Source organism: Canis lupus, chromosome 24 (assembly GCF_011100685.1).
Source record: "Canis lupus familiaris isolate Mischka breed German Shepherd chromosome 24, alternate assembly UU_Cfam_GSD_1.0, whole genome shotgun sequence".
Taxonomy (NCBI): Eukaryota; Metazoa; Chordata; class Mammalia; order Carnivora; family Canidae; genus Canis; species Canis lupus.
Window position 1 is genome coordinate 47,623,752 of NC_049245.1, and position 539,152 is coordinate 48,162,903.

General features: G+C 64.2%; 24 protein-coding genes, 7 long non-coding RNA genes and 1 pseudogene across 90 annotated transcripts in view; 15 read left to right on the top strand and 17 right to left on the bottom strand.

Annotated features, from left to right (window-relative positions):
* Positions 1-17,285: 17,285 nt before the first annotated feature.
* LOC119877506 (class E basic helix-loop-helix protein 23-like) lies at positions 17,286-20,184 on the bottom strand. The gene is made up of 3 exons (XM_038573007.1): positions 20,122-20,184; positions 19,454-19,592; positions 17,286-17,959 (listed from the first exon to the last, which is right to left on the bottom strand). The coding sequence occupies exons 1-3, from the start codon at positions 20,182-20,184 to the stop codon at positions 17,286-17,288; spliced, it is 876 nt and encodes a 291-aa protein (XP_038428935.1).
* A 19,553-nt stretch (positions 20,185-39,737) lies between these two features.
* On the bottom strand, positions 39,738-42,365 carry LOC111092226. The gene is made up of 3 exons (XR_005377435.1): positions 42,191-42,365; positions 41,177-41,328; positions 39,738-40,062 (listed from the first exon to the last, which is right to left on the bottom strand). It is a non-coding gene; the product is annotated as an uncharacterized LOC111092226 (long non-coding RNA).
* A 60,712-nt stretch (positions 42,366-103,077) lies between these two features.
* Positions 103,078-105,676, top strand: LOC111092091. The gene is made up of 3 exons (XR_005378119.1): positions 103,078-104,170; positions 104,285-104,632; positions 104,751-105,676. It is a non-coding gene; the product is annotated as an uncharacterized LOC111092091 (long non-coding RNA).
* On the bottom strand, positions 103,312-104,526 carry LOC119877493. The gene is made up of 3 exons (XR_005378117.1): positions 104,305-104,526; positions 103,715-104,076; positions 103,312-103,326 (listed from the first exon to the last, which is right to left on the bottom strand). It is a non-coding gene; the product is annotated as an uncharacterized LOC119877493 (long non-coding RNA).
* Positions 105,677-135,839: 30,163 nt separating the features above from the next.
* LOC119877494 lies at positions 135,840-140,098 on the top strand. The gene is made up of 5 exons (XR_005378118.1): positions 135,840-136,240; positions 136,601-136,775; positions 137,135-137,257; positions 138,114-138,248; positions 139,738-140,098. It is a non-coding gene; the product is annotated as an uncharacterized LOC119877494 (long non-coding RNA).
* Positions 140,099-153,114: 13,016 nt separating this feature from the next.
* YTHDF1 (YTH N6-methyladenosine RNA binding protein 1) lies at positions 153,115-166,132 on the bottom strand. Of its 3 annotated transcripts, XM_038572828.1 has the most exons (5): positions 166,027-166,132; positions 165,797-165,821; positions 164,551-164,630; positions 156,551-158,071; positions 153,115-154,380 (listed from the first exon to the last, which is right to left on the bottom strand). In XM_038572828.1, exons 1-5 carry the CDS (start codon positions 166,051-166,053, stop codon positions 154,354-154,356), a joined length of 1,680 nt encoding a protein of 559 aa, XP_038428756.1. In that variant the 5' UTR covers positions 166,054-166,132; the 3' UTR covers positions 153,115-154,353. The 3 variants fall into 3 exon arrangements, with proteins under 3 accessions (XP_038428756.1, XP_038428757.1, XP_038428758.1); XM_038572829.1 differs by lacking the exons at positions 165,797-165,821; positions 166,027-166,132 and adding an exon at positions 162,298-162,404 and having other exon boundaries at positions 164,551-164,606; XM_038572830.1 differs by lacking the exons at positions 164,551-164,630; positions 165,797-165,821; positions 166,027-166,132 and adding an exon at positions 158,814-158,946.
* Positions 166,133-166,570: 438 nt separating this feature from the next.
* LOC102157331 lies at positions 166,571-173,116 on the top strand. Its single transcript, XR_005378120.1, has 3 exons — positions 166,571-166,867; positions 169,459-169,718; positions 172,510-173,116. It is a non-coding gene; the product is annotated as an uncharacterized LOC102157331 (long non-coding RNA).
* Positions 173,117-178,317: 5,201 nt separating this feature from the next.
* Positions 178,318-182,232, top strand: BIRC7 (baculoviral IAP repeat containing 7). The gene is made up of 8 exons (XM_038573008.1): positions 178,318-178,642; positions 179,301-179,400; positions 179,678-179,759; positions 179,859-179,904; positions 180,457-180,660; positions 180,878-180,949; positions 181,148-181,345; positions 182,026-182,232. Exons 1-7 carry the CDS (start codon positions 178,318-178,320, stop codon positions 181,339-181,341), a joined length of 1,023 nt encoding a protein of 340 aa, XP_038428936.1. The 3' UTR covers positions 181,342-181,345; positions 182,026-182,232.
* Positions 182,173-196,920, bottom strand: NKAIN4 (sodium/potassium transporting ATPase interacting 4). 2 transcript variants are annotated; one of them, XM_038572832.1, is made up of 7 exons: positions 196,836-196,920; positions 191,475-191,612; positions 191,117-191,197; positions 190,034-190,228; positions 185,285-185,345; positions 183,946-184,030; positions 182,173-182,853 (listed from the first exon to the last, which is right to left on the bottom strand). In XM_038572832.1, the coding sequence occupies exons 1-7, from the start codon at positions 196,887-196,889 to the stop codon at positions 182,844-182,846; spliced, it is 624 nt and encodes a 207-aa protein (XP_038428760.1). In that variant the 5' UTR covers positions 196,890-196,920; the 3' UTR covers positions 182,173-182,843. The 2 variants fall into 2 exon arrangements, with proteins under 2 accessions (XP_038428760.1, XP_038428759.1); XM_038572831.1 differs by lacking the exons at positions 182,173-182,853; positions 183,946-184,030 and having other exon boundaries at positions 184,077-185,345.
* A 12,722-nt stretch (positions 196,921-209,642) lies between these two features.
* ARFGAP1 (ADP ribosylation factor GTPase activating protein 1) lies at positions 209,643-221,247 on the top strand. 7 transcript variants are annotated; one of them, XM_038572833.1, is made up of 14 exons: positions 209,643-209,758; positions 212,523-212,586; positions 212,787-212,896; positions 213,136-213,307; positions 213,711-213,811; positions 214,625-214,711; positions 215,141-215,237; positions 215,720-215,776; positions 216,991-217,023; positions 217,869-217,898; positions 218,717-218,773; positions 219,248-219,307; positions 219,895-219,971; positions 220,589-221,247. In XM_038572833.1, exons 2-14 carry the CDS (start codon positions 212,527-212,529, stop codon positions 220,929-220,931), a joined length of 1,284 nt encoding a protein of 427 aa, XP_038428761.1. In that variant the 5' UTR covers positions 209,643-209,758; positions 212,523-212,526; the 3' UTR covers positions 220,932-221,247. The 7 variants fall into 7 exon arrangements, with proteins under 7 accessions (XP_038428761.1, XP_038428763.1, XP_038428764.1 ...); XM_038572835.1 differs by lacking the exon at positions 219,248-219,307; XM_038572836.1 differs by lacking the exon at positions 219,248-219,307 and having other exon boundaries at positions 219,901-219,971.
* Positions 221,248-226,038: 4,791 nt separating this feature from the next.
* On the top strand, positions 226,039-243,610 carry COL20A1 (collagen type XX alpha 1 chain). The gene is made up of 36 exons (XM_038573009.1): positions 226,039-226,195; positions 226,388-226,498; positions 227,031-227,174; positions 227,267-227,431; positions 228,477-228,635; positions 228,869-228,988; positions 229,331-229,495; positions 230,142-230,300; positions 230,513-230,682; positions 230,919-231,048; positions 231,690-231,835; positions 231,923-232,046; positions 232,135-232,274; positions 232,686-232,815; positions 233,146-233,282; positions 233,365-233,497; positions 233,788-233,930; positions 234,124-234,253; positions 235,271-235,309; positions 235,668-235,806; positions 236,828-236,970; positions 237,068-237,177; positions 237,586-237,744; positions 237,823-237,900; positions 238,403-238,489; positions 238,862-238,915; positions 239,941-240,036; positions 240,106-240,159; positions 240,295-240,348; positions 240,574-240,627; positions 241,232-241,303; positions 241,723-241,758; positions 241,841-241,907; positions 242,117-242,236; positions 242,921-242,998; positions 243,467-243,610. The coding sequence occupies exons 1-36, from the start codon at positions 226,039-226,041 to the stop codon at positions 243,490-243,492; spliced, it is 4,029 nt and encodes a 1,342-aa protein (XP_038428937.1). The 3' UTR covers positions 243,493-243,610.
* A 6,885-nt stretch (positions 243,611-250,495) lies between these two features.
* On the bottom strand, positions 250,496-265,245 carry CHRNA4 (cholinergic receptor nicotinic alpha 4 subunit). Of its 7 annotated transcripts, XM_038572843.1 has the most exons (9): positions 265,146-265,238; positions 264,239-264,401; positions 263,861-264,153; positions 263,305-263,376; positions 260,404-260,555; positions 258,093-258,137; positions 257,888-257,997; positions 252,925-254,269; positions 250,496-250,865 (listed from the first exon to the last, which is right to left on the bottom strand). In XM_038572843.1, exons 6-9 carry the CDS (start codon positions 258,120-258,122, stop codon positions 250,740-250,742), a joined length of 1,611 nt encoding a protein of 536 aa, XP_038428771.1. In that variant the 5' UTR covers positions 258,123-258,137; positions 260,404-260,555; positions 263,305-263,376; positions 263,861-264,153; positions 264,239-264,401; positions 265,146-265,238; the 3' UTR covers positions 250,496-250,739. The 7 variants fall into 7 exon arrangements, with proteins under 7 accessions (XP_038428771.1, XP_038428772.1, XP_038428769.1 ...); XM_038572844.1 differs by lacking the exon at positions 264,239-264,401 and having other exon boundaries at positions 265,146-265,245; XM_038572841.1 differs by having other exon boundaries at positions 263,269-263,376; positions 263,861-264,401.
* A 16,640-nt stretch (positions 265,246-281,885) lies between these two features.
* KCNQ2 (potassium voltage-gated channel subfamily Q member 2) lies at positions 281,886-310,026 on the bottom strand. 21 transcript variants are annotated; one of them, XM_038572869.1, is made up of 15 exons: positions 309,884-310,026; positions 309,585-309,695; positions 309,074-309,169; positions 306,087-306,181; positions 305,008-305,037; positions 301,840-301,908; positions 299,702-299,731; positions 296,456-296,545; positions 296,301-296,354; positions 293,108-293,331; positions 292,453-292,558; positions 291,946-292,077; positions 290,079-290,186; positions 287,672-287,795; positions 281,886-287,144 (listed from the first exon to the last, which is right to left on the bottom strand). In XM_038572869.1, the coding sequence occupies exons 4-15, from the start codon at positions 306,092-306,094 to the stop codon at positions 286,443-286,445; spliced, it is 1,677 nt and encodes a 558-aa protein (XP_038428797.1). In that variant the 5' UTR covers positions 306,095-306,181; positions 309,074-309,169; positions 309,585-309,695; positions 309,884-310,026; the 3' UTR covers positions 281,886-286,442. The 21 variants fall into 21 exon arrangements, with proteins under 21 accessions (XP_038428797.1, XP_038428778.1, XP_038428777.1 ...); XM_038572850.1 differs by having other exon boundaries at positions 309,842-309,960; XM_038572849.1 differs by having other exon boundaries at positions 293,108-293,334; positions 309,842-309,960.
* Positions 310,027-320,596: 10,570 nt separating this feature from the next.
* Positions 320,597-329,973, bottom strand: EEF1A2 (eukaryotic translation elongation factor 1 alpha 2). 2 transcript variants are annotated; one of them, XM_038572871.1, is made up of 8 exons: positions 329,751-329,973; positions 328,304-328,511; positions 326,499-326,678; positions 325,857-326,153; positions 324,336-324,486; positions 322,233-322,489; positions 321,460-321,694; positions 320,597-321,003 (listed from the first exon to the last, which is right to left on the bottom strand). In XM_038572871.1, the coding sequence occupies exons 2-8, from the start codon at positions 328,445-328,447 to the stop codon at positions 320,876-320,878; spliced, it is 1,392 nt and encodes a 463-aa protein (XP_038428799.1). In that variant the 5' UTR covers positions 328,448-328,511; positions 329,751-329,973; the 3' UTR covers positions 320,597-320,875. The 2 variants fall into 2 exon arrangements, with proteins under 2 accessions (XP_038428799.1, XP_038428800.1); XM_038572872.1 differs by lacking the exon at positions 329,751-329,973 and adding an exon at positions 329,551-329,575.
* Positions 329,974-347,703: 17,730 nt separating this feature from the next.
* Positions 347,704-348,607, top strand: LOC119865725 (pancreatic progenitor cell differentiation and proliferation factor-like). The gene is made up of 3 exons (XM_038572875.1): positions 347,704-347,758; positions 347,837-348,020; positions 348,422-348,607. Exons 1-3 carry the CDS (start codon positions 347,704-347,706, stop codon positions 348,570-348,572), a joined length of 390 nt encoding a protein of 129 aa, XP_038428803.1. The 3' UTR covers positions 348,573-348,607.
* A 300-nt stretch (positions 348,608-348,907) lies between these two features.
* Positions 348,908-355,435, bottom strand: LOC102156300 (collagen alpha-4(IV) chain; the record flags this gene model as incomplete). The annotated part of the gene is given in 18 exon segments (XM_038573010.1): positions 348,908-349,716; positions 349,866-349,921; positions 349,923-350,035; positions 350,289-350,393; positions 350,396-350,420; positions 351,058-351,125; positions 351,128-351,163; positions 351,166-351,210; positions 351,213-351,233; positions 351,962-352,027; positions 352,030-352,122; positions 352,524-352,652; positions 352,655-352,676; positions 353,109-353,995; positions 354,122-354,198; positions 354,846-354,906; positions 354,909-355,005; positions 355,007-355,435. Coding segments are annotated over 18 exon segments (2,460 nt in total), but the record flags the coding sequence as incomplete, so codon positions are not given.
* On the bottom strand, positions 355,341-363,047 carry SRMS (src-related kinase lacking C-terminal regulatory tyrosine and N-terminal myristylation sites). The gene is made up of 8 exons (XM_038572870.1): positions 362,689-363,047; positions 360,024-360,145; positions 359,583-359,746; positions 358,852-359,035; positions 358,608-358,766; positions 358,009-358,190; positions 357,762-357,918; positions 355,341-357,598 (listed from the first exon to the last, which is right to left on the bottom strand). Exons 1-8 carry the CDS (start codon positions 362,991-362,993, stop codon positions 357,405-357,407), a joined length of 1,467 nt encoding a protein of 488 aa, XP_038428798.1. The 5' UTR covers positions 362,994-363,047; the 3' UTR covers positions 355,341-357,404.
* A 1,953-nt stretch (positions 363,048-365,000) lies between these two features.
* Positions 365,001-366,301, bottom strand: LOC119865726. The gene is made up of 2 exons (XR_005378121.1): positions 366,146-366,301; positions 365,001-365,506 (listed from the first exon to the last, which is right to left on the bottom strand). It is a non-coding gene; the product is annotated as an uncharacterized LOC119865726 (long non-coding RNA).
* A 13-nt stretch (positions 366,302-366,314) lies between these two features.
* FNDC11 (fibronectin type III domain containing 11) lies at positions 366,315-368,817 on the top strand. Of its 2 annotated transcripts, none has more exons than XM_038572873.1 (2): positions 366,315-366,414; positions 367,768-368,817. In XM_038572873.1, the coding sequence occupies exon 2, from the start codon at positions 367,771-367,773 to the stop codon at positions 368,770-368,772; it is 1,002 nt and encodes a 333-aa protein (XP_038428801.1). In that variant the 5' UTR covers positions 366,315-366,414; positions 367,768-367,770; the 3' UTR covers positions 368,773-368,817. The 2 variants fall into 2 exon arrangements, with proteins under 2 accessions (XP_038428801.1, XP_038428802.1); XM_038572874.1 differs by lacking the exon at positions 366,315-366,414 and adding an exon at positions 366,685-367,288.
* Positions 368,818-370,854: 2,037 nt separating this feature from the next.
* On the bottom strand, positions 370,855-385,988 carry HELZ2 (helicase with zinc finger 2). The gene is made up of 21 exons (XM_038572876.1): positions 385,883-385,988; positions 383,404-384,502; positions 382,943-383,126; positions 382,757-382,864; positions 381,864-382,381; positions 381,130-381,771; positions 379,482-380,265; positions 379,253-379,328; positions 378,658-379,174; positions 375,336-378,575; positions 375,088-375,206; positions 374,854-374,985; positions 374,609-374,767; positions 374,384-374,531; positions 374,175-374,291; positions 373,903-374,095; positions 373,636-373,770; positions 373,246-373,464; positions 372,937-373,093; positions 372,675-372,842; positions 370,855-372,136 (listed from the first exon to the last, which is right to left on the bottom strand). Exons 2-21 carry the CDS (start codon positions 384,447-384,449, stop codon positions 371,955-371,957), a joined length of 8,844 nt encoding a protein of 2,947 aa, XP_038428804.1. The 5' UTR covers positions 384,450-384,502; positions 385,883-385,988; the 3' UTR covers positions 370,855-371,954.
* A 2,834-nt stretch (positions 385,989-388,822) lies between these two features.
* Positions 388,823-389,885, top strand: LOC100687503 (annotated as a pseudogene).
* Positions 389,886-397,372: 7,487 nt separating this feature from the next.
* Positions 397,373-425,353, bottom strand: GMEB2 (glucocorticoid modulatory element binding protein 2). Of its 3 annotated transcripts, none has more exons than XM_038572878.1 (10): positions 425,309-425,353; positions 419,922-420,108; positions 411,973-412,070; positions 411,240-411,370; positions 407,132-407,235; positions 404,487-404,644; positions 401,784-401,855; positions 401,397-401,534; positions 401,058-401,180; positions 397,373-400,070 (listed from the first exon to the last, which is right to left on the bottom strand). In XM_038572878.1, exons 2-10 carry the CDS (start codon positions 420,050-420,052, stop codon positions 399,412-399,414), a joined length of 1,614 nt encoding a protein of 537 aa, XP_038428806.1. In that variant the 5' UTR covers positions 420,053-420,108; positions 425,309-425,353; the 3' UTR covers positions 397,373-399,411. The 3 variants fall into 3 exon arrangements, with proteins under 3 accessions (XP_038428806.1, XP_038428805.1, XP_038428807.1); XM_038572877.1 differs by lacking the exon at positions 425,309-425,353 and adding an exon at positions 420,929-423,097; XM_038572879.1 differs by lacking the exon at positions 425,309-425,353 and adding an exon at positions 420,929-423,096 and having other exon boundaries at positions 411,240-411,367.
* A 7,620-nt stretch (positions 425,354-432,973) lies between these two features.
* Positions 432,974-443,323, bottom strand: STMN3 (stathmin 3). 3 transcript variants are annotated; one of them, XM_038572897.1, is made up of 6 exons: positions 443,196-443,323; positions 441,560-441,757; positions 435,403-435,498; positions 434,982-435,157; positions 433,880-434,071; positions 432,974-433,359 (listed from the first exon to the last, which is right to left on the bottom strand). In XM_038572897.1, exons 2-6 carry the CDS (start codon positions 441,660-441,662, stop codon positions 433,300-433,302), a joined length of 627 nt encoding a protein of 208 aa, XP_038428825.1. In that variant the 5' UTR covers positions 441,663-441,757; positions 443,196-443,323; the 3' UTR covers positions 432,974-433,299. The 3 variants fall into 3 exon arrangements, with proteins under 3 accessions (XP_038428825.1, XP_038428826.1, XP_038428827.1); XM_038572898.1 differs by lacking the exon at positions 443,196-443,323 and adding an exon at positions 442,537-442,661; XM_038572899.1 differs by lacking the exons at positions 441,560-441,757; positions 443,196-443,323 and adding an exon at positions 440,787-440,914.
* On the top strand, positions 443,091-471,868 carry RTEL1 (regulator of telomere elongation helicase 1). 10 transcript variants are annotated; one of them, XM_038572880.1, is made up of 37 exons: positions 443,091-443,248; positions 443,898-444,051; positions 444,975-445,167; positions 445,443-445,536; positions 446,016-446,217; positions 446,422-446,482; positions 449,699-449,774; positions 450,399-450,483; positions 452,115-452,180; positions 452,975-453,128; positions 460,129-460,167; positions 460,234-460,312; positions 461,020-461,117; positions 461,680-461,735; positions 463,190-463,264; positions 463,404-463,485; positions 463,934-464,017; positions 465,048-465,180; positions 465,278-465,391; positions 465,512-465,552; positions 465,663-465,748; positions 465,846-465,923; positions 466,142-466,219; positions 466,534-466,680; positions 466,845-466,960; positions 467,104-467,227; positions 467,320-467,467; positions 467,590-467,750; positions 468,178-468,276; positions 469,294-469,492; positions 469,614-469,748; positions 470,249-470,365; positions 470,543-470,776; positions 470,863-471,027; positions 471,101-471,235; positions 471,315-471,418; positions 471,499-471,868. In XM_038572880.1, exons 2-37 carry the CDS (start codon positions 443,938-443,940, stop codon positions 471,577-471,579), a joined length of 4,053 nt encoding a protein of 1,350 aa, XP_038428808.1. In that variant the 5' UTR covers positions 443,091-443,248; positions 443,898-443,937; the 3' UTR covers positions 471,580-471,868. The 10 variants fall into 10 exon arrangements, with proteins under 10 accessions (XP_038428808.1, XP_038428809.1, XP_038428814.1 ...); XM_038572881.1 differs by having other exon boundaries at positions 471,318-471,418; XM_038572886.1 differs by having other exon boundaries at positions 446,136-446,217.
* On the bottom strand, positions 456,703-463,489 carry LOC119865740. Its single transcript, XR_005378122.1, has 3 exons — positions 463,166-463,489; positions 459,957-462,907; positions 456,703-459,701 (listed from the first exon to the last, which is right to left on the bottom strand). It is a non-coding gene; the product is annotated as an uncharacterized LOC119865740 (long non-coding RNA).
* A 140-nt stretch (positions 471,869-472,008) lies between the features above and the next one.
* Positions 472,009-473,561, top strand: TNFRSF6B (TNF receptor superfamily member 6b). Its single transcript, XM_038572890.1, has 3 exons — positions 472,009-472,729; positions 472,820-473,023; positions 473,170-473,561. Exons 1-3 carry the CDS (start codon positions 472,300-472,302, stop codon positions 473,451-473,453), a joined length of 918 nt encoding a protein of 305 aa, XP_038428818.1. The 5' UTR covers positions 472,009-472,299; the 3' UTR covers positions 473,454-473,561.
* On the bottom strand, positions 473,520-480,036 carry ARFRP1 (ADP ribosylation factor related protein 1). Of its 5 annotated transcripts, none has more exons than XM_038572894.1 (8): positions 479,947-480,036; positions 479,539-479,636; positions 479,323-479,410; positions 479,087-479,169; positions 475,976-476,057; positions 475,715-475,785; positions 475,267-475,367; positions 473,520-475,199 (listed from the first exon to the last, which is right to left on the bottom strand). In XM_038572894.1, exons 2-8 carry the CDS (start codon positions 479,629-479,631, stop codon positions 475,112-475,114), a joined length of 606 nt encoding a protein of 201 aa, XP_038428822.1. In that variant the 5' UTR covers positions 479,632-479,636; positions 479,947-480,036; the 3' UTR covers positions 473,520-475,111. The 5 variants fall into 5 exon arrangements, with proteins under 5 accessions (XP_038428822.1, XP_038428819.1, XP_038428823.1 ...); XM_038572891.1 differs by having other exon boundaries at positions 475,267-475,380; XM_038572895.1 differs by having other exon boundaries at positions 479,539-479,632; positions 479,947-480,020.
* A 94-nt stretch (positions 480,037-480,130) lies between these two features.
* ZGPAT (zinc finger CCCH-type and G-patch domain containing) lies at positions 480,131-492,756 on the top strand. The gene is made up of 7 exons (XM_038572900.1): positions 480,131-480,188; positions 480,383-480,999; positions 489,895-490,028; positions 490,203-490,358; positions 491,496-491,615; positions 491,704-492,103; positions 492,356-492,756. The coding sequence occupies exons 2-7, from the start codon at positions 480,407-480,409 to the stop codon at positions 492,492-492,494; spliced, it is 1,542 nt and encodes a 513-aa protein (XP_038428828.1). The 5' UTR covers positions 480,131-480,188; positions 480,383-480,406; the 3' UTR covers positions 492,495-492,756.
* Positions 492,757-492,896: 140 nt separating this feature from the next.
* On the top strand, positions 492,897-495,367 carry LIME1 (Lck interacting transmembrane adaptor 1). Of its 2 annotated transcripts, none has more exons than XM_038572901.1 (6): positions 492,897-493,107; positions 493,940-494,057; positions 494,184-494,235; positions 494,306-494,393; positions 494,490-494,851; positions 494,940-495,367. In XM_038572901.1, exons 1-6 carry the CDS (start codon positions 492,936-492,938, stop codon positions 495,249-495,251), a joined length of 1,104 nt encoding a protein of 367 aa, XP_038428829.1. In that variant the 5' UTR covers positions 492,897-492,935; the 3' UTR covers positions 495,252-495,367. The 2 variants fall into 2 exon arrangements, with proteins under 2 accessions (XP_038428829.1, XP_038428830.1); XM_038572902.1 differs by having other exon boundaries at positions 492,966-493,390.
* A 686-nt stretch (positions 495,368-496,053) lies between these two features.
* On the top strand, positions 496,054-499,722 carry SLC2A4RG (SLC2A4 regulator). Its single transcript, XM_038573011.1, has 8 exons — positions 496,054-496,161; positions 496,294-496,448; positions 497,208-497,317; positions 497,768-497,949; positions 498,022-498,122; positions 498,204-498,441; positions 498,549-498,640; positions 498,730-499,722. The coding sequence occupies exons 1-8, from the start codon at positions 496,054-496,056 to the stop codon at positions 498,839-498,841; spliced, it is 1,098 nt and encodes a 365-aa protein (XP_038428939.1). The 3' UTR covers positions 498,842-499,722.
* A 1,142-nt stretch (positions 499,723-500,864) lies between these two features.
* Positions 500,865-539,152, bottom strand: part of ZBTB46 (zinc finger and BTB domain containing 46) — a 51,184-nt gene continuing 12,896 nt past the window's right edge. For 3 of the 5 annotated variants that reach the window (XM_038572903.1, XM_038572904.1, XM_038572905.1), the window contains exons 2-5: positions 529,902-530,870; positions 519,799-520,083; positions 504,688-504,863; positions 500,865-502,162 (exon numbers count right to left, since the gene is read on the bottom strand). In XM_038572903.1, the coding sequence (XP_038428831.1) occupies positions 501,794-502,162; positions 504,688-504,863; positions 519,799-520,083; positions 529,902-530,838 (1,767 nt within the window). In that variant the 5' untranslated portion in view covers positions 530,839-530,870 and the 3' untranslated portion in view covers positions 500,865-501,793. Of the gene's footprint in view, positions 502,163-504,687; positions 504,864-512,654; positions 514,818-515,754; positions 515,908-519,798; positions 520,084-529,901; positions 530,871-539,152 lie in introns of those variants that run through there. The other 2 variants (XR_005378124.1, XM_038572907.1) reach the window with 2 other exon arrangements.
* On the top strand, positions 535,286-538,690 carry LOC119877507 (collagen alpha-1(III) chain-like). The gene is made up of 4 exons (XM_038573012.1): positions 535,286-535,326; positions 535,807-536,191; positions 536,460-536,611; positions 536,731-538,690. The coding sequence occupies exons 1-4, from the start codon at positions 535,286-535,288 to the stop codon at positions 538,688-538,690; spliced, it is 2,538 nt and encodes an 845-aa protein (XP_038428940.1).

The following is a 539,152-nucleotide window of genomic DNA, read 5'->3' on the forward strand; positions in this document are numbered from 1 at the left end:
AAAATGTACAACAAGCTTTAGCTACTCGGTCTGGTGGCACATGGTCAAAGCTGGCCAGCCATGAGGCCTGGTCTCTCTTGGGGTCCCTATATCCACCTTGTCCCACCGGCCTGAGCCAAGCCCAACGGCGCCATGCCGGCCCCGGGCAAAGCTGGGCCAAGAACCTGCACGGGAGCAACTTTGTTGGGGCCCAAACAGCTGGGCCACAGGCCTCGGTGCCAGCTGGCCACTCGCGTCAGCGGCTGTGCCTGCGCTAAGTGTGATACCCGGGCCTGGTTCTGTCCCTCCGTGACCCCGGCCGCCCCCGTCTCCCCCGTCTCCACCTGGAACGGGGCTTCCCACCCCTCTCCCCAAAGCAAACCTCTCGCTCGCCTTCAGTATTTGACCCACGCTGGGTAGCAAACGTGGGCAGCAAGGGCCCCGGGCCAGTCCCCGTCCCAGGGACCATCTGTTGTTCACGAGCAGTGGGACTTGGGAGGCGGGCAGGTGTCTCGACCTCCCTGTGTGGAGACCCTCTCGGAGCTGGCCTGGCCCGGCCCCATGAGCGCCGCGACCCGGTCCTGGGCGTGGGCCCACGAGCTCCCGTCAGGAGCCGTCCCAGAACCGGCCCTCCGTCGTGGCTCCGGGGAGCTCGCGGAGGCGATAGCGAGGACCCTGCGCCCGCCTAGTGTGCGGAGAGCCCGCCTCATCCACAGCCAGCACGGAGCCAGGACCCTGCCTGGGGACTGTCACGGCGGCGGCTGTCGGGCGGGGTGCCCCGGGGTGCCCCGCAGAGGGAGCGCAGGGCCCGCCACGGTGCAGTCCCGTCCGCCCGCCGGGCCCGGGGACCTCATCGGGGACCCGACGGGCAGGTTGCCTCCCTCTGTCACTGAGGCTGGGGGAGTCCCCTTCCTATTTACGAACTTGTGTCTCCGTCCTGGGCAGAAACAGCCTGGGCTTGGGCTCACCAGCGAGATTCAAGGGGGTTTGAAGAATAAATGTTTTCCTAAGTTTTAGCTGACATTCAATTTTAATGACTTTTTAAACAAAGTAACTATTAAACGTGTGCTGTTTTATGGTCTCCTGATGTCTGACAGGTGTTTTTGCCCATGTGGGAAGCAGATGCTAATAGCATTCTCCCTAATAGCTCATAAATAACAAGCCCTTGGCATTTCCCTTTGTATGTGGCACTGCCAATGGCCAATTTGTTCTTCAGAAGTGGCCACGTTGGCCTGTCAATCAGCTCTTGCCGGAGGCGATTTTTGGTGATTAGAAGCCCCTTAGAGAGCGAGAACTCCAAATTAGTTTTAAATAAAAAATAAGAATATTCATGCTGCTGAACATCTAAAGGTAAGAAGAGGAGCAGAACCCAAACCAGCCGGCTGGGGTCCTGGCGCGGCTGGCGGAGGGGGCTGTGGGGCCCGGGCCCGAGAGATGCGGCCGGAGCTGGGGGGTGGGCAGCGGGGCAGGGGGGGGCGCGGCGCAGGTGACCCAGCGTCAGCCCAAGACACTCAGCCACATGAGGGTGGGCTCGGCGGGCACATTTCATGCCTACTGGAGTCTTTGTGGGGACATGAAAGCTCATCCCAAGGAGGGGGGCATCTCCTTGAGAGAACAAACGTCCCCTTTGAAGAAATTGGCAGAGGACGCAGAGTCTCGAGTGGGCTGCAGCGTGGGCGTGCGGGCTGCGGCGCCCCCTCCCCTCGGCACTCGGGCAGGTGCAGCCCCGCCGCCCTCCTCCGCAGGGAAGCCCGTCCGGCTGCCTGCCCTCCTCTGCTGGGGAGGAAAAGAGGACCCCTCGGCCCTCGCGGGGTGCTTGCCGGCGCCCCCAGGCCCGGCCCTGCCCGAGGTGCTGATGCCAGGCGACCACCCTGGGTCCTGCCCAGCTTTGCCCGCGGGACGGGGCTGCGGGAGGCCTGGGCTGGGAAGTCCGAGCGGGTTCCCTCAGTGGTGACACTGACTCGGGGCTCTGAGATCAGGGCGCAGAGGCCGGGAGGGTGCAGGGGCTGCGGGCCAACACTCTCTGGCCGGTTTCAGGAACTGGTCCCCGACGGGTGGTTGGCATGTGGGCGGCGTGGAAGCCTCTGGAATCCTCAGTCCTCCAGCTCCCAGAAAGTCCTGGCTCTGGGCTGGGGGATGGATCCAGGGATGCAGAGGTGCCTTGGCCAACCTGCTGTGGGGTCAGGTGAGTCCATCTCTGTCCTCCCACCTAGAGCCTGTAGACAGTGGGGCCGGGCAGGAGGTGGGGGAGTGGGGGGCGGGCACAGCGGGAGGGATGGGCCCAGAGCGGGGCAGTGGGACTGAAGAGAGCAGGTGGGCCCGTCTGAGGCCAGCTGGGGGGCGTGGGTGCAGGAACCCTGCTCACTGACTGCCAGCCTCTCTGGGGATGGATGGCACTGTGACCCATGGTGGCCCAGACGGTCTCCTCCAGCCTCTCTCTGCCTCTTCCCAGGAGCGCCCTCCCTGAGGCTGGAAGACAGCCATGCTGGAGAGGACTGGCCTGTCCCTCTACGCCATGTCCTTAGTGGCGTCTCTGTCCGCCTGGCCCTGGGGTGGACCTCCGGGGCTGTGGGCAGACACAGATGGCACCACCCTCTGCTCTGAGCCATCCCCCAACTCGGGGATTCGGGCCCGGGGTCCTCGGACTGCGTGCGGCCTGGGGGGGCGGTGCTGGAGAGCACGAGGCGGTCGGAGGCAGCAGCACGCACAGGTGCACAGGTCGTTTGGTGGCTCCTGCAAGGCAGTGGGGCTCTGGTGTACCTGCCGGTGGCTTCATAAGGTGGTCCGGGGGAGGGTGTGAGATGGAGATGCGTCCTCCCAAGACCGAGAACTTGGGGTGACCCTGGGGCCAGGCTGCAGCACCACAGGCTTCAGGCCAGCTTCTTGGGATCTCTCAGGAGCCTTTATCCCAGTGAGGGCGGCACTTGGTGGGGGGGTCACTGCAGCTGGACAGGAGCTCCAGACCCAGACCCCGGCTGGAGGCCCTGCCTGGAGGGCACCTGGGGCTCACAGCGACCATCCCTCTGGGCCGCCACATCGTCACTGGTGGAGGGTGGGGGCCATGAGGGGAGAGCCTCACCCGAGCCAGCGTGTGCAAGGAGCTCAGGGAAGGGCCCGTGGGGCACGCACACTGCCCTCAGATCCACCTTCTTTCCACACAGGGAACCTCCGGTTCCTGGGGCAGGAACAGGGTACCTGGGGCCGCCCTCCCGACCTGGACCCCCGGGTCATCCTTCTGTCATCCCCGAAGCCATGCTGCTGCCTCGGGGCCTCTGCACCTGCTGTTCCCCTGCCTGGACCCCCTCATCCTTCCCCTGAGCTCAGCCCAGCATCACCTCCTCCAGGAAGCCTTTCTCCATCTCAGGCTGACTCACCTGGTTGCCGCCAGGGCCGTGCTCATCTGCAGGATCTGCCAGGGCCAAGGCCAAGGCCAGCTGTTCCAGCTTGTGCACGTGGCCTCGGCAGACAAATGCGCTGGGCACTCGGGGGACCCTTGGTCACGAGTGGCCTCTGATGATCAGGGTGGAGGCTGTTACAACCCATGCCAGCATCTTGGCATCTTTGCGACTGTCTTTTACACATTTACCGTGTTCAGCATTTTTATTTTTTTATTATTTTTTTAAAAGATTTTATTTGTTTATTTGAGAGAGAGAGAGAATGAGTGCAGGCAGGGAGAGCGACTGAGAGGGAGAAGGAGACTCCCCGCTAAGCAGGGAGTCGAGTGGAGACTTGATCCCAGGACCCTGGGATCATGACTTGAGCTGAAGGCAGATGCTTGGCCAATGGAGACACCCAGGCACCCCCCTTCCCATGTTAAGCTTTTTAATGTTGCACAATCGTCACTATCTAGTTCCAGAACTTTCCCAGAAAAACAGCCCACACCCGCCCCTGTCCCGTCATCCCCAGCTCCTGGCAACCACGCGTCTGCCTTCCTGGTTTGCCTACCGTGCACGCGTGGTGTGAAGGGAGTCACACACTACGTGGTCTTTTGTGACTCTTCACTCAGCGCCAGGTTCTCCGGACCCGTCCACGCTGGAGAATGTCAGAACAGAACGCCATCCCTGTTACAGCCGAGTAAGGGACCACTGTCCAACAGGCCACCTTCTGCTCGTCTGTTCATCGGAGGATGGGCGCAGGGGCTGATCCCACCCTCGGCTACGTTCTGGTACCGAACAGCACCAAACAGGTGGTGACAGTCCTGCTGTGGACGTGCATGTCCAGGATTGGTTTGAGCTGGTTTTCAGTCGTGACTGTCGTCTGACTTCACAGACCCCACTGTTGGGAGGGAGGCCAGACCTGGACGCAGGGAAGTCTCACTCCTCCAGCTGGGAAGAGCCACGCGCACCGGGACGGGGCCTGTGGTTCTTTCCTGGAGCTGCTGGGTGCCCGCATGTGCCACCGTGACCCAAGTCCCCAGTGAAACCCCTGCCACACTATTAAATATTTTAGCAAATAAAAAAATTTTAAACCTGCGGCCAGATGTCCAAGTTGACAAAGTGCTTAAGGCATCTGGCTGATAAAAAGCCCAAGCCCTTGGTAGATGGGATTGAAAACAAGCCCCGAGGCAAGTGTGTGATATTAAAAACATCCTGGGCTCCTTTGTGCGGGGCTTGGGCGCACAGAGGTTTGGAGGCAAGTGTCCATCTGTCGCCACCGCGCGTCCTGACACTCAACAAAGCCAGATAGATCTGGGCGCAGCGGCCGCTCTGCAGCAGGCCTGAGTGGGACGCTTGTCACAAAGGCAGAGCCATCAATATTCATGGCTGGGCCTGCTGGTGGCCCTGGGAGCCCCTGAGCTGGGGCTGGGCCTGCGTGGGGCAAGCGCTGCTCTGTGGCCTTGGCTCTTGACTTCAGGGGACAAAGAGCAACTGCTTCCTGGTGAACTCTGCCTCCCCAGTCTGTGGAAGCATCCAAGGGACAGACGGGGACCCACAGAGGATCACAGTCCTCTCCTGGGTGGAGGGAAGGACTGGGCCAGGCCTCACGTGAGGGTAGACTTCTCCCCATAAGGAGGAAGAGAGGACAGGCCCTGGGGGGAAAGGAGGCTGGGAGTGGGGGATGGGAGGCTGGGGTGGGGGATGGGGGGATGGGAGGAGGGGATAGAAGAAGAATGAGAAGCTGAAATGGGGGCTGAGAGGGGGATGGGAAGGGGCTGGGAGGCTGGGAAGGCGATGAGAAGGTACAATGGGAAGCTAGGGTGGGGCTGGGTGGGGATGGAATGAGGGCTGAGAGTCTGGGTGGGGGATGGGAGCCTGGGTGAGGAGGGGAGGATGGGATGGGGGTCTGGGGTAGAGGCTGGGTGGGGATGGAAGGATGGGATGGGAGGCTGGAGTGGGGAACAGGTGGGAGATGAGAAGGGGATAGAAGAGGGAAGAGAGCCTGAGGTGGGGACCGAGAGGGGGATGGGAATGGGCTGGGAAGCTGGGAAGGTGATGAGAAGGTGGGATGGGAGCCTGGGTGGGGGATGGGAGCCTGGGTGGGGGATGGGAACATGCTGGGAGGCCAAGAAGGTGATGGGAGGATGGGTGGGGGATGGGAGGGAGTTGGGAGGCTGGGGTGAGGATGGATGGAGGATGAGAAAGGGATGGAAGAGGGATGAGAGGCTAGGGTGGGAGCTGAGAGGAGGATGGGAAGGGACTGGGAGGCTGGGAAGGTAATAAGGGTGGGAAGCTGGGGTGGGGAATGGGTGGGGAGTGGGTGGGGTGCTGGGTGGGGGCTGGGAGACCCAGGGAGAGCTGCACTGCTGACCACCACTAGCCAGAACCAGTCAGAAACACCAGTGGTTCCGATGCTACCCCCAGTGGTGTGTGTGTGTCTGGAAGCCCTGGTGGTGACCGTCCTGGGACAGCTGGCTCTGCTGACACAGGTACCTGTCTGTGCCTCTAACTCGCTAGGGTGCGTTTGCAGGATGGTGGGAGCTGTATCCCCCATCTGGCCCCCCCACCCCTGCAGTGTTGCCCCGTAGACCTCCAGGTCAGGAGCACCTCCCCCTACAGAGGCCCCAGGCTGCATGCGGGATGGGCTCTGGTTTAGGGCCTGGCCTGGAGGGGGGGGAGTCCTCGTTCTGGCTTCCTCGCTCTTAACCTTGGCTGCTCCTGTCCCTGCAGCTGAGAAACGTGGCTGCCCACGCTTCGTCCTGCTGGCTGAGGGGGTCACGGGCACGGTTAGCTGGGCGCTGGTCCGGAATGAATCCGGGAGCTCATCCACACGGGAGAGAAAATGTGTCAACTGCACACGTTGGTTTCTGGGGGCCCCGTCCCCCAGGTGCTGCCCAGGGACCCCAAGCAGGTCATTTGTAAAAGGGCACCAGGCCCGGGTGCCCGAGGGAGACACATGCACCTGCCCCCCGGCCTGGACAGTCTTCAGTCTTCACTGGGTCTCTGGCCCATCGGGGGTACCAGCGTCCCCACTTCCAGCCCGGCCACCGCCGACCGACCCCAGGGCCACCCCCCCCCCCCCGCCCCCGTCCCCACACCCTATTTCCCAAGTGCAGCATGGGTGTGAGGCTCCAGCAGCTCCTTGAGAATGTTCTAGCACGACCTGTGCTTCATTTCAGAACAATGGAAACTTAATGAAAATGCCTCAGAGGAAATTTTATCATTGAGGGTTTTATGTAAGACCCAGAAGGGCCACTCCTGTGGGACAGTCATTACTGCCGTTAGGCCCATTCCGTTAATTAGCCCCGGCATTTATTACTGCCAATAAAAGATAACATGGGGGATTGATAGAGGCAGTGTGTCTCCAGGTCTCTCCCCAGCCCGCGGTCACTGGGGCAGGGCCTTGGGGGACAGAGGGACTCGGTGGAGATGGCTGGGGGACACAGTGGGGTCAGGGGAGCCCAGCTGGATCTGCTTACCTGCGCCTTACATCCAGGCGTGACCCAGGCCCTGAAGATGGGGCCACGGGGCCACGGGTCACTGTCTGCAAGGACGGTCAGCAAAGACCCCAGGACAGAGGACAGAGATGTTCCTTCCTTCCTTTCTTTTTTTTTTTAAGAATTTATTTATTTATTCATGAGAGACCCAGAGAGAGAGGCAGAGACACAGGCAGAGGGAGAAACAGGCTCCCCGCAGGGAGTCCGATGCAGGACTCGATCCCAGGACCCCGGGGTCTCGCCCTGAGCCAGAGGCAGATGCTCAGCCACTGAGCCCCCAGGTGCCCTGAAAATTTCCTTCCTTTGAAACGAGAACCACGGCCTGCGGCAAACCGCGCTTCTGGTCACGCGTTTACTTGGTAGACTTGGAAAGCGTCCGTGTCCGTGAGTGTGACTGCCCTTGCTTCCCGGCGGTGGCCACACGGGGCTCGGTTCCTCGGGGTCTGGGTTGTATTTAATACGTGTAATGTGCAGAGAAGCAGGTCAGGGCTTCAGATTAGTGCCCGTCGCAGAACGAGGCCAGCAGCGTCCATCTGGAACGGGCTCGCGTGTCCAGCCCGCGCTCGGCCCACAGCCCCGGCCCGCCCGCGTCTGCTGGTCTCCATTTAATGAGTGACTTTGGATTAAAATGGGAGCCGACCACAGGGCCCGGATCTACATTAAATCTCCACAAAATGAAAATTGCAAAGATTGACTTAGGGCCCTACGTGAGGACGTGTAATCACAGGCTCATCCGTGACGCTCCCTCGGGACAGATGACCGAGCTGCCATGCAGGATTACGGATGCCCCCTGTGCTCCCCACTGACGTCAGGCCCCGCCCCGACCACAGGCCTCAGCTCACATCCTCCAGTTAAACATCCTCCGTGTTTTACTGCATCAAAAAGGTGCAGCAGGAGCAGGCGGTTAGCGGCGGCCCGAGGAGGACGCAGGTTCGTGGGGCCCGAGTGGCCGTGGCTGCCGCCGCCGAGGTCGTGGCTGTAGCGGCTCCCTTGCTGCAAGCGTGTCCTGCGTCCCGACCAGGTTCTCGTTCTATGCCGTCTGCCCCGGGAGGGTCTGGGGGTCCCCGGGCTAACGCCAGCTGACAAGTGGCTTGGCGGGAGCCCAGGGTGCGGGGCTTCCAGAAAGTGGTATCATGTGGCCGTCCCCGCCTGGCGCTGCCTGGGGCCCTCCGTGGCCACGGCTGTCACTTCCCGTGTAATCAGTGCCTACAGGGTGCTCACCGCACCCCGTCCCAGGCCCTCACCGGGAACCACCCCGGGGAGCTCTGACCCCGCCGATCAGACCCGCCCGTAAAGACGAGGGTGGGGGAGCTCATCTCACCCCGAAAAAGTCCCGTTCACATCGCAGAGTGGCGCTGAGATTTAGGGAAACACCTGGCACGGCCTCTCAAAACCTCATGTGTCGAGGTTGGCACCCCATTTACAGATGGTAAGACGGAGGGACCCCGGTGAGGCTCACGTGCCCGCTGGGAAGGGCCGCACACGGGCACTCCTCCCCCGCCCCCAGGTGCTTTGGGAAAGGCAAGACTCCAGGCCCAGAACGCCCATGGGGGGGGGGGGGAGGCTTCTGGGGAGGGCAGATTCTCCATCTCGACCGCGGTGGCGGCTGCGGGTCCCCACATTCGCAGCGACGTGCGGCACAGCCGGCACATGGCACTGCGTGTAAATACACCCTGATGAGCGTGACTTGAAACAAATCCCGTTACAGGTGACGACGGAGTCTGGAAGCAGGCGGCGCAGGCTGGGGACGTACCTCACGCCGCCCAACTGTGTTCCTCAACCCAGTTAAACGTCGGGCAGATGCAAAGTCTGTCGTCGCACAACACGAAGAGGAAAGCGCCCAGTGTAGGGCTGAGCCTGTACAAGGGCCCCGCACCCCTCCCCCGGAGGCTCTGCAGGCTCCTGGGGGCACCGGGGGCCTCGGGCGAGGTGTCCCCGCGTGTGCTGTCCGAGGCCCGGCCGGTGCAGCCCGCCGACCGCGTGCGGCCAGAGCAGCTGACGAGGAAGCCCGACCAGGGCCTGGGGGAGCACACGGCCCCACCCGGTCCCCAGTGCCTGTGGCTTCGTCACTGTCCCTCCACAGAGGAGGGGCCGCCGCCCTCTGTGGGGCGCACCCCCTGCCCCCGGAACACCTGCTGGAGCCTCGGGCGGCCTCTGACCTTGTTTGTTCGTTTGTAATTATTTTGGAAACATTCTTCCTTCGCCGCCGCCGCAGACGTGGTGGGCGGAGAGCAGGGGGGCAGTTGAAAGCCGAGGCTTCCCTTTAAAATGACATATTTAGCGGCTCTGCAGCTGTAATGAGGCCGCCTAATGAAGTCAGTATCCTTGAAAGTCCACCCATGTCCCTCATCTGTCAGCAACGCCACCTTCCAACGCGATATTAATTAACCACCGCGTCCCCTGCGGTGCCAGAGAGACGCTCGTCCCCGTAACGGGCAGGTTAGGGGAGGCACGGCTCCTCAAAATTAGGTTATAAACCAGCCTTATTAAGCAAATATTAGAGCAAATTGCCCCGACAACATGCTCATTAGGAGACGCTGATTTCCTGCCCGCACCCCTGTCCCGGCTTCACCCCTCCTAAAATCCGATGGGCGCTGGGCCGGGCGGGGGGCGGCACCCAGGAGAGGCGCGTTCTGGGAGCCCAGCTCGGGCCTCCCCTCAGCCGCACAGCGACGCATTCGGCGGCCCCCGCTCCCCGTAGCTCTTGCGGCGAGGATGTCCCCGACCCAACAGAAGGCACTTCTCTCTTGGGTCCTGCCTGTGGTCTGCGTAGAGCAGCCTCGCCCCACTTCTGGGGCAGCCGCGTGGGCGGCAGGGGGACCCCACCTGAGCCAACCCTGGTTTGCTCCGGGCCACGGTCACCGGCGTGGTGTGGCCTTGTGGCCTTGAAGGGCGTCCCTGGGGAGCCCGAGGAGGTGGGGGGTGGAGAGCAGGGACCTGCCCGCCGGTTTTGTTTATGCTGCTTTACCCTCTGTTACGTTTTCAGAAAGGGTTTGAGGCCCTAACCTCAGCCATCTGCCCAGGACTTTTTAGGTTTTTTTTTTTTTAAATATTTTATTTATTTATTCATGAGACACACACACAGAGAGAGGCAGAGACACAGGCAGAGGGAGAAGAAGGCTCCATGCAGGGAGCCCGATGCGGGACTCGATCCCAGGACCCCGGGGTCACGCCCTGGGCCGAAGGCAGACGCTCAACCGCTGAGCCCCCCAGGTGCCCCTCCAGGGTTTAAAATGGAAAGCCTGTGTCTTGGGACACCCCCAGTCCCAACAAGCAGGCAAGAGGGCACCCTGCTAATCTCACATTCAAGGCCAGGCGGTCTATGGAAAGGCAGGGAGTTGAGGGTGACGGGGGGCGTCGGGAGAAATGGGCCGTGGGTGGGGGCCCAAGGCCGTGTGGGCGTCTGTGTTCCGGCTGCAACCGGGGACCCGGGGACCTGCATGGGAGATGGGAGTGTCCATAGCGTGACACACGCCTGTGAGCTCAGGAGACAGTCCCCGCAGGGGATAACGGAGGCCCCCGCCTGTCCTCACCCCGGGTGACGGGTGACGGCCGGCCACCTCTAACCCCGCATCCGCCTGCACCCTCCAGCCCCGCGGCCTTTGCCTGAGCCAGATGCGGCCAGCACCGCCCGAGGCTGTGACCCGGGTCCTGAGACAGCGGAATACATTTGGAATATTTTAAGGAACGTGTGTGCTCTAGGGGAACAGGGCCGCCCAGAGGGAGGGAAAGAGTTGTAGGCTCTTTGATTTTCCAAAAGCAGCTGCAGGAGAGAATGAGTGAGAGACACACAGACGGACGGACAGACAGAATGGGCTAGGATGTGTATGCTGCGCAGGGGGCTGGGGGCCTGTTCTGTTCCCCAGACCCAGGCCTTTCTGGAAGCAGCCCGTGGACATCCTGGGGCAAAGCTCTCACCCCGTCTGGTACCCCGATATCATAAGGCCGAGGAGCAGGCCGGAAGCTCTGCAGGAGCTCTTCTTGAATGTCCTTGCCGACCCCACAGCCCGCCGGGAGACCCCAGTGTGGACGGACAGCAGTTATTTGTAGCGAAAAGGCTTCTGGTTTATTCTGGAAACCCAGATTCCCGAATATAAAATAAACATCTTCGCAGTGGTCTGTGGTGTCAGAGATGCAGGTGCCGCCTGCAGAGATCTCTGGGTCACCTGAGGGTGCGAAGGCCGCCGGCATCGGGGTGGCCCAGCCTGGTGGGGTTGGCTAGTGATGTGCTCGGAGGGACAAAGCCCTTTCTACCTAAGTCATCTGGCTCAGATGTTTCTCCCGCCAGCAGCCTGGGTGCCGTGGTCCCGCTGGCATCGACTGACTCCCACGTGTGGGGTCTCTGACTCTCCGTCACGCGGCCCCCGAGGGACGAGCTGCGCCCTCAGCAGCTTGCCTGGGCCGCGGCCGGGCTGCCACACGGAGCTGGCTCCGGGAGCCCCGGGCCCATGCGGCGGGACGGATCCTGGACTCGGCCTCAGCTGTGAAAGGAGCTCTGTCGCCGTGCATGAGACTTAGAGACTCTTCCAGGGATTTTGTGACTTCAGGGCCTCGGTGGTTAAAAAGCAGAGAGGCGCGGGGAGGGCCGTGGACACACAGCTCGAGGCCGGGGGGGGCCAGGCCGCGGAGTGAAATGCGTCCTGTCACATGCCTCGTGGCCATCAGAGAGCGCGCAGGTCCCATCGGGGTCTGGGTTTGTGGCCAATTCCCAGACTGGCTGTGGCCTCATTAGCGCAGCACGCGCGGTCCGCAAGGCGCTCGGAGGTGGGGCTCCTGTCAGGCCGAATCAGGGCCCCCGCGAGAGCGGCTGACGGCGGCCTCATGGCTTCAGACAAAGTGGGCTTGGAGGCAAGACCAGGCCGGCCGGGAAGGCTCTCCGCGACTAACGCGCCGGCGAGCCGCTCCTGAGAAACACCCTAGGATCCTGCTCCTGTCCCAGGTGGCATCGCCGACCCCCATCAGGCTGGCGGTCAGTGGGGCGGGCACCCAGGGGGGTCTGAGCGTCACGGGGGACAAAGGCCACGGGCCCGGCCCATGCACAGCTCTGCTTTGTGTTCCGACGGCTGAGTCTCCTGGGGGTGCAGACGGCAGCCGCCGCTGGGGCCCAGAGATCCTCTGCAGCCTGACTGGCAACAGCCCAGAGACCCCAAGGGGCGCTCGTGGAGCAGAAGCCTCAGTTTACTCAGAGACCCCCTTCCACGCGGGCATCTTCCAAGGGCTACCCCTCCGTGCTACCTCTCCAAATAATCTGGCGTCGTCCTCCTCAGAGGGCCTCACTTAAAAACAGCTTTTATACATTTGTATCAATACATATGCCTCGGGTACTTCAGACTGGGGAAAACCAGCATAAATCATTTTGTAAAACAGGGAAAACAAGGGCACCAAGGAAATTTTGCTAACTCTTTGAGCCCTTTTGCATTTCTGGTAATGTGGGTTTTGCTCCTTCGCAATCAGATTTGCAAATGTGTATTAATTTTCTAATTTTATGGAACTGACTTTTGTTGGGGTATGGAGCATAACGTCCAGGGTTATGATCCAAAAAGGTAATTAATTGTTGGAGAAATGATTTAATACATTGTAAATCCCTCTATTTCCATCCCCTAAAATGGGATGCCAAGAGCGATTATAGACTAAAGACATATCACAGGCGAATTCACATGATAAAATTGCTGTAATCACTCTCTGCTGGATTAACCGGGGCTCCGAAGCCTCCGCCGCTTGGTCGTTCTAATCAGACTTCCCGCAGACGGCCAAGGGCGAGGCAAGGCAAGGACCGTCGGTGCGATTCACACATCCTTTAGGAAAACCGTATTTGTCCCTTATGAGGAGGTGCCTCTTCCTTTCATGTCCCAACCTGCAAGGGAAATAGACACGCATATTTGGCAAAGCAGGTGTCTGCACCGGGGCGCTCAGTAGCTTCGTCCCGAGGATTCTCCTCACGTCCGCACGAAGGAAGAGAAAATCCCAACCCTGGGACGCAACCAACAAAACCAAACAGTCAGGAGCCGGTGCGCCTCGTCCATGAGGGTCTGTGGACGAACTCCTGCGGGCTGGACACCCTGGCACGTCCATGCTCCGGTCCCTGGGGGCAGAGCTAGGTCAGGATGGAGTTCGGGTGCCGCTGCCTATTACTGAAAACCAGGGATGCCGTTTTAGGCGAGTGAATTTCCTAACTGGAGGAAAACAAAGGTCTTCGGGCGTCAGATACCCGGGCACCGTGGTGTCTTACCAAGTCGGTAGACACGTTCCCCTGGAAATACCCAAAGGAGAGAGAGACACATGTCTGTCGTTGGTCACGTTAAAGAAAGGAGGGAAGAGGAGGCTGTGTCTGTCCTGGGATGCTCAATCATTAGCTTAACCTTTTTTTTTTATTTATGATAGTCACAGAGAGAGAGAGAGAGGCAGGGACACAGGCAGAGGGAGAAGCAGGCTCCATGCACCAGGAGCCCGACGTGGGACTCGATCCCGGGTCTCCAGGATCGCGCCCCAGGCCAAAGGCAGGCACCAAACCGCTGTGCCACCCAGGGATCCCTCATTAGCTTAACCTTAAGGAACGCCCACTTTGGTTTTCCAATCTGTGTGCCTCCTCTTTCGACTTGGCAAGCTGGGGGTGCCATGGGGAGCGCGGGCGTGCCGGGACCTGCACCGGCCACCAATGCACCAATCCATGAACACAGACAGGGTGCAGGACCTCAGCCAGGCAACCTGCCTCTCCAGCCCGCAGCAAGGGACCCCTGGGGAGCCCCTGGGTTCAGGGAAACCTGCTCTAAGCCCCCACGAGCTGGGCTCCCCAGGCTCATAACCTGAGTTTGAGTGAGCCTTGGTCTCAACGAGCAGCAGGCCAGCGTGGCTGAGCCCCCAGCTGTGTGGTTAACCGGGGAAGAAGGCAGGGTTGGCTTCAAGCCAAGCCCCCGTGGCAGTGTCACCACGCTGCTGGTTCCCCCGGTGTGGGCGTGGGTGGCCAGTGCGGGGCTGGGCGGCATTGGACCTGGTGACTCTGTAGATGTACTACCGCCATTTCATGGTAGAAAATGGACATTGGCTTTTCTGGCCACCTGCCCTGGCCTCAGCTAGACTTGGTGAACCGGGCTCCAAAGAGTAACCAGGATGGGGCATTTCCTGTGTGTCTGGCTCTAGAATTTATTCCTTGAACCAGTGGGCGTTTCCTGTTTATCATGAAGGTGAAGGAAACAAAGGCACCTCACATGCTTTGCGACAGGACAGCCTAGAGCTGCAGTGTCCACCGTGGCGGTCACGGGCCATGTGTGGCCACTGACACTTGAAACAGGGCTGGTCTGAATTGAGAAAGGCTCTGAGTACAAGACACACTGGATTTTGAAGAGTTAGTTCAAAAAAAAGGAATGTGAACTATCCCCCCAGTAATTTAAAAATAATGATTACGTGTTGAAAAGATAATATTTTGCATACATTGGGATAAATAAGAGTCATTAAAATTGATTTCATCTATTTACTCTTTTTACGTAGCCACTAGAAAAGCTACAATTTCATGGGTGGCCCGGTCTGTGTGGGCCAACCAGGGTTTAAAGGGACATTCCCCCAGCCACATCCAGATGTCCCAGCAAGTCATCTTTCCTTACCCTAAGGTGGATCTAAAAAAAACGAGCATCTAGGAAAAAGGCTGTTTCAAAGGCCACTTATAAGCAAGGCTCTTTCCCACCTCCCTCCTCCCCAGGGCTGGAGAAGTGCCGGCTCCGGGGGTGAGATGCACGAGGAGTGCCGCCGGTTAGATGCCCAGAACCCTGTTGTCCGACGTTTCCAGAGAGGGGTGGGCTTGCTAACGGGCAGACTGCGTCTCTGTACTTGTGCTGGGGGTTCTTAGAATGGGGAGGCCAAGTGACTCGTATTTGATAGAACAGATTGCGACCTTAGGCTTGTTGAAAAGTCAGCCTAATTTCAGGTTGAAAAAAGACTCCACTCCACCCCCGTGAAAGGCAGGCTGATGTTTTGGAGAACAGTAGATCATGCAGATACATGGCTGCGCAACTACAGAAAAAAAAAAAAAAAAAAACCATTTAATGTAATTTTTTGGGAGAACTTATGATTAGTTACGTGGTCCTTTTTTAAAAAAATTGTGGTTTTTCGGGGTGCCTGGATGGCTCAGTCTTTTAAGTGTCTGTCTTTGGCTCAGGTCATGATCCCAGAGCCCCAGGATCGAGCCCATGACCGACTCTCTGCTTATCAGGGAGTTCACCGCTCCCTCTCCCTATGCCCCCCACCTCTCTGCTTATGCTTTCTCTCTCTCCCTCATTCTCTCTCTCAAATAAATGAATAAAATCTATAAAAAAAATTACAAAAATTTGTGGTTTTTCATCCAAGAGGGGGCAGAGAGATTTTTTTCCTTTACCTTTTTGTTAGTATCTCATATATTTGCTGAGTGGCTGCATACATATCGGCTGTCTGCACCTCAGAGACTCTAGACCCCATGATTTAGAACCATGTGGTTCAGGGGCGCCTGGGGGGCTCAGTGTTTGGGCGCCTGCCCTTGGCTCAGGTCGTGATGCCGGGGTCCTGGGATAGAGTCCCATATCGGGCTCCCCATGGGGAGCCTGCTTCTGTCTCTGCCTCTCTCTCTCTGTTTCTCATGAGTTAAAAAAAAAAAGCATGTGGTCCAAGTTAACACAATTATCTGAAAATTGAAACTGAATTCAGTCACAAATGAACATATTTAATTTAATATTAAAATTTAATCCTATTATTTTAAAAAATAACTTGAAATGGTAACTTCACGCTGAATAGAAACGATGTACTAAACACAGCTGGTTTCAACCAGAATAAGCAACTCTGTTTCAGATTATGACAAGTAATTTATAAAGTTGATTTAGGATCACTTTGAAATGACCCTGGCAGTAAATGAAGTTGGAATTGCCAGTTGTCCTGCCTTCCGTTACCTGAAAGGGATTCGAGGCATAGCTTCTGGCGCTCAGCTTTGTGAATGTGCAAAACTGATAAAGTAGTGCGTTTGGGAGAAAAGGACAGTGAAGAAATAAATATGGAAATTAGCAAAAACCAGTATTAAGCATATGTCTTTATGAATAAGACTTAATCACACACTTCATTTTGCAAATACAAAAGGGCCTTTTGAAATGTATTAATTAAAGTTAAATGCTTTAGACAGGCCGCTTTGTAGGGCGGAGGTCCTCTCCTCATTAGCATAGCGTTAACGACAGCCGAGGAAATTGGGTTAATAAAGCTGGATATTGCAGCAGTGCGGCTGGGGTGCAAATGGGCGCGGACAGCCTGGTCCCCAGGGTGGCCAGCCGGCGGCGCAGAGTGCGGGGACGCCTATGGTGGCAGAGATCTGCGCTGTGCACCCACATCAAAGAGACAGCCCGGGACACCAAGAGACAAACCCATCACCTTTCCGGGGGTCAGGAAGCAGCTCCTCCCACCGGCTACTCACCCGTGGCCTGGCCGTCTCCCCTGGAAACGCGCTGGGGTTGGTGTGGAGGTCACCGGGGTAGATGGGGCCCTTCCGGGACACTGCAGGCCAAGTGGGGCCCTGGGCAGCGAGGACCCTCCTCCAGACAGCAGCCTGGAAGCGGAGGGCGCGAGGAGGGTCTCCTTCCAACTCCACGAGGGCCACACCCCGCAGGGACTTCCCGGCGGGAGAGGTGGTGGCCGGGGAGTCCAGGGATTCTTTAGGGGACAGATTCTGCAGACCCGGAGGCAGCTAGGGCTGGTGTCCACTCACCTCTAGAGGTTCGTTCAGGCCGCTGGGCAGAGAACAAAACAACAGAACACACTGACTTCAAAGAGCCCCAAAGCTACTGCCCAGGGTCACCGGTGCCCGCCGCAGTCCAGCTCCTCTGTGCGGGACAGTTGCAGCCCGGGTCGGGGCGCATCGGGTGCTCAGCTGCAGGGGCGCTGAGGTCCTGGCGCCTCGGAGGCCGGGGTCCGGGTCTGGGGTGTGGGGTCCAGGCAGCGGGAAAACAGCCACCAGGAGCGGCCCGCAGTTTGGTGAGAGCGGAGAGCGGAGAGCGAGAGCCGAGAGCGGGCGGAGGACGCGCCCCCCGCGAGGGCTCGGAGCCGCCGAGCCGGGCAAGCCGCTCTGTCCCTGGCCCGGCGACAGCCCCGCAAGGCCACCGGCCGGATCGCAGCGGACCGGCTCCCGCCCTAGTCCTGGTTCTCTTTTTCAGCGTGAGGGACGGTGCTCGGACAAGCAGGGCTTGTCAGCCTGTCCCGACCCCGGCTTGACGCGGGACGTGGGGAGGTTGCCCGGGGATGCGCTGCGGGCTCGGCGGCTCCATCCGGTGCCCAGACGTGGTTTGCGCGGCGGGGCGCCCTGAGCCCCAGGTCCGGGGCCTCTCCCGGCGCGCGCGGCGGAGTCGGGGCGGGGCGGCGCGGTCCGGTCCGGTCCGGGGCGGGGGGCAGGTGAAATGCAGGACGCGAGCGGGAGGGGGCGGCCGGGCCCTCAGGGCTTCTCGTTACAGTGTTTGCAAAGCGCGGAGGGCGTCCCGGAGAAGGCGGTGCACTTGTCGGGGCAGGGCAGCGGGGCGCCCGCCGAGAAGGGGTACACGGCGGCCTGGCCGAAGGGCGGCAGGGGCGCAGCGGCCACCGGCGCCGCCAGGCCCTGGCCCTGGTTCAGGTAAGCCACGAGGCGCCGCATCTCGTCCAGGGCCTGCGCCTGCATGAGGATGTAGTTCTTGGCGAGCAGCAGCGTGGCGATCTTGGAGAGCTTGCGCACCGACGGGCTGTGCGCGTAGGGGATGACGGCCCGCAGCCCGTCCAGCGCGTCGTTCAGGTCGTGCATCCGCCGCCGCTCGCGCGCGTTGATGCTCAGCCGCAGCGAGCGCTGCTCCCGGGGCCGCCGCCGCGCCTCCCCCGCGCCCCCCGCGCCGCCCGCGCCCCCCGCGCCCCGCCGCCGCCGCCGCCGCCGCCGCTCGAAGGCGTCGTCGTCGTCGCCGCTCTGCTCGCCGCTGCTCTCGGCCGCGCCCTGGGGCGCCGCGCCCGCGGGGAGCTCGCCGCCCGGGCCGCCCTCGGGCCCCCGCGCCGCCCCGTAGGCCAGGCCGCCCGTCGCCACCGCGTAGCCGCGGCCCAGCGCCAGGTACGCGTCCCCCGACAGCGCCTTGAGCTCGGCCATGGCGCCTCCCGCCCGCGCCCGGCCTGGCCGCCCCTCCGAGCCTCTCCGCGAGGCCCTCCCCGGCGCCCCCTGCGCCCTCCGCCCCCCGCGCCCCCCGCGCCCGGGGCCCTCCGCGCCCTCCGCCCCCCCCCCCGCGCCTCCCCGCGCCTCCCCGCGCCCTCCGCGCCCCCCGCGCCCTCCGCCCCCCACCCTCGCTGCGCGTGCAGGGCCGGCCGGGCTCCGGCTCCCACTCGCTCCGCCGCAGTTTTAAGGAGCGGGGGGCGCCCGCGGGGACTCGGCGGCCATCCAATCAGAAGGGACCTGGTGACGGCCTCTTCTGGAGCCCGGGCCGCGCCGGGGGACAGACCGACGGCCAGGGTGGGGAGGCCGTGGGGTGGAGGGCGCTGGCCGTCTGGGTGGCGCCCGCTTCCCCTGCTCCCCCACGCCCCGGGTTGCCACCGCAGAGCGCCCGACCTCACCAGGGCACCTGCCCAGTCCGTCTCGTGTTTGTCCCTCCGTCCCTCCGTCCCTCCGCCAGGAGCCCGCCCCGCACCGGGCTGGAGCAGAGCGCGCAGCACAACCTGAGACACCCGCGTCGCTCCCCGGAGCACTCGCACCTGCCTGGGGCCCCTGCGGGGTGGGGGTCTCCGTGTGCAGCCCCAGGTGGGTGCCCTCTCCGCCGAAGCCCCACGAGGCTGCCAGCTGCTGGCTCTGGCCACCAGCCCTGTGGCTCCAGGCCTGGAGGCGCCAGCGAGGATCTCTCTGGGCTTCCAGTCCCCACTGCGCTCTCCCAGGAGACCTGCATCCTGAGGGTGTTTCCAGCTCCCGCAAGTCCTAGTGTGTAAGGCGGGGACCGGAGCGTGGTTCTCCGTTAGAACAAACCTCTGGTTCCAGTGTCCCGGTGTTTCATGTAAGGAGGGAATCTTCTGGTTTTGTCCTCACCAGGGCATGGCCTCCATGGTGGGGTGTGGGAGGATGGCCAGTGAGAGACCAGGGGCAGGGGGGGTCATTAGTCTGACCTGTGTCCCCCCTCCACACACACGCACCAGGGACATCACGGGGGCCTCCCCAGGTGGGTGTTAGACCAGCACCTGTGGGGATGGCGGCCGAGGTGCCTGGTGTGGGAATCTGCAGGTCTCCCAGCAGCCTGCAATGGGGCGGGGGCCGTGCCGATCCCTGGGCGCAGCTTCCCCAGTGCGAGGCGGCCGTCCAGTGGGAAGTGTTCCAGGGGCCGAGGGAAGGGGTTGGGGATTACTGCCAGCCGCGTGTGAGGGCTTGAGAGGGGTGGAGTGACCCTGGAGTTTCTGACATGGTTGAAGAACAGGGGAGGGCTTCGTGCTCCCCGCCCAAGTCCCCGTTTGGAGCGTTCACCGGGGGAACGGCCCCGGGAGCGTCACTGGCTAACTGTTCCCCGTGTTCTTGGACTGAACGCTACACAAGCCGTGAGTGCACAGTGGCTTCCAGAGTTTCTCCTGGAGACCCCAGAGGTGCTGCTGGGGTGAAGGCCGGGACCCCAGACCTTCCGCCAGGTGAGGGGCTGCCTGGAGGCCTGGGAGCCACTGAGGATGCTGGCTGGCCACTCGGTCCAGAGACGGGGCTCACCCTGGCCTCCAGCACGAGACCTTGGCGAAGTGGCTTCACATCTGTGCCGTCCGGTTCCTTCAGAGCGAGAGAACAGAGATGGTCCATGTTTTGTTGGGTGCTCAGGGAGGGTGAGCAGGTGCTGTGTGCTTTTGTGGAGCGAATGGCCTAGAGCCATTTGCTCTCTGGAAGGTTCTGGAAATCCAGCAATGCCTAGGATCCTGGCTCTCAGGGGCTCCTATGCTGTGTGCAGGTATTTGAGGCCACATAGAGGTAAGTAGTCACCGAGAACCTCAGAGCCCCCTTGCTCCGGGCCCTGCGAGGAGTGGAGAGGACCTGCATGCCGGCTAACGCCTCTGCCTGCGCCGGGGCCCCGTGTTTGCCCTGGCTGTGCATTCAGGAGGGCAGGGCTCACCCACCAGTGCATCCGGGCCCAGAACAAACGTGGGTGGCAAGGGTTGGCAAGGAGGAGAAGGGTCTGGGCTGAGGCCAGGCACAGGCAGGCACTGGGGACAGCCTGGTGTGGACAGGAGGCCATGGCATTCATGGTCTGAAGGGTTAGGGGCTGGGCCGGGAGGCATATAGGCCGTCAGAAGGGGCACAGCACGCTGGAGGACAGCCGCAGGGGCCAGCGTGGGGACAGGGACTCCAGGGTCGGGGCACCGGCCATGCCGGGGAGTTTGAACTCAGGTAAAAGGGTAGCACCGGTCACTGAACGTGCTCAGGGCAGCGTGCTCAACAGAACACTGTGGTCTCGGGGCTCGGGGGGCACTTCCCCCTGGGGGCCCCCCAGGCCTAGCAGAGCAGCCAGGGGGTGACAGGGGACGCGAAGAGAGCTGGGCCAACTCCACAGACACCCTGAGGCCATGGGAGCATCGGATGGTGTCCTGCCGGGGGACTCAGGGTGGAGGCTGTGGGATTGGGGGGATGGTGCCCAGCGTGGGGCATGTCGGTAGAACAGGAAACTAAGCACAGGGGGGCGAGGTGGGCTTCCAGAACCTGGCCTGGATGTATGCGTGTGATGGGGAGCCCCTCAGCCCCAAGAGGAGTGAAGTCTTACATCTGCCACCCCGGGGGTGACCTAGGGAGCGTTAGGCTAAGTGAAATAAGTCAGAGAAGGACAAAAGCCGTATGATCACCGCCCAGTGGACCTGTAGACACAAGCAAGGAAAGGGGGGAGGCAAACCAAGAAACAGCCGCCTAGCTCTGGGGTGCACTGCTGGCCCGGGGGGGAGGGGGGCAGCAGGCGATGGGGTGAGGCGCGCACCGGGGTGAGCACCGGGTGATTACGACACAAGCTTTAAAAAGTAAAAGATTGAACCCTGAGAACTGAACCCAGCGTCCCAGACACGGTCGCAGGTGGCATCGCCGCGGAGATTAAGGTCGCGCCTGCGTCTGTTGCAGCTGCGGCCGCGGTCGTGGGCCGGGCGGGCGCTGGGGAGGCGGAAAACTCAGGCCAAGGCCCCTCAGCGGCTCCCAGGAGGACTGGAGGCCGGGTGGGCCCAAGTGTGGGTGCGGGCGGGAGGCAGCCTTGGGGAGGCCCCTCTGCGGAGGGAACAGCCCCGGATCCCGCAAAGCGCAGACACAGGCCGGTTTTTGGTCAGCGGCCGCCACCTGCTGGCCGCCCGGGAGGCTGCGCTCCGCCTGCGGGTGGGCTGCTGGGGAGCTGGGGCCTGCTGCAAGGGGCGCCCTGGGCCGGCCGCGGGGCTCCCGGTGGGGTGCGGGGCTCCCGGTGGGGCGCCGCAGGCTGGTTCCCTGGCTGCATGGAGTGGAGAGGGCGGTCGTGGCGCTCACCGAATTCGCCGTCCTGGGGCCCGACGCTGCCCCCGGTGTTCAGGGCAGGCGGCCTGCTCTCCGCTGCGGGTCCTTCACCCCAGGGAGCAGGGGCAGGGCAAGCTGAGGCCGCCAGCGCCGACTGCGGGGTGCCAGGGAGCTGCGCAGCCCCTGGGCCTGTGCCCGCCTGGGTGGAGGGGATCGTGTTTGTGCCCCAAGGCCGTTCTGAGCCAGTGGTGCCCCCGCCCCCGCTGGCCGTGGGGTCCAGTGCCGGGCCCTGCAGGCGGCGCCCCCATGCAGCAAGCTGTCTGGCCTGGCCAGCCAGATGCCAGCCCTCCAGCGGGTGGGTCTCGGGGTGGGGGCCAGCGGGGTGCAGTCACCTGGGGCGCAGGCCTGGGGGGCCGGGTGGGGGGAGAGGAGGACAGTTCTGCGGTCCACAGAGGTCGCGCCGAGTGGCCTTGGGGGAGCCGCCCTTCCTCGCCGGCAAACCCGAGGGGCGTGGGGACAGGACGAGGAGGACGGACAGGCCACAGGTGCCGCAGGCACACCTGCTCTGGGCGATTCCCAGGCTGGGGTTGAGGACTCCACCCAACGTTCCCGTGTCCTCGCGCGGGGACTCGTTGTCACTCTGTCACCCACTGCGCTTTGTGTCTCGTCAAGCATCGCTGAGGAGCAGCCTGTCGTACGCAAGAAGCTGGAGGCCGCGGAGGCCACGCGGTTTGCACACAGACGCTCCCTGAAAGGTGCCTGACGGGGCTTATTTCAATCCTCTGCATCTTCTGCGTCCCTTCTTGCTTTCGGGCCGTGATTCTTCCCTGTGCTGTTTCCCCGGCGCGGGAGGTGACGGGCTTGCCACGCCTGCTGTTGGCTGGGCGGCTCCTCGGGGCGGGGTCCCCGGGGCACACGGGAGGAGGCCTGGTGGTGCAGGTGGCACTCTGCCCCCCACCCCCGCGTTTGCGGCCGCTGCTGATGCACCGAGTGCCGGTAGCTCATTTTAGGGCGACACTCGTCTCCATGTACCTCTTGCCGAGCGCCTCAGGGCCCCGGGGTCGGTGCTGCAGTGACCGCAGCGAGGCTGGGCGTCTGCCCCCCTCTGCTCAGGGTCCCTGCGCTGTCCTTGGGGAGGGTGGAGGGTCTGGTCCCGATCTGCTCACGGGAAGCTCTTCCTGGTCCGGGTGTTGTGAGAAAACTCACAAAACTACCACTTAGTGTATTTTTACGGCACCGGACAGTTCACAAAGCACCCCCGTCGCCCCCCTCTCGCCGTCCCCGCAGGCGGAGGGTCCGGGCGACCAGGACGCGTCTTGGGGGCAGGTGCGGCTTGCATCGGCTCGAGCCTGTCTCCGCCCAGCCGCCAACCTGGGGGTAAGCAGAGGAGTCGGTGAGGAAGCTGGGGAGGGTCTTGGCCTGAGCCCTTCCTTCTGTCCTCCCTCTTCTCCGTTCCTGGCTTGGCTCATCTCTCTCCACGTAAAATGCCCAGCTGCACCGCTCACTTGCTGCTCAGGGGCCCTGGGGGCCTTTTGCACCTGCCCACCCCCTGCCGCAAGCCTCGACCCAACATCACCCCCCAGCGCCCACGGGGGTTGCTGTACCACGGCTGGGGAGGTGTGACCTGGGATGGGTCTAGTTTCAGTGCTTTGGCTTTAGACATCGGCCCACTTCCAACACCCCTGCCCATCCCATAGGACTGAATGCACCTCCTCCTCCAGGAAGCCTTCCTGACATCCCACCCCCTACCCCCGCTTGGACAAGAAACCCCTCTGTTGTGCTTTATTGGGATCAATGAGCTTGGCCGGAGACTCCTGACATTCAGTCAGGGCTCGTTGTTGTCCCTCTGAGAACACAATCTGCGCCCTTCACGTTTAGATACAGAGCCTCCAAATTTCTTTGAAGCAGTGACTGATTCCTTCCTAGGGAAGCAGTCTTTTTTTTTTAATTTTTAAAAGATTTATTTAAAGATTTTATTTATTCATGAGAATACACAGAGAGGAGAGAGAGGGGCAGAGACACAGGCAGAGGGAGAAGCAGGCTCCATGCAGGGGGGCCGACGCAGGACTCGATCCCAGGTCTCCAGGATCACGCCCTGGGCTGAAGGCAGCGCTAAACCCCTAAGCCACCTGGGCTACCCGGGAAGCAGTTTTAAATTTTGTGATTTTTTTTTTTTTAACCTCGGGCGAAATATTCACTTACATGAATGCCTTTTTGGTTTCCCCTTTCTTTCTGATTTCTTATTTTGGCACATTGTGGTCAGCGAAGGCGGCTCACACACACGATGGGAATTTGATTGGACCCAGTTGGAATCGTATATACGTATAGATATATAACCTGTGTTTACCTCAATTCAGTCAAGGGTATGTATTGTGTCATTCAAATCCGTCGTGTTCTTATTTTTAGTGTTTAGTTGCTGCTGAGCTGTGACAGTCTCACTGTGTACCTGGACTAGGTCACACGGTGACAACCACCCGTAAAGCCATTCCGCTGGGGGCTTAGGATTGCTCTGAAAACTTTGCTCCCTAATGACATGAACATGATTACTTATTTTCTTCTCTTTTTTCTTTTTAAAGATTTATTTATTTATTCATGAGACAGAGAGAGAGAGGCAGAGACAGGCAGAGGGTTAGAAGCAGGCTCCCAGCAGGGAGCCTAATGCGGGACTCCATCCCAGGACCCCCGGGGATCATGACCTGAGCCGAAGGCTGGTGCTAAACCGCTGAGCCACCGAGGAGTCCCCAAATGTCTGATTTTTGCAAAATTTGTAAGGTTTTTTTTTTTTTTTTTTTTTGGTGAAAGCATGATCATTCCTTAGTTGTGGCGTGTGGTGTTTTATATAAGTTAATTTGGTCAGATTCACTGATTGTATCGTTCAAGAGGTCTACATGGCTGCAAGTCTGTCTGTTTCTTCTGTTAGCGGTCGGTAGTTATGAATGAAATTGCCGCAGACCTCGCTGAGCCGATGGCACAGAAATACAAAGGATCGTGAGAGGCTGCTTGAGCAGTTGTACACCAGGTTGCACAGCCTGAAGGAACGGGTAAGTTCCTAGGAACACACAACCTACCAAGACTGAGTCATGAAGACATAGAAAGTCTGACCAGACAAATCACTATAAGGAGGTTGATTCCATTAACTATGAACCTCCCAACAAAGAAAAGCCCAGGACTAGATGGCTTCGCGGGTAGATTCTATCAGATGTTTAAAAAATAACACCGACCCTTCTCAAAATCTTCCAAAAAACAGAAGAGGAAGGAATGCTTCAAAACTAATTTTATGAGTCCAGCACTACCTGCATACCAGGTGAGGACACCACAGGAGAAGAAAATACAGGCCAATATCCCTGATGAAAAATAAATAAAAGTCATTCAAACCAGAAAGGGGTAAGTAAGGGCATCTGGGGGGCTCAGCGGTTGAGCATCTGCCTTGGGCTCAGGACGTGACCCCGGGGTCCTGCAGGTGCCTGCATGGAGCCTGCTTCTCCCTCTGCCTGTGTCTCTGCCTCTCTCTCTCTCTGTGTCTCTCATGAATAAGTAAATAAATCTTTTTAAAAAAAAAGGAAAGGGATAAGTAAAACTGCCTCTAGAAGATGACACGATATTGCCTAGAGACCTTCCGTGACTTATGATGGTGTCACATCCTGATAAATCTGTCGTAAATTGAAAGTATCACGAGGAGAAAAATGCATTCAATACCCTTCACCTACCAAACATCCCATCTTAGCCTGGCTGACCTAAACGTGCTCGGCACACGACGTGAGCCTACGGTTCTGCAGAATCATCCAACTCAAAGCCTATTTTATAATAAAGTGCTGAGTATCTGATTTACTGCATACTGCGTGGAAAGTGAAAAACAGAATAGTTGGCTGAGTGCAGAATGATTGCTGACCTTCCTGGACACGAGGCTGCCTGGGAGCTGCCCACCATCGTAAGGTAGGATCGGACCGCGTAGCGTTAGCTGGGGGAAAGATCAAAAATCAAACTAGGGTTCCTACTGAGTGTGTATTACCCTCACACCATTGCAAAGTCAAATAATCGTACGCCAAACCATCATAAGTAGGGGACTCTCTGCATAGAAAATCCTAAAGACGCCACTGAAAAACTGAAGTAAAATAATTCAGCAAAGTTGCAGGATACGAAATTAATACACAAGAGTCATTTGTGTTTATTTTCTAAAAAGATTTATTTATTTTAGAGAAAGAGAGAGAGAATACACAATTGGGGAGGGGCAGAAGGAGAGAGAGAGAATCTCGAGCAGACTCCCTCCTGAGCACGGAGCTCACCTCAGGGTTTGATCTCACGACCCTGAGATCGTGACTCTAAGATCATGACCTCGGATGAAGCCAAGAATCAGACAGTTAACCAACTGAGCCACCCAGGCACCCTCAAAATCAGTTGTTTTATAGGCTAACAACAAACCATTGGAAAGAGGGATTAAGAAAATAATCCCATTTAGAGTTGCATCAAAAAATAAATAAATAAAATTGCATCAAAAAGAATGAAATATGTAGGAATAAATTTAACCAAGGAGCTGACACACCTGTACTCTGAAAACTGTAACATTGATGAAAAGACATGAAAAAGACACAAATAAATGGAAAGATACTCTGTGCTCATAGATTGGACTTTAATATTGTTAAAATGTCCATACTGTCCAAGGTCATCTAAAGATTCAATGCAATTTTCCAATTCAACGCGAGATTCCAATGGCATTTTTTTTACAGAAATAGAAAAAAAAATCCTAAAATCCATATGGAGCCACAAAATATCCTGAAAGGCCAAGGCAGTGTTGAGAAAGCAGAATAAAGCTGAAGGCATCATTCCTCCTCCTTCCAAACTGTGTTTCAAAGCTGTAGTTGTCAAAACAGTGTGGTCCTGGCAGAAAAATAAGGCCAGAGGAAAAGAATAGAGATCCCAGAAATAAACCCACACATATATGGCCGATTAATTTATGACAAAGGAGCCAAGACTATTCAGTGAGGAAAGGATGGTCTCTTTAACAGATAGTGTTGATAAATCTGGACAGCCTCGTGCAAAAATTGGGCCTCTTTCTTACACCATCCATAAAAATCACCGCAAAATGGATTAAAGACTTGAAAAAAGACGTGAAAACATGGAACTCCTTGAAAAAAAACACAGATAGTAAGCTCCCTGACATTGGTTTTGGTGATGAGTTTTTTGGATTTGACACCGAAAACAAAGGCAAAAAGAAACTACTGGGACTACATCAAACTAAAAAGCTTCTGCCCAGCGAAGGAAACCATCCACAAAATAAAAGGGCGACCTACAGAATGGGAGAAACTGCAAATTCTATGTATGATAAGGAGGTGATATCCAAACTATATAAAGAACTCATACAACTCAATGGCAAAAAACACAATTTGATTAAAAATGGACAGAACCCTGGCCTCGGGCTCCGGAGGAAGTAGGAGTTGGCCGGTGTTCCCCACTGCTGCTGTCAGACCATCTGCTCTGGGGCCCAAGGAAGGCCGTGGGTCCAGCTGTCCTGTCCCTGGCTTTGATCAGCCGCTCTCAGGCTGCCTGGGGTTGGCAGGGAGGGCGGCAGGGAGGGCCGTGAGCACCCGACGGCCGAGCCGCTGTGGGAGTCCTGGCGGCAGAGTCTGGAGTCTGGAAGTGAGATCAGAGGCCGCCCGGCCCCAGGCTTCTCCCCTTGGCGGAGGCGTCTCGGTTGCTGACGTGGGACGATGTGGAAATGCCACTCGGGCTCCCCGACTGCTCCCTGGCTTCACCGGGGGCACAAGGAAGTGGGGTCCTGAAGTTTCTCCCAATTTCTTATCTTTTCTTTGGGGCAGGGTGTGCGCCGGCCCACCCGTGAGGGCCGAGCGGCTCCTGGAGCTGGGGGTGTCCAGGCCAGCTCTGGGGTCCTGGGTCAGCCACGTGGGGGTGCAGACAGACCTTGGCTCTGTCTTCCTGCTGCTCGAGTGGCTGCTTGGAGTCACCCCTTCCTTTGCTCCAGCCACTGGCCTCTGCGCTCCTCCCCTGCGTGCGTTGGGGGTCCGCGTCACTTCTGTGGGGGGTGCTTCTGCCTCTGCTGCCTCCCCGCCTCTGGCCTCTGGGCACCTTGTCCTGCAGGGAGGGTCCCGTGGAGGGTGCCCGGCGCCTGCCCACGCCGAGGCCCCGGGTGTCGCTGGCCCTTCCTGGAACTCCCGACCCGACCCAGCCCAGGGCACGTGGGGCAGACAAGCCCCTGGACACGACCAGCCATAGCGGGGGTTGTTTTAAGCCGGGTGCGGGGTGGCCTGTCACCCAGCAGCAGGTAACCCAGACGGCCTCCCGCTGCTGTGTGGGGTCCCCACGTTTATTCTCCCCCAGATGATGAGGGGATCCTGGTGAAGCACATCAGGCGAGTCCCCGCCCTGGTCCCCTTCCTCAAAAGAAAACTGTGGCCCCCTGGCCCCCCGAGCTGGGCACAGCAGCAGCCGCAGCCGCCCGGCCCCCTCGCGCCCTTGCCCAGGTGGTCAGCCGTGGACACCTGCAGGCGGCGTTTCCGTGCCAGGCCCCGGCCATTGCCCCCACGCCCGCCCACATCCTACCTGCTCCTCTGTGCCCCCCGCCTGCTCCTACCGTCGGCCTGCCCGGCTGCGCTGGCCTCTCCCACCTGCCGCCTTCCCCACCTGCTCTGCAGGCCCTTGGACATCAGGCAGTGACTGCCCAGCCCTTGCTGAGGTCGCCTGAGGTCGCTGCCTCCTGAGCCGCTGCTGAGCACTTCACGGGGTTGGTGGCAGTGGGGGGCTCTGCATGGGTGGGGGGCTGTGCTGCGGCACCTTTGGTGCTGGTTGGAGGACAGCCTGGGTGTCCAGGGCCGTGGCAGAGAGTAGGACGGCCCCAGTCCCTGCCCCTGCCCCTCTCCCAGGTCCCCCCCACACCTGCTCGCAGGGCTGAGGGGTGACCCATCAGGGGCGGTTCCCCCGCCAGCCTCCGGGGGGCAGCAAGCCCCTGGGTTTGTGCGTCCAGTGGCCACCCGGGAGGATTGGGGGCCGCAGAAGCCTGGAGGCCCGGTGTGTCTTGGCCGCTCTTGAGCCAGACCTCAGGCCCTGGACCCTCCAGAGTAACCAGGACACAGCCGGGAGGGCCCCCCGCCCGCGGCCCCTGGTCCCCCCACCCTGCTCTGGGGCAGCAGCCCCTCCCCTGCCCCCTACAGCCCTGGGTCAGGGGGAGGTCCCGTGTGGGCAGGGAGGGGACACCATGTAGGGGGACAGGGCATTCGCGTGGCGCCTGAGGGGGCCCAGCCTGGTGCCCGAGGACAGCAGGGTCTGGCCGCAGGGGGATCCAGGAGGCTGAGGTGGCCCCAGGCCTAGAAGGAAGTGGTCGGAGCCCAGGTACCCGGGGCCAGGCCGCTGGCAGCACCCCCGGACCCTTCAGCTCTTCTCCTCACCTGGAAAGTGGGTAAACCAAGGCCCCACCATGACGCCTGCCTCCCAGGTGCTGCGCTCTCAGGCGAGGACAGGACTGTGTGCCCCGTGCGCCTCCTGCGCTTTGGTGGGTCACCTTCACCGGGACGACCACACGGTGGACCCAGGAGCCCTGCCCCGCCATCCAGGAAGGCCTCACCGGGCCCGTCAGCCCTGCCACACCTCTTTGGACCCCAGTCTGTGCCCTGCCGCTGTCTGGACGCAGAGACGCAGCGGGGGCAGTGCGCGGGGCCGTTTCCCCCCTTGGCTGCGCACAGCGGGGCGGGCGCTGTCCTGGCATCGGAGTGCCCAGCCCCGGGACAGCAGGCAGGAGCCCGTCCCCCACGGGCGCCCCACGGCCAGCAAGTCGCAGCCCTGGGCCCCAGGCCAGTCTGACCTCCCTCCCAGAGCCGTGCTGGACGACGGGCCTCGTCCCGGCCGAGGGGTCGCCACACCTGCCGCTGCGGGTGCCTGCGGGTGGCTCCTCCTGGCCCGGGCCGTGGCTGGTGGGTCTTCAGGGCACGCCCCTGCCGCACACGCCGCAGCTCCCCCTCTTCGGCTCACGTCCTCCAGTCCTTCCTGTCCTCTTCCCTGGAATCATTCTGCACCGAGTGTTTACGGTGACTCCCTTCTTGCCTTTACTGTTGGCCTGTGGACGAGGCCACTCGGCTGGGCCCGGGTCGGGCGGCCGCTGTCTCAGCGCCTGCTTTGCACGCCGGCCCCGGCCTTGGCAGCCCCGTCGCTGGGCTCGCGGAGAGGGCAGGTGGGTGCACCCACGGCGCATCGTTAATAAATCGGCTTAAGCCTCGATTATCCTCCAAAAATAAACAATAAAACGGTATCTTAACATCACGCATGTGTTTCCGGGCCCAGCCTGCCCTGTTCTCCGGGTGGACGGGTCTGGGGCCGTTCCCGGTGCCTGAAGAACTTTGGTGGGGTTTTTCCCTGAGAGCCTGCGGGTGATAAATTGACTCTTTTTTTGTTTGTTTAAAAAAGTTTTATCCGTGAAGATAATTTTGTGCGATGAAGGGTTTTAGGCGGACGGATCTTCCTCCCCTCTGGGCACTTTAAAGATGCCGCCTCGCTGGGTTCGGCCTGGATCGGCCCCCCTGAAGCCCGCCGCCGTCCCGACCCCGACCCGCTGAGTGCGCTGCGCCCGTTTCCCTGACTGCTGGGGCTTCCTCTTTATGGCCGAGTTTCCTCAGTTGTCTGAGGATCGCTGCGTCACGGCGTCTTGATGTTTATCCTGCTGCAGGCATTGGGGGCGGGGGCGTCGGGCTCCTTCAATCTCTGGATTTTCGACGCATTTGGAAGACTTGATCGTTATTTCGTAGGGCGCTTTCCGTCCCTCCGCCACTTTGGTTTCGGCCTGCGAGTCACGGAGACCCTCGTCTTCCGGCCGTTTCCCCCGTGGGCTTCATCTTGGACGCTTGTGCGATTTGCTGTGAATGTTGTCGGTTGCGGTTTTCACTTCAGAGGCTGCACGCTTCATGTCTGGAAGGAAGGGTCAGACCTTCCTCCGGCTCCCACCACCTTTCTGCCCCTTGAGCTCAGGGGTCACGGGTGGGTGGGTGGAGTCTCTGTCTGAGGCCCCACTGCCTATGCGTCCCCTGCCTGCGTCCCCTGCCTGCATCCCCTGCCTGCATCCCCCCGGCCTGTGTCCCCCTCCTGTGTCCCCCACCCACTCAGGTTTCTCCTGCTATGGGTCAGGTTTTCCCCTTCTCGTGTCCTTGGTGATTTTGACTGTTCGCTGATGTCTGGGGTCACGTGCCACTCGGGCGCTAGACTGTGTGTGAGGCTTCGGGGAGCCTGGCTCTCGTGCAGCTAACTGCGTGGGGTCAGGCGTGCCCCGCAGCACCCCGAGGCTCATCCATCCCCATGGAGCCCCTCGGGGGCCATGGCTAGCGATGATGACCATTGCCTGCTCCCCCCCGCCCACCGTGAGTCCTGCCACTGTCCCCATCCTGGGGAGTTTCCACTGTGCGTGCAGACCAGCATGTGCCCCAAGCTCGGGGTCCCTATGCCGATCTCTGGGGCTCCTCCAGGCAGCCCTGGGTCCTTGGCCCTGGGGCCGCCCACTGCCTCGCCTCCCGGACTCTGGCCTCTGTCTCCTCTGCTCAGAGAGGCCTCTTCTAGGCCATGACCCTTCCTGAGCTGCAGCGTGGGGACTGTCCCCAGCCGGTAGGGCTGGTAGCCGAGGGCCCCGAGATCAGCTTCTCTCCCTCAAGAGCACAGTCCGGGGTGCTCTGAGGTCCGGTGTCCCGGGCGGGAGCTGCTGCGTGGCCCCTGCTCCTCTGGCGGGTGTCCCTGCTGTCCCTCCCCCGCAGGCCAGAGTCTGGCTGCACTTGGGCCGTGTTTCCTTCCACGGGCCCGCGGCCTGGGCTGGGGGCTTCTGAGTCTGTGATATTTACTGAACAAGTGAGACTTAAGCTCTTTGCCAGGCCCCGGGGGCCTCGTTGCCGTCTTCTGCTGAGGGTCAGCTGCCAGCTCTCGTGCCCTCGGGGCACAGCCGGGCCTTGTGCTGCCATCTGTCCGGGTGCAGATGGGGTAAAGGGCAGCCTGAGACTTGGGGCCCAGGGCCGGGGGTCCAGGTCCTGGGCGGGGGGAACTTAACTGTCTTCCCCTGGGCACCTGAGGTCACCTGGCCCCGGCCACTCCCTGCCCCCACCCGTGGCCCGAGTCCCTCTCCCATGAGCCCCCAGCGGGGTGGGGGGTGGGCGGGCAGGCGGAGGGGAGCCCCCAGTGGACACGAGGTCTGCGGGGACCCGGATGGGGGACCTTCTGAAGGCCCGTGGAGGAGACGAGCCGGTCTCACCTCTGCTTCCCCTTGCGCACCTCACAGACGGCCCAGGAGGCTGCCCCGGGCCCTGCCCCGACCGTGTCCCTGCAGCCCTTCCGGGCGGCCGTGTCCTGGGCGGCCTGCGTGTCTGAGGAGCCGTGAATGCCTGGAGCAGGCGGGGACCCTGGAGACACGGAGAACGGATTGGACGCGTCTGTTACTGATTCTTATTCCCACGGCTCCCACGTTACTGCACAAATGATGTGGCGCTCGAGTGAGATTAAATATTAATACACAGAAAATTAAAAAAGATTCAGGCCCCTAAACAGCTGCTTGAGGCGCGGTCCAGAGCAAACGAATGATTCGTTAGAGCTTCAAGCGTGCTGGCCCGAGTGTCGGGCCCCGGGAGGCAGTGCCCCGGGCCGGGTGTGCGGGTCGCCGCTCGGCCCAGCCCTCGTGCTCCTCGAGTGGGTGTTTGCTGTTCATCGAGGTGAGATTGCTTGTCGGGGCCCACGAGCACGAGGCACGGCCGCAGAGAGGGAGCAGGCGGGGGCCTGGGGCCCAGAGATCCGTGTGTGGGGCAGTGACTCCGTGGCGGCCTCAGCTCCCTGCTGCCAAATGCACACGGTTGGCTTCTCCTTGGGCTTTGGGCTTCCCCGGAGCGGGGACCTGACCGCCTGCAATGGAAGGAACCTCGACGGATTCGAACTGGTTTCAGAAAGAAAAGGATCTCTGAGTTTGCAGTTACATGAGCCATGATGGCTTCAGGCACGGCTGGATCTAGGTGTAGGGATGACAGCACGAGGGCTCCCCCTGCCCCACCTCTGGGCTGTGCTCCGGGCTGACTGCGCCCTCAGGCAGGGGAGCCCCAGGGGGCCGATGCCGCAGCCTGAGCTCCTCCCAGCTTAGCCGCCCCGGCAGGAAGCCGGTGCTTCATGTCCCTCCAGCGTCTGCTTCTCTCCCTGAGAACTTCTGTCCCGAGTGTCCGCCCTACCCTTGGACCTCGCGGTTAGGTTGGCTGAGCCCCCACCTCCGACTTGAGCGCTGGGCACCCACCTGAGACCCAGCTCGGTCCAGGCCAGTGAGCGCCAGCAGCTGGGCCTGTGCGGGGCCGCCGTGAAGGCTGGCTGTCCCCTGCGGGCCCCTCCACTGCTTCATGCCCTGCAGGCCCCACCACCCAGGCTGGAAGGTGGCAGCCCTGGCCCAGGCGAGGGTGGGGGGAGGTTGGAGGGGCACTTGGCCTGGCGAGTCCCAGGAAGGCCTCCCGGAGGAGCTTGCACTGGGTGGCGTCCTGTTTGAGCCGAGGGTGGCTGACCTGCTGGGCACTGGTGCTGGAGCCACCCACCTGCCTCCCCGGTCCATCCTGGGGGAGGGGACGGGGTCAACCAGACACAGGGAAGGGCAGCCCGAGGGAGAAGGCGCGCTGTGCCCTGTGCCAGAACCTTCTCGCAGGGAACAGCAGTGGGCGGCACGGAGGGGGTGTGGCCCCTGACCCCGGGCCAGCATGGGCTGTCCCCGCGCCCACCCCGCATCCAGGCCCCACGGAGACCAGAGCTGCTCCTGCAGGGGCGCCACCTGGTGGGGGCAGACGGCGATGGCCGCCTCCCGAGGTCCAGGTGAAGCGGGCGCCTTACAAACACAAACACGGGGGGCGGGGGGGTGGGGAGTCTCCGGTAGGCGTGCAAATCAGGGGCGCGTTGGTGTGGAAATCAGAGGGGGCGGCTCGGAGCCATTGGGGAGCTGGAACCGCCGCCAGACTGAGAAGCAAGGACCCTAGTCCCAAGTGGGCTCAGCCCGAGGGCGGGGGCTCAGGACCTCAACAGGTGGCTTTGGGGGCACAATCTGCTCATGAAGGGGGGCCTGCCCTGCGATGGGGCGGAGACGGGGCCCCTCGCTGCTGGGCTTGCCCTGCGCCCTGCTGCCCAGCTCTCCACGCAGCTTCGCGGCCCAGCATCCCGCATGCACAGCCCCTCCATTCACCCATCCATCCCACATGAGCATTCATTCATTCATTCAGCCCGCACGCGCTGTCTCCATTCATTCATCTATTTATTCATCCCCCCTGCTAGTCCCCATTCATCATTCATCCCGCTTGCGCTGTCCCGCGCGTGCATTCATTCATTCTGCACACATCTCCCTGTTGCTCGTTCATTCATCCTGCACACCCCATTCCCCTTGCCCACTCGGTGCTGGCCCTTGCTGGGTGTTGGGGCTCACATATCTGAGAGCAGTGGGCGGCAGGGCCTGGCTGGCGGGGCTGGACCTGCCCAGTCCCCAGAGCTGCCCCTCCTGGCAGTTGTGCTTTGCTGGAGGCTGGCCTGGCCAGGCCTCAGCTCCAGGCCCACCAACGAGCCGGGGGAGAGGCCGGCCTTTATCTCCCCCCAAGGAGGCAGGGCCAGCTCAGAATTTGCTGGGCCTACTGCGAAATAAAAACGCAGGACCCTTTGTTCAAAAACGATGAAGAACTTCCCGACAGTGACCACAGAGCTGTAAGCCCATCAACCTTCTGAGCACAGGGTGACTGAGCAGAGATCGACTGCCCAGGCCACTGCCCGAGAGGCCAGGGTGGTGGAGCTTGCTGGGAGTCCATGGTGCAAGGAAGGACCCAGCGGCCTGGTCCAAAGGGAATGGAGGAGCCTGACTGGAGCTTGTCGTTGTCACATCTTCACTCCCCTCAGTGTGACCACACAAGGCCGTCACCCCGAGCAGAGCTCCGACGATGGAGGGACTGTGCCCATCAGGAGTTTGGGGCGCTCCTCACCCTCACACCTGCCTGCACGGCACGTCTTGCTGTTGTTCACAGTGTTACTGAAATATAACTCCCATACTGGGCACTGCAACCGTTTTATTTTTTTAAAGATAGATTTATTTTTTATTGTTAAAGATTTTATTTATTTATTCGACAGAAAGAAAGGGAGAGAGCACGAGCAGGGGGAGGCGCAGAGGGTGAAACAGGCTCTCTGTGAACAGGGAGCCCAACATGGGGCTCCATCCCAGGACCCCGGAATCACAGCTCGAGCTGGAGGCAGATGCACAACCGACTGAGCCACCCAGGCGCTCCCAAGTCAACCATTTTATTTATTTTTTATTTGTTTAAAGATTTTATTTATTTATTCATGAGAGACACATGGAGAGAGAGAGAGAGGCAGAGACACAGACAGAGGGAGAAGCAGGCTCCATGCAGGGAGCCCGATGCGGGACTCGATCCCGGGACCCCAGGATCATGCCCTGGGCCGAAGGCAGGCGCTCAACTGCTGAGCCACCCAGGCGTCCCCCAAGTCAACCATTTTAAAGAGCATAATTTGTTGGCATTTAGTACATTTACGATATTGTGCAGCTTCAGTCTTTGGTTCCAGACATTCCATCACCGCAAAGGAAGCCCCACGCCCTAGCAGCCCCTCCCCGCCCCCCTGCACCTGCTGATCCACTTCCCTCCCCGACCAGCCTGCTTCGGGCCCTTCAGGCAAGTGGAGTCACGCGACACGGGACCCTGCGTGTCACACGGCGTACCTTTTGAGCAGACTCAACATTTGCACCCAACACCAAACGACAGAACTTAGTGGGACCCAGGATGGTGAATTCCGGGGTCCGGCCCCGCCTCCCCGAGACAGCAGCTTATTAATATGGTAATTCGCCCGGCAGCTGCCTGCGAAGCCAACTGACACCATCTCTTATTCTGTGTTTTCCCTTTTAAGGCAGAGGGTCATTTCTGTGGGGGGAAAAGTCATGTTCCCTTGGTGTTCCCGACTCTGGGGTGTGCAGGTGGGCGTGGGGGGGCTCACCCCCTTCCTCTCAAGAGGGACGAACAAAGAGGGGGGCTTGTTTGGTTGCCGGTCTGGCCGCGAGATACATGGAGTTAATCCAACGCTGTTGAATCGGGTTCACAGTTAGTGAGGGCGCTGGCGGCCTGGGGGAAGCGGCTCGCGCACCCCCTCCACCCCCTCTCCGGGGCGCTGCCTGCCCGATTGCCCTAATGTGGCATGAAATTAAAGCGGGATGCTCCTCAGCAGCAGGATCTGTGTTCTCCCCCTTCCCCTCTCCTCGTGATGAAGTCCTGTGTGGGGAGTGGTGGGGGCCCAGTCTTCCCTCCTCCCTCTTCTCAGTCCCCCCAGGGCTCTGCAGAGCCCGCACAGCCGTCTGTCCGTCTGTCCGCTAGCCTGGTCTGGAGCTTGGGGTGTCGGGATTGGGCGCCCCCACACCTCCTGCCACTTCTCCCCAGGTGCTCTGCTCGGGGGCACCCCCTTCTCCAAGGGCCTTGGGTGCCTGCCAGGTGTGATGGGTGTGGGACAGCCCCAGACCCCCCCCCCCCCCCCCCCCCCCCCGAGAACAAGCGCTTCCCTAACCTGCTGTGTGCAGCTCCAGGGAAGGTGCTGTTTCAGGGACTGGGACGCTCCTTCTGCATTGTTTTAAAATTTTTCTATTTATTCCTTTTAGAGAGAGAGGGAGTGCGTGTGTGTGCGAGAGTGGGGGCGGGAGGGGCAGGGGATGGGAGACAATCTCAAGCTGAGCAGAGATGCGGGGCCCCATCTCACGACCCCGAGACCACGACTTGAGCTGAAACCATGAGTCGAAGGCCTAACCCACTGAGCCACCCAGGAGCCCCTCCCTCGGCATTTTTAAGAAGCTTGATTCTCAGAATAAGGGGGGAAGTGGGTTCAGCAGAAGCCGCCCCTGCTCACAAACACGGGGCGGCACAGAGCAGAGCCCCACGCAGACACGCGGTTGTCTCCTTACTTGTGATGATTTCATTCATTTTGGGTGAAGGCTCCAAACGCTCCCGACCACCCAGGCCTCTCCTCTGGCGTAGACCCAAGCCCCCGGCCGTGCCTGCACGCTCTGCTCCCCGGCCCCCCGTGCATCCCAGGGGCAACGCCGGGCTGGACCAGGGGCTGCCGGACGCAGTTGAATCCCCCCCCGCCCCCGCCCAGGGTCGGGGCCGAGGCGCTGCGCGGGGCTCACGAGCGTCCCGTGACAGTTTCCCCTCGCTCGGGGTTCTGCTGGAGCCGCCGGCTTGTGTCTCCGCTCCCTTGTTTGAGGTTATCGACTAACAATTCTCTCTTCGGTCCCACAGGGAGCTGGTCTGAGGCTGTTTGAACGCAGAGGCTCAACGAGGAAACATAAATATTTCATGGTCTGGACCAGTGAGGGAAGAAAATAAATAGCTACATCCTCAATTAAGTGTGGGCTTCCCACCAAAGAGTGTGTCCTGCCTTCGGATGTCTTGTTTTCTGCATCCTTTTAAGCGAAATCGCAAACTGCCAAGCACGCGCTGTGCGGGCGGCGGGCGGGGTGGCGGCGGGATGGCACGGAGCGCCAGGCTCGTGCCACAGGCCTCCTGGAGGCGGGTGGAGGGAGCCGGGCCAGGGTCCGGAGGCCGGGTTTTCACCCCTGGTTGCCCTCAGGTCCGGGCCAGCAAGGACCCGGGGCGGACGCGTGGTCTGCGGGCGGCGTTCACTGCAGGCCTGGCTCCCCGGAGCGGCGGGCCGCCTGGCAGCGTCTGGCCTCAGGTTCAGGGGCGGGACCCGCGGGAAGGGACGTACCTGTCGGCACAGGAGACCCCTGGCAGCTGAGTGCCCGCGCCCCGCATCGCTGGAGGCCCTCCTCAGCCTGGCCGAGCTCGCGTGGCATAGCTGCTTGCTGACTGAGGCTCGTGCTCCTGTGTGAGCCTTCTGGAAGCTTCCGGCACCACTATTCTGTCAGGTCATTAAGGCTGCCCGGCATCCAGCGCCCTGCTCACCGGTTCCTCCTCCTTTCAGCAGCAGCACGCTGCCAGTGTGCCCTGTGTCGGGACGAAGGCTGGCATCTGGGGTGGGGCAGGGAGGCCGGGGGCTCCCACAGCAGGTGACCCTCGACCTGGACGCGAGGAGTCAGTGAGAGCTACTATGGCTTGAGGCGCTGAGCCTGGGACCCTGCAGCTCTGTGCTCAGTGGGGCAGGTGACAGCCCGGGTGGGGGCGGGGCAAGCACCTTCGAGGCGTCCAGGTTTACTCCAGGGGCAGCTGGTCTGGGCAGAGCGGCCCGGGGCTCCCAGAACCACCCTCATGCGCTTGGTCCCAAAGAGGAGGTCCCTGGGCTGCGGCCTCCCGGGGAGGGTGGGGCGTGTGAGTGGGGGCTAGGCCTGTGACAGCTGGGGACGCCCTCGGCAGAGCCAGGACATGGCGGCCCCCTCAGCCCCTCTGGAGGCTCCTGGGGTCACCTGCAGGGAGCGGCAGGGGCCCGCCGGGTGGAGGAGGGTACTGGTGTGGTCGTGGTGGGGGCTTCGGGGCTCCCATGCCTGAGCGGCTCGTCCTTATCCAGGGCAAGGAGCCGGGAGCACCCAGCTCGGTGCTGCCCCAGGGGCAAGAACCCAAACCCCATTTCCACCGAAGCTGCCTGTCGGTGTGTGTCTGGCACGCTCACTCGGCAGCACAGGGCTTTCCTGATCAGCCTGTTTCCCTCCCCCCTCCCTGGAAGAGCTCAGACGGATCCTTTGGGATGTGGACTTGGGAGGAGATGGGCAGGGAGAGGACTCAGCAGGCCGGGCAGGAATTTGGGGAGCAGGTGCCCAGTGTCTTCTTAGGGACATTTGAAACTTACAGGATGATCCAGGTGAGGCAGCAGGTAACCCACAGGAAGGAACACTGATGATGGGACTCTGATGCTGCGTTTGTATGCGTGTGCGTGTGCGTGCGCACCTGTGTGCGCCTGTGGACCCGTGTGCTTGAGTGTGCACCTGTGTGCGTGCAGGCAAGCGTGTGCACCTGTGTGTACGTGTGCCTGTGGGTGTAGTGGCGCCTCAGTCCTGGGGGCCTCACCTTCCTGGACCGCGGCCTCCGGCGCTGGGTGGGCCCAGGCTCCAGGCCGCGGCTCCCATGACGTGGGGAGCGAGGCCAGCGTCACGGGCTGCAGGCTGCAGGCGTGGGGCCACCCCGAGGGCCTGTGCTTGCTTCAAGGCTCTGCCATAGCAATCTCGAAATTCTTAACGATTTTACCTGAACCCGAGCTTCATAAGTGACGTCTGAGGGGCCGCTGGAGCCAGCGCGTGAGCGGAGGAGAAGCCACGCGTGTCTCTCTTTTCTACGTCATTTCTTGCGTTTGCACGGAGCGCTCAGGAGGCCCCTGGACACACAATTCCGGGACACGTGCGGGGGTCCAGTGAGATCAGAGCGAGGGCGTCCCGTCGGGGAGGCTGGCAGGCGCCACGTGTCCCTTTGAACCAGCACTTGAAGGGGACGCAGGAGGCGGCGATGGGCCGGTGCGAGCGGGGTCCCCGGGGTGACGCCCTGGGCCGAAGGCTGACGCTCCACCGCGGAGCCACCCAGGGATCCTCTTAGGTTTGCTTTTATGCTGATATTGCACAACATGAGGATAAACAGTAAAACTCACAGGTAATTACTCAGGAATTTTAACTTTGCTTTACTTAGAGCCACATCAAATAGCACGAAAGAGCGCCTGGCAGCGGGAGGAGGGAGCGGCTTTGCTCTCGCCCCTCAGGGCGCGCTCCCGCCTGCACCCCAGCCTGCGGCCTGCCCTACCATGGCCTCCGGGTACCAGGGGCCTCATTTCCCAGCCCTCCCCCAGCCCCTTCCCACCTGCCCCTGCGACCGTCCTGGTGTCCAGTCAGTGTCGGGGTTTGCGGCGGGGCTCTCCCTGGGGACAGCAGCACCCCCATCCCACGCGACACAGCCTCACCACCTCCCTGCCAAGCCACGGGATAGGGTGGGGGCAGCAGTCAGACCTCGTGGACTCCGGAGTGTTCTTTGGTGTCCTGAGGGCTGGTGCATCCTGGTGAGACTGAGGAACTGTGCTCGGGTGTGCCCTGGTCCCCTCCTCTCCAAGGAACTGACCCCCCCAGAACCCGCTCTGGATGGGCTGGGGCTGGGGGCGGGGAGGCCGTGGCCTGGCTAGCAACCACAGAGGCGGGAGCCTGGGCTCAGGTCCTGGCTGGACGGTGACCTCGGGCTGGGAAACGGGGCGACAGGTTCAGACCTCGGGGGACAGATGGGCCGAACCAGGCTCTCAGACTCGGGCAGGTGGGGTCGAAGCCGCGTCCGGGGAGGCTGCAGGCTCATGGGAACAACAGGGCCGGGGACACCCCTCACCCCCACCCTGCCCTCCTGGGACTCGGGAGGCTGCTTCTGTGTAGACTTAATTGGGGGCCTTGACTCCTGGTCCCTGGGGGCTGGCAGGGGACCCCGTGAAATTGTCCTGTCCTCAGCAATCCCGGCTGTCCAGTCTCAGGCTGCCAAGATCGGCTTCTTCATCAGATACCCAGTCAGAAAATGTCACATTATTATTTATGACGGGTTTAATAATCTCGGCACAATCATCGCAGGCAGTGGGGTGGAAAGTGCCAATGTAGCTTTTAAATTGTACATTCGAATTTGGTCATTGGCAGGAAAAAAAGGCGGAAAGCTTTCATCGCCACCCCCCGGTTCCCCCAGCGGGAGCAGGGAGGCTGGCCCGGTGACGAGGGTCCTGCAGGGGGGCTCCGGGTGTAGACGGGACTCCATCAGACCCAGGAGGCAGCAGCGCCGTCAGGACAGACGGCCACGCCTGCGTGTGCACCGGGGAACTCAGGTAAACTCAGGGCCGGAAACAAACCTCGGGAGATAAATCTAAAAAGCAACGTGGGCGAGGTGCGGGGTGAAGTGCTGGATGTTCGGGGAGTCTGCCCGGCGTCATTCGACCCTCTTAGTTTGAGAGTAGAGTCCCGTGGTTAGAGCCAAGACACAAAGCACAGAGACACTGGAAAAGGCCGAGAGCCCCAGCCCCAGAGCAAGACCGTCGTGGGGGACAGACACGGTGCTCTCCAGCGGGACCCGTGTGTGAGGTCGGGGTCGCCACGGGCGGGACGCACACACGCTCCGGGCGGCTCGCTGGACCCGGACCCGCCGAGGTGTCCACCCATCCCGGGCAGGGGAGGAGCAGCTGGGATGCGAGGCTGCGGGGCCGGGGGTGCTTCCCTGCAACCGGTTGCGTTGCTGCAACCGACCGTGGACCGTGGACAAGCGAGGTTTGATCCAGGCCCCACGGCAGTGACCGCCCAGCTGGGTGGCCCCCCTCCTGGGCCTCTGCCCTCACCTCATGACTTCAAAGAGATTCCAACCATAGCGCTTCCCCCGGAGCCCCCCTCAGCTGTGTGGGCTCCCCTTGCTGCCCCCACCCTGTGGTCAGAGGAGAGTGGGAGGGCCAGACGCCAGCAGAGGACGAGGGCAGGCGGGGACAGGTCAGGATGGAAGCCTGGGGCGCCTGGTGGCTCAGGTCATGATGTCATGATCTCTGTCCCAGATGGAGCCCCACGTTGGGCTTTCTGCTCAGCAGGGAGTCTGCTTCTCCCTCTCTGTCCCTCTGCCCCTCCCCACTTCCCGTTCTTTCTCTCTCTCAAATAAATAAATAAAATCTAAAAAAAAAAAAAATTCCCCAAACCAAGATAGAAGCTATGGTCACCCCTTCCCCCAGCCCACGGCAGCTTCTCCTGAGCCAGCGGATGAGCCCAGACCCGCCCTGAGCAGGAGCTGGGCCCCGAGATCTCCTGGAAGGACGCATGTCCCAGCCCTCAGGGTGGGGTTGGCCTCCTGGGGCTGCTGCCCCCTCCGCGGCCTCTGTTGGGCTTTGCAGCCCTTCCGATTCTGAACTGGTGCCCAGGAAACCCCGAGGCGCGGGCTTTGCTCTCCTTACTGGATCCTGACTGACGCAGGTGTCTCCGCCCACTGGGGCCCCAGTGCTCACCTGCCCACAAGTGGCTTCCTTTTGGGTTGGATTAAGAGGCCTGGGAACCTCTTGGTCATCTGGGCGTTCCCCGGGGAGGCATCTCCTCCTCCTCCTGGGCTTCTCCGGTTCCCCTTCCTCTCTTCGTGGATTTTCCTGGTGGGTTTCCATTTCTAAAAGTTCATGAACAGGAGAGAGAAGGGACCACAGAGGTTTTCTATGCAGGAAGAGGGAGGGAGGGACGGAGAGAGGGAGGGAGGAGGGAGGAGGGAGAGGGAGGGGGAGGGGAGCTGTCGCAGGTGGAAGGATCACTGAGAAATGGAAGAGGTGATGGTAGTGGCTCCTGCCAGGCCCCGCGTGGCTAATCTGCGCCTGTGTGACCCTGACGTGTGACAGCTCCGGTGCGCTCTGGGCCACTGGCTCCCCTGGGGCGGGAGGAGACATGCCTTTGGAGAGTTGGCCTCTGGGGCTGGGCCAGCGGCGGTGCCCGCCAGGGCTCACTCAGCCTTGGGTCCTGATGCCGTCCTGCCGCCCTGTCCATTCTGACGGCCCCGGGGTCGGGGAGGGGACGCTTCCCCGCGTTCAGCGAATGATGGCGCAGCCTGCCCACTCCCAGGGCGGAGGACAGGCCACTGCCAGGACCTGGGGCAGGTCCCGGCTCACAAGGGCTGGCCAGCCTGCTGCGCCTGAGTGACTCGCTGGCCGGACGCTCAGCATGACTCCGTGGTGACGGGGCCTCCCCTTGCCCCCAGCCCAGGGACCCTCTGGCACCAGGAATAAGGGCGGCTCCTCTTGCTTCAGCTCTGGCCCCGGCCTGCGCCTGCGGGTGGGGGGGGGTGGAGGTTTGGGGAGCCCGCCCCGCCCCCGGGCTCGGCGCTGTCCGTGGTGCTGACGGCTCCTGGCGGGTGCACCTGCCACACACCCCCACCCCCACCCCCCACAGGCCAGCTGCCTAGGCCTCCCCCACATGGGGGCGGGACACATCGCAGGTAAGGATGCGCAGGCCCAAGCCAGGGGCCCCGACTGGAAGCAAACCTCAGCTGCAGAGCCCTCCCCCTGGGCCCGCTGGGTCAGCGCCCCCACGGAGCCGGCTCTGCAGAAGTATGTGTCGACACAGACGTCTAGAAATGAAAGGAAAAGTGTCATATGCTCAGCGCTGCTCTGCCTTTTCTTGCTGACATCCAACCTGGACAGGGAGTTCACCTGGAGAGAAATGAGGCCACAGATGGTGCACACGCTCTATAAATATTGCTTCCTTGAACACTCAGGTCCTAAATGTTTCTTTGTGCCACGTTACCCTAGAAACGGCGCAGCTCCTCAAACAGCCACAAACTCCAGAACCATCGTCACGCACATCTGTGACTTGGTGCTCAGAGCCAGTGCAGTTTTGAGGGACAAGAGGATGAAGGGGAGGGACGGGAATCAGAGCTGAGGGGACGGCGTCTCACACCTAAGCTGCTCTTTGACTCTGTGGAGCCCTGAGCCCCCGTGGGGACCCATGCACTCGCTTTGCTGCGTGGACAGATCTGTGGGGGCCTGTCTGCCTCCACACCAGCAGCCCCGCTGCTCCCGGCAGAGAGTCCAGGCCTGCTCTTCCCTGCTGAGTACGTGCAGCAGCCAGGCCCCATCCCAGACAAGAGCCCAGGCTGGTGGGCGATCCCAGGGACACTTGGCCCACAGGGAGGGGTGCAGGCCGGGGCCCGGAACGAGGGGCGCAACCCATCTCGTGGTGCAGGCGCTGCGGGGTGGCTCTCCCTCTGGCATTTCCCAAGCCGGCAATGCTGACTGGGCATGTCAGGGAGGGGGAAGCTGTTTGCTAGCTTGTCATCTTAAAGCTAATTATTTAATTACCCTAATTTAAACTTTTACCAAATTTAGCATCAAAACATAAAAAATCTGTGATTGCGGTGTCAGAAAGTAATAATATAATTAACTTATTTAGAGGTAACATATTAACTCAGTTGATTGCAAGGGGGTCCTGGAGGGAAACCGTGCTCGAGATGTGCAGGCATGTGAGGGGTCCCCGGGGCCTGGCGGTGGGGCAAACGCCCCTGGGAGGGCGGGGAGTGGGGGGTGCTGGGTGGGCTGCCCCCCACTCCCTGGGGCTGCGTGTGGGCAGCCCCCCACCTGGAGGCCCTGGCTGTGACCGTGCTTGGCCGTGAGCGTTCAGCCCGGCAGATGCTGCTCCGAGGCCGTGCATGCACCTTGCTCTCCAGGAGCAGAGCTTAGGACGACGTTTCTCTGAACTGTGAGTTCTCGTCAGAAGAATGGGGTTAGTTCTCAAACCCCATTTCGTCTCCACCCTCTGCTGAGCAAGCAGCTATCTTCCCTTCCTGCCCCCACACCCCACCCCACGCCTCCAGGAGCCCTCCCGCCGAGGAGCTGGGTGGTCAGCGCTGAGTTGCCCCAAGCAGCCCCGTGGGAACAGGCGCGGAGCCTGGGTGTCTAGGCTTCTGTTGGGGCTGGGGCACCGTTAGTATGGACTGTCCAGCACAGGCAACAAGACCCCACCATCACAACAATCTGCAGAGGTGACCCCCTGGGAGCCGGCTCAGGGCCAGCTTCGGCTCCGGGTGGACACCTGGACCATGCCATCCGCACTCACACACGGTCCTGGAGTTGGCGGGACTGGAGGCCTCATCAGCCCGCGTCCCGACCTCAGGGCTGCAGGACGCTCACCCTGGCCTCTGGGGAGGCGGCCCCTCCCTGCCGACCCAGGGGTGTTTGTCCCCGAGAAGTGCGCTGGGACTGGGCACAAGAGCTGGGCTCTGAGCAGGGCTTGCATGCGGGGCTCGTCTGGGAGGAGACCAGGGAGAGGGAGGCAAGAAACAAGAAAAAGTGGAAATGATGGTCAGGGAGGTCATGCTGGGCAAGTGGGGCCCGGTTTTGCCAGGAGCCCTTGAGAAACGCACGATCAGCTTCCAGAATTGTCTGCCCAGGGGTGCTCATCCGCGGGCTCCACTGCCCTTGGCCGAGAGGTCTCCCCCAGAGGCCAGCGCCCAGAAGCTGGAGGGAAGGGACACGCGTGGCGGCACGTGGGGAGGGGGAGACGAAGCCTGCAGGCCCAGCCTCCCACTGGCAGCTGCAGGCGGGGGACATAGGCGCGTGGGGGCAGGGATCAGAGCAGTGCCCGTCCCCCTCGGGAGTCCCGCCCGCACGGGGAGCCCAGGTTCTGGCTCATCTAGGGCAGCACTGAAGCCACAGCCCTTCCCGAGTGGTCTCCGGAGTCCTCCGGGCTCTGGGATGGGCTGACCCGTGGGGGCGGCTCCCACCCGCGCTGGCTGCGAGGTGGGCGGGCGGCCTGTGCTGCTCTCTGCACACCCTCCTGGCCCGGGCGTCCTTTCCCAGGCCCAGCGACCAGAGCGTGAGGCCTGCAAGGGCACCAGCGCTGGCAGCCTCACCCCCTCCTGCCCGCCCAACCTCCGGGTCTCTGTGGAGAGCCCGCACTGTGCCGGGCACAGGAATGCCAGCTGGCGTGGGTGAGTCCTCAAGGACACGCCAGGCCCCGGGGTTGGAGGGGAGGTGCCCGTCGTGAGCCCCTGCCCCTCCGGGGAGTCCATCCAGGGCCGGGGGAGCCGACGCTGACCCTCCGCCCCTGCAGGCGTGCAGGTGCCCGGGATGCGAAGCCTCCCTGCGGGCCCTGGGGGGCTCTCACAAGGTCATTGTGCCAAGCGCTGGAGTCCTGCTGCAGCCCCTGCTCCAGGCCCAGGCCTGTCTCTCCGGGGCTCATCAGGGCTGGCAGGGCGTCCGCCTGCACGGGCTCTCCTGGGCCTGGACCCCAGGGCCGGGGAGCAGGGAGGTCCGTTAGGGCATCTCCCCCCAGGACAGGTGGGGCCCCTCCCCCCGCCGGAGCTGCCCGCGCGGCTGCCCCGGGAGGGCCCTGACCGTCTGCTCTCGTGCCCCCACTTCTTTAACATGTCAGCGATATTTAAAGTGACTTTCTCGACCGGGGCCTAATTGATTTAGAGGTTCTGAGAACAGCCGGGGTTTCCGATGGGACTCCTCCTCCACACAGCTGCAGGTCGGCCCCGCAACGAGACGAGGCCAGGGCCAGGTGTGACCGGGAGCCGGAGCAGCGAAGAGACACTCGTGTCCCTTGAGCATTGGGGAAATTAGGACATTTGGTGCCAGACTGCCTGCCTGATTAGATTTCCATCAACTGGGGGACCTGCTGAGGCAGCAGCTAATCTGACGCAGCCTCGGCCGCGCTCTGAGCCTGGGCGTTTTGCAGAGACGGGGCTGCGTGGGGCCGTCCCCGGGTGGGCTCCGGGGCGCTGAGGCCCTGCCGGTCTGTCTGTCCCCCGGCGAGCCATTCCGCCGCCTGCCCCGGCTCTCTCCCGCATCCCCCCGAGGGGCAGAGGGGAGGCAGACGAGCCTCGAGGACGCAGGCTGGGCGATTCTGAGGGACAACTTGCTCTCACAACTCGAGATAATAATATGCTGCTTCAAAAGCTGCTCAGCTGAGGAAATTGGGTGTTATGTCTTCCAAATAAAGGCTTTAATTGCCCCAAATGGATGACTGTGAAGAGGAGTCTGGCAGGAGAAGGCAGTTCCTCTCCACCCTCTGGATCCCTGCAGGTGGCGATGGCCCCACTCCCGCTGGACGCCGCGCCCTGACGGGAGCCCGTGCGGGGCCGCAGCCCCCCGGCCGTCCTCGGCCCCAGATGCAGGCTCACAGGACAGCTCTCCTGTGCTCAGGGGCGTCGGTGTCCCCAGACGGGGCCCACGGTGGGAGGACAGACCCAGGACAGGAGCCCTGGCAAGGAGCGCTGGGGGCTGCACCAGCTTGGTCCTGCCTCGGGGTGGGGGGCCTTACACCCCCATTTCAGGCACCCGTTTTTTTGCCTGAAGCTGAAGGGAATCTCTCTGAGTGTCCAGGCAGTTGCCCCATCAGCCAGGGCCATGCTGGCTGCCGGCAGCTCCCCAACCTGGCGGTCCTTGTTCCCCCCACAAGGCCTTCCCCACCTCGGCAAGCACAGACTTACCACCCAGAAATGGGTGCTTTGTCTGGCCCCCCAAAATGTAAGTCCTTTTCTTCTCCAGCCACGGAGGGGAGCCACGCCTCCCACCCCCTGGCTCTAGGCCAGGCCAGAGGGATTTGGGGGTCCTCACCCCACTCCCACCTGCTCCATTTGCTCAGAGGGTCACTTCCAGGACCGGGCTCCCCTGGGCCTTGACTGCCTCGTCCTTGCCCACGTTGCCTAGTCCTGCTCCGCTCCCTACGTGGCAGCAGCCACCACCTCCCCTGGCTTGATGCGGCTTGTCAAGTCTTGCAAAGTTGTACGAAAAATGTTCTTTTGGGGTGCCTGGGTGGCTCAGCGGTTGAGTGTCTGCCTTTGGCTCAGGGCGTGACCCCGGGATTCGGGGATCAAGTCCTACGTCGGGCTCCCTGCAGGGAGCCTGCTCCTCCCTCTGCCCGTGTCTCTGCCTCTGTGTGTCTCTCATGAATAAATAAATAAAATCTTAAAAAAAAAAAAAAGAAAAAAGAAAAATGCTCTTTTAGGAACTAGTCATGCTTTGGATTCTTTTTGTTTGTTTGTTTCATGCTTTGGATTCTTTAGAGAGACCCATGGTTGAAAGGGTCCCTCTGATGCTGGAACCCCCTCCCATCTTTCTGAAAAGAGCAAAAGGAGCCAGTCTTCCTGAGGGGCCGTGGCCACCATAGGTGGCAGGCGGGGGATTTCAGGCGGCCAGAGCTCCGGTGGACAATTTCGACGTTACAAGGGTTTATTTTGAGTGTGTATTTGGAAATATTAAACCAGTATACCAAAGCCGTCATTTTACAGATATTTCTGCTCCAGCCAAAGGCTAAAAGAAGTATTTAAATCAATTTGCTGGGATCCCTGGGTGGCGCAGTGGTTTGGCGCCTGCCTTTGGCCCAGGGCGCGATCCTGGAGACCCGGGATCGAATCCCACATCGGGCTCCCGGTGCATGGAGCCTGCTTCTCCCTCTGCCTGTGTCTCTGCCTCTCTCTCTTTCTCTCTCTGTGACTATCATAAATAAATAAAAATTAAGAAATAAATAAATCAATTTGCTTACTTAGCGGAAAAAACTCCGTACCTGTCTTAGCCGGGGCTCCCCCGGAAGTCGACCCCAAAGCGGGGGTGGGAGAGGTGTCAGGGCCCCTTTAACAAAGTGCTTCAAACTGGGTGGTTTGGAACAACAGCGATCTGTGTCTCAGTCCCGGAAACCAGAAGCCAGAAACCCGGTGTGGCCGGCGGTGCCCTCCGGGGCTCTGAGGGCCGGGCTGGGAGCTGCGTCAGGCGCCTCTGCAGCTCCTGGCCCCGCACTTGCAGGCCCCGCCCCCGGGTCTGTCTCCGCTTTGCCCGGCCTGTTCCCCGCGGCCGCGGCTGCATTCCTTGCCTTGCAAGGACAGGCACCTTGGGGCCCGGAGCCTGCCCGAATGCAGGACGGGCTCCTGAGAGCCTTACCTTGAGGTGGACCTACTTTGGGGGCAGCGCTCGGCTCCCGCAGGAGCACGGAGGGGCAGGGAGATGGGGAGGCTGGGGAGCGGCGTGGGCAGACGCTGTGGGCCGTGCCTGGAGGGGTCTCCCCAAAGGGGGCGGGCGGTGGGGCGGCTGGGAGCCGGGGCGGGGTGTGCGGTGGCTGTGACTGTGGCTGGGCCAGCCAGGCTCTCTCACGCCCTCTCCGGGTGCCGGTGGGCTGGCCTGCTGTACGGTAGCCCCCCCCAAGATGCGGGGCTGAAGAAGGGTCTGCGGGGGCTCTCACCTGTGTTGCGGGTCCAGACAGATCTCCGAGGCGAGAGCCGGGGTCTGCAATGCCAGCCAGGATGAGGCTCCCGACCCCAGGACCCCCATGGCTCCCAGTGACCCTGGAGGCCTCTTTTCTTCATGAGAAACACATCTGTCCTTTCTTTCCAGGGGACAGAACCCTCTCCCTGGACTCTGCATGTCTCTGGACTCTTCCCCTGGACCTTCTGTGCCCCAGGGAGCCTCCTCTGCTCCACAGCTTTGCAGGGCCTGGAGCTTCCACCATGTGATTCTGGTGGCACGTCCTCCTGCGAGGGCCAGGGACATGCTCCAGGACACGCCCCCCCCAGCCTGGCTCTGCGGGTCCGTGGCCTTGGGCAGCTCACCAGGTGCGTCTGCTGCACCTGTCCAGGCGGGTGTGGACCGCCGCAGCCCCTCCCTCCAGGCGCCTCCCCCAGGCAGGCCTCCCCAAGAACCACATCCCTGCGAAGTGAAGGGGGATCTATTTTGTTTGTAAAAAGCTGATTATCATAGATAAATGTATCTAATTAGTCTCATTTGCTGACACACAAGCCTTTAATTGCGAGTCGAATAATTAGACATATCTGCATATGCAAATGAATACGGTTATACCCTATGTCAGTCTTTAACATGAATCCTCCAGAGACAAATAACTCTATTTCAGGACAGAATATGATATATTAATTTACACAGACAACTTTATTTAGAACCAGCGACTCTTGTTTGTTTACATAAAGTAATAACTGAAGAACCAGGAGCCATCTGGATGCCCACGAGCCTCTCCCCGGGTGGCCCCCCGAGGTCAGGGCTTCCTGGGTCCCCCGGATGCAGGCTCCCAGCTCGGCTGCCCACCCCTCGCTGGGTGCTGGGGTGGGTGTGACCCTGCGGCCTGGCCCGTGCATGCTGGCCCCCCCGGGGCTGCCGGGCTGGGGTCCTGGCTTCCAGCAGTGCTGCAGCCAGCTCCTGCCTAGGCTGGGTCAGCGGCTACCCTCCAGGCGGGTGTGTGCGGCAGCGTCAGGTAAAGGCCTATGTGCACGGGGGGCAGGGGGGGGCCTGAGGCCTTGGGGTCCCTGCTGGGGTCAGGCCTACCCAGCCTCTGCTTTTGGCTGAGCTCACTGATTCCCCCATAAGCCAGGCGAGGGAGCCGCAGTGACTGTCCCTGGGTGACCGCCCGGGCATCCTCCGGTCTATCTGGATGGAATGTGGCCCGTGAGGGCGTTAGGGACCCTGCAGCATGGGGGAGCGTCCCTCCTGCTGACGACACCCCAAGCAGAACCTGGCCGTGGGGTGAGGCCCCCCAGGACAGCAGGGCCTAGCTCCATCCCCGGGCCTGGGTGGTCACATGGGTTTGGGAGGGGGAGGCAGAGCGTGAAGAATTTGGCTCCATGGAAGGAGGACACACATTCCCTGCTTTCCAGAAGGACTCAGCCCCTCCACCCCCATCCTCCCGTTGCCACAGCAACCGGCTTGCTGACGCTGACTGGAGCTGACACGGGCCTCCTTCTCCTGTGGTCCCCTCCCTCTGCCCGCCAGGGCCAGGAGTGTGGTGGGCCGGCATGGTCGGCAGAGGGCAGTGGCAGGCTGGCCGCTGTGGGATGGGGGCAGGGGGTCCTCCCTGGAAGCAGGCCCTGCATTTCGGGGTCTCCATAACACCCCCCCCCCCACCCCCGGCGCCAGAGGCCAGCACCCCGCAGAGCGCGGCACGGGAGTGACGCTGTTGGCCCTCCTGGTACCTTTACCGCCCATGCCCTCCGCCCCCTGGGGCATTTCCCAGCGCTGGCAGGGGTGCTGCTCCCCCCAGCTGCTGCTGACACCCGGCCGGGCGTGCGCCCCTGGGAGGCCGGCTCACTGTCGAGCTTCTGGCCCGTGGGTCTAGGCCGCACTCAGCCCTGCAGCGGGTCGGGGCGGGTGGTCGGACATCTGACTGCGGCACCACAAACACTTCCCAAGACCTTCTTCCTGCAGGAAGGACGGAGGGAACACAGGTCACGCTCGAGGAAACTGGTCTCTGAGGTGTGAGCGTCTTTGGCGGCCGTGGGGTTTGGGAGGAAGCACTCACCAAGCTTTACTCAGATCCGTAAATCCAGCGGAGGCCAAGGAGGGGAGACAAGGATTCAGGAGACGCCCCCAAACCTGCTCCTGAAAGAGGGGGCTCTGCTGGAGGAGAGCGGTCTGCACCCCAGGGACCGCTACCTGCCCTGTGTGTGCTTGTGTGTGCTCACGTGTGTGGTCATACATGTGCACGGCTGTGTGTGCACACCTATGGGTGCCCGTGATTGTGCGCACGTGGGTGTGTTATCAGGCGCATGCTCCGCATCCGTGGCCGCATGCATGGGCGGCACACCCCCTGCCCCACGCTGACGGCCACGTCCTCGGCACGGGCCCGTCTCTCAGAGCCTGACAGCTGCACCGTGTCAGCGTGGCCGGCTGGCGGCAGCTCCCGGGCAAGCTGATGGCCGATGTCTCCGTGTCCCCCCCTCCCGGGCCACCCAGGTGCAGCTGCTGCGGCCCTGAGCTGCTCCCCTGGCGGAGCACGTGGGGACGGAGACACGGGGGCTGCTCTGGGTGCCTGGCCTGTTCCACTTCTCCCAGGACGGAGCTGGCCTTCCCACTGAGGAGGCCGGGGAGGGTCGCCCAGGGCAGGAGGGAGGCTGGCAGCAGCTGGCCCAGCGGGCGGGTGCCGGGAAGGGCCACACGGGAGGGAGGCGAGCTCGTCCCCTCAGAGGATGAGCCCGACGGCGGCCAGGCGTGGGGATCCCGGGCTCCTCCAGCACGCGGGCGGGCACACGCGTGGGCGACACACGCCCCTGGAGCCGCCCTGCTCCGGGCCTTTCTTCCCTCACCGGGGTCCTCGCTCTGAGCGAGTCCAGGGAGCGTCCACCCCGACCTGGTTCTCAGGGCGATCAGCGGCCGGGCTGCTGTGTGCAGGCTCCGAGGAGCCCCCGAGCGCCCCTGACTTGCTGGCGGCCACGGAGGGCACCCAGGGTGGCGGTGGCCGCGGGCTGAGCTCCTGCTCACCTCCAGCCCCGTCGGGGGAAGGCGCTTGGTCTCGTGCCTCGTCGGCCGGCTCTGGGCAGAGTTTCGGCTCAGCCTTGGTCAGTGTGTCGGACGCGGGAGCGCGCCGGGGCCGGGCCTGGGCGTCCCGGGAAGGCCGGGTGGGGGGCGCGAGCCGCTGTAGTTACCCTGTGGACTCGGCGTCCTGGCCGGCGCCGGACAGGCCCCCTCCGCGTCGGAGCAGACGTGGGCTCGGGTCGCCGAGGGAGGGGCCTCAGGCCTCGAGGAGCCGCTGTCCTGCGGGGGATGTGGGTGCCTCACGCCGAAGGGGCCGGTGAACCTGCTTCTGCGGCGCCAGCAGCCCCGCCGAGGCAGGAGGTCACAGCAGCCACATGATGGGTGGGGCCTGGGGCACCCCACCAAGATCGTGGGGAGACGGCGCCTGCCTTTTGGGGGATACTTGCCCCCAGCTGCCCTGTCCGCCTCCCCCAGGCGGCTTCCTACAAGTAGGGACAGAAATCCTGAGCGGCTTTGGCGGGCAGGGGCCGGGCGGGGGGCTCCAGGGCAGGGCCCCCAACACAACCTACGGGCTGTCCTCGTGGAAACCCCTCAGCTGCGCCCTCAGCCTCTGTTTTGGTCTCGTTAACAGCAATTAGGAGAAACGGTCTAAAATACTTCCTTTCACGTGGTTTCCTCCAATGTGGAATGTGGGCGTTTCATCAGAAATCAGTCCAGAAACAGTCTCTGGATCAGATTTGGTTTTTTTAAAAACTGAACCCACAGCCTCCCCACCTACTGCAAGTGTTTGTGGGTCCCCCTGACGCAGCAGGACCGCGGACTCGTCAGTCGCAGGGGAGACACAGAAAGTCATGGGGGCTAAAGTGGCCCCTTAGGAGGAACTTTGGGGGGGGACGGCGCAGCACGCTCAGGGGGGAAATAACCTGTGGGCTGGACCACGGGTCCGCTTGAGCTTGGGCGTCCAGCGTTGGTTCCGGCACCGGTGGCGGGACCCTGGGGCCGGCGGAAGGGGCAGGCAGCTCTGAAGCCTGACCCAGGTTCGGTCCATCTTCCTCGTCCAGGAGGCCTCTTCCCGCCACCCGGAGGCGCGGCTGCCGTGTCCTGCTCCAGGTCCCCTCTGGAGGACTGTGGGCCCTGCGGGGCTGGCCGGGCCACCAGGCTGCCACCCACACGTGCTGGCTCAGCCCCTGGCCCGTGGGCACCGCCGGTGTCTTCTCCAGGGAGCAGGCCTGATGCTCCCCGCGTCTGGGGCCTGCTGCGGCGACGCTGGCTTAAGATGGGGAAGCCTTCCAGCTTCTGCCAAGGCGTCTTCTTCGACTGTCAGAACGGAAAGAATTTTAGAAGCTATTGTTTATTCGTGGGTTCTGGTTTTCATGATTGGTAAAGTCCTAAACGGTCTTTGGAGGAGGAGGAGGAGGAGGAGGAGGAGGAGGAGGAGGAGAAAAGAGGAGGAGGAGGAGAGAGCACCGGCGGGGCTGGGGGACCAGATGGAGCAGGGGGCCAGGCTGAACCCCGTGCACGGCGCCGCCTCTCCCGGCCCAGCAGCCCCTGCAGCCTGGGCCACAGGCTCTGTGCACCGTGTCAGGCTTTGGGCCTGGGCAGGAGTGACACTTGCAAACCCGCTGGGCTCCCAGGGAGGCGGGCCGCTGGCCGCTGTCCCAGCCCGTGGGCCGTGCAGGGCTTTCCTCCCCGTGGGCACAGGGACCCAGGCCCCGGCTGCTGCTCGGGTGAGGAGGCCCATTCCCTTGGTCCTCTCGCTGCAGGACGTGTGTGGCTGCTTCCCCTCCCGGCTCCTGGTCCTCCCAGGGCTTCTCTTCCCGGCTGGGGTTTTGTCGGGTGGGGGGGCCTGCACTGTGTGTCCCTGGGTCGGGGGGCTGGGCTCCCCTGGACCTTGGGCCGCCCCGAGGACAGACACCTGCTCCACTGCCGGGCTTCGCTCTCGGCACCCTGTGATGGATCTCCTCTTTCCCTTCGCTCCCTCCTTGGTAACATATTTCGGGGGGATTGCTGTTCACCAGATTAAGGCGGCTTTACTCCCACGGGCTGCTCCCGGGCTGGGGAGAGGCAGAGTCCCAGGGGAACGGGCAGGGGTAGAGCGTCGTAGCCCCCCAGGGACGACTGCACTCCCCGCGCTGCCTCCTGCCATCCCCCGGGGTGGACGCAGCCTCTGGACGCAGCCTGCCTCCGACCTCATGGGCACTCACGCGTCCCTCTGCCCTGGGGACCGGTTTTCCACCATGGTGGGCGGCGTGGTCCTCCGGGGAAGGGTGCCAGACCAGACCCTGCCCGGCCCCAAGGGCCCCCACCCCGAAGCCGAGGCTCCCCGCCTCTCGGTCTTGGCCGTGTGGCCCTGAGCACGCGGGGTGGGGGCCGGGGCAGCCGCTTCACAGGCGGTGGCTCTGTTACCTCAACTGGACTGATGGCTACTCAAGCCTCAAGGACGTCCGTGATGAAATGCCTTTACTCAGGCGGGTGACGCTAAACACCATATGAAAAAGCCTCACACTTGACATGTTCTCTCTCCCTGGGTCACGTAACTGTTTCTTCTGCTCATTTGCCTGGTACCACCCAGGCTGAGGCCTTTCTATTTTGGTACAGACGGAAGCTTTTGGATCCTCAGGGCCCCAGATGTCCACTGGGTACAGGAGGCTTTGACCCACTGGAGCCATGACCTCGTGGACAAAGAAGGACCAAGAACTATAGGATTTAGGGTTTCCTAAGCTTGTTTCAGATGTAAATGAATAGCACGTTGGCTTTCGCTGCCCTGGAAGGACCTGCAGAGCTGGGGGGGGCAACACGTGGGGGGGCAGGGCCCTGTGTCCACGCGCCCTGAGCCCCCCCCCCCGCCCCCGTCAGACGGTCCTCGAGCAAGCGGCCCCTGCGGTGAAGGATGTGCGGTGCTGGCTCCTCTCTCGGGAGCGTGTGCCCCGTGGGACGCTGGCCAGCACCAGCCTGCTCGTTCGGGGTCCCCCCTGCCCAGTTCACGCACCAGGACTCCCGCGTGGCACCGTCGCACACACAAGGGACAGAGTTGCCCGCCCAGCAGAACCTGAAAGTCTCACCCTGCCCTGCGAGGGTGCGTCGGGCGGAGGACGGTGGGAGGCCCTGCGGCCTGGAGGGGCGGCCAGCTCCACACACTGACTCTCCAGGGCCGGATGCCACCCTCACATCCACCCATTCACTCATTGCTCGAACAAACTGGCCCGACCTTTCAGGCGGGTGGAAAGGAGGAGGGGGGCCCCGCCAGCCCTTGGGAAGCATCCACCAGCACCCTTGGCCAACTGGGAGCTAGTTCCTAGGGACCACGTGAGCCGGGGGCTGTGTTTGGAGTCAGGACAGTGGCGCAAACCGGGGCCGGGGCCGGCAGGTTCACCGTCTTTGGTCTACTCGCCACCTGCTTGCGTCTTCACCCTGCCTTGCACCCCAGCCCCACCCCATGCAGCAGCGAAGGTGGCTCCAGCATCCACAGCAGGAGTGGGGGCTGCACACACGCTAGACAAAGACGCAGAACAAGGAGGCGTGCTCCGAGACAGCCCCGCTCCCCTCTTCCCTCCAGCTCTCCTGCCGCGCCCCAGCCTGGTGCTGATGCCTGATGCCCAGGAGGCCCAAGGCAGCGAGTGGTCTGCAGCGGCCAGGACGGGAGGCAGGTGCCCAGCTCCCGGGATCGGGGACCCACCTCCTGTCGCTGAAACCATCTGCCTTCCCGAAGCCCAGACCCTCCCGGGCCCCCGGGGCAGGTAGCGTCAGGGGGAAAGGGTAAGCGGGACATTTCCACAGGAACAGCGGGCCGGGGCGCGGCATAAGTGCACTCATGGTGCAGCCAGGTTATTAGGGTCCTTAGCTCCTGCCTGCCTCCAAGGGGTCTGTACACTCCTCCCCTCCTGGGGAGTCATGAAAGGATTCTTAGAGGTCAGGAAGCAAGGAGCTCATCCTGCAGTGGGGAGAGATGGGGTCCAGAAGGACAGACACGCACATGTTGAAGGACGAGCGGACTGCCTCCCAGGGCTGGCCGCAGGCTGCGGAGGGGGAACAGCAGGCCCCAGGGCAGCTCGGGGTGGACACAGGTGCACACAGGTGTGCGCACGACACAATTCCTTTCTTTCTGGGGACACGTGCCATTGGAGCTGATTTATTTCTAAGGTAAACAGGGAGGGAAGGCCACTCTCAGTAGAGGCTCCAGACTCCTGGACCCCATTCCCGTGGGCTGCGCCCCTGCATTTGGCCTGGTGAAGAATAGAACACAGAGCACCCCCACCCCTACCTGGACTCATGCACTGGGGCATTGATGGGGTCCTGGGGGGGGGAAAGGAGACAGGATCCCCACAAAAGCCTCCAAGGGAGGAGCTGACGAGCTTTGTTCCCAGGTCTCTGGGCACGGGGCCTGGAGGTGGACGAGCCACGTGTGGATTCACAAAGTGTGAAGGCTGGGGCCTTGACTGTCCCGCGTGATAGGTACTAGGGTGTGGGAACCACATCAGAGCATAGAGGAGACCTCTGTGCTCAGGCACAGCCCCGTGGTGTCGCGTCTCCTGGTCCACAGCGCAGACAGCCAGCATCACCCACGGAGGCTGGTGTGGGATTGGGATGGAGGCCAGGACCCCTGCCAGGACCCCCTCACTGCGAGTGCAGCCCCAGGGTGCACAGGGGCCGTTTCCCTGCGTCCACACCAGCTTCTATGGGCAGCTGATCTGCTCCGGTTCAGGGGCTCTAAGAACTGCTGGTAGAGGCCGATTGCAATGCCTGGCCCCAGAGGCTCCTGCTCCCCACAGGGAGCTGGGCGGTCGTCACTCACTGGGGGCACGTGTCACAAGCCCCAGGGAGGACAGCCGGCCCCAGGAGACAAAGGCGTGTCCTTGCCCGGCTGCTGGCAAAGCTGATGGCAGCTGCCCCCCTCACCTCCTGCCTGGGAGGGCCGGGCCCTGTGCCTCCGCGTCCCCTGAGTGGCCCAGCTGGCCCAGGGCGCGGGCTCTGTGTGGACCTGGTCAGGACCAGGGCCTGGGGCGCCGTCGTGGTGCGGGATCCGGTCAGGATGGGGGCCCAGGGCGCTGTCGCAGTGCAGGGTCCGGTCAGGACGCGGGGCCGGGGCGCTGTCCGCGGTGCTGAAGACGACCTCCAGCCCGGGACAGCTTGGGGCCGACGCCAGCTCCACCGGGCCTCGGGGTAACACACCGGGAGCTACGGTCCTGCCTACGTGCTTGGGGAACCTAAGTGTTTCCATCAGCCTCAGTCAGACCTTGAGCCTTCCCGCTGCTTCCTTGACTGGTCCCTCCCTCCTTCACCCTCCTCTCCCTCTCTCCCTCTCTATGGCAACCGCCTGAAGGGACAGGGGACACCATTCCTCTGCTTGCTCCTCAAGAAGGTCACTAGGAATGTCTGAGTGTCTGCTCACCCTGAGAGTTGGGGTTCAGGAGGTGTGAGCAGATTCCCCCGGGCACCTCCAGTGTACTCCCACACCCTACGCACCCAAGGGCGAGGCCTGTGTTCTTGGCCTATTTATCAACAGGCCTGACATTGAGTTTATGCTGAAATATGGAGTCCCCCACCCAAATTTAGTGAAAGCAAATACCCAGCGGAATGACCATTTGCACGTACCTGGAACTCTTGCCAGATGCGTTGGTGAGAGTGGTTCTGTTACCTGGCATTCAGTGCCACATCTGACGGGCGTGTGTGGGACCTAGCCTGGCTGACCCTACATTCTCCCCCAGTCCTGTCGCCAATGGGGACCGCATGCAGTGTGGGGACGTGGGAGCGGGCTGCCTGAGTCTGAGGGTGGCTGAGGACGGAGGCAACCCGAGGGGGGCATGCGGCTGGCGCAGGGGGCTGCCGAGCCAGGTGGGGAGGCTGGTGAAGGGGAAAGCGCCTGGAACGGCCCACAAGGGGGGCCCTGGACCCCTCTTGTCTGCGGTGGATGCTGGCCCCACCGCTGACAGCGTGACCTCGGAGAACTGAGGAGACACACAGCTTGTTTTTGAACAATTATTCATTTCTGTTTCCCCATCTGCCAAATGGCTCCATACTGGGGACGCATTGCTGTAAATTCTGGACCCTGGGCCAGAGCTCACGCCCGCCTCAGTGGCAGTGTGTCAGGCTGTGCTGGGGGCCGGTGTGAGTCACGGAGCCTGGCGTACCTGGTCCTCCAGGGCAGCGGCCCGGTACCGTGCTTCCTTCTCTGCAGCTCAGTCCGTGAATTCCCACCAGGAACCCTTAGCCAACATCTCCGGAAGGTCCCCCCTCGGCCCCTCCCCTTGGCTCTACTGGGGGGGTAGCCACAGAGTCCTTCTTGGGGGCGGGGTCAACATTCTATCCGGAAACGGGGGCCACTTCTCTATCATCTTTTCAGGGATGAGGGGGAAGCTAGTGGCTGAGGAAGAGGCATGGGGATGAAGAGGCCCGGGTGGTACTTCCCAAGGGGAACGCGGCCTCTGGGAGCCTTTGGCTTGTCCCTGGGCCAGAATGCCACAAACGAGCCCCCCGAATTAGATCCGTGATAACAACAATGAGAAAAGATAAGACAAGCAACGTGTTCCCTCCACGGGAGTGCCAGCTCCACGTCCTGGAGGACCGGGCCCAGGGTCGGAGTCGGAGTGTAAGCAGGGCAGATTCTGGGGTTCTGGAATCTGGAAATGATGCCCACAGCCCTGCTGCAAACAGGGGGATGTGTGAGCGGAGCGTGCAAATGCCCGAAGCTCATATGTTCACGTAACGGTGCTTTGGGCAGCCTTGGATCTGGTCCTTTTACGTCAAGAGGCTGCACCACACAGGTGCATGTGGTCGGTGCCAAACCCCGGGCTGGGCCCGGTGGAGGATTCCTAGGAGGCTCCAGGAGATCACCCCAGTGTGGCCTGGGCAGCCTGCTCCCCGCACCCCCCGTCCCCCACCCCGCTCTGTCCCCCCCACTGTCCCCTCTGCACACCTACCCTTCCTCCGCTTCCCCCCCAGGTCTCTCTCATCTTGGCTGCAGAGGCGCAGGGACACTCCAGCATCCATTCCCACGTCCTTGCCCGGCTCCCAAGCTCCCTTCCCCTCCACACTCACCCTCCTCACATGCTGCTTCAGTCCTGCTGGGCCCTTCATGGCCGCAACCGACTGGACAACCCTCTGGGCTCGGAGGCCACCACCAGGAGAGAGCAGAGCCCACGGAAACAGCAATTCGTGCCTAAGTGTCCCCTGTGGAAAGATCCCGAGAAAGTGCTCGCCCCACTACGTGGGGCGGAGTCCACGGGCATGGGGTGGATGCTGAGCCCAGGAACACAGGCCATCCTCGGCCTCGGCCCTGCCCCACCCCAGACCCCGTCCCCCAGAGGCCCAGCCCCACGCCCCGACCTCTATTTCTCAGGCTCTGCTGCAGGACTTGCTCCTGTGCAGACACAGCCCAGGCGGTGGGCGGTGGGTCAGCACAGACCCCCGAGGCATCGGCACCTGCTGCCAGGTGTGTCTGCTGTCCTGCCCTGGGCCATCGTTCAGTCATTCCTGGGCTGCGTTCCTCCCTAGAGCATTTCATGGGAGCAGCACGGGGCTGAGGGCGCTTCTCCAGGGAGGCCCAGGCTGCAGGCTGGTCCTGCACCTGGGGGGCAGAGGCCACCACATCCACTGACCCTGCTGGGGCGGGCTTGTGCCCGCCGGACACCCTCCCCAACTCCGGCACCACGAAATGGTCACCAAATGCAGTCTAGGATGGCTTGGCACGGAAACCTCTGCCCGAGCAGGGTTGGGTCGGCCCTAGGTATCCCCTCTGTGCGCCGCAGCCCAGGGCCCCGCAGGGAGGGCAGGGGGAGGCGGTGGTCAGCACTGGAACAGAAGCCATGGTGGGAGGTGGAGCAGAGGACTGGACTGGAAGAGGAACATGGAGCTGGGCGAGAGCGGGACCTGCTGGGTACAGACACGGGCAGGCGGCAGGAAACAGATGGACACAGGTCACATAGTCCTTTCATTCCACCTGCCTGAGGCCTTGAGGCCAGAGGGGACCGGGGACGCCGCAGCGTGGACGGACTGGGAGGGGCTGCATGGAGCAGCGACCCGCCAGGGTGCCAGTAGGTATCTGTGCAGGGGCTGGGGGCTCACACAGTGGCTGGAGGGAGCTGCGGGGGCTGAGGGGCTGGGGGGCTGGGTCCATAGTCAAGATGAAGTAGGGGCTTCCCTGTCAGCCTCCTGCCCAGGCTTGGAGGGAGGAGAAAGCTGGGGTTTTGTGCTGGCCTCGTAAATGCACCTGCTTATTAGCAGAGAGGGGGTGACCACCACACCCCTCAGGGCAGAGGCGCAGGTCCAAGGAGACCTCGCACGGAGCTGGGCCTGAGGGTCCCGTAGCAGAAGGGCAGCCTGCAGGAAGTGCCTGACCCTACAATGCTTCCTACAAACTAACCCAGATATTCATTAATTCAGATGCCGCGATTTCTCTGATAAACGTCAAAATATGTAAATATCGAACTCTTTTCCTTCAGCCACTAAAACAAATGGAAAACACATTTATTAGCATAGAGATGAGTTTAATCAAATCAGCCCGAGTACAAATTAGCCACAGGAAATGTAATGAGCTGGGAATTAATTAGCAGCATAATGATAATAACGTTGCGGGCTGATTACCTCACGGCCACACGGCTCTCCCCGCCATGGGGCTCCCCTGGCAGCTGATCTTTCCTTTGCAAGAGGCTCCGAGTGGGGACACCGGATGGCCCTTGGCCCCCTGAAAGCAGAGGAGAGGCTGCTGCAGACTGGGGTGCAGGTGCTTCCTGGGGTCAGGCCCGTGATATCTAGGGGAGATGGACCTGGTCTCCTTGGCTGCTTAAGGGTCCTTGTCTAGGGCCACTTCCATTGGGGGCCCCTGGGATGGGGAATGAAATCCTAAAACAGCATGGGGCACTGGGGTTTGAGGCTGGGGGGCTGGGACCACCAGCACAGGGGGCTATCCTGCTCCAGGGGATCTGCCGGTGGAGAGGCCCTGGCAGCTCCAGACCCCACCTGACTGTGGTACCTGGTGGTGTGCGGTCCTCACCTGAGCAGCAGGGAGGAGCCTGAAGGCCCCAAATGACCCACCTACATTAAAAAACCTGAGGGGTTGGCTCAGGCGCCTGGTTTCCTGCAGGGCAGCCCTGGAGCTCATCACATCAATCCCACTTGCCAGTTCGTGGGGTCGTGGCTGGTGTCTGAGAACACCTTGCTCAAACCAAAATGGAAACAAGTGTCCTGTATTTGCACCACTTGCAAAAGCAAAGTCAGGCAGTTTTAAGTCAGAGGAACCGAGAGGCCTCATACGTTTTCACCATCTTTTACATTTTAGGCAAAGAAATTATGGACAAGGGGAAAAACAACAGCATGTAGCCTGTGATAACCCAGAATACAACACCTGTTCCCGTTCTTTTTAGGAAAGCATGAAACTTTGATGTCTCAACAAGCTCATCCACAAAGCCGAGGGGGAGATGTGTCCAGTGCTGCAGCCCAGGGGATTTGGGCCCGTGGGTCTCTGGAAGTTATTTTCTGCCAGACCAACTTCTTTGATGTTGATATTCTAGATGAAAATAATAAGAAGGATAAAAATAAGAATAGCAGCTAATCTTCCCTGAACGCCCACCATGTGCCGGGAACTGTCCTATATATGCCTCGGTTGTCCACCGCCGTGTAACAAACCATCCCAAGACATCATGACTTAAGGAAAGGTCATCCGGATCAGGGATCTGTAATCTGGGCAGGACTTGGAGGAGTCAACCTGTCTCTGCCCCCCGGTGTTAGCTGGGGCAGGTGGACTCCAGCTGGAGGACCCGCTTCCAAGATGGTGCACCCGCAGGGCTGGAGAGGCGGGCCTGGCGGTGGGTGCCTCTCCACGCAGGCCTCTCTTTGGGCAGCTCGAGCTTCCACACGGCGTGCTGGGACCAGTGTGGACTAACCACCGAGCAACCACCAACCCTAAGGGGCAAGGGTAGAGGCTCCCGTCGGTCCTGAGGTCCGGGTGGGTGCCTGGCTCCTTGCTGAGGGCTCCATATGGTCACCTGGAAATGTCCTCTGGGCTCTTGGCTCTGCCCTGTTCATTCTGTCCACTTGCCTTCCTTTTCAGTCCAAACCAGATATGTCCCCACTAGAAACATCTCACAAAACATTGTAGGCTTCCTGTCAATTCTACTGGGGCCGCCCATGGGTGTGTGGTCACACTCACAAATCCCGGAGACAGGACCCTCTGCCTCTGGCCCCTGTAAGGCTCAGAGGCACCGATGCCTTCAAGGGCCTGGAGGCCCCTGTTCAGCAGGACCTTGGTGGGGGGGCTCTGTGAGGCACCCCGAAGCCCGTTGGAGGCCGTGACAGTCCCCGTCTCACCCTGATTGAGCACAGTCTGAGGGTCAGGAAGAGCGGACGGACGGACAGAGAGCCAGCTGTACTCCTGCCCCAGCCCTTCGTTCACTGCTCCGCCGCCCCAGGAGCCGTGCAGTGCGCTCGCCTGTGCTCGGCCCTCCTGCATTCACCACAGTGGCTGGAAGAGGAGAGTGGGCCCTGGCAGCGCTGCCTGGAAGCCTCCGGACTGGCCCTCTGCGTCCAGCGGGCACTCACTTCCCACCCTGTGCTCGACTCCTGCCCCCTGCCTGCTAGGTCCTTCCCCGCCCATGCCACCGCCTCGGGGCACCGCTTTGGGACGCTGTCCACTTCCGGGTACCAACCCGTCTCTGGTTGCCATGGCTGCATGATGGCCACCCCAAAACTTAGGAAGCTAAAGTAACGGCCATTTGTTCAGCTCTCAGATCTGCAATCTTGTGGAGAGGAAGGCCTGCGCTTGCCCCACGGGGCTTCAGCTGGGCATCTTGGTGGGGCTTGAGGACCACATCCCGAGGGGCCCTCCCTTGGGTCAGCCTCCCTCCACCAGGGCTTGAGCCTGGGCCTGCGTCAGCTTCTCACCCCTGGAGGCTGGGTTCTAAGTGCCAGTGTCCCGAGAGGGAAGAAGTTGTGTCACCTTCCACATAAGGGGTCCCTTCTGCTGTGGTCACAGGCCCCCTGGAGTCAAGTAGGGGGACACAGACCCCAAGCCCCATCAAGAGGGGGTCAGAGACCCACAGTAAGAACAGCATATGAGGTGGGAGATGGCGTTGAGGGCATCCGGGGAACATACCACCCACACAAATACTTTCTCGGCTCTCACCCCAGCTGATGAAGCCAGCTCCACCGTCACTGTTCCTGCGCAGATGGGCATGCAGCCCAGTGAGCGTGGCGGAGAGCCTGGAGCCTCTGTCCTTGGCAAAGACACCTGTCACCTGAGTTGACTCCACAGACGAAAGTACGTGACATCCTGGCAGCACCCTGGCCAGCACCCCATCCAGCACCCCTGTCAGCAACCCCTGGTCAGCACCCTGGCTAGCACACCGGTCAGCACCCAGGCCAGCAACCACGGCCAATACCCTGGCCAGTATCCCGGTCAGCACCCTGGCCAGCACCCCTGTCAGCACCCCCTGGTCAACACCCTGGCCAGCACCCCATCCAGCACCCCGTCAGCATCCCCTGGTCAGCACCCTGGCTAGCACACTGCTCAATACCCAGGTCAGCACCACCCCCCACACCCCGCCCCTCAGCACCCCAGCCAGCCCCCACCCCAACCAGCACCCCAGTCAGCACCCCAGCCAGCACCACCACTCAATACCCAGGCCAGCACCACCACCACTCCCACCACCCCATCCCCTCCCCCCTATCAGTACCCCAGCCAACCCCCACCTCAGTCAGCACCCCGGCCAGCACCCTGGTCAATACCCGGGCCAGCACCCTGGTGCCTGCTCAGCACCTTCCCAGGAACAATGGAAGTAGCCCCTTCCGAAGAGCTCGTGCCTGGAGGCCGCTGGAGGGCCAGAGCAGAGGAAGAGCCTCCCACTGAGGGGGCCCTGGTGTTGGGGTGGAGGGGCCCCAGCAGGAGCCAGGCCCACGCCCCCCACCTGGCCTAGGTGCCTCCCTGGGCAGAGCCAGCCAGGTCTCAGGGACACCTGCTCCTCGGCCAATGCACAGCCAGCCTCTGATGGATCTGCAGGTGACCGAGCTCTCAGCTGCTGGAGGAGCTGCCCCGTGCGGCTGGGCATCCGGGGGCTGGACATTCCCTCGAGGTGAGCGGCCTTGGGCTGGCCGTGACTCCTCATCTTGTCCGTCCTTGGAAAGGGCAGCTTCTTTCACATCCTGTGTCCCGCAGGGGATGGTTTCCAGGGAGGCCACTGGACGAGGGAAGAGTGATGCCTGCCACCGTGACCCCGCGGATGCCCAGTGCCTTCCAATCAGAGCCCAATGGGGTCTTGGAGGTCCTGTCGTAGGGCAGACCTGTTCTCACCTCAGGGCCTTTGCATGGGCTGTTCCCTCTGCCTGTCTGGCTTTCTCCAAGGACACACAGAAAGGGGGGTGTGTCCCCCAGCTGCTCTCAGGATGTCCATGTGTTGTTTGTACCCGAGTTCCCGCATCTGTGTTGTATAAGCCGTCTCCCGTAAAACCTACGTTCCCAATCATTTCCTTTTGCAAAAAGAGCCCTTATGTGGGGCAGGGCGCGCAGGTGTCAGCTCTTCAGAAATGATCCGATGGGGAGGCGACCGCCCCCACCCAGGGTGTGTCTGGGGGAGGAGTGACCCGCTGGGTCCCTCTGCTTGTGGGGTTCCGTGGCCACAGGTCCCTGCGAGCCCAGCAGACACCTGCACCGCCGCCCCCTTCAGCAGATGCTCCCTGCGTGCACCTGGCGATGGAGACGCGCGTGCAGAGGGGGTTTGCCAACCAAAGCGCACCTCGTTTATCCCCTCAAAGATCCTTCGGGGGGGGCGGCTGGGAAAGCCGTCTGGGTCCTGCCTGGAGCAGGCATGGATGTTGCCTTTGCTGCTCATTTCGGGGAAACCGAAGCCCTGAACGATGAAGGGCTTGTTTGTTGTTCCTCACTCGGTGGGATGGAGCCAGGGAGCCCTCCCCTCCCAGCCACTGCCCCTCCCATGTCTTCGGGAAGTGGCTTCCGTGGCTGCTCAGCTGCCATGTTCACCCTCCCGGCCCTGCCCAGCGCATGACCACGAGGGAGGAGGGCCATGTGCATCGGGCCCCTGCCCCGCAAGTGAGGGTATAAGGAGGAGCCTGTGCGTCTCCAGGGGGAGGAGCTTCTGAGGTCCATGAACGTTCCCAGGTGAGTGCTGCTCCTCCGCAGCAGCAGAAACGGGGAAGCCTGGTGCACCTCGGGCTCCCCGGGAGTGGGGAAGCGTCTCCTGCACTGCTCCATCTCCCGAGACCACACACACGCCCGCCGCAGGCAGCAGCTCATGCAGGGGGAGCGTGAGAGAGCCAAGAGGCCGACGGCTCCCGCCACCTTCCCTGGGCCTTCGTCCCACGCCTGCTGTTTCCCCTGAGGGGGAATCTTTCGGATTAAAGGTGTAAATGTGCCTTTGCCTGGGCCTGGAGCTGGATCGGGCTCCGCGGGCCCCGCGCCTGTGTCCTGAGGACGCCCACCGCTCGGCCCGTCGAAGGGGAGGTCCGGCCAACTGTGGCCACTGGCCGCCTGCACCTGCCTGCGGCGGACCCTTTCCTCAGGGGTTCCATCTTGGGAGCGATCCAGGAGCCTGACCGATACGAGAGACACGGAATCCAATGGTGACTTTTTTAAAAAGAGATTTTTATTTTATTTATTCATGAGAGACACACACACACACAGAGAGAGAGAGAGAGAGGCAGAGGCACAGGCAGAGGGAGAAGCAGGCTCCATGCAGGGAACCCGACGTGGGACTCGATCACAGGACCCCAGGGTCATGACCTGAGCCAAAGGCAGATGCTCCACTGCTGAGGCCCCAGGCGTCCCATCCAATAGTGGCTCGATGAGGACGGTCCCCGGCGTGCGTGCAGAGCCGCAGGGACCAGCGGTCTGGGGGCCTCGGGCTGGAGGGCAGAGCGCAGGGACGCCTCTCCCGTCCTCGTGGCTCCGCACAGTTCTCCCTGCTGAACCTGCAAGCGTGAACAAGAGTCTTCTTGGTGCCGGGCGTGCCCTGCGGCCGGGCTGTGTCCAGCGCCACCTTCCCAGCAACACTGGCGGGCGACAGGCGGAGGTGCACCACCCGGCCACCCGGGCTGCGTGGGATGAGGTGGGCACGGTGGCCCCACAAGCGGCACGTCAGCCCATAACAGGTGTGAGCTGTTCCGAGCGGCCCCAGGGCCCCGGCTCACAGGTGGTCCTCTCCCCGCGGCGCCCACCCCCAGGGGCGGGGGGAGGCTGCCCTCTACCAGGTGGACCCCGGAGTGAACAACCCCGGAGTGAGCTGCTGCCTTCAGGGAACTCATGTTATAATAGGAAGACAGACAGACAGACACGAAGACGTGAGTGGCACCAGGGCCTAGAGGAAGAGTGAGGCCGGGTAGGAGGGCAGAGCAGAGAGCAGAGGCGTGAGCTCTCCAGACGACAGCTGAGCCCAGACGGAAAGGCAGAGAAGGGATGGGTCACAGAGAGATCTGGGGGACAGAGCGTTCCAAGAAGAGGGAGCAGTAGGTGCAAAAGTCCTGAGGCAGGAGTGTGACTGGTATGTCCCAGGACTAAGGAGAGGCAGTGGGACCAGAGCCATGGAACCTTGTAGGGTTTGATCCAAATTGAGGGGAATGGAGGCCTCTGAGCGGGGCAGTGGCATGGCCTGGGTTGGGTGCCAGGCTTGAGCAACAAGGAGGTCCTAGGATGGACAGCTGTGGGGAGAGCAGAGTTTGTGGGGACGCTGGGGTGGTGACGGGTGGTGTTGAAGGTGCTACTGTACCCTGGGGTACTCACTCGGCTCCCCTGGGAGCCCCTGCAGATGGCTACAGGGACCCCACCCAGCCGGGGCAGTCGGGAGGCCTGACTGGAGGAGGGAGACGTGGGGACCAAACCCGGGGCCCTCCAGCTTTTGCAGGTTGGGGAAACGGGGAGGAATGGGTTCAGGATCCCAGGAGGGGTAGGGTGGGCCCAGAGGGGAGGGGCCGGGGGGTTCCTGGCAGCTCACGGCCAAGTCCTCGGCTCAGCGCTGCCCTACCAGGGTCAGCGTGGGGGGACAAAGGTCCTAGCCCGCCCTCAACTGGGACGATCCCAAAGGTCACCGCAGCTCCAGAGCTCCTGGCGGGGTCACGGAGACCTCGGGTGGACCCCCCTTCGCCCCTGCCCTCCGCTGCCCCTGGGGTGGTGCTGAGGCCCCCTCTGAACAGGACTGGACAGCGTCCCTCCTAGAATTCTGGAAGGTGACCTTTTTGCATCTCTGTTACGATGAGGTTGTGGTGCAGTCGGGGGGCGTCCAACCACCGGCGTCCTCACGGGAAGGCGGACATTGGTCAGAGGCACACGGGGAGAAGCCACGTGAAGACGCAGGCAGACGTGGGAGGACCCGCGGCCAGGGTGGCCACAGCGGGAGGCGCACAGCCCCTGGAGCACACCCGCCCTGACGCCCCCGCGGGGACCGGCGCAGCGCCGTGGCCTCGGGCTTCTGTTCCGCGGGGCTGGAGCCCGACGGCCGGTTGTGTGAGCCTCAGGCCTGCGGCCCGTGTTGCGACACACGCTCCAGCAGCCGCCGCGGTGGCCGGGGCTCCCCCGCGCTCCCCCAGACCCGAAATGCCAAGAGATCCGGGGTGAGCGACTGAAGAGCCCGGGCCGGAGCCCCGCACGTAGTTACGGGAAGGATCCTACCCTCCCGCCTTCCCCCCGCCGGGCAAATGCGTTCAAGCATCAGCTCACCGCGTCTGGTCCGGGGGAGCCTTGGACTGACCCTGGTGCCGCCTGCACACGGCGCCCCGCGCCTCGACGAGCCTCGGCCACCTGGGCCGCCGACCCCGAGCGCGGCGAGAGGGCGGCCCTAGGCGGGTGCTGGGACAGGCCGGGGCTGGGGCATGACGTCAGCCCGCCGGCCCGTGGGCAGGGTGTCCCCGCTGACCTGGGCGCCTCCCGGGTGCGCGGAGGATCTGGGGCCTGTGTCTCTGCCCCAGTTGGCCAGACGACCAGCTTCCAGAACCCGCTCCCGCTGAACCTGGCAGGGACCCTCACGGCCCTCGGCAAAGGGGAGCCAGGCCAGGGTGCGGGCCCGCGGGGGCGTGGGCTCTCCTGCCTCTGGGCTGTGCACCCCCACGGAGGCTGTGCACGCCCCCGCCCCACGGCAGCCCCGTCCCTGGTTCCCAGGCCCCGCAGGCTCGCAGGCCTCACCCCTGCGGGGCAGCTCGGGCAGCCGACTCTCAGCCAGGACGCCCATTTCTTCCGAGCCACGGATTTTACGACTCAAAGAATTAGAAGCTGTTATTCCAACCCACCCTGGAGCACTCTAGTCTCATTTTATGGTAAGCCTCGCTAATAAACTATTTAAAACATATGCTAATTGTGTTTATTGGCTCCTTTATTATCATGTGTCATTAAGGATGTGGCTTCCCCTGGAATCTCAGGCCCTTCAGCTTCTCCTAGCCGTGTGTGTGCATGGCCGTGTGTCTGTGTGCACCTGCATGTGTGTCTATGTGCACCTGTGTGCACCTGCATGTGTGCACCTGTGTGTCTGCACCTGCGTGTCTATGTGCACCTGTGTGTATGTGTCTGTATGCACCTGTGTGCAGCTGCTTGTGTGTATGTGTGCACCTGTGTCTGCACCTGAGTGTGTGTCTGTGTATACCTGTGTATCTGCACCTGCATGTGTGTCTGTATCACCTGTGTGCACCTGCTTGTGTGTCTGTGTGCACCTGCATGTGTGTGTATACCTGTGTGTGTCTGTGTGCACCTGTGTGCACCTGCGTGTGTGTCTGTGCACCTGTGTGTGTGTGCACCTGTGTGCGTTTTCCCACCTGCACAGAACATCTGCCTTTTCAAAACCAGAAGCGTCCGTGCAGGCCCGAGTCAGCGTGGAGGCTGCTGGGAGCAGGGTAGAGGGCAGCTCTACACCTCGCCTCCCCGGAAACAAAGGCAGGAAATGTCCCCACAGAACCTGCCGATGTGGTTCATGGCCGTTCAGCCTGGGGTGTATTTGGAGTCTGTCACACGTAGACCATTATTTCTCATTTTGGGTTTCAGAATGTGTGAAACACAAGCGTGCACAGCCTGCAGGGCTTTGCAATCAAGCGAGCATCCATCACTGCCTTTTGTTTAAAAGCAGCGAGTGCGGGGTCCTGGGGACAGAGGTCAGGGTGGTCGGATGTGGGGAGCAGGTCTCTAGGGCTAACAGGGGCAGGAGCTGTGCCCTCCACCTGTATTGGGGCTTCGCTGTGAGCTGTGGTGGGGTGGCCAGCCCCGGCCTCGCCTCCCCCAGGGCACCGGGTCACCTGGGCTCACCTGCCCTCAGAAGGTGGACCAAGCACCACGTCCTGATTTTATTCTAACCCCACTTTTCCACTTAGACCAGACCCAGCTGGCCCTGTGCATCCTGGGAAGGTGCAGGCTGTCTGGGGGCCAGGCCAGGGGCAGAGGCACAGTTCTGGGGGAGCAGTGGCCAAGGGGGTATTGGAGCTCACACACAGAAAGTGGGGTGAGCCCGCAGAGGACGGTGAGGTGTGGAGCGCCTGGAGGGTGGCTGTGGACGGGCTCCATCAGGAGGAGCTCGCCCGACGTCACGTGACCGATGGATCCGAAAGGACAGCGTTGCTGAGATGTGGGGTGCCTGGGTGTGGCCGGCACAGGGCCGTTGCCCACACTGGCCTCCGCCGGCTGAACCAGGGGCCAAGGGCTGGCATGTTCCGGGGGTGGGCGTCCACTTATTCCCAGGGCCCATGTCCTAGGAGATGCAAGGGCCCAGCCTGCTCTGGTGTGTGGCACACGGTGGGTGTGGGGTCTCTCTAGAGAGCCCCAGGTTGGCAAAGAGCTGCTTCCTGGTGGAGGGGCTGGGCCAGCACCCTGCGTCTCCTCCTCCCCGTCCCCGACACACTCAGGGCACCCAGGGTGCACGGAGAAAGGGGACACAGGATGGGCTGAGGGTCATTCATGTCTATGCAGCGAGTTCCCAGGGCGGCAGTGTGGCCCCGGAGAGCCTCGACCTCACGCTCTGGCGGGGACGGCCCTGTCGGCGGTGTCCAGGCCTGCACGGGCCCGGCACGAGGCACATCCTCTCCAGGTGGGAAAACTGCGTGATGCCTGTGCCATGTCCCCTTGCTGGGGCCTCAACTCTGGAATCAGAAGCGGTTTGCAAGATGGATGTGGACGCGCCGGGGAGGGGACAGCAGCGCGACTCCGGGGGCATCCAGTCTGGACACTCCGTGGGCTGGGAAGAAGCAAGCACAGAAACAAGCCTCGAGGTCGGCTTCCTCCCACGCCAAGCCCGGGGCAGGCCCTCCGTGGACGGCGCTGGCGTCACCTGCACCTGCACCTGCACCTGCGGACCGCAGAGGCCCAGGACCCGCGGGACCCGCCCCGCCTGGACGTCCGCCTCCTCAGCTACAAACTGGAGCGGTCCTGGCTCACAAGCTCAGGCGACGATGAGGCCCGGCCGGGGGACGCTTGGGGGCCGAGCCTGGCACAGCCCCGGCTCCAAGCAGGGGCCCCCCGCCGTTCCCGCTACTGAGGAACGAGCCCCGGAAGCGGGCTCCAGGTATGAGGTTAGCAGGTGCGGAAGACGGGGGCCGGCGCGGGAACACGCGGGGGCAGCACGTCGGGGGAGTGTGCGTGGGCGCTAGGCAGCCTGTAAACACCCGCAAACTCTGTGCAGGTAATTGAGGAGTGACTATCACTGTAATTGCGGGGCGATCACATGGTTATGTCTGCTTTGCAAATTAAAGTGTTACTAGGAGGTTAACAATTATGCAGGGTAATTAGACCCCGAGTCACTTGCTAACTCCGGGTAAATAATCAGGTAACCCATAGCACGCGCACTTACTGTACAAGTAGGGAGTCCTTATTAGCCCCTCATTACACATGAACGGGAGGTGGCCGGCCTTGCACACCGTGTGCTCCCCGTGGGGTCCTGTCCTCCGACTTCCTAGCCTCCCCGTGCACACCCGGACCCGAGGCAACCCCGCTTACCCAGCGGGAGGCGCCGGGGGACCTCACACGGTGGACCCAGCTGACGGAGCCATTTCCAAGAAAGTTCTTCTCCTAATGCGCTGGGATCACGGCAGAGGGATGTGGCGCATCGGGGGATCTCTCTGCCACCACTGAGGCGAGACGCGGCCCACCTCCACCCACCTGGGTGCCCCAGGCTGTGCATCGCCCCTGCGGTGGCTTGACGGTGGCCCAGCAGGTGCGCGTCCGTGGGTCCATCGCTGCGCCCAGGTGCCCGCAGAGGAACGGGCCCACAGCACGCAGGGGCCCGTGCGCTGACCCTCCCGTCGCTCGCTCATGCCTGCCCGCCCCGGGCACCCTCGCCCAGCAGGCTGTGCCGCCCTGGTCACCCGGTGCGCGGGCCCCTGAACTCGTAGGTTGGAGCCTGAGTGCGGCGGTGTCGGGGGCCCACGATCCGTCCGTGAGCCGGGGAGAGACAGCAGACCCCGAGCGGCCGGCACGCCGAGCTTGGCCCCCAGCCTGCAGACGGACACGTAACGTGTGTGCTTAAGCCCGAGGGGACTGAGCGGTGATGAGATTTGCGCACGGCCGCCACTGTCACATGTGTAACCCGCCGGCCCCCGAGCGCCCATTACCCTCTCCCTGGACTCAGGACCCCAGAGCGGGGCTCTCGGTGTCGGCACCGTGGACACCTGGGCGCCTGGTTGTCCTGGGCCATCCCGGGTGCCCTGCGTGGGCCCCACGTCCCCTGCTCCGCGCCAGCGGCCCCCTCCCGCAGTACAGGCTTCGTCGTAAACGCGAAGGACACCGCAGCCGTTGCCACGCGTCGTGACAGAAGCACCGAACTCCTCTCAGGCCACGCCTGCCCACCACCTGCTTTTATCAATAAAGTTTCCTGGCCCCCCAGCCCCCCGGCCCCCCGGCCTCCGGAGGGGCCCACGGCGGCTTCCTCCTGCACGCGGGGCCGGGTGGCCGCCGCAGAGACCACATGGAGTCGCCGTTGTCTGGCAGGACATGGCTGCAGACCGGGCTCCGGATGGGGCTGTTAGGGCCGAAACCAATAGCTTGGGGAACTGGAAAACGGATTCTGAGTGACCTGGGGCTCTGATAAGCTAATTGAGTTATTTCTAATATACACTGGATGCTTTAACTTCATCAGGTGTATTAAATGCCAGGAGAGGAAGGGCTCATGAACCGTGCGGGGGCTGACGGGGCGGCACAGACCACCCCGGGAGCCCCCGGGAGCCCCCAGCGGTGCGCCCGGCTCGCGGAGGGCCTGGCTCCTCCCAGACAGACGCACGAGCCTCCCGTCCATCCGGCCCGATGGCTGCGCACGGTGGGCGGTCTGCGGGGGCCGTTGTGGGTGGAAGGCCCTGCAGCAGCACAGCGTGTCCTCAGCCCCAAGCCCAGGGGTTTGGGGGACCCGCCGTCTGTCTGGTTTCCACCGGGCTCTGGGCATGGAGCTTGGCTGGGGCCTGGCCGCCGGCTGTTCAGGACTTTGGCGACTCCGCTCCGTTCCCTCTGCCAGGAAGGCCCTTCCCGGGCTTGTCTCTGGCACCACCTGGGGGAGGGAAGTCCCCAGAGGTCCCCGCCGGCTCCCTCCAGGATGGGGTCTGTTCTCTCTGGACACACACCTTTGTCCCCACCCCCTGGGATCCGGTGACACACATGCCTGTGAACCTGATGTGAGGACAGCACAGGGTGGACTCTCCGTGGGTCCCGAGGGAAGGAACCCTGGGCCCCAACACGCGTGTGGGGATCTGGAGCAGGAGCCCGGGCGCAGGGGCCTGGGGGGACTGGCCCTGGGGGCCGCGCAGCCTCCCGCAGCCCTGTCCCCACTGGCCGCGGCCACACCAGCCCTCCTCCCTGTGCAGCCTCGCACCCCCACCAGAGACCCCAGACGATGCAGAGATGAGCCCGAGGAGGGGCGCCCGCGGCGGTTGCCCCTGAGTGTGAGCTACGAGGTTCTTGGGCACTTGGTCGGCGGGTGTGAGAGGCACGTTCCAGAGCCGCCCTGTGGTCCGGTCACAACGGACAAAGACGTGCAGACAAGGTCAATAATGTTCTAAGTTAGACTAACCGCTTCCCTTCCGTGGGGCGCGAATGGCTCCAGGCCACGCGATCGGCCGTCAAGGGTCCGGCTTCTCCAGCAGGTGGGTACTCAGGCGGCTGGGTGTTTGGAAGTCACACTGGCAGCTGCTGATTCTGCCCGGGGCCAGGCGGGATTCCTGCGGGGACGGCGGGGTGGGGGGTGGGGGGGTTAGGACTCCCAGGGCTGCAGGGCAGGCAAGCAGGGCGTCGGAGGGACTGGGAGCCAGAGCCTGGACGCCGGGCGCCTGGGCGGTGCCGCTGGGCGGGTGCTCCCCCTGAGGGGACAGCTCATGCCGGAGCGCCCATGGACGGCTGGACACACGCACCCGTGGGGGCGGGCCTGGCGCAGCGTGGACTCACACGCATTCCGCTCCTGGTTAAGCGCCACCGTCCAAGATGAGATTCCGCAGGTTGTGGCCCAGGATGGTCCCAAAGGGTCCCCAGGGGCCCTGGCCCTTCCCGGCGCTCCGGGTTCAGGGGAGGCAGCGGCAGCCTGGCAGAGGGTCAGGAGCTGGCTGAGCCGGGTCCCTTGTTGGGCTGAAGGCCGGGCCGGCCGGGCCGAGGAGGCCGTGGAGACGTCGGCGCCTCGACCTGGGCTGGAGGCTGTAACCCGGCCGCCGCGGTGCAACAGTCTAGCCGGCCTCAACCGTCTCCCCGCAGAAATACCGTGGGAGCCAGCAACCCCGTTCCTGTACACACCCCAAAGAATTGAAAGCAGGCTTGTACGGACTGAGTTGTGTTCCCCCAAATTCAAGTGTGGGGTCGTAACCCCCGGGACCTCAGAGCGGAGGTAGGGCCTTCAGGGAGGCGGTTACGTGACAGTGAGTCACTAGGGCGGCCCTAAACCACTGGCTTGTGTCCCGGTAAGAGATGGGGACAGACGCACAGAGGGGCGGCCACCTTGGACCTGGGGTGGCGGCATCTCGGCGCCCTGGAGGGAGGCCTCAAGGGAAACGGCCTGGGCTCCGACCGCGCGGCAGCCGCGTGCTTGTTCAGCTGCGGCCCGGAGGCCCAGCAAAGCACCTGGGCTCGGAGCCGTGTCGGCGCCCCTGGGGTCACTACGGCCAAGACGCGCAGATGAGCTCGCGCCCCTCGGCAGTTGCACGACCGCCAGACGGGGGTCTGTCCTTCCGCCTTGAAGGGCGTGACGAGGCCTCGGCAGGCGGAGCTGCTCACGCGGGACAAATGCTGCGGACTCGTCCCCGACAAGGTGGGGCTGTGGGATCCCTGGGAAGGACCCCCACGGGGCTGGGGCTTCACTCCGGGGACGGGAGGCGCTGGTTTGCGCGACCTCACAGATGTGCTAAATGCCACCGGGTTGTTCACTCAGAACGGTTCGTTTAGGTTACGGGAGTTTCATCGCCCTCGGAAGCCCCGCGAGGCCCCGGCCGCCTCCGGGGCCCCTGCCGTCGGGTCAGGGCACAGAGCAGGAGGGGATGGCCGGGCGAGCGTGTCCCTGTCTCCCCAGGGTCCTGTCACGTGGCTCTGCCAGCCGCCCCCGCCCCGGCCCAGCCTCCTGAGTCCTGTTGGTCCTGCCCTGCCCTTGGCTCCGTGCCCCGGGCCTGGGAGCATCGGTGTCCTCTGGTCCCCAGGGGTGTCTGCAGGGACCTCCAGGTGTGCTTGTGGTCGGCTGCGGTGACCCACGACGCATCCCTGCGCCTGGCCGCAGGTGGAATGATGGACCTGACACGCGGCCACTGCTCTGGGCGGGGCCTGGATCCAATGACAGGTGTCCTGGTAAGAGAAAGACTCGAGGCAGAGGGAAGGCCCAGGGACGTGGGGACGGGGACTCAGGGAGACAGACACAGAGAGGAGACAGTGAGGCAGAGAGAGATACACAGAGACACAGAGACACACAGAGACAGAGAGAGCAGAAAGAGAGAGAGACTCAGGGAAATAGAGACAGAGACAGGGACAGAGAGATAGAGAGAGATAGAGACACAGAGACAGAGAGAGATAAAGACAAAGACAGAGATAGAGGTAGAGAGATAGAGACACAGAGACTCAGGGAAATAGAGACAGAGAGACACAGAGACAGAGACATAGAAAGAGACAGAGACACAGAAAGACAGAGACAGATAAAGAGACACAGACAGAGAGGCGGAGACACAGAGGACTCCCAGTTTCCGAGGCTGCCCTCAGAGAACCTGGTCGGCAGCTGCCGAGGTGACTTTCAGCTCTGGTCACTTCTGAAGCTGCGCTGCCCTGGGCTTTGGGGTCACAGCTCCAGCTGCGGTCAGAGGATCCGCCCCCCACGGGCCCGCGGGCCTCGCGGTAGCAGAGGTGGTTTCTGGAACACACGAGGCCAGGCCCGGGCACAGCACCAGCCACGGGGCGGTGCCCCCGAGCTTCCCCAGTTCTGACCTTTCCGGTCCCCCACCAGCCCCTCCCTCTACTGCCCCAGGAGCCCCGGGACAAGAGTTTGGGGGAAGCCGAGGGGCGCAGGGGCGGGAGCAGGGGGGAGGACTCCGGGAAGGCAAACGGCACTTCCTGCGCGAGCTGGTGAGAGGCCGGAGGAGCCCCGGGCCCCGGAGAGGCAGGGGGGACCCCAGGACCTCGGCGGCCTCCCCTGCGCGTGCAGACAGACGCTCACACCTACGACCACACGGGAGGAAGAGGGAAGAGAAGACGAAACTTAGGATGCATTTTAAGGGACCTGAAAATATAAAAAGGAGGGCTGTCGATTGTCTCACATTTTGTTAATTCAATCAGGTGTGCAATTCAAAAATAGCTTTGCCTTTTACTGAAAAGGAAATTAATTAGAATTTCTTACTGAATCCAGCACTGGGGAGAAAATTTAGGACCACGTGGCCCCCGAGAAAGGCTCCTCCCCTTCACAGGCCAAAGCCGCTCGGCCGGCAGGTCCCAAGGGTGGGTTAGGATGCAGGCTGGGGGCTGGCGGGGCCGGGAGGGCAGAGGGGACACAGCTCTGATAGGGGACCCCAGGGTGCGCCTGCAGGGCTCTGGCTCAGAAAAACCTGTGGGTCAGTGGGAGGGGATCCTGGCACGTGCGTCCAGGGTCCCCGGGATGTCCTTCTGCCCGGACGCACAGGGGCTCGCAGGGTTGCGTGTGCAGTGCTCCTGCTGCCAGGCCTGGGGGCCTGCGTGTATCCTGGAGGCGCGGGGCCGAGGAGCCCTGGCAGCCGAGGCCTGTGTGACAGCGGGAGCCGGACGAGGGGTCGCAGCGCGTAACTCGCTGCAGCCAAACATGCAACAACCCCGGTGTCCATCAGCGGACGGCGGGCGCGCAGGCCGGGCCCTCCTTGCAGTGGACTCTTGCCCGGAGTGAAAGTGGTGAGGTGCAGACACCCACTACCACGTGGGTGGACCCCAAAACCACGATGCTCAGTGAGAGCAGCGGACACAAGGACGAGGCGTCTTGTGATTCCATTGGTAGGAAACGTCCAGAACAGGCAAGTCCAGGGAGATAGAAAGCAGGTTAAGGGGCCCAGGGCCCGGGGTCGGAGCAGAGCTGAGGGCGCAGGGTCTCCTCGGGGGAGGAAATGTCCCCAGGTGGCTGCACGAGGGTCTGAGGGTCGCGGATGGACCAGAAGGCACGGCCCCGCCTGAAGCGAACCGGCCCGCACCTCAGTACAGCTGTTCCGCACGAAGAATCCAACACTCTTTAAAAACCAAACTCTAGGCTCTACCGGCGTGGGGCCCCCAGGGGCTGGGAGGGGCCGAGATTCCTCCTGCAGGGCGGGGCGCGGGGGGGCTGGGGGCACGGGGATCCCCAAAGCGCCTGGGGCTTGGGGCCCGTTACCTCGCTGGCCTGCAGGGCTTTGTGCTCCTGCCAGCTGGGCTCACAGAGCACCTGCTGCCCCCACCCCGGGAGGCCTCGGCCCCTCCTCCCCCCCTGCCCCCCAGAGACCCTTGCCCCACCTCCCGGGGAAACCCCTGCCCCCTGGGGAGACCCCTGCCTCTCCTCCTACCCTTGCCCCCCCCGAGACCCCCACCCCTCCCTTCCCCCCCCCGACCCCTGCCCCTCCTTTCCCACCCTGCCCCCCCGAGACCCCTGCCCCCCTGCCCCCCGGCCCCTCCCCTGCCCCCCCTGCCCCTCCCTTGCCCCCCAGACCCCTGCGCCTCCCCCCCACCCCGGGGAGACCCCTGGCCCCTTACTGTGTGGGCTGCCCAGCAGTCTTCTCACCAGGCTGACTTCTCGGGCAGCCTCCCCAGTATTTTGGGCAGATGTTTGTTCCCTCCCAGGAGACCCTGGTCTCGAATCTTGTCTCCAGCCCTGGGAACTGAGGAGTTTTGGAGGCTGCACAGAGGGGTGGACGCTGCCCCTATGCACACCCTGGGCCCTGTGGTGGCCGGAGGCACCGCTGGCAGGGCCTGCAGAGGGGACGGGACAGGATGGCTGTCAAGGTGCCCTCCCTGGGCTGCAGGACTCCAGCTCCCGAGGGCTGCGGGGAGGCCAAGGACCCCTGCGAGGAGGGGATGGGGGCCGTCCACGGTTGTCTCAGTGGGGAGAAGCCCCCCTTCTGTCCTGATCCAGGGACCATCCTCAGATGTCCCCATCTACTCCAGCCACCCGCACACCCCTGCCCTGAGCCAAACTCTGAGGGTCACTGGACACAGGGAGGGAAGGAGGAGGGAGGAGGGGTGGGCTGGGCCCAGCCCCCGTGCGGAGAGGGGCCCGGAGCCCTGAGAGGCTCTCCATGGACAGTGGGAGGGTCCCCCCAACACCCACCAGCAGAGCGAGGCGCCCACCCTCCTGCCTCCTCGGGGGGGCCATGGCACTCAGACTCGCTGAAAGCATATTTGTTCAACGCAGCATATTGCACATGATTAGATTTTAATTTCAATACACTTTGTTAAAAATAGATTGGCTCTCACCAAGAGCAGGGCCGCAGGAAGGGGCTTTAAACGGCTCATCTTTGGAATATTAATAGCATGGAAAATGTTATTAGAATAATTTTTCATCATGAATAATAAATTAATAGAATAATTTGGTAGTGCCATGTGACACCAGGTAAGAGTGGGCTTTGTTTTAAGGGAGTGGGGAAGGGATTGGTGGCGCGGGCAGAGCAGGGCTGCCGGGGGCTGAGCGTGGGACGGGCTAACCGGGGAGGGGTCTGCAGGGACGGCTGACCCCCCCCCCCCACGGCTGGGCTGGTGGGCAGGGCTGGGGGAGCATTTAAGGATGAACAATCGAAAAAAAAGAAAAAAAAAAAAATAAGGATGAACAATCAAGGCGCAGATTCGAAAGCAGCCCCGACCAGCTCCTTATTCCCCTAACAAGGGCTGAAAAGGGTTTTGTGTCCCAGCAAGACACCAAGTCACCGTGGGCTTGACCCTGAAGGTGGAGGGACCACGAGCCCGCGGAGTGTCGGGCAGATTCCTGTTGGCTCCTGACCTCGGCCGAGGCCTGCGTGAGGACAGTGGGGCCCCGGGGAGGCGGTGCCGTGTGCGCCCCAGCCTCTGGCCACCGCAGCTTCCTCGGGGCCCGTCCTGGAGACTCAGGGCAAGGGCTTGGGCCTGGAGGCCTGCGAGGAGGTCTGGGGGCGGGGGCCTGGGCGCAGCGGCGGGGGAGGCAGGGGGTCACCCCTTGTCCACTGGCCCCGTGGACGTGCCCCCGCCACTGCTGCCCTCACTTTGGGCCAATCAGGGTGTCTCAGGCCGGACGGTAGACGGTGTCCGTAGCACACGCACGCATGCCCAGCGTGTGTGTGTGTGTGTGTGTGTGTGCGTGCACGTGTGTCGGGGCGGCGGCTGCTGTGGCTCAGACCTCAGCCTCTCGCTTGGGCTGCGGGCCGGGGAGAGGGGCTTCTTACAGAGCATCTTTGTGCGAGCCCGGACTTGCACGCGCATCTGCGAGCCACACAATCACCCAGCCAGCGCGCCTGCGCCTGGCCCGTGGCGTCCTCCTCTCTCTCTTCTATAGTGTCTTACCCTGCAACTGACAATTAATGTTCGAAAGAACATGAAATGGAGGAGAAATTACAGCAATTTATCAACTGAAATTATAGGTGTAGACACATGTCAGCGGTGCAAACAGTTTCTATCAAAATTAAAGTATTTAGAGATTTTCCTCAAATTTCAAATTATGCAAATCCCATTTTCCGGGATGCTGCAGCTCTGCGGTTTTAATTGCAGGATTACCCCCGGCAGCAGCACGCGGGGCCGTCCTGACTCAGAGCCCCCCGCCCCGCTGCTGCCTCAGCTGCCCCGCTCGCGGCGTCAGAGCTCAGGCCGGGGAACCGGCAGCCCCGTCCCCAGGAGGGGCCCTCACCGGGCGCAGATGAACCGAGAGGCACCACACGGCCCACTGATCCCGACTCGTGTGGACCGCGGGGCACGCGGCCACCTCCTCGTGCCAGGCTGGCTTCGAGGGAGCAGCTCCCACCCGGACCCGGGTCCCCTGCAGCGGCCTTCCCCGCGACGGTCCCCGGAGCCCAGGCTGAGCGCAGGCTCCGAGGCAGGAGTCCGATCCCGCGTTTCTCACGAGCCCCCTGGACACAGCCGGAGTCCAGGGAAGGGGCCTCAGCCTGTCCCGCCCCTGCCCACGACCCACACGCCCCGCGCCCCGGCGGCCGCCCACGTGGAGGGGCGCCGGGCCTGACCTCGGCCTGGGTCCTGCTGTCCGTCACCTGCCGGGAGCCCGGCTCTGCAGTTTGGCTTCTGGCCATTAGCTCTGGGACGTGGACGTGGCTCAGAGCTCTGTCCCCACGCCGCGGGCGCTGTCGCTTAGTTTCAGAGTAATTGATGTTGAACTGGGCACCTGGGGCCCCCGCGAAAGGCCTGATGATTCAGCGCGACTAGCGGTGTCGCAGCCCCGGCCAATGGGAGCCGCCGATCCTGAGGAGGGTTAAGGGGCCGGGGCGGGCAGCGCCAGGTGGGGCGGGGGCCGTCGTGGGGGGCAGCCAGCCCTCAGCCCCAAGCAGACCGCGCAGTTGAGCTGTGATCCTGCTGCGCCGAGGGTAGCTGGGGAGGGGGTTTCCAGGAAGGAGGAGAAATAGTTGGGGGGGGCAGGCTCCCAGCCCAGGGGCTTTGCAGGCAGGTCTGGGGCCTCCAGAGGGAGGTGTAGCCCTGCCCCGTTACTGCGCCCGAGTCCCCGCTCTGAGCATCTTGCTGGGGCTCCAGACCCTGAAACAGGTGGTTCTTAGCTCTGGGGTGAGAGGCGCAGAGATCTCAGGAGAAAGGAGCTGACGTGGGGTCGTGCGCTCCTGCTGGCTCCCCCTGGTCGGAGACCTTTGACCCTAGAAGACCCCCAGGTGGCAGATGGGGCCGTCACCGCTCCCTGGGAGGTCCCTGGGTCTTGGCGGCTCAGGTGCAGCTTCCCCTCCCGGCCGGCTCCCGGGAGGGCGTGACAGGCGCGCTCACAGGGGGAGCGGGGCTCTGGGGCTGTGTCCCCTCCCAGGAAACCCCAGCCTGTGGAAATCCAAACTGCTCGGCTACAGGCATCCGCCGTTCTGTGGTCCCCCCGGCACCTGCTTTAGGGTTTACTTCCCTCCACCCTTCTGGAAGGCCCGCTGCCCGAGCAGGGCTGCCCCCACCCACGCTTGAGCTTTGAGGGCCCCGCCGGAGCGGGGCCTCCTCTCTGCATCCGCTTTCCCGTAGGCTCCGTGGAGTGATGGGGCTGGATCCACGCCTCCGCAGACGTCTCTGGCAGCCGAGGGGGAGGGTGGCTGCAGGGAGCCAGGGCTCGGACACGCGTGTGGCCACGAGACCCGTGTCCAGGGCACTTCCTTGCTCTGGGCATGCGGGGGGGCTGCCTCGTGGTGGACCCCCGCACTTCCTCACCAGCAAGAAGGGTCCTTTCAGGAGGAGGGTGCAGGTTGAGTTTCCCTGGGATCCCATTCCCCTCTTTGCTAGCCCCCACCTGTCCAGGGGCGACAGAGGGGGCTGGAGGGTGAGTACTCGCGGTCATCTCTGATGCCTGACGGAAGCCTTGGGGGGACGGGGGGCAGAGCAGTGATGGGGACGGAGGCTCCCCGTGAAAACCCCATTCCCCCAACACCAGCCCCTGGGACCCCGCAGGGACAAGGGGTCAGAGCCCCCACCCCGAGTCTGGAGAGCTCTGGGGAGCGAGTGGCGAGGCGGGGCGTCCTGGCCTTGCTCCGGGTCCTAGAGCGGAGCCGGCGGTGCTCACACTTGCGTGTGGCACTGGCAGGTCTCGTGTGCATGCTCTTTACCAACACGGAGGGGGGGGTCCCCCGCCATTCCTACTTTGCTGAGAGTTTTTATCACGAACGTATGTGGGAGTCAAATGCTCTTTCTTCATCAGTCGATATTATCAGATGATTTTTCCCCTTTGGGCTGTTACACGCCAGACTATATTGATGGATTTTCACGCATTAAAACCGCCCTGCGGGCAGCCGGGGGCTCAGCGGTTTAGCATCGCCTTCAGCCCAGGGCGTGATCCTGGGGTCCCGGGGTCGAGTCCCACGTTGGGCTCCCTGCATGGAGCCTGCTTCTCCCTCCTCCTGGGTCTCTGCCTCTCCTTCTCTCGCTCTGTGTCTCTCATGAATAAATAAATAAAAATCTTAAAAAAAAAAAAACCGCTCTGCATGTTTGGAATAAGTCACACCTGGTCATGGCGTGTAATTCCTTCTACGCATTGCTGGAGTCAACGTAGCAATATTTTCTTGATGATTTTGTATCTAAGTTCTTGAGAGCTATAGATTTGTGATTTTCTCATTTTGTTTGTTAGGTATTGTCTTTGCCCGGTTTTCATAGTAGAGGGACGTTGGCTCATAAAATGAGAAATGTTTCTTCCTGTTCTGGTTTCTAGAGGAGATTAAATTGTGTTAAATTGGTGTTCATCCTCCTTAAGGTTTTGCTAGAATTTTCTAGCGAAAATTCTGCAGATTTCTTTTTTTGTAAGTGGCTTATAAATGAGCAGTTCCTCTTTGCTGCCGTGGGCCTGTTCGTGCTCTCTCTCACCCTGCTGGGGCTCGGCAGGCTGGTCGTCCGGTCCATGAGCACAGAGTCCCGCAGTCCCCCTTCGCCGTCTGTGCCGATTTCCGTGCTCCAAGCCTGACATCATGCTTGGGGTCCTCCTAGAAGTCTGTCAAGTTTATTGATTGTTTTTTTTTTTTTTTTAGGAACCAGCTTTTTGTTGCTCTTCCTCACTATCTTCCTATTTTCCACTTATTGATTTCTGCTCTTTGTTACTTACTTCCTTTTCCTTGCCTTGGGCTTATTATTCTCCTCTTTTTCTAGTTTCTAGCTTCTAGTTTGAGGTAGGAATTTTAATTGGGTTGTCTTTTTTGTTGTTGAATTATAAGAACTCTTTATATATCTGGACACATGTCCTTTTCCAGACACGAGATTTACACGTTTTCTTCCAATGCTGTCTTTTCACTTTGTTGGTAGTGTTCTTGCATGCACGAGAGTTTTTGATTTTGATGAAGGGCTACTTAATTTTTCCTTTTGTTGCTCATGTTTTTGGTGTCTTATCTAAGAATCTACTGCCACATCAAGGTCATGAAAATTTACCGCTATGTTTTATTCTAAGAGTTTTACTGTTTCAAGTCTTACATTGAGGTCTTTGATCCAGTTGAGTCAGTTCTGCATATGGAGCCAGTAGGTGCTGGTCTAACTTCAGGCTTTTGCGTGTGGACATCCGGGTGTCCCGGCACCATTTGTTGAAAAGACCGTCCTTCCCCACTGAGTGGTCTTGGTGCTCTTGCTGGGAATCTGTTGGCTGTAGATACATTGGGCTTATCTCCAGACTCTGAATTCTACGTCACGGACCCCGGGAGTGTGGTTTTCCATTGGTTTTTGGCCAGAGTGGGGCAAGCGTTGCCAAAAAGGTGTTTTGTTATTAGACCATCCTTCCCTTGATCCTCTGGCTGGGGGAACACGCTTTTCTTGGAGCTTTTTTTTTTTAAATTTTATTTATTTATTCATAGAGACAAAGAGAGAGAGAGAGAGGCAGAGACACAGGCAGAGGGAGAAGCAGGCTCCATGCAGGGAGCCCGACGTGGGACTTGATCCCGGGTCTCCAGGATCACGCCCTGGGCTGAAGGCAGGCGCTGAACTGCTGAGTCACCCAGGGATCCCCTTCTTGGAGCTTTTTGATCCATGCCTGTTGGCAGCTCTGGGTTGGGGGCTTCTGCGACGTTCTCTCTACATTGTATGGGAGGCAATAAGGAAACCCTGAGATCTGACTGCCATGTCTTTCCTTGGTCCCGAGGTCTTTTTTCAGAGTCTTCCTACATTTTGTTGGGTGGATGGCATCCAGGGCTTTTTAGTTGTAGGGGAAATAATGGGGTAACTCCATCTCGACAGAACTGGAGGGCATCAATTGCCCCACTTTCAGCCAGTCTTGAGATTTTGATTAGGAATGTCGTGGATTTATAGGCAATTCATGGAATATGGACACCTTCATGCTACTGAATTTTTCCATCTATTTACAGGACAAATTTTTCCATTTATCCAGATCTTCTGTAGCGGTCTTCACCAGGACTGTGACATGTCCTTGAAGGTGAATTGTTTGTAGCTTCTATTAAAGCTGCAAGTGGAATTTCTCTTGTTTTATTTCCTCTTTGGGCATTATTTTATTGATTTTGGTACCCAATCCTACACTTAGCAAATTGCTCGATGCTCAGATTAGTCCTCATAGTTTATCTGCATATTTCCCTGAGCAATTGTATTTTATGCAAATAAAGACCATTCGTTTCTTCCTCAATTCCTAGTTATCTTTCTTTCTTTTCTTTTTTTTTTTTTTGGTCTGTTACTGTGGCTGGGACTGCCAGAGGTGTGATAGCAGGTGTACCTGACTTGTGTGATAAATCTTCTAAAGTCCCATTATTAATTTATGATGTTTGCTGTACATTTCCCCCCACTGTATTCCTAGCTTGTTGAGCACTGACATGCGTGCTGAATCTTGTGGACTCATTTTCTCACCTGTTGAGATGGTCACGGGGTTCTCTTTCCTGCTGACAGCGAAGGATTTCTGAGATTAAGCCAGCTTTGCATTCCTAGCCATGATGCATTGATTTTTATACACTGACTGATTTATTTTATTTTTATTATTTTTTAAAGATTTTATTTGTTTACTCATGAGAGACACAGAGAGAGAGAGGCAGAGACACAGGCAGAGGGAGAAGCAGGCTCCATGCAGGGAGCCTGGTGCAGGACTCGATCCCGGGTCTCCAGGATCAGGCCCTGGACTGAAGGCGGCGCTAAACCACTGAGCCACCAGGGATGCCCTACACTGGCTGATTTAATTTGCTAGCATTTTCTTTTGGTTCTTGTCCTGTTTTGATATCAAGATGATACCAGCCCCATGAACTTATTTGGGTCATTTTTCTATTTTTCTATGAAATACTTCTAAAGATGGTTATTTCCTATTCCTAGAATGTTTGGTAAAACTTGCCTATAAATCTTGGTCCTAGAGATGTGGACAACGGCACAGGGAGTGTAGGGGGAGGAAAGATTCAGTTACTGGTGTAATTTCTTTGGTGGTTATTGGTTTGTTCGTTTCTTTTGTATATTTTAGTCAATTTTGCTGTGGTTTTTCTATACATTTTATTTCATCTACATTTTCACATTTATGGACATAAAAGTGCTCAGTGTGATTTATGGTTCAAAAAATCTCTACTGTATCTTCAAACATACACTGTCACAATCTTTCTATCCTATTTTAAAAGTCTCTATCTCTCTCCCCTCCCATTTTTTTGTGTCTGATCAGCTTCATTGGAGGTGCCAGTTATGGGATTCCCTGGTCTCTTCAGTGCTTTTTTGGTTCCAGCACAATTAATTTTGCTCTTATTTTTTTTTAATTTTTATTTATTTATGATAGTTACAGAGAAAGAGAGAGGCAGAGACATAGGCAGAGGGAGAAGCAGGCTCCATGCACCGGGAGCCCGACGTGGGATTCGATCCCGGGTCTCCAGAATCGCGCCCTGGGCCAAAGGCAGACGCCAAACTGCTGCGCCACCCAGGGATCCCTCTTATTTTCTTTCTTCTAAATTCTGTGCGTGGGTGTGTTTTCTGGTTCTACTTCCGGCTTCTTGAGTTCAACACTCGACTCATTTGCTTTTGGTCCTTTATATCTTTTGATAAAGTATTTTAAGGCTCAGAATTTATCTGGTGGCCAACTTGGCTGTGCCTATAAGCAAGAATTATAGGAACATCATTGTCTTAAGGCATTAAATACTTTGCTGTGATTTCCTCCTAAACGCGTGTGATTCAGAAGCGCATTATTGAATTCCTGAGCATCTTTACTGCTGATTTCTAATTCCGTGACTGGTTGGCTCCCTTAGGGGAGGATTTTGAAAGGCAAGATCTCTGCCCATCGTCTAAGCACCGAGGCCTTGAGCAGGGACACCCGGTGATCGCAGGGATTTGTGACTCTGAGTATCTTCAAGATGCGCCAGGGGCTGTTCACTGCCCAGTGAACCAATACCCCACGTCACTGTTCACATTTTAAAACAATGCTTGTTATTTTCAAATCTATGGGATACATGAGACCAGGCTGGTAAAACCCTCATGGGCCCGTTGGTGTATTGAGCTAAGCCGTCGGTTGGATAGAAGTGGGGGCTTCCAGGGTGCCCGGAAACAGCAGGCTCTCCCCTTCCACCTCCTTTACAGCGTGGTTCGTGCAGCAGCCCTTAGTGGAGAGAGGGCACGCAGGCAAACTCCCGGCTGCTGTCTGAACTACCACACACTTCAGATCCCAGGGAACTGTATTAATGAGATTTCACTGTGATGAAAGTGACCCCAGGACTGTACATGTCTGGAAGTGGGTCCCTGTGGTGGCCACTCCAACCCCATCTTGCAGAGATGAGCACACGGGAAGCAACTAGAGCCGGCGTTTTAAAGCTCGTCACCTTGGGACCTGGATGCAGACACCAGGGCGGGGGGAGGCAGTTTCGGATTTTTTTTTAAGATTATTTATTTATTCAGAGAGAGAGAGAGAGAGAGAGGTGCAGAGACACAGGCAGAGGGAGAAGCAGGCTCCATGCAGGGAGCCCGACGTGGGACTCGATCTTGGGTCTCCAGGATCACGCTCCGGGCTGCAGGCGGTGCTAAACCACTGCGCCACTGCCCAGTTTTGGATATTTTTGTGCTAAAGACATTCTGGCACCACGGTGGGCCAGGCAGAGGCCTTCCAAAGGCTGCCTTTATGGCCCCACAGGCCGGGGGTGGGGGCCCGCTTTCCCTCCAGCTGGGGCATCCTGGATCCCGGTCTTCCCACAAACTCGCTGCCCAACCCGGAGCCTCCCTCGGGCAGTGCAGCTCAGCTTTGGTGGGTCACAGTCTCGGGCTGCGGACCCTCCGCAGGCCAGGCCTGAGTGGACCCACACACAGCGCACCACTCATAATTACACCCATAAATCTGGAGCTGATGGAAAGACCCACAGAAGCCTCCCACATAAAAGTGTTTTACAAGTTTCAGAGCAGTGAGCTATAGAGGGATATTGTGGGCCACGTTTTCAACTCCAAAGAGGCTGAGATTCTAGAAGGAATCATTTTGGGCTCAGACACATGGGGGAGCCAGGACCGTTCTCAGCATCCTTGTCCCCAGTCTCTTGGTTTCACATCCTGCCCTGGCCCTCTGCCAGCCTGCCGCAGAGACCAGCCCTAAGTCGCCTGAGTTCATGGGTGCCTCCCCTCGGGATGCACCTGCTCCCTCTTCCCTGCAGATGTCAGGTCCTGTGCCAGCCCTGCGGGTGGGGGTCCAGGCCTGGTGGGGGCAGGGGCGCAGGCCAGGGAGAGCAGGAGGCCATGGCCACGTGCAGGCCAGGCTCAGGGCAGCCTGCAGGTCATCCGGGCCTCAACAAGGGAGAGGAAATTTTACATGGGGTTCCCGATGCAAAGAACATGCAAAGGTGAGCAGGGCCGGAGGGGATACGCTGGAAGGGAGGGGAGTTGGGGGCTGCAGGAGAGCCCGGTGGGCAACTGTTCGCCCCCGAGTTCATTAGCACTCCCACGCCATGCGGGCCACCTCAGCTGTCCTCAGCGGGGCAATGGCCGGATGACCTAGTGCCCCTGGTGGGAGGATGAAAGGACCAAGGCTGGAGGCCAGGGCGGCGTCCAGTGTCAGACTGCTGCACTGGAGCTCGAAGCCTGGCCCCCGGCTCCGGCCCCTGTCCTGCTCTGCCCTTGTGCCTGGGACCCTACGGGTCGGGAAGGGCCCTGGTCTCTGAGGTTGCCCTTCCGTGGGGGGCCAGGCTCAAGAGAGACCCCAAGCCATGTGCCCTCCGATCCAGGTGATCCCACGCAGGCGCCATCGGGAGGAGCAGTGGGCGCCAGAAACACCCTTTCAGGGCCACCCTGCAGACCACAGACTGGCCAGGAATTTGCCAGAGCTTCCATCAGGCTGGGGCACTTGTGGGGGCTTCACAAACTGTCAGAATAATTGCCCCAAATCTCTGATTCCCTGTATAGGCAGCTCTGGCCCCGCAACCCCACACTCTCTCTGCCTCGTACCCAATCAGATGCCCTTGGTTCACTGTAGCTGCACCCATCTTCAAAGATCCCTTAAAAAGTAATTACCTGTGAATGTAAAACTGCTGTAAAGAATAGTGGTTTGGGGGGCGCCTCAGTGGCTCAGTCGGTGAAGCACCTGCCTTTGGCTCAGGTCATGATCCCAGGGTCCTGGGATCGAGTCCTGCATCGGGCTCCCTGCTCTCCAGGGTCTCTGCTTCTCCCTCTCCCTCGGCCCCTCCCCCTGCTCCCTCTCTCTTTCTCAAATAAACAAAGTCTTTTTAAAAAAAATAGCCTTTTGGGATGCCTGGGTGGCTCAGCGGTTGAATACCTGCCTTTGTCCCAGGCCATGACCCCGGGGTCCCGGGATCGAGTCCCACACCGGGCTCCCCGCATGGAGCCTGCTTCTCCCTCTGCCTGTGTCTCTGCCTCTCTCTCTGTGTCTCTCATGAATAAATAAAATATTTTTTAAAATCTTAAAATAGCCTTTTTTATTTAAAAATTTTTAATTTGTAATTTAAAATTTTTCTTAAAAAAACGAGTCTTTTTTATTAAAAAAAAAAAAAAAGTAATTGAGGGCACCCGGCTGGCTCAGTCAGTAGAGCCTGTGGACCCTTGATCTTGGGGTTGTGAATTCGAACCCCACACTGAGTGTTTGGATGTAGAGATTGCTTAAAAATAAAATCTTCAAGGGATCCCTGGGTGGCGGAGCGGTTTGGTGCCTGCTTTTGGCCCAGGGTGCGATCCTGGAGACCCGGGATTGAATCCCACGTCGGGCTCCCGGTGCATGGAGCCTGCTTCTCTCTCTGCCTGTGTCTCTGCCTCTCTCTCTCTCTCTCTGTGTGTGACTATCATAAATAAATAAAAATTAAAAATAAAATAAAATCTTTAAAAAATATAAAAATCTTAAAAATTAAAAAATTAGTAATTGCAAGACATACTTTAATAACTGTTATGTAATTAAGAAGCTGACAACCTCAAGGTGAATTTTTTTCTTTTTCCTTCTTTCTGACGCAGCAGATAAAGTGAGGTGCCATGATCACGCCTGAGGGGCCTTAGTTTGGGGGACTGGGGGTTTGGATCTGGAGCAAAGGCGCCTTGGACCGTAACGTTGCTTTGGATCTGGAGCAAAGGCGGAAAGCGCGTCTTTAGGCAACAGCAGGGGACATGGAACAGCAGGAGGCAGGGACCCGCTGGCACAAGCGCATCAGCAGGCGACCCACGGAGGCAGGAAGCCAGGCCCGCGGCCACTTTCAGAGCTGACGCCCAAACCCGCCCCTCGGCGTGGGTCCCCAGGGCCACCTGCCCACAAGCGCACGCACACAGGTTCCGGTGAGGGTGATCCAAGGAGTCTGGGGGTGCAGCGGCCAAGGAAGACGCAGCGGGAGCCCTTCGGAGGAGCCCCCAGAGCCCGGGAGCCCGCGGCACTTCCGCCCTGACTCCCCCGCCTTGGCCAGCAGCCCTGGGGAAGTGCTCACGTGGGGAGACCCCAAGGCGGCAGGCGGGGGTCACTGGAGGCCGAGGGTGGTGGCCCAGGAGGCGGGGCGCCGACGCCTGCTCCCCCGGATCTAAACCAGCGGGGCCCTTCCTAGCATCACGGTTTTCAGAGACATTCGCGTGCGTCCGCGTGGCCACCAAGAGAGCAGCCAGTGTCGTGTCTCCCTCAGGGAACACGTGCTGAGCTTCTGCACCGCGTGTGCCGCGACGGCCGTCGGCAGGGTCCTGCCTCGGTGGGGACTCTGGCCTCTACTTTCAGGCATGTCTGACCCTTGTCCGGATGCGTCAGGATCCTAGTCGGGGTCGTCCGAGAAGGGGAAGCACCAGCTCCGAGGTTCGGGTTGGTGACAGTTCCGAGGGCACTGACAGACGGGCCGAGACGCAGGTGATCTGCTGGGTCTTGTACATCGTCGTGTTCTCCACGCGAGACTCCGCACACTCATCAAAGAGCCGAGGGCGAAGCTTCCCATGACTGTGCCAGGTTTGCTCGACGTCTCAGCAGCGCAGAGTGGATAGAGCCCTCCCCTCACACGCACGCCTGCACACACACGTGCCCATCATGCACACGTGGGCACCTGCCCGCACACACATTCACACATGCCCGTCATGCACACAGGCACATATATGCACCTGCACACGTGTGGGCACACACACACCGGCACAGGAACGTAACGTGCTAAAACCAAGCACCATCCACGGAGAAGTGTCACCAACTCCAGCTCGTCTGCCACCTTGGCTCAGCGCCACCTGCCCAGGGAAACTTCCAGGACCCAGGCCAGGCCGGGCGCCCTGTCCGTGCGCTCATCGTCGATCCCATTCCCTCCTCATGGCTTCCTAACAGGTGCAGCCTCACCCCACCCCCGTACTAACAGGAGGTGTGTCTGTCCACTGGACTGTGAGCCCCGTGAGGCTGGGGGCCCAGCCAGGGCTTTTGCTGCTTGCACCCCCGGGTAGCCCAGAGCCAGGGACAGGGCCCAGCGCCCCCCAGCTATCGCGCTGCCAGCCCTTCATCCCTCACGTCATTAAACACGATGAAATGTCAGCATACGTTCCAAGGACATTTGAGCAGGTCCTCGGAGTTCAATGCAGGGGAATCCACGTCCATGTGAGCACAGGTGCGAGGAGCCAGCTGGCTGTGCAGGTGTAATACTTGCAGGGGTGAGTCCCCAGGAGACCACTGTTGGGGTGGCCAGGGGTCTGGAGGGCGGAGGGTGGGGATTCTGGGAGGCGGCTCAGCACCTGGGCAGCGGTCCGTGGTCTCGTGCCCTCACACCCTGGCGCTGGGCTTGTGCTTCCCCGGGGGCCCCAGGATTGGGGGGCACAGGGGCTGACACAGCTTTTCTAAGGCCAGAGCGCCCCCCGAAAGCACCCCCTGACTCAGCAGGAAGCCAGGGCTCTAGCTCTGAGTCCCCACGGGGATCGGGGTGCTCTCATCACTCTGTGTCTTGGTCTCCCAGCCTGGAAGGGGGGGCACCACGTCGCACGGAGGCTTCACCGAGGGTCCTTGGGTGTTATCTGCTCTGGATTGGTGTCTCGCCGGCTGGCACCCCTCCCCCCAGTCAGGAGCCTGTTTCTGCCCACTCCCACAGCCAGCGTGGTCGCCATCACCGCTGTACCTCCGCGGCTGTGCTGTGGGCACAGGGAGGCCCGTGAATCTCCGTGGGTTGAACAGAAAGGATGGCTTTCTGGTTTCCTCCGAGATCTAGCTTGCGTGGAGCCGGGACTCAATTCACATGTGGAAAGAGGAGTAAACAAACCTGTAAAGTGTTTGGGTCTCTGCGGAGGTGGGCGCTTGGCCAAACGCGGGCGTGGGACAGGGAGTCGGTGGTTCGCTTCCCCTGCGTGCGGCGCACAGGCTGCAGGCGGCGGGCCGGGAAGCACGTGCCGGGCCGAGCAGATGAGGTGCTCGCCTGCCCGTCTTAGGAGCGGCTCACGACGGTGAGAATTCTCGAAGGGAGATGACGTGGGGCGGAGTGACACGCGGCCACGGGGCCCCCTGTGTTCTTGGGGAATGTGTGATGTCGCTCCAGCCGGCTCGCAGGTGGGGGGCGCAGGCGGGCTCTGCACCCCGCACACCCGGCACCTGGGCGGGCTTCCCGTGGCCGCCGTAACAAGGACCACAGAGCAGGAGGCTCAAAGCAGCAGAAATGTATTCTCAGCTCTGGAGCCCGAAGCCAGAAATCCAGTGTCACGGGGCTGCCTCCGGGGGCTCCGACGGACGAGCTGCTCGGGCTGCTGGGCGCTTGGCGTCCTGGCTCCCCCACGATCTCCCACCTCTGACTCACGTTCTCGCAGAGTCTCTGTGTCTCAGATCTCCCTCTGCTGACCTCTAGTGAGGACTCTGGTCCCTGGGTTTGGGACCCACCCTGAGTCTGGGACGATCTCCCCTAGAGACACTTAATTATATGGGCAAAGATCCTTTTTCCAAATAAAGTCCCGTTCATGGTTCTGGGGTCAGGACACGGGCACTTTTTGGGGCCACCGCCAGCCTCCCCTCCCCTCCAAGCTGGTCCTCTCCTGCCCTCCCGTCTGGGGTATCTCCAGACACAGATGGTGCGTTCGCGTGTCCGTTGGCCCCAGGCATCGAGGAGGCCCAGCCAGGTGCCAGGCGTCGCGCATCGCTCTGCTTCACTGACTTGCCCGAGTCGGGGGTGGGATGTGTGGGAGGGTCCAGGGCACCGCGTGCATGGGGGATGCGTTGCGTGGGGGTACGGTCCCCTTCCCTCTGGGAGAGGCACCCATGGTGGGAGGGTGTTGAGCTGCCCAGGAGCCACGGTAAAAGGGGTTCCTGTGAGCCAGCGCCCTCTGAGACCTGCAGTGACCTGGCCACGCTGTGGGGCTGGTCGGGCTGGCCTGGAGCCACTGCCTGTCACGGGCGAAGCGGAGGGTGGGATGGACCTTCTCCCTGTCTGTCTCCTTCCCAGGGCTGTGGCCCTGGTGCTCTCCCTCCTGCCCACAGCCCGGAGGGTGTTGTTTCCCCTGGGCTTGGCCAGGACCTGGATGTGGACACAGGGGACACGTCGGCCCTGTTCCCATTTGTCACTACTCTCCTGCGCTGGGTGGGGAGATCCCCTCGCAGACACGCCTCCACCAGCACCTGCTCCTTTGGGCCAAGTGCCACTGCCTCTAGGGAACTTTTTAAAACCCAAATACCCACAGACAGGGAAAGGAGGGCGGCAGGGACCCGCACGCGGGAGTCTAGAACTCTGGGTTCTTGTCTTGGGGGCACCACGCCTTGCTCTCGAACCTCAGGATGCAAAGAAGTGTGGTGGCCTGTTTGGTTTCTCACTTGCAGACCAGGTGAGCTGCATGGGGTCACCTGCGACGGGGAGGGGACGCTGGCAGGGGAAGGAACCCTGCAGAACTCTGATGATGTGCACACACCGGGTTTCAGGGTGAGCCCCCAGCCAGGGATCCCAGTGATGGGGGGCAGGGGGGGGCTTCAGTGTGGGACCCGGGCCACATGGGGCCATGTTCTCCATGGAGAGCCTCCTGTCGTGCCCCATGGGCTCTCTTCGTGGTTTCTGGTCACTCTCGGGGACCGTCTCTGGCTGGGCAGGCACAGCAGATGTCCCCAGCCGCCCCAGGCTCCAGGAGAGGAGATGTAGAGCCTCGGCCAGACCCCTCCCTCTTTCCCTGGCCACCGTCGGCTTTCCCATGACCCACAGGCAAGGGATCCAATCAGAGTTGGTCAGCATCCCCCTGCGGACAGTTCAGGAGGGGACACTCCGGGCACGAGGGGCGTGGGGCCAGGGGGTGTGTAGGGTGCCTTGCACGGTGACCTCTGGCCCACACGCAGGGCACAGGGCGGCTCTGCTGGCCGACCCCCCGACGGGCGGGCTGGAGGCCACACTTGCAGCGGGCGGCCGGCCAGGTGCGGGCTCTCCGAGTGGACGGTGCTGTTTACTGAAGGTCACACCTAACCACACGCGTGGGTGCGGCTGAGGTGAATGCAGTTTCCTGGAGGAGGATGAAGTCCCTTCCCTGTTCTCCCAGGCTCCGGGTGAGATGTCGGCATCCACGCAATCCAGCCTGTGCTCGGAGAAAGGAGCACCGAGGGGGTCTGTCGGGGGAATCGGGGCCCCGAGGCCCCTCCCGCCCTGGGCCCCAGTCAGAAGGTGCCCTGGCCATCGGGACTTACAGAGTAAGACCAGCCTGCCTCCTGCCTCCTTCCTGGAGGGAGAGGACGAGAGAGGAGCAGAGGCGGCCTGCTGCCTGGGAGGGGCTCCGGTCCCATCCTGGCGCCCCTCCTCCAGGAAGGCTTCGGGCCTGGGTGGGAGGGCCAGGTTGGCACAGGCGTCACCTCCTGCCCGGGCCGAGCTCTGCGTCTGTGCGGCACCAGGGCTCCACGCTGAGGACCTGTCTGTGCATCTGCAGCCCGAGTTAGCCGGTGTCCCGGGACGCCCCAGCCCGCAGGGGTGGCAGGGCGGGGACCGCCAGCTGGAGGAAAAGCCGCCACACGGAACAGGCTTCCTGGGGCCGAGCGAGCTGGTCCTGATGGAAGGGGATGCTCCCCGAGGCCGAAGCAGCCCTGATGAGACCGATGGATCCGACCCGGGCTCTGATGCGCAGCTTTCAGCACCGCGTGGTCCCCGGGGTCGAGTCAACAACGCCCCCCGGGCTGGGAGGAAGTCCTGCGGCTGTGGGGTGTGGGTTCTCATCCTGCGGCACCCGCTGATCCTCTGCCACTTAATCGCCCAACGACGTGTCGGGCTGCCTCGCTTGCCAGACAGGCTCAACATCTGGAAGCAATTACTGTGTCATCCTCCATGACGACAGGTGTCTGAGAAGTCGCAGGCGAGGTTGTGCGGCTATGCTCACCTGCCTGGGGAGCCACAGCCCGGCAGACGCAGGCAGGTGGGCGCCGGCCTCACCCCTGGCCCAGCGAGGCTCCGGCAGGGACAGCGGGTCTCTGGGGTGCAGGCCCCGCGGGCTGCTGACCGACCCGCGCCCCCGGACACGGGCAGCCTGGTGGAGGGTCACAGGCCCACTGAGCCTGGCAGGGGAACATGGTCCGGGAGGGCTTCCCGGCAGGGGACACCTAGGCTGAGATCCCCACCGCCCGTGGAGAACGAGCAGCCCCGAGGGATCCGGGGATTCTGGTTTGGGGCGCAGGCTGGCTGCTGGGGGAGCGGAATGAGGCGAGACCGTGGGACACGCGGGTGGGGGCATCGCAGGGCGACAGGGGGCGTGGCCAGGGCAGCAGGGGGCGTGGCCTGGCGGTAGAGGGCGTGGCCGAGGCGGTGCCGAGGCGGCAGGGGCGTGGCCAGGATGGGAGGGGCGTGGCCGAGCGGCGGGGGCGTGGCCAGGGCGGGAGGGGCGTGGCCGAGCGGCGGGGGCGTGGCCAATGCAGGCCCGCGGCTCCTCCCCCGAGCCCTGACCCTCCAGGCCGGAGCCCTCGGAATGCCTGCCCCGGCGCCGGCCCTGCTGACCCCAACCCGCACAGCCAGGCACCAGCCAGGCACGGGGCCTTCGTCCCATTTCACAGACAGCGAGGGGGGGCCCTGGAGGTTATGGCCGGGGGGTTGCAGCTTCCAATTTTGGGTCCAGGCCCACCCCCAGCACCATGGTCTCTGCAGGCAGCATACATTTGTCACCTGCACCCTGGGGACGGCTCACCTGGCACCTTACACCTGGTGAGTGGACACCAGGCACTAGGGTGCCAGAGGGCCCGCAGAGGCCGTGCACGCCTGCGCCCACGTGCCCCGTGTCCCCGTGCCAAGCAGCTGCCTGGTCTGAGGCCCTCGGCCCTTCTGCCTTCTAGCGGAGTAGCTGGCTGACCCCCCCCAGGGGACCGCGGCCAGAGCCCCCACCCCCGCCCCACAGGCGCACTCACAGGCCGCCTCTGCCCGGCTCGCAGAGCCCGGGTGTCCCCCTCCGCAGGCCAGGTCCGCCGCTGCCCGGGACGACTTCTCCATAAATCTCTCAGAGAAACACGATCAATAAGCCGCAGAGCCCAACATGTGACCACAGAGCCGCTCCATTATTAAGTCTGTAATTGCCGAGAATTAATTTGCTAATTGCATGCAACTAATCTGAGTCCTTTTTGTTTTATATCAATTAACAGAGTAATTAAAAAAAAGCAATCTCCTTCATCGCTCCTCCCTGGCAGACTCAGCCTGCCGGAGCTAATGAGACGAGGCCACCCTCTCACCAACCTCATTAGTGGCTCTGCTCTCCGGCGGCACCTCCTGTGAACACGGTTACCTTTGCCGCGAGTCCTCGACGTGGGGTGGCTCTGCAGCCACAGGGCCAGGCGAGGCGGCTCCCCCGGACGGGGCAGCCCTCGGCCCTCGGACCTCCCTGCGACACCAGGCACTGCGCTGCGACGGTGGGTGGGTGCCCGGGGCCCCGAGGGGACTCCCCACCCTGCCCGGTGGGCCGCGTGGCCTTGCTTGTCCATGGCTCACAGCTCAGAGTGCTGGAGCAGCCTGCAGGGCCAGCTGACCGTCCCGGACCCCGGCGACAGTGACAATCGGACGCTCCCGAGACAGAGCGAGGCCATCCGTGCCAGCCCCTCTGTCACCAGCCTGAAAAGCCACCTTGTCCACTGTTGGTGAGGCTGCTGGCCCCGGGGCAGCTGGAGGAGGAGGAGGACAGCACGGGGGAGGGTGTCCCTGGGCTCCTCCCTGCCTCTCCCACCTCCACCAAGGTGAGGAACTGGCACAAGCCGCAGAGGCCAGCGCCCTGGGCCAGCCTGCTGTGGGAACCCCAGGCGCCCCTGGCAAGCTCTCACCTGCCCACCTCTCCCCTTCCTCCTCCTGATGGCACGAGGCCGGGGCGGGGGGCTGGCTGGGGAGACCCCCATGCAGGCTGCCTCGTCCAGTGCAGGAGGCCCTGTCCTCTGCAGGGACCCCACCCTCCTGCCCGGATCCCGAGGGCCTGCGGGTCCCAGGACCTCCAGGTGCTGTCTCCTGCATGAGATGGTGAGATCGGAAGGGCCCACTGTCGCCAGCCCAGTCCCATGTCCTGTCTGAGCCCACCTCCCCTCCTGGTCCCCTGCCCTCACCCGGCTCAGGGTCTGGGGCTTGTCGTCAGGCCCTGGACTTCGCTGTGCTCGCCTGCAAACCCCAGTCCTGGGGAAGTTACTTTTCACCTCTGCACCTGTCTCCTGGGTGCCACAGGGACAGCCGGAGGACTGGCAAGGCGCCCACCCAACTCCTGCAGCCTTTGAGTCACTGGGGTCCTTGCCACGATGCGCCCCAGGCGACCAGGCAGTCGGGGGAATGTCCCAGCTGCCGGCAGGTGCTGTCCCCTCTCCCGAGGCCCCCCTAGCTCTCAAGGACACTAGGTCCTGGGGCAGCACTGCCCCCGCCCTCTCTGTCCCCACTACCATGGGGCAGGGGGCCTCCGGACACCATTGCAGCCAGAGACCTGAGGCTCTTTTGATGGGGTTTGTTTCGTGAACTCCTTTGAGAGACCCCAGCGGGGGGCCCGGCTGGCTCAGTTGTGAGACTGCACGACTCTTGATCTCAGGGTCATGAGTTTGAGCCCCACGTTGGGTATAGAGATTAAAAGTAACCTTTAAAAAGAAAAAAGAGACCCCAGGAGACTGCCCCCCCGTCAGTGGAACCCGCGTCTCTAGTGCCTGAAATGCAACCACTTGGGGTGGAGACGTGAGTCCCACCCCGTCCCCTGACACCTTGGCCAGGCGGTGGGTAGAGCTGTGGGCTCCGGTGGCCAGGGCAGGACCAGGCAGGAGCCGCCCTGCATCCCCCGGTTAGGGCCCCATGGGCCGGGTCCCTGGGCACAGACACCCCCCACGGCAGCCCAGGGGCCACCCCTTCTCCCTGAGGACGGTCCACGTGGTGCTTTCCCGAGCAGAGCCCACTCTGACTCCGAGGTGACTCGCCCTGTGTGTCTGAAGACGAGGCTGAGCCTGATGTCCGCGGTGCAGCTGGGGGCATCGGGGGACCCGGGGGCGGCCCCGGAACCTGCCGCTGGGAGCTCCCTTCCTTCCACGGGGCCGGCACAGCCGCTCCCTGAGGACAGGCCACGGGCTGTTCTGGGCCCTGCTGGCCTGTGTGTCCTTCGGGAAGCTCTCCCTTGGAAAGAAGGTCGACACACGTGTACACACATCTGCTCGCACACCGTCGTGCGCACACACAAGTGGCTCGTCCTCTCCATCTGGCTGAAGGGCTGCTGGGCCTGGGCACCACGGGGCGGGGCGGGGGGGGGGGGGCGGCCCTATCGTGGAGAGCTGCGCCGCCCACCTGGCGTCCCTGAAGCCGCGCGTGCAGGCTGAGCGCGCGGTAGCCCCGGTGCTTGTGCTCGTTTGCATTGAGGGATGCAACCAGGGCAGCTGGGGCAGCTGAGGGGGGACCCCGAAGTTCTGGGCCCCCAAGTGCTGACGGGAGCGCAGCGTCGCCGCCTGCACCTGCCTTCCTTGCACAAACAGCAGGTGAAGAAGGCAGAGACCCCGACACCGCACCCCCCAGGGCCCAGACGCAGAGCCAAAGCACACAGATCCCGTTTCCGTGAAGCCTGCTGCCCTCCTGGTCACCACCGGAGCCCCCCCCGCCAGTCCTCGAAACGCCCCGTCGTCCGCAGGGGCCGGATTTGTCGGGGCGACTCCTGGAATCTGCCTCTTCTCTGGCGCAGGAAGCGGAGCCGTGGTGCCGGGAGCCGCGTCCAGGCCCCGGGCCGTTGGAACGTGATGTGCGCTTGGCTACGACCCTCTCGGGACCAACTGCCCGTCAGGGGGCCTGGCTCACGGCCCCATGGACACGGACAGGGCGGCCCACCTGTGCACGTGGCCACACACGGGCGGGCATGCACAGCTTAGCACAGGGGCAGGGAGCCCTCCTTTTGATAATGGGGCAGGAGCTGTTTTGATGTTTATGTAACGGAGGCGGCGCGGAACGGGGTGACCTGGAAGCACGTAGCGGTGTGGCCCAGATTTACCGCCGCCCCCCAGGAGTGGGCTGTGCTGGGAGAGCACACTCACTCGCAGGACAGCGGGTGGACACTCCTGTCGTCCATCCCCGGAACGGCCCCCTGAGCACGCTCCACGAGCGCGGAGGGCCGGGGCAGGTCAGGTCCCACAGAGGCTGTCCTGGTGGAGGTGGCAGTCTGGCTGGATGCAGCCCCCAACCCCACCCCGCCACCCTTCGCCCCTGCTGGGCCCACTCCCTGGAACAGCCGAGAGGACCTGTCCCCCATCCCACCCCACCCCACCCCACCCCATGTGTCGCTCAAGAATGCACGTCTGCACAGATGCCTCATTGGCACATCTGGTCCAGACACATGGACGGTCATCTCGGCACAGAGGCAACTGAGGGGGGCAGGGAGCGGGGTCCGCCCAACGCGGGGCCCATGGCTGCCGAAGCCTGCAGCAGGCCCGGGAGGAGCGCTCGGTGGTCCTCGGGCCCTGGGGTAGAGCAAGCCCCCAAGCCGGGGGCCGCACCCAGGCCTGGGAAGCCACCCGGCTCAGGAGCCCTCCCCCCGGACGGTCAGAAGCAGGGTTCACACTGGCCAGGGCCGGTGCCGGCTTGTGGATGGGCCTGGTTCTGCGTCTGCCCCTAGAGTCCCCCCAACCCCCGTGTCAAACACACACACACATGCTCAGGTACCACCCGGTGCCCAGGTTGGGGTGAAGCCCTGGGGGCTGGGCACCCCCGTCCTCCCAGCTCTGGGACCCTGGTCTGACTGAGGGCCCCCGGCCACAGCCCACCGTCCAAATGGGCTCTTTACTGACGGTTCTGCAGCTGGAATGGTCTCATCTTTCAATCTTTCAAAACAATCAGGATGTTTTCTGGCTTTGTTGGTTTTGTTTTTTAGAGAGAGAAAGAGCAAGAGAGCAAGAAAGAGCGAGCGAGAGCGCGTGTGCACGTGAGGGTGGGGGAGGTGCGGGGAGAGAGAATCCCAAGCAGGTTCCACACCCGGCGCGGAGCCCGACTCGGGGCTGAGCTCACGACCCTGAGATCATGACCTGAGCCAAAGCCAGGACTTGGAACCTTCGCTGACAGAGCCTCCCAGGGGCCCCCATTTTCTGGCTTTAGAATCAAAGTTTCCAAGCGCAAAAGGAAGGCAGAGATGGAAGCTTCTGGGGCCTTCCAGTGTCCTCGAAGTCCCTGGCCTGGGCACAGCTGCTCCACCCAGAAGTCCCCGGGTGCCCTCAGACCCGACTTTGAGCTCCGTCTTCACAGGGGGCCTCAGCGGAAGCCGACGGACGACCCCCCCCCCCCCGCCGGGCGCTGGCTGGGGACCAGGCACACAAGCCGTCCACGCGGCCGGGGCTCCCGAGAATGCCTCCCCGTGGAGCAAAGCACCGAGCGCACCCACGAGGACGCAGCGTGAGCTTACAACCACGGGGATCCGCACCTGGCTCTGAGGGTCAGCAGCCCAGCCTGGCCCCGGGGCCCCCGTCACGGCGTGGGCAGGTCTGCTTTCCCAGCCCCCGGGGAGGCCGTGCCCGCCTGTCCTGGCTCCTACAGACACCGGGCCGCACAGCCCCTCCCTCGCTTCGCGCCCACCTCTGCTCCCTCGGCACATCCGGGCCGTCCTGCTCCCCTTCCCTTGCAGGGGCTCCTGTGGTCACGTCCAGCCATAGGGTGGTCCAGGATCGCCTCTCATCTGAGGGTCCCTGATCAGCCCCTCCAGGGCCACGTGACCCTAATCACCCCCCTCTGGGGCCACGTGACCCTGATCGCCCCCCAGGCCCACATGTGGTCACATAGTCACGGGTTCTGGGGTTGGATGAGGAGGGGCTGTGGCCCTTCCTTCCAGCTCGTGTGACCCCAGCTGTACGCAGACACACTTCTCAGAAGGAAGGTGACAAACTCGCCAGGTCAGTTTCTGTCACCAACCCGGGACAAAGGGTCCGGCTGCTTGGCCCCAAGCTCAGTCCCTGCTCAGGTCTGTGCACACCCACTTCAGGGTGCCAGGGTGCCACACGTCTTGGTGTGGCCCCGACGGTGGCCTCAGGGTCCCAGCCTGGCCCGGAAGTTTTCGGGGCCACCCGCTGGTTCCCATCCGCCCTCTGCCCCTGCCGCAGGACCGGCCTCCCGGAGCCCACCCGCAGGTTGACCGGGGCAGGGGCCTGGCCGCTCTGCACACAGCAGGCCCTGCCCGTTGGGGCCGCCCGGTAGCACTGAAAATGGGCAGCGCCGGCAACGCCGGGGAGACCAGGGCGCGTCCCCGTCCCCATGGTCCGCCAAATCCAGCACAGGCGTCCTCACGGTACCGGCCTCTTGCGTCCCAGACCCGACTCGACCTTATCCTGTGTTAGCCGGTGCCCTGGGCCCGCTGGATCCTTCCCCGCAGAGCGTCCCCTCCAGAATCGGGATGGAAATGGGGCCAGCGCCTGCCCGCCTCGGCCCCCTCCCCACCCCGCGTCTTGGGCTCCACACTAGGGAATTGGTCTCTGCCGTCCCCAGCCCCGGGCCGTGTCACAAAGCCCGTGATGTGGGCAGGCAGCCCAGCACAGGCGCTCGGGGAGGGGGTGGCAGGACCCTCTGGCGGGGAATCGGGCCTCCCTGGCTCTGGCAACACTCCGGGCCGGGACGACGCATCCACAAGGCCAGGAGGGGGCGGTGAGCACAGAGGGCAGACAGACGGATGGACAGTCAGTGCCTCAGCATCACAAATGCCTCTCTCAGCTGGGGGCCAAGGTCTCTGATGCAGCCCCAGGCGCCCTGGCCCCCCAGTACCTGCCCGCACCCTCTCCCCACAGGCCCGTCCCCACCTGCACGGGTCCCAGCTCCCAGCGGCTGTACCTCTGTGTCCCTCTGCCCCTGACACAGGGCGGGGGGCGGAGGCCTACCTGGGCTGGCAGGCCCTGCGCCCCGTCACATGCAACGCGGCCCCTGCTAAGGGAGCTGTGGCCCTCCGGCCGCCCTGTCCCGCCACCTGCTCTGTCCAGACAAAGCCCATCAGCTCTGCCTGGCGTCTCCCGAGCTGCCTGCAGGTCCCTGCTCGAGCGCCTCAGGGAGTGGCCCCTCGGGGGGCACAGGCGGTCGGGGGCAGCAGGGAGGAGGTCCCCGTGGGGACTGCCAGGGGGCGGCCGCACGGAGAGGCCGTGGGCAGGGGGCTGCGGGGATGGAGGCTGCGGCCGCGAAGCAGAGCTGAGTCAAGGGGCAGATGGAACGATGTGGGCAGGGGGTCACGGGGGCCGTCCTGGCGGGGAGGTCCACGGGCGCCCGGGGTGGGGCAGGGATCTGGGAGCGGCCAGGAATGCCCAGCGAGATTACGGGGCTGCGTGAGGAGCACACAGACCCGGGACGCCCGGGAGCAGGAGCGCCGGCAGCCGGCAGCCGCGTGGGAAGCCGCGTGGGAGGAAGCCCGGGCTCGCTGGGCTCGTCAGGTTTGGGCAACACACGTGCTGCCGCAGCGGCCATCCCCCCTGGTGGCTCTCGGCGGCTGTGCCTGCGCCGCGAGCTCCCCGCACCTGCGTCAGACGGGCCTGCGGGCGGCGGAGACAGATTCGGGGTGCCCCCCCGGGAGGGTGCAAACAGGTGGGCCTCGGGCCGCGGCGTGGCCCCGCTACGGGAGGGCTCGGGGGCACGCGCACCTGCACAGCGGACTGGCGGTTCTTGCCTGCGGGGGCAGGGGGTGTCTCGAGTTAGCCTGGCCAAGCCGGCCCCACCGATCCCCCGCCGGCGGCACACAGGGCTGGCGGCAGCGGTCACTGTCAGCAGCCGCCCGCCCGCCGCGGGTCCAGCCTCGCCCTGGACGGGGGCTCCCCCCTCGACACGTAAGTCCTGTGAATCACGGCCCCGCGGCCCCGGATGGGAAACGAAGTTCTCCGAGATGAAGGAGCTTCAGGCATTGCCCTCTGCAGCCTTAATGCTGGGGGAGTTGGTTTTGCATTGAGTGGACGTGGGCTACGGTCCGGAGAATGGGACGAAGGGGAACGCGGCCTGACGGAGAAGGAGACAGGAAAGAGCCCCTTGTACGCTGGGGGGATCGGGGCACTGGCCTTTTAAATACCTCCCCCCTCCCTCCCTCCCTACTACCTCCCCCTTACCTCCCTCCCTGCCTCCCTCCCTCCCTATAGCCTTGTCTCTCTCTCTCTCTCTCTCTCTCTCTCTGTAGGCTCCGCGGAGGCCAGCTCGGGGATGGCACTCACGACCCTGAGATCACGACCTAAGCCAAAATCAAGAGTTGGCTGCTTGACCGAGGGAGCCACTCGGGCGCCCCCATCCCTTTCTAGATGTAGGTGAAGGAGGGCAGAGCCCCACCGCTCCCTGAGCGCAGGGCTGGCCTCCGCATCTTCTCCCCCGCAGATCTCATGGGGGGTGGGGGGGGGAGCTCCAGGGTTGTCGCAGCCTTGGATGAAGTGATCGAGCAGCAAAACATGACTAGCGCCTGCCCAGAGCCGGAGCATCCGAGCCATCAGGGCTCCTCTCCTTCACAGACGGGGCAAGTGCACCCCCCGGGCCACAGGCAGGTGAGGCGGGCCCGACCCCTCACCTGCTCCAGGGCCATCAGCCAGCAGAGACCCGGAGACCGTTTCTGCCCAACCTCCCGGAGGCACCGCGTAGGGCTTCCATTCCCGGGGAGCTGCGTGGGCGCGGGCGGCCGAGCCTTGGAGGAAGCCATGAGGACGCAGACGCGTGGCCAGCACAGCCCAGATGCCCCCCAGATGCGACAGCCCGGCCCCATATCCCCGCTTGGAGTGGACACAGATCTGCGGTGGCACAGGGGACTTCGGGGCCCTGACACCCGTGTGCCCCCACAGTGACGCAGGTGTCACGTGACACAGGACGGCCGGCCCTGACGGAGACGCCGCGCTTCTGTGGGTAACCCCGCGTGGGTGTCGCTCATCGCCCGGGGCGACGTGACTCACGGGGCGCAGGGGGCTACGGGGGGCGGCGTGGGGTCCCGCTCGGCCGGGAGCTGCTGGCGGGGAGCAGAGCACCAGACAGGCTGGGCCCACATGGGCACCGCGCTCGCTTCCGCGCCACCGTAACAACATTACTCCCAGCAGCAGACCGCGCTCCTGCGTGTCGGCCGCTGTCACTGCCTCACAAAAATCCGAGAAACTAGCAAATCTTCCACCTTTGAGATCACAAGTCCGCAGCCGAGGGTCCAGCTGCCGTCGGCCCAGGAGCCCCGGGCTCGCACCCGGCAGGAGGCGGCTCTGGGTCCCCGCGTCTTCCTCCCCGAGACCTCACGGTGCGCTGAGCCCGCAGAGAGCCGTGTACCATGGAATGTCCCGGCGCACACGAGGGTGTACAAGTATCTGCTTTCTTTTTTTTCTTTTAAATTTTATTTACTTATTCAGGAAAGACCCAGAGAGAGAGGCCAAGACCGAGGCAGAGAGAGAAGCAGGCTCCATGCAGGGAGCCCGACGCAGAGCTCGATCCCGGGACCTCGGGGTCATGGCCTGGGTCGGAGGCAGGTGCTCACCTGCTGAGCCCCCCGGGGGCCCCTGAAGTACATGCTTCTAAGTAAGTACGAGTCAAACACCCGGGACTAGATTGTGGCCCTCCCTCCACACAGAACCTCCACCTGTTTTAACCATTACTCCCCACTTTCTTTTTTCCCGTCAACTGAAAAAATGTGGTAAAATACACATAACACACGATTGACATCTTAGCCATTTTTAAGCACACGGTGCAGTGACATCACCACGTGGTGCACGGCGTCCGCCCACCCATCTCTGGAACCTTCCCACCTTCCCCAACTGGCGCACTGGGCCCAGGAAACACGCACCCCCCCCGCCAGGCCCGATGCCCACCATCCACTCCGTCCCCATGAATGTGACATTAGGCCCTCGTGTGAGTGGACTCGGGCAGGGTCTGTCCCTGAGCCTGGCCGGTCCCACTGCGCAGGACGTCGTCGGGTCCACCCAGGTGGTGGCAGGTGTCAGACGCCTCCCTGGGGCTGGGTTGTCCACCCTCTGCTGACGGACACCTGCTCCGCGTCCTGCTCACCGTGAGCGATGCTGCGGTCGACTGCGTGTGACACACTGCCTCACGTTCTTGGGGACGTGCGCCCGGAAGCGGAGCAGCTGGATCCCCACTTCCCTTTAGCGGCTCCCGAAATAAGTGCTGCCCGCCTGACCTCCCTCCAAGGAGAACCGCTTCGCCCGCGAGTCTGGGACGGACTCCTTCCCCGAGCACTGTCTGAGGTCCCTTCCCGCGGGCGGGGGTGACGGCGCCCCTACCCCACGGTGTGTGCTGCCCGACGAGCCGCCGGCGGACCCCTGGGTAGCCTCCAGGGCTGCCCGCGTGCTCTGCACCCCTCGGGAGCCCGCACCACCCCGCGACTCGGTGGGCCGGGGCCCACACCTGCGCTGCCCGCGGGGGGACGTGCGGCCACGTCTGTGGGCCCCTCCGTGCTCTCGCGGACTCGGCGCGGCTCAGGGCTCAGCGGGCGCCTGCCTTGCGAGCTGGCTCTCACCTCTCCCACGGGCGTGCGCGTGACCGTGTCTCGGCTGCGCGGTGTCTTCCGAAGCACGGGGCCGTTTTAAGTCGATGATGTCGTCAACCTTGTCACGGGCGGCTGGTGCTCTCGGGGCTCATGTTTACGGAGGCTTTTCCCTACCGCGGGGTCGTTCAGACGGTCCCCTGCACGGTCCCTGGATGTCTCCTCACGCAGGCCTCGCGTCCACCCAGCCTGGTCGCTGTGCGAGGCGGAGACAAATTGAACTTCTGCGTGGGCCTCCGTGCCAGCGAAGCCGAGCTTCCCTCAGAGAGCTGCGGGGCCAGCTCCCCGGGCCACACGCGTGGCGTCCCGGGCCCGTGCAGGACCCGCCCTCTCACGCCTCACGGTGTCCTGTTCCCTGCACCTGCGCCTGCCACTCCACCCCCGGCGGGGAGAAGGTTCTAGAGACTGCGCCCCTGTTGGCTCCGCACGCACGTCTGCCCCGCTCTGGGCTTTCTGTTCCCCACGTCCCTTTCCGAATCCGCTGGTGAAGTCGGTCTCTCCGTCCCCGTGTTGTCAGCTTCCCCGCCCCCGGGATGTTGTCGGCGTGGATCTGAATCTACAGATAAATCTAGGGAAACCGTCACCTTTGCGATGGCGTCCCGTCCACTCCGGGCCGACGGCGTGGCCGCGTGCACATGGGCATCGGAATTCCTCAGGTTGGGCTACAGCGTCCCCATCACTGGATTCCATTCCTTGTATTCATTCTTTCTCTTTAATATTTTATTTATGCATTTATCCATGAGACACAGCGAGAGGCAGAGACCCAGGCAGAGGGAGAAGCAGGCTCCCTGCAGGGGACCCTGATGCGGGACTCGATCCCGGGACCCGGGGGTCACACCCTGGGCCCCCGGCGGCCCCTCCTTGTATCTATTCTGATGTGGCTCCTGCTTCGATGTTCACTGTGATGCAGGTTTCTGGTGTTTGTCTTCCTTTCTGCCGTCAGGACCTGAAACGGTGGGTTCAGTCTTGCGCCCAGGGAACCTCCCACATCCGCCCTCGTGCTGACCATGTGCCTCCGCGCTCGGTGCCCCGCCTGCAAGGTCAGGCCTGTCTGGTCCCCGGCGCCGGCCCCCCGTGTCCCGTGAGCCCCGGCGCCCCTCCCCACGGCGCCACCCGTCGTCAGGTTGACCAGATTTCCTTCTCTCCCAGATTAGCTCTAAGGCTTCGAATTTACCTTTGGCGCCATCACATCTTTTCTGTGTCCATGAAGAGAAGACGGTCCCGCGTGGCGCTGTGTGACCTCACGATGCCACTGACCCCAGGACCCTTGAGATCCCTGCCCCTTGCTGCCATGGCCTGCCCAACAGAGCCCCCCACCCCGCCCCCGGGGACCCAGTAGGGGCTCGAACCCCTGGCGCGGGGAGGCCGTCACCCCGGGCCCGTCCAGAGCGCCCGCTCCCCCGGCGCACGGCGCGCCTCTTCCCTGGCGGGCGGTTATTACTGTCCTGCCGCGTGACATCATAATAGGCTGCTGTCCCGGAACACAAAAGCCCTCGGAGACGGTGAGGAGACACGTCCTATTTATGCCGTCACCGACGAGACAGCAGTGGGGACGGGGGGAGAGTCAACATCTGTACCCCGGGAATAACAATGACCTTGTTCTCTCTTCTATCTCTGAAGTCTGCTTAAATCACGCCCTGCGTGCGCGCGGGCAAGAGTGGATTCCTACAAACCCAGGGAAATGCCCCGCAGGGCTCCGGAGTCTGCTGCCTGCCTCAGGTCCTCTCAGGGACCCTGGACGGGGCGTCAAGACCCCACGCGGACCAGACGCAGGATGTTGGGGACAGCTCGAGCCCCCCCGCCCGGAGACCAACGAGGGGCACCGCGCAAACCAGGATGTGCCAGGATGTGCCAGGATCACACAGCCCCAGGCTGGGGTCTCTGCACGCTTGATATTTTCACCACAATTTTGAACAAAATAAACCTAAGGGTTGCTTTACTCCCACAAAACACGAAGAGGCCACACAGAGGAATAAACCAGGGAGCTCAGCCCGACGCCGCTCGCCGGGCCTGCCCTGCCCCTGGCGGTGTCCCGCGCTGGGTGCCCGCAGGCCCTCCCCGGGGTGACGGCATTGCTTCCCGCTGAAGACGGCGCTTCTCATTCCCGCCCGAAGAAGCAACCTGCACCGCGCAGGGGATTTCTCTGACCAAGAAAGAGAAACAAAAGGAGCAGCGGGCGGGGGCGGCACCGGGGGCTCAGCCTGTGACCGGCGACCGCGCCCTGTCCCAGCAGGTGCCACCCGGGGTGCTGGGGACGCCCAGAGTCATGGGAGCCGAGGGGCCCCGGACCCGAGCCTGCCAGAGGCCGCCGGGCAATGCCCACGCGTGCTGAGCGGCGACCCCCGCTTAAAGATGCACCTGGTACTTAGGCCTAATTTATTCTCTTTATTAAAAATGATATCAAACAATATTTCATTCTGCCCTGGGACCCCTGGGTGGCTCAGCGGTTTGGCGCCTGCCTTTGGCCCAGGGCGCGATCCTGGAGACCCGGGATCGGGTCCCACGTCGGGCTCCCGGTGCATGGGGCCTGCTTCTCCCTCTGCCTGGGTCTCTGCCTCTCTCTCTCCTTGTGTGTCTCGTGTATAAATAAATAAAATCTTTTAAAAATATATATATATATTTCATTCTGCCCTTTGGTGGAGACAAAAGGTTCATGAGCCTGCCGCGTGGCCAGGGGTATGCACGTTACTCACGCCCGTGCAGGGCCTGTGTGTCCGCCCTCCAAGGAACGCTCAGGGGTGTGTGAGCCGCGCCCCTCAGCTCCCCGGGAAGACCCCAGCAGCCCGGTGTCGGCGCCGCCGTGTCTGTTATACTTGGGGTGTCAGCCCCAGCCCTCGGGGGCCAACAGGAAGGCAGAGGTGCTCACTGCAGCAGGTGCACACACACAGTTGTGTACATGCGAGTATTTGCACACACACATGCACCCAACACACACGCATGCACACAGGGCCGAGCACATGCACACTCCAAACACCCACACGCACACGCGCACATACGTAGGCACAGACACGCTCCACTGTGTGCCTGCCTTCAGATACACGTGCATGTGTAGCCGTGTGCAGAGGCACACCAACACACATGCACGTATGTGTGCACAGCCCAGGCGTGTGACTGGAGCCAGCAGCCCCAGGTGACCACACTCCCTGTGTCACTTAGCACATGGCCCTCCTGGTTTCTCCTGGTCCCGCGAGGCCCTCACCCCCAGGACGTTAGGTCGGGAAGGGGGCCTTCGCTGATGTAAGGGGTTTGGAGTCCAAGTCTCAGAGAGGGTGGAGCAACTGCCTGAGGTCGCAGAGCGAGTGAGCGAGGCACAGAAGGATTGACCTGGGTCTCGCTGGGGGGCGTCAGCACCAGGGACCTGGCCTGTCTCACCCCCAGGGGAGGAGCATGCCCTGCAACGCCCCACATCAGGGGCCGGCCACCTCCAGGACTGGACATCATGGTCCGGCCCAGCGACGGGGACAGGCCATCAAGGGTCTTGGAAGTGCCCAGACGCGCAAGGCACCCGGCAATGAGAACCCACCCCCGTGGGGACAGGACAGCTCTCTCCGGAGCTACATGCACGACCGACATGCGGGCACCGTGCTCCAAGTCCCAGGCGGGGCGGTAGGTGCCAGGCACCCAGTGTCTGTCTCTGCGGAAGGGAAGCCAGGCAGCGTCCCCCTCTTGTCTGGACACAGGGATCCCAACAGGCGCAGAACCTGCCCCCCACACGGGACCACCTCCACGGAAGCTTGAGTGCACGGTGCAGTTGGGCACGCGGTGCCGAGGCTGCCACCCAGCCTTGCCCCCTTGCCGTGGCCCCTGGCAATGTCCCCAGGGGGGACTGGCCCAAGGAGTAACCAGGGCCCACCCTGGGAAGCCACAGCCACCCCTGGCAGTTCCCGGACCTCGATGTGATTCAAGGCTCCCTCCTGCTCAGGGCTAGTGCAGTAGACAGTCGGGGCCAGAGTGTCACCAAACTTCCCAACGCCTCCACGTGACCACACGTCGCATCACTCGCTCCCAGCAATGCAGAGCCCGGTGGAAAGGCCCCAACCCTGGCGCCCCTCGTCCCCTGCGGCCCCTTCTCCCGGGGACAGTGTGGCTCCTGGGTGGGAGTCCCTCTTATTCCAGCCCACATGGCCATTGCCAGACACTGACGAGGACCCAACCCCCGAGGGGGCTGCTCAGGAACCAGCCGAGGGGTGATCAACGGGGAGCCCCGAAAGCTCGCAGCCCAGAGAGGCCGGGTGGGGGCCACCAGGCTGACTGTGTGGCCGGCAGCGGAGGCGCCTCTGCTTCGGAGGCCCGACACGCCCCCTCCCCGGCGGCGGCCCCACTGTGCGCCCCTGTCCCGGCCGCCCGATGCTACGGTGAGCCTCGGCGGCACCATCTCTTTCCTGACACAGGGACACCAGGCTGACAACAGCGTGTGGGGCCGACTCTGGAGCCTCTGACCCCTTTACGACCCCCCAAAGGCAGCGGATCTTCCTCCCAGGAAGGGCCCGCAGAGGCAGCCCCTCGCCAAGTGCCCGCGGGAGGGGGAGGAGGCTGGGCTGGGGGTCCTGGGCCGCCGACCCCCCTTGGATGCCTGGGCCGCAGGCCGTGCTCCCTCTGCTGGACTGTGAGAGGAGGGAGCGGGACTCTGGGGAGAACCCTGGGTGGACGGGCCAGGGGCACGGGGCTGGGGAGGGGCGAGGGGCGGGCCGGGCCGAGGGCGCCACCGTCCTGGAGGCCAGGCACCTGGCGGATGAGGACGTGGACCGGGGAGGCGCACTTTAATTAGGTTAGTAGCTGCTGGCCGAGTCAATCTTTTGGAAAAATCATTATCTGAGTTCAAGGTCAGTGGCACTGGGTCACCTAATTGATTCTGAACTTGGTGATTTGGGATTCGAGGGGAAGTTTCGTTCCTTCCTGACTGAGCATGTCTCGTCCAGAGGTGACGTCCCCCGATGGGGGCCCTGGAATCTCCGCTGACACCCTCCCCCCGGGTTACAGGCGCGGAGCACCCCCCCTCCCCGCCGCCACCCCCGGGACTTGTCCGACGGTAGAGGCGCCCGCCAGCAGCTGCCACGAAGGCTGAGGGGGACCAGGCTGGAGGTCTCAGCCCACACGTGACGCCAGCCCAGCGGATGCAAGACACAGCTTGTCAGGGGTCCGCCAGGCGGTGGGCATCCCGCACATCCACCTCCTTTCGGGCCATTAAAGAAAATGCATTAAGGGATCCCTGGGTGGCGCAGCGGTTTGACGCCTGCCTTTGGCCCAGGGCGCGATCCTGGAGACCCGGGATCAAATCCCACGTCGGGCTCCCGGTGCAGGGAGCCTGCTTCTCCCTCTGCCTCTGTCTCTGCCTCTCTCTCTCTCTCTCTGTGTGACTATCATAAATAAATAAAAATTAAAAAAAAAAACGCATTAAGACTCAGATGAACAGTACAGACCTCACTCTGACCAAAATCAAGAAAACCAGAAAATGATACAAAATAAGCTTCACCAATTTAATTTTTTAAGTCATGAGACCAGGACCCAGTGCACCCTGGGGATGGGGGGGCGTGGGGCCCCTGTGGCCTTGACCTCCGTGGTCCCAGACAGACATAAAAGGGACGAGCCTGCAGCCCAAACAGGTTAGGAGAGAGGAGGGCCCGGGAGGCCGCAGGCTGCTGGGCTCCAAGAACTGATTTCTGGAAATCTGTGAGAAGCAACAATGCCCCCGGACGGCGCTCGGGGGCCATCAGGGCATCAGGGCGACAGCCAGGTCCTGTGCTCCCAGGGGCTCCCGGGGACTCTAACCAGCGGGAGGGCCCTGGACGCCCCACAGTAACCACAGGCTCCACCTCGCATGACCGGGCCGGGGACAGTGGGCACAGCTGTCCTCCCCAGAGGCAGTGTCCACGCACTCGGCTCAGCGGGGGACCCTCACCCTCTGCCAGCAGGCCTGCGTCCCCAGGACCTGGCTCTCCTGTCCGAGGCCCGGGCAGCATCGCTTGAAAGCCTCCCAGGTGACTCCAGCCCCAGGTCAACGTTGCCGTCCCTGGTGCCCACACCGTCGCCCGCCACCCCCGCTCCCTACAACTCAGAGGGGACCCTGTTGGCCGCCACTGCACGACACGTCCCCTCCTTGGGCTTTGCCTGTCGGAGGCCCCGGTGCCCGACGCTCCCTGCTGTTGACACGGTTTCCACCCAGACACAGGCCGCAAGGGCTTCACACGTGGCCCCAGCTCTTTGACACTCCCCCTCCCCTCCCCTCCCCTCCCGGTCCTGTTTGTTACGCAGCAGCAGACAAGTCATCCGCCCAAGGAGGGAGCGCTTTCTCCCGCCCGGCAGGGTCTCATCACACAAGCAGCGCGGAAACGGGAAGAAAGTGCAGAGACGGGTGATCTCGGGGCTCTTGAGAGCCTCACACCTTCGCTCAGGGCTTGCTCGAACCCTGTCCCCACAGCGCTTGTCTCTGAGCCTGCAAGTCCTGCAGGGCCGTCGAGGGGGTCGGCGTGAGGTATTCAGAAGGCGTCACAGAGGCGCTGCGGGGGGGCGGCACCCGCCCAGAGAGGCCGGTGGTGAGGGGCGGTGAGGGGCTCCCTGGCACCTGCTCTCCACACCTGCTGCTCGCAAGACCTCAAGCCTGCTGTCCCGCTGACGGCCCACGAGGTGATGTCAGAGACTGGGGTCCCCGTGGTCACCCACAGATTCCGTGCACGTGGCTCCTGAATAAACCAGCAGGACGCCCTTAAGGAAACTTCCTAAAGTAGCGTTACTGAGGAGTTTCTGACCCGCCCCACACTTCACCCGCTTAAAGTGTGCAAGGCAACAGGGTCCAGTGCGTTCCCAGGGCTGCTCAGCCCCCCCACAACCACGTCCAGAGCACGGCCACCTCCCTGGAAGGAAACCTCGCGCCGCGGGCACTCCCTCCCCGCGCCCCGCCCCGCCGCCCCAGCCCTGCGAAACTGCGAATCTGCTTTCTTTCCGTCCTTGCAGACTCTTGCCTGTTCTGTGCATTTCCCGTGTGATCGTACAACACGTGCTGGTAGGTTTTTGGTCTGGCTCCTCTCACTGAGCATCACATTTCCAAGGCTCATCATGTGGGGATGCTTCACTCCTCTTTACGGCCGAGTAATATTCCTTGGTGTGGATGGAGCCATTCATCTGCCGGTGGGCCGTGGGGTGGTCGGGGATAGCGCTGCGGTGCATGGCCGGGTTAGTTTTCTGTGGATGTGGCTCCCAGTTCTCGGACGTGTGGCCACGTCCAGGTCCTCCCAGCAGACTTGCTAGTTCCCTGGCAGCTCCACGTTTAACAGTCCTGAGGATCCACCTGACTGTTTTCCAAAGCAGCTGCCGCATTTCACGTTCCCACCAGCCGTGCACGAGGGTTCTGATTTTCTTTTTCCAAAAACTTTCATTGTTAACAAGAGGTTGTTTAAAGAAGAGAAAGAAAGCTCCGCCCAACATGATGCAGCACAGCCCGCTGGCACCTGGCACACAGCCCGTGCGCACCTGCAGGTGTGAAGTTCAAGCCCAGAAAGGGGCGCAGGTGTGCTGCCCCGACATCCACGCTCGCCCCGAAGCCGGCCTTACCTGCTGTAGAGAAGCCCGCAGGGGGCACTTGCACCCGCCCTGCGCTGACCTCAGAGCTGTGGCCCAGAGGCCGGAGGAGAGCGGACACATCTGGGGCCCCCACGCCGGCGCCCGGGCAGCTCCTGGAGGGATGCCACACGCACAGCTGTGGAAAGGCGCTCAGCCATGGGCCTCCCGCAGCGCCAACAGCGGGTGGACGTGTCCCTCCAAGGCGGCGGCAGCGGCGGCGGCGGCCAGGGTTCCCTCCTGCTGCTGGCGTGCGGGCACCCTGTCCTGCCCGCTCTCCTGTGGGCGCCCACGTGGGCTTGCAGACACAGGCTCCGTGGCCTCGGGCCTTCTGCAGGTGACCACCAGCCGCGACCTCCTGCCTCCCTCACGTCTCCGTCCCTCAAGCAAACACAGGCATGTGGCGGGTCTCGCAGGAGTTTTCATCTTGGAAGAAAAACATTTTCCCAACGTAATCCCAGCTTATACCTTCAAACAAACCTACTGGAGAAAACAGTGATTGACCTTGGACTCAGACGCCGCCGGCTGCTTTAAACCAATTCCGACGCGGAGTCCAGGTTGTGGGTGAGACGCTGCGGGAAGGGCCGTCGGGCAGGAAGGCACCGGGTTCGCAGCCTGAAAACGTCCAGAGCTTCGTGATCCCCACTGGAAAAAACTAAAAGAAATCAGCCAAGATGAATGAGGAGACAAGCTACCCGCCGAGAGAAGATATTTGCAAGCCACACACCCAACGAGGGCCTCGCAGCGAGACCTTATAAAGGACGCGCAAAACCCAACAGTAAAAAACCTCACAAGCCACTTAGAAAACAGGCAAAGGACGTGAGATTTTCACCCAAGAGGAGACACGGATGGGAAGAGAGCACACGCAGAGGGCGTCATTAGGCGTCGGGCCGTGCGGTCGCCGCTCGGGGCCCACACCCACCCGGCGGCTACGGTAGAAAGTAGCGACAACACCGAATGCCGGCGAGGACGCGGAGACACCGGATCCCGCATCCACCGCTGGCGGGAGCGCAAACTGGAGCGGCCACGCTGGGAGACAGCCTGCTGGCCTCACGCGGAGCCTGCGCTGACCGCACGAGCCGACATTCGTATTCAACTCCGGGGCGTTTGTCCCCGAGAAACGGGTCCTCGCTCCCCGGGGAAACCCGCGCACAACTTCACCGGGAACAGCCACGCTAGAAACAACCTACGTGTCCTACAGCGGGCGGCCGCCGCACAGACGAGGGTCCGGCCAGACGGTGGGACACACTCAGCAATAAAACTAACCATCGATCTGCGAAGCGCCCTGGCTGGGTCTCAAGGGCATTACGCCAAGTGAATGAAGCCGATCTTAAAAGGTCACACGGAGTGTTTCCATTTACAAGACGTTCCTGAAATGACGGCACATCCCTGAGGTGGAGCAGGTTCCTGGTTGCAGGGGTGAGGGTCGTGCAGCGGGAGGCAGGTGGGAGGGGAGATCACGGAGACCCGCGGGAGGAAGACGGCCGTGACGACCGAGCAGACTGGAGTCTAGCCCACGGCGGCCTCGGGGACCCACCCGTGTGATGAGCATCCCAGAACTCGCCCCGGGGTTTGCGCGGCACGTGCCTTGGCTGGGGCGCTGCGTGCCCGTGTTACATAAGGCGCTGCAGATGGTATAGATGAGGATCCGCACAGGGCCTCCGTGCTGTCTGTCTCCGCAGCTTCCTGCGAGTCTGTTAATTATTTCAAAATAAAAAATATTTCTTTTAAATGACAGCAGGCGTTGCTTTGTTCCCAGCAAGTTAGACCCCGAGCCCCTGTAAGTGTGTGTCGTGGAAAGGGCTTGCGCCGCTGTAATCTGAGCACACTGTTGTTCTGGAAACCGCGATTCCAGTATCATTTTATCTCACGTTCAAAGTTATGAAAAAGCCTCATTGTCAAAACAGCAATTTTTGAATCTGTTTGTCCAGCAGGACGGCAGCCCGCTGCAGTAGCCTTGCGGGGAAGGGGGGCAGGGAGACGGTGCGGTACGGGCGGCCGGGGCTCTGGGAGTCCTCCTTCCCGGCCGACACGGTCCGAAATAGAGCACAAGCCTGGGGGTGGGGCCCCGCCGGCAAAGACGGCGTCTCGCATGGAGCGGCTCTCCCGGCCCGAGTAGGCGGCCTGAGCGTGTTAACACACTCACAGCCATGTGACCCTTCGGTCCCCGTGTGTCGGGGTACAAATGCTCACTCCGTCAGCCTTCCCTGTGTGCGGAGGACAAATATTCCGGGAACCGCGTCCTTGCTGACTGCGGGATCTATCTGTTGAGTCGCTCTGGCTGGAGCCATCATTATCTTGCCGGAGCAGCTGCTGGAATATTAACGAGCCGCGGTGGTAACAAGTGGAGTATAATTAGCACCCCTTGTTCCGCTGAATGCGCAGTTGGAACTGCGAACAATTTGCAGTGCATCTCGGCGCGGCTGTAATTAGCTCAGCCAGCGCCCCCAGCGCGGCCGGCCAGCCGGGACCAAGCCGCGGCCTCCGCGGGCCCTGCCCACACCCACTCCCGCGCCGCCCCCGGTCCGCACGCCGTGCCCGCCTCCTCCGGCAAAACTTCTCAGAACGTCCACCTGGTCCCGGTCACTCTGACCCTCCAGCAGCTCCCCTGCTCGCTAGATCATTCCTTCTGGTCTCTGCTGAGAGCCCACAGTGTGCGGGGCAGGGACTCGTGGGAAACAAGCACCCACCCGCCCCCCCGGCTCCCGGTGAGGCCCCGTGGAGTGCTGCACACAGCAGAGCCGCACCACCCAGACGGACTCACCTGGGAAAGCAGAGAGCTGCGCACGTGAGCAGGCATGTGCCCAAGCTGCGAGGCAGGTGAGGGCGGAGCCCGGGCCGGGGTGGGGGGTGCTGAGCATCCCACACACCCAGTGGGCTCCCCGGAAGAGGAAGGCTTGGAGCCTCCAGGTGGCCGTGCCTGCCACAACCCAGGCGTGGCCTTTGCCGAGAGCGTCGGGAAGGGACAGCACGAGCCCGCCGGGCTGCAGGCTTTCCGTGGGTGCCTTCCATCTGACTGAGGAAGCTCCCCGCACCCTCACCTGTAGGGAGATTTTATCACAAGGGGGTGTCAGCTTTTGTGAATGTCTTCTCTGCATTTATGTCGATGATCATACGTATTTTCTCTGTTGTTCCGTTAAGATGGCAAAATAAATTGGTTGGTCTTAGAATATTGGCCGAACCTTCCATTCCAGGTGTCAACGATGCTTGGACGTAACGCGTTGTACTTTTTACGTTGCTGGGTTTAACTTGCAACTGTTTTGTTAAGGAATTTTGCGTCTCCATTCCTAAGAAATATTTGGCCCGAAATATTTACAGATAGTATCTTTGCCAGGCTCAGGTATCAGGGTTACGTGGGCCTTGACTGTGCTGGAGCAAGTGCACGCAGGCTCACGAGGGCCACTGTGCACCGCATCTCTTTCTGACGTGACTGTTGGAGACTTGAAGCCACAGGTGTGTGCATCATAAACTCCACATACCAGACCCCACACACCCCTAGAGCTAATTGTCAGTCATTCACCAGAAGATTAGCCGACCTCACAAAACAAACCCCTCTTCTTCCTCCCTTATCCTCTGAAAGAGTTTCTGTAAGGTTTGTGTACCTCTTCTTCAAGTGCTCAGCACATTTGTCAGTGAAGCCAGCTGGCCTGGAGTCTTCTTTGCAATATGAGTTTTTTCAATTTGAATTCGTTTTCTGTCATAGATGCAGGACTGCTCACATTTTCCATTTCTTCTTGTGTCAGTTTTGTGCAGCTGTGTTTTTCAAGAGATTATCCCTTTTTATCTACGCCACCTGATGTACTGGCACCAAGTGCTAATAACACCTTCTTTTTAAAAAATATTTTATTGGGACACCTGGGTGCCTCAATGGTTGAGCATCTGCCTTCGGCCCAGGGCCTGATCCTGGAGTCCTAGGATCGAGTCCCACATTGAGCTTCCTGTATGGAGCCTGCTTCTCCCTCTGCCTATGTCTCTGCCTCTCTCTGTGTCTCTCTCATGAATAAAAAAATAAAAATCTTAAAAAAGGGCAGCCCTGGTGGCACAGCGGTTTAGCGCCGCCTGCAGCCCAGGGTGTGATCCTGGAGACCCTGGATCGAGTCCCGTGTCAGGCTCCCTGCATGGAGCCTGCTTCTCCCTCTGCCTGTGTCTCTGCCTCTTTCTCTCTCTGTCTCTATGAATAAATAAATAAAATCTTTTAAAAAATCTTTAAAAAATAATAACAAAAATAAAAAAGATTTTATTTATTTATTTGAGAGAGAGAGAATGAGAGCACAAGGAGGGGAACACAAAGAGGGAGAGGAAGAAGCCGATTCCCCGCTGAGCAGGAAGCCCAACATGTGGCTCGATTCCAGGACTCCAGGATCATGACCTGAGCCGAAGGCAGAGGCTTAACCAACTGAGCCACCGAGGGGCCCCTTCATAACCTCTTGTTCCTTTAATGTCTATGATATTACTCCTGATACTGAAAATCTGTGGGGGTTTTTTTTCCTTACTCAGTCTTACTGGGTGGTTATCAATTTCATTAACCTTTTCAAAGACCCCACTTCTTCTGGCTTTGCTGATTTTCTCTATTGTTGGTCTGTTTTCTGTTTTATGGATTTCCATTCCTATCACTACTATTCTTTCCCTTCTACTTATTTTTGACTTAATTTGTTCTGATTTTTCTATATTCTTAGGGAGAAATTTAAAATAATTTATTTTAGACATTTTAGGTCTTTCTGCTTTTCTGCTCTAAGCATTTAAAGCTTTCCTCTGTGCAACCATTTCAGCTGTACCCCACAATCTCTGCTATGTTGTGCTTTTATTTCATTTCACTACAAATATTTTGTGGTTTCCTTAGTGACTTCTTGGCCCCATAGGTGATTCATAAATTTACTGCTTAATTTTTAAATATTTGGGGATTCTCTGAATATCATAGAGCTCTCTAATGTAATTCTACTGTAATAATACGACATCCTCTTAAGGATTTCAGTCTTTTGAAATGTATCGAGGATTATTGTAGACTGTGCATTTGCGGTTGTTTGGTGTAGCAATCTGTCACTGCCGATTAGGTCAAGTTGGTTGGTGGTATTGTTCAAATCCTATGTATCATTACTAACTATTTTCTGCTTGCTCTTTCCAAGACTGAGAGAAGGGCATTAAAAGCTCCAAAACTATGACTGTGGATTTGCCTATTTTCCTTTTAGTCATGTTGATTCCGCTTCACATGTTTGAAGTTCTACTACTGGGTGCTGCAAGTTTGTGATTTAGTCTCTCTGATGAAACGAGCCTTTTTCATTATGAAATAGACCTCTTATTTCTGGAAACTTCCTTGATGTCAGTGTGGCCATGTCAGCTTTCCTGGGCTCTCTGCATTGCAAGCTCTTCTCCCCACTGAGTCTCTGTATTTAAAGGGCCTCTAGACAGCAGGTACTTGGGTCTTGCATGTTTTATTCAGTTTGACAATTTCTGCCTCTAAACTAGAGTGTTTGGTCCATTTGTACTTAATGTGATTATGATATGGTTGGATTTACGTCCACCATCTTGTTATATGTTTTCTTTTTGTTCTACGTGTGTTTGACCCTACCTTCTTCTATTCCCATCTTCTTTGGGATGAATCAAAAATTGGTTTTAGTATTTCATTTTATCCTCTATTGACTTATAAATGAAATGAAACTCATTCTTGTTAGTGGATGATCTAGGAGTTACAATATGAATTCTTGACTTATAGTAGCCACTTACAACTAATATTGAGTCACTTGACATAAAATGTAAGTTTACAGAAGTGCAATTCCATTTACTCGCCCCCTGTCTTTTATGCTATTGTAGACATATCCTCTTACATCCACAGAGGTTATAAATTTCCCAACTTTTATGTACTCAAATATTTAACTTTCCCAGTGCTTTTCATTCCTTCCTATAGGTATGAATTACATCCGGTTTTGTTTCCCTGAAGTCTGAACTTTTTTTTTTAATATTTAGAATACCATTTTAAAGATTTTTGTTACTTTATTTATTCATGAGAGACAGAGAGAGAGAGAGGCAGAGGGAGAAGCAGGCTCCACGCAGGAAGCCCGATGTGGGACTCGATCCCGGGACTGCAGGATCAGGCCTTGGGCCAAAGCCAGGCACTAAACCGCTGAGCCACCCAGGGATCCCTCAGTCTGGAGAACTTTAACATTTCTTGCAGTTCATGTCTTCCGACAATAGATTTTTCTCTGCTTTATTATTTTTTTTTCTCAGCTTTAAAAAAAAATCTCAGATGTCTTTATTTCACCCTCATTTTTGAAGGATAATTTTCACTGGGTGTAGAATTCCTGACTGACAGGCTTTTTTTTTTTTTTTTTTTTTTTTAACTCTGCACTTTGAACATGTAGCTCCATTATCTTCAGGAATCCATTGTTTATGGATGAGAATCAGTGGGGCGCCTGGCTGGCTCAGTCAGAAAAGCACACAACTCTTGATCTTAGGGTCATGATTTCGAGCCCCATGTTAAGTGTAGAGATTACTTAAAAATAAAAATCTTTAAAATGAGAATCAGCCATTGTTCCCTATATATGTGTGTCCTTTTTCTACGACTGCTTTTAAGACTTTCCCTTTGTCCTCACTTTGCAGCAATAACTATATGAACCTAAGCCTTTTCTTTGCTTTTCTTCATATTTGACCTATTTCCTGTAGCCATAGGCTGATATTTTTATCAAATTGGGAAATATTTCAGCAGTACTTCTTCAAATATTCTTTATGCCTTGTTTCTCTCTTCTCTCTTTGGGGTTACAATTACTTTCTAGGCCACCTGATACCTGCGTCCCATATATTAGCATAGAACATGCATTAGAGCCGAGCTCACTAAAGCCCTGCTTGTCTTCTCTGTTCTTCTAACTGGACGTCAGGAGGCCTGTCCTCAAGCTGACTGACCCCTTCTTCTGCAGTTTCTAATCTGCTGTTAGGCCTCTGCAGTGAACGAGCTTACAGATCCCATGTCTCTGCCGAGACTCCCCATCCGTTCACTCATTATGTGTCGGTTACATCCTTGAAAACATTGATAACAGCCATCTGAAAGTCTTTGTCTGCTAATTCCAACATCTAGATCATCTCAAGTTCTGTTTCCGTTGACTCCATTTTCTTTATCCTTTAACATATTTATGTTTAATTTTTCAAAGCTTTATTGAGATAGAATTTGATACACAATTTCCTATAATTAATAGCTTGTAATACATTCACAGAGTTGTGCAACCACCATCACAATCAATTTAAGAGCATGTTCATCACCTCCCCACACACATAAAAAAGTCCCACACAGATGCCTGTAGCCTCCCCTCCAACCCCTGGCAACCACTGATCTACCTTCTGTCTCCATGGATTTCCTGTTCTGGAGGTACAGAAATGTTCCAGACTCTTCCATGTTGCGGTGTGTCAGTGCTTCATCTGTTTTATGGCCGAATCACAGTCCATGTACAGTTGGAGTGCGTATGTCTGTTCATCATCAGTTAATGATTGGGGTTTCATTCTTCTTCATTAGGGCTGGCTGTCCTGAGTTCTGTCCATCCCAGAGCAGCATGGCCTTAGTGTGGGCATGGCCATTCCTCCGCAGGCATGGCCATGTCAGGGTCTCAGCTGAATGCTGTGGGTGTTCCAGCCACCGTGACTGGTGGGAACAGGTGTCCCTCTGATCAACCTGCAGCCCACAGCCCACTCTGCCGGATCCCATGGTCTTGCCCTGGGCAAGGGTGGCCCAGGGCTCAGCCATGGACCATAAGAGCCCCACACGGATGCCTCTGCCCCCTCTCACACAGCTGTTTTCTGTCTGGTGCCCACCCCCAAAAGCTTGGCATGAGCTCTGAACTCGATCTGGGCTGTACCTCTCAATATCTCCACCCAGGCAGGAGCCAGGGCAAATCTGGCACTGACCTCATGTGACCCCTCTCTCATGGATCCATGCTTAAAGGCACTGTCTCCTAAACTTTGTTCGGTTTTTAGTGGGACTGGCAAAAGGCAAGCCCAGATCAGCAATTTTTTCATGGTTGGATGCAGAAGGCCCCCCAAGATTGCTGCATTTTTGCTCTCTGCTCCCCCCACCACCATTGTGATTCTGACATAAGCAGTCCTGAGACCCCTGCAAGGAATTCTGGTCGGTTTGATGGAAGAGCAGCTGAGATTAACTGGGGACCTTCCATGTGCCAGGCCCTGAACAAAATGCCACACAGACGCAGCCTCAACTGACCATCATACAGCTCACCCAGACGAGGCTGGGCTGCCACTGACCTCATTTGTCAGATGGAGGGGTGGGGGGCAAAATTAAATTATTCCCTCAAGGTCACAGAGCTAGCAAGGTGTAAGAGGCAAGATGCCCCCAAGCAGCCAGTCTCCAGAGCCCACAGTGAAAGCTGCCCACACCCCTCCTGCCTTTGGCCACATCTCAGGACACGATTGCCCATCTCAGGGTGTCCCCAGGAACTCACAGCCCAGCACCGAGGCTCCCGGTTTCAGCTTCCACTTTCCCAGTGTCCACGTGTGGTATTTGCCATAACTGTACGAACACCCTGCTTGCTGTAGGAGAAACCTGGTCTGCGTGACCCCAAGCACCTGATGAGAATATTTAATTGGTGTGTTTCCCTGGCAGCTCTCCAGAGACTTGGAAGTTGCCAGAATAGCTCAGCACTCGGGCATCATGGAGCGAGCACAGACTTGATGTGAGGCCCCTCAGACCTCTGGTCCCGTGACGGTCAGGTCTATGGCTGGGCTCCGGCATCGTGGTCACTCCTGTATGTGCCACGTGAGCTCAGTCGTCCGGGTAACTCAGCGCTCACAGGACAGTGACCGAGCCCAGGGAAGATCCCCTCCAGACCGGCGTGGAGCGGACAGGCCAGACGAACAGGAGGCGTGAGCCTGGGGACTCGCAGCAAACTATATTTTTACGACAGGAGGATGAGGACCAAGGCACCTGCCCACCAGGTGGAGGGGAGCCCGAGAGGAGCCCCAACGCAAGGGATGGAACCCCCCAGAAAGTACATTCAAGTCCTAATCCTGGAGTCTATGCCGTGACCTTATTTGGAAACAGGGACTTTGCAGGTGTAATCAGTACAGACAAGACCGCTTTGCAGCCGGGTGGCTGTAATCCAGTGACTGGCACCCCGATAAGGACGGGGGCCTCCCAGGACACACGCGGAGGTGAGAAAACCACGTGAGAGGCAGGCGGAGATGGGAGCGACGTCGCCACGGCCAAGGGATGCCGACAGGCAGAAAGGGCCCTCCCTTTGTGGGGAGCCCAGCCCTGCCCACCCCTCACTTCGACTTCTGACCCCTAGACTGTAAAAGAATAAATTTCTGCTGTTCTAAGCACCCCAGTTTGTGGTTCTTTATCCCAGCCTCCCTGGGCAACTAATGCCACGTTTAAAACCAGGATCCGTCTGCCTGGTTCCCACCCAGGTCACAGATGCTCATGGTGGCACGGCTTGGCAAGTGTGGGAACTGTCCTCCCTTCCTCCTGCCCCGCACTCAGACTGGACGCCAGGCACGTCCAAGAAGCCAGGTCGGTGCAGGACCAGCTGGAGGTCTTCACTGCAGGATCGAAGGTGGTCATGTGCAGGCCACCCCCCTGCACCTGTGTCCCGGCCCAAAATAAAGCCCTGCTCCCCAGGGCGGGTGGGGGGGGGGCACCAGGGGCTGGAGTGGGCAGGAGGTGGAGGGCTGCACCCCAGCAGGCAGGAGGGGCTTGCGGGACACGCCTCCTCTCCCCAAGGAGCCCTCCCTGTCCCCCCAGGGCCAGGCTATCCTAGTAGCAGAATTCAAGAGGGTGGTTGAGGCCTCCCCTCCCTGCCTCCCTGTGTATGTGCTCCCAGGGGGAGGGTGCGCTGCACCCACTTTACCATGGCCCTCAGGCTTTGCCCCCCTACAAGCTGGTCCCAGAGCCCCACCAGCTCAGCCCGGGCCCCTGCTGACCTCTGCCAGACTCACGCCCTGAGGGGGGCGGTAAGCCAGGAGGTGGGGGTGGGGGGACGTGCTGTCTGAGGCCTGGGGGGCTCACCTGCAGCACACCTGGGCAGGAGAGCAGGCGAGAGAGGGGGTGGGGACAAGGGAGCGGGGAGGACAGGGGCTGGACCCTTCCAGAGCTCCTGAGTCTGGATTCCAAGCCCCGAGCCAACGCGACCCCCACGCCTGCTGGGAGAGGCCCAGCACCTGGCCCCCGCTGCGCCCTGTGAGCGGGCACGTGGCCGCCGGGGGCTCCTGCTGTATCCCGCCAGGCACCCTGGTGAGGCTGGTAGCCCAGCTGGCATCTCCCCTGCTGGGCCCTTTCTGCCTGTCGGCATCCCTTGGCCGTGGCCACGTCGCTCCCATCTCCGCCTGCCTCTCACGTGGTTTTCTCACCTCCTTATGGGGGTGCCAGTCACTGGATTACAGCCAGCCGGAGCCCAGTCTCAGGAGAAGGCCACGTTCTCCAGAGCATTTGTCCTGCTTTGTCCATCTGTTGGTGTCTTAGAGGGGGTGGGGGCAGGGGCCCCCAACCCTTCAAGCCCCCAGGCTCCGCGCCTGGAGGGACAGTGCCATCTCATGGCTATACCCACCGTGCCCAGTACAGTGCTGGGCATGCAGCCGGTGCTCGAGAAATGAGCAAGCGGACAAGTGAGCGACTGGACCAGGCTCCCTACGCTTCCGTTCTGTCGGCAAAGCGGGGCTGTCGTTCCCGCAGTGGGGTTTCGTCAGCCGGCTGCTTAAACCCGGGCCTGTGTGCTGATGCCCGTGTGCTCCGTGGGGTGCAGCATGTACCCCACCCGGGGACCCGCTTCCCACGTCTTTGCCCACTTGCTAGGGCCTTGGGTGCCTGTGTCCCGGGTTGAGCCGTGTGCCTCTCAGCGAGGTCTCGGAGGTCCCCACGTTGGCCCAGGCCACAGACAAGCCTTCATGCTGGGGTCAGAGCTCTGGCCCCAGGGCCCTGGTGCCGCCGCCACCGTGAGGCCTGACACTGGGGGCGTCCCACAGGGCCGTGTGGTGAGACCACGGGCAGGACACACCTGCCACCCTGCGGCCCTGTGGCAGCCCACGGCTCACCCTGGCTGCGGCCACGGCCCTGACTCTGCCCCCAGCAGCCCTCAGCCGCAGGGTCCTCGTGGGGCCCGACAGTACGGGAGGCAGGACACGAGGGCGCACAGAGCCCGGCCCCTCGGGTGCGCCGCTGCCCGGAAGAGGCTTTCGGAGCCCAGCCTGCTCCTCAGAGAGGCTCCCGGGTCTCCGACACCCCCAGCACTCCGGCCCGGGTGCCTGGCCTGCACAGGCCCCGGGGATCGTCACTCTGGGAGGGCCTGGCACGCTTGGCCCCGTGTCCCAGGGCCCTCTGTGCCCCCGGGATCCCAGATCACGCCCGTCCCGGTCAGAGCAAACAGTACACCGCCGGAGACGCTCGACCTAAGGACCAGTTTTAAAAGGACCATTTATTTTTAGAATGTGCCTTTAAATCCGATTGCAGCGACGCAGGTGAGTTGCAACAAGAACAGCACAATCCCGCCAGCAAAGGGCCCACTCGGCAAAGTGTCCTTTTGTTCAAAATAAAGTATAAAATGATTTTTTGCATTAACACCAGCGACAGGCCTTCAAGGGTCGCTTAGACCAGTGGGGGGGCACCCGATGGAAGGTGACCAACGTGCCCCCAACTTCCTGGATGGGGAGGAGCTCGCCAGGGTCCGGGGCAGATGTTCGTTCCCGGGAGGTAAGTCGAGGTCCTGCACGCCTTCCAGGCGGGGTGTGCGGATCCACAAGGTCCCCCCCGCCCCCACCGTGAGCCTCTCACTGGGCCTCGGGTTCACACAGGGTCCTACACGGTCACAGTGAACAAAGATTAACGGGCACCGCGTTCCGCGTGTCCTGTGTGTGGGCTTGGAACCGTGGCCAGGCCCAGGGGACAAGGACAGCCCCCGCGGGAAGCTCCCAGCTGGAGGAGGCTGGGGCAGGGAGAAGCAGAGGTGCTCCCCTGTTGCGGGATGGGGAAGGGCAGGCCCGCCGTGGCCCCCCTGAACCCCAGGCAGGCTGCGGGGGCCGCCCCTCGTGGGGCCAGGTGTGAGCAGGGCCTGCAGGGCGCCAATGTCCTCCCGCACCGGGGACTGAGCGGACCGTTCGTGGCAAAGGCGCCCCACGGACTGGGGCCTGGCCCGCACTCCCAAGTCCCACGGCGTGGGCTCCCCCCACCAGCCGCCTCCCAGGGACCCCAGCCCTGCCCCGTTTCACCGGCAGGTCCAGGGCGCTCCCCCACAGCGCAGCCAAGGCCTTGGGATCCCGGGAAAGTGGGTTTCCGAGCAACGTCCTCCCCGTCGGAGGTGCTGAGAGGGGCTCCCGCTCCCTGCGCTGCCCCATCGGCCTGAGCTCAGGGGAGGCCCCGGCGCTGAGCCCGAGGCTGGAGGCTCCGGCCCTGCTCTGGGCTCGCAGCGTCCGCAGGCCCGGCCCTTCCCAGGACTGAATTTAGTCGAGACCGTAATCCCGTTTTGCTAACGCATAAAGCTTTGCCTCATTTTCATTAATGTTTAGAAATGTGGTTTTTTTTTTATGTCCATTCGTCCTCTGTCCTGAGGGGACTTTGTTCACAAAGTGATATCACGGGCTGTGAAGCAAGAGGCCACGCGAGCCAGGGCCGCCTGCAGAGGCAAGGCCGCCACGCGCCCACCTCGACCCAACACACAGAGCCAGCAATGACTTAACTCTGCATATTTTGCCTTTAATTACAATAAACTAACAAAGATTCCAGAGATGCTCCCATTTTAATAGAATGCAGAGTTATAATTGGTGACCTATTTTAAGCAATTTAATTTTCCATGACCTGTTTTCCAAATTAACAGTGTAATAAAGGCCGCGTGCTGTGCGCGGGGCCGGACCCTCCCAGGCTGCCCAGGCCTGCGGCCCTGTTTAAAGGTGTACCTCTTGCCCGTGCGCGCGTGTGGAGGGGCAAGACCCCTGCCCGTCTAGCGAGCCCAGGTTTAAGATCAGAGCATAATCAAAGAAAATGAACAAGGACGTCACAGAGATCCGTACAATCACCGGTAAAAGCTGCAACCGTGGAAATCCTGCAGAAATCCTTCCATGCCTGGAGCGCCGGCAGCCCACCGGCCAGGAGCCAGACCACCCTCCCTCTGCAGGCCGCGTCCCCTGGGCGCCCCTGCCCACCGAGGATGGGGGAGGAGGGGAGGACCGGGGAGCAGGGCCGAAGCTGTCGGCCCCCCGCCCCGTGTGCCCTTGGCTGCCCGGCCTGCACCTGTCTGGGCTGTGGGAGGCCCGGGGACAAGAGCCTGGAGGAACAGAGGCCCTGGGGGCACCTGGGAGGGGACGCCGGGGGAGCAGGGGCTGCCAGGCCTCCACGTCCCCTCTGTCGGACGGATGGATGGACAGGAGGGCCAAAGCCCTACCTGGAGCTGCTGGGAGGGGGCAGGGGAAAACTGGAAGCGGTGCCCTCCCCTCGCTCTCCTCCCCCCGCCCCGTTCCCTCCCCTTCTCTCCTCCCCCCTCCATTTTCTGGTCGCCCAGTTCCCGCCAGCATCCAAGGATCTCTTCTTCCCCGCAAAGATCCGCCCTCTGCTTTTAAACGAGGACAGAAGGCAGTTTCCAAAACTCACATACAGAATAAAAAAGCCCTTTTGGAAACGACAGAAGCCAAAACACGACGCTCCCCCAGTTCAGGCGAGAGGCTGCAGGCAGCCCTCTCCCAGCGTCTCTGCTCCGTGGAGCCGAGGTTCCTGCAGACCCTCAGCCACCGGCAGCTTCGGTCCCGTCCCCACCCCGGGGACAGCCAAGGCACCACGGGAGATCCCCGCTGCCTCCCCAGGCGCCCTGCGCAGGGACGTGGGTCAGTGGAACACGGAGAAGTATGGGGAGGGCTCAGGCCGCGGCCCCAGGACCTGGCAGGCCGGCCTCTCCTCACGGGCCTCCCAGGGCCCCAGGGCAGGTGTAGTGGGGGAGGACCGGCTGGGGCCCCTGGGGAGACACCTGAGCGGAGAGCAGGGGCGAGGGGACCCTGTTAACCAAGGCCTGCCGGGGGTTGAGCTGGGGAAGTCCCTCGGCTGGACTCAGCCGCACGGTGCTCAGGACTGAGAACCTCTGTCCACGGGAGGCAGTGAAGAGGGAAGAGCTCTGTCTGGGGAGCGCGCCGGCTCCCGAGGGCCAGGACCCCCACCTGCCTGCCACCCGTGGGCCCTCCCACCTGCCCCACCTGCCCCACCTGCACAGGGAGGAGTGGGGCTGGGGCGGGCTTTGGGGGCCCCCTGGCTTCAGCTGAGGAAATACAAGGAAACCAGGGCTCCCCTGACCTTGGGCACCATTGTCTGCAGGGATGTCCTGGTTAATCCTGCTCTGAGCTGGATTAATTTCCAAAGATAAAGCCTCTGATTCGATTCGTGTCCGGTGCTATTTGTGGTTCGGTCAGGTGGGTGTGGCCCCAGCGGAGCAAGAGGTATTAAGTGAGGACCAGTTTCCCGGGGACAACGGGGATTACCGACATGCGTCCACCCTCCTCCGCCCTGCTGGCCACCGGCTGCTGGCAGGAGCATTGCTGCTCCAGCTGCCCACAGGGGCACACACTTCAGCAGGGCCCACGCTGGCACGTGCGCCACACCCTGGGGCTGCCCCTCCTGTGGGGAATACCTGTGGGCAGCAGCTGCCTCTTTCCTGGGTCCTCCCCTGAGAGACTAGGAGCCCCTGACCCCCAGCGGCTCACAGGACCATGGGTGACTCCCATGCTAGGACGGTCCTTCCACGGCCCCCCGAGCTCCTCCCACCAGGCCTGTGGCTGCAGTCACTTCCGGTCAAGCTGTGGACACCTGCGACAGAACAGCTGGGCTTCCAGCTGCAGGGTGTGTGGGAGGGGAGGTTCGTCTGATGAGAGAAACGTCCACCCGCACCAATAGGACCTCATCAAGTACGGGGCATCTCCAGGTGCGGACGGCCAGGAGGACACGCGGAGAGCTCCGGGTCTGTTCCCTAGTGTCCTGCAGCACTGGCCCCCCGGGGGCTTGTGGGAAATGCGGAATCTCAGTGCCCCCCAATCCTGTGGGTCACTCAAGCATACATTTAAGTTTCATAAGCTGCTGGCCTAGAAGGCTTCTGGGATAGGCTGGCCTGGATGGGGGCTCTGCAGGATGGGGAGAGCCCTGGCGGGGACAGCAGTGGCTGAACTAGAGCATCAATCAGGGCCTGAAATTACATGGCTCATCCTCTGCACATTCTTTTTTTAAAAGCAAGAAAAGCTGCAGGAAGACACCGACCCCTGGATGTGGGTGCATGTGCCCGTCACTGTGCTTCCGAGCCTAAAGACCCTCCTGGGATTTGGAGGGCAGAGAGCCACGACCCCACTGAATTCCACAGCTCATTTGCCTAGGCCTGGGTTTCAGAAGGTGCTCAGGGAACTCATGGATGATGGATGGATGGTGAATTGATAGGTGGAGGGCGGATGGATGGATGGATGGATGGATGAGTGAGTGATTGGATAAGTAGAGATAGGTGGTGGATGAATGGATGGAAGATAGATAGATGGATAGATACACAGATTGATCTATGGATGGATGGATGGATGGATGGATGGATGGATGGATGGTTTGGTGGGTAAGTGGATAGATGGGTGGGTAGATAGGTGGGTGCATGGATGGATGGATGGACAAATGAATGGATGGATAGGTGGATGGATGGATGAGGGGTGGGTAGATGGATGGATGACTTTAGTCTCCAGAGAATAAGAATAATTGAAAAGCCAGATGAACCTTTCTACACTGCTCATGGGAACCCAAAATAGTACAGTTCCTCAAAAAACTAACAGACTAACCCTGTGACCCAGCAATTCCACTCATGGGTGCATGTCCAAGAGAAATGAAAACATGCAACCACAGGAAAATTCATACACACATGTCCATAGCAGCTTTATTCAAAGTGGCCAAAAAGTAGAAGCAACACAAATGTCTAACACACGATGAGTAAAGAAATAAAATCTGTACAAAGGAATATTATTCAACCATTAAAAGGAACAACGCGCTGACAGAGCTACGACACGGATGAATCTGGAAATCATGCTGAGGGAAAGAAGGCAGACGTAAGAGGTCGCATGCTGCAGCTTTGCTTCCACGAGCTGTCCAGAGTAAGCAACTCCTAAGACAACAAGTGGCTCGGTGGCTGCCTCCGGCAGAGGAGGGGGTGCGGAGCAGTGGGTACGGCACCAGGTTTCAGACTGACGGGCACATGATGGCTGCACAACTCTGCAAATACAGTGAAAATGGCTTCATTGCGCACGCTAACGGGTGAACACAGGGTGTGTGAGCCGCGCCAACAGAGCTGTCATCAGACAACACACCCAAGACGAGGGAAGTGTCCCACTACACAGTGAGCCCGCCAACCCCCCATCCTTCTTCCTCCCAGAGAGCTGTGTGCCCCCCGCCACCACCCGGCTGAGCGGGCCCGGCCCTCCCTCCAGGGGGCTCACCCCTGAGCCAGCCGCCGTGCTTCAGGGGTGCACGCTCAGTCCTGGGGCGCAGCCACACGGCCCGTGACACCACACGATGGCCACGTGCTTCAGCAACGCTCGCTGGAGTTGGGCGCGGGCCCCTGGTCAGAAGCTGGACGGGCTTCCGCAGGCCGAGCCCCGGGGACCCTCGGGCTGTGGGGCAGGAGGGCGGGGTGAGCAGTCCCTGCTGCGTGGGCTTCTGCCTTCATGTGGATATTCCCGGCACCCGGCATGGGGTCCACCGAGGCCTCAGTGTCCGTGGGACAGCGTCCCTCCCTGAAGGGGGTGAGGTCCGTGCTCGGCAGAGGGCCCACTGGGCCCCCGCCCCGTCTCGGGGAGCCTGGCAGCGGGCAGGCACCTGCAGGGCCTGTGGGAGTGGCTATGGGCCACGCGGGAGGTCCAGGCCCGGCGACAGGGGTGGGGTCCACGCACCGGGAACACACCAACCAATTCTCTGGAGGCCTGAACCCCAAGCAGGGCCCCCTCCTGGGCCCACAGTACGCCCACCCCCGCCCCTGGGGCCAGCCTTCCCTCCCTGGAGGTCTGTGGAGCCCCAGACAGGCCCCTGCCTGGCTGTGCCCCCCGCCCCCAGCTGTCGGCCACCCTCCACACTCCCGAGGGGGGCTCTGAGCATCAGCTCAAGGGGAAGGTGGGGGCCCGACCCTCTCCATCCCCTGTTTTCTCCTGAACCTCCAAACACCACAGAGGATGGGACATGGTCACACGTCCAGCCCTGGAGGTGAAGCCCCCCTAGCTGGGCCTCCGCGCCTCCTCTTGTCCTCGCCTGGCCCAGACACCCCCAGGCCCGCGCACTGATGTCGTGCTTCCTGGCTGTGACGTCTTATCACACACGTGACGCACACCCGCACACAGACCCCCCGAACGTTGAGTTCCACAGATGCCCAGGCCCTGACCTGGAGCCCTGAAGTGTGGGCTCGGCCTCCAGAGAGGGGCACGTGGACTGGATGCACCCCTGGGCTTGGCTCCCTCCTGCAGTGGAGCCTCTCTGGCCTTCCCAGGGGAGGGAGCCATGCAGGGGCAGGCGCTCACCCGGGGGCAGGCGTCCATGGCCCCCCCCACGGGAGCCCCAGCCCCCCCCACCCCGTCTGCCACAGCCCCAGGGTCCTCTGCCCCTCCACATCCTCAGGTCGCCCTGGAGAACCAGCCTGAGGCGCCTCCCTGCTGCGGGACCCACCCACATGGCCAACTCCATGCCGCAGGCTCCCCCGGTTGCTGGGGTGGGAGGTGGGGATGCCCAGCGGGGTGGCCGGCCCTGACCTCGCCCCTCCATCCACAGACCAGGGGAAGGAGGACCCCTGAGCTCCCCCGGGCACGGGGTCCTGTCCTGAGTCCAGCCACCCCAGGTCCCGCTGCCCTGCCTTCGCTCACGTTCCCCCCTCCACGTCTCCCTGGCTGGCCAGGCCCCCTCACCTCACTACTGCTGCTGAAGCCAGCTACACCCACACCTGTGCCCACCACCCAGCCGCCCCGCCCTGCCCCGCCCCAGGTCTGCAGCCGTGGCAGTGGCCCCTAATCCCTGAGGTTCTGGAGGAGGCTCTGCGCGCTGCCTTCCGAGGCTCCCCACGTTGGGCTTTTCGGGGAGCAAGCGCCTTAGGAGCACAAAGCTGGGCTGGTTGGAAAACGCACGGGTCATGCTCCTCCTGGACCCGCTGAGGGCCCCCCACCTGGTGACCTCACCCACCCTGGGACGGAGAGCGCAGCCCCTGCCCACCCGGAGGGACTCTCGGGGAGACGGGGGAGGGTTCCCAGGGCCCAGCACCCAGCACCTCTTGGGGCCTCCCACTTGCCCCAAGAGGATCTCCACGTTCGCCAAACCTCCCACCAGCACGTGGGAACGGCCCCGCCACCCCCGGCCCTGCCACCCGGCTATCGCGAATCCTGCGCCTTGGTCCACATCGAACAACTGCCGTCGGGCCGCCGGGGCCCCAGGGAGCAAGTCCCATTGCCCTCCCCCCCATCAGTCAGAGATGACGTCGCTGTGGGGTTTTCGTGAGAGATGGGCCTGCGCTGTCGAACCAGGCAGCCCGAGCGCCTCCCACACACACGCACACGTGTAAGTGCACACGCGCACACCGCCCCGGAGGAGATGGCAGCTGAGACGCCCCCTCGGGGTAAAGCAGAAATACGTGCTTGTGCGTGCGGGGGAGCAGTTTGCTCTACTTTGCTGTCTCATGACCCGATTAAATGTTAGTGGTTGACTTTGGGTCCAATTCTCCTGATTTCTTGATCCTGACGCACTATTGACGTCAAAGACTTAAGTTCTCTAAAGTCTCAAAATAAAGGAAGTTTAGCGCATCTGCAGGGCTCTTGCTGCAATCCCCCGTCTCCTCCCCTGGGGACCGTGACCTCGCCACATCCCTCTGGAAGGCGAGCTGGCCTCCCACCCGCTTCCCCGTGGCCAGGGGAACCTCTGGCTTCCCAGCGCCATCTGCTCCGGCCGTGCTCTCCCGGCCTGCGTGGGCCGGGCAGACAGGGCCCCGTGTCCTAGAGGGCTGTGCTCGGCACCCAGAGGGTCCGCGCCCGGGCCTGCTGTCGGGGGCGGGGGTGCTGTGCAGACCCGGGCCCCTCCCACCTCTGGTCGGGACTCCCAACTCGTCCAGGTGGTATTGCAACATCCTCGGTTTCAAATTCTCCTACGTCTTTTCTAAACAAAAGAAGCAGGACAGCCCGGGTGGCTCAGCAGTTTAGCGCCCGCCTTCAGCCCAGGGCCTCATCCTGGGGTCCTGGGTTCGAATCCCCCGTCGGGCTCCCTGCATGGAGCCTGCTTCTCCCTCTGCCTGTGTCTCTGCCTCTCTCTCTCTCTCTCTCTGTGTCTCTCATGAATAAATAAAGAAAATCTAAAAAAAAAAAAAATCTTAAAAAAAAAGAAAGAAATGGCAACGCCAATCAGAGAGTCTTCCCACCAACTTTCTTCCCAAGCGGCTGGTCCCAATGTCCACTAGAAGCCCCTCCGAGGGGACTGGCCAGGACGGAGCAGGGTTGGCCCTCGGCTCCCCCTGGCCTGGTGCTGGCAGCCGGGCCCCGGACGCAGGCCCTATCGCAGCACCGGTCAACTCCTGCTCTTCCCAGTGCGTGAAGCTGACAGTTTGGCCCATGAAGCAGCAGAAGGACAGAGCCTGGGCATTGTCATATCGTCCCTTCACAGGGCGGGGTGGGGGTGCTGAAGACATGCACCCGTGGCCCCCGAGGACTTGGGGTTCGGGGACCCGGCTGGGAGGTGGTGCAGCAGGCATCTGAGGACGTCGCACCTGGGCCTGCAGCCTGGGCCTTCATCACCACCGTCCCCAAGGAAGGGAGGTGCCAGGACACCCAGACTGAGCGCAGGGCAGGGGAGGCAGGCAGCGGGGCCGCACAGGTGCGCCCCAAGGGTCTGAGGTCTGTTGGTGGAAGGACAGCCCCTTTCCGTTCCCTCCTTGCACACACACCCAGACACACCTGTGTGCAAACGCAGGTACACACGTGCACACACCACGGCACAAAGACGTTTCCACCGCAGCCTATGGATTACTGGCTCGGGCTTTAGGGAAAAAGGAAGAGAGGGATGAATCGCTAGGCAACCAGCCAGGGTTGCTATGGCATCTGGGAGAGCAGCCGGGCCAATCAGGGCTGCGTGCGGGCTGGCGGCTGTCAGCGCCGACCGGGTATAGACGGGGTATAGCAGGCTCGGCGCGGGGGGCGCTGGATGCAGACCCGGCCTGATGAGGACAGCGCGCCTCATGAATATTCATGGCACTGATGGAGGCAAAGCCAATTAACCACTTGGTGGCTCCAATAGTCCTGGATCCGTTTTCTCTTCTAACCGCTGGGCGGCCACAGGGGGGGCTCCCCTGACTTCCCTCCTGGCCCCGGGAGTGGTCTACACAGACTGCTTGGGTCTTGCCAGTCCCAGCTCTGGCGTCCCGGCCACCCTGCAGTCAGGCCCTGGGGCCGCAGCGGGGTGTAAATTCCTGCCCAGGACCCAAGAACATCGCGGTGGGATTCCTGAAGGTCACGTCCACTCCCTCCCTCGCTCCTCGCTCCCCAACAGGGGCGGTGACGGAGCAGTGACCACAGACTCAGCCAGTGTCTCCCATGCCAGTCCAGCCACTTCCTGGGGCCTCAGTCCCTGTCTTAGCCCGGGTCCCCAGAAGGCAGAGCCTGAGGCAAGGGTTACAAACCTCATGGGCAGGGACCAGAAACTCAGCCAAGGAACTCTGGGGGACAAGGTGGGGGGGCAGCGTGTGACCACGGGCCACCCTGAGGACTTTCTGCAGGGAGTCCATCCCAGCCGGACGCCCAGAGGACGAGACAACCCCCCCCCCCCGCCCACTCCCATCAAGTTTTCGAGAGAGGCTGCACCTCAGAGCTGGCCATGGGGAGAGGTGGGTTTCTGTGCCTGGTCCCTCCTGTCTCCCCTTCCCTTGGGCCTCAGAAGCCCACCCCGTGTGTGTCCCCTGCTGCTCTCTGGGGCCACTTGGGAGGCCAGCTCCATGGGCAGCACTTAATCCAAATCTGGGGGTGGCCAGGTGAGCTCTGGCCACGAGAGGAAGGAGGGGTGGGGGCTGGGGGAGGGGAGGGGGACTGAGCTGTGTGACCCTCCAGGCTCCTGGGGCATCTGTCCCCCACCCCCGCTGGAATGCGGCCCTGGGGGCTCCCCGAGGAGCCTGTGCCTCCACATCCATCCTTGTCTTGGCTCTTTGTGTGTGTTTAAGGACAGATGAGACCTGCCCATCCACCCAGGCCTGCCGGCTCCAAGCTCGAGGGGGAGGGTCCAGGCCTTGTGCCACCACACTGCTCTGGGCCCGGGCACAGGGGATGCTCGGGAGCACGAGAACCCCGTAGCTTCCCCACTGTCCTCGGAACGGAAACTTACCTGCGTCATTCTTTACTCTGACACCAGCCGTAGACGGGACCTCGAGTGGCCGCCCCCTGGCCTGGCTGCTGACCAACCCACATGGCCAGGCCGGGGCTGCGGGTCCCAGGAGGCCGGGCTCAGCAGAGCAAGCCTGTCCTCCCCTGGGCCACCTGCCACCGGGGGTGAAGGCCCAGCGCTCAGGGCTGCGGGGGACGCACTCTACCTGCAGGGCCTCAGCTTCCTCACCCCTAGCGGGAAACACCAGGACCCCCATGAGAAGACCCCCCGGGCCTGGCCACGTGTGGTCCAGGGGAGGGTGCTGTGGCCCCTGCCCAGCACTAACCGGAGCAGGCGCCAGGCGGGCCCAGCCGCTGGTCCCCTCTGGGCCCTGACCCCACCGCGGGGCCCTCCCGAGTCTGAATCCTGCTCGCGGGACTCTGCAGACCCTCCCCTGGAGACACAGCCGCGGGTCCCCATCCCCACGGGCCCTGGGAGCACAACGCGGCTTCCCCAGACCCTGCCTCAGCTGCCTTCTCCCCAAGTCTGGAGGAGATGCCCCCCCAGGCCCCCAGCCCTCCGGGGCCCCGAGCCCCGCACGCCGCCTCGTGGGCCGGGATCCAGCCACACCAGCTAGCGGCCAGCAGCTCACGGGCCACGTGGCCACGCAGAGCGCTGCCGAGACCGAGAGATCTCTGTGGGCACACGGGGGAGAGGATGCCCGGTCACTCCCGGTCCCGACCTCCCCTGACCAGCTAAGGGCCCCGAGGGGCCACTGCCGTCTGAGCCCGTGTCTCTGCCAGAGAGACTCACGAGGCCCCTCCCCTGGTGCCGCCAGGACGTCCTACCACACGGAGAACAGAGAAGAGAAGCGGGGCCACCTCCACAAATGCCTCCCAGCCCTGCCCGGTCGGCCCGGCACTCTGCCCGCCTCTCCCCCATCCGCTGTCCCACCCTCGGGCCTCCAGCGTCCCGGCAGGAGAGGGGGTCTGTGATGGCCCCACGTCCTCCCTGCCTTCCCTCCACCCGCCCCTGCCCCCGCCCGCCCCTCGCCCTCCTGAGACCCTGCAGGGCCCGCCCCAGCTCCTGGAATTGGGCGGCCACCCTCGGTCACCTGGGCTGCTGTCCCGACACGGGCTGGGCCTGGCCTTATGGGCCCGGGGTGGGACCTGGAAGCAGACAGGCCTGGGCAGCTTCCCCGGGTTCCCTCCTCGCCACCCGAGCCTCGGGGTCCTCATCTGAGACGTGGGGACGTCAGCAGCTCCTGCCCTCCCGAGCCAGGCAAGCGGCGCTCACAGCTCCGAGTCCCCGGGGAATGGGCCCTTCAATCGGGGGCGGCAGGCAGGGCCACCCACCTCCCAGGGGGCCTAGTGCACGTGACGGGGAAGCTGCCAACAGGCAAACACGCCCGGTGTCGCATCAAACCTTGGGATCGAGATGGAAGCCTGGGGGGACCGGGGTGGGGGGGCTGCTGCGGGTGGGGGCCGGGTGGAGGGGCCAGGGAGATGAGGGTGGGGACCAGACAGGGAGGCAGGGCCCGTCCTGCAGGGCCTGGGGCCACGGCACACTCGGGAAGCTGGTCAGGGGGAGCACCCAGAGAGGACCGTGTGTCGCTGGGGAGTGGATTGCTGGCGGGTGGGGGCTCCAGGAGAGGAGGGTCCCAGCCCGGGGGCGGCAGAGGCGGGGTTGCTGGGGGACCACGGCACAGAGAGGCCCTGCCATCGCTGGGGTTGGGACAGGGGTGTCCTGGCCAGTGCTGTGGAGACAGGTGACCCAGGCCCATGGGGAGGAGGGGGCGGGAGGCCTGGCGCCCCACAGGCCTCGGGGTGGGGAAATCAGCGGGGCAGCCCTGGAGGGTGCTGAGCCCCTCCTCGTCCTGTGGATAAGGCCGGCGCCCAGATCAGAGCGGGGCCCTCTCAAGGTCCAGAATTGCCGGAAGGCCGTCGGCACGAGAGGCGGACGTGGACGCTCCCAGTCCTGGGGGTCTCGAACCTGCCCCTTGCGGCTCCCTGAGTCCCCACCGCCCAGACCGTGGGGTGTGAGGCTGACGCAGACCCCACATTGGCGTTGGATACGGGGCTTCTGCCCCTGTCAACCGTGAGCGTGTTTTTCCCAAAGGCCTGTGCGGGCGGGGGGCGCCTTCCGGGTGTCCGTCGGGGAGTCAGCCCAGCCAGCGCTCCCTCGGGGGTCTGGGGGGCCGGAAGCCCCCACGTGCCCCGAGCCTGAGGCCCCGCCAGGGGCCGGGGGCGGGGGGCCGAGGGCAGCAGGCTTCTGATGTTCTGGGTCCCAGGACCACCCCCTGGCCCGTTTCTGGACACCTCCCTCTGGCCCCTTGCCCAGTCCCGGCGGGGAGCAGACGCCCCGACGCCCCGATCAGGCAGGTCGCTCCCAACCGGAGAAGGCGCCGCTGAACAAGGCTTCCCGGGACGCCCTGCGGGGCTTGCACTTTCATTCAAACGTTATCTCTACAAAGGAAACCCCCATCCCCGCTGAATTCTCTCCCAGCCCGGAGGGCAGGAGCTGTCGCTGTCCCCAGTCTCAGGTGAGGACCCCGAGGCGAGGTGGCGAGGAGGGAACCCGGGGAAGCTGCCCAGGCCTGTCTGCTTCCAGGACCCACCCCGGGCCCATGAGGCCAGGCCCAGCCCGTGTCGGGACAGCAGCCCAGGTGACCGAGGGTGGCCGCCCAATTCCAGGGGCTGGGGCGGGCCCTGCAGGGTCTCAGGAGGGCGAGGGGCGGGCGGGGGCAGGGAGCCCCTTGCCGCGGGGTCTGTGCGGGGTCACCTCCGACAGGAGCACCCAGCACAGCCCCCCGCAGCGCGGCCTCTCACTGACAACGTCGTGGGAACCTTCCACGAGGCCCCGCACCCCCTCCCGCCGTCGCCCCAACCCGTGTCCGTGCTGGGGTCTGGGCGGGCCGTGTGCGGCCTCCCGGGCTTGCAGCAGGGTCTGGTCCGTGTGGCTGCCCCAAGTCACCTCCTGGAGGAAGGCAGAGGGCACGTGGCTGGGAGCTGGGGGGGGAGCCCCGGGGCCCCGTCCACGATGGACAGGCCAGCACATGCCCACACAGCAGCTCCCCCTCAGAGCAGGGGACACAGCTCTGTCGCGCGCGTCCTTCATGGCACTCCTGCCCTGCGAGGCCCCAGGAAGGAGCTGCAGCCACAGCGGCTTGGAGGACGGCGTGTCCCGCGGGGACAGGAGGGAAGAGACACCAAGGCAGAGCCCCGATGCCTCAGCTTTGAATTAAAGCAAACCGTGGACACCGGGGCCCATGGGGGGGCCGACGGCAGGGCCAGCAGGGACCAGGTCCCCACGCCCCTGCCAGGAGCAGTGCCCTGGACACACGCCCGGCGCCTCCTGGGCTGAGCCGGGCTCACGCAAGGCCCACAGGCACGGCCGCTGCCCCCCAGCAGAGGAAGGGGCCTGCCCACACGGCGGGCCTGCGGGCTCCGGCTGCCGAGTCCTCTGGCACACAGGTAATGACTCTCCCCCCAGGGACCCATCGTGTCCCCAGCACCCCGACCCCCACGTGACTGCCTGCAGCCAGGGCCAGGAGGGGGGCGCTGCTTGAAGGCACAGAATGGGAGGGGCTCAGTTCCCTCCAGCCGGGCCCCACCCCTCCCCTGGGCCCTAGGCTCCCTCGTCCTCCTCCCCCCACCTCCCCACCTCCGTGCCTGGAGAAGGAGGCACCCGGGGCAGCCCTGGCTGCTGGCCCTGGAAGCCCTCCCCCTCCTCCCCTGCCCCCCTTCTTTCCCTGCAATCTCACCATCAGCCTCTCTCCTGGTCCCCAGCCGGGGGGAGCCCGGGGAGGCCTCTTGGAGCACAGCGTGCCCGTGCCCGTGCCCGTGCCCGTGCCTGGCCGGCAGGACAAGCTGCCACCACCTCGGTGCTTGCAGGTCAAGCCGACAGCCAGGGCAGGGGCACGTGCGGCGCGGTGACGTGGGAGGCTCTGAAAAGGGGCACGGACCACGGCGTGGGCAGGGGCAGGTGGGCCACGGACAGCCAGGGAAGCTCGCGGGGCAGGACAGGGCGCTCGCAAGTGGGCCACTGGGTAGACGCTCGCCCGGCCTCCACCCTCGGATTGGCTCGTGCCTCCCACGACCAAGGCCACCTGAAGCCAGAGGCGCGGAGCCCAGGGAGCCCAGGGCCAACGTGCAGCCGCCGAGGGCAGACGGGGCAGCACACAGCCACACCTGAGGGGACACCAGCTTCGCGCCCACACACCGCGTCAGAGTCGGCACCCGCGCGCGTTCCTGGGGAGCGTCCAGTGAGCAAGAGGGCTGTGGGCGGCCCAGGGAGGCCGTGACAGTCCCCACAGCGCGCCCACGGCCGTCCTTGCCTCTGCCCCGCCCAGCGGCCGCTCAGCCCTGCAGACCCCCGGGGGCCTGGCTCAGTGCTGAACACTGTCCCCCGTCCCCCGGAGCCTCTCCCCGCAGGCAGCCCGGCCCTCCAGCCCCCCAGCTCCGCACCCACGCCGGGCGCACCTCCCACCGGGCTGGCTCTGGCGAGCCCAAGGCTGACGGAAGCCTTCTGTGCGGACACCGCGAGCCCCCCGCCCCGGGAAGGAGGCCCCCCGGCAGACGCCCAGCGCTCCCCTCCTGGTCTCTCGTCCACTCTTCTCATTAAGGGACTGTGCTCAGGGAGCTTTACATCCCACTGGTGGGAAACCACTAGCACCTGCGCTCAGGAAGCACACAGCGGGTGGACACCGGGAAGGCCTCGCTGGACGCCACGGACATCGAAGCCTCCCGTGTGACGCAGGCCCACCGCCCCCAGGCCCTTGTGCACATCCCCAGCCCGAGGTGGGCAACCCCCCGACCCGGATCTTGGGGCACCCTACTGCATCTCCTGCACCCGCCGCTGGGCAGGTCCCCGTCCGCCGGCCCCACGTCCCTCCCCACACCTTCCTCCCTGAGCTCCCAGACATGCGGCCCCAGCTCGGCGGCCACCCCCGGCCCACAGCACCTGCAGCACGAAGCCCCGGGCCCCTGTGGAACGGGCAGGGGGCTCTCCTGCCCCTCCCCGGGGTCCACGCTCAGACAAGAGGGCTGACTTTCCTGGGGCCCGCTGTCCTGCTCGGCCCAGGGACCCGGGCTCGCGGTGACCTCCCACCCCCTCCCGACACCTGGGTCCCAGGAACACGTGGGGGGCTATCTCCTAGGGGCAAGGACGTTCTGGACAGGCCTCCCTGCGTGGGACAGTTCCCATGACTTTGGATTTGCTGTGTAGGGGCCACCCCTGAAGAGGAAAGCAGGAGCATGCTCCTGCCCGAGAGCAGACGAGGGTAAGCGGCCCCTGCCCCCCCAGGGACCCCACTCTCCTGCCAGAATCAGGCACGAGAAGCAGATGGCCCGGCCCTGGAGGCAGGTGTGGATCAGGGAGGAGGAGGGAGCCAGAGACTCTCAGAGGTGGAGAGGTCCCGGGCCAGAGAGGGAAGGAGACGGGGTGGCCGGGAGACAGCCAGCGAAGGAGAGACAGCTGGGGGGCAGAGCTGAGGGTGGGCGAGGCCAGACTGCGGGACAGGAGACACACGGGGACCCGAGCGGGCCGGCCGCACTGCGTCCTATCCCGTGACCAGATCTGGCCGCGTCGGCCCAGCCGAGGGGCTCCTGCTGTCCCCAGCCCGCCGTCCAGGACCCCACGTGCAGGACCCGCTGTGGGCCGGCCGGGCTCCGGGGGCGCTGCGGTGGGACGCCCTCGTGTGGGCCCTGGGAGCTGAGGGGGCGAGGGGCACCCAGCAGGGCAGGCTCAGGGCAGGCCACCCCCTGGGCTGAACCCTCTGCCTCATGATGGGGGCCGGCTGAGGGCCGGGCACTCCCGCCCCCACTCAGAGGTGGGGTTGGCCCCCAGGGGGGAGCCGGCCCTCCTCACCTGCTGCCCCGCTGGGTGGGCGGCCCCCCGGGGAAGGAGGATGAACAAAGCCCCTGAGCAGAGCACTCAGGAGACAAGCGCCCCCACCCCGGGCCAGGCTGGCTGTGGGGAGGGGCCCCATGGAAGGAGACCTGAGGCCAAGGGTGTCCCTGCCCCTAGCTCCCAGGTTCTAGAAGGAATGTGGCTTTACAGGGCGTCCTTGCCCAGGGCATCCTGCCTGCCACCCTAGGGGCCGGGCCCTGCAGCCTAGAGATCTCTGCGCCCTGCAGGCCCTGCAAGAATCCCAGGGAGACCGGACCCCAGAGGCCCGTTCCAGGGCTCTGAAGTGCTTTCTGGGGGACAGGAGTGGGGGTGAGCCCTCCACCCTGCCTTCCAGGGCCACTCTGAGGACACCAGGACCCTAGGTGAGGCCAGTGGGGGCCGGCCCGGGCTCCCTCCCCACAACACAGCCTCTGGGACCGCTCCAAAGCCTGGACCCAGTCCAGTGGGGTGGAGAGGTCAGCCCGGGGAGGGGAGGGGGGTAGGGGCTGGGAGGCTGGTGGGGAGGCAACTGGCCTTGCTTCTGCTTCCTAGCTGGGTGGCCACAGAGCTGCCTGGAAGCTCGGGGAGGTCCAGCAGGGGCGCCTCGGGGAACAAAAGGCCTGTTCCCGCCACTGGCCAGGCATCCCGCCTCCCCTCACGGCGGCCTAGGGGTACTGCACTGGCCTCCAGGGCACTGGCCTGGCCCCGCCCAGGTGCGGCACTTACCTGGCCTCCCGCAGCAGCCCCCGGCGTGCCAGCAGTCCAGAGGTTCCACAGCCCTCGGGTCCAGAGACCAACCCTTCAGGGATCGGGTGGAGCCGCTCTGCGCCTGTTGGGCCCTGGGTCCGCCCGTCTCTCCCGGTGGGGCTGGGCGGGGCCGGGGAGGAGGGAGCCAGGGGCGGGAGCGGCAGGGAAGGGGCTGTGGCCTCTTCTCCAAGCAGGGGCCCCGGCCCCTGGGCGGCCCACCCCATTGTGTGCCTGGCCTGGCTCACAATCACAGCCTTTGTGGTGGCCTCTCCCACCCGGGGGAACTCAAGCGTGCTGGGGGTCCTGGCCCCCACCAGCTTCAAAGGGCAAGTTCCTCCTCCCCAAATTGGCCCTGTGCAGACCTAAGCCCTGACCTAAGCCAAGGAACAGGCGGCTGGCTCCAGGCGGGGACCTGAGCCTGAGCTGGGGGGTTTGCTGTGTGGTACCCCCACCTCCTAGTCATACGGGGAGAGGCAGCCGGGCCAAGCACGCTCTGAGCACGTGGGGTGGAGAAGGAGCAGCGGGCGCCCAGAGGGTCCCTCTCCTGGCCCGTGCCCCGCCCCTGGGGGCCTTAGTCTGGCTGTGGGAGGAATGGGGAGGTGCTCAGGCACCAGGGCCAGGACCTGGGTGCGTCTGTCCCTCAGGGGAGACGTGTGGATGGAGGGGATCTGGGCCTCCCCACAGGGCAGGTCTGTGGGTGGGGCCTCCCAGGTCGGGGTTGGAAGCTGTGGACCATCTTGTGGCTACAGGGGACCCAGAGCAGGGACTGGGCTTGGAGCCCCTTGCAAACTGTCCCCTCCTCCCTTAGGCTGGAAGCCTCAGCCTCCCCTCCCCAGGCTTCATCCACACTGAGCACCTCCAGCCACACCGGTCTCTCCCCCACCCCCTGCAGATGGGAAGACCCCAGTCCCCTCCTCCCCCACCTGGGAACGGGGGCAAAGGTCAAGCAGCCAAGAGCCAGCTGTTCCCAGATGTGACCACGGCCCCACCCCTTTCTGGAGGAGCGCGGAGCCTCGCGCCCAGGAGGGGCGGGGGCGGGTGACGAGGCAGCAGGAGCCGGGAGGGCGGGGGTTCTTCACCGGTTTCTGTGGGTTTGCTTAATCCCACGCCATTCTCCATTCGCAGGCTTCCGAGGAAGGCGGAGGGGAGAGAAGGGGGAGGGGGTCTCAGCCCACGTCCCGCCCCCAGGAAGACACCTGACCCGTCTCCAAGTTGCCGGCCCGTGGCGAGAGGGGCCTTTGTGCGCGTGGAAGGCGGCTGCCTGGGACCCGGAGCCCTGAGCCACCCCGGCTGCGCCGCCTCCCTGCGCCCTTCACGCCCAGCCGAGGAGCTCGCAAATAAATCCACAGACACAAAATCTTGTGTGCCGGGGAGAGACTGCGGCGTGGGCAGCGGCGGAGAGCAGGTGCGGGGCGCAGCGAGGCTGGGCGCGGGGAGGCTGGGCCCGCGCCCGCCCAACGGGAGCACAAACCCGCGCCGGGGCCTGGCAGCAGTAAGTTGACTTGCCCAGACCTTCGGAGGCTGCAGGCCCTTCAGAAGGGGGAAGCCGGGCGGGCAGGGTGGAGGTGGGGCGGGCTCCACCCCACACCCGGGGCCGCCCTTCCTCCCAGGGGGCCGGGGTGACGGGTCGCTGGGTACCGGGAACGAAGGGCTGAGCCTCGGTGCTCAGGTCTGAAATGTAAAAATGGCAAAGAGGAAATGCCTGCCGGCTGCGCAAAAATCTGGGCTGATCCTAGAGAAGAAGCGCAGCACCCCCACATCTGCCCCGCCTGCGGAGAGGACGCAGAGGGGCGGCGTGCAGTGCCGGCCGGGAAGGGAGCGGGGGCGAGGGGTGGTGACCTGCCTGGGACCACCTGGAGCCAGCCCCGTGGAAGAGGGACCCGAAGGAAGATCTGGGGTCCAGTCTGTAAACCTGAGGACCCCCCCAGAATGCCAACGAGCTTCAGGGAGCTAGAAGCCAGAGCCGGCCTGGGCCTCTCCGGGAAGCCAAGGCTGGAGGGTGGGTGTCCACTTGGCACCCCTGGGTGGGAGAGGACGGGGTGAAAGGTCCAGAGGCCAGGTGGGAGGGGAGACTGCTTCAGGGTTGGTTTCAACACCATGGACAGCGGGTCCCCTGCCGCCGGAGGGGCTGTGCCCCCGTCCTAGTAGGGTGACACGAGCGTCCAGCGTCCTCCATCACGCTGACTGACGGAGGCCCAGAGCGACACAGTCCCTGACGAAGGCTTCAAGTGCCAGCTGCCCCGGGTCCCCTGCCCTCCAGCCCACCACTGAGGGTCCAGCCTGCGTCTGGCTATGGCGGTGAGCCCCACAGGCTGGAGGGGCCTTCCTCAGTGCTGGGCTGGGGGAGGCGAGGCTTCCACTTCCGTGTGGATGAGTGTGTTTGGGGCGGGACGTTGCACGTCTCTGGCTAGAGAGAAGCGTCACCCTGACCCTGCAGAGGACGAGAGGCTGCGGCTCCAAGGGTCAGGCTGAAGCTGCACCAAAGGGGGAGGGACGTCCTGGTGGGCTGAGGAGGGGGCGGGGTGGGGGCAGAGCGGCTGGTGGGGGGCTCCCCAGGCTGTGGGGGTAGAGGGCCGAAGAGGGAGGGCGCAGGGCGGTGCACCAGGCGGGGAGGGCAGTGGGCTCTGCTCTCAGGCACAAGGTGCGGGTCGGGTGGGCCTGGAGGGAAGGAGAGGGGCGCAGAGGCCTGCGGGCGGCTGGGCGCTGCCTCACCTCGCCCTGTGCACGGGAACAAAGGCCCCTGGGGGAGGCCCGAGGTGGCGCTTAGGGGAGCGCAGGAGCCGAGCAGGGCCAGCCCTCGGGCGGCTCCGGCCCCAGCCCCCAGCCCCCAGCCCCCAGCCCGGCGCGGCGCAGCACAAGGGCCGCCAGGTGCTGTCTGCGCTCCCGCGGGCCGGGCTCGGCGTCCGCATCCCACTGAGGACGGGGAGGGAGCAGCGGCGGGATGCGGCCTCGGGGTCCGCGTGGGCGCTGTGGAGGGCGCCCGGGCCGCGGCTGTGCTCCGTGCGCGTGGCCTCCGCTTGCGGAAGGTCGGCGGGGAGCGGTGTCCCGGGCGCGGAGGGGCAGGCACCGCGGGGGCCGGGCGCGGGCGCGGGGCGCGGGGCCGGGGCCGGGGCCGGGGCCGGGGCCGGGCCGGGGCGCGGGCGGGCGTGTGCGCGGGCGGCCCCGGGGCGCAGTGCGTGTGCGCGCGTGTGCGCGGCGCGCGTGCCCCGCAGTTCTCAAGGACACCTCGGGGAGGCGGCGGCGGGGCCGGTGTCGCTGACGTCACCGCGCGCCCCAGTATAACCGCCCGGTGCCCGAGCCGAGCGCGGATACGCGCGGAGCAGCTGCGGCGGCGGCGGCGGCGGCGGCGGCGGGCGCGGGGCCGGGCGGGGCGGGCGGGGGCGGCCGGGCCGAGCCGGAGCCCCCGACCCCGACCCCGACCCCGGCCCCGGCCCCGGCCCCCGCCCCGGCCCCCGCGGCCCGCGGCGCCCGCGGACTTGCCGGCGTCCAGAGCCCCCGCGCCCGGGCCGGGGCTGCGGGGCGGCGAGGAGCGGCGGCGGCGGCGGCTCCCGGGGACGGGTAACTGCGCGGGACGGGCCTGGCCCGGCCCCTGGGGCTCCGCGTGCGGCCCGGCCCGGGCGGGGAGGGCGAGCTCGCGGGGGTGAAGGAGACGCCGGCGTCCGCCTCCGAGCCCCGAGGCTCTTTCTTTGAGCCGCGTCGCCGCGCGCTGGCGGGCCCGGGGAGGGGCGCGGCGGGGAGGGCGCCCGGCTGCCCCGGAGGCCTCTGCGCCCCCCGCCCGCGCCCCGGCCCGCCCCCAGGGGCGCCCGGGCCCCCTCCCCGGGCGAGGGCCGCGCGCGCAGGGCTCCCCGGAGCTGGGGGCGGGCCGGGTGGCGGGGGAGCGCCGTCGGCGTGGCGCAGCTCCCCGCCCCGCGGAGCGCCGGTGGCCTCGGGGCCGGACCCCACGCGCGCCCGCGCCCGCGCCCGCGCCCCGCTGCCTGAGGGCCCCTCTGCGTGTTCACAGCGGACCTTGATTTAATGTCCATACAATTAAGGCACGCGGTGAATGCCAAGAGAGGCGCCTCCGCCGCTCCTTTCTCATGGAAATGGCCCGCGCGCCCCGCCCGGGAGGAAGGCGAGCCCGGCCCCCGGCGGCCCCTCGCGCCGCGGACAAATCCGGGGAACAATGCGCCCGCGCAGAGGGCGGCCCAGCTGCCGGGCCGGGACCAGGCCGCGGGACACAAAGGGGCCGCTCGCCCCGGGCGCCGCAGGGCGGGAGGGGGCGCGGCCGCGGGGCTGCGCCCACCCCGCCTCGCCGGCCACGTGCGTCCGCAGCTCGGGGCACCGCGAGGTCCGCGGCGGGCGGCGGGGCGAGCCGGGCCGGGAGACAAAGAGAGGGGCGGGGGCGGGGGCAGCGCCGGCGGGGCTGTCGGGGCGGGCGCGCGGGGAGGCCGGCGGCTCGGGGCCCGGGCGCTGTCCGCGGTGCTGGCGGGGCGCGGGCCCCCGCGGGGCAGGAGCCACGGGCGCGGGGCCAAGCGCGTCCCGAAGGCCGCTCGCCCCGACCGCGGGCGCTCCGGGCAGTTGCCGTGGCAACGAGGGAGGGAGCGGGCTGGGGTCTGAGGTCACTGCGAAGTCTGTCCCTCCTCGGGCCGCTCCGCCCCGGGCTGGGGTGCCCTCCCCGAGCTCCTGGCACGGCCTCCCTGCCCCTGCCCTGCCCCTGCCCCTGCCCGGAGGAGGTGACTCCAAAAGGGATGCGGGGGACGGGGAGGACGCGTCTACACCTGCGTGCAGGCCCTGGACCGGGACAGGTGCGTGCGGCCGCCGCATTCCTCCCGAGACCTCGCTCCGGACTATGCGGGACTCGGGCACGTGAGGCTCCGCAGCCGAGGGGGGGATGGCACGTCCCTCCCCCACCATCTGCAGCCGCAGTGACACCCACTCAGGTTTGCTGCAGGCATTTTTTTTTCTGTCCTCAGGAGCCAGCGCCACCTGCTGGTGCCCTGGCAAGCGATCTGTGTGGGCTCCTCCTGCCTCCCTTCAGCCGCGGGGCTCCCCCATCCCCGCCTGCACCCCGGGTCACTCAGCTGCCTCCGCCCCGGGCCGTGCGGAGCCACGACAGGCGTCCCTTCCGCTCTGCAAGGCCCCAGCCTGGGTTTGCAGCTGGGCAGGCAGGCTTTCCTCTTACAGCCTGGGCAGGGGCTTTGGTCCCCCCACGTGTTCCCTAGACAGGGATCCGAAGACCAGCACAAAAAGGACCACTTGGGCTTTAGGGTGTGGCCCCCTCACCCCCACCCCCTCCTGCAGCTGCAGGGCAAGAAGCTTGCCTCCCCAGCTCCTTCTCAGCCCAGACCCATCCTGTCCCTGAGATGCACGCTTCAGGCACAAGAAGCCAGGGGACCCCATTTTCCCAACCCCACCCAGGTCAGGGTCACTGCAGAGGCAAGGAGAGTCCTCCTACCTCCTGCTCCCGGAGAACCGGGAAGCGCCAAGGTGGCCCCAGCAAGCCCCAGCCTGACCATCGTGCGGGAAAGCGGACCCCACAGCACTGATCTTGAGCTTGGCGGCCCCTCCTCTTTCCTTCTCCAAAGGCACTTCTCATCTGGAGGGGACCCAGGGTCACTCCAGGACAGCACTGAAGGGCCTGCGGGTACAGCCCCGGGCCTGGGGTCCCTACTGGGCGTGGAAGGAGTGTAGCCCTGTTCGCTCTGAGCTTTCTCCTGGGCCTGCTCAGAACGTTCCCGGACAGGCAGAGCGGACGCTCCGTTCCCGGGCAGGTGGCCCCTGCCTCCCGGGCTCTCTGGACCAAAGATGAAGCCGGGCTTTGTGCCTCCCACCTCTCCCCCCGGGGACTTGGCTCCTGACCAGAACAGACCTGTGAGCCTTTAGCCAAAGAGGGCGGAGGAGGACCCTAGAGCTGAAAGATGGCCCTCGCGCTTTCCTCTGGGCTGGTGAGTCTCTGCTGGGGGTCCCCCAGGAAGAAGCTGGGGAGCTTTGTCCTTCTAGAACCTTCCCACATAGGAGGCCTGAAGTCGCAGAGCACCTACACCCCAATCCCCTGGGTGGGTCCGAGTTCTGTGGGAGTCCTGGGCCCTCCAAAGAGCAGGCCTCCCAGGGCTGGGCCGCAGCCGAATGCTGCATTGCAGGAGGGCCGTGTGCCGTGGCCAGAGCCTCGACTTCAAGGCCTGGGCCCCAAACCTGCACTCTGCACCAGCTTGGCGCTATGTGTCTGTGCTCAGCCTCCCTCTTCCTCACCCAGGGACGCACATACACCCACACACAGACCACTGACCCCACTCCAGAGGAAGAGCTGGACCCCCGGACCAGTGCTAAGTGCCTCCAAGCTCCCGGCCAGCACCTGGCCCACAGGATACCCCCTACGGAGGTGCTGGGGGGTCCCCCTAGGGGACAGCAAGCTTGGATAGTGCTCAGAACACCCCGAGATCCGGCTAGGCACCAACTGCGGTCCAGCTCAGGGCTCTCCAGCAAGGGGCCACCCCCAGTGTGGGCCACTGAAGAGGACATGACCAGATGGCAAGGGACACCCCCGCCGTTTGGCCTGCCAAGGATCTAGCCCTGCAGAGAGGACTTCTCCACTATGAATAAAACCTAATAAACTGCCAAGGCTGGTGCCGCCCAGCCACAGCCCCCTCCCAAACTCATCCAGGGGTCCCCTCTAGGTTTCCCAGCACCAGCTCTCTCATGAGGCAGCCACAGAGGGAGGGGCTGCAGGGCCGGAGTGGCCACATCCCCGCTGCTTGGGTCCCCTTGGCCCTGCTCTGGCTCTACCTCCCAGGCAGGCCTCTGGCCAGCGCAGAGATTGGGAGCCGGGGTCTCTGGGCTGTTTGCCCTTGGCCACCTCCTGGCCCAGCCCATAAGCCTGGACACCGGTAGCAGATGGTCCCCTAGAGTGCAGACCCTCAGCAGCCCTGCCTTCACCTATGGGCTCCCAGTAGCCAGGTGGAGTAGGGTGCAGGGTAACGGTGTCTGGGAGAGTGAAAAGTCTGCAAGTAAGAAGGGTGAAACGTTGCTTCCCCCTCAGACCGCCCTGGCTCCCTTGCGGGGGAGGTCAGCAGCAGCCAAGATGAGCAGCCACAGACGGACGCGCACCTGCCTTTCCCAGGCCGACACCCCACCTCCACCGGCCAGGCTGATCCCCAAACCCTCACCAAGGGTTCTGCAGCAGGGTTCTTCTTGCAGCAAGAAGGCAGGGGGATCCCTCTCCAAGTCGTTCCTACAGATGCTCTGATGGTGGGGGGGCCCCACTGAAAGTTGAGGGCAGCCAGCCCGCTTCCCCAGGTCAGGGGCGTGAGACTGAACAGGAGAAAAGGGAGCCTCTTTAGATAACAAGGCTCTGCTCACGGGGTGCCGAGCCCCATCTCGGGTGCTCAGCCATATTCAGCAGGTCCTTTCTGGCTGCCCCGAGATACCTGTGGGGGGCCCCTGCGGCCTCTCCCTTCCCCGCTCCCCATCTGGGGCTGCCAGGGTCTCCAGGCTGGGCTGGACTTCACAGTCACCACTGGTGGGGACCTCCACATTCCAGCCTGGCCAGGATGTATGTCAGGAGCTCTGGACACTTGGGAGGGCACCTGAGCTATCCTGGGGTGTGACCACTCCAGATCCTTCTATTGAGACCCCCCTCCCCAGACTGGGACCAACACTGGTGAGCAGCCCCAGGGAAGTCCAGCCCTGTGCACACCAGAGGGATGGGGGACAACAAGAACAGGCTTGGGACACTCAGAGCCCTGGGCTGCGTCCCATCATGGCTCCAAGTGCACAGTCCCCACTGCACCTGTCCCTGCAGGTGGCCCACACCGAGCTCAGGTAGGATCTCCAAGTACAGCGGGGCAGCACAGAACCCTCCATTCAGGCACCTGTGGACACCTGGATCTGTCACTGGACCCTCCTGCAAGGGCCCACAGTCACGGCATGAGGGCACCCTGCAGGATTCTGTACCCGGACAGGGCCCAGAGGGACCCTGGGCAGTGCACGGACAGCAGAAGCCAGCCCCGAAGGCCATCTTTTCAAGTGTGACAACAGAGGCAGCCCCCTCCCCACTGGGAAGGAGCCCCTTGCCACAGCACCTCAGACCAGGGGAGGAGGGACACCCAGGCCCACACGAGGTGAGGTCCCCACCCCCCTAAATACTCTTCATTCATTCAACAAATATTTCCGAGCCCCGCATAGGGCCAGGCTACAGGTGCCTCCGAGATCTAGGCAAGGCTGCAGAGCACGGGACCCTGATGGCAGAGGATAACAGATTCCCGCGCCCGTCCCTCCCGGGAACCCAGCTGGAACGGAGTCTGGGGCAGAGCAGGAGCCTCTTGGTGACGGCAGACAGGACGGTGGGCAGTCGCAGGCCTCACCCAGTTCTTTCACCTCTGCCTCTGTTGCCTCATCCGTGGCTGGAGAGGGAGCGCGATGCGGTCAGCCAATGTAAGCGGTTAGCATCACCGCCACCGCCGCCGCCGTCACCGCCACTATCTTTACAATTGTGTCACCAGAGCCCACGTGTACACACGTGCGTGTGTGCGCATAGGCTTGAGTGTGCACATGTTCATGTACATTGGTGTGTGCATGTGTACGTGTATGTGCATAATGGCGCGTTTAGAAGCCCGTGTGCATGTGTGTGCTCCCGTGTGCATGTGTGCATCTACGTGTCTGCTGCGGTGTGTGTGTGCGTGTACCCAGAACACAGGGCAGCTTCAGGCTAGGGAAGAACCAGCAACCCTCTGGGCTTCTTAGTCCAGGGGCTCTGGGCCCTGCCCATGCTCCCGCCCTACCAACCTCACCCTCTCCCCAAATCGCCCTTCAGGCCTCAAGCGACGTTTGTCTTCTGGAGGCTTTCCTGACTACCCAGGGACAGGCGACAAAGCCCCAGTGCTCCCAGGGCACAGGCTCTCCTTCAGTCATTTCCTTATTCCTCCCCACTGGGGTCCTTCACTGGCCACCAGGGCCACCAAGAGATGCAGACCAGAACCCTAGCCACCACCCCAGGCTGCTCAGAGTCTTCCCTTTCTCTCTAGGTTCTGCCTCCAAGCCAGGCAGGGCCTCTCCCCGCCCCACCCCATCCTGGTGTCCACCAGGTGGCACCTCTCTGTGACCAGCAAAACCGTGAAACGGGCAAGAGCTGAACCAGCTCCACGACCAGGTGCAGATGAGAGCTGGCACCCCCAAGCCCCACCGCCCCCACAGGGGACCAGCCCAGGGGGGCCGGGTGGGCTGCCGGTCTTCTGGGTAGCACCCACAGTTACCCCTACCCTCCAGTACCCTATGCAGCTGGGACTCTGAGCGCCAGGAAGTCCCCCAGAAGCCTGGGACCCCACCCCTGGCTCTCAGGAGTGGAGACAAACAAGGAGCCTGCTCCAGGCAGGGCCACGGCTCGGGGCAGGACCAGCTCCCAGCAAGCAGCTTCGGGTCAGCCTCCAGCTTCTGGCCTCCTCACCCGCTGCCCTGACCACGTCCCTCTCAGACCACGGTCCTGTGCCCTTGCCCACTCCTGACCTCCTACTGCAGATGCCTAGCTGCCTGCTGCTCTCCCACCTGCACCCAAACACTCCCTCACCCCCGACCCCCCAGGTATGGGCTCCGCTGTCCTGCCCCACAAGCTCCCTTACCTGTGCTTGCTGGAGAGACCCCAGACTTCGGGCACCCTGCCCCGGGGGCGCTGAGCAGTTCACAGCCCTGGTTCCCCCTGCACCCTGGCCTTCTCCAGGAAGGCCTCGCAGCCAAGCACCCATCCACACCGCAGCAGCAGGCCGCCATCTGCTCGCTCTCGGAACACACAGTGATCCCTGGGAGTGGCTCACCCCCCAGCTGGCCCAGGGGCCCTCGGTGGCAAGGTACTGTGTCACCAAGCTCTGTTCCCTTCAAGGTAGCCAAGGACCAGAGTCGCAGAGGCTGAGTTCCAGTTTCCAGTGACTTTAGGGCTTGGGGGGTGGGGGAGTGGGAAGCGCTGCAGGAAGGAATAGTGACAGGATTCAGGTGCCTGCGCAGGAAGGAAACCCAGACACCAGCCCAGGGCAAAGGGTGCCACTCAGCCGACCAAAAGGGATGCACCACAGGCACCAGTGCCTCTGGCCTTGGCGGGACTATCACAGGACTCGGGCATGAAGCACAGGGACCTCCTCCTGCCAGGGCCACATGAGAACCTTCACTGGCACCCACCTGGACACAGGGCAGGGAAGGAGCCATTCTGTCCACGCTGCATCACTGAAACCCACAGTGGGGCGTGGGGGTGCAGATGTCCGCCGTCACTCAGGACACCACTCGGGTGATGGCTCCCATGAGCTGGTGATTGGTGTCACGGTGAGCTAGGGGACCTCTGCGTTAACCACCCCCAGCGGCAGGAAGGGCCTATGGTGCTGCAGCTGCCAGGGAAGCAGCAACCTCCTGAGTGCCCAGGTCAAAAGGAGGGGGCATCAGCACCGAGGCAGCCCAGCCCTGGGGCCCCTGACACCTACCTCTGCTGGCACGCGCCGCCTCTCTGTGCCGGCCCCCAGGCTAAACGCACTTCCACTTCCAGAGGCTACTGTGTAGGGCTTCCCTGGCCAGAGACATACTCAGCAGTCACCAGCAGCCCCTACCTCCATCGGCCGAGAAGCCCACCCAAGGGACACTGCGAAGGGTGGCCCGTCCCTTGGGCCTGTCAGTTAGGCCTGCCAGAGGGGCGGGGATGGTCCGTGGAGTGTCGGCCTTGAGGCTTCCTCCAGACACGGGGTAAGACCTGGGCGAGAAAGCCTTCTCACCTCCCCAGAACGCTCCAAAGGACACTGCTAACGATCAAACTGGAATCAGGGGGTGCCTCGGGTCACGGCCCTGTCCCCCTCACTGAAGAGCCTGACCCCCTGCGGTCAAAAACACCCTGGAGTATGTGGGTGAAAGATGCACTGCAGACCTCAAGTAGTGCACGAAACACGCACACACGCACATCTGCACACACCTGCATGCACAATCATGCAGACCAGCACACACCCTGCAAATATGCCTGCATATATACACACCTGCATTCACTTCACACACACAACCCTGCAGTATACCCACATAACCCTGCACGCACATCTGCACACAATGCCTACACACTGCACACATGCACACCTGCACACAACTCTACACACTCGTACTCCTGCATGCACACACACCTGCATACACACACGAACATTTGTATACACAGAACCCTGCATACAGACGTGTACCACACATGCACACACATATACATACACAACTCACATATACACACATAAACATGCATAGTCACATGTACGATACAAACCACACACACACACACACACATACCCACATGCATGTACACAGCAAGCACAGGACCAAGGAAATGGGGCAAAGTGTTAACAGGCAAATCCAGATTTTTAAAAAGTTGCTCTTGCAACTCTTCTGTAACCTTGTTATTCCAAAGAGAAAATCCGGGGCACCTGGGTGGCTCAGTGGTTGAGCATCTGCCTTTGGCTCAGGGCGTGACCCCGGGGTCCTGGGATTGAGTCCTGCATCGGGGTCCCCACAGGGAGCCTGCTTCTCCCTCTGCCTCTGTCTCTCTCTGTGTCTCTCATGAATAAATAAAATCTTTAAAAAAATTTTTTTGAAAACAACTGGCTCCCCAGCTTCTGCACCCACACTCAGCTGGCCAGGCCTTCGGTACGGGCGCCCTCTACTTGGCAGGAATGCCCTCTCCCAGGGGCATGGCACCTGGGTGTTCGGGTTAACCCTTGCATGGACACCACAGCCTCGGGGTGCCCTATCCATCTCCATGTCCACTTACAGCTCACAGGTCAATCTTGGACAGCCTAAGTCTGTCCTGGAGCTGGCAGGAAGGGGACGAGGTGGCAGGGTCACGGCTGCACAACAGTGGCACTTGGCATGTATCCAGAAGACATGTGACATCACCCATGAGCCTTGAGCTGCATCCAGCTGGTGGCAGAGGTGGGTCACTGACTCCGAGCAGACTGCACTCTCGGAGGGAGGCCACCAACATCCTGCAGGCGATCAAGACCGTGGCCTCGCATGGCCTGGAGAACCCTGTGCTGCAACGGGTGCTGGCAGGTAGGGGCACTTCCCGGGTCACTCCCAGAGCTGTCCTGCAGGAAGGCCACTTGGCAGGGGTAAAGCCTGTTACTGGCTCCTCTCGGACAAGGGCAGGTGGTGCAAGAGGGAGCCCTCATCTGGGTGCACATCTGGCAGGCACCAAAGCCTGTCCCCGGCAGCTGAGGAAGGAGGGTTCTGAACAGTTACCTCCCAGCGTGTGGCTACTTCGGTCATACCTTTACCCGGATCCTCTTCCAGGGGTGGGGGGCGCTTCCCAGTAAACAAAGATGGACTCTCAGTCCTCTGCGTGTTCTTAGCTCCAAAAAAATTCACTGTGACTCTCATCCACAGAGTAGTAGAAATGCCAACGCAGGACAACTGTTCGTTTTCTAACATTGGTTTTGGGAAAAACACCTGAACACCCCAAATCTTAACTCCAAGCTGAGCGAGAGGTGATGGGCCACGTGGGCACAGGCAGGGAGAGCCCAATGGGGTTGGGGGTGGTGGAAGTGAATCTGCACGACCCATGGCAGGCCATGAGGAGCCCGAGGCGGCACAGGCAGGTCCAGCCAGCAACGTCTCCAGGACTCCCTCAGCGAAATGCCCACACACAAGAGCCACCTGTGAGTGTCATGCTTTTGGGTAACAACCAGAGCTGACTTGGTTGGCTACTGGGGAGGCAGATACTGGTGTCATGCAGCCCTTTATACACAAAACCTGTCCTGTTCTGAACTGCAAGCATCCCTATAATCCTTTCCAACACATATGGTCTTTCCTTCCTCGGATGGGGTTAGCCTCAAGTGCCAGTGCGCAAGCCAACCCCTGACCTCTGCTCCCAGGGGCTGGCCCGGCTGGCGGGGTGTGGAGCGAGCCTCAGACAAGGAGACATCGAAGGACTAGGCACCCGCCAGATGGGAACTGGTACACCACCCGACTGGTCGCCCGGCCTCTGCTCCTTGGTAACCAACACCCGGCCCCTCCCCACAAGCCTATGAAAGCCCAGGGCCCTCTTGCTTCGGCCCCAACCCAAGGTGGGGGCACCGCTGAGCCAGCCATTTTGCAAGCTAGGGATCATTTAATCTCTAAGGAAGCCGGGTGAGCAAGCACAGGGAAGCGAATGGCACTGCAGGAACCCACACCCACGGCCTCATGAGCACCTTCCAAAATAAAATCAGAGAAATCATTCTGAGCTACATCTTCTGGCCAGAATACTCACCGGGTGGGGAGTGCAAAATCCCCAGTTGGACCAGTTGGGGGCAGGGCTGGGCTTCCTGTGTTCAAGTGCCCTCAGATAACTGGGTCCTGGCGGGACACACGCCCAGGAAACCTGCACGTGAGCAAACCTGCTGGGGTGCTGATGTCCTGTGTCTTTATCTCAAACTTTAAAACTCTTAAGGTTTGTGCAGGTCTGTAAATTTTACTCCAACAGTAAAACTCAACAAGCATTAAACTTTTTTTTTTTTTTTTTAAAGATTCTACTTGAGACAGAGATAGCCACCGAGAGTGCGAGAGCAAGCACAAGCAGGGGGAGGGGTGTCCCTGCTGAGCAGCTCCAACACAGGGACCCTGAGCCATCCAGGCCCCCCATGAGACATGAGACTTCTGATGCCCATGCGGACTTAGGGAGAGCATGAGGGAATCTGTGGCTGATAAGCAAGCGGTGCTGGCATCCGGGCAGTGGATGCAGGACGCCCACACACAGTATATTCACAGCTGAAAGGCCTGCATTATGTTGGGGGAACTACAAACTGAGTTACTTTTTTTTTTGTTTTGTTTTGTTTTTGTTTTTTTTTTAATTTACTTATGATAGGCACACAGTGAGAGAGAGAGAGGCAGAGACACAGGCAGAGGGAGAAGCAGGCTCCATGCACCAGGAGCCCGACGTGGGATTCGATCCTGGGTCTCCAGGATCGCGCCCTGGGCCAAAGGCAGGCGCTAAACCGCTACGCCACCCAGGGATCCCTACAAACTGAGTTACAACTGATCTTTAAAAAGTTCCTCTAGGCAGTGCTGGCTCCCCAGTCAGTAGAGCACCCAATTTTTTTTTTTTTAAGATTTTATTTATTTATTCATGAGACACACAGAGACAGGCAGAGACATAGGCAGCGGGAGAAGCAGGCTCCATGCAGGGAGCTCGACCCCAGGACCCTGGGGGCATGCCCTGAGCCAAAGGCGGCTTAACCACTGAGCCACCCAGGCATCCCAAGGATGCAACTCAATCTCAAGGTCCTGAATTCAAGCCCCATGTTGGACTGGAGGAAACTGAAGAAGAATAAAAGAAAAAGAAAAAGAAAAAGAAAAAAAGACCCCTCCGATCTTTTCCACAAACCATAATGCAGGGTGAGTGAAGTTAGGATACTGTCTCGGATCACTGGCTCCGTGGGGCAGACGATAAACACACAACAGCTTTGGGGCAGGGACACCCCCAACGGGCTGTGCAGCTAAAAATGCCATCACCCGTAGAACAGGGGTGAATAATGACAGGATGCCAGATTTGCTAAATAGTATTGTTTATTAAGGCTTGTATTCTCCAGAGGAAAATTTATCCGATGTTGTCCGTGACTCCATACAGGCAGTAACAGTTCAGAGAGTGACACGTTCTCAATACAAGTCTAAATAATACAGCTTAAACTCAGAGGGTCTTTTGGAGTAAATAGTTTTTGGAAAGTATTTGCTCTCTAAACAGTAAGATCCCCTACAATGGGCGCGTGCAGACTGTGCCAGAGCGACAGGCGTGAGCACCATTTTCATGCTGAGACTCAGACTCCGGGTGGCAGCGAGTTCCTCCAGGTCCCCCATTCCACAACACAGGACAGCAGATTCAGTTTCTAAAAGGTTTGCTTTTTTTTTTTTTTTTTTTAACCCATTCGACAGGAAAATGAAATCCGACGCACACGGTGGAAGTAACAATTGTGGCACCATCTGTACGAGCAGACCCTACGTGTGAAGCTCAGCATCGCGGGCAAACAACTCAGAACGGCACTGGGACTCACAAGTGAAGGGGGGCGGTATTTAGGATGATCTGCACGCAGGTGAGCACGGCTGACCGCTGAGCCCAGCCCTCCGCCAGCAGCCCTGCATCCGCCCCGCTGGGTGGAGGAGCTGCGAGGGCCGCGGCGGCCGCTGTGGGGCCTGACGCTCTGCACCAACACAGCATGCTCCCGAATCTGAAAAACTCAAATCTGTCTAGTAGAAAAATCAAGTGGACAGACAAGTATTTTAGACAGATAACGGGCAATCAAAATGACAAACCGGCTGAACGAGGTGATCATTAACCTGTTGATTTCAGCATTTTGAAAAGTACTTAACAGAACACAGTAAATGACAAAAGAAGTCATGGTTTCTCGTGTCGCTAATAAAGCAATAAAAGGGTGAAAAATAAGTCCCACGTAAAGATGTTAAAGGACAGTGACTCTGAGTAAGAACATAACCTCTGCCAAACCACCACAACGGAAGCTTCGGGGTGTATTAGGTTTTCTGTTCTGTCGTGAGGGTACTTGTGTTTCACGTTACGTCTGACTTATGAGTGGACAAAACACACTTCTTTATTAGTGAGCTCTGTAACCCTAGAATACATAGAAAAATACAAATGAACGCAGATCCATCTGGGCAAAAATAAAAGACAAAGAGCGTAAGATGCAACGAGTCGGGCCCTGCACAAGACAACAGCACCAAGCACATGTTCTCTTAAACCTTTTCAAACGTCAGCACATCGAGGAAACTGGTTCGTCCTTATGGTTTGTTTCGATTCTGCCGTTCCTGAAAAAGAGAAGGGACAGAGTCTAACAAACCGGGTGAACCTGCCCCACACACCCGTCAAGACCGAGGCCCGCCCTGGCCTGTGCACCCGGCCGGCACGCGGCCCGGGCCTGAGCACCACCCAGCCAAGCACCCCCTGCTCCAGGCAAGGCTTCTGGCCAGGGGTGGCTCCCACCTCTCCCCACGTCTACCTGGCTGGCTTCTCGTCAACAGGCTCAGAAGCCACGTCAGTCCGTCCTTACCACGGGGCAGCTAAACGCAGCCCGAGACGCGGGGACAGTCCAAGCAGCGGCCCACCGCTGTGTTCTGGCCGCATTTCCAATCTCTCGGGCTCACGGAGGACAGCTCCAAGCCACGAGCAGCCCCCATTGGCCTGCAGGCAGGTACCCCCTGGACCGACTCAAGGGTCTCTCTTCCCAAGCCCCACTTGCTAACTACGTTTAGGACTCAGGAACCTTAAACACCAACTGAGTCACGGGCAGAAATTTGTCCCTAACCTCCCCACAACTTCCAGAACCTAGTGAGCTTCAAGAAAAGACCCAAGTGCCACGGAACTAAAATAAACCATAGCCACATGCACAGCCAGCTGCCAGCCTGAAACCCACCAAGGGCCTTCAGCTTCATGACCTATGACCTCTGCTTTATCCCTGTGAAGTCAACAATTCAGTACTTTATTTTATACCTAGAAGAGTTCAAACACAGAATTTCAGTAACTGAAATGACAAGCCCCTCTCTTTCCCACACAGATGAAAGAGGGACCAGCTCATTCTCAGCGTGACAAGCTGGGCTGTTAGAACAGGTGTAGCTTCTAAACTGCCAACAGCACTATCATCTACGTGCCCCGTTACATGCCTTTCAGCTAAAAATTCTTTAGGACATTTGCCATTCACAGATGGGTAACGCTTTTCTCAACATGGGAAGCTAAAAAGGGCTGCAAACCCACGTATTGCCAACTAACATTTAATTTAAAAAGGATGTTTTTGGGGCACCTGGGTGGCTCAACCTCTGAGCATCTCCCTTTGGCTCAGCACATGACCCCGGGGTCCTGGGATCGAGTCCCCCATCAGGCTCCCCACAGGGAGCCTGCTTCTCCCTCGACCTGTCTCTCTGCCTCTCATGATAAATAAAACTTTAAGAAAGTAAAAAAGGGGCAGCCCGGGTGGCTCAGTGGTTTAGTGCCGCCTTCAATCCAGGGCCTGATCCTGGAGACCCGGGATCGAGTCCCACATCGGGCTCCCTGCATGGAGCCTGCTTCTCCCTCTGCCTGGGTCTCTGCCCCTCTCTCTCTCTCTCCCCCTCTGTGTCTCTCATGAATAAATAAAATCTTTAAAAAAATAAAAATAAAAAGGATGTTTTAATATCAGCAGAACAAATCTCGGGATGAAGTCTCCCAGACATACCAGCTTAAAGAAGTGTGTTACGCTGTCCTATCTTTCCATTTCTGGGCCAGGTCACAGGCTCTGCACGCACTTCACTCCAGGGGCTGTGCCAGCTCTGGCTCGGGACGCTCCCGGTAGTGGGACAGGAAACGGAGATGACCTCACAGCCCACCTCGAGGCTTGCACTCTGGGTTCAAATGTCTGCACTCCAGCCCTGCCCCAGGCCCAGCTCCTCTTTACCACCGGTGCAGAGTTCAAGTTGAATACATTGGGTTTTCAAGGGGCCTCTAGACTGGGGCTTCCCACGTGCTGAGGGCAGGGCCTGCAGCCCCCGCGGCCTCGCTGGTCTACCCCACTGCCAGAGTGTCACTTCTGAGTGTTCCTGATAGAATTTCTGCACAGTGGTCCCAATCATTACATTCCTTAAAAATGGAAAAGTTGGGTTTTTTTTTTTTTTTTAAAGATTTTATTTATCCACGAGAGACACAGGGAAAGAGAGAGAGAGGAGAGACACAGGCAGAGGGAGACGCAGGCTCCATGCAGGGAGCCTGATGTGGGACTCAATCCTGGGGCCCCAGGATCAGGCCCTGGGCCGAAGGCAGATGCTAAACCACTGAGCCACCCGGGCCGCCCAAAATGGAAAAGTTACGTAGTGACATCCACTTCATCATTGCCCTAATGACCACGCTTGGTAAAGCCCAGGTGATACGGCCCACACCCTCCCAGGACCGCGGCTTTCAGCCTCAGCCCTGCCCGGACCCATCTACAGCACGGGTCTGAGAGTCACTCACCTTGCGCACCACCTCCTCCTCCTCCTGGCGCTTCTCATAGTGAGAAAAGTCGTCAAAGATGGAGGTTGTGTGCTTGTAGGAAGCGATAATTTTCAGCACTTGCTTTGCTTTTTCTAAGGGCACCTCCTGGGTGTCGCGGGAGTTGGTGACCGGCTTGTTGTCATTATTCTCCAGCCTGATGTGCCGGAGCTGGTTATTGGGCACGTCCTTCACAAAAATCCACTTCACGTCAAACTTGCCTTTCCACTTGTCCTGAGACCAGACGCCAGCGCTTGTGCCGTAGTCCACGGGTGACTTCATCTCAGCCACCCCGCAGAAGTGCCCACTCCCGTTGACGCTGAAGAGCAGGTACACAGGCCCCTTGCTGCTCGCAGCGCGAAATGCCCCATCCAGGCGCTTGTTGCCGTGCTCTGTGCTGCACCAGATGGAGTACTTAATGGAGCGGTGGATGTCGTCCTCAGAGTAGCTTTTTATTATGAACACGCGTCCACTTTTAAGATTCCAATCAAACTCTTTAGGGTTATAGCTGTGGGCAGCTTTCAGTTTTTCAAGAACCGGGTGGGACTCCACGGTGGGGGCAGAACTAGGCTGGGTATTTCCAGGCGAGTTACCATCACTGCTGGTCCCTCCGCTCTGCCCAAATGCCGCATTTCTATTACGAGGGGCGACCCAGCGGGTTTGGGGTGGCTGCTGAGGGCTTGGATACTGTGGTTGGGCCAAAGGGGGAGGCTGAGTAGGAAGAGGCTGCACAACTGGCTGAGGCTGTGGGGCAGACTGGGGGGCCGGAGCCTGCTGCGGGGCCGGAGCCTTGGGCACGGGCCCCTGGTTGTCCCACGTGCCAATGTCCATGTTATGCTTTATCGGTGGAGGGGGCAGGGCGGCCCCAATTACAGGTCCGCTTTTTGCTTTCATTTTCGGCTGTGGTTTTGCTGGCTTGCTGGCAATGGCAGCCCACGAGGTTGGCTTTGAAACTGGCATATTGACGTTTGTCCCACCGTTGCCAGAAAGGACACCAGTCATCGCCACACTGCTAACGACCGACCCCACAGTTTTGACGGCAGAGGTGGTGACGTCCCCAATCTTCAGACCCACCATGCCCTGCTCCAGGCTGTTCATCCCAGGGGCCTTGTTGAGAGTCTCGCTGTGAAAGCCTGTCTGCCCGTCCACAATTGTGCCACCCAGGGAGCTTGGTGGGTAAGTGTAGCTGCTCCCATATGCCGAGCTCTGAGCCTGCTGCCCCTGAGACCCACTCGTCCCCCAGGCTGAGAAGGCAGGGTTTTCAGGGAAGAAATTAAACCTGTGCTGATAGATGTTGTTCCCCAGACCCCCGGGCTGCCCAAACACAGCATCATGCATAAAATGATGGTCTCCGTTACTGAGCTGTCCGTAAGTGGTGAGGTATGGGATCGGAGGGTCCCCTCCGGTAGACCAGGGTGCCTCATTGAGGGAGTAAGGAAATCCGATGGACGGTGGGTAATAGCTGGACAGGTAAGGATCCGCCATGGAGGGATAACTGTTACTCTGGGGAAACAAGCACGGATGAGTTAGACTGCTTCCAAGACACAAGCTGGAGGAACTTCCTGCTTATTAGGTAGAGGCTGACCACAGAGCGCCATCACTGCTCACGGGAAGGCAAAGAGCACCGAGCGGCAACAAAGCAAGGACTGAGAGAAGGCAGGTGGCCACCTGCAATGTCCTGGACCTGGGTGACACAACCAGGCCATCAGCAATCTACCTGGCAGCTCCCTCTCTCCCCTCATGGAGCAGACTGTTTGAACCCATCAAACTGGCAGTGCTGCTCATCTGCACACCAACAGCACAGGCAGCATGGCAGCAGGTGAAAACATCTTAAAAAGGCAAGGAGAGGTTTCGAGCCACAGGACAAACTGGGGCGCTCAGGGCGACGGGGCAGCTTGCCCCGCAATCTGGTGTCAAGCTGTCTGATGGCTCAACATGCCTGGGCGTCCCACCTCATCTGCAACACCCTTTCCCACCAGACTCCTCCCCACCCAGCAAGGGCCACTTCAGAGTGCCCTTCCCCACACCTCTCCTGATAGCCCACACCCTCTTCTGAGTCCAAAGGGGCTTCGCAGCCCACATCCACCCTGTCCTGGGCATTGCCTTGGGCTCTCACAGTGGCTCTGGCAGCATGGAGGGTCAGACCAGCTCCTTCACCAAGACTCCTTGTCCTGCCTGCTCTCTGGGGTAGAGAAGCCCTCACAACGGGCTCCAGCCTCAACTGAGTATATCACTGAGAAAATACCTGTGTGGCAGCCAAACCCTCAGAAAGGGGTTTTCAGTGGCTGTACCGCCCGTCGAGGCAGGAACTCATCTCAGGAGACTCTAGAAGTCAGCCCAGGGTGCAGATTTATACCTGGGATCAGCAGTTCTGGCAAAGGGTCTCCCTGGGGAAAGAGTCACCAGGAATCTGGCCAGATCTGGGCCCCAGAGGCCATGCCACTGTTGGGTGACTTAAATGGTATTGTAGGGAGCGTGAGTGCTGGGGGGTGTTGAGGGATACAGAAAAGGGGTAGAGGCTTTCCCCGCCCAGGGCAGCTGACCTAAGAGTGAAAAAGGCTGTAAGGAAAACAAGAATAGGGAGCAACAGCAAGCTTTTAAGTCTGTGACACCATCTTCTGACTACTCAGCGGTCCTCATCCTTTCCCCTACCTTCCACCTCAAATAACCAAGAAGTTCTATATGGAGAACACTGGCTAGAGACTTCCTCCTCCAACCCCACACCTATCTTCAGGTGAGAAGACCAGCTACCCTGGCTGCACAGGGTGTCTGGTGCCCTCGGTGCCACCTTCAGGCCCAGGACCTGCCAAGGTGGCAGCCAGGGAGGGCTAGAGTACCAGACATGCAAGCATCTCTGCCTCCCTACAATGAGAATGCAGAATAACTCTCCAGAGGACCCTAAGGAGAACGGGCTGCTCCCTCAGCAGTCCCTGCCCAACACATAGCTATGGTGACCCAGCCTCCTGGCTGCCAGGCTCCAGAGCCACATCCTGCCTCCCTGTCCCGTCTAAGATTCATGGGGTTTCAGGCATCACAGTTCCTATGTGCTCTTCCCGTTGATGGCAAACTATTCCAGAATCACGTTTTTAAATGCAATACTATTTCCCTATTGCAAAAAATCCTTGAATGCTCAGGAAGTAAAATTAATTAATTAATTAATTAAACGAAACAATCAAACCCAGACAACAAACAGCCACCATCCATGTTCTACAAGCCTGGAAACAGCTAGCACTACCCTCCCTTGAAAAGACGTCCACGACTCCGGCCCCTTTCTTGTAACCTCTCCCTCAGCCCGCCTGCACCCAACCTCAGCCCTCAGAAGAGCCTCTTCAGGGCACCAGTCAAAAGGGGAGAGCCCATCACTAGGTCTGGGCAGGGGACGTGCTCTGCAAGGCAAAGGGCAGCCATCCCCCCACCCCCGGTGCCTGACCTCAGCACCCAAAGATGGTTCGATAAGACACCAGGTGCTCTGGTGCACCGGACTCCCACGAGGCCAGGACCTCACTTGTGACTTACACTTAAATCTTAACCATAACAGGAAATAATTTAAGACACAAGATGACACCCATCACGTTCACCACTTACAAACCTAGCATTCCAGTCCCGCGGACCCCACCATGCAGACACGCAACTCTCCGCTGCCTCCAATCAGGACTATCCTGTGCAATGATGAAGCAACCCAGCTGACATCTCCTGAACCCCGCATCTCTGCTCAGAAAGCAGACCTAGTCGGGGGGCATCTGGAAGAGGAGGGTCAGCCCCGGTGGTAGCCCTGAGAGGACTTAACCCTCTCTTCCTGTGGTCTGCCAATGTAGGCGGGTCACGGTACAGCGAGCACTGGTGGAGCTGCAGCTTGCTGACAAGTCACAAAACAATTTTGACTACAGCTGTTCCTTGGGCACTAAATTCTCACAATAAAAGAAGCGAAGACTCCTCACTTCCAGCTCCCAAATGGAGCTGTCCGTCAGTGAGTGTCCTGACCAGTGGCTACAGGTCCCCCAGCAGCTGTCCCACTGTGCACTGTACCCCACCCTGCACTATCATTCACGCTGTCCTCCTCCACACAGGGCCTGGAACCCCCCCACCCCCCCAACCAGCCCACTACCTACACCCAGGAGCCGGGCTCCAGGCCAGCCCTGCACACTCCTCCCACTGCCATCCCTCTTCACTGGGGCACGAGGGGCACCCTGCTGCCTGCCAGGCTGTGTGCCGCGAGTCTACCTTACGTCTTTACCCCAATATCTCACTGGCAGCTTTTTCCTGCTACGTCAGCCACCTTTCTTTCAAAGCTCCAAAAGCCAAGCAACAAATCAGTCTGCAAAACTTGTGAAGTGGGTCATTTGTCCTGTAAAGAGACAAGGGTGCGTTTACCCCTCACTTGCTACTGGGACCCACGCCCTCCTCCCCCGGCTGTGCTGGGAGTGAAACCCCCCAGTCCGTCTGTCCACCCATCTACAGTGTGTAGGGGCTGACTGCTGTGGCCTGATCTTCCAGCAAAACTGACATTCTACTCACTTAAGGGTGAACTGGAATGTGACCCCACTGACATGCCTCATCCTGGACAAAGCCAGACGCAGCCTGCCTGGAGCACTTGCTGCCAACGGATGTACTGCCACCTGACCACTCTTCAGCCCATTGTGCACCCAGGGCCACCAACGAGCAGCCAACATACCTGGGACACAGGTGCGTATGCTGGGTGGTGGACACACATGCTGAGCTTTCCCTCAGCATGTTGGCCACACAAGGCATAGCACACGACAAATCCCCTTAAGGACAATGCAGGTAAAACCACCACCCTGACTGATGCTCTCACATACACAGACTTCTAATCACAGCCTGTGGGAGACACAGGACCTCAAGAAAGGAAGACGGACACATCTTCAGGGCAAGATTAGGCTACAGAAGAGACTACGACAGATCAGCACTGAATCTCGGAACTGAAGAGTTTACACATCATTCCCATAAAGTGAACGTGCCCTATTACACAGACTGAAGGATTGAAAAGAAACTAGGAAAGTTTATTCCTGTTCCTTCCTGTCCCATCAGATGTGACCAGGAAAACAAGTGTGTCGATAACTGAATGTATTCTGAGTATGGTCGTAGCTGCCCGCACTGGCCGGCCCCTCACCCAGAACCCCACCCAGAATCCCCATCTAGAGCCCCTCCAGAACCCCACTCAGAACCTAAGAGACCCTCATCCAAAATCCCCAGGGAGCCCCTTACCTAGAACCCCTCCAGAGCCCCTCACCCAGAGCCCCTCTGCTCCCCAGCGCTCCCCCCCTCCCGCCTGCCCCATTCCCTAAAGCTAACATGTATTCCAAGTCACACAAGGGGCCCAGACCATCAAGATGGTCCTGGGGGGGGGTGGGGGGGTGGGGGGAGACTAGGAAGGAAAAAATGCACCCGAGAAGCAGTGTCCCGAGACCTTTCTGGGGGGAAAAAAAATCACCTACCCCAAGGACAACAGTTCCTTCACAGCATGTTACAAGTTACATTAACTTGAAAGTCCTGCTTTGAAACAGTTTCCTAATCATCCCAGGTATGAGAACCTCAAACACAGAAACAGAAAGAGCTTGCTACTAGGAACATGTGGGCTAAAACAGCCACAAAGTAGCAACCACGGGGCTGACAGCTCTACCCCCACCCTCTCTGTGGCCAAACACAGGCACACAGAGTCACTCATGAGGCTGCACCCTTCACACACGTGCAGCCCGGCACGTCAACAATACCTCAACTGACAACTGGAAGTGCTGCTCCAGGCCACACAAACCACTCTCTCACTGACTCACCAGCACTCTGGCTGCCTGGACACCATGGTGTACCCTCAGCCTGAGACCTGGAGGACCAAGACACAAGAGCTTTCCTCAACAGGGATCTTCGCCAGCAGAGTCCAAAACCAGGGGTGTCATCAATTCCCAGGGGCTTATCAGCAAGGAGGCCACACTGCATGGTGCCCCCACTCCCCATTGAATAAAGAAGTGACAAACACAAGCACAATAGGAGCCCTTGCCATGGACACGCATCCCCGGCCCCCTCCCCCCAATCAGTGGGGAACCAGCTGCCAAACTGGCTCCACCACCTGGGCAACCAGGCCTCTCCAGTCCCACTTTTTCATCCACAAAACAAGAGGACCAGGAACATGAGGATCTAAAAGCTCTCCTGTTACCTGCTTCCTACACTCCCAACAGTTAGGTGTTTCTGGAAAATCTGTTCTCAATCAAGAGCATGCATTTACTCTTAAGGAGCGTGCTGATTAACCATCTTGCTGAAAAGCACACACCCTAACGGCCAAGATAACGCAGCTGTTTTAAGGCTGTTCATGGGAATGTCAACCTACAATGGTCTTCACAGCCAGCTTCCCCAGGGAGAAACAGCTGTAACTACCCTCCTGACAGAAAATCATCTGCTCCACTTCCAAAGCAGTCCTCCCAAATAACATGAAAGCTCCTGCCTTATAAAAACGTATTTCAAGAGTAGTGAAGCAACCCCCTCCAATTTTCTCTGGTTGAAATTTAGAATACACTTCTGCTATATTCAAGTCACATAAGGAAAAAACAAAATACCAAAATGAAATTAAGTCTGTTTCACTTCTTGCCATTAGCTCTAACAATGCATCACTGCAGCCAGGCCAGTTCTACTCTGCAGCTCCAGGTCCTGTGCAGAGGAGGGCTGGGGCTGGGTCCAGGGAGGCTCTATAAAGGGTCTCCTTGGTGCCTCTGCTGCTGAGCTGCTCAATGCAATAAAAAGGAGAAAACTGGAGAAAAGTTCTAAGAAACTTTAAGACTCTTTAGACAAGAGCAGACTAGGAAGAAAAGGAACAAACTAACTTTACTCCACTGCAAGAAAAGGCAAAGTTGGGATCCCTGGGTGGCGCAGCGGTTTAGCGCCTGCCTTTGGCCCAGGGCGCGATCCTGGAGACCCGGGATCGAATCCCACGTCAGGCTCCCGGTGCATGGAGCCTGCTTCTCCCTCTGCCTGTGTCTCTGCCTCTCTCTGTCTCTCTCTCTGTGTGACCATCATAAATAAATAAAAATTAAAAAAAAAAAAAAAAAAAAGGCAAAGCTTGGTTTTATCCTAAAGCAAACATATGTAATACATTTAAAACCTGGTAGACATCATGCTTAAGCCTATACTGCACTAGCCCAGCGGACTGAACCAGGGCAAGCTGGCCCCCAGGAGACACCACCAACACATTTTTTGTTGTCACACTGGTGTGTGTGCAGGGGAGTCCGTTACTACTGGCATCTCATGGATAAAGGCCAGAGAAGCTGCTAAACATCCTACAACATACAGCGCAGCCCCCCAAAGAATGTTTCAGTGCAAAACATCTATAGTGCCAAGGTTGACAAACTCTGAAGCACCCAAGAAAAATGGGCAGCTGTGACCTTTCTGGCCCTGCACAGGTACCAGTTTGAGCTTCACGTGAGCCACCCGCTGTTACCATCCCCACAATTCTGTGGGCAGTCACTACAACCGGGTCTACCGAACAGGAAGAGAGGTAGAGAGAAGGCAAGTCCTCTAAGGAAGGGGCAGGGAGTCAGTGGTAGAGTGAAGATTCAAACATGAGACCAAAGTCTGGCTCCAGAGCTCAGTTCTTAGATGCTCTCCTAGGCCACCTATTCTAATTGCCCAGAGGTAAAATAAATCACCAGAAAATTTCAGAAAACCGCACACATTTCCACTCCATCAAAAACAGTGCATCACTGAGCCATCCATGTGAGGCCAGCAGAAGCCCACCTGCATGCAGCCCCCGTGGGACACCACTTCCTCCGAGAGCACACCCGCTACACTGCGCTCATGCCCTACGTGTAACTCAAGGACAGTCAACCAAGCAAGTGGTCAGTACGCTCTCTACTGCTAGTACTTTATACTGCGCTTCTTGATCGTTCAGGAGAATAAGGTGAAAAACTGTTAACAACAAAAATGTGTTACAAAACTCAACAAAAATGAACATAAAGATATAGGCCATAAAATAAACTCACCTGATTTGACTGTCCAGAAAGGTAGGGCTCAAAGTCATTGTCATGGACTGTATCCTTCTGATGCAAAGAACCATTTTGTACTAGAACAAAAAAAAAAAAAAAAAAGGAAAAATATAATTTTTGAATCTTAAAAAGTTGCTTTGATGCACTAAGATCAAAAGTAGTCAAGTCTAGGGCAGCCCAGGTGGCTCAGCGGTTTGGCACCGCCTTCAGCCAAGGGCGTGATCCTGGAGACCCGGATCGAGTCCTGCGTCGGGCTCCCTGCATGGAGCCTGCTTCTCCCTCTGCCCGTGTCTCTGCCTCTCTCTCCCTCTGTGTGTCTCTCGTAAATACATAAAATCTTAAAAAAAAATAAAGTCTACACCCATCAACTCCTAGAACCTGCCTTTATTTAAAAAGGAAGACAACCAGCATCCAACTAATAGGTACACAAGTAATTAACGCGGTGATGCACAACTTCCAGTAACTTTACGTTTTTGACGCAAAGCTAATCATAATTCGATAGAAGTCGGCAAGACGCAGGTGCAGACAGAGTAACACAAGGAACTAGTAACTGGGTCCTGGTTAAGACGACCAAGCGGAGGTCAGCGGGCCCAGGGTGCGTGCAGGCCGGGGACCCCCGCCGCGGCTTTCAGCGCAGGGCAGCCGGGGAAGCTTCTGAGCTCTGAGCTCGCCGTTGTCCGGCTCTCCACTTACTTCCCACTGTTACCATGGCTCAGCCAAGAAAAAAAAAAAAAAAGAAAGAAAGAAAGAAAAGGTAAATAAAGCGTTGAGCCTCTTCCAATCTTAAAACGTGATGAACCATATTTGGTTACACCCGAGTTTAAAAAAAAAAAAAAAAAAAAAAAAGCGTCTTCCAAGTAAACAAGCAAGTGTCACTTACGGGTTCTCCCCAGATCGCGTTCTGGGGGTTTGTCCGGAGCCACAACATCCCGGGCGATGCAGGGGGCCGAGGGGTGGGGGGTGGGGAGCGGGCGGGCGGGCGGCGGGCGGGCGGCCCCTCCCCTCCTCTCCTCCCCTCCCTCCCCGTCCCCGTCCCCATCCGGCCGAGGGTCCCTGAGCACCCGCAGGAGCCCCGCGCTCCGCCGCCCGACCTCGGCTCCCGCAGCCTCGGGGTTATCTCCCGGAAGCACACGGGAGCAAAGTTTCCGGTTCCAGATGCCCTTCCTGGACCTGCCCCCCCGCCCCCGCCCCACGGCCCGCCGCCGGTCGGGGGCCCCGCGCAGCCCGGGCCCACGCGGCTCACCTTTAGTGTCTTGTCCTTTTGTTCTCTGCGTGGCCGCAGGGGCCGGGAGGGCGCGCAGCCGGGCGGGCGGGAGGGAGACACAGAGTTACCCACGAGGACCGGTCCCGGGCGCGCGGCCCCGCCCCGCCCCCCGCCCCCCGCCCGGCCCGGCCCGGCCGCCCCGCCCCCCGCCGGCGCCCTCCCCCCGCGCCCGCCCCCGCGCCCGCGCCCGCGCCCGCCCCGGCAGCCACCTGGGGGTCCACGCTGGTGGCCGACATGCTTCATGAACGGCGCGGCGCGGCGCGGGGCCGGGGCGCCCGCCGGCTCGGGCCTCCCCGCGAGGCCGGGCCTGTCCCCCGCGCTCTCGCGGCCCCGGGCCCGCCGCCTCCTCCCCGGGCGCCGGCCGGGCGGCGGCGGCGGCGGCGACTACCGGGCGCGCGGGGCGCTCGCGGGGCGACGAGCCTGGACGGGACGCACGGACGAGGCGCCGACTCCAATGGCGGCGGCGGCGGCGGCGACGGCGGGGACGAGGCTGCGCGACGTCAGCGCGCGCGGGGCAGGCCGGGAGCGCCGACGGGCCGCCACGCGCCGCGCCTGCGCGCCTCCGCCGGGCGGGACGGATCTCGCGCCGCGGGTCCCGGTATCGCGCGGCGGGGGCGGAGCGCGCCCGGGAAGTCACGTGGGCGGCGGCGGCGGAGCGGCGGGGCTGCGGCGGGCCTGCTGGGACGCGCACCTGCCCGGCCTCGGCCCGGGGCGCCCGGGCGCAGCCCCGAGGTCTGGAGGTCAGCCGGCGCGTGCGGCCCCCAGCTAAGCCACCGAGAGCAGGCCGGACCCCCGCCCGCAGACGTCCCCCGGCCCTCCGAGGGGCGGCCTGGGTGCGAGCGCCGCGGTCGCTGGGGCCGCACCTGCGGGGTCCTAGGCTTTGTCTGCGCTCGCCTTCTGCAGCCGCCGTCCCGGGGAGCCCTGATCTGCGGCCTCGCTGAGCGTCCTGCTTGTCCAGCGCTGTCCTGGGCCTCCAGGGCCGCCCCCCAGTTCAGCACCAGATTGCACGTGACGGCGTCCGCTGCAGATTTCACCGCGGGGGGCAGAGAGGTCAGCCCGGCCTGTGCCCTAGTCCCCCTAGTCCCCCTAGTCCGGCAGGGCAAGGGGCCTTTTGGTCTCTGTTTAAGGATGGACAGCCGCTTCTTGAGCGTGACCTCCTGGAAGGAGTGCGGTTCTATTCCACGCTCACCCTGGACCCTGCTCCCAGCTCCAGAGCCCCTGCAGCCACTTCCCACCCTGGCTCCCAGGTGCGGGGGAATCTTTTCCCCCTTCCCAGCCCGTTGCGGCCCACTCTTGTAACATCTTCACAAGCCCCAGGTCTGGGCGCTTGTTCCGCGGAAGGAAGGGGAGAGGCTGAGTGCTGGCTCCGGGTGGGGCATCAGGCAGGGGGGCATCAAGAAGAGCACTCCCCGAAACAGGGCCAAGGCAGATGCCAGCAGGCGGGCCATGCTCTAAGCAGGGGGACGGGGACCGCTAGGATCGTGGTGGGACGCCAAGACCAGCTTAGAGCCGGTACCCGCGCTGGGGAGACAGGAGCAGCGGGGTACCAGGCAGCATCTGTAACGGCTGCAGGAGGAGGTAGAATTGACAGTGGCAGGTGGGTGGGCCATGGGGGCATCCACTGCTCCAAATTGCTCATCACTAGGTCTCCCTGGGGCCCTGCCTGACGTAAGGATGGGAAAGGCAGGCTGGGCACAACCCAGAGGAACATCTGATGCCCTGCAGGTGAATCTGGGTCCAGCAGGACTTTGGTTCACTTGGGCCACGGGCAGCTCATGGTAACGTGAAGTCACACATTTGGGGTGAGTCCTGTCCAGAAAGGTGGTAGATGCAGGGAAGCCACATTGAGATTGTGGTTGCCAGCAAGGTCGTGGAGGCGCAGGGCACCTAGTGCTGTCTTGCTGCTGCTGTCTGCCTCTGCGTAGGTGAGGACTTACCACTTGGAGCATCCTCCTCCCTGGGGCCCAGAACAGCAGGGCGCCTGTGACCAGAGCCAGGAGAATCCAGTGCTCAGCTCTGTTGGAGCCCCTGCTCCTTGCTTCTCCAGCTGGCAACCCTCAGGCAGGACTGCATGGTGGTCACAACAGCGTCGTAGGGCCACACAGCCAGTTCCAGCCCCTTCCCTGTCCTATGCTCCATTCCTCCCTTGTTTGGGGCAGGACAACTCTCCTCTTCCAGGTAAAGCACGAGGAGTAGATGAGGGATGCACAGCTTCAGCGCCAGGGCAGGCCCATAAAAGCTGGCCGTTATGCCCCGTCCTCCCCCACATCTGCCTAAGGAGCCGTGGGAGGCCACAGGCTCCGGAGGAAGTGGCTGCTGGAGCTCGGCTGGCCTTGGATGAAGCCCCAGGGGGACCGTGTGAGTTTCCGTGGCTGCTGTAATGAAGGACCACAAACTGGGTGGCTTCCGGCACAGGAGATTGATTATCTCCCGGTGTCATCAGGCCCGCAGTCCCTCCAGGGGAAGACCCTTCCCGCCTCTGGCAGCTTTGGCAGCCCGAGGCCTTCCCCAGCTCTCTGCCTCCAGGGTCACACGGCCTTATCCTTTGTTTGTCTCTGAGGCTCCCTCTTAAAAGAACACCTGTCATTGGATTTAGGGCCCACCTTGATCCAGTAAGTTGTCCTCCCAAGTTCATTCTGTCTGTAAAGATCCTACTTTCAAATAAGGCCACATTCACAGGTACCAGGTAGATGCGAATTTGGGGGAGCACTTTTCAGCTTAGGACACAGCTGGTATCAACTGGAAAATTTGGAGAAGAGCGTCCAGGGGCTGAGCTGAGTTACCTCCACAAAGGGGAAGGACTGGCCCTGGAATGAAGGCTAGAGGAGGCGCAGTCGTGCCAGCTTGCTGGTCAGGAAAGGGGCGACAGGTTTGACAGCCACCACACAGGCCCGCCCCCGGCCGCTGGAAGTGTTCCATGCCAGGCTCGGTGAGGGGGGGAGCGATGGCTGCCCAGGACAGGGGACGGGGGGCAGAGCGTGGGCCCCAGAGCAGCTTGAATCTGCAGCCAGCACAGAAGGCTGAGGCCCCCTAGGCCACCCCAGCCTTTCCCTCTGCCAGGCCTGAGGACCCAGGAGGGGTGGCGGGACACAGTCTGGAGCTGAACCACTGCCAGGGCCAACCCTGAGGGCGGTTGGAGAACCTGCCCCCGTTGTGCCCTCCCGCACCAGCTCCTCAGGCCAAAGAGGCTTGGGCCCTGCAGGCTGGGGACAGGGCAGCCCCTGGCACGGTGGGCTTAGGCCCTTGATGGCAGTGACTAGCTTAGGCTTCGGAGCAGTGCAGGAAACTCCGGAGCAGGGGTGGCCCTGCCCCAGGGTCCATGCTACAAGCTACGGGGTCTCCCCATGGCCTGGGACACTCTGCTCCTGCCCTCCCCACCTGGGCCCCGCTCACCCTTCCGCCTTAGGGAAGAGCCGAGTCCACGCTGGCAGTTGGCTCAGGCTCCTCACTGCGTGCGTGTCCCGTGGCAGAGAGCGTGCACCCCATCCTGGGTCCACTGCCCTTAGACGGGTGCCTCCTAGAATGGGGTCTTCTAAACCCCGCCACTACTCGAGGCTTGTTGCGATGTTCTGTTATCTCTTTTTTTGTTTGTTTGTTTTTTTGTTCTTTTCTTTTTGTTCTGTTATCTCAATGGCACACAGGTGTGAGCTGTGTCCAACACCCAGGGGAGTGTTTGCTCCAGCTGAGTGGTCACCTGGACTCAGGGCCGCCTGCCGTTAGGCCCTGCTCCCCCACTGGGATGAACCTGTGCAGCCTCTTGGGGCGATCTCCCACACCCGACGTCACGGCCCGGCCACTGAGTGCCCTCCGACACGACTCCCCGAGCTGGGATGCTCACTGCAGCGACACCAGAGCCTGGACAGCCCAGGAGTGACCTTGGGCGGGACGAGGGGAGCCGTTGGTGGGTATTGTCACCATCAGTGTGGTGCAGAGCTGTGTGCAGGCTGAGCGGTGGGGTGAGGGACAGACAGACAGACCCATGGGTACATAGCTCACCCGACAGCTGGCCTTGGGGGCCTACAAACGAAGACCCCCGTCCACCCAAGGAGTAATGAAAGCACCCAGCCGGCGTCCGGTTGCTCCCTGGTCACCTGCTCAGCCACACCCGGAGTTTATCCCTGATCAGGGACCTCCTTCTGGGACCCCCTCCTCTGCCTTCCGGGGGGCTGCTTCGTCTGGGACAAAACCTGCTCATTTCTCCAGACATGCGGCGCCCCCACCCCCGGAAGGAACCTTGCACGCCTCCTGTGATTCACAGCATTTTACCGTTCTGAAACCTCCTCTTTTTAAATATTTCATCGGGACACTCGTTCCATGATGCTCATTGAGCACCTGCTGCACGCCCTGCTTAGGCGGGGTGCTGAGGGTGCGCAGCGGGCGGCCCTGCGGAGCTGGCGAGGGGAGCGGGGAGCACTGACACAGCCTGAACAGTGGCTCAGCTTCTTTATTGAGCACCTGCTGTGTCCCGGGAACCAGGGACAGGGACGGAGCGAGCCAGATGCTGCCCTGGGACCCAGAAGGGACCCCGACGGGCGTAAACAGGTCACCTCGGATTAGAGCAGGGCCAGCAGGCAGGGTGCTGGTCTGGCCTCAGGAAGGCCTCTGGGGCCCGTCCGGCCCTGAGCTCCGGCGGGCAGCTGCTCACCCGGAGGCCGAGGAGCCGGGGCACAACGCGAGCTGCGTGCCGCTGACAGGGCAGCTCCCCGCGGCCGGGCCGGGCCTGCGTCCACTGCCTGCCAGGCAGCTGAGCTGCGGAGGCGCCTGGGGACAGTGGGGAGCACGTGGGGTGCGGCCGGCAGGTCTGGGCCCCCGGGGCGGCGGAGCCTCCGCAGTTAGAGAGCTCGCCAGGCCGCACAGCGGATCCACGGCCAGGCCAGCCGGAGGACTGTAACCAGCCCCTGGCTCCCAGCGGCCGGTCCTGTCCGCAGCGGGCGCCCTTGCTCCACCTGCTCTGCGTGACGGCCCCGCAGGGCCCAGCAGCACCCCCCAGGCCGTCTGTGCCCGTCGGCTGCGCCCGGCTCTTCCGGGAGCTGTGCCTTTAGAATTTTTTTTTTAAGATTTTATTTATTCATGAGAGATACACACAGAGAAAGAGAGAGGCAGAGACCCAGGCGAGGGAGAAGCAGGCTCCATGCCGGGAGCCCGACGTGGGACTCGATGCCGGGACCCCAGGATCACGCCCTGGGCTGAAGGCGGCGCTAAACCGCTAAGCCATTGGGCCGTCCCTGTGCCTTTAGAATCTTAACCACACTTTGCCAACACATCTCTGCAGGTGTCTCCCAGGTATGGGGCAGGATAGAGATGCGCCCTGCTGGCGGCCTGTGCCACGGGGGTGTCGAGGGGCACTGACCTTGGCAATGGGGCCATGCAAGGCTGTGACAAAGGGAGGGGCTCACGGCCCCTGATATCTGGGGGGGCAGCGCTCTGCCCAGCAGGCCCTACGCCAGGTGAATGCCCGGCTCACTCAGAACCCTCTGTGGGCCCATCGTGGCAGGCTGCGTAATGTCACACTCCCGGGGGCACAGCATGCTCCGAGGGGGCACACAGGCCCTCCTGGGCTCCCCAAGCCCGTGCCTGTGGCTGGCCGCCCCTCCACCTTCACACCCAGGCCCCCGCGGGGTGAGGGGCAGTGGCAGTCACCTGGCAGAGGACCGTGCGGTGGGCAGCTGAGGGTCCCTTCTGGGGGCAGGGAGCAAGGAGACCCCCGGGTCCCCAGCACTTGCCACATCATCCCCCCAGATGTCACTTCACAAGTCCGAGGACAAAAGCATTGAGAAGGTCGAGATGGTGACCGCGGAGCTTGAAACCCCAGGTGCCAGCCCGTGGAGTGTGTGGAATGCCCTGAGGCCAGGCCCGGGTCACAGGGCCGCAGGGTACCATGAAGACTACGTGCCAGGGGCTCAGGAAGCGGGGGGGGGGGGGGGGGGCGGGGGGGGACCGCAGGAGCCAGCGGCCAGAGAACTGGGCCCTGGAGCGCCCCGGGCCGGCTCCTCTCGTGCCAGCGTCGTCCCCGTGGAGCAGGGCAGTCCGCGCTTCTTTCCCGGACGCTCACCTCGGTCCCTGGGGTTTGGAAGTGGGCCCCTCACCTGGCCTGCCGGCGGGAGCCAGGGAGCCCCAGGGTGGGGCCTGGGTGTGGAGACGAGACGCTTCCCCTGGTGTGAGGCGGGCAGCGCAGGAGTCAGGGCCTCGCTGGCCAGGACGGAACGCGACGCCGAGGCCAGAGCCAGAGGGGAGAAGCAGGCCAGCCCTGGGCTTTGGGCCGTAGGATCCCATACATTTCCCTTCTGTGAAGCTTTGACTTTCCCTCACTTGCCCCGGAGAGCTCTGACCACAGTGACCGTGCACAGCACGCGAGGCCCAGACCTCAGACTCCCGACGAGGGCATCTGCGGAGCCTGGGCTACCATCGTCAGCCTAACTGCTCCGGTGGCACCCACGACCTGCCGCACCACGTCCTGTGCTGTCCAGCGCCTCCGGTCCTCGCGACAACCAGCCGCGGGCTCGTGCCCTCTGCCGTGATGCCCTCCCGCTCTCTGACCGGCACACTCAGCCCTGCTTCGCCTTCCCTCCCAAGCCTGCCCGGGCCTCCTGGGTGGTCTGATCCTCAGGCTCACTCTGGGGGATCTTGGGGCCCAGCTGAGTCATCCCTCGTCTGCAGGACCTATACCTTTTTTTTTTTTTTTTTTTTTTAAGATTTTATTTATTTACCCATGGGACCCAGAGAGAGAGGCAGAGACAGGCAGGGGGAGAAGCAGGCTCTCTGCAGGGAGCCTGATGCGGGACTCGATTCCAGGACCCCGTGGTCATGCCCAGGACTGAAGGCAGACGCCCAACCGCTGAGCCACCGGGCAACCCAAGCAGGACTCGGCGTCTCGTGAGTTTGATAATCCAAAGCGAGGGAGAGACAGAAGAGGTCTGGAGGGCCTATGGTCCACTCAGCCCGCGAACTCTGCCCGCATGGGGTTGGGGAATTTAGGGGCTCGTTTACTGGTGCGACCTGTCAGCTCTGCTTTCCCTGGAGCCCCCTACCTGCCCAAGCTGGGTTGAGCTCCCTGAAGCTGAACCCACAATTCTCCGGGCCCCTAGGCTGGGATCTGGGCCCAGATACGGGCCGCTCAGGGTTCCGGATGATGCCAGTGGGCTGCTGAGAGCAGAGCTGGCCCAAGGACGTCTGGCCGGTGGGCCTCCCAGGCTTTGCGGTAGGACAGCGGGCTGCTCGCATCCCTCCTTCCCCTTCAAGCCTCGTGCGCACCGTTGTCCGTCCCCCATCCTCGGGGCTCAGCTTTGGGGAGCACCTGTGCTTGGGGAGGGAGCAGCAGGAAGCCAGGCTCAGCGGTGCTGAAGCCCGTCGGCCCGCCCAGGCCCGCGCAGCCCAGGAAAGAATCTGATTCCATGGGCCTGAGGGGATTCGGGCCCCACCAGCAAGGCAGCCCCGTGGGTCCAGTGGATTCGGCGGGGCAGGCGGGGAGAGGCTGGAGGCGCCGGCCCGGGCTCAGCTTCCCCACGCGCCACCTGCTGGCCTCTGGCGGCTCTGCCCGCGGCCCCTCGCCCCCGCACTCCCTCGTCTCCATGCCCGCCATGGGGTCCACAGGTCCCAAGGCCCCCAGCAGGGCTGCAGTGACCCCCAAGGAACACCCCCAGGATCAAGGACTTGCCCTCTCCCTCCTTATGCTTCCTGCTGTGACCCCAACCAGCACTTATACCCCAGGGTCCACTGGAGAGCGAAGGCAGGATGCAGGGGTGAAGAAGGCGGGGCACAGGGGCTGGCTTAGGGGTGACTGTCTGCCGTTGGTTCAGGGTATGACCCCGGGGTCCTGGGATCGAGTCCTGCATCGGGCTCCCTGCAGGGAGCCTGCTTCTCCCTCTGCCTGGGTCTCTGCCTCTGTGTGTCTCTCATGAATAAATAAATAAAATCTTTAAAAAAGCAAAAAGGAGGTTGGCTACACAGAGGCATCCTCTGGGGGGACGACACAGTGGAATCCAGCCGCCTGGCTCCCTTCCCTCCCCACCCACCCCCGGCTGGCCTTCCTCCCGCAGGTCCTCGTGGCACCCTGGCCAGGCACCCTTCCGGGCCAGGAGGAGCCCACAGAGAACCACCCAGACGTGGTTCTCGCCCTCCCGTGCAGGCTGCCTTGGCTTCCACCGTGCCTTGGCCTCCCTGTGCTGAGGCTGGGACTTCTGCTGGCGGCAGCTGCGAGGACAGAGTCCCCGTCACCATCAGCAAAGGGCCCGGCTGTAGCACTGGGTCCGTGGGGGGCCTTAGATGGAGCGCGGGCCACTGGGCAGGGGCCGTGAGGTGAGGAGGGCGGCAGTGAGGACACGGCAGGGGGAGTGTGCGCAGGCTCCCAGCGCCAGGGCTTTCAGCCCCCATCCTCACCCACCTCCTCTTGGCCCCTCCGAAGCCCAAAGCCTCTCTGGGCCTCTCGTGCGCTTGCCTGCTGCCCTGTGGTCGCCTGGAGTCCTCGCTCCGTGGCCGCAGTGGGGGGGCTCCTGAGTGGAGAGTTCACGGAGCCTGTTCCCAGCAAGGAGGGGGGCCTCCTGCCCCTCTCAGGGCGGTCTGTGGGATGCCTCCAGGCCTGGGCAACAGGCCCAACCCCGGGCGCCCAAGAGCCAGGGGCTGACCTTCCACTTCCATTCCCCCCCTTTTGTGGACTCAGAAGCCTCACCGCGGGGAGTGTGTCCAGTGGGTCGACACCCCCCGCCCCGACCCCGCAGCCGGCCTGGCCCCAATCATCTGCAAGGAAAGCCGGCGCTGTGTGAAGGGCACGTCACACAGCTAATGTGTGAGAACCTTCTCAGGTGGGCGTGTGGCTCGGGAAGGGGGACTGTGGGTGGTGATGCTGAGCTGGCCCCTCTCCTACCCGACAGGCCAGCCCCTCACTGTGGTGGGGAGAAGCCCCCCCCTCCCCAGGACCTTCCCGTCCAACCCCAGCTGGCTCTGAATGTCTCAGGCAGGGCGGGAGTCTCATCGGGCTCCAGGAGCAAATCGCGTGGGTCCGGAGTGCCCTTCAGACCCCAGCTGTAGGTGATTGGGGTGACCCGGGTGTCTGCTCATGTCCCGTCTGGCATCGTCCTATCTGGGAAGACTTCGCTGTAAGGACACAGCAGCCCCGAGTCAACGAGGGGAGCCATCGGGGCGTCGGCACACGTCCCTCCGTGTGTGAGAGCCTGCCCGGTTAGCAGAGAAGCCGGGCGGCCCGGGAGTGGGTGGCGGGGCGGTGGCAGCGGTGGTGGCCGAGCTTGTCTCAGTGGGCAAGGCTCTGGGCGCCTGAGCGGCTCGTTCTGAAACACAGGTTCACAGGGAGGTTCAAAGAAGCAAGCAGGGGTCCCCCCCGTCCCAGGATGACACCTTGCGACGTCCCCGTTGCTCTTTAATTATATAAGCAACTCGCAGATAATTCGTTTCAAGAATTTCAAATGTGGGTGCGGATGAGCAAGGCCGTGAGCGCCAGGCCTCCCCCTCCTCCCCCTGGGGCCGCCCACCCTCTGATGCACCGCAGGGGCGCCCGGTCTCCAGCCTGCTCCGCCACCCCCCCCCCCAGGGCCCAGGCTTCTGCTCCCGCAGGCAGGCTCTGCACAGGATGCGCGCCAGGAGGCCTGTGGCACACCTGCCCCAGGTGTGGAGGGGAGGGTCTCCCTCGGCCTGGGCAGCAAACCTGCCTTTCAGGGGAGATTCCACATCGGGAGACGCCGCCTTCCCCCCACTTTGTAATGAGAGAGGGACCCGCCGTCTCTCCGTCCCAGCGCCCAGCAGCAGGATGGGAGGGAATAGGCCCCAGGGGGAGCCGCCTCCGCTGCCAGAGACCCCCAGAGCCCCCGGCCGGCCCCAGGTCCAGAGGGCCCACAGCAGGCCTGGGGGCTGGATGGGCTAGAGACTCGCTACCCACCTCTCTGTCCATCTGAGCCTGGGGGTGCCGCGGGGCAGGGGGGTCGCCCCTGAGGAAACCTCCCATACGGACCCTGGGGCAGGTGCCCTTGGGGTTTGCTGAAGGGGCCAAAGGTAAGGACCCTTCTGTATTCTGGGCAGTGGGGCACAGGACAGGGACAAGGGCCTAGACATCCTGGGACCAGCCCATGGGCCCAGCCCCCCTGCCCCTGAGGTGTCCCCCTGTCCCTCTCTCCACTGTCCACTGGGCACCCTGCCCTCGGGAGCGGGCATGGGGTGCGCAGAGAAGGGGGTGCGGCTGCCCTGGTCACTGCTGCCTGGTTTCCAGCCACACCCTTTCCCGGGATCTCCTGCAGGGAACCCGGTGGCTTTGGGCCTCTGGTAGGAGAAGGTTTCAGGGACTCTGGGACCCTGGCAGCATCGGGGCTGAGCAGCGGGTGTAGCCAGGACAGTGATGGGTTTCCTCAAGGGCGAGGGGCCAGCGCCCACCCCCTGGCACGGGGGCATAGGCTGGCATATAGGAGCCCGGGCTAGGTCCAAGGCCCAGTTCACGCACCCCTACTTGGAAGGGAGTGAGGGCACCTGGGACGGGCACCTGGCCAGGTCTGACCTGGGTTACACCCCAGACCCCTCCACCTCCTCACAATCCTCTGTGACCCCCCCTGGGGCATGGCCCTCCCTGCCGGCAGCCCTATCCCCGACCGTCAGCACCCCCCGTCAGCCCCTTCTGCGCCCCCATCCTGCCCTCCCTCCTCACTGTCAGCACCCCCGGCCCCTCATTAGTCCCCCCTGCCCCCGATCAGCCCCTACAGCCCCTACCACCTGTCAGTAGGGCCTGGTTCCTCATTTTACTCTTTTTTTTAATGTATTTATTCATTTGAAGGGAGAGAGAGAGTGAGCATGAGTAGGGGAGGGGCAGAGGCAGGGGCAGCAGACGCTCCGCAGAGCAGGGCGCCTGACATGGGGCTCGACCCCAGGACCCCGGGATCATGACCTGAGCCGAGGGCAGACGCTTCACCGCTGAGCCCCCGGGTGCCCCTCCTCACTTTGTTCACACAGTTGTTTTGCAAGCGCTGCTGCACTGTGGGCGGACGTGCTGACACCAGCTGGGCGCTGCCAGGGAAAGCGTGTTAGGGATGAGAGAGGGCTTAGGGCCTGGGTGGGCAGAAGGGCCAGGTTGGCTCCGGGAAGCAGGCAGTAGCTTGGGGCCGCAGGGCCGGGGTGGGGGGCAGGCACACGGCCCCCACCCCCCATCCAGCCTTTCTGTCCCTCCATCCGCATCAGAGCCTGCTCTGCCCACCTGGGCGCTGCAGCTCAACGGGGTGCAGCCATCCTCTTACGTTCCCTAACTGTTGGGGTGGGGGCACCCGGGGCCCTGGGCTTGAGCGGCTGGTGGAGACCGCGTGGCATGACTAGCTCTGAGCATGTCCCACGTGGTCCCACGTGGCCAGTGGTTCTGATCTGGGCCTGGGCGAGTGCGGTATTGGAGCCTGGGACCCCTGGCCGGCAGTGGGGCCACCCCAGGCCTACCCAGCAGGGCGGGTGCCCCAGCCAGGCCCGGGGAGGCAGGGCCGGTTCTGCGGCAGAGCAGGGGGCCCCGGGCCGGGCAGTGGGCTGGCTGGTCTGGTCGGCCCAGCAGCGGGACTGGCCCGATGCAGCCGGCACGGGCAGGTGGGAATTGTGACCCCTCCCCAAAGGTCCCTGCTGTCTGGGTCACCGGGACGCGGGGGCTCTAATTCCAATGGGGAAACTGAGCCTGTGCTGTGTGGCTTCACCTCCAGCCTCGTCCCAGCTGGGCAGGGAGGTCACAGAGGTCACAGAGGTGAGCCCAGCCCCTTCCCCAGAGCAGAGGCACAAGCCCAGGTGTCCCTGATCTCCATGGCTTACGGCCCAGAGCTGCACAGCGACCCGCGGAGGTCCTCCTGCTCTGGCCCAGCAGCCACACGCGTGTCTCACGCCCCCTTCTGCTCAGGCTTCAGAGCAGGATGGCAGGTAACGTGCCCCAGGGGCCTGCCCCTCCCTAGGTGTCCCCGTCCATGGGAGCCCAGTGTCGTCCCTGTGGGAGGGGCTGCCCTCCTCCCTGGAGGGCATAGCTGCACAGGTCAGAGCCCCTGGAACCTTCTGCCCTCAGGGGCTGGCACTGGCATCTGGCCCAGGAACGCGGAGCTGACCCACGGCATGGCCTGCCCCTTCTCCCCCTCCCCCTACGCTAGCCCCTGCTGCCTCGGGAGGGGTGTCCGGGCTCCCGCCCCGCCCTCTCCTTCCTGAGAGTCACCGAGAGTCACCCCCCACCCCTGTGCAGCCTGTGCGTGGAGCAAGGCTCACAGCACCGCGGCCCCTGCCTGGGAGCCCCATGACACAGCCCTGCTGCAGAGAGCGCGTGATGCTGGCTGCCACGCTGGCCCCTTCCAGAAGGCAGTGGGCCCCCCGGCCGCTCCCCCACCTGGGGCATCGGGGGCAGGACTGTGCCAGCTGCGGGAGGCAACGGCCACTGCCGTCCCCAGGCAGGGCCCAGGAGTCAGGAGGCGTGAGGCGGGCCGGCTGGGCACATTCTAGGACTGGCTCCCGTGGGTCCCGTCACTGCCGCGGGCCTGGCCAGGGCCGGTGTGGGCTCCATGGGGCCCGAGGACAGGGCCAAGTGCTGGTGCCGTGGCCCCGAGCTGGGCCGCGGACGCCTCTCTCCGTGTGGCCACACCGAGGGCCGGGACGGCCGCTGCGCCCGGTGCTGGGGAGGCCGGGACCGGGTGGACGGGCAGATCCTGGGCCAGCTGCGCCCCCTCGCAGAGGAGGAGGAGGCAGGGGAGCCCCGGGCTGGCCCCCCGAGGCCAGCCTTCCCCGGGATGGGCTCGGAGCAGCTGCGGCTGGCCTCCTTCTCCGCCTGGCCGCTGACCGCCGTGGTGCAGCCTGAGCTGCTGGCCGCGGCGGGCTTCTTCCACACGGGTGAGTTCGGGGGCCTGGGCGCCGCTCAGGGGGCTTCTGGATGGAGCTCTGCAGCCCCCGGGAGCCCCTGCACCCCACACGGCGGGTCTGGCCCCACGTGAGGGGGCGGGGGCAGGGGTCTTGCAGCCTTCCCGGGCCTGTCTCCCGCCACCTCCTCGGGCGCCTCAGACAGTGGCAAGTGACAGGGGAAGGGGGGGTGCGCGGGCGCCCACGGGGTCCCCGGGGCCCGAGGACAGGCTCTCGGGGTCTACTGGAGCAGCCCCGACCTGCAGCCTCTGTTGAAGGCTCAGGGCGAGGCCGGGGTGAGGGCTACGGGGACAGAGACGGGAGGCGCCGCGTCCCGATGGAGGCAGGAGCCCGGCAGGCACCCGTCTCCATCACTGGGAATCCATCCTGGGGACAGAATGTTCGGGGCTCCAGGCCCCCACCCCTAACTGTCCGCCTGCCTTCCTGTGAGTGAACCATGCACCACTCCCCGGGCTCCACGCTCCCCACTTCACCTGGAGAAAGTGGGGTTTCTGTGAGATCCAAGGAGAATACAGGGCAAAGGGGGCAGAGACCAGGGGGCCCCACAACCAGCCTCGGGGGCACGCCTGGCCCAGTGGGTGGGTGCCAGGAGGCTGGGCGTGGGCAAGGCCAGCGTCCACGCTCCACCTAGGCCAGCAAGACAAAGTGAGGTGCTTCTTCTGCTACGGGGGTCTGCAGAGCTGGGAGCAAGGGGATGACCCCTGGACGGAGCATGCCAAGTGGTTCCCCAGGTAAAGACCCCGCAGGCCGCTCCTGGCGCTGGGCACGGCCAGCTTCCTTCTCCCTGGGGGTGGTTCCTGGGGATGGGGCCCCTCTGGGAACAGCCTCCTCCCTGTCTCTTCCCGATGCTCGATGCTCGGCAGAGGCTGTCTCCAGGATGGCCCCCAGCAGGTGCTGACGTCGCTGCCCCGGCTGCCCTCTGCGGGGCACTGCGCGGGCACAAAGCAGCCCGGGCCCACTGCCCTGACGCCTCCCCCCTCACCGCCCCCCGCCCCTGGCTTTCTCCAGGTGCGAATTCCTGCTCCAGACAAAGGGACGGGACTTCGTCTGCAGCGTCCAGGAGGCTTGTTGCCACCTGCTAGGCTCCTGGGTGAGTCCTGCCTCTCTCCGCAGGGCTCGGGCCGGGCGGGTCCCCCCTCCCCTACTCCTGTGTCTACTCAGGGCACAGATGTCCTCTGGCTCCTTTCAGGACCCATCAGAAGAACCAGAAGACACGGCCCCTGCCACCCCGTCAGGTGAGCTGTGATGCGTGACGTGTCCTGGGATAGGGACAGTGGGGCCAGGTGTGAGGGTGGGCTTGCTTTGGGGCCCAGGGGGCTGCGGTGGGTCTGGTGCTCAGGGGAGGCCAAAGCAGTCCCCTGCTACCTCCGAGGAGGCCACCGTGGGCGTCGCCAATCCCAGGGCTGGCAGTGGAAGCACGAAGAGGAGAGGTGCCGCCTGACCCCGTGCCCAGCACTGAGGGCGGTCAGGTTCGGGTTCAGACCCTGGCTCTTGTAACTGCGTGGCGAGGGACATCTGCTCCCCGAGCCCCGAAAGCCGATGGTGCCAACCCCGTTTAGAACTAAGCCGGGTCTACGTGAGCAGCGCCGGGCACCCGGTGGGGGGCCGTCTCCAGGGCCTTGCTGATGAGGCTCTGCTCACTTTGCTGTTGATGACACCCCTGAACAAAGGCTCGGGGGACAGCCCTCACGGGAGCGCCGCCGAGTGGCCGCGGAGGCCCCCGTGTGGAGGTGGCCCTGGTGGCGGGCCACAGGGACCAGCCGGCCGCCCCTCACCCTGCCTTGCAGATGCCAGGGGCAGCCAGGAGTGGTCCGCGTGGAGCCAGTGCCCGGCGGTGCGGGCTGCGCTCCGCATGGGCTTCGGGCGGAGTCAGGTGCAGCAGCTGGTGCAGCAGAAGTACCGCTGGGCGGTGCCGGCCAGTGTATCCGCGTCCCAGCTGGTGGCTGACCTGCTCCAGGAAGAGGACGGGGGCTGCCCCGCGGAGGCCAGAGGTGCGCCCCTGCCCCCGGCCCTCCCTCGCTGCCCCCCAGTGCCCGGCACACAGCTCCCACGGCCACTGCTCAGGGGCCGCAGGGGCATGTCCCGGGGAAGCGGGCTCGGGGGTTCAGGCATGCTGTGGGAGGGGCGGGAGGGGGACCCCGCCTGCGGCCCCCTCTGGGTGGGGTTTCACTTCCCCTGGGGCCTCTGGTCTGTTCTCACCACCTACAGCTCCTGTCCACATGAGTCCTGAGCTGCCCACGCCCAGAAGAGAGGTCCAGTCCGAAGGGGCCAGGGAGCCAGGTGAGGGCGGGACCCACTCGGGGGCAGGGCCGGCTCCCCCGGATCCTGGGGGGGCGCTCCTGGCCTGGCCCCAGCCCTCCTCCTCTTCCATTAGCCCAGTACACAAGGTGGAGGTCCGGGGGGTGGTGGGGGACGTGTGTCCAGGCAAGGGGGTGGAGCCCAGGCCCAGAGGGTGCTGCTGGGTTCTTGAACCCCCAGGAGCCCGGGATGCAGAGGAGCAGCTGCAGCGCCTGCGGGAGGAGCGCGTCTGCAAGGTGTGCCTGGACCGCACCGTGTGCACCGTCTTCGTGCCCTGCGGCCACTTGGTCTGTGCCGAGTGCGCGCCAGCCCTGCAGCTGTGCCCCGTCTGCAGAGCCCCCATCCGCAGCTGTGTGCGTACCTTCCTGCCCTAGCCAGGTGAGTGCTCGGAGCTACCCACAGGCATGTCCCAGCCTGGCCTGGCCTGGGCAACCCCCACCCGGGCCTCAGGGACCTCAGGACGGCCCTGGCTGTGAGCCCAGGTCACCGCGTCTTACCGGTGGGGCTGCCTGGCGCTGCAGGGCCGGCGGGACGCGGCATTTCTGACTTCTCCACCTCCCTGGTCCCGGCAGACGTTGCTAATCAACCCCATTACCTTCCCTGGACGCTTAGATACTGGCTCTGGGTCCTTCCCAACGCTGTGCCCTGGTGGCCACTACCACTCTGCTCGGGCACCTTAACCCACCGGGGCCATCTCTGCCCTGATTTCCCCAGTGATGGGGGGGGATAGTGCCCCCTGTCCGGCCGGGTGCGTGGGCTGCAGCCAGGCCCAGGGCAGGATGGCTCCGGAGGTGCGTTGTTATGAGGACCGGCCTGGCCCGGACCTTGGCCTGGCAGCCAGGGCCAGGCGGGTGAGGGAGGGGAGCGTGAACTTAGATTTTTGCGGATGGCAGGAACCTCCTCCTGGCTGTCAAAGGATTCTGTGCCCCACCATCTCTCTGAGAATCTCCCGGGGGGTCAAGTGGCCGGGGCGGGGGTGGGGGACTCCCTGCAGGCTGAGGTCCCTGGCCGGTGGACAAGCCCACTGGGAGCAGCCTGCTCATCCCTCCCTCCCCCAGGCGCTTCCAGTGCTGGCTGTCACGCGGGCGCCCATCCATCTCAGCCTGTCCCTGCGGCCACGCGCAGGCCCCCGAAACCGGCCGTCCCAAGTGCCCAGACACGGCGCATGGTGGAAGGAAGCGGGTGTAAAGGCGCTTTTACTGACGCTTGAGTGCTTTTGGAGATTCACAATAAAGTGCTGGGCTTTCCCTGGACGGTGCCCAGCAGCCTCTGTGCCAGGATGGGCGGCCGGCTCACCCCAGGGCAGCAGGGCCGCCGCTCCCCACCTGCCCCCCCCCCCCGCCCACCTAGCCTCAGGCCTTCTGGGACTGGGCTCGGACTCCCCAGCAAACCCCCGCCTCTCAGGAAGGAGGCCCAGGGGGCAGCGTCCTTCTACTTTCCACTGGTGTGGGGGGTGGTTCGCGGGGCTTAAATCCCTTCGGTGAACAACAGCGCCCCTGACTCAGGACCAGGAGCCGCCAGGGGCTCCGTCAGCAGGGCGCTGGGTGGGCGGGGACTTGCCCGGAGACCCCTCCCGGTGGCAGGTGCTGCTCAGGGGCCGGGTTGTCACCGTGGGTTTACACGCCCCTCGTGGTGAGCTCACACTTTCCCATCTCAACGACCCTCCCCCAGCAGCGGGTGTGCAGCAGTCCCAGGCCGGCTGCGGGTGACAGAGATCAGTCTGTTCTTTCCCTTCCTCTTTTGTGTGTGTGTGTGTGTGTGTGAGGGAGAGAGAGAAGTTGCAGCATCTCCAGCCTGGGACGCCCCGAGGGCAGGGAGGCTCGCTGGTCATGGTCATCTGGGGCCGCGCAGGCGGGACTGACTGGCGCTTCTTCCCTTACGCAGGCCTGCGGGGAAGGTGGGGGCAGGCAGAGGTCAGGGCACCCCTGGGGAGCAGCCCTTGGTGGGGCGGGGTGGGGGGGGGCCCGGCAGCAGTCGACAGGAGCTGCCATGCCCTCGCCTCAGAGAGCTCCGGATGCAAAAGGGGCAGCATCCCCGTGGGCGGCGGGGAGGGTTTCCGGGCGGGCGCAGCCCCGTGTCTGCAGACACCTCCCCAGGCGTTGGGCCGGCAGCTGGGGGCGGTGAGGGGCCCACCGTGGTCCTTCTGGCCACCCAAGCTCCAAGGGCTGGAGGGAGACCCCCAGAGGCCCTTCCAGCCTGGCCAACTCCTTCAGAGGCACGTGCTCTGGGTGGTGCTCCGGGTGGTCGGCTCTCACCCCCCGCCCTGGCGCAGGGCCCGAGTGAGCGCCCTCCGGTCACGGGACGGACAGGCTTGCTCCCCCAGACGGCCCTAGGCTGAGGTGGGCCTTCTCTTATGGGGTGGAAAAGGTGTGGCTGCCAAGAGGGCCAGGGTCCCCAGGGGATGCCATGGGTGTGGCCCGGGGGCAGGATCCTGTCTGACGGCCTGGGTGGGATGAAGGAAGCGCAGCTCTACCGGGAGGAGGACCACCAGCTGCCTCTGGGGCCCCCCAGACTTCAGGCTTAGGTGTGGGACCTGGCAAAGCTGGCTGCTTGAGAGGTGGGCTGGCGGCCCAGGCACTGTCACCCTGAGCCTGGGGTCGTGGATACTGCTTTTTAAGAGAAAAGTCTGATTTTTCCAAAGATAGGAAGCCAACACCCCAAATTTCCTGGCACAGTGAGGCCCCTAAAAACAGCCACGCCGCCCTCCTGGGAGGTGGCCTCCCCATGCCCCCTCAGCCCCCAGAACAAAACTGTCTTAGACCCGACTCCATATACTGCTGGGCATGGAGCTCCAGGGGGTGGGGGCCAAGCCCAGAGCCCGCACGGAGCTGATCTTGGAGAAGGAAGGAGTGGGTGGACGAACAGATGCGGGTGGACGGACGGACGGACAGATGGCTGCCTGGTGAGGCCTCCACAGGGAGAGAAGCTAATCCGACTGGCGAGGCCGAGCCGGGGCATGCTCTGCTGGCCATACTTACACGTACACCTGCTTGAGCAAGAGGTTGGAAGGCTTTTCACTGACGTGGTAGCGAGGAAATGGGTCAAATCCACCAATGAAATCAACTGAAAGAAATCGAGACCCAAATAAAACAAAACCCAAACAATGGAAACGAGGGCAGATGAGCACACGCCGAAGCCCGAGCGCTGGTGCGGTGATGGCAGAGGCCGGCGCGAGCCTGAGGGCCTGGGGAGGGCAGGCACCAGCCCAGGCCCAGGTCAGAGCTGGCCGTGTCCCTCCAGGGCACGAACAGTGGGACTCCCCGGTGGACACCGACGAGCTCAGCGGTGGGGCGGGGGGTGGCCTGGGGGGACAGAGCACGCCCGGACAGCCTGGATCCTCAGAGCTGCAGGGAGCTTCACTGTGACCCAACCCCTGGCCCCCCACATCCACGAACCTCAATCACCTGCCCCCCGTGTGTCTGCACGGCCAGTGGGTAGCAGGGCTTGCTGGGCAGAGCAACGCATCTCCAACCCCCGGGCTGGCTCCCCTCCTAAAACATCCTCACCAGCAGGTGAGCTCCGCTTCGTTCTCTCCCAGCCACAGCGGTCTGGGAGACGGTGTCGGGGTCATGCGGCACAGGAGCCGGGGCGCCTGGGGGCCGAGGACAGCGTGCCATTCGGACACGTGCACTCCCAACCCCACAGCCACCTGATTCCCGGGGACAGAGGCTCTGAATCCCCATTCTGACCCCAGGGGGAGCTCTGTCCACTGGAGCCGTGGCCCCCTAGGTGCATGCACCCGGTCCCCACCCACCCAGCCTTGTCCTCTGCAGGGTCTTCCCAGGAAAGCACGTCAGGAGCCAGGGGCAGCCAGGGCCGGCGAGGCGTCTCAACATTGACGTTGCAAAACAGAGGAAGGTCAAGGGGACCCACCTCTGGGAGCGGAAAACAAAGATGCCGCTCAGATGGGTCCAGAGATGGGGACACCACAGCCAGTAGGGCCTGGTCCTCAGCTGCCAGGAGGCAGAGGCGCCCATCCCTCTGGAGGTCTGAGGGCTCAGCCTTGCACCCGCAGCTGCTGTGAGGGGCCAGCCCTGCAGCACGGGAGCCCTCGAGCCTGGGGGCTTGGGGGCCAGACGACCCCTGGTGCCACAGCCCGCGTCCCCTCCTCATCTCTTCTCAGGTGGCTGGGCCCATCCAGCCCTCTGCTCAGGCAAGGACCCCAAGGGCATGGGGACCCAAGAGGCGAGGTCTCAGGCTTTGCCAACGACAGGCCGGGAGGACGCAGAGTCACCCCCGCCAGCCCTCTGCTTCCCTGTCCCTCCGTCTCTGCCTGGAGCGTCCAGGCCGGGCGCTCACAGGCAGCCGCACACTCACAGCTGTCCTCCTCCTCGGTGAAAACGCTGACCACACAGCAGGCACAGACGAAGCCCACGAGCTGAAAGACACCGAGAGGTCGGGATGAGGACCCAGGCAAGCTTGAGGCCCGTGGGCCACGGCCCCTCCTCGGCCTCGGTTTCCTAGTCTGTAAAATGAACAAGGAGAGTGGATCTCGTGTGACGTTTTTAGCTTCGAGGTTCCAGACGGCGTCTGGCTTCCTCCGTGGGGCTGGCCCGGCCCCCGGGGGTGAGGGGTGAGAGGGGGAAGGGCTGGCCAATGGACCAGTGAGTCGGGAAGATGACCGAGTCCCTGCTTTAAGGGGAGGGTGAGATGCAGAGAGAAGCCCTCAGCCCGAGGGACCCCCAGGCTGAACCCCCTCCAGGTCCAGCCAAACCACGTCCCCCGGGGCCTCTTGTTAACCAGCCCACCACCGGGTCTCTCCTCCTTGGGGAGATTTAGGATGGCAGCCCCGGCTGGAGAAGCTGGAGCCAGCCTCGCTGGATGGTTCGGCTGCAAGTGCCAAGGACCCAGCCAGAGAGCAGAGCGGACGGGGCTGGCCGCCGCCCTGGGAGCCAGGGGCCTGGCTGGGCAGAGGCTCCCCGCCAGGCTCACAGGAGGCCGCTCAGCTTCAGGGGAGAGGGCAGGCTGCCATTAAGTGCCCAGGGACAGCCACGCACCAGGGCCATGGTGGGACAAAGGGCTCCAGCTGAGACGTGAGGGCTGGCGCTGCCCGTGGCCCAGTCTCTCTGCACTCACGCGGCCCAGGCAGTGCCAACCGAGGATGAGCACCTCCTGAGGGCGGCATTCAATGCCACGGGGGAGCTGCCCCATCCCTGAATGAGAACAGCCCTGACTCCCAGCCAGACCACAGAGCCAGAGCGGTCCCTGAGCAGAACTGCTAGTTTGTAACTTGGCAGCGAAGCACATCTGGGCGGCACAGGGCAGCACAGATTCCCGGGAAAGGCCCTCAGCTCTGTGTGCTCCCGGGGTCTCGGGAGGGGCCGGCAGCCCCAGCTCATCAGGAGGCTTTGCACACGGAAGCAAAGTCAGCCTCTACAGATGCTGGGAACCTGGGAGGCGGCGAGGATGGGGAGACCACGCTCTCCGGCCTCCGGGCTCCGTAGGTCAGACCTGCGTCCTCAGGACCAGGTGCTCTTTGAGCATCTCCCGTAGGCAGCCATGGCCTCAACCCCACGGACGCAGCTTGGAGCAAGAGTCTGATGGCGGGGCTTGGAGGGGCCCCGCATGACCCTCCTCCACATTCTCCACCCCTTGCAGTGTGGATGGTGTCCAGACTCCAGCACCCTCCTGCTCGGGTTGCCGGTGGGGAGCCCAGCAGGAGATGGGAAGGAGGGAAACAGAGCATGTATCCCCCTCTGCAGGGCTGCCCCCCCAGGGGCGGGAGGAAGAACTCTGCCTGGGGTAACTCCTCCCCACACCCCTGCAGGCCGAGGGTGGGGGTGGGGGAGGGCAGCAGCTCAGTGGCTACGCCCAGGGAACGGGATACCGTGTGGTCCCCGGCAGGGCACCCACTTGGAACGGCCACCCCACGGCCCCCAGGATTTAACCTAAGTGCACCATCTCTGTCTTGCTGGACCCTGATGGGTCAGGGGACAAACAGAAAAGATGCCTCACAGCGGCACCTGCTCTGGAGAAGCTACAGCAGCTCTTCTGAGCGACGGTGGTGGGGTCCGTCCCTGAGGCAAGCACAGGCCAGGATGGGGTGAGACATGGGACGGGGGTAGGACGGTGGCCAGCAGCGTGGTCTTGGAAGCGAGGGGCCTCGGGGAGGAGAGTGCTCCCAGCAGCCTTCCTGGCGTGGCCGGCCCTCCACCGGCAACGGGGAGACCTGAGGCCTTCACTTAAGCTCTGGGGCTTGGTTCCTTCACCCACAGATCAGGCCCAGTGGCGGGGGACAGACCACAGGGTGCTGCGCCCTGCTCTGAAAGCCCCTATCCTCCAGGGAGCAGGTGGTGGGCCTCCTCTATGCCGACCCCTCCTCCCGAAGGAAAGGCAAGCCTGGGCCAGTCCTCTGGGCGGGCACTGCTGTGCTATTGCCCCCCCCCCCCCGGTGGCCCCAGTGGTCCCCAGTGGTCCTCGGTGGTCCCCGGTGGGCCTCCCAGGGCGGGGTGGAGCCGGGCCCTGAGCTGGCCGTGGTGCTGACCCCGCCCCACTGCTCCTTCTCCACTGGGTCCTGGGGTGGGGGCCGCCCCACAGCCTCACCCCTCCTTCCACCTCTCACGGGCCCTCTGGGCTCCCCCCAGCTCCCCCCTGAAGCTCCCAGAGGCCCACAGGATCTGCAGACCCCGCCCCACCAGCCATGCGGCCCTGCCTCCTTCGGCTGGTTCTCTCCTCGCCAGCGGGGCTGCAGGGCCCGCTAAGCCCGTCCAAGCCCCCAGAACAAGCAGCAGAGGGTGGGCTCCTGGGAGGCAAAGCAGGTGCCCGCTGGCGGGTATTCAGAGACGCGCATTTCGTGATCGAAATGTCCATCCCTGGGGGTGAAGGAGGACGGCAACCCAGGGGCTCCGCCTCTCCCTTCCACACCGGGGGCGCCCCTCCGGCACCAGAACCAGCTGCTGCGCGTCGGAAACTCCCACCAAGAATTTGTTCCTTTGCAGTTTCCTTTTCGTTGCATTTTTTACACATTCTGTAGATGCCTTCAGAAGCACCGAGGGGTCTCCTCGGCAAGTGGGTTCTCTCTCCTTTCAAGGAAGGCACCCACCGCCTGTGGCCCCCATTTTGCGTCGTGAGCTGTGGAGGATTAGGTCCTCAGACCCGAGGGAAGGGCAGCCCTGACTCCCGGCTATGGGGGCAGCACCCCAAGTGCGCCAAAGTCCGACTGTCCGTAGCCCTGGAGAGGAGGGACCCTGGAAGCGTGCAGGCCGCCTGAACTGCTGTGGTTTCTCATGCCGTGGTCGGCCGTGGGCAGCCGCGGATGCCCCATGCCATGGATGGCCCTAGATCTGGAATCTGTTTGCCAGCGTCAGCAGCGGGGTGCAGAACCTCCGTCCTATAAGCACATTATCCGCCAGACACGTTCATGCTGACCGCGCTGCGTGCAGCGGGCGGTCGGGAGCCTGCAGGCCAGCCCCCTCCAGTGGGGAGGAAGGGTCTCCCGAGGGCTCAGGTCCAGAGACAGTGGGCCTCGGTGGACGATGGGAACCTGGGCCCCACCTGCCTGGTCATCGCAAAAGACCAACAGCGGGGAGAGCCTGTGCCCCTGCAGAAGCCTCCGGGCGGTCCTGGGGGGCCTCCCCCTGACCCCACGCCCCGGGGGGCCGTCTCCCACCCTGACTAGGGCTTGACCTGGGCAAACGCTGAGAGTCTCCAGGAATGACCAAGTGTGATGTCCAAGGCAGGGTGCCCCCCTGCCTCCCACCTGCTGGCCCTGCAGGACCAGCTGCCCTGCGGTGAGGTCACCCAAGCAGCCCTGGGGAGAGTCCATGTGGCGAGGACCACGGGAGGGGCCTCCTTGGAAGCAGCACCTGCAGCCCGGACCGGCCCTCAGGGCCCCGGAGCCCCAGTCGGGCCCGACTGTAGCTTCGTGCATGACCTCAAGCCGGAACCAGCCATCTAAGCCCCCCACGCTGCCACCCTGCACAAAGCTTTACTGTTTCAAGCGGGGACATTTTAGGATATTATGTAGCTGCTACGGCTGCCCACCAGCTCTGCGGCTCCGTGGGCCTCCCTCCCTGGGCTTTGGTTTTCCCGTCCACACTCTGGGGACACAAGGCAGGCACAGGAGAGCGAGTGAGTGATGCCAACCGCACCATGTGTCAGCACCCCGCGTCCCCCCACGGCCGCCCCCACCCGCCAAGGCCTGGGCACCGCTCTCCCGCGGGTTTCACTCTCCGCCTAGAACAGGCTTGGTGAACGTGGGTGGAAGTCGCTTCCGAGCTGAGTGCGGACGGCGGAGCCTGTCCAGCTGCGAGCTGGGGGGGCCCAGCAGAGCGCACCCCTCGCCCCCGCCGTCCCACACAGTTGTTGGTTCAATCCCCCGCCCTCCTGGCCACCCATCGGGCCCCAGAGCCCCCGTGGGAGTCGGGGCAGGGAGCAGGGGCGCAGGAAGCTAACCGTTGGCTCACAGCGGCTCACAGGCTTCCCCGAGCCAGTGCCGGCAGCGTCCTGGGTCCCCGCGGGGTTCCCCGGGTGGGTCCCTGGGAGAACAGCTCCCACAGCCCGTGCAGGGCAGCCCCCGGGGCCTGCAGACAGGCCCGACGGCAGATCGTTCCTCTCCCCTGGGCTCGCAGGACAAGTCCACGGCCGCGCGGAAAGCGGAGGTCTGGACGCACAGGAAGCGTTTCTGGGCAGAAGCGCGTTGCAAATGCCGCAGGGACCCTGCGCTAACGCTGGTCCTTTATCTGAAATTCAGGTGTGCCGGGGCCCTGTGGCCTTGCTCACGGGACCACAAGCCTCGGGGGACACTGCTCGGAGGAGGCCGTGGTGGGGCTCTGGGCTGTGCCCTGCCCACCCGCCTCCGGGCTGCCTTCCTTCTGTCCCCCCGCCCCCGCCCCACAGCATCAGCAGAGCCTCGGGCTCCTCATGCGCACCCCGGGGCTGGAGCCGGCTCGAGCCCCCTCTACACAGCAGGACACCGAGGCTACTGTGGCCCAAGTGCACAGGTGGGGGCGGGGTGGGAGTCCTTACCTGCCAGGCAGGGCGGGGACCCCTGAGACCTGGGAGGCGGAGACCTGGCCCAGCCACGGGGTAACCCCTGCCCGGTCCCTCCCCCAGGCCCCAGCTCACCGCCAGGAGGATCTGCAGGGCGCTGTGCAGGGCCTCGGTGTAGCCATGCTCCAGGGCACAGCCGACGCCTGTCACCAAGGCCTGGCCATCCAGGGGCCCAAGGCCAGCCTCTGGCTCATCGTGCAGGCAGCCCGGGCCGTGCTCAAGCCACCAGGAGCGGTGCGGGGAGAGGTTGAAGGTCAGGAGCTCGCTGTCCTGGGGAGGAGGGCGGGACCTGGTGAGCCACAGGGACACTGCCCACCCACCCACCACAGTCCAGTGTGGGCCCCGACAAGGGTGAGGGGCGCCCTGCCCTCCAGCCAGGGGAGGCAGGGACCCCAAGGCCTTCTCAGTCACTGCCCTGCAAGAAGGCCTCCCTCTGCTTGCCCGGGCCCCGGAGCCTGCTCACACCCCCTCCTCCAGGAAGGCCTCCGTGCCCAGGTCAGACCCTGGGGTGTGTCCTCACAGTGCTCCGGGCCCCTCTTTCACGTCTTTGGCCATCACTGCTGCTTGAGGTCTCGCCCCCTGCAGCCCCAGATGCGGCCCCACCAGGCAATGGCCAGTCCACCCCGCGCTCGCCTGGAGTCAAGCCCGACCCCATTCCCGGCTCCGCGCTTCAGGCGACGCTGAAATAAAACATTCCAAAGTGCCCACAACAGCCGCTCAGGATTTGATGGCACCGATGCTCCTAACCAAACACGGCTTGGGTGTGGTGTCCCCTCCTCCCCGGGAGAGACCAGCGGGTTTGACCAGCATTTGAAAGAGTGGCTCAGGGGACCGCCTGGTGCCCCTGAGAGGTGTTCCCAGCTGCACCCCCTTGCAGCCCCGGTCCCTCTGCCCCTGGCGCCCAGCCCTGCCTCCCCTTCCAGGTGCTACCCTGGTTCCCAGGCCCATCCTCCAAGGCCACCTGCCTGCCAGTGCTCACCGCCCCTCTCCAGGTCACTAGTCCTCCCCAGACCTTTACTGAGTCACCCCTGTGGGCCAGGGCTGTTCTGGGTGCCAGGGCCAGAGCCGCAACAGACCATGGGGGGGGTACATGGTGACAAGCAGGCCGTACAATGCTCACTGTGGCCTGGCCGCAACCCCTGGACTGACTCTACTCACCTTTGAGAGTCCACCCACTTCCAGGTAGAAGCAGATAATGAAGACGTTCCAGGTGACCCAGACGGCCTCCCACACAGCGTACTAGAAAGCCGGGGCGGGGGGATGGTGGACGAGGCCAACTCAGCAACCTGCTTCCACGTAGCACCTTGGAGGAGACGTCTGCTCCCGGGTCTGGCAGCCAGGACGCTCCACTGGAGGGAGGCTCCCCCGAGCCCACCCAGGGACAGGTCTCGGAGTGCAGCCGCGGGCCCTGGATTCCTGGGTTCTGCTGGTTTCTGGGACACTCGGCCCTTGGAGGCCCCAGCCGGTCATCCCCCCACCTGCCCGTGGGAAGGGTGTGGGAGCAGAATGAACTCACCACCACAACGTAGCGAGGCCGGTACTGGATGGTGCCCAAGAGCCCCAGGATGACCATGACGATGTGGACAAAGGTGGCCAGGATGGGTGCCCACTGGTAGCCCAGGAAGTCGAACACCTGCCGCTCCAGGGCAGTGACCTAGGAGCAGCGTGGGCACCTGAGGGCCAGCAGACCCCCGAGGCCGGCCTCTCCTGCCTCATCATCACCGTCCAGCATCTGCCACCGTCTTGGATCTTCCGACCAAAATCTCCACGTGAGTCTGCCCGGCCCTCAGACCTCACCTTGGGGTGCTCCCTCTACCTCGAAAGGTCGAAAGGCTCTCTGTGGGCGAGCAGCGGCCCCTCCATCCTCCATTCCCTCAACCCAAGAGTGGGAACCAGGGCTGCATTCCTGACGCACAGGGTCAAGGCCCGACAACAAACCCCCGGGGCAAGACACACGGGGCAGGACGCACGAGGCCGAGTCACGGGGCTCTGGGGTGCTCTCCGCAGGAGGTGGGGCTGGGGCTCTGTGGCCTGCAGGTCAGCACCCTCCCCGTCTACTGGGCTCCCCCTCCTCCATGGACTGGTGGCGGCAAAGCAGCTTCTCCACCTGGAGGACATTCCTACCCTCTCGCCCGCAGGCTTGGCCGACGAGAACCAACCAGAGCAATCAGGCACATGTAGGGGCCCGATTTTTTTTAGGTCTCCCTTCTTCCTTCCTTCCTTCCTTCGTAATCTCTACACCCAACGTGGGGCTCACAACCCTGAGATCAACAGTCACACGCTCTACCGACTGGGCCAGCCGGGCGCCCCGGGAACTTGATGTTTCATCTGTGGGGGAACCTACCGGCTCTGAGCTCAAGCTCGACTCCAGAACACACGCACGCGCTCACGCGTTCATTCTTTCTGCGGACCTGGCCCATCCCCAGAAACCAGGAGCACATACCAGGAGAAAATAGGGCCAAATCCGCTGCACCGGACACCTTCCCGTCCATGTTCGAGACAAGGCGAGTCCAGCAAGGGTTGAAGGGAGACCGGCAGGGAAGGGACAGCACCCTGGCGGAGCTCGTGGGTGCATTCCACAATTCCACCGCGGGCCCACTACGCACCAGTGCGCCACTGGCACTGAGAACCGGTTCCCAACCCAGAGCAACCTCAGCTGTGTTGAGCCTTGGAAGGACTCTGAAGGGTGGAAGAGGAAGGAAAGCCCCTCCAAGCAAGCCCCCCTCGGGTCCCTCCCACGGGCTGGAACCATGAGCGAGCAAGCTGGGCATGCACCGCAGAGAGGGATGGACGAGCCCAGTGCCCAGCAGGGCGGGCCTTCGTGGACCTCACAGACGCCCCGACCCCAGCAGGAGCGCCTGGTCCTTCCTCCACGCTGGCTCCTGGCAGGAGCCTGACCAGGCCCCAGGAACAGCTGCTGTGGGGGCATCCCGGGCACTGCCAGCTGCTGTGTTTGGCCCCAGAGGAGTGGCAGCTATTTCCAGGACATCTCTGGCAGGGGGACATTCCAAGTATGCCCTGCAGAGGCCGGGGTCCGTCCTAGGAGACAGCTGGGAGTGCGGCGTGGGGAGCGGGAGCGGGCCCGAGGGCAGGGCACAGGAAGCGTCCAGCGGGCACTCGCCAGGCTCTGGGCCGCTTTCCTGCACGCCACAGCCCCCCACCCTGCAGGCCCGGCGTGGTGGCCTGCTCCAGACCAGCCCCCCGAGGCCGGGCAGCTCGGTGCTGGGCATCGTCTCCGAAGAGGCGGACAGTCTCCGAGGAGAACCAGGCCAGCCCAGCCCCTCACTGCTGTTTCCTACTTTGCTCCCAATGCCCGGCAGGAGGACCAGGGGCTTGGCTTCAGCTCAGGCAGTGATCTCAGGGTCCCGGGATGGAGCCCCGCGTCGGGGTCTGCGGGAGACTCTCCCTCTCCCTCTGCCCCTCCTCCCACCCACGTTCTCTTCCAAGGCGAGGAGCCCAGAGGAGGAGGCTCCTGAGCTCCCTCGCGGAAGGAAGCGTGCGGTAGGGCTATGAATCGCGGTAGAGAACGGAGACCGAGGCGAGCACAAGCCGAAATCAAGCCCCCTCCAGTCCGTTCCGGCCTGTGGCCAGGGCAGCCTCTGTCCCAGAGAAGGGTGGCACCACCGCCCCCCACCCCCCGCCTTGAGGGACGCGTGTTTCTCTGGCCCCGTTTCAGGGATGCCCCTGACTCACGCGGCCCGGCCACCCAAGCCCTGCAGACGTGTCACTGCTGCCCCACGGGGACCCCGCACATGGCTGTGCGTGCGTGATGGAAAGTCCCGGGGCCAACTCCTCTGTCCCTCAGGCCTACGCCCCTGCTCTGCACCCAAAAGACCCCGGGCCGCCTCTTTTGCACCGATGACCCTAATCAAGGGGCTGGGGTACATCCCCTGCAGGCAGCCCACTCCCCAGGGTCCCCTGAGGTGCTAGTGGAGCTGACCCGCGGCAGGGACAGGTCTGTCTCTGTGCAGGGCCCACTGCCCGGCCCTTAATGTGCCTCATTGCTGGTCAGGGGGCAGAGGCCCCATCCCAGCGTGGGTCCCGGTGCCCAGAGGAGGCCCCCAGACATTAGTTCCTTAGTTAGAGATGTGGGAGAAAGAGACCGGCGTCAGAGGGCAGAGATCCTGCCTCCCCCTACCTCTGTCCTAGGAGGAGAGCCCAGCCTGAAGGGACAGCCGAGGATCGGCAGCTCTTGGCCAACCCGGCGGAGGACAGCCCCACGGACCCCCAGCCACTGAGGGGTCAGGGGCTGGGTGTTCCCGCCCAGGAGGGCAGAGGAAGCCCTGGCCCAGCTCAGATGGGGGTGGTGGGGGTGAGTGGAGGGATTGGCATGAGGGGCAAAGCTCTGGGGGAGGGGGTCCCCACGCAGGACAGGCCTACATGGTGACGGGTGTCCCTGCAGGGCAAGGAGAAAGAGAAATGCACACGTGCACACACGCCCACACGCCCACACGCACACAGGCATGTGCGCCTCACAGGCTTCACGGGCACAGCTGGCCAGCGCCACCTGTTCTAGACACAGACTGAAGTTACATTGTGAGCCCTGGGCCGCCTGTTTTGCACCGATGACCCTAATCAAGGGGCTGGGGTATGTGCCCTGCCTCAGCACCCCCCGCCAGTGCCAGGCACTCAGGGGAGACGGAATGAGCCGGCCCCGACTCCCCTGCCACCTCCCCCCACTCCCGGCACCATGTCGCCGCTGGCACCGTTCTCCGAGGTCCAGGCTCATGCCAGGACTGGAGGAGCGTCCCGCTAACGGCTGTGCTCCCCAGGGACCCTACAGCTTGGCCACAGTGTCCAGCGCAGGTGCTGGGCTGCAGGGGCATCCTTTTCGTGTCTGAGCCACGCACCAGAAGGCTTAGCACGCCCCGGCAGAGCTCGAGCAGGGAAAAGGGAGAGATTTCGCTGCAGGGCCCGCCCACCCCACATGAGCGGCTACTGAGCGCAGGCTTCCCTCTTGTCCACGTCGTGGCACAGCCCGGGAACCCCCACAGCACGCTCCGCTGGCTCAGGGCGGGCCAAGTTCACGCTATTCTCCAGGGACAAGGCTCCCAGAAGAGGTGCTCAGGCCTTTGTCCAGTAGCTTGATAACGAGAAAACTCTCACGCTCGGCAACAAGAGAAAAGAAAAGTCCCAGGACTCCCCCCACGGCCCCCCCACCCTACACGCGGTGACCAGAGCTCTCCCTTCTGCCGCCCCCTCCCCCCAGCAGAGGAAGCACTGGGGGCCCAGGACAAAAGGCCTTTCAAAGCTCTCTGCTGCTCTTCCGCTGGGCCCCGCTGGCCATGTCGGGACACAGCTCTGTCCTGGCTCTGGAACTTGCCTGGGTCACCCTTCACCCTTGGTCGCAGCAACTTCTCCAGGGGCTGTGGGGGTGCCCCCTGCGCACGGTCCACTGTCCGCTGCAGCGGTGAAACACGCAGCATGACCCTACCTGAGCCTTCCAGACCCGAGGCCACATCCCTCACCTGGGACATCTATTTCTGGGGCCCTGAACCTCAGGTCACAAGTCAACCCTGAGTACGTCCCACACACCAAGCTTAACACATGAAAACCAAAGTCCCACCACAGCCAAAGGCCACTCTGCCCTAGGATCTCCAGGCGCCAGCAGGCTGGAGAGCTTCAGGACCAGCCTGGGCTCCTCAGCGTCCTTCTCCCTCAGACCTTCCCTTCCCGTTTCCTGCTTCCCCACCCTACCCCCAGGCACCTCCCCGGGGCTTCCACTGAGGGAGCCTCCTACCAAAATGTAGCCGGGGACGCCTCCGCTGCACGGTGGCGGGAGCTCCCTGTTGCCCCTGGAAGAGCTCTTGAGCCCGAGCCTCCTGCACAGCCCTGAGCTATCTCCCCGCCTCACCTGTGCAGCCAGACCCTGCAGACGCTGCACCTCCTCCATTCTGCCCTTCACCCCACCCCCTCGGGCTCCCAAAGCACTGGGTGTGCACCCACAGGGAACCCCTGGAAGCTCCCTCCTTCCTCCACGTGGGACACAGCAGCCTGGTATCTCAGCCCCCTGCCAACCGACAGCAACCCTCACCCCCACACAGAGGGCAAGCGAAGGACAGGAGGCCAGAGGCCTGGGAGGGCTTCTGCTTAAAACTTCGTCTTCCCTGGGCCTCCAGGCTTCAGAGGGAGAAAGGCCCCTGCCCCGCTGAGCTGGAAGCGCACCTGGCCTGGTCTCAAAGCAGGATTTCCTTTTTAAGATGGGAGCCCAGGGACCCACCAGCATCCCCTCCCCAGCCCTGCGGCCAGACCTCGGCTTAGCACTCCCCACCCCCACCCAGGGCCTCTGGGCTCCGGGAACGTGGGAACCGCCAGGCGGCCTGGAGCTCCGACGGCTAAGTGGAAGCTTGGCGGGGAGATGCCCAAGTTCTCTGACAAAGCTTCTGGGTCCAGGGCACCAGTTAATCCGCAACGCAAAAGGGCCCAAGTGCAAGTCCGGGCGCCAGCTCGCGCCCTCTTCTCTCCCCCGCATCTCTCCCGGACTGGGGAGGGCGAGGGGGCCCTGCCCCCAGATGCACACCCGACTGCACCTCACAGTCCCGCACCCTCAGGGCACACCCCACCCGAGGCTGCCCTGGGGAAGGAGCGCGCAGACGACACGCACACGGCCCCGGCGCACACCGGCCCCCGCGCCTCCCCCGCCCGACGCCGCGAGGGCACCGTCCACGCCCGGCCCGAGCCCTTCGCTCCTCGCGCGCCCCTTCCAGCCGCGCCCCGCACCTGTCCCCCGCCCGGTGCCCGCCGCTGCGCCCTCGCCCACGAGCGCACGCACCCCGGGCACCCGACTGGCTGGCTCCGGACGTGCCCGCGGGGCCCCGCCGAGGCTGGAGCCGACGGGCCGGATCCCCCGCGGGCCCGAGGACGAGCCGCCACTCACCAGCTGGAAGGAGCAGAGAAAGAGGAGCGCGCAGCGGCCCGAGCAGCAGCCCATGGTGCCCGCGCCCCGCGGCCGCCGGCCCCGTCCCCGGACCCGCCCCGCATACAGGGCAGCCCTCCTGCAGATCCCACCCGCGCAGGCCCCGGCCCGGCCCGGCCCCATCCCCGCCCCCGGCCCCGCCCCGGCCCCATCCCCACCCCGGTCCCGACCCCGGCCTCATCCCCGTCCCCACCCCATCCCCGCCCCCGGCCCCGCCCCCGGCCCCATCCCCGCCCCGCCCCCACCCCACCCCATCCCCGCCCCCCCGGCCCCGGCCCCGCCCCCATCCCCGCCCCGGCCCCGCCCCGCCCCCACCCCACCCCCGCCCCCCGCCCCATCCCCGCCCCGCATGCTGGGCCGCCGCCCGGCATCCCACCCGCGCAGCCCCGCCCCCGGCCCCGGGTCCCCCGCCCCGCCCCGGCCCAGCGCCGCCCCGCCCTCCCTCCGTCTGGGGGTTTCGTGCCGGTTGGGCAGGGACGCGGGACCCCTTCTTAAAGGGGCGATGGCGGGGCTTGGAGCTGCGCCGGCCACGCAGGGGCCCAGGACAGCGGGCGCCGGGAGCCTGCTCGCCCACGGGCCGGAAGACAATCCGCAGCCCCCTCCCTGCCTACAACCTCCCGCTGGGCACCTCCAGGGCCTGCCCCCCGCCGCCCCCCCCCCCCCCCCGCGCCCGGTCCTCAGTGTGTCCCCCATCAGCATCCTCCCTCCTGGAGCCCCAGGGGCACCCCATCCCCCAGGCATGCAGAGGTCCTCCTCCCCGGTTGGAGGACTCAGGGGTAGGAGCACAGATGGGATAGTCTGTCAAGAGCTCACCAGCCCAGGGAATGTGGGGACCCTTAGAGACCAAGTCTGTTCCCACTGTGTCTGGGCCAGGGCAGGGTCAGGCCTGAGGGGTAGGGACCCTGGGGAGCTCCCAGCATTGCAGGCAGCCTTGAGGCTTAGGTCCCTTGTGCTGGAGGGAGGGCTGGGGGACAGCCCCCTATGCAGGTGGGACCTGCACCTGGGTGTGCAGGTGGGACCCAGCAGGGTGGGGGGCAGATGGGAGACGGGAGGCAAGTGAGGTGCGATGCAGAGGCTTTGCACACATTCTGGCTTGGATTTTATCCCTCAGTCATAGGGGCCACGATCAAGGGGTCCTCCGGAAGTGAATCTCATGCTTGGAGCCGGGAAGTGGTCCTCGTCAGCATCTAGAGAGGTCCCTGAACAGAGCACAAGGGGGTGTGGGGACGAGGGTCCGCCTCCAGGGCGGCACAGCAAGGGACACTTCAGCCTTGGGCCACTGACCTTGGCTTCAGCAGTCCAGGGCCAGAGGTGCCAGCCCCGTGGTGATGGCAGTGACAGGAAAGGCCTTCCACGGCTGAGCAGCTCCTCCAGCCAAAGGGGCATCTGCAGAGCACTCACCCCACAGGCTCCTAGGAGCTCGGAGCACCCCAGTGTCAGTAGCCCCTTTGTAGGGTGCTGAACTGAAATCAGTTTCCGGAGGTGACCTCACTCCTGACCCCACTCGTGGGATTTACAAACCACCCCGGGTTTTTACCTGTCTGATGTTGGTTGAAGTCCCATGGTCCACTTAACAGAAGAGCAAGCTCAAGTTCTCCTGAGGTCTCCAGCAAATGAGGGGAAAGCCACACCAGGTCTCTAAGCAGGCTCTGCTGAGGGGTGCAGCTCTCAGACCCCAGTAAACAGGAGAAGTTGGGAGGAAAGGTTTGGTGGAAGGGAGAGTATTCCCAGATGGGGGGTGTTTGCAGATGGGAAGGAGGGAGCATGCAGGATGGGCCCAGGGAGGCCCCTGGAGATCACACAGGTCAGTCTTCGTGGGGCTGCGCTCGGGGACCAGGAGGGGCCTCTGAAGCCCCCCCAGCCATGTGAAGTCCAATTCCCGACGGGATGATTCAGCAGGCTTTGGGCTGCGTGGGGGGCTCTCTGGCGGCAAGACTACGCCTGGGAAGCTTGGACTCACCACCCAAGGTCTTTGATCTTCTTTGCAAGTCTTGACCTTTATTTTTTTAAATATTTTATTTATTTATTGCTGAGAGACACAGAGAGCGAGGCAGAGACACAGGCAGAGGGAGAAGCAGGCTCCCAGCGGCGAGCCCGACATGGGACTCGATCCCCTGACCTGGGATCACGCCCTGAGCCAAAGGCAGATGCTCACCCGCTGAGCTTCCCAGGTGCCCCGCAAGTCCTGACCTTTAGAGGACACAGAATGAGGGGACTTCTAGGAAGACGTTCATACAAAATTATTCAGTGAAAAGAATAGGTGGGAAAAGATTATATGCAACGGGGCCCCTCAAAACCAGCACCGCAGACAGTGACTCTGTGCTGTGGGGGTCCTGGGCACTATGGGGGTCCAGCAGCACGCCTGGGCTCTTCCCGCTAGGTGCCACGACGTTCACACCAGTCATGGCCATCAGGAATGTTTCCAGACACGCACGAATGTCCCCTGGGACAGCCGTCACGGCTGTGAAATGTGGTCTCGAGGTTATCAAAGGGAAACTCCATGCACGCTCCTGGGGGCCGGATGGCAGATCCGGTGACCCCCTGACAGCAGGCAAGTCCTTGGTTCCTTGGCTTCTCGGAATGTCTCCCCCGGATGCATTGTCCCACCTGCAGCAGGACGTGTGGGCGAATGGCTGTCGCCGTCCCAGGTGCAGCCAGAGGCCCGACAGCCCGAGGCCCACACAGGAGACCAGCTAAACACCTGGGAAGGGAAATGTGTGTCAGGACGACCGTGAGACACCCCTTCACACCCACCAGGGTGGCAGGAATCCAAGCGCAGAGCCTGGCACACGCCGCTGCGGTTGTGAGCCGAACAGCCGCCCGATGCCGTGGAAAACCGTATGGCAAGCTCCTCCCGAGGTTGACTGTAAAGTTACCATAGGAACCAGCAATTCCGCTCCGAGGCCTACGGCAGCAGGAAAGGGGTGGCCGCGAGGACGCTCATTCACCCTGTGTGTAGCCGCGTCATCTGCAAGGGCCCAAAGGGGAGACACCCAAGTGCCCCCAGACAGATGAGCAGATCTTTAAAAGATCCGTACAGCGGAGTGGCCCTCGGTATCAGTAGGAATCCAGCTCTGACGCGCCCCATGCCGTGCGCGGACGTTGAAAACGTCACAGGAAGCGAGACAGCCACGGTCGGCTCTTCCTCCTGAAATCAAACACCAGGTCGGATGGAAACGGGCCAGGCTCCTCCTGCTGGCGCCACGCGGTGCCAGGGCTGGCGGCCACCGCCTGCTGCAGAAGTCCCAGTCCTGGTGGAGGGGCTGGGGGCCCCCAGAGCGGCTGCGACGCGGACCTCTGGCATGGGGAGTCTGCAGGGACTGGTGGGGTGCGTACGCCCACGCCGCCTGCCATGGTGGGGTGCACACTGCTATGCAGGGCAGTGGGACCCCCAGGGTGCAATCACCCGTTTCAGAGGTAAGAAGGCCCAGGTCACACTGTGGGCAGCCCCGTGCAGTGTTGGGACCCGGCCACCTCGGGTTGCAGAGCACCTCACTTCACGTGCCTCGGGCTGAGCGCTACGGTTCTGGGAAGCGCAGGGATGCCAAGCCTCACTCCGCGCGGAGGCGCCCGAAGGAGAAGACGGCAGTCAGGGCCCCACGGGCCTCGCCCGAGTCGCATTCGGGGGCCCCCGGAAAGTGCGGTGTGGTGAGTCGTAACCAAGGCACAGGTGGGCTGTCCGCAGTCCTCGCTCCAGACCGTGCAGGGGGGCTGGCGGCTGGGGGACGAGGCGGGAGCCCGACACCCCCGCCGAGGACGCAGTCACCGGACCAGGCTGCGGGTGTCTACGCTGCCCACGGGCTCAGCCAACAGAAGTCGGGGAACCCCGCGCTGGGGGCTGCAGGGCAGGCTGGAGCCACTGTGGGGGGGATGCCCCTGGCTTCCGGGGGTTGTTTCTTCCTCCGGGGAGGCCTCAGGTGGGGACTGCGGGACACCAGAGCTCTTCCAGCCAGGACCACCTGCGCTCTTTCTTCCTCTTCCTGCGTAGACCCGGTGTGGTGTTTGCTGTGGCAGCTGTGACAATTTACAGTGTACAGACTTGGAGGCTTAAAGCAACTGACGTTCATTCTCACACAGATCTGGGGGCTGAAAGTCCAAAATCAAGGTGTTGGGAGGGTCGTGCTCCCTCTTGGGGTGGGGAACCATCCCTCAGTTCCAGCTCACGTGGCTCCAGGCGCCCCGGGCTTGTGGCCGTATCCCTCCACCTCTGTCCTCAGGTGGCATTCCTCTGTGTCTCCGCCCTGCGTGTCCCCTTATAAGAATACTAGTGACACCATTTAGGTCCCACCCAGCTAACCCTAGACAGTCTCCTATCCGGGTTCCTAATTCAATCATATCTACAAAGATCTTTTTTCCTGAAAAGGTCACACCACAGGTTGCAGGCATTAGGGACACGTTTTGGGGACCACTATTCAGCTGCTCCACTTGGAGAGGCGGGATGGAGGGTCTGGGACCCCTGCCCCTCCTGGCCAGCAGAGCCTGGCCCTCCCCGCACCAGAACGACAGGGAAAGCCCCCACCCCTGGGCGCCTGCGTGGGGTCAGCTCACCCCGGGCTGGAGGAAGCTCTCCACTGTCAAAACATTTCATGTCCCCACTCACCCAGAGCCATGGAGATTGCCACGCACACGAATGTTTTTGGATGAAATTGGGAGAAATTTCTATCAACCAACACTGGGTGAAACAGAGGCGGATCCCCAGAACCGCTTGCAACAGGCAGTGGGCCAGTGCAGCCCAGCAGGTGGTTGAGTCTTGATACAAATGCCGTCACCAGCATTTGTACCAACCCCTGGGCTGGTTCACACCCGGGGCAGCCGAGCGTGACCCATCAGATGCTGACCCGGGACTGTGGGTCCTGAGCTGACCGTGAGGCCCCTGCAGCCAGCAGGTGCTGGTCTGTGCACTGAGCCTGCGCCCTGGGCTCCCTGGCCTTCCTGCCCCCCCGGCCCCCGAGCTTCAGGCAGGTTCTGCGGCTGGCCCGGCTCCCCTGCCCTCCCCTTCAGCGGGTCTCTGCCCAAGAGATGGGGGCGCACGGACAGAAGCACATCTCAGCTCCTGGGCGTCGCTCCGGGCGCTGGCGGGCAGCATCACAGAGGTGAGCCCACACAGAGGGGCGTCTCGCCAGCGGGGTGGCTGTTAATTTGGGAAGCGCCCTTGCACACGCTCCTCCACCCCCACCTCAGCTCACCTCCTCCTTCCCCCCCCCCCTGCCCCGTGCGCTGACCTGACTGGGGGCTCTTGCCATGGAAACCCCTGCTTCCCCTCCCGTCCCGGCGGCCCAGGCCAATCCCCTGGCACCAGGCATGGTGGGGACTTGGCCCCGGTCCTGGCCGAGCCTTCTGTTGTCCCACCTGTGTCCCCTGCACCTCAGGCTGGCCCAGCCCGTGTCCCTGACAGTTTTATTGGCAGACCGGAGCTGCGGGACCTCCGATTCTGGCGCTTTGCAGTCCCCTGGGTCCTGGTGCAGCCTCTCCCTGGCCTGGCCAGAGCCTCCCTGCCCCGCCAGCTCTCAGCCTCTGGGAAGAGGGGGATCATAAACTCCCAACAAACCTGGAGAGGGCGTTTGCTGACACAACGCACGATGGCCCCGGGAGAGGCTGGGGCTCCTGTTGCTCCTCCCTTGGCCCCCCGGGGCAGGTGTGGGTTCCGGGCCACCCAATCCCAGTCTGGAGCTCAGATCCCCCAACTGTGTGCCATCGTCACAGTGTCACAGGCCACTCGTAGTGCAGCTGGGCTGGCATAGGCTCATACTGACCAACTTACTCATGAGTTGGGGACCCAGTGCCCCACCATCTGCTCCGTCTACCGTGCTCTCCGGGAACCCCGGAGGTGATGCTTCGCGTTTCACAAGAGGAAGAGGAGTCTCAGGGAGGCGAGCCGCCACCCACGGCCACTCGGATGGGAGCACAGGAAGCAAGCTGCTGTCTCTGCCTGTTTGGAGCGGGGGGCTGCTGTCACAGGCCTCACGTGCCCTGACCTGGACGCAGGGCTGCTGCAGCCCAGGCCTGCAGCTCCCAGGCCCTCCTGGCCAGGAAGAGCCCAGAGGATGCGCCGGCCGGTCCCCCCAGGGCCTCATCATTACTCTCAGCCATTGAGCGACCAAAGAGGAAAAGCAAGGCGGGGGCAGGGGGCTGGGGTTTCTTTCTTAAGCACGTGGCTCATTAAACAAACAGGAAAAACACAAGGAGAAGGAAAGCAGGTCTGCAGGCCTGTCTGTCCTCCCCTGAGGTCAGCGGCCTTCTGCCTCTGCACGGGCCTTCTCCCCTATCCCTCTGTCTCCGTTCGTCTGTGTCTCTCCATCTGTCTCTCGCAGAGCAGGCTCTGGCGTGGGGTCATGATTCCCCAAATAGCACAAGCCAGTGTCAGGGGCTGCAGGGAGGACAGGAATGACCCCCGGCACCCCTCGCTGTGCAGCACGGAGTGCCCCGCAGCTGCCATGCTCTTCCCACCTTAGTTCTATTTACTCAAGGAAGAAACCCCCGTGCCCCCGGGAGAAGCCCCTGCTTCTGTCTCCCCCAGTGCGGGGGTGATGAGTGACGAGAGGCCCAGGGAGGCCCCTCCGTGCACTGAGGAGCTGCAGCGGGGCTCCCTCCTGCCCCCTCCCTCATCCTCCGCCATCTCTGTTAATGCTACAAGGTCCACAGAGGGAGGGCCAGATGGTGCCCCGTTTTACAGATGGGGAAACTGAGTGAAATGGCAGAGGTGGGATTTGACTCCAGGCCGGTGTGGCTCCAGCAGGAGCTCTGTATGTGCCTCCTCACCGCTGCATCTAGGAGCTGGGAGGAGCGGCACAGGGCGCCCGGGAGGAGGATCTGCCCCTCGCAGGCTCCCTCTGTGACAACTGGCGCAGCTCTGGGGGGAGCACCCTGGGCCCCCGGTCTTCATTTAGTGCTGCTGATCGGCATCTCACTGGTCCTGGTCCTGTTGGCTGGGGGTCAGCGCGGGTCAGTTAGCGGCTCTGTCTCCTGGGGGTCCCCCAGCGTGCACGTCCTCTCCCTTCCAGCCTCCCTGGGTGCCCCAAACTGGACTCGCCCACATCTGGACCCACACCCCCTCCCCCACCCCAGCCAAGCTCCCCCCTCTCCTGAGATGCAGCTGTCCCCCTGCCCCGGCCGTCTTCCATCGTCTTCCATCGAGCAGCAACCTGGCCTTGAGAAAACAGAAGACAGGCGGAGCCCCGCCCATCCGTCACCAGCATTTGTACCACGCTGGCTGTCACCTCCTGGCGTCGTGCTGCACCCTGCCACACAGAAGGGGGCCACAACACCCTGCCTCAGCCTCGGCCCCGGGGAAAGCTGGCCCGGGCCCCAGAGGGCACCGAAGCGGGCTGCATGGCGGTGCGGGGTCATGGACTCGTCGCTCTCCAGCCTTGCCCTCTGGCTCCCCAGCTCCTCCGACTTCTGCTTGGGTGTCCTTCAGGTCCCAGGGAACGCACCTCCCCCGGGCTCCCAGGGCCGGAGCGTGGCGCTCAGATGCCACAGTTGGCACAGAGCATCCTTTGGGCCTGTGCTTAGCTTTGCGTTAGACATGTGACGCGAGCTAGTCCAATCAGAGGCAAGGCCAGCATCATCCCTGGGACGCTGGTACAAAGCTGGGTGTGAACCAGGGAGCTTGCAGCCTTAGCAGCTGCATCCTGGGGCCTTAGGATAAAGAAGGAACCGCAGGGCAGACACGGTTCCGACAGGACGGTTGAGCCGTCGGACCGAGCCTTGCCCGAAAGCCAGTTCCCGGCCGATTGGGCTTTTCAGCGCATGAATCAATAGCTTGGCTTTGTTGTTAAGCCATTTGGAGTTGGATTTTCCGTGTCTGTCAACTCACATCTAGAAATACTCCTACAATAAGCATGGGAGGAGCTAAGGCAGGTGTGGGGTCCTTACTCTCCGCCGGGATCTGAGCCATCAGGCCTGCAACCTGAGGAGCGGGCCCAGTCTCCACACATTCTTAGCCCTGACTCCTGAGCCAGTGTGGACAGGTGTCGCTCGGCTCAGCTGCGGGGGGGGGGAGTGGGATGGTAGCTCCGGGTTTTCAGGAACAGCATCTGCACAGCCTCTCAGATTAGCACAGCCGCGTGTTCTGTCTCCTTCTGCCTCGGGCCTAGGCTCATCCTGCGCGTCATGGCAATGCCAGGGAGTCAGACGGGGTGGGCCAGCCCGGGCCTGGGCGGACCCCAACCAGTGTCGCGGTCTTCTCTCCAGGCAGGATGAAGCCGTTTCAGGGAGGTCCTGGTGGTGGAGAACAAACCTGGAGGTCCTCAGCAGGGGACGCTCACGGTCGTCGGCCCGGCCACCAGTACGGAATGAAGACCAACGCAGCAGTGTCCACGCGTACGTGCTTATAGCAGGACAGGGCGAGCGCCTGAGGAACACGGCAGGGAGGGGCCCCGGGACACAGGTGTGCTCACGGCAGGGCACTTGGTACGGAGATTCTGGGAGTGGCGGGATAATCAGAACGTACCCAGTGCTTCCACTTCCAGGGATCGATGCCGTAACGATACATACGCGAGCAGGGAGGTCGCTGCACACAGATGTCCTTTAAACCATGAAGATGAAGCAAAATAATCACAAAGCAATAACGGCGATGAGAACCCCAGTGCACAATACGGGGTCACTAGAGAAATTATACACGGACGCGCAGCTAGGAGGAATGAGGTCCCGCTGTAAAGGCAGAGGACACGAAGTGCCACGGAGCCAGGTCTGAATGTATGTCTTTTTGGGAAAACCAGGCTGGGTCGGTTCACCCCAAACTTGCGGCCGTGGCCAGCTCTGGAGGGCCTACCCTGGGACCCAGGAGGCCTCGCCTGGCACCCCGGGGCAGCGGGACGGGTCCTTCCAGCCCTGCGAGGCCACTGCCCGGCCACACGGCAAATGGGCTCCCAGCCTCGGCCCGTTCCCGCCCACCGTGGCTTGAACCTGTTGTGATCTCGGCGGCAAAGTGGGACCCAGCAGCTGGGCCTTAGGAGTTCACCCCCAGCCACCGGGGCTGGCCTTCCCAGACCATGAGGCAGCCGGGCAGGGCAGGGAGGAGGCCCCAGAGGAATGAGAGCGGAGCGCGGGGAGCAAGGCCTGAGTCCCAGGACGCAGGGGCAGGGCAGCCACCAGGGCAGCGCCCAAGTTCCGGGGACGACAGGAATGCCAAGTCCACACCGAGAGTCCAGGGTGACAGAGGGCTCCGGGGACATCTGAGGCTCCTGGCCATCCCCAAGCTGGCTGAGCCTTGAGGCTGGTAGTGGGCTTCCCGGGAGGCGTGCGGCCCAAGGGCTGGCACGGGAGTGCACAGGATGGCGTGAGTGCGCATCGGGGAGCACGTGGGGTGCATGTGGCGTTCAGTGGGAGCACGCAAGGCCCCATACCACCTCCGGCGACAGCACGAGGGAACCGCTGGCGCCTGTGCTGGCTTTGGGCCGCACAGACCCCGGGTCTGGGCCAAGCACGCGCCATGGAGAAGCGCTGGGAGGGAACGCAGCCTTTACTCTCCCCACGCCCTGGAGCCCCGGGCGCCGCTGCTGGGGTGCCCCCGCGTGTGGGGGCTGCACCCTTGCTCCTCTGGGGACGTTCCAATGAGGCCGCCCCCCAGGGACTCTGGGGTCGGAGCTGTCCGGACCACATCCCAGAGCTGCTGCCATGGCGGGCGCGGGGGTCGGGATCGTCTCAGCCTCTGTGCTGTGCAAAGGCGACACAGCAGGACCTGCCTCTGAAGGAAGCTGGTCATGGCTCTACCCGGGGACACCCCAGACCCGCACCTGCTGCCGCTTTGCACACGCGACACTAAGTCGGATGAGCCTGAGCCCAGGGAGCCTTCAGGCACAGACCCATACACGCGATACCCGTGCACACATGTGCACACTCACATGCACACATGGACACCAAAAGCACACATATGCACAAGCGTACACATCTGTGTGCACACGCACCTCACACACTTGAAGGCACATGCCTTACACGCACAAGCACACACAGCAATACACACATCACAGGCACATAAGTGCACGATGCAAAAATGTGCAAACCCACACACGCTCACAGACCTGTGCACTTACACATGTGCACACGCACGGCCCTCACTAGCCGGGTGGAGCTCCAGCTGTTTCCTCAGCCTCTGCCACCGCTGCCGGCAGCTGGCCGGACCCCCTGGACCCAGCTGACCCCGCCCTGGGGCCCAGACAAGGCCGCTGAGACTCGTGCTGGGCGTCCTGACCCGAACACATGCCCGCTTGCCTGCGTGGCTGCCCAGCTCCACGCGCCGGCTTCTCCCCTGAGGGGCTGTAACAGAGGCTGGGTCCTTGGCCCTCTAAACTGCCCTTTGGACCGCGGGAAAATCTGAGCAATGGGTTCATACCAGAGCATGCGCGGTGGTTGTGCAGCTTAACAGGCTCTGCCTTTCGAGCCCAGGACCTGACGTCCGCAGAGTGGCGGGAAGTGTGGGCTCCTGGCCTGAAAGGGAACTAACTGCAGACTTCTCTTCAGCACTGGGGAAACGGAGGCTGGGGCGAAGTAGCGGGATGACGCGGCTCCCGCTGCGCTTCACCTGCACTCCTGCCCCTGCTCACCCTGTGCGCCGGGCTGGCGCCCACGGGCCTGCAGCTCGCTCCCAGGAGTTCCCGTCGTCCTATGACACCCAGGCCTTCCCTGCCCCGAGGAAACCACAGACAGGATCCTATTACTGTAACTGAAAATTAATGGACTGCCGGCGGCGGTTCTAAAAGAAAAGCAAATTGTCTGAATAGTTTAGGTGGAGTAATAAAGGGCCGCCTGGGGGCCCAGCGGGTGTGCGTCTGTCGGCCTTCAGCCCAGGGTCCCGGGATCTAGTCCTGCATCCGGCTCCCCAGAGGGAGCCTGCTTCTCCCTCTGCCTGTCTCATGAATAAATAAAAAAAATTTATTTTAAAGATGGAGTAATAGAATGTTTCCAATTTGTAGCTACGCGTTCTGCAGCACTCACAGCTTCACCATCCCAGATTCTGCTCTGCTCAGCGAACGCTTTCTCCTGTCGTCCGGACACTGCAAGAGCCTTGAGGTGGAGGAAGGAGCTGCCGTGTTGCCCTATCCTTGGAAGGCCCCCCCTCTGGTCTTGGCTCCGGGACGTGTCCCTTGCTCTGGGGATGAACCTCGCCCCAGACCTCCCGGAACCTAGGGCAGTGGGTGATCGTGATCGACTTTCATGCTTTGTGATCAGGAAAATGAACATTCAGCCTCCACTGGTTGTCTGCTCTGGCTGCTGCCCAGTGCTGGTCCCAGTTGTGCCGTTGCCAGGACAGCCTCCGCTCCCCTCCCCTCCCCTCCCCTCCTCTCTGCCAGCATCCGCTCAGCCTTCAGAGCCCACCTCCTCCAGGAGGCCACTGTAAATGCAGCACAAGGCTCTCACTGTCTGAACCTGGGGAGGCAACACTGCTGACCCCAGGCTCTTGTGCTGAAATCTAGTCTCGTATTGCCACTGTGTAGACACTGGTGTGCCCGTCATTCCCGTCATTCCCGTGAGTGCTTCTGGCTCCTTCCTGAGGGTTTCCTCTGGCGGCAGGAGGGTGCTGGTGCTCAAGCCAGCACAGGCAGGTGGGGAGTGCTGGGAGGATGAGCACCGGGGCAGCTGTCAGCCAACAACCAAGGGAGATGCTGCGACCCCACCGTGGGCCCACAGAGGCTGCAGTGGAGCAACCGTCTTACTGTGGGTGGAAAAATAAATGGTACACACACACGCACACACACACACCCAGAAGACTGGCAACTTTGTGGAAAGTTCAAAGGACACCCACCCATCTCCCAGCAATTTTCCTTCTAGGGGACTACGCGAGAAAAATTGAAAATATGCCCTCAAAAAAGCTGGTAGGTGAATTTGAAAGCATCTTTATTCGTAATATGGAAAACTTAAAACTGACTCCAGTGTCCAGCAGGTGAATGACAAACGAGGGGGCTGCACTCAGTGGAATACTGTTCAGCGACGCAAAGGAGCAGTGGCGGCTGCTACAACACGGATGAGTCCCCAAACGCCGGCTGAGTGGACGACCCGGTAGGTGGCCCTTCTGTGCCAGGCCTGGGACGACCCCGCGGCCAGGGGGTCTTGGTTAAGCCAGCGGAGTGAGCCACTGGGAGGACACACTGCGTTTATTTACAGATGCCTACACTGGCGAGCTAAGAGGTGAGGACCCAGCGCCTACGGTGGCTGCTGCGACCCATTGGTCCCTAATGGTGACCCGATGGCGGTGGCCGCCCGGGGGTGCATCCGTCAGGTCATGGCCCTGGACATCTCACAGACTGTGCTTACACCTTAATAAAAACGTTACACGTGATCCTTCCAAAATCCACAAAAAAGCACCGAGTGCAAAGCAAACCGAAAATCATTTGCGGGTCCCCTCGTCCCGGGACCAGCTCTTCTAACAGGCTCCGCCGCTCTGGGCCTCGCGACCCCGGTCCCGCCCCCACGGCGGCCCCAAGGGCGGGGGTCTCGGCGGGTCCGGGCACGGCCCGGGGCTCGGTCCCTCCCAGGCGGGTCCCCCCCGCCTGCGGCCGTCCTGCTCCCGCTGCACCGCCCGCTGCGCTTCCGTGTCCGCCGCTGTGGGCGGGCCTCCCGCGGCCCCGGCGGGACCCTGAGCCCGGCCCCCGCCCCGCTCCAGCCCCGCGGTCCGCGACGCCGCCCCGCGTTCCCATGGCGACGGGGGCGGGGCCGCGCTGCCGCTCGGGGACGGAGGCGGAAGTCCCGCCCCGCCCCGCCCTCCCCGGCTTCCCGTGATGCCCCGCGAGGCGCAACGTAGCCGGAAGCGGGTGGCGGCGGGGCGGGCGGCGGGCGCGCGTCCCCGGAGCAGCCTGCGGCGCGCCCGACCGCGGACCCGACGGACCCGGCGGACCCCGGCGGACCCCGGCGGACCCCGGCGCGCGGGATCGAGCCCGGACCCCCCGGTAGGCGCGCGGCCCTTCGCCCCCGCCCGGGCCCCGCCTCGGGAGCGCCCCCGCAGCCCGCCCGGCCCCGCTCCCGCACGGACGGCCCCGGGGCCGGAGCCCAGGCTCCTCCGCCCGGCGGGTGCGGGGAGGCGGCCCGGGGACCCGCGCTGCTCGCCCCGCGCGTGGACGGTCCTCCCCGGGCCCCGTGGGGTGCGCGCCCCGCCGGAGGCTGCGGAGGCTGCGGCGCCCGCGGAGGGCCGGCCCCACGCTCCTGCGCGCCGTGCCCGGGCCGCGGGGCCTCCGCCTGGTGCTCGCTGCTCCGACAGCGGCTGTGCTGAGTGCTTCGGCCGGTCTCTGGGAGGAGCCCCGGGACCCAGCGGTGCCCCCGGTCATCCCGGGGACCCAGCCCGCGGGTCATCCCGGGGACGGAGCGGTGCCCCCGATGATCGCGGGACCCGGCGGTGCCCCCGCCCCCCCCCGTCATCCTGGGACCCAGCAGTGCCCCCTCCCCCCACGGTCATCCTGGGACCCAGCCCGCCAGACATCCCTGGGGACCCAGCGGTGCCCCCAAGTCATCCTGGGACCCAGCCCGCCAGTCATCCCGGGGACCCAGCGGTGCCCCCCGGTCATCCCTTTGAATCTCGGATGCGGACAGAGTCCCAACCCCAGGACCGGGTTCTGCAGCTCTTACAGGGCGGACCCGAGGAAGTGACCTCACTTGGTCAGCGTTCCCTGAAGTTACGGCCACTTGCAGGGAGCCACCTTTTACCACCTTGGTTTCAGGCACTAAAGAATCCTTGGATGGTTTCTTGAGATAAACCGTGTTTGCGGTTTTGAAAATTAGGACGCATTTCACGGATCCAAGTTAGCGTTTCAGGGAGTTGAAGGTCACGCCCATCAAAACTGGTCACCGAGGAGAGTTCATTTTCAATCCAGGTCATTTCCTGTTCACAGGTCACCTGCCGCTAGTTCTGCAGACTTTGGCTCTGCCTGATTTTATTTTACACAATTAGAAATTCAGGGCACATTCAACCCAGTTCTGGCTCTCCTTTGCTTGGTGCCCCTTTCGACCAGGATGTGAACCTCTGAGGAAAGGCACAGTTCTCTGGACGGACCAGGGGCTGGGCATGGAGACCCGATGGGGCAGGTTCGCATGTCAGCCCCGTGCAGCAGCCTGCAGAGGGCTCTCCGGTGGTCACCATGAGACGGACGTGTGCAGAGGGCTTTGTGAGTTCAGATCCGGCAGGATGGCCCCAAGTGTGGGTGTACCTGGGGACGCCCCCCGTGCAGCTCCTGTGCGGCGGCGACAAAAGTCGTTCACTTAAAGGAGTCCGGCCAGGCGCCCGTACTCGGGATTGTGCCCTCGGCGTCGGTAGGCGGTCTGCGTAGCACGGAAAACTGCGGAGTGCAGAGGAGTCGGAGCTGCACCTCGGGTCTCGTTTGTCAGTTATGGGAAGATAACCGCGTCTGTCGTCTTCAGCTGGCTTCTAGGTGGGCGCTGACAACCACGGGAGTCCCAACCGTCTAGGTTTAGAAAGTGTGGCTGTGCAGAGTCAGGGCTGCCACCCGTGACTTGTTCCCGCGGACTGAGATGACGGGTGAGGGACGGCGCAGGATCTCCTGGCTTGTTGAGGCTGCGTGTCCGTGGAAAGCTCCAGCTCCGCCGTCGGCGGGGAGGCTGGCTGTGCAGCAGGGCAGCAGAGCGGCTGCCTGAAATGTCCAGCAGCCGTGTGGGTGTCGGATCCGTGCCACTTCCAGGGTGCTGGCGGGGTCCCCGGCGGGTGCGTGCTGCCGTGAATTAGGGCAACAGCTCACAGGCGCCATTCACAAGTGAGAGAAGGGCGAGCTTCAGAGAGGCCCCCGCACAGTTGTGTGTTGGTGGTGGGAGAGGTGGCCTGAGGCCCAGGGCCAGGTGGTGCGTGCAGGACCGTGGGGTCGCTCTGCATCCAGCACCCTGCGGGCTCCCGTGCGCGTTCTCCAGCTTGAATCTACGTCGGTCTTCCTGGTCATGAGTCCAGTGCGCTGTTGCTTGAACTTGGGTTTTGCCGGAGCTGGGAGATTTATAAAGAGAAACGGTTTTTGTCTTCAGCCTGAGTTACGTGGCTCTTGTGCCCCAGCGTGTCCTTGTGAGGCATGGTGGCAGGTGTGCCCTGCTGTGGTCATGCTGTCGGTCACTTCCACCCTCCACGGGGGCCCCATGGAGGACCCACCTGTAGACCCGCAGGCCAACCTCTGCACACCTCCTGGTCACGGGGAGCACTTCGGCCCCACGCCACAGGCTGGGGAGGGGAAGGAAGGTGCCGCGCGCAGAGAACCTGCGGTTCCCTGTCCTCGAAGGTTGCTGGCCCGAGTCTGATACGTTGGCCCTTCAGGTGGGCGCCCGGTTTAGCAGCCAGTCTGTACGTTATGTAGAGGTCAGGCCCTTGCTGTGGGCTGCATCACAAGGTGGGAGGGACATTTTGTAAATCTGTAGTGTTGGCGGTTCGTGTCGGTTAGGCAAAGTGGACACCGATAATTACGTTATTCTTGGTAATTGCATTGTGTTTGGCCTGGAAACATCCAGACTGCTCTGGGTTTTTCTCCAGTGTGTAGAGGACAGATTCGTCCCATGAGTAGTTCCCTGATGCTGCCTGTAGTAAGCAGTGACGCTACCTCATAGCTTCCAGCAGCTTAGTGGGATTTCTCTGAAGCTATCTATGTGTTGTCGTGTTTTTGCACCAATGGGTTTTCTTGTAAAGTAACCTACTTGTAAGTTCCAAAATTTTGTTTTTCTTCTCTGCAGCATCATGGCCAGCCCAAGAACCAGGAAAGTCCTGAAAGAAGTCAGGGTGCAAGATGAAAACAACGTAAGCGTCTCTGCTTTGCTTTGATGCTTTGAGGTTTAGCAAACCTCCCGGAAGTTGCTTGTAGCCTCAGAGCTCTCCCTGCTGCTGTTAGGCTTGGGCCAGCCTCTCCTCTGCTCCTTCTTGGGGCCACCTGTCGGGTCTCTGGGGCTCTGGGCCCTGCCCCAAATGCCTGGGTGAGTTGCATGTGGCTCTTCCTGCAGGTGTGTTTTGAGTGTGGTGCATTCAACCCTCAGTGGGTGAGTGTGACCTACGGCATCTGGATCTGCCTGGAGTGCTCGGGGAAGCACCGCGGGCTTGGCGTGCACCTCAGGTCAGTGCCCTGCCCCTCGTGCCTTTTGGGCTCCGCAGGGATCCTGAGCCGTGGTCAGGGCCTGCTGTGGGCTGCAGGGTGACGGGGTAGCACGTGCTGCCTTGCCAGCTCTGCCCTCAGAGGTGTCACGGCCAGGTGCTTCTGTCACGGGAAGCTCATGCGTCGGGTTCACGACCTGGCTGGGGTGGGGGCTCCTGGACACCCAGTGCTGATAAGTAGGTTGGTGCTCTGGTTTCTAGCTTCGTGCGCTCGGTGACCATGGACAAGTGGAAGGACGTGGAGCTTGAGAAGATGAAAGCTGGAGGGAATGCGAAATTCCGGGAGTTCCTGGAGTCTCAGGAGGACTATGACCCCTGCTGGTCCCTGCAGGACAAGTACAACAGCAAGGCCGCGGCCCTCTTCAGGGACAAGGTAGGACCCGCCAGCCAGTGGTGCTGAGGCTCCGCCCATTGGCGGTTTGGGTGGCTCTGGGAGCTGGCGTCCTCCTGTGGGCTCTGCCACGCCTGCGGGGGCCGCGCACAGTCTGGGACTGCTGGGCACGGACAGGACGTGTGGGCTGTCTTGTCCCACCCCGGGGGAGGCAGGCGGTGTGTAGTTAGCCGGGGAGAGGATGGGCCTTTCTCCCTGCCCTCCGGGGGAGCATCGTGTGCTGGCCCCTCCGTACCGAGACCCCGTCCCCGTGTTGACATGTGACAGAGACCCTGGCCCGTGCCCGCTGAGCCTGGAAGGACAGCGAGCAGGATGGGCTAGAGTGGGTGACCTCGCCGATCAGTCCTGACGGTCCCGGCTTTCGAATCCCTGTGTCCCCTGGCAGGTAGCCACCCTGGCTGAGGGCAGAGAATGGTGTCTGGAGTCCTCGCCTGCCCAGAACTGGACCCCACCCCAGCCCAAGACACTGCTGTCCGCTGCTCACCGGTAGCTACTCCTCTGGCCTCTCGTCTGGGTCCCGGCTGTTCTGGGCCCAGCCCCGATCTTAGCCGTAGCTTGGGGCCCCTGTGCTGTTGTGGGAACGGCTCCCGTTGTGAGCTACTCCCAGGAGTCAGTGGGAAAACAGCTTCATAGGTTGTCTTAGCGATAGGGGTTTTCAGTAAAAGCGCCCCGGTAAGCTGTGTCTAGGGCCAAGGGGGCAGCTCCGCACTTCTCCATAGCCCGTTGGGACAGTGCTTTCAGATTCGAACCCATGACCGCAAGTTTCTGTAGGAAACGTCCCTGCTGGGTGGTGGTTCCATCCTTTGTCCTCCCGAGCACTACCCAGCCCCCGGAGCGCAGGTGTGGTGTGGACAGGTCGATCCCCACGGCAGACGTCCTGCGTCCTCTCAAGTGTCAGAGGCTGGTGATCTGCAGTGACCGGTCAGGGAAGGCTCCGTGTTTGCACCATGGGCGCCCCGGGACCCCCACCCCATGCCCGCACCATGCATCTCGTGGGAGCTCGGTGGGCCGCTGCTGACATGCCCGCTTCAGCACCCGGCTCTCCGGCCTCTGTGCTGCCCCCCACCAGCGTGGGCAGGCCTGGAGCAGCGGCCAGGGGCCCGTGGGGTCCTCTCTGGGCCGGAGCGTGTCCGCTTGCTGTTGCCCGCCGCGGCCAGTGAGCCGCCTTTCGGAGGTGGAGGCCAGCTGGCCTTAGGTGCTCCTTGCTGGGGGACGTGACAGCACGTCCTGGAGCTCCGCACGGTCCCTGCGCGTTCCTGTCCTCCGTTGACCTCACTGCCCTTTGATCCTCCCTCTCAGAGCTTCTGGCCACCCGCAGAACTCGACCTCGTCCTCAGACAAGGCTTTTGAAGACTGGCTTAACGACGACCTTGGCTCCTATCAGGGGTGAGGCGTGGGCAGCAGGGGGCTTGGTGGCTCGGGGACTCTGGGTCCCTCGGGGCTGGGGTCCTGCGTGCAGGCCGTGCGCTGCTGACTGGCATCCCAGGGCCAGCCCGGGTCTGAAGAGTGTGAGTGGAGGGAAAACCTCAGTTAAGGGAAAAAGAATGCTTTTCCTTCTTGGAAGCAAGCTGACCTGTGGATGCGTGTTTGTCCCCGGGGCTGTCCGAGGAAGTCATTTGACGCTTCTTGCACTAGCGGGCTGCCGGGTCACGCCGGGCTCCCTGCCCAAATGCAGCAGGAGGGTCTTCTCCGGGGAGCAGAGGAGAGCCTGCCCTGTGTGCCCGCCTCGCTGCGGACCTCATCCTTCCCGGGTCTGGGCGCCTCCTGCCTCGAGCCCCTTGGGCAGCAGGGTGCTGCCTTTCGTGTTCCTGTCAGGGCCCAGGAGAACCGCTACGTGGGGTTCGGGAACACGGTGCCGCCCCCGAAGAGGGAAGAGGACTTCCTCAGCAGCGCCGTGTCGTCCCTGTGCTCGGTGAGGACCGTCCCCTGCCCTGCACCCTGTGCCCCGCAGCCCCACCATCCACGCACGCCTCCCCTCCCTCAGTGAGGTTGTCTGTGCGACCGGCTCGCCGCCTTCCTTCTGGTCCCAGCGGGTGTAGCTGCTGTTAGGGGAAGCGTTTCCAGTCCGCTGGCGCGTCATCCAAAGCGCAGCTTCTGCTGGGGCACCTGCCGGGCCCTGCTCTCCCGCGAGCGCACCGGGCACATGGATCCCAGCGCTCTGCCCACCAGCCTGGCACAGGGGGGCCAGGGTGGGGTGCGTGGTGCTGCGGCAGGAATGCCCGCTCCACCTGGGAAGCGGGGCTGCGGCCGTGCGCAGGGCCTCCCGGAGGTGGCCTCCCTGCGGAGCTGGGTGCAGAGTCCATCGGCTCTGTGCTGAGCAGTGGGTGGCGTGGCCGACAGCCTGCTGGGCCGCCGCTGTGGAACCTCGACGTGGCCCCTCTTGCTTCCTTGCAGGGCTGGAGCAGTTTTACCACTGGAGCGAGCAAGTTTGCTTCAGCTGCTAAGGAGGGTGTGAGTACCCGCCCCAGCGCTCCTCCCGCCGGCCCCTCACAGGCGGTGCTGTCTGGGGTCTGGGGGCAGAGAAGGGTCTGCAGGGCGCTCCACGAGGAGTGGGGGGCGTTCCCGGCCCCCAGGCGTGCTCTCGGGTCCCCGAGGCCACGGCCAGTCTCAGGGCCCGCCGTTGGCTGCTTTAGCAGCAGGCACCCACCCGCCCGCCCATCAGGGTGAGCTGTGTGCAGAGGCCAGCCGGCTCTGGAAGGGGTGCCATGCCAAGGCACCGCATGTCGTGAGCCCTGCGGGCAGAGGGGTCCCGCCAGCCCTCCAGCGCCTGTTGCTGGGCACAGAGCAGGGTTCGTCTGACTTTCCTCTCAGCCCTGCCTGCTCCTCCGCCCAAGCGCGGGAGGGTTGGGGATTTTGTCAGGACACGCAGGTGGACAGTGGCCTTGGGCTTAGAAAGGAACAGGCCAGAAACCTTTTGGGGCCATCACCCTGGGGGGTACTGGGGGGTCTGGCAGGTGTGGCCTTGGTAAGGAAGGTGCCCTGGAGGACGGAGAGCCCAGGGCAGGGTCGAGGGGCTGCGTGGCACGCAGGACCGGGACAGGAATGTTCCGAGAGCCAGGAGACCGTGGGCCAGACGGTGCCTGCCGTCGCGTGACCCGCAGGAGCCACAGGGCTGGTCCTGGGCTGGGACGAAGGCCCCACGGACACTGTGCTGCCCGTGGGTGCATGTGCCCTGCATCCTCCCCTGTCCGGCCCGGGAGGAGCCTCGAGGGGCAGCAGGCCCTGTGGCACCGCAGCTTTGGCTCGTGGCCTCTGGAGGGCTACAGCCGGGAGGTCCAGGTGCCTTCCAGCTGGAACGCCTGGCCAGGCCTTTTCCTTCTTTGTAGTGAACGTGGTTGGGGGTGGGGGTGCTGCGGGGAGCTGTGGGACGGGGCCGCACTGGGTGCCAAGTAGGTGCACGGTCTGGGCCTCAGGAACACCCATAGATGCCGGGGCTGGGGGGGCCGCCCCTGCCATGGGCCTGCTCCCCCCGGCCTGTGTGCTGCGGGCTTGCCCCTCCCGACGGCCTCCCTCCCTCCGGGCCTGGCCTAGTGGGCAGCTTTGCTGGGCCCCTGGGGGCGTGGCTGACGGGACAGGCCTGGACCGGGCATTTGTCGAGGGTGGGAAGCGCAGCCTGGGGCCGGGCGTCAGGACAGGCGAGCTGGAAATCCTGTGTCTCTTTCCAGGCAACCAAATTCGGATCTCAAGCAAGTCAGAAGGTAACAAAGGAAGCTTCTGCGTTTTGTGTTGCTAAAATTTCTAGTGTGACGTCTGGTTGGCGTCTGGACGCTGCCCAGGCTGCCGTCATCGGGCCCTGTGCTTGGAGAGGGGACGTTTCTGCAGCTCAGGCCTGTGCTCTCGGACTTGTGCCCCGGCGCCTGCGGGTTTAGCAGGTGGGGTGGGAGGCTGCGTCTGTCGGGGCCTGCGGGGCAAGGCCAGGGTCCCCTGTCCATCCTTGCCTGGGCACCCGGCCGGAGGGACGGCTCCTGTGTGGTTCCTGCCCGCGGGGGGGAGGGAAGCCTGGTAGGGCCGAGGGCCGTGGGCCATGGGGCAGCCCCTCCTTGGGGCGGTGGGTCTGGGTTCTGCGGAAATACCTTGGTTCCCCGTTAGTTTCTCACTGTGAGTGGTGGTTTGGGGTGGTTGGTATTTGTCTTTTTTTTCCAATCTTGGTTGGTGGCCCTGCAGTCCCCAGGTGGTGCCAGGACGCTGGACTGCCTGTCCCCCGGTGTGGGGGTTAGGACTCGGGCCGGAGGCAGCAGCCCTGCAGGCTGTCCCAGGAGGGAGGGCAGTCGCTCTCCGTGTGTGGTGCGCCCGCTTTGGGGTTCCTGACTTGCTCACGTGGTTCTGGAAGTTGTACCTCAGAGTAGAAAGCAGCGAGGGTCGGTGGCAGTAGGTGGGCACCGAGGGCACTCTTGAGGACGCCCGCTGGGGTGACGCAACCAGAACGTGAGGCTGATTAAGGTGTCTGGAGGTGCTTCCTTGTTGCTCGTGCGCACTCTGCCTCTCACTCTCTCCCTCTCCCCCCCTCCCCGCCCCAACCCGCTCCCTTGCTATCTGGGTAAAGTTTTGGGGCACCAAGCAGCAGCCCGAGCTGGTAAGGCGCCACGTCCGTTCTCGTGCATGCCTCCCCCGTTCTCTGTGCTGCCCACATGCTTTGCCCTGAGCGTTCCTGGACCGTGGCCTGTGTGTGTCCTTGCTTACGTGTGCTCGCCCTCGGAGCTTCTCACCAACCTGCTGGGGCCGGGGCCAGGGGCACTGCTCCTGTTGGGGTGCCGGGAGCTGCTTGGCAGGATTTTCATTTCATGACCTCATCACTTCCTGCTAAGTACGCAGAGGGGGTGTCATTGCAGCGGTGAGGTGCTGACGCTGTGCGCTTGCCCTGTGCCTCGAGGCTGCTGTTACTTGGTGCTCTCCCTCTTAGCTGCCCCATCGTCCCGCTGCCGCCCCACCCACCTTGGCTCATCCTCTGGCTCTGTCCCCTTCCCTCTGGGTCAGGTGGCCGCTGGAGGGCAGGTGGGCTTCAACCTCATCCAGTGACCAGAGGTGCACCTGCCTGCACTCCAGCTGAGGGGTAGCATGTGACCTGCTGCAGCACGTGGGCCGTCCTGGGGATGGGACTGCGTGGCTCTGATGGGAAGACCCACAGGTGGCCGCTGTGTGGGACGGACTCCCGAGGCCTTGCTGCCACTCTGGGCCTCTTCCCTCCAGAGCGCGGAGGGCTGGGGCAGTGGTCTCTGGCCGCCCCACCGCCACGGTGCCTGCGGGCCACTTCCGTGCAGCTGCCTCGGGCGCCGCAGCTGCCATGACAGTGGGGTGGGGGCCTCCTGGGTGCTGGGCTCGTGGCCACTGTGCCGACCAGTGTCCTGGGTGACACGCTGCCCGAGCTCACCTGACTTGCCTCTCATCAAACAGGCTTCGGAGCTGGGCCACAGCCTGAACGAGAACGTTCTCAAACCTGCGCAGGAGAAGGTAACGCCCCCGACGCCCGGTGTCCCTTGTCCACCCCCTGAGGCCCTCATTCCAGGGGAGCAGCGGGTGCTGGGGGGCTTTGTCCAGCAGTTCCAACTCCGTCCATTGGGCCCCCATCCCTGGGCTCTGTGAGGCCCAGCCTTGCGCTCCGTTCCTCAGGGTGGGCTGGGTGGGCAGCGCGGAGGTGGCTGACGGCCAGGGAGCCCCCCAAGCAGGCTGGGGCCCGGGGGCGGTGCCGACCTGTCCGCAGGACATTGTGGCTGACCCAGAGGCCCTCCGGGAGGATGCCGCGTTACAGCAGCCTGGGCACAGTCGGTGGCCCCGGCCCCTTCACGCGTGGGGAGGGGGCTGCCCGGGGGAGACGTCGCACACAGCTGCCGCCACGGCTCTTTCCGGCGTGCACTGTCCTTGGTCAGAGACGGCGACGATGGGCTCTGTGCCCCTGGGCTGATGGCAGTGTTTTAACCCACGCAGGTGAAAGAGGGAAAGATTTTTGATGATGTGTCCAGTGGGGTCTCTCAGTTGGCGTCCAAGGTAGGGCAAGCCCTGGAGCTTGGGCGCAGCTGGAAGCCAGTCTCCACATTCCAGGGCGCCTTGGCCAAGAGCAGGAGGGCCCTCCGCGCCCCACACGCTCCCGCAGCCTGGGTGCCCGCCAGGTGCCCGCTGGGCGGTGAGGCGGCTCAGCTGAGCGCTCCGGTGCCGGCTGCCCGAGGAATGTGGACACAGCTTGGTGGGGGGCCCTGTCAGGTCTGCTAACTTGCTTCTTTTCCTTCTGCCTTCGTTGTGCCGCCGCTGCCCTGCCCCGGTGAGTGCCATCTGACGGGCCGGGGCCCCGCCGTCTTCTAGGCGGGTTGGGGTGTGCATGGCCCCCCTCCCCAGCCTGCCGCAGGGGCTTTGCTTGCATGCTGTTTCCTCGAGCTGAGCACTAGGGCCTCCCGCCGCCACCACTGTGTGCACACCGGGCGTCCCCTGGACCGTTCCTGTCGGGAGGAGCATACGAAGGCCTCGGGCCTGAGCCCTGCTGTTCTGCTCGGGTCTCTAAGCTTTGCCGGGACCTTGAGCGGGACCATGTGTGCGTTGTGAGGACCCACCCTGAGCAGCCACCTCCCGTCCCCTTCCAGGTCCAGGGGGTCGGCAGTAGAGGATGGCGGGACGTCACCACCTTTTTTTCTGGGAGAGCGGAGGACACGTTGGACAGGTATGCTGGTCCCCCATCCATGCCCTCGTGCCCTGGGTTCCTTCCCACAAGGTCTCTGAGAGGCATTCGGCATCCCCGCTGGCGGACAGGCCTGTCACCCCCAGGGGCGGCTCCCAGAACCCTAGAGATACTGACCTTGTGGCTACACCTGCCGCTCGGGCCTAGAGACGAGAGGCGCCAGCGCTGATCCCACTGTCTCCCGTCTTGGGCTGGTGGGGCCGGCAGGGGCCCCGCAGCAACCCTGTCCCTGCCCTCATTGTCCACACCTGTGTGCTGGAACCCCGATCTGGCTAGGGCTCCCCTACTCCAGCTGCAGGGTAGGGGCTGGGAGCTGGCCGTGGTGGGGGCCACTGCTCAGCGGGGCCCGTCAGGCTCGACAGCGCGCTCAGGGCTGCGCTGTTCCGTTAGTCGCTGCAGAAAACCAGCCTTGTACATTTTCCTTCACAACACGCTCCTTTTGGGGTGGGACTGATGGAGCCGGGCCTGGCTGGCAGGAGGCCCACCCAGAAGCTTCCGGCGGGCTCCGTGCTCCTGTGGGCATCGTGGCCTGGGGGCGGGACCCCGAGGGACGGCCTGGTGGCTCGGGCTGTCGTTCAGCGTCCTCCTGTCTCCCCCAGGCCCCTGGAGGGCCAGAGCTACCAGAACAGCGGTGGGGACCACCCCCAGAACCGCACCGTGGACCAGAGCTTCTGGGAGAGCTTCGGGAGCACGGACCCTGCCAAGGGCCACAGGTCCCCGAGCAGCGACAGCTGGACGTGCGCAGACGCCTCGGCCGAGAAGAGGAGCTCGGACAGCTGGGATGTGTGGGGCTCGGGCTCCGCGTCCAACAATAAGAACAGCGACCACAGCGACCTCGGGGAGGCATGGGGGGGCGGCGGGGAGGGCAGAGCCAAGACCGCCAAGAAGGCTGCGCCGCCGGCCGTGCCGGTTGACGAGGGCTGGGACAACCAGGACTGGTAGGCGCGCCGCGCCCCGGTGCCAGCAGCGGCCCGTGTGTGCACTCTGCCCTCACGCCTCCTTGTGTGACCCCAGAAACCAGCCGTGGCGCCAAGACAGCACCTCGGGTGGGCGCGGGGGTGGTGCTGCTGGCTCGCGTGGGCGCCCGCCCTGCAAGGCCACGTGCTGCCCACGGTCCGGGTCCCGGCTCTCCCGTGGCTCCCGGGCAGCCCGCAGAAATCTGGCCGGGGCGACGCGGAGGGCAGGGTCTGCCCCCGCGGGAGGCGGGCCGCACCATCGTTCCCGTACGTCCTCTAATAAACCCTCCCGAGTGGCCGCAGCGCAGCCTGTGCAGTGTCCTGTGTGAGGCACGCGTCCTGAGGCGAGGGGTCCAGGCTTGTTCCAGGCCGGCCTTCCCGCGTGAGGGACGTGCGCAGGGTCCTCCCCCGCTTCCCTGCCCGCACCGCTGTCCTGCGCTGTCCCCTACCCCTGGGCCCTTTGTCCATGGTTGCACCGAGCGGTGCTCGTCAGAGCCGAGGCAGCGCCCCCAGGGTGCCCCAGATGGCTGCAGGACCGGGACGTGAAAGTGAGGCGTTGGGGGGAGCACATGCCCTCTGAGCCTGGCCTGGGGGCCCCTGGCGGCGGGGGGGCTCCTCGACCCGCGCGGTGTCCGGGGAAGGGCTGCGTTTGTCGGGTGGGTTGTGGCCGCCCCGTCCCTGCCGGCTCAGTGCTGTGCCGTGGCGGTGTCCCAGCTGTGCCCCTGGCTCGGCTCGCGGTGTCATGGGTCTCCTTGTCCACCGGAGCCTCCCTGGCACCGAGCCCCATCTCCGGGTCGCCGTCCACTGCCGACGAGGGGCCTTTCTCCCATCAGTCTGACAACTGACCGAGGCTATCGTGGGTCCTCCGTCCGTGCACCCCTTCTCTGGCCACCACGTTGCCGTCGGCCCTGCCGTGACAGCGGGTGTGGCCCCGGGTCCTGTGTGATTTGCGTGGGATGTGTGCACTCCAGGCCCTGGCTGCTGCTGGCCCTTCACGTCCTGGGACGGGCCCTCCCAGCATGGGCGCCGCCAGCCAGGCTGCAGCAGCAGGGTCGCGTGTGGGGGCGTCTGGGCTGCGGTCGCAGAGGGGTCGCCCAGGGCCAGCCCCCTAGCCCACGGCTCTCTCCTGAGGACGCACGGTGTGGAGCACCCGTGTGTGCGGCAGTGGCGTGAGGGTCTCGGTCACTGACCCAGCCGCCTGCTGCCCCCGAGGCCAGGAGCTTGGGGTGGGGGGTTCGGGGAAGCCCAGGGCCGATGGTCAGCCTGCCAGCCCGCAACCGGGCATCCCAGGATGACGGTCCTCAGAGGAGCACAAGGTGTGCCCGGGCCGCCCTCCGGGTGGGAGCTTGTCCCTTGGCCGACGGTTCTAGAGGCTTCGGGGTTGCCGGGCCCATCTCCTGTAATTGCTCGTCCTGAGTCTGCGTTACGTAGGGACTGAGCTGCCCTTTGTTTTGGGAGCCCCCGCAGAGCCAGTGTAATTAGGACGGTGTTGGGTGTTTTGACATGTTGGCGGGGGACACTCTGCCCTCCTGGCCCCTTCTGGAGCGCTCACGTGGTGGCCCAAGACGCCCCCGCCCCACAGGTAGGAGACAGGTGTCCTGTGTTGGTAGATGCTGCCCGGGGTGGGGCCCAGGCAGTGCAGGGGCCTGAGCATGTCCCCGTCCCACCTCCCTGGTCGTCCCCACACAAGCCCCTGGCACAAAGCGACAGTGAGCTGGGTGGTGTGCGGGGTCACAGGTGATGAGCTCCTGCTCTGTGCAGGACCCCAGGGTAGGCACGTGGCTGAGGGGTGGGCAGGCTCCAGCTAAGGACGCGTGGAGGGTGGCGCCTCGGGGTGCGTGCGAGTGCATACGTGTGCCCCGAGCGCCCACGGCCACGGATGGACACGGTGCGTCCAGCGCAGGATCGTGGCTGCTGGGCCCAGCGCCCTCTGCTGGTCTCCCCTCAGGTATGGGTCCCGGGACTGGCACCCCGGGCTCTGCGTCCACCAGCGTCATCGTGTCCTGGGGTCCAGCCGTGGGTCCCCAGGCTCGGGCAGCTCCCGGGCTACGGTGGGTCAGGGAGCTCCATCTGGCCCGGGGCCTGGGGCCCTCCCTCGCCACAGGAGCGCTGCTGTCCGGGCCGGAAGCGGGGCTCACAAAGCAGTCAGGACGGGGGCGGGGGGAGCCAGAGGGGCACTTGGCACCAGGGACAAAGCCCCCTCGGTGTCGTGGCCCGGGCCTGTGCGCCCACCCCCAGCACTGTTCCCCACGCTCGGGCTGTGGGCTGGCAGGGGTGAGGCCCTGGAGCTGGCTCCTCCCGGGGGCCCGGAGTCTGGGGAGGGGATGAGCCCACGTGGGAGGAAGCCCCCTGCCCAGCAGCCTGTGCCCCCCACCTTTGCCCACCAAGTGCTCGTGGCCCGGTGAGCCCTGCTGGACCGTGGCCCGTCCCAGCCCTGGAGCCTGCGCAGTGCCCACCCCCATCCTGCCTCTTCCCCAGAAGCTGGACCCAGGGCGGCCGCCGCGGGCTCCTGGTCGTCGGCTCCCCCTGCCCTCAGCTGCCTGGGGGGTGGTCCCGGGTCAGGTGGGTGCGGGGCAGGAACTGGAACAGGGTGTGGTCTGGCCAGTGTCCCGCCCAAGTGTCAGGCCTGGGGCCCGGCTGGGGCTGTGGGGGTAGCTGCGGGGGGCCAGTGTGGGCCTGGGCGCTGCGGTGGATGCTGGGGGCTGCTGCTGAGGCTCCCAGGCACATCGTCTGTCCATGCGTGGTGGCGCCTGCCCCGGGAGCCCCTCCTTGGGGCACCCCCCCACCGCATGGGTCCTTCACGCTGGGACACACACCCCCCCGCCCCGCTCCCGGGCTGCAGCTGGGAAGGGTGGAGAGCCTGGGGAGGGAGGAGGCCGGGGTGGGCCAGGGGCTGGGCTGAGCCGGTGACGTCCGAGGGAAAGGGGCCCTCAGAAGCCCTGGGCTCTCGTGGCTGCGGCAGGACCACGGGGGGACCCAGGGATGCCACCCTCACCCAGGAGAAGGTCGGTGACTGGCCTGGAGTCCTGGGGGGCTGGGTGGGCGAGGAGGGCCACCAGGGGCCTGCCCAGGCCTGTGACGTGAGGGGGCCTTGCCTTCTGGCCAAGGCCCGGGGCCAGGAGGGCAGGTGGTGCGCAGAGGACCCTGGTTCAAGGCCGTGACCCCGTGCCCCGGGAAGGGGTCCCACCGAGCAGGGGGCCTGGAGGGGACTCCCGGGCACTGCCGTCCAGCCCCACAGGCCCCATGGACGCCCACGGGCTCAGCACTTCTGCGACCTCCCTGGGTGTGGCATCGTGTGCAGCCTGGGGATGGAAGGGTGACCCAGCCCCGCCCCCACGGACCTCCTCTCCCTGCTGAGAGGCTGGTTCTGGGCCAGTCCCCACCCAGGACACCCTCCTGGGCTGGCAGGGGCCAGCTGTGCTCAGACTGGGGTCCCGGTCCCGGCTCTGACGCCCTCGGGCCGCAGCCAGGCCCGCCCGTACCCAGGCCCTGTGGCCCTGGCAGCGGCTGTCCCAGTCTGTCCAGTGGTGAGTGCGTGCCCGGGTCGCATCGCAGTCGGCCTGGTGCTGGCCTGTGAGCGTCCTGAGGGCGTGCTGCGGGGCCACAGGCTGTGACAGGGCCAGACGCCGGGGGTGGGCGGCGGAGGGGCAGCGAGCCCTCGCCCCAGGGAGCACCTGCCCGGGCCCTGCAGGACGCCGGTCCTCTGTGGACGGGGCGTGGAGCAGCTGTGGGGTGTCCCCGGTCACTGTGGGGCACCTGGTGTGGGTGGAGAAGCTCGGGACTGGCTGGACAGACAGACCGCTGGACACGAGGAAGTCGCCCGACGGCCTGTCCTCCCGCAGGCAGTGACCATGACTGCCCCCGCCGGCCCCCGGCTCGGGCTCCGCCTCTGCCTGTGGCTTGGTGCTGCCCTGGGACTCGGCCAGGGACCAGGTAAGGCGGGGCGGGGTGGGGGGACGCCCCGGGAGCGGCTGTCCCGGGGAATCTGCTCCGGGGGACCCACACCCGAGGCCACCCGTGCCCTCTGCCCGTCAGCCCAACCGGGGGGCGCTGCTGCGAGCCCTCTGCGTGTTCCCGGGCAGCAGAAGCCGGAGCCGGGAGGGAGGCCCTGTCCCTGGGGCGCAGCATCCCCCGCCCCTCGCTTCCTCCGGGCCACCACGCGGCCCGCGCCTCCTCGCTCTCACCACTCCCTCCCGGGTGTTCACGGGGCTTCCCTTCGGAGGGACCCTGGAGTAACGCCCCAAAAGGGACACAGCCGCCCATGGCGCACCCTGGCCCAGCTCCCCGCAGACTGTAGCTCCCACGGATTGGGAAGGCCGGTGGGCGGCTGCGGGCACCCCCTTTGCCCCGCGTCAGCCCCCAGCCACTCCCCTCCTGCCCTGCCGCGGCCTCGCCCGCCGACTCCTGGTCTGTTGACCCCAAGCGCGGCCACCCGGCCTGCTCACCCCTCGGGTCTGGGTCTGCGTGCACACTGGCGACGGCCAGCAGGGCATGTCCCCGGGTCCCCATGACATGACAGGGTCACCAGGTGGGGCCGTGTCACTAGTGAGCCCAGGGGCCCTCTGAGCCCGGGACTCAGCACCGGGGTGCCCTCGCCCGCAGGGTCCCTGCAGCCTCTGGGTAGTCCCCGGGCCCCCCGGTCCCTAGGAGGGCAGAGCGGGTGGGGGCCACATGTCCGGGCTGCCTTCCCCGGGGACGGTCCTGGCGAGGGGGTGCTCCCGGGGGCCTTTCCACCGGCGGGCCCCCGCGTCCGTCCTGGGCGCCAGCAAAACCCCGAAGGCAGCGGGGAGTGTCGCCCCCACGTCAGAGGCACAGAAGACACAGAGGGCTCTTCATGGGCGGGAGGGGGGGGCCCCTGCTCACAAACGGCTTTTCATAGTTGCCCCGTCGACATTCCTGCCGCTCGGCCTGGTGCTCCCGGGGAGAAGTGGGCGCATCCGGGGGCCCGGCCAGCTGCTCCCACTCTGAACCACTGCTCATTGTGTCCGTCCTGGGCGCCCCAGCCCGCCCTCCTCCGCACGCCCCGGCTCCCGGTGGGGAGGCCAGAAGAAGCCCATCTCTGTCCCTCTTTTCCAAAAATAGCCACCCCTGCCATGGAGCTCCCAGACGCTTCCCCGGGAGGCCAGGCTGGGTCCCCGGGCTCCGTCCTCCACGCCCCTCCTCCTCCCGGGACGGCCACAGCACCCAGCAGGGCCCTCGAGTGGCTCCAGGCCGCGGTCGCCAACGGGGCTGTTCCTACCGATCCTGGATGCAAGCCTGGGCCCCGTGGGCGGGGGTACCCCTAGCAGGGCCAGGTGGGCCTCCCTGGGTGGGAGCAGCCTCCTCATGAGCCAGCAGGTGGCCCTGGCCCCCGGGACCTGGGTGGGGCCTCAGGTTCCCCCGTCCCGGGGCCCCCGCAGCTGTCCCTAGCTCAGGGCTGAGCACCCCGTCCTGTCTCCCCAGCGAGCGGCCGCCTGAGGCTGGCTGTGCTGCCTGAGGACCGGCTACAGATGAAGTGGAGGGAGTCGGATGGGAGCAGCCTTGGCTACCTGGTCCAGGTGAAGCCCATGGCAGGTGAGGGGCCAGTCCCTCCGCTGCTGTGAGGCCTGGCGGCCAGCGTGCTGCTCTGTGCCCCCCTCCTGCCCCCCAGCACCTACGTGTGCCTGCGGGGAGCCACCCTGGGGCCGGGGCAGCAGGACAACGAGGAAGTTACTTAGGCTCCTGGAGTCTGGAGCCAGGGCTGGTCCGGGCTTCCGGCACCACGGGTCCCGCCCCTGTGCTCGGCTCCCCCCGTGCCCCCACCTTCACGTCTTCACGGTGTCCACGAGGACGCCGTGCGGGGCCCCTGTGGGGCCTGTGGATTCTCAGGGGGGTAAATCCCTCCGGGGAGGGTTCCTAAAGGACAGATTAATTTTGCCACTGAGATGCGTTGTCTTTCAATTTATTACGCGCCCAGGTCCCTCCCACCAGGTCCCCGGAGAGTTGCAAAGACCTGTCCCTGGTTTCTCTCCCGGCCGAAGGGCAGGAGCGGGGTGGGGGGGCCCGGCACACACGCACGCACACCTGCCCCCCCGGCGGCCTCCGTCTCTCCCCTCCCTCACCGCAGGGGACGCGGAACAGGAGGTGATGCTGACCACCAAGACCCCCAAGGCCACGGTGGGGGGCCTGAGCCCCTCCAAGGGCTACACCGTGCAGATCTTCGAGCTCACCGGCTCAGGGAACGCCCTGCTGGCGCAGAGGGAGTTTGTGAGTAAGTCCACGGTCCTGCACCTGGCTGTGCTCTGGGGGAGCTGGGCCCCCACGCAGCCCCCGGGCCTGCTCCCACCCTGCCTCTCTCTGCAGTCGAGGATTTGAAGAGTCACTCTGGGAGCAGGAGCGACCAGAAGCCCCTGGGGGCCGCCCCGGAGCCCACGCCCCCCGACGTGGGGTGCCCGGACCCTGAGCCCCTGGGCACCTCGTCCCCAAGCCAAGACCCGCCCACCCTCGCTGGTTCAGACTGGGGCAAGGGTAAGTCCGGCAGGCGGAGTGACCCCCGCGTCTCAAGGTTTCACGGGTTCACTGTCCTGAGTCGCTCAGCCTCGTGGGGGCAGGTCACCCGCTGGGGGTGTGCTCGGCCCGTGCCCCTTGCCTCCCAGCCCGCGGGTGGCAGCTGAGAGGTGACACGCCGGTGACCTCCCAGGACGGCCTGGCGGGGAGCAGCACCCACCCAGGGGCTCCGAGGGCAGGGCCCTTCTCAGGCACCACGGACCCGAGAGGCAGGGCCACGCCACGGACTCCGCGGGAGCGAGGGAGACGTTGGGTAGAGCCCCCGGGGCGCCAGCCTCCGCAGGCTCTGGGCGGGGGGCGCGGCGACCCAGGCCGGGCAGACGGGTGGGTGGCGTTTCTGTCGGCCCCGGGCGCTGCCGGCCGGGCCCCTCCCCAGACCCTCCCCAGACCCCGGGGGGCCCACCGCTGTCTCCTCAGATGGACGCGTCCCCCCACGCCCTCCCGCCCCCGTGGCCTGGGGTCTCCAGGACGGCCCCCCCAACAACACAGGGCTCTGAGGGCGAGGCTGGAGCGCCCTGCCCAGCAGTCTTCACGGGGGGCCTGTCCCGGGCCTGGGGCTCGGCCTCGAGGCACTGCCTGTGTAGACTCTCAGGGAGCCCCAGACCCGGGCGGTGGCTTTGTCTCCGAAGAGCTCCTGGGTCGTCAGGACAAGCCACCGACCCAGCCAGCGAGGCCTCAGCCCAGAGCCACCAGCCATGCTGCCCCCACCCCGGTCGGCACTGCCTTGGCCCAGGCCACTGGAGGGCAGAGGCCCTGAGCTCCCGGGGGGTCTCAGTAACCCGCCCTGGGGCGCTCAGGGGGCTGACACGATGCATCAAGGGTCGCGTGGCCTTCTCTGAGTCCAGGGGGGCCCCCCGGACCTGAGCACCCGCCGCCATGAGCCCCGCGGCCCCTCAGCCACCACCAACCCCGGGGAAGGGGATCCAGGGGCTTTGGGAGGGAGGTCGCGCGGTGACCAGTGACGTGGGCCTGGCCCAGCTGCTCACCACCCTCCCTGCCCGCCCAGCCGGACCCCAGTTCCGCTGCACACCCCCCAGCCCCGTGGACATGATCTTCCTGGTGGACGGGTCCTGGAGCATCGGCCACAGTCACTTCCAGCAGGTCAAAGATTTCCTGGCCAGCGTCATCGAGCCCTTTGAAATCGGGCCAAGTAAAGTCCAAGTCGGTGGGTACCTGCGCCCTGCCCTGCGGCCCTGCCCCCGGTGTCCCCACGAGCCCTCCCAGCGCCCCGGGGGGCCCACTCTGAGGACGGGGCTCCTGGGGAGCCCGGGCGGGGGCGTCCCCACGGGATGCTGGGACAGCCGGCCCGGGGACGCTCGGCTGACCTCCCCGGTGCAGGCCTGCGTCCTCCCGGGTGTCCGGGGAGCGCGGCTCAGCTCCCAGCCCCGCCCCTCCCAGGCTTGACTCAGTACAGCGGAGACCCCCAGACCGAGTGGGACCTCAACGCCCTCCGCACCAAGGAGGACGTGCTGGCAGCTGTCCGCCGTCTGCGCTACAAAGGGGGAAACACGTTCACCGGTGCGCCCGGGCCCCGCGACCCCTCAGAGGGACACACCCCTGGGTGCTGTTGGAGCCCGTCCCGCGGGCGGTGTAAACACCTCCCCCAAGAGCAAAGCCCCTCTGTTGTCAGGCCCCGGCTGGGCCTGGGCGGCCTCCAGGGGCAGAGCTTGGGGGCACCCGTGGGCGGGGTGGGGGCCCTGCGGGAAGCGCCTGAGCACCCCCTAGGTCTCAGGCTGCCTTTGAGGGAGGGGAGCGGCCCCCAGCCGGCAGGGTCAGGACGCGGTGGGCCGGGCACTGGGGTCGGTGGCGGGGGCGGGAGGGGACCCGGGCCGCATGCCCTCGGTTCTGGCTGTGCCCAAGGCCTGGCGCTGACGCACGTGCTCGAGCACAACCTGCGGCCCGCAGCGGGGCCCCGGCCTGAGGCCACCAAGGTGCTGATCCTGGTGACAGACGGCAAATCCCAGGACGATGCCCGCGCCGCTGGCCGCATCCTCAAGGACCTGGGTGTTGCCATCTTTGCTGTGGGTGAGCAGCCCCCGGCCCTTCCCTGGGGTCCCCCTGGCTGCAGGGGCAGTTTGCACCCCAGGCTGGAGGTCCCGTGGCGTCTGTGCCACAGTGAGGACCGGTCTCTGCTCCCGGAGCTGAGGGCCAACGGGCACTCGGGGGGCAGGGAGGGGGACACATAGTGTGGGGCTCCCAGCAACACACCGAGTTAGGGGCCACGTGTGGACGTCCCCACAGCGCCTGGTGCCCTGGTGATCTGCTCACGTCACTGGTCAGTTCCTATCTCTGTTCCTTGGGAAGAGATCTGCACATTTGGGAGGCTCCTGGGGGCAGGGGACTTCCTTGGTGCCCCTGGTCCCCTGCTCAGGCCCTCGGTTCCTGGGTCGGCCTCCAAGGAAAGCACACTGGCCTCCCTCCGGGCCCCAAGCCCCGTGGAGACCCAGCAGGCAGGGCACGGCCTGCGAGGGGTCTTCGGGGGTCCAGCCCCACCTGTGCCAGCACTCAGCTGCCGTCTCTCGGGGGCCTGTGGGATCGCGGGCACGAGGCTTGGGAGGCCCCCTCAGACCACCGGCTGACTCGGGCAGGGGCCCCGGTCTTGGCTGTGAGACGGGACGACAGCACTGGGTGGGCGGGGTCAGCTGCGTCCTCACCGCCGCGCCGGGAGCAGGTGTGAAGAACGCGGACGAGGCTGAGCTGCAGCTCCTGGCGTCCCAGCCACTGGACATCACCGTCCACAACGTGCAGGACTTCCCGCAGCTCGGCACCTTGGCCGGCTTGCTCGGCCGCCTCATCTGCCAGAAGGTCCAGGGCGGGAGCAGGGACCCGGGTGAGCAGCACCCTCGCTGGCCGCGGCCCCGCCTGGCCGCTCTGGGCAAAGGGATGGGGCCCCTGTACGGTGCGCCCCGCACCCACCCCCGCCTCGGTTCTCGGGGCCGAGGGGCCTGCGGCCTGGGGAACCTGCGGGGGCCGCCGGGAGAGCGGGTGCAGCGCGGACGCAGGCCGCCCTCGGGCCTTTGACCGTCCTCTCCCCACACCCAGCCCGGCCGGCAGCAGCCACCCCCGCCCTGGACACCCTCTTCACTCCCAGCAGCCTGCTGTTGACCCAGGTGACCTCCTCCAGCGCCCACCTGTCCTGGACTCCAGCCGCCCAGCTGCCCCTCAAGTATCTGATCGTGTGGCGGCCCTCGAGGGGTGGCCCGCCCCGGGAGGTGAGGGGTGGCTCTCTGCCTGCCCCCAGCTAAGTCGGGGCGAGCCGGGTGAGGGCGGCCCTGCCAAAGCCGCGGCAGCCCCCCAGCGGGAGCCCCGATGGCCAAGTGGAGGAGATGGGGCGCGTGTGGGTGCTGGCACCCGCGGTGGCACCGTGGGGAGTGAGCCCCGACCTCAGCGCCCCCAGGGCCGCAGCCCCGGCGCCCACCCTGCGGCTCCACTGTGGCCCCCGTGGCAGGTGGTGGTGGACGGGCCCACCTTGTCCGCGGAGCTGCACAACCTGGCCGCCGGCACGGAGTACTCGGTGTCTGTGATCCCCGTCGGCAAGGCCGGGGTCGGCGAGGGCCTGCGGGGCCTGGTGACCACAGGTGGGTGGGGTGGGGCCGGGCCACGAGGCCGGTGCAGAGGCAGGCCGTCTCAGCCCGGCGCTGCGTGGCCAAGACCCAGTCGCGGGGCCCCTCTGACCCTCAGGATCCTCTTCTGAGTAGCTCGCTCCTTATATTCACCCCCCTGGCCCCGCCTGCCCGTTACCTCCCGCGAGCGCCTCACAGCGGCCCGTAGAACCGTCGCCCCTGAGGGAAGGCCTGCGCCCGGCGGCCCACCCGTCCCCCAGCCCCTGGCAATCCCCGGTCGGCGTCTGTGTCCGTGGACTTGCCGTTTCTGGTGGACGGCACCACTGACTGGCTTCTTCATGGGGTTTCTAGCCCTGGGGGCCTGGCACCCTCACCCTCAGGGCAGGGGCTTTAAGCAGAAACCCCACAAGTGGCCGTGTTTCCCCGGGAATGTGAGCTGGAGACTCGGCCCCAAGTGAAGTCGGGGGGGGCAGAGTCAGAATTGTCTGTAGGGCGTCCCCACGCTCCCAGGGGCTCCTCTGCCGACGTCTGCCCCCCGAGACCCCCCCACGGCCTGCACTCCCCGGGGCCCTTCGTCATCCGAGCGAGGGTCCCGCTGGCTCGCGGGGGTGCTCCGTGCCGCATGTCGCCTTCCTAAAGTGTCCGCCCTCCCCCAGCGCCTCTGCCCCCGCCCCAGGCGCTGACCGTGGCTGCGGTGACACCCAGAACCATCCGCCTCACCTGGCGGCCCTCGGCCGGGGCCACACAGTACCTGGTGCGATGCCTGCCAGCCTCCCCTGCGGGCCAGGAGGAGGGCAGAGAGGTCCGCGGCCAGCTGACGGGGAGGCGAGGAGGGAGAGCGGGGCCGGCGGGGCGCGGGCAGCGGCCAGCAGGTGCCACCTCCCTGCAGGTGCGGGTGGGGCAGCCCGAGGTGCTGCTGGACGGCCTGGAGCCTGGCAGGGACTACGATGTCCGGGTGCAGAGCTTGCAGGGCACAGAGGCCAGCGAGGCCCGGGGCGTCCGCGCCAGGACCTGTGAGTGCCCCCCGGCTGCCCCCAGGCCCCCACCCCCCAGCTGGGAGAGGGCGCTGGCTGGTCCCTGAGGCCACCATGTGTTCCGCAGCCACCCTGGCGCCCCCCAGACACCTGGGCTTCTCGGATGTGAGTCACGACTCCGCACGCGTGTTCTGGGACGGCCTCCCGAGGCCCGTCCGCCTGTTCAGGGTCAGCTTTTTCTCCAGCGACGGCAGCCACTCGGGGCAGGTGAGCACAGCCCTGCCTGGGGGCCACTGGGGAGCCCGGTGCCCCACGGGGACGGCCCAGGCCCCACACCCCGCATTCACAGCTGGTGGGTGTCTGGCCTGGCATGGGGCGCAGAGGGCGGCCCTGACCATCCCGGTCCTTGGGGGCCGGTCTGCAGGACTGGGGGACACACAGGCATGGAGCAAGGCATCAGAAACCCACAAATAACATCGTGAAGGGGCACAGGGCAGGGGGTGCTGTGAGGTCGTTCAGGCCCCAGGAGGCCCCCCAGCGCATGTCCAGGGTCCCCGCTCCGGGGGTGCTCATGGGTGGTCGGGCTGGCAGGTCCCAGGCACGTGTCCCTCCTGCCCGGGGCCGACCCCTCCGTGGCCTGGGGACGGGGCTCCATGCTCCACCCTGGCTGCCTGGCAGGTGGAGGTTCCCGGGAATGCCACCTCGGCCTCTCTGGGCCCTCTGTCCTCCTCCACCACGTATGCTGTCCGTGTCACCTGCCTCTACCCTGGGGGCGGCTCCTCCACGTTGACCGGCCACCTGACCACACGTGAGTGGGCTGAGGTTGGGGGGGTCCCCGGGACAGCTGCGTCCCTTCCCCGATGGACGGTTCAAATGACCTGGTTACCACGTGGGCACCTGCTGTGTGCGCTGCTGACCCAGGCAGGCACAGGTGGGATGCGGGGCATCGGGGCCTCGAGGACACGACTCGACTCCGCCTGCTGAGCCACTGGCCCTGGGGGGGGCCAACGTGGGCGTGGGTGCTGTGTGGGCCTGGGTCCCCCGCCCGCGCCACAGCAGCCCTCAGGCGTGGCCCCGCAGCTGTGAAGCCTTCGCTGGTGGGCCGCCCTGAGCCCCGTGTCCCTGCTCTGTCGCCCAGGGAAGGTCCCTAGCCCCAGCCAGCTCGTGGTGACCAGGCTCCCCGGGGACGAGGCTCGGCTGCAGTGGGCGGCAGCTTCCGGAGTGCTCGTCTATCAGATCAAGTGGACACCCCTGGGAGACGGGAAGGCCCACGAGGTGCGGGGTGGGGAGGGGAGGGCGCCCTCCAGCCCCTGAGCTGGCCTGTCCGTGGGGTGCACACCTGTCCCTCCCTGCACAGGTCTCTGTCCCCGGGAGCCGGGCCATGGCAGTCCTACCTGGCCTGCGAAGCCACCTGGAGTACGACATCACCATCCTGGCCTACTACAGGGACGGGGCCCGCAGCGACCCGGTGTCCCTGCGCTACAGCCCCCGTAGGTGACCCCTGCCCCGCCTCAGCTGCCAAGCAGCAGCGACAGCCCAGGGGGACCCAGACCCTCCCAGGACTGCCGGCGGGCAGCTCCCCGAGCGCCCGGCCCTCTGGCCTGACCCCGGGGACCACAGGCCGCCCCTGAGCCCGCTAGGCAGGGGACCCGGGCTGGCCGAGGTTTCACGTCACCTGGTATCACACCTGGTACGCGGAGCGGAGCTGGGGCCAGGGGGCGGCAGGACCTGGGGGAGGGCGCGGCCGCCCCCTGAGCCCTGGGCGCTGCCTGCCTCCCAGCGCGCCGCAGCCCGCCGTCTGACCTGACCCTGGCTTCCGAGTCGCCCAACAGCCTGCGAGTCAGCTGGACGCCCCCGAGCGGCCCCGTCCTCCACTACCGGCTCACCTATGCGCTGGCCTCGGGCTCGGGACCCGAGAAGTCGGTGGGTGTGGAGCGGGGAGGGGAGGCCGTGGCCCCTCGTGACCCCGGGTCCCGGGTGCAGGGGGCAGACAGCCCCCCGATGAGGGTGGCGCCTCCTCTGTGGCAGGACACAGACCCGTGAGAGCTCAGATGCCCAGATGAGCAAAGATGCTCCAGCGGGAGGGGGACCTAGGTGACCGTGTACCCCCACCCAGATCTCTGTCCCAGGACCCAGGAGCCACGTGACACTGCCCGACCTGCTGGCAGCCACCAAATACAGGGTCCTGGTCTCGGCCGTCTACGGAGCAGGGGAGAGTCCGACAGTGTCTGCCACAGGCCGGACCGGTGAGCGGACCCCAAAACCACCAGGCCCAGCCAGGCCCCCGACCCGCACCCCCAGCCCGGCCCCCAGAAGCCTCTAGAACCTGCACTATGTGTCATGCTCCGCACACAGCCCAGCCCTGCAGAGCTAGCAGAGGGCCGATTGGGGTTTTCCCTGAAACCTTCCCCCGTGCGGGGCCACCACTACCCAGGGGTTAAGACCACATCAGTCCAATAAAAAGTGTGCAGGCTGAGGCGGCGGGGGGCTCCTGGCTGGAACCTCGCGGGCAGATGCCCACCGCTGGGAATGGGCCCCGGACTGCACATCTGCCTTGGGAGGCGCGGGTCAGACGTGCAGCCCGGCGAGGCCCAGGCAAGCCGAACACAGATCACTGACGGGACGGGCAAGGGGCCCGGGAGGCTACTTAGGGAGGCCCAGGCTGACGTCTCTGCGCCCACTGAGTCCACACACATGGCACCCGTGGGCCCTGGAGGACTGCCCACAGCCGGGACCCAGCGGGAGGACCTCGCTGCTTGTGCGTGGCTGCTGTCTGCTGGGCTCCTGGGCAATCACAGATGCTCAGAGCAGGGGACCCTCCGAGGCCACTCAGCCGGCCACCCCAGCGTCCCTGTGTGCCTCCGTGGGGCACCTCATTCTGGCTTGAATGCCTCTGGGGATGGCGAGCCCTTACTGGCCGGTGGACAAGCTCTGAGCGCCCCCATGTCCCCGGCGGTGGAGTAAGCCTGCACTTGGCCCAGGCTGGCGTGTCACGCCCCTGCCACCTGGGGCGTGCTGCTGGCCCATGCCCCCTTGGGGTGCAGCACCCCGTGGAGCAGTCCTGGCTGGGCACTGTCTCCCAGGGAGCAGGACGCCATCCCTGTCCCTTCCTTGTCCCCTCCTTGGGGAGCGGGGACCACGGGCCTGAAGACCTGCAAGTAGCTCCAGCGCACCCGTGGGCTTCGGGGCCGGGCACCTGGGCACAGGGTCGCTCCAGGTGGAGGCCAGGCCCCTCGCACTCACCCTTCCCCATTGCCCCCCAGCAGCCTGCCCTGCGCTCAGCCCTGACAGCCCCCTCCCAGGTAGGCCCGCCCGCCCGCCCCGCCCTTCCCCACTGTAGTCAGAGGAGGTGTGGGCGGTCTGAGCCGGCTGAGCAGGGGCAGGTGGTGTGGCTGGTGCTGGGCCCCGGGGTCCCCCAGGCGTGGGGTCCACATGGAGCGTGGCGGGAGGCCCAGGGCTCGAGTTTGCACCGGTCTGCGGTCTCCACAGTCACCTTCTTCCCGTGTCTGCGCGGCCGAGATGCCCTCCCGCCCCCCCCCCGCCCCCACCCCCACCCCCACCCCGCTCCTGTGCTTCCCGGTGCGGTGCCTCCCGCCCCTGCGCCTCCCGCTCTCTGGCTGCTCCTCGGGGACGGTGACGTCGTGCTGCCTGGCCTCCCAGGCTTCGACCTCATGAGGGCCTTCGGGCTGGTGGAGAAGGAGTACGCCTCCGTCCGCGGCGTCGCCATGGAGCCCTCGGCTTTCGGCCGCGCCAGGACCTTCACCATCCTCAGGGACGCCCAGCTGAGCCGCCGGGCCAGGTGGGACAGCAGGGACGGGCGGGGGTCCGACGGGGCGGCTGCGGGGGGCGGCCGCCTCCCCCGTGTCCCTCCCTGGGCACTGAGGCCGGGGGCCCACAGGGGGGCGTGGCTGGCGCGGGGCCTCTTCCCGGGCGACTCCCCCGTGGAAGGCCCCGACCCTCGTGCCCTGAGAGCCCCTGCGTCTCTGCCGGCGGCCGGCGTGCGCAGCAAGCCTGGAGTACGAGGGCAGCCACTGCCCACCGAGACCCCCCAGGGCCTGCACTCCCCGGGGCCCTTCGTCGTCCGAGTGAGGGTCCCGCTGGCTCGCGGGGCCAGCGAGCAAGGCCCTGAGCAAGGCTGTGTGGCTCCCGACATCGCACGGCCCCGAGCTGCTTGCGGAGCGGTCTTGAGTCAAGGCGGGAGCTGTGATAGGCGCAGCGTTGCCTTTCCTGTGTAAACATTGTATTGACTGGCTGCAGACAGACACAGAGAGCGTGAGTGGGAGGGGCCCCCAGAGCAGGAGCCTGGGCCGGGGGCCAGGAAGGTGCCCCAAGGAAGCAGCAACAAGTAGGGGCCCCTGGGGAGACAACAGGGAAGGGGAAGGGCCCTGAAGAAAAGGAGCCGCCTGTGCCAAGGCCCTGGGGTCAGTTTGCTTGAAGAACCCCAGGAATGGGCCAGGCCGGGTCCTTGGGGTTCTTGGCTATCCTAAGAGCAAATGAAAGGCGAAGAGCGAGGCTTTGGCCTTTAGGGGCAATTCTACTGGGTGACCTAACCTTCCCTGCCCTTCGCAGCCCTCACACTCCCCAGTGGGCAGGGGCACAACCCGCCTGGCCTGTCTGAGCGCTCCGACGAGCTCGGGTCAGAGGAAGCCGCTCGTGGGCTCCCGACCCCAGGACGCAGGCCCAGAGACCCTGGACCGTGGGGTCCTGCTGAACCCCGCCAGCTCTGCCCCTCACACACCTGTGCTGCTCCTGGGGACGGGGGCGGGAGCGGCCAGCTTGGCCCCAGAGCCCGCGCTGCAGATGCCCCCGTGCTCCGACAGTGCCCCCCACCTGGCTGCGCCCCCGCCCGAGCACACGGTGGTCTTCCTCCTGCGTGTGCTGCCCGAGACCCCCCGGGAGACCTTTGCGCTGTGGCAGATGACGGCCGACGACTTCCAGCCCGTCCTGGGCGTCCTGCTGGACGGTCAGTCGGGGGCGAGGGCGGTGGCGCGGCTCGCGGGTCCCGGGCAGTCTGTGTGCAGCCCCCCCGGGCCGCTGAGCTCGTCGCCCCTCCCCTGCAGCGGGCAGGAGGTCTCTGACCTACTTCCACCACGACCGCACGGCCGCCTTGCAAGAGGTCACCTTTGACCTGCCCGAAGTGAAGAGGATATTCTTCGGAAGCTTCCACAAGGTCCTGGAAGGTTCCTGAAAGATGGCAGCGCACGTCCCCTAAGACCCTCCCCCGGCCCCCAGGCTCTGGAGCAGGCCCCCCCGGGACCCACAAGCCATGCCTGCCTCCCACCATGGGCCGCCGTCACCCGGGGCTCGCCCCCTCCCTGCCCCCTCCCATTTTCCCTGGAAGCCCTGTTGAGCTGCGGAGCCCCTGCCCCTGACGGTGCGGCCCCCGCGGCCCCCACGGTCCCCACGGTCCCCTGTACTGGGTCCCACAGCTCCCTGGGAGGGGTCTGCAGCAGGTGTGATTTGGTCCATGGGGTAAAAGGGAAAGTGAGGCCCGGGGAGGTGTCTCACATGGCCTGGCCTTGCGGGCACAGACGGGGGCCGCCTGGCGGGGGCTGCAGGGGAGCTCGTGTCTCGGCAGGTGCACGTGGCCGTGGGCCGCTCCAAGGTCGGGCTGTACGTGGACTGCAGGAAGGTGGCCGAGAGGCCCATCGGGGAGGCGGGCAGCCCGCCTGCCGCCGGCTTCATGATGCTGGGGAGGCTGGCCAAGGCGCGCGGGCCCCGGAGCAGCTCCGCATCAGTGAGCGTGGGCCTTGTGCTGCGGGCTGGCAGGGGACGCCGCGGAAGCCCGGCCTTACCTGGGGCCGCTCCCCTGCAGTTCCAGCTCCAGATGCTGCAGATCGTGTGCAATGACTCCTGGGCAGACGAAGACGTGTGCTGCGAGCTCCCTGCGTCGGTAGGTCGGCTGGTGCCGCCGAGGGTCACGGAGCCTGGGGGTCCACAGGGTGCCCGTCGTCACGGTGCTGGGAGAGGCCAGGGCAGGCTTCCTGGAGGAGGTGGCCTCTGGGCCAGAGCCAGAGCCCCGGGCAGCTGGATGCAAGTGTCCTGGAGGCCCTGGGGGCAAGGCGGGCCGCAGTGTCGGGGAGTCAGGGGTGGCCGCTGCCCCTCCTCTGGGCACAGCTGGGTGTACACAGCAGGCCAGCAAGGGGCTCGCCCGCAAGGCCGGGGGGAGCCAGAGGCTCCGGCGGCCTCTGCACCCTGTACCCACACGGGGCCTGGGCTGGCGAGGGACTCGTCCAGGGCTGGGAGAGGGTGTGGCCGGGCAGCCTGCGGGGTGGCACCAGGATGGGCCCCCCGTCCCCACCTCCCAGGCCTGGACCCGGGCACTGGTACCCCAAGCTGTAGCCCACACGGGACCGGCAAGGGGCCCACTACTGGGTAGGGTGTCCTTCCTGCAGAAGGACGGAGAGACCTGCCCGGCCTTCGCGTCTGCCTGCACCTGCGCCTCGCAGACCCCCGCGCTCCCGGGGCCCCAAGGACCTCCGGTGAGTCACCCAGCCTCCCCTGGGGTGACCAGGGGCTCCCGCAACATCCCCCGCCACAGCCCGGAGTGGTTGACGCGGCCGCGCCCTCGTGGGATGTGCTCACAGGCCCCCGGCCGCCTCTCATCCCTCTCTGCTGTGGGATCCAGCGTGCCCTCGGTTTCCCCGGGGGGGACCCAGGCCCAGCTGTCTGTGGCTGTGCTGTGTGGCCGGTGGGTGTCAGAGCCTCGACGCTGCTGTACCCAGAGGCTGTGGGAGGAAGGGTGGGCCAGGTCCCCCTCACCCTGGAAGACCCTTCCCGTCCCACCCGGCCACGGGGCTGCGATGCCGTGGGCCCGCGGGTGGACAGCACTGAGCCCCGCCCTGCCCTTGCAGGGCCTCCCTGGAAGGAACGGAGCCCCAGGAGAGCGGGGCTTCCCGGGGCCCAGGGTGAGTTGTGGGGAGCCCTGCGGGGACCCTACCTTCCTGAGAATACAGGAGTGAGCCCCACAGCTAGAAGCCGGGTGTCCTCCCCGGGACGGGCCAGCGCCCCCCCGCCCGGCAATCACAAGTCGTCTGTCTCTGACCTTGGGACTCTGACAGGTGACATGTGCTGACGCCGTTTTAATTGGCATTTCTCCTAAAGCAGCTCCAACACCCTTTGGAAGTTGCTGGGATTTTCTTGTGGGACAAATGTCCTTTGAGCCCTGTGCCCCGGGTCACCGTTCCTACTAACCCTCGGGCGCGCGTCCTCCGTGGCCGTTGCCGCTGTGTGCCGGGAGTCGGGGCGGCGTCTGTGTGGAGCTGCCCGGGGCGGCCGGGGCGGAGTGTGCCTGGCTCGTCCGTGGGCTCTGGTCTTATCGGGAGACTTAAAACCTCAAGTGCGGATGTTTAGTAGGATTCGGTGCTTCCGCGGCTGCTGGGACACGGCCAGATGGTTTTTCTCCTGGAGCCGCCGGGTGCGGATGGCCTTGGTGTCCCCCGGGCCCCGCCCGGCCTCGCCTACACCGCGTGTGCCCCCGGGCGCCGAGGGCCGTGACCTTGGTGCTCTCGCCCGTGGTCACGCACAACCGTGCAGTCTTCACGGAGGTCGGGACCTTGATGTGCTTAAGTCACTGCAATGATTCGAAGCATTGTCTTTCCCCGCGGTCTCACAGTGGGGCTAGCGGGCGCCCCGTCCCGCTGCACGGGGGCGGAGTGCTCGGGCCTCCGAGCTCCGTGAGGGTCCAGGCGCCCCCCCGGGCCCCCGGCCGCAAAGGGAGAGGAGGCTCCCTGGCTCTGTGGCCCGGACCAGTGGCCTCACTCAGTTCCTGGCTGTAGAGCGGGTGGCGCAGCCCAGGGTGGGCGGTGACGGTGACGACGTCTCTGTACGAGCCCAGGTCTGGGTCTGGGGTCAGCTGGAGGGTCAGGAGGGCCACTGAGGCCGGGAGGGGGGCCCGGGGCCTCCTCAGCCCCTCCCCGACCTGCGTCTGCAGGGAGAGCCTGGGCCACCCGGACAGATGGGACCAGAGGGTCCTGGAGGTCAGCAGGGCTCGCCAGGGACCCAGGGCCGGACTGTGCAGGGACCTGTGGTAGGTGCTGCCCCTCCCCCACCCCCTTCCTCCCCAACGGACCAGCCGCTGAGGCTCTCTCCTCTCCAGGGCCCGCCGGGGGTCAAAGGAGAGAAGGGGGACCATGGGCTCCCGGGCCTGCAGGTAGTGGCACCAGACCCCGCTCAGGGCACGTGGGTCGGGTGGGCCTGGGCCGGGGTCCTGGGTCTCGGGGACAGGGCCTCCTCCTCTGGTTCAGACCGGGGCCCCAGCCTGGCCAGCGTGTCCGTTCCCTTCCAGGGCCACCCCGGTCACCAGGGCGCCCCCGGGAAGGTCGGCCTCCAGGGACCAAAGGTGGGAGAGCTCGGACAGAGCCGTGGGGGCGGCGGCCTGGGCAGCAGGGGGCGCGTGTGCTCGCTGCCGGGCGGGAGGCGGGTGCCGCGGCTTCAAGGGGCGGGTGTCCGGGTGTCCAGGTGCTCTGGTGCGGTCACTCGTGGGGGTCACCGGCGATGCCGCGGGAGGGGTGTGTGGGGGTGCCCAGCGCTCCCTGCCCCAGCCTGCCCCTTCCTCTGCTCTCAGGGAATGAGAGGCCTGGAGGGGAGCGCTGGCCTGCCTGGACCCCCCGGCCCGAGGGTAGGCTCCTCCCCCAGCCTCCTCGGGGTGAACACAGCAGTCTGCAAGGCCACAGCCAGGGTGCAGGCACCCCTGGAGGTGACCCCGGGAGCCCTGGGGAGCCCAGCGAGGGTCTTTCTGGCCTCCACGGGGCAGGGTGGGAGGCCCCAGGCCCCCTGCACTAGATCCATACGGCGGGAAGGTGCCCGGGCCTACCGGGAGGCATGGGTGCATGGGTGCATGGGTGAGGACGTGAGCTTCAGGACGTGAGCTGGGCCCCTCCTCGTTCTCCCCAGCCAGTGGGTCCATGCTACCCTGAGTGGGGAGGTCCCGGGCGGCCTCGGCTGGGGCCACCCCAGGGCGAGAGGACAGCTGTGACACTGGGCACAGCCGGAACAAAGCCAGGGGTGTTGTAGTGAAGAATCGCTGGAGGGGCAGGGCGGGCGGGGCTGTGCCCTGGGCAGGGTGCCCGGCCGAGCTCCGAGGCGGGTGATGAGCGGCCTGCAGGGGCTGGTCCTGGTCCAGGGCCGCAGGGACCCCAGACCACAGGGAGCCAGGGCCGGAGGGAGGAGGAGCCACGTCCTCCGGGGCCTGCGGCCGAACCCCCACCTCTGCACCTCTGCAGGGCTTCCAGGGCATGGCGGGAGCCAGGGGCACCGCAGGGGAGAGAGGCCCCCCGGGGGCCGTGGGGCCCACGGTAAGTCCCCTGCCCACTCTCAGCAGCCCCCCAGCAAAGACAGGAGTGGGGAGGACGCGGGGAGCAGATGTGAGCAAACGCCTCCCTCCGGCCACTCAGGCCGCTTTGTAAAGCAAGGCCTGGGAAGAGCCTGGGTTTGGGGCTTCCCTGGGGCCGCCCCTGCACAGGTCGGGGCACAGACGGGGGCCGCGGGCTAGGTGGGGGCTCCTCTCGCAGGCCTGGTGGGCCTTGGCCTGCGCCCCGGGCTTGAGTAGGCTCTGCCGCCTGGCCCTCCTGCCGCCCACGGGGAGCAGGGGCGAGAAGCTGCCCCCAGGCCCCCCACCCGGAGGGGAGCCAGGCGCCTGTCCTGCTGCAGCTGTTTCCCGGTGCTGACCACGCTGACCACGCCGACCGGCTTTTCTCCTTCTCCTCCACCGCAGGGGCTGCCGGGACCCAAAGGGGAGCGAGGAGAGAAGGTGAGGCGGCCCCTGTCTAGGGTCCGGGCACTTCCTGGGGAGCAGGGGGGCAGCTGGCCACGTGGCCCGTCCTCCCTTGCAGGGCGAGCCACAGTCCCTGGCCACCATCTCCCAGCTGCTGAGCCGGGTCTGCGAGTCTGCCATCCAGAGTGAGTGGTGCAGCCCCCTCGGGAGGACCCCACAACCTCCCGTGACCCCCACCACGCAGCCCCTGCACACACCAGCTGGGCAGGAGGGGTCACCAGCAGGCTCCTGGGTGGCCGTTCTCCTAGGCCGTGCACCGCGGGGTCAGGGGAGAGCAAGCAGGGAGCCCTCCGCCCCTGCCCCACCGTGCTGATGCCCGCACCCCACTCCCCAGCTCACGTGCTGAAGCTCCACTCCTTCCTCCACGAGAGCGCCAGGCCCCCCCGGCCCATCTTGGAGGCGCCCAAGCTCCCTGGACGAGGAGGACAGGACAGTCCCCGCCCCGAGGACAGAGGTACCGACCCCCTGGGGGAGGGTCTAGGGCCCTGCAGCTCGTCCCCCGTACGGGGTGCTCGTCCTGTGCGCTGCTCCCCTCCCTTCCACGGCCGGGGTGTGGACGCAGGGCCCCTGAGCCCACACACAGGGCCCTCGGGGCGGGGCTGGACGCTGCCGGGCTTCCTGGCTTCTCAAGGAGGCCCCTTCCCCGTTCTCCCAGGAAGCCCCGGAGTAGGGCCCTTTCCTGCCCTGCTGCCCCCTCCCGCCTGTGTCCTCCGAGGCCTCCTTCCTCGCTCTGATGCAGCAGGAGGCTCGGTCCAGTGACCTTGTCAGGCGTCCCTCCATCTGACTGGGGCTGCGGCACTGCTCACGGCCCAGGTGCTAGGATGGACGTAGGGTCCCTGGGGGGACACCGCTCGTGGGCCCGGGTAGGGTTGAAGATAGAGGGGCAGGGGGCCGCTGGGGCGCTGCGGGCAAGGAGGGCCCCCCCCTCGGGCTAGCCATTGGGCTGGGGGACCCCCTGCCCTCCACGGCCCTTCATAGTTCCCAGAGGCTGGCAAGTGCTGGGTGAGAACCCCCACCGGGCCCCCCACCCGGCCCCCCACAGTCAGCCTGGGCCACTGAGCCAACCACTGGTGTCTGTTGGGGCTCAGGCACCACCCCAGAACTAGGCCTGGCTCTAGTGCACCCCCCTTCTGTTCAGGCGAGCCCAGAACCCTCGGTCCCATGGGCAGCCCTCGGCCGAAAGGGAGCGAGCCTCCAAGACCCCTGACAGGAACGGGTGAGCACCCACCCAGGGGAGGGGAGACTGGGGGGGCTGCAGGGTGGGGGTGCAGCACGGATAAACACGAAGCTGCCGAGAAGCAGGGCCTCTGGCTGGCTGGGCACAGGGGGGTTCAGGGGCCTTGGGGGAGACTTGCAAGCCCGTGGGCAGATGTGGGGGAGCCAGGAGGGCCCATGGTGGTTGTTAGCGCATCAGGAGGGTAGACTGGGTGTGCACCACAGTGGGCGCCTGACCGGAGGGGGGGCACATGGGAGCACCTGACCCGGGGGGGCACGCGGAACGCCTGACCCTGACCCGGGGGCGGGGGCCCATGGGAGCAGCGCCCTGAGGAGCAGATTCATGCTGTGGGCTCCTGGCCCACCTGGACCCACGGAGACCCGGGAGCTCGGATCTGTGGCGCCGGGTGGGCTGTGGGCCAGCTGCCTGGCACCTCCCTCAGCCCTGCCCTCCCTTGTCTCCTGCCAGGACGGCCCCCGTGCTCCCCACAGTGAGCCTGCACCCCTCCCCAGCCTCCAGCACCAAGACGTCCCGGGACGACCTGGAGCGAAAGGAGGGCGGTGGGGAGCCCTTCCTCTGTACGCTTTCCGCACTCAGATAAACCGCCGCATGCTTGTCACCACGGGGCTGCTCACTGCAGGGAGGGGTGTCCCAGGGCCCAGAGTTCGGCCCTGCCAAGTGGAGTCCAAGGCTCCCCCCAGTCTCCCTTGAGCCCCCGTGTCCTGGTGGTGCGGCCCCAGGCCCAGCCCGGACACGGTTTCTCATCTGCACTTTGACCCCCCGGGTGGGGGCGTCGAGCACGGCACCCAGCCCTCCCTCAAACACCTGCTGACGTCACCTCCTGGGCCCAGCCAGGCCTCGGGGGCTCCCCACCTCCCTAGCAGCCGTCACAACGTCCAGCTCACCTCCCAAGGACTTGGCCCCATGGGGACCCCGGCCTGCTGGCCCCGTGCCTCGTCCCTCCCACCCCCCCACTCCCCACCCCGCAGCCTGGACATCACAGCTGGTGCCGAAGCACCCAGGGCCACACCTCCCCCCCACCTGCAGTGGGCCTATTACCACCACGTCTTTCCCTACACACACGGAAGAACTTGGGAGGGGCGTCCGTTAGCTGCGGAGGCCAACGTGGGCATCCGAGGTGACGGTGGAGCAGAGGCAGAAACAGGGGAGCGGGGACGGGAGCGGGGCACCGGGAGGCCTGGACCACAGCACGCCCAGAAACGGCAGGTGGCTCGGGGACAGAGAAGGTTGAGCCCACGGCCAGGGGCAGGGTCAGCTCCCGATGGGGGCCGCTGGGGGGTGGGGCCTGGACTCAGCAGGGACCCGATGGCACCTGGTGTGTGTTCTACGTGACCCGTGGGTCAGACCTCCGGGACCTCGTCCGTCGTCCCCTGAGATGGAGGTGGGGGTGGGCTGCTGGCTTGGCTGGGGAGGGCGGCAGGGGGCCGAGCCCTGGGGGGCGGGAGCGGCCTAGAGCCGTCTGGGCGGGAGAGCAGCTTGTGGGTGCCCCCTGGGGGCCACGTGCAGAAGGGGTGGGAGTCCGGGGCTCGTGGGGACAGAAGCGTGGGGGCCGCCATCTCACAGGGATGGGATCCTCGGGCTGGCTGTGGGTGCCCCCGGGAAGGGCGCTGTCGGGGGGCCGAGGAGTGGAGTCAGGCGCCCCTTCCGGGAGCTGGCGTCCAGCAGAGAGCCCAGCCCGAGCAGGAACTGACTCCCCGCCCTGCCCGCCCCGACGTGCTGCTGGGCTGGGGACGCAGCACCCCTGCCGCCCGCCCTCCCGCCCTCCTCCACCCCCGTGGGCTGACTGCACGTGTCACGTGGGCCGCTGCAGCACCCCAAGCCCTGCACACACGCACACGCACGCACACGTGTGCCCGAATGTACTGCCCCACACGTGTTCACAGGCAGCACCACTGTCAGGTCCAGGAGACGAAGTGGCAGGGACACGTCCCCTTCCGCCCGCGGACCTGGACATCACACCTTCAAAGAGGGAAGGATGGGCGGTAATGACGCGAAGCCAGAGTTACCAGCAATGAGCCAGCGGGGCGGTGACGGCCGCCCGGGAACCTGAGCGGCAAGTCAGCTGGAAGACGTCTCCCCGAGGTTCAAAAAAAGTTGAAAAAGGGAGAATGTGTCAGCATCTATGTGGCGAGAGGAAAGGGGCGGCGAGTGAATGAGGACTGGGAATGTTGAAATACGTGATTTTTAAAAACCGGAGGATTGGAGAAGATCGGAGACTTCACAAAGGCTCCGAGAGCCAAATGGGTCAATTCCTAAAATCCACCCTTAGAGGGAGCCCGGCTGGCGCAGTAGGTAGGTGGAGCCTGGGACCCGAACTTGGGCCGCGAGTTCAAGTCCCACGCTGAGCGAGGACGTGACTTAAAATATTTAGGAGCGTCTCGTGGCTCAGTCGGTGAAGCATCTGACTCTTGGTTTCAGCGCAGGTCCCGGTCTCAGGGTCGGGCTCCACGCTCAGCAGGGCGTTTGCATGAGATTCTCTCCCTCTGACCCCCGCCCCCCAAAAAACCACCCTTGGATTCTCTAATGCAAAACACGACAAAGATCATGGAAATACTCCTTAGACGTCTTTCTGCAGAAGAATGAGTCAGCTCGATGTCCCGGGAGCATAATGACCCAGAGTGTGAGGAAACAAGACTCCGATTTCAGATCCACTGGAATCATCACCGAAATGAAAAGACTGTGAGGACATGGCATGAGTGCACGGAGCCCCAGGGGAAACGAGATCCTCCTCGGCAGCCCGCTTGGGGGGCTTCTGCAAAAAGGGCCGAATAACCAAGAATCAGACCCAATACGTAGCAGACCCCACAGGCACTGGAACACGTGATGGGATTCGCTACCAGGTGAACAACGAAGCTCTCCACACGCACAGGTCACCACGGTTCTAGGTCCTTCCGCGTGGCTGGTGTGGGCGGCCAGGACCCCGAAAGCAACCAAAGCGCTGGCTCCCCTGGCGATGGGCGGTGTGGGATCGACCTGTTACTCTTAGGACATTTGGGAGCAGCCACCAGGAGGGAAAAACAGAGCGGACAGCCCTCGAGGTTAGCCGACGGGGTCAAGTTTTCTCTCACGGGACGGGATAGAACGTGTGAACAGAAAACAGAAACGGCTTCAACCTGTCCCAGCGTCGCGGAAATCACAATAAATATGAGTGAGTTCGACTCATCAAGACGTGAGCTCTCCAAACTGCCTCGAGAGGCAAGAGCCAGCTTCTGCGTCTCGCAGGACAGAGTGGCCAGGACCGGACGGACGCCCGCCCCCAAGGCCAGGGGCTGGACGGGGCGGCCGTTGGCGTTCGGAGGCGCTGCGGGGACAACTGGGCCCGGAGTCAGCAGCACCGACCCCCGCTCACCTCACACCACGCACGGAAACTAACTCCAAACACGCCGTAAACTGACACACAAGAGCTAACGGAACTTTCTGGAAGGAAACACACAAGGGCACGCCGCCTCGGGATGAGCAGATTTCTTAGGAGACGAAGGCGGTAACCAGAGCAGGGAACAGTCCTAAAATGCGCCTCATCGAAATTAAAAGCTTTTCTCCAAGACGCCATGAAGAGAATGAAAAATGCAGTCGCAGATGAGGACGGAGTATCCACAACCCACGAAGAGGGCGCCCTGCACACCCCACTGGCCAGCGAGCCGCGCTCGGCGCTCAACGCTCCGGGCCCCAGGTTGGCGCGAGGGAAGCACGCGGTGCCCCGGGCCGCAGCCGCGACACTGGCCCAGGGGTGGGGGTCAGGGTGGCCACGGGGGCGCTCGCGGGGTTCTCAGCTTCTCGCCGAGACCGAAGCACCAGGCTCCCACGGCCCCAAAATTCTACCAGGCGTGCGGCCCAGACACACAAACACGTCCACGCAAAGATGCGTGTGTGAGTGTGCGAGGCAGCATGAGCCACCACAGCGCCGCACACGAGACCAGCCGCGTGTCCACCAGCGGATGAACAAATGGCGGCGTGTGCGGGGACTCGAGCGATCGCACACACAGCTGCGGGGGACCGGCCCCAACACGCCGGGCCGAAGGGCCACCCGCAAAGGAGGATCGTCCACCAGGTTCTAGAACATGCGAGCCTCTAGAGTGACGGCGGCCGGGCCGCGGAATCCCGGGGAGGGGCGGGGCTTCCTGGGGACGGAGATGCCCGTCTGTCGGCTCGAGTGGTAGCCACGCGGCGTCCGCGGGTCCACGGACCTGAGCCAGGTTGGCCGTGACACGTGGAAACTCACCCCAGAGGAAGCCGAACGGCGCCGTCATCGTCAGAAGAGGTGGACTCAGAACACAGGCAGCGCCAGACTCGAAGGGGGACGTTCGCAGGGAGGACAGCCCCCCTCCGTGTGACCAAGCAATGGGCGGAGAGGACGCGGCCACCGCAGAGCGACCCTGCAACACCGGCACCCGCTCAGGAGTCGGGAGGGAAAGTAGACCCGAGATGGGTCTGCAGAGCACACAGCAGACCCCTCCCCGACCCACCTGGCTGGCATTTCTGGAACCTTCCCTGCGGCAAGCCACACCCCCCTGTCAAGCACGCACTGGGCCCCAAACAAGTGTCACGAATGTAGAAGCGAACGGTCTAGAGTGGGATTGCGGCAGAAGGCCGCACGGGACGCCGGGAAGCTGGCCCAGCTCAAGAACACGTAGCAGAGCCGGTGACACACGGCCTCACGGCGGAGCCGCAGGAATGCAGGTGACCGCGCGGCGAGCCGCGTCCCCCAGGCCAGAAGCCGCGGGGGGTGGGGGCGGGCAGGCAACGGGACACAGCGACAGGCGAGCCACCGACCACAGCCCGCTCGGCGGGTGCACGCCCTTCCCTGCGCGGGGCCACCCGCCACCCGCGACCCGCGGTGCGACCAGCACGATGCAGACGCAGCAGCCCGTGCTCTCGGCAGGGCCACAGGGCGGGGGGGGGGGCGGTGTTGCCGCACAGAGCCCGAGGGACCGGGGACCCACTGAGCGTGGCTGCGCGAAGGTCAACAGCGGGCAGGACGGGGAGGGCGCCCGGTCGGCCGGTGAGGGAGAGCCGTCAAGCTGCGGCGTTGGGCGGTGCGCCCGGGACCCAGGCTGCGGCGACCCAGCATCACCTGCTGAGCCATGCCACACCGCTGCCGTGCGGTGCCGCCGAGTGCAGGTCAGGAAACCCGCCCCCGAGTTCCCGTTTTTATTCAGAGAGGAAGGGAAAATTCTAGACTCGAAAGGACCAGAGCCCAGGCCGTAGAAGGGTCAGCGGTGAGCGCTGCAGAGGCGCACCCGGGGACACGACCCCGAGGGTTCTGGCGGGAGCAGCTTCCACCGCGGGGACCATGAGGTCTCCCGGAGGCGCTGACGCCCTGAGCTCCGCGTGCCGAGGCCGGCGAGCCCTGCTGGCCCCGGAGCCGTCCAGGGCGGGGACAAGCGGACCTGAAGACACTTGGTCCGGGAAAGCAGAGGCACACGGTCACCCGCACCCGTGACCGAGCAGCGCAACCGCTGTGCCCACGGGCGTGTCCCCCTCAGCCGTGCGGGCGACCAAGTGAAGCCGCGTGCAGCCTTGTGTGAGGGCGGCCCCAGCGCCCCAGCCGGGGCGGCCGGGGGGCGGCTGGGACCGGCTGCTTTGGGCAGCGCAGGGCCCTCGGTCACGGGCTGCCCCTCGTCACCTGGACCCGGCCCCGGCGCGGTGGGCAGGCGACAGTGGCTCGGGGAGGGGTGGGGCCCGGCCACCGCCAACATGCCAGTGCCGCTCCTGGGGACCGCGACCCCGGGCCGTCCCTCTCCCGGCCCCTAAGGCCCTGGATGTCCTCGTGACACCCAATCCCCATATCCACACGTGGTTAACGGGCAGGGAGAGGAGAACCTGCTCACGCCGCTGAGCCGCGACACCCGGAGCGGGGGACGCACACGGGGACGCACACGGGGACGCACATGGGGGACGCCGCCCCGCAGCTTCTGGTACGAGTTCAGGGCAGACAGGACGGACGCTGGGTCACTGCAGGGCTGCGCCTTCCCGGCCACGGCGGCGTCAGCGTCCCTTGTGTCCCGGGCCCGGAGGCCTCCGTGTCGCACTGAGTGGGAGACTCACTGACGGGAGGGCTGGAGAGCAGGCGCTCGGCCACCTGGGAAGTCTGCCTCAATGGAGAGAAGAGCCCTGCAGGCAAACACGCAGGATAGTGGCTGCGGCTCGTCGGGCGCGACGGGAACCTGCGTGGAGTTCTCGGGGGGATTCTCGGACGTCAATTTTTGAGTCTCAAAAAATCAGAACCAAACAACGAAAACAAGGAGAGAGACACCTGCAGCAGCGCCGTGCTCTCCTCCCGCCCAGGAAAGCACATGGGCGGCCGAGCGCCCGGGCCCCTCCCTGCAGCCCCCGCACGCGTGGACGGAGGGAGGTGCTTCTGGGGGACCAGCCGCCCAGGGGCAGGGGCAGGGGCAGGTCACGGCCCCCTCGGGACCCACATGCCCTGGGGCTGGGAGGCAACCTCGCGGGATTAGGATCCTGGGCTCCCTGCCCCGCCCCTGGGCTCCAGGACCTTCCGGGCCCCAGCTGGGGTCCATGCTGCGCAGGTGCCCGGGGGGGCGAGGGTGTGGCTGCCCCCAGCCGACCTGCACCCAGTCCCGCAGCAGCCAGGTCCATCGGATGCTCAGTCTGCGCTGGGCTCTGAACGTCGGTATCCGCTCCGCTCTCCTGACCCGGGCACCTCTGGGCAGGGAGAGGGCTGCGGGGCCAGTTCCCACCTGCACCCCTGAAGTAAGGGGGTCTGGGGAGGTGGGGTTTGAGCATCAACGGGGGACCCAGACTCCTCAGCCTCCTGGGCCTGGTCCCCCGTGAACGTCCTCACCCCCCTCCCTGGTACTCAGGGCCTAAGGCCTCTGAAGAACCCGGGAGAGCCCACCCCACATCGCCCCAGGGTCGTGGGGAGACGGCACCAGGTCCCCAGGCTGGGGGCCCCTGGGCTTCCTCGGCTGTGCTGACCGCCGTGGGCCCCCCCAGCCCCATGACATTTCTCAGGCGCCCACACTGCCGAGGGTCCCAGGGTCAGCCAGGTCAGCCGTCCCCAGCGACCCCTCACCACACTGCCACGTCTGTGCTTCAGGGCGGGCGTCCGGGGGGCTGTGCACAGAGGGAGCCTGGGGGGCTCAGACACACGCCCTGGAGCCCCTGGGACTCTGGCCGCCAACCCCGGCCCAGGACTTCCCAGGACCCAGGATGGCAGACGTCCCGCGACCCCTCAGGCCGGCCCAGGCCCAAGGACTCAACCCTCAGCACAACACTCACCTGGTTCCTAATTTACCCAGAATAACACAAAACATCCCTGCTCCCCCCGGGCCCCCGGGATGAGATGTGAGGGTCTGCCTCCAGGCCCTGGGGTTGTCCAAGGGAGGGTGCCAGGCCAGGGTCAGAGCCCGGGCCTCCAGGGTCCCACGGGGACGAGGGGCATCCGGGGCTGGGGGGCTGGGAGTAGTGCACCCCGGGACCGCCGGGCAGACGCGCACCCTGGGCAGGAAGCCACCGTCACCATGCTCTGGATGAACTTTAATAAGACGTGGGCGGGACTCGGCCGTCCAGGCGAGAGGCCAGCAGGGTCCCCCGGGGACAGTGGCCCTTGCCAAGGCCCCCCTGCAGGACGCAGAAACTGGGGGACAATTTGGCAGATGGCGGGGCCCCACAGAACACAGCAGTCCCCGGACGGCCGGGCCCAGACCCCCGGCGAGCTCCCCAAGCCGCCGCCGGGCCTGTGGGTGCCCACCCCGCCCCGCTAGATCATGCCGGCCAGCCAGGGGGGCAGGAAGAGGCCCGCGGTCCCCAGCAGGCAGACGATGATGAACACCCAGAGGAAGATTCGGTCGATGACCATGGCCACGTACTTCCAGTCCTCCTTCACCTGCAAACAGACACACGGGTCACCGCCCGCCCGCCGCCGGCCTCCTGCCACGGGTGCCTCCTAGAGCCTGACGACCCTGAGGCGGGTTCCGTGTCCCCTCCTTGACACGGGCCAACCCCACGCGGCGACCCCCTGCCCTGAGGTGGCCGGCGGAGGGGCTCAGGGACGTGGCCTGCCCAGCCGAGGCCCGCCCTCGCGGGGTCCGCCGCCACCCCGGCCGGGGGTCGGAGCTGGGCCCACCTGACCTCACCCGCCCGGGCCCCGGGGTCCAGGCTGCCTCACGGTGGAATCCGCTCTCGCTGCAGCACGCTGGGAGGGGCCCCGTGGGAAGCCGCCCGCGACCCCCAGTTAGCAGCTGAGCACAGCGAGGCCCAGACGGGGGACGCCCACACACCCTGGCCCTCCTGGGTCGGCGGGTCTCCTAGCTCTGGCCCTAAAGCCCCTCCAGGGTGGGGGACACGAGCAGAAGGCGGGGGGGCAGGCACAGCGGGCAGGCCCCGTGTGAGGCAGAGCTGCCAGGAGCTGAGGGAGAGGCCCGGCCTGAGGTGGGTCCTGCACGCCAAGGCCAGAGGGCAGGCGGGGAGGTCACATGCCGCCCACTGAGCAGGGGCCCTGGGCCACCCACCTGGGGAAAGGCCGTGGTGCTGCCCACGTGCACCCGGGGACCCCGCGGCGCAGGGGGGCTGGGGCGGGCCGCGGTCACACACCCCAGGCCCCAACCAGGCCGGCCGCTCCTCGGGCCTGGCTCCCGAGCCCCCGCCTCAGCCTCCCCGAGCCCCCGGGGACGGGAAAGGACACAGCCCGGGGCTCCGGAAGGGGTGGCAGGGTGCAGAGTGCTCTCCGCTGCCACCTTCTGCTGTTTTTTCATGGAATCCGAGACTCCCCGATGGTTTAAAACCAAGCCGACACCGGAGAGCAGGCAAGGTCACTTATAAATAAAAAGTCCGTGCAGGACCGTCCGTTCCTGGGCGGCCGAGCTGCAGCGGCCTCCGCTTTGTCTCTGGTCCCCTGCGTGCGTCCCCCACCCCGAGGATGAAAGCCTCAGGACAAAGCCGCCCGAGCCTCCGCGGCCCGTCCCCGGCCGCACTTCGCTCCCCGGGGCCTCCGCCACCCGAAGCTGGAACCAGGTCGCGGCGGCCGCACGTGCCCCGCACACAAACGAGGGGCTGGGCCCCCACCTCCGAGCACCGCCCGCCCGCCGGGCTCCCCGGGGTCCGGGTCACACCCCGAGCGGCTCAGGGCCGCTGCCCGCTGCTCAAGAGCTGCAGCAAAATGAGGTCGAGAAGCAGCTTCTCCCAGGCAGACCTTCCAGAAACCTCCAGAATGGCTCCCCTGCCTCCTGAGGTCCGGCCGGGCGTCTGGGGAAGCCGCTCAGCCACTCGCAGGGCCCCCTGGGAGGTCCAGGGCATTGACCGCGGTGGACGCAGGGACAAGGAGGAGCAGCGTCCACGTCATGGCAGGACATGGCTGACGAGGACCCGGGGGACGCCGCGGGGCAGGGGCTGGGCCCAGGGCAGCCTGCTCTCCCTCCCTCTGCCCACCCCCTGACCTGAGGGCTGCCCCCCAGCCTGGACCTTTGCAGACACCCCATGTCCCTCCTGCTGCCCGGGGTCCCTGGGGCACAGGTCCTGCAGCTCGGCCGCATTACCGCCCCTTCTCCCCAGCTTGACATGCGGGGTGCTGGCCCACGAGGCCGGGCTGTGCCCCAGACACAGCCCCTGCCCTCCCCCTCTCCCGCCCCTGCCCCGGGGTGCAGCCCCCCCATGCCTCCCCAGAGGCACTCCGGTGGCCAGCGACTTCCCAGGCCAGGCCTCCCTGTGCCTGCCGGCTCCCCGCCCTGGTGACACAGGACGCCCCTGCCCGCACCAGTCACACGGGGCCCCAGGGGCCACCGCAGGTATTGGATGCTCAGGAAGGAGGGAAAGGACGGGTGGGGGGGCTCCGGGGCCTGGCGCTGGGTGTCGGGGGCCACACCCTCCTCCCGAGAGGAAAGGAAGCAGCGTCCCCCCAGGGACAGCGCCAGGGACGCCTCCGGACTGAGCCACAGGTGGACACTTACCGAGAAGTCTGTGTCCTCCGCCTTCAGGTGGTCCGCGATGTACTGGACGCCCTCCACCGCCCGCGTCAGGGCCGGAGACAGGGGCAGGTGCCGGGGGGGCACTTTGGTGCCCCGGGCTTTGGGCACGGCGCTCGGGGACGGCTCCTTCTTGCACCTGCATTTGCAGGGAGAGGGCTGCTCCGGGGCCGGGAGCTCGGCCGAGCTGGCCTTGAGCAAGGCCGGGGAGCCGGCCACGGGGCCCCCAGCTTCAGAGGCGGCGGCGTCCTGGGGACCGCCGTACTGGATGCTCCGGGACCGGCAGCGGACGCCGTCCTCCGCCCCTTCGGGAGGACTGGACACATGCTGGACACTCAGGGACCGGGCTTTGGTGAGGGGACGGCAGGAGTCAGGCGAGGGGCGGGGGCTCGCTTCCTCCGCCTCTGAGGGCCGCAGAGCAGGGGCCTGGCCCGAGGGCGACTTGCAGGCCGGCGGGGGCTTGGCCGGCTCGTCCACGGGGCCGCAGAAGGACGGGGTGCGCGAGGGGCCCCGGCTCTGGGTTCCGCTCGGGACGCCGGGCTCCCCCTCGGGCTCGGGCCAGAAGCCTGGGGCGCTGGCCATCTTGTGCATGGATTCGATGAGCCGCCTGCAGTTGTCCTTGACCACGGACGGCCGCTTCATGAAGAGCAGGCGGGGCACGACGTCCAGGAAGACCCGGCGGACCCAGGCGGGCATGGTGTGCGTGCGCGGCGAGCGGTGGTGCACGTTGAGCACGAAGACCGTGATGACGATGGACAGCGTGACGAAGATCATGGTGAAGAGCAGGTACTCGCCGATGAGCGGGATGACCAGCGAGGTGGAGGGGATGATCTCGGTGATGAGCAGCAGGAAGACGGTGAGCGAGAGCAGCACGGAGATGCACAGCGTGATCTTCTCGCCGCACTCCGACGGCAGGTAGAAGACGAGCACGGTGAGGCAGGAGATGAGCAGGCAGGGGATGATGAGGTTGATGGTGTAGAAGAGCGGCAGGCGCCGGATGACGAAGGCGTAGGTGATGTCCGGGTAGACCTCGGCGCAGCACTCGTACTTCCTGGTGTTGTAGGTGCCCACGGCGTCCACGATGACCCACTCGCCGCTCTCCCACAGGTCCAGCTGGTCCACGCGGCTGTGCATGCTCACCAGGTCTATCTTGGCCTTGTCGTACGTCCAGGACCCGAACTTCATGGTGCAGTTCTGCTGGTCGAACGGGAAGAAGGTGACGTCGATGCTGCACGAGCTCTTGTAGATGGCGGGGGGTGTCCACTGGACCCGCCCGTCGTAGAAGAGGTGGGCCTTGGTCAGGTGGGTGACCGCAAAGTCCCCGTCCGCGCTGCGCAGGAAGAGAGGGGCGTGAGACCCACCCGCACCGCCGCCCAGCTCTCTCGCACATTCTCGCTTCACAGGGGAGCAAAGAAAGGCAGGCCACCGGCCAGAGACGGGGCCCGGGGGCTGGCGGGTGGTCCCGGGCGCGTCACCCATCGCCCCCGCTCATCGCGCTGCCCTCACGGCCCACGCCGCCCCTGACACAGCCGCTTGTTGGTGACCATGGTGGTTGCTCGGCGGGTCGGGCAGGGACCGGGGCCGTGCACCTACCAGCACCAAGGGAGGAGGCGCCTGGTCCCTTCCTGTCCGGGAGCTGGGAACCAGCGGGCAGCCTGGAAGGGCCTGAGGTCGAGGGGCTCCTGTCCTCGGCGCGACTCTGCAGACGGAGCCCCACGCTCTCCTGCCCCTCGGCCCAGGGCGGAAGGCAGGGGGATGGCTCCTCAGAGGGGCTCGGCGCCCACCACATCCCCATGTCCTGTCCCGGTGGGCTGGGGGCCGAGCAGCCCCTCCTGGGACCCAGCACAGCCCGCCTGGACGCTCATGCCATGCAGACGTGAGGACACGGGCATGACAGTGGCTGCCGGGCAGCACGCCGCGGAACTTTGCCAGGTCCCCCGGGACAGAGCCGAATGCCCTGCGGGCCACCCTGGGGGCCGAGCAGCCCGGCGTCCCGCCACAGACCGAGCGTGCCAACACCTCCAAGCACCTTCAGTGCTCTCTCTGCATTATCCCCCCGGCGTGCGGCTTGAGCTCGGGGGAGACCCCAGGCCACCTGAGCAGGAAGGACAGGGCCCCTCCGGCCACCCGCCCTCAGCCTCGGGGTGTTGGTGCCGTCCGGGGCCAGGTGGGTGGCAGGCTGCAGGGCTGCCGGCCCTGGCCCCGGGCTTCCCTCGGTGCCCCCACAAGGACACGCACGGCCGGCACATGGGAGCCCAGGGACCCCTGCTAGCAGCCACCACCCCGAGCCCTCACCCCTCACCCCTCAAGGGCTCCGAGAGTCGGCCCGGCCCTGCTGCGCAGCCAGAAGCCCCTGGTGCCAGTCGGGGTCCCCAGCAGGTGTAAGCTGAGCTGTCCGTTGCCCATGGGTGGGGCCCACGGCGGAGGTGGTCGCTGGTCCCATGGCTCGGCTCTAAAGCACTGCTGGGGAACCTCCCCACGGCCTCACGAGCCCCAAGGACAGCACCCACGTGCCCCACGCCGCCTTGGCACAACCCAGGGGCACCGCCGCTGAGCCAGGGAAGCTGCCCGGCCGGGCCCCAGTCCACCCTGGCTGCCAACTGCTCCCCTGGATGTGAGTCAGGTGCCCCACCACGGCCTCAGAACCTGGCCTTCCGAGCTGCCCGCACCCCTGCCTCCCACACCCACCACAGCCTAGAAGCCCCCAGCCCAGGGGCCACCTCCCCACGCCTGACATCCAGCTCAGAGGCCCCCCATGGCTTCCGTGCCTATCCGGTCCTATGACCTCCACGAGCCCTTCTGCGCTGACGTCTAGGTCGGCGGCAGGCGGAGACCTGCAAATGCATCCACGGAGGAGCGGCAGGGGCTGTCCACTCGGGACCCACAGCTGGACTGAGCGTGAGACTGAGGCTCTCAGGGGGGTGCAGGACCGTCCCCCTAGCAACATCGCTCCAAACCCACAGCCTTGCCCTCTGAGGCACAAAGCAGACGAGCAAACATGGCTCAGCAAACATTCTGCAGGGAGATGAGAGGCTCCAGTCAGCGGCGCGAGCCCAGGTAGCCCAGATGCCCCAGGAAAGGCAGGGAATGTTCCAGAAGTTCACTAAAAGCAGCCCCAGGACTGGGAATCTGTGCCTGGGTCTCAGGGGTTCAATGCCACAGACAGGACGAGAGTTTTCTCCTGGTGCACAGCCCGCCGTGGCCCATGGCCGTGGCCCCTGCCCCGTGCCCCCAGCCCGGACCTGGCCCAGATCCCCGAGACGCCTCCCAGGAGGGCGTCCACCCCAGGACTTGAGGTCTGGACCTGCGGGCAGACGCTCCCCGTGACGCAGCATCTCGCGTCCACCGCCCACTTGCTCTCGGAAGGCAGCCGAGCGGCCGATCTCACCCGGGGCCTGGGTTCGAGGCCCCAGCCGGGCGGGCTGAGGCGCGGGGCAGGGGAGAAGGTGCTGGGACGAAGGGGCGCACCTCGAGCACGTCCGGCCTCGGCCCTGGAGCTGCGGCCCCAGCAGAGCAGAGGAGCCTTCCTGGCCCCGGGAAGCCCCGTCCGCGGGGCTGTGGGAGGCCTCGCGAGACCCTCGGCCCCAAGTGGACAGCAGGGCCGCGCATGCACAGCCTCCAACCGGGGTCCCCGCAGCCATTGGATAAGCCAGCAGCCGGGCTGACCGCCTGACCCCCCTCAAGCCCACGGCGGCCTGGTCAGCAGCTCCCTGCTGCCCCTGGACACGGGCCCGCTGGTGGCTGTGGCCCGGCCAGCGTCGGCCCCCGCTTGGGACCGTCCCCAGACAGCATCTATGCCGACCCCGACCCACGGGGGCTTGTGAGGCAGCTACCCCGCTCTCTGGGCCGCGGTCCCGGGGTCCGTCCGGGTCCCAGGCTGCTTCTCAGCCGGCACCGTGTGCCCAGGGGGGAAGAGCTCGCGCCGCAGCACGATGCTCCCGGCGTCCCAGGACCATGACGCCACTACGGGGTCTCTGAATCAGCCCCTCCGGGAAATGGGTGCTGGGGCGGGGGGCGTGGAGCCCAGGAAGGCTGGGGCGGCGGGGGCCCCCAGGCTGGCGGTTGGGGGGCTGGTTGCAGAGAGCAGGGAGCCTGCCCTGAGGGAAGAGCAGCTCACGGAGCAGACCCCCCCACGCGGCCGAAAACCATCAAGCTCTCCCCGCGGCCATTCCTGGAATCAGTTCCGTTGGGAGAGGAGCCCAGTGGTTGTTAATCAAATAGCAGCGCTTTATAGGTCAGGCCCAGCGCCCGGGGCCTGGGGGGCGGGGGGGGGGGCCAGGGACCTGAGTGCTTCCATCTGCTTGATCTCTGAGCCCCGGGCGCTGCTGGCCGGGCAGGGACTCGTGGGACGCGGGGACACAGGAGGGCCCGGGAGCCCCCAGCAGGGGTCGGGGGAAGGACAACCGCAGCCCCTCGGCCTCGGCCACGCCCCGCCAAACGCGGGCTTCCTGGCACAGAATAAGCCGCGGACGTGAGCGGATTCAGAAGCCGCCGCGGCCCCCGGAGGCTGCGCTCGGAGCCGAGCGTGACCGAAGGGGCCGGGGAGGGGCCTGGGCCGGGGAGAGGTCCCCAAGGCCGGTGGGGGGGGCGGGGGGGTGAGTCTGGGAGCTTCCTGTGGGGAGGATGGTGCCCCCCCCTCACTGGCGGGGACGGACCCCAAGACCCGGCCCACGCTGCACCAGGGCCCGGCCCCTGCCGCCCCCTAGACCCTCCGCCCCCTCCGCCCCCTCCGCCCCTCCCTGCTCCCTCCTCTCCCTTCCAGAGGCTTCAGCACTGGCTCCCGAGGGTGGAAGGGGGAGGGGGAGGGGGAGGGGAGGAGGAGGAGGGCGGGCGAGCCCACACAACCCCGCCTCCTGCTCACGCCTGGATCCCCTGCGTCACCGCACGTGGACACAGGTGCCTGCTGCCCCAACCGCTGACCTCCCCCCGCTGACCTCCCGGGGCTCACTTGTTGTAGAGGACGATGTCCGGCCGCCAGATGAGCTCAGAGGGGATGCGGATGGAGGTGACGTTCTCGTAATCGGCAGGGTCCCAGCGCAGCTTATAGTCGTGCCACTCCTGGGCCAGGGCAGGGGGAGGCCGCGGTGAGGGGAGGGCGGGGGGGGGGGCGGGGAGGAACCAGGGGTGGAGGCCCCCCATCCCTGCTCACTCACCTGCTTCACCCACACGTTGGTGGTCATCATTTGGTTCTTCTCATCCTAGGACACAAAGGTCAAGGGCAGCTGTGACCCCCGGGTGTGTCTCTCCCCCTCCCTTTCTCTTTCTCCCTCCCTCTCCCTCTTCCTCTCCTTCCCCATCTCTCTCTCTCTCTCTCTCTCTCTCTCCCAGCCCTGAGTTTCTTCGCCCACAAAGACAGGCCTCAGTAGAACATGGGGAACAGGTGACCCCAGGAAGGAGTGAGTCCCTCATCCTGGAGGCAACCAAGCGCAGATGGTCAGCCTGAGGGGACGCAGAGGCAAGAAGAAGGACCCTGAAACTTTCCAGGACAGTGGGGACACGGCTTGTCTGACTTCGCAGGTGGCCCGGGGCCTGGCCCTCCCCCAGCTACGGTCAGATGAGTGGGGTGCACAGATGGCCCCCAAGCCGCTGGGGGAGCGCCTCCCTCCTGGACCCCTGCCCTCCTGGGTCGCCCCCCCAGCTGGTCTGCAGGCTCCTAGGGGAGCAAGTACCTGCCCCTCCTGCTGCCAGGAACATGACCTTGGGATGCACAAGGTCCCACCCGCTCAGCCGGAGACAGCAGCCCTTTTAGGGCCTTTAGGACAGGGGGGGGGGGGGCCAGGGCCTTGGGACCCTGAGGTGGATGAGTAAGGGGCTGGAACGGGGAGGTGGAAGCAGGAGACCCACTGGCTCCATCTCAGCCACCGTGGGGTCACCCATCCATGTGGGGAGGTGGACCACACGCGCTGGGAAGTCCCGACCAGCCAGTGTCCCCACTGACCCCCGACTCCCGCTGGTTAGTGGGGCATCTGACAGTGTCTGCGGGGGAGCACGACAGGCCGTCCCCCAGGCGGTGAGAGCCCAGCACGTGCTGAGGCCTTTGGGAGGACACGAGACCACGCAGGGACACGGGGCCTGAAGGGACGGGAGCCTCGGGGTCTTCACACCCCCTCCATGGGATCCGTGGGGGCTGAACGCCAGCCTCTGGGAGCCACAGCCACACCCCAGCCCCCCGGGCACCCACTGGAGAGGGGCTGGCCCTTGGGGGAGAGGAGCGCCCGCCACCCACAGAGGCCTCCTCCAGAGAGCAGCTGCCCGCGGCTCTGCCCCACGGGGAGGGGGCTGCACAGGGGTGGGGGTCGTGCCCATCAAGGCCCAAGCTTTCCCCTCCACGGCCCAGGACCAGGAACGCAGGCCACCGGGCAAGACCACCGAAGCCAAAGAAATCCAGGGGGCCATCGAACGGGATCGGCGTCCAGGGCCTACACGGGCCGGGGGGACCGGGGGGTCTTGTGCCCCAAAGGCGCAGGTCTGGGCCCTGCCCTCCCACTTCCCCCAGGGGACGAGGACAAGTTCCTGGTCGGCCAGTTCAGGGAGGGGGGACGAGGCCTCTTGCCACACCAGGCCCTGCCCTTGACCCTGCCTCCCCTGAGCACCCAGGGTGGGCCACCCAGCGGCCTGAGCACGTGCCCCACCCCAGCTCCGCGGGCCCAGCTCTGAGGGGCAGGGCCCGGCCCGCTTCCCAGGCCCAGAAGCACCCGGATTCCCGGCTCCCTAAGGCCATGCTCTCGCCCCGCCTGGACACAGGCCCTGCAAACGGACAGCGTGCACCACCCCGACCACCCACAGACGTGCCGCGGGCCTCGGGCCACCGCCCAGGACGTGTGGAGGCCGCTCAGCAGCTGGCACACGCGGCCCGGGCACGGCCTGCCCCCGCTCCATGCACACGGCCTGCATGAGGCAGCGCGGGAAGGGGACCAGCCCCGAGGGGCCCAGGGGAAGGCCAGTCGCTGCGGCTGACGCGGCCCCTGCGCCCCTGAGCCGCAAGAGCTCCGGGGGCACAGTCCCGCCGCCGCTTCCGGCCACGTCTGCAAAGCCCAGCGGGTTCGGAGCGCTGCACCCCAGGCGCCAGGAGCACAGGGCAGGGCCCCCTCGACGCCCAGGTCCAGGAGGCCTGAAGGTGCCAGTCGGGACACCACTGAGGACAGAGCGACCGGTGTCCCCTCACAGGGCCACATACGGCCCTGCTGTCCATGCAGGGGGCCGTGAGCCTGCTCCCGGGGGCCTCCCAGATGCGGTTCAGCGCAGCTCACAGGTGAGGAGCCCGGGGCACACCCGGTACCACGGCGGCACCCGAGTGCCATCAGGGCCTGCCGGCCGCCCCCTCCTCGGGCTCCTCCACGGGGGCGCCTGGGTGGTTGGGTGCCAGGCCCGCCTCCCCTCACGCGGGGGTGCTCCCCAGGGCGAGCCTCTGCTGCTGCGGGGACGCTGAGGCTCCGAGCAGCCCGCTCTGCCCCCCGCACCTACCACGTCAATGAGCTGCGCGATGGACAGCCCGAAGTGGACAAGGACCACGTCGGAGATGTTGGCCACGGGCCGGGACCACTTGTTGTAGCCAGAGAAAAGCGTCTTCAGCAGCCGTTCCTCCGCGTGGGCCCGGGTCTCCACGTGGCTGCTCACTGTGGGGACAGAGGGTGGCAGGTGTCCAGGCGGGACGACCAGCCCTGGCTTCCTTCCAGTTCCACCCACTTCAGGACATTTGCACATCCTGCCCCAGCCCTGGCCTCCGTTTCTCTCCTGTCCTCTGGGTGGAAGCGTAACCTCCTCAGGGAAGCCCTTCCAGACCCCTCAGCCGCCCGCACCGCACCCCAGATACAGACAACGGAGCTGCTGAGTGCTGACGCGGCTCACTCTCACCAGACGGGCCTTCGGGAAGGAGGGGCTGAATCTGCAGCTACTAGCTGACTTCTGAAAACCTTGCCTGGACGCCCAAGGTGAGGGTAACCGCAGGACTCCCGGAGTGGGGGCAGCCCCGGGTGGGGGGGAGGCGGGGAGAGGGGGCCCAGACTGGGTGGGGGTGAGAGCCTGCTTCCTGGGGCTGCAGCAGCCCTGACTGATCACCCAGGACCCCCTGTTCTCTGACAGCCTGCCATGCGTCAGGGGTGACCCCACGCACTCTGCTTCCTGGGGAGGGGCCGCTCTGGTCCAGGCCAGCCCCCTGGACCCCTCTCCCCGGGTTGCTACATCAGGAAGGGATTTGGGGAGGGGAACAGGGTCCAGGTGCCTGCCCCTGGAGCGGCCCTGCTCACCGTGAGTCCCGCACGGGGTGCTAAGGGGGGTGCACAAGTGCCCTAGGTCATTGTTAGTCCCCCCACCCTTCACTCCGCCCCCAACCTTATTCTTCCGGTCGGGGACCACTCCTCCCTGGGGAGGCCGAGCGCCCAGATTCCCTCCATCGCCCACGACCAGCCCAGGGATGGGGGCGCGGGTGGGGGGCTGGGGGAGCTGGGGCTGCAGCTGTCCCGGGAGCCTGGGGGCACAGAGCAGGGGCGGGGGGTGCCGCCAGGGTTGGAAGCCCCCTCTGCTCCCCCAAACCGGGAGGCGGCTGGGGTGTCTGCAGGGAAATCTGCCTGAGGGATGAAGAGGGGAGCGACGGCCCGCCTCTCTCCGCCCAACTTGGAGCTGCCGGGTCCAGCTCCCCAAAGGGCCGCCCCCGCCCCCACCAGCCCCTCTCCCGGCTCCGGCTCCGGCCCGGCCCGTTAACTCCCTCCTGGCCCGGCTGCCCCGCAGGACAGCCTCCGCGTCTGGGGGCGGGGGGCTCCGCGGCCAACCGGCTGCGCGCACCCGCGGCTCGGGACCGCAGCCCGGGCCTCCCCCCCTTGGGCCGAGGTCCGAGGCCGCCCTGACGGGGAAACGGGGCCCGCCCGGCGCCCCGGAACTCACCGGGCAGGAAGCCGGCCCCCAGCAGCAGCAGCAGCGCTGGCAGCGGCGGCGGCGGCGCCCCGGGGCCCCCGAGCTCCATGGCGCACCGAGCGGGCTCTAGACGCGGGCGGCTCCCGGCTCCGCCGCGGCCCCGCTCCCAGCCCCGCGCGCGCCCAACTTCATGCCCCCGCGCCGGCCGCTCCGTCCGTCCGTCCGTCCGTCCGCGCTCCTCCCGCGGGGCGCGGCGGCGGCGACCCGGCCGGGAGCACCGGGCTGTGGGCTCAGCGCGCGGCCCCGCCCGGCCCTGCCCGCCTCCAGCCGCCGAGGAGGGGGAGGGGGAGGGGGGAGGGAGGAGGGGAGCGGGGAGGGGGAGGGGAAGCGGGCGGGACGCGGGGGCGAGGGCGGGGCAGACCACCCGCCTGGAGGGGGCGGAGGCCGCTCGGCCCGCAAAGTTTCCGGGTCCGGGGCCGGGGAGGAGCGGGCCGCGGCGGGCGGCTGTCACTGCGAGCGCCCGGGGCCGTCCTGGCGCGCCGGCTCGGACCCGGCACTCCGACCTCCGCGCCCCGCCCAGCCCCGCGCCCCCCGCCGCCCGCCGGGTGGGCACGCGCACCCCGGCCCGGGCGCCCCACAGGCGCCGGGTTAACCCCATCGCCCCCGCCCGCGTCGCAGGTTGGAAACCACAAGCCCCTCGTCTGCGTCCCCGGCGAGGCGGGGAGGACCACGGCGGTCGGCCTGGCCCCCGCGGACGGGAAAGCGGCCGGTGGGGAGCCCAGGCGTCCTGGGCACCCCCGGGGGGAGGGCGAAGCGGCTCCGCAGCCCCGATCCGCCCGGCCCTGCGCTGTGGACACGCTGAGAGGCGGAGGGGCAGAGTCTCGGCGGCTGCGGGGCGCCCGCCCCAGCCCAGCAGCCCGGCCCGCGCTGCCCTGGTGGGGGCTCTGCCCAGGTGGGGGCTCTGCCCAGGTGGGTGCAGGTGGCCGCCGGCCGCGCCAGGTGCCCGAGGCCGGCGGGGAGTGGCCGCTTTGTGCGCGCAGCCCGGGTCTGCGGCGAGGAGAGGGCGCCGCTCGGCAGAAACACCCGCGGCCACCGCTGCGCCGGGGCCCAGAGCCCCCACTCGGACACCCCGGGCACCCGGGTCAGCGATGCGCGCAGAGCGGAGGCTGCAGACGTCCGCGCCCGCCCTTGAAGGGGCACCATGTCTGCCAGGAACCCCTGCCTCCCTCCCCACGCGGTGCACACGCGGGGGCGCTCGGGGTCACAGGCAGCAATCCCAGGGGCTCCTCCCCCCTCCATCTCCGCAGACCCCTCCCAGCTGGCCTCCCTCCCCCAATCTCCTGCCCCTCCCCGACCCCCTCGCCTCCCCATGTCTCCTTCCCTTCCCCCCCTTTTCCCTCCCCACTCTCCTGCCCCACCCCCATCACCCCCTGCCCCTCCCCTCCCCATCTCTCCTGCCCCCCTAACCCCCCAGCCCACCTGCACTCCAGGTTGAGCTCTTCACACCTAACACACCTGCTCTGAGACCTCCAGGGCCGGCCTCAGCAGTGATAGGCAGTTACCCTATTCCATGGGCTCCTATTCTCCCTGCATCAGGATGAGGAGGTAGATGCACAGAGAGGTTAGGCCACATGCCCAAGGTCACGCAACAGGTACAGGGTTTCCAACCCAGCCCACCTGGCTTCAGGACCTTCAGTCCTTGGGCAGAGCGTGTCCCAGGACTGGCCTGTGGCCCTTCCTGAGATGTCCTCCTGGTAGCACCCCACAGTCTGTCATTTCCTGGGGCCAAGGGAAGCCTGGACTGCCTTGCCCAGCACATGGCTCTCCCTCAGAGACCCCCACGGACCCCGGGCCTGGTCTGGTTGGTGTCCTGTTCCTGCAGGTAGGACCCCTCACACCTCCCTCTTCCTTTTCACAGCCAGCAGCCCCCAGCAGCCCCCCAGCAGTGCCAGACCCTGGATTCCTCCAGAATCTCCACAAGCCAGCTCCACGCTCATCATGAGAAGGTTCACCGAAGCTGATCAGAGTTGGATCGACCCAGGGGTGGTGCACAGCTGGGCCCATGCCTCACCTGGAGCAGGCAAAGGCCTCCTCCTCCTCCCCAGGAGACAGGCCACAGGAGGCTCAGAACCTGCCAGAGGCTCCCACTCAGAGAGGGGACCAGGGAGGGGACAAGTGCAGCAGTTGGGAGAAGCCGTACGTAGCCGTAGCCCGTTTTCACGTCCGGGCTAGCGAAGTCCCCTGTGCTGCCCCAGAATGGCCCTGCTTGGCCGTCCTAGAGCCAATTCCATATTCCTTGGATAGTAACAAGGTCGCCCGTACTCAGGGTCCTTCCGGGAGCCTCTTCCAACCATCTCAGCATCCCTGTGAAGGAGAGGTCACATGACACTCGTTTGTCGACCTAGGAAGGGGAGCCATACACGGGCTTGTCACCAGCTGATGAAGTGACCTTTGCTTTGTCCCATTGTCCCGCCGTAGCAAACATGACACCTCTGGGGATGAGAAGCAATTATTCCTCAGGACTTGGTAAAGTTGGGGCTCTTGCAGTTGTCAGGCTGGGGTCAGATGAGAAAGGTTGGGCATAGGGGGCTGGGCCAATCTGTGAAGGCTTCCTGGAAGAAGGAGCACACAGGAATGTAGTTTCAAAGACTCCTGAGGAGGCTCCAGCCAGGCCCCCAGCCCCGGGCAACGGTTTGGAGTCAGCCTTGTCTCCTGGCCCGCAGCAGGTGCCAGAATGGCTTCGGGGCGGGCGCAGGGAGAGATCCCTTGGCTCTGGGCAGGGGCCTGCAGCAGTTCGCAGGCCAAGTCAGCTCTACCTCCTTTCCCTTCATCTCGACCAGCTCCAGCGGCCAGGAGGGTGGCTCTTGATGGCCATTCCTATGGGCGAATCCAGGCAGGGGCCCAGCGGAGGCCAGCAGGCCCGTCTCCCTGGTGCCCGGGGCCAGGCTCTGGCGGACTGGGCCCCGTGGCTGGCGTGCGCACGCTCACGCACATCTGTCCAACCTCATTTGGCTTTCCCTGCAGATTTGCTAATGCAGCAAGATTAATCGGGTCTAACTCATTAATTTGCCAGGCCCTCCCTCCCCACCTGCACCCGCTGGAAAGCCCTCCTTGCGGGAGCCTAGAAATCATCATCGTAGCGGAATTAGACTTACTCCAGGCCCAGCCCTCCAGCTGCTCTTCAGACTGCTGTCTCAGTGGAAAGGAAAAGCCCCAATTGACAAACAAATGAGACCAGCCCTGTGTCACACAGCCTTTGTGGCAGGAGCCCTGTGTCCTCGAGGGTGATCCCCGGTGGGGGCCAAGGGGAGGAAGGATGTGGGGCTGGGTCCTCCAAGACCCCTCCCCAGACTCACCCCCAGCCAGTGTCGGCCAACACCAAGGACTGCTACCGGCAAAAGTGGAAGGTCATCTCTGCAGGAGCAGCCTGGCCCCCTCCTTCCCGTGGCCCTCTCCACTCTCCACCCTGTCCCAAGGACATCTCCATGGTAACCAGTTGGTGGCAGAAACAGGGATTTGAATTAAAGGTGGGAGATTCAGCGGGGCGCCCAGTCCCAGCAGCACGGAGAAAGAGGCATCCAGGCCCCACCTTGATGGGGGCTGGGACGGGTCCATCAGGAGCAGGACCTAGGGGGCTCCAGGGGACCCCAGTGAGAAGGGGGCAGCGCTGGCAAGCTCAGCCTGAATGTGGGGGTCCAGCATGTACCCCCACGACCCTAGGAGACCTCCAACCTTTCACGAACCACATCCTCCATCACACCCCAGGCGACACCGTGCCTGATGTCTCTCCGTTCTTTCTAGGGTCAGCAGATCCTTCAAAACCCAAATACCCCTGAGGAAGGGGGCACACAAAAAGTACAGTCAGTGCTCCACTGTGAAGGAACATTTCGGAGGTGTTTTCCCTTGCTCCCCCACAATCTACCCCAAAGCTAGGCTTTGTTTCTCTCCCTAGGACTCCTCACCACCAGATGGTGGTCACCACCAGGGTCTCCCCCGACCCTGCACCTCTGCCAATAAAGTAAGTTCAGAGGGAAGGTTGTAGGCTTTGTACAGTGTCTGGCTTTTAGTACAGTCTGGGTAAACATGTTAAATGCAAGGATGAATGGATGGGTGGATGGTGGAGGGTGGGTGGAGAGTGGATGGTGGGGGGTGGATGGTAGGTGGGTGGAGGGTGGAGGATGGGTGGTGGATGGGTGGATGGATACCTATCAAAAGGCATAAGGAAAGCCAGGCCCAGAGTGGGCCCCAGTTGCGCCTCCCATCGACCCCACTGTGGCCTGGCCCCTATACACTCAGGCTGAGAGGATTTAGGTGTTTGGGGTTGGTCCTGGGCTCACGGGCAGGTGACATCTGCCTGGAGGGAGGAGTGGTCAGGCAGGAGCAAGGACGCTGGGAATGGGGGACCCCTTTCACCTCATTGATTCCCTGTCATCCATCAGGAGGGGGACAGGAGTGAATCAGGATTTAGTGGCTCTCACTGGGCCTGGCAAGGCCCCCCGCCCTCAGGTCGGGGGTCGTGCCTGCCCCCTGGCTGCCCTTGAAGCTCTCCTCCCAGCCGGCCCCTCCCGGTGATGCATCGTGGAGCGGCCCCACCAGGGCCCCGGCTGGCGCTGGCTGCCCTCCCCCTGGGGCCTTGAGCTGGAGCCCCTCAGCAGGAGCCCTGGCCCAGCGCACACCGCCAGCGAGGCCTTGAGGGGAGCCGTGTCCACCCCCGCCACGCCCACCACCCGCGGAGCCGAGTCCTCTGGGCCGGGAGGCTCCCCCGCCCACCTCCCCGCCGGCCGCGTGCTCCCGGCTCTCAGCACCGCGGACAGCTCCCCGCCCCGCCCCGCCCCGTGGCCACGCCCCCTCCGGCCACGCCCCCTCCCGGCCACGCCCCCGCCCGGCCACGCCCCCCACCCCTTGCGGAGAGCTCCTCGCGGGTCCCTGAAGGCCACGCAGGCGGGCGGAGGGGGAGGGGAGGGGAGGGGAGGGGGAGGGGGGTCGCTGTTGAAAGACCCCGGATGCTCCCCGGGGAGAGGAGGGGGCGGTGCCAGAGGAAGGCGGGCCGGGCCCTCCCGGACCAGCCCGCGCCCGACCTTCAGGAGCGCCCGAGCCCGCCGCCTGCACCCGGGCTCGCCCCCCTCTGCGGGGTCTGCTTAGACGGAGAATTGATCTGCGGCTGGCTGGCCTCCCGGGTGGCCGCCCCGCCCCGCCCCCCCCCCCCACCCCACCCCCTCCCCAGCGCCGCCTGCCGCTCTGCTAAGCCGCCGATTGTCTATGACACACCCCGAGGAGGCTCCAGCTCCAGCGAGAGGCGCAGAGCCAGGGGACTGGGGTTGTGCGGCCGGCGGTGACCCTGGGCTCCCGGGCGGGCCGCAGCCGATGCCTCCCGGGGCCTGTCTCCCCAGCTGCTCACTGGGAACAGGAACAGTCCCCAACCCCGCGGCTCAGTGCGAGGATGGAGACCGGGGCCAGCTGGCCACTTGGGACCCGGCTTAGGGTGCAGCAGCTGCTGAATTGGGCCACCACGGAATGGCCGCTAAATGGCTCTTCTTTCTCAGGAGGAGGATCTCTGTGTCGGCCGCCGAGGGGCAGCACATGGGGTCGCACCCCAAGGGCCTTCAGAGCCCAACCACGGAGCTCTCGGGCCAGGCCGCGAGCAGCACGACCCAGAGCTGCACCTTAGCCCTGTGGGCCCTGCCCCCTGCCCCCAGCCCCAGGGGCTGCAGAGCCACCCAGCAGCTTCGCGCCCAACGCAGGGGCCGAGGACCCCACCAGGGCTCTGTCCAGGGGCCTAACCCAGGACCAGACGACACCAGACAACAGGCCCCTGGACGCACGCCCGCCCCTCGTGCTGGCAGACACACCGAGCCCTCTGGCTGCAGACCCGGAGCAGACTTTGGGACAAGGAGCGAGTCCAGCACCGTGTGAAGAATTGCATCCTGATGGCTGTCGGCACAGAAAAGCCCTTTGTCCCGGCCAGCTGGCCGCCTGCTGGTTCCTCGCGTGAGCCTTCGGGGCGGATGTGGACATCCAGGAGGATCCAAGCCGCGTTCCTGGAAGGAGGGGGTCCTAGGGGAGGGGGCAGGCTGGTCACAGGCTGGCTGGCTCTGTGTGCAGAGGGAGAGCAGAGCCAGTGGGAGACACCGTGGCCCTTCCGGAGAACGCTAGGTCCTCCCCACAGAGCCTCCCCCGTCTCCCTCCCCTCCTGGTCATCTTGCCCTCTCTCGGCCCCTGACCCGGCACGGGGCAGAGAAGAGACTTCCGCAGTTTCAGATGGAGCCCAGCCTGGGCCTGAGACCCCCGAGGCCTGGCCCCTTCCGGGCCGATGGACACACCACATCCGCGCACGGAGAGGCCCTGAGCCCAGCAGCCCTGATGTCAGCACCGTGTGGGGGCCCCCCTCCTGAGGGCACAGTGGTGCGTGGGGTCTGGGCTAGCCCAACTCTGCTGATCCACAGGCAGCCCCAAACCCCTGGCTGTGGGCGTCCCTCTCCCCCACCAAACCCTGAGACCCTGGGGCAAGTGGCTGCGGGGAGCTCCTAGAGGAGGGGCCAGGGAGCTCCTAGAGGAGGGGCCAGGCCATCGGTGCATCCTGCCCCAGGGGCGTGGGCACGCCCACAAAGCCCCACTGAGCAGCCCCAGGGCCTCCAAGGGAGGGAGAAGCATGCCCTGAAGCTGGAAACTGGGACTTGATCCTCAAACACTGGCCCCACCTGCCAGGGAGGGGAGACGAGGCCTCGTGCAGGCTCCCACTGGCCCGGGCACCGGAGGAGGGCTCTGCTACCTGCAGGTCGGAGACAGCGCCGAGGCCCTCCCCGGCTTGTCACCTCTGCCCCTGGGCACGTCCCGGGCCCCACCTTTGGAGAGGCATGGGTGAGCCATGGGGCCCCAAGTCAGGAGACTGAGGCCCAGGCCCCAGCCTGCCCGCCCCCCCAGCCCAGGAGAGGAGCGAGGGCAAGGCCACCCCCAGCTCAGCCTCCTGCCCACAACATGGGGGTGCAGCCCTTGCCTCCCCAGCTCTGAGCAGGGATGTCAGAAAGCTCCCTGTTGCAGTGGACACAGGGCAGGGGCGTCAGTGCGGCCGTCCCAGGACAATGGCCCTGAGGAGCCCCCACGCTGACACCTGCTGCCCTGTCACCATCTCAGGCCCCTTGGGGAGCCCCACAGTCTGGCGGCCTGTGGGCCAGGCTGGATCCTGCGACAGACGCTGTGGGCCAGTCCCGAGGAGCCTGAGTTCCCACAAACAGGCCAGAAAAGACAGTGGTGCGGCGCCCCGGCCCTGGCGGTGCAAACAGTGGGCTGCAGAGATGGGCAGAGGGGCCCCAGGCCACGGCCCGCAGAGGAGCCCCGCATGGATGCAAGGCCGGCAGGCTACAGGCCCGGAGGAGGCCACAGGCCAGCCCCCCCCCCCACCCCCCCACCCCCGCCTCCGCCCGCCCTGCCGGCCCTCGAGCAGGGAAGGCGGCCCCCATCGCAGCCCGCCCAAACCCGACACGCGCTGCCCTTCCCAGCCTCGGGGATGGGCACTGGGGTCCGCACACACGGTGACCCCCAGAGCAGAGGTGACTGGATTTGCAAGTCAGCACATTCCTGTGGAAGTGCTGCGAGGGTGGGGGGGGGTGCAGGGTCTGTCCTCTGCAGTCCTGTCCTCCTCAGTCCCCCTACGGCTGGTGCCTGAGACATGGGAGGAGTGTCACACCGGGACGCCGTCCCCCTGTCCCCCTGAGGTGGAGCTGCTGCCTCCTGCGCTCCCCTGCTCCCCTCCGTGGGCCACCCGGGGTGCACGCGCCTCTCATCTCACCCTGGGCTGGAGCTCTGCTGGGGGGGCAGGTGGATGAAGTGGGACCTGGCACCTCTGGGCCCCAGGGCTTCGGGGAGGAAGCCCACCCGAGGATCCCCGGGCTCCGGGGAGAGCAAGAGGAGAGCCCGAGAGGCGGCGGCTGGCTCAGTCCGCGGAGCGCCCGATTCTTCTCAGGATCATGACCTCAAGCCCCACGTTGGGCGAAGAGCTTACGTCTTAAAGTCTTAAAATAAGTGTGCATCGGACAACGGACCAACACTTTGTACGCCTCGAACTGACACAACGTTATACATTGATTATAGCTCAACAGAGCTAGAAACATAAATAATAAGATGTAAAAAAAAAAAAAAAAAAAAAGAGGAGCGCTCCGGTGGTTGAGGTGCCCCAGGCGGGTTCCCGGGGCCCCGCGTCTCCCTGTGTGGCCCCGGCACGCGGACCCAGCGAGGGAGCCCCCAGTCCCTTTCTGGAAGAGAGGCCTCCACGCAGGGGCCCAGGAGCCAGGGCCGCCGAAGGTGCCCACGGAAGGAGACGGAGCCGTTGACTAGGTCCTGACCAAGTAGCATATTGACGAGGGCCCCGCAGGACACGTTCGCGGGACCTGTCACCGCCCGGGAGCCCCACTCCACCCGCCTCCGAGGTTCTGAGCTCATCCCTGGCATCATCTGGGGAGCGGGAGGGGGAAGGAAGCGGAGCTTATTGGCAGCGGGGAGTACTTTGATTTCTGGCATATTCTAACACTCGTCGTACCAGACGGAGGCCACACGGTTGTTCTGCGGCTCCCGTGGTGACGAAGCTGAGGTCCCCTGGCCACCTCCAGCATCACTGCTCCTCGACACCCCGCCCGCCGTCGCCCTGAGCTGTGCGGAGTCCACCGCTCAAGGAGAGCTCGTAAATCCAGCTTTGCTTCCTGTTGACAGAGACGCGTCTGCAAATAGCTCCTCGCGCTCCAAGAACCAGGAGACGGAGCCAAGGCCGCGGTGCCAGCGCCGCCCCAGCCACCTGGGCAGGGCCGCCCGCCGCTCATGAATATTCACGTCTTCCTAATCATGCCAGGAGGCCGGCTTCTGTGGCTCCAGTCCCCGCACCCGGGCGGTCAGGCCCCTTGGACTGTCCCGGGCCAGCACCCTGCTCCGACTCGTCGCCTCTCCGAAGCACTTGCCGCGTCCCTGGCCTGCTCCCAGGGAGACCCTGGCCCCCGTCCCGGTCCTGGGTGGAGAAAATCGCCCTGACGTCGGTTGGCAGAGTTTAGACGCGCGGCCCCGACGCTGGAGACACAGATCTGGCTGTGGCAGCTGCGGAGGGTGGCACATGTCCCCCCTGGCCCACCGCATCCGGGATGGCGTTTCCCCGAGTGGGACTGGTGTCGCTCCATCAGCCATCAGCTCAGGGCAGACACCCGGGCACGGGGGCCGGGGCTGCGATACACGCAGGAGGAGGGTGGCCGCTGAGGAGCCTGGCTCCCCTCTGTGTGCAGGTGTCCCCAGAGTGCCTGCCGCAGGCTGGGTGTCGGTCTGGGGGGCTCTGGGCTGTGCGGGAGGGTGGATGTGCGACCGCGGGGAGGGGGGCGGTGAGCCCAGCAGCTGGGGCAGCAGGCGGAGGGAACCTGGGTGGGCCCGGGCGCCCCCCGCACCCCGCCCCCCGCCCCTGGCCTGTTCTGAGCACACGCCGGGTGGCCCGGGCCTGCGGGCACCTGATGCCCACTGGCTGGGGTGGTGCCGGCGGATGGCGAGGCCGCGGCCTCCGTGGGTCTCGGTGGGCAGTGGCTGCCGCGTTCCGGGAGGCCGCAGGGCGCCGCCTTGGGGCTGGGCCCTTCCGTCCCAGGAAGCGTACCCCGGGGCCGCCGCCACCCCCACCTTGAGTTGGGGACCTTACCCGGCAACCTTCCCTTCCCCCGCGTGACAAGTCTGTTGTCCTCCTGGACGGTCGGCTTCACAGAGTGACCAAGGAGAGGCAAGGCCATGGGGACATGAGCCTGGAGTGCTCCGACCCCACCGGCCGACGGCCCCCTCCAGCTCCCCTCCCGGCCCTGGGCGCCCCCCCCGCCAGCTGAGAGGGGCACGTCTGCCCCAGAAGGTGGGCACGCAGCGCAGCCGCCCCCGCCTCCCAGGATCGGCCCAGCTCCCTGACCCCCCAGCGCAGACATGCCCTGCAGCCTTCAGCCCCACGCGGGGCCACAGCTGCCCTGTGTGACCAGCACTAGCTGTTGGGGCCCCTGAGTCCTTCCCCCAAAGCCTGGCCGGCAGGTGGACAGGTGCGGCCGCCAAGGAGCTGCGTCCTGCCCCATCTGTTCCTCCAGCTGACCGGCCTCGGCTCGCGGCCCCCCCCGTGTCCTGCGCTCACGGCACAGGCAGCCTCAGGCCCCCACAAAGACCCCCCTTGCTGCCCCCCCTTTTGTGAGCCAGACCCAGCGCCCACCCCGCCCTGCCTGGCAGGGGCACAGTTGACAAGCGCCCGTCTTTCAGGACTAAGGTCTGAGAGTGGCCCCGAGCCCGGCGCCAGCTGACTACCGCCAAGCGTGACGGGCCAGGCGGGTGGAGGACACCACGGAGCCTCAGCCAGGGAGCACCTGGGGTCTGGCCCGGGGCTCGGGGGTGGCCGCTGCCTCCCCGCCTCCAGGCCCCTCCAGCTGTGCCCTCACCACCCCAACCCTCCCTGATGCCCGGTACCTCGGGATACCACACCTTTGGGCAAGGGTCAGCCACGGCCCATGAGCCCCAGCGGCCCGCACCCCGCCGAGGGGGCGCCCCGGGGCCACCTGGCCCATCCAGGCCTCCCGAGACACCCAGGCCCTTTGCACCACAAGGCCGATGATTTAGGGGAAGGCGGGTCAGGAGAGGTGCTGCGGGTGGGGACGCGGGGAATGGGCCTCAGTCATGCCTAACAGCCTTGGGCAACCCCCCCAGGGCCCCGGGAGCCCTGAGCTCGGCCCAGGGGACCCCAGATGGGCTTTGCCGGGAAGAGGAAGGCAGAGAAAGCTGGGACCCGGTGGAGGCTGCGGCCCGCGCTGGGTGCCCTCGACTGGGCCTGGGGTGTCTGTGCCGGGTCCCAGCCCCCACCCCAGCACACGGCCCCTGCTGGTGCCCTCAGGCCACGACGCGGTCACGCAGGGGGGCCCGGCTGGAGGGGCGCCAGCCATTCACCCGCAGGCCATCCGGGCTGCCCCACAGGCAGGCATTTCCCGGCCCGCGGTCCCTGTGGCCCAGGCCGCCATGGGGCGAGACCCCTGCCCTCCTGCGCCCCCCAGGCCTGAATGTGGGATGCGCGGAATCACGGCCCACCCCACGCCCGAAGCAGGTGCTTGTGGCCCGCAGAGGCCCGAGGCGGCAGGGCGCACCGAGCTTGGGGTTGGGCCCCCCATGGAGGAGCAGGGGTGCATAGAGGCCGCAGCCCCCCCGGCCACAGCTCGCGGCGGGAGCCCCACCGGGGGGCTCTGCGCAGCAGCTGTGAGCAGGCAGTGGCTCAGGGCCCCATGACCCAGGTCACTAGCGGCGTGTCCCCCCGGGAGGTCACACGGCCCGGCCCCCGCCACCCATAGCCCACGCTCCCCACCCCAGGCCCTCTGGGCCCGTCCCACCCACAGTGCGTGTTTCCACGGCAACCCGCGGGTGAGCTCTCCGAAGGCGGGTCCCCATCTGGATCACACAGGGGCAGCGGGCAGCCTCCCAGGGGTGGGCCGGAGCAAGGGCGCCGCGTGTCTCCTGCCTTCCCCTGCGCATGACCTCATTTGTTCTGGGAGCAGGTGTCCACAGGGGCCGCCCCAGGTGTGCTGCACACAGCCCTGCTCCAGCCCCTGCGCTTCCCCACACGAGCACTGAGCGCGGAGCACTGAGGACTGAGTACCAAGCACTGAGCACTGACTGCTGAGCACCAAACACTGAGGCCTGGGTACTGAGCACAGAGGACTGAGGACCAAGCACCAAGGACTGAGGACCCAGTACCAAGTACTGAGGACCAAAGACCGGGTACCAAAGACTGAGTACTGGGCACTAAGGTCTGAGTACCAAGCACTGAGTGCTGAGCACTGAGGACCCAGTACTGAGGACCAAGGACCTAGTACCAAGCACCCAGTACTGAACGCTGCAAGCACAGCGGCCCCTCCGCAGGCACCTGGGTGGTCCCTCCCGGGGACAGTGCACAGCGATGGTCCTTTCAGACCCGCAGGGGCCCCGTTGCAGCTCCCGGTAGTAGGAGCATCATTTCTGAGGCGAGGTTCTCAGCCCCCAGACGTGGCCGGGATGCCTGAGTCCAAGTGGGCCTGAGTCCCTCAGGACGCTCAGGCTCTTCCTCTTCCTTTCCTCTTCCTCTTCCTCTTCCTCTTCCTCTTCTGTCACTCCCGGAAGTGCCTCCACCAACATTGGGCCACTTGCCGCGGGGACAGGAGGACCTCCAGGTCCTGGCTGGGGTGGGGGGGCGCTGATGTCCCCGCTCCTGCTGGGGGGCGCTGTCCTCGGTGTGACCCCATCTGACGCAGGGGAGCAGCCCCGGAGTCACCCAGAGAGGGACGAGGGACCAGGGGGCTGACCTGTAGGCAGCACAGGGAGGATGGCGAAGGCTGTGCAGGAGGGCAGAGAGGGCAGGGGCGGGTCACGGGGGGCCTCGGGGGACGGGGCCCAGCTGCCTGTGGGGCTGGGACAGGGCAGACGGTCGGGTCACCCCTGCACGGCCCCTCCCGTCCTGACCAGTCCACTTACTCTATACTCAGCCCCACTGTCGTGAGGGGGCAGCTGGGGTACGCTCGCTATGGCCGCGGGGCGGGTTCCCTCCCGAGGGCCCCTGCAGTCGCCTGAGGGAGGTTAAGGCAGGAGCAGACGGACGGGTGGGCAGCTGGATGTGGCCTGTCATATTCCTGGGTCACCCTGAGCAAAGTGCAAACTCATTTGAATCTTGGGGTCGGGTCAGCGTCATTTCCCTAGTGACCCTTGACATTTGTCAAAGAAGGAACGAGTGCGCGTCTGTTTGTGAGCCCGGTGTCGGAGCGTCCGGCCTTCGGTGATCTGCACGTGACGTTCCCCCCGGAGAGACAGTGAGCAAGCAGCTGGCCCTGCTGCCCACGGCCAGGCTGTCCCAGCCTCCGCTCCGCCCCCACCCCAGTGGCACCTGCCACACGCGCCGTCTTCCTTCTTCCTTACCGCCCGCCCCCTGCCTTCCTTCCTGTTTTTGTACCTGGGGAGCCGGGAAGGGAGGGAAGGGACCCTTTTTCCCTGTAAGGCCAGGGTGGGATGCGGCTCTTCTGAGGGGGGGCGGTGGGGCTTCGGGGCTGACCTGGGAACCTCCCACGGGTTCCCCGCTCTCCAAGGGGTGCACTGTGTCGTGTCCGCCCTCCGCTGCTGGTTTGGCTCAAGCTGGAAGGAGGAGCCGGGTCCAAGTACGGGAGGAAGATGGGCCTCATCTCCAGGCGCTGAACACTCGGCCTCAGGGAAAAGGCAGATGCAGAAGCTCCGGGATCCCAGCCCAGGCTGCTGGTGGGCGGCCCTGACGCAGCACATGCCCCCGCCTCTGCTGGCTCCAGGCCCCCGTGGCTCCAGGCTCCTCCCCCTCGTGGCCCCAGGGCCCCCTGCTAGCTCCAGGGTCCCCCCCCCCCCCGTGACCCCAGGGCCCCCCGTGGCTCCAGGATACCCCCAGCTCAGGTCCTCCCCACAGGAGCAGGGCAGCACTGCCCTGCTGGCCCTGGGGGGCAGGGGGACCAAGAATCCCCATCGGCCATCCTGCCCCCAGAGCAGGCAGTCTCCACAGCGAGGGCTCTGGGCCCCAGACACCCCATTGTTCTGCTGCTGGAGCCCCCCCAGGCCTGGCCTCTCCTCCCCGGCCCCCTTCTCTCTCTCCTCTCAAGGGAGGGTCCTGCAGCCCCAGGCGCCCCCTCTGAGGCCCCAGCTGCCCCCTCCCCACACTGGCCAAGGCCTCTCTCAGCCCAGATAGTTTTTAAAAATATTTTTATTTATTTATTCATGAGAGACACAGAGAGAGAGGCAGAGACACAGGCAGAGGGAGAAGCAGGCTCCATGCAGGGAGCCCGACGCGGGACTCGATCCCGGGTCTCCAGGACCATGCCCTGGGCCGAAGGCGGCGCTAAACCGCTGACTCCCCCCGCCCCGGCTGCCCTCAGCCCAGGTATTTTAAGAGGCACATCAAATATTTACCAGATCATTTCCTGCTGCCCGAATGTGACGAGTCCCGCCCTCGCCCCGCAGCCCCTTCCCCTCCGGGAGGCGACCACCCGCAGCAGCAAGGACTGAGGCCTGGAGGGGGCGCCGGGCCTGGCCCGGTCCCGGGGCGGGGGGTGGTGTGGGGTGGGGGGGTGGTCGCGGTCCTCTGAGGCGCTGGCGGCCTCGCGGGCCTGGTCCTTCTGGTCTGTTTTCCCTCCTCGGCCGTGAGATGACTGAAGATTTATTTGGTGTTTTTAACTTACAAACCCACGTTTCATGCTGGGACCATCCACGGAGAAGCGGGGGTGCAGATTCGGGCCCACGGCTCCCGCCGCGTCCGCCATCCGCGGGTGCAGGGTTAGGGGTGCGAGTGCAGGGAGCACGCGGGGCCTCGAGCCACCCGACCCGGCCGCGTCCCTGGGCGAGCGGCGTCCCCTCTGCCGGCGGAGCGGGCGCTGCGGCCTTGGGCGAGCACCGCCGACGGGATCACGGCTGCGTGAACACGTCTCGCTCCTCACCTGCGTCGAGCCATGCTTGGGCGGGGGCGGGAGCAGGGGGCTGAGCGGGGCCCCCAGCGGCGCAGATCCCAGGGAGACAGCGTCTGCAGTGTCCAGGCCGATGCCCGATGGGCGGGAGCCCCGTCCCCTCTGGGCGTGGACCCCGTACCCGGGGGGCCCACCTGTGCCCCGGCCCTGCACCCAGAGCAGGTGCCCCTCGGCCAGCGCGGAAGGCAGGTGTTCCAGGTGCAGAAGGAGGAACGCACCCCCCCATCCGGGCCTCCTGGGCCGTGCTGGGAGACTGCGAGGCACCGAGGCCTCTGCGGATCCACTGCGGGGGGCTCTGGGCCCCCAAGGCGGGCGCTGGGTTACCTGGGCCCCCAGCAGGACCCCCACCCGCGCTGGCTGGATCCGGAGCCCCATCCCACCCGCACCCTCAGGGCTGCCGTCGGTGCCTGTGGGCCCTGCCACCCCCTCCCCAGGCAGCTCGCCTGGGATCCAGGTCCCCCCGGGGGGTGGGGGCTCCTCCTGGGGGAGAGGGTGCTGGGGAGCAGGACACCCCCCAGCCCCGCTGTGCAGCCTGGCCTGGGCCTCTGTCCTGAGCGGCCCCTCCCTCCCCGCTGGCCGCCCCGTCAGAGGCCTGGGGTCGGGGGCAAGGCTGCCGGAGGGTCCCCACCGAGCAAATCTGCGAGCGCAGGTGTGGGGGCCCCCGCGGCTCCGCCTCCAGCTCCCACTGGCGCTCAGCACGACGGGGGGCGGGCAGGCACCCGGTCTGCGCCCGCTGCACGCACAGCACCCAGGCAGGGCCAGCGGATGCACAGCTGGAGAGCGGGAGCCCTGAGCCCCGGACGCTGGGGGCGGGCACCACGGAGCGGGGCGCGGTCAGGCCTCACCTGCTGACGGGGCCCAGCGGGAGGCCTTCCTGGAGGAGGCTGCCCTGGGCAGGGTGGGCGGCCCGTGCTGAGGTCTCGGTGGAGGTGGCCCCACGGCTCCGGGCCTGCCCGCGGGGTTGGCGCCCCAGGGCCTGTGCCAGCAGCCGGCAGGAGGTGAACACAAACCAGTTCCAAGCAAATGTCGAGCCGAGCGGGCAGTGAAAGTAGCAGCTCTGGATGTCGGGGGGACTTGGGCTGAGGCCACACCCAGAGGACAGAGGCCGCCGGGGACAATGCGCCATCTGACCAGAGTTGCCAACCCGAGACCCGAATTCACTGCGCTAGACTCCAAGCTGGGTCACGAGGCAAAGACTGGAGGTATCAGTGGACCACCAGCCGCCCGGGACACCCCCGGCTGCATCACCGGAGATCTCCCGTCTAGGACGCAGGAGGGGCCAGGGCCGGGGGGAGCCGAGAGGTTCTGGGCACGGCTGTGGGCTCCGTGCTGAGGAGCGCGTGGGGGACCGAGTGGCCACGATGCAGCCATGATGGGTGCGCAAACCCGCCTAGGACAGCGCACTGTGCAGGGCCACAGAGGCCGAGGGACCAGCAGGGACGGGGCTGCAGGGCTGACATCTGGGCAGGGGGACGGACGGCGCCCGCAGGTCCCGGAGCCTCCCACGTGCCGGCTGCGGGCGTGGGGGCCGGTCACGGCTGCGCCTGCGCAGAGCTCCGGGCCTCGTCCCGGCCGTCTCCCTGGCCGCGCACCCCCTCCAGCAGGCTGCCGGCCTGGGCGGTCCCCGGGGTCGCCCTCGCCTGGAGGCGCCCTTGGCCGCCCCCGCAGGGACGTGTGGGGAGCCCCACGCCCGGGCCAGCGTCGAGCGTCGCTCCTCCCTCGGCGGACGCAGAAGCAAAGGCCAACGTCCGCAGCTAAAACCAGTTCGTGTTTAACTTGAAACAATTACTTTTTTGCATCTTAGAAAACCAGACGATGGCTGGGTTGATTCCTGAGGCCCCGCGGGGCCCGCATCCCGCCCTCGGTGCTGCCGGGGGCTCGGGCCGGGCCAGGACGAGCTCAGGGACCTTTGGGACCTCGGGCCCAGGACGGGGAGCCCCCCGAGAAGAATGAGGGGCCGCCTGTCACCACAGGACGCAGGTCCGGACGAGGGAGGGACCCTGGGGCAGGGCAGGGGTGGGAGGGGGCGGCCGGCAGGCCTGGGAGGGTTTGGGCGGGGGGCGGGCGGGCAGCGCAGGGACTTGGCAGCCCCGACGGCAGCAGGGAGCCGCGGAAGGAGCAGGAGCGCCGGGGCCCGGGGGCGGGGGGCGGGCGGCCGAGGGATGCGGGACAGCCCGGGACCCAGCGGGGTCGGCGCCCACGTGCTCCGCGGCCTCCCGCGTGCGGCCGAGGCACCAACGGGTGTTTCCCTGGGCGGCACCGGGCCCTCCGCCCTCTGTCCTGCCTGAGACTCCCGCTGGCCTGGCGGCCGCCCCCCCCAAACAGGCCCTGCGGGGGCTGCAGGAGACCCCAGGGCTCTGGGCCCCACCTGCCGCCTCTGGCCTCGGGGTCCAGATCGTGGAGCCCAAGTGTCGCTGGAGGCAGGAGGCCCAGGAGGTGGGTGTGGCCCGGGGTGGGGGGGGGGGGGGGGTGGGGGGGTGCGGGTGCAGAGGAGGGAACCTGGTTGCAGGCAGGGGTGTCGGGGAGCCCGGGAGGCCGATGCTCTGCCCAGGGGAGGGCAGGTGGAGGCCAGTCCAGGCCCGCGGGGGGATACAGCGCGGCCCCTTCTGGCCCCGGGTCCTCCCTGGGCCCCCACCGGCTCCTGCTGTGGGGCATCAGGTCAGAGGGGGCTGTTCTGGAAGCTTCAGAGGTGACCGTGTGACCTCAGGTTCGCTCTGCGCAGGTCAGCAGAGGCCGGGGCAAGCCGGGGTCGGTGCCTCTTCTGGGCCCAGGCTCTGGGGTCACGTGTCCCTGGGTCGCAGGCTCCAGGGTCACGGCTCAGCTGCAGCCACCAGGGCCCCTGACCCGGCCTGTGACCACCCAGCCTCCCCGGGGCCCCCTCCTGTGGGCTGCTTCACGGGGTCCCGGCTCCTGCCTCCCGTGGCCCACGCTCGTGCGAGCACACACGCACACGAATTCACGCGCACACACACCATGCACACGAGCATAAGGACTCACACGCACACACGTACTCACACAGGCGTGCGCGAGCACAGGTGGGAGAGGCCCCAATAACCCCTCGTCCAGGAGCTCCGAGCCTTATTTCGAGGCTTACCGAGTCTGACCTCTAACCTCCCTCACTCTGTAGGGGGTGAAGGTTCTAGAATCCCAGTGGGAAGCTGCAGGGTCAGCCCTGAGCACCTCAGCCTGGCTCTGGCTCCGCGGGAGGCCGACCTCCATGTGAGCGCTGCCACCTAGTGGCTTCTGGACACGGCGGCTCCAGGCCCAGGAAGGTGACAGGGGGTGTCCAAGGGGCAGGGGCAGGAGCAGGGGCAGGGGGCAGGGGGCAGGGGCAGGAGGCAGGAGGCAGGGGCAGGACGCAGGAGGCAGGGGGCAGGAGCAGGGGCAGGGGGCAGGAGCAGGGGCAGGGGGCAGGGGGCTGGGGGCAGGGGCAGGAGGCAGGGGCAGGAGGCAGGAGGCAGGAGGCAGGGGCAGGGAGAGGGAGCAGGGGCAGGAGGCAGGGGGCAGGAGCAGGGGCAGGGGGCAGGAGTGGAGGCAGGGGGCAGGGGGCTGGGGGCAGGGGCAGGAGGTAGGGGGCAGGAGCAGGGGCAGGGGACAGGGAGAGGGAGCAGGGGCAGGGGGCAGGAGCAGGGGCAGGGGACAGGGGGCAGGGGGCAGGGGACTGGCACGCACAGGAGCTGGCATTCCCCCAGCAGCCCCCCTGGAGCCAGCACCCCCCGTGTCCATCCGCACCACATCCCGTCCCCCCACTGACCACGGCCCCGCTGACCCTCTTGCAGGCCTCGTGACCCCCCTGGGTCGCCCCACCCCCAGGGACGACACCCTCAGACACTCTGGGCCCACTGGTGGTGGAGCCCCCGTGGACTTGGGGTCACGCGGGATGGTGTGTGTTGGGTTTAGGGGCATCAGACGTCCTGGAAACCTCGCCAGCCACACGGGAATGCCGACGTCGCCCCAAGGTCATCTCAGGTCCCCGTGAGGTCGTCCAGGGCAGGAGGGGCAGGCAGTGCGTGAGGCACTGACCGCTGGTGCTCCTGTCGGTGCCCCTCTGCTCGCATCCCAGGCCCAGCCCTGCCACCTGCCCCACCTGCCCCCACACGGTGACCCCAGGGCCCCGGAGGCAGCAGGATGCACCCCCACCTGGATGTGGGCAAGGAGCACGTGCTCTGACGCCAGGGCACCCGTGGCGGGGACCCCAGGGGGCAGCTCAGCCGGGCGGTTCCACTCCGGCGCCCCAAGCTGTCCCTGGTTTCCTGCCCTGGGGCACGTGGGGAGGGGGGTGTACAGAGACACGCAGGGGCACGGGGCCGAATGGGCCGGGCGCCGAGGGACCTGGAACCCGCCTTCCCCGCCCCACCTGTCCCGCGGCCTGGCAGCCGGTGTCCTGTGGGGCCAACACGGCGTCCACGCGATGACTGGCTTCTGATCCTCCATACGGACCACGACTGCGCCGGCGGGTGGGCGGGAGCGGGAGCTGCGTGTGTGCGTGTGTCTCCCAAGCCTGGATCTCCAGGGCCCGGGGCCCAGCCCGCCCCCCTTCACCCCTGTCCTTGGCTGGAACGAAGATGGAACAGCTGGACTCCAGCAGCCCCTTTGGGAGCAAGTCATGGGGAGCAGAGAACTGAGGAGGGTGGGGGCCCCGGCTCGGCAGGCCCAGGGCCGCAGGAAATCCCGACAGGCTCCCTCCGGACTCCAGGCCACGCGAACGAGTCGGCTCTGCGGCAGTCATGGCTCCACAGGGCGTCTCCGAGCCACAGCCAAGCTGACCCGAACCCTAGGTGACAACCCTAGGGAAACTGAGGCAAATTTCTCAGCAACCAGCCCGAAACCAACAAACGCCTGCAGGAACGACCTTCCCCTGCGGCCTGGGCGGGGGTCAGAGGGGACCGTAGGGGGGCGGCGGGTGAGGGGCAGCGCCAGGCCCCGGAGCTGCAGGGACGCAGGGACACCGGGGCCCTCGTCAGCACAGAGGGGACCTCGGTGAGGGCCGGCAGCCCGCCCACCCCAGGCTGCACCCGGAGCCGGGTCAGATCCTCCAAACCCCGCACCGCAGCCCAGAACTTTCCAGAAGTGTTGGGTCACAAAGGCCGTTGGCTGGTGGCCAAGCCTGCGAGGGGACCGAGGGGACCGTGAGCCTCGAGCCCCGCTGAGGGGGCGAGTGTGGGCCCCCGTCCAGGCCGGGGCGCTGCCCCTCGGTGCCCGTGAGCTGCTGAGCCCCAGGCCACGCGGACTGAGCCGGCCCGGCCTCCCACACCCGACTGCGCCGGCCTCACCCGGACACCGCGGGCCGTGTCCACCCCGACCTCCCGGCCTCCGGCACGCTCGGGGGGGCGAGGGCCACGGGGCCCCCGGCGGGTGCCAGCGGGACACTATGTGCCCCGCGCCCAGCACTGGGCCCCTCTGCGCCGCTGGGAGGCCCGGGGGTCAGCAGCCCCGGCCAGAGGCCCCTCCCCGGACGCCCGCGGCTGCTGAGGGACGGACCGACGGGCCCCGGCCCCGGGGGAGCGAGCACGGCCTCCTGCTGCTTGGGGCCACCAGGGTGCGGTCCTTCGTCGGGGCAGCAGAGGACCCGGGGAGCCCAGGGACGGCGAACAGCAGGAACGAGGCCACACCGCGTGCAGGTTGAATCACTGTGTTTTACTAAGTGCACAGGTCCACTGGGCATCCAAACAGGTCCCCGTGGCAGTAGAACTTTCCAGAACCTTCCACATGCGTCCCTGCTGCCCGATTCCACCCCCGAAGCCCCTGGGCAAACCCGGGCGGGGCCCCGTTCTCGAATACAAGTGTCAACCTGACGGTGAGTTGAGCAAGTTAGCATCTCGGCTGGTCCGTAGAAAACTAGAGTTCTTTCCCTGGGCGTCTATCCCTAGAAAACGGACAATGCGCGAGTCGAGGGTCGAGTGTGCGGCGGTGACACATTCACGACAACAGAAAGGCCCGGCGGCTGCGGCGCGGGGCACGCGCGGCCCGGGAGTACGTCAGTACTGAAGGCATATTATGAAGTATTCTTTGGAGCATGAACAAAGTGCAGACAGCCAAGGCAACGGCGCGAGGGGGCTGCAGGCGGCGCCCGCGACAGCGCGACGGGCGGGCGGGCCGGGCGGGGCCGCATGGGGACCGGGCCGCCGCCCGCGCTGCGTCCCTCCATCCATCCGTCCGTCCCGAGCGGGTCCCGCGGGCGAGGCGGGGGTCCTGGGCGGGCGGGGCAGGCGCGGGGCGTGGGCGACCTCGGGGAGTGTCCGTCACGTGCTTTAAGGCAACGACAGCGTGAAAGGGCCAGAGCGGCGCGGGGGGGGGGCAGCCGCGGACCCAGGCCCCTCCCCGCTCGGCCGCCCGCCCAGGGGCCCCGGCGCCCTCCGCCAGCAGGTGTCCTCCAAGCCCCAGGGAGCGCCGCGCCCGCGTGCGAAGCCTGTGCCCAGCACCTCTGGGGGTCTGCCCTCGCCCCCACCCAGCAAGGCGGCGCGTCCCGCCCTCCGTGGCCCCCACCCATGCGCGCTCCCGGCGCTCCCCGGGGGCCTGGCCTGGGCCGCCGGATGCCCGGTGCCTTGGAGGGAAGAGACGGGCAGCCCCCCCACGCCAGCCCTCCCGGAAGCCCCCGGGGCCATCGAGCCTGCTCAGTGCAGGGCCGGGCCCAGGGGAGCGAGCCCAGGGGGGCAGGAGCACAGAAGGCCGCTGGCCTGGGACAGCCACGCAGGGTGCCCTGGCGCCAGGGGTGGGCGGCTCCTTCCTGTGGGCCCCGCGCAGCCCTGCTGCCCCTCACCCAGCATCGGTACATCCAAGCAGGAGGCCTGAAGATCCGCTCCGGGGTCACAGAGGGCAGGTGTGTCCACGCCGCTGCCGCCCAGGCAGCCAAGGACCACTCAGGACAGCGTCGTCAGGGGCGGGAGCGTCTGACTCCAGGGGCACTGGGGTCACGGGGCCGCACCTGCTGCTCGGGACTCCGCACCCGGGGGGCACGAGCTGCCCCCAAGCCCCCCGTGGCTGTGCAGCCGTCCCTGCGCACTCCACGCGGGTTCCCAGGGCTGGTGACGTCGGAGGGTGGGACCTGGTTGTCACTCTGGCCTGGCAGCGTGACACCAGGGCAAAGGCTGCGCCCGCTGCTCTGTACAGTATTTACAATTGGGGTGAATACGAAATAGATACAAACGTCAGCATTTCTACAAAGGCCTCCCAGGGCCCTGCACGCCTCTGGGCTCCAGGAAGCATCTAGAAACGTCTCGGGGCCGAGCTGCATCCACACTCAGCGCAGGCGGGGGCACCTGCTTTGTGGGACGTCCCCCCGAATGCGGGGCGGCAGAGGGATGCTCCCCCCTGGTCTCCTGTTAACGTTCGAATCCGCGACCACCGGGGGCTCCAGCCTAGTGCGAGGAGGAGGTCGGGTAAACCGCATCAGCCCGTTGGAAACGCCGGCCCGCCTGGCTGGCGGGGGCCCGGGGGCGCGGGGTGGCCACAGGCCGGGTCCCGACTCCCTGCTCTACCCAGACAGGCCTCTACGGAGCAGCCCTGGCAGCGTGCGGCCCCGAGGAGGGGACAGGTGGCAGGCCGGGGCCCCGCATCCTGCAGGAGGCCTGGGGGGGCCGCGGCTCCCGAGTCACGTGGCCGAGGAGCCAGAGGACCTGCCCGGCCCAGCCCGAGCCGTGTGGCGGCGTCCTGTCGACCGGAGGCTCCGGACGGTGGCCGGGCCCGCTGATGGGAGGCACGTGGACCCTGGGCGGGCCCGGGCCCCTCTGCGGGTGCAGCCCAGGAGCCTGGGACAGCCGGGACCCAGCCATGGTGCCATCTGTCACACGAAGCTGTGAGTTCCTCAGGGCTTCAAGGGGGCGGACCCGCGGAGATCACACAGAGGGTGGGAGGCGCAGTGCGTGTGCACGGGGGCGAGCGTGTGTGAGAGGGCACTGTGCATACGTGTGTGAGTGCGTGCAAGCGGATGTGCCTGGTGAGTGCGTGCTGCACGCGTACAAGCGGCACTGTGAGCCGGGGAGTGTGGGCTCGCGCGGTGCACCCTCTAGCCTCAGCCTTCTGCCCAGGGTGGCACGGCCCTGAGCCGCACGCCGTCACACACGCCCAACAAGGCGCACGGTCTCCTTGTGCAAGCACCAGCCTCCTCCTGGAGCCCCGGGCCACACGCGGTGCTGCGGGGGACGCACACGGCTCAGACCAGGGTCGGAGGACCCCAAGCGACGACACCCTCTCCCCAGAGCATTCCCCTAAACCAGCCTCCAGAGACACGCCCTCCCCCTTCCAAGGGGTCAGAGACACGTGCAGACCTCATGTCCTCCCTGGGGACGTGGGTCCCCGTTCCTCCTGCTGCAGCCTGGGGGGCCCTCCTGGTGGTGGCTCAGCAGCTCCGGGGACAGGGACCCACAGCATAGGGGGTGTGGGGACAGGACAGCCGGCTTTCTCTGGGGACAGCTGCTGGTGGCGTGGCTGGCCAGAGCTGGTGACCGGTGTGGCCGTGCTCGGCTAGGGGCCTCCCGCGCATGCCCTCCTGGGGCCCCGCAGCCCAGGTTCCCCAGGATGGGGGTGAGGCCCGAGGCCCAGCTCCACCTCCAGGAAGGACATGCACCGTCGTGAGGACGGCCAGGGTGCCCCAGAGAGCCTCCCGCCCAGGCCACGTGGCCACGGACTTCCACGCCTGCTCCCCAAGGCTGGGAACGGGGCGTCCCCTGCGGGGCCGGGAGCAGCGGTTTCCCACTCCGAGCCCGGGGCCTCCGACCGGGCACCGCCCTCGGGCAGCACAGGCCCGGCCCAGCCTCTGGGGGCCCATCAGGCAAGGAGGAGCCCACGGCTGGACGCGGGCCGTCCTAGAAGGGGGGCAGGCCCAGAGCCTGCAGCTGCGGCCCCTGCCTGCCCAACAGCGCCCCCCAAACACCTCCGGGCACCAGGACCGCATGCCCAGGCACCGGGCCTCGCACGCTGCTTCCCAAGCCCCGTCAGGGACCGACACACTCTCACTGACCACTTCGCATCCAAGTCGCCGCGGGCTCTCCCAGGACCCAGCGTGTGGCGGATGTTGCCCCGTAGCCCAGTGCACACTTGGTCCCTGCCTCAGAGGGCGCCCGGTGCCCAGGCTGGGGGCTCCAACCGCAGATGCCCCCACACCCCGACGGCCAAGGACCCGGAGGGGAGAGTCCAGAGCTGCCGTCCCCGGGGCCACAGGCCACACAGGGGACAGACGGGTTCCTGCTCCCTGAGGCCCAGGCGGATGCGAGGCTGTGACTCCCTAGGAGCCAGGAAGTCACAGCAAGGGACCGGCCTGGGGCAGCAGGGGCGGGCGGTCAGCCCCAGCGGCGACCAGAGAGGCTTCCTACAGGACAGAGCTGCTTCGAGTCCGCAGGGGGCACCCAGCGACCCTGGAGGGGCTCCTCTGGGACCCCTCTACATCCCGTCACGGCGTCGGCGAGGGGCCTCGAGGCAGGGCCCCCACTGAGGGGCAGCGCGGAATCTGGTCACCACAACCCGCCTGGCCCCCGCTCCCTGAGCAGCGCCCGGCCCCAGCGGTGCCCCCAACCTCCCAGCACGCTCCCCGCACACGGGTGTCTGTGGCCTGGCGGCTGGGACCAGCCGGCGGGGAGCAGAGGGCACAGCCTCCCGGGACCCCTCCCAGGAGCTATGGCACAGGCCCCCCCTACGAGCCAAGGCCGCGAGGTCCCGAGGCCTCACCCCCAAGGCCAGCGCCCCGGCCGGGGACTGGCTCCGACCCCGGGCTGCGGGGGGAAGGTGCGGACCGGCAGCTCTCTGGGTGGCCAGGGCAGGGACACGGGGACGAAACCTGGCCTCGCCCGAGAGGCCAGCCGTCCGCCCTGCAGCCACCGCCACGGGCCCCGGAGCCGCCGCTCCTGCTCCTCGCTGCCCCCCGCCCAGCCCTGGCCCAGCCCCGCGCCTCCTCCTCCCTCCTCCTCCGTCCTCCTCCGTCCTCCTCCGTCCTCCTCCCTCCTCCTCCCGGCCTGTTCTCGGCCGTCACCCCTGCTCACACCCCGGCCAACGGTTCAGAGCGGGCCCGGCCGGCCCGGCTGCCCCTTGGTGAAAAAGCTCTCGTCAGCCTTCGGGGCGGGAGCCGGGGAGCCCCCGCCCGGCCGCCGCCGCACAGGCCCCCCACCGTGTCCCTCCGAGGAAAGGGCCCCGAGTCCCATCTGCAAACCTGGAGGCCAAGAGTCAGGGAGAGGCCGGCGGGCACCCTCACTTCCGGGGCCCGGCCCAGCCCACGTCGCCGAAAGGGCCCTCCCCAGTGGCGGAGCGCGGCGGGGGCCCGCACGGGGTGCACAGGTCCGAGTCCGTGTCCGACTCGCCCTCCGCGATGTAGGGCCTGACTTTGGCGCAGGGCGCGACGGCCGCGTAGCAGCTGTTGAGCGCGTCCAGGTTCTCCTTGGACTGGGAGATGCTGAAGCCGCTGAAGGAGCGCTCCAGCTCCTCGTGGTCCACGGACGGGATGGAGATGGACGTGTCGCTGTCCCGCAGGGCACCCTCGGGCCTCAGGAACTCCGTGCTCGCCCGGTGGCCCCCGCCGTAGGCAGACAGCGACCGCTCGTGGGCGGGCGGGGGCGGGATCCGCACCAGCGAGCCGGGGTCCCCCACGGGCGAGGTGCCGTGGCCCTGGCGGGGGTGGCACTGCTGCTGCCACGAGGTGGAGGGCGGGCACTGGGCCGGGGGCCCGGCGGGGGGTGCCGAGAAGTTCTTCTGGCCCCCGGAACTGGAGCGGATGAGCTTGATGATGCAACCGTTCCTGTCCCCGTGCTCCCGGCTGTCCTCGGGGCTGTGGTACGGCGGCGCCGGCTCCGGGTCCTTGGCCCCAAAGTAGGCCTCGGTTTCCGTGGGGGGGATGCCCATGCGCTGCATGTAGATGTTCACCAGGAAATCCAGCTTCTTCTCCATGGACAAGACCTGCAAGGGGACTTGCTGGACCAGGTCTGCTGCTCCCAGGAGGTCGAGGGGCCGGGAGATGGGGGGACCTGGGAGGTGAGGGGGACCCGGGCTGCTCCCAGGAGGTCGGGAGGCCAGGAGGTGGGGGGACCTGGGAGGTGGGGGGACCTGGGGGGGGGGACCCGGGAGGTGGGGGGCCAGGAGGTGGGGGGACCCGGGCTGCTCCCAGGAGGTGGGGGGGACCCGGGAGGTAAGGGGACCTGGGAGGTGGGGGGGCCCAGGCTGCCCCCCAGAGTGCAGGGACTGCAGGCTGGCCCCACAGAGGTACAGAGGCAGGAGCCTCACCTCTGGCCCCAGGCCTCTGGGCCACCTTTTGTCCACGTGGCTCCACCCCTGCGGGCGAGCCCTCCGGCTGGAGGAACAGCCAGGTCCCTCCTGGGCTCCCGGGTGCAGCCCCGGGTCGGGGGTCTTGTGCCCGACCCCTGAGGACACACGGAGGCCCCCCCGGAGCCTGAGGACCAGCGGGTGGGCCGCCCCAGCCCCCCTACCTGCTTCTCCACCTTCCCCAGCCGGCCCATCATGCTGGGGTCCTCGGGCAGCTCCGCCTCAGCCGGGCCCTTGGTGCGGTCCTTGTCCGTTAGGGCTGGGCCGCGCCCCACGATCTGGTCCACTCTGCCGGGAAGACACCCACCCCCCCGGCATGAGTTGGGGTGGGTGCGGCAGGGCCCAAGCCCTCTCCTCCTGGGCCGGGCCACGGCCCCCCAGACCCGGGCTCCAGGCTGATCCCAGAGCCGACAGGGGGGGCACGACGGGGGGGGGGCAGCGGGGTGCCAGGACAGGTGGACGCGGGGCACCTGGTGTCGCCCTGCTCTCTGCACCCGGGGGCCTGCTCCCCACCCGTCCCACTCCAGCAGATGGCACATCAGCAAGGAGTAAAGTGGAGGGGCCTGGGGTCGCTCGCCCCTCAGCTCCCGGCCCCCGCGCCCGGCCCCCAGCCCTGAGCTTTACTCCTAAACAATGTGCCACTGGGTCCCCCCTACTGGGGTCTGGGGGGCAGATTCCACGTGTGCGGCAGGAACGGAAGCAGATGATGAGGGCCACGGCTCCATGCAGACCGGACGGGGAGGGGCACAGACCGACACAGGAAACCGCCACGCACACCAGAGGGGGCAGACAGGGGGTCTAGTGTGTGCGCGTGTGCGCGTGTGCCCGTGCCGACGCGTGTGCGGGATGCGGGACGCAGCCGAGCTCATCTCAGAGGAGGCCACGGTCACAAATGGCAACAAGAGGCAAAGGAGGTTTCTACCTGGGAGGGGGACACGGCACGGCCCCCCGCTGAACAGGAAGGGCCACCGACGGGCTCGGAAGGGGCCACGGTTGTGTGTGGGCTCCTGGCACCCGAGCCGGAGACCCACAGGGACGTGGGGGGCTCACTCAGAAGCAGGGACCCCGACGGCCTGCAAGCCGCTGGGGCAGCCAGGCCACACCTGCCGGGCACGCGGCACTTCCCCCGGGCTGAGGCCAAGGAGCGCCCGCCTGCGTCCGGCCAGGAGCCCCGAGCCCCGAGCACACTCGAGTCCTGGGGGGCACCCCTGGCAAGCGCCCTGGGAGCTGGCCGGGGCCCCGTCTCGGCTTCCTTCCTCACCCACGGGCCGCCCGTCTGCCTCTGGCGGAGAGCAGGGCTCAGGGGACTGTTCTGGCTGCTGCGTGAAGCAGAAGAGGGGCTCCCGCGTCAGCCACGCTACAGCCTCATGCTCGAGGAGCTGCATGCTGGACTCATGCACCAAGGACCGGGAGCGGCTGGGGGCAGCGGGGACCCTCGGGCTCCAAGCAGACGCCGGTGGAGGATGGAGAGGGAGAAGGGTTCTCTGGTGTTTCCGAGTGTCCACACAGTCCAGGCATGGGTGCTCAGCGCCTTCGCCCCTGCCACATGACGGGTCACCTGCCTGGCCGGTCCCACGGGGAGCCTGGAGCTGCCGCTGGCGGGGGCCTGTGCCATCCCCGCCCTAGGCCCGAGGCTGGGGTCAGGTCTGGCCCCCGGAGCCCACGCTGTCCTCCCGCCCTCCGCCGTGGCTCAGTGTGGCCTCTGGCTGCGGGGGGGCTCTGCAGGCTGCGGGACCCGACCCCTGCCCCCGCGGCAGTGCCCACGGACGGGCTGCACGTCGCGGAGCCGCAGACTGCCCGAGCCTCCTGGGCCGGCCTGCTCCTCCGGGGACTCCTTTCTCACGGCAGAGCCCGTGGGTTGAGATGTCCGGCGTGCAGAAGTCCTGGCACGCGGGGAGGGCTCAGGCACACCGGCCCGTCCCCAGCCAGCTGGCCCAGCTGCCGGCATCCCTGGCGGCCTCTCGATGCTCTTGGGTCCCTCGTCCTCCTCCCTGTCCCGGGGGCTCCCTCTCCCCAGCTGACCGGACCTGCCCACGGGGGACAGGTCGCCCCCATCGTCTGAATCGTCCCAGGGAGGCGGGAAGCCTCCGAAGTTTGCTTCTGCTGACTCGCCACCCAGCGCGCCCTCGCCCTCGCCCCTGCCGCTAACCCCGAGGGCTGGGAATAAAGCTCCAAAGGTCTGGGGCATCCCTGGGGCCTCGCTCGCTGCCGGGTGCCCGGGGGGCACCTCTTATTTGTTCTTCACCAGCACTCAAAGGCAAGAGAAGCAGCAGGACCCGCTCAGGTCCACGGAGCAGCCGAGGTCAGCCCCGCCGCGGCCAAGGACCCCGAGGCTCTGAACGCAGCTGCCCCTGCGGTCGTGTCCCTCCGCGTCCGCCCGGGAAGCACCCCAGGCAGACGTCCCTGGGGATGTCCCCGCGCAGCCCGCCCGGGGCCCACGGGGCACGGCCTTCCCCCTGACGCTGCTCTGTCCCGTCGGGAGGTGCCGGGCAGGTGCTGCCGTCATGTGGCCTGGGGCGAAGGGGGCCGGCCATTCCACAGACACAAGGCGGGCGCGGTTGGCATCCTGACCTAGGTGAATACTGGGGTGACTCTCTCGGAGGGGCCGTGGGTCCTTTGGTGGGGTACTTCTTGTGCCGGGGAGTTGAAGGGGGTGGGGGGCCCACAATCATATCTATCCTGGCGAGTGAACAAGAAAAGAGACACCAGCAAATGCATCGTGAAGCGCACGGAAGGGGAGTGGGGGGGGGGGGACTCCGAACGGGCGCAGGGGAGGACGGAGCACGCGGCCGGGACAGCAGCGCCACTCCGCCTGCTCCTGGGCGCCGCCGCGTGCGCGGTTTTCCGGACACAAAGGGAGGGAAGGGGAAGGTTGGGGACGGAGGGGCCTGGTGACGGACTCAGCCTCGGCGAGACGCGGGGCCGGCCCGGTGGCCAGACACCGCTCTGCTCTCCCACACATCTGCGCCTTGCACACGTGAGCGCACACGCACACCACACGGCACGTGTCGTGCACACAGGCTGCACTCGGTCCGCACACGCACGCACACTCACCTACATTGCACGTGCACCACCGCACACACCTTTGCACACACACGGCACAGGTCTAGCTGATGCTCTGGGGAGGACGGTGAGCACCTGGCTCCCTAGCCTTAGCCCGTGAGGACGGCGGGGTCACCCTGGCTCCCCACCCAATGGGGGCAGCTCCAGGCCAGAGAGACCCTCCCCAGGGTCCAGGCGAGGACGGCAAACCCAAGCTGGGGCGCACTGACCCGGGACGAGGCCTTCAGTCCCGCGGGGCGGGGGGAGCTGGGCGGGCCCCAGGATTGCCCCCGGCCGTCCTGACCTGCTGGAAGCCAGCGCCCCGGCTTCCGGGGCACACACGCCGCAGCATCCCAGTCTGCGGGACCCCGGGCAGGGGAGGAAGCCCCGGCGGGCAGGGGTGTGGGACCCCGGGAGAGGCCCGCAACAGGCGCACGGGCTCCCTATAGACACATGGACACGTGTGCACACACCCTTGTGTGTGGCGGAGGCTGCACGCCTGTGAGCACGTGTGTATCTGGGCTGCATGTGTGTCACAGACGTGGAGAATGCACGTATGTGGGCACAAGGCTGAGAGCACGGTGCCGTGTGTGCACACGGGAGTGGACGTGTGTGTTGGGTGTGTGTGTGTCCCTGTACGTAGGTGTGCGGGTACGTCCTGGAGTGAGCAAGCGTCAGCGTGTGCCCTGCCGTCGCCGCGCCTCGCACATGCACTCCAGCCTCGCGTCCTGCTGGGCGAGTGCCCCATGAGGCGGGGGTGGACGGGCCCCTCTGCTCCCGCGTAGGGTGGCTGCTCCCTGACGGGGCTCACGGACCCTGCGGCTTCATCCCCAACACACGCGCACGAGTGTGCACGGGTTCACACATACATGCACACACGGCACAGCACACACAGAGGCACGTGCACACACCACACACATGCATAACATGTGTATGCACAGGCACGCACGCCGGCCCACGTGCACATACACATGTGTGCACACACATGCACCCGTGCGTGTGACCACAGATACCCATACACGTGCACACACGCGTGTGCATTCACACATTACATGTGCACACATGCATGCATGTGAATGCACACACACCTACACGCTTGCCCCCCGTAGCGGGGGCAGGAGGCCGAGGAGGGAGAGACAACAGAAATATTAGAACGAACAGACCACACGAGGACACGGCAGGATGTCCACGGAGGGCCAGAGTGGCCGGGGGGCAGCCGCCCACCATGTGCACGAAGCCCCGTGCACGGCCCGCCTCTGGGGGCAGCACGGGCACCCGCACACCGCGCCCACCCCGGGCTGGCCTGAGGGTCGCCACCCCACCGCGCCACGGGGCCTTGGCCCAGAAGGACGCGGCCTCCGTGCCCGGGGCTGGGCAGGCGGGGAGGGGCTCTTGCCTGGACTGCAGGTTCTTGATGCGGGACAGCATGTCCAGGTGGCCCGCCGAGTACTGCTCAATCACGTCCATCACGTCGTACGGCCGCAGGCTCTCCTTGAACTTCCGCTTGGACACCAAGAACCGCATCACACTGGGGGGGGGGGCACCGCTGTGAGCCCTGGGCGGCCCCTGCCCCCCACCCCGGCATCTCCCAGAGCATGTGCCAAGGGCACAGGCCACTCCCGGGCCCGGGTGCACACAGACTCCCATCCTCCCGGGAGCCCCACGTCCCCCGCCATGTCCCCACCCCATCTCCCCTGTCCCCCATCCTATCCCCACCGCATCCCCCACCCTGTCCCCCACCCCATCCCACACGTGAAGGGAGGGGCCCCAGGAGCCACGGGGTGTGAGTGGCTCCCGGAGCACCGGCCCTCACGCCAGCCCCCAAGGACCCGCCCCCAGGGATGGCAGACGCCAGCCCTTCTGGACCCGGGAGGCCCCTCGCCCCGGACCCTGAGTCCCTCACCACACGGCCCGGATGCTGACTTTGAGGCCTGGGGTCAGATCTTCCGTCACAAACTCGCAGTTACAGCTCTTATTGTCCTCTGCGACGTCCTCCCCGGGGAGGCTTGCTTCTGGGTGGAAGGAGACACAGCCCGTGGGGGGACGAGCCGTGCCAGGGACAGAGGGGCCTGGTCCTGCGGGGCCGCGGAGCCCACCCGGTGCCCTGGACGCCCAGCCCCTGTCCCAGGCCGGAGGCGAGGGACACGTTCACCCGCCGGCTGCAAAGCGGATGAACGTGCGGAAACACGGGCTTCGGCCCCAGGAGACCAGGGGATGGGATCGGGCCACAGACGGGCGTCGGCGCGGAAGCCCCAGAAACGGGCACACACAGGGCGTGACTCCCCCGTGAGGTCCCCAGACAGACGGGGGCTGGGGGCGGCCGCTCCCGGCACTGGCCTCCGCTGGGGCATGGAACGCTCTGGAACGGGACGGGCGGCGTCTGCACACGCCGCGAACGCGCCGCCACTGACCCGCTCACTTTCAAGTGGCCAGTTTTTATGTTACGTGAATTCGCCTCAAAAAGAAGAAAGGGCAAAGGGGGGTCGCTGCTCAAAGAGGCGGCCGGGCCCCTGCTGGCACCGGGGCCGCCGGACGGCGGGAGGCAGAGCCTGACCTACCTTCCGAGTTCTGTCGGGACGCGGCGCCCTTGATCCGGAAGGCCTGGCGCGCCCGGCTGCGGTCCCCGAAGCTCCAGCTCTTGGGCACCTTGCTCGGGCTGTCCTCCAGACTCTGGTCGGCACTGGGGGAGCGCCGGACGCTCTGGGCCTGCGGGGACCCCTTCCCCTTGGCCGCCACGCCGCGGGGGCTGGAGAAGACACGGTCTTTCAAACTGACCTTCTGGCTGCTTCCACGAGGACCGACAGGCGGGCGGACACACACAGAGAGACAGCGAGAGAGGTCACCCTGGCAAGAACGCTCACCCCACCGTCCGCTCGCAGCACACGCCTACTCCTGGGTGGGACGGCGGGTGCTCCACCGGCTGGGGCGCTGGGGGGCCCTCGCATCGCGCCTGGTGCCCCGGAGGCCACCAGAGCCCTGGCCACCCTGCCCGGGCGAGACTCCCTCCCCGGCACCTCCCGCGGGCCTGCCCTCCGCCCCCTGCCCCGGGGCCTGCAGGGGTGAGGTCTGCGGCCGACCACTGGGCCCCAGCCAAGCCCCGGGAGCCACCCGGAGGAAGGGTCTGGATCGGGGCCAGCACGGGCTCCTCCACCCACGCCCGGGACGCATCTGGGGACCGACTGGATGCGCCTGCTCTGCCAGCTGCCTGGGGCACGAGGCCACGGGGAGGGGCAGCCCTGCAGGGCCCTCGGCCTCCCCCTCCCTGCGTCTCCCCGTAACTGTGAAGGTGGAGCGGCACCCCCCGGGCGGCAGCCGGGAGACGGGGGCGCTGTGGTCCGGGTGCAGGGGGGGCCCGGGGGCCAGGCGGCCACGCGCTCCCTCCCACTGGACAGTTTCCACTGTCGAAGGGCAAGGCCCCTGCTCACACCCAGCCACAGGCAGGAGCCGGGCCTTGCACTGCCCCGGGGCGTGTGACGCGCCTACCCCGGGCCAAGCGGGGTCTCTGCTGCCCCAGAAGCTGCCATCACCTGCTGACCCCTCAGCCCCACCGGGGCTCCCCCGGGTCAGCCGCCTCCACCGGCCCCACCAGGACCCACGGCCGGGACAGGTCCCTCGGACGGCGCAGACATGACTGGCCACGGACAAGAGGTGGCCGGTGGCCTGGACCCCCCGCCTGGACACGGCAGTCCCGGCCCGCGCCCTCCCCCCCGGGCAGCTGAGATCACCCGTCCCCTAGTTCACAGGTCCCCGCGGGACAGGGGAAAGGAAAGAAAGGTGCCCCCAGGAGCGGGACGTCGACCTCGGGTGTGGACCCGCCTCGGGGGTGAGGCAGGCGTCCCCTGCTCAGGACACGGGCTCCAAGCCCATAACCGTGGTGCCCAGCGCAAGGCCAAGAACGGGCGGGTGGGAGCCCAGGGTGGCCCGAGTCCAGGCATCGTGGCGCCCTCTGCACGGATGACCTCCCTCCCAACAGAGACCAACAGCTGGTCCCGGGAGACGCGAGGAAGCGATGGCCCCGCCAAACCCCGGGGCCCGACCCCACGCAGCTGCCTCGAGGACGGAGCCGCAGGGAGGCCTCGCCGTCCAGCCCCGGGGATGCTCAGGCCGGGAGGAGGCCACCGTGTGGATGCCTGAACCCGCGCAGCTCGGCCCGCAGCCGCTCGGCCCCGGCCGCCCCGACCTGCCCCGCGTCCGGGTGCCCGGGCAGCTCCCGCCCCCGCGGGGCCCGAGGGAGGGCCGCCCTCACCCCACAAGCCAAGGACAGAAGCAAACAAACACGAAGGATGGGGCTCTGGCCACCTGCTCGGGGGGAGAGTCCTCGACGAGGCCCCGTGCGTGTCAGGGGCACTTTCCTGGCGCCTGCGCTTTGGCGTTGCCGGGACCAGGGGAGCGAGTTCGGGGGCGTCCGGGGCACAAAGCCAAGCTCCAGCCCCTCCTCCCCCACCTGCCTCCCCGCAGCAAATGGGGACGGGGCGACTGGGAGGCCCGGACGGACGTGGCCAAGCCGGGTCTGCCCGGCTCAGGGTGAGGGGGCCGCACCTACACGGGACCGCGGACACCCAGGAAAAGTGCAAAGGGGGAAGTGACATTCATGGGATTTGCACACAGCAAGGCTGAGCTTGGCCTGGGCTCCTGGGCTGGCCACGGGCACCTGCGGCCCTTCCGGTGCCCGAGCAGCCTGCCCACAGCCCCTGGCCCAAGGGGCCGCCTGCGGCCGGAAGCACCGTGGACACAAGCTCTGTATAAGCAGGACGGCTTCCGCCGGGGCCGGAAACCTCCGTTCCTGGGGCCGCAAGCCTCCCCCAAGCGCCTACCTCCAGGAACACACAGGCAACGCGGACAGGGTGTGGGGAGGCAGCCTCCAAGCCCCTCTCCGGGGCCTCAGAGCATGCACAGATGCAGGTGTCCAAGCATGCCGCTGCCCCGGGCCCCTGGTCCTGCGGCACAGCCCCCATGCCCGCCGCTCGGCCCCACTGCCTCCGGGGCCTGCAGCAACCACATGCACAGGACAGGCGGGCGCAGCTGCCCACACGCTGCACCGGTCGGGGAGGGAGGCAGGCGGGAGGGAGACGGGGCGGGGGGGGAGCCCAGAGCAAGCAAGAGGACAGACGCTTCCACACACCCGACAGCAGACAGTGGACGGAGAGAGTGAGGGTGCGGACAGGGAGCCCACGGTGCAAAGGGCCGGGGTGGGGGGGACGGCTTTTCCACCGTCCCGTTTCCAGTCCGCCCTAAACCAGGCCTGTGGTGGGAAGGGGGAGCCGAGGGCCCCTGGCTTTCTGGCGTGTCTGGTGTGTCAGGACCACGGGGAGCCCGGCACACACAGGACGGAGCTGCCTCCCGCGGGCGAGGCGGCCGGTTCGGAGGGGCCGACCTCGGGTGCGTAGTAGAGGTGCTAGATTGGCGAGCCCCAGAGGAAAGGTCAGCGGAGAGCGACAGGACCCCAGAAGCCCCTGGCCGGCCCCCCTCCTGCTTGGAGCAGGGCATCGTTTGGCTTGGGGACAAGAGATGTTGGTGCTGCCACCACCGTCACCGTCACCGGGAGGTCGTTTGGAATCACGGGGGGCCTGGTGCTCCGCTGCAAGGGGCCGCGGAGGCCGAGCTGCCAATCAGAATTGGGGCCTGGGGGCCGGGGGGCGCCAGCCTCGCCCTCGCTCATCTAGAACCTCTAATAAGCAGAGTATTTGGAGCGGGAGGGGAGGTGGAGAGCCGTGCAGCAATGGTCGGTCCGTGCGACACGCCCCGCGGTACCTAGAGTGTCCAGGGCAGCATCCACACAGGGACTCTCTGCACGGTCTGCCTTTACTGGAAATGAGGAGAGCAGAGTTAGTCCTGGGCGCACCGGCAGACGGGACGCGACCAGAGGGGCCGGGGCCGGGCGGGCGGGCGGCACAAAGCAGGCCCACCCTGAGGCAGCTCTGGGCTCAGGGTCGGCCAGCAGCGCTTGGGTCTGAGCAACGGCAGTGAGGGGGCTGCACAGAAAGTCTTCCGCCGGCCTGGAAAAGAAAACAGTGCCCTATTTTTGGAGAAAAAAAAAAAAAAATCCCGTTTTTTTTTCCTCCAAAAATACCTTTTCCTTCCAGAGTCAGAGTTTTGGGCCATGTCTTTTTAAAGATGTATTATTTTTTGCGATATTCATGCCAACAAAAAAATAATACATGGGCAAGACTTTGCAAAGGCTTATTCTAGGTGGACAGGGTTCCGGAAAGCACACATCTCGGGGAGGAAACACGTGCACTCTGGCGTCACAGACCGACCACCGAGGCTGCGCCGAGGCCGCCAGCTGCCCATCCGAGGCCTCGGTGCCCCCGGGAGGCGGCGGCGGCCTCAGCGGGAGGGACGCCGAGGACAGCGGCTCGCGGGCCCCGGGCGACGCGGACCCCGAGGCGGGCTCATCTGGGGCGGGCGCGAGGCCCACGCTCCCCGGGAACCTGCCCGAAGCCCCGACGGCGGCCTCCGCACGTTTCTGAGCAAAACTGAAAACAACACACGAGACCCTTCCGCCTTCCTGGGGCCTCCCGCCGTCCCCCGCCGTCGCCCTGTGGCCCCGACACGCTGTCTCCTGCGGGCCGAGGACGCAGACCCGCCGACCCCCGCTCACGACACCAGCCCTGGGCAGCGGCGCCCAGCGTCCCCACGCACCGGCACAGGAGGCGCCCGCACGAACCCCGCGGCCACGTGGGAAGGATACGCTCTGCTGGGCCACCCCCCGTCCAGGGGCCCTTCCTCCCTGCGGGGTCCTCCCCAGGAGGGACCCGGGCTCCGGCTGCATCGGCAAGCACGCTCCCGTGGGGACAAGCGTCCCTGTGACTTGGTATCCCCAGGACCTGTGCACCCAGCAGCTCTGGCTCCCCCAGGAGCCCCTCAAGCCGGGGGCACATGCGCCCTCCCGAGGCACACGGCGAGGTCAGCCGCCGTCCCACCGCAGCGGAGGATGGGGACGCGGGTGCCGTCTCCCCCCGGGGCCCCCGGCCTCCCACGGCCCCCACGCCCTGGAGGCTCCGTCTGGGCAGAGGACGATGCAGAGATGGTCTCTGCTCCAGCCCCCAAGCACCCAGCGCAGACACGGGCCCCGAGGCCCAGCCGCCCGGGGGTGTCCCGGCCGCACGGAGGCAGGACCACCCGCCCGCCCGCCCGCGCCCGCCTCTGGGGGACCGGGGCCCAGGACGCTCGAACTGCACGGAGGCCCCACGTGGGCCGCACCCCTGTCGCGACAGCGACCCTGAGGCCTGGCTGAGCCCCACGGACACCCCGCTCCGGGCTCCGGGCTGGTCCTGGGTCTTCCTGCCCACAGAAGCCAAGGAGAGCTTCCCCGGCTGTGGGAGCCGCCCCAGACGGCAACACCCCGGGTGGGCGGGCAAGGCCGGGGCCCCGGGATCACGGGGGGAAGAGGTGCCCGCGGACACTCACCAAGACCAGACGGGACACACAGGCACTCAGACACAGCACGCTGCTGCCTTCGACGAGGAGGGGCCCACACGGACAAGGGGCAAGCAGCTGGGGACAGGGCCCCCCCAGGCACAGGGGTGAGGGGCAGTGAGAACGGGATGGGGCAGAGGGCAGGTCAGAGACACACCCAGAGCAGCACAGCCCGAGACCCCGCGGCCTGCCCCCGGCCCCGACCCCGACCCGGACACACGGCCTGGGTCTGACGGCAGCACGGCCGCCGTGGGTCCCGCACGCCCGTGGTGAGCCAGGACCGGGAGGGGCGTCACGGCGGCTGAGTGAGGGTCCCGGTGCCCACCCCGTCCACCTGCCCTGACCTGGGGGTGCCGGCGGGATCCTGGCCTACAGGTGGCAGGCGGCGGCCTGGCCTTCCCGCCCAGGAGGGGCCCGAGGGGCTGGATGCCCAGGCGCCTCGCGGGCAGGGACGCGAGCCCCGCAGCCCTGGGACCTGCCCGCCACCTCGCGGGCCCCAGAAGTCTCCTGCCTACGCCCCGCGCCCCGGCTGCTGAACAGGGCCCTCCCGGCTGACAGGGCGCCTCCCAGGGCAGGGCCTCAGCCCGGGGTCCCCCAGGAGGAGGGCCGGGCCAGGCTGGCCCTCGGGGAAGCCACTGGGTCGCGGGCAGGCAGGGACACACGGACACACGGGGAGGAGACAGAGGAGCGGAGAGCGGGAAGCAGGGAGGGGAGCCACGGAACGTACCGGAGAGCCCGGGGGGGCTCCCGTGTGTCCTCACCTGGAGTCCTGCTTTCAGGGTCAGCCACCTCCTCCCCAAAGACAGACGGACGTGAAAGGGGCCCAAGAAGGGCAGTGACAAGATTAAAGGCACTTGGGGGGGCAGGCAAGAGTGTCCAAATTGGGGGGAGGGCAGGAGAGAGAGAGAGAGAGAGAGGCTGAGACGAGGGTCGCGGGGAGGGGGACAAGACGCCGCATCCGGCCGGGGGGCCTCGGGCGGACGGGCTCAGGGTGTGGCACGCGGCGGGGGCCGAGGACGCGGGGGCAGCCCCGTGGACCCCCCAGACCGCCCAGCTGGGCACGCGTCTCCCTCTCCACCCTGACGGCGAGCGCCCAGCTCTCTGCCCCGCGCCAGCGCGCAGCCTCGCTGAGGGGCAGTCGCCTTGGTTCGGGCCGAAGGCAGGGCCACCATGCTCGGTTCCAGACACCGGTGTCCGTGCCGAGGCGCTCGGGGCGCAGGAGCGTGGCCACCCGCACGGGGACGGGGCAGCGCCCAGCCTAAGTGCGGCTCCACCAGCGGTGGCCGGCTGAGTCGCCCACGGTCCCGAAGGGCGCGGACGGAGGGCAGGCAGGGGTCTCTGGCCCCAGGTCAGGGGCTGGACTCGCTCTGCGGCCTGGGGACGGGTGCTCGGGGCATCCCGGGCTCAGAGGACCCCGCGCGACACGCACAGGAGGCGGGGGTCCCTCGGCCGTGAACACGGGGAGGCGGCACGTGGCTGCCAGCCGTGCTCTGCCCCGCGGGGACCCGGCAGAGAGGGGGGCTGTGCCCGGACGCGTCCTGCCACCGGGCCCCGGGGTGGGGGGGCGCTGAGCACACAGGGACGTAGGGCCCACGGCGCGGCCGGCGGGCTCCAGACACACAGCGCACACGCGGGCACGCACAGGCCCCGATGACACGCAGCGCACAGACACGGACGGACCGGCTCTGCTCGCGGCAACGCCCCGGGGCAGCGGGGGGCAAGCGGGCACTGACCTTGGCGAAGGCTCCGGCTGAGGCTCCTTCCTTTAAACAGAAGCGACAAGACTGTTAGCAGCTGGCCCAGCGGGCGGCCCCCACCCCGTGTAGGGCCCAGCGGACCCGTGGCACCCAGCGTGGGCCCCGACCCCCAGACACCCCGAGGGCCCGGGGGGCAGGCCCTGCTCCGACCCGGGTTTGAGTGAGAATCACCAACACGGGCTACGTTTCAAAGAGGGCGCCGAGTGGCTTCCCCGGGGCGGGCAGCTGCGCCAGGCCTCCCCCCGTGTGGCCTCCCCGCGGGGACGCGAGTGGCCCAGCCCCGGGACCCCGCTCAGCCCGGGGCAGCTGCCCGGCCCACCCGGCCGTGGCCTCAGGACACCGACTGGCCATGTTCACCCTGAACTGAACAGAGGCTGGTGGTGGGGACGGCCCCCGGCTGACCCCCGGGCCTGCAGGTGACCCCCCCGTGCCCCTCGGGGCGTGTGTGAACCCTTTGTGGAGCCCGTGGCGTGCGGCTGGCAGAGCCCCGTGTGACGGAGGCGGCAGGAGGGGGCGCCCAGACCTCCTGCTTGGGGCTGGGGTCCCTGGGGACCGGCCCCAACCCTCCGGGCTCCCCCTTCATGCAGTCCAGGGTCACAGGGTGCAGGACCCCCGCCCTGATGCCGCATCCTGCCGCCGCCCTGGGGCGCCCTGGCCCAGCCTGGGGGCCACAGCCCATCCCTGTGCCTCTCCTGGGACCACGGGGCTGCGGGCTTCTGCCGAGGCCAGAAGTTAGAAGCTCAGAGCTGGGGGGCTGGGTACCCCTGCCTCGCCCCGCCCCAGGGCCCCGGGCTCCAGGGCTTATGGCCACCTCCCTCCCGTCCCCGCTTCCTCGTCCCGTGCCGGCCCGTTCGTGTCCCCGGATCTAGGGCCACCTACTCCAGGCTGACCTCATCTCAACATCCTCAACTACACCTGCAAGTCCCAGGCACGGTTCCAACGCAAGGACACACCCTGGGGCCACCAGGCCACCCAGTACAGTCCGTGCCCTAGAGCTCAGGACTCCTGTGTGCCTCACGCCCCGACACCCAGGCTCCACCGTCACAGCATCAGCCCCAACCAAAGCTCAGCGGCTCAGAGGACCTGGGATCCCCCGGCCTCGGTCATCCCAGCCACGTGTGATCCTCCCTGGGGTAAAGTCCTCCCCAGCTGGGGACCTGTTGCTTCTCGAAAACCAGTGATCTGCCCCCAAAATACAACAGGACAGACACACCATCCGAACAGGGAGAGGTTGGGAGGAGCAAAGGTCAGCCGTACCCAAAGTCTGACACTCAGCGGGAAACCGCGTGCGGTGCCAGCGCCTCGGCCACCTCCTCCGGCAGCACGCTGGGCCCTGACCACCCCCCAAGGCCGCCCCCAGGGCCCCACTACCAGGCCAGCCGCCCGGTCCCCCCGCGGGAGAGGACCACGGAGCTGGCAGCCGAAGCTGCCATCCCGGAGGCGGGAAGGACCCAGGTCCCGTGAGGCCTGGGAGGACGCCTCGGCCTCGCCCAGCTCCTGCTCGTCTCTGCCCCTGGTCTCTGCCCCACCACGGGCGGCGCTTTGCTCTCTCAAGGACGCGTACTTGGGTTCAGATGCTAATCCAGGACGATCCAGAATGACCCCGTGTTGAGATCCCTCCCTTAGTAACATCCAAGCAAGGGCCTGCTCACGGGGTCCAGCTGCGTCCCGGGACGTACCTCGGCGGGGGCTCCACCCCACTGACAGCTCTCGGGGGGCAGCGGCTGGGGGTCGCCCTCGGCCTGGGGGTCCAGGCGGCTGCGCACCCCCCAATCCCTGGGGCCGCCCTCCTGCCCGCACACCGGCTCTGGGCCCCACACTCCAGACTCACAGGCTGTGCGACCACAAGAACCAGCGGGCGTCCGTGCGATGCTCCGGGGCACCGGGCTGGCTCTCCCCCCGCCCCCCGTGGCCCCACCCTCTGTGCCCCCCGCCCCCGCCCCCACCCAGCCACCCTCTGGGGACGGGCGCCTTAGTCGAGGGAGAAGTGGAAAACCACCCGACCGCGGCCTGCAGGCCCGGGGCATCCCGTGGCCGCCTGCCCCTCGCGGGGACGCCCAGGGAGGACGGGGACCCCCGACCCCGAGTGCCAGCCCGGGGGCCCCTCTGCTGACCTGAAGGTGAGCCCAGATTTACTCTTGAGGTTCCGCAGCAGCTCCAGCTGGTTGAGGGGTGGGATCAGTCTGCGGCGAGAAGAGACGCAGTGAGCGCCTGCCCGCCTGGGCCCGGGGACCCGCACCCCTGCTCCCACCAGCGTCCGCGTCACACAGGGCGCCTGCGGCGGCAATGCTGGGGGCACGGGTGTGGCCTGTCCCAGGCAGAGGGAGGGGAGAGCTCCCTGGCAGCGGTGGCCCTCCGGGGACCGTCTGTGCCCTCGGGGCTGTGCCTCTCGGGGGCCGTGCCCTGGACACAGGCAGCGACCAGCCCGCCCCGTGGAGGGGCCCAGAAGGGTCCGGGGGACAGGTGGGGGCATGCCCGTGGCCCTCTCTGCAGACCACACGCTCCCCCTTCCCTAACATGGTGTCCCCTGCGCCCTCCCCCCGCCTCTCTAACCCCTGAACACCCCCAAGGGGCAAAGAGCACCCCAACATGTTTAAGGTCCCCAATCCCTCTGCAAAGCCGGGGCAGGGCCAGGGCCTAGAGGACTCCCTCGCCGGGCACAGAGGCCCACTCTGGGTGCAGACGAGCTGCCGGAAACGTGCTCGGATCCTTGGCAAGCCGGCCTGGCTCTGCAGCCCCTCTCCCCGCCCAGGTCACGCCCACCCGGGACAACCCCACGCACTCCCCCCACCTCCCCCCCTTCCCGGCCACTGGGCAGCTCCAGGCAGGACCTCCATGGAGGCCGAGCATAACTAAGTCCTCCCTGTGCAGCCTGGCCGCCCACCCCCAGCCACAGGACCAGCAGCCCAGGGGCCCCCAGTCTGCTCCCCACATGGGGGGTCAGTTCCCTCCCCCACCCACCCTCCGCCCAAGCCCGAGGTCTCACTGCTTTCTGCCCACCCCACTTCGCATCTCATTGTGAGGAAACACCTCTTGCCCCACTTGACCTCAGGGTCGCTCCTTCCTGGCCCAGCCCCCACCGGCTGACACCCCCCTATCATGCTGTGACCCCCCCACCCCACTTATGGCATCTGACACTGCTATGACCCCCACTCTGCCCTGTGACCCCATCCCTCCCTGTGCCCCAATCCTTCCCCGTGACCCCTACTCTGCTCTGTGACCCCCACCCCTCTCCGTGACCCCCATCCTTCCGTGACCCCCACTCTGCCCTGTGTCCCCCACTCTGCCATGTGACCCCATCCCTCCCTGTGACCCCATCTTTCCCTGTGACCCCCACTCTGCCCTGTGCCCCGACCCCTCCCTGTGCCCCCATCCTTCCCCGTGACCCCTCTGCTCTGTGACCCCCACCCCTCTCCGTGACCCCCATCCCTCCCTGTGACCCCCCCACTCCGCTGTGACCCCCACTCAAGCCCTCAGCAGGAGTCCCAAGCGCTCCTTTGAAGCCAGGCTCGAAGACTCCCCCCGAGCCTCAGCCCCAACCCTGTCCTCAGCCTCCATCCTTGGGGACCCCTGACCCCCCAGGTCCCTCTGGTGAAGCATCAGTGCCTGAGCCTATACGTGGCGGGAGAGGACGTGACCCCCCTGCACTGGCCCAGCCCTCACCTGCGAGCAGGAGTCTGCGTCTCCTCTCCCTCCACCCACAGGCCCCGCCGGAGGTCACCCAGTGGCTCCCCAGGCCTCCGAAGTGGGATCACGGCCCCCCCAAGTCCACGGCACTGGCAGCGGCCTCCGAGTCTCCTGGCTTCGCTCCGGCCCCTCCACACCCCTCCTTCCCGACCCCAGCGCCCCCGCCCGCTGCGGGGCCTGCCCTCGCTCACTGCTGCCCGGCCCAGCCCGGCTGCCCCCGCAGCCTCAGCAGAGCCAGGGCCCTGTCCCCCCCTCCCCCAGGGCAGCCCAGTCCTAGCAGGTCAGGCGGGCTCACGCCGTGGGCGCAGCAGAGGCCCCAGGACTGGACACGGGGACAGAGGTGGCCTCCCCGCTGCCCCTCGACCACCACCCGTGGGCCTGTGGGAGCCCGGACAGCGCCCCCATTCAGCCCACACACACGCAGGTCCAAGTTTAGGGACACGCAGAGGATGTCATGCCTTGAACACACACAGCAGGGGACAGGACACGGACGGGCAGGGCCACGGCAGGGACGTGCACACACACACACGTGAGGGCCACACGCAGCCCGTCACTCCAGGGCGGCCGTGGAGGACGAGGGGCAGCGGGCCGGCGGGAGTGGGGGACGTGTCGGGGGCATCCCACAGGAGACGGCAGCGGCCGGTCAGGGTCGGCTGGCTCCGAGGGGACAACTCAGCCACCCAGGCCAGGGTGGGGGTGCAGGTGCTCCACAGACCCCGGGGTCTGGAGAAGACGGGCCGAGGGACGACAGGACGGCACCCCAAGCACCCGGGCAGCCTGGGGCCCCAAGAGCCCCGGGTCGGCGGACGGGGAGGACACTGCCCGCCTCGTCCTCTGCGCGAGGCCAGGATGAGGCAGGGGCTGGGGTGGAGATGCCCGCGGGCACCGGCCCTCCTCCCTGCTGGGAACGGACACTGAGGTCCTAGCCGGCCCACGGGGCGTCACGGGCCACGAGCTTCCGGGCCCTGCCCCTGCCCGCCTGTGCGTGGACGCCGTCACCCGGCACGGTCCCCCCCGGGCAGGGAAGGGCCCACGGAGGAGCTGCGCCGTGTGCGGGGTACAGTGTCTGGGCGGCTCGGCAGCCCCGCTCCCCTCGGGTGGTGGCTGGGGGTCAGGCAGGAGGGAGAGCCCTGGGGACGCAGCGACTGGGGCAGCACACGCGGACGGCAGGCCCTCGGTCCTCCCGGGTCCGGAGGGGCAGAGCCCGAGCAGCGCCAGGGGCGAGCTGCCGGCCGAACGGGGAGCCCCCGGCTGGGGAGGCCGAAGCCCCGTGTCCAGCGGCTCTGTGCCCTGCACACGGGGCCTGTGGGGGGGCGGGGGGGCAGGGCAGGGACGCGGCTACTGAGACAAGGCAGGAAGCAGGACGCGGGACGGACAACGAGGGAGGACAGAGGATCCAGCCGGGAGAAGCAGCGGACAGGGGAGGGGCGGTCGGAGAGGGAGCCGGGCTCCAGGCAGGGAGGCCGTGGGGAGAGCAGGGCGGTGCCTGTACCCCCAGACCGGGCCCGGGGCTGGGGGCTCAGGGGGCACCCCGGACCAGCCCCAGACACAACACAACCACACCGTACACGCTGTCCATCCCATGCATCTCCTACCTGGAGGCCCCGTAGGTTTGAGTTTGCGAGCTTTCAGGGGTTTCCACACACACACAGAGGGAAAAGAACGGAAATTTTAAAAGAACGGGATAAGAAAAAGAAAATGAACCAAATGGTCGAGGAAAGTGGGGGAAACAACAAAACAAAGAAAATTAGCACGAGGGTCAGCCCGGCTCAGGCCCGAGTGGGGCCCAGGACGGGGAGCAGGAGCCTTCCGCACTCCCCGAAGCGCGGGGCTCGGAGCCTGCCCGCGGGACGGGCGCTGGGGAGGGCGGGGGGTCTACGCGGGAGGGGCCGGGGCCGTGGGGACGCTGGACCCTGCCTGCCCTGGCTGACTTGGGGTCCTCGGGGCGATGCTGGCCCGGCTCCGGGGCAGGTAAGGGGCATCCTTGTGCTGAGACCCCAGGGCTCAGCCTCACGCCGCAGGCGAGGGCAGGCCGGCGGGGGCGGGGGGTCCACCCGAGGGTCCCAGCCTGTCTCACCTCAGACCTGTCCTAAGCCAGAGGCTTTGCACAGACAAAGCCCAGGGGGCCGCACTCTCGCCCTGGGCCGCACCCGCCCTCGGGAAGGGCGGGAAGCACCTGTGGCGGCCCCTGGGCCTCCTGGCCGCCGGGCCTGCACCCACGGCTCCCCGGGGCGCCCGCGGGCTGTGTGCCCTGTGCCGGCCTGCACCCGGCTGCGGCCCCTCCGCACACGGAGGCCTGGGCCTCGGAGGACACAGGGTCGAGGTTACCCTTCCACTTCCAGAGCCCGGGGGCTCGCCCCGCAGCTCTCGGGAGGGCCCGTCTTCGCCGCGCTCACAACACTATGTGACCCACAGCAAGGAAGCTAAGCAAAGGGGTGGATGGAGTGAGAAATAAGAGCCACGAGCTATAAAACAAAAACCAAAATTAATACTGCGAAATAAATCACACACAGGACTCCGTGGAGAGTACACACGTTGTTTAAAAAAAAAAGAAAAGAAAAGAAAAGAAAAATCAATGAAAATAATGAACAACAGAAAAAATGGGTTTCAGAACAAACAGAGAATGAAGACCAGGCGGTGAGCCGCGCGGCGGGGTCCGGGTGGCGGGCGGTACCTGTACATGGGCACCGTCACCGTGCGCTCGTAGTACTGCCACGTGGAGTGCAGGTCCGTGCGGGACAGGTTGGTGGCATAGAACCTCCAGGCCGACTGCAGGGGGAAGCGGGCGAGGGTCAGACGCCTCCCGGAGGCCCCGCCCCTGCGCGCCCCCAGCCCCCGGCAGCCCCCGCAGCCCCCGCAGTCCCCGCAGGGTGGGCACGCGCCTCCGCACCCAGCACCCAGCGCCCTGCCTGCAGGGCCTTTCATCACCGGCCTCACCGGCGCTGGCGGTTGTGAGGTGTCGGGCGGTCATCCCCGACCCTTGGGGCACGACGCGCACACACAGGGGTGACCCCAGGGGCCGGGCAGGGATGGGGGACCCCCCCCCCCCGACCCGCCTCAGTCTGGCCTGAGCCTCGTTGTGGCCCCTCCTCATCGTGAGACACACACGACGCTCCGTCTCCAAGCGTCTGACTCGGGGCACAGTTGCGCCGCCGCCAGCCTCGTCCCCGAGGCCCCGCGCCTGCCCGCGTCCCGCCCTCCGCATGCCCCCTTGGCAGGCCTCACGTCCCAGCGGGGCTCAGTGCGTCGGTCCTTTCCACGATGGAAGGACGTCCGATTGCGCAGAAACACCGCAGCCTCCCCCTCCCCCGGGCCGGAGCGCCAACACTCGCGGGGAGGTCGCCGGTGTCCGCGGTCTGGACGCGGGTCGCCGGGTGCTCAGGCGCTGCCGACCGGGGGCCCGCCCGCAGCCACAGGCTCCAGCCTCTGCGCCTCCCCGAGTGCTCCCCACGCCGCTCACGGCCCCGCATCTCCCCGACCCGGAGCACCTGTCGCTCCGTACGTCTGCGCGACTCCACGCTCCCGGTACGTCCTCCCGCTCCGCGCCTTAGCTCCTCACCCTCTTCACCGTGTCCCTCGGAGCACGATTTTGATCGTGCTTTTGATTTCGATAAAGTCCCATTTATCTATTTTTCTCTCTTGCTTGGGCTTCGGTCTTGCACCTAAGAGACCAGAGCCGTGCGGACTCGCGCCTGCTTCTGAGAACTTCCGGCGCTGCCTCTCACCGCGGGTTTCCTGACGCATCTGGACTTCGTTCCGCTGGAGTCAAGCTCCGGCCTCCTCAGCCGGACACCCCGTAGCCGGACACCTGGACACCGGCTGTCGAAGAGCCTGCGCTTTCCTACCGGCGCCCGCGGCACCGCCGTGCGGGGACTGGCTTCCGGGCCCCCAATCCGGGCCGCCCGGGCATGTCCCGCGTGCTCGCGGCCCCGGCCCCGCTGCCCAGGCTCCTCCACGGCTCCTGCTCTCACCATAGGAACATGTGCTTTGCCATGCGATTCCGTCCGTGTCCGCCGTCCCTGGTCATCCCACTCCCCGTGGACCGGCTCCCACGTGCCCGGACCTCGCGTGCGTCCGTCACAGGGCCCGGCCAGTCGGCGCTGAGATGATCGCAGCCCCTCGCCCTCCGGAGCCCACGGGCCCCGGGAACACGTCCCCGCCCGGGCACTTCAGCCTGTGGCCGCCCCGGGGTCTGAGCGAGTCCCCCGCAGACACCAGGGCCGCGCCCGTCCCCACCTGTCCCCCCCCCCTCCGCCGCCACCGCGCCCCAAAGTCTCGCGCAGGCCTCCTGCCCGGGCCGCACCCCCCCCAACCAGCGCCCCCTCAGGGCTCGTGCTTTCAGGCGAGTTCTTCGCGGCCCCTTCGCTTGCCCTTTTCAGGGGTCCAAACGCCGCGCACAGCGGCCCAGTCGGAGCACCCGTTGGCACCTGCCCCCGAGGGCCCACAGCTTCCAGACCTCACGCGCCCCAACCTGGGGTCACGACGACACACTCCTGCTGTTCCCGACTTCTCTGTCCACCCAGACGCTCCAGCCAAAGCCTGGGGCCTCTCCTCCCCTCCCTCCCCGCTGCTGGGGTCCTGCCCCCACCCCCCCTCCCGGAGTCACCTCCGACCTCTGGGGCCCTGAGGACAGGGCTGGCGATGCCCCCTCTGTCTCCTGCTGCTGTTCAGAGCCTGCCCCGAGCACTGGGTGTGAGGACGCCCACCCTGATGGGCAGGGGCCACTTCTGACGGGACGGCACATAAGGCCAATGAGGCGGACACGGGCCCCGGCACCCCGGCCGCCAGAGGGTCACGGACCCGCAGATGCTTCCAGGGCATGGGGGGCCCGCGGCCTCCTCTCGGCTCCCCCCACCCCCGCCTCTCCCTCTCCGGGATCGGGAATCGCCCCCGGGCGCAGGACCCCCGTGCGGCAAGACCGCGCTCCCCCCACCAGCCTCCGAAGCAGGACCCAGGCATGGCCCTCCGTCCAGCAGCCCCACGGAGAAACATGCCCCGTGACTGCTCGGCACAAGGCCCGGGACTCCCACTCGGTGTCCAGCCGCAGGGAACACGTGCACGGCCTCACGCCGACCGCCGAGTCGTGACGGGAAAGGCGCCGAGGACCCTTCCCGGGAGAAGCAGGACGCGGGCACGCGGGGAGCGGGCGGCTCGGAGGGCAGGAGAGCAGGGCAGGGCCACACGTCTCCCTGTGCGACCTCCGCCCCGTGTACGCGCACGGGCCTGCGGGCCTCCTTGCTCGTCGGCACTTACACACCGTGGCCCTTGGGAGTTCTTGCGGCGACAGGTAAACACGTCCGCACACCCACAGAGGCAGATGTGCCCACGGGCAACGCCATCCTCGAAGGGGCCGTGTCCAGCCAGCCCCCCAGCTTCGGGGAGGGCCCCCCGGGCAGCCTGGGGCTCAGGCCCACTCCCAGGACAGCCGAGGACGCGCCGCCGACCGCGACCCTGGCGGGGGTCCTTGTGCAGCTCGGGCCACACGGCACACCTGCCCCCGGGTCCCGCTGGCTCTCGGCACCCTAAGCCCCCGCCACGCCCGCCATGCCCCTGCAGAGGAGCAGGAGCTGTGGCCCGCCCACGCAGGGGACGCGCTGGGGCCGGGGGCTCTCTGCTCCCCACAGGCCGGGAACCCCCTGCTCCCCGGCCCCCAGGGCTCACCTGGATCAGGCCGGCCGCCGGGTTCCGCCTCTTCTCAAAGTGCTTCTGCCGATGCTGCTCTTGGACTTTCAGAGCGAAGCCAGACCCCAAGATGCCCTGCAAGTCATCAGAGTCCCACGCGGCCGCGGCCACGGCCCTCCCCCGCCTCACCCCCGAGCCACCCGCAGACCACGCTGCAGAAAACACTCGGATTCAGAGCCTCTGGCTTCCAGAAGCTCGGAGGCAACGACCCAGGACACCCCCACCCAGAGAGGACCCTCCTCCCTGCTCATCTCTAAGGAGGCAAGTGCAGGCCCCGGCTCTTGGTGAGCGGCCACCGGGAACAGCAGGGTCCCCCCCACACACCAGCTACGGTGGCAGTTGACACAGCCATCGCCCCTCTGCAAGGGTCCCCTGTGACCTCTCACGGGTCCAGGTCAGCACACAGCACGACCCTGCTGGCCAATCTCAGGGCTGCGAGGACCCACAGTGAGCGACAGATGAGGACCCAGGAGTCACAGGCAGGACTTACCGCAGGAAGAGCAAAGAAGGAGACGCCAATGAGGGTGAAGGTGGCGGCCAGGAGCCTCCCGTTCCAGGTCTGGGGGTACTTGTCCCCATAACCAATGGTCGTCAGGGTGATCTGTGGGGCACCAAGGCCGGTCACTGAGCCGGGCCTGGCCGTGACCACCGTGGAGGCCCATGACCCTGACCTGGACGCTCTTCCTCAGCCCCCAAGGGCCTGGCACAGGGCAGGCTGGGCAGGCACAGAGGCCACCCCTCCCTCACCGCCCACACGAGGCCCAGTGAGGTCTGCATCTCAGCCTTCACCTCTGCGACACCCCTGCAACGTGTGAAACCCTCCAGATCCCGCCTCTTCCCCTACTTTCCAGGGCAGCTCACACTGGCCAGAGCAGGAGCCCAGGGGGAGGGAGCAGGGAGGAGGGGCGAGGGGAGGGAGCAGGAAGGAGAGGGTGGGGGGAGGGAGCAGGGAGGAGCAGGAGCAGGGAGGAGGGAGGGGAGGGAGCAGGAAGGAGAGGGCAGGGGAGGGGATCAGGGAGATGGCAGAGGGAGGGAGCAGGGAGGAGAGAGTGGGGGAGGGAGCAGGGGGAAGGAGGAGGAAAGGAGAAGGGAGAGAGGAGAGAGGGAGCAGAGAGGAGGGAGGAGCAGAGGGGAGGGTGTGAAGGACGGTGTGGGGATCGAGGAGGGAGGGGGCGCAGGGAGGGAGAGGGAGGAGGAAGAGGGGAGGGAAGGGGAGGAGGAAGAGGAGGAGGGGAGTCGGGAAAGGGAGGTATGTAGGTGAGGGAGTGGAGAGATTTGTAGGGCGTAGATAAGGGGAGTGAGAGGCGGGAGGAGGGAGGGATAGGGGCAAGAGGAGAGGAGGGAGGGAGGGAGAGGCGAGGGAGGAGAGAGGGGGTGAGGGGGTGGATGCAGAGTGGCAGCGAGAATAAGGTAGGGGAGGGCAGGAGGAGGGGAGCAAAGGGAGGGGAGGGCAGGGAGGGGAGGGTAGAGGAGGGTGTAGGTAGTGGGAGCAGGGGAGGGAGGTGCAGGGGGGGGAGGGTTGAGGGCAGGGGGAGGGGAGGTCAAGGAGGGGGAGGGGAGGGAGTAGGGGTGATGGAGTTAGAGGAGGGGAGGGGAGGAGGGAGCAGACGGAGTAGGTGGGCAGGTGGAGGGGAGTGGACCCCCCACCCAAGGGAAGAGGGGGTAGTATATGGGAGGGATAGGAGGGAGGGCAGGGAGGGTATTTGGTGAGGGGGGAAGGGATTGGTGTAGTGGAGGGGAGGGGAGGTGTGAGAAGAGGAAAGGGAGAGGAGGGGAGGAGGGGAGCAGACGGAGGGGAGGGCAGGGGAGGGGAGGGGATAAGAAGGAGAGGAGGGGAGGGGACGGGAGGGGAGGACAGGAGTGGAGGGGACAAGAGGGAGAGGAGGGAAGGGGAGGGGAGGGGAGGACCAGGAGGGGAGGGGAGGAGGGGGAGGGGAGGGAGGGGACAGGAGGGAAGGAGGGGTGGGGCAGCAGGTGGGAGGGCAGCTCAGCGGCTGCAGGCACTGGCCACCCCTCTTCCCCACTCACTCGGGTGCCCTGGTCACCCCAGGTCAGCCAGGCACACCGTCCCAGCAGCCCCGGCCATCCCTTGGACCCTGGAGCCCTGCCAGCGCCTGGACCTCGGCAGCTGGACCCCTGGGGGGACACCTGGGAGCAGGACAGAGGGCGGCTGGGCCCTTGCTAGACCCTCCTTGAGGGCCCAGCCCACCGGGACCCAGCACTCTTGGCCTCCGGGCGGGCCTAGACCCAGGTCCCCTGAGTGCAGAGGGAGGCATCTGGGGAGACTTCCTAAGAGGTGGCCAGAGCTGGACCTTGGGGAGGGAGGCCTGGAAAGGGAGGGTTTGCAGAGGCCCCTGCGGCAGGGAGAGGGGCACGGGTGGCCAGACAGGTGAGACCTGGGAGGCTGACCCCAAGGGGCCTGGACTTCCTTCTGCAGACCCCAGAAAGGACCTGTGGCAGGGGACTGGAGGTGGGCTGCAGGACGAGACAGAGGCCTGAGGCCAGTGGGGACTCCGGTGCCGTCGTCCAGGACAAAGGAGGGCAGGCTCTGGACACAGGTGGCGGGGTGTCCTCTTGAGGGGCAGTGGACAGAGGTTGCCTCCCCCAGCCCGGGAGCCGTGGTTGGGGGGCGGGGGGTCATTCGGGCACCTGCTTCTAGGAAGCCAAACCCCTGCCTCAACCCCTGAGAGGCCCCTGTGCACGCCACCGACCCTCCTCCCCCACTCGCAGAAGCCTCCCTCTGCACACCTGGATGATGCCAGCTGCAGGTGCCGCCCTGACTACATCCGGCACCTTCCCGCATCTGCCCAGTACTGCGGGGTCCACTGAGGCAGGCCCTGGCCAGCAGCTGGCACCGCCCTCAGCAGTAACATGGCTCATAAAACACTACTGTGCGTGGCACCGGATCAGCCGTGCCGCTTGCCCTTTCAGTTCCAAAGCTAGAGGCCGGTGGCCTTTTTTCCACATTCAGCAGGAAACAGAATGGTGGATGCAGGCACAGTGATCATTTGTAAGTCATCTGGAATGTTGGGGATGGCGTGCCCCACGTGCCCCTGTGCACACAGGTGCGTCCCAGGGGCCACACTCTTGACCCCCACCTCCCTGCTTCTGTGCCCGGTCGTGAGCTACGACCACCAGCATTCAGCCAGTGAGCCCCGAGCCCCCCCCCCCCCCCCCCCCCACTCCCCCCCACCCCCCGTGGCTGCAGTTGCCCTGAGCGTGTGCACCCCTGCTGAGCCCCGGCTGAGGAGGGGGAAGCCCATCAGCGGGAATGACCACCCATGTTGCAAAAAGAGAGAGGCTGCCCATGCAGGCTGCCTCTGCTCCCCGGCCTCTGAGCAGCCCTCGCGCCCCTCATGCTGTCAGGAGGGAGCCCCAGACTCTGCGGTGCCACCTAAGCTGGGCATGGCTCCTCCGGAGGGAGCCTCTTCTCGGGGCTCCACGTGATTGTGCAGTGGGCGCGTGGGGAGGGTGGATTCACAGAGGAAGGAGGACCGATTCCCAGGTATCATATTTGCAAACATATGAGCACAGAGATGGGAGCAGAGCCCAAGCTCCCCGGCGTCCCGGGACATTAGGGGAGACCTGTTGCCCTCGCGGTGTCCTGGAGGAGGCCCCTCCAGCGGGAGCACCACCCGCCGGGCCGGAGGGGAGCCTGGTCGGGATGCAGGCACCCCCTGTGCCTCCCTGAGCCCCTGCTCCCTTGTCTGGAGCACTTGCCCCGGCAGCTGTGTCACGTCTCCCAGAGGCTCTGGCAGACGAATCCCCTACTGAGGCTCGGAAATCTTTGTTGCCTCTGTTTAGGGTGTCCTCTCAGCAGCTGCCTCTTTGAACACGTACGTGCTCCATTTTGTGCCACGCACACCTCGTCAGGATGTCAGCAACCTGGTCAACAGTGCCCTCCACCCCTGCAAGCCAAGGAAGCCGCAGTTCATTGCAAATGCTCCGTTGGGGTGAATTCCATGCAAGAGACAGGAATTTCATTTACTTAAAAATAGATGGGAAAGCTTTCAGGCTCAAGCCATCTTTGCCAAGACTGCACTGATGGGATCCGGAAGAGAAGAGTGGAAAAATCCAGATGCACACAACACCCAGCTCCAGCCTGGAGAGGACCTGCGCGTGGCCGCCGCTGGGTGCTGTCCCTTCAGCACCCGGGCCTCGGGCCTCGCGCTCGCTCGCGTCCCCAGGAGCTGCAGGCCCGCGCCCGCGCCCGCCCGACCGCCGCCCTCCCCGGGCCCTCCCCGCCCGGCCACCCGCCCACGTGCTGGCAGCGACCATTGAGCTGAGAAACCAGCGGGGCGCTGCTGCCCATTCACGAAGGCCAACTCAGAGCCCTCAGCCCCCCTCCTGCCCCCAAAGTGCTCCTGCATGATGCCTCCCCATCAGGAGCCCAGCACACGGGGCCGGAGCCCACTTCCCGGCCTGGCTCCCCCGCCACTGTCGTGTCCCCCAGAGCCTGGCGCAAGGTCCACAGCGTGTGGTCCGAAGTGTCACAGCTGCTGGGGTGGGGCAAATTGAGTCCCTTTTTGGGGAAACCACATGGTGACGCTTCCCACAGCGAGTGGGCCGGGCACCTCCCGGAATGCAGCCCTGCGGGTCACGACGCTCGGGAGCTGAGCGGCTGCCCGTCCTGGGGGGGGGTCACCGTGAAGTTGGCCGGAGGTTCCGCGTCGGGCGGGGGCATTCCCGACACCCTGCTCGGGGAGTGGGAGCCGGAGCCCCTGGTGCGGCCCCAGCCTGATGCTCTGTTGACATCCTGTGGTCACACAGATGTGTACGTCCGGGGCTCCAGCCACAGGCGAGCTCCTGGGCCAGTGACCAGGGGGACACCGGGGACAGATGCTGAAAAGCAAACTTTCCCACTTTGCCACCACCCACCTCCTCCCTGTAGCAAGGGAGCCAGCTCCTTCCCCAAGCGCCGAGCCCTCAGGAAAACAGATGATCCTGGCAGAGGCCCAGAGGCGGCGGCACCGCACCAGGCCGGGAACAAGACTTAATTTGGGGAAATGAGAAGAGACAGGCTCTCAATCCCCTAACCTGGGTCAGGGCTGTTCTTGTTAATTTTGTCATTTGGACAACAGGAAGCGCCTACCCAGACAGAGAGCCCCAGCCTCCCCTCCAGAGAATTTTCCATTATTAGGAGGAGGAAGCCTGAATTTATCCAGTTCATGGGGGAGCAGGGCAGTAAGGACAAGATTTAATATGAAAGCATTGATTTTTTAAAAAACATCCTATACCATCGTCAATAAAAATTTAATTTATATATATATATATATATTTTTTTTTTGTTTTTTTTTTCAGGGATCAGAGCTCTCAACAAGCTTCCCGGCCCCTGGCAAACCAGCTAATCACATGAGGGAGCCGATTCAGATTTATCAGCCACAGATACTGCTTGGCACCAGGAATGCAGGTTGCCCATGACGAGGAGACGGCCGGGCAGCGAAGATGCTCCTGGACGCATCCCGACGCGCGGAGGAAACCACCACCCACGGTCGGGGCCTTCCCTCAAGGGAGCCCCCTGCTCGGCCGCCGCCACCGCCCCCACGGCCCCTGCCCTCCGCGGCCCTGCGTCCACAAACAGGCTGGTGTTTGCGAGGTCGTGCCCGTTGTCGTCTGGGCTCCACGTAGACGGCACCCGACCGCCCTTCCCACACCCCCGGGCAAATGAAAAACCTATGACAACCGTCCAGGCGTGTAGCGGCTAAAATACCAGACCCACGCTCCACAGTGACGGCAGCGTGACCAGGCCCCTCGAGCGTCTCTACCTGGCAGGCTCCCACGGCTCCCACGGCACGTCGACAAGGTCCCATGGGTTCCTCAGCCCTGGAATCCAGCCCTGCTCTGCAGCTCTCAGACCACCCCCTGCGCCCCCCGCCCTCCCACCGCTCCCCTCCCATCCCCCCCACCCCGTCCCAGGCACACAAACTGACCCTCAGGCCCGTGCAGGATCCTCTGTATGGGATCCCCGTGTACTGGGCCAGGAATTCTGCTCCCCCATCTCCTCGAGGAGGGGGGGGCCCTGCTTACAGGTCTCCCCAAAGTCCACACTGCCCTCCTCAGTCCCAGCTCCTCGTCATAATCTGAAGTTGTTACTGATTTGCTTGCATTTGCTTGCCTCCTGTTCATCTTCCCACTGGACACAGGCGGTGCACACACTCCCAGCCCCACGCACACACGCACACCCTGGTGCACGCACAGCCCGGCCCGGCCCACAGGGCTGCTCTTCAGCATTCCTTGAATGCCAGCCACTTTGTTCTAGGACTAGACGCCGCTTCAGCCTCCAGGCAGGACGTGCCCTCGCTGACCGCCTGGGCTCGCGTGGCTCGGGGGCTGCAGGGTAGTCCACGGGGGACGCGGGCAGCTGGAGCTCAGCGCCATGGAGACCGGCTCCCTGCCAGCAGAGCGGTCAGCTGCCTGCCCACTCACAGGCTGTCAGCGTCTGGGCCCTGGCTGCCCGCCCACGGCCGGCCCAGGCCCATCTGAGTCCTTGCTTGCTCGGCCAGATGTCCAGTAGGCTTTGGACGGAGTTGTCCGACCTGGGGCAGGGCCCAGCGGCTGTCAGAGTCCCCCACGCACCCCCCCACCCAGGACAAGGTCACCACCTGCTAAGCTGGGGGCCGGGATAGAAAGGCTGGACTCTCTGGCCAGCAGGCCCGGGGCCCACCGGCCGCCCAGAGCTGGGGTCCTCGGCCAGCACCAAGGGCTGTGCTGGGATGGCCCCGCTGAACCACCCGCCAGCATCCCTGAGGGCAGGCCCTGCAGTGCGCAGGAAAGCCCTCCCACTCCCACGGCCGAGAAGTACCGACCCCCGCACGTCAGTGGTGGTGCAGTTACACCTGGACTTGGGTTGCCAAGGTCTTCTCCTAAAATGCAAATGTTCCTGGTAAGTCAGCCCTCCGCGCTTTCCCATGAAACTGCAAATACAGGGATTTTTCTCCCTAAAGCTCCTAACAATACCCAAGCCAAGGGGTGAGCATTCCCATGGGAAAGGAAGCAGGAACCTCGGATAGTGGGAAGGAGGGCAACTGTCCCCCTGCCGGGCGCCTTGGGCCCACCAGCACCCGCGGGAAGGGCCAGGCTCCCCCAGCGGCCCAGGTCAGGCGCGTCAGCAGCACGTGATCAGAGCTGACCGCGGCCCTGCCCCTTCCCCGCTCAGGCTCTGGCTTGCTGACAACCACTTCCACCCCGTTCTAGAACAACGGAGTCTTGGCTGTGTTTCACGGTTTACGGGCTTCGTTTACACGCGCGGCTCTGGGCAGGCTCCGTCCCCCTGCCGAGCCTGGAAGTGGGGGAATAATAGCGCGGACACCCCAGGGCCGTTGGGACAGCGCAGGGGGCCCTGCGAGCCGTGAGCCAGCGCCTAGCAGGAAGCGCCTTACGTAACAGCACAGCAACATCCGTGACTCGGCTGCGGGGCTCGCTCTTCGCGCTCTGCGTCCTCAACCCCATGAGGAGCCTGCGCGCTGGGAGAGGCCAAGGCGGGGGCGGGGAGCACGGCAGCCAGCGCCCCAGGAGCGCCCCAGCCCCGCAGGGGAGCCTGCCCGGCCCTGCCCACTCGCAGACCTGGAGGTGAACCCGCCCTGGGCCCCTTCACCCCCGCCCTCCGCCTGTGTCCTCCGGATCCCCCTTTCCCGGCAGCCGAGCCTTGGAAGCCGGGGCCCGCCCGCTCGACCCACCGCATGGCCTACGGCAGCTGGCGGTCACCAGACCCCCGCAGGCCGGTCGGGCACTTGGGGCCGGCCCTCCCGCGGAGCCTGCGGGCGCCGAGCTCCCTTCCTGCCCAGGGCGCCCACCTCCACTTCACCCGGGACCCTCGGGAGACAGCCCAGAGAGGACGGCCCCACTGACCTCTCCACGCCCACCCACTCTGCCCACCCCTGCCTCGGGCCCCACTCAGCCCCCAGTCCGGGCCCAGCGTGCCGTGATGAGGCCGACTGGGCCTCCGTGGGCAGTCACGGCGCAGGACTCCCAGCCCCTGAGCCCGCGTCTCAGTTCCTCTTGACTCGCGGTCGGCCCCGACCCTGACCCTCCTGCACGGCCTCCCCCGATGACCCCACAGCGACACACCAGGAGCCGCAGGCCAAGCCAGCAAAGGAACCAGCACCCGCATCTCTTACTGACACCATTCTCTGCCCCCCACTGACTCACCCGGCAGGGTGGGGAGTGACCCGGAGACCAAACCCCTGACCCTCCAGCTGCCCCGGGACCGAGAAAGTGCGCAGCGCAGCCTGGACCCAGCCCGTGACAGGTGCCTCTCAGAGGCCGGGCTCGCGCTAGACAGCCGGCGGCAGGGCGGGTGATTGTCCACACACTCACACTCCTGCACATATATGCGTGCACATGTGCTCTCTCCTGAGCCGGGGGCCCTCCGCGGGTCCACTGGGCGGGTGCACACGCGCCCACACACCTACAGGCCCTCGTATACACACGGGCACATGCATGCATTCACCACGCCGGCTCCCAAGCCCCGGGAACCACCCAGATACACTCACGCAGGCATGCGGGTCTATACTGGGTGCACACCAGGGGCACACGCTTCGTGGCACGTCACTCGTGGTCCCACTGAGCCCCCACGGCTACTCACAACAACCAATGCTCCCTTGTGGGAAACCCCGAAATCCCGTTGCGGAGGCTCCGAAGCCACCGGCCAGGCACAGAACCGTCACTTCCAGGGCCACCCTGGGCCCCGGGGGAGGGTGACAAGATGTCTTCCACTCTGCGGGGAGGGCGCCGGGAGCCCTGGACAGACAAGGGCAGGAGACGGAGCAGATCTGGCCCACGCGGCAGGACCCCACAGGCTCGAGGACTCATGAATTTTTCAGAGGCACCCGAAGCGAAGACTGAAGCTGCCCTCAGGTCCTGGTGGGTCCTGCCCTAAATTATTCACAGCCCAGCAGAGTGGTAGCTCCCGGCCGGAGGCCATTCGGGTGCCAGCTCCCCGAGCCTGGGTCTGAGCTGGCCCTGTGGCCGCCAGGCAGGGCACCTCTCTGGGCCCCCACGTTCTCCTCCACGGCCCAGGTGCGCGAAGCCTTTGGGAGCGCCCACCTGTGTCCCCAGCGTGGGCCTGCAGCCCCGAGGTTGGGCCTCCGCACCCAGGGGCACCGTCGAGCTGTGCCACCATCACCCACCACAGCCCTGTCCGGCTCCCACAGGGCTCCCCAAGGTGACATACTGCCCCCCAAGCCCAGTGGACCCTGCCTCCTACCCTGCACGGCAGCCCCTGCCTGAGTGGGAAAGGGCCACCCCCCACTGGACCAAGGACCACCCCCCAGGTCCCCCGTGCCCCAAGCTTGCACCTCCGTCTTACCCCTGCGGCCACTCAGAGCTGGGCAGCGGCAGAGGTAGGAGGGGGGTCAGCGGGCCGCACCGTGAGCGCTGTTTGGTGCGGCTCCTTTCACCACCTGCCTGTCCTTGACGCCTTGCCCCCTGCACTGCTGCTGAGATCCGCCGCTCTGAGAGTTCAGTCCAGGAACCTCAGGTCCTAAGAACCTTCTAGAAGGCCCTGGAGGTCAAAGCTGTTTCCACAGTAATACCAAGGTCACATGAGGGGCTGTGCTGGTTCCCCGCAGCCCCCCCTGGGGTAGGTGCCCCCCCGTCCCGTCCACCCTGTGGGTGTGGGCAGCTCCGTGAACAGCCCGGGTTCACCCCCCCACCCGGCCCAGTGCTGGATGCAGGGGGAACAGCCTGGGGAGGAGTGCTGCCCCCACGGGGGCCCAGAGCTGCTGCACCCCCACCAGGCTGAGGCCCCGGGTCCCCTGGCCTTCCCATGGGCCCCACTCTGAGGTTGGCATGCGGGGGGCGCGAGGCCCAGAACCCTGCTGGGCTTCAGATCCGAGCGCCTGGACATTCCTGGGCATGCCCTCCTCACCTTCTCCCCGAAAGGAGGCCCAAAGCGCTGATACTCTCCCCAGAAACCCCACGCTGCACCACGGGCAGGACCCTCGTCTGCCTCAGACTCTGGTGGGAACGAGCGAGTGCTCCCACCTCTGCCTCCACACCCTCCCGTGTGCCCTGGCAGAGTCCGTGCCCCTGGCGGGATCTGTGACCCCATCCCAGGAACACAGCCCCCTGGAGGGTCCTCAGCAGGGCCCTGCGTCTGGGTGGGGGAGCCAGAGCTGCCAAGAACGGGGACGGAGGGTGAGGGGCTCACTGTGGACCTTCCTCCCCAGTGGGGGCTTATCTCACTCCTATGCTGCCCCAGGCTGAGTTTTCTCCTATGGGGGCCCAATCCTAACTGGGCCAAGCCTGTAAGGACAACTTCCTGGGGCAGAAAGTAGGGACGCCAGGTCCCCCCTGGCAGTGACAGTAGCGGGGGGAAAGGGGGTGCACGAAGCACCTGGTCTCCTAAGGTAGGGTCGCAGACAAGGTATATTGTCAAGTTCAAATCTCAAAGAACAAATATTTCTCAGTGTGAATACTGGTGTGTTTATATTAAAAAACTATCGACTGTTTATCTGAAATCCCAGTTTGCCAGGGCTTCCCGTGTGTGTGTTCGCCTGCTCGCCGCCCCCTCCCTGTGGGTCCATCCAGACCCTTCCGTGTGGGTCGGTCTGGCTCTTCCTTCTTGTCCCACTCTTCCTGCACCCTCCCGGGAGCCAGGCCCACCTTGGGACAGGTGGGGGGACGCCGGCAGCCTCAGCCAGTGGCCTGGATGTGCCCCTACGGAGTTCGGGCTCCAACCCCTGGAACCCCGAGATGTGGCCTGTGTGGCGGGCCGGGCTCTGCAGAAGCAACTCCAACGTGGATCTCAAGATGAGATTACCCTGGGTTATCACGGAGGCCGTCACATGCCAGGGAGGGTGACACATGGAGAAGCCATGTGACCCGGGGGCAGCCACCAGAAGCTGCAGGAGGCGCGGAATGGACCCTCCTTAGAGCCTCTGGGGGGAGCGCGGCCCTAACCAAAGCCTGAGTTTTGTCCCCCCTAGTGGTGACTTTGGCCAAGGAGAGAGGCCGCTGCTGTGGTTTTAAGGCACCGGTTGGAGGCCATTTGTTGCGGCAGCCCAGGGACACGGAGGCGGTGGTCCCCGGTGCCTGCGGGGAAGCCCCCGCCCCGCCCGCCCCAGGCTGGGGGCTGCTTTCCTGGAGCAGTGGTGGCGGGCAGGGGGTGGTCCTCGCCGACCAGGCCAGGGCTCTCTCTGGGGTTCGGGGAATGGTGTGTCCAGGGCCCCGCTGGGGAGCAGGGTGCCGGGATGGAGCCGGAGCCGGAGCCGGGAGGGCAAGACCCAAGACGGGAGTGACCGCCAGGGGTGGGGAGGAGAGACAGAGAGCCCTCAGCCCCCTCTGTGGACTCGGAGTGACCCGGGTGACCGCTTCTTCGTCGTCCCAGACGCCCCCAGGGGGGCATTTCCAACCCCCCCACCCCCTGCAAGCCAGACCAGCTGGACTGGGATGTGCCCGGGGCCAGGCCCGCGGGCGGGGGGGGCAGACGCAGGTGGGACCCGGGCAGGGAAGGGGCTTGGGGAGCGCAGGGCGGGCCCCCCAGATGCAGGCGCACACGGGTCTGGGGTCGCTCAGTTTATTGGTAAAACGGGCACTGAGCGCGCGGAGGCGGGGCGCGGAAGCGGGGGCGGCGGGGGCGCTTTTCCTCTTGAAGAACTTCCACTGGACCTTGATGGCGAGCATCCAGTCGCTGACCGAGAGCTTCTTACAAGCGGAGGTGCAGACATGCGCCTGGCGGGGGGGCGGGGCGCCGGGCCGGGGGCGGGGCCGGGGGCGGGGCCGGGGGCGGGGCCGGGGCGCGGCGCCGCCGGGGAGGGTCGCGCCGCGGGCGCCCGCGCTTCACTTGCCCGCCTTCTGCGCCTTCTGCGCCGACTTGGTGACCTTGCCCGCGCCGCCGCTCTTCTTCTCCACGTTCTTGATGACGCCCACGGCCACCGTCTGCCGCATGTCGCGCACCGCGAAGCGGCCTGCGGGGAGGGGGCGTGAGGGCGAGCGGCCCGGGCCCCGCCCCCGGCCGGGATGCAGAGCGCAGGCGCACTCGCGACGAGCATCCTTCCCCGCCCTCCACCGCCCGCGCCTCCCGGGGCGCGGCTGGGCTCCCCCGCCCGCCCGAGGAGTGTGACCCGCTAAAGCGAGGTGGCAGGGAGGGCCCTGGGACGCGGCCCAGGCGTGGTGGGCGCCCGGCTGACCCTTCGGCTGTGGCTGTCGTCCTAGGGGCGTCTGACCTCCGCAGACCGTGCGCGCCCGGGGGGCCTTGTCTGCAGGGGACACCACCCAGGCCCGGCCAGCAGGGCCACCTGCGCTCCACGGGAGGGAGGCGCCTGTCTCCCGCTAAACCCTAAGCACAGCCAAGGGCAGGACTCCCTGGGCCGCGCCCCGACCGGGCCACCGGCCGCACCTCCCTGGACGCCCGCCCAGCTCACCGAGAGGCGGGTACTGAGAGAAGCTCTCCACACACATGGGCTTCCCAGGCACCATCTCCACAATGGCCGCATCGCCGGACTTCAGGGCTTTGGGGTTGTCCTCCAGCTTCTTGCCCGAGCGCCGGTCGATTTTCTCCTTCAGCTCGGCGAACTTGCAGGCGATGTGCGCCGTGTGGCAGTCGATGACCGGGGAGTACCCGGCGCTGATCTGCCCTGGGTGGTTCAGGATGATGACCTGGGAGAGCAGGGGAGCGGGGCTGTCAGGTGTGCCCCGCGGGGGCAAGGAGGGCTTCAGGCCGAGGTAGGCTTTACTGCCCGGGCCTGGGTGCTGGCCATGAGGGCCGGTCACGCCACGGGGGACCCCCACCCCTGACATAGGCGCCAGGGTCCTCATGAAGCCTTTGGCAAGCCAAGGAGATGGGTGCCGTGAAGGGCCAGGGGCCCGGGCTTGTGCGGTCTGCAGAGGCCGGAGCTGCGACGGGGGAGGAGAGACTGGACCTCGAGCACTACACCTCGGAGGTCACACAGGGTGCAGTGAAAACGTAGAGAATCCAGTTTACAGAGATGTCTCTGGCCTTACATAAAACTACTCTCAGGAGGCCTGGGCCCCCGGCCCTGGCGCAAACCCCTGAGCCTCGGTGGCCTGGTTGGAAGGCCAGGGTCCGGGTCCTCCCAAGCACCAGGCCAAGGGGCTGTCAAGGACTCTGCTAATGCCAGGCAGCCACGTCACCGGGGACAGCCCTGCTCCCGCCCTTGAGGGAAGGGCCGCCCACCTGGGAGGTGAACTGGGCAGCCTCCTGGGGTGGGTCGGACTTGCTGTCCCCACACACGTTGCCTCGACGGATGTCCTTGACCGACACGTTCTTCACATTGAAGCCGACGTTGTCACCAGGCAGGGCCTCGCTCAGAGCCTCGTGGTGCATCTCCACCGACTTCACCTCCGTGGTGATGTTTACAGGAGCGAAGGTCACCACCATGCCCGGCCGAAGGATGCCCGTCTCCACCCGGCCCACAGGCACGGTGCCAATGCCTGGGGAGGAAGGGGGGAGTGAGGGGCCGGTGGGGTGTAGCCCCAGAGATGGAGGGAGGGGATGGGGAGACCCCGCAAGGCAGACACGGGTTCAGACACAAGTGGAGGCTCCCCTGGCCCTGTCAGGAACAGAAGAGACTGAACAAGAGAGAATGCCCAGGAATGCCTGGGCAGGAGCAACAGGAGGGCGACATGGGCAAAGAGAGGCCTCTCTGGACCTGGAGTCCTACCCCTGCCCCAGGCGGCAGCTATCCCCTGGAGGGGCACTGTAGGGACCCCTCCCTCCCTGGACTCCCCTCCTGGGGAGGCGGCAGCAGCAGAGTGGGCGGATGAACAGCCCACCCGGGACTCCTGGCCTGGCTTTGCTGTTGCTGGTGTCGAGGGGAGCCACCCCCAAAGGGGCGGGTGCTCCACCCCTAGTCATGGACCTGCTGCACTCACGTGGCTGCCCAGTGGGTGTCTGGTCCCCCCCCCCCCCGCCCCGCATGTGTGGGGGGGAGGCTCCACCCCCACATCCCTGGCTGTGATGCGACAGAGACTAAGGCTGGTGGCTGTTCTGTGTGCCGGGTGAGTGTGTCACGCCTGCCCTGCCCTGCCCGTAGCCTCTGGACTGGGAGTCTCCAGCAGTGCCCCTCAGGGCCTTGTGCTTGTTTATGCTTGCCCTGTCATCTAATGAATAGATTTTCTTATGCCTGGAGCTGGACTAGATCGTGTCTCCCACAAGCCTGGGACTGTCATGGAGGGAGGGGACATGTGAGTTACCCTTGTGCCACCCACTCCTGTCACAGGGCTGAGTGCTTATCTGAAGGGAAGAAGACCCTGAAACAGATGATGGGTGGATGGGTGGGGGTGGATGGATGTGTGAATGGATGATACACAGGTGGATGAGTGGGTGGGCGGGTGGATGGACAGATGGATTGTGAGGGTAGACAGCTGTGTGAATCGACAGGTGGATGGATGTTTGAATGGATGCATGGACAGGTAGATGAATGGATGGGTGAATGGACAGATGAATGTGTGGGAGTAAATAGCTATCTGGACGGAGAGATGGATGGATGGATGGAGAGATGGATGGAGGGAAGGGTGGATGGAGGGATGGATGAATGGATGGAAGGATGGAGGGAGGGATGGAGGGAGGGAGGGAGGGAGAGAGGGAGGGATGGATGGATGGGGGATGGATGGATGGATGGATGGAAGGATAGAGGGAGGGAGGGAGGGAGGGATGGATGGATGGGGGATGGATGGATGGGGATGGATGGATGGGGGATGGATGGATGGATGGATGGAGGAATGGATGGATGGATGGATGGATGGATGGATGGAAGGATGGAGGGAAGGATGGATGGATGGGGGATGGATGGAGGGATGGATGGATGGATGGATGGAAGGATAGAGGGAGGGAGGGAGGGAGGGATGGATGGATGGGGGATGGATGGATGGATGGATGGAGGAATGGATGGATGGATGGATGGATGGATGGAAGGATGAGGGAAGGATGGACGGAGGGAGGGATGGATGGGGGATGGATGGATGGATGGAGGGAGGGAGTGGAGGGAGGGAGGGATGGGGGGATGGATGGAGGGAGGGATGGAGGGATGGAGGAATGGATGAAAGGATGGAGGGATGGATGGGGGTACATGCATATGTGGATGGTTGGATGAAGGGATGGAGCATGGATGGGAGATGGACGGATGGATGGATGGTCCCCAGAGTGTACAGCACTGGGGAAGAGGCAGATAACTTGGCCTCAGAAGCTCCTGTCAGGGGCCCTGGGCTCAGGAGCGGGGTGGGCGGGCCGGGTGCCCCCAGTGGAGCAGCAGGTGTCCAACACTGAACCCTCACTCACCACCAATCTTGTACACGTCCTGCAGTGGCAGACGCAGGGGCTTATCTGTGGGGCGTGTAGGGGGCAGGATTGTGTCCAGGGCCTCCAGCAGGGACACGCCACTGGCGTTCCCCTCCTTACGCTCCACTTTCCAGCCCTTGAACCACGGCATCTGGATGGGAAGAAGAAGGTATCCATTGGAGGGAGAGACCTCCTGCACCCTCGCTGCCCTACACCATAGCCCCACGGCCTCCCGGGACCCTCCAGGAATCCCGGTGGAGGTACCTGACCTGAGGGGGGCCTGGGGAGCAGGGGAGCACAGACCCGCCCTCTCCACTGCCCAATGTTCAGCTCTTTACCCACGTCCATCACGATGCTGCACGGCTGGTCCCCGCACCCTCCTCACCCCCCAGTTCACACTCCCAACATCACGGAAGCCTTGGAAGAGGTCGGGGAAAAGATGTGGAGCCCAGTCCCGCTTAGTCCCCCTTTCCTGCAGCCCTCGGACCCCCCGGGCAGGGCTGGCACCGGCGCGGGAAGGGCTGGAGGCTGGCCAGCGGCCAGGCCAGAGGCAGAGAGTCCACGCGGCCCCCAGCCACTGTGCCAACCGTCTCCGGGCCCGGCTGGCCCTTCCCTGCCCAGGGCTTCCCGGCAGCAGACCCAGCACCCTCCTGGCATGGAGCCCCCCGGCCCGCTGGCCACGGGCAGGCAGAGGCGAGGGGCCGGCAGCACCGCCCAGCCCGCCCGGTGGGACTGGGTCCTGTGGGGGGCACAGATCAGCAGCCAGCTCCCCGAGCAGCAGGTCAGGAACGGGACACTCTAGGGTAGGGCGCCCTGTCCGCCTCCCGGGAGGGTGGGGAGTGCAGTCCACTCACCCATCGCCACACGACAGCCGTGTGGGACCCTCACCAGGCAAACCCGCAGCCCAGCGAGCCGGGGGCAGGGTCCCCAGCCTCGTCCCCTGACCACAGGGCTCCAGGACAGTCCCCCTGGCTCTTCAAGGGCCCCTCCCCGCCCGCAGCACTGGCCAGAGCAGACGGCCGCCCTCCTGGGCCAGGCGCGTCCTCTGGCCCCACTGTCCAGGCACCTGGCCTCAGGCTCTGAGAATTCCTCACCTCCCCAGTCCCCGCGCCGCAGGCTGCCCGAGCCACAGGCTTCCCACCCGGCCGGTGGAGAGCGAGCCCTCGGCCCCTCCCAGAGCCTAACCTGCCCGCGCCCGCAGAGGCTCCTGGCAAGGTGAGGACGGGCCGGGCAGAGCCCCCAGGCACCGAGCACCGGGCCTCGGACCCGGCGGCACTGCTCCCGCGCTCCCCGCCGGAGGGGGCACCCCTGGCCAGGGAAGGGGCCTGTGCCGGCCTCGCGGGGCCACGAGGCCCGCGCCCCGAGCACGAGCCCCACGCGGAAGCGAGCGCAGCAGGGCGGGGCGTGGATGCCCGGGGGAGCCCGGGTCCTGCCCGCGCCTGGTCCGCGCCCGGGCCCGGCTCTCAGGGAGGGGTCCCCGCAGCCCCGCGCCCACCCGCCCGCCCGCCCGCGGGCACTCACGTTGGGCGAGGGCTCCAGCATGTTGTCCCCGTGCCAGCCCGAGATGGGCACGAACGGCACGGTGGCCGGGTTGTAGCCGATCTTCTTGATGTAGGCGCTGACCTCCTTGACTATCTCGTCGTAGCGCTTCTCGCTGTAGGCCGGCTCCGTGGAGTCCATCTTGTTGACCCCCACGATGAGCTGCTTCACGCCCAGCGTGTAGGCCAGCAGCGCGTGCTCGCGGGTCTGTCCGTTCTTGGAGATGCCCGCCTCGAACTCGCCCACGCCCGCCGCCACGATCAGCACCGCGCAGTCCGCCTGCCCGCAGGTCGCCGTGAGCCCGGGCCCCTCCAGGCGGTCGCCCGGGGGTGGGCCCCAGGGGTCTCGACCAGGGGCAGCAGCAGGGCCTTGTCCATCCGTGCGGACGGCCGTCTATCTGGGTCCGTGTGTCTGTCTGCAACGGCGGCCCTGACCCACAGTCCCTCCCGGCCCCTCTGCCTGGCTGAGGTGACGGGCACCTAATCATTCTCTGGGGGCGGCTCTGTAGCAGGTGGGGTGGGGGGTGCCTGCCCTGGCAAGGAAGCGGAGGGAGCCCAGCCACCCCTCCAGGACCCCAGGGCCCTGGCCCCTCGGGTCCCCTTGGCCCCCCACAGCCCCGCCCACCTGGGATGTGCCGGTGATCATGTTCTTGATGAAGTCACGGTGGCCGGGGGCGTCGATGATGGTGATGTAGTACTTGGTGGTCTCGAACTTCCAGAGGGAGATGTCGATGGTGATGCCACGTTCCCGCTCCGCCTTCAGTTTGTCCAGCACCCAGGCATACTTGAAGGAGCCCTTCCCCATCTGCACAGGTGGGGCATGGCTTAAGGAGGGACCCGGGACTCAGCCCGCTGGCCACGGGTCCCCCTGGGCCACGGGAGCATTCGCAGCAGAGGCCTGGGTGCCAGGCTCCCTCACTCCCCACGGGGCCCTAGGGCTCTGATCGTCTGTAGAATGAGGGAGCCAGGAGCAAGGACCCTGAGGGGCACCCAGACCTCAGCCCTGCCCTGCCCGGGCCCTGCCACCCGGTGTCCCCGGCTCCTGCCCTCTAGATGGTTGCCATTCGGACGTCCTCCAGGAGGTGGCGCAAGGGCCTGGGAGCCAGGCTTGGAGAGAAGCCACCAGGCCTTTAAACCCCTCCCCTGGCTGAGGGCTCCCCTTTTTCCGCGCTGGCCACCCCCAGCCCCGGAGATCCCTGCATGAACCGGAGGCCCACAACGCCACCGTCAAGGTGTCAAGCCCAAAACACAAAACAAAACCCTCTATGACGATTTTTTTTTTAAGGGAAAAAAAGGAAATTGGATGAGGTTGCATGGAAGGGCCTGGCTTTCCAGCTCTTTCTACAGCCAAGGCTTCCAAGTAGCTCTAAGGCTCCACCTGCAGACACCTGTGCCCAGCCCGGCGGAGACCCCCATACCCTGGGCCAGAGCTGAGGCTGCTGCCCAGCAGGACAAAACCCCCGCAGGGCTGTGCATGGACAGGGCTCTGGCCTCCAGGGAGGCTGCCCAGCCAGGAGGGCCACCCAGACAGGGCCCAGAGGGGACCCAGCGAGACCTGAGCCAGGCATCCTGCAAACCCCCACAGCCTCCGCCAGCGCCAACCCCGCATGGAAGGAGGGAGTGACGCAGCTTTTGGGCTCAGGCGCGGAGGGAGGCCGCCCAGCGCAACACCCACACACTCACTCTGAGCAGGGTCAGCCCAGGCCGGCAACTGAGGCCTCCTGGGCCCAGGCCCCAGCCCCTGTCATCCAGGAAACACCCTCACGGCCACCCAGACGGGGCCTCTCCCGGAGCCCAGGGGTGGGGGTAGAGGCTGCAAAGGGCAGACACCCACTCCGTGGTCACTTCCCACCCACCGGCTCGGCCACTTAAGAGAAAGGAGGTCAGTCAACGGGGCCCCCATCATTGTCACGAGGCACAAGAGGCAACCAGGACCCCCCCAAAAGAGCTCCACCCTGGACGAGCAGCCCTCCCCAGCCCAGCCTGAGAAAATGGAGCTGATGGGCTGGGTGCCCATCAATCAGCTATTAATAGCCGCCCTGAGTCCTGGCCCAGCCCTGGGACAAGTGAGGGCATCACCCCCTCAGCCCCGGAGACACAGGAACCCCACGCGGGTTCCAGGGTGCTCCACCCCAACTCGCCAGAGGTTTCCAGAGCCAGAAAGGCTGCCCCCAGGGCACCTCCCTGACCCGGAGGCCCCTCCAGCCGGCCGGCCCTGCCCCACTCCAAGCACATCCCCTGGGAGGCTGCCCCCAGGGCCCCCATCCCTCAGGTACTGGCCCCCAGGCAGGTCCTTTAGGGCTCGTGCCCCCTCGTGCCCCCTCGCCCTGGGGGAGGTCAGCGGAGCCTCATGCCCCAGAGTCACTGAGCGCCAGCCCGGCCACCACGTGGGGCCGACCTCTTAGTGGGCGGGGGAGGGGACAGGCTCACCTCAGCGGCTTCCTTCTCGAACTTCTCAATGGTCCTCTTGTCGATGCCTCCGCACTTGTAGATGAGGTGGCCCGTGGTGGTGGACTTGCCCGAGTCCACGTGGCCAATGACCACAATGTTGATGTGGGTCTTCTCCTTGCCCATGCTGCCCGGGGGGGTGGGGAGGGGCTGGGACGGCCTGGAGCGCTGTGGCTGGGATTCTGGGATTCTGTGGGGTGGGGCGGGGGACAGGTGATGGGGGCTTCAGAGAGAACCCACAGACAGTGCCCAGCACACCCCTGCCTGCAGAAGGAGCGACATTCCCACATCTGTTGGGGCAGGAAGTCCCCTCAGCCCCCCTCAGCCTGGGCCTGGCCCGTTTGGGTCAGCCGGCAAGCCCCCACGGTCCAGTGTCCTCCAAATATCTGGGTGTCGTGCCCACAGGGCCCCCTGAAGCAGGTTAGCCCCCCTCTGGAGAGATGGAGAGACACCAGGCTGGGCGAACCCCATGACCAGTCAGGAGCCTGGTGATGAGTCACCCTGCCCTGCTCTCCAGCGCTCGGCCCTGCCGCCTGCTGCCCCACCAGGAGTCCCGGGCCCTGCGCTGCCCCCCACCCCGCCAGCAGGTGGCCAGTGCCCCCCTGCCCCTCTGGCATCCCCTCACCCCTGCGGCGGCCCCGGGGACAGGCTGGGCCCCAGCTCCCGCAGGGCGGCTTGCACAGCTCGGGCGCTCCCGATCGGATGGGCCGGGGCGGCCGGGGGCAGGGAGGTGGGGTCCCTGCTCCTGAGAGCGGGGAGGAATGTGGCCCCAGCAGCCAAGCTCTGCGAGCGCCGGACGGAGATGCCGGCAGCCCGCTGGGGGAGGGGGCGCCTCTGCTTTTCCCTCTGGTCTCGGCCCGGGGTCACAGCTCCTGCCCCGTCCTGGAGCTCAGGGCAGAAACCTGGGCAGCCCACGAGGGGACAGGTGGCTGGGCCAGGGGAAGCAGGTGCCCACAGCGCACCGTGGGGAGCCGACACCCAGCCCGGGCTCCTGGGCCCGCCGGGGTGGGGCCGGTGCCACTGCCCCCAGGTCTCGCCGCCTCCCCGGCCTCGGGATCCCCAGCTGCTCCCAGCACTGACCACCCTGCCCCAGCCCGCGGGGCCCCGGCCGGTCCCAAGGTCACAGCGGCAGGGCGCTCGCCGCCACCCAGAAGACGGTCCTGCCGCCAGCGCATAAACAAGCGCCGCCGCGGTGCCCCCACCCCACCCCGACCGCCCGAGGGGCCGACCCGGTGCCCGGTGCCTGGTGCTCGGTGTCTGTGCCCGGTGCCTGTGCCCGGTGCCCGGTGCGGGGAGCCGCTGGCCGAAGCCGGAGCAAGCAGCGCAGCGTCGCCAGGTGCCCGCAGCCTCCCTGGGCCCGGCCGCGGGGACAGAGGAAGCCCCGGGAGCGCTGGGGGCGGAGGCGGAGCCCGAGGCCAAGCGTCCTTACCCGGAGCCGAGGTCTCAGCCAGAGGGACAGGCGGCGCGGCGCCGGCGGTTTTATCTCTCCAGGAGGGGGTCCACCTATTGACGGCGCGGGCGCAATGCACTGCGCCCCTGCAGTACGGCAATGCGGTACCGGCGGGGGCGGGGCGGGCGGGGCGGCCGGAGCCGAGGGGTGCGGGATGCGGGCGACAGGATGCGGCAAGGCAGCGAGCGCCCGGCGCGGCGCCAGACCCGGAGGGAGTGCAGGCAGGGAGAGAAAGCGGGTCGGGGCTCGCGGGGGGGCGGGGACCGGCCGAGCCGAGCGAGGGGGGCCGGGGGAGAGCAGCGCAAGAGATGGAGGCCGAGCGGCGCCAGGCTCAGGCCCTCCTGGACGCAGAAAGGGTGGGGACGGCCAGGCCAAAGGCAGTGAAACCTGAAAGGGGGTCCTTGGGGACAGGAAACCGAGGTGGGGACGTGGTAGGAGCAGGTCAGGCCTGCGCCAGGAGTGGGGCTGGGCCCGGGCTCTGGGCCGTGGGCCTGGGGGGCTCGCCCCCGCCCTCCATGCGCTTGGTGCCTGGTGAGCAAATGAAGCTCCCTTGTGCCTCCCAGCGAGGCCCCGGAGCCCTGGGGCCTTCCTCCTTTGGGACCCTGCAATTGCTTGTTTTCAGGGCCCCCATCCCCGTGCGTCGGCCACATGGGTCACCCTGGCATGCCCCCAGCCCGGCCCCACGGCACAGCCGGAGAACGGTGTCTTCAGGGTCCCCTCAGCCGGCCGAGTGGCTCGAGGCTCTGTGGGAGATCCACCTCAACCTCCCTCCCCTGCTGTCCACCCTGGGCCTCTGTCCACGCAAGTCTGTTCCCAGAGCCCACCGACACCCTCCAGGCTGCCCTGGTGCGCGCGAGCGGGGAGGGGTCCCGGGCAGGCAGAGTCCAGGCTCTGGCCTCACTCCTGGCCCCCGTGTGACCAGAGTGCGAAGCCACGGATGGGCCAGTTCTGTAGAAAGTGTGTTGGGGGGGGTCTTGGAGGGTCCAGGGCAGCCCAGGGCAATGGCCAACGTGGGTTCTAAGGAGGGAACCAGGCAGGCCCGTGCTGTGTGAAAGCCCGGGGCGCAGGCCTCTTGGCCCCCCGCACCTCTCCCTGTGGCTCCATCCATCCGAGACCACTCCCACTCCTGTCTTATTCATCTTTGTAATTGCGAGGTCTGGGAGAAGGTCAAGCAAGGTGAGTGGGTGACAGCAGAGGCCCAGTGCCTAGCACCCTCCCCTGGGGCAATGCCTCACAGAGCCCCCGCAGCACAGCAGGAAGTAAAGGGGCCCAGGGCAGTGATTGGGGGCCAAGCTGGTCTCCCCAGCCCATGGGGGGCCTCTTGGGGAGGGGACAGGCCCTCCCACCAGGCCCTGCCCCACAGGACCCACATCTGCAGCCACAGCCGCACTCCTAACCCTTCCGGGCAGGGAGGGGCCCTCAGATGACTCGGGGCACTTCCAAGTGCTGCTGATACCATCAAACAGGAGCCAGGATTAAAAATAAACTGGCAAGCAGTGGAGACCCACCCCACCCCCGCCCAGCTGCCCTCTATATTTGACGTGTCCCTCCTGCCTGAAGGTTAGCAGGGATTTGGAAGACACTGGGATTGGATGAAGCTGGGATGGGCCAAACCATGACTGCAGAGGCCCAGTCCCTGGGGATGTGCACCCCAACTGCCCCAGAGGGACCACCAGCACCCAGGACCCTGGGCTGCCTGCAGACCGGCCCCCCAACAGGTCTGAGCTGCGCCCCTCCACTCCTGGCTCACCCACTGCGGTCAGCCTAGTGGCGACCAAATCACACCGGGGCTGGCCTGTGCCAGGAGGCCACGCTGCCCGGGGCGGCGGCCACTGCTGGTGGAATGCAGCAGCCTCCCCGAAGGTGCTGCGCGCAGCCCCCCCAAGGGGTCTCGGTGGGTCTCCCGAGTGCCTGTGTCCCCAGGCTGTGCCCCATCCGCCCGGGGTGGGCTGCCTGCCGGGGAGCCTGGACCCCACGGCGGCCAGCAGACCCGCAAGCTCACTGGACCGTGCGTAAACAAGGTACGGCGCTGAATAATGACACGCCTGCCGCCTGCCGCCTGCCGCCTGCGCCCGGTGACTCCTGGCCGGGGAGGTCTGCTGAATACCAAATACTACGCAGCCAGCCGGTCGCCAAGCCCCGCGGCTCACCAAGTGCTGGGCGGGGCCGCCGGCCACCGAGCACCCACTGGGCGCGGACCGCGGACCACAGTGCCCAAGGTCACACAGCAAGGAGGGCAGAGCGTGCAGGCTGCAGCCGAGCCAGGCCCGTGTTACATCAGGACAGACGCCAACTGGGTCCCACCTGCACTCCTCTCCTCCCCGGGGCGGGCTCGCCACACCTCCCCCTCCCCTCCTTCTCCTTCTCCCAAATCTGAGCCACCTGTCACGATGGCCCCCATAGCAACCACGGGTAGGGTGGGGGGCGCGAGCCAGGAAGGGGCCGGCCAGCCTGGTGCAGGGGGGCGGGCAGGAGGGGGTGCAGGTCCGCCCCCTCAGGCCCCTCTGGCCGCAGGTGCCCCCAGCCATGAGCGGCCTGGGGAGACGCAGGCAGCCCCCTCTTTGGCTGGCTGAGGCTTCATGAGCCTGGAGAAAGAAGATCCAGCTAAAATTAACCGTTATCAAGCTGTCAGCCTGGAAATAAACGCTGCTCCGATTGGCTGCCGGTGATGTCACCGCCCGGTTAATAATAACCGCGAATGCACACTGACCACCTGTGCATGTGCTGCCCTGTGGGGGCCAGGGCCACCGGTCACCCTGCTAGCTGCTGCCCAGGCGTGGGGGCAGGGTGGGGGCAGGGCTCGGGCGCCCGGCCGCCTTGGGGCGTCTCTGAATGACCTCAGCTCGCGGCCTGGGGTGACAGGACGTCAGTGCTCAGCCTCCCTGCGGGGCCAGTGACATCCAGTGTCCAGCCGTCCTGGGCAGCACGACCCTGGACGGCCTCGGGGACACTCGCTCCCGCTCCCAGCTCCCCGGGGAACCGAGCAGCCCCTGGGGCCGGAAATCGAGTGGCCTCCTCGGCCAGGAGCTTCCGCCAGAGAAGCAAGATCGAGGCCCCAGATCTGAGAAGTTGGTGCTCCCAGGGGGCGGGGCTGGAGGGGCGCGGCCGGCACCCCGACCCCCCAGCGGCCAGCCCTGTGCTCGCCCCGGGGCACTGGTGACCCTGGACAGTCCAGGCTGCCGGGGGAAGCCAGCGTGCCTGGGGGGTAGGGGCCGGGAGGAGGGGCACCGGCCTGGGCCCGCCCAGGAGCTGCGGTACCTGCGCCCTGGCTGTTGCCATGGTGACGGAGCCGCACCGCCGGGAGGAGCCTGGTGACGGTCACCTGGGCCGGGGGGCGGTCCGCCAACACTGGAGCTCCACCCCTGCCCGGCATCCCCCTGCTTCCAGGGAAGGGGCGTGGCGGGCTTGGCCCCCCAGCTACCCGAGAGGCCAGGTCTGTGGCGCCCTCCCGGCAGGTCCATGCGGCTGGGGGCCACCGGAGAGCCCCGGGGGAGGACAGGGGGGAGGGCGAGACGGCCCACTGCCCGCCCGCGGGTGGAGGGAGAGGGCTCGGGCTCAGGGAGGAGCGGCTCCGGCTCGGAGGCCCTGGCGGAGCCAAGCTCCTTAGCAACGGAGCCCAGGTGTTCACCTGGGGAATCGCCGCCTCCAGAGCAGCGGCCCCGGGGGCCTCGGGTTGACTGCTGCGGAGGCTGCGGTGGCGTCACTGTCCCCATGGGTGGTGGGGGCCCAGGAAAGACCCCCTGCACGGCGGCCGGGCTGAGGAGGCCAGCCCTCTCCTGGGGAGGAGGCGGGGACGGGCGCTGCCCTTGAAAATACTTAGGAGTGCAAGGGTCCCCATGTCCCTGACCCGCCCCAAGAAAGAGAACACCCCCTCCTGCCCTCCAAGGTCACCGCGGTCCCGACTGCAGACCCCAGATCGCACTGTCTGCTGGCAAACTTGCCCTGCGTGGTCTTCTGTGTGGCTCCTGCCACCGCCACCTGTTGTCATGCGTCCGAGCTGTTGTGTTTGCTGGTTGGTCCTCCTCACTGCCCCGCGACAGTCCGTTTCCGAATTGGAACGACCGCCAAGCCGCCCGCGCGTCCTGTGGGCTCCGTGTGCCACTCTGCCCGCGGACTGCCCCTCGGCTCTCAGGTCACACTTCAGCACCTGCTCTGTGACGATGGGCAGAGCTGAGCGCTTCCGCTTCGGGTGAGCAGATCCATCCTGTAGGGCAGGCGGTGAGGACGGACTTACAGCTGAGAGCAGATGAGCTGCTACGCGGCCTTTTCCCTCTGGCGATGAGGACATTTACCTATTGCTTTGCACATCTAGTAATCTGGGGCTGGAAGTTGAATGCTCTGGGAACCCTGGGTTCCGTGGTCCTCGCGTGAGGCCTGCTGGTTCTCGTCTTGCAGCCATTTGATCTCGGCTGCAAGCCTGCGGGCTCCTCGCGGCCGGTCTACGGGTAAAACCGGCGGCGCGTCTTCCGAGCCGCGGGGCTGGTTAGATTCGACTTTCAATCTTGGTCCCCCGCTCTCCACGGGGCTCGGCTCTAACTCTTCTTAGATGGTCCTAGAGTAGACATGACCATGGGTTGTCGCCTTTCCCCTCTGGTATTAAAGTGTTTATTTAGGGATCCCTGGTGGCGCAGCGGTTTGGCGCCTGCCTTTGGCCCAGGGCGTGATCCTGGAGACCCGGGATCGAATCCCACATCGGGCCCCCGGTGCATGGAGCCTGCTTCTCCCTCTGCCTGTGTCTCTGCCTCTCTCTCTCTCTCTCTGTGACTATCATGAATAAATAAATAAAAATCTTAAAAAAATAAATAAAAATAAATAAATAAAGTGTTTATTTATTTAAGTCCTCTCTACACTCAACATGGGGCTTGAACTCAAGACCCCGAGATCAAGAGCTGCACTTGATGGGCGACTTTTGTGTTAAAAAAAATAAGTCTGGGGGCACCTGGGTGACTCAGCGGTTGAGCTTTGCCTTCAGCCCAGGGCATGACCCCAGGGTCCCCGGATCGAGTCCCACATCGGGCTCCCTGCATGGAGCCTGCTTCTCCCTCTGCCTGGGTCTCTGCCCCTCTCTCTCTCTCTCTCTCTCTCTCTCTCTCATGAATAAATAAATACAGTATTAAAAAAAAGACTCTGTCTTGGCAGACAGACCTGAGCGAGGGATTCTCCTACCAGCCTTGAAGAGGTGAGCTCCCAGGAGGTGAGAAGGCCGGTGAGGGCCGATGGCAGGAGACCGTGGGCAGCTCCTCCACGCAGAGCGGGCCTCCAGCTGTGCATCAGACAAAGGGGGCCTCAGTCCTACAGCCCCGTGACCTTAGAAGACGACCCCAAGCCTCGGCTCTGACTGCTCACTTTTGAAACCCTGAGCAGAGGACGCAGATCAGTGGTGCCTGGACCTGACCACAGAGCCAGGTACGTACAATAAACGCATGTTTTTAATTTTTTTTAAAGATCTTTATTTATTCATTTGAGAGAGAGAGAGAGACAGAGATAGTGACCGAGAGAATGAGCAAGGACGAGAGGGAGAAGCAGACTCTCCACTGAGCAAGGAGCCCGACTCGCAGCTCGATCCCAGAACCCCGAGATCGTGACCTGAGCCAAAGGCAGGCACTTCACCGAACTGAGCCGCCCACGTGCCCCTAAACGCATGATTTTTAAAGTCGCTGAATCTGTGGGAGGCTGTTGTGCAGCAGTCGGTACCAGTACTCGGGGCACGGTACCGCCCGCCCTGGGACGCCTCCGCTGGCCTCCCCCGCCCTGGCCACAGGCGGGAGCCTCGCACCCGAGCTTCCCCACAGGTCAGCGGCCTGCACGCCAGCCCGGAGCCCCCGTGGGCGGCCCAGCGAGTGTGGGTCGGCGGAGCTCACGTCCCTCCAGCCGCTGCCCGCCTCGAGTGGAGCTCCAGTCGCTCGTGGAAGCGGGGCTGGCCTGCGACCTGCCACTTCTCTGTGCTCGGAAGTGGACGAAGGATCCACACGCATCCATTTTTTTATCTTGAAAAAATTTCACACTTGGAGAAAAGTTGCCAGAGTCAGTGTCCCAGGCATTGCCTGTGGCCTTCGTCCACACCCACCAGTCGTCAGCGTCCACCTGTCCGTGATCGTTCTCTCCCATGTCTATGCTGATCCACGTGTGAGAGGGCTTCGTGAGTCACGGCCTCTACTCCCCAGTACCCGAACGGGCATTCCCTGGGCTGCCCAGAACCCCATCCCCCCCAAGGCTGCCCAACCCCTGGGGCTGCCTGGCACCCCGTCCCCCCGTTCCAGGACCACATGTGCTAGAAACAGTTCCCTGCCGTGTGTCTTCTATGACCCTGGGATGTTTTAGAGCCCAGGCCAGCTGTTTTGAAGATGACCCTCTTCTGGCTTTCCTGATGTTTCTGCATGAAGAAACTCAAGTGTTGTTTTGTACCGGGAGCACCAGCAGAGTGACACAAGTCCCCGCAGCCCGTCGGAAGGGAAGCTGCTGACACAGGGTGCTCCTTAGCAGGTCCCCTGGTTGAGGTGGTGGCCGCTAGCTTCTTCCATAGTAAAGTTACATTTTTCCCTTTGTAATCAATAGCTAATTAATGAGGAGGTGCCTCGGGATCTATAAATATCCCATTCCTCATGGAAATCCCTCTCGCAGCCTAGCACTCAGTGATGCTTCTCACCTGAGTCGATTTTTACTATGATGGTTGTGCTTTAAAATTATTATTATTATTATTATTATTATTATTTTAAGATTTTATTTATTTATTCCTGAGAGACCCAGAGAGAGAGGCAGAGACACAGGCAGAGGGAGAAGCAGGCTCCATGCAGGGAGCCCGATGTGAGACTCGATCCCGGGACCCCAGGGTCACACCCTGAGCCCAAGGCAGACACTCCACCGCTGAGCCCCCCAGGAGTCCCTATTATTTTTTATTTTTATCTTTTTAAATTATCACACAGAGGGATCCCTGGGTGGCGCAGTGGTTTGGCGCCTGCCTTTGGCCCAGGGCACGATCCTGGAGTCCCGGGATTGAGTCCCACGTCGGGCTCCCTGCATGGAGCCTGCATCTCCCTCCTCCTGTGTCTCTGCCTCTCTCTCTCTCTCTCTCTCTATCATAAATAAATAAATAAATCTTTAAAAAAATAAAAAATAAAAATAAATAAATAAATTATCACACAGAAACGAGCCCCTGGGAAGTCACACAGTTGCATGAGTGTTAGCGCATGCAGGGGTTCCTGACGCTCTGTTGACCAGGACCCGCCGCCGTGTTCCCTCTGCTCAGACGGTCCTCCTGCCCCGGCCGCCGTCTGTGCTCCGGGCTCCGTCCTGGCGATGGAAGCACGGGCTTCGTCCTTGGGGCCGGGGCTCCTCGCACTCGGCACAGCACCTTAGAGGTTCATCCTGGTTATTCTCGACCAGCTGTTCATTCCTTTTATCAATGAATAATGTTCCGTGTGTGGAGCGACCACAGTTTACTTATCCACTCGTCCCCCGAATGCCATTGGGGTTGTTTCCGGTTTGGGTGGTTATGAAGAAAGCTGCCGTCGACGTTTGTACGTGAGTTTTTGTATGAACACGTTTAGGGTTCTCTTGGAAGATTCCAGGAGTGGGACTGCCGGGTCGCATGGCATGTGAGTGTTCAACCTTGTAAGAAACTGCCAGACTTGGGCAGCCCGGGTGGCTCAGCGGTTTAGCGCTGCCTTCAGCCCAAGGCGTGATCCTGGAGTCCCGGGATTGAGTCCCGTGTCGGGCTCCCTGCATGGAGCCTGCTTCTCCCTCTGCCTGTGTCTCTGCCTCTGTGTGTGTGTGTCTCTCATGAATAAATAAATAAAATTATTTTAAAAAAAAGAAAGAAAGAAAGAAAGAAAGAAAGAAAGAAAGAAAGAAAGAAAGAAAGAAAAAAAGAAAAAGAAGAAAGAAAGAAAGAAACTGCCAAACTGGTCTCCAGACTCAGGTCCCATCCTGCACACCCCCCGCAGGGCATAGGAGTCCCCGGGACTCTGCACCCTCCATAGCGCGTGGAATGTCTGGGTGGAGGGTGCTTTCTGCTGCTCTCGTGGGTGTGTGATGCCATCCCGTTGTGGTTCTAGCCTGCATTTCTCTAATGGCTGATGACGTTGAATAACTTCCCGTCTGCTGATGGGCGCATCTGCTTTCATGAAGTTCTGTTTTGGTCTTTTATCTGAAAGAAGGAAGGAAGGAAGGAAGGAAGGAAGGAAGGAAGGAAGGAAGGAAGGAAGGGGGGAGGGAGGGAGGGAGGGAGGGAGGGGGGAGGGAGGGAGGAGGGAGGGAGGGAGGGAAGGAAGGAAGGAAAGAGGGAAGGAAGGAAGGAGGAAGGAGGGAGGGCGGAAGGGAGAGCTTTATCAAGGTGTCACTTACATACCACAAAGTGCATCCATTTAAAGTGGATAATCCAGTGGCTTTAAGTGTATTTGGAGTGTGGGACCGTCACCGTCAGCCCGACTGAGGACATTCCATCACCCCACAAGAAATCTTGTACCATCTGGCCATCACTCCCACCCCTCCCCTACCTTAAACCAAGCCCAAGGCAACCACCTGACTCTGTGTGTCTGGATTCGCCCGCGCTGGCCACTCCGTAGGCACGGAGTCAGGGGGCATGTGGTCCTTTACGACCGGCCTCTTTGCGTGTTTTCAAGGCTCATCCCGGTTGCGGTCGTATCGTTACCTCCTCCCCTTTCTCTCTCTTTTTTTTTTTTTCCTCCCCTTTCTCAATCACCGGATAATACCTTGCTGGTTCATAAATAAATAAATAAATAAATAAATAAATAAATAAATAAATAAATAAAACCTTGCTGGTTCCTTACACCACGTCTTGTTCATCGTTCATCAGCCGATGGACTTTTGGGAGCTGCTGTGAACACCCGGGTCCGAGTTTTCTCTGCGGATGCGTGTTTCCAGCTCTCTGGGGTAGATATCTAGGAGTAAAACCGCTGTGCTGGGCGACCATTAGCCTTTCAAGGAGCTGCCAGACTGTCTTCCACAGCAGCTGCACCATTTTGCATCCCCGCTAGCAACACGGGAGGGCTCAGCTTCTCCTCATCCTCACCAGCACTGGTTACTATTTTTCTTTTTTAAAGATTTTTTTGGGAAAGAGTCTCAATCAGACTCCTTGCTGAGCAGAGACCCCGATGTGGGGCTCGATCCCAGGACTCTGAGATCGTAACCTGAGCCAAAGACAGACACTTCACCGATGGAGCCCCCCATGTCCCCCTTCCAATCCACGTTTAGATACATAACCCATTTTGGCTTTTTTTTTTCATTTGCTTTTATTAGAGTTTGATTTGCCAACATATAGTATCACACCTAGTGTTCATCCCGTCAAGTGCCCCCCTCAGTGTCGTCACCCAGTCACCCCAACTCCCCCCCACCTCCGCTTCCACTTGTTTGTTTCCCAAAGTTAGGAGTCTCTCATGGTTTGTCTCCCTCTCTGATCTTTCCCACTCAGTTCCCCTCTTTTCCCTTATAATCCCTTTCACTATTTCTTTTTTTTTTTTAATAGTTTATGTTTATTTTTTTATTTTTTTTTAATTTTTATTTATTCATGATAGGCACACAGTGAGAGAGAGAGAGGCAGAGACACAGGCAGAGGGAGAAGCAGGCTCCATGCACCGGGAGCCTGACGTGGGATTTGATCCCGGATCTCCAGGATCACGCCCTGGGCCAAAGGCAGGCGCCAAACCGCTGCGCCACCCAGGGATCCCGCTTTCACTATTTCTTATATTCCCCGTATGAGTGAGACCATGTGATGACTGTCCCCAGGTTGACTTACTCCACTGAGCATCATACCCTCCAGGTCCATCCACGTTGAAGTAAATGGTGGGTGTTCGTCCCTTCTGAGGGCCGAGGGATATCCCACTGTGTACAGAGACCACAGCTTCTTCACCCACCATCTGTCGATGGACACCGAGGCTCCTCCCACAGTGTGGCTGTTGTGGACACTGCTGCTGTGAACACTGGGGTGCAGGGGTCCTGTCACTGCATCTGTATCTTTGGGGTAAATCCCCAGCAGTGCAGCTCTCTTCGTAACTCGCTGGGGAGCCCACGGTCCCGCCCACGGTAGCACAGACCTTTTCACAATATCGATTCTTCCGATCCATCAGCATGGAATACTTTTCCATCTCCTTGTGTCTTCCTCAATGTCCTTCAGAAGTGTTCTGTAGTTTTTAGGGTACAGATCCTCTACCTCTTTGGTTAGGCTTATTCCTAGGTATCGTATGCTTCCGGGTGTGATTGTAAATGGGGTTGACTCCTTAATTTCTCTTTCTTCAGTCTCATTGTCAGTGCGTAGAAAGGCCACTGATTTCGGGGCATTGATTTTGTCTCCTGCCACACTGCCAAACTGCTGGATGACTTCTGGCAATCTTGGGGTGGAGTCTCTTCGATTTTCTACGTACAGTATCGTGTCATCTGCGAAGAGGGAGAGTTTGACTTCTTCTTTGCCAATTTGAATGCCTTTTATTTCTTTTTGTTGTCTGACTGCTGAGGCTGGGACTTCCAGGACTATGTTGAATAGCAGTGGTGAGTGTGGACATCCCTGTCGTGGTCCTGATCTTAGGGGAAAGGCTCCCAGTGCTTCCCCATTGAGAATGATATGTGAGGGGATCCCTGGGTGGCTCAGCGGTTGAGCGTCTTCCTTCGGCCCAGGGCGTGACCTCGGAGTCCTGGGATCGAATCCTGCATCGGGCTCCCTGCAGGGAGCCTGCTTCTCCCTCTGCCTGTGTCTCTGCCTCTCTCTGTGTGTCTCTCATGAGTAAATAAAATCTTAAAAAAAAAAAAAAAGAATAGTCGCTGTGGGGTTTTCGTAGATGGCTTCTAAGATGCTTAGGACTGTTCCCTCTGTCCCTACACGCTGAAGAGGGTTGATCAGGAACGGATGCTGTATTGTGTCAAATGCTTTCTCCGCATCTATTGAGAGCATCATATGGACCTTGTTTTTCTCTTGTTGATGTGACGCATAACCCATTTTGAATTAGTTTTTGTATAAGATGTGAGATTTAGGTCAAGTTTTACTTTCCTTGCATAAGGATGTCCAATTCTCCCAGCGCCGCTTATCGAAAAGATTCTACTTTCTCTGTTGAATTGCTCTTGCATCTTCTCAAAACGCAGTTGGACATATGCTGGGAGGGCTTCTGGACACTGCTCTGTCACATTGATTTATGTCTGCATCTCTTTACCAAGACCAACCTGACCTGATTATTGTAGTTTTATAACAATTGCTAAACGTAGACAGTGTGGAAAGAACAGCCTCTAGAGCGATGGTGCGGCAATAGCTGGTAGACACGTGAGGGAGACTGAATCCAGGCCCCTGCCTTCTGCCAAGTGCAAAAATTAATTCAAAATGGATCAAAGGCCCAATAAAACTATAAAACTGTTAGAAGGAAACATGGGTGTAAATCTTCATGACCTTGGATTTGGCAGTGGTTTCTTAGATGTGGCACCAAGTCCGTGAACAACAGAATAAAATGTAAGCGAACGGGACTTCATCAACATTTTAAAGTCTTGCACTAAAAAGGACACAGTCAAGAAAGTGGAGACACAGCCTACAGGATGGGAAGGACATTTACAAATCACGCTGGACCGGGGTCTAGTATCCCGAATGTATGAGGAACTATCAGGACGTCATGACGCACGGGCCACAAGTCAATTTAAAAACGGGCAAAGAAAAAAATAAAATAAAATAAAATAAAATAAAATAAAATAAAATAAAAAAGGGCAAAGGATCTGAATAAACACTTATCCAAAAGAAGACCTGCAGATGGTCGAGAGGTGCGGGAAAAGATAGTCAACGTCATTGTTGCTGTGCGTGGTGACGGGTCAGCGAGATGCAGGACGCAAACCCACAGACGTTTCTGCAGTGACAGTCGGAGACGTCAGTCCCGCCCTGACGACGAGCAGGCCGCCCGGACGGACGGACAGAAGCAAAGGAGGGAAGCCGAGGACTTCACGCTGCAGACCAGGCAGGTGGAAGGCGCATGCGGGACCCGCCACCCAGCAGCACCCGCCGGACACCCGCGTGGGCCTCCCGCACGGACCGGATGTCGGGCACAGACCGGGTCTCGGAGGGTGTTGGAAGCTGTTCGCGTGAAGCCACCTCTGGACTCACAAGAGGCTGAAGGTGGGCGCCCGAAACAGGTCACGCTGGAGCACCTGCGGGTCTGCGGAAACCAGACGACACGGCTCGGAGGGGGGACGGCGGCAAGACCTGGCGGAAGGTGGGGAAGGATGACGGCGTCCGCGGCATAGGCCACGCACCAAAAATGGGGCCGAGGAGGATGTTTATCGCGACAAACGTCCGTGAAAGCACAAGAAAGGTCTCCTGTCAACAACGTGACCTTCAGACGAGGACGAGCTCTACCCCGAGGGTGAGAGTGGAGCCAAAGACGGGCGGTGGCGCTGCACCCGCAGGAGGTGGCGGGGACAACATCGGGGGACACAGGGGTTCCGGGGCTGTTAATGGGGACAGAGTCCCAGTTCCACGGGTGAAAGCGCCGGGAGCAGGCGGCAGTGAGGGCTCTCCCAACGCCGCCGGGCCGCACGCTGAGCAACAGTCGGGGGCGTCGCTTCTGTGGCGTGTCCTTTACACCAACGGCGATCTTTCTGGAAAAGGGGACGTCGGGTGCCACGCTGCAGTGTGCGTGAGCCCCATCGCCCGGCAGAGGGAAGGAAGCCGGACCCAGGAGCCCCCACGCGGGCCGAGCCCACGGACGCAGAAGGCAGACTCCTGGCCACAGGGCGAGGAGGCGCCCAGGGAGGCACCACTGCGTGAGCACAGGGCCTCCTGGGGGCGGCGGCCAACGCGTTGGACTGGGGTCACGGTGGCACGATGCCGGCTCCTCTGTTACAGGCATGTCACCCCAATTTGGGGGCTGTGATTCCTGCACATTCTTCTTTTCCAAAAACGTCCTAGTGCTGATGCCTCATGTGTCTGTCACATAGCTCGGGGACTGCTCGTCTCTCCTCTGAAACCTTGCTGCCGTCGTCCCTGGCCTGCGCCGGGCGCAGGGCTGGACGTGTGCGCTGGGCTCAGCCTCTGTTTCCCTCATCTTCCTTGGCTTCTCTCGTTGGCATTTTATGTTTGGCACCTAAGTTTTGCCAGGTTTAAACCTAAGTGTCTCACGGCCGGGACGCACCTTATAGATGGCCGTGTCTACGCGTCTGCTTCCAGTCGTCAGCGGCCCGTGGAAGGGAACTAACGCCGCCTCCTGCTCACCACGCTTGTTCACTCAGCTTTTTTGTGGGGTCCTTGATGACAGGCCGTCGTGCCACCAGTGGACAGGGATGCTTTCACTCCTCGTGGCCGGTCCGTGTGTCTTTTGTTTCTCTTTCTGGCCTTGTGCCGGCTGATGCGTCCAGCAGGTGCAGGATACCGGCGGCGGCGGCAGTGGACAGTCCCCAGTCCCGGGGCAAAGACGCGGTCCCTCTCCGTCGTGCACAAGGCTGGCCGCGCCGGCCCTAAGTTCTCCATCGCTGCTCCACGATCCATCGCACACCCTCTCCTCTATTCCCCGTCTGCTGGGTAGTTGCCGTGAGCGGATGCTGGGTTTTGCCAAAGCTCCTTCCCCATCACTCGATACGGGTGCTCACGAGTGCCCGCGGCTCCGATCCTGCGACAGCTGCCCTACGGCCTTTGTCACATCGTCCAGCATCTCGACGTTTCGGCGTCTCGGGGTTTGCTGTGGTTTCCCGCACCAACTGCGCTTTTCCTGGTGCTTTTATGCTGAGTAATTTTGGATTTTATCCTAAAGTTCGGTATTTTTGATGAATGAACCCTTTCCAGTTTGTTGTGTGCCTTGGGTTGAATTTCAGAACACTAAAATGGTTGTTTCTGACATTTTTTTTTCCAGGTTTACATTTGCGTTTTGGGGAGAATGTTGTTGACCTCCTCACTCCTTCATCTGTAATATCTTTTATTACTCAATTCACCCTTTCATCAAATATATTTATTAAATGTTTTAAAGATTTTATTTATTTATTCATGAGACACACAGAGAGAGAGACATAGGCAGAGGGAGAAGCAGGCTCCACGCAGGGAGCCCGACGTGGGACTCGATCCTGGGACCCCGGGGTGACACCCTGAGCCAAAGGCAGATGCTCAACCACTAAGCCCCCCCCCGGGCACCCCCCTCCTGCAAATTTTACTTAACCACCTAGTAAACAAATTAGGTTAATTTCCAGCAGTGAAAAGCGCTGTTAATAAAGCTCATGCCTTTCGCTGAGCACCTGCTACGTGCTCGGTACTGGTCTAAGCATTTACGTGAAGCATCTTTAACCTCAAAATAGCCCGTGAGTCGGGCTCTTTCCATTCCACAGGTAAGATGATGGGAAGGGCTGCGGTCCCGCCCCCAGGGCATCATCCGGCCGCAGGAAGTGCCCCCATAGTCTGGAGCGTTACCTCCTCCTGCGGAGGGGGACATCACCTACAGAGGCACCAGCTCCTGCTAGGGAAGCCCACAGAGCTGCGGTCTGGGGAAGGAGACCTCTGACCCGAAGGTGGGGGGCAGGGCTGGGCTGCTGTGGTCCCGGGGGCCTCCTTCTCCGGGAGCAGCCTGAGCCCCGAGAGCCCCAGCCCTGCTCTTCCCTTACCCCAAACACCTGAGGCCGGAGTGACAAGCCAGGCCCTCTAGCAGCAACCTTTGATTTATTTTTTATTTTTTAAAAATATTTTATTTATTTATTCATGAGAGACACAGAGAGGCAGGGACACAGGCAGAGGGAGAAGCAGGCTCCATGCAGGGAGCCCGACGTGGGACTCGATCCCGGGAGCCCGACGTGGGACTCGATCCCGAGACCCCGGGGTCACGGCCTGGGCCGAAGGCAGATGTGCAGCCACTGAGCCACCCGGGGGCCCCCTTGTTTACAGTTTCAAGGAAAACCGCCCCCTTTCGGATTTTCTGTTCCTGAGGACGCCAGCGAGGTTGGGGAGGCGGTGGGTTGTGGCAGGCGGCCTGCAGGTGGCCGGAGGGTGGCCTGCGGGGACGGGCATCGGAGTCCTCCAGGGAAGGCCCCTGCCTGGGGGTGGTCAGCGCACAGCCCCCGCCGCCAGCCCCCAGGCCTCAGGACCCGGTCCCCCGGCAGCCGTGCTGGCCGAGCGCGCTGGGGGCAAAGGCCCTGCCAACCAGCCACCCCTCACAGAACCTCTCATTCCAGCGCCGCACAGGCCCCACTGCTCCGCCCCCCAGCCCCCCCCCAGCGCGCACCCCACGACTCCAGCCACCACTCGCGAGGACCTGGCCTGTGACACCTCGACGGGAGGCAGCCCCATGGGGAGGTGGCCGCAGCCAGGTCGAGGCCATGTGCCCTGCCTGCCCAGGCTCCCCGACCCGGCCTACCGCAGGGTGACCCCGGGCACGGCTGGCCTGGCCCTCAGCCCTGCAGGGTGCTCGGCCCAGAGTCCCCACCAGCACGTGCCTGCACCTGGGCAGGGTGGGGTGTCCCATGGCCCCAACAGGGTGAGGAAGGGCCTGGAGGCTGCAGCTAGAGAGACCACGCGAGAGCCACCAGACCTCATCAAAGCAGACGGAGCATTGCCACGTGGCTGTGTGACACGCTCTGGGACGTGGAAGAGAACACGGGACGTCCCAGCTCCAGCCTAGGGAGAGGCCTGGCCTGAGAACTCGCCTCGCGTCTCCCGTGAGCGCCCGAAGCTCCTGCCCCTCTGATGGAGGTTCTGGAGCAGGGGTGTTAGGCCCCAGCCTGGCCCCTCTGCCCTCCTCCCAGAAGCCTCTGCCCGCAGGAGCCCAGGCCTGGGCCCGACACGAGGAGCCCCTGGGAGCCCCGGGCCTGGGTACCGAGGGGAGCAGGTGCGGGCTGCGGCGGTGTCAGGGCCTCCCTGGGGGGCAGGGCCCAGGCTTCAGGGGGAGCGGGTACCCTGCCGGTGGGCCCATCTCGCCCGCTGCTCCCCAGGGCTCCTGGGGCCTGGGCCTGTGCGCCTCCCGCCCTGGGGCTGCCACAGCACCTGTCACCCTCTGGGCACAGCCCGCAGAGAGCAGGAGCTTCCTTACCCGCCCCGATGCACAGGCCTGGCAGTGTTGTGCCCCTTGCGTGTACGAGCCGGCTGACCCCCTGCTGACAGCCCCTGGACCTGTCCTCTTCCCCGTGGGCCAGCAGGGGACTGGCAGCAGGGGACTGGTCCACGGGGAAGAGATGAAGGAGGTGGAGAAGCAGTGAGCCTTACCCAGCCTGCCGCTCCCCCACGGTGCCCTGGGCCACACTGCTGCCCAAGCCGGGGCATGGTCGGAAAGTCTGCAGCCGTGACCCCCACCCAGCCAGACAGGGGGTCCTCTCCAGCGGCTGCCAGGCCCCTCCCTTCCTGAGGCCTCGACCTCCTGTCTGCTGAGTGAGGCCCAGGAATCCTGGAGGGGTCCTGGGCGGGGGGGGGGGGGGGGGGGTGTTGAAGATGTGGCGGGCCCAGCGGAAAGGGTCATGAGATCTTCCTTGGGGCTGTTCCCTGAAGCCCCACGCACTCCTCCAGAGCCTGCCCGGCCAGGGCCAGGAATACCGAGCGCAGAACTTGGCCCCCTGCACAGAGGGAGGCCGGCGCGGGGGCTGGGGAGGGCTGAATGTCCACAACAGGAGAGGCCTCCTCCTGACACAGCAGGGTGTGCTGAGGCCCCCTCACTGCAGGGGAACATTCTGGGCTTGCCCCAAGCAGGGGGCCTGTGCTTCCAGCTAGGGGAGGCATCCCCACATGGCCACCGTGCACACGAGCCTCCCTGCCCCTGCGGCCCTCCACTGCCACCCTCTCCTGCACCCTGTGCCTTGTGGGAAGGCCAGCGCTGTGCTGGCCGCCAGGGAGTCAGCTCCCGAGACACCCGCACGGGGACGGGCGCCTACTTTGATGTCCTGAAGGGCTGTGCCCACCACAGGTCCAGCTGCAGGGCCCGACACACACAGTACCCCTGGGGAGCTCCTGGTGCCCACGGCTGCAGGGAGGCTATGCTGCTGGGGCCTGCTCAGAGGGCTGAGCATGCAGAGCCACGCCCCAGTCTGGCCCCAAGGAGAGTGGGATGGGCCCCATCCCCAGAGAAGGCCCGATGAGAGGAGGCCCAAAAGGTGGGAGAGGTGGAGACAGGTTGGACCACCTGGGGTCCTGGATCCCAGAGGACTGCTAGGGTTCAGGAAGGTGGACAAGCCCTGCTGTGGGATGGGGGAGAGGCCTCCTTTAGGCCGGGAGAGCTCTGCTCCAGGACCGGGTAGGAGGGTCATTTAACCACCCTAATCCCAGGCCAGGCCTCCCCAGGGACGGAGCCTTGGGGCTGGACTTCCCCTAGAGCCAGCGGGCTGGGACCCAGGCCTCGCAGGGAGGGGCTCGGCAGGGGCGGGGCCTCGAAAGGGGGCGGAGCTCAAGGACGGGGGCGGGGGCTCGGAGAGGGGCGGGGCTCACGGACGGAGGCGGGGCCTCGGAGAGGGGCGGGGCCCACGAACGGGGCGGGGCCTCAGAGAGGGACGGGGCTCAGGACGGAGGCGGGGCCTCGCGGGACGGGGGCGGGGCCTCAGAGAGGGGCGGGGCTCACGAACGGGGGTGGGGCCTCGAAAGGGGCGGAGCTCACGGACGGGGCGTGGCCTCGAAGAGGGGCGGGGCTCACGGACGGGGGTGGGGCCTCAGAGAGGGACAGGGCTCAGGACGGAGGCGGGAGCCATGCGGGACGGGGGCGGGGCCTCAGAGGGGCGGGGCCTCGCGGGTCGGGGGCGGGGCCTCGCGGGCCGGGGGCGGGGCACCCTCCGTCCGGGGCGCGAGCCCAGCGGGTGCGCCCGCGCATGCGCAGGCGGCGCGTCGGGGGCGGCGCGGCCGTCGCGGTCTCCGGTGCCCGCGGCGTCCGTGGCCCGGCGCCCCCGTCCCCGCCACCTGTGCCCGCGCGCCGAGGTCCGCGAGGGGGCGCCGCCGAGGTGGGGGCGGGGCGGCCGGCCGGGAGCTCCGGGGCCCGGCGCGGGCGGCGGCGGCGGCGTCATGGCGGCCATCCCGTCCGGCGGCTCGCTCGTGGCCACGCACGACTACTACCGGCGTGAGTACGGCCTCGCCCCCGCCCGGTGCGGCCCGGCCCGGCGCGGCGCGGCGCAGGCTGACCCGGCCCCCCCCGCAGGCCGCCTGGGCTCCGCGTCCGGTAACAGCGCGTGCGGCGGCGCCGACTGCGCGGGGGAGGCCGCCCCGCAGCGCCCCGGCGAGGGCAGGCCCCCCACGGCCGCCGCGGGCCCCTGGTGGGCCGGCTTCTTCTCCGGGAGGTCCGCGCTCGCGTCCACGGCCACCGTGCTGCAGTCGCCGGCGCGGTGAGTGCTCGGCCGGGCGCGGGCGGGCGGGGGGCGGGCGGGCGCCTCTGAGCCAGGCTCTCCCCCAGCCCGCAGCCTCCCCAGGCCTCCGGCGGCGCCGGCACCGGCGACTCGGCCCTGCGAGCCGCGAGGAAGCAGCCCGGGCGCCAGCCTGGCCAAGCCGACCCCGGGCCGCCGTCCTGAGCGCCAGCACCGCTTCCGAGGCTTCCGAGGCTTCCGAGGCTTCCGAGGCTTCCGAGGCTTCCGAGGCTTCCGAGGCGCCCGGCTCGTCGGGGGGCCTGGCTCACCCCCTCCCTCCCCTCCCCTCCCCTCCCCTCCCCTCCCCTCCCCTCCCGCCCTGCCCTATGGACCAGGCAGGCTGCAGCGAGCACAAGCTGTTGGGTTCTTTTGTATCAAAATAGCACAACACCAAAAAGGAAGTTGAGAGAATCCCACTCTTTACTGTCCAAGCCGCACGCGAGCCTTCCCGACACCCTGGAACTGTGTGCCTTGCACCAAGTGGAAAATAAACTCCAAGCAGCCAGTGGCCCTGGTGGTGTGCGTGAGCTGTGAGCCGTGTGCCCCGGGGCCTGGGGTTGAAGTCACCAGACCCTTCTCAGCCTCACTTCCTGGCGGGGGCGAGGAGCTGGCCTTGCTCCCTGGGCCGTCCCCGGGCCCCTCGCTGGGGAGCCCCCTGCCAGGTCGGGCCCAGGCTGAGGCCGGCAAGCTGCTTCCACAAGTGTGGGGCCTTGGCTGCTGAGGGGGTGGGAGCCGGGGAGAGCAGGCTCAGGAGTTGGACAGGGAGCCTCCCCTCAGGGCCCTGGGCTAGAGGGAGCTGTGCCCCTGCCCCCCACTCGTGACTGCAGGGAGGGAACAGGGCCAGACTGTCTCCAGGAGCCTTCCTATAACGGTGGTGCCTCTTCTAGGCCGTTGTGGGACACGTCCTGGGTACAGGGAGCCAAAACTAAAACGCTGAGTGGCAAGGGGGTAAAGGGGTGTCCCATTCCTCACAGGTGACCCAGCTGTGGACCAGCTCCAACCAGGGACCTGGGGAGCCTGTGCTCGTGTCCTCCTGGGCGGGCGGGCCAGGTGCACAAGCAGTGCCCACACACCGCAGCGGCCAGCGCAGATTGGCCCGGCTGTGCTGGTCAGGAGAGGGCAGCCTCGGGAGGGAGGTCAGGGGCTCTGCTGGCTGCGCTCCTGCCCCTCTTCCCCGTAGTGGGCTATAAATAGCTGCGCACCAGCAATCGCAGGTGTGGGCAGAGCCTGCGGTTCCCTGGGGCTGCAGCCCCGTCCTGTCTGCTCTGTCCAGGCAGGAGGCTGGCTAGGGAGGCCATCCCCACCTCATCAGATGGACCCAGGGTGGCTAGGGGCCCCAGAGGGTCGCCTGAGAGCTGCTCGGGCTGTGTCCAGATGAGGCCCTCCAGCTGCTGATTGCCATGGCAGGAAGGCAGGGACGGCGCCCAGCCCCGGCTGGCAGACAGCAGAGCCCCATGAGCCAACAGTCCGTCCTGGGAAGTCTCTGTCCCTCCCCCCCCAGTCAGGAGGAGGCTTGGGCCACATGGCACAGGGTGAGCCCTGGGCCCTTTAGGAAGGAGGGTAACCAGGCGCTGGAGGGTTCTGGAATTGGCGTTGGCTGTGGAGAGCTGCGGCACCGTCCAAGAGTCTCAGGAGGACAGCAGGGGCCACGCCTCCACTGCGCCGGGACAGGGTGGGCCTGTGGCCCAAGGAGCGTGTTAGCACCTTCCTCTGCCCGTACTCCTGATCTGAGGCCCAGGGTGGCACCCAGCCCCTCTCCCCAGGGTCCTGGGCCAGCTGCCTCCACGGCCGCAGCAGGAGGGGGTCGTTCAGAGCGGGTCCTCGTACCTGGTGACATAGGAGAGCCTCTCCCGCAGGGCTTTGAAGCAGGGCCTCTGCTCGGGGGTCCCTGTGCCAGCACGAGAGCATCAGCTTGTGTGCGGTGGGTGGGCACTCGGGGGGGCAGGGCCCACGGTAGCCCGAGTCCACCCTCAGGAAGGCCTCGTGGTTGGACATGCCTGTGGGGGGGCGGCGAGAGGGGCTGCGGGGGCCGGCAGCTGGCGCCCACCTCCCCTCCCCTCCCCCCTAGGAAGCCACACTGCCATCTGCCACCCTGGCGGGAAACCCTGGGCCAAGCTCCCGCCCGCTGCACCCCTGCACACAGTCCTAACACCCCCAGAGGGCTGGCTGGTGCACGCGCCGGGTCCAGGTGATGGCACCCTCCTGCCCCACCCCCCACCCCCGTCAGGGACCCTGTTGGGGGCCCAGTACCCGGATAAGGCACCTGCCCCCTGCTCAAAATCTCGTGGAGGAGAATCCCGAAGGACCAGGCGTCAGATCCGATGGAGTAAAGCGCTGGGGAGGGGGCGTCAGGGGGCGGTCCTGGGAGAGGTACACGTCCTCCTGCAACCGGATCGGGCGCAGGTGCCCCCAGAGGGAGGCACTTGGACACGGGCCCTGGGGGCGCCGGGAGGCGGGCGAGGTGTTCACACCGCGGGCTCACAGGGCTGCCCCCGGCGGGCTGGGCACGGGAAGGCCGTGCGACCGCCTGTCCTGCCTGCTGCCGGCCACCGGGTGGGCGAGGAGACGGCCTTCCCGGCAGCACCTGCTCGCGCCGAGCACGGAGCCGCGGCGTCCAGACGGCAGCCCGGGAGCCGAGGCCCTGGACGCCGGCCGTCAGCGGGGACATCGGAGCCGGGAGCGCGGCCAGCGCGGGAGGCCGTGGTGACCGCTCGGAGCGGACGCGCGCGTTCGTGGCTTTCAAGGGCTCGGGAACTTGGCTCTGAGGGGCGTGGGCCGGAGGCCCTGTCAGGCGCCCGGTGTCGCGGCTGTTTGTAGAGCTGCTGAGTGTGCGTGGGGCTCGGGGCTAAACCGCGTGGAGGGGGTCCGCGGATGGGCCTGGGAGGCCGGGCTGCCCGGGCCGGGGGGGGCCTGCCTGTCCCCTCGCAGCTTCCTGCGCCCGCGGCCTCCCCGAGGCTGGGCGGCCCCCCGCGCCCGACACCCCGGCTGCAGGCACCGGACGCCCGCCGCGGCCGCCTACCTTGGTGAGCCTGGCGCCCGAAGTCCCCGGCTTGCAGATGTCGTGTGGCCCCACGGGGGCGCTCCGGCGGCCAGGTCCCGGTGGGTGTAGTGCTGCGACTGCAGCAGCACGTGCCCTCGGCCACCTGTGACGCGAGGCCCACCAGCTCCGAGAGGGCAGGGCTTCCTCGTGGGCGTCTGCAGGGGCAGGAGCCGCGGTCAGGGGCTCAGGGACCCGGCTGCAGAGGCAGGGCCTGATGCAAAAATGGGACCAGTGGACCTGTCGCAGCCCTCCTGGAAGCCGGGTCTGGGTCCGGGCGCAGGCACGGACTGTACACACCCCGTCGCCGTCCCCCCAGTTTCCTTTCCGGGAATTGACACTAAAGTGATAGGAACTGAGTGGCGTAAGGACCGGGGCGTCCGTCACAGCAGCGCTGACACGGCTGAGGACCTCGCGGAGTCTCAGCGCCGGCGAACGCGCGAGGCGGCTCCACTGGTGCACGTGGTCGTGGGCCCGTGGGAACGCTGCGCGCCTGACACCCAGCGTCCCTGGTGCTCCAGTCTGGGCAGGCACACGCGCGTGTGGACGCCGCCCGTCCTGTGGCACACCCGCGTCGTCTCGCGTCTCTAACGGGCAGCGGCCGTGTGTGCTGTGGGTGCTAAATGAGGTCCCAGAGGGCGAGGGCTGTGACTCGTGTGCACATGGGCGAGTGCCCATGCACACACCCCGGAGGAAGGGCCAGCGCCTTCCAGAACAGCAGTGAGGACCCGGGCTGCGTGTCCGGAAGCCAGAAGGGCGTGCTGGAGGCCTGTGCCTGGCACGGGGCCACGAGGGGTTTCTCTGCACGTCTCCCACGCCCTCCAGCGAGCACGGGTCACTAGGACCCCAGAGAGGAAGCCCGGGTGCCGCCCGCCAGCCCGCTCACCCCGCAGCAGCTCCAGAAGGCTCCCCTTGGGCATGAGCTCCGTGACGATGTACACGGGGTCCCCCCGGATGCCACGGCCTACGGTGCCAGGGCGTGCTTGTGTCGGAGCTTCTTCATGGCCTGGACCTCCGCCTGGAACGTGTGCTGGTGTAGGAGGTCACCTGTGGGGGCAGGAGGCCTGGGTGGCTGCGGCCCCGGCCCTGCCATCCCCCCCCCCGCCCCAGGCGTCACGGCTGCTCCACGCGGCCCACGCCCGCCCAGGCCACGTGCAAAGCGGAACATCCCCCACGTGTGTTCCTGCGAGCCCCTGGCTCCTGAAGGGGATCCGGACCTCGTGAGTTGAAAGGAGATTTTAGAGGACTCGGCAGGTTTCTAGGGGTCTACTCACTTTAATGGCTTTCCATTTACATTAAGAATTTAAAATTGCTTTCTTAAATAAGTGCATTTAGGCAATAGCACATACATCGAAAGGACGCCAGAGGACCCTGCCGTGGGTGCTGCGCGCAGGCCGTGACACCCGGGCTGGCTGGGCCGCCCGCCCCCTCCGCGAGGCCCCACTCGCCTCGAGCAATCACCGTGATAGCCACGCGGACCTGGTCTTTCCAGAGCCCCTCGAGGACCTCCCCGGGGTAGCCGGACCCCAGCTTCCTGCAGAGCGTGAACTCCCCCCGCGGCCTCTCCCAGCCTTCACGTGGGGCAGGGGCTTGGGCTCGAGCTGGAGGGACAGCAGGGACACAGGCCAGGGGTGCTCCCCCCAGTCCACCCTCAGGGATGCCCCCCTCTGACCCCAGGACGGGGGCCCCGCTCTGCCCTCAAATGTAGAGCAACACAGGGTCCGGCCTGTGGCCAGGCTTCCCGGGCGCCGCAGACACCCTCAGGGCCCCTGCAGGCCAGTGACCTCGGCCGCGGCCACTCACACAAGACTCAGCTAGCCGCCCTGTCCCCAGGCTGCCCCGGCCTGGAGGGACGCAGGACAGGGGACGCGGGGCGGGGCGGGTGCACAACCGGCCCCTCCCTGGCCCGGGGGAAGGCACATCCCACCCCCGCCGCCAGCTCTGGGGGACCACGGCCTCCAGGACACACCGACCTCCACCTGGGTGACACCGAGGGCCGTGCACGGGGGTGGGGGGGGCAGCGGGTGGCCTACCTTCCAGCAGGGCACGGTCAGCCGCGGGCCGTGGGACAGACTCCGGGTCCGGTGATGCTCCGGGAGCTCGGGCAGCCCGCGGGAGGACGTGGCCGCATGGCCCGCCTGTCCCGCACCGCAGGGGACAGAGGCGCTCGCGTCCGGGGCCCCAGGAACTAGCCGCCCTGGGGGAGTCTGGGCGGACACACAGACCGAGGGGGCGGGCCGGGTGGGAGGACCCTGAGTCCCGCGGGGGGCCACGGGCTGGCGCCAAGGGTCGCGGAGGCCGTACCCGAGAGAACGTAGTCGGCGCCCGGCTTTTCGCTGCCCCGACCAGGGAGGTGCCCGGGGTGTCCTCGGCCTGCAGCCGGTGCGGCGCTTCGGAGCACGAGATGCGGCCGAGCCACCTGGGCCGGGGCGGGGCGGTCCGGGGCTGCTGACCCCACATCCTCCCAGCTGCGCCCCGACTCCCCGACTCACAGCCTCCATGATCCCGTCCCTGCCCAACGGCCACTTCTCTGGCCTTCGGAGACCCCGGATGTGCCACAGGGCCGGGCTGGACCCCAGGAAAGGCCGCAGTGACCCAGAAGGGCTGCAGGCACCGCTGCCCCCTGCCCAGGGCCCAGGGTGTGCCACCTGTGGGGTCAGAGCCACTCCCATCCCACGGACATGAGTGGGACCCCGGGGTCTGGGCTTCGGCAACCGCGTGGCCAGGCTCAGCAGGGTGCTCACGCACACAGGCCCACGGGCGCCCACACGCGCCGGCACGGGGCAGGACCAGCCCTGGACCACCGGGCGTGACTGCCCAGCTCTGCCCTTGGTCCCTGTTCCTTCAGGCGTCATGAACAGGAGCCCCCACCCGGGGCCCCGGGCCCCACGCCCGCCCTGATCGTTAGCACACCCTGAATCTCATTTGCTCACCTCTCCGACCACCCTCCTCCTTCCTGCTTTTCAAATGCACTAGGATGTGGGGACCTCAGGGCCTTTGCACCAGCCGTGGCCAGCTCTGCCCTGTCGCTGTCACGGGACCCTGCCTTGTGAGAGCGTGCTGTGTCCGATGGCACTGCCGGTCTCCCTGCAGGAGGAGGACCCCTCGCCCGGGCCCCAGCAGCTCCCGGGTCACAGGAGGCAGGCACAGAGCCCCTCAGGCCGGCTCTCGGCCCCGAGCTCAGGGGAGCAGTGTGGGGCGCCGTGCACACGGCTCTGCCAGGCTGCCCAGGGTGGCCTGCGCTCCCTGTGCTCCCACGGGCCGTGGGGCAACCACCACGTCCGGGAGCCCCTGCACCCAGACAGGCCTGTCGCATCGGCCGTCCTGCTCCAAGTCGGTCACGCGTCTGGTTTTGGCTGTTTGGAAGGTGAGTGAGGCTTCACTCCCCAAAAGGCCTAGTCCCTGCCCCGGACCCCTACGCAGACCCCAGCCCTCGGCTGGCCATCCGGGAGCCCATGGTGGACCCCCTGTGTCCTCTCTGGGTCCTGGCACCATGAAGTGACTGTGGGGGAGCCCAGAGAAGGGGCTGCGTCCCCCTGCAGCCCCCTGTCCCCAGATGTCACATGCCCAAACCTACTCCGCCCTCCCGGGACCAGGTGGGGGCGTCCAGCCCAACAGGAGGCACAGGAGGTGGAGTCGCGTGTCCCCCAGGAGCAGCCCCGCACCTCGACCCTCCCCAGGACCCAGCCACTGGGCAACACACACTGTCCTGAGGACTGTGGGAGGGGGGGCCCCTTGGGGTGACCCAGCAGGGCCACGGGGACACTCACGGCTCAGACTCTACCGTCCCCTTCCCAGCCAGGTAGCTGTGGGGCACGTAGCCCTGGCCCAGGCCCTGCCGGCCACATCCAGCAGCACGGCCCCCCACAGTCCTCCTCCTTCCACGCGGAGCAGGTCCCCCGCCCAGAAACTCAGCTCCTCGTCCGTGTGGGGCCTGGAAGTCCCAGAGGCCCACGTACTGGGGCCCCGGGTGGGCCTGGCCTGGGATCCCGTGGCCGGTGCAGCAGGACTGGCCTCCTGGCCTCGCGGCCGTTCCCTCCCAGGCCGGGAGCCGGCCTGCTCCCCTGTGCGGAGGCGGCCCCACCTGCAGCCACCAGGTGGCCTCTCCCTGGGCTCCCCGGCACCCAGGGCTGCCCCCCGCCGGCCCAGCAGCTCTCTCCTGCACCCCCCCCTCCCCCCCGCTGAGGCCCGGTCCGCCTGGGCAACCGTCATGCCCACCTGCTCCGGGAAGCGTGTCTACCACGTGGCCACGCAGCCGGGCCTCAGCCGCTTGGGCCCTTCCTGGGGTCCCGGCCAGCCGTGGGGGCTCAGGTGGGAGTGAGGCGGGAGGGGGAGGGGGAAGGACAGGGCCTGTGGGAGGTCACCCCGGCCCAACCTGCGGGGGCTCCGGACCAGCGGGGCGGGAGGCTCTCCACTGCCTGAGGCCCAGGTGGGCGCTGCCGTCCGCTCCCTGCCCTGGGGGCTCCCGGCCACCACCACCCACCACCCACCGAGGGGGCTGGGGCGGCCGGGGCGCCCTGGGGTCGGCGCGAAGATGGCTGAGGCCCAGGGCTGGGGAGGCGCAGGTGATGCCTGCCCGACGTGGTCCTGGGAGCGGAGTCACCGCGGCTCAGTCCGGTTGCGGATCAAGAGGAACGTGTATTGCTCGGGAAGTTCAGCAGCAGGCGGCGCGGGGGGGGGGGGTGCCCCCTCTGCGCATCCACCCCCAATCCTGGGCACTCTGCTCCGGTCCCCTGTGCCCTGGGGACCCGTCCCGGCACCTCGGTGAGTCGCTCAGCGCACACCTCCCGGGATCTCCGTGGGCGACCCCGGGAGGCAGGAGGGTACTGAGGACGGAGGGCCCCCCCGCCCAGGCCAGCCCGAGGCCCCGGAGCACCGAACCCATTCGGCTTGTGGCTGGTGACACGCCAGGAGTGCGCCGAGACCCCCACTCATGGCTCCGAGCCCAGCACGTTCCTTCCCTCAGAGGCCACTGCCCGGCCGGCTCCACCCGCACCGGCTCCTTTGTCTCACCCGGAGGCCCCCCACCCTCCAGGGCAGGACCCAGGGGTCCCAGGGCTGCAGGCCAAACCCTCCCGAGGTGAGGGGTGCTGGCCCCAGCCTAGCCGGCCAGTGCCTGCCCCCTCCCTCCGTGCTGCCCTGGCCTGCGGTGACCTCGGCACCCTCCCCAGCCCTGCGAGGCATCTGTGCCCGCTCTGGGGTCCCGGTGACCCTGTGCCCGCCCTCGGGCAGGGCCTGTGATGGGGGGAGGGTACAGAGCTGGCCGAACTGCACGGAGGCCCAAGAAGCAGGGGCGCTTTGCCTGCCTCTCCCCTCCCGTCCCCCGGGCCCTCTGCGGGCACGGTTGCCATCACGGGGGTCGCGGGGGGCGAGGACCTGGACACCATCTCATGGTGACTGGAGCGGGCGGGGGAGTGAGAAGCAGCACCGCGTGTGTCACCCGGACGTCCCCACCGGCGGGAGATCAGCCCAGGTGGGGCAGGCCCGCCCGGACGCCCGCTGCTGCCTTCCCAGGAGCCGGTTGTTGCCAGCGGCCTGAACCCCACGGCATCCAGCCGCGCCCCCGCCCGACCCTGCACAGCCAGGCCGGCTCCCAGCGCCCCCAGCACCGAGGCGGACACCCTGCCTGCCTGACCTTTGCCCCATCTAAGGGTCTCCCACCAGGGGCAGCCACCCGGCCTGATGTCCCCCACTTGGGTCGCAGCCTCAGGGAGTCTCGGGCCTGCTGGGGGCCAGCACCCTGGGAACAGGGTCCCCTGATCCGGGCACCAGGATGCCCTGGGCCACGGGGTGGGCTCTCCTGCTGTGACCAACCAGCTCCCACTCCCGCTGTGGTTCTGGGGGTCGCGGCCCACGCAGAATGCGTGTCTGTGCGTGTGTCTGAGTCCACGTATATTTATAGGGTGCTGCCTTGAGCACCGGTCTCTGTGCCCGGGGGCCCAGTGTGCCCTGTGCCTGGGGTCTGCCTGGGAGCCCAGCACGGGCCACAGGGGGACTCTGCAGAAAGTCGGGAAGAGGGCGCGAAGGGTCCAGGAGCAGGGCTCCTCTGTGGGCCAGAACCAGCCCGGCAGCCCCTGGACGCCCACGCGGGGACCTTCCCTCTCCAGGGACACCAGGTCACGCCGGCCGAGGACCTCAGCCCCTCCTGTGTGAGCGGGCGTCTGCCTTCCTCGTGCACACGCGTGCACGCCAGGGCGTGTCAGGGTGCGAGGCCCACGGCCAGGGGCGGTTTCAGGCCGCCGGCAACCCGGATGCGTTCAGCCAATACTGTCCGCGGGCACAGGCCACGCAGGGAGGCCCGGCCCCAGCCCCATGCCCGGCGCCGCGGGTCACGTGTGAGCAGGGCGGAGGCGCCCGTGGGCCGCGCTCAGCCTGTCCTGCAGCGTGGCGAAGGCCGGCCGCCGCGCGGGGCTGCCCTTCCAGCACTCCAGCATGAGCGTGTAGACCTCGGCCGGGCAGGCGGCGGGCCGCGGCAGCCGGTAGCCTCGAGTCACCTGCTGCAGGGCCTCGTGGTTGCTCAGCCCTGCGGAGGCGGTGAGAGGGGCTGGCGGGCGGCCTCTCCTCCCCCGGGGTCGCCGTGGACGCCGCCCGGCTCTCCAGATCCCGCCCCGGAGGCTCGGCGCCCTTCCGCGCCAGCGGCCGCCAGGGCAGGGGCGCCTCCTCCCTCAGACCCCCTCGCAGCCCACCTTCGTAGGGACACTGGCCGTGGGTGAAGACCTCGTAGAGCAGGACCCCGAAGGACCAGACGTCTGACTTCGGGGAGTAGATGCGATAGTTGGCTGCCTCGGGCGCCGTCCACTTGACAGGGATCTTGCAGCCACTGCTTGGGGAGTAGATGTCCTCCTGGGCGAGGGGACACGAGCGGTGGGCGGGCGGCGGAGCGACGCCCTCCCCCCAGCCACCGCGGGGTCGGTGGTCCCCACCTGGACTGACCTTGAGCAGCCGGGCCAGGCCGAAGTCAGCCACCTTGCAGGCCAGGTCGTCGCCCACAAGCACGTTCCTGGCCGCCAGGTCCCGGTGCACGATGCGCCGCTCCTCCAGGTAGCTCATGCCCTCAGCCACCTGGCACGCAAAGCTCAGCAGGACGGGCAGGCCCAGGGCCCGTCCCTCGGGGCCTGCGAGCAAGGCCGCCGTCAGGGGCCGGGTGTGCACACCATGCCTCTCTCTGTGCCTCGGGTCCCCGCCCCTAAGGGGGGACAGCAGGCACCGTGCTGCACGGTGACCCCCAGGGGGCTGCTCCCTGGCGACCTGGCCTGCGCCCCCAGGAGCAACCAGACACCAGGGAGCCGCCCGGGGCTGCGCTCAGCTCAGCCTGGGCCCGCCGTGCTCTGACGGGGCCCCCACAAGGCACAGGACTGGCCCGAGGCCCGAACCCACCGCTGGCCGGAGCCCGCCACCCCTCTGGGCCTCCGACGGCCGCACCTGGTGCACTGCCCAAGGCCGTGCCGGGAAGGGGCCTGGCGGTCTGGGCTGCGCGTGTTCGTCTGGGTGCCCCGAGGCTGCTGGCGGGTGGGCCAGGGGCAGCCACTCACCGCCCAGGAAGGCCTGCAGGTTGCCCTTGCGCATGAGCTCGGTGACGATGTACACGGGCTCGCCAGCCGAGCACACGGCGTGCAGCCGGATGAGACGCTCGTGCCTCAGGCTCTTGAGTGTCTGGATCTCCTTGGCGAGGTCCGCCAGCTTCATGTAGGCTGCAGGAGGGGGCACCGCTGCCGCACCCGCCCACAGCAGCCTGTGGCCGCCCCGGGGCTCGCGGGGGCAGAGGGCCTCACCCACCTGATTTAATGACCTTGACGGCCACCGGCGTGGAGCCAAGCCACAGGCCTTCCCACACCTCCCCGAAGTGGCCTTCTCCCAGCTTCCTCCGCAGGGCAAACTCTGAGCGAGGCCGCTCCCACTCGTCCTGCTGGGGGAGCTTCTGAGGGGGCGGGGGGCACCCCGAGCCTCCGCCTGCCGCTCCCTGGAAACAAAGGACGGTTTCTCCCGGAGCGCCGGGCCCTGACCTGGCCCTCAGTGGCACCTGCTGGAGGTGGACACCCACCCACGGACACTCGTTACCGCCCTGCCAGGCCTGTCATTAGAAACCAGAGGAACGGGATTGCCGCCCGGCCCGGGCACGATGGCTCGTCTGGCGCCGCCAGCGCGCAGCTGCTCCAGCGCAGGGCCCCCGGCGTCCCTCCTACGGCTTCCGCCCGGGCCACGGCCGCGCCCCCTCCCCAGACTTGCCCCAGCCCTCGCGCCCCCTGCACAGCCGGGTGTGGGAGTGGGGCCTCCAGGGCTCCTGCGCCGCAGCCCCGGGAGTCCCCAGAGATGGCGACGCCACGCACGTGGGGCAGAGCCAGCCCAGGCAGGGCCTGGCTGGAGCGTGGAGGCACAGCCGGGCCCCCGGGGCTCCCAGGCCTTTCTGGCTCCTGGTCCTGCTCGCGGACAGGCCTGGGCCTGTGGCCTTGCTCGCTGCCCTGACGTGGGCCGGGCGCCGGGGCAGGAGGTGCGGGGCACCGGCCCACCTGGGCCACACAGGGCTGCAGCAGCGGGTTCCGGATCAGCTTCCAGTTGGCCGCGTAGTAGGCGAGCAGCTCCTCCAGGCTGGGGAAGAGCCGGCCCTTCTGCAGGTAGAGACCGTCGGCGGCCGCGGAGATGCGGTAGTGGCGAACCTTGGCCTGGGCCCGGACTGCAGTGGGCACAGGTGAAGGCCGTGTGCGGGCCGCCCACTCCCTCCACCCCGGCCGGGTGGCGGCCCAGCCTTCCCTGCGCCCCGCAGACGCCTGGAGCCTCGCGGAAAAGGAGGGGGCATGGGCAGCTGCGGGCGTGGGCCGCGGGGGGCCGCGAGCCCAGGGTGCCCCCCCCCCGACAGGCAGCGCGTGGATGGAGGCAGGTGGGGTGGGGCGAGCGGGCCTGGCCTGCCGTGGGGCAGCCCGGCCTGGGGACCCCAGGGGCCCGCCGCGTACCTGAGAGCGAGTAGTCCCCGTGGCTGCTCTCGCTGGGCCGAACGAGGAAGGCCCCGGGCGCGTTGGCGGGAGACAGGAGCAGCTGCTGTGCGCGGGCGCGGCTGATGCCGCTGAAGTACCAGCTGCCGGGGCAGAAGGCGTCAGCGCCAGGCCCGGCCCCCGCGGCCCCTGCCCCCACGCCCCTAGGAGCGCGACTGCCGCTGGCTCTCGGGGACCGGCCGGGGGTCCCGGGGCAGGGTCTGCATCGCCCTCCCCGCAGTGCCCGCCTGTGGAGTCACCGGGGAGGGGACAGGAGGACAGTGCGGCCCGACAGATTCCCCGTTAGCCGGGCTCACAGAATGACGGCGGCCCCGGCCGGGGGCTGACCTGCCAAGCCCCGACTGCCGAGCCCTACTGGGGCCGGGGTCCGCCGGGGCCCGACTGCAGCACGAGGCTCCGAAGCCCCTGGACGGGCATGGCCCGCCTGCCCCGCGTGGCCGACAGGTGGGGCCCACAGAAGCTCCCTCCAGAGCTGGAGGTCGGGCGGGAGGCACCCCAGGTCCGCCCCTGAGGGTCCCCTGGTGCAGGCCAGCCCTTGCCCTCGGCCCACGCAGACACGCTGCCCCCATGAAGCCGAGCACGCTGAGGGTGCCCGGGGCTTCCCCATCGGACACCCCATCTGGGCTGCAGTCCACCTGAGTCACAGCAGGTGCGGATCCCTGGGTCCTCGTTCTGGGAAGGAAAATGGAAATGCTCCTGCCCCGCCCCCCCACATCGCCTGCCCAGCTTCCCATCCTGGGACCTCCTGCTTCCCAGGGATTCTGGGGACCCCGTCCTCAGGGACAGCCATGAGCACGGCCCTCTTCCACCCTAAAGGGGGACACAGGGTTCTAGGGGCCACGGAGTGGCTCTGACCCCTCCTTGGGGCTTCAGGACCCAAAGCCTGATGCCTAGTAAGTCGACACAAGCAGGGTGTCCCCTGTGAATGGACCAGGTGGTCAGTCATGGGCATGCCCAGCCCCGTGGGGCCCACCGGCCAGGACGGCTTCCCGCCTAGGAAGGGCCGCAGGGACTGCCCGGGACAGCAGCGCCAGGGAGCAGAGGCACGGGTGTCCCTATCCCCAGCTCGCCCCTGGAGCTGAGTCCTCGGGAAGTCTCTGGGGCAGGACAGTGGCTGACAGGAGACTAGTTGAGGGTCCTCCCCCTGCCCAGCCTGCCTGGCCCTGGGGATAGACGACCAGGTGTCTGCAGCAAATGACACCACGAGTGTGGGCAGCCCTTTCATCCTGGGCCCAGGCAAACAGTCATTACGGCTTCCTCCCGGCACCCGCTCCCAGCCCCGGTGCCCCCCAGCCCCGCAGCCTCTGCTAAGAGCAGCTCCGCAAGCAGAGGGTCTGTGCGCCCCTCCCCATCGGAGGCTGCCAGTAGGCGGGCGCGGGGTAGGGACACCCGGAGCCCCCTCAGAAGGTGCCTCCCTGTGACCCAGGCCTTGCCGTGGCACATGCAAATACCCCAGGACACGGTGGGGAGGCCCAGGGCCCCTGGGAAACTGGACGTGGCCTGAGCGAGGCTGAACCCCAACGCTGGTTGGCAGAGGACGTGAGGGGCCCAGGCCAGCCCAGCTGGACACAGACAAGAGGCCAGTGTTGGGGGGAAGTCCGGGCAGCTGGGCCTGGCCCTGCTGGCTATTCACCAGCTTCTGGTCTTTTCTCACCCGGCCATCACCTCCATGCACGCTGGCATCGCCAGCCCGCTCCCCGTGCCCCCCAGCGGGGTCTCATCTGTCTAGACAGCAGGTCTTGCCGTGGCCACGACATCCAGGCAGACCCTCTGCACCCAGGGGAGAGGCAGGGAGGGGCACGATGTCCACCCAGCCGGAGCTGGCAAGTGGCTGTGCCAGGAGCTCCCCGAGCTGCAGACCCTAAGTCTGGGCTGAAGGTCACGTCCTCCCCAAGCCCGTGGGAGAGCCCCCGCCCTGCATGATTCCCTCCACGATCGCAGACTAGCGAGCCAACAGCCGGGTGTCCGCCAGCCCGCCCCCGCCTGCAGACTTTGCTGGCCCCAGGGCTCCTGGGCGTGCTGGGGGTGGGGGCTTGACCCCCCCCCCCCCGCGTGCCCCCCTCTGGGAGGGCCCTGTCCGCTCCATGCCTGGCCCAGCGCAGCAGGGAGAGTCCTGGCGCCTACAGTCCAGGGAGGGGGCAGGTGAGCGCACCTCTCAGCTCAGCAGGTCACCCCCACGCCCTCACGGCCTGCGGATGGCCTCCTGCTCACCTAGGTCCTCATCGGGAGCTCCAGGACCACAGGGCCGGCGTGTCACCGGCGTCTCACCCGCAGCTGCGCCCAGGACCCTAGCCCCTGCCCTGCCGGCAGCGACGCTCCGCCAAGGCGGCACGAGAGGCCCCAGGGTGCGCTCAGGGCCAGCGCTGAATCCCCATGTGACAGCAGGAGGGCCTGGCTGGCCCCGGTGTCTGGCCCCCGCCCTGCCGGCCGACCGCTCCTGCCGGGGCCATCCCCGCGTTCCCTCCCGGCGTCCAGGAACCAGGACAACCCCGTGCTTGCTCCGCCAGGTGGGAAGGCCGCAGGGTCCCGGGCACACGGGGGCGGGTCGGTGGAGGGAAGGAAGGAAGGAGCCGATGCTGGCCCCAAGCCTGTGCCTCCCCTGCCCCCAGGGCGCGGTGCTACTCACGGGCGGTCCGGGAGCGGCTCCGGCTCCGGCTCCGGCTCCGGGGCGGCCCTGGCCAGGTGGCTGAGCGGTACCGGCCCGGGGCTGGGCGGGCCCGAGAGCCTGCGCGCCAAGAGGTAGTCGCCGTCCTCCCTGAGGGCGCACGGCCGGTCCCCGCGGCGGACGCTCAGCTCCCCCGCGCCCCGCGCGCTGAAGTCCGCCGTGCGCTCGGGGAGCCCGGGGAGCCCGTCGTCCGGCGCCGCCACCGGCCAGATCTTGTCCCAGAAGAAGGACAGGAAGGTCAGCCGCTTCCTGAGGAAGGGCTCCATGCCCCCGGCGTCGCCGCGGCCGGGCTTCGGGCCGGATGGGGCCCAGGGCGGCCCTGCAGCCCCCGCACGCGACAGCCGCGCCCCGACGGCCTGGACGTGTTTGGGGCCCGAGCAGGTGCGGGCGGGGCGGGGCCGCGGAGGGGCGTGGCTACGGGCTCAAGGGGGCCGCGGGAGGGGGCGTGGCCGCGGGGGGGGCGGTGCTATGGTCGCACGGGGGCCGCGGAGGGGGCGGGGCCGCGGAGGGGCGGGGCCGCGGAGGGGCGGGGCTATGGGCCCAAGGGGCGTCCGCGCAAGCGCACGCGGGCGCCCGCCCTGACCTGAGCCTTGCCCTCCGAGGCCGGGCTCCCGACGAGGACCGGGAGCTGCGCGCGTGGCGCCGGCGGGTGTTCCGTAGGCGTGGGCCGCGCCTCGGCGCAAAGCCCTGCGCAGCCCTTCCCTGCCCGCCCGGAGCCGGCGGGGGAGCCCGGCGCTGGCAAGTGCGGTCAGCGCCCCGCGCCCCGGCTGCACGTTGTGCAGGGAGCATCGGTGTCCCCGGGGGGCTCGGGAGCAGCAGGAGCGCTCCCCGGGGCCGCCCGGTGCTGGGCCGTGCACCCGACCCCCGCGGCCCGGACACCCCGACAGCCAGCTGGGGAGGGGCGGGGTGCGGCGGCACAGAGGGTGGCGGGGAAGCCTGGGCCGGGGCGACGCCACCCTCCGCTGTGCTCCCGGGTCGGTGCCAGGTCAGCCTCCGGTTCTGGGCGGGATGGGAGGGCGGCCCCGGGGTTCCTGGGGCAGGGTCCTTGCGGGGGGGCTCCAGCCCCAAGCGGCTCAGCCCCTTGGGGCCCCGATGGCCACACCCCGGCCGCCCGGGGCTGGATTGAGCCATGTGGTTGCCCACGGCCCCACGGCCCCACGCCGCGGCTGTTGGAGCTGCAGCAGGGCACAGCCTGGGGCTCCCCGGGGCACTCGACCGCCCGAGCCGCCTGCGAGGCTCGCAGACTGTACGGCCCCACGTCACCGGCCCTCCAGTCTGGCCCTCCCCGGCACCCTGCAGAGGAGCCCCAAGGCAGCTCTCTGGGGTTCAGGCAGCCTGGGGAGGGTGGGCACGACCCTCATCCTGTGGGTCGGCAGCTGGAGGGAAGGGCCTGGAACACCTGAAGCTTGGGCACCACCGCCTCTCGGTGACTCTGCCCGCCCCACCCCTGGGAAACCAGGCTCAGAGCCTCTGACCCCCTGGGACGCAGGGAGGCCTCACCAGGTCCTGGGACGGCCCTCCATGTGCTGCCCACGCCCACCACACTTGGGGGTCAAGCACTGAGCACTGGACGGATGCCTCCTGGACACTCCCAGTGACTCCAAGCCCCAGAGTCCCAGCTGCTGGGACTCAGCACATTCCGTCCAGGAGTCAGAGCAGGTAGGGAGGGGCCCCCCTCGGTCCTCTGGCCTGGCCTCCACGGGGTTCCAGTGGGGACACTTCTTAGCAGGACAGTGTGCTGGGCAGTGGGGACCTGGCTCGCCAAGAATGCCTGGCCCACCTCCAGGTGATGAGGACCGGGGAGGGGGAGCTGAAGAAGGCCCCGTCCCCCAGAGGGAGAGAGGGCAGTGGGCTCACAGGGAGCACCCCACTCCACAACCTCTCTGCCGGGCCCTCCCCCGTCGCCCCACCCACAAACCCCCAGACCAACTCTCTTCGGCAGCCCCTCCCCTCCAAGCCACCTCCTGTGCTCACACACACACACACACACACACACACATACTTACACACACGCCCAGGGCCGGGGAGGGGGGCTGGGAGCAAGAGCCACTATGTCCACCTTGTCATTGGCAGCTCTCGGAGTTCCCTGGCACCCGCTGGTCTAGCTGCTGCCCTCCAACGCCCGGGCTCCGGGGCAGCCGCCGGGCACAGCCCTGACTCTGCCGCTGGCCTGCAAGCCTCCCCTCCTCGCTGGCCCTAACCACAGGAATGGTGCTTCGTGGGGGCAACGGGAGGACCCCCCCCCCAACTCGGGAAGGGGTCAGAGCACAGGCTTCTTTTAAGATTTTATTTGAGGGAGAGAGAGCACAAGTGGGGAGGGGGGCAGAGGGAGAAGCGGACTCCCCACTGAGCAGGGGGCTGGACCCCAGGACCATGACCTGAGCTGAAGGCGGACACTTCACTGACGGAGCCCCCGGTGCCCCAGAGGACAGTGCTGCTGTGGCACCCACTAGCCCAGGACGTCGGGGAAGGTGCACACAGCGCGCAGGGCCCGGGTGAGGGCTCCGAGCAGCTCTGCTGGGAGGAGGGGGTCGCTCTCTGGAGGACACGCTGTGGGGTCTGTGCCCCTGGGGTCCCACCACCCCCAGGCCCCCACCCTCACGGCTCTCCAGCCTAAGGGGAGCCCGGTACTGCCCCCCTGCCAGGGCCCCGAAGGTGGGGGGGGGGGCTGCGGGATGGGCCAGTCCTGCGTCTCCTCCCATGCACAACCAGGTGTCATCAAAGATGTTTGCGCTCCGGGAACTGGGCCAGCATCATTCTCTTCCAACTGCCTGAGAATCTACAATTCTCTCAAAACCAAGAATTTAAGTTTTTATAGTTAAGTAAAAAAAAGGGGGGGTGGGGCCGAGGAGAGGGCAGAGGCCCAAGACCTGGCCCAGGAGGGCAGGGGTCTCCGGCTCTCTGGGGTGGGCTGCAGCCTGGGGTGGCTTCCTCCTCGGGCTCCCCGCTTTCCAGCGCCGCCTCCCCCCAGCCCTCACACAGCACCCCCTTTCCAAACCCAAGGGTGAGCATCTACTGAGCGGGGCAGAAATGGCATCCACGTGCCCCCCAGGGCTGACCTCTGCAGCCTCTGTGCCAGGCCTGGACTGCCCCGCCACCGCTCGCCGGGGGTCACCCCGAGGGGCCAGTGCAGCTGGGGGGAGTCCCTGCATGCAGAACAGGCTGGCAGGGAGCTCGGAGACAGGTGCCCTATCCTGGGGGGCCGCCAGGGTACCCGGGGGGCACGCCCACCCCCATCCTCCCCAAGGAGGCCAATAGCGCCTGGGTGTCCGAGAGGGGCCTCTGCGGGGAGGCCCCAGGCCGCTGACACGGCTCAGGGAAGGGGCTCCCTGGCGGCCCCATGTGTCCAGCCGGATGGGGAGTACCCGCCCAGGCAGTTGTCACCACCCGCCGGCGCCGCCCAGCTCTCCCCTCTCACCGGGTGCCGGGACAGGGCCGGGCAGGCGGGCGGCCAGCCTCAGTTTACTCCTCCCCGCGGGAGCCTACTTGGGCTTGGCTTGCGGGACACCTCGGCCGGTCGCCCAGTCGGGGCCGCCCCCTCCCCACACCCCGGCGGCGCCCGCCCCGCCCCCGCCCCCGCCCCGCCCCCGCCCCGTGGGCGGAGCGCACAGAGGCCGCGGTCGCCATGGCAACCCGCAGGACGCGGCGCGGAGCAGGTCCCGGGCGGCCCTCGCTCCCGGACGCAGGGCAAGTGGGCGCGGGCGGGGCGGCGGGGCGACCGGGGAGGGCGCAGTGGGACCCAGGGCGGCCCAGCGGCGGCCACCCCCGGCCCGGCCCGGCCTCGCAGACCCCCTCTCTGGTGCCCAGGGCCTGCTCTGGCTTCTCCCCGGGAAGGTGAAGGGCTGGCCTCTGGGGAGGGCCCAGACTGGGGTCGGCACCGCCCTGCCGCTCGGGGCGCTCTCAGCAAGTCACTCAACCTGCCAACTCTTTTTTTTTTTTTTTTTAAGATTTTATTCATTCATTCATGAGACACACACACACAGAGGCAGAGACAGGCCGATCGGAGGGAGAAGCAGGCCCCATGCAGGGAGCCCCATGTGGGACTTGACCCCGGGGCTCTAGGATCAGGCCCTGGGCCGGAGGCAGGCGCTAAACCGCTGACCCCCGGGCTCCTGCCAACTTTCTTTGTGATTAACCGAAGCCTTGGGTGGCTGCGGCTGGCCCAGAACCTGGGGCTGTCTCCCCGTCTGAGGGGCGGCTGGGGCCCAGGGCAGCCGTCAGACTGCTGGCCCTTCAAGGAGCGCAGCCTGCAGGGGGGGTCCTGGCGCCCCTGCGCCTGCCCCAGCCAGCTCCCTCCCACCGCCCCCTAGAGCTGGGAGCCGGGGCAGGGGTGGCACGGGAGGAGGGTCAGGCCCTGGAGTTGACGGCTGGCCTCAGATCCTGAACTGAGGAGCTACAAGGCATTTTAGCTTCAGGTACCCCGATTATGAGATGGGGCACCAGGATCTTCCCGCCCCGAGGGGCGTCGAGGCACAGAGTGGGGCTCAGTAACCAGGAGCTGAGGCCAGCGGCCACCCCGCCGCCTCCACTGGCTCCAGGCACCAGCTGGCCTTGTGTTTGGGTGAGCCCTGGCCCCCTGCCCCGGCCTGCAGTGACAGGGAGGGGTAGCAGGCCCACAGGGTGGTGGTGGCCCCCACAGGGAGTCTGCTGCTGCCCGGACAGGATCACACCGAATCCTCTCAACAGTCCCCAGGGCGCACCCTGAGGCCTCAGCCAGGCCCCACAGCTGCTCGGTGCTGCCCCAGAGCCCATTGGCCTCGCCCCTCCCTGTGTCATCACAATGACTCCTCAGCGAGTGGTTGCCCCCCAGCGGGCGGTGTTACCCAGATCTGCAGCCTGGCCACCTGCCTCCGGCAGCGCCTTCCCAGAGAGACGTGCTCCCCCATAAGCTGCTCCTGCGGGGCGGGCCCCGGGGCCCAGGATGGAGGGCAGCGGGCCCGGAGCCGCCCCCTCCGCACACAAACACTGACCCGAGTGAGCCCCCGCGGGTGGCGGAGGCCGCGGGCTGTTTCCGCTCACAGCCCCCGCCCCCCCCCCCAGACAATGAACTTGCAGGTGACAGGCCTGGGCCTGGACAAGATGAAGCTGGACAGTCCTCAGTCCTTCCTGGACCAGGAGGAGGCGGAGGAGGCGGAGGAGCAGCAGCTGCTGGCGCCGGCAGCTTGGCGGACCTACATGGAGCGCCGCGCGGCGCTGCGCGAGTTCCTGACGGCGGAGCTGAGCCCGCAGCTGCTCAAGCGCCACCACGCCCGCATGGAGCTGCTCAGGAAGTGTTCCTACTACATCGAGATCCTGCCCAAGCACCTGGCCCTGGGTGACCAGAACCCCCTGGTGCTGCCCAGCACCATGTTCCAGCTCATCGACCCCTGGAAGTTCCAGCGCATGAAGAAGGTGGGCACCGCCCAGACCAAGATCCAGCTCCTGCTGCTCGGGGACCTGCTGGAGCAGCTGGACCGCGGCCGCGCCGAGCTCGACGCTCTGCTGGAGTCGCCTGACCCGCGGCCCTTTGTGGCCGGCTGGGGCCTGGTGGAGCAGCGGCTGGCCGACCTGTCGGCGGTCGTGGACAGCTTCCTGGCCCTGATGGTGCCCGGGCGTCTGCACATCAAGCACCGCCTGGTGTCTGACGTCGGCGCCACCAAGATCCCGCACATCAGGCTCATGCTGAGCACCAAGATGCCCGTCGTGTTCGATCGAAAGGAGTCGGTGGCCCACCAGGACTGGGTCAGCCTGCGCTGGTTCGTCACCATCCAGCCAGCGGCACCAGAGCAGTTTGAGCTTCGCTTCAAGCTGCTGGACCCACGGACACAGCAGGAGTGCACGCAGTGCGGCATCATCCCCGTGGCCGCCTGCACCTTCGACATCCACAACCTGCTGCCCAACCGCTCCTACAAGTTCACCGTCAAGAGAGCAGAGAGCTACACACTGGTGTACGAGCCCTGGCGGGACAGCCTCACCCTGCACACCAGGCCGGGGCCCCCCGAAGGGCGCGCCCCCAGTCGGCTAGGCAAGCCGGGCCTGCCCCTGCCCACACTTTCTGAGAGATGATTTTCTAATATTTATCCACTAATAAAGACTATAAACTCACACACACACAAAGAAACAAACCTACTTACGTTTTAGAGGCAGCAGCAGCCACGCGAGTGTTTTCTTCAGACTCTGCCCCAGGCGCCCCGGGCTCCCGCCCTCTTTTCCCCGGTGCGGGCCCAGGCTGGACCTTCCAGGGTAGCCGGTCCCGGGAGAAAGAAACCGCAGTCCCGGCGACCTGCGGCCACGAGCAAGCATGAGGGATTCTCCAGGGGCCTCAGCCCCGTGGCCCAGCCCCTCCCGTCCTGCCCCAGGCCAGGGTTCCCCACGGGGACCTGTAGCTTCACGGGGACAGTCCGGGTTAAGTGAAGTCTTTCCCCAGAAGGAGCTAACGCTCATCCGCACGCCTGCCCCGGGGCGGTGAGGGCCGGGCAAGGCAGCCTGGCCCGGGCCTCCCCGAGACACAGGCCAGTGCAGCTGCCGCGTGGCGGCCCTCGGCGCCAGCTGCCACGCCCCGGGCGACCGGCCAGCCCCGCGCTGATGCCGCTACAGCCTGTCCTCGCCCTCCGGCTCGATCCCGCGACCTCGGGGTGCTCAGCCCGCTCGGCTCCGCGCACACGTCCTGCTGCCGCGGCTTGCCTGCGTCCAGGTCCAGGAGGACGGCCCTGTGTGGGGAGCTGTGGGGACCCGCCGTCCGCAGACCGCCCCTCCACTGCCGTGCCCGTCTCCGGGGTCGCAAGGGCCCCTGAGAGCAGGTGTGGCAGGAAAAGATGACCAGGAACAGGGATAGTCTCCCCCACTGGCAGAGGAGTGGTTTGCAGAGCGCGCGGGTCCCCAACTGTCAGAAATGCCCCGGGACCTGCCCCCCAGCTCTCGACGTGGGGTAGGCTCCCCCTAGGCCTCGCCAGGAGCTGACCCACTGGGCGCTGCTGCATGCCATTCAGGAGGCCAGGCCTCACTGTGGCATTAAGTGGCTGTGGGGTGGACACTCCTGGATGTTCCTCAAGGCCCAGTCACCCCAAGGCACCCTGGAGAGGGGAGGTGGGTGGGGGCAGGGGTGGGGCAGAGAGAGCAGAGCCAGAGCCCAGGGATCCCGGTTTGTGCCAGGTCACAGATCGCACCAAGAAGGGGGAGTCCGGTGTTGGGGGTCACCAAGGGAGGCGGGTCCCTGCGGTGAGAGCCCCTCGCCACCAAGCCTGGCACTCCCGCCTCTTCGAGCCTTGCCGGACTCCGGGCTGATGAGGGCACGACTTCCTGCCGCAGGGCACCTGTTGGTCCTCCCTTCAGTACTCCCCAGGTAGCAGGACTCCTCCGTGCCTGTACGGCTGTCCAAGACCCCCTCCGGGTCGGGCTGGTCTGGCCCCCTCTGCAGCCTCACAGGGGGCTCACAGGCCTTGGAGGCTCCTTGACCCTCCACACCCGTCTGATACCCACGCTGGCAATCAGGGAGGCCAGGGCCTGCCGCGCTGGCCTCGGCACAGCTGGTGCTGCTGGAGGCCCCGGGCGCTCAGAGCAAACGAGCCAAACCCTGAGTGGCCTGAGCTGGCCTGGAGGAGGTACGCAGTGTTCAGGCGTCCTTGGGGAGTATTCAGACCCTGGACCTCGCAGGACGCTGTCAGGGCTGGCAGCCTTGGGGACTCTGGACTTGGACTCTGCAACCAGCCCTGCCTGGGGTCAGAGTTCACTAGGCTGGGCACGCGGTCCTAGACGCAGCTCACCCCTGTGGCCCTTGGTCACCACCACCCAGCTTCCCGTGTTGTGGGGCAGACACTCCTCAGCCTGCCGGCTGCTGTCAGCTATGATGTGGGGACACCAGCCCCTGAGTCCTTGCTTGTCCGGTATCCAGCTATAATGGGCTCTTGGTTCTTGACAGACGCCATAGCCACCCTGCAACCCAAAACAAGAGGACAGGCCACCCTTTCTTGACCCAGTAAACCCCAAACACCCAGAAGTGAGAATAACATTCGGAGTGTTCTTTATGATAAAATTATTATTGAATCGTATAGCACAGAAACAAGAAAATATATATAAATTGGAATGTAGACATTTGATTTGTAGCAAATATCAGAACATCATCATTGTCGTCCCCGCCCACCCCCCCACCCCCGGCCCCCTGCCCCACCACTGGCAGAGGGCTCTGCAGCAAGGCCACAGGGAGGGCAGGCCCCTCCTAGTATAAGCAGCTTGTTGGCAGCATCCCTCAGGCCGTGGGGACGGTGGAAGTGCAGAGACTCTGGGCCCGAGCTGCCTGGGGGTGGGCTGGGGTGGCCTGAGGTGAGGGCGGATATCAAGGCAGAAGTTTCCAGAGCAGGAAGGACATGAATGCACCCTGAGTGACAATGAAGGTCCTCAACCTTGCAAACACAGGACAGGTTGTCCCAAAAGTCCTGACCTGGCAGCAGGCTTGAGGTTGCAAAGGGGAGGCAGAGGTCAGGCTGAAGGCACAAGAAGGCTGCCCATCCAGGGTCATCCCAATCCCAGGCCACCCCGCACACCCATGGTCCAGGTGTGGGCACCTGGTTCTGGTCCTCCCTTCCTCCTGCAAGGGCAGGTGGCTCCTGAAGGACACAGGGCTGGGGTCCCACTTAGGGTGGTGCGGACACAGAACAGGCCCTCTCTTCCAGGGGGCCTCTCTGTCAGTTTGGGCGAAGGAACTTGTTCCAGTAAAAAAAGCCACTGGCTTTTGGCTTATTTAAAAATTAAAAATAGGGGGGCCTGGCTGGCTCAGTCGGTACAACATGCAACTCTTAATCTTAGGGCCAGGAGTTCAAGCCCCACGTTGGGCATGGAGCCTACTTGAAACAAACAAACAAAAAAAGTAAAAGAAAGAAGAAAGTAGACCGAGCTCCCCAGCCAGCAGCACCCAGTGGGGTCAGGGATGGCATCCAAGGACCGAAGAGCAGCCCGGCTGGGACCTCCTTCCCGGCCTCTAACCTTCCGGGCAACACCAGAAGGCCCAGAGGCCCCCTTCCCTGACCCCTGAGCGTTCCCTGTCACCCAATGTCCCAAGGGAAGCAGCTCCCCAGGAGGCCGGCGTTCTTCCCCCAGTGTCCGCACCTGCCGGCTGCGCGGGCCTGGCCGCTCCCTGCCCCGGGAGAGGCCAAGACCCCGGAAAGGGGTTATTATTGCTCACGAGCCACCAGGTAGGCGGCCAGCAGGGCCCGCGGAGGGCCCGGGCTTCTGCGCAGTGGGCGGGGCAGGGCTCAGGGCTTGGCCTTGCCGCGGGGCAGCCCCAGGCCCGGGCAGGTGGAGCGGCCGCTCCCGGGAGCCACGGCGGGCCTCCTGCAAACGCGCACCTGGCCGGCGGGCACCAGGCTGCGCTGCGCCTCACAGAAGTCCAGGAACCGCCGCCACAGGGGGCAGCAGCTCAGGAGGCGGTGGTCTCCTGCGGGGCGAGGGAAGGCGGAGGGCTCCGTGGGGGGCCCAGCCCGCCCAGTGCCCCCCCAGGGAGCACCCCAGGGGAGCCCCGCCCACCGGAAGCCACACCCCCGGGGAGCCCCGCCCACCGGGAGCCACACCCAATCACGGAGCCACACCCCGGGAGCCCCGCCCACCCAGGAGCCACACCCCCGGGGAGCCCCGCCCACCCAGAAGCCACACCCCCAGGGAGCCCCGCCCACCGGGAAAGCCACACCCCCGGGGAGCCCCGCCCACCCAGGAGCCACACCCCCGGGGAGCCCTGCCCACCGGGAGCCACACCCCAGGGGAGCCCCGCCCAATCAGGAAGCCACACCCCCGGGGGAGCCCCGCCCACCCAGGAGCCACACCCCCGGGGAGCCCCGCCCACCCAGAAGCCCCGCCCCCAGGGAGGAGCCCCGCCCACCCAGGAGCCGCACCCCGGGGAGCCCCGCCCACCGGGAGCCACACCCCTGGGGAGCCCCGCCCCGCCCCGCCCCGCCCCACCCCCGGGCAGGCAACCTTACCGATGACGCAGAGCCCCTCTCTGGCCCGGGTGATGGCCACGTTCACTTGGTTGGGGTCCACGACGAAGCCCAGGAACCTCTTGAGCCAGCTCTTCGTTGGCCGCTGGTCCAGGTCACTCTCCTGGCACGTGCGGACCGTGCTCACCAGCACGTAGCGCCACTCGCTTCCTGCAGTTGGGCCGGCACCATGAGGCCCGCCCCGGCGCTTCGCCCACCCTGGGACCCGCGTGGCACGCGCCCCCTGCCCCAGGGCCACCCTCACCCTGGCTCTTGGTGATGGAGCACACGGTCACTCCGGAGACGCCCTCTCGCACCAGCCTCTTGCTGATCTCCGCAGCCTGAGCGTTGTAGGGAGTGAGGATGGCGACGTCCTTGGGCTCCACTGTCCTGCCCAGAGTCAGCTGCTTGGCAATGCGGACCTGAGGGACCAAGGGGGTGCTGTTGAAGCTGGCCCAGGCGCCTCTCCTGCCCTGGACACCAGGGCCTCGCCCGTTCCCTCAGTTCCTCTGCCTCCTCCTCCAGGAAGCCCTCCCTGACCCTGGGGCACTAGGAAGGTCTCACTGGCACTCACCACCGCGGCCACCTCCTCCGGGTTGGCCTTGGAGTTTTCATTCCCTTCATCTGTGGACACCAGTAGGCTCTGCTCATGGCCCTGCACGTGGCCGAAGATGACAGAGCAGCTCTCCTTGCCAATGTGGCCGAGGATGCTGGGCGGCCGCCTCAGGCCCTGCCAGGTCTTCAGCTTCTTCTCGTAGAACTCCATGGAGGGGAAGGCACAGATGCCCTCGTGCTGCAAGGCAGGGCATGTGCCAGGGGCACGTCACTCTCTACCTGTCCTAGGGCTCAGAGCTGGGGGGCCTGGGGGCCTCCTGTGGCCCAGAAAAGGCCAGGTGGACACCGGAGGTCAGGGCCCCGGGTGGTGACACCTGGGCCGGAGGCCTAGACCCTGGGACCGGCTTACCATGCGGTACTGCGTGTCCAGCATGTGCGCGTCCACGTGGTACCTCTCGAACAGAGACCGATCCAGCCCCAGATTTTGCAGCTGTTCGTTCTTGACCACTGGCCGCAGCTGCTTGTGGTCCCCGAGAAGAACCACCTGGGGGGCAGGCGGGCACAGGCCTAGAGGGACGCAGCTCCGTGGCCATTGCCACCGCACCATGACCGCGATGCCGCCCTCCGGGTTGAAACCCACAGCCCGTGACCCCCGCACGGGGCTCCCGGCACTCACCTTCTCGGCCTTGGAGAAGGCCACCAGAGGGATGAGGGTCTCCGGCTCCGTGGCCATGCCTGCTTCGTCGATGAGGATCTGCCGGACGTCCAGCTTCCTGAGGCTGGCTGAGGCCGCACAGGAGCATGTGCACAGGATGACCCTGTGCTGGTCCAGCTCGAACTTCCGTGCTTTCCCCAGGATGGTCTTGTACCTGCACCGGGATGCCATCTGGTCCTATAGCGAGCCCACGGCCCGAGGCCAGAGACAACCCCACGGCCCCGGCTGCTTACCAGCTGAGGTCCTCCTTGGAAAGGATCTCCCCTTTCTGCAGCCGGGCATCAAAGTCCCTGATGTCCGGTGCGTAGGGGTTGGAGGATTGCCGGACCCTGTGGTGCAGGGTGATGCTCCTGGGGTGGGGGACATCCATGAAGCCGCATTAGTTCTCGCCCAAGACGGGATTGGGGCCTCCACTCACACACACACAGCTGAGCAACCGCACCTGAGGGTCTGGTTGGGCCTCCCCTCCCGGGGGCTCTTCTTGGGCAGGCCCCGGCTGCCCACACCCGGCACCGGAAATTCTGTGGCCTCGGCCTGCTCACTGTACACTCGCAGCGGCTTCAGCTCCGCTCTCCTGCTCAGGAGCAGCCCTGGTGGCCACGGGGCGTCAGGGACGGTCCCCGGGCCAGCACCCCTGGGCGAAGCCCCCACAGCCAACCCCACGCACCTGCCAGGACGTCCACCGACTTGTTAGAGGGGCCACAGTACAGGATGCAGGGACCCCCCAGCTGCTTCTCCCTGGGGGTGTCACAGGCCCCCGTCTGCTCCTCATTTGACTTGTGAAACCAGAACACGATGTGGAAGGCCACCACTGTCTTCCCGGTCCCTGTGGGCAGAGAACGCGATGAGCAGAGCTGCCGCCCCCCTACCCCGGGCAGCCCCAAGCACCCACAGCCCCGGCAGGGGCCCCACCTGGAGGGCCCTGGATCACGGTGAACTGCTTCTTCAGAGCCGCCCTGACAGCCCTGTTCTGGCTGCGGTTCAGCGTGTGGGGGCCGCCAGGGAGGTCGAACGCCTGCTTCTCCAGGAACCTGCTGTATGTCCCTAAGGGAGGGTCAGGCCTGGCTGAGCAGGGGTGCAGGGCAGGGCCCAGGCCGGATGAAGGGACTCAGCGGCGGGGCGGGGGCTGGCCGGACGTCCACCTACCTCGGCCACGGGTCTGCTGGGAAAGAAGCTGGCGGGGCAGCGGGATGGGCCGGCCCAGGGCAATGTTGATGACCAGCGGGGATGCGCGCTTCAGCCCGCGCACGGCTTCTTCCTTGCGACTGGGGGCAGGTGGTGGTGAGGGGGACACTGGGCACCCGCAGGACTGGCCCGGGGAGGGGACCCAGGGAGCTGTCGCCCCACCCCGCCCGCCAGCCTCTCCCTGGCGTCCCCCCGTGGAGGCCACTCACATGTCCGGAAGCTGCTTGGGCAGCACCTCAATGGTGAATCGGGCACCAGGCCTCAGCACCTCTTCTGGAACCTTCTCCATGGCCATGTGCTGGATGAAGAAGTGCACCTGCTTGGGGGTCTCCTGCCGGTCGGCCCGGCCCTCCTTCGGGTCCCAGTCTTCTGTCAGCCCGTGGGCCACCCACGTGTACGTGTCGGGGTCGATGCTCAGGAAGGGGCCGGGGCCGCTGGGGCCGCAGGCCGGGGTGGCCGGGGGAGGCTGGCCGGGGCCAGCTGAGGGGAGCCGCTTCTCTGCGGCGGGCACGGCCAGCAGCCCCTCGAGCCGGAGGCAGAGGTAGCAGTGGCCAAAGCTGAGGTCGATGCAGTGCTCACTGAGGAAGGAGGATTCCAGGCAGAAGGAGCCCCGGAGCCGCCGCTGCGGCATCTGCTTCACATCCCAGGATATGCTCACGTGCTGCAGCGTGATGGAGTCACTCTCCAAGACGGCGCCGGTGGCCGACTCCAAGGAGCAGAAGGGCCCCCACACGCGGGAGTACTCGGCCACGTCGGGACAGCGGTCTCGCACGGCCTGGGGCATCTGGTCCAGGAAGCAGCTGCCCAGCCGCTCCACGTGCTCCAGGCAGAGGGTGAAGCCGGGTGCCACCGTGCACAGCTGCAGACTCGGTGCCAGGAAGCCACGCTGCAGGGTGGCACTGAGCTGCACCTGCAGCGTGTCCCCCCCGCCCAGCTCCCGGGCCACCTCCACAAAGTGGCCGCAGGGGCTCTGCCACACCCGGCCCAGCATGCGCTGCTGGGGCTTCGCCGCGCCCTGCTCCCGCACGAGGGCAGCCAGCTCCGGCCACCGCTGCTCCTGCACCAGCTCCAGCAGCTGCTGCCACAGGCTGGCGTCCACGGGCCTAGTGTGTGGGTCGAGCAGGGCGCCCGGCAGCGGGGAGCGCGGCCCGTCTGCCCACACGGAGTAGATGCGGCGCCGCCACACAAGCCGCAGGCCCGGCCGCCCCTCCAGGTTGCCGGGGTGCTCGGCCAGTTGCAAGGAGCGGTAGTGCACGGGGCAGAGGTCCGGCAGGGCCTCGGGGTCGGCGGGGAAGAGCAGCCTGAAGCAGCGGGAGCCGGTCTCCACGCCCACCACGAAGCCCAGCTTGCTCCGCGGCTGGACCTTGAGCTGCGCCGCTAGATGCAGGCTTCGGGCCTGGCGCTGGTAGCTCTGGGCGCGCCCGTGCTGGTAGCTGAATTCCTGGCACAGCCCGTCGATGTCGCGGGCGGAGTAGGCGGGGCCGCCGCGGCCCAGCGCCAGCAGGATCTGCCGCTGCAGCACCACGTCCAGGTACCTGCGGATGGGGGAGGTCGCCCACGTGTACCAGTCCACCTGCAGCGAGTAGTGGCCAGCCTCCTGCCGCTCACCTTGGCAGGAGCGGCCAAACGCAGAGCGGGCCAGAGCCTTGCGGAGGTCCAGGCCCACGGGAGCCAGAGAAGGGTGCAAGTCGTCCGTGGTGATGAGGTCCTCCACGCGGTTCCAGTCCCCGGCGCGGGCTGCGAGCTGGACGTGCTCCCACAGGGAGGCCAGGAGGTAGATGTGGCTGCCGGGGGACCCGCGGCTGGGCAGGTGGTGGCGGAGGTGCAGCGACAGGGCCACCAGCTCTTGGTGCTTGTCACACAGGGCCCCCAGCTGCCGCTCACCGGGCGTGGGCTGCCACCGCAGCGGCGTGACGGTCCGCGTGGGCTCGCTGCTCACCAGGAGCTCGGCCACCAGGCTGTTGAACTGGATCATGTACTCCTTGATCATGACGTGGGCCGCACGGAAGCCCAGCACACAGTCCTCGCTGGGCTGCTCGTAGTGGGAGTCGGTCTGCAGGCGGCGCCGGCGCAGCACCCGGGAGAAGTGGCACGCGGCCACGACACAGGCGTCCACAGAGTCCAGCTGGGCGGGCAGCTCGCGGCCACCACCCGGGTGCCTCCGGATCACGGCCTCAGCTTCCTCGTAGGACAGCTGGCGGTCGGAGCAGATCACAGAGGGCGCGAAGTGCAGGCTTTTAATCTGGTCACTGCCCTTCTCCACGGTGAGGAAGAGGGAGATGGCCAAGCGGTCCTGGCCGGGCAGGAGGCTGAGCACGTCACGGCAGAGGCCGGCTGGCAGCATGGGCACCGGCTCCCGGTCAGGGGCATAGAACGTGATGCCCTGCCTGCGGGCCTCCAGGTCCACGGCCCCGTCCCTGGGAAGGGAGCTGGCCACGTCAGCAATGTGCACAGCCACTTGGTACCTGGGGCCCAGATCGCGGACGCTGAGGGCATCGTCCAGGTACTGGGCGCCCTGGGGGTCCACGGTGAAGGTTGGGAAGCCGCGACAGTCCTCCCGGTGGTCGGGGGCCCGGCCAAGCTCCGCCCGGTACTTCTGCAGCACCTTGCAGAGGGCTGCGGGCTCTAGTGAGGGCTTCTTCAAGCCGTGCTCCAGGTCCAGGACGCGGAGGCCCTGCTCCCACGTGGTGGCCTCGGGCAGCACCTCCAGGACGATGCCCAGGGGGTAGTAGAAGCGCTGCCGCCACAGGACGATGCGCACCCAGAAGAGCCGGCTGCCCCGGGCCTCGGCCGTGAGCCGCTCATACCCCACCCGCTGCACGCGGCCCTGCTGGACGCGGTGGATGGGCACCTGCAGCGGGTCCTTCAGCTCGGCCACGAAGATCTTCGTCACAGAGCCATCGACGGGGGTCATGATGCGAGAGTCCCACTCATCCATGCGGCACACGAACACCAGCTCCCGGCGCTTCCTCTTGAGCACGCCCACCACGCAGCCCTGCCGCCTCCCCGGGCAGCCCGTGTCCTGGCCCAGGACCTTCACGAGCACCTCGTCCCCGCTGAAGGCCATCCCACAGTGCAGGCGGCCCCTGATCTGGATGGGGCTGGAAGCCACGTCATCCAGCGGGAGGGCTGTCGCCTGCTCGAAGGTCTCCTGCACGAAGGCACAGTGGCGGTACAGCTCGGGCTCCGAGCAGAGTAGTTTCTGCAGGGTGGCCCGTGGCAGGTGTGTGTACTGCCGGGCCTGGTGCGGGGACTCGGGCCTGGCAATGGTGTCCAGTAGCCCATCTTCCCGGACGGTGACCGTCACGTTCCGGCCTTCATCCAGGAGCTCCTGCAGGATGGAGTCGTCCGCGTTGAGCTCCGTGTCAGAAGGCCAGAAGTCGGACTCAGTGTCCTCAGGGTCCTCGGGGTCCCTGTTCTCCGTGGCCGTCAGCCCTGCCACCGCATTCCTGGAGGTCCCGTCCCCCAGCGACGAGGTCCTCGATGGTGCCGATGTTGCGCCTTCCACCTCCGTGGGCACCGTGGCAGGGCCCCCCACCACGGAGCAGCCCCTGGCCACAGGACCTTGAGGCCGCGTCCCCTGCCTCTGCCCGCGGCGCGGCCTTGTCTCCTGCTGCCGAGGTCTTAGACGGGAAGGTCCTCCCCCGAGCCGTGGCCCCCGTGGCCGCACGCTCTGGGGCCGGCTCCCCTGCTGCCCTTTCCTCTGGGACAGCGTCCAGGGCCGCCGCTGCCGCAGACCTCCCGGCCTGGAGGGCCCAGCGCTGCTGCTGAAGCACGCCCTGCTCGATGTGCTCCAGGGACAGGCTCTCGGGGCAGACGCTGTGATGCTTCACACACTCACGGATGAAGCTCTTCCAGAGCTTGCTGCAGGCCCCGGAGGAGCAGAGGGCCAGAGCGTTCCCCACGGCCACCACCTGGGACTGGGCGCGGGTCATGATGGTGTTGAGCACGCGGGCGTCCGTGAAGAACCCGAGGGAGGCTGTCCCTGAGCTCAGCAGGCTGTGGTGGTTGTGCACGGTGCTCAGCACCACCACCCGGAACTCCCGGCCTGCAAGGGGGCACCGTCAGGCCAGGCCAGGCCAGGAGGGGAGGCCCCCCCGCCCCCGCCCCCGCCCCCGGCGCCCACCTGGCAAGATCTCAAAGCTGCCCACGGACACCTGGCCCAGGTTCCTCTTCCTCAGCTCCTGCCTCAGCGCAGTCACCTGGAGACACGCGGCCGGCGCAGCGGGCCTGGGTGAGCGCTGGGCGTGCGGTGCGGGCCCCCCAAGGGTGGGACTCTGGCCCCCCCACCCAGTGCCCCGGAGCTCCCGCCCCGGCTGCAGTCACGGGGCTCAAGCGCAGGTGGGTGCACTTACCTGGGCGCCGTGCGACACAACGCAGATGTGCTTCTGCTCCCGGGCGCCCCAGCAGGAGGGCCAGCCGTCGTGGAGGTCCCGCACCTGCTCCACGACCTGAGCCACCTCCGCCGCGTTCAGCCAGGACGTGCTGGACAGGTCGCGCTCGGGGTTGCCCGCCACGTGACAGAACATGAGCGGGTGCAGCCTGGGGTGCGGGGGCACGCGGCCGCTGGCGTGGATGGGGCTGCCCTTGGCCACGTAGAAGTGGCGCGAGACGAAGCTGAGGATGGCCTCCGTGGAGCGGTAGTTCTGGTGGAAGATGAGGCGGCTCCGCTGGGCCACCTCGTGCGCCTCCCGCTGGTAGTGCTGGAACAGGCGGTACAGCAGCGTGTGCCCCGCCGCCTGGGCCCTGGGCACGCTGAAGAGCCGGGGCGTGACCTGCATGTGGTCCCCCGCCAGCACCACGCGGGTGCCGGGCGCGGCGTAGCGCAGCGGGGTGAGCGCCTCGCACTCCAGCATCTGCGCGGCCTCGTCGATGAGGATGTGCGAGAAGAAGCCGGCGGGCACCCTGAGCTCGCGGGCCTGCGACGTGGTGGTGACCACGATGCGGTGCTGCTCCAGCTCGGCCCGCGTCGGTGCGCGGAAGGCCCGGCGGTCCTGCGTCAGGCAGCAGTACTGCAGCACCGTGGCGTCCGTCTGGCTGGGCGGCCGGTCCGTGTACATGACCCGGAGCGGGGCGGCCTCGGGGTGGCCGCTGCTGACGTAGCCGTGGAAGTGCTCCTCGATGTAGATGTCGGCCGCACTGAGGGCAGAAGGGCACACGGGGCCTCAGCGGCTGTCCATTCAGGCCCCGACTGTGAGCCCGGCCTGGCCTGCAGCGAGGCCTGTCCTGCCCCCACAGAGCTTAAACACCAGCACAGAGGACGGACACACAGACAGAGAAACACGGAAGGTCAGAGCCAGACGAGAACTGGCAACAGCGCAGGTCGGGGAGGCCAGGGAGGGCTCCCCGGAGGAGGTGAAGGAGGGGCCGGCCGTGCAGAGAGGCAGATGGGGGAGCCGCAGGGGGGCCAGGGGCCGGGAGACCTGGCGCCGGCTCTCAGGAGCACTGAGGCCAGCCCCTCACACACCCAGGGCCAGCGCATTCTGGGGCAGAAGCCGGGCCCCCGCGGGAGAGACCCCTCCTGAGCAGCAAGTGCTGGGAGCTAAGAAAACCACACTGACCGAGGGGATCGGGTGAGAGGTTGAGGGAAGAGTCTGTGTTCGTCTCAGAGACGACGCCAGGACCTCGCCCCGGGCCCCTCCCCAAGCAGCACACCCTGACCCCGGGGCGCCCTGCACTGGGCCTGAAGCACAGGTGTCCCCTGTGTCTCTTAGCCCAGGACCAGTCAGCTAGGACAGAGGGTCCCTAGGGTCAGAGTGACCAGACTCACCCCAGGGGCCGCGCTGCTCCCCGCCCCCCAGCGTCCACAGGGCAGCCAGAGGATGCGAGCCGAGCCCAGCCCCACTGGGCCGATGGCCAGGCAACACGGGCGGTCATGCCCGGGCCTCCAGCGGCCTCCCCTTCCTCTCTGGCGGTGACCCCCCAAGCCAGTGGCACACGCTCCCCAGCCCTAGATCCTAGGGAAGCAGGCTCCGGGCAGGTCTGGGTGGTGGCTCTGCTCACCTGTTGGTGTGTGTGCAGATGAGCACCTTGGTGTGCGGCTGCCGGATGACCTCCAGGGAGGCCATAGCCAGCGTGTAGGTCTTGCCTGTGCCAAAAGGGCCGTAGATGAGCAGCGGGGCAATGGGCCGCCGGCCCCCGGGGCTACTGCCCGCAATGAAGGCCACAGCCAGCTTCTGCTTGCGGTTGCCCTGCATTGCGGGCGGGATGGGCAGAGGGTGGGGCAGGTTGCAAGTCGGCAGGTCAGGCACCACCAGGCGCTCCTCAGGCAGCGCGTCCACCGCCTGGTGCCAGAAGCGGAAGGTCAGCGGGTCGACCTGGAACTGCACCTCCAAGGTGGGGCTGGTTTCGGGCTGCAGCCCCAGGGCCGAGCAGCAGTGGTTGGGCAGCAGCAGCCACAGTGCCTGCTCGGAGCTGGCCCGGGTCTCCAGCCGCACCTCGTACACGGTGTGGTCAGGCGCGGGGACGGGGGCCACCAGCGCTGTGCTGACCGCCCGGCCCAGCAGGAAGCCCTGGTCCGTGTCTGGCAAGAGAGAGGAGGGGCTGGGGACCTCGGCGAACAGGGCTCCCGACGGCGGGAAGAGCATGCCCAGGGCCGGCGTCTGCAGTGACGTCCTCAGGGCCACCGCGCCCCGGAAGTTCAGCCTGCGGGGAGGACAAGGGTCAGCGGACGGGGCCGGCACTCGGCCGTCGACACCCCAGCAGCGGCCGTCCCCCGCCCACCCGCCCTCACTCACTTGGCCACCAGCTGCTGCTGCACGGCTTCCTCCTCATAGAGAAACTGGTGCATCCTCTGCCGGTAGTTGGTGCAGGACATGGGTCCGGAGGCCAGGCCGCCGGGACTGAAGTCCAGGGCCAGGGCGGGCACCTTGTACATCGCCACCAGGGCCTCCTGCTCGGCCGTCCGCACCACACCAGGCACCACGTGGCGGTTGCCGGTGTGCCAGCGCTCCAGCTCCTTGGGGCGGCTGTCCCCCGGCCTCCCCCGCAGCCCCGGGCAGGGCACCTGGCCCGCCTGCAGCCTCAGCTTCCGCAGCAGCACTGGCCTGCGGCCGAAGTCCAAGACCAGCCACTGCTCGAAGCAGCCGAAGGAGGCAGTCCGCACGCGCACCTCCACCTGGAACGCGGCTGGCGAGGCACGCGCCTGGAAGCGCTCGCCCTTCGCATAGAGCTGGCCCGACGGGAGGCCGGGGGCCGCCAGCCAGAAGTCTGCGCCCAGCTCCTGCTTCAGCAGGGCCACGTGGAGCAGGGGCTCCTGGGGGAGAGACTGCACAGTCAGGGCGCCCAGCCCCGGCCCACCCGTCAGAGTCCAGGCGACACACCCGGCCCTCCCCACTCTGCTGTCACCCCAGAAGGGCGCTCGGCCAGTCTGAACCTTGGGGTCCCCTCTGCAAAGGGGGCCACAGGCTGGCTGAGGCAGCCCCCGTGGATGCTGAGTGAGGCCACGGTGTAGGGAAGCTCCGGGCACACGCGGTCACTAGCCCGGTCCCCACCCTCTGTCAGACACTGCACAGAATAACCCCACAGCGCTTGACGTGCTCCGGGTCACACGGGCGTGGCCAAGGGGAGGCACAAGGCAGCGGCCGCAGACCCCAAACCCCAGCCAACCCGGGGCCTGCTGGCTCCTCACCTTCGAGTTGACGTCAAATATCCAGCTGTGCTGAGTCTTCTTCTCATGGGCCTCATGCACCAGGGGCTGCTTGCACGTGATGGACACGCCTTCGACGGTCTCGGCCAGCTGCGCAGGGAAGCCTGGCTGTCAGCGGGGTGGCTCTGGCCCCAGCGACGCCCTCCCACTCACTTGGTCCCCGCTTACCACCAGAACCTCACTGCTACTCCGCTGGTACTCAGCCAGCAGCCGCGTCTGGTAAGACGCCAGCCCCTCCTGCCAGGCGGCCCGCTCCCGCAGCTTCACGGCCTGCACCCGTCGGGTCCACTCTTGCAGCTCCTGCTCTGAATGCGCCTTGGTGCAGATGTCCCCATACTCACAGAGGCTGGGACTAGGAAAGGGGAGGCGAGCAAGCAGAGCAGGGCTTAGCCCTCTCAGCCCCATGCTGGCTTGTGGGGGAGGCGGGGCACATTCCAGGCCTGGGGGCGGCAGGGTGGGAGCAGGGACCTCCTCTATCCTATGCCAAGAAGAGGCCCGGCAACAATGGCCTCAATGAACCTCCCTTGACCAGCCCCAGAGGCCAACGTGGGGGCCCGCCTGTACCACGGAGGGGACAGGGAACCCCTGGCTCACCCTCCCACCCCGCTCCCCCACCCCACGGTCCTTACTTTGGGCAGAGCTCAAATGTGGAGAGCCCCGTGGGTGGGCTGCGGTGCTCCCAGCACTCCTCCTGGTCCAAGACCACCATCTGTGCGTGCTCCAGGGACGAGCAGTGGTTCTCAAAGGCCTCCTGGGAGTGGCAGGTGACCAGGCAGGCCCGGCAGTACAGCTTGACCCTGGGGGCCTGGCCAGGGCGGGCTGTGCGCTCCTCCCCACTGGGGGCAGCGGGCGAGAGCAGGTCGCACCGCTTGAGGCCGTCCAGCTGCTCAGCCTCCCACACGGCCATCTCCACCGCGCTGTGCGCGTACTGGCAGCGGGATGCCCCGTGCCGGCAGGGCCGCCCGCGCCCCACGAACATGCAGTAGGCCAGTGGCTGGCCGTACTGGGGCTGCGGCCGCACCTCCACAACCTGCTGCTTGCAGCGGCCCTCGGTGCTCACGTGGGTCAGGAGCGAGGGGCAGGCTCCATGCTCGGGGCAGCGGCCCCGGGCGTCCACCGGGCAGACGCGGGGAGGACAGCAGCGGAAGCAGTGGGAGCACAGCAGCTGGAAGTGGCCGCCGTACTCGGCACGGATGGCCTCGGCTGGGCTGCGCAGCTCGCCCTGGGCCCCACCGCCCTGCAGCTCGGACTTCAGCCACATGCGCCTGACGTTGTGCTCACGCTCGAAGGTCCAGACCAGGGCCTCCTCCCGGCTTCGGGCAAAGGTGCACTGGTTGTGGTGGCGCTGGCAGCCGAGCCCCGGGCTGTAGTACCAGCAGACCTCATAGCGGGCAGGCCGTGGGAAGCTGGGCCGGCGGTCCACCTTGCGCCAGACCCTGCTCTTGGTGGCTCCTTTGAAGCGGGCCAGCAGGATGGCTTGGGGACAGCTGTGCTCTACCTGGCGCAGTAGGTAGGTGCTCTCATTGAGGCGCTGAGTACAGCGGGAGCAGCCTAGTCGCAGGTCCAGCTGGGCACACAGTCTGGCCAGAGGTAGCTCCTTGGTGGCCATGGGGCTGCTGGGCGATGAGCTGGACCCTGGGGACACCATCTCTGGCCTGGCTCTGCGGAGCGGCATCCCAGGCTCCCGGTTCAGCTGGTCCTCTGGGGCTGTTCAGCCATGTGAAATGTCTGGAAGGGAAGGAGCAAGGTCAGACCCCGAGGCCAGGAGGCCCACGTGTACCCCGGGGTGGGGGCTCGGATACACGGGGCGTCCCCATCAGGCCGGGGGCGGCGGAGGTGGAAGCAGAAGCAGGGAGCATTCCGTCCACCAGACAGGAGGAGAGGTGCTAGGTCTGAGGAGCTGGGCCCCACTGACCCCAACCCAGCCAAGACCCTCCCTCTTCTGAAGGGTCTCTGGGACCTGCTGGAGAGGAGCCTGCGGCGGGGCGGAGGGGGGGGGTGGTTTGCCCTGGCAACAGGAGCCTGCAGAAAGGCAGATGCCCTGGGGGCCCAGGGACTCTCTGGGTTCCCGGGAGCCTCCCTCCTGGGTCCTTGTACTGAAGTCCCCTCAAGCACAGACTCCTCTAAACACACAGCAAGCACATGCCCCCCAATGCACCCCCGCCCCCCTCCCTGGCTCTGCAAAGTGATAGCTCCTGAGAACCGCGGGGCAGCCGGAGGGGTGGGGCGGGGCAGCCAGGACTGCGAGCCTCGGAGCTGCAGAAGGAAGGAAATGGGGATGCCCTGGGTCTGAGGGGAACTTTCGGGGAAAACTTTGAGGGCACCGAGAGATGTTTTGGAGGAAACAGCTGCAGCCGCAGCGTCAGCCTCGAGTGGGAAAGCCCACCCCACTCCACAGAGAATCCTGAGTCCACCTGCAGGGGGGCCGGGGGGACCTCCAGCCTGCTGGATATTGGTAAACAGGGCAACGCGAAGGGTTCTGGACCTGAGGTGTGGAGACCACGGCCGCCTCCCACCCCCGGGGTGAGGGCAGGATGGCAGCAGGATGGGGGTAGGATGGGGACAGGATGGGGGGCAGGACAGGGGAGCAGGACGGGGGCAGGATGGGGGTAGGATGGGGACAGGATGGGGGGCAGGATGGGGGGCAGGACGGGGGGCAGGATGGGGGCAGGATGGGGACAGGACGGGAGGCAGGATGGGGGGCAGGACAGGGGAGCAGGATGGGGGCAGGACGGGGGTAGGATGGGGACAGGACGGGGGGCAGGACGGGGAGGGCAGGACAGGGGAGCAGGACGGGGGCAGGATGGGGGCAGGATGGGGACAGGACGGGAGGCAGGACGGGGAGGGCAGGACAGGGGAGCAGGATGGGGGCAGGATGGGGGCAGGATGGGGACAGGACGGGGACAGGACCGGGAGGGCAGGACGGGGAGGGCAGGACAGGGGAGCAGGATGGGGGCAGGACGGGGGCAGGACGGGGGCAGGCCGGGGGCTTCGGGGCCCAGGGTGCAGGTGGCTTCCGAGCACCCCGGCCCCCCGCCCCCCAGGGACGTCCCCCTCCGCCCCGGCCCGGCCCCCGGAGACCCCCGAGCCCGGCCCGCGGGCGCTTACCCCGCGCACGGACCCCGCCGCCCGGCGCCCCGGCTCCCGCCCGGCGCCAGCGATCACTTTCGATTCTGCCCCCGGTGACTCAAGCTGACGCCCGAGCGCGGAAATTACCTCACCGCCCCCCGCCCCGCCCCCAGCCCGCCTCCCGCCGCGGCGCCGCCCCCGCCCGCGCCCCGACCCGACCCGACCCCCGGCCCGGCAGGCGCCCCGAGCTGCCCCCAGGTGCCCGCGCGCTCCCCGCGGGGAGGATGCTCCTGTGCGGTTTGCAGAAGGGGCCCTGCCCGCGGGGGCCGGGGGCGGGAGAGCCGAGCGGAGCAAAGGGCAGGTGCTGGCGGGCGCCCCTTTGCTGCAGAGCCGCTCAGGCAGCGGAGGGGGCGTGGGGAGGGGGCACCGGGGACCCCGCCGGAGGCCCGGGAAGGGGAGAGGCTGAGCGCCGGGGGCGGGGCTTTCCCAACCGGCTCCGTCCAGTCTAGGTCAGAGGGGACCCGCCCTCTTACCTGGGGAGGTTCTCACCTGAGGATGCTCTGCAGCCACATCCAACCCCTCAAAATACACCAAAGCTACCGGTGAACCCTGAACGAGCGAGCCGGGAGGGGCCACACCCCTCTCTAGACAGCTGGAGGGGTCAGGAGCGTTTTGCAGCTTAATTGTATTTGATTCCCAACTTTCCTGCACAGGTGTCATCCGTGGTCACCTTTGAGGAAACTGAGGCACTGTGCTCACTGGCTGAGACTCAGCAGGCAGCTAGCTAGCAAAGCAGCCAGTGCCCCCACTGGGACTTGATGTACCCCGAAGGGTCCTTGCTTCCTAGATTCATAACCTTGTAGCATCCCCTTGAACCATGGAGAGAGCTAACATATGGCAGCTGTCTGACGACCAAGGCTGGGCCAAAGGCAACTGTGCTTGCTCCCGGCTCGCAGGCTGACTGTGGGGGGAAGCCAGCCGCCTCCGTGCGAGGGCGCTCCAGCAGCCCTGCTGACAGTCCCATGCCAGAAGGGACAGCAGCCTCCTGCCAAACCCCAGCACCAATTGTCTGGAATGTATGTGGGTCATTCTGCAAGGGGACCCTCAAGTTCCAGCTTGACTGCAACCTCAAGAGAGACCACAAGCCTGAGTCACCAGCTAAGCCACTTCCAACTATGAGATAATAAATGTTTAATGTTGTTTTAGGCCAACAAGTCTTCGGGTGATTTCTCACACAGCAATAGATGGTCAACACACCAAAACTGCACCTCGGTGACATGCACCTGTATGGAGACAAGCATCACATTGTAAGGGGCAACAATGGCCTCAATGAACCTCCCTTGACCAGCCCCAGAGGCCAACGTGGGGGCCCCGCCTGTACCACGGAGGTACGATGATGGGAGGCAATGATGGGAGCTCCCCAACTAATTCAGGAAATTGTCTGGGTGCATCCTTAGTAATCATACTAAGAGCCTCAAGATATATAAGCATTGGGGAATCCCTGGGTGGCTCAGCGGTTTAGCGCCTGCCTTCGGCCCAGGGTGCTATCCTGGAGTCCCGGGATCGAATCCCACATCGGGCTCCTTGCATGGGGCCTGCTTCTCCCTCTGCTTGTGTCTCTGCTTCTCTTCCTCTCTCTGTGTCTCTCATTAGTAAATAAATGAAAATCTTTAAAAAAAAAAAGATACACAATCATTAAGTTAGAGGACGTAACAGAAGAAAGTATTCCATAAATAAGGGCAGCAACACAAGACCTAGGAGTCACCTTAACAAGAAACATGCAAGAACCCTGGAATGTTCCCGAGACACAACAGAATACCACCGAAAATGGAGTGGAGTACTACATTCATGGATAAGGACATTTAACATAAATATATTAACTCTTCCTAAACTCATCCATGAATTTAATACAATCCCAATAAAATTACTAAGAAGAATTGGGGGATAGACAAGCTGATTTTAAAATTCACTGGGGTGCTCGCTTCGGCAGCACATATACTAAAATTCACTGGGAAAAGCATTACCTAAGCCAGCAAGAGTGGGCAGGAAAATTATTACGAGGAAGAGTAACAGAAAACGGAAGAAGAGAGATCATTCCCAAACTCCTCGTACAAGCCCAGCATTACCCTGATCCCAAAGCCAGATAAGGACACCACAATAAAAGAAAATTAAAGACCAATAGCCCTGCTGAATATAGATGCAAAAATTGTCACTAAAGAATCTACAGATTCAATGCAATCCCAATAAAAATTCCAATGACATTTTCCACAGAAATAGAAAAAAACTATCCTAAAATCCATTTGGAACCACAAAAGACCCCAAATAGCCAAAGTAATGCTGAGAAAAAGAACAAAGCTGGAGGTGTCACACTTTCTGATTCTAGGTTGTAATACAAAGCTGTAGTAACCAACACACTGTGGTCCTGGCATAAATACGGGCACATAGACCAGAGGAATAGAATAGAGAGCCCATGGGCACGTGGGGGGCTCAGCGGTTTAGCATCACCTTCAGCCCAGGCCGTGACCCCGGGGTCTCAGGATCGAGTCCCACATCGGGCCCCCTACAGGGAGCCTGCTTCTCCCTCTGCCTGTCTCTGCTTCTCTCTGTGTGTCTCTCATGAATAAATAAATAAAATCTTTAAAAAAATAAAAATGAGCAAAGGACCTGAATAGACACCCTTCCAAAGAAGACATCCAGGTGGCCGACAGACACGTGAAAAGATGCTCCACATCTGTTGGCATCAGGGAAACGCAAATCAAAACCACCAAGAGACGTCAGGAAACGACAGATGTTGGCGAGGACGTGGAGAGGGGGGAGCCCTCTTGCACCGCTGGTGGGGATGCAGGCTGGTGCAGACGCCTGGAGATCAGCGTGGAGGGTCCCCAAGAAGTTAGACACAGAGCTGCCTTAGGACCCGCAATGGCACCGGGTTTGTATCTGGAGGAAGTGAAATGAGCCTCGGAGGCCGCCTGCACCCCCATGGCCAGGACACGGAAACCCACGCGTCTGTCACCTGATCAACGGGTAAAGAGGACATCGGTGAGTTAGTTTGAAAAGAGTAACAGGGGGATCCCTGGGCGGCGCAGCGGTTTGGCGCCTGCCTTTGGCCCAGGGCGCGATCCTGGAGACCCGGGATCGAATCCCACGTCGGGCTCCCTACATGGAGCCTGCTTCTCCCTCTGCCTGTGTCTCTGCCTCTCTCTCTCTCTCTCTGTGACTATCGTGAATAAATAAAAATTAAAAAAAAAAAAGAAAAGAAAAGAGTAACAGGAGAGGAGTTCTGCCAAATATGAAAACACCCTGTGCAGCTGCTGAGTGTGGTTCTGGAGCACAAGGGGACAAGCCGTGGGCAGAACAGAAAGTCCAGAAACGGGCGGACTTGCAGAGCTCCCTGCGTAGCGGGAGACCGTGTGGCCGGGAAAAGCTGCTGCCTCCCACCAGCTCTGTTAGGGCTGCTGCAGCTCTACGATTCCGCTAGGACAAGGGGCTAGCATCTGGAAACGAAAATAGGGCGGGGGATCCTCTACACAGGACCTCGCACCTCAATAAAATAGCAGACGGATCAAAGATTTAAACAGGAGAGAACGCTCCTCCTCGGCGCCGCCTGTGGAGGTGGCAGCCGTCGACCGCCGGGCATCACGGCCACCCTCAGACCGCTGGGGAAGCCCAAGATCGTTAAAAAGAGGACCAAGAAGTTCATCCGGCACCAGTCAGACCGATATGTCAAAATTAAGCGCAACTGGTGGAAACCCAGAGGCATTGACAATAGGTAGCAGAAGACTCAAGGGCCAGATCTCGATGCCCAACATTGGTTACGGGAGCAACAAGGAAACAAAGCGCGTGCTGCCCAGTGGCTTCCGGAAGTTCCTAGCCCACAGCGTCAAGGAGCTGCAAGTGCTGCTGATGTGCAACAAATCTTACTGTGCAGAGATTGCTCACAATGTATCCTCCAAGAACTGCAAAGCCACTGTGGAAAGAGCAGCCCAGCTGGCCATCAGTCACCAATCCCAGTGCCAGGCTGCGTAGCGAAGAAAAGGAATAGACAGCTTATGTGCGTGTCATATTTGTGTTAATAAAACCATAAAAATAAAAAAATAAAATAAATAAACAGGAAAAAACCGCCAGCCGGAAAGGCACAGAAGGAGCCGTTTGTGCGGGGAGGTGCGGGGGCAAGGCCCTGGTCGGGGGCGCTCTCGGGCAGCAGGTGCAGCGGCCGCCACGTCCCCAGCTCCTCGGACTCGCTTCACTGACGTTCAGGTGCTGGTTTGAAATCCGCCGCAGACGCTGAATCGTGGCTCTCTCTTTCCCCCTCAGAGCGCGGGTAGCCATCTACCAGCACGCCACGAACACATTCAACCACGCGAAAATAAAACAATTCTTTTTTTTTTAAAGATTTTATTTATTTATTCCTGAGAGACCCAGAGAGAGAGGCAGAGACACAGGCAGAGGGAGAAGCGGGCTCCATGCAGGGAGCCCTACGCGGGACTCGATCCGAGATCCCGGGGTCACGCCCTGGGCTGAAGGCAGATGCTCAACCACTGAGGCCCCCAGGCGCCCCTGCACCTTGGGTTCAAAAAAAAAAAAAAAAAGGAAAAGCATATAAAGTTCAGGGGCACCTGAGTTGGGTGAGTAGCTGACCGTTGATTTCAGTTCAGCTCATGGTCTCAGGGTCATGGGATCGAGCCCTGCCCTGCTTAAGACTCTCCCTCTGCCTCCCCCACCCTCTTTCCCCCTCTCACTAAAAAAAAAAAAAAAAAAAGAAAGATAAAGAGAGAGTGCGCGTGCACGAGCTCGAACTTCAGCTACAGAATCAGAAGAACCAGAAGCCAACTGCGTGGCCGGGGCGGGAGGAAGGCTTTTGCCCTCTCCTTTCTCGTAGGCCTGAGTTTATACTAAGGGCTCGCGATCCTCACTGAAATAGGAAGGCGGAGGGTAAGAGGCGCCGTGCCCTGGATGGTGAAGGCTGCAGAGCGCCGGTTCTCCGCGGTTCTCTGCCGGCCCGGCCCTCACCTTCGGGCTTTGCAGCTCCTCCCGGCGCTGATGGGGCCCACGCGGTCATCTGGCGCAGGGCTCCTCCCGGACGTGGACGCTCGCACTCACGCCGTCCTGGCCTCTTCGGCTTCTTCCCGGAACGCCAGGCAGGCACGTCACTCGATGCTGGGCCCACACCTTCTCCTCTTGCCGCCCCCAGATGGACAGATGGGCAGCCCATCCTCCCGGGGGTCCAGGCGTCCTGGACCCCTCGTGCTTGCCACGGACAAGCGGTCAGACGTCTCCCGGCCTTGGGATCAGGGCTCATCACCCCCACAAGGCAGACACATCTCGCACGGGGCACGGCGCCTGGAGGACACAGCCCCTCCCTGAATTTCCAGACCAAAATGCAAAACCTCTTATCAATCAGGCGGGCGCCTGGGCGGCTCAGCCTCAGCGGTTGAGCATCTGCTTTGGGCTCAGGGCGTGACCCTGGGGTCCCGGGATCGAGTCCTGCATCGGGCTCCCCGCAGGGAGCCTGCTTCTCCCCCTGCCTGGGTCTCTGCCTCTGTCTCTCTCAGGAATGAATGAATAAAATCTTAAAAAAAAAAAATTCACAAGGAACCATCACAGACTCTACTAAATGACACCCCCTGCAAAACCGTCCGGGTCATCAAAGACCAGGAGAGGCCGGGGCACCGCAGATTCTCACACTAAAAACCGCACGTGCGTATATATCGAATTAGGAGGCATCGTTAAAGGGGAAACGTGGATGTGAGCAACCGCCCAAGTCTCCTGGTTTAATGAGTGACAAAGTACACCTTCTTAGGAAGCAGACACTACGAAGTCAGGGGTCAAGGGTAAAGGGCCTGACGTCAGGGGTCAAGGGTAAAGGGCCTGACGTCTGCAACGTGCTCCCAGAGGGCTCAGACATAAGTTTATTTATATAATAAACCAAGCGGGACAGATGTCAGAAATTGGTGAATCTAGGGATCCCTGGGTGGCGCAGCGGTTTAGCGCCTGCCTTTGGCCCAGGGCGCGATCCTGGAGACCCGGGATCGAATCCCACGTCGGGCTCCGGGTACATGGAGCCTGCTTCTCCCTCTGCCTATGTCTCTGCCTCTCTCTCTCTGTGACTATCATAAATAAATAAAAATTTTTAAAAAATTGGTGAATCTAGATGGAGGACATAGAAGTGCTTTGCACTATGTTTGCAACTTTAGCCTAAGTTTGTTTGAAATCACATCACATTAAAAATAAATAAGACGTCCACCCAACACCTCCCCCAGTTAACCAGGCCTTCCCCACACAGAGGATCTCCTAGTGGATAAAGCTCGGCCCTCGCCGTCCGCGGCCCTCTGCTGTTGCCAGAACTTCAGGAAAGCCCCGGATGCCCCTACAGACACCACTTGGGCTTGTGGAGGTCCCACTGCGGGGCCGTGGTCCGGCCCGGGCTTCACATTACCCCGTCTGGTCTCAGGTAATCCTTCAGACCCACCTAAAGAGAATTTGAATACCCAGGTATGGCCCCCAGGGACCTCCCAGGGACCCACCCAGCCAGGAGGTCACACCCTGGCCTTTGAGTCTAGGAGTGGGAGGCTCCCAGGGCACAGCCTGGAGGGTCTGTGGAGCGGCCCTCATCCCACCTGACCTGGGGGCAAGGGAGGGGGAGGTCTCATCCCAGGAAAGGTCTACACAGCTCTTTGTCCCAGCTGCTCTCCCCGCCCCCACCCGACCGTGCGGCTGCCCTGCGCCGCCCTCCGTGCACCCCCACCTCGAGCCTGGAACCCTTCCTGGAGCCCCTGAGAGTGAGCTGTGCAGAGTGACGAGGATGGCCGTGGTGAAGACTGAGGACAGCCCCCGAGCCCCCGATGTGGGGGAGGAGCTGGCCAGCCTGGCACAGAGCGCACAAGTCAGACTCCTCCCCACCGGGTCCTCTAGGGTCACCGGTTGGGGGCAGGGCGCCGCCCCGCAGGTGGAGGGCGTGCCGGCAAGCCCTGCAAGGGAGGAGCCGCTCCTGTTGGAGGACTGGCCTCTGGGGACGTCACACACCTGCCTTAGATCCCGGCGCCGGACCCCTCCCCTCGGCTGGACACCTGGTGTGCTCCCTTGGCGGCTGTACCTGCCTCCACCTCCTACCCATTGGGGGCAGAGCTGAAGCCCCGGCTCAGGATGCGGGTCGGGGGGCCAGAGCCCTGGGTCTCCTCCAGGCCACACACCTGGCCTCTGGGCCTCCCTCCTCAGCTCGCAGCCAGCTCGCCCTGTCCCCTCCCAGGCAAAGTCCAGTCCCCAGCCACCCCCACCCGTTGCCTCCAGGACCTGGCTTGGTCGTGTAAAGAGAAAGTTCAGGACAAGGAAGGCTGATTGCATGGCAGGCGCTGGGCAGGCTGCGGAGCCGCGGGAAGTCGCCCACCATCCAGAACCATCCAGAACCGTGGGATGCTGGCCCGGTCCACCTGCAAAGGTCAGGAGAGCGCCCAGGCCTGACCCGCAGCCCGTCTTCTCCAACGGCACCAGGGCAGGGACGGCTCTGCCGAGGACGGAGTGGACCCCAGCCCTCCGTCATACCACACTCACTCCGCGTGGATCCCTTCAGTGTCAGGGCCCGACACTAAGGCTTCTAGAAGAGAACAGAAGAAATCACCACAGCCTCCGGGTAGGCAAATACTTCTTTAAAGGAACATGAGAAGCGCTCATATAAAAGAAAAAGTTGGGGCAGCCCTGGTGGCTCAGCGGTTTAGGGCCGTCTTCAGCCCAGGGCGTGATCCTGGTCCTGGGATCGAGTCCCGCATCGGGCTCCCTGCATGGAGCCTGCTTCTCTGTGTGTGTGTGTGTGTGTGTCACATGAATATATAAAATCTATAAAAAAAAAATTCCCTTTCAAAAAAAAAGTTGATAAACTGCATTTCATGAATAATCAAAAATCTCTGTTCTTCAAAGACACCAGTGAGAAACATGAAAAAGCAAGACACGGGCTGAAGGAAAATATTCAAAATACACATACCTGATGAAGAGCTCTATGCAGATTATTTTTCTTAATCTTAAAAACTCAGTATTTTTAAAGCATTCTTTTAAAAAATGAACAAATATTTGAACACATGCTTCATACAAGAAAATATGCAAATGACCACAAGCCCGTTAAAAAGGGGCCCAACATGCCTTCAGCTCAGGTCATGGTCCCAGGGTCCTGGGGTCGAGTGAGTCCTGGTCCGGCTCCCTGCTCAGTGGGGAGCCTGCTTCTCCCTCTGCCTCTGACCCTCCCCCTGCTGTGCTCTTAATCTCTCTCCAATAAATTAATAAAATCTTTTTTTTAAAAAAGTGCCCGACATCACCAGGGAAATGCAGATTAAGTGAGATGCCACTCAGACTACAGAAGAGCGGCTGACTCTGAGAAGACTTGGAAAACAGTTTGGTGGTTTCTTCTTCCTTTTTTTTTTTTTTTTTTAAAGATTTTATTCATTTACCCATGAGAGACAGAGAGAGAGAGAGGCAGAGACAGGCAGAGGGAGAAGCAGGGAGCCGGATGCGGGACTCGATCCCAAGACCCCAGGATCACGCCCTAGGCCAAAGGAAGGCACTAAACCGCTGAGCCACCCAGGGATCCCAGTTTGGTGGTTTCTGATAAAGTTAGATGAGCTCCCAGGTGTCTACCCAAGAGAGAGCAACATGCTGCTCCTGCTCCTTCCCCTGCTTCTTCCCCTTCCTTCTTCTTTCAGAGACAGAGAGCGGACAAGTGAGGACAGGCTGAGGGAGAAAATCTCAAGCAGACTCCACGCCCAGCACGTAGCCTGACCCCGGGCTCCATCTCATGACCTTGAGATCAGGACCTAAGCTAAAACCAGCAGCTGGATGCTCCACCACCTGCCCTGCGGGCGCCCTGCATCTTCATTCCTGGCGAGGCCTGGTCAGCGGAGCTCCTCCTGCGGTTGCAGGGGCTGGTGGCTGTCCTGGTCCTTGGGCCTGTGGGTTCATTGTAACCAAAATCTGGAGACAATGCAAATGTTCACAATCAGGCCACTGGATAAACAAATTCTGGCGTGTGTACAATGACACTCCACTCAGGAAGCCACAGCATTGCCGACGCTCACGAGAGCGTGGATGGATCCGAGGGATGTTCTGTTGAGCAAAAGCATCCTGGCCTGAGAGAATACTTAGCGCATGACTCCATGTAGATGAAGCTCAAGAAAGAGAAATGATCACAAGGTCAGAGAATTACGGACTCATCCCGCCCTCGTGGTGCAGGCTCCCAAAGCACAGAACGGTCACGTAGAGTCTCATCTGGAAACCACAGGGCCTGGCTGAGGCCACAGCAAAACTGTCTTGCAGATGAGTGTCCAGCTAAGCTGTTCCAGCAGACAGGAAACCAGGGGACAGCCCCCTCCCCAGGCCACCAAACAGAGAGTAGGACCCAGACGTGGCTCAGATGGAGAAGCTGATGAACACAAGTATGTCCCAGGATGTTATATGGGTGCCTGACAAGGGACCCCAAAACTCACTTAAATCAACCCACCATGTATTACGCTCCTGAGGTCTGTGGGTTGGAACCGGCACGGGGCCAGCTCCAGGGTCCAGAGCATCGGCCCAAAGACTCCTGTTCCGTGGTTGGGGTCATCCGAGACCCCTCACTCCACGTCTGGCACGTGGGCCACGGCTGGGAGCGCGGGGGCTCCTTGAGGCTGCCTCTATCTTACGTGGTCTCTCCAGCCTGGCCCCCCATGCTGCAGACCAGCCGCATTCTGAGACACGGAAAACGGAAGGTGGATCTACTGTTGCCCATCCCTGGCCCAGCCCCAGAAGTCACGGCCCTGGATGACCTTTGCCTCGTCCCGGTCGTTAAACGTGAGTCACTAAGGCCAGCTCACAGCAAAGGGAGGGAGGTCCACCTCCACCTTCCGTGGGACGAGTGTCATAGAATCTGCGGACATGGTGTAAAGCCATCAGGCAGAAGAGAGCTGAGCGACCCACACGCTAGGGAAAAAGGGAGGAAAGCAGAAGAGCACAAGGCAACTCGTCACAAACACTTCAGCCCCTAGTCAACTTGGTAAGAGACCTGAACCCAAACACATCAGTACAATAAATGTAAAAGGACTACATTCTATCAAGAGATTGAGAATCTGAGAGAGGATTTTGAAAGAAGGAAAGTCAGAAAAAAAAAAAAAAAAAAAAAAAAAGAAGGAAAGTCAGAGATGCCAGAGATGCACCCAAACGCAAAAGCCTAATACAGTCAAAAATAAAAAAGGAAACAGGTACGCCAGGCATCTACCAACCAAACATAAATAAGTCAACGCTGACATAGCAGTATTAACTTCAGACGATCTAGAATTTAGGAGAAAAAAAAACACCCACAAAATAAATAGATATAGGAACACGACTTAATGAAAGAGGGGATCCAGCACAGAGTGGTCTTCAAGCTTTTTTGACCAGCATCACAACCAGAGTTTCCAAAGTGCTGCTTTTCCTACGAGTGGCCCCTCTGTGGCTCAGAGGGCCTCAGGCCGGATGATCGGGTGAAACACGTCTTCATGTTTGTCCAAATCCGCAGGTGCTGTGACACCAGCAGTGACCCTGCTGCCCACCTTCCAGCGATGGCCTCTCCAGGTCGCCCGAGCACGGACACTACCTGGACTCCCTCTCGTCCCCTCCGCCCCCGGAGAGGGCTGTGCTCCTCGTTAGTACCCCCGTGACCGCTTTCCCTCCCGACCCTTCCTGTTGGGTGGCCCCCTAGGCCACAGGACATAGACCACCAGCTTCACAGGCCCAGCTCCCGGACGTCCCCAGGGCAGGCCCCACTACCCGCTGCTCCACAGCCGAGGACGAGGACGCAGGGGTGGGGAGCGGCCGCGTCGGGGCTTGCGGTGCTCCTGAGCTGGCGGTTGCTGGGGGGGGGGTCTCCACACAGGGAGGACAGCGGCAGGGGCTCCCCACACACTTCACCAACAAGGGCGAGGGGACCCCTGGATGCGGGGCCTGAGAGGAGTGGGGAGTCTTCAGAGCACCGCAGCAGGCGTCTGGTGGTCAAGGGAGCCCCAGAAGGGGCTACGGCGGGCAAGAGGTGGAGGGTACAACAGAGCCCGCAAACCCCCTGCAGACGATGTCCTGCTCCCGGGGCCCACACAGGCCCCCCGGCTGCCCGTGGGGGTCACCCCTGATGCTTCTCGGTCCTGGCGGCAGCTCCCCACCAGGGGCAGGCAGCCTGCTCCCAGCCAGGCTGTGCCACCCTCTCCTGCCAAGTAGCTCAACCTCCTCCCCTGTGTGAGAGGGGGGTCAGGCCGTCCACTGCATGCCCACCGCGGGAACCCCTCGTGTCACCTGCAGCCTGTGGTAAGCACGCACCACCTCTGGGGTGAAGACGTGCACACACTCTGCTGGCCTCCTGGGGGTGGGGATGGTGCCGACACGACAACACCGGTGACCTCAGGGACACAGGGAGGGAGGGCCTGGGCCCCGACCACAGTCTCCCAGGGCAGGTGGCATGGCCTGAGCGCCGTCTGCGCGGGACACGCACCTGCACCACCGTGACCCCCTCCATGAGCTCTCATCACAAGACTCAGACACACGTTACGAAAAATGTTTTTACTGTAAATCAAAGTACCAAGCAGATACTTGCAAAACATACAAAGTAGAACCCGGATGCTTCCCTTCCCCAGGCTGCCTCTGGGCCGGCAGCCGTGAGAGAAACCAAGTCCAGTCCTGCTCCCCAGAAGCAGCCCGCGGTCCCGCCCGGGGACTGGAGGGGTGCAGGCGGCCCCCGCGGCCCCCCGACAGCCGGGACTCGGGGCCCTGCCAGGCACAGGTGTCCCCCCGCCCCCCGCCCAGGTGGAGGGAGGGGCTGCAGTTATTTCTGAAGCTGCGGCTTCCGTGCTATGGCTCGGATGTGCACTTCCCTCCAGCCCTGCGGTCTGACTGCCGGCGGGGCGGCGGCTTCAAAGGGGCCGCTTGTCTGACTTTGACAAAGGCCCCAAGGGCAAGATGTGCTTTCTCGCACTGCCCGAGCTGGTGCAGACGCACAGGACAGGACAGGACGCGCCCACCCCGCGGTCACGCTGCCACAGGCATCGGGACTCCGTAACCAGCAGGTAAACACCGTGCTGAAACCAGCTGACCCGTGACCACGGCAAACAAGTATGTGACAGAAAGAAAACAGGAAGGAGCGCCTGGGAGACTCGGGGAGGTGTGGGGCACCTGGGATGGAAGGACAGACAGACAACCCAGTTCCCTTCGAAGCACAAAGTAGGGCAGTGGCTGCGCTGGAGCCCCCTCCCCTTCCGGCAGAGAAGGGTCTTCCGCAGGCAACTGAACTGGCCGCCAGGGGAAGCGTGGCCGCGGGGACGTCCACTCAAGGGCTCGGGCGGGCCCTGGGACCCCTGCTGCTCTTCCTCCTGGGTCCACAAGCAGACCTGCGCATGGCCCCCGGGTGGCCCCGCCGTGACAGACCCTGGTCCAGACCACCCAACTGCCACCCCACACGCCCTCGGGCACCAGCGCCAGCCAGCAGGGTGCACCTCCACCCCTGGGTGGGGGTCCCGGAGGGCCAGGGGCTAAAGCTGTCACGGCGGCCCCGCCAGCAGGCTGAGCACGGGGTGGATGACGAGTTCCCCAAAGGCGGGAGCACCTCGCCCCATGCAGCCCCTCCTCGGTTCCTGTCTTGCTGTGTTCGCACCCGCACCCCCGGAACCAAAGCCGCAGGGGCGCACCACCGTCACCGCCACCCTCCTCCGGGCGGCCCGCCGGGCGAGTGCTCACCGCCGGAGCAGCGGGAACCACCAGCGCAGTCGCCCCGGGGCGGCGCCCACAGCTGCCTCGTACTGAGCACTCTGGAGCCCAGAGCGATGCAGGAAGCCTAGGCACTCAGCATTGCTTAGGATGAAAATGCTAGAAATCTGACTCTTCCTAGAAGCCTACTAATAATTCACTTAAAAACACCCACGGCGCGTGTGCAGGGGCCCCCCGGGGGGCCCGAGCGCCTGCAGGGCGGAGGGAGGTGGGCAGACGGCAAACTCAGCTGCTGGGGCCTCTGGGCCCTCTGCTCAGGCGGGTGCCCTGGGGGTGGCACTCCAGCCCCGGGTGCCCAGGCGCCCCTGCCCAGGGCCGCGTGTGGACCTGCAGCAGCACGGCGCCCGCTCCAGAGACGGGAGATCAGGGTGCCGGGACCCGCTAAACCTACAGAAAACTGTGGGAAGAAACCAAATCCATAGGATCCATGGGTTTCCACACTTGGGGACGGTTCCCAAGACTTGTGTTCGTGATACCCCCCCCCGGGGGCCCCTCGCACCCACGGGGTCCGCGCCCTGCTCCCCGGCGGTGCCTCCTCGTCCTCTCTGCCTGGCTCCTCATCAGGCCCAACGTGTAAACAGTATCAATAAGCAACAGATGGAAGAATGTATTTCCTAAGAAAAGGGGGAGGAAGTTCGAGGTGGAGGCTGACCGCACAGGCCTGTCGCTGGCGATCCCTTTCTCTTCCGTCTGTTTGGTGTTCCCTCTCTTTGGTTCAGCCCGACGTGACCCGCGGGGCGGCGGTGCCGTGCTCCCGGCCGGCCGGGGCTTGAGGAGAGGCGGCCAGCCCTGTGCCCACGAGGGGCCTCGCCCTCCACCAGCGTCTACTTGTGCTCGTGGCCCTCCGCCATGGCGGCCACCTCAATGGTGGCCGTGTGCTCCTCAGGCCCCGAGGCGGCCACGGCACTCTCGACGGCCCCCGTGGGCACTGTCACGATGGTGCTACCCCCAGGTGACACCTGGGCCACGTTCTGCAGGGTGGGGCCCAGGCCCGGCAAGGTGAGCAGCTGCAGGGGGCTCACCACCTTGACCACAGTGCTGCCGTCCTGCATGGCGGCTGTGCTCAGGACTGTGAGGCTGGACGCGTCCGGGTGGATCTCCACGGTGCTAGGAAAGGTGGTGCCCGACGAGGCCAGCACTGTGTAGCCCCCGAGCAGGGGCGAGGCTGGAGAGCTGGCGGAAGCAGCCTGGGGGGGTCCCTTGCCCAGCACGGGGGACGGCAGGGTGGACACCACTTTGCCGAGTGGCACGCCAGTCAGCTGGGAGACGGGCACGCCGGGGCTGAGGGCGATCTGGGCAGACTGGGTGAGCACCTGCGAGGCGATGGCAGCCGGCCCTGACGTGGCCCTTGCCAGCCGGGGCCGCTTCGTGGGGGGTGGCAGGGAGACGGGGGTCAGCGTCATGAGCACGTTGCTGAGGTGCTGAGATTTGTGCTTGAGTTCCTTGGCCCGACGGCGGTGCTCGTCACACTGCTGCTCTAGGGCTGTGGGCGGACAGGGGCAGAGTGTCACTGGGAGGGGCGGGGGGACAGAGCATCACTGTGGGGGGGACACGGGACAGAGCATCACTGCGGCAACAGGGGGACATGGGGGACAGAGCTTCACTGTGGGGACAGGGGGACACGGGACAGAGTGTTACTGCAGGGAGGGGGACACAGGACAGAGCATCACTGCGGCTACGGGGACATGGGACAGAGCGTCACGGTGGGGACAGGGGGACATGGGGGACAGAGCGTCACTGTGGGGGGGGACACGGACAGAGCATCACTGCAAGGACAGGGGGACATGGGGGACAGAGCGTCACTGCATGGGCGGATGGGGGACATGGGACAGAGCATCACTGTGGGGAGGAGGAGTCAGGTGTGGGGGGGGGGGACAGAGGCCAGTGCGGACACAGGGAGGGAAACACATGTACCCTGACCAGTGATGCTCTGTCCCTGTCCCACCCCATCTCCCCCCAGTGACACTCTCTGCGGTGCCTGTGCTGACTGCCCCTCCGAGAAAGCAGAAATGTCATCTCAAAGGCGGCCTCTAAGCTGCCAGACGAGGACAGACCTTCCCCATTCTAACTTTCTGATCTTTCTAGAATCTGCACAGAAAGTTGCTTTTGTGAAGCATGAAGATACAAAATAGGTCAAAACCACACACGTGAGCCATCTGCTGCACACGAGCGCCCTGGGAGCGCCAGGAAGGAGAAACACACACGTCAGAGAGTGACTCTGGGGGCCCCAGTGGCACAGCCTCACCTCTCCCACTTTTCTCCTGTAAACAGTCGCAGGGGAGCCGAGGGCGGGCCACCTAGGCCCTGCGTGTTGGCTTCCCCGTGAGACGCGCTAGGCTAGGCTCTCCTGGTCCTCCCCCCTCCAGACTGTGCCTCCTGTGCTCTCTCAGGAGCAGCTGTCCCACCAGGCAGTGACCAGGGACGGCCACGGGAGCACTGGGCCCAGGGAGGCCCTGGCCACCCGACGTACCTGCCAGGTCTCGGGCGTACTGCTCCCGAGAGCGGTCCATCTGGCACTTGTGGCTGGCCAGCACCTTCTTCACCAAGTCCAGCATGCCGAAGTTCTGCACGATGTTGTTGAGGAGGACGGCATCTTGAAGGCGCGAGCACACGGTGAGAACGGCCCCCACAGAGACGTCCCGCGGACACAGTGACCCAGGGGGCCGGCCGCCTGCCTCTGCTCCGCCCCCTTCCGCCACCAGAGCTGAACCAGGCCCAGCCGGGTCCTGAGTCTACAGGGGCACGGCAGGGCAGGAGGGGCAGCCGGGGAGCGGGGGGAGGGTGGTGCCGGGCACACAGAGCCTCTCACCTCGGAGCTGCAGGGGGGGGTCCTGGACCCGCTGCTGCAGGCCTTTCATGGTCTCCATCAGCTCCTGGTGGAACTCCTGTATGACCTCGTCCAGCAGGCCTGCGTCCTTGAGGCCTCGCCAGAAGGAGAACGTGTCGTCTGTGAGGGGCAGGGGGGCTCAGAGGGCAGGAAGAAGCAACCACGGCAGGCTTCTCGCCGCAGGCCGGAGCAGAGCTGCCAGGAGGCCTGGGGCTGGGGGCCAGCGTGCACAGGTCTGCATGGGTGGAGCTCCACCGCCGCACTGGCACTTCCTCCGGGAAGCCCCCCAGGCCTGCCTGCAGCCTGCCCAGGGCCACCCAGCACATCCCGCCCCTCACCCCCAAGCAGCCCAACCAGAAGGACTGGTACCTCCGATGGCCGTGGTCCAGTCGCCAGGATCCTCACAGGTCTCTATGGTGATGGTGGCGGGAGACCCGTTCACTGCAACCCAGACACGGCCACCGTGAGCCTCGCCAGCCAGCGAGCAACCCTCCCAACCCACCATCCCAACACGGGCTCTAAAGCTCTCCTTTGCACCAATTTTTTTTTTTTAAGATTTTATTTATTCACGAGAGACACAGAGAGAGCGAGAGGCAGAGACACAGGCAGAGGGAGGAGGGAGAAGCAGGCTCCATGCAGGGAGCCCGACACGGGACCCATCCCGGATCCCCAGGATCACGCCCTGGGCTGAAGGCGGTGCTAAATCCCTGGGCCACCAGGGCTGCCCCTTTGCACCAGTTTTTATAAAATCCACAAGCACACGTGTACCAGGGCAGTCAACAGGTTCATAGCTCTGAGGTACACCTATTTTTAAGCTTCTGAACCGCACACATCATCAAACACACATGAAGGAGAAAGAACGGAGTCTCCCTGACGCCACCACCAGCCTCGACAAATTCCCACCACTGCACTCGTCTCCAGGCGCTTCCAACCTGCCCGCACACTCCTCGGACCGCAAGGCCAGCACCCGGACTGCCCCTTCCCCGCGACCTCCGCTAGGTCCACAGCGCCCTGACCTCGCGTGTGCCAGCGCCGCCTCCCGAGATCAGGGACCTACGCCGTCCGCTCAGGCTCACGCCCCGGTTCCGCTCTGGTGCCCGCACAGCTGCGGACACAGCGGGCACCTGGCCGCTGAGGCTGCTTCTGATGGAGGCCTGGCTCCACACAGACCCCGCTGAGGCACAAGCCTGCGACTGCCTAACATCTGCGTAAGCTCCCCAGCCTCACACGGGCCTCCTACGACCAACGACGTCGTGCTGAAAAACGCTATGTGCTTAGAATAATTCGGGGCAAAAACACATCTTCTCCATAGTCTAGGTGACACAAAATCTTTCACTAACTACACAACTGGCAAGATGTTCCCTGAGAACTCTGGCTGAGCAGACCGCACGTAGCTAAGTAAAGGAACACACAGCCTCGTCCAGACCGTCGAGACGTGACAGCGTTCAAAGAGCTAAATCCTAAACCTGATGTGGCCTTCACCGGACGTGGTGAGTGCTGACTGGAGCGCTCAAAGCCTGGTCCCTTCTTGGAGACTGGAGACCCGTCGTCCCAGGCGGACTCTCATGGCGGAGCAGGGGGTCTGGACCCATAACCCGGTGTCAGCCCTATTCTCACGAAAGCTACGGCCCACTGGGGGTGCAGAGAGGGCTTTGGGGTGACCCAGGCCCTCCCCACACTGCGCTGTGCCTTCCAAGGAGCCAGACCAGGCCCCAGCCTGGGGCTTTGGCCCAGAAAGAAGCCCAGGCCCCAAGGCCCCACATCACTGCAAACTGTAACCAACGGATGAGGAGAGCTGACAAAAGAGCAGCCGGCTCGTCTGACTACCGGCAACTGTGTTCCTGGAGTTTCCAGGAGGGGCTCTGAAGTTCGGCCAGCCAGCCCGTGCCGGCGGAGTGCAGGAGCGGAGCTGGAGGCTACGGTGGAACCTCGCTGTTGTGCCTGAGACTCTCCCCCATCCTCCCAGGACCCCTCCACTGGCCACCGTCTGGCCAGTGACAAGGACAGTCCCTGGCCCCATGGACTGACAGGTATAGTCAGGTTAGTTCAGGTGACATCACTGGAAATGCACCACCTCCAAGTTACCAGCAGGACCAAGGACCGAATTTGCTCTAACTGCAGTTTTATTTTTTACTTTTTTTTAAGGTTTTATTTATTTATTTATGAGAGACACACAGAGAGAGAGAGAGAGAGAGAGAGAGGCAGAGAAGGCAGAGGGAGCAGGCTCCACGCAGGGAGCCCAACATGGGACTCGATCCTGGGACCCTGGAACCACGCCCTGGGCCAAAAGCAGGTGCTAAACCGCTGAGCCATCCAGGCGTCCCTCTAACTGCAGTTTTTTTTTTGTTGTTGTTGTTGTTGTTTTTTTTATTATAGTCACACAGAGAGAGAGAGAGAGGCAGAGACACAGGCAGAGGGAGAAGCAGGCTCCATGCACCGGGAGCCCGACGTGGGATTCGATCCCGGGTGTCCAGGATCGCGCCCTGGGCCAAAGGCAGGCGCCAAACCGCTGCGCCACCCAGGGATCCCTAACTGCAGTTTTAAAAAGAATTTCTTTCTAAAAGCTGGAAGGCTTCCTGGGAACATGCGCATCTACCAGCCACAGCCACAGGCGTCATCGTGGAAGGATATGGAGGGTAGGTCAGCCGAAAGCCAGGAGGTACCAGCACGTGGGCTGAGCACCGGGTGCTACAGGCAGCGCGGGCCTGCGACACAGCTCAGCCCCGGGGCTGAGAGGAGCCCACGTCCGCCACATGGGTGGCGTCCCTGAGTGAGTCGGAGCTGGTGATGGTCACTGGACGTCTGCACTAACCTTCCTTCTACACTTCTCTACTCACAAATTATAACAGTTTACGTTAAAAATGACTAAGAAAAAGTACCCGAATCTTCCCTGTCAACGACAATAACAATCGAGCTAGACTCTCCACAAAGAAGGTGGCGGTGGTGGACACCACAGGACCAGGGCGGGAGGCCAGGCTCCACGAGTGGTGTGCAAAGGCCCACCCCATGGCTGTAGCTGGAGTGGGAAGGCTCAAGCCCCGGTGAGAGCAAAGGCTCCAAGCCAGCACGTACCATCAGCCGTGGCAGGTGTGAGGGGAATGTACTCGGCCGAGGTGGGGCTGCTCAGGGACACGCGGGCGCCTGAGAGATCGATCTTGGTGCTGCGGCAGGTGTTGGAGCAGACCTTGTCGTGCTGATAGAAGTCCAGCTCCCCAGAGTCCATGATCTTCCTGTGGCAAAGGAGACCAGGGACGGAGGACACGTCCAGAGAACCAGTGGGTGCGGGTGGACCTCAAGGTACCTCGCTCCCCTCCCTTCCCCCCACTCCAGCATCCTCAGGTCCTGATGGCAGGGCAAGGAAGGGCTGGCCTGGTGGCAGGTCCCTGGGGAGGTGGCAGCTGCAAAGTGGCCAACCACGGGCCGGGAGCTGGGTGCCCCTCGGGCTCCAGACAGGCCGTGACAGCGCCAGCCAGGGCTCCCTAGGCCAGTGTGGGACCTCCAGCTGCCAGCACAAGTCAGAAGTCCATGGGGACCGCAATCACATGGCTGGTGGCCAGGACAAAGGAGGGTGCTGGCAGGCAGTTGTCCCAGGGATGCTGGTCACGCCCTGAGCCCTCCGGGGATGTTCCGCCGCCTGCCAGCCGCAGGTGAGCAGACCCCCGGCTAACAGAAGAGCCTGACGGCGCACCCACAAGGTGACCGTGAGGCAGAGGGGGATGAGAAACCCTCCGGAGCAGCCCGGCCCTGTGTGTACAGCAACACAGGACGGTGCTGGTGCCTCTGGCTTCTGGCTACACACTCAAGGTGGCTCGTTTCCCATCCTCGACTGCAGCAGGGGGCACGGCACGTCCCTCACCTGCCAGGATCACCCTCCCAGGGAGGCCCTTTATTACAGCCTCTCTGGAGGGCCTGGGTTTTTTTTTTTTTTTTAATTTATGATTAAATAAATCAGAGAGAGAGAGGCAGAGACATAGGCAGAGGGAGAAGCAGGCTCCATGCACCGGGAGCCCGACGTGGGACTCGATCCCGGGTCTCCAGGATCGTGCCCTGGGCCAAAGGCAGGCACCAAACCGCTGCGCCACCCAGGGATCCCTGGAGGGCCTGGGTTTAACCCTGGGAACACCTCAACTCACCCCCCTCAACCTGTGACAGGGTCGGGGGGCTTGATGGGGCCTCTGCACGGTGTGCCTGCACTGACCTCCAGGTGAGCAGCTGACCCACAGTGCACCTCCCCTGCGTGCTCCTCCAAGGAAACAGCCAGTTGCCTTCTCACAGCTAAGCCACCAAAACACTTTCTAGAAAGTCAGGAGCACGTTTAATGGGTGGGGCTTAGGAGCCATGAGCACGGCAGGATGGGACCCAGCCAACTGCAAGGGTGCCAAGCATGCTCTAGAAGCACAGGTATCAGCAGGCCGGCTGGGTCTCTGGCCGTGGGCATCTGGCCACTTCAAGCCCAGGCTGTGGTTCACGGTGACAGTGAACAGGACCGAGACCCAGGCCTCACCACAGGGCCGTAGGCACTCCTCTGGGCAGCAAACCCACACCCAAGGACAGCACAAAGCCACATCTCCCGGGAATAACCACATAGAGGAGAGCAGCCCCTTTAGCAGCAAAGTGACCCGGTCCAGCCTTGCCAGACACCATCAGAAACAGCAGCCATCTCTGGACTGGCCGGCAGGGGGGGCCACGGAGTGAACACAGGGGTGGGGTGGGGACCACCAGAGAGAGGTGCCCTCTGCTTCACCAGGAGGGGTGAGTTGTTACCACCAAAGCAGGAAATCCGAAAACGTGAAGACTGGGACTGACATTCTGGGCGTGTGAACTTAAAAGCCTAGTCTGTCCTCAGGCTTCTCAGAAGGGGCATCACCATTCCTGTTTCACGAGTGACGGGAAAGGGACAGAAGGCCACTGGGGACAGGTCACACACACCCAGGGAGGGCTAGCAGAGCAGACATGGCCTTCACATCGGCTTGAGAATCAGCCCAGGAAAACAAGCGACAGGACCCTTGGGATGGACGCTGCCCGTGGAGAGACAGAGGCACAAATCCGTCTCTATTCTGGGATTTCATGTCGGCAAGGGAGCGGAGAGCCAGCCCCAACCTTTCTACAAATTCCTGATTAATCTCAAAGGGAAAACGAGATCTATGAGGAGTAAGTGGGCACCTGACCAAGAGGACACCACCATCAGCAGCCAGAGACGGGGCACCAACCCAGCACCCCTGACCTGATGACAGGAAAGGTCAGGGATCTAGACTAAGGCCCTCTGGGACCCACTGTCCTGTACCCTGAAAGCAGTATTGCCACAAAAGGTGGAGAATGTCCAGAAGACGGATGTGTGGCCAGCAAACTAGACGTAGTCTGGGTGAGACCCTCAGCAGGCAGACCGGCCGTGCCAGGAAGGGACAAGTGGCCAGACACACCACCCCACCCCAGGTGAGAGACCTAGGCCCCTGCCCAGGCACCCCTGGGTTTAGTGGCTGCGGTGGGAGATGCAGGATGCAAAGGGAGGCCGTGTGAGGACATCAGAATGAGACCACATGCCTGCAGGGCCGTGGCAGGTGCGGTCAGCTGGGTCAGCTGCGCTGCAGGGGACACGGTCAGCTCTCCTGTTCAGAATGTGCCTCATCTTATTAAAAACCAACAAAAAAGCCATAGAAGGACACCTGGCGCGGTCACTTGCACTCCACTGCGGAGGGCTCGCTCTCGCAGACGCCCACCTGAGCATGATGCCGTTCATCCGGATGGCCCTCTTCCAGTCCTTCAGGGTGGACTTGCCAGCCAGGTGCACAAACTCCTTTGGGCTGATCACATGCTCGTCATACTGAGGAGGGAAGCACAGCTGGGTCAGGACGCACATGCGACCCACCTCTCCCGCTTGCCCAGCCCGGGAGAGCAGTGCGGGGTGGCAGGGCAGAGTGCCACGGCCTGGCTCCAAGAGCAGCAGGCTTCTCCTCTCTGATGTTTCGGGTTCAACCAGTGGCAACCCTGACCATGGGAAAAGAACACTTCAGGCAAAATAAGACCTGGCCCTCCGCACGGGGGCTGGCATGGGGACCTGTGGCCGGCACTGCCCCCAAGCCCGGGGAGGGAGCCCAGCACCTGGTGCTGCCTCGAGAAACAGATGGTACGTCTGAGCCAGGGAGAGCTGAGGTGACACCACTCAGAACAGCAAGACGCTCTCTCCCTCCAGCTGGGACTCAGCAAACCCACTCATTCCATTAAATACTCACGTATGTGACATCTAACACAGGACGTGCACAGGGTAAGCTGTGATTTGTCCCCTTCACCCCACCCGACCCACCGCAGCACCCTCTCACAGCAGGCATCTCTGGCCCTGACGCACAAACATCCATTTCAATGTCAGGGTTTTGGGGCCAGTTTTACCCAAACCCACTCGATCGTGAAAAACAAGCAATTGTTGGAACTTAAGAATCAAAATAACACTATAGACAGGAAAGAGATGAGTCACTGGGACTCAGCAGAAGCAGCAACACAAGTGCCGCTGGGCCTCCCCTTCCCAGGAGGCCTCCTCCAGGGCCCTGGGCGGTGTGGGATCGTGTAGCGTACCCTGCTGGGAGCACGGAGCACCGAGCACTGGTACCTCCAGCAGACTGAGGTCAGAGCAAGTGCAAGCAGCCTGGGGACCCCTGCAGATGGGAGTCATTTTCCTAACATCCTGACCACCTACACACACCCTCTCACGGAGTTCACAAAGCCACTCGACCCCTCACTCGAGGGTCGAGGAGATGGGCTGTGAGCCCAGGCAGCGGAGGTGGACACCCCTCTGGCCCCTGCGCAACCAGCAGGACACTCACCCTGGGCCCAGCCTCTGCCAATACCTCCCACACCCCACTCCCTAGACGTGACACAATCAGTGTTCCCCCACCAGACACAACTCCAGTCTGTCCCCCCCAGCTAGTGTGACAGTGTCTGTCCCTCCCCCACCCCACGTGACACCATCTGTGCCTCGGTCCCTGGCCTGCCACAGCTGAACCCAACTGCTCCATCTGTCTGGAGTCTCGTGCTTCCATCCACTTCCCTGCGTCCACACGCTGCCTCCTCTCCTCTCCTGCCACCATCTGGGCTGAGCACCACTCTTGGAGTTCCAGAGTTTTCTCCAGTAGTTGGCATGTCATGCTCGACTCTCAGGGCGGGTGCAGGGCCTACGTGGACTATCAGCGTCCAGAGCTAACTGACCCCATTGCCAGGTGCCGCGTGTTTTATCTGGTCTGGAGTCTTCCTAAGACATGTTGTCAGAGCTACAGACTCACTCACACTTTGGCTCACCCACACATTTCCACTTCCTTTGCTCTGCACGCCTTCAGTACCTAACACTCCTATCTGCCGCAAGAACACTTCCTGGAACACCCTGCAGTGAGGACCTGCTAGTGGCCACCACAGTTCTGTCTGAAATGTCTGCATCCCCCCCAGGTCTAAAGATGATTCCGCCACGTGCAGCTCTCCTCTGTCAGCACAGGACACAGCTCCATTGTCCTCCGGCTGCTAGGACACTTTCGGGAACTCTGCCACAGTCTACTTCCTGAGGAAAAGGTTCAGCTGTGGAACCACAGTGCTCAAACTCAGGAAATCACCATTAGTCTGTATTATCTCATCAACAGGCCACATGCAGAACCTGTGAGCTGCCCCGACAACAGCCTTTGGAGCAATGGGTCTCTGAAGCAGGACTCAGCCCAGCCTGCACGCCACACCTGCTCCCCGAAGACTCCACCTTCATCTTCCTGACCTGGACATTTCTGAAGCATGCCAAGTGAATTTCTTGACTGTCCCTCAAGTCTTCTCATGAGAAGAGTCAGGCTGTGCCTTCCTTGTGGGAATGCTACAGAATTCCCGCCTATTCAATCAGGAGAGCCGTGACGGAGGTCTGCCCTGACACCACTGTTATCACTTGGTTGAGGAGCTACCTGCCAGGCTTCCCCTGCAGAGCTGCTGTTTTTCCTCTACAATTTTTTTTAACTTTTTTTTTTTTTTTTTTTTTTTATTCATGATAGACACACAGAGAGAGAGGCAGAGACACAGGCAGAGGGAGAAGCAGGCTCCATGCAGGGAGCCTGACGTGGGACTCGATCCCGGGTCTCCAGGATCAGGCCCTGGGCTGAAGGTGGCGCTAAACCAATGCGTCACCCGGGCTGCCCCTCCTCTACAATTTTTTAAAAAATATTTTGTTTATTTATTCATGAGAGACACAGAGAGAGACAGAGACAGGCAGAGGGAGAAGCAGGGTCCTTGTGGGGAGCCCTATGTAGGACTCGATCCCAGGACCCCGGGGTCACGCCCTGAGCTGAAGGCAGATGCTCAACCACTGAGCCCCCAGGTGCCCCTTTCCTCTACGGTTAATACCTAATTGATGGGGGATATTTTGAGCCTAGAGAACATCGTGCTCCCCAACCAGCTCTCACCAGTCAGCTTCACTTCTTCCACCTCTACAGGACTTGACTTTCCAATGTAAGAAGCTTTGCTTCTATTTGATAGAAACAGCAGGAAATACACAGTAATAAACACTACTTTACTCCTACCTTCCGGTTCGTGAACTCTCCCTTCAACCGTGTCTAATCTGCACCTATCCACAAAGTGTTCTATTTTTCATTCCTAGTTTGTTCTTCTAAATACGCTTATGCTTTTACGTCAAACTTTAATCTTGAGATAAATTAAACATATAATTCTTTTATGTTTCCTGTCTAAAAATCCCAATGTCTGCAGCATTATGAGTCTCCTATCTTGTGGTTTGTGCACTTGGGTGTTTGGTCTCCTCACATGCTCAGTGTTTCTGCTTGTTTTACACAGTGAGCTGGTTCTTCCTTGAAACTCTGTCTGGTGACATTACTGAAAACCTGTGACAAAGATGAGATCCTCCAAAAGGTCTTTTCATATGCTTGTCAGGCTCCTGCAGGAACTGTCTGCCAGGAACTGCTTACAACTAAACACTTAGGATTTTCAGACCATCAGGCTCCCATGCAAATCCTCAAGAGGGTGCCTCTTTCCCTCAGTGCTAAGATGGGTGGCAGGCGGTTGGTTCCCTGTCCCAGGGGACAGGATGGGGCTGGGGCTGACAATCTGAGGTTAGGGGTCCACCTGACACTGAGGGGAGAGACCTTACAAGTAAGAGCCTTACAACCACACAGTTCAGGGAAGCCCTGGCTTCACCTTCTCAACTCTAGCCCTGTGAGGCTGAGAAAGTGGGGGGCCGATGAAGGCTCTGCAGGCCAAAGCTGGAGGTGGCACTCGGCCTTCTCCAAACCCCGTTACTCGGGCCCCTGGCTTGAGTATTTCATCCATTTTTGCCAGCTCATGGAAGCATCTAAAAGATGCTTTAGTAAAGTATCTTAACCAGCTTTTTGGGCTGTTTTTAGCATAAGGCCAGTCTGGGCACTCAATCTAACATGGCAGAAAAAGAATACCTCTCGCATTCACCTTACTCATGGCTATTAAATGAGTCTTTCCAAAGCATACACCTCATTCAATCTACCAAAACAAGTAGCTCCCAACTTGGTGACTGTGGCCACCCCCCACATGACCAGGGCTACCTCCCTAGCCTCTTCCCACAGCTGCATTCCAGAAAAAGGAATCGACATCTGATGCTTTCCCCTGCGGCCCTCAGCAACAGTGTCCATCCCTGAAGGCTTACCCCTGGCTCCTCTGTTCTCCCAAACACAGCTGACCCCTGCCTTCTGCACTCCCCTGCACAGGTCATGCCCCCCTTGGACCGAAGTCTGACATTGCTGGTCTCAAGGGTGTGGCACCACGAGGGCCTCCCTCCCCTGTAGTCCTGGCACACAGGTCTGCACTCTGGTTATACAGAAGCCTCACCTGAACACACTTCACATTGATGCCCGGGCACACAAACTTCCTCCAAATCAGGTTGGCTCTGCTGTCTCCGCAGGTAATGGGGTACACGATTTCAGCCTCCAGGCTCTCCTCTTCTTCAGCCACCTTCACTTCTCACAAGGTGTGGTGATAGGGAAAGGGTAAAAACAAAACCAGTTACAACCTTTCCCAAGTACTTCCTTCAGCAAAAGCACCGACATAGCTGCCAACCAGACACCAGAAATTAAGATCCAGGAGGGACTAAGATAGGGCGCAGGTGAGCAGAACATTACTCCTTAGTCTCAGGTTAGAGTTTCAGATAAAACCACAAAAATCAATCTTATGATAATAATGTTAGCATAATTAAAATACAGTTCAATGGAAGAACCACTTAAGGAAATAAAATCAAGCTTTGTTTTGAATAATTCTAGAGAAGCTTGTCGTTTCTATTCTGAGGAGTTCCGAGGCCGTGAGCATTCACTGTGGTCTTACAACCACGGAGAGGGGGGGTTCGGCCCGCCACGGGGAAGGGCTGAGCCCCCCTGCAGATGCCAGCAGGCCACACCTGGGAGGACCCTGGGGCCTGAGCCCGCACCACCCTCGCTGCACCACCCTCGCTGCACCCGGGGCAAGAGCCAGCAGGAGGCCCCCCACACCCCAGGCCCCGGGGACCATCCAGGGGAAAGCGCGTCTGAGCCGCCCGCAGAGGCACCGAGCGGGAAGGCAGGCTCCCTACCTAACACAGCCTCCTTGAGCTGCGAGGACGCCGTGAACGCAGCCGCCGCGGCCGCAGCCGCATTTTCAGTCTCCATGCTGTCCTCCGCCAGCTCGCCCCTAGGAGGGAGGGACATATCAGCTCGCCCCGACCTGCCTGGCGCGCCCTTCTTCCCACATGCAGCCCCCTCCTGATGCGGCCCGGGGGCCAGCACCGGCCGTGCAGATCGGGGACCTTGCGGGGACAGTCCCGGTGCTGCCGTCCACCCGGCGTCTCCCTGAGGGTCTCCAGTGCCCACAGCACGTCTGTGGAGACAATGGCACTTACATGGCAATTTAAAACCCCCTCCTCTTTCTTTAACAAAGTTTTTTATTTCAGGGTACCTGAGGGGCTCAGTTAAGTGTCTGACTCTTGATTTCAGCTCAGGTCATGACCTCAGGGTCAGAAGATGGAGCCCAGAGTCAGGCTCTGTGCTGAGCGTGGCATCTGCTTGGGACTCTCCTCCTCCCCCTGCCCCTCCCTCCACCTGCTATTATGATTTCAAATGGTTACAGAAACTAACAAAAAATATAAAATATTAGGAAAGGGAAAAAAATACCCAAGGCCTAACCTCATGTTGTACCAAAACAAATTACATAGGAGTAAAAAATAAAGGTAAAAACTAAACCACAACAGTGTCAAAAGGAAAAAAAGAAATTAACAGTGGTAAAAAGTTTTCTTAATACAAAAATCCAGGGCACTTGGGTGGTGCAGCAGGTTAATATCCAACTCTTGATTTTGGCTAAGGTCATGATCTCAGGGCTCTGTGCTCAGTGGGGGGTCTGCTGGAGATTCTCCCCGCCCCCCCCCTTCCTCCCCACCTGTTCACGAGGGCAGTGTGTGCTCTCTCAAAAAAATAATAGTAATAATACAAAACCCAGAAATAAAAGACGTAAGTTTTCCTTAAAAAGTAAAAATAGGGACGCCTGGGTAGTTCAGCAGTTTAGTGCCTGCCTTTGGCCCAGGGCGTGACCCTGGAGTCCTGGGATCGAGTCCCACATCGGGCTCCCTGCATGGAGCCTGCTTCTTCCTCTGCCTGTGTCTGCCTCTCTCTCTCATGAATAAATAAACAAAATCTTAAAAAAAAAAAGGTAAAAATAAGGCTCTCTGCTCCTCCCTGTTTGACAGATAGCCGCATCTTCTGGCGCAGTGCCAGCCATGTCCCTGAGACACGATGGTGAAGGTCACAGTAAACAGATTTGGTCATACTGGACACCTGGTCACCAGGGCTGCTTTTAACTCCGACAAAGTGGACACTGTCGCCATCAATGACCCCTTCATTGGCCTCAACCACATGGCCCACATGTTCCAGTAGGACTCCACTCACGGCAAATTCCATGGCACAGACAAGGCCGAGAATGGGAAACGTGTTATCAATGGGAAGCCCATCTCCTTCTCCCAGGAGCGAGATCCCGCCAACATCAAACAGGGTGATGCTGGTGCTGAGTATGTTGTGAAGTCCACTGGGGTCTTCACCACCATGGAGAAAGCTGGCACTCACCTGAAGGGTGGAGCTGAGAGGGTCATCATCTCTACCTCTTTTGCTAAAGCCCCCATGTTTGTGATGGGCTTGAACCATGAGAAGTAGGACAGCTCCCTCAAGGCTGTGAGCCATGCCTCCTGCACCACCAGCTGCTTGGCCCCTCTGGCCAAGGTCATCCGTGACAACTTCAGCATCGTGGAGGGACTCATGGCCACAGTCCCTGCCATCACTGCCACCCAGAAGCCTGTGGACAGCCCCTCCGGGAAGGTGTAGCATGGTGATCCAGGGGCTGCCCAGAACCATCATCCCTGCTTCTACTGGTGCTGCCAAGGGTACAGGCAAGGTCATCCCTGAGCTGAATGGGAAGCTCACTGGCCTGGCCTTCCATGTCCCCACCCCCAATGTGTCTGACCCGCCACCTGCCAAATATGATGACATCAACAAGGATGCTGAAGCAGGCACTAGAGGGCCTCCTCGAGGGCATCTTGGGCTACATGAGGACCAGGTTGTTTCCTGCGACTGTACAGTGACATCCACTCTTCCACCTTCGACGCTGGGGTGGGCACTGCCCTCAATGACCACTTTGTTAAGCTCATTTCCAGGTATGACCGTGAATTTGGCTACAGCAACTGGCTGGTGGATGTTATGGTCTGCATGGCCAAGGAGTAAGAGCCCCCTTGACCATGAGCCCCAGCGAGACCAAGAAGAGAGAGGCCCTCAGCTGCTAGGATGTCCTTGCCCGACTCCTCCCAACACACAGAGAATCTCCTGACTGCCAAACGGTTTCTATCCCAGACCCCCTGAAGAAGGGGAGGGAGGCCAGTAGGGAGTCTTCTTGTCATGTACCACCAATAAAGCATACTGTGCCCAAGCAAAAACAAAACAAAGTAAAATAATAAAATAAAAATAAGAATTTTCTGTATGAAGGAAAAACACCATGAACAATTTCTTTTTAAAAGAGAGAATTAAAAAAAAAACAAAAATAAAAAATAAAAGAGAGAATTGAGGGACAGGCATATGGTAGCACAAGAAAGACAGCTTGTTTCTGACGTTACCTAAGGAGCCCTAGGATTGACATGACAACCCTTGAGGACAACGGCCCAAGACCTAGGGCAGAGCCCCTGAGCCATGTCCAGCACACTCGAGCCGGAGACGGTGGGGCCTGGCAGGCAGGCAGCAAGATGCTACACCCCTCTGACCCAGACACGCACTTGTAGGGACTAACCCAACAGATAAGGTGCCCTCACACCTGCCAAGCACCATGGGGAAAACTGGTCTGGGGCCTGGACGAGGCTCACCAGGTGTATCCCCTCATGACCACTGAGGGCATCCGTGCACTTCTCTGTGGGAAAAGGTGTGGTCACACACAAAGGCCCAGTCAGGAATGGCTCACGGGCAGCCATTCACTTCCCCAGCAAACCACACGAGCCGTGGCTCCTCTCACGGTCTCTGTCAGCGTCCAGGACCCGGCCAGACCTCTCAGAGCACGCTGGGTCTGAGGCTCTTCCCACCCAAATCCTCCCATCCCTCCTTCCTCCCCCAGGGTCAGACCACCTCCCTGCACCCTCCTTTGATCCTTCAGAGGCGCTCCTCCTGCACACCGAGCAGACGCACAGCTCAGTGTGGCCTCTGACGGCAACATCCCCTCCCCTGCCCGCTGACGACTGCTCCTGCGGCAGTAGCTCCACAACCCTGCAGCACCAAGGATGGCTGCCCAGGCCAGGCCCACTTTCCCAGTCTCCACCTCCAGCCAGGTCAGAAGTGAGAGCTGACAAGAAAGGCAAACTTGGAATCTGGTCTTCGGGGCCTTCCAGGAGCGACTCCTCCATGAAGAATACTACCAAGGGCGAACATCGGAACTCCAACAATGGTGCACGGACTCAGAGGGAAAGTGTCTTTCCCAGCCATAAGGTGGAAGTGAAAAGGGTAATGACGAAGCTGGGGCACGCCCCTTTACACAGGAGAGCCCCTAAGAAAAGTGAGTCAGGAGTGGGACACAGGGAAGTGCCAACCAAGAGCCAGAGCCTGGCCTCACCATGGGTCTGTGCACAGAGGCAGTAAGCCATCCACGGGGACCACCCTGGGGACACCCAGCCCTCAGGCCCCGCCCTTGACCAAAGGGCCATCCAGGAAGGCAGACACGAGGGGCAGACCCCCAACTGCACCTCCCTCTGTGCCTGCCCACCACACACACCAAAGATCAAACCCCCCCCTGCTCTTAGGACAAGCCAATTAACTGGCATTTGTTATTCAAATTTTATTTGAAAAATGTCCACTTAAATCAAATGTTTATAGGAACTGCTGGCTATCTACAAAATGCTACTCTCTTCTTCCCAGCCTGGGCCACGCATGCCCATCGCCATGGCAAAGCAGTGGGTGGGAGGCAGGCCTAGCCGGCTTTCACGAATGAGGAACATTCCCAAGCTCTCCCCCGAATACCCAGCCAGAAAAGAAATCAGCACCCACAACGAGGTTAACTGGCTTCTTCACTCCACCCTTTTTGTTAAACACACAGCAAGAGGGAATCTCTGCTTCCAAATACTGGGACAGTAAGCAAGATTTCTCATAGACAAAGAAGAGAAATATCCTTGGGTCCTTTAAGATAATCTTGCCCCCACCCCAGCATGGGGTTTTGTTTCCCAGGGAGAAGGCACACACAGCCTCTCCTTTCCTCCATAAATGACCGACCAACATGGGCAGTGCCTCAGTACCCTGGCTCCAGGACCATGGGATACAGCCAGGCCCCAGTAGGTCTTGCAGCTCCCATGCCTACTACTGGAACCTTCCATTATGAAGGCAGCCAGGAAGCGGTGCTGGAGGGTGAGAGCCACGAGCAGAGCGCTTCTGCCCTTCCAGTTAGTGAGGGCGGGCACACTAGACCATCTGGCTGGGCCCAGCAGTACCAGCCTCGGCCAGAACCACTGCCTGGCCGGCCACCGTTTCCAATTAAGCCCCTGAGCGTGGGGAGGCCATGCAGCAAACCTAACAAAGAAACTGTACCAGAAATGGTACAGCTGTCACAAAATCCTGGGAGGAAGCACAGAGATGGTGAGCAGGGGTAGGCTGGGGACGGGAGCGGCTGCGGCAGGCTTGGAAAAGGATCCTGCACCATACAGTAGAGGAAAAACTGGCAAAACGTAAGCCACAGTCACAGAGAAAGTGGAAAAGATCCTAATGGACTTGTGTGTGGCTCTCTCAAGGAAGATCTCGGGCAGAAGGCAGAAGGGAACAAGGAGCTTCTCAGAGCAGAAACAATCATGTGTGAAAAAGGGAGACAGTGATCCTGTGGGGTGCAGAATTTACCGGGAACACGGGAGTCCAGCTGCTTCACGTCTCCAGCTTCCCACCTGGCAAAAGACTTCAAGGTGAGAAATGGCCTCAGGATAAAGACCATGTCAAGGATTCGCTTGATGGCCAAAGGGCTTCGAGAATTTTTAGGGCACTGTCCACAGCAGCCTGCCTCCCAGCCTTTGAGGGTCGACCTCAAAGAACCCACGATGAGCAGAAATGGAGGAGAGATGAAAACATGTCAACGTAGAAAAGTGGAGACCACTGATTAACACAAAACCAGAACAAAAAGCACAATACAGCTTGATCAAGCTCATCTGCAGGACTGGAAGGGAGCCTGCGGGGGCTCAGGGGTGCTGGAAACATTGCCTTCGCCTCTGCTTTCTCCACGTGCACTACTATACCGAGTAACAAAAAGGCTTAGAGAAAGAAAGACTTGTGCCTTCGCTTCCAAGCAGGACACCTGGAGGGCCTGCTCCAGGGTGCTGGCGGCAGCAATCTCCAGGTGGTGGCAACACAACCTGCTTTAGTCTTTGCTCAACAATATTTCCTAATTTTCTACCACATATTTCATAATAATAATTTGTTATTAATTTTTAAGAACCTATTGCAAACTTCCCAGTTAAATAGGAAATAAACATGAGACAGACACTCCACATCCAGAGGCTTGGGCACCGGCTGCCTTTGGCAGCAAGAGTAAGGGACGACAGAGCAGCTCTATCCCAGTCCCAGCCTCACCTGCACAAGACCCTAGAAGGAGAAAGGAGGCCTCCCACTGATAGGGCCTCAAGCACCAGGGGTGGGGAGGGGCACGGGGAAAATCCAAGCATCCTGGACAGTGAGACCCTGCCTGCCCCCAGCCCAGCCCCTAAAACACCAACAGCAGTTGACAGTCACCACCCAGGAAAAGGGTGAAAGTGTGTTGCCTGCGACTGAACTGCGTCCTCCCCCAAATTCCTCTGCTGATGCCCGATCCCCAGGATGACTCCCCAATGTGGAGAAACGGCCATTAGCAAGTAATTCAGGTTAAATGAGGTCCTAAGGGTGGGCCCTAATGCAACAGGACTGTGACCTTGTAAGAAGGGGAAGGGAGGAAACTCTCTCCCCACCATATGGGGACATGGTGAGAAGCTGTCCCTGCAAGCCAGGGAGAGTCCTCGCCAGAACCCAAACCCTGCCAGCGGCTGATCTTTGACTTCCCGGCCTCCCGAACCACAAGCAGGTAAGTTTATTTAGTGCAGACCGTCCCGTCTGTGGTACTTTGTTATGGCAGCCAGAGCTGGTGAAACGCCTTGTCTGGGGAGTCTGAGCAGCCCAAGGAGACAGACCCAGACGCGCTTACACTGGCAGCCCCGGACAAAAGGGCAGAATGGTGTCACCCCACAGCAGCAGCCACAGTATCGGGGCCACTCAGGAGACTCTAATGTGGGGCTAGATCCACCCAGGACTCCTCCCTGCTGGGTCAGGCACCTGATGGGGGGGTCGCAAAGCTGGGCTTGACCAGGACCAGAGTACCTCCAGGAGAATGGCTGTGGATCAGGGCTCCTCACAGCATCCAGGGCACCAGGCAGGCAGGGGGAGGGGGCGGGGGGCAACTTACTCCTGACATGGTGAATCATCCCCCACAGGCCGTCCCAAATCCAAGGGAGGGCGCTTGGGTGCCGCCCCCTGGCGGGGAGGGACATGTTGGGGTTGCAACCTGGATAGCTGCCCACAGCAGGGGCATAGACAATGAACGCAAGACAACTTCGGTGGGAAATCCAATTGGAAGGCCCTGCGTTTCCTGCCACGGTGACGCAGCTGAGCATCCGGTCTGTCAAACCCAGGGGCCTAGCAGGAGCCAAGCCCTCCTCCATGCTGCCTGCAGGAAGGCGGGTTAAAAGGCCTCCGAGGGGGACAGCTGGGAGGGGCTCAGCGGTTTAGAGCCTGACTTCAGCCCAGGGCGCGATCCTGGAGTCCCAGGATCGAGTCCCACATTGGGCTCCCTGCATGGAGTCTGCTTCTCCCTCTGCCTTTCTCTGTGTCTCTCATGAATAAAGAAAATATTTTTTAAAAAAGTTAAAAAAAAATAAAATAAAAGGCCTCCATGGGAGGGCACAGCTCCAAAGTGCGGAAATGAGGCAGGAAGAGTCCAGGCGCCTGGAGCCACACGGCAACTCCAAGTTAGCTACACAAGGAGGAAAGAAAACCCAAGCGCCCTCTAGGCCAGCGACAGGGACCAGTGCTGAGGGCGGGTCCTGGTCTAGTACCTTCCTCTTGAAAGTTCCGTCAGACGGAGAAAAGGCAAAAGCTTCCCGCCGCTGCACGGATGTGCTGAGATCGGTGTGAACGTGCCCCATGCAGAAAGACGAGACAAGAACACCACCCCAGCCTAAATCCCTCTGCGCAGGAAGCACAAGGGGACGCAGGCCCCCTGCGCAGGGTCACCTCTTATGTCAGCCCTTCCAGAGAGGGCAGAGGTAGTGGGCGCTGCACAGGCAGGAACCATTCTGCCCCCACAGGCTGGCAGATTCATGAAGTCAAATGTGGACATTTTAGCCAACTGACGTGTGTGTGTGTGTGTGTATATATATATATATATATATTATTTGAGAGAGAGAAAAAGAGAGAGAGAGGGAGAGAGGGAATATGGGGGGGTAACCTCAAGCAGGGTCCATGCCCAGCATGGAGCTCGGCTCAGGGCTCAATATGATGACCCTGAGGCCATGACCCGAGCTGCAATCAAGGGTCGAACAAGTCCTCAACTGACTGAGCCATCCAAGCGCCCCTTCAGCTAATATTCCACGTGCACCTCTATTACAAGGGATGAGGAAGAAAAAAATTCAGTTTTTGTGAAGAATGTCAAGAAAATCACTGACTTTTCAACTTCATTTTGAAAAAACAGTCCCCAATTGTTCCCGCTGTCCCTCTTACGAAAAAAGAAATTACCATGTGTCTTTAGAAATATAAACGACGTGACCACGTTTCACGTGGGAGAAAAAGGCAAAGATGAAGTGTTATCTTTGCTTCCTGGATGATGTGATGTTCCTATTTTTCCTTCACGCTCTCTACTGACATGGACATTCGACTCCAGTTTAGAACATTTAAGTAAGGGAAACTCCTGCCGCGTCCCCTTATGCCATGCCCAGGACACCCTCACAGGACAGAGGCCCCATCTCACCCGTGAGGAGCCAGGTTGGTCGTCACCAGCACAGTCTTCACCTCCTCCACGCCGCTCCCGTCCACTGCAGTGTCTGGTGTGGTCACCACCACCACCTCCTCCATGTGGACACTCACATCCGGGGTTGCCATGGCTCAGCGAAGATGACACCGGAACCAGGAGTGTCACTCCGCCAGGGTCCCAAGCCCTAGAGAAACCACAAGGCAGGGCGCAGGGTCTCAGCGAGCCTCTGTTAGGCACAACAGAGCTCCCAGCACCTGCGCCTCCGTACCTCCCAGGCCCGCCCTTCAGTCCGAGCCTGCTCCCTCCTGACACAAATGACAGAGGACTATCCCGGGGCTGCTGGTTCTGGTGAAGATGGAATAAATACAGCCCACCCATCTTTGCCACTAGAAGAGTTAAAACCCCCAAGTGAAACACAGAGCTGCCGCACGTGGGCCCAAAACTCAGTGGTTATGTAGCAGGGGACAGAGCAGGACCCCAGGACCCGGGATCCCTGGGTGGCGCAGCGGTTTGGCGCCTGCCTTTGGCCCAGGGCGCGATCCTGGAGACCCGGGATCGAATCCCACGTCGGGCTCCCGGTGCATGGAGCCTGCTTCTCCTTCTGCCTGTGTCTCTGCCTCTCTCTCTCTCTGTGACTATCATAAATAAATAAAAAATTAAAAAAAAAAAAAGGACCCCAGGACCCAAGCAGACTCCTCCGGAGGCGAGTCCCGTGGCCTCCGCGCAGAGGCAGCCCGCATTGCAGGACCGTGCACAGTAAGCATATGGAGACGAGTACAGGCTCCGGTCTGCAGAGCTGGAAGGAAAACCCACACCAGACAGAAGAGGAGGAAACGCCCTTTTATTATTATTTTTGCTTTTACTGGCTCTGCCTTCTAGCAAGCCTCGATCCCTGCTAAATCCCTGTGATGGCAGGAGCCCAGCAGGCACCTAGAACTCTGAGGGACTAGAGGCACACGGGTCCACCGACTGGCGGATCCCATTGCCCTCCAGTTGACACTCACCCGAGGCAGACCTTGTGCTGAGGTGTCACGGCACAGAGGACACACGAACACCAAGGTTTCTAGCCAGAGAAAGGGGGCCCTGGGGTCAGAAAATATGGCGGAGACTGTGCAGAGCAGGGAGGTATGGAAAGGGTGCCTGGGTCACCACCCCAGAACTGTCTATGGGGGTCCAGACCCTAAATGGCAAACCAAAGGTTTGGAGAACTCACCCTACTGGTCAGTTCCAAAGAGCACCACACGGGCTCTGAAGACGGAGCTGACGTAATGACCATGCCCATGGCAGGAGCTCCAAACCTGCGGCCTGAGCCTAACCAGGCTGCCTTCCTGCTAGGACAGAAATGTCTACACTCTGAGATTTAAACAAGACCCAGAGCTTCAAAATACGATATTCAAAGCACCCAGAATATAATCCAAACTTTTCTGACATAAAAAGCAGGAAAGTCTGGCCAATTCTCAAGAAAAAAAAAAAAATCAAGAAAAGCCCACTCTGAAATGAATCGTCAGAGACTTTAAAGCAGCTGGTGTACCATGCTTCAGGGACAAAGCCAGACGTCTTGAAACAAGTGGAAAGATAAAAAGTCTCAGCACAGGAACAGGACCTACAGCCAAATGGAAATCTGAGAATGTGTGTGTGTGTGTGTGTGTGTATGAAAATAAAAAATTCACTGAAAGGACTCAATAACAGAAAAGAGATGGGAGAAGATGGACGTAGAACAATGAAATGAACACAGCCCAGTGCATCATCCAAACTGAACAACAGACAAAGGTGCACGAACAAAATGAGCAGGGCTGAGTGAACGTGGTAGAGAGGCGGACGGCTGTGTCCCTGGGGTCCCAGGAGGGACGAAGACAGTGTGAAGCCGAAGAAGCGTGTTTCGAAGAAATGATAGCTGAGCACTTTCCAAATCTAATGAAAGGTACAAACTTACACACTCAAGCCGCTCAGCAAACCTCAAACAGCTCCATGCCTAGATCCTAACAAATTGCTGAAAATCAAAGAGAAAGTAAGAACATTTCAAAGGCAGCCGCCAAACGGAACACACCACATTCCCAACAAGAAGCCAAGGGGCCCAGAGCCCTGGCCGGAAACCAGCAGGCCAGGGGGCAGGAGCATCCAGAAGGTGCTGGGGGAACAGAGCTGTCCGCCCAGGATTCGAGAGTGAAGACGTCCTACAGAAATAAAGACGTTCTCAGGGGAAGGAAAAGTAGAACTGGTCACGCGGAGACCTGTTCCAAAGGAGGCACGAGGGGACGTTCTTCCGCCAGAAAGGAGAGGAAGCCTGTCCCGTCGGGGACGGAGACAGAGTACCTGGGACGGTCAGATCTGGGCCAGTACACACTGAACCGTTTTCCTCTTATGAGCATACGACGGCTCGAGAGCAAAAGCACTCGTGGTCTGCTAGGGCTTCCAAGGCGCCCAGGCCAGCCAGGTGTGCCGCGTGCCGGGGCCGGGGCAGGGCTCGGCTGGCGGCTCGGCTGGCGGCTCGGCTGGCGGAGCGGCTCTAAGCAGACCGGGAACCGAGTCCTTCAACAGGTGAGGGGATAAACGGGTGTTTATGCTCCACACGACGGAACATCATCCAGGGACAGCGACAAACGGGCTACGAAGACAGAAAAAGACATGGAGGAAGCTTAACTGCACACCGCTAAGTAAGAGGAGCCAGTCTGGGGAGGCGACACGGGGGACACGGTCAGATGAGCGGCTGCAGGGGCTCTGAGGGCGAGAGGCAGTGACAGTCACCGCAGGACGCCGTGATGGTGCCCACGTGATATCACAGAACATAAGCACCGAGAAGAATGTGACGCAAACCCCAGATTTTGGGTAGTTACGATGCGTGCAGACTGCGCCTCGGTCAAACACGCACCACTGGGCGGGAGATGCTGATGGCGAGAGACCGGGTCCTCTGCCATGAGGTCCCATGGCAGGGCCTCCAGGGACCTGAAGCCTGTGCTCAGACGCCTTAAACCAGGAAAGCTGCACGATGAAGTCACTGGCGCTGACGGACGCACTGCCCATTTCTAAAGTAGAGCTGCTGTGTCCTAAGTCTAAGCGGTAAAACCAAAACCTCTAAACGAACATGAGTCAAAGTCTACTGTAAAATCGTACTTCTGGGGCACCCGGCTGGCCCAGTCTCTCGGTCTCAGGATTTTGAGTCTGAGCCCCACGGAGGATGTAGAGATTACTAATTAGGGATCCCTGGGTGGCACAGCGGTTTGGCGCCTGCCTTTGGCCCAGGGCGCGATCCTGGAGACCCGGGATCGAGTCCCACGTCGGGCTCCCGGTGCATGGAGCCTGCTTCTCCCTCTGCCTGTGTCTCTGCCTCTCTCTCTCTCTGTATGACTATCATAAATAAATTAAAAAAAAAAGAACTTTTAAAAACAATAAATTTGTTAATCTTTATTGTACTCAAAGTAACATTGAACCGGTTTAGCTCTCACCAGCAGGGAGCCCTGCTTTCAGTGGGTGAGCTCCGTGGGGCCACGAACGCCCCCTCCACGCGGCAGGAAGGCGGGGTCCTCCCTACAGCAGCTGCGCCCACCCAGAGCAAGACGGGGTGAAAATGCACACAAGTGAGCTCCTGCCTCTCCGGTGGCAACTGTATTAAGTTTTCAGAACAACCCGGAGGAAAGTTACTTCACAGAACTCAAGGCCTTGATACAATGATGCTCAGCCGCGGAGCGAGGCCCGCAGGGAAGAGCGCGGGCTCCCCCCGGGTTCCCCCCGCAGCTCGGGGTCCTGCGAGCCCACCCAGGCTCCATGTAACGTTCGGGCGAAGGAGATACTGTTACTTTCCCGGGGGCCCTCCGGGGCGATGGTACGTGAATACTAGACAAAAGCGCTAGTGCGCGGTGGGCGCGCGCGGTTCAGCTCTGGCTTCCCACGGGGCTTGCAAGGTCAGGAACGTGCTTCCCTTCGGTAAAAACGCAAGGAGCGCAGCGGAGGCCGCAACAGCCGCCCACGGGCACCGGTTCTCAGATCCTCGCAGGGTTTTTTTTTTGTTTGTTTGTTTGTTTTTATAAACAGAAACAGTCTTTTTTTTATTTATGATATGGAGAGAGAGAGGCAGAGACACAGGCAGAAGGACAGGGAGAAGCGGGCCCCATGCACCGGGAGCCCGACGTGGGATTCGATCCCGGGTCTCCAGGATCGCGCCCTGGGCCAAAGGCAGGCGCCAAACCGCTGCGCCACCCAGGGATCCCTCTCGCAGGGTTTCAAACGTTTTTAATGAGTTGCCGACTTTGTGGAAGTTCACACGGCTCGCACATGAAGTCCCGGGTTCCGGGGGGTCGGCCCGCGGGGGGGGGGGGGGGGGCGCCCGGCCAAGCGGCCTCCCTTCTCAGCTCAGGCACCAACCGGGTTACTTCGGGCGCCTGACCCCAGCCTGACCCGAGCAGGGCTCCAGGGCCGGCGCGCAGGGAAGCGCCGCTTGCGCCCCGCGCCCCCATGGGGCAGGTCCTCGGGCTCCGGGACCCCAGGGCAGGGCGCCCGCTCTGGGCTCGGGGCTGTACGCCTGGCTGACTCGCGCCTCGCACACGGCGGGCGCAGCTCCCGGTGACCCAGCGCCCAGGGCGGGGCGCACCCAGGGGGCCGGGGCCGCGTCCCACGGGAGCCCTGGAGCGCTCGGCAGGTGCACGGCAGGTGCACGATGGCCCAAGGGCGGGCTCGCGGACGGGGCGGGGCAGCGGAGTCCCGGGGAGCCTCGGGCGGGCGTGGCCACGGCCCCCACAGAAGGTGCTGGAAGGTGCACCGCGTGCTCCAGGCCGCCGAGGTGCAGGGCAGGGCTGGGGTCCCCGCGCTGCTCCTCGCAACGCGCCCGCCCCGCGCGCAGGGGGCTCCCGGGGAGGGCCCCCGCCCAGCAGCCCGCCGCCCGCCGGCCGAGCCGCGCGGCTCCCGCCCGGGACCCCCACCCAGGGCCCGCCGGAGGCGCCGCGCGGACGTGGCTCCCGGTGGGGGCGTATGGACGCGGCTCCCGCCGTGGGGGAGGGGGGCCCGCGTGGACGCGGCTCCCGCCGCGGGGGAGGGGCACGCGGGTGTGGGTCCCGCCGCGGGGGAGGGGCACATGGACGCGGCCCCCGCCGGCCGGCGGAAGCGGGGCGGTCGCACGGTCCCCCCGGGGCCGGGGTCCGCGCCCAGCCCGAGGGCCATGCCCGCCGCCCGGCCGCCGCCTTCCGGCAAGATGGAGGCGGACGCCGCCGCCGACGCCGCCTGACGCGGGCCCGTGACGCCCGTGACGCCCGTGACGCCCGCCGCGCGCCGCCGCCCCTCCCCCGCTCCCCTCCCCCCGCCGTAACGTCCTGACGCTCCGCAGGGACCCCTGACTGGACGGCGGCGCGCGGCGGAGCGAGAGGCCTCGCCGCGGGGGGGCCGCGGGCTCTTACCTGGGCCGCGGCCGGGCCTGCGCGGGCGCCGGCGGGCGGGCGGCGGCGACGGCGTCAGGCGGGCGGCGGCGGCGGCGGCGGCCGCGGGCTCCGCTCCTTGTTGGGGATTCGGCGGCGGCGGCGGCGGCGGCGGCAGCTCGGGCGCGCGCTTCCTAGTGACGCAGGCGGCGGGGCCGCGCACGCAGGGCGGGGGCGGGCCCGGAGACTTATTTGGCGCTCGAGGGGAAGGCGGGCAGCGCCAAGAAATAAGGCCCGGTGGGGCCCGGCGCGCGTGCGCGGGGGCGGGGGCGGAAGCGGCGGCACCTTCCCCGGGCCCCGCCCACCGGCGCACCTGCGGGTTCCGCCCTCACGGGCGGGTCGCGGCCCCCCGACGCCGGCTCCGCGGGAGCACCTGCCTAGTTTAGTCCCGGGCGAGGGCTGGGCCGCGCCGGGGTCTGTGTTGCGCCGCCTCCGCACTGTCCCGCCGTGGCGGCGGCCCGCGTGCTCCGCAGCTTCCCCGCGCGCAGAGACGCCCGACACACCCTGGGGAGGGGGCGCCGAGGTCGCCCGCGCGCTCTTTTTGCTTAATTACAGGTAAAGCCCGTGCATTTCCAGAACGCAGGAAGGGACGTGTTCGCCAGTTCTCGCGGAGCACCTTGACCTTGCAGAGCATCTTCATCTTGCGGAGCACCTTGACCTCGCGGAGCATCTTGACCTTGGGGAGCATCTTCATCTTGCGGAGCACCTTGACCTTGCGGAGCACCTTGACCTTGCAGAGCATCTTCATCTTGCGGAGCATCTTGACCTTGGGGAGCATCTTCATCTTGCGGAGCACCTTGACCTTGCGGAGCACCTTGACCTTGCAGAGCATCTTCATCTTGCGGAGCACCTTGACCTCGCGGAGCGCCTTGACCTCGCGGAGCGCCTTGACCTGGAAGCCGGGCACTAGCATCCTTGTGCCCCTCGACCCCACGGGGCTGCTTACGACAGTCCTCCGCCCTGTCCAGAGCAGGCGCGGTGGTGAGGCTTCCCGCTGTCGGTCCGAGGGCCCCGGGAGCCACTGCGGCCCTCCCCTGCCTGCGCAGCGAGGGGCAGGTCCCCGACGGCTCCGGCTCTGCTCTCAGAGCCCGGCACGCTCGCCCGAGCCCTCGGGATCCGGGTGCGATCGCTCTCCCTGCTCACCCCTGCCCCGAGTGTGAGCGCACCGAGAAGGCAGGAAATAAATGCCTGTTAGGGCCAAGCCATGAGCCCGCGTTCACCCTCAAGCACGATCATCACTGAAGACCACTTCTCAAATGGGAAAATTCAAGCAAACTTCATTTAAATAATGCTGTAATTCACTGTTTTCATAATTTAGAGTGTCTTTAAGCCAGTGATGGAAAAAAATTATACTTTTTTTTTTTTTTTTTAAGATTAAGCTATCAGGGTGCCTGGCTGGCTCAGGTCATTATCCTGGGGTCCTGGGATGGAGCCCAGCTTAGTCGGGCTCCCTGCTCAGCGAGCAGCGTGCTTCTCTCTCGCCCTCTGGCCCTCCCCCACTTGTGTACTTTGTTTCTCTTTGAAATACATAAGATATTTTTTAAAAAACATTAAACTGGGACACCTGGGTGGCTCAGGGTGTGATCCCAGGATCCGGGATCAAGTCCTGCATCAGGCTCCCTGCATAGAGCCTGTTTCTCCCTCTGCCTGTGTCTCTCTCTCTCTCTCTCTGTGTCTCTCATGAATAAATAAATAAAATCAGACAGAGAAAGAAGCAGGCTCCCCACAGGGAGCCCAATGTGGGACTCTTCCTGGGACTCCAGGATCATGACCTGAGCCAAAGGCAGATGCCCAACCGCTAAGCCACCCAGGCATCCCAACAAATAAAATCTTTTTTTTTTTAAGATTGTATTTATTTATTCATGAGAGACACAGAGAGAGAGAGGCAGAGACACAGGCAGAGGGAGAAGCAGACTCCATGCAGGGAGCCCGACGTGGGACTCGATCCCAGGACCCCAGGATCACAACCTGAGCCAAAGGCAGGCACTCAACCACTGAGCCACACAGGCACCCCTAAAATCTTAAAAAAAAGAAAAAAAAAGATTAAACTATTGAGTTTGTGTTCATGCTGTTATTTTATTATTTGGTAAATATAAGAATGGTTGTGCACAATCTGTGTCTGTGTTATTTACCTGAGTTTCTCGGTGCTCGTGTTCTTGAGATAATACCGATACAGTTAAAGGGAGAAGGCCCCAGAAGGGCAGTGGTGACGGACACCGGGCCCATATGGCATGAGACTGTGCCTACATAGCTGCCTGCTGCCGTGGCTACCTGCCCTGGGAGCTGCAGGGCCACACGTGGGTATGAGGTGGGCATAAATAAGTTCAGCACAGACCAGTGGACTGATGGAAGCATATGAAAAGTTCACTGGCGTGATTTCAGACTCACATTGCGGCCAGCTTCAAAGGAACTGCCCCACGACAAGCTTTAGTTTGGTATTTAAATAAACAATCTATTAATACGTTCCTTCAATCATGGATTGAGGCCAAACTTATTCATCTGCTTCATCCATTCTAACTTTTTTCCCTAGGAAAATGTTGCTCATTTTGTTTTTGTTGTTGTTTTTTTTTTTTTTTAAGATTTTATTTATTCATGAGAGACGCAGAGAGAGAGGCAGAGACACAGGCAGAGGGAGAAGCAGGCTCCATGCAGGGAGCCTGACATGGGACTCGATCCTGGGTTTCCAGGGTCACGTCCTGGGCCAAAGGTGGCGCTAAACCTCTGAGCCACCAGGGATGCCCCTGATTTTTTTTTTTTTTTTTTAATGTAAGTATAGTTGACACAATACTGTTTTTCATTTCAGAATGTTAACATGTAATGGGTGTATCATTTAAATGATTTTTTTTTTTTTTTTTTTTTTTTTCTGGGGAGATCCCTGGGTGGCTCAGCAGTTTAGTGCCTGCCTTCGGCCCAGGGCATGATCCTGGGGACCTGAGATCGAGTCCCACGTCGGGCTCCCTGCATGGAGCCTGCTTCTCCCTCTGCCTGTGTCTCTACCTCTCTTTCTCTCTCTGTGTCTCTTAAGAATAAATAAAACCTTTATACATAAATAATCAATCAATCTCTGAGTTTTAATTCCTAATGTGGTCACTGTCAATCTGTATCATCCAAATAAACAAAAAGTTTATGAGACCAAAAAATGGGCAAAGTTTTCTCAAACGCCCCAGTATATCCATAAACTAGATGACCACGCGGCCGCTGAAGCAGGTTATGACGTGGGAGAAGTGCTAACGTTACTGTGTGTAGTTGTCAGAGGTTTGAGCACTGGCTTCCCTCGATGCCCCTGATGGAGCGAATCCGCTGTGCAGGAAAGACATTTGGGTGGATCAAGTTTTTTTTTTCTTTGTGCTTTGCAGTGATGCAGTGAACATATATTACTCATATAACCAGAAAAAATATGAATGTCATAAAAATAATGCCTACTCTGTTTTTTTCCTCATAGTGGGCATTCTGGAGATTAAAAATATGTTAAAGTGGGATCCCTGGGTGGCGCAGCGGTTTGGCGCCTGCCTTTGGCCCAGGGCACGATCCTGGAGACCTGGGATCGAGTCCCACGTCGGGCTCCCGGTGCATGGAGCCTGCTTCTCCCTCTGCCTATGTCTCTGCCTCTCTCTCTCTCTCTCTCTCTGTGACTATCATAAATAAATAAAAATTAAAAAAAATAAAAATATGTTAAAGTGCTTTTGAAAAATCATAAATTGGGGATCCCTGGGTGGCTCCGCGGTTTTGCGCCTGCCTTTGGCCCAGGGCGCGATCCTGGAGTCCCGGGATCGAGTCCCACATCGGGCTCCCTGCATGGAGCCTGCTTCTCCCTCTGCCTGTGTCTCTGCCTCTCTCTCTCTATGTCTATCATAAATACATAAAAATAAATCTTTAAAAAAAAAGAAAAATCATAAATTACAGTGAGTGCAGAGAGTCTCAGTGACTAGCATGAAAGTTCTCACGGGGCAGGGGCTGTGCTCTCAAATCAAGGGCATTCTCTAGAGTGATACACACACTTGTACTAAGTAGCAAGCACTGGCTAAAATGCTGAATATGTGAATAAATGTGTGAATGTTTTTAAGTTAACTATCCTGGAGCGCCTGGCTGGCTCCGTTGGTGGAGCGTGTGACTCTTGGACTTAGAGTTGTAAGTTCGAGCCCCCGTTGGGTGTAGACATTACTTTAAAAAGAATAAAATCTTAAAAAAAAAATAAAGCTATGTGTTTGTTTCTACAACTTCTGTTTTTAGCTGAATCACGTCCCCCAAAGCTACATTGACATCTCGATTCTCAGTAACTCAGAATGTGACCTTATTTGGCAATGGGGTTATTGCAGGCGTAATTAGCTAAAAGGAGGTCATGTTGGATTAGGATGGGCCCCAATCCCATGACTGGTGTCCCACAGAGACGCACGTAGGGGAGGTGGCCACGTGACCACAGACATTGGTGTGATGCGTGTGCAAGCCAAAGACTGTGAGTGTCCAGCAGCAGAGCCACTGAGCTTCCCAGTCCCGGGGGAGGACCCCGGCTACGAGGAGGAAGGCAAAGCTCACGAGCCCCCGGGGTAGGAGTGCCAACACTGCCGCCCCCCGCACCCTGGCATTGCGGGTGCCCAGGCGAACGTGAGCAGTCGGGCGCTGACACGGCAACTGTGCTCACGCAAGAGACACAAGGTGTGCTGGGGCGGCAGGTGGCGGGCACACGCCTCCCGGGCCGCAGTGGGAAGAGCCGAGCCCCGGGTCTGCAGGAGGGCACGGCCGAGGGCGCTGCCCCGGGGCGGCGAGTGGCTCACTGAGCTCCCACCGGGAGGCCTGGCCCGCTCAGGTCTGTGGGTCCCTACCCGTTGGAAAGAAGGCTTCCGGGCCCAAAGCCCATTCTTAGGCGGCTTTGTGCGGGGCCCCAAGATGACCTTTCCCAACAGCAGAGGTTAGGAGGGGCCGGGGGGACCCCAGCACAGGCTTCAGAGGAAGCGGGACCTTGGGACACCTTGATGTGGGGCTTCCGGCCCCAGAACCGTGACAGAGTACGTGTCTGAAGGTCGGGTCGCCAGCCGTGGTGCTGGTCACGGCAGCCCTGGGACCCCGCTGGCGCCTCGGCCGAGGAGTAAGGCCCGTGGCCGTGCTGATGCCCCCACCCTCAGGCCTCTGCGGCCTCCGCTGGGCTTGCCCGGCACCAGGCAGCCCTGCCGCGAGACTGTCCCTGCCACCAGACACCGTCTCCTGGGGCCGCCGCAGCCCCTGGGCACGGAGTGAACGCGCGTGTCCGGGCCGCAGGTCCCTCGGCAGCACCGCGGACCTGCTCTTAAACTCTGCGCGGATTCTCGCCATCCGTCCTCGTCGCGGGTGGAGTCCCCTGGGGCCAGCCGCCCAGCCGAGGACGTCCACGTGGCGAGGACCCGAGGCCGCCTGGGGCCCCGTGGGAGCACCCCCCCCCCCCCCCCAGCCTCCAGCGCGCAGGGCCTCAGCCGGCGTAGCGACTGCAACCTCAGGGGGTCCCCGTGCAGGCTGCCCAGCTCCTGGATTCCTGACTTAGGGACACAGCCGGCCGCGTGAGACACGGTGCTTGAGGTCACTAGTTACACGGGAGGAGGTAACCGAGGCAGGCTTGGCTCCCAGTAGGACCCCACCTGCAGGGAAGGCATGGGGTCTGTGGAGGGGTCCCCATCCGTGCCCCATGCAGAGGCTCCACGCGGTGAGTGTGTCAAATGCTGTCTGCCCCTAACGGCTGACTAGGGCCCCCTGAGGGGTGGGGCGCCCTGGCCCCTGGTCACCTGGTCCTCTGGGGATGTGCCTGTACGTGGCACGCACGTGTCTGTGTGCCCAGAGTCCCGGCATGCAGAGTTCACGCCTCATAAAAGCATCTTCGGCCACTCCCGTCCTCTCCTACCGCTCTCCCGAATTTTGCTCTCGCAGGTTTCTGACGCCTGTGTCTTCGGGGGCTGCATGTCCCAGATCCTGACTTTCCCACCTCTCCTGGGGCAGGGGGAGGAGGGGACGTGGCGAGAGGTCCTTGGAGCCTGGGGAAGTGGCCAGGACTGCCCCAGGAGAGGCCCGGGAGTGGGGGGGAGTGGTCTCTCGGGGTCTTGGGGAGCCGGCACTTACCCAAGGCCTGAGCATAGCCTCCTCCCTAGCAGAGGGGTCCCTGCTGGGCACCCCCAGGGCCTATTTGGGTCCTAGAGGACAGGCCTACCACCCGTGAGTCTGGGGCTACATGCTCACAAGGAGTGCCCCGTGACCTGTCTGATCCCACAGATGTAGGATGCACGTGGGGACAGTACAGCCACTTAAACACACAGGTTTTGGGGGTTTTGTGTCTTTAATCATTCAATTTAATTTTAAGTTCACTTTCACTACGTGGATGAGATGGGTACATATCACACTAGGCTTCCACTACGAGAGAGCTGCCACTGCAGAAAGGAATCCAGCCCTCCGTTCTCTTTCCGCTTCCCTTTCTGAGTGGGACAAGTGGGACAACTGGGTTCCAATCCTGGCTTGTCACTCCCCTGGGGGCTGTGTGGGTGGGGACGAGGACAGTGGCATGGGTCACTACTTCCCTATTGTGGGGGATCAGTATCCAATGCGCTCTCTGGCTTGCCCTGGGAGTCCACTGGCGGTGTCCCTGTAGGTTTCTGCAGGATGGAAGCCGGTGGAGGGTGGGGGGCTGCAAGCCACCTGGTTTCTGAAGTGCTGGCTCTGTCCCCTCATGCTTTCCACCCAGAGGATGGTCAGCAAGGACCCTGACTTCAGTACTCCGCTACGGCTGGATACCCCCCATGTCCAGCAGGCGACAGTCCTCAAAAGCTGGTGCTGGGAATCTGTGGAGATTCCCCCTAGGCTGAGGGAGGAGATGGAACCCAGTTCAGGAAGGCTTGGCAGGAGAGGCCTGGAGCCAGAGGGGGCCATGGGTCAAGAATGTCAAGGATGGACTAGGCAGGAAGGTGCTCGGGGAACCCTGCCCCCCAACATCTGAATCTGCAGGCAGCTGGTCGCTGACTCCCCCTGCTGTTTGCTCCCAGGGGGCACTGGTGACTGCCACTCACACCTAGCTACACCTGTCCAGAGGTGAGCCTGAAACCCGCGTGGCCCGGAGCATCACGGGAGCATCTTTCTACCAGGGTGAGGGCCCGGGAAGGGGCAAGGACTCCAAAGGGCTCTAAAGGTGGGGTCCTCCAAGGGTCTGTAATGCCCCGGCGGTGGGGGGGGAGCGGTGGTGGAGGAGGGCACCCCTGGGAGTGTCAGGGCACCCCCAACCCGTGAGTCCAGGGTAGCTTGCTCATGGGTCCCTGGTGGGGAATGCCCACTCCCCTGAAGACTCGGCCAGGCCACATCCAGCCCACTCCAGCCACTCCAGCCACAGGCAATGACTGCAGCCTCCCAGGCCAGCCCAAGCCTCCGACTGCAAGCCAGGTGGTCTCAGAGGACCCCCACCCACCAATTCCAAACATTCCACTGCACAGGTGGCTCCCATGGCTGGCCATAGTGACAGGCTGACCTGGCCACACACCGCCCAGTCACCCTTCTTTCTCCACCCCCACCCGTGTGCTCAGCCCCTCCCCCAGAAGGACTTGCAGGTGGTGTGGCCTCTGCCTGTGGGCAAGGGGCTGGCTCAGGGGATGTGCCCTAAGTGACAAGGTGTTCGCAGGACAAGCCAGCATAAGGACCCACGTGTTCCTGCTACCACCACTGGATTTATTGAGGCTGTCACCACATCTGCTAAGAGGGCCACCAAGAGGGGGCCTGGCCAGTGCCTGGCCTGTGCCTGAACTGAGGGACCGTGCCACGCCCTGGTGGCTCCAGGAGGGCGCGCCTGTGGAGAGCGACATGCCACGAGGACTGGGCAGCTCAGAGCGGAAAGAGAAGCAGGAGCTGGGAGTGCAGGGGAGGAGGGAGCAGGAACAAGAGTTGCATCTAGACAAAGTGGGACAAGACGAAACCAGAGCCCGCGTGTGTGGACGTCTCCTCTCAGGATCCAGGCGCCTGCGGCCCGCAGCCCCTTAGCCGGACATCTCCTCCCGCTGCCCCTTGTTCCTGCGCACTTCGGCGGCGTGCAGCTCCTGCGGGCACGGGGGGGGGGGGTAGCCCCCACAGCAGGCCTCAGGGACCCTCCGAGGTGCAGGAGAGGCCACCGAGGAGGACACCTTGCCCAAGACGAGGCCCGCAGCACCCCCGCCCCAAGTGTGCCCTGAGTGGCGCTGGCCCTCGCTGCCACACGGGTTGCTCCCCAACCAGAGAGAGCTGGGACTCGGGACGTCCTGGGGTTTGCAGGCTCCAGGGTACCCCCCCGGGGGGCAGAAGCAGGGGCCACTCCTAGGGGGCTCCCGCCTCACTTTGGGCTGTCTCCGGGCAGGGCGGGGAGCAGCGGGGCTGCGGAGCGCTGGGAAGGGGCCGCGGGGGAGGAGGGGGCTCCTGGGGCTTCCCTGGCCCCGGCCCTAAGGCGGCTCCTCCCTCCTGTGGCTCGGACCCCATGCGCGTCCTTGGGGGCCGGGGCTGTGGGCGCCGAGTCCCCTGCGCGCCGCCCCCCCGCCCCCGGCTGCTGGGCTTCCCGGGGTCCCCCGCCCGGCCCGGCCCGCGCACCTTCTCCCGCAGCCGCTCGCGCAGCGCCGCCAGGTGCGCCTCGCGGATCTCCTTGCTGAGCTCCATCTTGTGGTTGAGCTTCTCCTCCGCCAGGCGGCTGAAGTTGTTGTTGTCCTCCAGCGCTTTGTGCAGCACCTCGCGCTCGTGCTCGCGCCGCTCCGCCAGCTGCTTCAGCACCTGCGCCTCCTGCGTCTGGGGGGGGGGGGAGGTGAGCGCCGCCCCCCGCCTGGCCCGAGCTGGGGGGCCGAGGGCTTGGGCCCGCCGAGACCCGGCGCGGAGAGCTCAGCCCCAGACAGGCCCGGAGCCGCGGGGGGCCCCAGCAACGCGGGCCTTGGCTCCCGCCGCCTCCGGGCAGCTGCGCTGATTCAAAACCTCCGGGCTGTCGTGGAGCCCGCACCGTGCCCTCCGACGGCTGCGCCCCGAGCGCCAAGTAGGTGCTTGGTAGGCCCGGGCTCTGGGCCCCTAAGGGGCGGCGCCGTGCAAAGGCCCCCAGGGCTGCGGACACCCGGGCTGCTGGTCCCCGCCGTCCAGCCCTTCTGGGGCGGGGACTGCCTGGTGGCCCGCAGAGAGCTGAGGGGCGCGGGCCGCCGAGCCCACCCACGTGTGGTCGCTGCTGGCCACCCCCCGCAGGCCCAGGTCCCCAGGTGTCACGGGGACATGCTCTAAGGGACTTGGAGCCAGACTGCACTCGTGTGTGTGTGTGTGTGTGTGTGTGTGTGTGTGTGTGTGTTTCCGGCTCCGTGGGGCTGGTGTGAGGGGAAGAGGCACTTCTCCCAGGGCCCAGAGCTCCCAGCAGGTCCTGGGCTTTCGGTCCCCAACACATGGGGGAGTCCCCTTCTTCCCCCTTCCCTCCCCTGGAGAGGGATGCCAGCCCAGGCTCGAGTCCCAGGGCCCCCTGCTGGCCATGCCCATGGACACCCCGTTCACCTCCCTGTCCCATTCTCATCTTCCAAGAGGAGAGCAGGGAACCACGAGACCCTCTCCATCCCCCCACAGCCCCCCACCCCAGCCAACAGCCAAGAGGCGGCTTGGAACACTCTGTGCTTCAGGGACCCATGTGTCCACCCTCATTGGGACCTGGGGGCAGAGGTGGGCTCCTCACCTTCCTTCGCTCCTCAGCAGCCTCCAGCCGCTTCTGCAGCTCCTCCAGGGAGGTGTCCTTCCTCTTGGGGGGAGAGGAGAGCACTGGGCTCTCGGGGGACAGGTCAGAAGGGGACTTGAGGATGACCTCGAAGCTCTGGCCAGAGGCCCTCTTGTCCAGCTGCTTCACCTCCATGTCTGCAAGACCACACGGGGGCTCAGGCTCTGAGGGGACACCTTCCCAGCTCCTGCCCAAATCCAGGGCCGCGGGAGGGGGCGCGGCTGCTCACGTGGGACTCCTTGAGCTCCCAGGGCCACCTCCCACCCGAGGCCGGCTCTCCGGACGCCAGCTGAGCCGAGGTGCGGGGAGGTGGGCCGGAGAGGCCGCGGGAGCAGGGAGCAAGGGGAGGAGAAGGAGGGCGCCCACCAAGTGGGGCACTCACCCCCATACTGGTAGATGGTGTTGGGGTGCGGCTGTGAGTAGAAGCAGGAGCAGATGAGCGACAGCACCGACAGCTCCTTCATCTTCTCCTTGTAGGCTGTGGGCGTGAGGCCAGCAGTGAGGGCGCCGGGCGCCGCCGTCCTTCCTCCCCGGCACCCCCCACGCTGCGTCTCTCTGGAAGCCTATTCTCTTGCCCCCTACACCTCTCCTCTTCCCGCCTGAAGCTGACCAGAAGGGGGCCTGGTCTGTCCCTGGGCGCACCCCCCGTGGGCTGTCCTGCGTTCTGCGTTCTTCGCTTAGTATCTGCCTTCTTCCTCCTTTTCTTTCTAGGCATTTCTGCCTCTTTCCTCTCTGTGGCTGTGTTTTATCCGTCTCCGTTCATCCTCCTTCCTGACTCCTTCTGTCTCTCTCTTTCCGTCTCCATGAGTCTTTGTCACTGTGTATTTCCGAGTAGCCCTCCTTCCTCCCCTTCCCCTCTCACAGGTATTAACCACCATACTCCTGCCTGGGCCAGCACAGACGTGGAGCTTCTGCAGGCAGCACCTTCTTGGCTTGTACATGTGGGTGGAGCCCTCAGACTTCCTCCTGTGTGCGCCCCCCTCCCCCTGTTTACCCCATGACCCAGCTGAGACCCCGAGATCACCAGGCCGGGGCTCCCCGTCGGGCTCCAGCCAGATGCGGGGAGTTGTCTGCTCAGTACCAGAGCCGGCCCTCTGGCCTTGCAGAGCCCGTGCCCACCCAGAAGAGGAGCTGAGCTCGTCCGCTGAGGCCCTGCGCCCTGGCAGGTGAAGGGGAGGAGCCCACTGCCAGATGGAAATAATTGAGTTCTTTGTGACCTATTCGTGACAAGCTAGGCCCCACGGTAGACATGCTGGCCCGGTGTCTCACTAGTGCTTAACAATCTTCGAGCCCAAGACTGTCCCCCTGCTCCACTGAGATGATAGTGGGCCCTGGTGGCTAGGGTGACTTGCCCAGAGCTCCTCAAGTGCAATCCCAGGTGGTCCGTGTCCTTTCCACCACTCTAGCAGATCCCAAAGACTAGGAGGCTCAGAGACCCATCCTCCCCCCTCCCTAGCTGGAGAAGCTGGTGCAGGTCTCCAGAGAGGGGGTCTGGCTTCCATGAAGTGATATTCCAAGGAGCACAGATGAATTTGGACAAAGGGTTTAGATGAACAAGAAACTTCCTGATCAAATTTCACACCGGACAGTGTCTTAAAATTGAGTTAATGTGAGGTCGGGAAAAGTGTTGGTATAGAAACAGGACACGGGACAGAAATTATCAGGCTCTTGTCTGAGGGAACAGCTTGTGGTGAGCAGGGTTTTCCCACAACCACCGCAGAGAACTTTGTCATTTGATCTAAATGTCCTGATGACCCGGGTCCTCCTAGAGAGAGCCCCAGAGACTCTACAGGGAGCACGAAGGAATCCCGGGCAGGCAGCAAGGAGAGACTTTAAGGGGTGTGGAGGGGAAGCAGGGCTAGGATGTGCATGTTGGCCATTGGCTTCAGGAGGCTGGGAGGCAGGGGGGCCATGGACACAGGCCTCAAAGGGGATTTTGGCTTGACTTGTCAGTTTTATTTTTCACAGGCATAATCTATTTGTGCATTACTTGTGCTGTTAAAAGTTAACTTTAAAAAGTAGGCAGAGGAGTACGTCACACTACATGGCTGGGGAGTTAGAGCGTATAAGACGAGGCAAGGCCAGCTCTTCAGAAGCAGTGGCCCGGGAGACATTTGGGCATTGGGAAGGCTGGGGAAATAGCCGGGCCCCTGCTCAGAGGGAGGCTCAGGAGGGGAACGTACTTGGATCCTGGGAGAGGCCACGAAGGAAGGGGCTGGTCTAACCCTGCCACCACCCGCCTCCTGGCAACAGGCACTGCCTCTCCCACCCTCCAGGTAGTCTTTCCTCACCACATGCGGGAACCCCCAAATGAGTTTAGCACATAGGCGGGGAGCTTGGGGCCTCACAGCTGCTCAAGCTCCTCTCGGCCTTGAGAGGAAGTGTTCCCAGGAAGACGAGCATTTATTACAGAGGAAGAACACGTTTACAGACAAATATTGGGGCAGCTCCCTTCTGAATAACTGTCACCCCTCAGCAGGAAGGGAGGCTGGGCAGCTGAGAGCACTGCACTGCTAGGATAGAGGGGAGAAGGATGGGGGGTGTGCTGGAGACTGAAGTCAGAGCTCTCGGAGCCCTGGGGGGCCAGTGTCCAACCAGGAAAGGGTAGGACTGTGTCCCGCGGCTGGTAATAGGGATGCAGCTTAGTGCCTGACGGTCACAGAGATTCTCCAGCTTTGTTTCTCCCAGGCTGATGGCCCACGAGGAGCTTCCTTCCCAGAAGACTCATCTGAAGGAGCCTTGTGGGAAGGGGCACCCCTAGAAGGGGGCTTGGGAGGGAGGTTTGCTCTGTGGTCTGGCTGCGAGTCGGAAGGGACTGGGCAGCAGGTGGGGAAATTGGCCAATTTGTAGAGCTGGGGCTGGAGAGCAGGGCTGGGCCCAGCAGCTCAGAACAGCAGTGACACCTGTGTCCTCAGAGCTGCAGGGGCTTGAAGGCCATGTCTCCCTGCAGAGGGGAGAGGTCGAGGCCCAGACCCTTCTAGGCACCTCACCACAGACAGCTGGGATGTGTTTCTCCACATCACCAGCCAGGACTCGTCTCTTCCTTCCCATCACTCACTTCAGGGAGTCACTAAAAACAAGTCTCTGCCATGAGCTGCATTGCTTTCATCTCCTTCCTTTTCATAGTAAATGTGAAGTATGCAAAAAAAAAAAATGCACGATGGCCTTTGGATGTTTAGGTCCTAGATGAGCAAGAGTTAGAAGGCACCAGGTCAGCCTACAGCGGCACAGAAACCATAATGGCAGCACTCATGAGGTGAGTCCCAAGTAACCCTTAAGATCAGCCGACAGAAACCCTTGTCGGATTCATTTCTACCGAGGGAAGAGAGAGAGGGGGAGGGAGAGTGAGTCCCAGACAGCAAGGAGCCCACCCAGAGTCACAGCACGACAGCATGGGAGCCTGGTCAGGACTCCCAGCCTCCGACTGCACCTTCCTGGTGGGAGCCTCACGGCGGTGAGGAGGGGGCGCCTATCCAGACCTGGGAGGGCAGAGTGCCCACAGATGCCCACACCCCTAAAAGGGTCCCGAAGGCTGCTAATTGCTTCCTGACAGATGGAGCGGATTGCTACTCGGGCCGCCCTCTCACTAGTCAAAGTCAGAAGCAGGACTCTCCAGCAGATTCACCTTCCTCTGGGCAGGAAACTCTGGGAAATGAGGCTGCAAGAGTCATACGGCCCGGCATGGACTGGGCTCCCGCCTCTTGCCAGGCACTAGGCCAAGCACCTTTCCTGAAGTACCCTGTTCATCCCCCAAAACAAGCCCAGGAGAGGCGCTGTCACTATCACCCCCATCCGGATGAGGCCCTGAGGGTTTAGGTCGTGTGTGCGAGCCCTCTCAGCTCCACAGAGTTGCAGAAGGAGAGAAACATGAGCACGAGTCTACAAAAGTGTGTGAAGAGCCGAGTGGGAAGGCTACCAGACCCGGCCACCTCCCCAGGAGTCCCACCAGCACGGCCGTCAGCAGGCGCTCAAGGGAAAGGTGGAGCCACGGCTCTTCAGCCAGCAGAGGAAGAGAACGCTGAGGTCCACCTTGTGCCGACGACAAGGTCATCAGACAAGACTCTTCAAGACGAGATGAAGCCCGCCAGCGAGCTGGGGCAGACAGGCCACGAGGCAGGGAAGGTCAGTGGCTGCTCCAACCAGGGAGGCCTTTTAACAGACAAGCCCCTGGGATTCACTCCAACTGATTTTGGCCACAACTGACGTGCCCACGCAGCCAGTTCCGGGCCAGGCCCCCCGCCTGTCAAACCTCGATGGAGGTGAGCACAGCCGTGTACACGTGTGGGCTGCACTGATGACGACACGGGAGGCCCAGCCCTGTGACTCTGGCCAGGGGCACTTCTCCAGCTGGCACATCGCACATCTATGAGGCGGTGGCCGTGCTGGACAAAACTGATGGCGCTTTGCTTTCCCTCTTCACGCCAGCAGCAACGTGGACATCCAGAAAAACCCTGGGACGAAGCGTGGGTCGGCAGTGCCCAAAGCCTGGCGATGGAGACTGGGCTGGCGCCAGGGGGCCGGGAGGTCAGAGCCTGCGCTCCCACCCCCGGGGGCCATCGCCAGGGCAGCTTTGGCTCTGTCCCTTCGCCACCTACCCTGTCTGCCTGTCTGTCAGGCAGGAATAAAGCCTACTGAGGAGGGTTTTTACGGAAGAGGTGAAGTAAGAGAAAAGGCTGAGAGCATCTCCCACCCATGCTTGTTGTCTCCCACTGGGGCACGATCCTGAGCCAGGGCCCCAAGCCCTGCCTTGATGGGGGCACTGGGGTGGCACTCTGGCCGTGAGAAGGACAGACCACCCTCCGACCCTGCCCAAAGCTGAGCTGAATATCTCCGAGGAGATCAACCAGAGAGCAGGGGGCAGGTGAAGGCCCGGGTGCAGGAGGGGTGTGCTCAGTGACACACGTGGTCAGGTGCCACCTGGGGCCTGAGAGGCTGGACACGGCACACGTGAGAGTGGAGCTCGCCAAAGCGTGTGTTCCCCCTGGAGGGGACCAGGCTGGCTGGGGAGAGGGGACCCCCAAGAGGGAGGGGAGGGGAGGGGGTGTTGGGAGTGGAGCTTCGGGTCCAGGGGGAGAAGGGGCGTTGCTGGGGGGAGCTGCTGCCCGGACGTCCCCGGAGGCCGAGGGCGCAGAGATGAAGTGGGTCCTGGGGCGGCCAGACAGGGCAGGGTGCGCCCGGGGAGCGAGCCCTCCCGGCCAGGGTGGCGGCAGCCCCGCAGGCGCCAGGAACTGCTGGGCCCCGCGGTGGCGGTGGCGGTGGCGGTGGCGCAGGCCGGGAGGGAGGGGGTCGCGGCCTCGGGCGGCGGATCCGCAGCCGGGGAGGCGGGGCGGCGCGCGGAGGAGGGGCGGCCCGGGGGGAGGCTTGGAAGCGGCCGCGGCCCCTCCTCCCCCAGCCCCGCTGCGCCAAGGGCGGCGGCTGGCTGGACCCCGGGCCGGGCGGCGGCGGAGGGGCGGCGGAGGGGCGGCGGCTGGGCTGGGCTGGGCTCTCCTCCCCCGCCTTCCCGCAGCGCCCTCCAGCCCCCGGAGCCGCGGAGGCCCGCAGCTCCCGCCGGGCCCCCCTGCCGCCCCCTCCCTCGGCCAGGGCCGCCAGGGGCCGCGCCCCCCCCCCCCGCCCACCCAGCCGCGCGCCTCCAAACCCGCCCTCACCCCGGGGGCTCTAAGGCGCGGCCCCCGCCCTGGGGCGCCCGGTGCTCGCAGCCCCGGCAGAGCGCGGGCCGGGGGCGGGGGGGAGCCGCCCGGGGAGTCGCGCCCCGCGCCCCGCGCCTACCGGACAGGGTGCTGGCCATGGTGCTGGCGGCGCGGGCTGCGGAGGCCGGGAGGCGCGGGCGGCGGCTGGAGCTGCAGTCGGCGAATGCTGCAGTGCCGGGGAGGGGAGGGGAGGGGAGGGAGCAGGGAGGGCGGGAGGCGGGCGCAGAGCGAGGAGAGCCAGCGCCTGGCTGGCTGTGGCAGGGGCTCGCAGCCGTCAGAGGGAGGGGACGGTGGGAGGGGAGCGCCCAGCTGGGCCCGGGGGTGGGGTGCTGCGGCCGGGGCCCATCCACCCACTGCTTACCCCTTAGACCCCCCTGCTGCCCCAACTGGGCTTTGTGCGGGCTTGGAGGCAGGGTGGGCGGGGCGGGAGAGGAGGGGGTCCCCACATCAGGGTGGGGCTGGGGAGCCCGCCTGGCCGGGAGGCGCCTTCCGTGTGCCCAGGCCCGTGCTGAGAGCGCGTCACAGACAGTGGGGGTCGGGATGGGTCGGGAAGGTCCTCCGAGGAGCATCCCGGAGGGCGAGTCGGTTCTGAGGCAGAAAAGAGGGTCAACGGCAGGGGTGGCGAGGCCTAGAACAAAGCCCTGGGAGCCAGCTGGAGAGGAGAACAACCCCAGCTGACACCCCACTTGCCGTGCGGCTGGGACCCAGTTTCTGACTTCTTCATACGTCTGTTTCTCAAGTGTAAGAGGTGACAACAATGCCGGTGTCCAGATGATGGAGAAGAGGGGTGCACTTGGTCACGTGTGGGGCCACGCCTCCCCTCCTCTCTGGGCATAGGGTTCTGGTTGATACCTGCAAAGGGAGAGCCTGGCAGAGGCGGTGGGCCCCTTGCTGCAAGGGCCATCTCGTCTCCCTTTGGGCCCGGGAAGCCGTATGGATGGAGTGTCATTCCCATTTGAGGGGTGAAGCCACGGAGGTCAAGAGAAGCACTTGCTCCACAACCGAGTAGGTCCTAAGGCCAGGAATCAGACCGTGGAAAGCCTCGGGAGCCTGTGGAGAGGTGAGGCAGGCTCAGAAAGGGGACGGGCCGGGACAGACCGAAGGGTGGGGGGCAGCCCGCAGGCCCGGCAGACGTGAATACAGGCACACCTCCAGGTGCACACATGGCAAGTGGGACGGGTTAACGTGTCCTGTGGTCCACAGTGTACCCCACAGGGCCCACAAGAGCAGGCTCTCCATTCAGCTTTGTTGACTTGGCCAAGATCTCTGCGCCTGCTGGGCGGGGCTGGTCACCGCCAGCCTTGGGCCCGTTTCCTCTCATCTTTTGCGATTAGGTTCAGATGTGGCATCGCCAGTTATCATTTCTAGCGGGCTGGGCAGTCCCACAGAGGACGTGCGACCGGACAGCTTGTGCGCTGGCTGTGGTTTGGGCCCAGGGGCCCCGAGCCTGTGGGTCCTGCCTTGCTTTGCCTGGGCCTCCGGGAGCACCAAGGCCTCTGCTCTTAGAAGACGCGGGGGTGGAAATGAAGAGCAGGACTCAGGGCTCTGAGCCCCGGGGCTGCTGGCTTTAGGCGGTCTGCTCCCCACCGGCCCGGACCCCATAAGGAGAGAATTTTTTTTATTTTATTAATTAATTAATTAATTAATTATAGTCACAGAGAGAGAGAGAGGCAGAGACACAGAAGGAGGCAGAAGCAGGCTCCATGCACCGGGAGCCCCACGTGGGACTCGATCCCAGGACCCAGGATCACGCCCTGGGCCGAAGGCAGGGATCCCATAAGGGATCCCATAAGGAGGGATTTATCTGAGAGGCCGTTGGGAGGACAAACCTGTCCACGCCTGAGCTGGACTGGAGCGGGTGGGACAGTCCTCTCCCCGCCAGCGGCCCCCAGGCCCCCCAAGCACGAGGCCTCCGGGCAGGGACGTCACGGGGCCCACCCGCAGCTCCGGGGGCGGCGTTGCCAGGCGGCTGCGGGCTGCGGGCTGCGGGCCGCGGGCTGGCAGCTCCCCAGAGGCGGCTTCCTCCCGGCGCCCTTCGGACCATGCTGGGGCGTCCGAACAGCTACGCCCAAGGGGTGGGCAGGCCCCGGGCCCACGTGACCCCCCGCGGACGCGGGTGCGGACACCGCCGGGCAGGCGGGGAAGAGCCCCGAGGCGCCCCAGGATGGGGCGGGGCAGTCCCACGAGCCCGGGCAACGCAGGGGCGCGGCCGCGGAGGGCGCTGGAAGGCGGGCGCCGGCGGACGGCGGGGCGGGGGAGGCCGGAAGCACACCACCCCCGGTGGACGCGCGGGGCCCCAGGCTCAGGGCGGGGCCGGAACCCAGCGCGCGGACCCTCCACCGCGGGACGGTTTCCGCCCGGAGCCACGCCCTGCGGACCGGAACTGGGAGCGGAAGTGCAGGGCGTCCGGAGGCGGCCGAGCGCCTTAGCCCGCGGGGTCCGGACCGGCCGACGGCGGCCGCGACGCGGTGGCGGGGCCTCGGCTGACCTGGGGCAGATCCTGGGGGCCCCCCGGCCGCGGAAGGCTGTCCGCGGAGACGAGTGAGTGGCCGGCCGCAGAGACCCCGGCACCGGCGCCCCGAGCCGCACGCGCCTCCGGGAACTGCAGCTCCCAGCAGGCCCCGCGCCGCCCGGCCCGCGCGGGTCTGTGCCGCGCTGCATTCTGGGGCCGGTGGTTTTCCTGCGCTCGGGGGCGGGGCCTCGGGGGCGGGGCGGGGCCTCGGGGGCGGGGCCTCCGGGGCGGCTGCGCGAGGGGCCGGCGCGCAGTGTTGGCGCCAACTGGCTCCGGTGCACGGGCGCCCGGCCGGGAGCGGGCCTCCGAGCTCCGCGCAGCTGCGGGATTGCAGGCGCGGCGTGTGCCGCCCTGCTCGGCCCTGGCTCTTGCCCGTCCTGTGGGCCCGGCCGCCCCTCCCCGAGCTCGAGGGACCGGTTTGGGACCGGAGCGCAAGGCAGGCCCAGGGGCTGCGCCTCCCCTCCCCGGTGTCCCAGGCCGGCCGTCCCACCGCGCGGGGCGGCTGCGTCATTGCCCAAGTGGCCTGGCGCCCCAGGAAGGCTGGCTGCAGGCTCCTGGTGCCCCTCTGTGCCGTCGGGCCTCCCGTGGAGCACAGCGTGGGGTCCCAGCCGCGGGCTGGCATCGCTCATCTGCAGTGGCTGAGACCCCATGTTCAGAGGGGTCGTGTCTCTCCCACAGCCTGGGTGTCAGCCAGCCTGTGTCCTGAGAACGGGCCAGCATGCCCAAGATAACCCTGAACGGCGTGGCCGTGGATTTCCCATTCGAGCCCTACAAATGCCAGGAGGAGTACATGAGCAAGGTGCTGGAGTGTCTGCAGAAGGTACAGCCGCGGGTGGGTCAGCACGGGCGGAGCTTCAGCCAAGTCCTGACGCAGCGTAGCTCCACTCCCGGGTCACTCGTGCTGAGCCCTGCTGGGTACCAGGCCTCCTCCCCGGTGCAGGGCTCAGTCCTAAACGGGGCTGGTGTTCTAGGAGACACGGGAGACACGAGGACAGAAAGGTCGTTGTTGCTCGGAGGGAAGGTCATGAGGTCACAGGCTTGGGAGCACCTTGAGGGCCCTTCTGAGGAGGTGGCATTTGAGCCAAGGCCACTTATGGAGGAGCAGCCAGCAGTTTGAGGATCTGGGGGAAGGAAGTATTCCCACGGGGCTGGATACTCAGCGTCTCGTCCTCGCTTGGGAAGGGGTTTGAGCTCGGGGGGTTCTGGAAGGCAGAGGGGTGCAGGTCGCTGGCTGACTCTTGGCATGCTCTCGTGCATCCGGCTCGGGCCCCCGGCCCTGCAGCCCCCAGCCTTCTGCAGCCCAGCTCCTGGCCGCTGTTGTGGGCACGGACTCCCGTGCCCGGGCACAAGGAGCACGGCGGTGCCCATTTGCCTCCGTGTCTCCCCAGCCTGCTGCTCGGGCTCCCGTCTGAGGTGTATGTGGGTCATCAGGTTCTGTTCAGCACGGACTACCTGCGGCCAAAGTCACGGAGCGATGTTCTGTGTTGAGATTTGGCACCTGATTAGTCACCTTACTATTTATATCAAGTTGAAAAATACCGTCGAGGTTTGAGTAATGCTCTGCAAATTGTTTGCTAACGAGGGCCGAATTAGCTCATAGCTTTTGGCTGGTGGCCTGAGCGAAGCTCTGTCAAGTTATCACTGTCCCCAGGCCTTGTGCTACCTGCGGGGTGGCCTCCGCCTCCGCCTCAGGTGGGCTGTGGTCTGCAGTGCCTCTCCCCTGCTTCCCGTGACCTTGCTCCTGGCCCCATTCAGAGAGTAAATGGCATCCTGGAGAGCCCCACCGGCACGGGGAAGACGTTGTGCCTCCTCTGCAGCACGCTGGCCTGGCGGGAGCACCTCCGTGACGCCATCTCTGCCCACAAGATTGCTGAGAGGGTGCAAGGGGAGCTTTTCCTTGATCGCACCTTGTCATCCTGGGGAGATGCCGCTGCAGATGCCGGCGCAGGTGAGGCTCCTTTCAGCTCCTCTGGGGCCTCTGCAAAGAGGTGGCCACGGGGTAGAGCGGGCTGGTGAGTTCCCGGTGCAGCTGCTACGTCCTCTCTCGCCATAGGCCTGAGGTCATGACCGTGTGGCCAAACGAGAAGGCCACACATGTCCCCCTAGGTCATTCCTCGGACTAGGGGCGCAGGGCTGAGGTAGCCAAGTGCCCCTGGGTTAACAGCACACCAGAACTTTGTGTCATGGAGGTGTGACCTGTTCTGCTTCCTTGTCCCCGGGCAGCTTGCTACGCGGACATCCCAAAGATCATTTATGCCTCCAGGACCCACTCACAGCTCACTCAGGTCATCCGCGAGCTGCGGAACACCTCCTACCGGTAGGTTGCGCGCTCACCCTGCCTCTGAGGTATGGGGGGGTGGAGGTGGCCTTGGCAAGGTGGCTCACGGTGCACTGTGCCTGGACCCCACTCTGAGGCTTTGCTGCGCTCCAGCATGTGCCGTGCACTGGGCTGCAGCCAGGGCCATGCTGTCCCTGCCGCCCACTGCTGACGAGGCAGCAGCTCCCAGAGTACGTCCCGCCTTGGGGTTAGCACCCTGCGCTCCCGGGGGGCGCTGCCGCCAGCTGTGGTGGGGGGCTGCGTGCCGGTCGTGTGGAGGGAAGGAGGCCGCCTCCACTGCAGGGCGGGGGCCGTCCCAGGGTCTCACACCAGCCTCGTGGGGCCGGGGGCCTGGTCGGCGGGTGTCCTCCCGTGTGTCCCCTGCCCTGCCTCCTTGCTCACTCTGGGCCGTGCGGCGGAGGAAGCGCCTCCCGAGCCCAGGGCACGTTCTGGCCACGGCCGCTCCCTTGGCTTCCCAGGTGCACACGCGGGTCACGTGTTGAGGTGCTCCGCGGTGGCCCCACAGCTCACGCTTGTGCTGCTGGATGGCACCAGGGCTGGTGCTCTGGTTCCTGGGCCCACGCTCTCCCTCCCGCCAGGCCGAGGGTGTGTGTGCTGGGCTCTCGGGAGCAGCTGTGTATCCACCCCGAGGTGAAGAAGCAGGAGAGCAACCACATGCAGGTGGGTTTCTGGGGTGCGCGCTCGGCCTCTGTGGTTCCCTTGGAGCTCTCGGCTGCGCCCCCAGGGGACGGCCCAGGGAGGAGCCGGTGGGCCAGGGCTGGCACGGTGCCGGGCAGCACCGCCCGTAGCGAGTCCCCTGGCCGGCCGGCGCCCCGCCCTGTCTTCACCATCACGCTAGCCGGGCCTGCTGCCTTTTCCTCCCAGATCCACCTGTGCCGAAAGAAGGTAGCAAGTCGTTCGTGTCATTTCTACAACAACGTAGAAGGTAAGAGGATTCGTGGAAGCCACTCTTGCTGGTTGGCGGCACCCAGCCAGGTGGGCTTGGAGCATGTGCTGCTCAGGCCGCGTGGCCTGCTGGCTGTCCCGTTTGGGGCTCCAGAGCGGCCACGTCGGTGCTGCCGGATGAGGTGGTGCTGGGCACTGTGTCCCGACCATGCACCCATTGGATCGTGTGTAGAAGGGCTCGTACACCAGGGCAGGAAAGGCTGTCGTGTCAGAAGGGCGTCCTGGCAAGGCTGGCCTCTCGCGCCGGGGTCTGGGAGCTTGGATGTCCGGGGTCGCCACTCCCTGCGAGGAGGGGCTCTCGGGGCCTAGAGCGTCCTACGCAGAGCAGATGCTTCCTCCCGGGAGTCTGGGGCTGGGGCGCGCGGCAGCCGCGGCATCTACGTGAGCGGCCCCAGCAAGAGCCCCGGGCTTCTGGCCGGCTGCCCAGCCGACAGCGTTTCACACGTGGCCTCGGCTCGTTCGGGGCATTTGGCCTGCGGAGGGGGTTCTGGAAGCCGGGCCTGGTCCCCAGGACGCCTCTGCGGGCTTGTTTCCCGTCACTGATTCTGCTGTGTGTCCCTGGGCTGTGGTAGGGCCCCGTGTGGGTGTGGCTTCCCCGGGGCCCCCCGAGTGCTCGCGGCTCCCAGAGGTGGCTGAGGTGACGGCACAGGGGCATGACAATAGCTGGCCCCGCTGTGGCTTCACGTGTGTGACCTTAGGTGCCCACAGCCCTTGGTGCCTGCTGCTACTTTCCTTAGGCCCTGGGTGGACGGCTGGCCCTGGTCTTTGCTTTTCCCCGGGCGGGTGTCCCTCACATCTGTCCAGGAGCAATGGCAGAGGCGCTTCTCTGGGGGTGGCCTCTGTAGTTTCCTGTCTGCAGTCAGGGCTCGGTGGCTTGGGGGGGTTTCATTGGAGTGGGGTTGGGGTCCCCTGTTTCCTGCTTCAAGGTGGGGACTCAGACCCAGGCTCAGAGGTGACAGGCCCTCGGGCACGCACAGGTGATAGCGCTGGGGTTTGGCGTGCCCAGCATCCAGGGCAGTGCTTGCTCCCGGAGGCCTGAGCTGGGGGGGGTCCCTCACCCCCCAGGGAGAGGCATCCCTGCACCCTGTCCCGGGAACTCACTCCTCGCCACCGTGTTTGCTGTGGTGTCTGCTCTGGCGGCACCGGGGACCCTCGGAACAGCAGGGGAGGGTGCATGGGAGGTTGAGCTGTAGCCTGGCCGCAGGGGGCCTGGACGGGGGTGGGGTGGGGTGGGTAGGGGCAGCTGGCAGCCCGTGTGGCCTGGGGGCCTGGGTGGCTTTTCTCCTTGGCTGGGTCCGCCTTCTACTCACAGCCCTCCTGCCTCAGTGCAGCTTTCCCATGGGCCTTGGGGCCCCCTATGGCGCTCATGGAGTCCTCTTGTGCCCCGTTGTGGCCGCCTCCCTCGCCCACGTTCCTGGCAAAGGCGGGGTTGCAGGTGTTCAGCTTACCATGTACCAGAGCCTTTGGGCGGAACCCGGTGGGACCTGCTGCAGCCACCTTTCCACAGCGGTTTGTGGTTCAGCTCTCCACTCTGCAGCCCTTGCCTGCACCACCCCCCCTGCACTGTCCTCACCTGCACAGCCCCTCACCTGCTCCGCCCTTCACCTACGTAGCTCCTCACCTGCACTGTCCTCACCTGCACAGCCCCTCACTTGCATGTCCTTACCTACATAGCCCCTCACCTGCACTGTCCTCACCTGCACTGTCTTCACCTGCACAGCCTCCCACCTGCTCCGCCCCTCACCTACACAGCCTCCCACCTGCTCCGCCCCTCCCCTATGTAGCCGCTCACCTGCAGTGCCCCTCACCCGCACTGTCCTCACCTATGTAGCCCCTCACCCGCTCCGGCCCTCACCAGCACTGTCCTCACTCGCACTGTCCTCTACCTGCACTGCCCCTCACCTACATAGCCCCTCACCTGCTCCGCCCCTCACCTACGTAGCTCCTCACCTGCACTGTCCTCACCTGCACAGCCCCTCACCTGCACTGTCCTCATCTGCACAGCCCCTCACCTGCACTGTCCTCACCTACACAGCCCCTCACCTGCTCCGGCCCTCACTAGCACTGTCCTCACCTGCACTGCCCGTCACCTGCACAGCCCACCAGCTGCAGTGCGCTTACCTGCAGCATCCTTTACCTTACCTGGTGGGTGCCAGAACAGGAAGTGGCTGGGAGGTGAGTGGAGGGGTGGGAGCCGATGGAAGTGGAAGTGACCCCCCTGCCCCCACTGTCCCTGGCCCTATATGGCGACGTGAGGGTGCCTCAGCTGTTCTGCTGGCTCCAGGCTTCGTCGGCCTTCCCCTGGCCCCCAGCCTTCCTGCTTTGCCCTGGTTCTTGCCGCGTGTCCTGTCGGATGTTCACGGCGCATCCTTGCTGTGCCTCAGCCTCCGCTGCCCTCCTGGCACGGGGTATGCGGGGGCGTCGCTGGCAGCCACCCAGCCCTTGGGGAGAGTGAGTGGAGCCTCCGGGAGGAGTCCAAGAGGAGGAGAGGCATGTGTGGGAGGAAGGCGAGAGGTGCTAGGGCCAGAGTCCTGCCTGCCTCTGTCTGGGGGAGCAGGCCCTGCTGACCACCTGCAGCATCCACACGCAGGCGGCCGCCGTGGGGCCCCTTCTTGAGCACCTCCCTGCCCTGGGCCACCTGGGCAGCTAGCAGGGAATGGTGCTTATCCTGGGCTGCCATCCTGGGCAGGGGCCCTGAGTGTCAGGCGTCAGATGGGTTCTGCCTCGGGGCGCCCCATCTGCCCTGCCTCAGATCCATACTCCTGCCCTGTTGACGTCGGGGGCGGGGCAGGGAGCAGAGAGAGGAAGTGACTTGCTGCCAGACTGAAGCCTGGTTGTCTGACGGATGCTTCCAGGGCACGGCCTGAGGGCCTCTGGGATGGCGGAGTTAGGCAGGGGGCTGTGCTCCTCCTCCGGTCCCCACGGGTCCCCTGCCCTGTTTACGCTCAATCTCAGGCCAGCAGCTAGCGTCTGAGGTATAGAGTAGGGCTTCCTGAGGATTATGCAGGTTTGGGGTCCCTCCAAGGTCGCTCTGAGACTCACAGTGGCCTCTCGTGAGTCCCCAGGTGGTTGGGTGCCTGGGCTGCCCTGAGGGAGAGTCCTAGGGTGGCCGCTGCCGCTGCCTGGGCGTCCCTCTGGGGTCTGTGGTGACTCACGGGGCCTAAGGACGTGTCTTCACTGTTGCCTGTGTCTCCAGAGAAGAGCCTGGAGCAGGAGCTGGCTACCCCCATCCTGGACATCGAGGACCTGGTCAAAAGCGGGAACAAGCACAAGTAAGAGCCCCGGCCAGGCAGCGGCGGCTGCGTCCCTTTAGGACAGGCTCTGCCGTGGTGAACGCGGGCACGCCACTTCCTGCCCTCTGCTGTCTTGACTGAGTGTAAAACTAACCGTTGTCAGGTGGGAAAAACATAAATGGTTTTGAGCATGATGGGGTCAGCAGGGAAGCTCCCCCTGCCTCCGGTGGCCCCTGTGCTGATGGGCAGCCCCGGCTCCCAGCCCGTGGGTTGAGCATTTACGCTTCTCTCCTTGGCTGGTTCCGCTGAACATGCTTGCCTTTCTGACGTTTGCTTTAGGGCTTCGAGTGGTGCTGAGACAGGACAGCATCTGCTTTCCGATTGCCTCGTTCCTCTACCCAGGGACGGGACTGGGGTTTCTTGTTTACGTAGATTTTTAGACGGCTGATCCGCTCACGTTAACAGCTGATGGTGTGAAGCGCGGTGCGGTGAGCCCTCCCAGGGTCCGCAGGCCCGGCTCCGGTCTGGGCCCCCCATGCAGCACGAGGCTCCTTCCTCCTGCTTGCCCATCAGAGGGCACCTCGGCCGGCGGGAGTGCTCCTTGGTCTGGGCCTCCCTCCCGGCTCCGGTGCGTGGTGCTCACAGCGTCCCCTCTTTCTCCAGGCTGTGCCCCTACTACCTTTCTCGGAACCTGAAGCAGCAGGCTGACATTATCTTTATGCCTTACAACTACTTGTTGGACACCAAGGTGAGGTCTCCGCCCACGTGGCGGGTGATTCCTGATGTCGGGGTGTCCCTGGGCTCGTGAGGGGCCGTCAGAGTCTTTGTTGGTTCCGTTTCTGAGATGAGACCGTCAGAGAGGCGGGCGTGTGGGAGGACGTGGCCCGCTGCCTGGTCTGGGCCCAGTGGTGCCCGGCGGGGGCTGTGGGTCTGTCGTTCTGGGCTCTCTGGGGGTGGGCAGGCTGGTGGACTGGGGAGAGCCATGGCTGCCCCCAGGGCCAGTCCCTGGTGGCTCAGCTTTTCTCTTTCCAGTTGGGCTCTGTGAGGCAGGCCGAGTGTGCTCTTGCACGCTCTTGCCCTCCCTCAGTCGCTCTCGGGATGCACGTGTCCTCCCATCTCTGCACACCCCTCTTGTGTTTTTTTTTTTTTTTTTTTTTCTACCCCTCTTGTTTTAATGCGGGGCTCACTCTCCATGTGTGCAGCGGCTTGTCCTCCCTGGAGTGGCCCAGGGCCCCTGTTCTTTCATCCCCTCAGCACCGCTGCAGGGGAGACCGTCAGAGGGCAGTTGTGGGTGCCGCAGGGCTGGGAGGTGTCAGGAGCGCAGCTTTGGGGACCACGGAGCCAGCAGCCGCAGGGGTGCTGGAGGGGGCGGGAGCAGGCCGCCGTGGCGCGGAGCTGGGGGTTTGTGCAGGGCTTGTGCATGGTCTCGAAGACCAGGCCTGCCCCAGAACAGCTATGTCACCCTTGAAAATGTGGTTCTTACTGATCCTCGGGAAGTGGAGAGAGGGGAGGAGCGGGGCGGTCTGACAAGAGGTCGGGGCTCCAGGCCGCGCTGCCGAGCGCAGACCAGGCCGCTGGCTGCTTGCACGGTGGCGCCGCCAGGGCACACCCATGTGTGGCCCTTGGTTTTCAGCAAGCTTGCGTAGGTATTTCAGCAGGAAAAGGTAGGTTGGCACTTTTTCCCCCTAAAAATTGGTGTTGCAGTAGTTGGATACCTGTTTGGAGAAGAGTGAACCTCAGCCGTTACCTCACACGGTACAGCCTCAAACATAAAAGCCAGAAACGTGACGCTCCTCTAGGACAGAGCAGGGAGGGCAGGCCGAGCTTTCTGAGCTCAGACGCACAGCGTCCTGGCCACAGACAAACCCGTACCTTCGACTTCACCGTAATTTAAAGCCTTGACTCTTAAAAAGAGTGGAAAATTCAGAAAATTACAGCAAGTCATAAAGGGAGAGGGTACGCCTGGTCTGTCTGGGTCTCGAAGGGCTGTGCTGCTTCCAGGACAGCGGGAAAGGCCGTGCACGCCTGCTGGCGCGGAGCGGGCCAGAGGTCGGGCGGGAGGGAGTGGGTCTCCTGGCCCGGCTCAGTGCTCACGTCGACACCCAGCTGCGTACTGAGAACAGGCACTTTATTTTATGAAAATTGAACATCGTGTGCAGTCGAAGCCCAGAAGTACTAGTGCTGGCCCCCAGCCCGCTCGCCTCGCCCCTGCTTTGGGCGTCCTCCACCCCGTGGCTGTGTGGCAGGCATGGTGTGGGTCGGGCCTGACGTCCAGCTGCGTGGTGGCGGGTAGAGCCAGGTGGCTGTGGCGCGAGGGCCTTCCCCTGCCTGCCTCGTGCCTCTTGGCTCCAGCCCTGCTTCCTTCCCCTCTTGCTGCAGAGTCGCCGGGCACACAGCATCGACCTGAAGGGGACGGTCGTGATTTTCGACGAAGCTCACAACGTGGTGAGTGTCCAGGTGGTCTCTCCGCCACACCTGCCCTCCCCCACTTCCCTGCAGGGAGCACGCAGACCTTTCTGCCCCAGCCCTGGGTAAGACACGCTGGCCAGCCCGTGGCCCTGTCCACGCAAAACCTCCACGGGCCTTCTTGGTGGCTGCCTGGCCTGCTGCTTGCCCCTTGACACCACCACCTCGGTTCAAAGAGGCCACCTCCCGGCCCCTCGCTGTCACCTCTAGCCTGCTCCACCCACTCCTGGGGCGTCTGCTTAGGGCCCTGTTTTTCCAGGCTGGCCTTGACCAGGGCACGGAAGGAAGGCCACTTGGGTGCTCCGGAGCCTAGTGTCCTAGGTCAGCAGCGGCCACCCTCAAGCTCCCACTTGGTTCCAGGCGCTTGTCCTGGACGACCATAGGCCCAGTAGGCCGGGTCTGGCTTTTGAGAAAAGCTGGAAATCTACATACACTTTTTTAAGTTTTTTTTTTTTTTTTTTAAGTAACTTCTACACCCAGCTTGGGGCTCGAACTCATGACCCCGAGGTCGAGAGTTGCACGCTCTTAGACTGAGCCAGCCAGGCGCCCCAGAAATCTATATTCTAACGGGAAATTTTCCCATAACGAAATTTCAAACGTTGGCGTGGTCGTATGGCTGACGTTGGACCAGCTTTGTGACGTGGCCTTAGAGACCGGGGTGGGGCTTGGGGGCCCACTGCTTCCTGTAGCCCCGCACCCCTGCCCCACCCACCCTCCTGGATCCCCGAGTCCCCGCCCGCACCGGCCGTAGCATGGTGTGCTTGGGCCCTCAGGAGAAGATGTGCGAGGAGACGGCATCCTTCGACCTGACCCCGCATGACGTGGCGTCTGGGCTGGACGTCCTAGACCAGGTTTTGGAGGAGCAGACCAAGGCGGCACAGCAGGACGAGCTCCGCTCGGAGTTCAGTGCTGACTCTGTCAACTCAGGTGAGCTCACAGGTGGGAAATGAAAGAGCGGCTGCGAGGTGGTCTCGGGTCTGGAGGCCAGAGCCTTCCCAGGCCCTCCTTTCAGTCCAGTCCTCGTCCGGGCACAGTGCAAACTTCTGTAAGAGGTTTCTAAGGACCTCACAGGCCAGGAAGTAGGTACCACCCCACCATTCCAGCATTTTCTAAGGACCTCTCTGTACTTTCCCAGCCAGTACAGACTTTCCTGCACTGGATAAAATTGAAAACCAGGGCCACCTGGGTGGCTCGGTTGGTGGAGCGTCTGCTTGGGCAGGATCCCATGATGCCCTGGGACCGAGTCCCGCGGCGGGCTCCCTGCTCGGGGGTGGGGGGGTCTGCTTGTCCCTCTCCCTGTGCCCCCCACCCACACCCCCTGGCTCATGCTCTCTTTCTCTTCCTCTTTCTCTCTCAAATAAATAAAAATCTTTAAAAGAAAAGAAAACCAAACGTACTAACCGTGAAGTGTGCTGCTTTTGAGTGGCCTATGAGCATTGTTCGGGTATGACCTCCTCTTCTCACAGGTTCCCCTCCGGTGTCTTCCCTAATGCGAGGGTGAGCGGGGTGTGCGTGGACGTCTTTGCTGGACACGGTTTGCCCAGGTGTCCTCCACAGTCCGTGAGGGGCTGATGGGGACCCCGGATGGGTTTGAGCAGACCGCTCTGCAGTAGGCGTCTCCGCTACTTAGTTGCCAGAGGTCATGGGTTTGGGCGTTGTGCTGTGGGCGTCTCCAGACGCTTGCTGTGCCCTGCGCTTGGGCATGGGCCCCGGTGTGAGCAGCTGGAGCTTCCTCCTTCCCTGTGTGACCACACACACACACACACACACACACACACGGACGGACCCCAGGGGGGCAGAGGCCCCGGGCACGCTCCGTCCGCACCCTTCTTGCCCTTCCGGCCTGGGTCTTTTCCAGGACTCGTCTGACTTGCTCGGTGCCTGTGCTGGTGCGGGGCTTGTAAGCGGCCTTTGTCTGGTCAACACAGTTCTCAAAAGTTTGGGTGTTGAGACCCTTTATGTTTTTTTTTTTTTTTTTTTAGGAGTTTATGTATTTGGGAGGGAGGGAGAGAGAGAGAATGAGGTGGGGAGAGACAGGGAGATGCAGACTTCCCGCTGAGCAGGGAGCCTGATGCGAGACTTGATCCCAGGACACTGGGATCACGACCTGAGCCGCAGGCAGATGCGCACGCACTGATGCACCCAGGCACCCCTACCCTTTATGTTCTTAAAGCTCACTGAACTGGCTTCCTGTGAATTATGTCTCCTGGTAACTTCTATATCAGAAACAACTAAAAAAGTTACAAAGATTTGTTTACTTCACTTGTCATAAGCCATCACATGTTACGTGAGGCTCCTGGGGCTGCTGTCACTCAGCGCCGGAGCCGGGAGGCTTGGAACAACAGAGCAGTCCCCCCTATGGCGCTGGTGGGCAGGACTGCGGTCCTCGCGTCGGCTCCACCCCACGCCCAGCTCCCTGCTCCCAGGCTCCTGCGGGCACGCTGCTCCGTCTGCACCTGGCTGACCCCCTGTGCGTCTGTGTCCAAATTTCCTCTCTCGTAAGGACACCAGTTACTGCAGTAGGGCCTGCCCCATCCGTAGCGATCCCGTCCTAACTTAGTCGTGTCTGTAGAGACTGTATCTCCAAGGTCATGGTCACAGGAACCAGGACCCGAATAGGTCCTTTTATTTATTTTATTATTTATTTATTTATTTAGAAAGATTTTATTTATTTATTCCTGAGAGACACAGAGAGAGAGGCAGAGACATGGGCAGAGGGAGAAGCAGGCTCCTCGCAGGGAGCCCCATGTGGGACTCGATCCCGGGACCCCAGGATCACGCCCTGAGCCGAAGACAGACCCCCAACCGCTGAGCCCCCGGGTGCCCCCATCTAACAGTTTAAAAGCATGCGTGGTAATCTGGCTCCGTCGGAGGTGGTTGGGCCTCACAGCTTTCTGCTCTCGGTCTAACGTGGTACCGCTCGCGCGTGCCGTACACCTTTGCTGGGGCCGCTCTGAGCGTCGCCGCGGACTTGGTAGCCTGAAGCTACTCGGGTTTGTTGTCTCGAGGTCTCAGGGTGCGATGGACGAGCCGCACTCCCCTTCCGGAGGCGCTGCCGGCCGTGGCTCCCGGACCCGCCGCTCCGGCCTCCGCCGCCTCTGCCTTGGCCTCCTGCCTCTCCTCCGGTACGGGCCGCGGGTACCCAGGCTCCTCGCCCCGTCCCACGGCCTCTCCGTAGTCCAGTCTGCAGAGCTCCTTGGGCCGAGGAGAGTGATGTCGCCGCGTCCGGGGATCAGGACGCGGACGTGTTTGGGGGCTGTCGGCAGCCTCCGCCGTGTACCCCCTGGGGAACTGCAGCGCGTTCCTGAGAGCACCGGAGGGAAGAGGCGAACCGGGTGTGGTTTCCAGTGGTCGTACCGTGGGGGCCGCTCTGGCCTCGCTCCGCCCTGAACTGACGCGGGCCCCGGCCTCGAGCTCGCCCGTCGCCCGTGGGGCCCTGCCTGTGCCGCTGTCCCCCTGGGGCAGGGTCTCCGAGTGGGAGCCGCTCGGGTAAATCGCCGAGTGCCTGTGCGGTCATCCCGGAGCGGGTCATCTGGATGGGTGGTCGGACGCTTTCCTTAAACCCTGTATCTTGAAAAACTCCTTTTAGAAGCCATATGTTCTTTTAGGAATTTTCTTTTCTCTGAAGCCCTGTCACCAGTCATTGTGTAGAATGTTTCAGAGTTGACGTTTCTGGGCCGATGTCCAGCCTATGGTGCGTTCTTTGACCATGTGGTCTCCAGGGTGCCTTCAGTCTGGGGGCGATCCAGGCCGCGGGCACAGCGCCGGCTCCAGGCTGCGGGGACCCTCGCGGGGCCGCACGCGCGGTCTCCGCCCCCGGCTGCAGAACTTGACCACTGCAAGTCCTTTTGCTACTCTTCCCCGACCTCTAACAGAGGTGCTCCTTCCCCTCCCGCTGCTCTGGCTTTTCTCTTCCCCCTAATTTGACCTTCGTTTGTAAAATAAGTTTTCATTTTTCTCCTAATTCTGTTTGAGTTGTCACTTCATTTCTGAGTGTTTGAAAATCTCATTTATATTGTTTCATGTCTCGTATCTTATTCTGAAAAATTTTTTTTTTTTTTTATTATTCTGAAATATTTTTAAGACAACTTTTATTTTAAAACTACGATCTGGGTGGCTCAGTCGGTGAGGCATCCAGCTCTTGATTCCTGCTCGGGTCGTGACCTCTGGTTGTGGGATGGAGCCCACAGTGAGCTCTTGTGCGTGAGCATGTGCATCTGGCTTTTTCTCTGAGATACGTAAATAAGTAAATATTTTAAAAATAAGTAGAATAAAATAATTTCCAGCTTACAGCTAACTTGAAGGTGTGACTTGTCCACCCAGAGTCTCACTTGGTAGTCTCCTTTCTCCACGGACAGATAATCTCTTTTTCTGTACCCTTCCTTTGTTATTTATTTATTTATTTATTTATTTATTTATTTATTTATTTATTCATTCATTCATTCATTCATTCATTCATTCAGACAGAGAGAGAGAGAGAGAGGGAGAGAGAGAGGCAGAGACACAGGCAGAGGGAGAAGCAGGCTCCATGCAGGGAGCCCGACGTGGGACTCGATCCCGGGTCTCCAGGATCACACCCCGGGCTGCAGGCGGCGCTAAACCTCTGCGCCACCCGGGCTGCCCTGCACCCTTCCTTTGACTGTGTCCTGGCGTGTGTGTCCCAAGAGCAAGGACGTGCTGTGTGGCCACAGTGCCCTGGTCTGATGGGAAGCCCCTGCGTGACTGGCCGGGCACCTTAGAGTGTCTCTGGTTGTCCTCATCATAGCCAGAGGCACCCTCAGAGGACGTGCTCTGGGAGCCCCCCCGTCGCCGTATCTCTGCGGCCTTGGAGCTGTGACCTGGACAGAGTCTCAGGTGTCCTCTTCCTTGGAATAGACGCTTTTGAGGATGAAGCTTAGTTACTGTGCTGCTGAGTGTCCTGCACTGTGGGCATGTGTGAGGTGTTGTAGATTCTGTTCAGGTTGTGTGCACCTTTGACAGGTGTCCCCGGAGGCACAGCCCATCTGCCGCATGGTTGGGGGTGCTGACTTGGATTATTCCCTTAGGTGACAACTGCCACCATTGTCCCCTGTGAGGTTACTGTTCCTCCATCAGTAAGTCCTGAGCAATCTGTGGCATCCGTGGGCGACCCCCTCCCCCCAGAATTAAGGACTGCTTGATGTTTATGAAGCGCTGAGTCTCACCCCCACGCCCCTTGCGTCTGGGCCTGTGGGAGCGGCTAGCTCTCCCGCGCAGCATGGGGTGCCCTGCACACCCTGCTGTCCCGTCCAGCGCCGCGCTCGTTCCCCCGTGGTGGCGATTCCGTGCTTCCCCTGCTGGGAGAACCGTGGTCCCGCTTTCCTTGGCGTCTCTTGTGCTCCGTCCGCCCTGGGACATGCAGGCAGCTGTGTACAGCAGCTCCCCGGCCGTGACAAGGCAAGCTGCTCCCCAGAGCGCGTGCGTCCGAGTGCTGGTCGGGAGACCAGGCTCACGAGTCCCTGTTGCCCCCCCGCCCCGTGGCTGCGCTGTCCTTTTAGGGTCATTTCTTATTCAGTGTTTGTCCTCATTGATTCTGTTGCTTCGGTTTTCTTGGGCACTGGAAACCTCTGTGTGGTTCTGGAGGCCGCGAAGTGTCTTCCTGGTTTCCGGCTTATTCTTGCTTGGCTGCGTTTGTCCCACGCAGGAGCAGACATGCGCATATTTTGTTCACGCTTGCTTCTGCGCTGCACACGGGCCTGCCCCCCGGAGAGCGCCCCCCAGGGCCGCCTGCCTCCCTCAAGGCGACGGCCCGCATCCGGGTCTGCTGCCGCAGCACTTGCCTGGTGATGCCGGCAGCTCGGCCCGGGGCCCGGGCGCCCGCCCCGTCGGCTGGTCCCGGCTGGGGGGGGGTGGGGGGGCGGGGGCGGGCTGCCGAAGCCTGGGCCCTGCGTGGCGCCTGCTGACTTGGAGCGCCAGGCCCTCGAGCGACACGGCCCCGGGATGCTTTCGACTTGCTCCTCTCCGAAGTGGGCGTGAGCACTGTCTTCACGCATTTTGTGTTGGAAATGGCCATCCCGGCGGGCGCACAGTGGCTGCCGGTGCTTGGTTTTCCAGTGACGTCCTTGTTCTGCGCCAGGAAAGCCCGCACCAGGCATGTCCCCTCGGCCTGCTCTGGTCCGTGAGCTCTTGCTAAAGCCCATAGTTGGAGGGTCGCCAGGGCCTTTGGTGGCATGTGCCTTCGTTGGGAGGCAACTGTTTCCTCGTGGGTTCCCCGGGCTCTGGGATTTGGGAGAAGCACGGGTCCAGCACGGTTCTTGTCGCGCCCTACGCTCCCCGTGTGTGGCTGAGGACTGTCGCTGTCGGCTGTTTGTGTCGGGTTCTTCCCCGGTCACGGTTCGCCTCCTTCCTACCCCGTCCCCCGGAAGGGGCTGCTCAGCATGGCCCCGGCGGCTTGCACTCGGCAACCCCTGCCTGGGGCTCGCTCACCCCGGTGTCGCTCCCCGGGCTGTGGCCTCAGAAGTGATGCCGTGGGGACGGCTGGCCGGCTCGGTCAGTGGAGCGTGTGACGTGTGCTCTCTGGGGTGACCTCCCGGGTGGGGGTGGAGGTGACGAATAAATATGGAAAAACCTTTAAGGAAGGAACAAGTGCTGCTGGCTGAGAAGCACAAAGGAAAGAGAGACGCCCGACGTCATCACAGTCCAACTGTTAGGCTTCGGAGATGCCACCGGGACAGCGGAAGGACTGGCCAGAGGACGGCAGGTCTTTTTTGTGGATCACGTATCTGATAAGGAATTTTCATCCAAAACACACAGGAAACTCTTACTACTCAAAGAAAAGACAGTCCCGTTAAAAATGGACAAAAAGTAGGAACAGGCGCTTCAGAGTAGACGCAAGGGGTCAGTGCGCACGTGGAGACGCAGGTCTGAGCGCCGAGCGACGCCCTGTAGGCCCAGTGGCACGGCTGCTGCCAGGCTGATGGGCAGTGACCAGTGTCGGCAAGGGTGTGGCCACCGTCCCTTAGCTTCTGCGGGTGGCAGGCGGGTCCCAGGAAGGAGAGACCTGCCGTGGCCACGCGCCCTGCTTCGCTCCAGCCACCGACCTGGTGGAGCCGCAGATGGGGTGGCTTCAGTCACCGCACTTCGTCTCCGGAGGCGTCTCCGGGCGGCAGGTTCTCGCCGTGGCGACGGGAACACCGTTGCGCTCGGTGCTGAGACCCGGTGGTCACCAGGGCATTGACAGAGGGTCGTGTGCCCCCTGCACTGCTCGGTTTATTGGGGGGGTGACTTCGTCGAGGTGCTCTCACCTCGGCTGTTACTCGGTGACACCGTTCTCACAGGAAAAGGCGGATAGATGCTTGATATTTTGCCCGTTTTTGGATTTGGGAGTTTGAATTTATCCCTGACTTGTGTGATTGGTCCCTTGTCCCCTGAGGAGGAGAGCGTTTAATGTCGTCGGTGGTACTCGTGTCTAAACGCAGACGACAGCCTCGGTCCCGTTGCTGAGCTCGGGCCCCTCTGCAGATGTTCCATGGCCCTGCCAGGCTGACGGGGAGTCGGGACATTGCTCACTCGCTTGCGTGTCCTGCCCCAGACCTGCCATCAGCCGCGTTTCCCAGGAGCCCTGGTTCCTTGTCGCGGGAGATGGTCTCTCAGGACCCGTGGGCGGGGGGGGGGGGGGGGGGGCCCTGTGGCTGGGTCGGTCGTCCTGGGTCTCCGGTGATCAGGGCTGGGGAGTGCGCCCACGTGCGTGAGCGTGCCACCGCGTGTCCCTCGCGCTGAGACATCCCCTGAGCTCACCCTGCTGCCTCCGGCCCATGATCGGGCTGCAGGGATGTCGGATCCTCTTGTCCGTGGTTATCTCTGTGCCTCGCCTACTTGGGGACACAGGCGGGAATCCAGCCAGAGTCCTGGCTCGTGGGGACGCGGTTGGCAGAAGTGGGACGTGACCACGCATTTGCTGCTTTCCCAGGGCTGCACATGGAGCTGGAAGACCTCGCAAAGCTCAAGAGTGAGTGCTGGCCTCCCCCAACGCCCGTGGCTAGGCGGGCCGCCCCTCATGACCCCCTCCCCACAGTGATCCTGCTGCGCCTGGAGGCGGCCATCGATGCTGTCGAGCTGCCTGGGGACCACAGCGGCGTCACCAAGCCAGGGAGGTAAGGGGCAGGGCGTGCGCAGCGCTCCCTACGGTGGGCCCCCTGCCCCCGGCCCCGCCCGCACGCCTGTGAGGTCTGATTTGGTTTCAGTGGCCCATGAGAGGCTTTGTACTAGGGTGTTGGGGCCTAGGGCCAGTGCGCGTGCAGGCAGGGCCCCTGTCCCCGCCGCCCCCTCTGGGCCGGCCCTTTACGCTGAGACGCCTCTTCCTCCCAGCTGCCCCTTCCGGCCTCGGGAGCCCCGGTGGCTCTGACCAGGGCGCGGGGCTGCGGTCTCAGCAGCCCGGGGCAGCTGGGGTTCTTTCCCAAAGGTCATGGTCTGGGGCTGGTTGTGGCCCTCCTCCGGGTGCAGCTGGCAGCCGTGCTGGGATCCAGGCTCGGGTTCTGGGGGTCTGGGGAATTCTATAATGTGCTGGAGCACCGCTGCCTGCCTCCTCCCCGAGCCCGGCTGCTGTGCTCGGAGCCTCACAGGGCTCCACTTGCTTCCCAGAGGAGCCAGGCTGCTTGGCCCGCCCCACCCACCCCTCCACGGCCCAGACGGCAGGCTTCACTGCCTCCCACAACGCCGTGGGGGCCCGGCCTTCTCCTCAGTGCTCATGTCTCTCTCACCTCTGGGTTCGGCCAACTCTGGAGCCCTTGGCGCTCGTGTCCGACTGCGGGGAATATAAGGCCGCTGGCTGGCGCCCCGCATGAGGCCCATTCTCCCACAGCTACATCTTCGAGCTGTTCGCGGAGGCCCAGATAACGTTTCAGACCAAAGGCTGCATCCTCGACTCCCTGGACCAGATCATTCAGCACCTGGCAGGACGTGAGTCCCCAGCCTGCCCTGCAGCCTGCGGGGTGCTAGGCCTTGACTCAGGGCCAGAGCCTCCTGCATCCCCGAGAGGAGCGTCCCCCCCAGACCTCCCTCTCCGGCGGTGACACTGGGGCATCAGCGCTGTTGGACGGGCGTCTGTTTTGTAAAGCACAGCCCAGCTTTCCGTTTCTTGGTCGGGCCTTTAAAGGAAGAGTGCTGAGGGACCTGGTGGGTCAGTGAACCTTGGTGCTGAGCCCCCACATCCTGTTTGCACCCCGAGGCTGCCCTACGGGCCCACTTCTACTGGGTGGGGTCTCGTTCTCTTGGGTGACCGGCGTTCTGGGCTCCCGGGCCCTGGGGGTGGGCAGGCAGGCCCAGCCGTACTGGAGCACAGGGCCTCTTTTCTCCTCCCGCTGACTCCGGAGATGTTCTGGGGGCAGCGTGGGAGCTGCTCCCCGGGGGCACGCCCCACAGCAATGCCGGGTTGAGGCTGAGCTTGCTCGTGGCTCCCGGGGGTGGGGGTCGGAGCCTCCCCTGGTGGGGCGTGGACGGCCAGCGGCTGCTGCTCCCACAGGCACGGGGCTGTTCAGCAACACAGCAGGCTTGCAGAAGCTGTCGGACATCATCCAGGTAGGGACGGGCCTGCGGCGAAGGTGCGGCGTTTCCCTTCCCGAGGGCCGTGGAGGGGGGCCTGGAGCTTCTACTGGCTCCAGACTTGGGGCAAGGCCAAGGTGCTTGGAGCCAGCAGCCCGTGGAGTGCACTTCCTCTTCCCCGGAGGCACCCTGCCCGGCCCGGGGGGTGGGGGCGGAGGCGGGGGCGTGTCCTGAGTGTGAGGTGTGGGCCGGCGTCATCCCAGCACTTCTGCGAGGGGACAGCAGGCGCCCAGCCTGCCACCGCGCTGCAGCCACGGCCCCCGCCGGGCCCTGCGTTTGTGCTCCCCGTTCCCAGTGCCTTTTCTCGGCCCCTGCAGGGGAGCCGGCCCTGTGCTCTGCTGCCCCCTCCTGCCATGCCCTGCTCCAGGCCAGCCCTGCGGCCCCGGCCCTCACCCCGTCCCGGGCAGCGCCCCCTCCTCCCCAGAGGGCCTGTCCATGCCACAGGATTCTCCCCCACAGCCTCACTGAGCCCAAGCACCCGTCACCCTGAGGGTTTGGGGTTTCCTGTGGCAGCTGCCCTAAGAGGGCCTAGCAGATGACTCCGTGTCCCCTCCTGCCCGGTGCTGCCTGCGGGCCTGCTGCTTGCTCTGCTGTGTCTGTTCCAGCTGGATGGAGTGGGACTGGGCGGCGGCTCATCCCTCATCCCACAGCTGGCTCCCGTGGGCAGGGGGGCGCACTGGGCCAGCCCTGGGACCTCAGCGGGGCAGCCTGTGGTGAATACCCGAAGGGCTGCCTGGGGGCCCCCCCGCCGGTGGGAGAGCCTTGCACTTCCCCAAATCCAGATCCCCGCGAAGTCGTGTGAGCAGGGGGTCTGCTGCTGACCGAGCCCGGGGACCGCAGGAGGCGGGCCTTGGAGGGACGGGGGGCACCGAGGGGGCATGAGACGGGCTCAGCCACTGGGCTGGCCCCTGATCCCCGGGCACCGCAGGCCCAGGCACCAGGCAGCACGGGCGCCCCCTCTTCACTCGTTGATGCGTCTGCTTCGGTGCCGTCTCCTCCTCGGCCCTAACCGCCTGTCACCTGGCTTTGCTGGCTCCGGAGTCGGGCAGTCTGGTGTCTGGCGTCTCTGCCTTCGTGCTCCGTCCACGATTTACCCGCTTGCTGCTTCTCCTCGGCTGGTCGCCTTGGCTAGAGTGTAGTTCTCTGTACTTGGATCAGGGATGATTTTTATCCTTTTACTTGGGGGCTGAACCAGGTCCTTCTCGGGTCCCCACCTGCCGCGGACTTGCCCCTGGGGGGAGCGTGCGGACCAGGAGGGGCCTGCAGGATGGCGGCAGGGGGGACTGCTGGGAGGCCAGGCGGCGTGCGCCCCCACCCTCAGCAGGAGGTCCCCACCCGGGATGCCGACCGCTCAGCGCTGGGCAAGGGGATGGGCATGTGTCCTGGGGGGGCTGCGTCCTGCTCACCATGTTTTCACGTCTGCTCTCCAGATCGTGTTCAGTGCAGACCCTGCCGAGGGCACGCCCGGCTCCTTGGGGGGGCCTGGGGCCTGTCAGTCCTACAAGGTGGGGGCTCTGGGTGGGGGCCTCCCGTCCTACGAGGTGGGGGTGTGGGTGGGGGCCTCCCGTCCTACGAGGTGGGGGCTCTCTCCAGGGCGAGGGACTCCTGGGCTGGGTCTGGACACTGTCCATTCTGTCCATCCAGGTTCACATCCACCCTGATGCTGGTCACCACAGGAAGGGTCCTCGGTCGGATGCCTGGAGCAGCACGGCTGCCAGAAAGCCAGGCATGCGGGGGGCCCGGGGGCCGGGGGGCCGGGGGCCGGGGCCTGGAACACAGCCCTGCTCGCCCCCGCACGGCGCCGTGTCCAGTGGTGGGTTTCTGAGCGCGGCCTGCTCGGGGAACCTCACAGCTCACCCCCCACGCGGCCGTTGGAGACAGACCTCCGAGCACCTGCTGGGCGTCCACTGAGCCCGGGTACAGCCCGGCCCCTCACGCCTCCGGGGACCGATCCATGAGGGGTCAGCCCACAGGAAGGCCGGGGCGCGTGCTCGTCGGCGCAGGGGTGCTGCTTTCCCGCCATCCCACCGGGTGGACGCGGGCGGGGCGGGCTCTGGCGAGGCCACTGTCCGGGCCCACCCGGTTCCTCAGGTGCTGGCTCTGTTGCCCCGACCCCCCTGTGGGGTCAGGCCTAGCCCTTCGTCCCTGGGCTCACCTGCTTCCCTGTGTCCTAGAGCTGAGGCTGCTCGTGACACGAGGATGGGTCTGTGCTGGGCCCCCTGTGGCTTTTGGTGTGAAGCTGGCCTGCCCTGGCCGAGGTGTGTGTCCGCGGCGTCCAGCCCCGGCGAGTGTCCTGGCCACCGCACGCAGGGTTGAGCACCCCTTGCAGCCTGGCCTTTAGAGTGGGGTTTGTAGGACGCCCCCGGGGCGCTGGGTCCGAGGTCAGGGGGCCACTCCTCAGCCGGCCCCGTGGCCTGCCCCCGCCTCCTGTGTTCCGGGCCCGGCCCTTCCACAGCTGCTGGCTGCAGGTCACTTGGGACCACACGCTTCCCCAGGAAAAGCAGGGCCGGGAACGGGGCTAGGGCAGGTCACCTGGCCTGTCAGCAGGAAGCAGCTTCCGGGGGAGGCGGGGAGACCCATGCACCCCTCCGTGGTGTTTGTGAGGTCACAGGAAGCAATTTGCGCCAGCGCCCGAGGCCTCACCTCACTGCGGTGCTGTCCCCGGGGGACACGGACACAGCCAGGGCGCCGGGGGCACGGCGTCCCGAGTTCTCACGCCCGCGAGCGTGAGTTCTCAGAAATCGCCGCTGCCGGGGTTGGGCGTTTGTAGGAAGTTGGTTCATGGCTGAGCTTACCGAGAAGCTAGGATGTGCGTGAGCGACGGGAGGGCCGGCCCTGGCCCCAGGCCTCTGCACGGAGGGGGGCAGCTCCCCGCCCCTACGCCCCCGCCTGTCACAGGGCCGATCCCGACCCGTGGGTGGAAAAGGCTTCTTTGGCCCCAGAAACTGGTTTGCTTTTTATGGGAAACACGTCTGACCCGTGACTCCTGTGCTGTGGGAGCGTCCTCAGCAGGAGGCCCCCCCTGCCTCCTTGCTTGTGACGCCGCCTCCGGTCCTGCCTGCCAGGGCGCGTGGGCTCCTGCTGGGTGGTTTGCGAGCGGGGGCCAGGGCCTGTGACGCAGCCGTGGTGCCCCGGGCCACGTGTCCGCCTCGGCCCAAGTCTGGGTTGGGGTTGGCGGTGCTCTCCGCCCCTGGCCCCCCCACTCTGGGTCTCCCTGCGCTCCCAGCACGCCCGAGGGAGGGAGGGAGCAGGGCCCCCCAGACCCCGAGCCTCCCCCTCCTCCCCTAGGGAAGGTGCTGAGCTACTGGTGCTTCAGCCCCGGCCACAGCATGCGGCAGCTGGTGCAGCAGGGCGTCCGCACCGTCATCCTCACCAGCGGCACGCTGGCCCCCGTGTCCTCCTTTGCCCTGGAGATGCAGATGTAAGGGCGGCCCCGGGCGGCTGCGGGTGCGGGGCCCAGGCCAGCCCTGGCTTGAGGGTGCTGGGCTCAGGACCTCACAGGGCCGCCCTGCCCCCAGCCCTTTCCCAGTCTGCCTGGAGAACCCACACGTCATCCACCAGCAGCAGATCTGGGTGGGCATCGTCTCCAGAGGCCCCGACGGAGCCCAGCTGAGCTCTGCCTTTGACAAGCGGTAGGGGCCTGGGGGGCGGGGGGCGGGCTGCGTGCCTCTGCCTCTGCCTCTGCCTCTGCCGGGACCCTGGTGGGGACCCTGGTGAGGACCCTGGTGACGCGGGGCTCTGGCTTTGCGCAGGTTTTCGGAGGCGTGCCTGTCCTCCCTGGGTAAGGCGCTAGGTGAGTGCGCGGGGGGCCCCGGCTCCTCCCGGCGGGCGCCCCATCCCCAGGGCGGGCCCCTGCCCGCAGCCCCCGTGAGGCCCTCTTGCTGACGAAGCCGTGGCCTGCAGGCAACATCGCCCGCGTGGTCCCCCACGGGCTCCTGGTCTTCTTCCCGTCCTACCCCGTCCTGGAGAGGAGCCTGCAGTTCTGGCGGGTGCGTCCTGGGCTGGGGCGCGCAGTAGGGCCGGCGGGGCCACACGCACCGTCTCTGACCGCGGGCCGGGCGCCCCCTTGCCTGTGTCTCGTCACAGACCCACGACTCGGCCGGGAAGCTGGAGGCGCTGAAGCCCGTGTTCGTGGAGCCGCGGAACAAAGGCGGCTTCTCCGAGGTGTGGCTCGGGGCTGGGGCCCGGGGAGGGTGCTGAGCCGTCCCTCGGGGGTGGGCGGGGCCCCGGAGCTTTCTGAGCAGGCCCTGGGTCGGCCTGGGCACCCGCGCCCTGCGGAGGCTCGGCCTGCTGGCTCCCCCAGCCGGACGGCCCCTCACCTCGGGACGAGACCCGGGGTGTCGCTCCCACAGACGGAGGGGCTGAGCGCCGTCTCCCGCCAGGTGGTGGACGCCTACTACGCACGAGTCGCCTGTCCCGGCTCCACTGGGGCCACTTTCCTGGCCGTGTGCCGGGGGAAGGTGAGGCTGCCCCGCGGGGGCCCACGCTCCCATCTTCCCCGGCTGGGCCTTTGTGGGAGGAAGCTCGCAGCTCTGACTTGGGGGCTGCGACGTGGTGGGAGGGGCGGTGCGGCCCCCAGGCCCCGGATCCACGGCCTTCCCCGGCAGCCCTCCCGGAGGCGCTGGGTCTAGGCCCTGGGAGTGGGCGCCGCTCTGGGCTCCTGGGAACGAGAGCTCCCGGGTGGGAGGCAGCCCTCCCCGCCCGCACATGGACACCTGTGCCCGGGAGGGTCTCGGCATGGGCGGACGGGGACAAGGGTGCCCACTGTCCCCAGGCCAGCGAGGGGCTGGACTTCGCAGACATGAATGGCCGAGGTGTGATCATCACGGGCCTGCCGTACCCCCCACGCATGGACCCCCGGGTTGTCCTCAAGATGCAGTTCCTAGACGAGATAAAGAACCACAGGGGCCCAGGGGGCCAGGTGAGGGCCAGAGTGGGCCTGGGGGTCGGGTGGGGGCCAGGGCGCCAGGTGGGGGGCCAGGAGGTCGGGTGAGGGCTGCGGTGGGTGGGGGGCCAGGCGGGGGCACAGGCTTGTGTGTGGAGGGTAGGAAGCGCTGGAGCCCCCCGTGACCGAGCCTCCCGTAGCTCCTCTCCGGGCACGAGTGGTACCGGCAGCAGGCGTCCAGAGCTGTGAACCAGGCCATCGGGCGGGTGATCCGTCATCGCCATGACTACGGGGCCATCTTCCTCTGTGACCACAGGTGTGGCTCCCCTCTGCTCACCGAGACCCTTGTGCTTAGCCTGGCGGGTGCCAGCCGGGTGCTGGTCCTTCGCTCAGCGAGTGGGAGCTGGGGCTGGGGGCTGGGGGGTGTTGGGCCCCGAGCTGACAGCCGGCGCCCTCCAGGTTCGCCCACGTGGACGCCAGGGCCCAGCTGCCCTCCTGGGTGCGCCCCCACGTCAGGGTGTACGACAACTTCGGCCCTGTCATCCGCGACGTGGCCCAGTTCTTCCGCGTGGCTCAGAACACTGTGAGTCCTTCGAGCCCAGCTGGCTGCGCCCTGTGCCCGCCGCCCTGCGGGGAAGGGTCTGTGCAGGACCCAACCTCCTTGTGACTGTCCAGATGCCTGTGCCCGCCCCCCTGCTTGCTGCCCCAAGTTTGGGTGAGGGAGCCGCTGCTGCCGTGGTGGCCGCGTTGCCTGGGCCCCTCTCCACCAGGAAGGCCAAGAGTCTGGACGTGCACGTCCCCAGCCTGAGGCGGACACCCACGGGTACGTGTGCCCGGGTGACACGGCTGGGCGGGGCTGCGTGCCGCTGGGGGCCTGGCCCGCCCCTTCCCCTCCCGCCTCCCGCGCCCCCGTGGGCTCTGCGGGTGAGGTCTGTGCTCCCGCAGGGTCGCCGGCTGCCAGGGACACCGAGAGCAGCCTGTGTGTGGAGTATGAGCAGGAGCTGGGCCTCGCCCCGCGGAGGCCTGTGGGACTGCTGGCCGCCCTAGAACACAGCGAGCAGCTGGCCGGGGGGCCTGGGGACAAGGCCCCCCCCGGGGAGGAGCAGGTGCGGGGCCCAGACACACACCCCCAGACTCCAGCACGTGGCCTGGGACACATCTGTGCTCCCTCCTGGAAACCTCCGGGCGGCCGCTGTCCCCGTGCACCCCTGGGCGCCCTTCGGGAGCTGCCGCAGGGCCAGAGGCTAGACCTGTGGGAGCCCAAGCTGTGCGGCAGGAGGGCTCCCTGCGCCCCGGGGCCTGCACCCCGCACCCCATACCCTGCACAGCCCTGGGCACATGCCCACCCCTGCCTGTCCCACTCCCTGGGCCCTGGGGAGCCCCGCTGCCACAGCGACCCCCACCCTGGCCATGGATGCAGTATCCCTGAGCCTGCGAGCCACAAGGGAACTCCCCCCGCCTGTGGGCCCAGTGGTGCATCACGGGCTCTGGGGGCGCTGAGGGCCTGGCCGGACCACAGCCTGTCCCCCTCAGGCACTACACCTCCCCACCTCGTCCGTCCCACGTGAGAAGAGGGCGGCCCAGGAGCAGAGAGCGGGGCGGAGGAAGATCAGGGTGCTGGGTGACCGTCAGGTACGTGAACCGCCCGCACGCACGCCCGGTGGGGGCAGGAGGTACAGGCGTGCGGCCCCCAGTGCGCGGGGTGTGTGGCAGGGCCTCCTCGCTGCCCTCCCAGGGGCACAGCGTGGCCCCACGCCCTGGGCTGTCCGACGCCTGCGCCCCCCCACCCGCGTGGGCCTCGAATGTTTAAAGGAGCGTCGTTTCAGGCTGTCGTGAGCTCCAGGCCCCTCCGACCGGGGCTCGGGCTGCTGCCAAGCGCCCACCGCACAGGGCCCGACGACCTGAAGGGCGTTTCAGCAGCTCAGCGCCCCTGCGGCGTGCGTGCCTGACCCCGGCCCCACGGCGCCTCCCACCTGCGTGCCCCGTGCTTGCAGTCCCGCACGCTTGGGCCCAGCCCTGGGCCTTCCACTTTGTCGTGCTTTAATGGGACCGCGCTTCGCGGACGGCACGACGGTCCAGCCGACTGAAGGCAGGGCCCGGCCGGAGGCTGCTTGGATGTGGGGCCTGCATCGGGCCAGCTTGTCCGGGCCGCGCTGGGCTCCTGGTGCCGCGTGGGACGTGCCAAGCGTGGGGAGGGTCCGCCTTCCCTGAGATGAAAGCGTTTAAGGGCACGGAGGGCCCGAGCCAGGAAAGCCCTGGAAAGCCCCGTGTACCACTTGCCTTCGTCCATCATCCTGGGCTTCTGGGAAGAAACGGGCGGTGCCCAGGGCAGGGCGGCTGGTGCCGTCTGGAGGTGGGCAGGGCGCCAGGGGCCTTGGCATCGGGCTGTGCTGGACGGGGACGCGGGAGGCTGCGGCCGTCCTGTGTGCTTCCCGGGCTTCCTGGCCGGTGGTCCGGGGCGAGGCCTGCGGGCTTGACGTCCCCCTCCACCCAGACGTCCCCCTTCCCCTGGGCTGGCTGTCCTCTGAGCCCGGGCTGCCTCTGCTGTTCCCGAGGGGCATGGCCGTCCCCAGCTGGAGCCACCCCCCGCCCCAGGCCCGCGGTAGCAGCAGCGGCCCCACCTGAACGGCCTGGCCCTGTGCCCGGCAGGAGGGGCCGGCAGCCGAGACGCAGGCGGGCAGGGCCAAGCTGTACATGGTGGCCGTGAAGCAGGCGCTGAGCCAGGCCAGCTTTGACACCTTCACCAGGGCCCTGCAGGACTACAAGGGCTCCGACGACTTCGAGGCGCTGCTGGCCTGCCTCGGCCCTCTCTTTGCCGAGGACCCCAAGAAGCACGGCCTGCTCCAAGGTGCGCTGGCTCGGGGGGTCGCCCGTCCCGGGGGGCACCAGGCTCCGCGCTTGTCCTGGCCCCTGGGGAGGTGGGGTGCTCGGCACGGGGCGCTCCTGCAGGCCAGACGCCCTCCCAACAGGCTTCTACCAGTTTGTGCGGCCACACCACAAGCAGCGGTTCGAGGAGGCCTGCGTGCAGCGGACAGGCCGCAGCTGCGGCTACCAGCCCGAGCACAGTCTTCCGCAGCGGCGGGCGGCGGCCCCGGCCCCCAGGGGTGAGCAGGCCAGCGCTGGGCCCTGGGTGCAGGGGTGCGGGGTCGGCCCTGCAGGGCAGCTGGGTGGAGCTCCGCTGGCGGGGGAGGCGCGTGCCCCCGGGGCCCCTGGGGTGGCCCACATGCGGGGGTCCTGTCCTGGAGGCCCCTCCCACACCCACCCGGGGTGCGCCCTGCGCCTCCACCCTTGGGAGCCCCTGTCCCCGTGGTTAGCAGACAGCTGGCCCTGAGCACGGACTCTGCGGCCTGGTGTTGCGGGGGCCTGGCTTAGGAGGATGCTCGACCTCCCGGGCGGGGACCCTCCAGCCTGAGTCGCCCGTCTTCTCTGGGCTTGAGGTCCACTGGGGCCTCTCTGAGCCGGTCCCTGCGGGTCCGGGTGCCCCTGCTGTGGTCCCATAGGTCTTGTGGGTCTGTCTGTGTCCCCTGGACCTGCCTCCTCCCCGGGGAGCATGCCAGGCCTCGGGACCAGCTGGGTGGCTCCACATGTGTCCATGTCCTTCCAGGAAGCAGGGAGTGTGACTTAAAGCTGACCCTGTCCCAGGGGGTGGCCAGGCAGCTGGACCCCGGGCAGCACCTGAACCAGGGCGGACCACACCTGCTCTCCGGGCCGGCGCCTGCAGGTAGCAGCCCCTGGAGCTTCAGGCCAGGCCAGGAACAGCCCACGGCGGCTGGCGGGGAGGATCTCGCGGGTGGGGGCTGCTCCAGTTCTGCATCCCAGGGCGAGGGAGGCAGCCCATGTGACGGAGGCCCTGGGATGCCAGGGGGCCCCCCCGCCCCACGTGTCCCCTCCCCTCCAGGAGACCCCAGCAGCCGGCCCGGGGAGGAGCCGAGAGACACCGCCGCACAGAGGCAAGGCCCGCCTGCCGCCAGCGCCTACTTGGCCGACGTCCGCACGGCCCTGGGGTCCGCGGGCTGCAGCCAGCTCCTGGCCGCCCTCACTGCCTACAAGCGGGACGATGACTTGGAGAAGGTGGTGGCTGTGGTGGCCGCGCTCACCACGTCGAGGCCTGAGGACTTTCCGCTGCTGCAGAGTGTGTGGCGCCGAGGAGGCCGCGGGGCGGGGGCCGCGGCGGGGGGGCGGGGGCAGGCAGGGCTGAGCCCCACCCGCTCCCCACAGGGTTCAGCATGTTCTTGAGACCTCACCACAAGCAGCGTTTCCGGCAGACGTGCGCAGACCTGATGGGCCCGGCTGCCCCAAGCACAGGGGCTGCCCCAAGCACAGGGCCCGGGTCAGGCCCCCAGGAGGGGGCCCCCACCACGCCGCTGGACCTCACCCCTCCAGGTAGGCTGGGGCCCCGCCCGCAGGGTGGACCGCAGAGCAGCCCCGCCCCGCGCTCACTGGCCGCTGTCTCCAGGCGCCCCCCAGCAAGAGAAGCCGGAGACCACCCAGAGCAAGATCTCTGCTTTCTTCCCACCGAGGCCCGTCGGGGACGTGGGGGCTCCCAGGCAGCCCCCCAGCGCCCCGCGCAGGCACGCACAGCCCGAGTGGGGTAGGTGTTGGGGGTGCAGGGCGTGCTGGCGGTGGGGGGACCAGCCGCCACGGTGCCCGTTCACAGACGCCCCTTGCAGCAGGCTTGGCGTGCCAGGGCTGCGGGCTGGAGGACACGGTCCCTTTCCAGTGCCCTGCCTGCGACTTCCACCGCTGCTGGGCCTGCTGGCGCCGGCTCCTCCAGGTTGGCAGCGGGGGCCCTGCGGCACCCGGTGGGCTGGGGGGTGGCCGGCGGCGCTGGGCAGCACTGTCCTGTGTCCACAGGCCTCTAGGACCTGCCCGGCCTGCCACGCCCCCGCCAGGAAGCAGAGCATCGCGCAGGTGTTCTGGCCAGAGCCCCGGTGAGCACGCAGACCCCGGGGCAGGTGGACGATTCCAGGACACACAGCCCGGACATGCGCTCTTCACGGGGTGTGGGCCTGCCCGGAAGGCCCCAAGCCGCCTCGGGGTCGGGGTGGCTGTCCGCGGAGAGGTGCAGGTTGGGAAGCCCCCTTGGCTGCTGACTGTGGGTGGAGCCCCGAGACCAGGACTGGAAGGTGGGGCACCCCGGTGCCCTGCCCTCTGGACCCCGTGGGGGCCCTGGACCTGCTTTTAATCAGGTGACCGGCCGCGTAATAAAGTTGCTGACACTGTCGCGGCTTGCGGAGGGCTGTGAGGTGCTGGGAGGGGGGCCCTCCTGCCAGGTGCACACACGTCCTGCGCGGCTCAGCCTGCGTCCTCAGGGTCGGCCAGGGAGGGACAGGGACAGCCCCGTGTTCACCCGTCCACCCCGGCTGCCCAGGCTGGTGGTGGGTGTGCTCACCCCTGGGGCCCTGGTCTCCACCCCCAGGCAGCCTGGCGCCAGGCGGGGGCAAGGGGCTTCCTGGTGGGGGAGGGGCCGTGGTGACGCTGCCGACAACCCGCCAGCAGGGCCTGGACATCGCGAGCCCTCCCCCGGGGGTGTGGCCTGGCCACCCCATAAAGGCCACCAGCAAAGCGCTTGTAGGGAGCAGGCGGCCCGGGGAGGGGCTGCCGGGGCGGCTGGGGCCGGTGCGTGTCCCAGTGTCCCCGCCGCCAGTCACGGCCATGTGTGCACGGGAGAGGCGGGCCCCGCCGCCCCTGACCCCGCCGTGGACGCTGTCCGCCCTGCTGCTGGCTCTGGCGGCGCCCTGGGCGGCGGGCACGGGCGCGCTCACCTACCCGTGGCGGGACGTGGAGACGCGGGAGTGGCTGGTGTGCAGCCAGTGTCCCCCCGGCACCTTCGTGCAGCAGCCGTGCCGTCGGGACAGCCCCACGACCTGCGGCGCGTGCCCCCCGCGCCACTACACGCAGTTCTGGAACTACCTGGAGCGCTGCCGCTACTGCAACGTCATCTGCGGGGAGCGCGAGGAGGAGGCGCGGCCCTGCGAGCCCACCCACAACCGCGCCTGCCGCTGCCGGCCCGGCTTCTTCGCGCACGCCGGCTTCTGCCTGGAGCACGAGCCCTGCCCGCCCGGCAGCGGCGTCACCGTCCCCGGTGGGTGGGTGGGCGGGCCGGGCCCTGGGGGGCGGCAGCGGCTGCAGCGAGGGCACGGTCCCCCTGACCCCGGCCCACATCTCGCCCCAGGCACCCCGAGCCAGAACACGCAGTGCCAGCCGTGCGGCCCCGGCACCTTCTCGGCCCGCAGCTCCAGCTCGGAGCGCTGCCAGCCGCACCGCAACTGCTCGGCCCTGGGCCTCGCCCTCAACGTGCCCGGCTCCCCTTCCCACGACGCCCTGTGTACCAGCTGCGTGGGCTTCCCGCTCAGCACCGCAGAGCCCGGGGCGCCAGGTGAGCAGCCGGGGGGAGGGGGGAAGGCTGGTGAACGCCCCACGCCCCATCAGGGAGCCCACTGCTCCCCAGAGGCCACGCGCTGGCCAAGTGGGCCCCAGCCCTGCCCCCTGGGGCCCCTCCTACTGGGTCCTGACCTCCCGCAGGGGCCGAGGAGTGCGAGCGCGCCCTCATCGACTTCGTGGCGTTCCAGGACTTGTCCTTCAAGAGGTTCCTGCGGCTGTGGCACGCGCTGGCGGGCCCTGAGGCCCCAGGGCCGGTGCCACCGAGGGAGGGCCGCGTGGAGCTGCAGCTGAAGCTGCGGCAGCAGCTCCTGGAGCTCCGCGAGGCCCGGGCCGGGGCGCTGGCGGGGCGGCTGCTGCGGGCGCTGCGGGAGGCCAGGCTGCCGGGGCTGGAGCGCAGCGTCCGCGCACGCTTCTGGGCGCACTGAGCACCCCGCCCCACGCGGGCCTCACCCCGGCACCGAAGGAACCTTGGCTGACCCACCGGGCTCCTGTTGCGCTAACAAAGTTTATTTTTATAAAGCTGTTTTGCGAAAGGGGTCGTGTGAAACCGTGTCTGTGGGGGGCGCGGCGGGCACGTCGGGTGGGCGGGCTCGGGGGGGCGCGGCGGGCACGTCGGGTGGGCGGGCTCAAGCTCCCTACACCCGCCCCACGCGGACAGACCCTCCACGGGAGGGGCAGCTGGAGAGGCCCAGTGGGCAGCAGGTGTGTCCCTTCCAGCTGTGGCCAGGACGGTGGAGGGCGGTGGCGCCAAGCGCAGGGGCTCTTGGGGGAGTGGGCAGGCTGGACGGCGCCAGCGCCCGCCGGGGATTTCCCAGGAGGGGCGCGGCCAAGCACCTCCCCCGGTGCTTCCTGGGCACTTTCTGGGAAACATGGCTTTTCCCCTCAAGACGGTCTCAGAAGAGGGCTGGACAGTTCCAGAGCAGCTGGGGGACTCCCAGCACCGATCCCAGGAGGAGCCCTGGGAGGGGGGGAACCACCCTGTGGCCCATGACTCCCCCTGAGTCACCTCACCTGCAGCTGCCTCCCCAGCCCCAGTCCTGACTCCTCTTTCCCAGTAACTCTCCCATGTTCCCTCGGGGGGTCGGGGGGGGGGGGGGCTGCCAGGCTAGCGGGTCGGACCTCAGCCCCAAACCTGGGTCGCTGGCTCTGGCTCAGCCACGCCCACAGAAGCGGGAAGGCGGTGCCCAGGTAGGCCCCAGCTCCAGCCCAGGGGCCCCTGTGCTGCGGTCACCATGCCGACGGCCGGGACCCACAACCCAGGGTGGGGTTAGGAGGGCGATGGAGCGTAGCCCAGACCGCTGTGGCTCTGGACACACTCCAGCCAGTGCTGGCCCATTGGACTCATGACTGCAGCCAGGACCCCAGGCCACTGCAGGTCCCGGGGGGGGCGGTGTCTGGAACTGCCCAGGTTCCAAGGGGGGGATGCGTCCCGGGAACCAGCCTCACCTGGGGGCCTGTTAGCAGGCACAGGCCCAGGCGTGGGTCTCGAGACAGCTTGTTCCCAGACAGGACAGGGACGCCCCCCCATCCCCCCACTGGGAACAAAGGCCAAGCAGCCACCTGGCCCCACAGGAACGCAGCCTGCCCCTGCCTCACACTGGTCCCAGGTCAGCAGCAGACACAAAGGGGACACTCCTCCTTCCCCTCCTGCTGGGGAGCAAAAGGTGACATCAGGCCAGGGTGGGGAGGACACAGCCTCCCAGGCCGACTCCTGGGGCCTCAGAACCCCCAGGGGCCTACAGCCGCGACGGCAGTCCCCCTGCCTGAGGACACCGCCTCCTCCAGGCCCAGCAGGGACGGAGATGGGACAGTCAGGAGCCCAGCAGCCTCCCCTGCTGCCCGGAGGACCCCTGCCCCGGGGAAGCTCGGCAGGGGTCGTGTCGGGGCCCCGACTCCCCTCGGCAGAAGCCCCGATACCTACACTTTTATGGACACAGAAAAATTTGTCTTAAAGAAAAAACAAAGCAAATGAAAAAAACCCAGAGCAAAGCAAGCCCGCGCCCCAGGACCGAGGCACGGAGCCGGCAGGAGCGCTCCTCTGGCGCTCAGGACGAGCTGTGGGCACCCGCGGCACCAGCCACGCCTACGTGATGTCCCTCTGCCGCGGCGGCCGGTGCACGTTCCGCACGACGCACTTGACCATCCACTCGATGCCCTCGCGCACCCCTTTGCTGTGGAGACAGCGGGCGTGAGGTGGGGCCGGCTGGGCCCCCGCCCGGGGAGGAGGGCCCCACTCACCCCGTGAGGGCCGAGCAGGCCTGGGTCAGGCAGTCTCGCCTGCCGATCTTGGAGGTGCAGTCGCTGAAGGCCGTCTTGATGTCGGGGATCGACAGGCAGGTCTGGGGGGGAAGCCTTGAGGGCAGGACGCCGTCCTGCTGGCAGGGGCTGGGCTCCGGAGGGGAGGAGCGGGCGTGCGGGCCGCAGGACGCCAGGGGCAGACACAGCCGGGCCAGCAGGGGCACTCCCCGGGGCAGCAGGGCAAGGCCAGAGCAGACCCCCACCCCAGGACCCCCCTGCGCACAGGGTCTCCCCGCCACGCCTCCAGCCGCCCCTGCCCTCCTGTGCGGAGAAGGCGCCCGCACCTGGGGAAGGTCATGTACACCCGGGACAAACGTGGCTACGGGGGTGTCTGGGGCAGGCCCCCTGTTGCCCTGGTGGCGGGGGACCGCCCCGCGGGGAGGCTCACCTCCACGTCCTGCTTGTTGGCCAGCACGAGGATGGGGACACCATCCAGCGCCTCACTCGTCACCATCTTCTCTGGAGCGGGTACAGACGTGGGCAGTGAGGGCTTCTGCGCAGGTGCGATCACGTGCGCGGCCGCGGCGGCCACAGTCCCATCTGCCTGGTGCGGCCCCACCTCCAGCCAAGGGCAGCCCCAGGGGCACAGGCAGGTGCACTGGACCTGACAAGTCCCCAGCCCCCTCCCAGCCCTAACCCCCGTACCCACCGAATGCCCGCTTGGACTCCGACAGCCTCTCCTCATCCGTGGAATCAATGACGTAGATGACACCATGGCACTCCGCATAGTACTGGGGAGGGCAGAAAGCGGGGTGCTGGGCCACAGGCACCTGGCCACCCCAAGGCCAGCCCCCAACTGGAAGACCCTCCTGGGGCGCCTTTAGGGAGTGGGAAGGTGGGGCAAAAGGACGATGCAGCCCTCGATTCCTTTAGAGAGGGCTTGCTGACCTTGGGCAGGGGGTGGCCACCACCCTCTGTCCACTTCCTGGGTGCTACACCCCCAAATCTCACTTTAGCACCTGTTCCTGGGAACTGCCCATGACTGCTGGCCTGACGGCAGCTGGAGGAGCCCGAGCTAAGCGGGTCCCCGTGCAGTTAGGGCAGTGGAGGGAGGGGCACCAGCCAGGTCATGTGCCCGCACGGATGGCAGGCCTGATGGCCGTACTACTGACGAGCCGCAGAAAGGCCACCAAGTGGACAGGTGGGGCTGAGGACAGAGCGGTCAGCCCCGGGCACACATACGGCAGTAGCGTCAGGGCCCAGGGCCCGGGAAGAGTTCTGTTGCAGACAATGACGGAAAGACAGATGCGTGAAGTAGGGCACGCGAGGAGTGGGCCCTTGGAATGTGGGGCACGAGGGGCACAGCCACAGACTGGGGGAGCCCCCTTCCTACCCCAATCAGAAGAGAGACCGGAAGTCTCCGCATCCGGCAAGCAGCAGCATCTTTGCCGCTTTGCCACACCTGCCACAAGAGCCCAGAAACCTGGGACATCTACACACAACACGACACCGGTGGGATGCGTGAGTGGCCAATGAGCCGAGACCCTGACAACCGGGAAACCCTCAGGGTGTAGCCAGGGCTCGTGGAGGGGCGGGCCCAACGCAGGCAGCCCCCTGGGCTCCGCAGGCCGCGAGTCAGTCACATGCGCACAAGCACTCCTGCAGCCCACGCCCTGGGTGCACAGAGGGCCGCAGGGGCTCTAAGCAGCACGACGTCTCGCTGCTGACAACTGGGAGCCGGCCGGCCCAACAGCAGGTGTCTGCGGCAGGAAGGGGCACCGCGGGGGGCGGGCAGCAAGCCCAGGGAGAGGCTCACCCCACAGCCCCCGCAATGTGTGGCCTGGCCCTGGCAGGTGATGGCCCAGAAGGGGGTGACAGATGGGAGCTGGACATCTGGGGCTGAGCATGACCAGGGCCGGGGACATGGCAGGCTGCCTCGACCCCATGGCACCGCTGATTCCCCACGGCCACACGATGGTCTTGCTGGTGTGGCCTGGAAGGGCAGAGGCCAGAAGTGCCCCCAGGGCAGGCGCAGGGAGTCCACGTCTCATCTGCTGGGAAGTTGTGGCCTAGGCTGGTACGTGGACAGACCACAGGCAGCAGCACTCAGCCTGGATGAAGGCAGGGGCCGTGGGGAAGGGCTACTGGTCACCTGCCAGGAACAAAAGGACAGCAAGCCCAACCACGTCCCAGCGCCAGACAGAGGACGCGGGGGCCAGGCTGCAGGGCGCGGCACGTGGAGCTCTACTCCCTCCGTCCTGGGGACCCACAGGGCCTCTGCTGCCCTCCTCACAGCTCTGGCCAGGGGGTGGCTGGTGTGGTCACCACCCGGGCAGCCCTTTACCAAAGGCTCAGCAAGAGACCTGCTGAGTCACAGCCCCCGACGGCCTGCTCGGCACGTGCACCAGGTGGGTTCAGAGGCCAGCAGAGACCCCGGCCCAGCAGGGATACCTGCCCCCTCGGCGGGAGCTCATGAGGGACCCAGAGGTCAACTGCAGAAGCGGGGCTGAGGGACCTAGGCTCCGACCCTCGTGACGACCCACACCGCTGACAGGAGTGGTGGCTGGGGGGGGAGGGGACGCTGCCAGCTTCGAAGCCCCCCCAGCTCTGCCTGAGAGCCAGCCCTGGAGAAGCCGTGCCCCACTCAGACGTGCGATGGGCTGCCGCGACCGGTGCAGAACCCCATGGCAGGCAGTGCACCGGGGGGATGAACCCGTTGGTCCTGCAGCACCTATTTTAAGCCAAATGCACCCTCCCCGAATCACAGCCGCCCCAGGCAGCCCACGGTGGTGACCCAGCCGGCAGCTGAGTCCTGGTCAGCTCGGCCTAGTGTGGGGCCGGTCTGAGGAACGAGCGCCCCCGTGGCCCCCTGCCCGCCGGGACCTGGGCTGACCCTTCTCACCGCCCAGCCCCACATCCCCCCAGGTCCCCGCCCGGTGCTAGTCGTCTAACACATCCTGCCCCGACCTCCGCCTCACAGTCTGCTCCTCAGACCCTGGCCTGTGATGGGACGTGAGGACCCGTTTCACACCCCCGGGGGTCTTGGTTTAGAAGAGCAAGCCCTGGCCTCCTGCGCCTCGGTCCAACTTAACTGGCCGGAGAATCTGCTAGTGACCTTCTGGCTACAGGACAGAAGCTGGCCTCATCAATACAAGTCAGGACAAAAAAAACACTTTAGAGGACGACCAAGGTCCCTGCTGCCGCAGTCAGACCAGAAACCCCGACCTGGACACCCGGTTCTAAACACGGGGACGACTGGTAAGGGTCAGGGCGCATGCCTGCGCTCCCAGAAGCGGGGCTGCACCGGAGCCACACCGATCCTCCCGAGGGGCGGCCGAGGGCAGGGCTAGGTGTGTTCTGCTTGCACGCGCCCAACGCAAGGCAGCCAGTGCTGGGGGCATGTGGGAGGAAGAACAGTGCACGGGTGTCCCGGACACGCCCCGGACGTCAGGGAGGCAGCTGCTCTAGGCCTCCAGGGGCACCGTCGCCAGGCGGGGAGGAGGATGCCGCAGAGCACAGGTCCTGAGGGAGAACCCGGGAGGAGGCCCCGGCGCTGAAGCCCAGCACCCACAGGCCTCCTGCCTGCCCGCACCTGCTTCCTGGACACCTCTCGTCTCGGCCTGTACTCATCGGAAGCAAATCTCTGAGTTAAAAGGGAACTGGCAGGTCCTCGCTCTCGAGGGTGGGGGCAACGGGGGAGCTGGGACAGGGCTGGGGGGAGCCTCAGGGACACAGTGGGGGACGGAGCTGAGGGGAGGCTGGGCCGGGGGTGTCCCTGGAGGAAGCGGTGCGAGGGGCGGCCTGGGCACGGCCGGCTTACCTTGTCCCACAGCGACTGCAGCTCTTCCTGGCCCCCCAGGTCCCAAAACATGAGGCGAGCCTTTCCCACGTCCACAGTGCCGACTGCGGGGAGAGGACAGAGGACAGCACAGGCTGGGGACCCGCTGCCACGCGCCGCCTCCCGGCCAGGCCAGGGACGGGCGGCTCTGGGCTCCCCGAGGCGGCCCGGGCGGCCCCCCAAGCCCTCCGCCCCGGGGGGGGGGGGGGGGGCCTTACTGTTGAGACCCACGGTGGTCGTGATCTTGGAGAGACTCATTCCCTTGTAGTTCTTGTTAAAGCGGGTTTTCGACTGTTCCAGGAACGTCTGCGAAGAGACGCGCGCGGGAGGTGAGGGCGGCTTCCCCGGTGTCCGGTGTCCGTCCCGGGCGGGCGGGGGGCGCGTGGGGGCGGGCGGGGCCGCCCGGAGGGGGAGGGCCGGGGGCGGGCACCCACCGTCTTGCCCGCATTGTCCAGCCCCAGGATCAGGACGCAGTACTCGTCCTTCTGGAACATGTACTTGTAGAGGCCGGACAGCAGCGTGTACATCCTGCCTGCGCAGCGGAGGCGGCGGTCGCGGCGGGCTGGGAGCCGGGGCGCTCCCCTCCCCCCCCTCCCCTCCCCCTCCCCCCGCGCCCCCGCCCCCGAAGGCCCGCCGTGACGTCAGGCTCCCCGGGCTGACGACGCCCCCGCCCCAGCAGGTGCCCGGCGGCCGCGCAGCGGGAGCCCCTGGCGGCGTCCGAACCCCCCCCCCCGAAGCCGGGCTGCGAGGCGGCGGCCGGCGGGCGTCGCGGCCCGACGGCGGGTGCGGCCCCCGAGGCCCCGCCCCGCCCCCCCCGCCCCGGGGCGACCGGCCCGCGCTACCTGGCGCCCGTCGGGGCCGCGGAGCCGCCCGCGCCTGACCTCGCCGACCCGCGCCGACCCCGCGCTGACCTCGCGCGGCGCCCGACGGGACGCAGGCCGCGGGGGGGAGGGGCCGTCCCGACGCTCCCCGCGCGCCGCGTCCCGGCGTCCCCCGCGCGAGGCACTTCCGGCGGCGGCGGCGCCCGGGAGGAAGTGCCGGTGGGCTGCGAGGGCGGAGGCGGGGGCGCCGGCCGCTCTAGCCGGTGAGGCCGGCGGGGCTCTATGGCGGCGGCCCGGAGCCCGCGCGGAGGCGGGGCCCGGCCCGGGCGAGGGGGCGCGGTCTGGGGCGACGGGGCCGGGGCCCGAGGCGACGGGGCGGGCGGAGCGGGCCGGGCCGCGGCGGGGGCGGGGCGGGGCGGGGGGCGGCGCGGCGCTCAGCGGCTCCCCGTCGTTGCAGCCGCGCCGCCCGCCGGGCCGCAGGATGGACGAGGAGAGCCTGCAGGCCGCGCTGCACACCTATGACGCGCAGCTGCAGCAGGTGGAGCTGGCGCTGGGCGCCGGCCTGGAGCCCTCGGAGCTGGCCGACCTGCGGCAGCTGCGCGGCGACCTCCAGGAGCTCATCGAGCTCACCGAGGCCAGCCTGGTGTCCGTCCGGAAGAGCAAGCTGCTGGCCGCGCTGGACGGGGAGCGCGCGGCCCCGGGCGACGCCGACAGCCGGGGCTCCCAGCAGGCGGGGCCCGCAGCGCCCGCAGCCCCCGGGGCCGCGCCGGACACGGCTCCCGAGCGCGAGCGCCAGCCCGAGCCGGCACCCAGCGGGCCCGGGCAGGGGGAGGAGGAGCGGGCCGGCGACGAGGACGGCGACGAGGAGGAGGCGCTGAGCGGCCGCAAGGTGAACGCGCCGTACTACAGCTCCTGGGGCACGCTGGAGTACCACAACGCCATGATCGTGGGCACCGAGGCGGCGCGCGACGGCTCTGCGGGCGTGCGGGTGCTCTACCTCTACCCCACGCACAAGTCCCTGAAGCCCTGCCCCTTCTTCCTGGAGGGCAAGTGCCGCTTCCAGGACAGCTGCAGGTGAGTCCGGGGCAGGGGCGCAGGTAGGCCGCGCCGTCCTGGGAGGCACGGTGCCCCACCCTTCGCTGCTCTGGTTCTTTCGGGGGAAGCTTGCAAAATGCAGTGTCGCAGCCCCGCAGGGCCCGGCGTGGGGCCGCCCGCTGCCCCCTTCGCCGCTGATCAGCCCTTCCTTGCCAGGCTCGTGTTTGCTCTCTCCTTTGTCTTCCTCTTGTTTGCCTGCACCGTGTAAAGGAAACCGTAGAAGTCACTGGTTTCTTTTTTTTTTTTTTCTTTCATCAATCGATGCTCAAGGGTCGCATCCCTGACAAATCCGTAAGTTGGATCTTGTTCATGATGAGATTCACACGACTGTGGCAACGGTGTCACTCTTTCCTTAAAATGCCCGACTCGGCTTTTGCTCCTTATCGCTTCCATCTGTGGAAGGAATGTTTACCAAGTCTTGCAGATGATTTTCTTTTTGAGTCAATAACCCAGGGAAACTCTCTCTAGTCCTTTGGTCTTTGTCTTTGCTTACGGACCGTTGCTGGGTCCAGAGCGTCCTTTAACACGATTTTCCACAATCCTTTCTTTCCTTGTAAGTCTGATTACAGTGTGGCACCCGTACGGGAAGGTGCGTAAATCATGAAACGTACTGGAGTTTTCACAAAGCAGACCCATCCATGTGCTGCTGAACAAACAGGTCAGAGAACAGACCAGCAAGCCCTCTCGTCCTCTCTGCCGTTACCCTCTGGGTGCCTCCACGGGCCCGGGTGATGCCCCTTGTGACGATGAGAGCTGACGTGTCCGTGTGCTGTTCCTCTAGGCCAGGCTCCGGGCCAGGAGTTTCACGTGTGTTGACCCCTCCGTGCAGCAAGCCCCAGGGGTGGGCCCCACCACGGCTAAGGTTGCCTGGCACAGACGGCGGCACGAGCGAGCCTGCAGCGGGCACAGGCTAGCTTTGCCTCGGCCCCCAACTGCTGTGCCTTGCTCTGTTGTGTTAGCTATAGGCCCGACTGGCACAGCCTACGACAGCCACTTGCCACTGCCAGACAGATCAACGCTTTTCTTGCATTGCTTTGCATTTTTATTTTATTTATTTTTTAAAGATTTATTTGTGAGAGAGAGAGGGAGGGAGTATGCACCCTCCGTGTAGGGAGAGCCAGAAGGAGAGAGGGAGAGAATGTCAAGCAAACTCCCTGCTCAGCTCGGAGCCGACCCTGAGATCAGGACCTGAGCAGGACCTGAGCAGACGCTCTTAGCTCAGTAACCCACTGAGCTACCCAGGCGCCCCTGCTTTGTATTTTTAAAAATAGCTGTGTCACAGCCCCTTCTCCTCCCAGGCTGTGATCACAACTCCCTTGTGTTTACCTCTAGCAGATGTTAGCTCTCCGCAGACAGGAGCCTATATGAGAAGAGTAACTTTTTGTGCTACTTTTGAAACAAATGGTGTCACACAGGATGGTTTATTTTGCAACTTGCTTTTTTCACTAAGCAGGGATGTGAGAGGGCATCTGTGCTGGTATCTCCAGAGCTGTTTAATTGGTTTTAACTGCTATGTTCTTTTCTCTCACAAATGTGCCACATTTTATTATGTTCCTTTCTGATGTTTTCCAGTTTTTGTCTGTTACAAACAGCTTGCTGTGAACATCTTAGTAGCGTCTTCTTCTGTACCTGCCTGAGAATTTCCCTAGTATGGGACCGGTGTGTCGAGAGTGTGCAGAGTTCCCGCTTCCGTATGAAGGCCGGTGCCTCGTCCCTCATCCTCTCTATCACTGCCGATTCCTGCCTGCTGAGCGCTGGGAAAATGGGATCATGGTTGAATTTGTGTTTCCTTGGTTCCTAGTGAGATACAGTATTTTTTCGTTCATTTTTTATAGCTTAAGGTCTGTATTTCAATTTCTTTATCTGTAAAACAAACGAGAGTTGTCTTTCATAGTTGTTGGGACAATGGAATGCGTTACCACGTGCAGAGAATTTAGAGTAGTACCTCACAGGTTGTAAGCTCACAGTCAATGTGAACTTTTACGTTGTTGTAAAGTAAAATCAGGCGTGGGAAGTAAGTACACAGTGTGGGGATTCCTGTAACCCCGAGCAGTCACCACTCAGCTCACAACTGCAAATCTGCCAACCACCCCCAAGCCCCTCCGTGCACCTCAAACCAAATGCAGCCTGCTCCCTCCTCCAAAACGACCGCTATTCTGGACTTTTATTATGGTCACACTCAAGTGTGGTGGTGGTGCAAACACTGCAGTGCCATCTTGCTCACTCAGCTGCTGTCTCTGGCTGTCCACACCCTCTTCCCAGCCTTTCCTGGCCTCACAGCTTTTTGGAGGACTGGGCCCCGGGCCCCATCATCGAACACCCCTGGTGCGGTCCAACACAGTCCTCTGCAAGCTGGCAGCTGGATTGAGGGAGCTGACCACATGCAGGTCCACGCTCTTTGACAAGACTCTAGGTGCTGTTCCTTCATCGGGACGTACTTGGTGTCTAGCTTTTCTGTTGTGATGTTAGCAGCCTTGGACGCCATTGGTGATCGGTGCCTGATGGCAGATTCAGCAGGGACTGCAAAGTAGAGGTCTTTCTCTCTGTTCATTTCCATTTGTTAGCCGTAAAGAGATGCTCTCCCGCACCTCTGACTTGGCTCCCAGTGGTACATAGAGAAAATACAGGATAAATGCTGGGCTTTCCTGTTCTGTTTACTTCATTTCTAAGCTAATAAATGGTTATCTTTCATCCTGAGAAAGTAGTGAATTAGCTTTAAAAAAATATTTCTAGGGGCACCTGGGCTCAGTGGTTGAGCATCTGCCTTGGGCTCAGGGCGTGACCCTGGGGTCCTGGGATCGAGTCCCACATCGGGCTCCCTGCGAGGAGCCTGCTTCTCCCTCTGCCTGTGTCTCTGCCTCTCTCTCTGTGTCTCTCATGAGTAATTAGATAAAATCTTAGGGAAAAAAAATGTATCTAATATTTTTACGGACTCAGGATTTCCATATATTTGACAAATTTCAATCTAATGAGATTCTAATTTTTTTTTTATTGGAGTTCAATTTGTCAACATATAGCAGAACACCCAGTGCTCATCCCGCCAAATGCCCCCCTCAGTGCCTGTCACCCAGTCACCCCAACCCCCTGCCCACCTCCCTTTCCACCACCCCTTGTTTGTTTCCCAGAGTTCGGTGTCTCTCATGTTTTAAGATTCTGATTTTCTATACAGGTATCACCCACTTTTCAAAAGTTCGTGTTTTAACACTTTCATGAAAGGCCTGCATTAGAAACTTGTCGGCCTTTTGCTGTTTTTGGACCCCAAAATGAGTCTCATGGGTAGCATAGAATTTGATCATTCTTTTCATCCATCCTTCCAGGTTCTGTCTTTTAATTGGAGTTTGCATACTTTGCTTGCAACTAAAATAGTTATTGATAAGGACACACCCCAGTTGTCTTATTATTTTCTCTTCTTTTTTTTAAGGTTTCATTTTTTTTTAAAGATTTTATTTATTTATTCATGATCTACACACAGAGAGAGAGGCAGAGACACAGGCAGAGGGAGAAGCAGGCTCCATGCAGGGAGCCTGATGTGGGACTCGATCCCGGGTCTCCAGGATCATGCCCTGGGCTGCAGGCGGTGCCAAACCGCTGCACCACCAGGGCTGCCCTAAGGTTTCATTTTTAACAAATCTCTACACCCAGTGTAGGGCTTGAACTCACCACCCCGAGATCAAGAGTCCCATGCTCCACCCGACTGAGCCAGCCGGGTGTCCCTTTGTTTTCTATAGGCCTTTAGGTTATTTGTTTCTCATTCCCTTCATTATCACTTTCTTTGGTGTTTGTTTTTTTCTACTCTATCATTTTGATTCTCTTTGATTTTTTTGGGTACACTTTTTTTAAAAGAGTTTATTTATTTGAGAGAGAGCGAGTGAACAGTGGGGAGGGGCAGAGAGAGAGGGAGAAGCCGACTCCGTTGAGCAGGGAGCCCAACATGGGGCTTGATCCCAGGACTCCAGGATCATGACCTGAGCTGAAGGCAGATGCTCAACCACTGGGCCCCCCAGGCACCCCCCATGTTATTTTCTTAATGACACTCCCTGGATTATGATTAACATAGCAATCTAGTGTGAATAATGCCAGTTTAGCTTTAATAGTGTAGGGAAACTACCTACAGTCCATCCCCCCATACTTGTGTGCCTGGAATAGAGATTCAGGAGTGTTACTTCATGCATTTGTCTTTCTTTCTTTTAAAGATTTTTATTTATGTATTCATGAGAGACACACACAGAGAGAGAGAGAGAGAGACACACAGGCAGAGGGAGAAGCAGGCTCCATGCAGGGAGCCCCATGTGGGACTCCATCCCGGTCTCCAGGATCAGGCCGTGGACTGAAGGTGGCGCTAAACCGCTGTGCCACCCGGGCTGCCCTGCATTTGTCTTAAATCATATAGAGGAAAAACAGATGAGTTGCAAACCAAAAAAAAAAAAAGAAAAGAAAAAGAAAAAGAAAGGTAGTAGCAGTTTTATATTTACTTGTGTAGTTGCCTTTATCAGTGTCAGTATGACTTAGGGTCTAATGTCCTTTGGCCCTTTCGCATTGCTTGTAGGGCAGGTCTACTAGAAATGAACTCCCTTCGCTTTTATTTATATGAGAATGTCTTCATTTGTCATTCGAAGGATAGTTTTGCCAGATACAGAATTCTCAGTTGGCAGGGTTTTGTTTTCTCTTTAAGCCTTTAAATATGTCATCCGCCTGCCTCCTGGCCTCCATAGCTTCCAGCGAGAAACTGGCGGGTAACCTTACTAAGGATCCTTGTACATGATTCAGAATTTTCTCTTTGCCTTTTTTTTTTTTTTTTAAATTTTTATTTATTTATGATAGTCACACAGAGAGAGAGAGGGGGGCAGAGACACAGGCAGAGGGAGAAGCAGGCTCCATGCACCGGGAGCCCGACGTGGGATTCGATCCCGGGTCTCCAGGATCGTGCCCTGGGCCAAAGGCAGGCGCTAAACCGCTGCGCCACCCAGGGATCCCTCTCTTTGTCTTTGATTAAGGAAGTGTCCCCGTAACGAGCCTTCAGTGGTGTGGTGGTAAGAAGTGAGAGAGGGAGGCACTCTAGTCCTCCGACGGAGTCCCCCAGGCGCCCCTCTGGTGCTTCCTTTCCCCTCCCTCTGCCAGGGCATGAGCAGATCTTTCTCCAGTACTCACTGTGGAAAGCTGGTAGAGCTGGAGTACAACTCACAAAAGCGTGAGAGCCCAAGGGTGCTTGGAGCCACTGCCTTCGGCTCAGGTCATGGCCCCGGGGTCCTGGGATCGAGTCCCTTGTGGGGCTTCCAGCTCGCGGGGAGCCTGCTTCTCCCTCTGCCGCTCTCCCCGCCCCCACCTGTGCTCTCACTCTCTCTCAAATAAATAAATGAAACTTAAAAAAAAAAGTGTGGGAGCCCCAGGGGTTTGAACTCTCAGACTTGTCCACGCGGAGCCTTTCTAGCACAGGCTCCTACGGTGGTTCCTGCCAGGCGGTGGGGGGGTTACCGTGGTGGTAGGTTGTGATTCTCGGTATCTGCCTATTGGTGTCTCCAAATTTGGCATAGCAGTTTGCCCTGTGACCTTTCTTCTCTCACGGATCTAAGAAGAGTTAGTGATTTTTTCATTTTGTTCCGTTTTTTACCTTTGGTTACAGCAAAGGGGTAACTTCCCAGCTTCCTACACACCAGGCTGGAGACCAGCAGTGTCCCAGCTAGTGAGTTTCTCATTTCAGTTATTGACTTTTCACGTCTGTTGTCTTGTTTTTACGTATTTTCTTTTTTTTCTTTTTATATATTTTCTATTTATGTTTTAAGATTTATTATTTCTTGAATCATTGTCACATTTTCATTTAGTTCTTTGAACTTACCACAATCTGCTTTGAGGTCATGGCAGATTTTGGCACTTGGACCCACTGAGTCAGATTCCATTCACTGCTTTTTTCTCCTAAATATGGGTCCCACTTTACTGTTTGTGTGCCTGGTGAGTTTTTATTGAAAATGGTACATTTCAGGTAATGTCTTGTAGCAGCTCTGGGATTTGAATCGTTTTCTTTAGTATTTTGTTTTCTTTTAATATATTTTCTGGACCTGGATTACGAAGTCTGTCCCCCCTCATAGTGCGCAGCTTCTGATATATCTGCTTAGATCCTTAAATTTATATTTACTTTTTGACCTGGCTTTTTAGGGGTCCCTTCTGTGTCCGTGTGGCTTCGTGGCCAGGCAGTGATGTAGGCAGAGGTTATTTGCAGCCACTCTTGCCCTCAAGGCTTCTCCCCATCAGTCAGTGTGTGTGGGCCGGGGGACACATTCCATGTTCAGCAGCCCCCATCTCCGTTCACGTGACGCTGGCCGGAGTCCTGACTGGTGCACCTTGTTTCCTGGAGAACCAGGGTGTTTGGGGGGGTGGAGCCCTTCTATGGTCGTTCCATTTTCTGGGTATCCCTGTGAATCGTAAGTGACCACTGAGCTGGGCTCACGGCCTCAGGGCTGATGGTTTTCCCAGGTCTCATCCCTGGTCTCACCCCTGCCATACTGCTCCTCGCGGGCACGCGGGGCATGTCCCCCACTGTGAAGCCACAGACATTCCCACCTCCCATTCTGTCCCAAAGTTGGGCAGTTTTTTTTTTTTTTTTAATTTTATTTATTCATGAGAGACAGAGAGACCAAGGCAGAGACACAGGCAGAGGGAGAAGCAGGCTCTATGCAAGGAGCTCAACGTGGGACTTGATCTCGGGTCTCCAGGATCACGCCCTGGGCTGCAGGTGGCGCTAAACCGCTGGGCCACTGGGGCTGAAGTTGGACAGTTTTTCACAAATAATGACTAACCAGTGTGTTGTCTGTTTCATTCCATTTCCAGAGTTCTGATGCTGTGAGTTTGGACCATTTTGCTTAGTTTCCCTGTTTTTCTCTACTTGGCCACAGCTGGAACTCAGAATATAGTTCTAAGTGCTTGTTTTCACATTCTAGTTTTATTCTAGAGTGTATTATTTCCATCCATGACTGTTGTGAGGTAGGTGACTGAGTTGGTTTGTCCTTTTTTTTTTTTTTTTTGAAGATTTTATTTATTTATTCATGAGAGACACAGAGACATAGGCAGAGGGAGAAGCAGGCTCCTGCAGGGAGCCTGATGTGGGACTCGATCCTGGGACCCTGGGGTCATGACCTGAGCTGAAGGCAGACACTCAACCCCTGGGCCACCCAGGCATCCAGTGAGTTGGTTTTTCTTTTTTTTTTTTTTTTTAAAGATTTTATTTATTCATGAAAGATACACAGAGAGAGAGAGGCAGAGGGAGAAACAGGCTCCATGCAGGAAGCCCACTGTGGGACTCGATCCCAGGACTCCAGGATCACGCCCCCGGCTGAAGGCAGATGCTCAACCGCTGAGCCACCCAGGCGTCCCTGAGTTGGTTTTTCAATACGGGAAACCAGTTTCTAATCTTTTCCTTATGGAACCAGCAGTCCATCCTTTCCTGACCGGTGTGTAGAATTTCCTCCATCACATGTGAGGTTTTTCATGTGTGTGTTACTCTTCCCAGGTGCTCTTGCTCATTCTATTGATCGCTTTGCCTGTTCGTTTTAGTTTTAAGTTCATTTTATGGATATGCCTTTAACTATTCCCCGTGGTTGGAAACTTAGGTTATTTCCAAGTCTTTTGAATTTAGTTACCATCCTTTGGGGCAAATTTTTGCATACTTTCATTATTATTTTTCTAGAATCAGTTCTTAGGTGTGTTTTCCTGGGTTCAGAAGGATACCAGATTTTCAGGCTTCTATTATCACTGGATATTCCTGCAGAGAAATGTTAATTGGTGGTTCTGGAGGCATGTGTCTGGGGGCGTGTGCTGAAGTGGGTATTTGGTTGAACTCAGTCCTGGGTGTAGCCCCCCCCCCCCCTTTTGGACCCATTGTCTTCCTCCTTGGCTGAACGAGGATTTTCAACCAGAGTCACCACCGCATTTGGAGCCCAGTCTTGGAGTTGCTGATGCAACTACTTGGGCTCCTACTTGGTCGTTGGCAGTGTCCTGAGGGCCTGAGGACCATCAGGTGTGAGAACAAACTGCCCAGAATCTTGCCAGGGGAGGTGTCTGAGGCCATCTTTGTCCACCCATAGGAGAGGACCGAAGCCCTTCCTTGGCGTTCCCATTATCACCACCACGTCCCGCCTGGAAGGGCTTGCCAGGGCCAGCGTCAGCTCTACGTCACCCAGGAAATGCCAGACCCTCGTTGCTCTCGTAGGGTTAAAACGGTTTCCTCTTTGAAAGGCTGGCACGGTAGAGGGGATATGTGGTTAGTCTTTTATGCCTTTATTTGGCAGAGTTGAGCTTGTCATTCTTTGTCCCCACATTTCTTCCTCTTTCTTTGCCTCCTCTTCTCCCCTCCCCTCCTCTCTCGGTTTTGGTTTTAATCTCACTGGTTCACTGACATCTAAAGATCAAGGCATCACTGTTACAGCTGTGTTCTCCTACTTGATTTGGGAAGGACTCGGTCCCATAAGCGCACACGCACAAACACACCCGCCTCGACGATCTGTTTGTGCCGGGGGGCTCCCTTCTGGTGGAGAGGCGATGGGGAGCTTTCGTCACATGGTTGTCTGCCCACCACATTGTTACTCTAGCCCGGAGAGCTGGAGGGTAATGCGAGGCATCTCATCCCCAGGGTAGCCAGGCCCATCCCAAGAATGAGAGAGTGTGCACACGTGGACATACGTGCCTGTTTGTGTGCAGGGGTATACGTGTGCATGCCCCCATGTATGTGTATACGTGGGTGGGTGTGTATGCGCGTGTGTCCGTTTGTCCGCCGTGTCTCCCTCCCTTTGGGCTGATGCCCAGGCAGGTGGACTGGGTTCTCCTGGGTTCACTTGCCCCAGTGCGCTGTGTCTGAGCCCCTGCTCCCTGCGGCTGTCTTGGCAGGTTCTCCCATGGGCAGGTGGTCTCTGTGGATGAGCTGCGCCCCTTCCAGGACCCGGACCTGAGCTCCCTACAGGCTGGCTCTGCATGTCTGGCCAAGCAGCAGGATGGCCTCTGGTACCCCGCTCGGATAACTGGTGAGGCTGCCCACGGGCCTCTCAGCCGGGGCCCCTCCTGGAGAGCCCTGTTCCATGCCCAAGAGGAGCGAGACCACCCTTGACCTGGGCCCTACCTTCCTTCTAACTCCCAATGTGGTTCCTACCACCTGTTGAGGCCACTGAGCTGGCCTGTCTTTTGTTCCCTGCCTCTAGATGTAGATAATGGCTACTACACCGTCAAGTTTGACTCACTGCTGCTGAAGGAGGCCGTGGTAGAGGGGGACAGCATCCTGCCCCCGCTGCGCACAGACCCCACGGGATCCTCAGACTCAGACAGTGGCGACCCAGATGACCCCAGCTATGCCAGAGGTATGGCGGCAGTTCAGGATCCCAGAAGCCAGGAAAGTGGGGCAAGGGGAAGTGTCGGTAGCAGTCACCCCGAGAGGCTTCCGGCTGGCAGGGCCTGTGACCCTCTCACCACATCCTTGGAGAGTATGGGGGCAGTGAGGCAGACTGTGTTCAGAAGGGGCACGTGTGACTGAGGACACGTGGAAGCCCGCCACAGGCATTGGGGGCAAATGAGAGCGAGCGTGTGGAGTCTGGGGCGGGCCCTGAGGCCTGCAGATGGAATGACCCGGCCCTAGTCTTCAGGGAGCACACGGGATGATCGCAGCTCCACACCCCGCAGGCCGAAGCCGTGTCCACTGAAGCAGGGCTGGCCGGTCGGCGTGCGAGGGACCGGCGGGGCATGGGGGCAGGAAGGAGCGGCTCCTTCCAGTGGTCTCCACGTGGGGACACCTAGTAGCTAGAGGGGAGGCTGTGTCGAGAGAGCCGGGGCAGGAGCTGTTCAGGAAGGGTAACTGGGGGGGATCCCTGGGTGGCCCAGTGGTTTGGCACCTGCCTTTGGCCCAGGGCGCGATCCTGGAGACCCGGGATCGAGTCCCACGTCGGGCTCCCGGTGCATGGAGCCTGCTTCTCCCTCTGCCTGTGTCTCTGCCTCTCTCTGTCTCTCTCTCTCTGTGACTATCATAAATAAATAAAAATTAAAAAAAAAAAAAAAAAAAAGAAGGGTAACTGGCTGAGGGCGTCCAGCCCTCCCAAGGGGTCAGGTAGGATGGAGAGGGGAGGCGTTCCTGTGGAATCTGTCCGGTGAGGTGGTAGTTCCTGAACCCCCATGTCCACGGTGGTGGAGGGGAGGACTGAGCCGCGAAGTCGTGGACTTTCTACGGGGGGAAGAGGGGAGCTCACCGCCTGAGAAGGTGGGTCAGGGGAGGGCTCGGGTGGGGAGGTTGGCCCTGCGGTGGGGGGGCTGGAGCAGACTGCGCCAGACTCTGCCGTGAGTCCTGCCTTAGTCACGTGCCGGTGACAGGTCTGGGCAATCACCGGAGAGCCTGAGGCTCAGGGCACCACGACCCTGGCCCGGAGCTGAGCTCTCGGGCTGACACTGGCTGGAGCCCAGGGTGCTCCCCGTCCAGCGGGGCCGAGCCACTGCCCTGTTTCCTACAGTGGTGGAACCCAGTGCTGCCGAGCCCGGGACCTGCAGCTCCGCTTTCGCTGGCTGGGAGGTGCACACACGGGGCATCGGCTCCAGACTCCTTGCCAAGATGGGCTACGAGTTTGGCAAGGGTGAGTGTGTGCCGCCCTGGGGAGGGGAGGGGGCCGCACAGCGGGGCTCGGGTCCAGCAGCGGTAGCGCCAGCCCCGTGTGCCCCCAGGTCTGGGCCGGCATGCCGAGGGCCGGGTGGAGCCCATCCACGCTGTGGTGCTGCCTCGAGGGAAGTCGCTGGACCAGTGCGCAGAGATCTTGCAGAAGAGGACCAAGGGCGGCAAGGCTGGCGCCCGGAGGCCCCCGAAAGGCCAGGGCAGTGGGGGTGGACGCCCTCCCCCTCGTAGCGTGTTTGACTTTCTGAACGAAAAGCTGCAGTGCCGGACCCCGGCGGCGCTGGAGGCTGCGGCGGCCCCCGCAGGGAGGAGGAGCGGGAAGGAGATGTACCATGCCAGCAGGAGTGCCAAGCGGGCCCTGGGCCTGCGACTCTTCCAGACGGAGAAGAAGATCGAGCAGACCCAGCGGGACATCCGGGGCATCCAGAAGGCTCTCGCCCGAAACACCGGCCGGTACGTGTGGGGCGAGACTTGGGGCAGGGGGCGGCCCCCTGGGTGTCGATGCCTCAGCCCTGCCGTGGGCCTCCTGCCCACTTTCCATGCTGTGCCTTCTCGCCTGCACGTGAGCTGGAGCGCGCGCTGACCCCAGGGTGGTGGCTGTCCGAGGAGGGTCTGGTGCTTGGAGGAGGAGGGCCGTGGCCACGGGTGTGGGGGCCTCGTGCCAGTGGCCCAGCAGCTCGTGCTGAACGGCAGGCTCCTCCTCAGGCACAGTGTGACGGCGGCCCAGCTGCAGGAGAGGCTGGCGGGAGCCCAGCGGGAGCTGGGGCAGCTCCAGGCCCAGGAGGCGGGTCTGCAGCGGGAACAGAGGAAAGCAGACACCCACAAGAAGATGACCGAGTTCTAGAGCCCTGTGTGCCGTGGACGGGGCTCAGGGACCCCAGCTCCCGGGTGCCCTCGGGGAGACCAGCTGTCACCCGACTAGATGCTCCTGGAAGAGGGGCTGGCCTGCTCCCAGGCTACACCCCACGGCCAGCGGACACTGCTGAGAGGACATGGGGCTGCAGGGCTCCCTTCTGGACACTTCCTTGCCACTGAGCCCACCCGCCAGTGTTTCGGGGGGTCTCCTCAGCGAGGACATTAAAGTGATTGTGTTGTGGTGTCTTTCATTGGAGGCTCGGCTGGCTTGTGGGACCTCGGGGGAGAGGGGTCCCTGCGCAGGCCCGTGGGCGCCGGCGGGAGGGCCCTGCGAGAGCCCGCTGGCCCCTGTCCGGAGGCAGGCGTCCTCTGCTGTCTTGATGGGGCTCCGCCAGCAGCTCCGAGCTGGGTCGCAGCTTGGGGGCCGCCCATGTTGCCCAGCACCCGCAAATGTGTGGGACTGAAGGGGTCGTGGTCGGTGAAGAGCCCTTGGGAAGCCCTGCTGCTGAGGCCGGAGGAAGCCCCAGGTTCTGGAGGCCTCGAGGCTGCCCCGGCCCGTGACCCACGCCGGCCCAGCTCATGGTGGGTGGAGACGCCCGGAGGTAGGCTCGGAGCAGCGCTGGCCCGCCGCACACCCCAACCAGGCAGCGTCTGCACCCCGCGCGGGCTGCAGCCAGTGGGTGAGGCTGTGATGGCGACGGCTGAGTGGCTGAGGGAGATGCAGGAGATAGATGCACAGCAGGAAGTGAGGTGGGGAGCTCGGCTGAGGGCTGCACGCAGGCACCTCTCGGGGGCCCGAGCCGCGGGGCCTGCCCCACACGGGGCTGAGGAGGGGCCGGGTCCGCAGGCCCCCCGGGAGCTGCCGAGCGCTGGGCCCCCTTCCAGGTGAGCCCACCCCCTGGGGCTGGGTGGACTAGCATCTCCCAGGTCGGGAGGTCGGGAAGTCGGGTGATGCCCCGGGAAGACTGCCGATGGCAGGGGCGGTGGGAGGGGAGCGGCGTGAGAGCCTGGGGGAAGGGGTGGGGGTGCTCGCCCGGGGCCAAGGCGACCTCCCCCCCTGCTGACCCCTCCCTTGCTTTCCCAGCCCCTCAGGGGGCGGCCGGGGGCATCACCTGAGAGCGGCCTGGGCCTCAGAGGGCCAAGGCGGGGACTCGGGGCGTCCTTAGTTCCCAGGTTTAGGCTCCGGTGGGCACGGCGCCCCTGGGCCTGGTCACAGCTGCCCCCCCCACCTCCCGCCGGCTGAGCACAGCCACCCTCCGGGTCCTGCTCCAAGCAGAGCTCCCCTCCGGAGGCGGCGGCGGGAAGGGAGTGCCAGGGCTCCGGCCTCCGTGCTTCTGGAGGAAGGAGGGGCCTGAGCCTTGGGGTTTCCTGTGTGGGAGTCAGCCCGCCCAGGGGAGGGGGCCGCCCCCAGCACCCCTGTCTTCTTGCCCCCAGGCCTACCTTGGCTTCGCAGGATGGGGCCACAGGTGCCCCCAGCCCCGCCTGTCCTCTGGGCCCTAGGGGGCCTTGCCCTGCTCCTCTGGCTGTGGGCACTGTGCACGGCCTGCCACAGGTATGTCTGGCCTGGGGCGGGGAGGGTGGGTGGGGGGTTCGGTGGGGGGCGGGGCTCCGAGGGGTTGCTGGGCCGCGGGTCAGAGGCTGGCACCTCGGCCCCCATAAACACCCCCCTTGCCCCCAGGAAGCGCGCGCAGAGGCAGCAGCCCCCGGGCCGGGTGATGCAGGCGGAAGCGGTGAGTGCCAGGCTGTCCCCGGGGCCAGGGCGGGGCCGGCACAGGACCCACCAGCCTTCCTTGCCCCCAGTTGCTGCTGAGACGACACCCGCTCTGCACCCTCAGCAAGTCCGACACCAGACTGCATGAGCTGCACCGGGGCCCCGGCGGCTGCAGGGGTGAGCCCAGGTGGGAGAGGCGGGGCAGGGGGCGGGGCTTGCACCCCCAGCGAGCGCACTGCCCCCCAGTGACCTCTGTCTTGACCCCACCCCTAGTCCCGAGGCCTGTCAGCATGGATGTCCAGCGCCCGCAGTGGCTGGAGGTGTCCAGAGGTACCAGCCGACCTCTGGTGGCCTTCTCGCCCCGAGAACCTCCCTTCTCACCGGCTGCTGCCTCACCTTCCATCGGCCCCGAGGCCACCTATTCCAATGTGGGGCTGGCCGCAGTCCCCAGGGCCAGCCTGGCAGCCAGCCCCGCGGTGTGGGCAGGGGCACGGCTCACCAGCAGCCGTGCCAGCCCTGGGCCTGAGCCCAGACCCGAAGTGGCTGAGTATGCTTGTATCCGGAGGCTCAAGGGAGCAGCTCAGGGCCCCCAGGGCCTGGGGCAGGGAACGGCCGCGCCGACCCCAGCTGTTGAGGTAAACTGAGGCTGGGCCGGGGTAGGGCTGTGCGCGCCCTTGAAGGAGCAGGATGGTGCCGACCGCGCCCTGGGCTTTCTCTCTCCAGGTGGACATCCTGTACTCCAAGGTCAGGAAGCCTAAAAAGAGGGACCCAGGGACTGCTGCAGACCAGCTGGACCCCAAGGGCAGCGACGCGGTTCTGGCTGTGGGAAGTGACCAGTCCCACGAGACCCTCCCGCTCGGGGGCCTGGGCAAGGATGACGGCCTCCTGGAAAATGTGTACGAGAGCATCCAGGACATGGGGGCCCAGGGCGCCTGGAACCCGCTGCTCCGGCCCGAGGGCACCTGCGCCGGGCTTGGGGGCTCCCGGCTTCCCCAGCCTCAGCCTCGGAGGAGTCTCCACGGCCCCACCTGTTGAACAGCCACGTGTAGGCTCCCGTTCCCCGGCTCCCCGCCTGCGAGGCCCCTGGGGCCCTGGCTGCCGCCCTCTCCCGAGGCCTTAATAAATCCCTTGCGGGCGCCCCGCAGCCCTGCCCCGCAGCCTGCTTTCCTTGCCGCCGGGAGGCCCGGCCGGGACCGGCCGGAGGGGCCCGTCCGCCGCTCAGGCCTCGCGGGACCCTGCGCAGGGGGCAGCTCCGGGGCGGCGCCCGCGAGCTGACCGCCCCGGGGTGGGGGGTGGGGGGTGGGGCCTGGGCCCTGGCCCGGAGGGAGCGCGCCGCCGCCCGGCCCCTGCGTTACGTAAGCTCGGGGGGCAGGTGGGCAGCCGCGCGTTAAAGGACAACCTGCTCCCGGGAAGCCCGCCAGCGGCCGAGCCCCTCCCCGCGCCCGCAGCCTGCGCAGGACCCGCCAGTCACCGGGCTCCGCGCTCCGGGCTCCCCGCGGGGGGGCGGGGGGGCGGGGGCGGGGGCGCCGGGGCTCCGCGGGGCCGAGGGCCGAGGGCCGGCGGGGGGCGGGCCGGGCCTCGCGGCGCCAGCCAATGGGAGCGCGGCCGGCCCCGGCCCGGGATGTTGACACGGCGCGCCGGCCAATGGGCGCGCGGCGGGGGCGGGCGGGGGCGGGGCCGCGGGCGGGGCGGGGCGGGGCCGGCCGGCAGCTTCGGGCCGCGCGGCGCGGGCGGCGGCCGATCGCGGGCGGGGGTCGGCGGCCCGGGCAGCCCCGCCCGGCCTGGGGCCGCGTCCCGAGCGCCCGCCCTCGCCGCTGCAGCCTCGGCCCGGCCGGCCATGGAGGCCCAGCGCCCTCCGCCGCCCGCCCCGGGCCGCTGCCCCCCGCCCCGCGCCGCCGGCCGGGACCCCGCGGCCGCGCCCGTCTCGGTGCTCGCGCCGCCGCAGGTACCGGGGGGCGGGGCGCCGGCCGCGCTCGGGCGCCGCGAAGATGGCGTCGGCGCTGCGCGGGCTCCGGGCCCGGGGCGGGGCGGGCGGGCGGGGGGGGCTGGGAGCCCGCTGAGCCTGCCCCTTCCGCAGGGCGCTGCCGTGGGCGGCGGCTTCGCGGGCCCGGAGTTCGCGCCGCCGCGGGAGCCGGAGCCGCGGGCCGCCCACCTCGGGGCCCCGGGGGCGCGGGCGGGGGCGGCGGGGGGGCCCCGGACGCCGTCGGCGCACGTCCCGGTGCCCGCGCAGAGGTGAGCGGGGCCCCGCGCGGCAGGTGCGCAGGTGCGCGGGGCGGGGGGGTGCGGGCACGTGCCTCCCGACCCCCACGCGCGGTCCGGCCCCGGCCCCGGCCCCGGCCCCGGCCCTGCAGCCCCGGAGGAGCGGAGCAGCCGCGCGGGGCGCCCAGGCCCCCGCGGGCCGGGCCTGCGGGCGGTGGAGGACGCTCGGGAGGCCCGGCCTCGGCTGCGGCCCCCAGCCCCGCCCCAGCCCCGCCCGAGCCCCGCCCGAGCCCTCCCGGGCGCCCCACCCGCGCTGGGTCCCCAGGTGGAGGCGGGCCGGGCCCCCTGCTCGCACCGGAGCCGCGGCCGCTGCCCCTCCCTCCCGGGCTGGCCGCGGCCCACGGCTGCTGTTGCACAACCCCGGTCACTGTGTGACCCCGGGGCGGCTGCGCCCGGCCGGAGCGGGGGCCTGAGACCCCGGCCCAGCGCGGTCCAGCTCCGGGCCTGAGGGAACCACCGCGAGCGAGCCCGGGCTGCAGGGGCGCGGGCCGCGGGGGGACCCCGGCTGCTGGTTCCCGGTGGTTCCTGCAGACTTGGTCTGTAACCCGAGCCGGGGGAGGAGCCGGGCCTCCAGCCCTGTGCCTGGAGGGAGGGAGCTGGCTCGCTCACACGCGTGCACACACACACACACACACACACACACGCGCGCGCGCGAGTGCCCAGGCCTGCACGTGTGCTGGGCCAGGGGAGGGGCTTCAAGTACTTGCTGGACGCCACCCACGTCTCTTCCAGAGCCCCCCCAGGGAAGTCCCGGCTGGATGAGGTCATGGCTGCGGCCGCACTCACGAGTCTGTCAACCAGTCCCCTCCTGCTGGGGGCCCCAGCTGCAGCCTGCAGCCCAGGTGAGACACACACCTGGCCTGGGTAGGGAGGGCAGGACCCGTCGTCGCTCGCCGTGCGCTTGCCCACCCCTTGGGGCAAGGGGAAGTCCTTTGCCTGGGACGCCGCCACCTAAATATCTCGTGAGGCCGGAAACAGACACCGGGACCCCCGTGCCCCTCCAAGGCCAGCACCGCAGTGCCCCGGGTCTGTGAGCCTGTGCCCCCCACTTGCACCTGGCTGGCCAGGCGTGCCCCCCACAGGGTGTCCCTGTGTGTCGGTCCCTGTGTTGGGGAGCCCGGATCTCAGGCAGTGGGGGCCAGTTGCTCCCGGCCGCTGCTTCCTCCAGAACGCTGCACCCCCCACGCTCACCTGCAAACAGGCCCAGCGTGCAGGGGCTTGCAGCGGCAGTTTCTGCCGGGCGGCCTGGGCCCGCCAGGAGCCCTGACATGGGTGCCGGCGCGTCCCCACAGAGCCTGGCCTGGAGCCCTGGAAGGAGACCCTGGCGCGGCCACTGGGCAGCTGCAGCAGCAGCAGCGGAGACTGGGGCTGGGACCTGGCCAGTGACCAGTCCTCTCCATCCACCCCGTCACCCCCACTGCCCTCCGAGACAGCCCATTTCCTGTTTGGGGAACCTGCCCCAAGGAAGAGGAAGGTGAGCCTGAGGCAGCCCTCAGGGCGGGGTGGACACGGTGGCCAAGCCTGACCACCAGCCCTTGTCACCCAGAGCTCAGTGCAGGTCCTGTTCCAGTGTCTATGGAAGCGGTGTGGGAAGGTGCTGAGCACGGCCTCCGGGATGCAGAGACACATCCGCCTGGTGCACCTGGGGTGCGGTGGGGCCGGCAGGTGGGGGGGGGGGCAAGCCGGGTGGACCAGGGCCTCAGCTCCCGCCCGTGGTGTCCCCAGCAGGCGGCAGGCAGAGCCGGAGCAGAGCGACGGTGAGGAGGACTTCTACTACACAGAGCTGGACGTTGGCGTGGACGTGCTGGCAGACGGGCTGTCCGGCCTGTCCCCCGTGTGCCCCACGGCCCCCGCGCCGCCCGCCTTCCCCCGCCTGGAGCTGCCCGAGCCACCCAGCCTGTCCAGCCTGCTGCGCCCGCTGGCCCTGCCCCGGGTCCCGCTGCTGAGCTCGGCGGCACCCCGAGAGGTGTGCCGCGGGGACGCCGCCTTCCGGGGGGGCGAGCCCCGGGCAGCGGCTGGGGGAGGGTCGGGGTGCTCGGGCCCGGGAGAGGACGCAGCTGTGTCTCCTCTCAGGGCTGCCTGGCCCCCCTCCACCTGGAGCCGCAGCCCGCCGCCCTCAGGACCTGCGTGCCGACCCTGCCCTCCAAGCTTGGCGCCAGCCCGAGGTGCGTGATGCGTCGAGGGGCCCGGGCAGGCGTCAGGCGGGGAAGGGCCCGGGCCAGCCTCAGCCCCCGCCGTCTCCGTGTGCCCGCAGGAAGCCCCGAGGTGATGCCAAGAAGTGCCGCAAGGTGTACGGCATGGAGCACCGGGACCTGTGGTGTACGGCCTGCCGCTGGAAAAAGGCCTGCCAGCGCTTCCTGGACTGAGCGCCGCCCCGGCCGCCGGCCGCCAGGACTGGGAGGAATAAGCTACCCCCCCCCGCCCCCGCCTCCCCCGCGGCAGGGTCTCTGGAAGCCGCTGGCCCCCCCAGGGGGTGGGGGCGTCCCACCACTCAAAGTGCCTCTGAAGAAACCAGCCTTTTGCACTAAAGCCAAACCTCAGGGCTGTCCCCTTGGCCCGAGGCCCCCAGGGTGGCCCTGTCAGGGTGCGGATGGGATGGGCCGCACGGGGCCAGTGTGTGATGCACTTTGAGGGGCGACAGGGAGGGGCCTCCCCTGCCCGCACTTAACCTGCCGGTTCCAGGGCTCCGGGGGCTGACATTTGTATCGCGAAGCTCAGGTGTCTCGGGTCTGGGCCGCGCCAGGCAAGGAGAAAAATTAAAGATGTGGGGTTTTTCCAGAAGCCGTGTCTGCCTCCTGGGGGGAGGGACGCGGGACTGAGACCCTGGCACAGGCGGGCGTGCTGGGGATGGGGAGGCCGGGCCGCGGGCCGCAGAGCTCCGTCCCTGACGCCGCGGGAGGGGACGCTGTGAAACACGAGGCGTCGGCTTGAGCAGCAATTTCCCAGTTTATTGAAAGTGGAAGCTTTGCAAGAATGTCTAGGCTAACCCGTCACAGGAAGGAGACGCCCCAGGCAGGCCCAGAGCTCACCCCGCAGGCGGCAGGTGCGAGACCAGCAGAGGATATCGTCCACCTGCCCTGTGGCTACAGACGGCGACAGCTGTGATTTCCTGCCAACCGCTCACCAAAGTCTTCTCCCAAATATTCCGCACATCTCCGATACAAACACAGGTTTATGATCGTTAATATAAAGTTGATATAATATAGATTATCCCCAAGGAAAAAAAGAAAACAATTTTCAAACACTGCCCTTTTTTGTCTGTTTTGTTTTTGTTGACAGGTTGGAAGCATGTTGAAAAAATAAATATTTAAGAAAAGCACACACACAGCACCCTCACTACAAGTAGTTCCGAAAGGGCCACATACAAAACACAATATAGAATCTAAAAAATAAAAACAACCATTAAGTATGGCTTTCTTAAGCGTTGCACATGTCACAGAATGAGCGAAAATAAGATCATCTTTCATAATATTGCAAAAAGTTCCAGTTTTTGCATTTTCTCAGTTTCTTTTTTAAAAAGGAAGATGTGCAAAGTTGGAAGCAGTAGCTGTGTCTCTCGCGTCGAGGTCCCTGTGCGGTCCTGGCAGTGTTATGACTGTTTCCCAAAACCCAGAGTCCAAATGTACAACCTGGTCAGGATCCAGAGCTTGATACAAAAGTCCTAGGGCCCCGTGCCCCCCCAGCCCCAAAGAGCGCGCCACTCCACGGACTGCATCTCCCACTTTGGTGTTGCAAACACCAAAATACAGACACGAACAGAAAAGTACAAAACGTGAAATGTAATCTACACATTTTTTCCTCTTCATAAAAAAATATTTATTCGTTTAAACATTGATTTAAAAAAAAAAAAAAAACCAGTCACGTAAAAAAAACCCCTTCATTACACTCTTCTCCCTCGGCGCCTCCTGGGAGGTGGTGCGGTCGGCGGGGCGCGGGCGGGACTGGGCCCCGGGCCGGGACAGTGTTGCTTTGAAGGAAAGAGACGCCCGGTGGCACCGGCAGCGCCCAGCGGGGAGCGGGTCAGAGAGCAGGTGTCCTGAGAGCGGAGGCGGAGGCGGCCGGCGCGGCCTGGGCGGTGGGACCGGTACAAAACCCAGAGACACTGGTGGTAGCAAAGGTCTGGTTTCCAAATACATTTGTAAGAAAGTGGGGCGGTTTAGAAAAGGGTCCGAAGGTCGGGGGGTGGGGGGGACGCAGCTCTGAGGCCCCGTGAGCGGAGCGCCGGCTCCGAGAAAGGCAGCGAGGGGAGCTCCTGGCGCCCCGGGTGGGGGGGGGGGCGGGCAGGGTGCCCCGTGGAGGGGGCAGGAGTGGGGTGGGCAGGGCCCCCGGGAAGGGCGGGGGGGGGGGGGCGGCCCTGCCCCTGGTCCCGACCCCACGACCCCCACGAGGCTGCAGGCCACCTCCCCCTACCGCCGTGCATGTCTCCCCTTTCCCCCAGGAAGGAAGAGAGGGGCACGGCCCGCAGCCTGGGGGGGCGGAGGGGGAGGGGAAGGGGCCCGCAGGCCCGGCCTGGGTCTCTACCAGGCCCGCAGGTGCCGCCCGCACGGCCGAAATGTGGGCAAAGTGCGGCGGGGGCGGCGGGGAGGGCCGGGGCGCCTGTGCGCCCCAGAGAGTCTGGCCGAGAGGCGCCCCCGAGGGACAGCAGGACGGCCGGGGAGCGTGTGCGGCCACCCCGAGGCCCCCGTCCCCCGAGGCCGGCCACCACGCGGGGAGGTGTGGGCAGCACGCGGGGCGGCACCGCCCGGGGTTAGCAGCAACAAGGCAAGGCCACCCAGGAGGGTCCGCGGGGCTGGGCACGGAGGGTGGCATAGCTGGGGCCGCGACCCCGGGCCCCGAGGAAGTGCACGCAGGACGCGGCGCCCAGGCTCCGAGGGACGGAGCGGCCGGGTGGGAGCACCGACCCGCAGCAGAGCAGCGCGCTCCCGCCGCCGCGGGAACATAGCACCTGGGGGTCCTCGGCCGCGGGGCGTCTGCAGCTGTTGGAAGTGAAGCACCAAAGCCCGGCGGCCGCCACCGCAACACGGGCCGCGACCGGGCTGCCGAGGAAGGGGGCGCAGAGCGGGGGCGGGGGCTCCGGCACCGGACCTCGGACTACGCAAAACCTGCCTCGACATCCCCGACGCCACCACGGCGCCCGCCGGGCCGCCCTCAAGGCTCCCAGGGTGCCTGCGCACACGTACCTGCCGGGGACCCTCCACGACCCGCAGACATGTGGGAACGGGCGCTCGGTCTGCCGCCCCCGGGTCCCCTGCTCGGCTCTGGGGGCCCGGGCCCGGGCGGGAGCCGATCCTCAGAAATGCATGCGCCCAGCCCGGGGCCTAGGAGATCCAGAAGTCCTTGTCGGGTGCCCCCGGGGGGCTGCCGGGTCCCCGCGGTGAGTCCTCGTCCTTCTCGGCCGCCAGCAGCGCGTCCTCATGGGCCAGGCCCACCTCGTCCTCGTCTTCGCACAGCTCCTCCTCCCCGTCCCCCCGCGGGTCGTCGGGGTCCTCCAGGTAAGGCCCGTCGCCGGGGAACAGCTCAGGAGAGCCCTCGGCGCCCCCGCTGTCCAGGGGTCCGGCCACGCCTCGGCCCGCGCAGTCGGCACACACGCCGTGGCGCCGCGAGCCGTGCTTGATGCCCACGCTGGCAGCCGACATGAACACACGACTGCACAACTTGCACACGTACTTCTTGTCCTTGCTGTGGACCTGCGGGGGGACGGGGCGGTCAGTGCAGGGGGACCAGAGGTCGGTGCGGGGCGGGGGCGGTCAGTGTGGGGGGACGGGGACAGGGACGGGGTGGTCAGTGCGGAGGGACGGGCAGTCGGTGTGGGGCAGTCGGTGTGGGGGATGGGCAGTCAGTGCAGGGTGGAGGGGTGGGGGAACACAGGGCGGTTGGTGCGGGGGGCCGGGGCGGTCAGCGTGGGGCAGTCGGTGCAGGGGCCAGGGGAGGGCAGGGGCGGTCGGTGCAGGAGGGAGCAGCACAGTTGATCTCAACTCCTGGCCCCCCCTGAATTCCCCAGAGTCCCAGAGCAACGCGGGAAACCCCATCACGGTGGGAAGAACAGGGCCAGTGGCATCACAGTGGACGAGGTCTGCTGAGCGGAGTCCTTGCTCCGCACCTGGAACGGCCCCTGACCGATGGGTCCCTGTCCTGGGTGCTGCACCGTCGGAGGGACCCCGTTGCCTCCAGCCCGGTGTCTCCACAGACCCTCAGGAACAGCCCGCCCTCCTGGTCGCGCCTTCCACAGACCCCGACGGCAAGATCACGGCTCGAACCTTCACTGCTGAGCAGCGCCGACAGGCCGGGCCCCCACACGTTCTGATTCTAGAAACGGAGCCTCGGACCACGTGGCCCCGGGACCCTCCCTCCCCAGGGCTTCCTTAGCCCCTTCCGAGCACTGATCTGAGAGCAGGCCTGGCTGGGCAGCAGCAGGCGGCACCCCCTGGGGTGCTTCCGGGCCTGGGCTCCCCTGCAGAGGCCTGGGGGCTGTGCCAGGACGCCCGGGAGCGACAGAGGTGTCGCAGGGAGCCACTCGGCCAGCACCAGATGGCTGGGCACCTGTCCTAACAAACAAATGGCAGGAAGAGAGCGGGAGGATGCAGGCGCCATGGCAACCCGTGGCTCATCCTGGGTGGGATGCAGCTCCCGAGACCCCGCCGTCCACACGACTCCCGGCCCCTGCGCAGCACACGCAAGCGCCACGTCCACACAGAAGGGCCCCTGCAGGACGAGCTAACATGGAGAGCCCTCACTGCCACCTGCTGCCCGCGGGGTTCAGCTGCGTCCCTGCAGTCGGGGGCCCCCGACTAATTAAAGGGGAAGATACAGAGCTGCTTCTCAGAAAAAAGCGAACCTGCACACATTTGAAGTACATTTTCAGGGATGTGTGATCCTCCCTGCGGCCCACGCAGGAGCCCAGGATGGAAATCCGGCCCCGTCCACGGGCACCGGGCCACGAGCACACTGAGCGGATCGTTGGGATCCACGTTTCCCGAAGCGGTGATGTGGTTTTGCTAAAGAAACGATGTCATCACCCTCAGACACGCCTGTCCTGTCCGGCGCCGGGGCGCACCAAGCAAGCCGCCGCTCCTCTCCCGAGTGGGAACAATGTGGGCACCGGCGGACACACCCCTCTAACCTCTGTGGCTCCTGGGGGCTCTGCAGAAAGGGACGCTCGGCCCAGGGCAGCTGTGGGTGGAGGCCTCAGGGCACCGCAGCCACTGGCCTCACAGACCTGCTGTCTGGGGCCGGGGCTGCCGCTGCCCTGCTCGACCCCGCCGGTGGGCGACACTGCAGGCTGGGGCCACGGGACGTCCCTCAGTCAGTGGGGCTGCGCTCCCCCCGGTCCTGGGGCTGCCCCCCAGCTCTGCCGCCTGACCCCAGGGAGCCTCCCTGGGCCTCGTCCCCAGTGTCCTCCTTGGAAGATACAACAACGGGCCAGTGAGCCTGCCCCGAGCTGGGGGCCAACGGCAGGATCCCCGTGGGGGAAATCTGGGAGCCGCAGCCCCCCCACCCCACAGACGGGCGCACAGCAGCCCCCCTCCTCCACGGCTCACCCTGCCAGCAGCCAGCCGCCCTCCCCCAGCGCCCGCCCCCCTTGAGCTGGGGCACCCGGGTCACCTCGTCGCCCCGACGCGGCCCCCACGCGTCCTGGGGGGTCTGCTCCTGACGGGCAGCGGGTCGGCACGCGGGGGGTCCCAAGCCTGTGCACCCCGCAGGCGGCTCCCCACACCTCTGGGGTTCCCTCCCGCGACGAGCCCCGAGCCCCGAGCCCCGAGCCCCGAGCCCCAGTGCCCTATCGCGGCCGCCGCCGCCCAGGGCCACCTCCAGCGCCTCGGCCCGGGCCGCCTTGAGCCTGCGTCTCGGGAGACGGGGGACGACGCGGTGCAGGCTGTGCCGGGCGGGGCTCACCTCGCCGCCCGGGCCTTGCCCCACGGGTCCCGGCGAGTCGGCCTCCTGCACCGACCACCTCCCCTGTCGCCTCCCGCCCGGCCAAGCGGATCCACGGCCCGGCGCACCCCGAGTCCTGGCTTGGGAGGCCGCAGGGAGCCGGGGGGGGGGGGGGGGCTCGGCCGGGGCAGGGGTGACCCCGCGGCGGGACACGGGCCGGGGCCAGGGCGGGAGCTCGTCGGGCGGCGGGCTCGGGGGTCCCGCGCGTCCTGCCTCGGCCCAGCGCGGGGGAGCCTGGCCGGTCCCCGCCCCCCGCCCCCGCCCCCGCCCCCGCGCTCACCAGCGTGTGCCGCTTCATGTGCTCCCGCCGCGTGAACTTCTTGCCGCAGATGTCGCAGGGGTAGGGCCGCTCGCCCGTGTGGGAGCGCATGTGCCGCTTGAGGATGCACTGGTGCATGGCGGAGAAGCTGCAGTACGGGCACTTGAACTTCTTCCGGATCACGGTGAACTCGTTCACTGCAACGACACGGCGTCAGCCGCGGCCCCGCCCCGCCCCGCCCCGCAGGCCCCGCCCCCTCCCCGCCCCGCAGGCCCCGCCCCCGCAGGCCCCGCCCCGCCCCGCAGGCCCCGCCCCCGGCAGGCCCCGCCCCCACAGGCCCCGCCCCGCCGGCCCCGCCCCGCGGTCCGTACACCGCCCCGCCCCGCAGGCCCCGCCCCCCCGCAGGCCCCGCCCCGCGGTCCGTACACCGCCCCGCCGCGCAGGCCCCGCCCCCCGCAGGCCCCGCCCCCTCCCCGCCCCCTCCCCGCCCCCGCAGGCCCCGCCCCCCGCAGGCCCCGCCCCCCGCAGGCCCCGCAGCCGCGCACCCTGTTCCCCCGCAGCCCCCGGCCTCGGGCCCACCCGCCGGCGCGTCCACCTGCCCAGGAGGAGAGGCGCCGCCGCAGCCGGGAGCAAACGCGGGGCGTCGGCGCACGACCGGGACGGGACACCCGCCCGACAGACCAGGGAGGCCCGGCCGTGCCCAGCCCGCCGCCGGGAGGCAGAGCGCCCCCAAGCCTCGGCCGCGGCCTCCCCGCTCAGCTCGGGCGCAGAGGTGCTGGCGCGGGGGGCGGACGCGGGGGGGGGGGCGGGGCGGACGCGGCCTCCGCCCGGGGTTGGCCCGCCCCGCCCTGCGCTCCCACATCTCGGGGCCTGGCGTCAGGCCGTCCTGGCTGCGGGCGGCGCGGGGCGCGGGGGGCGCGGGGGGCGCGGGGCTGGCACTCCGGGGTCCGGGGTCCGGGGTCCGGGGTCCCCGCGCAGCCCCACCGTGCAGGGCGCCCCCCCGGCGCCGGCGCCGGCCCCCGCGAGCGAGCACCCAGCCAGCAGCACGTTAGCCCGAGGACGCCCTGAGCCGTCACCGCCCCGGGCTGGGGGGCGACCCAGGTCCTGGGGGGCCGGGCCAGGGGCCTGCTGGGGGCCGCCCGCCCTACAACCACGGCCGCACCGGCACCAGCGCCCCAAACAGACCGCGGCTCCCCACCGTCAAGAGCGCGGGCCGAGGCCGAGGCCCAGGGGTGCACACCTCGGCCGGGCGTGTCCCGGGCCCCACGAGGGTCCGTGTGCGAGCCCTGGACGCCGCCGCCACCGCCCCTGCAGGCGCCCAGAGGAGGCAGAGAGGAAAACCAATGCCCCCGAGCAACACGGCCCACGAGAGCGGGACCCGGGAAAGCTGAGGTCACCCAGGGCCCCGGGGCGGAGGGGTGACCACCTCTGTCCCCACAGCACTGCGCCACCCACTGAGCCACCCAGAAGCAGGGGACCCTCACCGCCGTCACCCCAAGCCATGCCCACGGCCCCTAAGTCCACTCTGCTGGTCCAACACCAGCCACGGACAACTCACCGGGGAAATGACCCCAAGCACAGCAGCCCCCAGGCTCCCTTGGGCTGAGCTGGTTCTCACACCCCCTTAAACGTGGGGAACAGTGTTTCCCTCTTTTTCTTTAAGTAGGCTCCACACCCATCATGGGGCTCGAACTCACCACCCCAAGAGCTCCAAGGTCCTACGCTCCACTGACTGAGCCAGCCCAGCGCCCTCAATCCGTCTCTGCTGGGTTTCTGTTCTTTTTTGGGGGGTTTTTAAAGTGTTTCTCCCAAGACCCCTTAAAGAGCATCTACATACTTAAGCAACCCGTATTTATTTTCCAGCGAGACCACCCACGAGACGTGCTGCGAGTGCCGTCCTCCCACCGTGCACCCAAGAGCTCTGGGCCCCAAGGCCCAGTCCCTACGGGGACACTCCCAGGAGGACGTGCACCCCTACTCAGGCCATCACAGCGCCAGCAGCAGGCCGTGTGCACTTCGCCACAGCTCCCAGCGACGCCACAGCCTGGATCCCGGCCGCCTGCTCGCCCCGTGGATGCCCACCCGCCGCCGCGTCCCCGCCAGCATCACGCAGAAGTCCCCGTCCTGTCCACAGAAGTCAAGCATCTTCTTACACTTAGGAGCTTCTCACATGTTTGGTCGCATGTGTGCAGGGCGTGCGTTTCGGGGACTGGGGGTGGAAGGGGGTGCCACCCTGGGGGAGACGGGAGCTCGGTGGGACCACCCGGGAGGCCCAGGACGGCAGGCGGGAGCCACGCACACCCCCCGCGCCCACGAACATGACCTGGTCAGCAGCCTAACATCTGCGGAGAATCTTTTCCACAAACACATTTTTAAAACATGAATTGGAGGGACCCCCTGGGGGCTCAGCGGTCAAGGGTCTGCCTTCAGCTCGGGCGTGACCCCGGGTCCCAGGATCGGGTCCCACGTCGGGCTCCCCACAGGGAGCCTGCTTCTCCCTCGGCCTGCATCTCTCAGGAATGAATGAATAAAATCCTTATAAAAGACCACAGGATTGGGACTACAACGTACAGTTTCAGAGGACAGCTTCCACTTAACACGTGGCGGCCATCTGTCCGTGCAACCCCTTCCAGCCACGTGGAGACGCTGCTGTCGAACACCCACGCGGCTTCCGTGGGTCGGCCCTATGGACCACGACTCGGTGGGGTCCCTACAGGAGTGCGCACGCATCCGATCGCCTCCGGAGCGAACACTGCCTGGCTGTCCCGGCTGCCACGCTCCCTGCGGAGCCACGCTGGGTGTGACGGGACCCGACGCCGGTCCTCGCTGGCACGCACGGCCCACGGCTGGGGACAAGAGGGAGACTCTGGGCTGTGCGTGCAGAGCCAGGGAGCGGCCACCCTTCCCGAGGGAGCAGCTCAGCCTGTGGCCCCGGGGCGGGGGGGGGCTCCGGCGTCCCTACGGCAGGACAGGGGACAGGGAAAGCCGCGCACCCGGCCCGCGCCCTCCGCCGTCCCTCGGCCCCGACACACTTGCCGCCGTGGCAGCTTTCCGAGGCACGGCGATCCCGCTTTTCCACTATCACCGAATAAAGCAAAGGCGCCACCCACTCCGGGATGGAGAGGGGGAAGAGAGGAAATGAACTTTTATGTTATTTTATTTAAAACAACCTTTTTTTTTGAGAACGTATTTATTCATGGCTTCTATTCTGCTTCCATAAACACGAAAGTTAAAATGCTGAATTATGCATTCTGGCCGTCTGTATTTAACAACGCAGACTTCCACGTGAAAAAAAAAAATCTGTGTCCGTGGTGAAGTACTGCGTTTTTTTTTCTTTTCCCTAGAAAAACAATCTAGAACGCACAGGCAGGGGTGGCCGGGCGGCGACCGGGAGCAGGGCCCACGCCGTGAGGACACGTTTTGGCGTTTCCTGTGCTCGTTTGTTGCCTCTGCCAGAGCAGCGAGGGCGGCTTCACGGCCCGGACACGTTCCCTGCGAGGCGCGGGCGGGGGTCCTCGCTGGGGGCCGGGCGCCCTCCCATCTGTGCCTCCTTCGTGTGGCCCCTCGCCGTCCCTTATAAGGACGCACGTCCTTGGATTGAGGTCCAGCTTGGGTTTTCCAAGGTGATCGGACTTGGCTGCACCTGCAAAGACCCTTCTTTCCCACTTAGGGTCCCACTCGCAGGTTCCAGGGATTAGGACCCGGCCGGCTCTTGCGTGGGGGGCAGCAGTCCACCCCTCACTTCGTGAACGGCATCGTGAGCACGGAGGAGAGACTTCAGCGGCTGTCGTGACTGAAAGAGCTTCCTCTTGGAGGGAACCTAAGGCTCGTACAACCTGTGATTCGCAGCCTGGGGCCTTCGAAGACTCCCCACGCCGGGTGGGCTCCTCCTTGGGGCCGCCGGGAAGCCCCGGGAGCCCGTGTGAGGCGGAGCTCGAGCCGCTGGGAAGGCACCCACTGGAACCCAGGCTCGGGCCTCTGTCCCAGCCCACGCCCACGCCCGGGTCGCGGCCCGACGCCAAGGGGAGGCTCGGGACCAAGAAGAGCGGGGCCTCGGGGGCCGCCGCCGGGTTGTCCCCACCTGCCTCTGGTTTGGCAGAAACGCGGCTGCAAGAACAGCAAGTGCCACGCGCGGCCGCCCACCCTGGAGCCCCGGCCTCGCGACGTGCTGCGATCAGGCCCTGGAGGGAGATGCGCCGCGCGACCTCGTCAGACTCCCAGGGGCCACGCAGGTGCTCACGGGACCCGCAGGTTGCGGCCAGACGTGCGGGCGGGGGGGGGGGGGCGGCCTTCTGCCCAAGAGCACGCGCGCCTTCCCTGGTGGAACCAGCTGGATCTCGCCCTTCTTCCTCTGATGGTAATTTCCAGAAGACTACTTCGAGGACGTTTCAGAAACGGATGCAAACACGGACCCCACATTCTGCTCCTCAGCCCTGAGGCTGCCGACCGCTCTGTGCAGGGATCGAGCGATGCTCCGAGGAGCCCAAGCTGTTTCCCGGGGGCTTCCTGACCCAGAGCCCGGAGGGCGCGGGTGTCCGCACACTCCCCACACTCCTGAGGCCCGGCCGCGTCGCTGCCCCCCTCCCCTCCGCGGCCCAGCGATGCCCGCCCCACCTCCGACCCCGGGCGTCTGCTGCAGGGCTCTGTACTGCGGGGCGCACGGGGGGGCTTTGGCTTCTCTGGCCACGCAGTCTGCAGAGGTCCCCCTCCAACTGCCCCACGCGGCGCCTGTTCCCCTTCGCTGTGTGCTGGATCCAATGGCACGACCCCACGACCCCACGGGTGGTGGTGCCCACGCGGCTCCCGGGTGCATCCTCTCCCTCCTACTGGACACAGCCCGATGGCGGGTACCGGTTCCACTGGGGGAGCTACAGCCGAGCGGCTTTCCACGCGGCCGACCAGCCACGCGTGGGTCCCAGCGGCTGCATCTTTGCGGACACCCGCGAGCCCACGTGCCGTCGGAGCCCCCGCACCCGGCCTTGCCGGCGGCCGCCGCCCAACACGCAGAGCCACAGGTCGACTGGCTGCCCGGGCTCCTCACTGGTTCACTGCGTTGCCTGTTTGAGGTTTCTATGGGTCCCGTATCTCGGTACGAACCCGCCACTGATTTACGGCAAATGTCTTCTCTAGCCTGTGATGGGCCCTTTCGCTCCCTTAAAAGTATCTTTAGTGGAGAAGTTAGTAATTAAAAAAAAAAAGATTTTATTCATTGATTCATGAGAGACACAGAGAGAGGCAGAGACCCAGGCAGAGGGAGAAGCAGGCTCCGTGCAGGGAGCCCGACGGGGGACTCGATCCCGGAACACCGGGGTCACGCCCTGGGCAGAAGGCGGCGCTCAATCCCTGAGCCACCCAGGGATCCCCGGAATCAGTGATTTTTAATGATGTCCATTTTATCAAGTGCTCCTTACGAGCTGCTGAAGAAACGACCGCCCTGAGCGAAGCCGTCGTCCCAGGCCTCCTTCTATAAAACCTGTTACTTTCTAGGATTAGGCGTTTGCTCCAGCCCACAGCGGTGTCTGTGCCTGGCGTGGCTTACAAGCCCGTTCTCCTCCTCGACACCCACGTGGCTCAGAAGCCCCCACGGCCGCCACCACCCAGCCCTGTCAGGGCCCGGGCGGCTCCCCTCGGCGCGCGGCTGGCCCGTCCACCCCCTCCCCCGGGGCCGCACCTGCTCGCCGGTTCCCGAGCCTCAGCCCCTCCCGGGTTGGCCCATCCAGGCCATAGTAGCTTCCCCCAACTGTGCCTTTCGCGGAGCCCCTGCACCCCGCGGCCCCGCTGCCCCCGCCCTGGCCCCGCGGGAAGGAACCGCTCGTGTCTCCACCTGCCAAACACGTCGGCGTCAGTTGCTCACGGGATCTCCGTGTTACTGTTCTGATACCCACAGGAGCTTAGCGCTCCTTTTCATACCTTTTATTATAACCACCGCTGTCCTCTGTGCGAGTCCGTCACTTCGGATAGGAACACGGTGCCTTTTTTTTTGTTCAGTTTTCTTTGATTTTAAGATTAAAGGTGTTTCCTTGGTTTATCTTTTTTTTTTTTTTCCTTTTTTAAGGACTTTAAAATTTATTCAGTTGAGAGAGCGAACGTGGGCGAGGGGTGGGAGGGCGGAGGAGCAGAGCTGAGTGGGCAGCTGGACTTGGGGCCCGACCCCAGGACCTTGGGACCATGACCTGAGCCGAGGACCGACGCTTCACCGACAGGACCCCGAAGGCGCCCTGAGTTGGTTTATTCGTCTTTTTGCTTTAACACTGTCCTTACCTATGAGCTATGTCACCTGCGAAGAGTAGAGCTTCTCCAAAGCAGACCTTTTCATCTTGGGGTTGGAGCGTTTGGTGCACGTGTGACGATGGCACAGCCAGGTGAGATGTGCCATCCGTCTCCTCTCTGTCCCTTGTGCCTATTTCCAATGAGCCAAGTGCTACCGCGGCTCCTCTCCTGAGAAGCTGAGCCCAGAGGGGCTGCGGGAACGCCAGCGGCCCCAGCCGGCCCAGACCCCCGGCGCCGTTAGCGTCTACATTACACTCCCATTTGTCAAAAACCCCGTGAGAACCTATCCGTGGTGCCTCCAGCGATGGGGACGGCTCCTGTTCCTCGGAGGCCACTCGGCTGGTGGCCCGAGGGCTGGCTCCAGCCCGTGGCCGGGGCAGCGCCACACGCGTCTGTGTGGACGGCACGTGTGCGAGGACACTCGGCGAGTCCGGGGCGCCCCTCCTTTGCCAGGACCCTGCGGAACACAGGCCTCCTTTGCCGGCTGCTCGAAGACTCCCCTCTGTCGCCGGCCTCCCGGGCTTGGACCGTCACGGGCCCCCGTGCGTGTGGAATGCGTCGTGCTCAGGGTCACGGAGCTTCTGGAATCTTGACGTGTCTCATCGGCTTCGGGAGACTAAACCGCTGTCCCCGGGTGCCACTTCCGCCCCGTTTCTGCCTCTCTGGAGATCCAGTCGCCAGCACATCACACACTTTGGCCGTGTCCGTGTGTCTGCTTCTCCTGCACTCTCGTGTGCTCTCCCCGTGAGCTTCTGCACGGACACTCTCCAGTTCGCCACCTTGAGGTCGTATCCAGGCTGCTGTTCAGCTACGCAGTGAATCCCTAACTTCAGATGTGCTAACTCCATTTCCAGAAGGTTCCCTGACTGTGTCAGCACCGGTGTCCCCCACCCGCCGCCCTGGCTGGGATTGTCCCGGTGCTCGGCTGTCCAGCTGCTTTCCGAGGCCCCGGGCAGGGCGAGGGCAGCGGTGGCACTTCCCAGGCCGCCGGGCTTTCAAGGCGGCTGTTTCATCGCGGCCGTTACTTCCGAGCGGACAGGGGAGCACCACCTTCGGCCCCTGGAGCTTCGCCTGAGCGCGGCCGGGGCTGGGACTCGTCGCACGCGCCTCAGACCGCGGGGACGGCGGCGGCCCGGGCTGCCTGCCTGGCCTCGCTGCCCCTCGGGCCTGAGCGCCCGTCCCTCCGCCCCAGCAGCGCGCCTCCGCGGGCACCTCTGCTCGCCTTCCCCACCTGGCCGGGCGGCTTCCGCAGGGATCCCGCGAGTGAGTGTCGCTCGGCGCCAGCTCGGGAGGTGAGGGGGCCCTGGGGCTCCTTGTCCTCAAAGATCTGCCCCCGGCCCCAGCTGCCTCGGACGCCCGAAAGACACCCCCGTCTCCAGGCCGGGGAGCACTGCCGCCCTGCACTTAGCCTGTTTCCTGCTCCGATGTGCCGCAAACATGCCAGGAACGAAATCTGGGGTGAAAGCACAGCTTCCCCTGTGTCCCCCTTTTCTCTCCAGCCCTTTGCTGGCCCGTCCCCAGGTTCCATGTGTGTTTGCCAGATTTTCAAATACTTTTTTCCTCGAGATACGTGCTAGTTGTGGCTGAAAGTAGAAGTTCAAAGAGTTTTCAAGTGTTTTCTTTAAATAAAATCCATGCCTTTTCCCCAACACCCGAGCTATGTGCAAGTGCAAGGCCAATGATACTTAAGACGAGATTATACATTTTTAAGTTTGGGGTTTTGTTTTTTGGTTGCTTTTTATTTTGTAAACACTACACCCAACGTGAGGGCTTGAACTCACGACCCCAAGATCAATGAGTTGCATGCTCCACCGAATGAGCCAGCCAGGGGCCCCTAGGTCATTTATTCTAAATGCGATCTAAAAAAATAAAAATAAAAAAAATAAATGCGATCTAAAATGGCAAATCAACATCCCTAAGTGAGCAGCAGCCTTCACTTCTGCGCACGTCCGTGCAGACGCACACGCATCCACAACGTGACGCCGAGTCTGTGGCGTCTCTCACTTCCTACCATACGAACACGGTAAAAAACACTGAAAGGCCCGACGTGAACACAGACGTGCAGCACGTTACGTGCCGGTAAACACACCTAAGTAAGAGCCTTTTATTACTGAGATTCTCTGTGTTCAAGAGAGATTAGTGATCCATTGAGAAGTTTCTTTAAAAAAAAACCCTCTGGAATTCATCATGAGCTATGACATTTCAACGAGAAATTCAACAAAATGGAAGATGTGGAATTTCTAAACCCACGTGCTGAAAATGTCAATGTTACACGCCTGTGCAGTTTTAAGGGAAATTACGTTCGACGTAAGAACAAAATCAAACAGCCTCTGTTCTAAAACTGTCTCCGGCGCCCCTACCGTAGGACCACCTACCACGACCTAGTTCTTTCAGATACTATGGAATCTGTCCGAAACGTTTCAACTGTTTTAAAGTTTTAAAGATTTTTTTTGTTTATTTTTGAGCTCTCCCGACCCAAGGTGGGGCCCAAGCTTACAACCCCGACATCAAGACTCGCACACTCTTCCCACTGAGCCAACCAGGTGCCACGTTGTTTTAAAATTTTAACAGAAGCTTTTTTTTTTTTTTTTTTTTAAACGAAAGCCTTTCAGTTCAATAGCACAGACTCGCCCCAGCCTGTGAGGCGTCCCTGTGAGCCCCCGGCCCCCACTCCACCCACCCTGGGAGAAGTCAAGGAGCAGCACCCACTGGGCCTCCGTGTCCCCACCCGGGCACTCAGGCTGCTTCTGCCACAGTGCGTCCACGCGTAGACAAGCAATCCGAGACCTCACAGCTCAAAGATCCCGCAGACCCTTCAGAAGCAAACCGGGACCCAGATGAAGCCACGAGGACTGGACCTCTTGGAGGGTGACCTGCGTCAGCGGGCCTCTTCACGACCCCCTAAGCCTCTCGGGACACCTGGCTCTGCTGGGTCTTCAGAGCTCGCTCAGCAAGCGCCAGGCCTGCGCAGGGGCAGCGGGAGCGATCCCCGACCACCGCCGGGCGCGGGAGGGGAAGACCTCTGGCCCACATCCGCCTCCGGCCGCTCCCGAGCCCCTGGGGTGCCTGCTTCCGTCCTCAGGAGCCACGAGCGGCTGGGCCGACGGGAGCCTCTGTGGCCTGGACAGCGCCCCACGGCCACGGCCACCCGCTGCGCATAGTGAGCGGACGGGCCGTCTCCCTCACACTCAGAGGGGAACGTGGGCGACGTCGTTCCAAGAACATTGCGGCCCAGCTCTGTCCTTGGATTTCGGGGTATCACACGGGTCGGAGCGACTCGGTTCCCTTCTCCAGGGACGGCGGCGTGCTCTTCTGGGCCCACAGGCGGCGATCCTATGGGATCCCGGTGGACGCAGGCCCCGTCGCCAGGAGGCTGGAGCGCACGCGTCCCCCCTGCCCATCGGGGCCCTGAGAGGCCTCCACCAGCTGCCGGCAGAGGACGCAGCCCGTAGCTAAGCTTGCAAGTCTCACGCCGACACCTAGTCCGGCTCCGCAGCTGCCCCCGTCCTGACGTGGGTCTGCCGTCACCTGGTAGCCGCCGAACCTGAACAGCAGGCCTGGCTGCGGCAGAGGCGCGTGGGCACGTCTGCTGGGGCGCAGACACCGACGCCCGGGCAGGCCTCTCCAGCCTCGGAGCTGTCATACGTGGCACAGGCATCGGATTCCATAGGGCGCCTCCCTCGTGGCTCCTCTGCCGACTCCACAGGTGAGCCCACCAGGCCCGGGGGGCGCGCTGGCCATGCAGCGTGCTGGCAGCTGGCCCCAGGCCCCCTGGGCAGGCCCGCGGCCCCCACACAGGCCCACCCTGGGGCCGGCTGGGGCCAACTCCAGAGTGGGCCTCGCTGCCGAGCCCAGGGCTCCAGGTGTCAAGGGGCATCGATCTAGAACAAGACACAGACAAGTTACAGGTGGTGAGGACGTGGTGACACCACCTCTTAGCAGGTCCCTGCCCGGCCACCATGAGGACAAGCGGCCCCACATCTGGGAGGGCGAGGCTACGATCAGTTCTCGATGAACGGCCTCTCAAAGGAAAAACCCACGCTAACAGAACGCATCTCCCACCAGACCATCCTGCTGGAAAAGCCCGCACAGGAATCCGTTCATTAATCTCAAAATCCAAAACGTGTGGTTAAGCTCTTCTTGAAGATTTCTTCGTCTCCCGGGAGGCAGCCAACCTAACAGACCTCTCTGCTACCAACAAGCCCCCTGCCCCGAGAACAGGAAGGAGAGCTGTGTCCGTGACCTTCCTGAGGTCCCTGGTCCGCGACGCTCACGCCACCGCCCAGCACGGCCTGCGGAGCCGCCTCGGGACCAGCCTGCGCTCGTGTACGAACGAGATGTCCTCACGTCAGGGGGAGACGTTCCCCGTGGGAATCTCTTAACTTCTACAGGACAGCGTACTTGGGTTCAAATTTACTTAAACGTACGTGTTACATAAACACGGAAAGGAGCAGCGCGGGCAGGGACGCCAGTGGGGGCAGACAGCAGGTGCGCTGTGCTGAGCGAGCTGCCACCGCGACGCTGTGCGCCTGAAGTGGCCTGACCCTGCGCATCCGTGTTGCTTCAAGAGCACCCGCGTAGGACACACGTAATACAAGCGGCAGCTTAACTCTGCAGGACCGAGTGACAGTGGCTGCCGCGGGGCGGGGTCTCCCCTCCCCTGACCAAACTGAGCCTGCAGGAGGTGGCGCGGACGCTCCCTCTGAGCCCCGGGGCACGTCCGAGGACCCGCCAGGGACGCGCCCGAGTGCACGTGGAGTTCGGGGCACGTGCGTGCCGGGTGGGCAGCTGGTCCGGGCGGCCCCCCTCGCGTCTTACCTGGGCCGGGGGGGCAGGGCCGTCCTGGGCTTGGTCTGGCCATTCCCCAGAGCGGGCATCCCGGGCTCTGGGTGCAGGTGCAGGGGCCAGAGGGAGGGGCTTCTGCTCTGCGATCAGCATCCCCCCAAGAGTGAGTCGGGCTGGTGCCAGGGCCTAGGAACACAGGAAACGAGTCTCACCCACGTGAACGAACACCAGCTGGTGGGCTTGTTTCAGAGAGTTCCAGGAGCGCCGTGCGTGGTCTTGCTGCTGTGAGCAGAGCTCTGCTGCGTGACGGAGCCTGGGTCTTCCTGGAGGTGGGTGTTCGGGTATTTGTGGCAGCTCGCCACCCCCAAACAGCAGGGGTCTCCGCACGTGACTTGTCTGGGGCGGGGTGTCTCGCCCAGAAGCAAAGTGATTACGACAGAAGGTTCCAGCACAGAACGTCAGGGCCCGTGGTGCAAACACAGAGCCCACACACCTGTGGCCTGGAGAAAGGCTCTTCCGGGAAACACTTCACGATGTCGAGCTGGCTACAGGTCTAAGAGCGTAGTGACACCGCCCAGTGCCCTTTTGCAGAAGTTGTTTAAAATTCCAGTGTCGATCCAGAATCAAGAAAAGGTCCTTGATTCGTTCTTCACACATAATAAGAAATAATCTGTAAACCACAATCAGAACAGAAGCCAGCTCAGCTGTTTCCTGCAAAGTCTCCCGCGAAACAGGGGAGGGTGGGCACAGCCGGTGGCTCCCCGGGGCCTCCCGAGGTCTCCCTGCGACAAGCAGGGGGGCACCTGGCGCGTCGTCCTACCCAGACAGGACCGAGCACCGGTAGCTGTTCGGGGGGAGAGCCCCAGCTCCTTTTCCAAAGCAGTATCTACGGGTCAAACGTGGACAGCGCTCGGGGCGACGGCCTGCGGGCCGGAGCCAGCCTGGAAGCCGGAGGGACCAGGCAGTGTCACGCCCGTCCTCCCCCGTCCTCCCCGACTAGCGCGGCGGCTCTCCCTCCCGTGTCCTCCCGTGACTCCAGGCAGCCGGTGTTCGTGAGGGTCCGAGCAGGTGACGCCGGGTCCAGGGCCCACCCAGATCAGTGCACGCTCACAAACAACCTGTACACCAGAGCCACACGTGAAGCCACAGCCAGTGCTCGTCACCGTTCCTACTCACGGAGCAGCGACTACGAACAGGCCGGATGCTCGCCTAGCACTGAGAACACAGAAGTGAACCAGTCACATTAAAGCTAAGTCCAAACAAAAAGTACAGAAGGTTCTTTAACCAGTTAAAGACCAGGGATCTGGAAAGAGACCACGAATCTAAGGGCCGAGCCAATGTGCTTGGACCCGTCAGACCTCCCGCGGAAGGGTCCACACCGTCCGTCTGGCGACCGTGGGCAGCTCGGTGCCGCCTGCACGTCCAGGGTCCTCTGGACGTAGACACCTGCGACCGTGATCAGGACCGCGGAGACGGAGCACGCAGACGCCCCACGGTGCCCCTGCCTGGGGGAGACCGGACACACCGGGGATGGGCCTCGAGTCCCCCGGGCAGCGCAGCGAGCGCCGACATGCTACCTGGGAAACGTCACACCTTCGCCGCCTTTCTCCAGCCACGAGCCCACGTGTGCCAGGATGCAGCGTGGAGCCAACCAGGGCCACCCCAGAAATCACAGCTGCCTCGGTCCCTCCGCAACATTCAGCCGCCAGGTGCTCCCCGCCCTCACTGCACCAAGGTCTGGGGACGCCCAGCAGGCCACACAGCCCCCTGAGCTGAGGGCCCTTTGCTATCGGAGCCCCAGGAGCCTGGGGGGTCTCGCCCCCGGGACACGCACCCCACCCCTGCCCAGCTTCGCTACCCGTATGCGACGAGCTGGCGGGTCCCTGACACACACACACCATCCCTGCTCACGAGGGCCTGGGGCTCCGGTGAGCCAGCGAAGGCTGCAGGAGGGGGTCCCTGTCCCGACGGTGGGGAACACGCCGGAGCCAGGCCCTGCTGCCCCGTGTCCCACTCAACAGAAAACTCGCTCCCGCCGACAAGGGCGCGTCCAGACTCTAGCGGTGGTGGCGGAGAGGCGACCGCTGTGGCTTCCCCCGGCCCCGATGCCGCGCCCTGAGCACAGAGAGAAACCACGCCTGCCCCCGGGCAGCCGGCCGGCGGACCGCACGCGGAGTGGCCTCGGCTCCCTGGGATCCGGGGCTCAGGGTGTGCGGCTGACACCGACGCCCTCCACGGTGACAAATGTCTCCAGAGCAGGTGCCCGGACAGGTCGCCACAACCACGTCTCAGCCACTGGGTGGCAGCTCGGGCCGCCCACCAGGGACAGAGGGCAGGCTACCGCCGCGGCCGAGCACAACGTTTTGGGAAACAAGGTTTTCATCTGAGTATTTTCATTCTCGTTTTTAGAAGACGTCAGAAGGTGAGATTTTAAAATAAGCCCTTCCCCTGGGGTCCCGGGGCGGGGGAAGGCTGCGGATGCCGCACCAGGACTGGGGTCCAGACCCCCGCGCGGGGCCCACGGCCTTTGGGTCAGGCCCAGGCTGCGGGCAGAGGCTGACACACAGGACACAGAGAAAAGCACTGAACACCTCCCCCCCATTCCCAAGGGGCAGAGGCACTGCTCTGGCTGCAGACCCGCACGTGGCGTTCACACACGCGCCTTAGGGGTTACAGGGGTGGACGGGTGTGCCCCCACCTGTGCATACGGCCACAGATTCCCGGCATCCTCCGGCGCTCCTGCCCGTCCACCCCCCAGGGCCCTGCAGGCGTCCTGGTCACAGGGCCCCGCAGCCTCTGCCGGCGGCACCAACACGCGGGAGCACGCGGCGCTCACTCTGCAGACGCTCAAGGCCCCAGACGCGCGCACAACGGCTGTGACGCACCTTCCCACGGGGCCCGAGGCCGGGAGAGCACGCCTGGAGTCACGCAGCCCGGCCGCGGGGCGCTCAGCTTAGGCTCTGGCCTCCCGGCCAAGTCCCGGGAGCTGGCCACGGCGCCCACGCTGCGGGGACGCTGGCCCGGCTCGCGAGAAGCGCAGGGCAATGCAGCGACAGAGCCTCGCTCCCCCGCAGTCTTCACTGGCCGCAGCTTCCGTCGCGGCAGCACCGGGGCTCGGGCACCTTGGCGCTCACGAACCCGAACTTGTATGACGACGCTGTCGTCTTTCTTTAAATTAGAGCAAAAATGGAAACAAGCAGTTTGCAAACCCCCGACACGTCAAAGGGCCTCGCTTCCTCCGGTGGCGCTCGGGAAACCACAGCATCCACCCTGGTGGGCGGCGGGCGGTGACTCAGGCCCCGTGCGCCCCCGTGCGCCCGCTCGCACCCCCCACGCCCCGCCCCCCGCTGCGGCTCCCCCCCCCCATGGCCCCACAGCCCGCAGCCGGCTCCGCTCTGTCGGGCACGCACGGTGAGCGCCACCCGGGCCCAGCACGCTTCCCCTGGGACGGCAGGGACGCCGGCGCGCAGCGTCCCCAGGCCAGATCTTCAGGGCACCGTGGCTCACTCCGGGCGGGCACCCCGTGGCTAAAAGCCCGAAGCCCCCGAGCGGGGGGGGGGGGGGGGGGGGGACGTCTCGGGGCACCCGCGGCTCGGGGCCCCCTGGGCTGCTTCCCGTGTTGGGGTGTCACGTGCTCCCGGAGCCTGGAATGCCGCCGGAGACACTGCAGCGGCAACGACACCAACCGTGCAGACGCGCGTGCCGCCGGGCGGGGGTAAGCGGCGTGAGCAGCGGAGACAAAGGGTCCGCGCCGCGCTCCCCACCCGCGCAGGCCGGAAGGCGGCGGGCCGGCAGGGGGAGCCCGAGCCTGTGCCTCCGCGCAGGCGCCCCCCCCCCCAGCCCCGGGCTCCGCTTCCGGCCGCGCCGCCAACCTGGACGAGGTTCTGGGCTCAGATGCCTCGATCTCCGTCTGAGACACTCGAGCAAGCGCCGCCCATCGCCCCGAGAGCACGTGGCGAGCGCCTCCCCCGCCCCACGGCCACCGGGCCTCCGCACAGCCTCCCGCGCCCCCGCGCCCACCGCGTCTCCACCGACCTCGCTGCTCCTTCCTAGGCGGCGCGACGGGGCGGCACTTACGGGACAGGGAGTGGGTGCCTTTGGGCAGGTACTCCAGCAGCAGGGAGCTGTCGTCCCCGAGCACGTCGGCCTTGAGAGACAGCAGGCTGTTCTTACTCATGAGTGCCGCCCGCAGGTTGGCCACGGCCGTGGCCTGGTGCAGAGCCTCGTCCTTCTCGGGGGTGAGGGGCGGGCCCAGGTAGCTGGCTTCTCCTCCCAGGAGACCCTCGTCCACGTGGCCGTAGAGCTCAGCCCTCTCCCCTCGGCCGTCAGAGCTGCTGGCCTCGGTGACAGTCAAGTCCGCACCTGGCAGAGGAAACACAGGGACACGCAGGTCATCTTCGGCTCTCCCAGGGGACCCGCGCACACGGAGGAGCCTCCCCGCGCCCAGCTGCTCATCCTCAAGTCCGACCCGCTTCTGCCCCAGGAGGGCGGCCGAGGCCTCGGGTGGGCGCTGCGCTCAGAACACGGGGGGTGGGGGTGGGGGTGGGCGGACAAGAGCAGGGGGACCTGCTCCAGACTCTGCCCGGCCCGGAGCCCCGGCTGTCGCGCGCCCTCGGCACTTCCACCTCCCGCAGAGGAGGCGACGCTCAACACGGAGGAAGGGCGGCGTGGGAGAGCGGGACTCTTGTGGAAGCTCTGCGACCTCCGCTTTGCCGTGGGGCTCGCGGGGCGGACACCAGGGCGCGGCCAAAGCTGCAGAGGACACCATCCAGCAAGCGAGAAGGCCCGCGGGCCCGTCCCCGGAGTGTGGGACACCGGCCTCACTCGAGACCCCCGCCAGGCGCGGCGCCTCCGTGAAACCAGGAGGAGGGAGGCGGGAACGCAGAACATCCACAGAGCAGCCGCCGGACAGGAGAGCCCACTCCGAATGCAGAGAAGGCTCACAACTCAGTCAAAACAAAAATAACCCCAGTCGTGGTTTTTTACATTTTTTAAGTTCAAATTCAATTTAATAATCCAAGTTTTAAATGGGCCAAGGACCCAAGCAGATATTCATCCGAGATGACACGTAAGTGACTGCGAGCACAGTCCGAGGCCACCAGTCGGCAGGGACACGCCTGGAAACCCCAGGAGGCCACTTCATGCCCGCAGCGCGGCCCGAATCCGTCCGACGGTCACCAGGGCCGATGGCGTAAGGACACTGGAACCTCTCCCCCGCCCGTCAGAATGTCCAGTGCCACTGCCGCGGGCGGCGTAACGACTCCTCTGAGGCCACATGATTGCCACGCGGGCTCGTACCCAGGGGAGGTGCAGGCACGCGCGTGTGCAATCTCACAGCAACACGTCCATCGGCGGATGACAGGGCAAGCAGGAGGGGTCTGTCCTCGCAGGGGACGTGCGCTCGGCCGTGACAAGGCAGGACGTGCCAGCAGGGACGGAGCCTGCAGCCACAGCCGCTCGTGCGCAGGCAGCTGACCTCCCCGAGTCCCGACGAACTCCCCGGGGACGCCTCGGAGGGCCGGTCGGGCAGCCCGGTGACCGCGGCCAAGCCTCGTGTGCGTGGGAGGTTCTGGGGTCGAGACCTTGCCTGGACGCCGCTGCCCCGCGGACTTGCCAGGATTCAAGCTGCCTCGTTTACCAAAAGCGTCCAATCTCATATCCGAAAAACGGGCTGAGTTCCAAACACTCATTTGTGGGGTGTTCTCTTCATCCGGACCCATGGACGCGCGTGTACAGGCGCACACATGCTCACGTGCACACGCATGTGCACCTGCACACAAGCGCCACTTCCTCTGGAGGGTCTGGCACCGCTCCCAGGCCGACAGGAAGGCCCTGCCCCAGACGGAGGGACGGCGCGAGCGTGGCTCCTCTGCAGGCGCATCACACGCGTGAGGCAGCGAGGTGACCGCAGGCAGCTGCACGAGCAACGGGAACGGGAAGGACCCAGGCCCGTCTCCTGGTGCTGACCTCTTTTCGATAAAAGAAGCAAACAGGATTAAAAATACCAACATCAGGGGCAGCCCCGGTGGTGCAGCGGTTTAGCGCCGCCTTCAGCCAGGGCCTGATCCTGGAGACCCGGGATCGAGTGCCCCGTCGGGCTCCCTGCGTGGAGCCTGCTGCTCCCTCCGCCTGTGTCTCTGCCTCTCTCTCTGTCCCCCCCCCAACCCCGTCATAAATAAATAAAATCTTAAAAAAAAAAAAGAGCCAAGGTCTCATTGTGGAGGGCAGCACAGCGCTTTCTCCTTCTTCCCGTAAACGATACACCATAACATTTTGAGAATTTAGCTCACACTCTTTAGCTGAAAAGCTGAAAAGAGATTATAATTAAAATGAGTAGAATTTTTGATCAAACTGCATCAGGTGGGGTCAGTCACAAAGTGGGGCATGAGCAGAGTCGGAACAGAAAAGAGGCTTCCAGCCACGTGAGCTCCGGGGCCTGGGGGTCGTGGCCGGCAGGGGGAAGGGGCAGGGGCGCTGGCCTCACCAGCAGGGTGTCGGGGGGCACGGCCTGCTGGACAGCCCGCACCCGCGGCTCAGGTCTCCCCAAATCTCCACTCTCGACCATTCTGTAAAATGCTCACGTGCCTTGGAGGACGTCTGCACGGAAGGCCCCACCCCGCTCCACCCGACGCCCCGTCCACCAGCCGGGCACCCAGGGTGCGCCCTGCCTACGGCACACGGAAGCTTCCGGAGAGTGTGCACAGGTCGGGGTTGGGGAGACCCAGCGGCAGGTGCAGGCCCGCGCCTGCCCCCACCCCCGCCCGGGGGTCACAGCCCAGGTCAGGCTCACAGGGGGCACAGCACGGTTGGGAGGATCAGTAGCCTCGTCATCTGGCGTCCTTGTCACCTCCGCGTCCAGAACGCACGGTTTCCAACACGTCACGTGTCTTTATCCAAGTTCAAATCCAGTTTCCTCACTTTCTTAACTATCAGCAAGTTTCCACGTCATTCGATGAACCCTCCTTGGTTGAAATACATACGATTGAATGAATTCATGACTGAATCAATCACCTTGCTGACTATACAGCAATTCAGTGAGTAAAAGCCAGAGTTCCGGCAAACAGAGCTGAACAACTAGACGTGCCCAGGGAGATCGTCGGGAGCCACAGGCCTACACGTCACACCTAAATCTGTTAAACTTCCAGGAAAAAACACGTGGGGAACGTTTGTGACCTTCGGGAAAGACTTCTGTGATAGGACTCGAGACGTACGAGCCACGAAAGAAAAAAGTTTGCAAATCGGGCTTCATCCTAGTTTAAAACGTGTGCTTCTCCGCAAACCACGGTCCATGAAAGCACGAGGCACAGACAGAAAACGTCTGCACAACACACACCTGGTGAGGGTCGGAACCAGAATGTACCCTCGGCTCCGCGCCGGGAAGTGGGCTCAAGACTGGAACAGACGCTTCTGCAAAGCAGAGCACGGGGGGCGTGGGGGGGGCATGGGGGCACGTGGGGGTGCGTGCGGGATATGTGGGGAGCTGTGTGGGGGCACGTGGAGGTGCGTGGGGGACATGTGGGGGCGCGTGGGGAGGCCTGCACGCGGCCCACCGCTCACCCCGCAGCACAAGCCACTCCAGCCGGACCTCATGAAGGGAGCATGTGAAGACAGACACGGAGACCAACAACACGGCCCAGCAGAGAAACGCCGGCGCCTCCGGGACGCGTACAAATCCCGAGATGAGCAACGGCGAACACAGAGGATGTGGAGCCCAGGGGACAGGCCACACGAAGCCAGCGAGAGCCTCAAGTCCCGGCGGGAAGCTCACGCGACAGCAAACACGCAGGTGCACGACGTCGCCCCGCCGTCCCCGCGGCCTGGTGCCAGCCCCCGAACCCCCCAGGAAGCCCGGTGTCCACCAGCAGGAGTGTCACAGCCCGAGCCATTGGTACGGCGTGACTGAGGGATGCGCACAGGCTCGCAGACGAGCCTCAGAAGCACTGTCGGACCCCCAGAGACGGGGCGGGGGGGGCTGGGCACCTCGGGGGCGGCTGCGGGGGCTGAGGTCCGTGGACTGTGTCCATGAGTGGACGCTGGCGGCAGCGGGGCTGCAAGGTGTGGGCCTGGGGGCAACGGCCTCAAGGGATGCAGGCCCCGCGCTCCTTGGGACTCGTCCTCGCGCACGAGCGTCTCTGGCTGGCAGCGCGGCGGTCAAGCAGCACCAGGCGGGCAGGCGGTGCGGGCGGTGCGGGCGGCTCCTGACCACAGAGGCACCTGCCGGACTCAGCTTACCCTCCAGGGCCTCGAGGCCAGCAACGCCCCTGCGAGCTGTGGAGGACGCGGGTGACACGGGGAGACCGGTGGGTTCCTTACACTCAGGCCACCGCGCCCCACAGCCCTGTGCCGACCCCACGCGCATTCACAGAAGCCTGAGCCCCACACAAGCGGCTCCGACAGAGTGTGGACAGATGGACGGCGCTGTGTCCGGGGCCCAGGCCAGGCAGGTGTGCACGAGCGAGACGCCGTGCGGTTCCACACGGACGAGGCCCTACACACGCGGCGGCGGGCAGCTGAGCGGCTGCAGGGGTGCGGCGAGGCGCACGCACTTATCAGACGCATTGGAAGGTCCACCGGGTTGGGGGCGACTCGGGGTGTCCACGCGACCTCCAAACTGTAAGCACAGACCGAACCCCAATGAAGTGCTTGCTGGTGGATCCAGGATGACGTCTGTGGGGTGCGCTGGCTCGCGCTGAGAACACGGGCTTTCAGACGGTTACGTGGGTGAGCACGTAGGAGAGCAAGCAGCAAATTGTTTTTAATATTGTTTTTATTTATTCATGAGACACCAAGAGAGGCGGAGACACAGGCAGGGGGAGAAGCAGGCTCCATGCAGGGGGCCAGACGCGGGACTCGATCCCAGGACCCCGGGGCCACGCCCTGGGCCAGGGGCAGATGCTCACCTGCTGAGCCCCCAGGCGTCCCCCACAAACAGCAAGACCTTAAATGGAGAACCAAAGCAGCAAACATGCTGAATTTTTTTCAAGTTTTCTTTAAGTGTAAATATTTCACCAATAAAATGTTAGAGAAACAAAAAATTATTCAAATTCAAAATCTGTGCAGGTTTAGTGTACGTGTGTCCTACTTCAAGAAATAGCTACAAAGAATGGCAATTTTCACTGAAAAAAATTCCTTGGGGCCCCTGGGTGGTTCCACCCATTGAGCATCTTTTATTTTTTTAAGATTTTATTTATATATTTGAGACAGAGGCAGAGAGCGTGTGTGAGAGCAGGAGCCGGTGGAGGGAGGCAGGAGGTCCGCGGCCACGCGGGCCAGGAGCGGCCGGGGGTTCTCGGGGAGCCCCCGCGGCGCAGCGCCCCCCAGCGCCCAGCCTCCCGCGGCCGGTGCGACGGCAAGGTGTGCTGCGCGGGGAGCCAGGCTCGAGGACGCGGCCGAGCGACACCTGCCGACCAGGGAGGAGGCCCGAGGCCACGGAGGCCGTGGAGGCCGTGGAGGCTGCAGGCTGTGCACAATGCTCACAACCCAAACCGGGGAGCCCGGAGCCAACCCCACGCCCACGACCGACCCCGCGGGCGCTGGACGGGGCTTCGTGGGGCCTGAGAGCAGCCCCGGGGCGGCGGGGGGCGGCCGCCCACCCCCGAGGGCCGCACACCTCTCTGCCGCGTTCGCTACACCCACGCCTCAGGCTTCTTAAAGTCCGCAAAAGGCGGTGGCATCCAAGTTTGCAAAGACCTTACCGTGACCGACTCCTCGTAACACGTCCACTTCGGCGGAAGTCCCCAGGCCGCGCGGTCACACGTTTGCAGAGCCTCAGCCTCAAGGTCCCTGCACGGCCCAGGCCGTCCTCGCCAGGGTCCTCGTCACAGCCCGCGGGGGCGTCGCACCTGCCCCCACACTCCCAAGGGAACTAAGCCGGGGGGCGAAGGAAGCAGAAGCCCCCGAGTTCAAGTCAGACCAGTATCCAGCGAGACGGCGCCTCCAGCTGAGGGGCACCCACGCAGCGGACACCCTCGCGCGGGCCGGACACGCGGGCCAGACACTCCAGTCGGCGAAGCCCCTGCCCCCCACAAGCACCCAGCAGCACCCTGTGTCCGCGAGAGCCCCTCCAAGGCGCATCCTTCATGAACTCCATGTTCTAGAAAATCCAGACGCAAAGGCTTCGCTTCCGTTGCAGCAGGAGGAGCGGCTGCTGAGACACAGCAAAGCCGAGGTCATGGGCCCGTCACGCGCGACAGTGATTCCAAAGTACGGCCTTGGGCACAGGTGGGACTTCTGCACCCACGCCGGCCTCCGGCTGTGGCCAGGCTCGTGTGCTCCTTGGCACCTGGTGCCCGCCCTCCCGAACGCAACCAAGGACCTCGCGGGCCCTCATCCCGGCAGCGGGTGCTCCGGGGCGGCCCGGTCCTCCTGCTGTCAACCCATAAGCTGACAAAGGGGCCGCTCCTGCGGCGGGTCCCCAGCTGCCACCTGGCGGCACCGTGGGGGTCCAGCACGGGCTCTGCTCACGTGGGGGGAACGCCGGGAGGGCCTCGGAGCACAGTCCTTAGGGCCGAGGGCGTGACGGGGTGGAGGCTGCGGCCCGTCCCTGCCCCTCGGGACGCAGGTGTCGCATCTCATTCGGGCTCTTTTACCCCAAAGCACAAGTGCACACGGAGCAAGACGACAACCGTCAGCCGTGGAAGGTGGCCTCCTCGAGTTGCCCAGCGGATGACGCCCGGGCGCCGGGCACACGCTCCACCCTTCAGGTCTCCAGGAGGATCAGGACCCGACGTGTCGGTGAACCAGAACCCCCGGGTCACCGCCTCTCGGACGCATCCTCCGTGCCCTCCGCGGCTTCCACACGGCCCGTGAGCCTCCTCCCAGCTCACCTCCGCAGACCTGCGTGGCGGCTCCTATGTGAGCCCTCGGGGGGCCGGCGTGGGGCACCCCCAGGCGTGGCGCCCGTGCTCCCTCCCGCTGGGGGAAGAGGCCGGAGGGTGGGAGTAGCCAGCGGGGGGCGCACAGAGAGCACCTTCGCCACCGCCCGGCGGTTCCGACGCTTCCACCGCATCAAGACCCGCGTCACAAGGGCTCAGGTATGAACGATTACTTTGCAAAAGCCACGCACCTCATTCGAGCCACGGAAGCCCCTTTTGGCAAAACCTTTCAAGGACACGTGTGGACGTTAGGACAAGCACCCGGGCTCCTCCCTCAGCGGCTTCTGAGCCGGCCTCATCCGGCGTCCGGGGCCATCCCGGGGTCACACGGGCTGGAGCCCCGGGAGGACGCGCGGAAGCAACGTGGGGCGGCCCCAGCCCGACGCACAGCCGACCTGCCCCCCCAGCTGCCGTGCAGGCACCGGCTGTCACCCAGAAGTAGACGTCAACGGTCACTTCCTTGGAAGCCACTAGAGAAACATGCTCTTGGCCTTTTGCTCGGGAAAATGGCTCTTGAATGCTCGCGGGCTCAGCATCAGCACCGGTCGTGGGGTGGGGGACACAGGGACGGGACCGGGCAGGTGGCCCTGGCTGCGGAGCCACCTCTGAGCATCTGTGCGGAGCCCCCAGGTGACCTGCAACCACCGCCCGACACATTCCCCTGGGATAGGGCCTCTTCTCCCACGAATAGGATGAGACGTTAAAATACTCTCATCTAAAAAAATAAATAAAATAAAACAAAATAAAATAAAACAAAACAAAACAAAACAAAACAAAACAAAATAAAATAAAATAAAATAAAATACTCTTGTCTAATTTGTTATTTAAAAAATGCTAAAGAGGGGATCCCTGGGTGGTTTAGCGGTTTAGCGCCACCTTCAGCCCACGGTGCGATCCTGGAGACCCGTGATCGAGTCCCATGTCAGGCTCCCTGCATGGAGCCTGCTTCTCCCTCCTCCTGTGTCTCTGCCTCTCTCTCTCTATGATAAATAAATAAATAAATCTTTAAAAAATAAAAATAAAAAAATAAAGAAATGCTAAAGAAAGGTCAAAAAAAAAAATAAAATACTCTTTTGTCTACGGGTAACAAATACTCAATGGACACAACCTGACGTCCCTGCGGAACCGCAACTCGAGCCTCTGCGGCCAGCCCCGGCACACTGGGGAGGGAGTGACCAGCACAGCGGGCAGGCACCGTGCACGCAAGCCGACAGCCCCCCGTCCTTGTCTCCGCGACTCAGAATAATCTAACAGAAGCGGCTCGCGGTTGCCTTGGTAACCCGGGGGGATTTAAGACATTAACAAAAGTACGCAGCCGAAATCACTTGTTGGATTCTAAAAACACCTTCTGCTTCACGACTGCATTTAAAACCTCAATCCCACAGGCCGGAGGAGCGTCCGTTCCTTACTAGGCTGACGGGCCCTCACGTCGCCAGCATCGCGGCCGCCGGGGGCTCAGGACCTCAAGCCGGCGTCCGGGGCTGCGGCACCCAGAAGGTTCCACATGAAGCCTCGCCCTCAGGGCGTCCGCCGGGGACCGCAGCTTCTCAGATTCTGCTCAGGGCCGGTGACGGACTATAAAGGGAGCCTGGGGCACGCGGGGGACCTCTGCCGAGCACAGCTGGCGGGGACAGGTGGCTCCCCATCAGCTCAGAGACCTCACAGTCCTCTTAGCTCAGCTAATGTCCTACAGTTCCGCGGTCTGCCCGTTGGGGACGTTTAAGTGCCTGGACATGCTCCTGCTTGTCACCAAGCGAGGGGATGGGCTGCTGTTGGCACCCAGGTGGCCGAGGCCGGGGATGTTGCTACACACCCGGGACCGTCCCCACGGCAGATCCGTCCAGCCCCAGGCTGAAAGACCACGATTAACCATCGCGTCCCGGGCACGCCAGGGTCTGGCGCCGTGCTCGGGGCTGGGGACGCAGCAGGACGGAGAGAGTGACAAGGCCCCGGAGCACCTCGGGGTCCCCGCTTACTGGATACGGTTTCAGTTCGGGACGACGGAAGCTCGAGATGAGCAGCAACGCCAGTCGTGTGACAGCGTGAGGTATTGCTGCCCCTGAGCCGCGCACCCAGCGAGGGCATCTGCACCCTCGCACGACAATAAAAGCTAGGCTAGCGAGTGGGGAGCAGGGCCGGGCCGGGGAGTGGGCAGCTGCCCCCGGGAGCACGGCACGCTCGGCATCTGTGACACTTCTCAGGCTCGTTATGCCCGTCTGCTGCCTCCCCTCTGCCTTCCCATGTTCCAGGGGATCTAGGACCCTGCCGGGGGGCCGCCCCGGAACCAGAACTGGCCTAGAAGCCTCCGGCCTGCCCTGGACCATCTCGCCCCGTCCACCACTCAGTCCGGAGCTGGGCTGCGGCGCGTGGGGGCCGTGGGCAGTGCCCGTTCTGCACTCAGCACCGGGAGGGGCACCTGCTGCTTCGGGCAGCGTCAGGTTTGCCACCTGCTGGCCTGGGACACCCGTGACGCTGTCCTCCAGAGCGTGAGGACCGGGCTCAGAGCCACGCCGGGTCCCCGGGGGCCGCACGCGGGGCCACGGAGAGCCTCTGCGCGGCCCGTCATTTGCCCCCCGGAGCCGAGCGTGTCGGGCACGAGGAGACTCCCCTCACTGCGAGGCTGCCCTGCAGCAGACCCTCGCGTCCCCGTCGGGGGAGCGCTTCTGCCGCGGACGGAGCACGCGCACGCACCCGGCTGTCCAACAGCCACGCCGATGACAAGAACACGCGCCGGCTGCAGAGCACCCAGAACCGAGGCCCCGAGGTGTGAGGTCCGCTCCCGTCCCACCTTCATCTCACCTCATCTGACGCACTTTCCACCTTTTAACATTTTAACATTTAAGTCTTTTAAAATGGGGGCGCCTGGGGGGCCCAGTGGGTTGAGCATCAGGTCATGATCTCAGCATCCTGGGATCGAGCCCCACGTCGGGCTCCCTGCTCCGTGGGGAGGCTGCTCCTCCCTCTGCCACCCTCACCCCTGCTCGCACTCGTTCTCAAATAAACAAATGAAATAAATCTTTTTAAAATTAAGCTACCCTCATAGTGTTTCCTACAAAAGGGAAGCAGACCCGTCAAGCTGACCCCACACACTGGGTGTCACCCCACTTTCCCGCGACTGGGAGCCCCATCTCTGTGCCGGGGACGCGGGCCCCGAGGTGGCACTCCCTGCGCCTACAGAGGGGACCGCGGGAGGCGATGGCCACGGGGCGGCACCAGCGTGGGGGGCCGTGCTGCTTCCCTGGAAGCCACGCAGGGCGCTGGGCCTGGCAGGGTGGGAGCGCCCGCCCGTAAGAACAAAAGGCTTACTTGAGTCGCGGCTGCTGAACGGCCACCCGGACGTCGGCAGGAAAGAGGCCACTGGGGACCCGGCCCGGCTGTCGTCCTCCACCTGCTGCGTGATATGCCGGACGGTCTCCTTGTTTTTCCGATTCTTCCTTCGACCTGTGGGCTGCCAGCCGTCCCCTCCGGCCTGCTCTGAGAAGGAGTTCTGTATCACCCCGTCCCTGGCGGAAGGCAGCTCGCTCCCCCCGTAATGAGACGGTGAAACCTGCTCTTCCTTGACACGCAGAGACCCGTAGCCCACGTCGCCAGGCCACAGCGACTGCGAGGAAATGTCGTCGGGGCCGTCGGCCTTGGGCTCCTGGTCCTCTTTGCCGTAGCTGCTTCCTCCCTCGTGGCAGCTGGCGATGGCCGAGTCTCCCGAAGAGTTGGCGGGGCTGGTGCGCCGGGCCAGCCACGGGGAGATGCTCCTTCCGGCCATCACAGCCGAGATCAGGGCGTCCGTGCTGCTGCCCGGCGGGGCGCTGATCTCAAACTCTGAGAGCTCGTCCGAGGCATCGGGCTTGATGCTGATGTCCAGTGCGGCCTTGATGAAGTCGTGGCACGCCTGCACAATGTCCGTCATCTGCAGGAAGCTGGCGGCGGACATCACCTCGATGACATTCCTGCTGGTCAGGGCCAGGTGGGCCGAGTACATGAAGTCGATGATGGCCTTGAAGCCCTGGGCCGTGACGATGTCCAGGTGTGTGACGGTGGCCTGGTCGGACGTCTTCTGCACCTGGCAGTACAGCGTCTTAAAGTAGCGGCTGCTGCCGAGCAGGACGTTCTTATGTGCCTTGAACACCTTGCCCTCAACCACGACACAGACGTCACACAGGACGCCGTGCTGCCTCTGCTCGTTGAGCTCGCGGAGCAGGTGCCGGTAGTGGGACGCGATTTCCATGTCTTCCTTTCGGTTGTTCATCTGGAAGTCCTGGCGTTGCTCTTCTACAGACTCTGTGGGGGAAGAACAAGCGAGTTACCCACGTGCTGGACACAAACGTGTGGGGGGAGTCAGGCAGGGCGGGGGCACGGCCGGCGGGGTGGACGCGAGGGGCGTGAGGCTGACGGCCATGACCACCACCACGCCGGGCCCTGAACAGAACCCTCACTCCGCGGCCACCTCCCGGCACAGACACCAGATCGTCCCATTACTTGCTGGAGTGACTTTCTTACCCAAATGTGAACTGTAGGTGAAATAACCCAAGGGACCTCGTCCCGCACCCTTGAGGACACACATTAAAGTCAGTCAAGCATCCCACTCTCGGTTTCCGCTCGGGTCATGACCCCGGGGTGCTGGGATCGAGCCCCAGTCGGGCTCCCTGCTCCGTGGAGGGGTCGGTCCCCTTCTCTGCCTCTCTCTCCCCGCACCCGCTGCCCCTCCCCCTCCTCACTCTCCCTTTAAAATAAATACATCTTTTTAATACATTAAGGGACTCCTGGGGGGCTCAGCGGTTGAGCACCTGCCTTCAGCTCAGGGCGTGACCCCGGGGTCCTGGGATCGAGTCCCACATCGGGCTCCGTGCATGGAGCCTGCTTCTCCCTCTGCCTGGGTCTCTGCCTCTCTCTGTGTCTCTCATGAATGAAGTGGCTGGGTCCACCTCACACACCTCTTCACTGACTCAAAGCTGTCGCAACACACACACTTTCCTTTGGTCACTATAACACGTTTCCAAACACCACCTGGAATCATCTTAAAAATGCCCCCCTGTGAGATAAAAGGGAAAGCAAAGCAGCGCTTCCAAACTCATTCTGAGGCCAGCATCATCCCAATACCGAAACCAGGTAAAGACGCTACCGGGAGAGAACTACAGGCCCAATAACCCTGATGAACAGAGATGTAACCCCCACCCCAATACTAGGAAACCGAATCCAACGGTACATTGAAAAACTCATTCACCACAATCAAGTGGGATTTATTCCTCGGTTGCAAGGTGGTTCAATACCCACAAATCAATCCACGTGAAATATCATCATATCAATAAGAGAAAGGACTAGAACCACTGGATCATTTCAACTGATACAGAAGAACCATTTGACAAAGTACAACATGTAATCGTGACAAAAACTCTCAACAGTAGGTTTAGAGGGAACATATGTCAACGTGGTAAAGGCCTTTCACGAAAAACCCACAGTCAACAACATCGGCAATGGGGGAAAGCAAGCGCTTTCCTACTACGGTCGGGAACATGACAAGGATGCCCACTCTCATGACTGTTCAACTTAGTGCTGGGAGTCCGAGCCACAGCAATCAGATAAGAAAAAGGAATAAAAGGCATCCAAATCAGTAAGGAGGAAGTTAAGTTTTCACTATTTGCAGATGACGTGATACTATACATAGGAAACCCTAAAGACGCCACCAAAAAACTACCATAATTCATAAATGACATCAGTAGGTTCACAGGATACAAAAATCAATATAAGAAATCCATTGCAAAAAAAAAAAAAAAAGAAAGAAATCCATTGCAGGGCACCTGGGGGCTCAGTGGTCGAGCATCTGCCTTCAGCTCAGGGCATGACCCCAGGGTCCTGGGATCGAGTCCCACCTCGGCTTCCTGCTCAGCAGGCGTCTGCTTCTCCCTCTCCCCCTCCCCCTGTTCGCTCTCTCGCTGTCTCTCGCTCTTTCTCTGTCGAATAAATAAATAAAATCCTAAAAAAAACCCAAAACTCTAGTAATCAAAACAGTATGGTGCTGGCACAAAAACAGACACACAGATCAATGAAACAGAATAGAGGGCCCAGAGATAGATCCATAATTATATGGTCAATTAATCTTCAACAAATGAACAAGAGTGTCCAACGGGAAGAACACAGTCTCGTCCACAAACAGTGTTGGGGAAACTGCACGGCCACATGCGGAAGAATGAAACAAGACCACTTCCTCACACCATACACAAAAATAGATTCAAAACGGAGTAGGGACCTAAATGTGAGACCTAAAAGCATAAAAATCCTAGGAGAGCGCACAGGCAGTAGTACCTCTGACGTCGGCCGAAGTGACATTTTTCCTAGATATGTCTCCTGAGGCGAGGGAAACAAGAGCAAACTAAACTATTGGGACTTCATCAAAATAAAAAGCTTCTGCACAGCAAAGGAAACAACCAATACACTAAAAGGCAAACGGAACAGAAGATGTTTGCACATAATACAGCTGATAAAGGATTAGTATCCAAAGTATAGGAAAAACTTATACAACTCGGGGCACCTGGGGGGCTCAGCTGTTGAGCGCCTGCCTTCGGCTCAGGGTGCGATCGAGTCCCACATTGAGCTCCCTCCATGGAGCCTGCTTCTCCCGCTGCCTGTGTCTCTGCCTCTTTTTCTGTGTCTCTCATGAATAAATAAATAAAATCTTAAAAAAAAAAACTTATAAAACGCAACACCCAAAAACCAAATAATCCAATTTAAAAACGTGCAGAAGACACGAACAGACGTTTCTCCAAAGAAGACCTACGCACGGCCAACAGACACGCGAAAAGATGCTCAACACCACTGATCATCAGGGAAACACAAATCAAAACCACGATGAGACACACCTGTACGTGTCACACCTGTCAGCTCGGCTGAAGGCAGCAACACAGGAAACCACGGGTGCTGGCGAGGACGTGGAGAGCGGGGAGCCCTGTCACCCTGCTGGTGGGGACGCAGGCTGGTGCAGACACTCTGGAGATCAGTGTGGAGGGTCCTCAAAAGATCAGCAATAGAAACACCGTATGATGCGGCAATCCCACTCCTGGCTGTTAACCCAAACAATACAAAAGCACTAATTTGAAAGGGCACGTGCACCCCTGTGTTCACAGCAGCATCGGCTACAAGAGTCAAACTACGGCAGCAGCCTGGGTCCACCAACAGATGACCGGGTAAAGGTGCGGCGCACACGCACACACGCACACACACAGACACTGGAATAACTCGACCACGGAAACGATGAAATCTTGCCATTTGCAACGACGTGGACGGAGCGAGGGCATAACGCTAAGCAGAACAAGTCCGAGGAAGACAAACCCCGTACGATCGCGCTCGTGTGTGGAATCTAAGAAACAAAAGTAATGAACAAAGGGGGAAAAGGGACAAACCAAGAAACGACTCTTAACTCTAGAGAACATGCTCAAGGCCATGGTCGGGTCGGGGGGTGTAGGGCCGCTGGCCGCCATGAGCCCCGGACACTGTACACGCCTGCCCAGTCTCCACGTCGTACGCCTGCAACTAGTGTAACACTGCAGGTCAACCGCAGCCAATTCCATTCCTTTAGTGGTTAAAAAAAAAGTTACCAAAACTCTCTCTTTTTTTTTTTTTTTAGAAATTTTTATTTATTCATGATAGTCACACAGAGAGAGAGAGAGAGGCAGAGACACAGGCAGAGGGAGAAGCAGGCTCCATGCCGGGAGCCCGACGTGGGATTCGATCCCGGGTCTCCAGGATCGCGCCCTGGGCCAAAGGCAGGCGCCAAACCGCTGCGCCACCCAGGGATCCCCAAAACTCTCTTTTAAAAAAATAAAAAATTTTAAAAAAAATTAAAAAATTAAAAAATAAAAATAAAATAAAAATAACAAAAATAACGTAAAAAATAAAAAATAAAAAATAAAATAAAAAAATAAATAAATTAAAAAAAACATTTTATTTATTTATTTGAGAGAGAGAGAGAGCACGTGAGTGAGCACACAAGCAGAGGGAGAGGGAGAAGCAGGCCCTCCGCCCAGCAGAGACCCCGACACGGGGCTGCAGCCCAGGACCCTGGGGTCATGACCCGAGCCGAAGGCAGATGCTCACCTGACTGAGCCCCCAAGGTGCCTGTTTTTTTTTCTCTTTTTTTTCCTTTTTTTTTTGGTTACTAAGACTCTCACCACAAAAAAACTGTTTTGTCCCCATGCACGGTGGGAGACGTTAACTAGAAGTACACAGGGGAGTAGACAACCGTGCCGCGGGCACAGCAAAGAACACTGCGTAGCAGTTAAAACACACACACGAGATCTACACGCGTCGGAAAGACTAAATACCAAAGGTGTTGCGTGAGGACGTCCTATTGCAAAGGGGCTACGAGTGGTAACACTTCTTGAAATCACAGGTAGGACTTGCACAGAACCATCCCTCTCGCCACCCTGAGGCTCAGGGGTCATTTCCTATCGGCGAGTCCTGAGGCCGCAAGCACGGCCCGGAGCGCGGGCCTCGGGGCCTCGGGGAATCACTCAATGTCTCTGTGCCTCAAGTTTCTCATCTGCAACATGAAAATGATAATCATACTTACCTTTCAGGTTATTGTGAAGATTAAATGAGATACGAGGCACACGGTCCCTATAAGAACGTCTGCACACACCGAGCAGCTATGTTTGCCGTCGTTACTATTGTTCGTAGAGGAAGCATCAACACGCGCGGTGATGCACACGAGACCACGAAGTGCGCGTGTCTGGGAGCGAAGGTGAGCGGAACGGGAGGGGCACACAACCAGGGGATTGCAACTTTATCTGTGATACTTTAATTTCTTTAAAAAAAAAAAAAGGATAAAGGTCTGTAGTTTCCGTTAAAACACAACAATATTGGCTGATTTTGGCCGTCGGGCGCACAGACGTATTCTAACTGTTCTTCTTTGAATTCTTATTTTTTAATTGTTTTTTGTGTCCTTAGCAGTGAGCAGGTGACCTTTGATATTCATCTAAAAGCCACTATTTAGCTGCTGCTTTCACGGGAAGTGTTAAAATTGATAGGCTCTCATTTTTAGCCACTTTTGTATTTTAGTGGCAATAAGGTTCAAATAAATAAAAAAACAAAACAACAAAAGCTGTCATTCTGCTTCAGTCACGGGCGGGGAGGACGGGCCGAGCAAGGACAGGCTCTCACCCCCACCAGGGGTCCGGGTCCTGCACCCCCGCCCCCCCTCCTCACCCCCCTCCTGCTGCAGGAACGTGACGGGCAGGGCCACCCCCAGCCCAGACCCTGGGGCCCCGCTGCTGAACCACCCCGAGCACCGGCCACGGGTCGCGCGCGTTCACGGGGCCGCAGGGAGGCTGACGGCTGTCGGCCTTGGTGCCTCAGGCCCCGCGGGGTCACCACCCAGGGGCGGTGGTGGAAGGAGGCTCCACGGGAACGGCCACCCCACCACGGGGGTCACTCCTCGCACCCGGCCTCCAGGGCACCGAGGGGGGCCGACACCTGCCTCAAGTCCAGGAAGCCCATTCGGCGATCGGCCCCGGTCCCCGGAGGCGCCAAAGGCCACAAGGTGCTGGTGGCGTCGGGAGCGTGACCGTCCCTGGATCCTGGCCCGTGGACAGGGCGTCCAGGGCCAGGTACCCACGTTCCCATCAGGAAGCCATGCCCCTCACCGCCCGGTTTCCTCGCAGCAAAGCCGACCCTGTGAGAATCAGGGAGGGCGACGGGGAGGGCGACCGCCTGCCGGGCTCTGCGTCTCAGCCTGTGTGGACAATCGTGGAGTAAATCACCACCCGATCAGGGCGGCTTGCGAATCAGCTGCGAACTCCGCAGTCTGTAGCGGGAAAACCACCGATTCCCGTCGGGAGGGACTTGCATGCGAGAGTCACTTGTACCACCTTCCAGGGCAGGAAGGAGTCTGCTGTGAAGACGCTCAGGGCCCAGGCGACGGATCCAAGCCCGAAGGAGCTTCGGGTCAACCGCGGGATCTTGGTTCCCCAGCCTCCACCTGTCTGCACCGGCCGAGCTGCCGGGTCCCGCCGTGCGACGCCCGACAGGTCAGACTCAGCCTCGCCATCTGTGGGGTGGCATCTGTCTGTCCCACAAAATCCGTTAGTTGTGTTTCCAGCCCCACTTCCTGAGACCTTGGACTTCCTTGGGCACAGGGTTGTGGCAGGTGCAACCGCTCGGATGCAGTCCCTCGGTGGCCCTCGTCCAGTGGGACCGGCGGCGTCCGTACAGAGCGGAGGCACGGGGACAGGCGTCCCGGGAGGGCCGGGAGAGATCTGCGGGGGGACTTCCAGCCGCGGCTCCTCGGACGGCCCCGCACTCACACGCCGCTCCCACCGCCCAGGAACACCGGGGCCGCGGTCATCGGGCCGCAGGGGAAGCGCCACTCATCCCGGGGCGTCACCCCGGGCCAACGTCAGCCGCCTGAGGCCCGGCCCCGGGCGCAGCTCCGGCCTCTGGGGTCCGTAGAGGGTTCAGGGCTCGCAGACGGCGGCCCGGGGAGCCACGAGGAGCACTGCTTCCACGCCGTCCTCTGCGGGTCCGACGGCCCCTCGGCGGGTGACACGGGGGCCACGCTACCCAGACTCCTCCCAGCGACAGCCAGCGGGCACGGGGAGGTGCCCCACTTCCGTCGTCCACTCTGCGGCCGCTCAGATCCGAAACTGCAGCCCTGGGCACCCTCCTGCGGCTGGGCCTCAGGTCTGGGGGCGCCAACTTCCAGCCCCTCCCCGGCCTCTCTCGGTTCCCCTCCTCGCCCCGACCTCGCCTGGCCTCCCTACCTGCCTCTGCGTCACTTCCTCTCTCGAGGGCGCCCCCGCCCCCCGGCCGCGGAGCCGTGCGCTCAGGTGGCCCCTGCCCACCCCGCACTGCACACCCACAACTTGCAACAGGGGAGAACTCCGGGGTCTCGCCATGTCACCCGGTGCGAGCATCTGCGGAGGCCACGGCCCCACCTCCCACACGGGCCCCCCCAGAAGGCCCGAGCCCCAGCAGCCGACGGCGGGTCAGCACAAGGTGCCGTGGGGGCGGCTGGGCAGGGGCAGCCCCCGGGGGGGGGGTACGAGCCACTGGGGGGCCGCCGGGGGCAGCACACGTTCAGAGGGCAGCGCTGGCCTCTCAAGACGGCCCCGAGGTCCGGGGGCGGGCGGCCCCCCTCGCTGAGCGTGCCCGGGAGTGGGAAGTGCTGGCCCGGGACTCCAGGAGCGCCCGCCTCCGCAGCTGGACACGTCTGCGCCGCCAGCCTGGGCCCAGCGACTCTGCTGCAGGAGCTGACCCGGGCCGGCGTGCGGAGGCCGCTCTGCGAGCGGAGGCCCCCGGCCTCCCGGCCTCGCCCCGGCACCTGCAGGTGCCAGAGCCCTGAGCCTCCGGCCTGGCCAGCCCAGCTGCCGCCCGCGGACAAGAACCCAGCGGCCGCAGAAGCGCCAGAGCCGAGGGCGTGTTTCAGGACGGCTCCGGTGCCCGCGAGACCTGGAGACAGAGGCGTCGAGGGCACCGCCCCGGGGGGTCCACATGAGAGCCTGGCAGGGCCCTGGGGACGGCGGGGGCCCCGGCAACCACAACGGGGACGCAGAGGCCGGCACTTCAGGGGGCGAGGCCCCGCCTGGGGGCCTGGCAGGTGGGAGCGGGCCCCGGGGTCGGCGGGGACAGGCACGGCCGGGCGGGCTCGAGGGACACTGGGGACACGGGCCAGCGCCCGCCCACCTGACGGCCCCGGTACCGCGGACTTCTGGTTTCTCGGCTCCCGCGGCTGGGGAGCTGGTCGGGGGAATTTCATCATCTTGTGGGTTCGGGGAGAAAAAGGGGAAGAGGTCAGGTCTTCAGCTCGTCCTCCCAGACGCCCCTGCCAGAGCCGAGCCTCGTTCCGCCTGGTCTTCACGGCCGTCAAGCTCCTTATTGCTCATCCTGGTTTTGCGCGAGGCGTCGGGCAGCGCGGATCCCTCACGGGTCTCAGCCACAAAGGCGATTTCCGGCTGAGTGGGAGCGGGAGGGCAAGCCAGCGGCGGCCGCCGCCTCCAGGAAGCCTCCGGACACTCCTCCCAGGACGGCCGCCAGCCTGTCGCCGTGGGGTCGCGAGCCTCTGGAGCCGCATCCCCCGCTGGGCAGGCTCGGGGCACACTCTCGGGTGAGCCAAGGACCTTTTTTACGTGAACCCTGCAGAACTGAAGTCCTACAGGTTGAACCTAAGACGTGTTTTTTAAACGTCCCACCCTAAGCGCTGGAGAAGCAGACGGCGCGTCCCGATCTGGGCCAGTGCACTTGCAGGGGGACGGCGAGGCCGCACCAAGCACCACACCCGGCGCCATCCCGGTGCCACCGCATCGGTGCCCAGGAGACGCGGCTCAGGCGGGACAGCGCTCGCGATCTGGGGTGGGCTGTGTGGTGCCCACTGCATGCCCGGGGGGGACGCAGACACTCCACGGCTCAGTTGTGTCCCCAGAATCCCGTGCTGACGTCCAGCCCCCAGTACCTGCCGACGTGACCCAATTTGAAAACAGGGTCCTGGCAGATTTAACCGGCGTAAGACGAGGTCGAAACCCAACGGTGCTGGTGTCGTCGCATAAGGGGGATCTGGACAGAGAGATGCGGGG

Excerpts from the sequence above, each read along its gene's own strand:
- LOC119877506 (XM_038573007.1), bottom strand. The coding sequence starts at position 20,184 with ATGGCCGGTGCCCCGACCCTGGAGTCCCTGTCCCCACGCTGGCCCCTG. Across the intron at positions 19,593-20,121 it reads CCCTGCGGCTGTCCTCCAGC|GAACCGGACGGCACAGATGT; the intron begins GTGCTGTGCCCC and ends CTCGCTCTGAAG. Across the intron at positions 17,960-19,453 it reads CAGCCCCTCACCTGGCGGAA|GCGCCATGGCCGAGCTCAAG; the intron begins GGTCTGGGGTCC and ends CGCGGGCGGGAG.
- YTHDF1 (XM_038572828.1), bottom strand. The coding sequence starts at position 166,053 with ATGTCGGCCACCAGCGTGGACCCCCAG. Across the intron at positions 165,822-166,026 it reads CCACCAGCGTGGACCCCCAG|AGAACAAAAGGACAAGACAC; the intron begins GTGGCTGCCGGG and ends GCGGCCACGCAG. Across the intron at positions 154,381-156,550 it reads AGGAGGAGGTGGTGCGCAAG|GAACGGCAGAATCGAAACAA; the intron begins GTGAGTGACTCT and ends TCTCTTTTTCAG.
- BIRC7 (XM_038573008.1), top strand. The coding sequence starts at position 178,318 with ATGGGGCCCGAGGACAGGGCCAAGTGCTGGTGCCGTGGCCCCGAGCTG. Across the intron at positions 180,661-180,877 it reads CTGCCCCGCGGAGGCCAGAG|CTCCTGTCCACATGAGTCCT; the intron begins GTGCGCCCCTGC and ends CACCACCTACAG. Across the intron at positions 180,950-181,147 it reads CGAAGGGGCCAGGGAGCCAG|GAGCCCGGGATGCAGAGGAG; the intron begins GTGAGGGCGGGA and ends TTGAACCCCCAG.
- NKAIN4 (XM_038572831.1), bottom strand. The coding sequence starts at position 196,889 with ATGGGCTGCTGCTCGGGCCGCTGCGCGCTCCTCTTTCTCTGCTCCTTC. Across the intron at positions 191,613-196,835 it reads TTCTCTGCTCCTTCCAGCTG|GTCACTGCCCTGGAGCGGCA; the intron begins GTGAGTGGCGGC and ends CGCTGCTCCTAG. Across the intron at positions 190,229-191,116 it reads AAGTGGGTGGACTCTCAAAG|GACAGCGAGCTCCTGACCTT; the intron begins GTGAGTAGAGTC and ends CCTCCTCCCCAG.
- ARFGAP1 (XM_038572833.1), top strand. The coding sequence starts at position 212,527 with ATGGCCAGCCCAAGAACCAGGAAAGTCCTGAAAGAAGTCAGGGTGCAA. Across the intron at positions 215,238-215,719 it reads CCGTGTCGTCCCTGTGCTCG|GGCTGGAGCAGTTTTACCAC; the intron begins GTGAGGACCGTC and ends GCTTCCTTGCAG. Across the intron at positions 215,777-216,990 it reads CTTCAGCTGCTAAGGAGGGT|GCAACCAAATTCGGATCTCA; the intron begins GTGAGTACCCGC and ends GTCTCTTTCCAG.
- COL20A1 (XM_038573009.1), top strand. The coding sequence starts at position 226,039 with ATGGAGCTCCCAGACGCTTCCCCGGGAGGCCAGGCTGGGTCCCCGGGC. Across the intron at positions 231,049-231,689 it reads GCGGGGCCTGGTGACCACAG|CGCCTCTGCCCCCGCCCCAG; the intron begins GTGGGTGGGGTG and ends GCCCTCCCCCAG. Across the intron at positions 237,178-237,585 it reads TCTTCGGAAGCTTCCACAAG|GTGCACGTGGCCGTGGGCCG; the intron begins GTCCTGGAAGGT and ends GTGTCTCGGCAG.
- CHRNA4 (XM_038572840.1), bottom strand. The coding sequence starts at position 261,898 with ATGGAGCTCGGGGGCCCCGGGGCGCCGCCGCCGCCGCTGCCAGCGCTG. Across the intron at positions 258,138-260,403 it reads TCGCGCAGCTCATTGACGTG|GATGAGAAGAACCAAATGAT; the intron begins GTAGGTGCGGGG and ends TTTGTGTCCTAG. Across the intron at positions 254,270-257,887 it reads GACATCGTCCTCTACAACAA|CGCGGACGGGGACTTTGCGG; the intron begins GTGAGCCCCGGG and ends CTTCCTGCGCAG.
- KCNQ2 (XM_038572847.1), bottom strand. The coding sequence starts at position 309,871 with ATGCAGACCTCACTGGGCCTCGTGTGGGCG. Across the intron at positions 306,182-309,073 it reads CGGCGGCCGGCCTGATCCAG|TCGGCCTGGAGGTTCTATGC; the intron begins GTGAGCCCTGGG and ends TTCCCCCTGCAG. Across the intron at positions 301,909-305,007 it reads CAAACCTACGGGGCCTCCAG|ACTGATCCCACCCCTCAACC; the intron begins GTAGGAGATGCA and ends TTCTCGCCGCAG.
- EEF1A2 (XM_038572871.1), bottom strand. The coding sequence starts at position 328,447 with ATGGGCAAGGAGAAGACCCACATCAACATTGTGGTCATTGGCCACGTG. Across the intron at positions 326,154-326,498 it reads TGATCACCGGCACATCCCAG|GCGGACTGCGCGGTGCTGAT; the intron begins GTGGGCGGGGCT and ends ACCTGCGGGCAG. Across the intron at positions 324,487-325,856 it reads TGCTGGAGCCCTCGCCCAAC|ATGCCGTGGTTCAAGGGCTG; the intron begins GTGAGTGCCCGC and ends CTTCCCATCCAG.
- LOC119865725 (XM_038572875.1), top strand. The coding sequence starts at position 347,704 with ATGGCGGCCATCCCGTCCGGCGGCTCGCTCGTGGCCACGCACGACTAC. Across the intron at positions 347,759-347,836 it reads CACGCACGACTACTACCGGC|GCCGCCTGGGCTCCGCGTCC; the intron begins GTGAGTACGGCC and ends CCCCCCCCGCAG. Across the intron at positions 348,021-348,421 it reads GTGCTGCAGTCGCCGGCGCG|CACAACACCAAAAAGGAAGT; the intron begins GTGAGTGCTCGG and ends GTATCAAAATAG.
- SRMS (XM_038572870.1), bottom strand. The coding sequence starts at position 362,993 with ATGGAGCCCTTCCTCAGGAAGCGGCTGACCTTCCTGTCCTTCTTCTGG. Across the intron at positions 358,191-358,607 it reads CCTGCAGGCCTTCCTGGGCG|GCCCCGAGGGACGGGCCCTG; the intron begins GTGAGTGGCTGC and ends CCTTGCTCGCAG. Across the intron at positions 357,919-358,008 it reads GCCTGGCCCGGCTGCTCAAG|GAGGACATCTACTCCCCAAG; the intron begins GTCAGTCCAGGT and ends CCCCTCGCCCAG.
- FNDC11 (XM_038572874.1), top strand. The coding sequence starts at position 367,154 with ATGAGATGGGGCACCAGGATCTTCCCGCCCCGAGGGGCGTCGAGGCAC. Across the intron at positions 367,289-367,767 it reads CCAGCTGGCCTTGTGTTTGG|ACAATGAACTTGCAGGTGAC; the intron begins GTGAGCCCTGGC and ends CCCCCCCCCCAG.
- HELZ2 (XM_038572876.1), bottom strand. The coding sequence starts at position 384,449 with ATGCCGCTCCGCAGAGCCAGGCCAGAGATGGTGTCCCCAGGGTCCAGC. Across the intron at positions 379,175-379,252 it reads CAGCTTTGAGATCTTGCCAG|GCCGGGAGTTCCGGGTGGTG; the intron begins GTGGGCGCCGGG and ends GCCCCCTTGCAG. Across the intron at positions 374,768-374,853 it reads CGTGATCCAGGGCCCTCCAG|GGACCGGGAAGACAGTGGTG; the intron begins GTGGGGCCCCTG and ends CTCTGCCCACAG.
- GMEB2 (XM_038572878.1), bottom strand. The coding sequence starts at position 420,052 with ATGGCAACCCCGGATGTGAGTGTCCACATGGAGGAGGTGGTGGTGGTG. Across the intron at positions 401,856-404,486 it reads CACACCTGCCACGGCTGATG|TGAACGGGTCTCCCGCCACC; the intron begins GTACGTGCTGGC and ends TCTGGGTTGCAG. Across the intron at positions 401,181-401,396 it reads CCCCCCCCTGCAGCTCCGAG|ATGCCGTCCTCCTCAACAAC; the intron begins GTGAGAGGCTCT and ends CGCGCCTTCAAG.
- STMN3 (XM_038572897.1), bottom strand. The coding sequence starts at position 441,662 with ATGGGAATGACACTCCATCCATACGGCTTCCCGGGCCCAAAGGGAGAC. Across the intron at positions 434,072-434,981 it reads CTGCTGAGGAGCGAAGGAAG|ACGCAGGAGGCGCAGGTGCT; the intron begins GTGAGGAGCCCA and ends CCCCCCCCCCAG. Across the intron at positions 433,360-433,879 it reads GCGAGCGGCTGCGGGAGAAG|GAGCTGCACGCCGCCGAAGT; the intron begins GTGCGCGGGCCG and ends CCGTGCCCGCAG.
- RTEL1 (XM_038572880.1), top strand. The coding sequence starts at position 443,938 with ATGCCCAAGATAACCCTGAACGGCGTGGCCGTGGATTTCCCATTCGAG. Across the intron at positions 446,218-446,421 it reads AGGAGAGCAACCACATGCAG|ATCCACCTGTGCCGAAAGAA; the intron begins GTGGGTTTCTGG and ends TTTTCCTCCCAG. Across the intron at positions 465,181-465,277 it reads TTTGCCCTGGAGATGCAGAT|CCCTTTCCCAGTCTGCCTGG; the intron begins GTAAGGGCGGCC and ends CCCTGCCCCCAG.
- TNFRSF6B (XM_038572890.1), top strand. The coding sequence starts at position 472,300 with ATGTGTGCACGGGAGAGGCGGGCCCCGCCGCCCCTGACCCCGCCGTGG. Across the intron at positions 472,730-472,819 it reads CAGCGGCGTCACCGTCCCCG|GCACCCCGAGCCAGAACACG; the intron begins GTGGGTGGGTGG and ends ATCTCGCCCCAG. Across the intron at positions 473,024-473,169 it reads CGCAGAGCCCGGGGCGCCAG|GGGCCGAGGAGTGCGAGCGC; the intron begins GTGAGCAGCCGG and ends GACCTCCCGCAG.
- ARFRP1 (XM_038572891.1), bottom strand. The coding sequence starts at position 479,631 with ATGTACACGCTGCTGTCCGGCCTCTACAAGTACATGTTCCAGAAGGAC. Across the intron at positions 476,058-479,086 it reads TGCAGTCGCTGTGGGACAAG|TACTATGCGGAGTGCCATGG; the intron begins GTAAGCCGGCCG and ends TGCCCTCCCCAG. Across the intron at positions 475,200-475,266 it reads GCCTGCTCGGCCCTCACGGG|CAAAGGGGTGCGCGAGGGCA; the intron begins GTGAGTGGGGCC and ends CTGTCTCCACAG.
- ZGPAT (XM_038572900.1), top strand. The coding sequence starts at position 480,407 with ATGGACGAGGAGAGCCTGCAGGCCGCGCTGCACACCTATGACGCGCAG. Across the intron at positions 481,000-489,894 it reads CGCTTCCAGGACAGCTGCAG|GTTCTCCCATGGGCAGGTGG; the intron begins GTGAGTCCGGGG and ends CTGTCTTGGCAG. Across the intron at positions 490,359-491,495 it reads TGACCCCAGCTATGCCAGAG|TGGTGGAACCCAGTGCTGCC; the intron begins GTATGGCGGCAG and ends TGTTTCCTACAG.
- LIME1 (XM_038572901.1), top strand. The coding sequence starts at position 492,936 with ATGTTGCCCAGCACCCGCAAATGTGTGGGACTGAAGGGGTCGTGGTCG. Across the intron at positions 494,236-494,305 it reads GGGTGATGCAGGCGGAAGCG|TTGCTGCTGAGACGACACCC; the intron begins GTGAGTGCCAGG and ends CCTTGCCCCCAG. Across the intron at positions 494,394-494,489 it reads GGGCCCCGGCGGCTGCAGGG|TCCCGAGGCCTGTCAGCATG; the intron begins GTGAGCCCAGGT and ends CCCCACCCCTAG.
- SLC2A4RG (XM_038573011.1), top strand. The coding sequence starts at position 496,054 with ATGGAGGCCCAGCGCCCTCCGCCGCCCGCCCCGGGCCGCTGCCCCCCG. Across the intron at positions 496,449-497,207 it reads GTCCCGGTGCCCGCGCAGAG|AGCCCCCCCAGGGAAGTCCC; the intron begins GTGAGCGGGGCC and ends CGTCTCTTCCAG. Across the intron at positions 498,442-498,548 it reads GCTCGGCGGCACCCCGAGAG|GGCTGCCTGGCCCCCCTCCA; the intron begins GTGTGCCGCGGG and ends GTCTCCTCTCAG.
- LOC119877507 (XM_038573012.1), top strand. The coding sequence starts at position 535,286 with ATGCACACGAGACCACGAAGTGCGCGTGTCTGGGAGCGAAG. Across the intron at positions 536,192-536,459 it reads GACAGGGCGTCCAGGGCCAG|GGCAGGAAGGAGTCTGCTGT; the intron begins GTACCCACGTTC and ends ACCACCTTCCAG. Across the intron at positions 536,612-536,730 it reads CGCCGTGCGACGCCCGACAG|GTGCAACCGCTCGGATGCAG; the intron begins GTCAGACTCAGC and ends GGGTTGTGGCAG.